Below are 576,716 nucleotides of genomic sequence, written 5' to 3' on the forward strand. Positions count from 1 at the left end.
CTGCAAAGAACTTGCTCAGTCCCTTAGAGGCAAGATGGTTCAGAACGAGGTCTTTCACCAGGAGGTCTATCGAATGGTTCTCAGGGTTTTCCGGGACACCTATGACGGGGATGTTGTTGCGTCTAGCCCTATTCTCAAAATCCTCCAGTCGATGAGACATGAGATCATTGGTAGACTTCAGGTTGCCAATCTCAGTCTAAATTTCGGACACATCGGCCGTGAGGCTAGAGGTCTTCAGATCCAACGATTTCACCTTCTCGTTGGTTTTGGACAAATCGGCTCTGATCAAGGTGACATCGATAGCAACTGTGTTGATTATGTGGGCTAGGGCCTCATACTGCTGGCCGATGGTCTCCTTCATGCCCGCGATGGCGCTCATGATGTCGTGAAGAGACGGGTCAGTAGGCATGGGGGATTCGTCCTTGGCGTCCTCCGGGGTGAAACTGGTGCCACCAGGGGATCCTTTAGGTTGTGTATACCGATCCATGACATTGGTTTGGACCGACCCCCCGCGGATGGGCGCCTTAGTTTTCCGTTTCTCAACGTCGCCCCTCGCCGCCATACTGGGAGACAAGCCCCGAAGGGGCCCGTGAAACCTGGTGAAAATGGCCGCCTGCGGGCAAGACACCAAAAGCCTTCAACTGGAGGCTCGTGTGGCCGAGGCGAAGGTGTAGTTCAACACAGCGGCGCAGAGGAGAGAAGACATACTCTGATACATCAAAGCCTGGGTGAATCTCCAACAGAACTGAACTGTCGCGCCGTCAGGCAATGCCAGGGCCCAAAAGTGAAACCGAAAGTCGATGCAGGGCTACTGGGGGAAGACCCTCAGCCGTTGTTGTTCAACTCCGTCCCGGCGTGCCAACTTGCCAAGTCCCCGGCTTACCGAGAGGTGGGCCTCAAAAGTTCGCATAAACGTAACTTCGGTTTCCAAAGTCCAAATCATAATTTTGAAGGAGCAAAGTGATCAGCAAAGGTTCATCTTCAAAAGCCCATCTGAAAATTCAGGATAAGGTCAGGATAAATCGCAAAGAGTGGCGAGGGTCTCGGGAGCTCTGGGCTCACGCGGCCATCTCGGACGCTCGCGTAGCTCCTCCCCGGTGTTGTCTATTTTAAAGGATAAAGGTGTCACTTTGAAGGCGAGCAAGTGGCATTTTGCTGTGACTAGTGTGGATTATCAGGGACATAAGTTGTCAGCCAGAGGTGTGGAACCCAAAGGAAGTTTGGTGAATGCTGTTAAGGAATTCCCAGCACCCCAAAATAAAGACCAGTGCCGAACATTCTTTGAAATGCTGGAATTTTATGCACGGTTTGTGCCAAAATGTACTGAGAGGACGAAAGAGATGAGGATGCTGTTAACGAACAATGTAAGGTTTGAGTGGTGAGGGGAAGTGAACAAGGAATTTTGTGTGATCAAGGAGGAGATTTCAGAAGCTATACCACTCAAGTTGTTTGACACTTGTGATATGTGCATTGTGGTGATAGATGCCAGCCAGTACAGTTTGGGTGCTGTGTTGATGTAGAGAAGGGATGGCAATAAGGTGGTGGCATTTGTGTCACATGCCCTTCGCAGGACAGAAGGCACATATTCAGTCATAGAGCGTGAAGCTTTGGTGTGATGGTGAGGAGTGAACCATTTTAGGAAGTATTTGTGGGATTGGAATTTACTCACAAATGGACCACAAACCCTTGGTCAATCTAATCTCCACTCGAGGAGCTTGCAGCGCACCACCTATGAGTGCTAAATGGCACTATGGGCTGCAGGAGTTTCAGTTTAAGGTGGAGTACATACCTGGGGTGAAGAACATCTTTGTGGACTGTTTGTCACTGTAGCCTTTTTTGAAGGTGAAGACAAGTGAGGAAGAGGACAAAGATCATGATTTCTCTGTTGTAGCATGAACAATGACGGAGGAAAGAGGTTGCATAAAGGAGGAGGAATAGAAAAAAACTGTGAAACAAGATAGGGTACTACAAGAGTTGATATCATATTTAGATAAAAGATAGTCAAAGGGAGAGTGAAGGACTCACTGAAAACGTACAAGGAGGTTTTTGAGGAATTGGGTGTCTAATGACATAATGAGGCATGTCAATTAACTGGTGGTGCCTCATAGTGTACGAGCAAAGGTATTGAAATTAGGACATAAGGGCAAATAGGCATGCCAGCAATGAAAAGGAGTCAGAGAAACTTTTTGGTGGCCAAGATTGGACAGGGAGGTGAAGCAATGGGTAAGAGAGTATGTTGTATGTGCTTGGAGTGTTAAGTCACAAGTGATGATATCAAGTCCTGTTGAAGTGGTGCCAGTGCCAGAGAGACAGTGGATTAAACTAGGCATGGATATTATTGGACCCATGAACATGCGGAGGGAAAGCCATAGATATGGAATTGTGTTCCTAGTTTATTATTCTTGCTAGCCAGGGGTGAAATCTGTCAGGATTATAAATACGTCAGATGTGGTAATGTTTTTGCATGAACTGTTCTTGCTGGAAGGTGCTCTACTGGGTTGGTGATGGCCATAGGGGTACAATTTACATCTGATGAATTTGGCAAATTAATGAATAAGTGTGGTGTGAAACAAGTCACAACCTCCCTGTACCATCCCAGGAGTATTGGTCTTATTGAAAGGTGCAACCGAGTGATTAAGGACAAAGATCAATTGTAATTGGCAAGTGGGTTAGATTGGAACAAGGAGCTGGAGAAATTAATATGAGCGTTACACACTACACCCAGTGCAGTCATAGGTATGTCACTCTTTGCATTACTCAAGGGAAGGGTAGCAGCGAACAAACTGGTGCACTGATGAATGAATGGATTGGAGGTGTCCAAGGAAAAGAAGGCATGCATTGAAGTTAAACGAGAATGTGCTCAAGGAAAATAGGTCTGTGAAAAAGGGATAGTGACTAGACGTCAAGGAAGGAGATTGAGTCAGAGTAACATTGCCTGGTAAAATTGCCAAGGGTCATTCTACATTTTCTGATCCCAAAAAAGTAGTCTGTGTTAAGAGGAATGTGGTCAGGTTGGAAGATATCAAATGGAGGAATAAGGAAAAGCTGGTTGTACAAAGAGGGCCAGGAGTTACGTTTTGTGTTGGTGAGCCAGCAATTCAGGAGAAGCCACACGTAGGGGTTTCCAATGACAAGAATCTTCCACACATAAGAACTCCTATGGCAAGGAAGGTAGCAGTGCAGTTACGTGATTATGTATTGTGAAACTGCTTACATGTTATCTTGTAACATTTTTTAATGTTCTGTTATTCATTTTATTTTTCTGTATGACGGGAAGATGTGTTGAGTTTTAGTATAAGGGAATGTGGAATGTAGAGTGTTAAGGTTTTTCTTGGGTGGAATGTAGAATGTAATGTTTTGAATGCTGGGTCAGTTGCTTCTCTTCTGGCTGCCCTGCTGGCTGTATTACTGATACTGGAAAAAGTAAACTTACAACAAAAATCATGCTGGTGTGTGTCTTCCTGAAACCTGCCCTTTGCACCCTTGTCTAGTACAAATGAAACACTAATCTCAACTGCAGTGTACTCAAGCATTACACAATACTGGCTGCCATTATAGGCTTTTCTTCATCAACAGTTGTGGAACTACGCAGGTTCGCTCCAGTACCTTGTAATAATGCACTTGAATCCGTCCAATTTCTCCATCCTACAGGTGAGCCCAAAATGGACAGACACCACTCCCATTTGTGTTTCAATACTATGTGTTTTAGATGGCTTTTTTTTTACAATGGGAGGTTCTGCTTTTTTACAGTCAACATCTTCTAGGATCTTCAGCTTGGCAGGAAACAGCGGAAAAACCTCAGGCCTAGCTTTCGTAACTTTAGCTTCACTGCTGTAAAAAGGTACTCTGTTGCTGTATTGCTGTGGTGTATTTGGAAAACAACAGAACATGGATATTGTCAACTGTGAAAGGACCATTCCAGTGTGCAGTCTGTAGCAGTAAGTCACAGTCTCCGATTCAACAGTCTTGCCAATACAGGTCTTGTTGACATTGCCTGGGATGACGCGGATGCCTGTACCTTTTGTGCGCACTACACTACAAAATAATTTGTAGGCCTTTGGGATTGTTAACTTTAATAAACAATCCTCGTATGGGGAAACTCCTATGTCATACATTATTCTGCATCTTCTGTGTGGTATTTGAGATACTAGATTATCTCTTGTATTTCTTTCAAAAGGGCTTACATTTCTTTTTGTGTAGAGATTTCGTCTTCATTTTCAGTGATTATCAGCTAGTTTCTGGTCAGTATGTAGACTCGATGTTAACAGCATGCATTCTGTTATCCACTGCAGTTCAGATGTCTGATAAGTTTGATGGAGCAACATGACTGTCAATTTTTTGGCAAGCCCCAGTAAGATCGGGAGCCCACTGTTTTTTAATATGACACCCCACAAGGAGGAAGGATAGCTGGGCTGCGGACTTATTTGGTTTCCACATCTCACATCTATCACGTGAGCAAGAGGTCTGGGGAAAAAAAGCTCCAAATCCCTGCACTACTTATGATTTCACATATGGTGTGGAGGACATCACAAACTTTAGAACATTGCTGTTGACATTCTCTGTTTCATTAGTTCTAGAGTAAAAAAATCATCAATCTAAACTCTGTAATATTTGCTGTAACATCAAAATTGAAAATATCCACAATTGAAGACTTCTAAAACTGTGGAAATCCATGTGTTACAAAGGGAATTGCAAAGGGGATTGAATTAACATGTGAGGCCTGCTCTCAACAGAACAGAAAACAAGTTGATCAAGGGAGGGGATTGCACAACTTCCAAAACCACTCACAGACTTTTAGCTCAACAAGTGGGCATCACCCACGTGGGCTATTAGCTTAGATTATCAACTAACAAAAAGCCAAAAAAGCAGACCCAAAAAAATCAGTAAAAGTCGATATAGGGTTTAAGTCAGATATTTTTAGGGATTAAGAATGTTCACTCCATACCAATGCCCTCCTCTATCTAACCTCAGAACCATAACCACATCTCCACCTGAAAATCAAATTCTCTTTGTACACATAGGATTTAAATTTCATTTTATTTTTAATTCACCACAGGGTTATTTTGATATTGTGGTGTTTTATAGTAATAAATTCAACATACATGAAACTGATTTCAAAAACTGATTGCGAAATAGAACACAGAGTTCAACGTTTTACAATCACAGCATGAAATGCCTCGTCGCTTAGTTTACTTTTTGAAGGTGATCCAGAACAGATTAAAAAGTCACCGCTGCTGTGGGTGGCATTACATTTCATGACGCTTCTGGGTCCGGTTGTGTCCCAACCCGTGCACAAGCAACCTCCTGCTACAATGGAACGCTTCCTGGTTAAGACAGAGAATAGTGCCCTGTATCCATCCCCTGGCTGTAACCCAAGTCTAGTGTCACCACATATATAAAAGAATGATATAACCACTTAACCAGCCTGTACATATTTTATTATTGTACCAGTGTTGGGCACTGGCATTTGAATAAGGATGAGTTCCGATTGCTCTGGCATCACTTGTACCACAGAACTGCTCATTCAACCTCTTCTTTCTACATTTAGAAACAATCCACGCAGCTCTTCATACTTTTGAAGCATTTCAGACTTATTTTTTTCAGGCAAGTTTTATATGAAAATGGAAACAACAAAAAAACAGAGTTTATCCTCAGTTACGAGGTCACCCAGATACTATTTTAGGAAAACGCACTTCCCATATTGGGAGGGGCGCAGTGTGTTTTCCTAAACATTGTCGACTTGACGTGGAACGCTGGTATCAGGACAAAAATGAAGTCCGGAAATTGGTTTCCAGTGTGGACTCGTGCATTACCCCCAACTCTAAGGGAATAGGTAGAATGCCCCGCACGTCTCTACTTTTCCACGAGGAATTCCTGGACGGGTCATCAGGCAATAAGGTGGTAGTATATTCAGGGATTTTCCCCATTGTTTTTCAGTAGTTGCTCTAGACCGTCATATAAAGTCTATTGCTTCTGCTATTCGATGCTTTTCAGTCCCAAGAGGTAAGTCCGGGCATTAAAAGTAGGTCGCACATTAAAACATTATAGATAGCTTGCTTACGCTCCAAGCATGTTATCAAAACACTCGCCTGTCACAGACCCTCCTCCATTACTGTCGAATATTGGCACATGAGGAGAATTCAGACGTAAGAGCTTCACATCTTTGAAGGGTTTAACAAATGTCGTGGGCACCTGAAAACCCGTCAGATACTTCTAAATGCACCAATACTGTTGCAAGAGCATTTTCCGGGACTTGCACGCGCTTGGCGCCTTGTACCTTGCACTTTCACGTCCGCTTTCTACCTAGTATTTTCAGCCTCGCTGCTGCCCCCCTGAGGACTGATATAATGACAAGACTTTATTTAGCAAAGAGGTGCCTAATGTACATATTGACCTCTCAAGTAACCGATGACAGTGTAGTGTTAACAATATACCAACAAAACAAAAAAAAAACCAGCTCCAGTGCAATTTAGAATACAATCCAGTGTGGGACTGAAATATACCTGGCAACATGATCTTCAAAGAAACCAGAAACACGAACAGATGTTGAAGAAAAATAATGTCACTCATAAATAAATGTGTTAGTGTATGCAGTAGAAGCATTTGTAGGGCTGAAGCACCGCTCGAGGTGCATCAAAATGATTGGAATGTGCAAATCTGAGTGGTGAAAAACTACTTTAAATGCGTTACTAATCCTATAAAAATGATACAAAGCTTTAGGACTGGCTTCTTTTTTAAAACTTGAAGAGCCTTAAGGCATATTTGGCTTGTATTTTACCTTAATAGTTCCGTTTTGTGTGAGTCTGCCCTGCCGTGTGCTTCGTTTGCTTTTCATTTAACAACTACATTTCTTCTGCAGTAGTTTAAGGGCAGGCCTGTTGTTTTTTCCCAGAATACTTTTGGGACTTCATGTCACTTTCACATGACCCTCGTCGTTCCTGATGTGCAGCTGCGTCGATGTTCTGCTGAAACCAGAAGATGTAACTCTGTGCTTTCTTTAAAGTGCCAGTCTAGGGCGGCAACCTGCTGGGCATTGCAACACACTTTGCCTGATCCGATGCACGGCAGAGTCAGGCGGAAGCTACATCAAATCCAGAAAAGACATGGAACACACCAGACCCGTCCGACCTTAAATAGAACCCAACAGCCTTTTTTTGTATATAGTAAAACAAAAATCTACTTCACTCTGAAAGTAAAATGTAACAAATAAACAGAACCAAAACAAAACTTTGCATCCACCAGGTTAAAAATAAGAAATAAATACTACACTTTTTTTCCAATCATGAGATCTCCATTTTAACATTACCAAGTATGTTCAGGACCAGATGATTACTCAGTGGGGAAGCAAATATAAATGGCGACAAGTAGTGAACATGAGCTTCTTCCATCACTGAATCCGGATAATCACATTCATTTGAACATTGCACTGCTGCTGTGGGATGGGGTGGGGGCAGTTTTTTTTAGGTGTGTCTTTGGGAAAAATACATCTTTTGCTCGCGGCCACAACTCATTAAAAGTAATTTAATGACCAGCATTTCTTCACAATTCCCAAGTTATCATCTTAGTCTGCCAAGAAATTAAACGTCTCGTTCTTAGAAAAGGTGAATACCAAAGCTGTTGTTGATGGTGATGATACATGAATTTATAAAGTGCAACACCCAAAAAAGGGTGTCCTGGTGCTGTGAGCTTTAGGAGTTTTCCAAAGGAGAAGATCAGTACAATAACCATGTTTTCTGACTCTGCAGAAGTGGAAATGGTGAGATTTGTGCCACAGATGAAGTGGTTATGCAGTCCAGTGTTCGAGAGCAAGGTAAGAAAAACAAGCCCCTGCTTCCCAAACAAGACAGAAGATTAGGAGGGGCAGAGGCCAGAGAAGCTACAATTGAGCGAAGCTTACGGCTAGGGATATATTGCCTAACTCTCCAGCAAACTAAGGCAGAGCAAAGATCCTGCAAGGCTCATGATAGCCTTGAAGATGAAACACATCTCTACTGGCAACCAGGGGAGTGCTCTGAGCTTATTAGAGACAGAGCAGCGAGGAGGGAGGCCTAAAAGGGGCAAGGCAGCAAGATTCTGGAGGAGCTGTATGTGCTGAATAAGGAAATTAGGGAGACATGACACGAAGGATACAGTAATCAACACACGAAAAAATGGTGAATCTACAGGGAGTAACCGTATTGTTTTTTATGACATACGCAAACAGTTGACGCAAGCAGATGAAAGCACTTTCTTTGAGGACAATAAACCTAAGTGGATTTGATGTAAAAAAAAAAAAGGGATGAATGCGCATGCTGATTTTAGGGTTCTACAATTCTGTTTTCACAAAATCAGAGACATTAGATACACGCTGTTACCCAATTAGCATCTCAAGCAACAAGTTGTTATGAGTTTTCATTATATGACAGCTATTATCATCAATGACTTCTCCACAATTTCTCTTTACAGAAATCCTAATGCAATCACCTATATTTGTTGATCCAAAAGATTCATGAAGAGGTCTCGGAGACCTTTTTTAGTAAAGAATTGCATTCCAAAACGGTTTGAATTTCCCATAAGACATTTAATGCAGTTAGAATGCATATTTTACCCTACTCAAACTTCTTTAGATGACCGTTTGCTTTGGTCCAGCCACTGAGCAAATCGTGATCTACCTGCCCTTCCTGAAGAAGTCTATTGCATCCTGAAGAAGAGGTGAATGGTGTCTCCACTTCAGAGCACCTGGTACTGAACTACTCTTTCTGTGTCGTGTAAGGTTCAGCTCAGCTCCACACGTTTCCATAGTCTGAGCTCTCTTGTGCACATACCAACTCCTACTTATCCAAGGACATCCCTCATTCAATCTTTAAACCTGGGTCTGTGAGCACAGATCTACTCTTAGTTCCATTACAAGTAGCAAATGCTCATTTATCACCACAATCGTTGATGTTTTGGTAGTGTACCAGGTCAAGGGTTGGCGAACAACCACACATCTATTCCCAGGTGTGGTTTTGGACTCCAGGCAAATTGAGGTTTTAGCAATGGCAGATAGGACAGCAGCTGGAGGCTGCCATCTTAGTGAGGCCAAAGGATAATCCACCTCTTCATGCCACGTTTTGTTTTTTCTTCCCACTTCGCCTGGACCAGTCTTCTCTGGCAACAGAAAACTCATGCTGTCAGTCTAATACTGAGATCTCAGCTATTTATTTTGTAACTTGTCTGCTTCTGGTCTTGGTCAATCACCTGTTGAATCCCACAAAGGGAATTAATGTTGCTGTTGGCTTTGCTGTGCAAGCATACTTGCTTCTGATATTAATGTTAAATGCTTGTGGGTGAAAGGCCACTAGGTAACGTTTTTGTTCAAACAAAAATGATCTGGAATGTCAAAATTAATCAACCGACAGATTTCCCCATATTAGAAGAGCCTTCTGAATGGATACTCTTGTGACCTCATTCAAAAAGAGGGGGTCTTAGTGAACCGTCTAGAAAATCATTGAATTAGAAGCTCCAAGAAGATCTCACAAAGCTTCAGAAACAACCCACCTACACTTTCTGCACATCTGAATGACTGACTTACGAATGGATTTAGAAATCATGCACTACAAAGCTTTTTTCAGGCCTTAGCTGCAAAAGAGATAATGTTAAAATCTCAAAAGGGAAGTTAAAAGAATGAATAATATGAAAGAGTACCGGGTAAGTTGGCTTGGTTTAAGGAAGCCATAACGTACATTCATCAGAAGAACTTCAGCAAGTCAGGCAAGCAGAATTTGTTGTCTGGAGGTGCACGTTGCAGCATCTCTATGTGATTGTCACCATATTTGTGCCTGTGAAGCAGAACAGACAGGAATACATTGACAAACGCTCCAGGTAAAGCAATGCTCTCTGGTTGTACCAATAGCTCCAAGACGAGGTTCTGTGATAGCAAATAGATAGGATCGAAATGTCTTTTGTACCAGTGGTATTTTATTTCAGATTTATTTATTTATTTTTGAGATTTATACAGCGCGTACAATTGCCCGTAGGCGTCTCGGCGCTAGAAACTTTGAATGTATTCCTGAGGTTAGGCCGGTAACTATTCTTGATCAAACAGCCAGCTCTTTATCTTTCTGCGGAAATGCATCAGGGATGGGCTGTCTTTGATGGAAGCTGGCAGGGAGTTCCATAACCTGGGAGCTGCCACAAGGAAGCGTCTATCGCCCCAGTTAACTGTTTTTGTTTGTGGTATTTGAAGGATTTTAAGGTTGTTAGATCGGAGCGATCTTATGGAGGACTGGTATCTGAGATGGGATTTCAGGAAATGTGGACCACAGTTGTGCAGTGCTTTATAGAGTATGCACAGCGCTTTAAACTTGATCCTGTTTCGAATCTTGAGCCAATGCAGGTCTCTTATAGTCTCAGAGATTGGTGAGAACTTTGGGATTCCAGACAAGAGGCGGGCTGCAGCATTCTGGATGGTCTGCATTTTGTTGGTCACTCTTGCTTGGGCGTTGATGTTATGTTATGTTATGTTAAATTAAATTTATTAAGCGCACGTACGCCCGTAGGCTTCATGGCGCTGTGGAAGACTGGCAAAACATAACATGTGACAGAAAGAAAAATTAACTAAGGATAAGCTTGCTTAAAGAGCCAAGTTTTAAAAGCCTGTCTAAATGCTAACAGATCTTCGTGGAGTCTTAGTGGCAAAGAGTTCCACAGGGAGGAAGCTAGGAAGTGGAAAGATCCTCCTCCCTGGCGTTGTTTCCTGATCCGGGGCACGACTAACAAATTCTTTTGGCCAGAGGGGAGAGCACGGGAGGGAGTGTAGCTGACAAGCAGGCTGCTAATGAATCCAGGGCCCTTACCTTGTAGAGCCCTGAAGATAATGCATCCCGCAGGAATAAGCTGTTACAATAGTCAAGAGATGACAGCACGAGGGCGCTTACCAGCGTCTTACCTGCTGAGGTTGGTAGAAACTGCATGATTTTCTTGATCAGCCTAAGTTTGTGATGGGCTGTTGCTGCTATTTTATTTGAGTGGGCCATGAAATTTAATTTATCGTCAAAAATCACCCCCAGATTTCTGACGGTGATGGCTGGTATAGGTGGTGTTCCGTGCGTAGGGGGCCACCAGGTGTTTGACCATCCGGGGGAGAGATGTCCAAATATGACGACCTCCGTTTTTTCAGCATTTAACTTTAGGCAGTTAGAGGCCATCCACTCACTGATCGCCCGCATGCCCTCTTGGAAGTTTTCAGCTACCTTGTCTCCATTCCCGTTGATGGCCAACACAAGCTGGGTGTCATCCGCGTACGAGGTAAGGCTCATCCCATAGGCCTTGATGACAGAGGCCAGGTCCGACACGTAGATATTAAATAGTGTCGGACTAAGGGATGAGCCTTGGGGAACCCCACACGGTAGTGACAGCTTGTGCGATTGGAAGGGCCCCAGTGTGACCACCTGTGATCTACCAGCCAAGAAGGAGGAAAGCAGATTTCTAGCCATGTGGCGGATGCCCAGGTTTTCGGCACGGTCGACCAGGATCTTGTGGTCGACCGTGTCGAAGGCCGCCGACAGATCGAGCAGTACGAGTATTGCTGTACCTCCCTGGTCCCGGATCAATCTTATGTCCTCTGTAGCTTTTATTAAGGCAGTTTCGGTTCCGTGGAACTTGCGGAAATCAAATTGGGTGTTGTCCAATAGGTGATGTTTTTCTATTAACTCTGAGAGTTGTGAGTTCATAGCCTTTTTCACTACCTTGGCTAAAAAGGGGAGACTGGCTATGGGGCGGTAGTTTTTTAGTTGGTTCTTGTCCAGATTAGCTTTCTTAAGTAGGGGTCTGACCAAGGTGTTTTTAAGGGAGTCTGGGTATAGCCCAGTTCTGAACATTGTGTTGCAGATTGATACAATGTCAGGGGAGAGATAGTCCATGATCGGAAGAATGACTTTTAGAGGGCAAGGATCTAATGCGGAGCCTGATTTGATTGTGGCCGTGGATGTATTTTTTTTTACATATCTCAGCACCACCAAAGTTGAAGATCTTACTTGTTGTGTTTGTGTTTTAGTGGGGAACACATTTTGATTAGTAGTGTCTGGCACTGACAAAGGTTCCCATATAAGCAGGTCTTTCACTGGCATTGGAGAAAAAGACAACAGCTGTAAACTGTGCGAAAAGAGGCAAGGAAGATTATATTGTGATTTATTGGCCTATATTTTTCTACCCACTCTGTTTCGAGTTACAGGATTCAGCAAACATTCAATTATCTAAAGAAGACAGGCTAGTCGGGCGGGATCTCTCCAATAGTCACCTGGCTCTCAAATGACAAGGCACAGTACTTCACATCACAGAAGCCGTCCAAGAAAAGGGAGGGCGCCTGAGAAATGTTTAGAGTATGTAAAGTGCCCATTACAGCTTTCCAGGCAATGATCTGATATTTTGCAACTAGCCACCAGTAAGACCTAAAGGCACCTAAATGAATTCTTAGGTTGGGCCAATAAACCCCAACTAATTGAATCTATCCAACTGGATGCCTCTAGTGGACAGCATGTTCTACCGGAAACAGAGTCATGGATTGCTATGGGGACCTTCAAGGTAGTTTGTTATTTTTAATGACTGAAACAGGACGAAGACAGAAAGCAGCAACTATAGGTAGGAGGAACCAGTATCATTTGAATGTCTTGAGAGGTATTGAGTATCCGACACCAACTAGCAAACACATGAGAAAACGCCACTTCTAGCCAGGAGCAGTGGGTGTGGCAGAAAGGCTCAGCTAGACTGTGACAAGTGAAAATGGATATTTGGCATGTAAGTGAGGTGCACTAGGCAAACTTGGGCAGAAATCATGGAAGTTCTTGACGCCAGAGCAGCAACCTCCGTCAGCGGGCAAGGCGCATGACTCCACCTCCATTATGTCACTGGAGTGAAGGCTTCCAAAGTAAGCTAGTCACAATGCTTCATCACATGGCAATTAAAACGATGACCGTATGCTCCCTCTACTCCGATGAGTCAAGTAAAAACGCAGAGGAAGCAAAGGCTGCACAATGGGAAATATTCACGGATGGAAAGAGACTGCTCTTAGCATAAGAGAGCAGTCAGATTTCAAGACCACAGAGAACCTGAGCAAAGAAATCAATGGTGGTTTATGGGAATGTTGGCAATTTATTAGCTGGATTTTGTGCAAAGACTGATATTGACATACACACATACATCTCTGTGCGCGCACACACACACACACACCCACACACACACACAGTAGAAAACAAATATTCTGTTTGTGATAAGGATTTTAGTCCTTTAAGAAAGCTCCAAGCATCCTTACTTCATTCGTTATATGCATTTTTCTTGCTTCTCTGGAGTGCTACACTGGCACTAAACATCTTCGAGTTGGAAATAAGGCCAGGCCAAAAAAAGTCCTTTCACTGCGCCTACATTGGGAAGAGCCTCAATGTCTCCAGAAAGCTTCCCAAAGTCACACCTGGTAGGACGGCAGCAAAGGGTCTAAGAACGGCTACACTGTAGACGTTGGAACCAAAGGCTAAGTTCGGCAAGATGGCCCAAAGTGTGGGACGGAATTAGTGGTTTGTTCCAAGGTTTGTACAAACCGAGCACTCCTTTCTGAAATCCTGCAAAAAAGGACTAGAAGACGTAGATCTTATCTCTCTGTACTGTGTCAAGGTCATCGTCTAGCGTCAGCAGCACCTGGGAAAAAATAAAGGAGATGGTCAGGCTTAATAAGAGGAGAGATGCATTTCACGCCTACCGCTTCCCACACCTCTACTCTGCGAAGGAGGGAACAGTGTATTTGTAGGATGGTGTCTCCAACAATAAAGTAGTGTAGAGATTTCGTATTACTTGTTAGGTACAGAACATAGGAGCAAGTTAAGTTACCTATATCCCACTGACACTACCCTATCATCAAATAAAGCATGAACTTAAATAAGAAAAAGCAACAGAGTTGCAGATCTATTGTACATATGGAGTAGTTGTAGATACACAATGAAAACGTTTCTTACCAGTTATTATGACACACCAGCATTGTTATCTTTCATAGATACTTAACACAAATATATATGAAAGGGGGTCCAAGGGAAATTTTAACGATCTGCAAGGATAATATCCCCAATTATTCAGAACTACCACACAAAATCCTTGGGTCCAAAATTACAGGACGAAATCCTAGTCCCACCAAGGGCTACAACTCCCTCACTGAGAGGAAGGAGCTCAGGGATGTTTTTGTATTCCTGCTCTACTTTAATGACTTGTTCTCGCTGCCAGACCTCTTCGTCCAACACATACAGTTTTAAATCCATACTGCAGGTGCACTGTTTTTTAATCCTGGCAGCGAGAACAAGTCATTAAAAGCAATAGTTTTTGTTCTCGTTAATCAGTTTTAACATAACCACTTTCACAGTTTGATATTTTGTTGCACTGCGCCCTCACAACTTTTCAGTGCCTCTCATCTGTTGGATTTAGTATATCCTGAGTAGAGTAGGACTACAAAAACATCCCTGAGCTTCTTCCTCTCAGTGAGGGAGTTGTAGGCCCTGGTGGGACTAGGTATTCCCACCAAGAGGAGAATCTCAGATGATGAAGCATGCCACCTATGATGGGTGAGGGATTTCGTCCTGAAAGGGAATTTCCCAGAGTTTGTTACGTTTGATTTTGCGTGTCACTTTACATGCTTACGCTGTCATTTTAGACCCAAGGATTATGTGTGGTAGATCTTTCATAGATTCACAAGCATGAAAAGTTGCCTGAAATCGGGCTAGGAGCTTTTGGTAGTCGGAGTAAATCAAGAAGTGTATATAGATGGCCAATAAAGAACAATAAAAGAAGCCAATGAGATAAAAAAAGGGCCAGAGCGCTACTTTTCACAGAGGCTCCCAACTGTTTGAAGTTGTCAGCAATGTACAATAAAGTGAAAGGAGAGGAAGGTGAGTCACAAGTGAATTCATTAAAGATGTCAAGGCTGGAGAACTGCAGTCATAGGTAGGTAACTTATTTTTTCTCCCACATTGGATCTTGCATAGAGTAACATGCTTAAAACTGAAATTAACAAAGTAGAATCCGAAATTAAATTACAGGGGTATACGAGGTGAATAGGTTCTCAAGCACTGCCTGTCCCACTGTCTAATCTCTGGACTGAATATCAGGCAAGTGGTGCTTGATGAAGATGTGTGTTGTTCACCATGTTGCTGCTCTACAAATCTCTTTGAGGGACACTCTAGGGAAGGGTGTGACTGTAGCTGCCATGCCTCTAGTCGAGGCTGTTTTAATGCCTGAGAAAGTCTACACGTCATATTTTGGGTCATAAACGGAGGCAATCCACCTGTCAAAACTTTAAGATAAAAGTGTTGATCACTTGATCAGGTCAACATACGGCTATAATCTTTTGCAGGTATATCTTCAGGCATCACTTAATCTCAAGAAAACAAAGAGTTCTATAGGCTGCAGGTTCAAAACCCGCAATGAAATGTATTGATTAGATACAAATAATGTTTTCCCAGACAATCTTTAAGGAAACACACATATGGTTGATTAAGGTTTAAGCTCATCTGTTATCACTAATGTATGGGCCATCGGATAAGATGCCTTCTAAGAGTGATGCCGAACAGCTGCTCCCTAAACCAGTTCAAATAGGCTTTTTCATGAAATCTGTTAACACTCATCCTTCCTTTCTTGGTAAAATTCTGAAAGAAAATCAATTATCTGAGAGATGGGGGTATGTACTACCTCATGTTGATTGCAAGGCACAGACCTGAGATTGCATGGTTGGCTGACAGAATCACTTGCCAAGCTTGGCTGAACTTCGATGTTTGCCATAGCACAGCAGACAGGCTTGGGATTATCCCAAATATTCATCCAATTATTTTCAGTTTCATCATAAACATATTATAAAGGTCATATCTGCTTGTTTTGTTCAACTCTATTTAAGGATCAGCACCTTAAATCATTTATGTTAGCGCCATGACTACGGGCTTCTGCTCAATAGTTGCATTGGGGAATTGCTGGGATGTGAATTTCCTTGCATGGTGAAGGGGCATGTACCACTGCCTTGAATGCACGACTGCATATGAAACTTGTAACTGACTTTTTATATGGCTAATCTGGAGTAGAAGCGGTACAAAAGGGGGTGGTAATGGACGGAGCATCTGAAACAATCAAACACTCACACCCAGTCAAAAGATCTGGGTTAAATCCATCACCGTTCTTTAGCCCACTCTGCCACCCCAGTTCAGACATGGCTATATGCAAATCAGTCTGACCCTGTGCCTCATGGGAACAGTCCAGCCCGAACTGCCAAGCCATGTCTTCCCTGTACCGGAAACAAGCTTCTGTTGACCGGTTTCTGGCATTCCAGCCGTCTTCAGCCCGGCTTGCTTGAATCCAGTGGCAAAGTGAGCAAGGGACTCACGTCTGAGCATACCCTGCCACGCTTATGGCGGCCAAAAGCGGTACAAAAGCGGGTGGTGATGGACGGAGCATCTGAACCAATCAAACAGTTAGTTTTTTGCAGAGGGAAAAGAAGCGACCCATGTGTTAATTTTCAGGTAAATACAAAAAAGTTGTCCAATTATGACAACTTATTTTCAAATGGTCTGCTTCTTCCAAGAGTTGTCGACGACGTTTCGACCTTATACGGATGGAAGGTCTCTTCAGGACTAAAAGGGTATGGGGCACCTGTTCGATTATAACTGTGGTATGTGCATGTTGCTAGTGACACCGTGAGGAAAGTGAATAAAATCAACTTACAGAGATCCCGGCCGGGACCCCTGTAATGACTAGATGTACCGTGAATAGGGAGCGCAGTTTCGCGGTCTGTTCCGGTCTGCGACTTTAGTTAAGGGTTGCCTCCAAGCACTAATTAGTGCTAATGATGGGGCGATTTCTTTAAAAACAATGTGGCCAACTTGTTTCTGCGATCAGTTATTGTTGACTCTTAGAAAAGCCGTGTGGCTTCGGACAATCCCAAAGATGCAACCGGCGTCTGCACAGTGGCAGGAATGGCCGAACGATTACGCGGATTGCGTCATTACAGGGGTCCCGGCCGGGATCTCTGTAAGTTGATTTTATTCACTTTCCTCACGATGTCACTAGCAACATGCACATACCGCAGTTATAATCGAACAGGTGCCCCATACCCTTTTAGTCCTGAAGAGACCTTTCATCCGTATAAGGTCGAAACGTCGTCGACAACTCTTGGAAGAAGCCGACCATTTGAAAAGAAGTTGTCATAATTGGACAACTTTTTTGTATTTACCTGAAAATTAACACATGGGTCGCTTCTTTTCCCTCTGCAAAAAACTAAAAAACGAATCTATGTAAAAGAACTTTATGTCACTTTTGTCTTAAATGTCTGTAATGTGCTTAGGTTTTTTGTTAGAATCTATTTACTTGGGACACGATTACACTGTTTTGAAATTGTATAAATGTATATAAGTGTGTAATTTGTTTATATGTATACCCCCCCTCCTTTTTTGGTATTTAATATATTCTTCCTGTGCATATGGAGAAGTGTGGAGAAGTGTGGCTCAATGCTTAGAGCGGCAGACCTTGATGCAGAACGCTGGCCAGGGACCAGAGTTCGATTCCCGCCTTGGCGGGTTTCGGGCTTAAATTCCTCTGACTGGATATTCTCGCCTCAGTGCCGATTCTAAGCATGGGTCCCACGCTGCAACTCTGGGCAATAGCTTGCTTAGTCTCCACAAAGGCCCCCTGATACACAAGGGATGCCTGGTTTCACCATGGGATGCCCAGGAGTGGACACCCCACAAAGAAAAGCCAGGAGGGGTTCCCTTGTGGTAGGAGTACAAGCGCCGGGATGCCTCCGGGTCACTGTTCGCACTATACAAATACGCCACATTTACACACACACACACACACATTTACATATACCACTTACTTGCCTTTCGTCTTCTTTATATCACCCATTTTGTCATTGTGCATTTATAATATACTTCGCCAGCTCAAACTCGACTGTAAACGCGCGGAAAGGGCATGGAGGAAGCAGTATCTAGACTCCGAGAAAATTGCATTTAAGTCTGCTATGCATAAATATAAAGCTCAAATTAAGATAGCAAAAGCGACCTTCCTTGAACTTACTCTGAATCAGGCCCCAAACAAGGCTCAGGCCCTCTTTAAAATCGTTAAGGACCTGGCTCATCCGACTTGTGTGGCCAGCGCTGTTCCCTCGTCGCAAGCTCTTTGTGACTCTCTGGCAGATGCCTTTGAGGAAAAAATTCGTAAAATCCTAGCAGGTCTGCAGGACCCACGGAACTCTACCACTGAGGAGGGAGCTCCGGAGGAAATGGCCAGTCGACCCCTGCAGAGGGCTACTATTCTCTGTCAGGAAGCTCCGGTCTCGCCCTCCAGTCGACCCCGACCAGCTGAGCAGCCTTCCAGCCCGGGAGCTCCGGCGGCGGAAGCCAGTCGACCCCAGCTGAGTAGCCCTCCTTTGCTTCTGTTGGATCAGGCTCTCAGCTTGGGAGCTCCGGCGACTGCGGCCAGTCGACCCCATCTGAACTGCTCTCCCCCCGCGGCCCCTGATTCGGCTCCCTGCTCGGGAGCTCCGGCAATTGTAGCCAGTCGACCTCAGCAGGGTAGCCTTCTCCCTTTTCCGGTGGAGCCAGCTCTCAGCCTGGGAGCTCCGGCGAGCGAGGCCAGTCGACCCCAGCTGAGCGACTCCTCTACCCCCACTTTGGATCAGGCTCTCTGCTTGGGAGCTCCGGAGATTGCTGCCAGTCGACCCCAGCAGAGAAGTCATTTTTCTCCTTCCTTGGAGTCGGCCCTCAGTTTGGGAGCTCCGGCGTGCGAGGCCAGTCGACCCCAGCTGAGTAGTTTTCCCCTTCCATCCTTGAAGGAGTTCGGCGATCTAGCCCTAACGATTTCTTCTGGGTCGCCTTTGGACCCTCTTCCCCCTAGACTCTGGAGGGTGTTTCATGAGGACCTCTTCCAGCCCCTGCATGCCATCTGCTGTCAGTCACTCGAGACTGCTACTGTTCCAAGCTGCTGGAAGAAGGCAGTGGTATCCCCGCTTTTAAAAAAACCTACGCTCGACCCTGCCTGCCTTTCTAACTACCGGCCAATCTCCCTGCTCCCTTTTCCGGTTAAAATTATGGAAAAGTTGGTCACCCGTGCTCTGTCCAGTTTCCTAGAAGGGAACAGCTGGTTGGATGAGACGCAATTCGGCTTCCGCCCAGCACATGGGACGGAATCCGCGTTGGTGACCGTGTTAGACAACCTGCGGGCGCGAGTCGACAGTGGTCGGGCAGCATTTTTGGTGCTGCTCGACATGTCGGCCGCGTTCGACACGGTCAGCCATCCCACCCTGATTTCTAGGCTGGAGGAATGCGGGGTCAGGGACAAGGCCAGGGATTGGTTAATCTCCTATTTGGACTGCCGTCAGCAACGGGTTTCATTACCCCCCTTCAGCTCGGAGGAACGGAGAGTGGGACAAGGAGTACCTCAGGGCTCGGCCATCAGCCCTATACTCTTCAATGTCTACCTCCGCCCCCTAGTCCAGCTCATTAAAACCTTTGGTATCTCTGCATTTAATTATGCAGACGATACCCAGCTGGTCTTCTCTCTGGAGGGACAGGAGGCAGTCACATTGGAGACCTTTCATCGGTGCATGCAGGCGACAGCGGAATGGCTCCGGCTGAACTCGTTACAGTTCAACGGAACTAAGACGGAGGTTTTACATTGCTCCACTGATCGAATTCCTCGTGACCTTCCAGTGGACTTCTGGCCTCCGTCCTTCTCAGAGACGGTGTCTGCGGCACAATCAGCGCGCAATTTAGGCGTCACTTTTGGGCCTAACCTGCAGTTGGATCTACATGTGAATAAGATCTCGTCAACATGTATGATGCTGATTCGTATGCTGCGCAAGGTCCTGCCTCTCCTCCCTGTGCAAGCCAGACCAGAAGTAGTGCGTTGTACCATCCTAAGTCGACTTGACTATTGTAACGCACTACTTCTGGAGGCCCCGGTAACACTCTTGGGCAAGTTGCAAAGGGTGCAAAACATCGCAGCCAAACTCGCCCTTTCTCTCCCTTACCATAGTTCATCTACGGCAGCACTGCGAGAACTTCATTGGCTGCCAGTTCATCTTCGGGTGCGCTACAAAGCAGCATGTATTGTGTTCAGGGCTATCCACGAGCTAGGCCCCATTCCGTTGCGGCGAATGTTTGCCTGGTACTGTCCATCTAGAGCTTTACGCTCTTCGTCATCCAGGCTACTGGTAGTCCCACGATTCCAGAGAGTGAGGATGGGGGGCCGCTCTTTCAGAGTAGCGGCAGCCAAACTCTGGAATTCTCTGCCTTTATCCTTGAGAAGCCTTGGAGATCTCCTTTCCTTCAGGAAGGCTTTAAAGACTCATCTTTTCCCCAGGATAGGCTGAGCTACTGTTTTCATTGAGTACGGGTCAAAGCGCCAGGATGCCCTTGGTGGTGACAGGTTGCGCTATATAAGTATGCCACAATACAATACAATACAATAATATTATAACTTGTTCAGTATTTATCCACAGGAGCCATTGTTTTTGTTTAAATACATTTCCCAGGCTCCCAGTGAGTAGGGTTCCCCTGTTAATTGTAGTAATTGTAAGCCCTGGTTGAACAAGGCACAACATGGAGGGTGGACACAGCTTCCAAAGACAGTGGAAGTGTTTTGACTTCATTCATGTGACTGGAGAGTGGAGATACAGATAATAAAGTGAGGAGGCTGGAGACATGGTTTCCCTGAAAATCAATGAGGACCTAGTTAGAAAAATGCGGCTGAATGTTGGTTCTACAGGACTGTTATTTGGTAGATTGTATGCTTGAAAGGTAGGACTACCTTTTCTGGTGTTAAAGGTAAGGAGGTTTCTAATCAGGACTGGGCCTTTCACCTACTGCTGATCAGTGTTTCAGAAAGGCTGATGACAGCCAGGTGCAGGGATCTTACACTTCATTGGGCTCCAGTTTTGGCTACTCCTGCTTTAAGCCCGCATTATTGCTGCCTGTTGTGACAGCCATCACGTTGCAAAGTGTCTGAGGAGCAGCCAGAAAACAACATTTGAAAGATAACAATTGCAAACTGGTTCAGAAACTTTCGACAGTGGATCCACATTCCTGGCAACCAACCTACTTTGTGCCAGTTCCAAGTTTTTCATGGCCAGGGAAAGGAGTGCTCCATAGAGTACTCAGAGAACTGCTGTGTGACCAAGGCTGGTGCCTGCATAGCAGCTGGTCTCCCAAAAGATGAAGGGGATATCATCTGAAGTAAGCACTTTCTACTGGAGGGGTAGCAGGTTTGCCTAGCGCCTGGAAGCCTGCAAGTTTTCTGAAAGAGGGAAAGAGTGTGCATTAACCTACAAGAGGAGAGACTGCCCAGAAAGATATTTCACTTGTGGGGAATAAGTCGGAGAATGCAAATATGTGGAAGGGGTCCCCTAGTTTGGCTGAACAGTTCTGGTCATGAGCCTTATGCAAATATCAAGCACTGCATGAGATCAACAGTCCACAGTGACTGAGAAACTGGTGCTGCCGCTAAAAATATTGGCAATGTCGAGGTGGGAGACTAGTGCTGCTGCACGAGCACCTTATCTGCAACAGGCCTTGGGGAGTAAAACTAGGAGGAGCAACTACTACTAATGAGAGCTGCAGGAAAAGCTATCATGCTCAGAATGGCAAGTTATCAAGTTCCCAGCAAGGCTGCTGCCATGGCCCAACAGCTCCAGAGCTGCTGCAGGAGATGGACAGCTGCATGTTTTTATTCTGTACTGCCCTGCAACAACAGTACGCCAGTAACCATGGGACTGGAGTACCGTAAGAAAACGATACACAGAGCTGCTGAAAAAGTCTGCAGAGCAATGTTAAATCACTGAGTGAGTAACTAGGTGAACTACTAAAAAAAAAACACTTTGCATTGCATTGTAACATTTTTGTAGCACTTACTACTCCTATTTGTGCAGCTGAAGTGCTTGTATACATGAGTACGACACTACACTGTGTAGGGTGTGCTTTAGGGAGTGTGTGCTGTCTTTTTTCAGATCCTATGTGTGAAGTGCTTCCATGCAGGGCCGGCGCTAGGCATGGGCAGCGTGGGCAGCTGCCCACGGCCTCGCACCAGCATGGGGCCACGCACTGGTGATGTATCCTGTCGGTTCCCTGGCGATCCATTTCAAAGAAAGGTGTCACCTTTCTTTGAAATGGAGGAGCCCCCCTCCCTTGACCTCCCAGGGATGGTATCTGGATACATAAGGGAGGGAGATGCTCCCTTCAATTGAAAGGAGACCCATTCACAGACACTGTGGGAGGCCCATTGTCCATCATGTTGGCGCCCCCATAGTTTTAACTTTTAGCCCACAAGCAATTCTCACACCTATCGGACTGAAGGTGTGAGAAATGCTTGTGGGCTCAAAGTTAAAACTATGGGGGGGCGACAAAATGCTGGACAATAGGCCTCCCACAGTGTCTGCGAATGGTCTCCTTGCAAGGGGCCACTTATATACATTAGAGGGGCCTCGCACATTCCCTTTTAGCCCAGGGCCTCGCAAATCCTAGAACCGGCCCTGCTTCCATGTTGTGCATGATGACCACCAAGTTGCGCTTACTGTGTTATGGGATGCAGGAATTAGCAAGGTGAAGGATGAAGTGTGAGACAGATGCACAGTTTATAGTCTTCAGTAAGCTTACCGCTTTGAGAAGCTTGACTGGTCCCTGTATGGTAGTTTTCATCTACAAAGTCACTTGCTGGCTACTGCACTGGGTTGTTCATACTGAGATTTTATGATTAAAGTTTATGCACCTGAGCAGGCATAGGTTAAAGAGAACAATAGTGGGGAGATCTGCTGGGATCGACTTTGTTAATATTCAAAATCTGATTGTCATTGTGATATGCGGTCTCAGTATACAAATTGTTCAGCTGTCCAAGTGACAGACACTAGTCACCTCAGCTTCCATCACTATCAATGTAGCAACTTTCAATAGCTCATTAGTCCAATATTTACTCCTAACAGGCTCTTGGAAAAGGCATTATCCATACTTATGTTATATAACACTACGTCCCGGAGAAGCTTTTGACTACTCGCCCTCTCTGCCATGAGAGTGGAAAGAATGTACTTGGCCCAAATTCCAGAGCCATGGTAGGATGGACCCAAGAACACCAGTGGCAAAATACCACAATAACGGCATTTGAGGCCCAGAAGCCCTCACTGCATGTAGCAAACAGAGCGGTATCTGAATGGCATTGCAATGGACAAGTACTATCTTGCACACTGAATCACTACATGTAATAAAAGGTGTGCAACTGAAAGTATTTGAAGTATTGACCGTAGCTGCTCTCATGGGCCAGTCGCATAAGTACTAGTAAACTGTACTGTGAAGAAAAGGGGTGTATTATATGGTGTGGTTGTGCAGCCTCACCCTGTAATGCACTTACCAACCCCTTTAGAAACCTTAGGTTTCGTTTGTCAAACCTTCAGATCAACCCTGAGTAACTGTGGCTCTGAGCAGCAAGGAACAAGGAACAAAAAGGAACAAGTGTAAAGCATTTAAACAGTACCAACGCAATTGAAGAAGCTGACAAGATGCCAAAGAAATTCGACAGCAATTTATAAAAATAGACTGTATTTTTATGTAGATTTTGACAACACAACAAAGAAAGTCAACTAAAGGGTTTCAGAGATATAGAGTTTCCACAATATAGTAAATCAAAGCAATTCACTCAACCGTGAACAAGCATTGGCAAATTCAATGACTTGACAGTCAGCACCTTCTTGGGCAAAAAGATGGGCAAATTGTAATGTGGTCGGTTAGAGTTACTTAGGGCCAACAACTCCGGTAGACAGCCAGTCGGGGGGGGGGGGTGGGGGGGGGGGGGGGGGCAGAAGGCCCACAGAAACAGTTACCCTGTCAGAATAAGCAGTCTTGCCAGTCACTTTATCCTCATTCAATGGATCCCTATGCAAGTCGTCCTGTTGTTGAGGATACAGAATGCTTGAAGATGCTCAAGGATGCTGTTGATGAGACGCGGCCTACGAGGGTCTTCCTGCAGGGATTCCTTGGTCCACATAGGTTATGAAGGTGTCCTGGACATAGGGTTCGAATTCCCAAAAGGTCCTCACCGGTCTGGCTGAAGTCCAATTACCACTGGACTACTAGTCATGTGGTGAAGAGGGCAAAGACAAATCCTTCTGCGACTGTAGCTTTCCTTATGGGTGACCAAGCTTCACTCCGACGACGCTCTCTGGTATGGGAGACATAGGTGCAACTACTGAATGTTGTGTCTTGGTCCCTGGTGCTGCACGACAGTGGGAAGCAATGATATGGGCTATTACTTACCCTTAGCAGACTTCTTCAGCTGTTATGTCCTTGTGCTGCGAACAGGAGGTCAGTTGACTCACAATTGGAGTCTCTTTGCTTGGGTTGGGTTGGGCTCTGGAGAAGACTTCTACTTGAGTAGGACACAGCATGCACAGTCCCTTCCCTTTGGTAGCCAACAGGTGCAGTCCACGTCCGTGCAGCCGCTCTTCACCAGGACCTTGGTGTAGCAGGATGGTTGAGTTCTGGATGCCAGATGTGCCCTATTTATGCAGAGAAAAGGCCTTTAGGGTAGAAAGCGGTAGCAGCCATTGGGCTACCAGGTTCCTCCCTTCAAACGACCACTGCCTGGGAAGTCTGGCATCTGGCTATCCCAGGATGCACAAGTCTGTCCGCTCCCAGGATGGCAGAGCCCTTTCCTGGCATCCAAAGCCCCCTAGCCCAACCCAGAGGTGTGGCTACACGTCCCTGGAAACCCGGGTGCCAGCTAGTCTGCCTAAGTAATGAGGCAGCCCCTCTCCCAAGTGTACCCCATTTGTCCTTCACAGGCGGCTTCAGTTTTGCAGCTCTCCTTTTAGGTCGACACCTGTGTGGTTTCCTGCAAGAGGGAGGAATCACCTCTCTTCAGTGAAGCCCCCTACTGTCTCCTTTCCTGGGAGTAGTATGCACGTCTGCCCAGGACGGTAGAACGCTGTCCCCGGCTTCATGTGCAACTGTTAAGAGCACAAGAGATTTGAGGGAACCAAGTGGTAACTTTGTAAAAGTTGCAAACTGTAACTTGTTACCTTAATTTCAACTGGTGAACCACGTCAGGCTTAATCTAACAAGTTGTTTTATACCTTGGAGTTCCACTTTGATCGCTCCATTCAGGAGTATGCACAGCTGAGCGGTCAGAGTGTAACCCTGCACTCGCTAACAGGGTTACTTAGTCTATCCACAATAAAAAAAAAACAGTTTTGTGTATTTACTGTCTGAACATGTAAAACACATGGTCTTCCCATGAAATATGCTGCACCTTGCCTTAGGTCTTATTAGGCCGCTCTTAGGGGCGACTTACACAAGTTTCAGGGGAACAGTGCTGTTGCAATGACTTTTAAATCGCAGCGTCGGGCAAGCAGTTCAAACTGCTCTTCCAGTCTGCAATGGTGGACTGGGAGACTTGTTTTACTCTGGTCACCTCCTGGGTGGCACAACCAGTGGACTCTCTAACTGACACAACCATATACTAGGGACTTGCATGCAAGTTAGCTTATGCCAATTGGGAATTGCCGAAGTAACATACACTTTTTGGGGGTCAGGACACAGGCACTGAGGTCTGGTTAGCAAGCCTCAGTTCATTCTCAGAGTCAAAAAAGAATCAGAATCAGTCAAAAAAAAACTTTGGGGGGGGGGACCATACAAAAAGTGGCATTTCTTTACATGTACAGTCCATCCAATGCATATAAACAGCCATTGGAGATATACACATTGTAACGATTCAGGCATGACTTGAGATCAAATCGCAGTGCCTTGAATTGGAAATTACACCCTGTCAATATAAAGTGTAGATATGTTCGAAGGCTTGGGTGATCCGAAATACTAAATAATGCATCCTAGAGATATATGTAGTTTAGATAATCTCCCTCTTTGAAAAATGGAAAGGTCTTCTCAAGTTTGCATGTGCATAAATCTTTTAAAAAAAATCCTTACGTACTGCAGATCCAAAACTCGTCGCCACTCTCGAGACTTTTGTTTTATATAAGAAAAAATCTGCAATAACACTCCGTTCTTTTCAAAAGCAAGAAGATAAAAATGTTGTTCTTTTTGAAGAACAAGAACTTGCTCTATGGGATCCTTCTACAACAGCTTGGGAAGTTAGATTTTGAGCTCTTATAGATGCTTATTTTGTTGCGTGCTTATCTAGGATCCTGATCGATACTGTGACCTTATGCCCCTATTCGGCTATAAATCCATTTATTCCCTATATTGGCATAACCGTTCGAGTGCAATATTCAGTAACTCATCTCTGGCCTCACACGAACAGAGCCACATTCCAGGATAGCTTTCTCTGCCACTTCCTTTGCAACCAATTAGTGCAATGACAGAGCAGAAGTCACTATCTGAGATTCCTAGATTAACACTGAGTTCTTCAACAAGATAAAAACTCAGCAAACCTGGAAATCCCCGCTTGCTGTGTTTTGATTAGTAATAGAACTCTAATGAGCACTGATAGACGATCACTTCCTAGTGACATCTTATTGACGTCTTATGTCCAGCAAACTTACGTCAAACAAGGCACCTTTCAGGTATAAATACTACCAACGTGGCCTTAAGCAAGTCCCCTGTTGCCCGTCGCCTGAAGCTGCTGTTATGCTGAAGATATCATAGCTGCTATCGCTACTGCTATCGCTGCTAACTAGCGAACGATGGTGTGGTGAACTTAGGAGCTGAACAGCCGTCCCCTGCAAGAGCCCAGCAGATGCAAGCTGCCCGCGGACGCTTTCCCCCCTCCTTCTCCTCCTCGACGCGCTGAAGAAGAGACGCTGCCTTTCTCCTGCAGAGAAATCCAGCTCCAGCGTTTCTGGTCTACCCTTGCGGGTGACTGGGATATCGAGCCCTGAGGGAGATACCAGACCTCCATCATTCTATTCCAGAGGTATGGTGTTGACTAAACCCTTGAGAGAGAATTCTTGAAGCAAACCTTGGCAAAACCAACTTAACTTAAAGCTACTTACTTACTCCCCTCCCAAGTATTAGGCTTAGGTCAGGTACACTGGGGTAGGCGTAGTTAGAAGCACCAGTTGAGTATTTTAGCCTAATGTATATATGAATGTATATATGTTTTATTACTTTTAAACCATTGTATGGCTAAGAAACCATATCAATGCTTTTACAGTATTGTTTCGCAATACTTATCTTACTGTACGTACTTTTTATCATAACAAGTCTTGCAATTGTGGCAATTCATTTCTCTTGTACGAGAAGAAAGACTGTTCAATAAATGTTAACCCTTTATTGACAAACGCCCGTCTCTCTGTTCTCTACATATTGTGAAAGTAAACTGCACCAACCTGACTGAGTAAAATAACTGTCTATTGTTTCACACGACCCTAGAGATTGATTCTTGATCTGAGGAGCAAAGTTGTCATGTTGCACGGTTGTTGGAAAACTGAATCCCTTCTTGTCTGTGCCAGGGAAGCTGATCACTTCCTATTTCAGTCAAGAAAGTTTCCAGTGACCTCTGAGCTAGTTGGTAACAAACCCAATTACGTTTAGCATAGTCAGTAGAGGCCTGGAAGATCCGCACTTCTACGTCGATACTACTGTTTATGTTATTCCAATGCGCAGGGGCCTATTGGGAAAATAGGAACTACGCTACATGGCGCCCAACGTTTGGTAAGGCGATAAACTAACGCAAGACGTTAGAGTAACTCAATCGTGCATATTTCACACAGACCCCTTTCTCCCGTAAATACTCCAATAGACGTCTGGAGTGGGTGAAAGGTTAAAATCCGCCCGAACTCAGTAGGAAGAGATTCCTATGTAAAGCTCTGGTTTATTCAACGTTGAAGGATACAGTGTTCCAAAATATTGTGCACCTAATCTTTGTCTCCTTGGAGACCTACTCTGCAAAACCTGCATTTATAAAATGTCAGACAGTGAAGAAGAAAGGGAAGCAGTTAGACTGGCAACCCTACTAATAGAGGAAGACACGAGTCTCCTAGACACAGACCCGGATGCAATTATCATCCCGGTACATTTAAGAAAATCTATACCTTTAAAACTTATAGAGAACGGACTGACACCACAAGGTGGTACAGTAATTTTCGTGATAGAGGCTCACGAATATCGGCAGACAGAGGTATTCTATTCATGGATAAACTTTCCAGCGGCAAACGCTAGAACAAAAGAGTTTCACTATTACAAAATAGAGAAACCTTCGGAAGAGTACGCTCCTTTCGAGGAGACTGAAATCCCACTAAAATTCCAAGAGCACCTGCTCTGGTTTAATGGCGCCCTAAAACATAATGATCACATAACCAGGCCCGGTCCACTAGGTAGACCAGAAGCAACGTGGCCGGTTCTAGCCAGCTACACACCACATCCGGACATTGCAAAAATGTCAAAGGAAGAGCTGTTAGTACAGCTAAAAACATTAATAAAAATACATAGGCAATTAGTGCAATATGTAATGCGGACTGCAACAGTCCAGCCAGCTGTTAATGTACCACAGCTGACCCCTCATCAGGGGGACACTAATAAAATCACACCACAGAACATACAGTCATGTCTTGGTAAAACACCCGTAAAACGGGAACAAATTCCTTTCTGGTTAGCACCGAAAATCACTCAAATAGAGGCAGTATTTCCTGATACTACCCCTATAGAGAAACACAGAATCTTGACCATCTGCCTTCCTATGGGAATCGCACCACACGTGGAGGACTGCGACACTTGGGGTACAGTCTTTGCTTCCATTTACACAAAAACCCACGGTGTTCCGTCTATGGCGGTAGTACCAGAAGTGCTAAAACAGATTCAAAATGAATACGGTCCAGAGCCCGCTTTAAATCTTGGTATGAAATTACTGAAAGACTTCAAGCAGGTCTCGGCTATATTATTAGCCAACATAAAGGGAGATGCTATGAAGAATTAGGTAGAGACAGCTTGGGTGGGAAACCAGTAAAGCCCCAACTGCTCGAAAATCCTGAAAAATTATTTATTAAAAATAATTCAAATACTCCTAAAAAGAGCTGGGATGGAAATAAACAATCCACTCCCAAGGAAAAAGTTTTCCAGTCCAGAGGAAGGTCTCCTCGACGGAGGGAAAGAACTCCGACTCGAGAACACCAGTCTCCCCAGAGGGAGACCTCTGAGAAAAGACATAACCTTAGAAATAGGGATAATTTGAAAATACCTGATAGATATCAAAGTATTGATACACGTCCCTCTTGATCTTTTTCGCAGAAATCGGAAAGAAGAGGACGGTCAGACCCAGGAGAGCACACCAAGTCCAAAGACAAGGAACCTGCTCAGAGTAAAAAATCTCAATTTCCAAAAAAGAAGGTAGCCAGTATTAGAGTAATCAACCATGCCGAGAATACTGAGGACACAGTTGAAAAACGGGGAGTGGGCATTGACAATGTTGGACAGTGCAGCAGAAATCAGTATAGCCCGCAAGATTTTGATGAGTCATCTGGAGACAGTGGACACGAATGAATACATTCAGGTTGAAACTGCTGACACCAGACTTAGCGAGCCCCATAAAATATACAAAATAACATTGCGTATAGAGGGTGATAAGACTAGGAAAATAAGGGGTCTATTTTGGGATAAACTCTCAAAAGGCTATGATATTCTGTTAGCTGAAAAAGATTGGCCCCCAGAGTTTGTCATGGAGTGCCCTCGTGGCGAAGAAGTAATTATGCCTGCCTTCTCGAATCACATTCCGATTCACAAAAAATATACATATGCAAGGAAATGGGCAGTAGCCCAGGCACCGGCATTATATAAAAATCATGTAGGATGGGATGAGGACTCACCTCCTCACAAAATCCAATTAAAAAGTGAACCAACTGCCCAATGGCAGTATCCCATTAAGGAAGAAGCTAAAAAACAGGTGAGGGAGATCTTAGATCAACATGAATACCAGGGGGTGATTGAAACATGCACCTCTCAAATGAACAATTATTGTTTCCTGTCTCCAAGCCAGACAATTCATATCGTCTAGTTTTGGACTACAGACACCTTAATGCATGTTGTAAAACATTTGCAGTACAAAACTCGCATAGTGCAGCCCTAATGAATAACATAGTTAGGAAAAAGTATAAAACGACAGACATATCTAATGGTTTCTTTTGTCAAAACATTGCACCAGAAAGCAGATATTTGACCGCTTTCTGAGCATTTGGGTCGCAGAAAAATTCTGTCGACTCCCACAGGGGTTTAAGAACAGCCCAGGACTATTCTCAGCTAGGGTAACAGAGTTATTACAAATATATGATGATGAGGCATTATCTTACGTAGATGATATCTATCTCACAGACGACGACTTGGATACTCACTTGAAAAGAGTGAACACCATTATACTTGGGTTCGCAGCAGAGGGTTACAAATTCAACTTTAAAAAGTCCCGAATTGCCCATCTGACAGTACTATACTTAGGGTACAAATTATCAAGTGAAGGAAAAAGCCTAGCGGACAACTTCTTAGAGAAGTGCGCTGTACTCCAAGCTCCAAAAACGCTGAAGAATTTACAATCCATTCTAGGTTTTCTGAATTTCGGAAGAACATACATTCTAAATTACGCGGAGAGGGTTAAACCTCTCTACGAACTAATTAAACCTGATTTTAAACAAATCAATTGGACTCAAAAACACACAGAAATTTTGAGATCACTGCAAACAGACATGTTAGCTAAAACAAAATTAAATACACGTGACAACACACGCGGTCTTGTAATCCGGTTCATCCCAGGAAGATGCGGATTCACGTACCTGACCTCTAATGAGGGAGAAAAGGTACCAATTTCAATTAAATCTCACTTGTACACACAAGCAGAAAAAGCATTCAGTCTCACAGAAAGAACTGTGAAAGCAGTGCAAATTGCATTAGCAAATGAAAGAGAACTAGCACACGGCAAAAGGATTAATATCCTCACAGCGGAATCCGCCTTCGAGGCGCTATTCAGCCCAGTAAACCTGCCTACAGTATCACTGGATCCGAAATGGATACAGTGTGTAGATTCTCTAGGAGCGGAAGATGTGAGATACTATTTCGCTCCGCAATTTAAAGAACTGAATGATTTAGAATATGAAGAAGAATATCCTCTGCCAATCGAACTTCTGCCTCTCCCACAATACGCCTGTATAATCTATACAGATAGATTTGTACAGCATTTCAACGTAGAGAGCAAATCCTACGATGCAGCATGTGCGATTGTTAAAGGTCGTTGGCTGTGCGGTAAATTCAGACCGAAAGTAACAAAAACTGAATCATTGAGAAACTGTTCGGCTCGAAGAGCTGAAATCAGATGTTTGAAGATGGCGCTCGAAAAAGCAGAACGTGAATTCCCGACACTTATCGTGTGCGATTCTCATTTTTGCGTCAACTCTTACAATAATAAAATGCAGAGGTGGATTAAAAACGACTACAAAGATGACACAGGTGCTACAATAAAGCATAAATTGCTCTGGAAACAGGTAGCTCTTTTACACAAAGAACTACAAAAGACTCACGTGATTCACGCACAGAGTCTTCAACGTGGTGGCGTTCACGTTGCAGGGAATTCATTGGCTAATACAGCCACAGCGGAAGCAACTAAACCGGCTTCCGTAGCCACAAAAAAGCGTACAGAAAAATACATAGACGGGAAAACCATGCTGGCAGTAAAAACGACCGTAAAAGGCGACTGTGCAGCACTGCCCGTGACCTATCCACTCAATTATGCATACATAATCGATGCAAACTCCGTTCCTTTTGCTCGAATTCCTGGAGTGGGGGATAGGGTAATTCCAAACAAGAACAGGAGAATATTATTAGTAGCAGACGCACACATGGGTGAAGGTCCAAGGCACATTCAGATGAGGGAATCCCTGACTGAATTGCAATCAGTATACTGGTGGCCGGGGATGAGAGTGCAACATCAGATATATGTAAAGAACTGTCCGGACTGTGATAGGGATCGCAGTAATGAACCGGTCCTGCCTGTTGCACAGTTACCATTTATAGAAAGGGTAATGATGTCCGCAAGCCATTCAGCCTCCTATTAATCAGTTAAGACTAAACACACTTAAAAAATAAGGCCCCCAGCGCTCGGCTGACGCTAGAACGGTTATAAAAGATCTGCGAGTCTTTATCGGCACATACGCAATTACCACGTTCCATTCTGACCAGGGTCCTGCTTTCAGCTCTCGAGCTTATAAGGAGGCCATGGCCAGCATGGGAATTGGGTTGCGGTATTCTTGTTCGTCGCACCCCGAAGGGAATAGTGTGGTTGAAAGAAAAAACCGGGACATAAAGCGATCTATAACAGCGAAGGTATTAGGTTCAGGCGCTGGGTGGGTCAAACATTTAATAAGTGTCCAGTCCAGTCTTAACAATTTGCCAAGTCAAGTCAAGTCAGAGAATTTGTATAGCGCACTACATACCCAGAGGGTTTCAAGGCGCTTAGAAAGGGGAGGAGGATTACTTGTCAAATATCCACGTTTTAAGTTGCTTTCTGAATGCAAGGTGGTTCTGGGTAAGGCGAAGGTAAGCGGGGAGTGAGTTCCATGTTTTAGCAGCCAGGTATGAGAAGGTTCTGCCTCCCATGGTGGTCTTGTTGATGCGAGGTAAAGTGGCGAGGGCTTGGCTGGAAGAACGTAGATGGCGGGAGGGGGTGTAGAAGGACAGTTGTGAGTTGAGGCATTCTGGTCCGATGTCGTAGAGTGATTTGTGTGCGTGGGTTAGCAGTCGGAAAGTGATCCTCTTATTGACGGGCAGCCAGTGGAGGTCTTTAAGGTGACCAGAGATGTGTTCATTGCGTGGGATGTCTAATATGATCCTGGCTGAGGCGTTTTGGATTCGTTGGAGTTTTTTCTGGAGTTTAGCGGTAGTGCCTGCGTAGAGGGTGTTTCCGTAGTCCAGTCGGCTTGTGACCAGAGCATGGGTGACTGTTTTCCTTGTTTCGGTGGGGATCCAGCGAAATGTTTTTCTGAGCATGCGGAGAATGTTGAAGCAGGAAGAGGATACGGCGCTGACTTGTCTGTTCATTGAGAGTGAAGAATCCAAGATGACGCCTAGGTTCCGTGCGTGGTCTGTCGGGATGGGTGCTTTTCCGAGGGCTTCCGGCCACCAGGAGTCGTCCCATGCAGTGGGGGATGTACCTAAGATGAGGACTTCAGTTTTGTCTGAGTTCAGTTTCAGACGGCTTTGTTTCATCCATTCGGCAACTTCTTTCATTCCTTCGTGTAGGTTAGTTTTGGCGGTGCTGGGGTCATTGGTGAGAGAAAGGATTAGTTGAGTGTCATCAGCGTAAGAGATGATGTTGAGGTTGTGATGGCGGGCGATGGCCGCGAGGGGGCTCATGTATACGTTGAAGAGGGTGGGACTGAGTGAGGATCCTTGTGGTACGCCACAGATGACTTCAGTGGCCTCGGACTTGAATGGTGGGAGGCGGACTCTCTGGGTTCTTCCGGTGAGGAACGAGGTGATCCATTCAAGTGCTTTTCCTTGGATTCCGATGTTTCTGAGGCGTTGTAAAAGGGTGCTGTGGCAGACTGTGTCGAATGCTGCGGAGAGGTCGAGGAGGATGAGGGCGACTGTGTCTCCGTTGTCCAGTAGAGTTCGAATGTCGTCTGTTGCTGCGATGAGGGCGGTCTCAGTGCTGTGTTTTGCTCGGAAGCCGGACTGTGAGGGGTCGAGGGATTTGTTGGCTTCGAGGAAGGCGGCGAGCTGGTTGTTGACAGCTTTCTCGATGACTTTGGCCGGGAATGGAAGGAGCGAGATGGGGCGGTAATTTTTGAGTTCGGTGGGGTCCGCTGTGGGTTTTTTCAGAAGGGCGGTGAGTTCAGCGTGTTTCCAGTCTTCCGGGAAGGTGGCGGAGTTGAAGGAGCAGTTGATGACGTCTCGGAGGTGCGGTGCTATGACGGAGTCTGCTTTGTTGAAGATGTGGTGAGGACATGGGTCTGTGGGGGATCCTGAGTGGATGGAATTCATCAGGCGGATGGTGTCCTCAGTGGAGATTGGGTTCCAGTCGTTGAGGGTGTTCAAGGGGGGAGAGTGTTCAGCAGAAGGTAGGGTGGGTTGGTTTCCGGGTTGGTTGTCGAAGCTGTTGTGGATGTCTGCAATCTTGTTGTGGAAGAATGAGGAAAGAAAATCTCTAAAAGGTTTCAGCCCATACGAACTATTGTTCGGAATTAGAATGACAATTCAGGACTTAGATAGTCAGGTATCAGTGGTACAAGATAAGAAAACAGACTTTGACATCAAAGATCGTTTGGCTGTTTTACAGGAACTGAATGAAACAAGAAAATCCTTAAGCAACATAAAGTTAAAGCAACAGCCAGATACCACTGACGAGGCACCACAAGCAACAGCCCCAGCAAGGCCTGTCTGGATTCCAAAGATTGGGGATCTAGTCAGAGAAAAAAATCGCGGTGAAGAAGGAATTTGGGCCTTCTTACAGAAAAGCAGTACCTGTCTTGGCAGTCACCGGAACAAGATCAGTAGTACTACCGCCCCTTGCTGGTAAAAAGGAGAACAGAGGCGTGTCCATCGACCTGGTAAAACCACAACCATGTGGCCTATAATCAACAGTAGGCCCAGTGGACTCCCAAGAAACAACAGAATACCCAAACTTGCAACAATCCAAGAGGTTCAAACTGAAAGACTAATCACATTCGATCAGCCTGCAGTGCACAGAGAAGGACTATGCAATAATGCCATGGTACTCGTGCCTCTTGAGACACAGATTGAAACAGTTCGTCAAGAAACACCAGTCTACAATAATGTGGCATCAGAAAGTGCTACCGAAAGACAGATTGAAAGAACAATCCCAACAATTGACAGAACTGCCTCTGGTTATTTCATCAACTTCGACAACTTCTCTGAAGATCTAAACGACCTCGAAGTGATGCCAGAAACTAAAAAGACTTTTAAAGAAAAAGCAACGGAACTCTTTCATCAACTGAAGGAAATCTACCTTATTTCCCCTTGGATAGAGTTCTGGTTCGGTCTAGGTGTATTTTTCCTCCTGCTTTGGCTCATCATGGTACTTTGTTTGGGAAAATTCATTGAGGGAAAATATAGTACAATGGACACAGCAAGTCAGAACATCAACCTAGTCCTGAAACCACACAGATCATCCCACGTGAAGAAAAGAGAACTGTCAACAGTAAATGTCACAGCAATTCCAATACCTGGTGGGGTAGTATGGGAGAAAACTGACTATGAGATCTATGGTCCGGTCGAGATCCTGAAGTATCCTCATCAACTGAAGGTTTCCTTAAGTGACTTTGTAAAACCTAGTACGTTCTCTGATGATTGGGACTTTAACAGTATTAATGACATGATGTCTGATTTAGTAATGTCAGCTAGATTCACAGAACATGATTATTTACAAGGTTCGTCTAGTTATGAGCAAACATTCTGCTACACACATTATGGCGATCATTATTTGCATAGATCTGCACAGCCTAGAAATGTTTTTAAGTATAATCAATGGGAACATTGTTCTACTCCACCTAAAAGCAGTTCTAAAGCATTTTTTGAGAAATACTTCTCAGGGTTTAACACCAGTGATGCAGAAACGTTTTATTACGAAACTGTTAGATAAAACATGATTGAAAACAATGCTAACAAATTCTAAATTGATATATTCAGAAGCATTTTATGAAAAAATGATGACATTTGGTTTTGATTATTGGAAAAATAACATTGAAACAAAGACCATTTGGGGTACAAAAGATTGGCAGGTACAAGGCCTTGAAGCACTATTCAGAACCTGCATGATACCACAACAAATGATGTTTTTAAATGACACAATACACCAAACATCCTGTCTTGGCCTAGCTAAGATCAAAGACCTAAACAAACCGTCTATTCCAAAGCCAATACCTGAGAATGCAACAACAGATATTGAGATAGACGTGTCACAAATTTTACATTTTAACAGAACACATCCTGATTGGAAAAAGTGGTTAATCTGGCCTACTGACACAAACGACTGTCAAGATAGATTCCTGAACAAAACACAGGGGTTAAAAAGGACCAGAAAAGACCCTAGATACTCCCAGAGACAACATCCAGGGATAGTAACAACATACAGTGTAGGGAAACTCTGCTTTGAATGGCTAGGAACATCCACACTGGCTGAAATTAAGCAACACTTGGCTTTACTAAAAGATGGTGCTGATTTGCGCGATTTCATTCTTGGACCACGCAAACAGCGTCAAAAGCGTCTCATAGCGACCAGCATCTATGCTGCGTACAACGAGGCTTGGAAAGTCACACAAATTGAAACAGCTGAAAAAATACGAGAAATTGATCGTATTAATTTGGAAAAATCACTTTCTGTAGTAGACAATGGGTTAATGACTCTGTCCTCCAGAATATATTCGTTGGACAATATTGTATCTTCTGCCTTTGACATAATAGACAGAGACTTGCTAATGTTACAGCATGGCCAATCTCAATTACGTTCTATTGTACAATTAGGCTGGACGCTGCAAAATCTTCGTTCAGGCTACGTGCCTAGGCGTTTAATCAACACAACGTCATTATTTTCCATTTTTAACCTTACTGATAAACAAATCAGTTTGGCACAGAAAGGAGCAGACTATACAATCCTGAGCATCGAAAAACTTGAGAGATTACCATTGACAATGTCAGAAAGTCCTGTCATTGAATGGATAATACACGGAATTATCACAATTCCGATAACAACTTTCCGATTTAAAAAGTGCCTTGAATACATACCTACTGGCCAGTATGAACGATTGGGTAAAGGTTATGTAAAATCAGAATGGAAATTACCATACACACATTAATGCTACAGTGACAGCGACAAAAATGTATTTCTTAGTGGTAAAAATTGTAAACATTCACTAAGCGGTATACTTTTGTGCCAGGGTATTAATTTACACGGAGCCTGTGAAGGTAATTCTAACAACCTTTCATGCCACCAGCTGGTCACACCTGCAACTCAGATAGAGCCCTTCTTTATGCAACTTGCTAACGGGAGTTACATTCTTAGAACGGATCACAGATGTTGTGGCCTTGTTCCAGGGAAAAGTTATCTAGTAAGCGTAACATGCATGGTCAAATGCTGTATGCAAGCATTGTTCCCGAGCGGGCCTGTAGACACAGAGACTCCCATCTGGCCTCGTCTGAATCTCTATTCTATACGAATTGATACTTTAAGCAAAATGAAGTCTGTGCTTTTGCAGACAACAGTGCCTATAACGTCATCAAAAGAGACGTATGATCTTCTAGTTGCAAGGACAGCTACGGAGGTTCATGACCTTTTATCAACAAATTGCCCCGTGCATTTCGCAGAAATGCTTAGCCAACTCCTTAACATGTCTAGTGCCACAGGCATCACAGGCATATTTAAGACGATTTTTATGGGACTGCTAACACCGTTTCAAGCAATTCTGGGAATCATTCCAAATTTTGTCCACTCTGTTTTTGGCGGCATACCCCTATTTTTGGGACTTGTAGCAGGGATTTTATTTTTGACCCTTCTGCTTCGTTATGGCAAGCCAAAGCTCAGACATAGCTCCTATGGGAATGGAAGAGACAATCCTAGCAATCCGCTACCGGGACAGAATAACTAGAGTCCTTGGATTGGCCAGGCTGAGAGATCTAAACATGACCTGGTTCCTTTCATTCAGACCTATATGGCAGACCTGTATCTTACCGGTACTTCGATGTATGCTATGCGGAGATGAGTGCGTGTTGGACATCTGTCTTTCACTACCATCAGCAGTACCAATGGACGTCGATACTTTGCTCAGTCCGATAACGGCTCACGCATTGTGTTGTCCAAAGCGGCTACCAATCCTGATGACGGCATTCGTTGAGACTCCTCTGCTACGACTAGGTGGTAACAGTGGAGCGAGTGACAAAAGCAGCATCAACCAGGTACGACCTTCTGTGAGCATTGCTGATCCCGACTAGGATGACAGCAATCATTCTCACACTTGCCAAGTTACAGCACTATCGAATTTGGTCGAACTGTCACCTGATTTTGTAGACCAATTCCTTGAGAGCCTATCTGATATGATGTTCTCACCCGAACAGAAATAATAACTTTGGAGAAGCTTTCCGACACACAGCGTTCCCATGAACTCTGAATTCGGCCTTCAGTTTTGAACAAAAACTGCTAAAAGCGTTGGAACTCTATTTCCCCGTTCAAGCAATAATTCTTTTGAATTGAACACTTTTTAATATTCACCCTTTTTGGCACGAAAAATTCTTTGCTTAAAGTAAAAACTATTCTTAGAGAACAGAAGCTTCAACTTCTATTTCTAAACACATCTAGAGACATAATAACTTTACACCAGCCTCTAGCACATTTATTGCAATGCATTTATATGTGATGATTTATCTCGCCCTTCTTCTGTTTCAGAGCTATTTCATGTGTAATTTTTTTTGCATAATCGTTCATTGATTTCATATGCAATAATTTTTGAATGATTTCTATGCTTCAAAAACGTACAGTACCTATATTTTCACGTATTACAATATACGCCTATTTCAAATGCATATATGTATTTTGGGGTGGGCAATGTTACACATGCATCTTATTACTCTAGTTTTAGTAATTTGATGGACATGAATTCGTGGAGTGGGTGTTGCGTGCTTATCTAGGATCCTGATCGATACTGTGACCTTATGCCCCTATTCGGCTATAAATCCATTTATTCCTATATTGGCATAACCGTTCGAGTGCAATATTCAGTAACTCATCTCTGGCCTCACACGAACAGAGCCACATTCCAGGATAGCTTTCTCTGCCACTTCCTTTGCAACCAATTAGTGCAATGACAGAGCAGAAGTCACTATCTGAGATTCCTAGATTAACACTGAGTTCTTCAACAAGATAAAAACTCAGCAAACCTGGAAATCCCCGCTTGCTGTGTTTTGATTAGTAATAGAACTCTAATGAGCACTGATAGACGATCACTTCCTAGTGACATCTTATTGACGTCTTATGTCCAGCAAACTTACGTCAAACAAGGCACCTTTCAGGTATAAATACTACCAACGTGGCCTTAAGCAAGTCCCCTGTTGCCCGTCGCCTGAAGCTGCTGTTATGCTGAAGATATCATAGCTGCTATCGCTACTGCTATCCCTGCTAACTAGCGAACGATGGTGTGGTGAACTTAGGAGCAGAACAGCCGTCCCCTGCAAGAGCCCAGCAGATGCAAGCTGCCCGCGGACGCTGTCCCCCCTCCTTCTCCTCCTCGACGCGCTGAAGAAGAGACGCTGCCTTTCTCCTGCCGAGAAATCCAGCTCCAGCGTTTCTGGTCTACCCTTGCGGGTGACTGGGATATCGAGCCCTGAGGGAGATACCAGACCTCCATCATTCTATTCCAGAGGTATGGTGTTGACTAAACCCTTGAGAGAGAATTCTTGAAGCAAACCTTGGCAAAACCAACTTAACTTAAAGCTACTTACTTACTCCCCTCCCAAGTATTAGGCTTAGGTCAGGTACACTGGGGTAGGCGTAGTTAGAAGCACCAGTTGAGTATTTTAGCCTAATGTATATATGAATGTATATATGTTTTATTACTTTTAAACCATTGTATGGCTAAGAAACCATATCAATGCTTTTACAGTATTATTTCGCAATACTTATCTTACTGTACGTACTTTTTATCATAACAAGTCTTGCAATTGTGGCAATTCATTTCTCTTGTACGAGAAGAAAGACTGTTCAATAAATGTTAACCCTTTATTGACAAACGCCCGTCTCTCTGTTCTCTACATATTGTGAAAGTAAACTGCACCAACCTGACTGAGTAAAATAACTGTCTATTGTTTCACACGACCCTAGAGATTGACTCTTGATCTGAGGAGCAAAGTTGTCATGTTGCACGGTTGTTGGAAAACTGAATCCCTTCTTGTCTGTGCCAGGGAAGCTGATCACTTCCTATTTCAGTCAAGAAAGTTTCCAGTGACCTCTGAGCTAGTTGGTAACAAACCCAATTAAGTTTAGCATAGTCAGTAGAGGCCTGGAAGATCCGCACTTCTACGTCGATACTACTGTTTGTTATTCCAATGCGCAGGGCCTATTGGGAAAATAGGAACTACGCTACAGTTTCAACCTCCTCTTGGTGGGTTTGGAGGAGAGTTTTCTGTGACTAGCAAATAAAGCATCCTGCCTGCCACGAGCACAGTCAAAAGGGAGCTGCAAAGATCAGTCAAGTCAGGCTTAATTTTCTTTGTTGTTAAATTGGTAGGAATGTTCTATTCGTCTTGGTCCGTGCCTACTTGGTTAACTTCCTTGCCATCTGTGTGACTGTGGACAGATTGATTGTGACCCATAACTTCCAAAGTGCCTCTTCCTCTTTATGACTGGTGTTGATAAACCCCTCCGATGTTTTCACCTATAGTAAGAAAATTACTTTGAAGGAAGCCCAAAGATCTTGCTAACTCTGTATCTGTTTTTCCAGATGGCAAAAACTACTCCACCTTATTTATTTACATCTTTTATTTGTATTATTAATTTATCATATTTTTGTACAGCATAAATTATACAAACCCAACACACAAAGCCACCACTGCACAAGTCGCCTCTTGCCTGAGTTGAAGTGGGCCACCGGTGCCAACAAGGTTTCCGAGCCCATCGAGGTCTCACCCCTTGTGGACTTCCAGACACCGCCTGCAGCCTCTACACACAGGACCCCTCAAGCACGACTTCTCCCGGTAAGAGAAACTCGACGCCTAAAGACACCTCTGCTTCGGTCGTACCCGGGCCATGTAGAAGGGGACCCCAGGTGTCCCTACGTCCCCGAACATCGCAAGTCTTGTTACCTGCAACCCCCCCCCCCCTATAGCACCCCCCCCCTGTTGGCGAACCTGCAGCCTCTTTTTACAGGGACTAATCCCCATTGAAACTTATTGGGTGCCAGACGATGATCTGCACCCTTCACCTGGCCACCTTCGTGCCGCTGGTGGTGTACTCCTGATGCTACCTTGGAGCTTGCCTACCACTTAACTTCTATAGATTGATCCTGTAAGTCAACGAACTGTACTTATTTGCAGAACTTATTCTTCGATCCATAGGATAACATTGCAGACTAAGTGTCCACTTTTTAAAGTGAAAATAATTTATCTTCGAAAACATACTTGCCTGAACAATTTTTCTCGGATGCCTAAACATATATAAAGATACTAGCTATTTTTATAAATTGATGTGGCTCTCCTTTTGAGTCCTGTTGTCATTTATTAATCTTTGTGTGTGTTTGCAATTATCTTGCACTCCTCTGTGTTAAGCCTAGGGCTGCTCGACCACACTACCCCCTAAGAGAGCACTTTGGGATTGCATAGTAAGTCCCTGTCAACTCATAAGGAAACCTCTGGACTCTTTGCACGGTCTATCAATTTATTGATATATCACATAAAGAGCCAGCTTCCTACTATCTGCAATTCTAAAGCAAAACATGGAACTATAATCTCCGAGAGGCAATAGATTTACTGCTTTGGCAGACCCACTCACCAGGAAGGAACCAAACATGGCAATAGAGGACAGAAAATGCCAAATGTCATGGTCGTCGAAAAAGTCAAGAAGGATGCAGTCTCTGTTGTGTTCGCGTGACTCAGCTGGAGTTTTCTATAAAAAAGAAGAAAAAGAGTGGTGACCGTAAAAAACTGCAGGCAACCGGTCTCACAAATTTTTTAGATCACTCCATCATTCTAGGTAGGGGAGCAAGGGCTAACATTTTTCTGGGTTAGGATAAACAGAGACAATAGAAAATGCAAGGCCAAGCGTGAGTGTATATTTGCCCAACTATGAAATGGTTAAGGGGACCTATTTTGTACATATAGCTTAATCTCAGAACTATTAAATAGCATGGGCTTCTGGTCATAAGGTCTACAGGTTAGTGTTCTCATGTTACAGCCTGTCATTTACACATTTACCTGCGAATTGCTTATCCGAATGTGATAACACGCCTAACGACATCTGGTACTCACCTGCCATGTGCTCAGGCCTTGGAAGAAGAAAAAGAGTGCGAAGCCCCACACCACGGAGGTGCATATGATGCACATGAAAGGGATGAACTTTATCCGCTCACCGCTGCGAAGCTGAAGGGGGGAGACAGAAAAAACATGTTTGTATCTTCTACTGCCTTAAACATTCCTGTCTGATGTGCTATCTAACCAATATTAAAAAATAAAACCGAAAAAGTAAAAACCCACCTTCATGATAATGTAGAACGCAAAGTAGAGAAGCAGATTGCAGATACCAATTGCCAGCAGATAGGAGGCAAAGTCATTTGGCCTAATGATAAGCCCATACGCAGCCCTGGGAAAAAAGATTAAGTTCTGTGAGACTAAACACAGGCTAACATTCTCAAATATGTCAAAATACCTTCCTCTATTTGTTACGCAGTCCTCGTGAATTCCCAACGGCAGGTTTGCTCACAATCAATCATCTAAAGCAGATTTGTAAGTATTTCCTCAACAGTAAGGTATGATGGAGGTCAGGTCCTGGGTTTTAGGATAACCTGCATGTAACTCTTTTTTGTTTAAACCGATTTTATTGAGATTTATATATTAACAATAAACTGTGATATGCGCCATATAAGTATTATACTCAAGAGTCTACATACAGTTAAGTATCAAATTCCCCAATTTATCCGCTCTTCCCTCTCTTCATATAGGCCGCCCCATATTATTTCCATCGTCTGAGGAACAATTCAAGACCGTAATGTGTCCTATAACTGAATCAACATGGAGGTACATTTAACGTGTATTCTTCATGATGGAGGTTGTTGGATACTTAGTCTTTTAATTGCATCTAGGATCTAGGGAGCTCAGTTAAAGCTGGGTGCGGGTGAACCAGCAACGATTGTTCAGGAGGATCCCTTAAGCAGTCCACCAGAGCTTCCCATGCCCGTGCTATGTCCAGGGACCCTGAACCCTGTCTAGCATCTCGCAAATGTACGTCCACCTCATATCCTGCCCATCTCTCAAGTTCTTTGCACCACATGTTAATCCGGGGACCTCCAGGGGCTTTCCAGTTCCTGGTTATTTCTCTCTTCGCTAACAGGTAAGGAAGATCTTGGAACCTGCTTGTCATTTTAATTTTGGAGGTATGTGGGAACTAATGGAAAAGGCAGTGCCCAGAGGAGCAGAGAACCTCCTTTGATGTGACATTCACAACTATCGTTGTTACCTACTCCCAATTAGTTCCCAGTGCCTGGTATGTCCACAACATATGCCTTAAATCAGCTCCACCATCCACGCACCTTGGACAGGATGCTCGATTTATGTGAAAATATCTAATTAATGCGCCAAGGGGCCATGTAGACTATGTGCAGTACGTAGTAATTGACTAGTTTGAAGCGGGCATTCTTAGATATTTTAGAAGTCCTATCAAGTATCATCTTTTAGTCCCTGTCTGGTTTGGGAATTCCCAGATCCTCCTTTCATTGGGTTTTGAGGGACTAAAGGGGTTGAAGCATGTCATCACATATTGTCCTAGAAAAAGGCAGGTCACTGCCCTAAAGGTCCTGGAAATGTTACAATATATTGACAGATGGCGTGAGTATATGGTTCCTCCAGCCCAGACCTTCTGTGCTTGTGGAGCACCTTCGTTACAGCCCAATGGGGTAGACAATTACCCAGGTGTAAGCCAAACTCCGTTAAGAAGTTGTCAAATGGGAAAAGTCCCCAGTCTCAGAATAGGTCTCCTACTCTTGTCTCCCCTGCATCTGTCAGTCCTGTGGCCTGCTCCAGCCATCCATGCTGTAGCGTCTCCAACAAAGCTAAGGATATATCAGGGGAGTAAGGGATTTTTGCACATGTTTTCTGGAGACATCTATTCAAGAATTTCCTTAATACCTGGAACTCCTTGGTATCATCATTAGAGGGTCTGCCAAGTTTCAGCAGCGGTCCTGTTAGTCTGGTAAGAGCTGGCACAATCAGTCCCAACTCTCGGTTTGGGGTTTGTCTAGCTGCTATCCACTGCATGAGCCACTGTAATTGTGCTCAAAGTTTGTAGGACTCCTAATTCAGACACTGATAGCCATCACCTCAATGTTGGGTGCTCCAATGTGGAAAGAGCTACTCTCCTGTGGCCCGCTCCCCAGCGGAATAAAGACAACCAGGAATTCCAGTTCTAAAAATTGTTGCTCTGGGTATCCAGACAGGTAGAACTGTAAAGGAGAATAATAAACGGGGGAGTGATTTAATTTTAAGCAGCGCAACCCTCCCTGAGACCGAGAGGGGCAGCATCAGAAATCCATGCTTGATCATACTGTACAAACCGCTTGTCCTATATTGCAGTCTAGGTCAGCCCTTCCATGGTATATTTTAACATCCAGGTAGGGCATCCATCAAGGTTCCCACTGCAGTACGCCCAGTCCCTCTGGGGGGGTCCGGACCTGCCTCTGTCTGAAACAATTTCAACTTTTGCCAGTTAACTCTCAGGCCCAATAATGATCCAAACTCCTCCAATAGTGCTCTGGCTCTTCTTAGGTATGTTATATTCCCTAGGAACATCAATAAGTCATTGGCATATAGTGCTATGAGTGGGAATGGTTGTCCACTTGAATGCCTTGGTAGTTATTCCCGATTCGCTCATGGCAGGCCAGGGGCTCCAGGGCCAGCACCAAAATAGCGGTGAGAGGAGGCACCTGTCGCATTCCCCGCCCTACAGCATAACTCTCATATATGATCTTGCCAGTTCATACCCTCACTGTGGGGTTTGTATACAGTAGCTTTGCCCATGGGAGGAAGAACAGACCCAGTTGCAGCTGTTCTAACACAATGCTGAGGAAGCTCCATTCTAAGCAGTGAAATGCTTTTTTTATATCAATGGCAAACACTACAGCTTCTTTGTGGTTGTATGTGTCAGTATCCACTAGGGTAATGAGTCTCCTGGTGTTCAATGATGTGTTAAGGCCAGGTTTGAACCCAGCTGGATCAGTGTGCACCAGCCAAGTCATAAAAGAAAGAAGCTTATTGCCATATAATGGTGTTATGCTTGGCTTGTCTTCAGTCCGGCCTTTCTTCTTGCTCTACAATTATTTTCTGTTCCATGACTTTTCAAATTCGTTACTGACTAGGTCCCCACACACCTACTTCAGCTTTATTTCTGCAAATCAAAACTTACAAATACGACTTCTTTGCTAGAAGACATTTCATGAGCCCTTGATTTGGTAACACCCCAGGGCTGGTAGATTGCCACCTCTACTATGTTGAGTATGTAAGGAGTATGCAAATGTGTCTGCTAAAACCCAGGCTGAAGGAAGGCAAGGAGAATTACATAGCTTCCCAAGTATTCTGCCATAGAGGAACAAGTTACTTACCTTTGGTAACGTTCTTTCTGATGGACACAAAAGCTCACAGAGATTCCTTAAGGTGTCAGACCAGATCTAGAAATGATGCAGCCGATCTTTGTCACTGGTGGTAGGTGGCGCTCCGTGTTGTCCTGAACAGCATCGCAAAGAAGCACTGGGAGTATTGTGGATTGTGCATATAAGGCACATGAGCCCAGGTGAAAAAGTTACTTACCTTCTGTAACGCTCTTTCTGGTAGAGACTATCTAGCTGCAGATACCTTAATTTTTTAACACGCCCCAGGCATCAGACTGGATCGGAAAACATTTCAGCAAAAATTCTGTGTGCTGGAAGGTGAAAAACTGTGGCTCCACACAGACACCCTTCCACTTTGGAAAGAACGTGCGGGGCCTAGATAGGCACCACTCCTGCACGCTGATGCCGGTTACCTTTCATGATGGTCCACTCCCAGACACAGAGCCTTAAAAGCAAATCAATAGACAGTCTGCAGATTCCTAGACTTGGACTCTATACATCAGTATAGATTCCAATCACAGAATAAGGAGGATAGGAGGGTTGGTGAGGAAACTGCAGCTAGACAGAGTCTCTACTAGAAAGAGTGTTACTGAAAGAAAGTAAATTATTTTTCTGAAAGAGACTTCTAGCTGCAGATTCCTCATCTTTTGAATAGATACAAAAGTAATACTTTATTGGGAGGCGGGTCTGTGAGTAGGCTCAAACCAGAAAGTTTTAAAGGGCCTGTTGAGCAAAATGCCCCCCTCTGCGAACCAGACTGGCCAGCCAATAGTGCTTTGTGAATGTATGGAGGGAAGTCCACATAACTGCCTGGCAAATGTCTAGGAAAGGGACTCCAAGTGCTAACTCCGTGATACAGTTTTGGCCCTGGTAGATTGAGCAAGCAGTCCTACTGGAGGCTGCTCTTTAGCCAGTGCACAGAAGATCTTTATACAGAGGACCATCCAGTGGGAAATGGTTCTCTTCTGCACGGACTTGCCTTTTCTCGCTCCAGAGAACCCCACAAAGAACTTATTGTCCATTGGGTGCACTTTTGTACAATTAATTTAGACGTTCAGCGTTCTTGGGGTCTCTCCTCATCCTCAGAGGGGTAAGGCGGAGAACAGAACTTCGGCAGAATGATGGTTTGACTGACATGTAAAGGCACCACTACTTTCAGCAGGAAGGATGCCTGAGTTGGTAGATCCAGCTTGTCAGGGAAGAAGGTAGTGTATGGTGGATTGGGTGTGCTGAGAGGATGGCGATAAGGAACACAGTTTTAATGCTAAAGAGCATAAGGAACATCTCTAAAGTGGCTCAGGGTTCACATCAGATACATCAGGACTGAATTAAGATCCTACTGGAGCATGACAAAGTGAAGCCCAATCAGTAATTTCATCAGAACCATTGACTTGAACAGTGAGGGCTGATCTGCCAACAGTAAAAAGGTTGAAAGGGCCAAAAGATAACCTTTAACTGTGCCCAAAACAAGGCCTTGCCAGGCAAGAGAAAGAACAAATAACAGAAAGTCAGATAACTTGGGTGGATGTCAATCTGGCGTGTTCCACACCAAGACACACATTTATCCCAAAATAGGCATTCAGAGTTTTTGTCGAGGGACGTCTGGCTGCAAAGAAGACATCAATCAACTCCAGAGGAAGTTGAAGGTGTTCAGCTGTCATTGCCCAATCTCCTAGCATGAAATTGGAGAGTACGCAGGCCTGGGTGCAGAATCCTGCCCAGTTGCTGTGACAGGCTCATCGGAGGACACATGCTCAAGCCGAATAGTTCTGGATACAATAGTCTCCATGCTAAACCACAGCCACTATGATGACTTGGGACCAGACAGTCAAAATCCTCTTGAGAACTTGGGACAGGAGTGGTTTGATCAGAAAGGAATCCTGAGTTCTACGTATGGCAGAACACTTCCCCAAGTAAGAGACACCCTGGAAACTTCAATTTGCAGAAGTGCTGACAATGTGCGTCCACTGCGGTGGCGAACAGATCGAGCCAAGGTTCTCAGTCCTGGAAGAGACCTTGTGCCACCTCTGGGCATTCATGATCCACTAGGCGTTGACAGCTTGGTATTCAATGATCCTGCCAGGTAATTCACCACCAGAAAAATTCCTAGGTGGTCCAGCCATTTCCAGAGGTTCGAGGCCTCCTGGCACAGGGTCCGTGACTCCACCCCGGCATGCTTGGTGCTCTACCACAATGGCAGTGGTGTTGTCTGTGAGCCTCTGTACCAGCCTCCCTTTGATGGACGGCAAGAAGGCTTTCAATGCCAAGTGACACCAGAAGGTTGATGTTCAGCGGGACTCTGCAAGAGACCTCTGATCACCACCTGCCACTTGATGTTGGGCCCAGTGGGACTTCAGATCCCACTTCAGAGCCCGCATATGCTCCCTGCCGTGCTTGAGTAGCAGCAGGCAGGAGGTCATCAGTCCCAGCAGCCTCCAAGTCGATTTCACTGAAATCCAGGACTGAGGCTGATAGATCGGGATCATAGCCTGAATGCTTCCACTTGCTTGAATTCCCTGTCATGGGGAGTTTTAGGAAACATGTTAGACTGACACATGGAGGCATGTACCGCAAGGCTGTTGGGTTAAGGGTGCCGCAGCAGGACGATGGCACCTGACAATCTGTCGAACAAGGAACACTGAAAATGTCTCTTTAAGTATCCCTCCAGAGGCATTTGTCTGCAACAAAAAAGTTAGCACTTCTTAATGTCAGCCATCATGAAAAAGCCTATCAGAGGAACACACCAATGGTCTAAAATCTGATCCCGAACTTCTCAATAAAGTTCCGATTTGTGGTTCGGGGGCAACTCAAGAGATCAGCCATCTGATTCACTCTCACCAGTTAGATGAGTTGTTGACAGTGTAACTTGTCTGTTGAATGCCCAATGACAAAGAGTTGTGGCTACTTCACACAAAGGAAGAGACGCTACACCTTCTTTGTTTAGACTGATCATAGCAAAGCTTTATCGCCAGAAATTCTAGGATGATGTGCATATTGGTCTTTTCCTAGGTCTTCAAGCGCGCCCCATCCGAACAGGAAATAACCAAGGACTATCATCAAAATCAAGCATAGTATGTGAAAGAAAAACTGTGAAACAGGTGTTCTAAAGGATATATCTTCCTGCAGAGTACTCACATAATTAATACTTCTTACAGAATTCAGACTGGTCAAGAAAACATTTTCCCAGAAATGACTCAGTGCTGCGAGAGGGCACCATAGGGTTACAGCCGCGGTTCCATTTCCATCACCAGGGCATATTAGGCACCAACTGAGGCACTTGTATACATCCCTATTTTTCCATGCCTCACTGATGTGCTCTGTAGCTCTCTTCTTGTCTCACCAACAAATTATTCTGCTGTTCAACAGCAGCAACATCGAGCTTCTTCACGATGTGTTCAAAAGACCAAATTGCAGGTAGTGTTGCAGAAATACGTCCCTTTGGGATACCCAATATGTGCTTTATGGAGTTGAGACATGAGGCAGCAGTGGCCTGCATTTTCCTGCAACCAAAGGCCATCGGGGATCAGGAGGCCAAGTAGTTTGTGTCCAAGGCCCAAAGCAGACTTTTCTCCCAAATGTAATCGACCTTTTATGGAACGCTCTCCTAATATCTTCCCACAAGAAGCACAAAAGAGGCCCTACGAAGGAGCAGTCCTGTTCCTCCTTGATGGGAGCAGTCCAGTTGTCGGAAAAGTTTGGAGTATCAATGCAATTCTATGAGCCAAGACTCTTCCTAGACAATGATCCAAAAGTTGAGACTTGCCCAGATGTTCCTGCAGTGATGCTGTGTCTGTTCACGACAGTGCCACAACATTACCTGGAGAGGTGTGTGTGGAGACAGTTTGCTGTTTTTGCAACTCCGGCAGCTCTGTTAACTATGTTGGGCCTCCACAGATTCAGGTCCTGATGCCTAAGGTGATGTAAAAAATGGCTAAGATTCTGTCCCAGTTCAGGCTCTTCTACGACACTGATCTAGAAACTGATAACAATGCGGACATGGAGCAGACTCTGGTGTGGGAATGAGTCGACTGGACAAACTAATATAAATGTGACAAAGAGAAGGTTAGTGGAAACTGTTACAATGACCCACTACACAAGTCTTTCCACAGGGTCCATAGCCACGCCCCGCTTTAAGGAGATTTTCAGTTTGAATTTAGAGCCCATGGCTATGGAGTATAGAGATTATGGATGTACAGAGGAGGGTGAAGTTTAGCTCATCCTGCCACCTCACAATACCTATGCCAACATTTAATTAGACATTACTTGGATTTGGAAAATGCCAGTAATGTTGATACTTCACCAGAAGGGAATACTAAAATCTCCTGTCCCAACTCAGAGCCACTAGGATGACTTGAGCCCAAATCACTCCTAAACATCTTTAGGCATCATGACAGGAGTGGCAGTGTAGAAAGACTCCACTCTAGCCAAATGAGTCTCCTAGAGAGAGCATCCTGGAATTTCCAATGCACAGAAAAGACAAGTTACTTACCTGTCCACTGTGGTTCTCCAGTATTGATATCTTTCATAGATTCACATGCTTGAATCTTCCCCTTCGTCATGTTGGGAGCCCCACAGTACTTTAAACAAGCAGTACTATACAAAGTACATTGGGTAAAATAGAGAAAGGAGGTGAAATGGTTAACAAGTTCACATCATGTTAATAGACCTAAATTATATCCAATCAGAGGCTAGACCCAAGACCACTTCTCCCCTGCATATACCTCAGATTTCAAGCACAAGTGTGAACATTTAAAGGTTTAAATGAGGTATACCAGGGGCAAGCCTAAACGGGGAGGTGGGCAGGCCACATGTGAATCTATGAAAGATGTCAATAATGGAGAACCACAGTGTACAGGTAAGTAACTTGTTTTTTCTCCAGTATTGAACCTGTTTTAGATTCACATGCTTGAACCGGAGTAGCTAGCAGTAATAGCAACAAATGGCAGGTATGGGGAAGACACTGCCCCGCAGGTATGAATGAAAAAATAAATCACAAAGTGATATAGCATACTGTTATTATATGTAACTCAATAAGAATACAGATGATTAACATAAGACATTGTTAGAAAAACATTTGATGAAACAAGAATATAGTAGATAAGATGTACCTTAATGAAAAAGTTGTCGTAGTACCGCCTACCCGACAGCAGTATCTCCTTTCCATGCGGAGTACGAACATTAGTGTTTGGTGAAAGTGTTGGCATTCAACGACGTTGTTACCCTGCAGATGTCTGAAAGAGACACTCTAGCAAACAAGGCTCTGGATGTAGCCAACTTTCTTGTTGGTCACCAGCCGACTGGACTACGGCAACTTCCTCTACGCCGGAACCCCAGCAAAACTCCAGAAAAGACTCCAGCGCATTCAGAACGCCTCAGCACGCCTCATCCTGGACATCCCCAGACACAGCCACATCTCCGTACACCTGAGAGACCTGCACTGGCTCCCCGTCAGCAAGAGAATCGCGTTCCGACTCCTCACCCACGCACACAAAGCTCTCCACGACCAAGGCCCAAGATACCTCAACGACCGCCTGACAGCTCCGATCGACCAGCCACGCCCTCACCACCGTCCCCCGCATCCGAAGAGCCACAACGGGAGGAAGATCCTTCTCCTACCTGGCTGCTAAGACGTGGAACTCCCTCCCCATCCACCTACGCCCTCCCCAAGACCCCCTCGCCTTCAAGAAGCAACTCAAGACCTGGCTGTTCGAGCAGTAGCGGACCCCCCTCCCCAAGCGCCTTGAGACCCTCCGGGTGAGTAGCGCGCTATACAAATGCTTTGATTGATTGATTGTTATGCCGCAGCCCTTATAGACAGCGGTTTTCCTGTTTTTTCATGGCAAAAAGCTATTGCTGATGCTTCCCAGTGCGCAATACTGCTTCTTGAGAGTGCATAGGCTTTTCTGGGAGGTGTGAAAGAGATGAGAAGCTGATCAGTTTTTCTGAAGAGTTTTGTACTGTGAAGATAGAATTTTAAGCAATGCGCAAGGCTTAACATCCAGAGTGTGGAGAGCTCTCTCCGCAGCAGACGATGGGTTCTTGAAGTATGCTACTAAAAATATTGGCTCATTCAAATGGAAATAAGTGGAAACCTTTGGGATGAATTTCCAGCTAGTTCTTAACAGCACTTTATCCTTTTTGAATTGCTCAAAAAGGCTCAGTTAATGTAAAAGCGTGAATCTCACTAATTCATCTGGCCTAGGTGAGAGCCAACAAAAGTACAGTCTTCCAAAAGACATAGTTGATATCTGCTTCATGGATGTGCTCGAAAGGTGGCCTCATAAGCTGAGATAGAAACTGCCAGGAAACTGAAGGAGGTTTAACAGTTGGCAAACACAGAAAAAACCTTTCAAGAATTCCTTTACCAGTCTTGTGAACCAAAGAGATATTTCCCCAGACTTTCTGGGAAATCTAGAAATTGCTGCTAAGTGCACTTTGTTGGAGGAATATATAGACCAGACTTTGACAAGTGAAGGAGATATGACATTAGTTGCTCCGGAGAAGAGTGAAAGGGATGGAGATTCTTTTGGTGCAACAGTTTCAGAATCTTTTCCATTTTGCCATGTATGCTTCATTTGTGAACAAACTTGTGACTGCTCCTGGAAAGATTTGGATTCTGGCAGAAGAGAACATCCACCTCCGAACGCCTCAATCCTTTTAAACTCTATTTCTAAAGGAGCAGTGGGAAATATGTTTGGGTTGAATTTGCTAGTGGACACTTGGATCACCAAACTCTTAGTAGCCGGGTGCTGCCCAGGAAGGTCTGGGTTATCCAGCGCCTCTCTGTAGTACCTGGCCATCTGCCTGCTCACAGGTGGGCAAGAGCAGAACTTTGTCCAAGTAACCAATAAGTGTGTAAGTCAGAGCTAAAAGAAATGGAAGCAAGCGCTAGGAAAAGACTGGCCCAGGGTGCAAACCCTCAGTGAGGACATTTGTTTTGACTTCAACTGAAGGCAGATGTAGGCTCATGACCTCAGCTGCATGTCTAATCATCATGTCAAAAGAGGCACTCTCCTGCTTTGGGGTCCCAAAGGGTGAAAATAACCCTATGTCAGGGGAGGTATCCAGCCCACTGGCCTCCAGCATGTCCATAAAGATCTCATCATCAAACTGAGGAGGAATAGTGGACGAACAATTGTGGACTGGGATGTAGCCTTGAGCAATTGCCAGTGACTGAGATTAATTCAAGACCTCCATCCATCACCTTGTTGTTTCAGCATTAAATGGGAGCACGTACAGAAGTGAACATCTTCCTTCCCAATTGGTCCAGATACTTGGACACTTTATTCAGAGGCAGAACTTGACTGAACCCCCAGACTATGCAGTGTGGGATGCAGTGTGGGATCCAACTTGTACATACCCAAAACAGTTCTTGATACTGCAAATGGTCTTCAAGGTTGTCTGATCCATCAGCGCCCTCTGAAATGGAATAAATCCTTCCAATGGTTGTTTACCTGAGAAGGTCTTGCTAATATTAACGACTTCATCCCAGCAAGATTCACTGGAATGGAAAGTGTTTCCATTTCCTTTAGAAGCACCTCTTAAAATTAAGCCTGATCAGCGGAAAAGGATCCTAAATTTCATTATCTGGTGAAGTGCCAAGCACAGCAAGATCGTGAAGGTCCATTAGTATGTAAGAAATAAAATCTATAGGAGGAAGAAGATTGCATTGTTAACTGTAATTATCCTCAGTATGATTTACGCTCAGCAGAATTTGAACTAAATTGTAGTCTGAGACAAACAATTGTTTCATTAGCCGCAAAGATTGCTTTGTAGTCACTGGTGAAATATCAGGGAATTACATCTGCTTCTGATGTGCCTTGAATTTAGCCTTAGCCACTTTCAACCAATGTATGATGAGAGTCTTAGGAATTGATGTTTGTGCAGATGCAGGTGGTTGTGGCACCAAACCAAGAGTCACTAGGCTAGCAGAAGCATGCTGCTAAATGTCATGACTGGGGAAAGCATCAAAACAACTCTATGAAATCAAGTGGGTTGTGATCGAAATCAACAGCGCCACCTTGGAACCATCTGGAGTGAGGTAAATGGTTGACTTTGGCCAGAGAAAGTACATCAGTGGCTTTAGCATAAATAGCCTGCATTGCATTTCTAAAGATCCGTATCTCTGAGCTGTCTGTTTGAAAAGGTATGGGCTCAAGAACCAGAGTTGGCTCCGAACAGGAGGCAGTACATCTCCATTCATTTCTGCTTCTTCTTTCCATACCTCGAAGCAGAAAGGTCTGTGCTCCTTCTTTTGATATTTGAGAGCTGTGAGGAGGATATGGGATGAGACCATGACCTTCAGAAAGTTATTGTCCTTCTAGAGAGAGCTAGTGAGTGAAGCTTTGTAGATGTGAACTTTAATTTCACCTCTCTTTCACATATGGCCTTGGGATAAACTGACTGACCCAAGGAACATGCCTTCGTGTCACGGTCTGGCGAAAAATAGCATAAGCATTACTTGCGAGAATCCTTTAAACACTGATCAGTGACTGTTCAAGCAGGACTTAAACCCTGATGCTATAGGAGGGGCCATTTCTTAGAGGTTTACAAAAACAGCACAATAAACATAAAAAAGACTAAGAGACTGACCAGCGGCTGCAGATAGCAGGTCAGTGGAGTCAGGGAAAAAACATAACTGACATCACTTGGGTGCATAGATCTTATTTACATGATCCACATAATTTACAGCAACTCCTCAAACACAGGTGAGGATGTTGCTGGCCGGCACCAAGTACCAGTGACAAATGACTTGCAAATGAAAAAGTCCAATCTTCACAGAAAACGGGTTTTGGTTCACCTGTTCATCTAAAACCCATAACACACTGCTCATTTTGATTGCTCTGCATTATGACCAGAGTTCACTTAATCAGGAAACATCTGTTGGCAATCAGGAAACATCTGTTGGCATTCTGTAAACCTCTCCCTTAAAATGGTTGACTTTTTCACAATTTTAGGAACACAGCCTAGTCAGGCTCCGCTTGCTTTTGGTGACTATCAATATTCTTTAACAGATATATTTTGCCTTTAGAGGCCTGTATTATACTTGCTATGTGTAGCTATCAAACTGTGTGACCAATTCATACTTACAGAGACCAGTTTATTATGTTTCCCATGACAAGCAACACCATCCGGTCCTGGAAAAAGTGAAAGCATGAAAGTAATTAGTCGAGGAAATATCTGTGGAGCCAACAAACATCAGAAGAAAAATGCAGCTTAAGCTATCTGGCACGCTGTGAAAACAGAAACTTAGGCAAGAGATAAATATCCCAGAAATTAGGATATATGGAGCAAACGCAATGGCGATTCAGGAGTTTTAAAATCGCAATGCTCTTTTACGACCGTGTGCGAGTATGAGCTTTAGGGGCACATGCATCAATGAAAATTGCATTCGCAAAGGGTGGGAATCGCAAAATTCGGCCGTTTGCGAATGCAATTTCATTATTTGGGATGCATCACAATTTTTGTATTGTTCGCAATTTAAGAAATCGCTAAATTGCGATTTGTTATATTGCGATTGCATTTAAGGAATCTCAAATTGAGATTCCTTAAATGCAATTCATGAAACTTTAAAACATAGAGAATTCGCACTTAGGGGGAGCAAATTACCATGAGGTTGAACCTCATGGTAATTTGCAAAAACTTTGAAAAATGCACTTTTGTGCTTTTTTCAAAGTTTGATGTTGTGCACAGATTGATTTCAGGGGTGCAACAGGGTATCCTTTGGACACCCCTGCACCCTTGAAATCGCATTCTCAATTTGCGATTCGCAAATTGCGAATCACAAATTGCGAATCACAAATTGAGAATGTCTTCCCATTCATTCCTATGGGCCTCTAGGCCCATAGGAATGAATGGAATTTATTTAGCAATTTCTTCATGCACAGCCATTTGCGATTCCTTATTAGCGATTCCGTATTTTTCGCTAATAAGGAATTGCAAATGGCCACGTTGATGCATGTGGGCCTAAAGCTCACTCAGTGCCTTCTCCTTAGTTCTATTTCCTAAAACTGACTAATGCTTTTTGAAACTCAGTTGTGCGACTTCCACCTTCAGAATTCTGTGCTTCTTTCTCTTACCTTCAGTATGAAATAAAAAATAATAACAAAGCGCCTGATGTACAAACAAAACTGGGAGAAAATACGGGTCACAAATAGCAACCAGCCTGTTGCACATCCATTGAAGAAATTTATGAACAAAGCTATGTACTAATAGGTCAGATCGTAAAATTCTAGATCAGAGTGGGTTCCAATCCAACCTACCTCTTGAATATTGATGAAGTAAGTCACTCTGGCTCGTGGGCACCCCTGGAACGGTGGCCTGATATTGTCAACAGACCACCATGTCAGTAATCACCTTTTAATAAAGTACACTTTTTTTTTTTTAACCATCTCATTTTAAATATAAGAGAAGGCGACAACAACGTTTTATTTAGATTCCTAAAGTGGAAGGGGTTAACTTGGGACCTCTTCCCTTTTACAAATCCCTTACCACCCAAAGTCAGAAGTCGCAAATTTTTCAATGATTTGCCACCAATTTTGGTTGCAAAGCACCGACATCTCTTATACCGAATCACTATTTGAATGGGACGCCTACAGCAGGCCCCTTTTAAATAGATAATAAGTATGGAGGCTCACAGCCATTTTACAAGTGTAAAATGTACCAAATCTTAAAATAACTTTAAAACATTGAAGAAAAAGGTTTGCATTTGAAAGCAGTGATCCAGGCTGTTTGTGACTGTAAAAAGGTTTAGCACATCTCGTCTGATGTGCTTATTTTTGCAGTGCTTGCCAAATAATTTTGCAATTTCAGTTGTTACTCTTGGTTATATCAGTGAAATTATTATTTGCCTATGGAATGGGCAGGGTAACACAGTTTTAGAACAGATAGCCAAAAAATTTACAAAACCTGTTTCATATAGTAGGTTGCAAGGTAAAGTCAGTAAATTCTGGTACCAGCACACAATTGGACCTATACTGAAACGACAGTGTTGTGTAGATTGCTTGTGATCACCACTATAAGAGGCAGACTCACCATGTACATAGGTCCACTGCATTGTCTGATGCAATCTGTGTACACAACATACAGTATTCGCCTGAAGATTCCAGTGTCTGAAAGAGACAACAACAATGGTCTGCAAGTAGGAGAAACTCATATATGCTTCCATTCACAGAGATACTGAAGCACTATTCAGCTTCTCAGACAGCCCTGCAGCCTATCAGGAAGGCAGTCATCAACACATTTCTTTTCATATACAGTCACAGTCCTATTACCACTTGGACAAGAATTGTACAAAAACAGTCCGTAAATCAAACAAGGACCATCTTGAGGAGGCTTGGAGGGTCAACAAGGAACCTTTTGGGTAAGCGGTGTCACAGAATGGAGATGTAGGGAGGTAGAACGGCACAATGAGGAGGAGGCTCTATAACAGAAAGTGCACTGTATGCCTCAAAACACCTTGTGACTGCTGTCTATCAGGAAGATGTATCTAGAGGAGGAGAGATTTGCTGCTTTTTGCCATGACCTACGTCTCCTATCTTATTTCCTTCTTGTAATTAATTCCTCTGCTTATCACTGGCAAAGCAGACATTCAATTAGGAAAAAGAAAACATTTCCTTATCACCTAAATAGCACACAAACATACACGACTCCCATCAGATCCTTCATTTCGACTCTTGGTGACAGCAAACCATTAACAAAAAAAATCGGATCTTCAAAGCAATCTGGTACAAAACAGTTTTCCAACCTCAAAGCAAAGTACATGATGCACTGTGGGTGTGACAAATGGCAGAGCTGGTTCCTTCACCAGAACAGGTCTTCCTCTGTACTCAGATAAAGTACTGCCCATATCCCAGAATGAAACATTAACATATACCTAGGTAAGCAACAAGTGATGCTGTGGTTGAACTGTGCTACACTGTAGTTTGGGACAGTCTCAAATATGACTGTTCTAGCTCTTCATTCTCCTGGGTATTACCTTATGAGAGCCCCAAAAAATGTCTTGCGAGGTCATGACAACTGTCTTTTAGAAAACAGTAACATACAGAGAGAGAGGAGTATGAACCCATCGGAGAGGAAGATCATCATAACATGTTTCACTACCTCAATTAATCAACTCAGAAAGACTCATCTAATATGCACTTCTGCATTTTTGTCACAAAACAGCAGATTAAAAGAAACTGCCAATGTGTTCTTGAAAAGTTACGTGCCTTATGTGTGTCTATAAGAATGGTTCCCAAGAGGTATCAGTGAGATATAGCTCTAACAGTTTAGTAAACTTCCACTACGAAATGATCTATATAATTCGTATTTTTTTATTAACTCCTCTTATTTTGGTGTTATTTTTTGTTCTCTTTCATTAAATGCTTTTATTACCATTCCGATCTCCTTGTTTGTTCAAAGGGCATGACTTAGTGTGCTGTGTAAACTAAAAATGTGTAATTATCAACAAGACTACTCAACAGTGTAGTACTTTATGCCCTACGTATGTCGACCAGGTGGACTGTTCCAATATACAAGACTGAAGTAATAACATTTGAGGGAAATTTTGCCAAGCGCTGGATGGGGCCACCAATATATGTGACACTGTGCGCTTCCAGTAGTGTCTAGTGCAAGAATACCTTAAGTAAAAAGGATGACAGCCCTCAAAATTACAGATTCAACAAAGTTTAAGATTTAATCCCTGTTTTTAGGTCTCGACTATTCTATCCCACAGGGATAAATAGACAAGAGTAATGGAGTTGAAACAAACTATCTGACCAAGAGGAATCCAAGCCGGATTCCTCCCAATGCATGTTGTCTACTGAAGCGTGAAGCTTCACCAGGCGCGTGCTTGGCCTGCTCATTCCCTTCCACTCCCGCTTGCTCCCCTTCCCCAGACTACCATTTGTTGCACGCTTCAGACTTTCACGGCCCCGCATTTTTTTCACTTTCGCGGCAAACAGCTTGCCCATTTGATGCAGCTACACTAAAGAGCCGTTGTGCCGGCCTCCAACTTGCTCCCCTTCCCTCCTCCCCTACAGCAGATGATCAGCAGCGTAAACCGCCGCTGCAGATTTAATTTTTTTTTCTGTTTACTTCCCTTCGCTCCCCCCATGCATGTATACTTTCCGTTCTTCAATGTTTTCAGGAATGTGTGAGTTAAAGTGCAGTGTTTTGTTTGTTTCCGCCTGGGGCATACTTTGCACACGGTGCTTTAAATGACGTGCTTTTGTTTGTATTGCTTCTTCTCCAGCCTACATTGGATGCATTTTTACAAACAATGTTAATTTTAAAGCAAAACTTTAATCATGGTTACTCTATAAAAAAAAAAAAAACGGGGGGAGGTAAACGTATTATGTTATACATTTCTGAACATAAAATAAAGCCCCACAACTTATCAGTTGTGTGCCCGTTCTCCTCCATCTGGCTGCGCTCCATGCAGCATCAGCAGACCTGCGTCTACCATCAGCTCTTCCCCCAGCCTATGTTTCTGAGAGTCTGGGCTCCTCTGTCGAAATCTACCATTAATTTATCTTGAATGGTTGTTCAGCGCACGGGAAGATACATTTATTATTTATGTGCATGGTAACCTTACTCCATCACAGCAACATAAAACTGGAAGCCCTGGTACATGAAATCTACCCGTGTGCTGTATTACCACTGTACAAGCACTCGTTCTCTCTTCTCTTTTCTCTGTCAACATTTCTTCTCCTTCTGGGTATCTTTCTATTCCATTGCTCTCATCAAATACTAACTAGCTCTGTCTTTGTCGCATATTTATTTATTTGCCCCTACACAGACACTCTTACCTTGCTGTTTCATTCTCTATCTCTGACCTCAGTACTTCTATATATATATTACATTATACTGATATTGCACTCTGTCCACACAGTTTATGAGATATGCCCCTTACCACAAATTCAGTCTGACCTCAGAATATTTCTTAAACAACGAGGGGTTGGGCAATATCTACGCCCAAACAGCACCACCACAGCATCACTCAGCACCACCACAGCATTACTCAGCACCGCCACAGCATCACTCAGCACCGCCACAGCATCACTCAGCACCGCCACAGCATCACTCAGCAACGCCACAGAATCACCACGGTATCACTCAGCACAACCACTCAGCGCAACCACAGCATCACTCAGTGCAACCACAGCATCACTCAGCGCAACCACAGCATCACTCAGGGCAACCACAGCATCACTCAGGGCAACCACAGCATCACTCAGGGCAACAACAGCATCACTGGTTCAAATATGTTCTCTCAATATTTCAAGCTTTATTACAAATGTCACAAAAAGATTTTCAGAACATGAAACTCTGGTCTGTCTCCCTGGGCACAATATGTGCTGTTAATCCAGCTGAGTGTTCAAATAAAGCTTCTGATTCACTCAAGAGTCACCACAGCATCACTCAGCACAACCACTCAGCGCAATCACAGCATCACTCAGCGTAACCACAGCATCACTCAGCGTAACCACAGCATCACTCAGCGTAACCACAGCATCACTCAGCGTAACCACAGCATCACTCAGCGCAACCACAGCATCACTCAGCGCAACCACAGCATCACTCAGCGCAACCACAGCATCACTCAGCGCAACCACAGCATCACTCAGCGCAACCACAGCATCACTCAGCGCAACCACAGCATCACTCAGCGCAACCACAGCATCACTCAGCGCAACCACAGCATCACTCAGCGCAACCACAGCATCACTCAGCGCCACCACAGCATCACTCAGCACCACCACAGCATCACTCAGCACCACCACAGCATCACTCAGCAACAACACAGCATCACTCAGCACCACCACAGCATCACTCAGCACCACCACAGTATCACTCAGCACCACCACAGTATCACTTAGCACCACCACATCATCACTCAGGGCCAAGAATGCATCACTCAGCGCCACCACAGCGTCACCACGGCATCACTCAGCACAACCACTCAGCGCAACCACAGCATCACTCAGCGCAACCACAGCATCACTCAGCGCAACCACAGCATCACTCAGCGCAACCACAGCATCACTCAGCGCAACCACAGCATCACTCAGCGCAACCACAGCATCACTCAGCGCAACCACAACATCACTCAGCGCAACCACAGCATCACTCAGCACCACCACAGCATCACTGAGCACCACCACAGCATCACTCAGCACCACCACAGCATCACTCAGCAACAGCACAGCATCACTCAGCAACAGCACAGCATCACTCAGCAACACCACAGTATCACTCAGCACCACCACAGTATCACTCAGCACCACCACAGTATCACTTAGCACCACCACATCATCACTCAGGGCCAAGAATGCATCACTCAGCGCCACCACAGCGTCACCACGGCATCACTCAGCACAACCACTCAGCGCAACCACAGCATCACTCAGTGGAACCACAGCATCACTCAGCGCAACCACAGCATCACTCAGGGCAACCACAGCATCACTCAGGGCAACCACAGCATCACTGGTTCAAATATGTTCTCTCAATGTTTCAAGCTTTATTACAAATGTCACAAAAAGATTTTCAGAACATGAAACTCTGGTCTGTCTCCCTGGGCACAATATGTGCTGTTAATCCAGCTGAGTGTTCAAATAAAGCTTCTGATTCACTCAAGAGTCACCACAGCATCACTCAGCACAACCACTCAGCGCAATCACAGCATCACTCAGCGCAACCACAGCATCACTCAGCGTAACCACAGCATCACTCAGCGTAACCACAGCATCACTCAGTGTTCAAATAAAGCTTCTGATTCAAAATAAACAGTATCGAATTTCTGTTGATTATTTATAATGATTCTTTTAATTCAACAATCTTTCTTCTTGGTAAGATGTTGTGTTCACATCTCATTAATTGTTCATCTTCAAAACAATTGTATTAGCAATCATGTTTTTTTCATCTTTGTGAATCCACTAAACAGACCACAGCTACCACATCAACAGATCAGTCTTTTTTAGAAAGAGGCCAAGAAGAAAGGGGAGAACCCGTAGGGGAAAAGGACAAAAAAAGAAACCTTCCTCAAACAAGGAATGTGACAGCCAAGAAAGACAAGAAAAAACAACAGACAACTTAGTCAAACATCTCACAATGACCTTTAACCTCCATACAACTGGACACTCTTCAAAAAGGTACATCATTTGTTCCAACTGCAGACACCAACATTTTAGAACTAGATACTAGTTTGATTCACTCCTTTTTTGGGTAGTCGATGATTCACTCCCTGTTGATGACGTGTCAGTTTGTGACATATACGGTTGCAGACACCAACATTTTAGAACTAGATACTAGTTTGTTTAAACTAACAAGAAAATTAAGATTGAGAAACTTTTTTGACAACATAGTGACAGAGAACAAACAACAAGAAGAAGATCAACTTAAGGGACTGAAAACTACCAGTACCTACATGGCCCAAGTCAGCCATAAAACCATCGACCTATTTGAGCAACTATGTAAACAAGACATACAAAATCTTAACACCAAGAAAGTAAAGAAATACTGCAACTTGACAACAAAACAACAGGGAATAATCAGAGCCATCAGTAACACTGAAAACATAATTTGTCAAAAAGCTGATAAAGGGGGAGCCCTTGTGATAATGGATAAACCATACTGCGAAACACAAGTGATGGAACACCTGGAGGATGAAAATGTATACATGCGACTAGAGAATGATCCAACTCAGGAAATACAAAAAATCAGATCATACAGAAAGCAGTTGTCAAAGGAATTCTACAAGAACGAACCAAAAAATATCTCATACAAGACTATCCAAAAAGCCCCACCTTTTACATGGTGCTTAAAATTCATAAAAATTTGAAAAAACCACCATGTCGACCAATTGTATCCACCAGAAACAGCTTACAAGAACCCATCAGTAAATTATTGGACAAATATTTGCAACCTAGTGCCATGGCAGCGCAATCATATATCAAGGACACAACAGACTTTTTAAACAAACTGTCCAACACCAACATCAATGAGCATCAACAAATAACGCTAGCAACCATTGATGTGAAATCTTTGTACACTTCGATACCCCACAACCTGGGTTTAGAGGCAATTGAGAAAGTACTCTTGGAAAGTAACTACGATCAAGAGATGCAAATATTTCTGTTGGAACTTTTACAATTTGTCCTTATGCACAGCTATTTTGTTTATCAAGGCAAATGGTTTTTACAAAAGAGTGGAACTTCCATGGGAAATCCAGCAGCACCCACATATGCGAATATCTTTATGAGAACATTTGAGGAAACGCATATCCTACAAAAAACTACATGGAAAACCCACATCCGTTTATATGCACGGTTTATAGATGACATATTTATAGCATGGGAAGGACCACAGGATACACTGATCAATCAGATAAGAGAACTGAATGTAATCGATGAAAGGATCCAGTTCACATGGGAAACCAGTAAAGAAGTGATACACTTTTTGGATGTGGAAGTGATGAACACTCCAACGGGTTTCAAAACCAATTTGTATAGAGAAGACACTGACGGAAATAACACACTACAATACCACAGTTTCCATCCTCCATCCCTAAAAAGACATTTGCCATATTCACAACTAATGAGGGTCAAAAGAGTCGTCTCAGAACCAGAGCAATTTGAAATTCAATCTAAGTCCATGATAGAAAGGTTCAAAAACAGAGGATAGCCGGATCCAATACTACAACAAGCACAACAAAGAATCTCGCAAAAATCCAGAGAAGAGCTATTTGCACCACGTAACAGACAAGAAGAACAAAGAATTACACGCGTGAGTAAGTTTTCTACTATGAGCTACCACTTCAAGAAGATCCTAAAAAAACATTGGCTTTTATTAACTACAGAACCAGATTTCAAAGGACAATTTCTCAAAGAACCACTATTTGCATACACGAGGACAAAAAACATTGGACAACTGCTAAAACCTAATATAAATAAAACACCTACAGTTAGATACAAGGGAACAATACCCTGTTTAAACTGTCATAACTGCACTATCATGATGCAAGGTAACAGCATCCGCCATCCTCATAGCGGGAAAATGATAAAACTAAAAGTCAATGGAACATGCGATTCGACCAACATCATCTACCTTTTAAGCTGCCCTTTTGAAAAACAATATGTGGGGCAAACAGAAAGGAAACTCAAAGTGAGACTCAACGAACACAAGAGCAATATCAGAACTAAAATGATGAAGTCTACAATAGCTTCACATTTCATAGAGAGTCACCACCAAATAGATGAACTCAAAGCATGCATTTTAGAACAAGTGGTCAGACAACCAGGAAGAGACAATAGGAAAACTCTGCTAAAACGAGAGAATCATTGGATTTATTTTCTACAAACGATGAAACCGAAGGTTTTAAACGACAGGCTGGAATTTGCTTGTTATCTTTGAGATGAATTGATTGACATCCAACTAACTGTATATTCTATCTGTCATTGCATTTATTGTGTAGGCACTTAACATTCTGAAAGCTATTCGTGATAGATTAATGTAATTTTAAATGAGACGCTGTGTCTTTAACTTTTGTTTGCACACGTAGTTGTTTTTTTTTAAATACACAGACCATTGAGAGGAGTAACGTTTCCAGAATGCTGACACGGTAAGTGCTAACACCCCCAATATACCGCATTTACAGACTCTTTAACTCTGCCACAGCAAGTGAGCTGTCTCACATTTGTGAACATGATAACTTTTGGAGTTTAGATGCGATAAAAGCATGATCAACAGGTTGATTTATCCCGGTTACGTGTTACCACGCATAAACGGAGCACTGTGAACTAGAAAGCAGCGCGACGGCCCTACTCAATTCTAAACTTTCAAGCTAACAAAATCTCAGTGCATGGCTCGTATTTGCATGTACTTAAAGGGCGATCATCACGAATGAATGTTTGAGCTTTCAGAGAGAAAAACTCATAGAAATGAAAATGTGAATTATATAATTTGGTGGCATTAGTAAGCAAAGCAAATTACTTAATAGTATGTATTATCATTTTTTTGACAGATCATTCCATTGATAAAGGCGCTGAGCGCCGAAATGCATTGGGAGAAAAGGGAAAGATGAAAAAAACATGATTGCTAATACAATTGTTTTGAAGATGAACTATTAATGAGAATAATGAGATGTGAACACAACATCTTACCAAGAAGAAAGATTGTTGAATAAAAAGAATCATTATAAATAAATCAACAGAAATTCGATACCGTTTATTTTGAATCAGAAGCTTTATTTGAACACTCAGCTGGATTAACAGCACATACTGTGCCCAGGGAGACAGACCAGAGTTTCATGTTCTGCTTACCTTGACATTAGTATACACACTAACAAACAAACAAGTGTGGAGGGTCGGGGGGAATATTTAATGACCTGTCTGCTCACTCCCCAATGATCAGAACAAACACACAAGAGAGCAGAACAGGTCTGGAAATGGTGTGTGACCATAACAGTGTCTCAGGGACAGTAGGATACATATGTGAATCAATGTTGCTGGTGGTTATGGGAAACACTAGGCTAGTACAAAACCCATCAGACCACCCATGTGGTGGAGTTTACGTCACGTGGGAATTGTATATCAATCCATCTCAAACCACTATATGGCCGCTTTTTGAGATGGATTGATCTGCAATTCCCACGTGACGTAAACTCCACCACATGGGTGGTCTGATGGGTTTTGTACTAGCCTAGTGTTTCCCATAACCACCAGCAACATTGATTCACATATGTATCCTACTGTCCCTGAGACACTGTTATGGTCACACACCATTTCCAGACCTGTTCTGCTCTCTTGTGTGTTTGTTCGGATTAGTATACACACTCCAGAGTAGGCAGTGATACCCTGGAGCACGTGAACAAAGTACAGACAATAATCAAATCGGCAGTGCACATCCAGTCATTACGATTATACAAAAAGATTTTCGTCACAATAAAATACACTGAACATAATCTTTACAAACGTTATTTACAAAAGTTTAAGCTATTGCCATTATAGATTACAATAACTTTTATTTAAGTATTAAATATTTTAAAAAAATTAAAAGCCATTGTTATTTGTAATAGCAATACATGTAAGTCACTTAAATACAACACATATTGCATTACAAATGCTATAGGTGTCACATTTGCGAAAGTTATAACTATTGGCATTGTAAATTGGTTGGCAGTTCGGGCTGGACTGTTCCCATGAGGCACAGGGTCAGACTGATTTGCATATGGCCATGTCTGAACTGCGGTGGCAGAGTGGGCTAAAGAACGGTGATGGATTAAACCCAGATCTGTTGACTGGGTGTGAGTGTTTGATTGGCTCAGATGCTCCGTCCATCACCACCCCCTTTTGTACTGATGTGTCCAGAACAGCTGCGATGAAAGGGAGCATCTGAGAGGAAGTCAGGTGTCACTTCAGCACATTGATCGTGAACCTCGAGTGCAGGAGGTCCGTCGTAGTCTGGCAGTGGGAGACAATTGCCTGGCCCCCTGTCCAGGCAATCTCCGATATGGGCTTAACGCATGCAATAGATTTAAGTTTTCTTTGGTACCTTCTCTGTGAACTCTTTGGTGTATCCTCCATGAAACTTCGTCCAAACAACTTATTTTCGTAGATTATGGAGCATCAAGCTATGCTTTCAGACTCAACGGTGGAGAAAAAATCTGAAGATGGCGACCACGAGTGGGAGCTTCCGAGGAGGGTTTATGACATCAGAAAAGACTTGGATAAGAAACCAACTGAAGAAGAAGTGAAGTTTATAAAGCGCACGGGTACCCCCAACAGAGGTGTCCCAGCACTAAAATGCAGATTCACAGTGAGGAGAAAGGGGAGAGCTACGGGAGCCTAAAGAGCCAGGTTTTCATCGCTTTCCTAAATACCGGTTCTGACTCAATCATACAAAGATGGACAGGCATGGAATTTCAAAGTGACGCAGTTCTCACCGAGAAAGCTCAGCCGCCTGTCTTAGCCTTATTATAGCAAGGAATCCTGAGCGGTTCCAGGTGATTAGATCTCAGAACCTGGTCTTGATGGTAGTTTTGAAGTCTATGTCTCAAGTAACCTGGGCCCCTATCTCTAGTGGCTCTGTAGGCAAAGATAAGTGCCTTATATTCAATCCTCCTATTGACAGCCAGTCAATTGAGGCTCTGCAGGGGAGAGGAAATGTGGTGACGGAACGGCACTTTCCTAATAAGTCTGGCCAGAGCATTTTGAACAATTTGCAATCTGCGGACCAGATAAGTTGGTAATCCAATATAAAGACTATTGGAATAATTTAACTGGGACGTGACCAATGCATGGACCACTGTCTTCCTGCAATCTACTGGAAGGAAATTAAGAAATCTCCGTAGGGCTCTCAGCTTCCAGAAGAATGTCGAGGAGACCTGGCGAATCTGGGCCTTGCAGGAAAGGTCCTTACCAAATTTAAACCGCAGATTTCTAGGTGAATATACTGGGAGCGGCGGGGGTTTAGCTCTGAAGGGCACTAGAGCTCAGGCAACAGGGTGAAGATTGATTGAAGAATAACACCTCTGTTTTCTCTGTGTTTAATTTTAAGCTTAAAGCTGGCAAAAACAGCCTCAGAGTGTTCTCTGAAAGATAACACCAGCTGAATGTCATCCACGTAGGAGACTACTCCCACTCCCCATTTCTCCACCAGAGTCGTGAGGGAGGTCAAATAAACATTGAACAATATAGGGCTCAGAGTCTAGCCCTGGGGAACACCACACACAAGGGGTTTCTTGGAAGATATGTGGGGGCGGAGAAATACCTGTTGAGAGCGGTTCTCTAAAAACGACTGGAACCAGGACAAAGTTGCTGCTGATGCCTGGCTTTGCTGCCCTGGTGGCCCAGACGATCGGGGCTTACTTCACGGATCTTCGCTGCTATTTCCTGTCTGCCTGCGGCGCCTCTCTGGGACGCGTAGCAGCCAGCCATCTTCTCTGGACCAGAGACGAGGTTGCCTGCCAACCCGCAGCTCAGCAGAGAAGAACAGTGACACTGGCGGCGGGGAGATCCTGCCTTCGCCAGTGTGCTGGTCCTGGGCTGTTGCTGCCAGTAGTCCTGCTGGCACCTTTCTGGGGCTTTGTCGGAAACGCGTAGGTCTTGTTTCCCCCGACGGAGCCGGCTTCAAGAGTGCCGCAACGCGGCTGCCCTGATCACCAAGTTGGTCTCTGTTGTAAATGGATGGTGATAGATGACAGGATACTTCTAGTTGATTACATGTAGATTTATTATAGGACACAGCTGAGTACAAAACCTCGCCAGCTGACCAGACCATCAACTGACACAGATAGAACACTCTGGTACAGATTAGAACACTCACGGGTATTCTGGGAAGCTCAGAAGGTGAAAACACTGAGGAAGGGCTAATGACTACTGTCAGCCATATTACAAGAAGAATCGATATACAACACATCTTCCTCCTTTACAGAAAATAAATGAAACCAACATCAAAATAAAGCTTAAAGTATGAGATACAGCAACAATAATATTAAAGACAGATAGGAGGCCTAAGACGACGAACTAATTTTAGTTCATGAAGGCAAAAGAGGATTTTGGGGCAAAGAGTGTAAAAGTGAAGTGTGAGGTGAGACACAACACTTAAAACAACTAATAGGCATCACCACTACCTACTCCCCTTAGACTGACAAAACAGGAATAGATAGTCCACTCCCTCCAATCTGTCTTTGACCAGCAAAACAGGAAGAGACCGTCAACTCCCTCAAATCCGTTTCCGTCCATCAACACTTTACGCTCTGAGTTGAAGATAGACAGTTCATGCTTTACAAGCCTTCATGCTTTACAAATACCACAGTCTTAGATACAATTTGAAGATTCCAAACATAGGTACTCTTCAAGATTACCAAGTGCAGTATCAGAAGCGATGTAAAGAGATTCTTTATTTTTTTTTGCTTGAAGCTTTCACTTCAAAAGATGGATACATAGTCCTAGATGTGACTAGCTTAGACGCAACCTGGACCACTGTCCATCCTCGGTGTTAACCTTGGGACAAAGCTACTGTCAGCCATATTACAAGAAGAATCAATATACAACAGTCTCCCTCGCCTGCACCGACGCCCCCCTGAACCCGTGGCTGCCTTCCCCTCCAAGGCTGCTGCCTGAGCTCCTGTGTCTTCCCTGCTTTCCTTAAATTCCTTAATTCTGATGTGCCGTAGGTGATTGAAGACCTTCACTTCCTCCATAGCTGATCTGGTATCTACCCCCATTCAGCCCTGCTCGTGGGGTAGGTTTTCCTTTTTGGAATTTTTTTTTACCTGATTTTTGCTTGCTCGCAATGCCGCCATTTTAGTTTGTGAGGTACCTGGGGCCCGGGAGTCTGAAACCGCCATTTTATGGTCTCGTCATTCCCCTGACTGCCTCATTCATTTGATCAGCGCCTTGTTCCACTTTACTGACTATTGGCTGTTATCGGATCTATATTCGCTACCCCTTTTTCTCTTCACCCTCTAAGCTCCCTAGTAACTTATGTTACATTGTAAAAGATGTATTCTGTGTAACAATATGTAACTGTCATGTAAAGCGCTTTGATACCTCCAGGTCTAGCCAGCGCTATATAAAACTCTTCAAATAAATAAATAAATGTGGTACCTCTCACCCCCAAGTGTTTAAGTCTCCCCAAAAGAATCTGATGATACACCATGTCAACTGCTGTGGAGAGATCCAACAGCACAAGCATTGCAGAGATGCCCTGGTCTACCGATTCACATACTGTTTCAGCAACTTCTTAAAGTGCTGTCTCCGTGCAGTAGCCCGATCTAAAACTAGATCGAGAATCATGGAGACAATCTGGTTCAGCAGCGTATTTAGCAATGCGGCAAGTAATTTAAAGAACTGAGCTGGGCAGGGGTCATCTGGAGAACTTGATTTACATTTGTACAGCTCCATGAGAGATGCTTCCTGCAGAAATGAGTGAATTTCAGACCAGGTGCCATGGGGGTCAGAGGTGGAATTTAACATAGAAGATGGCATAGCCGGGGGAAGGAGGAGTAAATTAGTTGGATTTTCTCCTGAAAAAGTCCAATAGGTCACCACAGAGGGTAGGCGAAGGGGAAACAGTGCTGTCTAGAGCCATTTGCTTGGTAAAACATTGGCCAATTTTAACTACTTCTAGATAATTTAATTTGGTTAGCAAAGTAGTCTCTAATGGTGGGATTGTCGACGTCCAAAAACAAATAAAATGACAGAAGGACTACTAAAAACAGGAGAATACCGGACCCAACTACTAGATGGCGGAATAATGCACAGCATGTAAATCAAGAAAAGATTCACGCAGCAAAAATATATGAACTTTTATAACTTAAGAGCGATGTCCAGGGTGAAAAACCTTAATTGCCATTTGTTAAAAGGCATTTTAACTTCAAAATAACAACACTTAAGTAAATGCTCCTACAGTGATATAATCTCAACTTTAACACACTAGTCTGAGTACAATAAGACACATTTATGCGGCAGCAGTGAGTGTTTCTGGTGGAGAGGAGGTAAGGAATTCTTACCCAACTTCCAGCGGCCCATGTAGTAGAGTTGGGAGCTCAGCAGCAATGTGGCAACTATGTGAATCACGGAGAAGATGATCCAGAAAACCATGTTCCCTTTGCCGAAAACCTAGAGAAATCAATGAATAAAGATATTCTTCAGAAATGAGGGAGCATATTACAGGACACAAGGTTTACCTGTGAGCTGGGCCATGCATGAACAATGTCGCCGAGACATCTGATACATGACTTCAAGCATACAATTTACATTCAATTTCTAAAACTTGATATGAAAACTCCCTCATCTGCCAAAGAACACAATGTCAACTTCTAATTAAAATATTGTTGGGTAACCAACTCTGCTAAACCCTGTAATGCTCATACACTAACGGCTCACTTTACTGCTGCTATAGTCACATAACCTAATTTTATGACTACTTTGCAAGCATATACCCATTTTCATGCTAAAAAACAAACTATAAAGTATGCCAAATTTCTATTACTGTCTTTGCTCCATCACTATCTCCCCTCATTCTATTTATTTTCCAAGTATCCTGCTCTCACCATGATTCTCTCCTCTTCCCTCCTTCTACCCCTTATTATTTCCACCTTTCCTCTGATCATCCTACATTTCATTTCTGGTTTCAAAATTGTTAGCTCCTTCTCTTTTCTTAGGCCATTTTTGCTTCTCTCCTGTTACCCTTCAGATTTGTTGTGAGCAAGGGTGTTAGACTTGGCTTTTTCAGTGGCCTGCTGTTTTTGACCTATTTTTCATTGGTTTTAGGACTCTGGGCACTTTACCACTGCTTATCAGTCCTAAAGTGCATATGCTCTCCATGTAAATTGTGTTTATGGATTGGCTTTTCCATGATTGGCTTATTTGATTTACACTAATTTAGTGCATGATGTACATCACATGTATATAAGAACAATTAATAAAAACCCATGTGCATAAAACTTGTGAACAAAGGTACAGGAGAAATATGTAAACAAAGACAGCCCCCTATGTCTTTTGGATAGTCAATTCATAAACGTTTGGATCAACTGGGAGTTAGAGTATCCTATTTCTCCGGAAAGGTTGACCAATCAGAATTTAGACTTAGCAAAAAGAGCGTAGACGCGCTTCGGCAGTATAGTTCAATTAATAACCGCCTTCTTCAGGACATAAACAAATGAATTTCTCCTGGCAATTAAAAACAGTATCACCTATGCTTCAGCATATGGATGAAGAGAATTTTAATGCTTGTGCAGCGCTCGCTTCAATGATTCAGAGCTGCTGGAATCCACTATTGAACTTGGTATTCAGTTTGCGGGCTCGTGTTGTGGAAAAATGCACTCTCACACTTCAGGGATATTATAGCTTCCAAAATGCCTTAAATTTGTTCATGGGATCCTTCCCTGCTTTTGTTTCCTAGCCATAATGTTTAGATCACTGCTCCTAATCAAATTCCTTGGTACTTATGATTCTTGTTCCAAAAAGATTTTTTGAGGTGTGTGAGCCTCAGCCTGGGTTAAGTTTGCTCGTGGCTTTTAAAGTCCGACGAAAAGCATCCCCACACGGCGTTCCTCAGCACTGGCCCCCGCGGGAACCAGTGCCGAGGAACGCCGTGTGGGGATGCTTTTCGTCTGACTTTAAAAGCCACGAGCAAACTTACCCCAGGCTGAGGCTCGCACACCTCAAAAAATCTTTTTGGAACAAGAATCATAAGCTACCAAGAAATTTGATTAGGAGCAGTGATCTAAACATTACGGCTAGGAAACAAAAGCAGGGAAGGATCCCATGAACAAATTTAAGGCATTTTAGAAGCTTTACTATCCCTGAAGTGTGAGAGTACATTTTTCCAGAACGCGAGCCCGCAAACTGAATACCAAGTTCAGTAGTGTATTCCAGCAGCTCTGAATCATTGAAGCGAGCGCTACACAAGCATTAAAATTCTCTTCATCCATATGCGGAGGCATAGGTGATACTGTTTTTAATTGCCAGGAGAAATTCATTCGTTTATGTCCTGAAGAAGGCGGTTATTTATTGAACTATACTGCCGAATCGCGTCTACGCTCTTTTCGCTAAGTCAAAATTCTGATTGGTCAACCTTTCCGGAGAAATAGGATACTCTAACTCCCAGTTGATCCAAACGTTTATGAATGGACTATCCAAAAGACATAGGGGGATGTCTTTGTTTACACATTTCTCCTGTACCTTTGTTGACAAATTTTATGCACATGTGTTTTTATTAATTGTTCTTATGTACATGTGATGTACATCATGCACTAAATTAGTGTGATTTTATTGTCTTTTTTCATTAATAAAACAGTCGTTTTTTTATATAATTCTATGTTGTTGAGCTTATGTCTACCTTTGCAAAAGTTTCATTATAGTTGTTACCACTGGTGTCATGTGAAGTATGTATGAGGAAAGTGTCGAGCATTTCAGTATTTGAATAGTAAGTATACCCCAAGGGAACTTTTGTTGTTTACTTGCAGTATTTGAGCTCTATTCCCTTTGGGTCTATAAGGAGCCACTTTCTTTAATTTGGTGATTATTTGATTTACTACTAAGTTTCTAGTAATGTGCACATGTGTGCACAGGGCCTGTGAATCAAATGCTGCTAGTGAGCCTGGATTACAGAATGTGCCACCCACACAAGCAGCCTTTCAAAGGGTTCTGAGACCTGCCATTGCAGTGTCTGCATGCAGTTTTTACTGCCATGTCGACCTGGCAAGTGCACCCATGCTTCCCTTCTCTACATGTAAGGCAACCCTAAGATAGGTCCACGGTACCCCCATGTGCATGGTGCAGTGTATGTGAAGGGTAGAACATGTGTGTGTTACATGTCCTGACAGTGAAGTACTGTGTATTTTGTTTTTCACTATTGAAAGGCTGTCTGTCCCATAGGTTTAACATGGCAGTTTGCTTGTAACATTTTACAAACATAACTCTCCATTGGTATAAGATAGAGAAATGTAGTGTAGTATGCCTGAACTCAGAATTTAAAAATACACCTTTTAGTGAAGATGATTTTTATGTTCTGTGTTTGAAAATGGCACATTTAGAAAGTGGCCATTTTATTGCTTACAGCTGCATATGTAGCCTGCACACCATCTAGTTTTCTAAACCATAGTTTAATTTAGTGTTAAACCAATTGGTGCAAACCTGCTTATCCTGACTAACCCCTGTCAGGTTTTTAAACGAACTGCACACACCGACACAATTGTGTCACGTGCAGGAATGCACTGTTCAAATTTGCTCAGGTGCAACCCGTTCTGTATGATTTTCATTCAAAAGTGATCAAACATGGTAAATTATTCTACATAACAATACTTATCTTCCAAACAACATTTTCTACCAGTGTCATTTATATAAACAAAACCACAACTTAAATATCTTCACACATTATTCTTTACTTCGGTGTATGAAAATATATCATTACTCTACAAAATACATGTTTCAAACTATTTAGCAATTAGTTATCATTGCTGATACAATTCCAATGTGACGAATATCAAATTAGTACATAGGAACACATTTATCATTCGTGTCTGTTCCCAATGCATTTCGATGCACTCGCATCTTCGTCAGGGGAAATCACTGCGTAAATAAATAAAAAATACAAATTTGTAACCATATTTTCAATTTATCATCTTATAGTCGTATACTTCCATTCTAATCATGAAACAACACTGTACATGTTTCTTGAGCATATTACTTAGTCCAACAAAACCAGCTATCCAAGCAATGTTCATCTCCACTGTGGTATTCCCTATACATGCTATTGAGTTCAACCAAGTATAATCAACATGTGTGATATGAATACTTCTATACCTGCCTTACAAAAAATGAAAAAAAGGGAGAAACATACCCTATAATCAAGCACGAGTGCTTCCTTCAACTGTTGTGGATTGAGCCAATAGTCCTACAAACCAAAATCGAGAATTCACGTAAGTATGCACTCTCTCTGACTGCTTTTCATTATAAAATCACACCGGCGTGTCACTTACTTCTAAATATTCTGGTGTGTATCTTGAGCCTCTTAAATACACTGCGCTGTATGCTGAAAGCACAAAAAGGAGCCCACTGTCAGAAAAATGTAATTTTCTATAACCTTAACGTGCAGCGTACTCAATATTTCAGTGTACTAAGCGTTATAGCGCTTACCGTCTGCCTTCCTTCCAATGCATACGCCCTGCTCTCCGTGCTCACTCCAACAACACTAACACCGCCCTGTGGCCACGTGTCTAACCGGGATCTGTTTGAACCCGTCATCAAAAAAGGACAGGCATCCCCGCCCCCTGCAGATTGCTGATATTTTTCCAGATACCCGTTATTTAACCGCTTATTTACAAGCGAAACTTCCAAAATTGTGTAAACACGTGCGCTAATGTACACCAGTAAACACTATTTTTAGTAGATGTTGAAATGATATAATGTGAGTTATACACAACTCCCATCAATGGTTATAGAAAGAGGACTATTTTGGCTGCTTATCATCCACTTCGACTTATGCTACTCTTCTACCTGCTTCCACACTGTGCGACAAACAACAATGCCTGCGTCTCCCAATGGCCACTGAAAAAACAAAGTAAGGAGATAAAATAAAAACATATAAAAAAAATATTAAAAAATTGTGAATTCACTACATACTCGATCGTTGATGATACTTCAGTGTGAGCTCAATCCTGTATTTACAACTAAACATATTACCACAGATTTTGAAAACACGATGTTAATCAAACCAATCTTTACAGAAAACACGCAAATTCAATTTTGTCATTTAGCCCACCCGGTTTTACGGTATTCAGATGTCTCATCCAAAATGTTTCACTCTGAGCAATTCTGATGTTAGGATCCACACGGGGTTCAACTAACACCTGCTCCAGTACAGTAAATCTTAACTGAGGAATAGTATGTTGCCTCTCCTTCCAATGTTGAGCTAAACTTGATTTCTCCTGATTTAACCTTATGTTGGACTTGTGTTCTGTAATCCTTATCTTGATCTTTCTAGTAGTGCGGCCTACATAAACCAGGCCGCACGGACATGTGATGGCATAAATTACAGAACTAGTGTTACAATCAGAGGTGTGTCTCAGTTTTATCTGTTTCCCTGTATGTGGATGTGCAATAGTATCTCCCACCTGTACGTTTCCACAATGTCCACAGTTAAAACATTTCCGCATGCCTTTGGTATTTTCTTTTCGAATGTCCTTGTCTTTCAGTTTCAGTAATTCCTTGAGATTTTTAGATCTTGATAATGCAAATATTGATTTATCAACGAATACTGTTCTGAAGTCCTCCTCCTGCTCGATTAGTTCCCACCTCCTCAAGATGCATTTCTTTATTTTAGATGTAAGTGTCGATTGTTTCAATACACAGACTTCTCTTCTGCCAGAAGTTTTCTTGACCTTCTGAAGTAACACTTCTCTTGTTTTCTGAGTAATACTCAGAAAACAAGAGAAGTGTTACTTCAGAAAATACTCAGAAAACAAGAGAAGTGTTACTTCAGAAGGTCAAGAAAACTTCTGGCAGAAGAGAAGTCTGTGTATTGAAACAATCGACACTTACATCTAAAATAAAGAAATGCATCTTGAGGAGGTGGGAACTAATCGAGCAGGAGGAGGACTTCAGAACAGTATTCGTTGATAAATCAATATTTGCATTATCAAGATCTAAAAATCTCAAGGAATTACTGAAACTGAAAGACAAGGACATTCGAAAAGAAAATACCAAAGGCATGCGGAAATGTTTTAACTGTGGACATTGTGGAAACGTACAGGTGGGAGATACTATTGCACATCCACATACAGGGAAACAGATAAAACTGAGACACACCTCTGATTGTAACACTAGTTCTGTAATTTATGCCATCACATGTCCGTGCGGCCTGGTTTATGTAGGCCGCACTACTAGAAAGATCAAGATAAGGATTACAGAACACAAGTCCAACATAAGGTTAAATCAGGAGAAATCAAGTTTAGCTCAACATTGGAAGGAGAGGCAACATACTATTCCTCAGTTAAGATTTACTGTACTGGAGCAGGTGTTAGTTGAACCCCGTGTGGATCCTAACATCAGAATTGCTCAGAGTGAAACATTTTGGATGAGACATCTGAATACCGTAAAACCGGGTGGGCTAAATGACAAAATTGAATTTGCGTGTTTTCTGTAAAGATTGGTTTGATTAACATCGTGTTTTCAAAATCTGTGGTAATATGTTTAGTTGTAAATACAGGATTGAGCTCACACTGAAGTATCATCAACGATCGAGTATGTAGTGAATTCACAATTTTTTAATATTTTTTTTATATGTTTTTATTTTATCTCCTTACTTTGTTTTTTCAGTGGCCATTGGGAGACGCAGGCATTGTTGTTTGTCGCACAGTGTGGAAGCAGGTAGAAGAGTAGCATAAGTCGAAGTGGATGATAAGCAGCCAAAATAGTCCTCTTTCTATAACCATTGATGGGAGTTGTGTATAACTCACATTATATCATTTCAACATCTACTAAAAATAGTGTTTACTGGTGTACATTAGCGCACGTGTTTACACAATTTTGGAAGTTTCGCTTGTAAATAAGCGGTTAAATAACGGGTATCTGGAAAAATATCAGCAATCTGCAGGGGGCGGGGATGCCTGTCCTTTTTTGATGACGGGTTCAAACAGATCCCGGTTAGACACGTGGCCACAGGGCGGTGTTAGTGTTGTTGGAGTGAGCACGGAGAGCAGGGCGTATGCATTGGAAGGAAGGCAGACGGTAAGCGCTATAACGCTTAGTACACTGAAATATTGAGTACGCTGCACGTTAAGGTTGTAGAAAATTACATTTTTCTGACAGTGGGCTCCTTTTTGTGCTTTCAGCATACAGCGCAGTGTATTTAAGAGGCTCAAGATACACACCAGAATATTTAGAAGTAAGTGACACGCCGGTGTGATTTTATAATGAAAAGCAGTCAGAGAGAGTGCATACTTACGTGAATTCTCGATTTTGGTTTGTAGGACTATTGGCTCAATCCACAACAGTTGAAGGAAGCACTCGTGCTTGATTATAGGGTATGTTTCTCCCTTTTTTTCATTTTTTGTAAGGCAGGTATAGAAGTATTCATATCACACATGTTGATTATACTTGGTTGAACTCAATAGCATGTATAGGGAATACCACAGTGGAGATGAACATTGCTTGGATAGCTGGTTTTGTTGGACTAAGTAATATGCTCAAGAAACATGTACAGTGTTGTTTCATGATTAGAATGGAAGTATACGACTATAAGATGATAAATTGAAAATATGGTTACAAATTTGTATTTTTTATTTATTTACGCAGTGATTTCCCCTGACGAAGATGCGAGTGCATCGAAATGCATTGGGAACAGACACGAATGATAAATGTGTTCCTATGTACTAATTTGATATTCGTCACATTGGAATTGTATCAGCAATGATAACTAATTGCTAAATAGTTTGAAACATGTATTTTGTAGAGTAATGATATATTTTCATACACCGAAGTAAAGAATAATGTGTGAAGATATTTAAGTTGTGGTTTTGTTTATATAAATGACACTGGTAGAAAATGTTGTTTGGAAGATAAGTATTGTTATGTAGAATAATTTACCATGTTTGATCACTTTTGAATGAAAATCATACAGAACGGGTTGCACCTGAGCAAATTTGAACAGTGCATTCCTAAACGTGACACAATTGTGTCGGTGTGTGCAGTTCATTTTATTGCTTAACCATTCTGTGTGCCTCTGCCTTTTGTGTATTCCCTGCTTAGAGTGAGAGGAGCAGGTTGACTCCTAGCCAGACTGAATAGGCCTGGCTGCATTTAGAGTGGTGGGAGGAGTGGTCACTTGCACTTGAATTGACCGTGGCAGCCTTCCATAAAGCGGTCTCCACCTCCTGTGGTGAACCTGCCAGAGTCACGCTGAACTGGTTTATGTGTGTCAGAGGAACTTGGTTTGTACCAATTTCAAAGGAAAATGTGGTATAAATATGGGAGCCCTGACCCCAGAACTATAGATTACTGCTGGACTAACGTACCTGCCAGGAAGAAGAGCTGTGAGGAGAGACTACCACTTTGCTGCATGCTTTGCTGGGTTAGCCTGCAATTGCTGCTTCTATCTTGGGTAGAGAAAGGACTGGATTGTTCTTTCTGCAACCTAAGTATCTCTAAGAGCTTGATGTAGAGCTTGCCTCCTGTTTAAAGTCTCAGGAAAATAAAGACTTCAACGTCTTCTGGGTAACACCTGTGGGACAGTGTTTTTTGGTGGCCACAAAGGGAAACCGCAGTCTGAGGCTGTCCCCGAGTCCGCCAGTCATCCGTGACCTGAAGGCACCGCAAAGGGCACCACTGCAGAGGGCACACCCGCACTTCGCACTGCAAACCTGGTCTCATCGATGACATCTTCCGCCGCTATGGAGCCGCTGCCTGCACCGCGATCTGTGGGCACCACACCGACTTTCGTCACTTTGCTGCCGTGGTTTTACCGACAGTGCCGCTGCAAACTGACATCGCCGCCACAGCCTGCACTGTGGTTTGGGGCACTGCTTGTAACTTCCACAACGCACCGTCCCATCGCACACCGCAGTCTTGGCCCACCAACGCCAGCCCAAACAACTCCAGATCCTTAACTGGCACTGCGGCTTGTAACGTGACCTGTCAGCACCCTGATGGGCACCCCCCCACTTCGCACCACAGCCCTGGTCTCACTAACGCCGCTGGATGACTGCCACTGAGCCGCTGCTTGCACAGCGACCTGGGGGCACCACACGCCGCACCACTCCGCTTCACACCACAGCTTCGACGTCTGCCACAGATGGCCCGCAACTCCACGGTCACCCGGAATAAAAAGGTACTGTTTTGAGGATCTTCCAACACTGCGGTCGTCCGGAACTGTTGGACTTGGGTGTCACAACACCGTGATAGCCCCAGAAGGCGCTATCAACTTCAAGGAACTGTATATAAAGTCTAGTTTTGCATTATTCGCATTTTAAACACGGTTTGTTGGATTGCTATCGTTTTGGTCTTGTTTTACACAGATAAATATTGGATATTTATCTAAAACTGGTGTGGTGGCCTTTTGTAGTGTTTTCACTGTATTACTGTTGGTTTTATGCAATGGTTTTACACACTGCCTCTGAGAGAAGCCTGACTGCTAATGCCAAGCTACCAAGGGGGTGAGCAGGGGTAATTTTAGACGTGCAACTCCCTTATCCCGACTAGTGGTGGAGTCTTACAGGTTTAGGTGCATACCCTAGCCAGACAGAAAGAAAAATGCTACTTACCAGTATGCATCAGTTCTTGGCATGTAGGGCTGCTGACATTCATATCTTAGCATAGGTCGCCGCCTAGTGTTGGGTCCGGATGTTTGCACCTTGTTGTCTTGGAAGAGTCTTCGAAGTATCACGAAATAGGTGATTCCTCCACTGGACTACAGTGCGCATGGGCATCCTCTCCATCCTCAGATTCTTTTTTGCCATTGTGGCAAAGATGGAGTGTAGGAAAATAAGAGATGACCATGTAAATGTATGTAGAAGAGATAACCCTGCAACTGTGACAGGCACCGGGGAGGAGGGTGGGCGATATGAATGTCAGCAGCCCTACATGCCAAGAACAGATGCATACTGGTAAGTAGCATTTTCGGCTCGAGGCATGTGGGCTGCTGAATTCATATCTTAGCATAGACTGTATAGCAGTTCCTCCTCTAGCGGTGGTTGCCCGTACCAGCTGCAGTGGTCTGAAAAAGAGTCTTAAGGACAGCCTGGTCTACAGCAGCTTGCACGTCAACACAGTAGTGTTTAGTGAAAGTGTGTATGGTAGACCATGTAGCTGCTTTACATATGTCTTCTAGGGGAATATTTCCAAGGAAAGCCATTGATGCCCCCATTTTGCGCGTTGAGTGGGCTTTTGGGGGAACTGTTAAAGTGCGCTTTGCCTTTTGATAGCATATTTGAATGCACTTAACTATCCATCTGGCTATTCCTGTTTTAGAAATGGGATTACCCTTGTGCTGTGGTGAGAATGCAACAAAAAGTTGCTTTGTCTTTCTGAATGAGAGCTCCTTTAATGTCGAGGGTTGCTGATGTGATTTTGGGTAGTTTATGGAAAATCCTAGACTGTGCAGTAGCTGTATTGTTTGAGAAGTATGGCTTGCACACTGTGCGTATCAGTTGGGTTTTATGAGCCAATCGTCTAGTTAGGGGAACACACGGATGTGTTGCCTTCTGAGGTGTGTTGCTACTACTGCTAGGCATTTTGTAAAACCCTTGGTGCTGTAGTTACCCCGAAGGGGAGAACTTTGAATTGATAGTGGCGACCTTCTGTTGTGAACCTGAGGTATTTCCTGTGAGTTGGATTTATAGGGATGTGAAAGTAAGCATCCTTGAGGTCTAGTGTAGCAAGGAAGTCGCCTTGTTGGAGTAGTGGGAGTACCTGTTGTAGAGTGATCATATGGAAATGCTCTGAGAGTATGTATTGGGTTAGAGGTCTGAGGTCCAATATTGGTCTGAGGGATCCATCTTGTTTGGGAATGAGGAAGTACAGAGAATAGACTCCTGCCCCTTGATGTTGAAATGGGACTGGGTCTATGGCATCCTTTTCCAGCATAGATAGCACCTCTTGCTGTAACAGCGTGATGTGTTCTTTGGACATTGGACGGTGTTTGGGTGGTATGTTAAGGGGAGTAGAAGTGAGTTCCAGGCAATAACCATACTGGATAATTTGTCTCACTCACCTGTCTACGGTAATGGCATGCCAGACTGGTAGGAATTGTGATATTCTGCTTCCGACTGGTGCTAAGTGGTCTGGAGGGAGTGTGAACAAGTCACTGTTTGTTGGCGGTGGAGGCTCTGGTGTTATTACCACCGCATCCTCTGCCCGCATTATTGTTTCCTCTGTAACCCCCTCTACTGGAACCTCCATTAAAGGTGCCTTGTGTGGTACTTTTAAATGATGAAGAGGTTTGGGATGTGTTGCCTCTGCCTGAGCCTCGAAAAGAGGAGCGACGAAAGGAGCTCCTGGACAGATGGAATTGAAGTGCACCCATGGACTTAGCGGTGTCAGTATCTTTTTTCATCTTTTCTGAGATGGTATCAACAGCAGGGCCAAACAAGAAATCCTGGTTAATGGGTTGATTGAGTATGCGGAGCCAGGCATGCCGGCATAGCAAAACACTAGTGTTGACGGACCTAGCGGCCCTACATGCCAAGAACAGTTGCATACTGGTAAGTAGCATATTCGGTTCGGTTCGAGGCATGTGGGCTGCTGAATTCATATCTGTGCATAGAATATATAGCAGTCCCTCCATTAGCGGCGGCTGCCTGTGCCAGCTGCAGCAGTCTGAAAAAGTGTTTTTAGAACAGCCTGCCCTACAGCTGCTTGTTGTTTGGAATGCACATCTACGCAGTAGTGTTTGGTAAATGTGTGTATGCTAGACCATGTGGCTGCTCTACAGATTTACTCTAAAGGAATGTTTCCAAGGAAAGCCATGGATGCCCCTAACTTTCGCGTTGAGTGGGCTCTTGGGGGAATCGTTAATGTGCGCTTAGCCTTTAGATAGGAAATTTGCAAGCACTTAACGATCCACCTGGCTATACCTGCTTTTGAAATGGGGTTGCCTTTGTGTTGTGGTGAAAAGGCAACAAACAGTTGTTTTGTCTTTTTGAAGTCTTTTGTCCTATCTATGTAGTACATTAGAGCTCTCTTGACGTCTAGTGTGTGGAGCATTCTCTCAGCTACTGAATCAGGATTCTGGAAGAACACTGGCAGTTCTATAGTTTGATTCATATGGAACTGTGAATCCACTTTAGGCAGAAAGTTAGGGTTAGTGCGTAGTACCACCCTGTTGGAGTGAATCTGTATGAATGGCTCCTGGATAGTTAGTGCCTGAAGTTCACTAACTCGTCGTAGCGATGTGATTGCTATTAGGAAAGCCACTTTCCACGTTAAGAATTGAATCTCGCATGAGTGCAGAGGCTCAAAAGGTGGGCCCATCAGCCTGGTAAGGTCCACATTCAGGTTCCATACAGGTGCTGGTGGGTGTCTGGGAGGAATAACTCGCTTGAGTCCCTCCAGAAAAGCTTTGTTGGCAGGCACTCTGAAAAGTGAGAGATCCTGCCTGTTTTGGAGATAAGCTGCTATTGCGGATAAATGTATACGTATGGAAGCCTAGGCTAGATTGCATTTGTATAGATGTAATAGATAACAGATGAGGTTGCGAGTAGATGCATCTAGCGGATTAATGTTGTTGCTGGCACAATAAATAACAAAACGCTTCCATTTCGCCGCATAACATGCTCTAATTGTGGGCCTCCTTGCCTCCCTTATGATATCCATACAGTCAGGAGGCAGGTTGAGGTAGCCAAATTCTAAGACCTCAGGAGTCAGATCGCCAGGTTGAGCTGTTGCGGATCTGGATGCTGAATGTCGCCATGGCTCTGCGTCAAAAGCCTGGGTGTGAGGTGCAGCCTTTGATGCGGTACCACGAAGAGTTCTAGAAACGTGGTGTACCATGGTTGGCGTGCCAATGTTGGCGCAACCAGGATGAGAGTCATCGAGTGTTGCCTCAGTTTGCGTGCCACTAGCGGTACTAGCGGTGCTGGGGGAAAAGCGTACGCAAATATGCCTGACCAGTTCATCCATATCGCATTTCCCTGCAACTGAGGGAACCTGGCGGCAAAGCTTCGGCATTTTGCGTTTTCCCTTGTGGCGAACAGGTCTATCTCTGGATGACCCCACTGCTGGAAGTACGGTTGGAGTACTGATGGATGTATCTCCCACTCGTGCATCTGGTGGCTGTGCCTGCTGAGCAGGTCCGCCATCTGATTGTCCTTGCCTGGGTGGTGTTCCGCCATGAGGAAGATGTTCTGCTGAATGGCCCACTTCCACATGCTCTGAGCTAGATGAGACAACTGTGGAGAGTGTGTACCTCCCTGCTTCTGTATGTAGTACATGGCCGTCATGTCCGTCCGGATCGACACTACTTTGTTGCACAAATGTACCTTGAATGCTTTCTTTGCAATGAAGATAGCAATCAGGTCCAGAAGGTTGATGTGCATCTTTTTCTACTGTGCTGTCCCTAGTCCCTGCACTGTGTAGTGGAGTACATGAGCTCCCCAACCCCGGAGAGATGCGTCCTTCGCCAGTATACTCTGTGGCACAGGCTCGTGGAACGGTCGGCCCTTGCAAAGGTTTTGTGGGTTCCACCAATGCAGAGAGTTGTATGCCCGACCGGTCACCAACACTAGGTCTTTCAATTGTCCGCGAGCCTGATTCCACTGACGTGCTAAGCACTCCTGAAGCGGACGCATGTGTAGTCTCGCGTGCGGGACTATGAAGATGCAGGAGGCCATCATGCCTATCAACTGTATGAACACCTGTGCTGGAAGCGAGTGTTGTGGTTTGAATTTCCATATCAGCAATTGCATGCTGTTGATCCTCACTGAATTTGGCTGTGCTTTGGCTGCCAAAGTGTCTATTGTCGCGCCCAAGTACTGCCGTACGTGGGCGGGCTGAAGGTGGGACTTCGGATAATTCCGTGAGAACCCCAGATTGTGAAGAAGGTGAATGGTGTGGGACATGTGGGTGGCACATTGCTGGGCCGACTTTGCTTGGATTAGCCAGTCGTCCAGATAAGGGTAGACGTGAACGTTCTGTCTCCGTAGGTGTGCAGCCACTATCGCCAGACACTTGGTAAACACCCTGGGTGCAGTTGTTACTCCGAAAGGGAGGACCTTGAACTGATAATGCTGATTCTGAATGGTAAATCTGAGATATTTTCTGTGTGACGAGTGGACCGGTATATGGAAATATGCATCCTTTAGATCTAATGTTGCGAGGAAATCTACCTGACTGAGTAACGGTAAAACCTGCTGTAATGTGAGCATGTGAAAATTTTCTGACAGGATGTACTGGTTTAGGGGCCTGAGGTCCAGTATGGGTCTGAGGGACACGTCCCTTTTTGGGATCAAGAAGTACAGCAAGTTTACCCCTGTACCTTTTTGTTCCACAGGCACGAGCTCTATGGCTCCTTTTTGCAGCATGCTGGCTACCTCCTGCTGCAATAACTGTATATGCTCTGCCGACATAGGACGGTGTCTTGGGGCTATGTTGGGTGGAGTGGATGTTAACTCCAGACAATAACCGTACTGGATAAGCTGCCTCACCCACCTGTCTGTTGTGATGGATTTCCAGACCGGCAGGAACTGTTGTAGTCTCCCCCCGACTGGTGTTATATGGTCGGGGGGTAGTGACAAGACGTCACTGTCTGTTAGTAGGGTCGGAGGATCGGGAGTTGTTGTTTCCATGACCTCTGCCCTTGGTGCTGTTTCCACGATAGCCACCTCTATTGTTCTTGTTGTAGGTGGTCTGCGTGCCTCCTTTACTGTATTGTGTCTGCTGGGACACCTGGCCTCTGGAAGCTCCTCTATTGTTGGAGCGATGAAAAGAACCACCCCTGGACTGCTGCGACTGTAGAGCCCCCATAGACTTTGCAGTCTCTGTGTCCTTCTTAATTTTTTCTAAGGTGGTGTCCACTTCTGGGCCAAATAAGTAATCAGGGTATACTGGCTGATTGAGTATGGTGGTTTGTATCTCAGGCTTGAAGCCGGAGATTCTCAGCCAGGCGTGTCTTCGTAACATAATACTTGTATTAATCGCCCTGGTTGCAGCGCACACTTAGATGCGTTTGATATAAGTTTCCCTTCTTGTATTAGCATCTCTGCTGCCTCCTTATACTCATCTGGCAACTGCTTTAACAGGGTCTCGAGTGTATCATAATGAGCCCGGTCATACCTGGCTAAGAGTGCCTGTGTGTTGGAGATTCGCCAGACATTGGCAGCTTGAGCAGACACCCTTTTTCCTGATGCTTCTAGCACTTTAGATTCCTTGTCGGGGGGAGGAGCATCACCCGTGGTTTGCGAGTTCGCTCTTTTGCGAGCATTGGAAACAACCAGAGAGTCCAACGCAACTGTCCCTTGATATACGTAGGGTCCACAGGTGCTGGTTTGTATTTTTTTCAATTCTGGGGTTTACCACTCTTGCCCTTGTGGTCTCCTTAAAGATGTCTCCAGCGTGCTTCAGGACACCTTTTAGCATGGGTAGAGTCTTGACAGTTCTCTCGGAGGTTGAGAAGGTGTCAAACAAAAAGTCCTCTTCAATAGGGTCAGCATAGAGCTGGACATCATGATTTTTTGCTGCCCTCTCAATAAGTGAGTTAAACGCAGCCGTGTCTTCTGTAGGTGAGGTTTTAATAGCATAGACATGACTGTCTGGGGCAGTTTGTGGATCCCCTGGGTCAACAGTGTCTGTCCAGGGTTCAGTGTGGTCTTCTGGATCAGTGTCTACAGGATAACTGTAATCCTCATTGTCACCATCCCCTTTTCTCAAACAGAATCTTCTCCATCATGTCCCAACCCGATCTCTTCGTTCCTCTATTCAGAACTTCTTGGCTGTGCCTTGCACTAGAACAGTCACCTGGGGCGACAGGCGTTTCCTGGTTGCCGCCCCTAGACTCTGGAACACCCTTCCTGCACATATCCGAGCAAGTCCCTCCCTGTTCACATTCCGCAAACAGCTAAAGACGTGGTTATTTGACCAATAGCCTTGTATATCTTCTTTACCCCAGTTGCTGATCCATCCCTTAACTAGCGCCGAGACGCCCACGGGTATTCGCCGCGCTCTGCAAATGTCAATAAATAAATAAATAAATAAATACATCCACATCTGAATGTGTGGGTGAAAGAGGAGCAGGGTCTTGTCCATATGGTTGTAGAGGTTCAAAAAGAAGAGGTGATGTAGTAGAATCCCTCTTTTTCTTCAATGGAATTTTATATGACTCCATAGGCTGTTCTGGGGCGATCTTTCGCTTGAAAATGGAAAGTCTACCAGTCTCAGCGTCAATGAATTGCCTCGACTGATCTTCCTGCAGAGGTTGTCGATGCTTGGTGGCCCCTTCCGTAGTAGTAGGCTTTGGCCCCATGGACACCATTTTGACCGCTTCGATGCCCGTCTTAGGGGCGAACGCCTTAGGTACCAGTGTCGCGGCAGTGTGAACTTAATCGGTGCCGACGACTTCGGAGGTTTACTGACTGGCTTCGGGGGTGGAGTGGCCTTCGGTCCGACAGCAATAGCCTTCTCTTTAATGCGTTGCAGCGAGTCCGACACCTGCTTCTAAATAGAGGCGGATGGTTGTGTTGACTCAACGGGGTCCTTAGAGCCACTGCTAGTTTGGGACTCGAGGTCTTTACTGACCGTTGCTGTGTCTCGAGTCCTTTGTTTGTGTCTACGATCTTCGGCGCCGACTTCTTTGGGTCGATGTCCTTGACCTTTTTCTTCGGTGCCCCGGCTTTCTGCTCGACACCCTTCAGCGACCTCCCCGGGTCGATAACACTCTTCTGTTTCGTCGGAGCCGATGGTTCAGAAGCCTTCGATTCGACCAAAGTAATGAGTACTTTCGGTTTCGATTTTGTTACTGGTGCTTTCGGTTTTGTAGTCACCGATGATTTTGGTTTCGATTTTGATCGATCAACCGATGGCTCGTTGGAAGTGTCCGTAGCCGGGCCTAGAGGCGAGGCTGTAGAACCATGCGTAAGATCTTGGGTAAGGTCATGTGGCGATCCCTCGACCTGAGCCTTATAGAGTGTTCCAGACTTGGCCTCCGTACCAACGGTTGGGCCTAGCTCCTCGCTCGAGCTATCTTCTGCGGCCCCAAGGGCCTCTTCATCGTCTCCTACCTCGTCGACGACATCTTCATTCTCGACCATTTCCACATCTGCGTCGTAACTGGAGTCGATCTCTGATGCAGGATCAGACAGGATGTCCTGAACTTCCTGCTCGACTCCATCATCCTCGGCATCGAAGATGTTCACCGGGTCAGGTGCAGTCTGGTGGGCTTCATTCCGCGCCGCGCGTTGAAGGCGAATTGTCTTTTTGGATGGGAACCGAGAACAAGCCATACAGCTGGCCTCATCGTGATCCGGAGACAGGCACTTGTTGCACACCGGGTGGACATCGATGTGAGGATACTTGGAGTTGCAAACGGGACATCTCTTGAACGGGCTCCGTTCCATAATGGATCGTCGATAAGGCCTCTGGCGTCGACCGGGACTTTAGTGCTGAATAGCCACGCGGCTCTTCTCGACGTCCGGCTCAAAGATAGAGCTGAAACAAGTACTGGGCACCGATCGCAAAGACAATACCGACGATAACTAGAGGCCTTTTGGCCAAATATAAAGTTTTTATCGATTCCGAACTTGAGTTAACAAATATACATCCGAACCCAATGGCAGAAAAAAACAATCAGAGGATGGAGAGGATGCCCATGCGCACTGTAGTCCAGGGGAGGAGCCACCTATCTCGTGATACTTCGAAGACTCTTCCAGGACAACAATGTGCAATCATCCGGAGCCAACACTAGGCGGCGATCTATGCACAGATATGAATTCAGCAGCCCACATGCCTCGAACTCTTGGTTTCTTTGATTATCAGGGTCTATAAAATCCTGTTGAGGATCTACACCCATGTCTTCTCCCTCATCATAATGTGGTGGTGTAGGAGAATATGGAACATAAGGCATGTCAGGAGTGAAAGGAGGAGGTGTGAAAGGTCTTGAAGGGGATGTCCCAAAGTCCTTTTTCTTAGGAGGAGCAGGAGAAGGAGATTTAATGTCTAGTCTTCTCTTGTTTTTATTATAAACTGATATGTGTCTTGTATCAGGGTCTATATACAGTCTATTTTCTTCTGGGCTCACTGGATCAGGATGAAAAAGTTCTTCTTCTGTCCGTGGCTTCGGCGCCGATGTTTTTGGATCGGTCGCTTGTTTGTTTTTATTTTTCTGTCGAGTTTTTTTCGGCTCGACGGTTCTTTTCGGCTCGACGGCCTTGTTTGACTCGATGACTTTCTTCGGTTCAACGGTCTTTTTCGGGTGGACCTTTTTCGGCTCTATGGGTTTTTTCGGCTCGACTACCTTTTTCGGTTCGACTGCCCTCGGCACGACGGCAATCTTTGGATCAACGACTTACTTTGGGTCGATTCCCTTTTTCAGATCGATGGCCTTTTTCGGGTCGACGATATTCTTTGGCTGGACGACCTTCTTTGGGTCGACAGTCTTCTTTGGGTCGACGACCTTCTTCGGGTCGACAGTCTTTTTCAGATCTATGACCTTCTTCGGGTCGACAGCCTTTTTCGGGTCGACAACTTTTTTAGTGTCTGCGCCCTGTTTCTGCTCTGAGGCCTTCTTTGAGTCTCCGGCCTTCTTGGGAAGTATTTTGCTCGACCCCGGGGTACCGGAAGGCTTGGGTATGGTCTTCGGAGACAGGCCGGCAGGCGGGGCTTCTGAAGCGGTATTTCGGTCGCGGCTAAGGCTTTTGGGCGATGCTTTGACCGGAGCCTTGTCGGGAGTCGGAGGCAGGGTAGGGGCTTTGGTACTCTCGGTTTGCCCCGTGGGATGTCATCATCGGAGTCCGACTGGTCTTCGACTGAGACGAGCTCTAGGTCGGAGTCCGCTGCCTCTGGGAGCTCATGTTCGTCGTCGAAAATATTTTCCGGTTCAGGTGCCGGTCGCTGCATCTCTTGTCGAGCAGCTCTTCGGTTCCGGATGGTTTTCTTTGACCGGAACTGAGCACAAGCTGGACAGTCTACTTTGTTGTGCTCCGGAGATAGGCACCTGTTGCATACCGTATGCTTATCGCTATGTGGAAACTTGGATCGACATTGTGGGCATCTTTTGAACAGGGTCCTTTCCATCAGCAGGAGGCCCACGTGGCGTTGAAAAGGCCCAACGGCCCGCGTCGACTACCAGATATAGATAGAAAGAGTTGTCGAGTCGAGGGGTACCGAGCGGAAACAATACCGTAGAAAGTGTGAAGTTCTTGGCCTTGGAAAGTTGGAAAACTTTGGTCTCGAAGTTGGAGTTGTCGAAGTGCATCCAAACCCAATGGCGGAGAAAAACAATCTGAAGATGGAGAAGATGCCCATGCGCACTGTAGTCCAGGGGAGGAGTCACCTATCTTGTGATACTTCGAAGACTCTTCCAAGACAACAAGGTGCAAACATCCGGACCCAACACTAGGCGGCGATCTATGCTAAGATATGAGTTCAGCAGCCCACATGCCTCGAACATCCATTTCTAACTAAGGAAAAATCAGGCTCTCCTGCTCCCTTGCATCCAATCAGTGAGCAGCAAACATGCCTTCACTGTGCAGTGTAGGCTCACACACTGGATTTCCTGACTCCAACCCTTAATACTTAGCACCCTGTTGCTAGTGCACCATGCGGACAGAAAAGGAGAGACCAAGTCAACATGTGGTCAAGAGGATTATGGAGCAAAACGAACAATGATGTGCTTATGAAAACACCATACACGCTTCTCCAGAAGAAACCCACCACGCCACCGGACTCCACTGGACGGACCACAGCTGCGTCCACTTCAGCTTCAGAAGGACCACGATCCACCACCACCAGCAACAGGTTGCACGCAGAAGCTGGAACAAGATCACAGCCGACCAGCTCGCGACCTCCCTGAGCATGAACCCTCCCACCAGCGCAACGAACCCAAGCCAGGCGGCCACCAACCTCGCGAAGTGGATCAGCAACTGCGCAGACGACCTCGCCCCTCTGAAGACCCCGCCTAGCAGACCCGGTAGCAAGAAAGCCCCATGGTTCACCGACGAACTCAAGAGCTCCAAGAAGAACTGCCGAGCCCTCGAGAGAACCTGGCGCAGAGACCCAACACCGGACAACATGACTGCCCTCAAGCTCGCCACCCGAAAACACCACCAACTCATCCACGCCACCAAGAAAACCGTATTCAAGGAACGACTGGACAACAACGCACACAACAGCAAGGAACTCTTCAACATCGTTAAAGAGCTCTCCAACCCCAACGCCGGAAACAACGACATCACCCCTTCGCAAGACCTCTGCAACTCCCTCGCCTCCTACTTCCACAACAAGATCGCGAACATACACAACAGCTTCAGCACTCAACCGACGCACGCCACGACCGAACCACCGCCCCCCTCCACCACCCTCCGCGCCTGGACCCCGATCAGCACCGAAGACACCGTCCGCACGATGAACTCCATCCACTCCGGATCTCCTACCGACCCCTGCCCTCACCACGTCTTCAACAAGGCCGACGCTGTCATCGCACCCCACCTGCGGGACATCATCAACACCTCCTTCGACACCGCTACCTTCCGGAGAGCTGGAAGCACGCCGAACTCAGCGCTCTACTAAAGAAGCCATCAGCCGACCCCACCGACCTCAAGAACTACCGCCCCATCTCGCTGCTCCCGTTTCCTGCAAAAGTCATCGAGAAGACCGTCAACAAGCAGCTGGCCGCCTTCCTCGAGACGAACGGATCCCTAGACCTCTTGCAGTCTGGCTTCCGGGCCAACCACAGCACCGAGACCGCCCTGATCGCAGCCACCGATGACATCCGAGCACTGCTTGACAACGGAGAAACAGCAGCCCTCATCCTCCTACACCTCTCCGCGGCCTTCAACACTGTCTGCCACCGTACACTAGTGCAGCGACTCAGCAACGCCGGAATCCAGGAGAAGGCACTGGAGTGGATCATCTCCTTCCTCGCCGGAAGGACACACAGAGTCCCCCTGTTCAGATCTGAAGCCACCGAAGTCATCTGCGGCGTTCCTCAAGGCTCCTCGCTCAGTCCAACTCTCTTCAACGTCTACATGAGCCCCCTTGCAGACATCGCACGCCAGCACAACCTCAACATCATCTCCTACGCCGACGACACCCAGCTGATTCTCTCCCTCACCAACGACCCCGCCACCGCCAGAGCCAACCTTCACGAAGGGATGAAAGAGGTAGCCGAATGGATGAAGAACAGCCGCCTGACACTGAACTCGGACAAGACGGAAGTCCTCCTCCTGGGATCCTCACCCTCCGCCTGTGACGACTCCTGGTGGCCCCCCGCCCTAGGCAGCGCACCCAAACCAACAGACCACGCACGCAACCTGGGCTTCATCCTGGACTCCTCCCTCTCCATGACCAGACAAGTCAACGCCGTCTCCTCGTCGTGCTTCAACATCTTGCGCATGCTACGTAAGATCTTCCGGTGGATCCCCACCGAGACCAGGAAGACGGTCACCCAGGCCCTCGTCACCAGCCGTCTGGACTACAGCAACTCCCTCTACGCCGGAACCACCGCCAAACTCCAGAAGAGACTCCAGCGGATCCAGAACGCCTCAGCACGACTCATCCTGGACATCCCCCGTCGCAGCCACATCTCCGGACACCTGAGAGACCTGCACTGGCTCCCGGTCAACAAGAGAATCACCTTCCGTCTCCTCACCCACGCACACAAAGCCCTACACAACCAAGGCCCAGGATACCTCAACAGCCGCCTCAACTTCAACGCTCCCAAACGCCAGCTTCGATCGACCGGCCACGCCCTCGCTGCCGTCCCCCGCATCCGAAGAGCCACCATAGGGGGACGGTCCTTCTCCTACCTCGCCGCCAAGACATGGAACTCCCTCCCGACCCACCTCCGCCTGACCCAGGACCACCTCGCCTTCAGGAAGCAACTCAAGACCTGGCTGTTCGAGCAGCAGCGGACCCCCCCTCCCCTAGCGCCTTGAGACCCTCTGGGTGAGTAGTGCGCTATATAAATGCTTTGATTGATTGATTGATAAATGCTTTGATTGATTGATTGGAACAAGGCCAGTCAATGGTATTATGTCCAACAAACCTCTCTCCAATTTATAACATCAACATTCCTATTACTATCCCTACTGCAGTCACGAGTGCAAGATTACCATCAAAGAAAGAAGCTCACCACACCAAGGACGGAGAAGAAGATGACAAAGGCAAGACAGGCATAGGCACTGTAGGCACTGGCGTTGATGTCAGAGTGTCGCTTCTGGTACAGCTTCAGCATGCAGAGGCCTGCAATCATGTACATGAACGAGGTGTCTGCAGATTCAGAAAAAAAGTAGGGAGAGAGGTCAATTGGAAGGGGATGTGGATACCGTGAAGTAAAAAAAGAAAATACATTGTTTTATGATTGTATGGTTTTACAAATGAAGACATGTATGCCTTCTTCTCTTCATTGAGTTCTAACAGTAAATATATATATATATATCTTATGTGACAAGTCACACACTTTGCCATAATTATTTTAAAAATCTGCCAACATTCAGAAGCCTTGTGTTACAAATGAGTGCACACTAAATGCTTCCAATTCATTCGGGATATTTAGAATCGGGATCTCCTCACTACTTGCACAGGATTACTTGACCAGGAGGACGCGCTAGCACCTGTGTTTAAATTCAGAAACTTTGCTCCAGACCAAAATTACATTCATTTTTCACACATGACAAGATGAAAAGATATTGATGACAGTCTCAGAGATAGAACTGTTGCCCCTCACAAGCCTGCAAAGGTTTATAAACTATTTTCTAAGCAATATGAAGTCGAACAGCAAATGTCAGAGTTTATAATTATATTGCTAAGAAGGGGCTTTCCAGGTGCTCTCTGGCCAAATGAAACGAAACTGGAGTTGTTCAGCTATAATGTTTAACATTTGGCAAACACAAGGGGATGATGGATGGAGCACTGAAACTTTTCAGATACTCACCCCAAGTCACAGATCTGGGTTGAATCCATCATCGTTCTTTAGCTCGCATCGCCACCCCAGTTCAGACACCGCTATATGCAAATCAGTCTCGACCTTGGCCCTCATGGGAACAGTCTAGCCCGAACTGCAAAGCCAGGTCTCCTCTGGACCGGAAACAAGCATCCTGGGACCGGTTTCATACACCAAATCCAGTATCACCACACAAATCTCATACCTACTGTCAATCACGGGAGCGAAGGGGGCGGAATATGTGGGCCTGATTTGGAGCTGCAAAAACTAGATGCCTCACAATCATGGAGTCCAGCATCAATTCTTGTATGTACCAGCATATTCTAGATACAAATGTAGAGATCATCTATCCAACAGCAGAAAGTGAACCATGCAACAGGGCAATGAACTAAAACACACCAGTAAATCTTTGATTGAGTAGCTGAAAAAGAAAATAATCAGGATTTTGGAACGGATAAGTCAAAAACAATACCTCAACCCTATTATAATGGGGACTAGGCCAGAATTCTTCCCAGCAATAGGAGTATGAGGATATTTTTACTTGAAGTTATTTCTGATAAAGGGGTTCGGTTTCTGAATCATGTGGTGCACTTACTTTTTCACTCAGAGCAACTGAGTTTTGGCGGATGTTTTGTTTAATAAACATTCAAAAAAGTGTGAGCGATATTTGTCAAATGAGGTCAGTTTTACCTACTCTTAAGACCGGATGAGCACTAAATAAAGATCAGATATGTATAAATATGTAAAACCATGGACTCAAGTGACGTACTTTCTTTTCTACATCACTGTACATAATGAGAAGAGATACATCACAGTGAAGAGAAAATAAGGGGTGAACATGTCCTTTAAAGAGCAGAGGGAGGTAACACCAGAATTGGAACCTTATACAATATTCTTTTAAGTATGAAGAATGATGATCTTGACAAAACCGAAAGAAAGTGGGTGCTAAAATTGAATAATCCAAATGTAGATCTAAACCAGGTATTAAATATGAGCCAAAAGTTATTGATGGCGAGTAATCTTAAGGCACAACTATATAAAACTGTTTTTGACCTTTATTTTACCCCCGCTAAATTATTTACATGGGGCAAACGGGAGAATGATTTATGCCCAAGATGCACTCAAGGGCCGGCAACCCTTACCCATATGTTCTATACTTGTCCTGATCTGACCTTAGTTAAAAGCATGATAAATTCTTTTTGGGAAGAAATTTTTGGACATAAAATACCAGAATCTGAAACTTTATTTGTACTTGGCCATGACCATACCTTAAATTTGAAAAAATCCGAAGAAAGACTAGTTTTTATTGGCATGGCTGTATTTAGGATACTTCTATATGCAAGATGGAAAGACGTAGATCCTCCAAGCTTTCAGATGTGGCTAGCACGCTTTTTGGCAGTTTACAGATATGAAATCGCAATGTTTAAAACAAGAGGGTTCAATCTAAATTACGAGGAGATATACTTTGGCGACCAATAACTGAATGGAAAAATTGCATTATGCCGGGTGGTATTGGATGACTGTTGAATATACCTATAATTGATCTTTGAGTTTACTTACAATGTATTATAACTTTATTTCCCCGATGTTATTTATGTTGCTCTCTGTAACCATTCTTTGAATTTCAAAACCTGCGATTTATTAATACTGCTGTATTATTTGAGTTGATGTATTACTGCAATGATATCCTACTTATTATGCCTGAAAAAAAAAAAAAAAAAAAAAAGAGAGCCGAGAGAGGTAACAAGTGTGAAAGGTGCAGAAACAACGGAGTCAGAAGTGAAATACTAGATGTTGGTTTGAAGCTGGGAAAAGAGAATTGTAATTGGAGAGAGGTGAGTAAGAAGGGCAACCAACAGGTTTCAAGAGAGAAGAGAAGACTTCAAATAGAAAGGAAGACATATGTAAAGCAAAGAGGGGGAGTAAAGAGGGAAAACATGTCTATAGAGAGCAGAGAAACAAGCGCTAGAACGGGATAAACAGGTTTATAAAGGGCAGAGAGAAAAGTGATCTAGAAGGGAGAGAGGCGGGTAACAAAAAGTGGAGGCAAACAATTCTGGAGAAGGCACACAGGGATTAGGTGGGAGAGGAGAGAATGAGATGTGCGGTAAAACCAGAGACATGTGGATTACAAAGGGAGGGGGAAGGGGACGTGACTAAGATTGGAATGAGACATGAGATGGTAGAAAGCAGATAGGAAGACTGGTCCAGAGAGCGGTGAAAAAGAAGGCTGTTGATAACAAAACTGCTAGGACCAGCATACAATAACTTGCATTAACTACCCAGTCATGATGGATGTAAGTGTCAGAGGGGAAACCTGCCTACAAAGGGGAGAGCAATTAGTTAAGATAAGCAGATTTATTATCAGAGTTGTGTAGGGTTAAAAGACCCTGGCACTATGTCCATTTCACAACCTGCTCATAATTTTACTATTCTGGCAGACCGAGTATGTTTCCCCAGGTCACTAAACTCCTGAGAAGTACTTTACATGATTAACACATGTTGCTCACCAACAGTGTTAAACTCAGGGTTGGCAGGGGGCACCCAAAGTGATACTTCATTTAACAGGATGAGACACAACTAATGGTTGGTGGCAGCTAATTACAGTGGTGGTGAAAAGGCCTTTTCACCTGCACCCCAAACAGAAAGACTTCCTATCGATCACCTTGGTTAATCAGTACACTGTGTCATAATTAGAACCACCTCACTCCTTTGTGCTTGAAGTTCACAAGTTGGGTTTCGATACATGTGAGATGGGGTAGCCATAGTGGGTTCCCCCATGGAGTATGTAATACTACGGTTATAGGGAGTGAAAAACGGCTAGAGAGGGAGTTAGTGGTCTCGTCTTATGATGCATGTGCTGTACACAGTTTTAGATTTCTTCCTAACGAACAAGTTACTTACCTTCGGTAACGCTTTTTCTGGTAGATACTATATCTGCCTGTGGATTCCTCACCTTGTGAATATCCCCTTGCGTCAGCAACATTCGGAAATTCTTTTCGTAGCCTCGCGCCGACGTGGATAGGACGTCACAGAGACACGGCTCTGCTCGCTACTCCGCTGACGTCACCGACGCCTATAATAGGCCCACGCCGGCGTGATGACATCAGTTCCGCCTTTTTTCCGTGCCATCGAGGCACACGGACGGACCAATGACAGCAGATATATACAAAGTATACACAGTACACAATAGTCAAGGCAAAACACACAGTGCAAAGCAAATGTAGAAAAGCAATTGAAACATTTCCTTGACATCAAAATAAAAATACATTACAGTACAATAACTCTGGCATAGAAGAGTGGACAACGGGGAGGTGGGTGGGTCAGTGAGGAATCCACAGGCAGATATAGTATCTACCAGAAAAAGCGTTACCGAAGGTAAGTAACTTGTTCTTCTGATAGATACATCTGCCGTGTGGATTCCTCACCTTGTGAATAGAGTCCCACAGCAGTCCCCACTCCCGGAGGAGGGTGTCCACTCTTCTAAACCAGGAAATCCTGAAGGACAGAGCGCGCAAAGTGGCCGTCCCTCCTGACTTCGGTATCCAAGCAGTAATGCTTCGCGAAAGTGTGGAGGGAAGACCAAGTTGCCGCCCTACAAATATCCTCTACAGGAACACCTCTAGCCAAAGCAGAGGTTGACGACTTAGCCCTTGTAGAATGAGCCCTTATACCCTCTGGAGGTTCCTTACCGGCCAAAGAGTAGCAGATCTTAATACACAGAACGATCCATCTTGATAAAGTCCTTTTATGGACCGCTCTTCCCTTCTTGCAGCCAGCAAAGCCAATGAAGAGTTGATCATCCAAGCAACAGTCTTTAGTTCTGTCCAAATAAAAAGACACCGCCCTCTTAGGGTCCAGACGGTGTAACCTCTCCTCCTCCTTGGAAGGGTGCGGGGGAGGATAAAAGGTAGGGAGGGTAATGGATTGACCAAGGTGGAAAGGAGTCACCACCTTAGGAAGAAAAGCAGCCCTGGTCCTTAGAACCATCCGATCAGCATGTATGGTCAGGAACGGGGGCTTGGAACTAAGAGCTTGAAGCTCACTCACCCTCCTTGCCGAGGTAATTGCAACTAGTAAAACTGCCTTAAAGGTTAAAAGCCTCATAGGACATTTATGAAGAGGCTCAAAGGGAGAGCCCATCAGAAAAGTCAAGACAAGATTCAAGTCCCACTGAGGTACAATAAAAGGAGAAGGGGGGAACTTGTTTAAAAGACCCTTCAAAAACCTCAAAACTACAGGAGACTTAAAAAGAGAGGGCTGATCAGGCAAACAAATAAAAGCCGACAGCGCCGAAAGATAGCCCTTAACCGTGGCAACTGCAAGCCCCTGTTGCGCCAAAGAAAGAGCAAACCGGAGCACATCTGATAAATGGGCTCTCAACGGGTCAACATCATTCTCACCACACCAAATAACAAACCTAGACCATCTATATGAATAGACAGTCTTAGTGGAGTCACGTCTGGCAGACAAAATGACATCCACCACGTCAGGCGTGAGAGAAAAGGAAATCAGGTTGCCCCGTTCAATCTCCAGGCATGAAGGTGCAATGTCTGGAGGTGGGGGTGTAGAACCTGCCCCTCCATCTGTGAGAGGAGGTCTGCCCTGAGAGGGAGAGGGAGACGGAGCGGCGGGTGAGAGGAGAGGTGGAGTAGATCTGTATACCACACCCTTCTTGGCCAATCCGGGGCGACCAATATAACTTGGGCCCGGTCTTGGCGAATTTTCCTCAGAACCCGAGGAATCAAGGGTATGGGAGGAAACGCGTAAAGGAGTTGAGTTCCCCAACTCAACTGAAACGCGTCCCCCAAGGCTCCTTGCATCGGATACTGGAGACTGCGGAAAGACGGGCAGTGAGCATTCTCGCGAGTGGCAAACAGGTCCACCCGAGGAGTCCCCACGTCCGAAAGACGTGACAAACCACCTCCGGGTGAAGCCTCCACTCGTGGTCGGCAGAGAACTGCCGGCTGAGACGGTCTGCACGCACGTTCAGAAGTCCAGCTAGATGATTTGCCATCAGACAAATCTGGTGGACCTGAACCCAGGACCAGAGACGCAGAGCCTCTCTGCAGAGACACTGCGACCCCACTCCTCCCTGCTTGTTGATGTACCACATCGCGGTCGTGTTGTCCGTCAGGACTTGGATCGACCGACCGCGAAGGGAAGGGAGGAAGGCCTTGAGCGCCAAACGTATCGCCCGCAACTCTAGAAGGTTGATGTGAAGCAACCTTTCCTCTGGATACCAAAGACCCTTGACCTCCAGATCCCCCAGATGAGCACCCCACCCTAGAGTGGATGCATCCGCTATCACCGTGGCCACCGATGGAGGTAGATGGAAAGGCTTTCCTTGCGACAGGTTGCCTTCCACGCTCCACCAAGACAGATCCGCCGCAGTTTCTCTGGAGATCTTCACCGACTCCCCGAGATCTCCGTTGTGCTGATACCACTGCCTGCGGAGACACCACTGGAGTGCCCTCATGTGCCAGCGTGCATGGTTGACCAACAGAATGCAAGAAGCCATCAGACCGAGCAGGCGAAGGACCTTCAGGACTGGAACGACCGCTCCATTGAAAAATAAAGGAATCATTTCCTGAATGTCGCGAATCCTTTGAGGAGGAGGGAATGCACGACAAACAGTAGTGTCCAGTACGGCACCTATGAACAGGTTGCGCTGGGAGGGCACCAGGTGAGACTTGGGTACATTTATCGAAAAACCCAACCTGAACAACAACTGAGTTGTCTCTTGCAGATGATGGAGCACCTTCTCTGACGACTCCGCTTTGATCAGGCAGTCGTCCAAATAAGGGAATACAGGTATCCCCGACCTCCTGAAATGAGCTGCCACCACCGCCATCACCTTGGTGAAGACTCGAGGCGCAGTAGTAAGACCAAACGGAAGGACCGCAAACTGGTAGTGCTGCGACCCAACCGTGAAACGGAGATACTTCCTGTGCGACTTCAGGATGGGTATGTGGAAATACGCGTCCTGCAAGTCGAGCGACACCATCCAGTCTCCTTCCATCAACGCTTGAAGAACCTGAACAAGGGTGAGCATCTTGAATTTCTCCTGCTTCAGATAGAGATTCAAGATCCTGAGATCCAGGATTGGACGAAGCCTGCCATCCTTTTTGGGGATCAGGAAATACCGGGAGTAGCATCCCTGACCCCTTTCCTGCTCTGGGACCACCTCTATCGCACCCTTTCGTAACAGAGTTAGAACCTCCTCCTGCAGAAGAGACAGATGTTCCTCGGTGCAAAAACCTTGACAAGGAGGGTAAACAGGGGGGAATTCCCGAAAGGGAAGGGCATACCCATTTTCTACAAGATTGAGAACCCAAAGATCTGTCGTAACCGATTCCCAATCCTGTAGAAAATGGGTAAGCCGACCCCCAACCGGACCCACATGATCCTGAATAGCGGATCTAGGGCTGCTTTTCTGCGGCAGGGGGGTTGGAAGAGGTGGAGGAAGAGGAGGGCTGACGTCCACGAGGACGCGCTCTTTGCTTTCCCCTGTACGATCTGTACACTGAATTTTGCTGCTGCTGCTGCTGTTGGCCTTGCCGGAAATTCCGAAAGGAGCGACCAAAGCCCCTGAACCTTCTGTTGGAAGAAGTGCCTCTGATCTGGAGACCCAAAGACTTAGCTGTTGCTCTGCAATCCTTGAATCTCTCAAGAGCCGCATCCGCCTTCTTCCCAAAGAGACCTGAACCATCAAAGGGAAGATCAAGCAAAGTCGCCTGAACATCAGCCGAAAAGTCCGATGACTTCAGCCAGGCTGACCTCCTAGTGGCGACAGCAGTGCCCATAATACGAGCCACAGAGTCGGCAGTGTCCAGACCACTTTGAATAACCTGGCGGGCTGCCGCCTGAGTGTCAGAAATCACTTCCTCAAAATCCTTCCGGTTGGCATCAGGAATTTTTGGAACCAGGACACGCAAAGAATCCATCAGGGCATGCACATATCTTCCCATCAGACGAGTGGCATTAGTTGACTTCAACGCCATGCTTGCCGATGAAAAGGTCTTTTTTGCAACTTGGTCCTGTTTCTTTGCTTCCTTCTCACAAGGAACCTGAGGAAAGGCACTAAGACTCTTCTTTGAACAGGCAGCCTGAATGACCAGGCTCTCCGGCGAAGGATGAGAAGACAGAAAAGCCGGGTCCTCAGGAGCAGCCCTGTACCTCCTCGCAACACTCTTAGAAACCGCAGGAGCTGACAAAGGTTTCTTCCACACCTCCATTATAGGATCTGTCAAAGCATCATTGAATGGAAGTAAAGGCTCAACCACAGAATTCGGTGAATGCAAGACCTCAGTGAGGATATTAGACTTTAACTCCACTGTAGGCAGAGTCAATTGAAGAAGCTCAGCAGCCTTCCTCATAACCAGATAGTAAGGCTGGATATCCTTAGAAGGAGCACCTGAGCCTGAGGGCAACTCCCACTCAGGAGAGAAATCAAGAGTCCCTGAATCCGCCAATTCCTCAAAACAGCTCTCTTCTAATTCACCTTCTTCAACCTCAGACTGCGAATCCATGTATCTCTGCTCTTCCAAAAGGCGTTGAGCTTCCCTTCTGGATCTCTCCTTTACATGCCTCGCAGTCGGATCCACCTGCGGCTCCGACGGGTTCGGGGCCAGCGCCGGTATCGAATCCGACGGCACAGAAGAATGCCCTCGAGGACGATCAGGAGCAGGCGACGCTGGAATCGGCGTAGACGACTTCGGCGGAGCCGGGAACTGCCAATGCGGCATCGGAGCCGGCATGTAAGGCATAAACGGAGCCGGAGGATAGGAGTGAGGAACTCCCAGGCTGAATGCCAATGGACCCATGGGACCCGAAGGTGCACCAGAGGGGTACCACGCCCTTGAGAAGACGCCATACATAGCGTTAAGAAACGCTGAAGGGTCCTGGCCTGGAGCAGGAATGGGCGGCTGAAAACCATCAGGCCGGTCCTGTGGAGGGATCGGATTCGGCTCATCAACAGGCGCAGAATCCACAACCTCACGAGTCTCTTCCTCTTCACGGGCCGGGGACGGCGCCGGAGACGGATTCGGAACCGGAGAAGTATTCGGAGCCGGAGTGGGAGACCGCCCATGCGACTCGGAAGGTGAGGCCTCACCTTCATGCTCAGAGACTTCGAGAGTAACCACCTTCGAACGTACCTTCTTCGGTGACCTCGACCTCGAGCCCGACTCCTTACCAGACCGACGTCGGGACTCATGTCTCCTCTTCTTGTGCTTCTTCTTCGACTTCGAAACATGATCCGACGCCGACTTCGAAGACGACCTCTCTCGAGAAGCAGACCTCGACCTCGCCCTGGACCTCGACCTCGCGTTCCGAGAACGAGACCTCAACGACTTCTCCTTTCCAGCTTTCACCTTAGCAACCAGAAGTTTGGCTTCTCTCTCCCTCAGGGCCTTCGGATTCATCTTCCGACATGAAGAACAATCCTCCACATCATGGTCGGAACTTAAACACCAGATGCAGTCTTCATGGGGGTCGGTAATGGACATCATTTTACCGCACTCCCTGCAGGGCTTGAAGCCGGTCTTCTTGGATGACATCGTCGAAGAGACAGGATACAGAGAAGCAGAAATAGGCGACAAAATGGCAACAATGTACCAGTAGGCTACAGAGATTCCCGATAACCGTTAGCGTCGACGACGCGGAAAAATGGGAACTGATGTCATCACGCCGGCGTGGGCCTATTATAGGCGTCGGTGACGTCAGCGGAGTCGCGAGCGGAGCCGTGTCTCGGTGACGTCCTATCCACGTCGGCGCGAGGCTACGAAAAGAATTTCCGAATGTTGCTGACGCAAGGGGATATTCACAAGCTGAGGAATCCACACGGCAGATGTATCTATCAGAATCTACAATTGTTTGTAATGCCAACTACAACTGTCTTACTTCAATCGTTATTCGGAGTAAGGTGAAAGAAGGAACACTTCTGGTACTGGACCTGCACCAAGCCAGTTTCTGCAGGTCAACATTTGACTTGGCAGGTTTAGCAATACAGGAATATAAGAATGGGTCAAAAGCATAGCGGGGGTTCTGCACCATTCACTAAATAAATGGCTTGCATGCACAACCTATTCATTCTGTGCCAATATTTGGCAAGAGTGTGTCAGGAAGCAATGCACAAAGTGACAGTTGTACCTGAAATTGGTTGGCAGAGAGCTGTGGCATAAAAGTCATTTGGAGCCAATAGCTTACCACCAAAGGTTTGGAATTGACTTTAAATGTGGCTGGGCCATAGGATTTGGGACAATTGACAAAGGACTGGATTTAAGTATTCACTTTTCACTTCAAGGCTCTCTGGACACTTGTGCTGTGAAGGTTGGGGACAAGAGGCACACTTCTTTACTTTTAGGAGTAACGACGATGCTGGAGGACTGAGGAAGATCTCTGCTGCGTGTGGAGGACCTGCCCTGTGCAGCCAGTTGTAGTTAAGCATGCAGAATCTTGTAGTAGGGAGGTAAGAGAAGCCAGGCCTACCAAGAAAGTAAGCCTGTAGTAACAGCAAAGCTCCACCTGCATTCTCTGAAGAAGGCCACCAAAAATGGCGTACTTCACTCCGTTGTCCCCAAATGAGAATGACACCAGTTTCTCAGGAGACGCACCATGCCTGCACCCTTGAATGCCTCGACTTGTTCTGCAAATGATGAACATGATGTCAATACTTCAGAGGGACCCTCTATAATGCATCTTGCAATGCCACACTTCTTGTCCGACCGATGTCAGTGAACATGTAGTCTCAAAAGGATTTTGCTTGCATGTGTCTTTTTCCGTAGCCATAGCACAACCCAATCATGCAGCCAAAGAAGTCGCCGTACTGTCATTGAGCAGTCATCTCTGAGGGTGGGCCTGTGTGTCTACTTCCACCGCTGCTAACCTTCCCACCTGGGCAGGACTGTGGCTTTCACCACACACCTTCAGCCAGTGAATTTTGTGTAACTGTAGCTGAGCAGCGCAGTCCCGGTGCACAGCTCCCTTGTAGCTGCACAGAAACACAATTCGAGACACTGTATGAGGCACTGAGCCAACAAAGAACACCTACATGGAGGTTGTGCAATTACTTACAGGCAAGCAGTAAGCTCTCTTATTGTATCCTCATGTGTTTGTGTAAGCAAACATTGCAGACATGTTACATAGCAACCTATGTATACGTTCGGAGAATTTATGTTAATGCCATAAACATTATTAATGTTACTGAGCATATCAAAATAAATAAAGATTTTTTTTAAAGAATAACATTGAATAGACATTATATTTGTTTCTAGCTTACCTGTCGCTCGTTGCTGCGATCTCAGAAGAAAGGCAATTCAGGGAAACTCGTTATGATAACATTAAATTTACATTGTGTCATTGTTATTGAAACTTATTCATTTTATTTTTGAAAACTTTTCTAAGTGTGGCTTGAGCAGTGCGTCCCCGATTGGCTTCCAATCATGATTCTGGTTGCTTGTTCGTTTGAGAAAAACGGGCTTGAGCAGTGCGTACTCGATCGGCTTCCAATCTTGATTCTCGACGCTTGTTCGTTTGAGAATTACGGGCTTGAGCAGTTTGTATTCGAACAGCTTCTAATCTTGCTTCCCGTTGCTCGTCTGTTTCTGAAGCTCCTAATGCCTTTTTCTTTTGTGCTTCTGATGTTGATCGACCAATCGATTTCCGTTTGGGGGTCATAACGGTCAACGATGGTCGCAAATTCGCTGTCTATTTCAGTATTCGAAAGATTATGAGGGCCCTGGGGGCCGATTTAAAAAAAAATTTACAGAAACCTTTGCTGGAGTGTACTCAACAACTTCCCAAAATTTCATGGCAATCGGATGAATGGTGTAGTAATGCATAAAGGACAAACAGACAGACAGACATACTTTCGTTTTTATATACATAGACAATGATGCTTGTGCGGCTTGAACAACACATTCTATCATACACCACCCTCCATGAGTACGTTTTGACTGTTTAACCTCACTACACCTGAAAGCCAAAGCCTAAAGTGAGGTAGCTGTTGGAGTCTGTGGTAGTATTCCTGTCTTTCCAAGAAGAGAAGCAAAACTTTTGACACAAATTGCATAATGGCCCGCGAGCCACACAGCCTCTCTGAGAACTTGCCTGACAAGGTAAATCAGAAAGCAGATGCTTCTGAATCAAAGAAATTGAAGAGAGAAATAAGGAAGAGAAGGAGAAAGTGGGTTATTGATGGATTAGGAAATGGTAAAAGGGTGTGGAAAGAAGTGGAAAGGGATTTAGAGAGAGGAGATGCGAATGACAGGGATACAGTCAGGAAGAGAGATGGAAAAAATACAGCTAAACATGTCTCACACATGAGGAGTGTGCAAAGGAGGAGGAATAAAAGTTGAGCATGAGAAAGGGTAAGGAGTCAGGAGATTGAGAGCTAGAAAGGTAAAAAGACATAATGTAGGTCAAAATTGAACACTGCAGTAACAAGAGAAGGAGACGCAATGTTAGCTTTACAGTGAGTGATTGAAGCACAGGTTGCTTGTCTGCTCATCTGATAAACAAATATTCTGCTCACCAAACTGGAAGTTGGTGTAGTTGGGGCAGACATGGTAGCAGGCACTCAGCAGCCCTTCCATCATGAGAGCTGTACCCATGGCGTAGAAGACTCCGAAGTGTTTGGGGATACCACACTCCTGTCCGTACAAAAGAAGGGTAGCATCAGCGCCAGAATTGCACTAGTGACAATTTTAACTCTGCCACCTCGTTAGGAAGGGCAGCATTTTACCATTGTTTATCCCCAAAACATTTCAGAACAGCCACTCTCACTCTTCTTCCAGCGCTTAAACTCATCTTACATAGGTGCCTGGTTACCTGATTTCTGAGCTCATATTTTTTATTTAACGTTCACCCTCATAATGATCTTAACTCAATGCTTACCCTGGTTATTTCTTCAACATGAACGCTCCTTGAAACGCGCCAGGTATCCTCAAAGGTCACCCGGATCCTACACTCAATGTTCACCTCAATTCTAACATCAATGCTTACTCTTATCCTACTACCAATGCTTGCCCCGATCCTACCATAAATGCTCACCCAGATTTTACCTCAATGCTCGACCGGTTGTGCACCAGGGCTCGGTTGTAGTTCAGCTCTCTTTGGAGCACGATGAGCAGAAACAGCATGCCCAGCATGATGTATCCCAAGTTACTGAGGATGTTGTTAAATGCACTAGTAAAGAGAGAAACACACTGATGGTGACAGACAGCAGGCACTAGCATGAAGCTTTAGACAACAGATTTTCAAGATCTGCTCTAGAATGAATGTAATTCAGTGAGGAGAAGACCCAAGACAGGGCACAGAAGCCACTGGGCCAGCAGCTACAACTTCACTCACTGACAATGCCATGAGAGAGAGAGAGAAGAGTTGGGGTAGAGGCTTTTGCAGATGTGACAGCAAAAGAAGAATGACTCAAAACACACACACGCACACACACACACACATCAACCACACATCACAGGCATACCAAAAGTGGCGTCTGAGGCGATACCTCGTTTTGAAGTACATCTCCTGAAAGAAGAGACTGACTCGTATTGCAAGTACACAAAGCAAGAGGAATTTCTAACATTAAACAGTGTGTAGGCGGATGTAAAAGGTATTCACGTGATACACTTTAAGCATCACAGCATTTGTTACAGCTTGCTGGAGTTCTGCTCTTACAATAAGAGTTCATAAATTGGAAACTCTAGTATAAGCAATGACTAGCTCACCTTTTGTTGTTTTTTGCAATTGAATAAGTGTTTTTTTAAATTAAGTTTTTGTGCTTAGATGCTGATGGATTATGGTCAAATAGAATTCCGTCACCTTTATTTCTGTTGTTGATATTCCAAATAAGGGCTTCCCTGTGTAACTGCAACAACTTGTCAATTTGTTACTGTATGATATGCAGAGGATAGCCTCACATTTGAAATAATCTAGCAAATGCTTGCAGATGATCTTTAAAAGTGTCCTCAGTGCTGTAAGTCTGTCTTTTTATGAGTGCATTGCAGTACATAATGCTGAGTTTAGCATTGCGTGGGTGACACAAACTGATCAGTTCGAATTTTCTGTTCGTAAATGGCGAGTAGCAAATCCAGAAAAGGGAGATAATGCTTGTTTTTATTATTACTGCTGGTGCATTTGATGGTAGGATGGATACTGTTTATGTAAGTTGTAAATTATTCTAGTATTCTACTTCCTGCACTTCATCCTATTTATATGGCATCAATGTATCTTAGCCAGTAAGTTAGAAGTAGCAAGTATATGGTGCTCTGCTTTGTCTAACTATATTAGCATAGGATGTAGCTATCCGAGAGCCCATGGCAGATGGTGTTTACCATTTAAGGTAAAATTATTGCATTTAAGGATAACTCTTGCAATGTTGGTAAGCACGTTGATTGATGGTTTTTTAGGTCTCGCTATTCGATGCGCATGCGCATCGAGCTTGCGAGACTATGGGGGCTTAAACAGTGTTTAACTAACTTGCAAGGAATCGTGGCGATTCCTTGCAGTGCCCGTGACTTTTAAGCTCAATGCGCATGCGCATTGAGCTTAAAAGCGCGTGCACATGCCCCCAGCCGCCTGCCTTGCCCACTCTCTCTCTCACAGCCTCCCCCAGCTCCGCCCCCTCACTTCTTGGTTGCACGGCCGCTAGGCCGTGCCTCCCCTACTCTCCTTCCCCCTCCTCCTCCTACTCTCCTCCCCCCTCTTCCTCCACCATTTGACTGACAGTCACGGTCAACGGAGAGGCATAGCAGCGGATTGTTTGTAATGATGGAAACAGGCTGCCAGAGTGCAGCTACTCGTTTAGTCTACTTCCGCTATAAAGTAGTGTCCCTTGTGAACACCGTCCCCTTCCTTCACATTACTTCGAGGAGTTATTTTAACCTCAAACGATAAATCAACTGAGGTACTAATAAAATGGCGCCAAAACGCTGTGCCCGTGCCCGACTACCTCCTTCAGTCCTTATACGAAACCGGCACAAGGAGCTGCTGGTTGTATTCACATTGTTTTCATCCTCGCATTTGTTTGCTGCGGCAGCTGGGGCAACTGGAGCCGCCCCCCTCCTCCTCCTACTCTCCTCCCCCCTCCTCCTCCACCATTTGACTGACAGTCACGGTCGACGGAGAGGCATAGCAGCGGATTGTTTGTAATGATGGAAACAGGCTGAAAAGTTCACTCGCCGCACAAATCTAAGAAGTAAGTATCTCATCGAAAAAATTTAAGACCTAAAATTATCCTTTGGCGATAGTGTTTGTTCAAATTAGTTGCACTTTATTCTTCTTCATTAAAAAGCTTTCAAGCAATTCATTGTGAAAAGTTACATAGCTTTAACATCAGACCACATAGTTTCTTTACTTGCAGGCATCGTGCCAGGACCTTCTAGATATATGCTTTGCCTCTGGGAGAAACGTCTCAGAATGACTGGGCCGTAAGCACCAGGAAATCTCAGGTGCAAGGTAGGGACACTAAATAGTGTGTGTCAAGATAACCGCACAGGTACTTTGGATTCTCAAAAAATTTGCGCATCTCATTAGTGAAATCAACTTTCAATTGTGCAGCGAGGTCTCCCGCTCTCCATTCGGTAGAGATGCGCATTCAATAATGACTTTTTAGCTTCTCTGAGACTACGGCTCCTTCGTGTGCTGCCGGCACCTGGCTGTTAACTGGAAGGCATTTCATGCTTTCTTGGGCATGCTATCCTCTTATGAGTGTTACAGGACTTGTGGTTTCGTACATGGCTTTGCGCAAACAGAGATGCATTGCTTCTGGGCTCCTGCTGTACGTGTACGCAGGCGCATTGCAAGTTTATTCGCTCACAGCACATCGTTTAGTCCGTTTTTACTTTCGTTCATGCCTTCTGAAGGAAATGGATGTGTGTATGGCCATGTGTACGGAGTCTTTTAAATTGGAATTAGTGAACTCCAAGTCCCAGCCGCATTGATCCAGGCTGTCTCTTTCAGCCACTGGCTTGACACTTTGTCAATTACATATTGGCTCAGCCCAGAGAACTACTTCTTTCTTCCCCACTGTCTCTCACCTTATGTATAGGTTTTGCAGTAACCCGTCACCTACCACCACCAACACCCCATCCAACACCAACACCCCATCCACCACCACCACTGCATCCACCACCGCATCCACCAGCACCACATCCACTGCATCCACCAGCACCACATCCACTGCATCCACCACCACCACATCCACCACATCCACCACATCCACCACCACATCCACATCCACCGCATCCACCACCGCATCCACCACATCCACCAACACTTTAACCACACCCACCACATCCTCCACACCCACCACCACTAAATCCACCACCCCATCCACCAACACCACCACCCCATCCACCACCACTGCATCCACCACCGCATCCACCACCACATCCACCACCACATCCACCATCACCACCACATCCACCACCACATCCACCATCACATCCACCAAGCTATTAATTTTGCTATTTTCAAAACCAACACAAAAAAAAGTGTCATTTACTATACCAATCGCTCAAACTTTCCTAATGCGAGACCTATTGCATTTCCAATGCTTGTTCTTAGTTCTTTTATTAAGAGCTTCAGATAATGCCATAAGACCACCCACATGCGGTATACTAGTGTATAATGATGTAACATCAAATGTAGCCATGAGAGTGGCTATTGTTGGCTTATGACACGTTTTGGCAAGTCTGGATCTTGATCACACTGTCTGCTAAGGTAAAGTGACTGTACAATACAAATAATACAGTTGATGGATTTCCCATTCAATCATGAAAAAACATCTACATAGTGCACAATGAGATAGTCAAAACAACAACATAGAAATACATTGATCGATCACCATCTGCATTACTTATAATACATAAATATTCTAATAACCACTCAAAACGTCTACCAGTTATATCGCCAACAATTAGGCAGTTTTACGATCCATGACAATGTCACATGTAAACACAGAAAATTACTCACCACTTAGTTTGGTGTACAGTCACATATAAATTACACCTCTCATTGTCAAAAGTCATCATTGTACATAAAACAGTGAGCAGAGTACAACATCAGTGCGTGGACAGGTGGCACCATGGGACTCCACTGTGATATTGTACTGTCTCCAAAATTGTTAGCATGGAGCCCTATATAAGCCCCACCCCTACAAGCTGATGTCTTTTCCTTCCTTTCCGCGCAGTCGATGCGGACAGAGAGCTCAGCTTCCATAGTCCACAACAGTATGCTAGGGGAATTTCTCTGCCAAAAACTACAGGATTCCAAATGTGCCATGACCGGAGGAAGCAGATGTCAGTCATGGACCCACATTACATCTGCTTAGGGTGTCTGGGGTCCAAATGTGACTCCTAAAGTCTTGTGCTCAAAGTAACAGGCTGCTCCTGTGCCAGGTTCCAGATGTGGTCCGAGTTACCAGTGTCAAATAAGTAAAAAAAATTAAGTCTAAGACAAAGTCTGACAAACACAAGAAGTCAAAGCAGCCCGTTTCTCAGATCTGTCCCTGTGGCCCCTAGAAGACAGCCAACACTTAAAAGACCCAATTAAACCTCCCTGCCCGGGTGGCATGCAGTTACCAGTGGGGAGATGCAGATTTTTCAATTCTGTTACACTCTCTAACCTTAACATCTGTGCTTCCTAATGTTTCACCTGTCCGCCAATCAGGACTCCATCCTTGATCTGGAAATTCACTGTTGGCCATAGGAGAGTTTGCGAGGAAGAGGGGGCAGGAGACGTTACTCAAAGTACTTTTCAGTACCCAAATAGGACAAAGGGCTCAGGCAGTATCTTGTATTGTATTGGCATTTATATAGCGCACTACTTACCCGTAGGGTCCCAAGGCGCTTCGACCGCTGCGAAACCCTTCCTGGCTTCCCTGAGAGATGGTCCCTTAATGGGTATCTCCAGGGTGAGACCAGGCATCCCCGGCGGTCTGGTGGGGCCGTTAGTGAAGATGAGGCAAGCTAATGCCCAGAGTTGCCGAGTGTGATCGCAGATCAGAGTGGGCACCGAGGCGAGAGAATTATCGAGTCCGCTGACCCTGGTCCAGAAACCTGCCGCGCCGGGAATCGAACCCTGGTCCCGGGCCGTCCTCTGCCCTCGGGTCTGCCGCCTCTAACCAGTGAGCCACACTACTTCTGGACACTTCCTTCTGAAGGACAAGTTCAAGATGTGGACCTTTGCCCAGGTCCATGCTGCACTGGATCCAGTGTTATTGGACTTGCAGGATACTAGTTTCATGTTCCCATTTTGCAGTTTGAAAGATGCATTCTTCGGTTCATGATTGGGTTGAAATGTTCTGCTATTTGGCCTCATCTTGAGCACATATGTGTTTTTGAAGGTGATGGCCGCAGCCCATCTACGCACGTTGGATATACACACATTCCTATACCTAGATGACCAGCACATTCCAGTACAACGTATGACCCTGATATTTTGGCTCGCTCTTGGGTTTCAGCATGGATGGTTCTGAGGTTTCATGGCTTCATGTTTTCTGCCGATCACTCAACTCAGTTGGAACATGAGGGTGCTGTATTGGAACCTTCACCCGCAATGAGCCCAGCACTGAAGTTGCGTCTCAGAAAAACATATGTATTTTACAAGAAGCAGCTCAGGACCTTCAATGTTGGCTAACAAAGACCAATCTGACCTGGAGCAGTCTGTTCTTATGAAAGTCTGGTGATGGCTCTCCCTTCAGGGGGTACTCTACAATGGCCAACCATTTAGTAGCCATCTCAATTTTAGAGCATATGAGCTCAGCAGATGTCACCTGTAGGACCATGAAAGGCACCTACACCCTGAGGTGGTTCAAATAGGTTTTGTGTGTTGGGTATTTTTTCGCAACTGCCAAGGATGCTGATTCACTCTTACTGCACACTGGAGTTTATGCCTAAAGGCTCCCTGGGAGACTCATTCTGTGTGCAGTGGGACTTAGTTCTCCTGTATGCTGTATCTTCTGCCCCAAGAATGTCAGAAGGGAATGATCACCATTCATCCTGATAGCCCCGGATTGGTTCAGAAGAGTGTGGCACTCAGATCTCTTGAACATGACCATTTGCCTTCTGTGTCATCAACCTCTACAGTAGGATCTTCAGTCCCAGAAACAGGGTTGGGTTCTGCACCAGAATCTTATGGTCTGCTCTCCATGCATGTAGACCACGTAGAAGAAACTGAGTGGGTTTGATCTACCTTCATAAGTAATGGATGTAAAAGTAGTGGATGTATCCCTTCGGTTCAGCACCCATGAACTCAATTATTCTGGTCGTTGGATAAAGTTTACTGCCTGGTGTGGTGCACTCAGATTGTTGCTATGAGTAACCTTTGAGACTATTTATTGGCCATTCCAAACTTTCTTGGCATATAGATCTGCAAAAAAATAAGCAGGGGGTTGTAAATGGCCCGGGGATACCACTCTGGACCCTCCAGTTATTCAGTAAGGTTAAAACTGTGGCTAACAAATATGAAACAATACAGAGATCACAGTGATGGGACATCTACAGGATTCCAGTTCACGTAAGACATTTCCAGACAAACATACGACGTACCGTTTAGCCTATTCCTAATCCACATAGCATTACTCAAAGCAGCAATATCTACATGGCATCAATCTCCGGATAAACCAGAGATCAATGGGAATTTAAAATACTGTTAACATGGGGTCATCGCTTGATCATCAACCCTTTATAAATCCCTTTGACGAAAACAACAATTCAATTTGAATGATAGCTAGTAGGAGGCCTTGGATACAGACCTTATAGTCATGGAATAGGCAACTGCCCCCAAATATATGTCCATAAAGTATCTATGAATGCCTGCCTAAAATCTGTACAGTTTAACTACTTACATCGCACTTACCTCACCCCACAAATGCAACAACATCTTTCCTGAAACCATCAATAACTGCCCTAGCTGTCATAGCCCAGAAGCCACGCTCTCCCATATTTGATGATTATGTGATGGTAATGCCATTCTTGATGTACATTCCTTTTAAGCCTTTGCACAGTTGTTCATTGAGATTGAGGACCATACAAATGGAATTCCTCATTGCGATTACTTGTGCGTGCCAGGTCAGTGAGCTGCAGGCGCTGTCAGTGCAATCTCTGTATAGACCGCCTTCTTCTCTGATAAATTGGTGCTTCCTTTCTGCCTTAAGTGACGACACTCTTATATGTGAGACAGTCCATTGCTCTCTTTACTTTTTCCATCTGGCCTATCCCTCTAAGGAGGGGGAGAGGTTTCATTAAATTAACCACAAGAGCCCTTAGTTTTTACATCAACTGCACATAGGATCACCAGGTAGTTGACCTCCTTTTTTTTAGGGCTCGCGAAGCGAAAAGCCCTGTTGTATGGGGTTTAAAAATGGACCTTGGAATTCCACACAGCTCATGCGTGTGCATTTCCAAGGTACATTTTGATTGGGCTTTGCGTGCGTGCTGTTTTTTAACAGAACACGCAATAGGCCATAGGCGGTCGCGTAGCTCCACCTATGGCCTATTGGTGTCTGTTACGCACACCAAAGCCCATATGTCTTCAATTATCGCGGCCGCAATGATTGAAGACATATGCCTGCAGGCGCGCGCCCACCAGTCGCGGCCGTTTTTTTTCCGATAGTGATCGCTTTCGCGATCACTTTCAGTGCCACATTTTTTTTGCTGTGCCACAGGTATGACTGCTTTTATCTTCAGTGTATATCAATTGCCCTGGATTAAAAGCCGATTCGTGTCATTTTGAAGTTTCTTCTTATGAATGTGTGCTGCTAAAAGTAGATTTTCTGTTCGCCCTAATCAATCTGCAGCAGGCAACTGGGTTTTATGACTTTATAATCCATTTTTGATTGTAGCGCCCATTGCGAGATGCTGTCTTTTCTACAGAAAACGGTACAAAGCTGAGCCATCCAGGGCACTCGAAGGCCCCTTGCTGCGCCGAATCAATAATAACTGGATTTGGCAGTCTCTTGAGCCAGCAGCTGTGAATGGAGGGCCCGGCCGGCTGCGCTCTTGAGGGCAGGCGTGCCGTCTCTTCAGAGGGGCCTTCCTCCGCTGTGCCTTCCAGCGCCGTCTCCTCAAAGCACTGTAGGCATTCCCACGGCCGACCAATGTAATGTGTCCCGGTATTTCGGGTCAATAACATAAAAGTCACTTCTATCTCCTCCTGTGATATTGCGTCTCCTGGGGCGAGCAACTTTACAGCCTTTTGAAGTCAAGAAACTTGAGATTCAGGTCTTCTTTTCATCTAGGACCACAGCGAGGGGACAGAAAGGGAGATGTGCTGTACGCAGCCAGCGGCCCTGCCCAGAGGAGGCACCCACAGGGAGTGCAGGTAACCGTGTTACTGACTATCAAACTGATGGAATAACACGGAGTGACGTGCCGACCTTGGATGAATTTCTAAGGTGCAACTCAGCTGGGGAAGCTCTGTTTTGAGGCTAGGTGGGACCCAGTGGCTGTGGCATAGCAAGGGTGCATGGTAAATACAGAGCCTCCGCCCCGCGCCCACCTTCAGCCGGGAAGCAAAATAAATGCATTTTTGCGGCAGAGGGGCCTCCTAAAAACACCTTGCCCAGGTGGCACTGCGCTCTATGCATTGTTGATAGCTTAGCCCCTGGTTGACGACCTTGGAGGGTTGGGGCTCATGAAGGAGTAAAGGGGTGCTGCGTGAGTAGCTGAGCACAATGCAGAACGCTCTAGCCCTTTCAAGCGCTGTCCCTCACCTGCATTCCAATAGCACAAAGACGTTTTTGGCTGCCCCCATGCCGTGGGATCTATGAAAACCTGCAGTGGATTACAGCACAGCAGAGATTCATCGAGTTCGAGTTGGCAAGCTACCCTGTACGTTTTCCAGCTCACCTTGGTTACACATGTGAGAAAGTCTCCACCTGTGCGACTGATGGAAGTGCACCGATATTGTTTAACATACACGCACACACAGCGTTGAATTGTCTGCTCTGGTAGTTATAGCACATAATGAGGGGGAAGGCGGCCATCATTTCTTGATATCTAAAGCTGTGTGGCTTCAAGAATGTGTAAACACTGGAGCTTTGTTTTGATGCTTCTTGGCGCGATCACGTATTGTGTATTAAAATTGCAAAAATTACTTCAACAGCTAGATTGTCCTAGAAAAGTCAGTTCTAACTAGCCTTATCTAAAGAATGTAATACAAAAGCATTTAGTCAGTGTAAATAGGCACGAAAGCAGAGTCTCCCACACTGCAGCCTCTAGTTCCTCAGAAGAGGTCCGGAGCGGAGGACATCGGTTCAGGTACGTTTTATTTTAATATTAATTTTTGCGCACAGAACTCTTTGTACACGGATTAGTTCACAATGGTGAACCACACCTGATTAGAGGTGAGGCAACTTCTGGTAAGGCCCCCTGCCCCTGCTCAGCCTGCATTCATTAATGGGCCGGTCGAGTGAGAGACTCGGAATGACACCTCTGCTTTTTTGGTGAAAGATAGGTAGTAGAGGCCCATCTGCCTTCGGAAAGACTGCTCAGGCTCCCACATGGTCTCTGGCAGCATCTGAACAGCAACGCCACAACGTAAATTGGCCACCACGCTGGCCAAAAAAGCGTCCCACAGCTGCAACTCCGACACTGGCCCATTGCTTGAGCGCCTGTCTTACCAATCCAACCCTCTATATTTGTATGCTATAGCAGAAAACTCACAGAGGTACCTAAATACTGGTCAGTTCACTGTGTGAAGCACAGGATTTTAGTTCATGCTTTTTAAGCCACCATAGGTCATACCTCTTGCAAAGGATTGCTAGTTACTGTGCTTAACATGGCCCTTTTAGTGCCCCCACCCTTTAATCCCCTTAAAGCACTTGCACAAACCGAAGGTCCCATGGCTACTAATGGTGACACAGGTTGAGAAATATTGTGGCACTGGATTCCTTGTACTGTATGGAGGAGACAAATGCACACACCTTAAAAAAGAATTGCTGCACACTTGAACACTTCTCATGCACGTACAAAGCAACATACCATGGATGGCGTGAGGCAGAAAACCTCCCAAGACTTGAATTTTGTTTCCTTGCAGCAACCCCTGCATGACATTACGTTCAGCACCACATGAGAAGGTAATTCGTTGACCCTTTCTTTCGACGCGCCCTGCTCTTCCCATGCCAGTTTTTGCCGCCCACGGGGAGTGTTACCCACCTACCCCCAGGGGTCGGATGCGCCTCCCGGTCAGTGGTAAACATAGCTGCCAAGGTTTTAGATTGCTATGTGTGACATTTTCATAATTTCAGTGAAATTATGAGTGACATTTCAACGACTACGAGTGACACTTTCTTACTTGCAAAATCAAGCAACGGAATAAAGCAATGAAAACGAAGGAAACAAATACCATATATTACACCCATTTAAGCAACTAGAAACTCCAAGAAGATCTTTCAACTTCTGAAAAGCAACGTAAATAAAAGGGCACTAACCACTCTGTCAATGCCGCCCACCCCACTGTGATGGCATTAAAGCAGGTATATCCATGCCACCCTTTTGCGCCCCTTCTTCCCAGGCCGTGTGATTGGCAGGTGCAGACTGCAGTAAGCTCCCATGCGTCACTTTCTGCAGTGCAACACAAGGATGTGTAATTACAGGGGGCCTGCTCGCCACTGACTTAATCACTGGACAATTAAGAGAAAACCGTAAAACTACGCAGCTGAGGATTAGCCTAATGCACAAAAGATGAAAACATGTCCTTATCAACCTTCCACCTGCATGTGCCGAGTAGGCCCGGGAAGCAGGCTCTGGCCATGAGGGCTGCAGGCACAACCCCAAACAAGCCCGAACAATGACGCATTCCTAGAACTGTGCCTGGAATAAAAGCACCTGACCGTTTAACAGTTTAATTTCTACTCCTGCGTATCAATGGTTCAGGACGTAACGTTTGAAACTCGTTTGCAGTGAAAGACTTGGGCGGGTCTCCAGAGGTCATTATCTGCAAATGGGGTCAAGCAGCAAAAAAACACACAATCACAAAACCTTAAGAGAGGCCTCAGGAAATGAGAACTTCACTGCAGATAAACTCACAAGAAAACTCAATCTGTACTACGGCGGTCAATAAGGGCTGCCTGCCAGGGCTGGTGCGAGCATTAGGCAGAGCTACGAGCAGAGGCCATGATTGCAGCCGGAAACTAGTAGCAAGCCGCTCAAACTCCGGCGGCTCTGGCTCCAGGATGTGATGACATCCCCTGAGGCATCACACCACATACAACCTAAATGGGCCCGGCTCGTGATATCAGGCGGCAGGCTGTCTGACTCAGAGCAGCGCAGCACCACGGGAATCACCTGAGACCGATACATTGCAGATAGCTCAGTGCCAAGCATAACAAGCCTGCAAGAGCAGGCGCACAAGCCACGGTCGTGATGCCATTACCAGTTGCCACACGCCAGTTAAGGCAGCGCTTCAGCTTAGACACTATGTAGAATGCATCGATGATACGCGTGACAATGCATTTCAGTGCGGTGATGTGGAGCACCACACTGAAATGTGTTAGCGTCACACCTGATGCGTGATACTTGGCAGGACTGGGTAAAAACCTGTGACCATGAGGTCAAACACAGGCCCCTACAGTGCCACCAGACCCGGCTCAAATATAGATGGCAGGAGTGCCCTTCTAGTAAGTCTTCAAAAATATTTACTTAGTTCCAGTTAAACTTTCCAACACTCTCCCCAATGCTTTATGACCAGTAGAAAACCGCGAACACTTCTGCGTTTTGATTCCTGAAAGTGTTGGGCCGTTTTTTTACTGGTGATTTTCCAGATATTACCAGACCTGCAGCACGCCCAAATACATTCATGCAGTCCCCCACACCGTGCAAAACTCCTACACAGTGTTGTGTTTACCCGTTCAAAAATGCCACTATTTTCAAACGTGGGGCACTTTCGTAGCTATCTGTTTCGGCTGGACCTATTGTGTCCCTGTCCTACCCTAGCGTCGGCAGCATTGTGTTCCTGGCGGCTTCTGATTAATCACCAGTGTATTTATAAGTCGTAAACAGCACGGTCTGTCACAAGTTACTGGAACTACAGGCAGAAAAGTGGTCAAGCGGAATTTGAACATGACCGTAGCTCTCAAACTACTCGGCTACATGCGTGAGTAGCTAAGCCAAGCAAGACATTTTTCGTTGCATGCCGGGATTAGTAGTTCGGTTTGTAAGCTATTGTACAACCAGGAATGCAGTACCTAAAATCTAAATATAATTTCTTCACTGAACGAGCAATTCCCACGTGCAGCCGAGAAACTTGAAAGCTCTGGTGACTCAAACACCAGGTTATTGTCAGCCCTTGGTTCCAGTAACATTTGAAAGCCACATAATAGCTTCCGGTTGACGATTTGATCGACGGCCTGTAAAACCAGTATCTATGTAAACTGAAGTTCCACTTTCATGTCAAATTAGTGGTGTCAGTTGAACCCCTCCCTTCTTTGAGGGCGTGGGAGCTGCTATTCGCGTGACCTCTTCTTTGTGCTACCGTAGTTTACTCATACGCATAGAAAGACTCCAGAAAACTAGATCATGGAAAACCCTTAAAGGTTCTGTCTCTCTCCTTCTGCATACCGAGGCTGAGTGGTCTCATCAGTTTGATTATCTTGAATGCTAGAACCAAAGAACGGATTATCTCTTGCTTAAGAACCATACACTTTCCACATCTTGTGTGTCTAATTATTGCTTTCATGTTTCAGGGTGGACCCCACCCATCCCCGCTCTTCACCCCAAGAACTTCGCTCCAGTTCCTTCTCCCTGTACATATTCTTAGGCAGGCCACACACTACATTCTCACGCAGTGGAAGTCCACGTTCAAACTTCTACACCCCTCCCTCCTTTATGATTGACACACACCTCATCCTTCCAAAAAACGTATGTTTTTTGATTATAAATGAATGCTATTCAAATAATGTCATCAAGACACCTATATCCTCATACTATCTGGGTTGACAATAATTGTATCATCCTGTTGCTTCTGACCGGGTTTATTTTCACAGGTGCATTCTTTTGCCAGTTTGCATGTGTCTATCTTTCTCCTCAGCAGCCTCATTCAGAAAACAATTTCAGGAATCTACACCGAAGGTGTATAACCTTGCAGTTATTCATGTTTCTGGATTATTCTCAGAGTATGTCAGGTTTCCTGGCGTAATCCTAGATAAAAAAGATCAATTCAGACATGGGACCTCGTAGAAGCGATTCCTTGTACGGAAATGTGCATAGTGTGCATCGGGAGACTTCACATTTCACTGAGGCAACTTTTGACTCATAACATCTTGAGCTTGGCCTCTTTTGCATACTCCTCATCATAGAAAGTGCACATTCCACTGTGTCCTGATACAGTTGCTCTGAGACTGCTTACTCATGCCTTACCAGGGTTGGTCAGTAGGGTATCTTGCAGAACCCTTGTTTACCCGCTACTGATCAGTTACTGACATCTTGTCATCATCCATAAGGCGCTCCCTTCCGTTGGACCTTACACAAAAAGACAACCATTGCCTGAACATTTTTTATCAGCAACAGCCTCTCCAATGGGAGACTTCATTGGATTTAGTTTCAAATTGAAAAACTAGGTGCAAAATCTACCTAGCACAAATCAGAATTGTGATGATTCTATCATGAGTTTTACACTTGACATATATACGGTGGAAGAGGTAAACTTGAAGTGAATAAAGATATATGTACATTTGTGAACAACTATAGAAAAGGTGCGCTTGAGGAGGAAATGTTATATTAACATATTTAATAAAGCGCTTGGCTGCCCCAGCAATTGGTAGTCCCAGCGCTTTAAAGTCTGCATAGATTCTGATTTGAGTGAAAATGATCTCGCAGGGAAGGGACAATGAAATCACGAAGGCCATAAGAACTCTGTTCGGGCAAAGGCGAACTTAAATTAAGAAACTTTGCATACTCTAAAATTTGCAACAAAAGACTTTGCACTTCTGTACTCCCAGTGTGAATTCACTGCAGTGAGTGCCCCTCAATTTGCTGTCAAGGCAGTGAGGGCCACTTCCAGAGTGATGTAGCGAGGGCCGCTCCCAGTGTGATGTCACTGCAGCGAGGGCAGCTCAGAGTGTGATGTCGCTGCAGCGAGGGCAGCTCCCAGTGTGATGTCACTGCAGTGAGGGCCGCTCCCAGTGTGATGTCACTGCAGAGGGCCACTCCCAGTGTGAAGTCACTGCAGCGAGGGCTGATCCCAGTGTGAAGTCACTGCAGTGAGGGCCGCCCCAAGTGTGCTGTCACTGCAGCGAGGGCCGATCCCAGTGTGATGTCACTGCAGTGAGTGTCACTCCCAGTGTGATGTCACTACAGCAAGGTCCGCTCCCAGTGTGATGTACTGATTCACTAGAGCTGCAAATGTAATGGGCTCACACCCACGAGCCGGTACCAGACATTAACCAGTTTTTAACAGGCCATGGGATGCTGCTCAGAATGTTGATAACAAATTGCAGTTAGGCCAATCCCAGATCAGGGTTTAACAAGCATTTGCAATGCAATAGGTCTCGCATTAAAGTTTAAGCTATTGGCATTGAATTCATTTGCATTGTACTTATAGACCATGTTTCCTTTTACCTTCTAGATTCCCCCTGAAGAAGTGCATCCTTGCACGAAATGCATCGGGGACGATTTTTGAATGTATAAACCAACAAAAACATTGAAACTTTGATCATATGACTAGAATATGATTATGGAAATATTGAATTAGGATCAACAAACTACCATGATGATGAAAATATGTTGAAATAAACCTAACAACAGTTTTGTTCAAACATTGGATTCAGAACTTCATTAAACATATTCACGCACCAAGGTGCCTATCAGAGTGCCCAGGATTTGTCCTTACCCCCTGTAAGGCTCCCACTGCTTTCATATCTAACGCACCTTTTTGGACCTGGAAGGTGACCTCCTGCGCACCTATCTAATAGATTACCTAAATTACCCAGTTTAATTGTATTTACCTTGGAGTGCAGCGGCCCTCATATACTGTTTTCATTTCCTCCCGGTCCAAACCGCTTGCACCCACGGACCATGTCTTATGCTGACATCGCTGGAATAACCACAAACAAAGCGGATACCTTTGAATTTAATACCAACGACACTGATCGCATATATGCACTAATACAGGAGCCAGATTACATATCCTCCAATACTGGATCTGCACAAGCTAATATCCGACAACTTTTATACACTGCTAAAAGGGAAATCAATCAAAGACTGCACGCTTCAACCCTAATTAGATACCACCGGGTACAACGCATCCCCAGAGGCTTGCGAATACCATTGAAATCAACATTGTGCAAAAACAATCCCCGATTCACAGAGAAGTGGTACGGGATACTGAACAAGTGCTCTCTCGATCTAATACTGCTCATAGTCGAAGAACTATCCAAACTATTAGAAGAACTTGATAACGAAGTTAAACAACTAAAACACGATCTAAGCACAAAACTTACCTCAGAGGAACTTGCCTCAACATTGGAGGACATTAACAGCCAATTGGACAAATACGTGAAAGAAATAAATGAGAGGAAAATAAGAAAATTCAAACGAGATACAGTTGACTATAAACTGGGAGAAGTTTATAATTGGGCTGAAATCTACGCGTCCAGGAGACAAAACCGCGCACAAACTAACAGATCAACTGACGGAGATACCTCATCATCTGAGGACACCTCAAGAACAGGACCTAACAGAGGCCAACCAAGACCAAGACCCAGCGCATCTGACCGCACAAGACCAGACCAACCGTCAACTTCAGGTTCATCAAGTGACCCCAGGAACCTTACAGACATTACACCCTCTTCTTTTTTAGAAGTTGGCCAAGCATCAACCACAGACCCAGGAGGTCCCGCAGGACCCACAGACTTACCACCGGCGAAATCCACCAGGAGTCACAGAATTTAGTAATAAATATCTCACAAACTCCACTTACCAACATGCAACAACAAGTACTCCAGAAAGGCATGAATTTTGTACCGACATACCACACCAACGAATTTGATACCACTATCGCTTTCTACAAGTTCATGAGAACCCTGCGCCTAAAACACTTTTTCACCAACGTGTGTCCCCCACAAACTGCTCAAGAATCCAACACCCTAATGGGACTAAGACCAAAAAGTTCCTTTATCCCACCTACAAGTCACAAAGTGTTGGACACGTTTGAAATAGCAGTACAACAGGACATTCACACCATCTTCAAAACTTCTCCAAAACATCGCTCTAACTTATCTACCAATGAATTTCAAGCACTACGACAACTTTCTTCCAATTGTAACATGAAAATTTGTAAAGCAGACAAAGGAGGAGCACTAGTAGCTTTAGACACCTGCTACTACAATCAAAATCTTGACGTACATTTGAACAACCCTGATCTGTATATGCTCTTGAATACTGATCCCACCCACGAATACAAACAGGTTGTGATCACTATCGTCACCAAAGCTGTTTCAACTGGAACCATCACAGAAAAAGACAAAAGATTCCTTGTCAAAGAACATCCTCAGATACCATACATTTATCTGGTCCCCAAAATCCATAAGCACGCCACTAAGCCACCTTTTAGACCTATAGTGAGCACATGTGACTCTATCCATGAACCAACTGGCAAATACATTGATAAACATTTGCAGAAATCCGTGACAAACATGCCCACTTACATACAGGATACTACAGATTTTTTAATCAAGCTTCAAAACATCAACATTCCACCTAACCAACCCGTGATCCTGTGTACCATTGATGTCAACTCCCTCTATACATCTATACCTCACAACTTGGGATTAGAAGCATTAGAAACTGCCCTGGTACAAAGCCAAAAACCTATGGACCTACAAGTTTTCATCATGGAACTCATGCAATATACATTACACCACAGTTACTTCAAAGCTTCCACCGGCCAATTCTACCAACAACTATCAGGAGTCGCCATGGGCAATTGCGCGGCTCCTGCGTATGCAAATCTGTTTATGCACTCATTCGAGACCAAACATATATTGAACCATCAAATGTGGCAACCACATATACATGCGTACTATCGATACATCGATGATATTTTCCTAGTTTGGATAGGGAATGAGAATCAACTTCACCAAGCTATCAGTGACTTAAACCAAGTGGACAACCGTATTCAATTTACCTACAGTTTTGATTCTAAATCTATATCTTTCCTTGATGTACAAATTACACTATCTAATAACGAATTTGTAACTTCAATACACACCAAAGCTACCGACCGGAACAACTACCTGCATTATAAGAGTTTCCACCAACCCAGCCTGAAACGACATCTGCCATACTCGCAACTCTTGCGGGCCAAAAGGATTGCATCTACACCAGAGAACTATGACCTTAACAGTAGTACAATCATCACAAAATTCAGGCAAAGAGGTTATCCGGATGATCTTACAGAATCAGCTAAAACCAGAGTTTTGAATAAACCCAGACAAGAACTATTAAAACCCAGAGAAAAGCCTACAGAATCAGACACCCGTGTTGTATTTGTCTCCAAATATGCGACACAATCTACAAAAATAAAACAATCTATTCGCAAGCACTGGCAAATGCTACAATTTGAAACAGACTTCAACAAAATATTTGACCAACCACCAATCTTTGCACACCAACGCTCTAAAAATATTGCGTCCATGCTAAAACAATCTTCCACCAAAGAACAAATGACCTACAAGGGTACCATACCATGCTACAACTGTGGTAACTGCAGCAGTATCATACCAGGAAATTGTGTATCTCACCCCACTCAAGGGACGCCCATACGACTTCGAGTCAATGCCACCTGCGACTCCACAAACGTGGTATACATGTTGAAATGCCCGTGTGGCCTTCCATACGTTGGTAAAACCGAACGGAAAATCAAAGTAAGACTGACGGAGCACCGCAGTAACATACGCACTAAAAATCTCAAATCCTGCGTAGCAGCTCACTTTATTCAACATGGCCACAACCCCAGCCAAATTCGCTTCCTCATCCTGGAAGTGGTGGAGAAATATCCACATATAGACAATAACAAAAACCTGTTACGTCGTGAACTGTACTGGATACACCGCCTTCTGGCTATGCACCCTAAAGGACTAAATGATAGATTGGAATATAGTTGTTACCTTTAGGGGATGATTGTACATCCAGATTACTCTACCTGTACTTTACATTGCTAACTTCATTGCTTATTTGATTGATTCCCTATATGTATGTTAACCTTGCCCTTTATAGGTTCTAGATTCCACTGTCGTTTTACAGTCCCTTGTTATTATCTCTTCCGCTGTCACATACCTTAATTCCACCTGTGTACTTTTATTCTAATGTGCTTATCTTTTTTACTTGATGCATGTTTTTTCTCCCTGTGTTCTGATATCGCATTTTCATGTATAAATTTCACCATTTCTCTTCACTTTTAATTTCTATTCTATAAATAGTTTATTAACCATTCCACTCTTTATTTTTAATAATGTTTTACTTTTATTCACTCTCCTTTCGGACTTTCTGCTATGTTTTCACCCTTTAGTTACATTCGCGTGGTTTACCGTCCCTGCAGCCTAGTCTGCTTTCACTTTCCATGCTCCTCGCATGCTATATCGCACTTATGCGCATGCCCGGCGTCTTCCGGGTTCACGATCACTCTTGCGGAGATTCCCTGGATTATGTAGAATGCCGGTTTTTCTTCCCATACCTGGTAAGACTGCACACTTGTTCCTAATGGTTTTCTTACCGTTTTTCACAATGCCTTTTCCGTTCACAGGTCATTATTCACTTTAGAGCACCGCCGTTTTTTTCTAAGCCCACACGCACACCTCGGGTTGAATCTTTAGGATCTTTTTTCTTCTTCATTTTATTTCAGTGCACTCCCACTCTTCCTAACCATATGTCATTCTTCATTGCTCGTGTTTCCTCCCACAGACTGGTGATGACCCCACACCCCGATATTATTGCTAAATAAACCCGGATTTCACCCCTCCTTTTTTACTCATTCACCATTAATGCATGGTGTGTATTCCAGACTCCTGTATCAGCGCACTACATAGTGTTTCCTTTTACCTTCTAGATTCCCCCTGAAGAAGTGCATCCTTGCACGAAATGCATCGGGGACGATTTTTGAATGTATAAACCAACAAAAACATTGAAACTTTGATCATATGACTAGAATATGATTATGGAAATATTGAATTAGGATCAACAAACTACCATGATGATGAAAATATGTTGAAATAAACCTAACAACAGTTTTGTTCAAGCATTGGATTCAGAACTTCATTAAACATATTCACGCACCAAGGTGCCTATCAGAGTGCCCAGGATTTGTCCTTACCCCCTGTAAGGCTCCCACTGCTTTCAGTCTCTTTTACTGCCAGCCTTGCTCATCGTAAGCAAGGACTATACGTTCAAAGTGCGTGTTTATGCACTGATTGCAGGTTTTAAAAACAAATGAATAAAAGGCATTGCCATTTACAATGCTAATAGCTCAAACTTTAATAATGCGAGACCTATTGCATTGTAAATGCTTATTGATTTTGCTGGTGCTAAGAAACTAAGGGTGGGCAAAAGCAGCCCTTGTCCAGATAGATCATCCAGTGCATAAAACATGGTGTTCCTTGCCCAGGAAGGAGACGCCCAAGATTCTTCGAATCCATACTACCAGAGCCAATGTTGCCACAATGACAAAGATGAGGGGTGTTTTGGCGTTGAACAGGTGGCCACATGGGCGCATATCCATACCTTTACCAGGCACTACTGCCTCTAATTTCAGATCCACAGGGAGAGCCATTTCACCTGCTCTGTTCTGAACGACGACCACACATGAAGTCCATTGCACCCTCTGCCTTTTGCACGTTACTGCTTTGATATCTATTCAAAAAGTGAGGAATCTGTAATTAGAAGTATATAAATACTGTTACTGAAAATAAGTAACTCTCTCTTTGTGGTGGGCCATTTATGCAGTAGAACGCTGCACTATTTTCGTTTCCAACAGAGTGGTAATGACAGCACCATTCTTCATCCATCCAAGAGATAATTTAGGATTTTGATATCACCCAGAGTAATACTCTGCCGGCTTTCTTTCCTAATCCTTCAACACCTGCAGAACATGCAGAACATTTTCTAGATCTCAGAAGGGTTCTTTGTTTCTATATAGGTAAGACAAGGGATAAGAGGAAGACAAATTAAATATCATGGTAAGATTAGACAAGGCATGGCTACATCCAAGTAATCCAAAGCTAGATGGATAGTATCCTGTTAGCAAACAAACCCCTACCTACCCTACTTAGGCTCATTTTCTCTGAGAAAAAGCAGCTACTACAGCTTGGATCAGACACATATCAATAGATGATATATGCAAAGCAGCTACATGGAAATCAGAACACAAATTTACAAGACATTATTGCATGGATTCCAAAACACAGGTATGATAGAATAGGTCAGAAAACTCGGGAGAAAACTCTCTCAATAGAGAATCTCTTTCATTGTATCATTCCAAGAACACTTGCAATTGTTTTTTTCTCTCCATATTTTCTTCCTGCTGCCCAACAGCTGCTTTCTGAAGTAAGACTTTAGCTTGCTATTCTAATTCAGCGTATATACTATCAATGAAGACCAGCCGATGCGGATGAAAAAGTTACTTATTTATAGTCCTAGGTCTGCTTCACAAGAGTTTCATTAAAGCCTTAAACAACCTCACTACCTACCTGGCGTGATAACTTTGGACAATGGAAATCAAGTAAGAAATATAAAACTCTTTTACCTAAGTTTCTGTTAAAAAAAACTGTCTCTTTGAGGTAAATGCCAGTAGAGTGTATTGTGGGTAGAGGACCATCTTGGACTCGTAAAGAGACAGAATATTTTTCATCATAATTTCTCTGGAAAAAGAAATTGGAGCTCCGATAGGCTGTAACAAGGTGTGATTCCTCAAGACAGACGGACATTGGCACCTTGTGGTTTTTAAATGATCATTAAATCTATGAGAAGTTCTCCGGAGTCCACGTAGGTAGCACAGAATTCTTCTAGTGTTTATGACCATTAATGAAGAACTTGCAATGCAGAATCTGCAGTTAGAAGTATCCATCAGAATTAATGGTGTAGCTCTTTGACCTCCTGTGTCCATGTTTACCTTACTTTTTCACAAGGTTTAAGTTGGTTTTTTGAGCTTGCCCATGGTGTTAATTACATATGAATTTCAATACTAGAGTTTCACAGGTTATGACATTTAACTTGAGATTATGGGACCCCTAGGCCATCCTGCACCACACCTGTAACACCTGAGAGCCTAAGGAAGCCCCCCTTTCATACACAACCATCTTTGTGAAGAGAGGGGAGAGAAGAGTGACTCTGCCTGACACGACCGGAGGACTGACTCAGGATCTAGTTTGCTGGTAACACTCACTTAATCTTGGGTACATTTCTAAATACCTGACCAGATTTCCACCTTTGTCTCCTTGTGACCAACACATCACCTACATTTACATCCTGTCAAAAAACATTAGTTGAGATAAACTGTTGATAGATGTATGTGTGAGTCAGGGTTAAGGAAGCAAGGACTGTGTGAATTGTGTTTCAGAATACCTGACTGGGTGCACATCTGGTGCCTCAGTTTCCCTGCTGTCCTTTGCTGATGTGTAGGCAGACTCTGTAGGGGTTCTAGTATTATACACTCTCCTGAGATCATGACCCTAACGCCCCCTCCATCTTGCCACCTTTTGAATCTTGATTGCTAAGCTGCATTTAACATCTTTGGAGAAGGAGTACAGGTAGAGTGCTCACAGGATACAAGCCTCTTGTATCTTCTTCCCTGTTTAAGTCTGGAGGGGGACTAGAGACTGGTATGCAAAAGCACCTAGAGGTGGAGTAATTTATACTCCTGGACGTTTTGCTTAAGATTCGTATATCATAATTCATTCATACTGTACTCCATGCACATTGTATTGAGGGAAATGTTAATGAGTTTGGCTCATTTTCTCTTCCCAGGTGCTACCTTTTTTGGTCCGGATGATGACCTGGATTGAAAATAATGGTTATTAGGGTTGAAGCGTTGACAAATATGCAAGAGGAGTGGTTTTAATCAGGATCGGTCAACCTATACTCTGATTTCGAGATGTGTCATTGAATTGTACATTCAGGTCAGGCCCTAGCTTTGTATATATGCAGTGTATATAGGACTTGCGCACCTTAAATCACTTATTTACCATCACTGCGTTGTTTCTTTGAGCACCTTGTTTGCTGTAGACCAGGACCTATACGACTGAGACAGACAACTATGGATCCCGGATTCGTATACACCAAGCTGGATAGCTCACTCAAGAATTTTATCTTTGGACTTGATCTGCTTGTTGAAAGTCAGAATCTCTCTGAGCGGGGCATGGCAGCAGACTAGATGTAAATGTAAATGTACAGGAATTTATATAGCGCAAATCACCGAGCAGTTTCTAAGCGCTTGCTTAGGGAATCCATCCTGGTATTCCCCTGTGAGATAACCCCGGCAGGGTATCCGCAAGGTGAAAGCCAGGTATTCCGCCGTGAGGGGCCGTTGTGGAGATTAAGCAAGCTATTGCCCAGAGTCGCAGAGTGTGAACCCGTGAATCGAGTAGGCACCGTAGCGAGAATTGTCGAGTCCATGGACATTTTAGGACTCAAGACCCCGCCGAGCCGGGAATTGAACCCTGGTCCCGAGCGGACCTCTGCTTCCAGGTCTGCCTCCTCTAACCAGTGAGCCACACTTCTCCACTCATCTAGATCTGGAAATGTCTCACCTAAGTCAGAGAGTTCTTGAGTGAGGTCCTGTTGAAGCTGTCCATTTTGGCAGGAAAAGCTCAGAGTGGCAAAAGTATTTTCATCGGTTGCATACTTTCGGGAACCTGTGCCTGGTCAAGACTTTTACCTTGGGACTCTCCAGCAGGACAAGGCAGCAGGCTGAAACCAAAAAGAAATTCATGGGGTCAGATACCCTTTTGCAGAAGGGCTGCTGAAATGGATTTGCTGCGGACAAAAATCCTCCAAGCAGATGAACCAGTTTCTTTAGCTCGGCGAAGCTTCTACTTTGTCCTTTTTTGGCAGTGCTTCACTTAAGGCTTACAGGCTTTAGTGGGACTCTTAGGGCTTAAGGGCTTGGTTTAGTACAAGCCTAATACAAGGTCCAGAGAAGATCCAGCTATGACAGAGCAACCGATCATCCAGGAAAGTGTTCTTTCAGTTTGTTGTGGCCCTGTAGCCACACAGGAGGTCGACCCACTAAACTTTGTCCTGGGTACAAAAGGGAGCAGAACCAGTCCTCAAGGGCTTATCTCAGGTTACAGCAGGCAGGTGTGGAAATCGAAAACTATTTCTGTTAGCATAAAGCTGAGGCCATCTGGTTTGTGGCATCCATTTTGTTAGCGATGTAATTCTTCTGTCTTCACTGTTGCTTGCCTTTCTATTTTGATTGTGTCATCAACTTTAGTTAACTCCTTCTGTACTGAGCCAAAGCAATGCATGCGTTGAGCAAAGGCCTGCAGCTGATGAAATGCACTTGGTCCAAGATGTAACTGTCGACTATTTGTGGCTGCTGTAAGCAGTTCTGTTTCCCCTCCCACTTTGATGACTAAGTGGTCTTCCATCTGCCCATGTTTGTCAGTAGTTATTCTTGTGTATGCTTGTACCTTCTATTTGTAACTACATGCTTACTCTGCAACAAACTCTGTATATAAGCACCATGGTCTGTGTATTCAATGTACTACCTCCTGGAAAAGTTGAGGGTGTTGTATGGACGTAGTCCCACTCATGAGTGATTAATAAACTTCTTATTTGAATTCAGTGCCGATCTCTATTTTGTTGGTCTACGGACCCGTCGACAGAGAAGGGTGACCCCTGCACTGTTGTGTTCATTAAAAAGCACATTTCGACACAGGGACCTGTCCTATTCTGGCCCTCGCAGGGCAAGAAAGTATTCTGAGGAGGATTCCATATTTATGGTTTCCACTAGCCTGTGGGCTGGAGTAACTCTGGTCTTCGTCCTAACAAGTGATGTAAAGTTCTCCAGGGGTTACCCAACCCACTTTTTCAGCAGTTCCTACTTGCCCTGCTACAAACAATCCCATAGTGCACCTCACTGAAATTCCAAGATGGGGACCCCATCTTCTCTTGTGAAGGCCCTTTGTGTCCACCCAGAGATGTGGCCTGGGAAATTAGTTGCCCCCTCCTTTGTGGTTCTTCAAAACTGGTTCTGGGGGTAGCTTCCCTTCTGCTGGGGTGGGAGCCAGCCTCAATGTGGGAACAAATGTTTGGCTTCCCCTAGTTCTCACCTAACATTTACTTATGAAAGGACATGCCCGTTACAAGTTAATGAACAAAGTTACTGGGTCCAACTTAACTGGTCTTCATGCATTGTAAACAAAATAACATCCCAACACTCATGCCATTGTTTCTGCTCTGGGAGCAGCTTTCACAACTTATTAAGGTTAAGCAGTGGCAGACCAGCAGTTAGTAGGCTAGTGCTAATTAGGCACTGGAGGTTCAGGCAGGTAAAAGGTAATTTTCTAAAAAAAAAACAATTTGAATACATATTAGAAATAGGCTTTGAACACCTTTTTTATATATGTCCTATCAAACGTTTCAGAATAAAGTTTATATTCTGCACTTTGACATTTTCTAGGATTCAGCCACAGCCCTCCCAGTAAAAGTAGTTTTTGGCTAGTCACTGGAGGAAAATGTAAACTTTCAATTTACAAATGTTACATTTTTATATATCACACGCCCTACCGTGTGTAAAAGAGTATTTATGGGGTGATTTATTAATATTTAATAGCAGGGTGGTGACCGATTAATATTTAAAAGCAGGGTAGCCCGCCTGTCAAAAAGGGTTATTTTGACAAGCGTAACATCGGATTTTTAGGCTTCTGCAGTCAGGCTACCAGAACAGGTCTGAAACCATGTTTTATAGGCTAACCCTGGGTGCTGCAGGCCAAATATGGAAGTTAACTTCCAGGCCCGGAGTGCATTTTCTACACCACATACTAAGGACGTATAGCCAAGTTAATCAAGGATACGTCAATTTACACATGTCAAAAGAAGAGTACAGGGACTTTACTCCTGTTTAGTAGGGGTAAAGTGCACAGAGGTCTAAGTCAGACTAAAACAGGGTCCAGAAAATGGCAAAGAAATTGAAGGATCTCTGCATGCCTGTCTTTTGCTAATCGTTGCACCTGGCTAGACTCAAATAATTCACCTTGACTGGAAATATATATTATCGCATGCCTGTACGATGCCCTCCTGTCACTCTGGGACAAATACCAAGACAACCTACCATCACTGCTGTAACCAGTGTATGCCTTTGGTTATTCCTTTGTCACAAATGTGTGGATTCCCCAGAGACCTACTCAATCAGACAATAATGTAAATTGCTTTCATTCTCTCTCTCTTACCTCAACCCACCACAATAAGTCTTGGCTTAGTAAGCGAAGACATGAGCTCCACTTGATAGGCATGACACCAAAGTGCTCCCCACATAGAAGAGCGTGCAATTCAACACTCTTCTAAGCAAGCATTCTCACATGGTATAGCATGTTACCTCTCTACTCTTCTGCACCTCATAAGGCGTATTAAGCATATCTAAATGCAACTACAATGTAATATGTAAGATAAAAAACTCACATTTATATGTCCATAAGATATTTATATTTACTTCTAAAAACTACATCAAAGCAGCATGATGCTTTTCAAAGATGAGACTTTTTCACACTGATAGTTTGAAAACCAACCAAGGTGGCCGGCCCATGGATTGTTAAAATGACAGAAGGCTACATGCAACTAACAGCTGGGACCCCAAATCTGAGGGATAAACAAACACAGCCAATTCATCTGAACCTCTGCCATATTACAGTCAAGTGAAAACACAAAAGTAATGAACCACAAATAATGTAAACACCAATAAATACTAACGGATGAACTCACCACTCACCAAAGTATAGGCATTATTTTATATATATTTATTTAGTCTAAGAATTCTTTTTTTAGTTTTTTTGAAAATATTCTTTGTGTACAAATATATCTTTTTTCCTTTTATAACATAGTTCTGAATCGAATTGCTTATAATACATAGACATTAAAAACCATTAGTAAACAAACATGGGACACAACAAGTGATTTATGCAATATGGCAAGGTAGGTCACAACGCGCGTTTCGGCTGGCTAGCCTTCTTCAGGTGGCCATATATTGCACTAAAATAGGTTGCAATCAATCAATCAAAAACCACTTTATTCGATTTTGATAAAAATCATAAAAGCATACTACAGCTATTAGGTTGCAAGAAAGGCTACACGTCCTTTTAAACTTGGATTTAGAAATGACAAAGCTTAGTAGCGGGCTTTATGATAGTCCCGTATTGTTCAGCGCAGATTCAAAGGTGCACAAATAAATGCTTAGATGTATTCCTAATTAGCTCCATTTCCTGGTTGGAGATACGCCGTCACGCACCCCGACGAGAGCCATAGCTGGCCGCATTCAACTGAAGTTACGAATACAAGAATAATAAGCTGCCCTTGACCCCTGACTCTCGGAGGAACGTCTTATGAGCTAATTAGGAATACATCTAAGCATTTATTTGTGCACCTTTGAATCTGCGCTGAACAGCCGATCCTGTCCACTATGACCTCGCTGAATATCCGACCCAGTTAACTAGTTATAATACGGGACTATCATAAAGCCCGCTACTAAGCTTTTTCAAAAACATCTACAAGGAAACTGTCATCTTATCAAACTATGCAACATCATGTCGATGGAACTCCAACCTTTAAGATATCATTTCTAAATCCAAGTTTAAAAGGACGTGTAGCCTTTCTTGCAACCTATTTTAGTGCAATATATGGCCACCTGAAGAAGGCTAGCCAGCCGAAACTCGCGTTGTGACCTACCTTTCCATATTGCATAAATCACTTGTTGTGTCCCATGTTTGTTTACAAATGGTTTTTAATGTCTATGTATTATAAGCAATTCGATTCAGAACTGTTATAAAAGGAAAAAAGATATATTTGTACACAAAGAATATTTTCAAAAAAACTAAAAAAAGAATTCTTAGACTAAATAAATATATATAAAATAATGCCTATACTTTGGTGAGTGGCGAGTTCATCCGTTAGTATTTATTGGTGTTTATATTATTTGTGGTTCATTACTTTTGTGTTTTCACTTGACTATAGACCTTTACCAAACAGTTTAGTTTCCCTATGTATAGCAAGTGTATCACCTTTGTTTATAGGGGTCCCCTTCTTTCCAAATTCATCTGCCATATTACAGACAGAAAGGTAAAGCAGGGCAAGAGTATGTAAAAAAAGACAGATGCTAGAGAGGTACATACCTGAGGGCACCTAGTGGGTGTGCGCACAGGAAGTTGTAGTAGCAGATGTCCTGGTTCCCAGTCACATTCACAACCTGGAGGAGGGTAAAAATACAATCAGCCCCAGATCAGAATCTTACAAGAGTGATGACTGCTGGGAATTTGGAATCTGAGTTTCCAGAGAGTGCTGCAGACTGGCGCAAAAAGCAATTAGACGTTAATAATAAAATATGTAGAGAGTCACAGTTTAGCTCCCAAACAACCAAAGGTAAATTTACAATGGAAATGGACTCTAAACACTTTTTGCAGGAAAGAGTCTCTGACTTACAGTACTACTGAAAAACTACTTGAGACACTTAACTAAATAGTAATGGAAACCACCTTCCTGTGCCATTAGTCAGAGACAGCTCCTTTAAAGGAGACTATATTCTGAGACCATTCATGACTGGCACCTCAGATCAGTGATGGGTTCCTCAGAAGTGCTTGGGGGACAATCTACAGTCTCAGCATCTCATACTTGAATGGAATAATTTATATTTCTTCCTGTACCAGAAAAATGTCCCTTTTTAACAACAATGGGGTTTCCATGCCATTGCTGCTTAGTATGTGCCTCTAGTCCCATTTGATCTTCCTATTTTGTCACTTACAAGAAGAACAAAACATTTTACTTCAAAATATTGCTGATTGCACAGCCTCACTACCTGGGTCAGAAACAAATATGTGAAAAGTCACAAAAAGATAATCAGCTTCACTGGTCATGAGTACCAGAAAGAAAAAAATCTGTGTGCACCAAGCCAGCGGTTTACATACGTTGAAAACCCCAACATTGTGACTAGAAATGTCTGACTAGAAGAGGAGAGGTGCTAGATGGGCAGTAGTCACTTTGGGAAATTTGACGGTGGAGGACTTTTTCCAAGTGTTTGGACATAACTTCTATCCTCAAAGAAAGCTCACAGATGAGCAAGCTTCTTTGGAAAGTTACTTTTTGTGGTGGTGTAGTAACTATTGCCAGGATGTAAAGTACACGCCGATTTGGGCCTTCCTCTGTTACAAATCTAGTGCAATGTTGAAAGGATTTTGGCAGGTGTGTTTACTCTCTGGTGATCTCACATGACGTGCTCCAAAGAGGGAGGATAGGACTTTCACCGGACTGCATGTTTTATGAAGGTATATGTATATACAACCAGAAGCTTGCATACCTTTAGATACATTATAATAAATGCATGATACGTGGAAAAAGAGCTGATCTCAACTGCCCCTTCCCCATCTCAACCCTCTTACCGTCTGGTATGTAATCACCAACTGGATGACTGGGAGTGCGTAGAAAACAGCAATTGTGGCAATATTCCTGAAAGAAAACACTTTGTGTGATGGAGGTTCTCCAAAATCTAAACAGTAATGCATTTAAAGGAAACCTGCAAACATCCTAAACAAGCTTTACAATATATATCTCATGTGCGTCTGAGCTTAGGCAGTTTAGGATGGGGATAAAACAAGAAAGGATGACTGAACACTGCCAGACAGATGTTAAGGGTGCATGTATTGCAACCAGGATGCTCTAGGTCTACTTTCACATCTGAAATCCCCATAACCCCCAAACAACGTTAACTCCATCCCTGGCTGCTAACTCACCAGAAGTAGATTTGGTACTTCTTCCTCATGACTCTCTTGTCCTTTCGAGCCAAGTCAGCCACACACAAGTATTTCTGGAAGAAAACCAGTGTGTTATATTAAATCAATGCACATAGAGGCTTGCACCACAATCCATACAAAGTCTGAAAAACACAACACTGCGTGGTTACTTAGCAGAAGAAAAATAATCTGAAGTAAATGAGAAAATTAAGAAAAAGCCTCATTCTGAACTCTGGGCAAAGGCAGTGAAAAACGTGAGAGATAAAAAGCATAGGTATACCACAGAAGGCAGCAAGAAAGAAGATACAATTAAGAGGCCAAGTTTCACAGCACCGACATGGAGAGATATGGTCCCAACACCTGGAGCATTAATTATCCTGACAATCTCTCCAAAAGTACCATAAAAACGTTCAAACTTAAACAATTTCCTGAACAACTAATAGCAGACACCTACCTCAGCGCAGACAAGGGTAGTCTAAAGACTGATTTCATCTTCTACACAAAACGTCCAGCACAGTGGAGAACTCTTATCTCTCTTCATCTACAAGTAACTAACACAAACAAAATTCATATGGAACCAAACTCACAAGTGCCCCCTCCCACACCTTCAAAGGGAGGTCGTCATTTCCAAATTTAGGATGGGAACATACTAATTTAAGGAACGAACCAACACCTCACCACCTTTGACCGCCATTTTATGACACTTATTTCTCTTATCGTGCAACACAACCCAGCACCAACTCCCTTGCAAGATCACACGGTTACAATACCTTACAACTATGCCCCCCTATGAGCTCTAAAGGCTACACAGTAACCCTGACCACCATCTTAGACTTAAACAAGGACAGAGCAGGCCCCATTCCTAGGTTTTCCACAGAGCTCCCCCTAGTCTCTTTGAACACAAACATGATCTACAGCATGGAACCCACCCAGCCAAAACAAACACATCACACCTCTAACCCCAACAAACAAGATTTCGCCATGAATATTATTCAGCTGCACTAGAACTATCGACTGCCCCCATTCCCCGAACTACTAAACATAACCCTTAACATAGAAAATAAAATCGACACCCTTGCAGAAGAAATCTCACACATTAAAAAGGAACTTCGGACCCAGATCAAATTATTTTCCAAAGCGGACTCTATGACAGAGAAGGAGTCTCCCTATAAAAGTTCTTAAGAGTAATAACAGATAAACCTACTGGACCTCTATCCCTTTGGTCACTCATCTCACAGAGCCCTTAACCCCCTATACCCATCTGAAGCAAAATAACTTACCAAAACTTACTGCACTAAAGCATCCCATAAGAACCCCAGGCCTTTATTTAGTATTCCAGTAATCTTCGGCTCAAACAGAATCTCTCAAACAAGCACAGTGCCCAAACCCCTACCATCCAAACTGTTTGTCTTGAACTGTAGATCAATACTTAAGCATGCAACTGAAATAGCTGAAACCATACTAACAAAGGACATTACCATTACATTCCTCATTGAAACTTGGCTCAATGAACACTCAACCCCCATACATGACATGGTCACACCACCTGGTTATTCCATTATACGACAGGATAAACTAGGAGGCACAGGAGGTGCAGGTACAGGAGGTGGTCTAGCAATCACTCAAAGATGTCACCCGGCTCAACACCTGTGAGACCACAAACTACACAAAAAGGTGAAACCCCTATCAAACTTCATACCATCTATCACCCCCTGGTGATCGCTCATTCACCATTAAAGAACTATCAGACCAAATAACACAGACTTCCCTAAATGACACCAATTACGTGTTCTTCGGCGGCATCAATCTTCACTGGAATGACACAGATAACACCACATTCCGTAAGTTAAGAAAGTTACTGGAAATCAAAGACTTCAAACAACTCAGCAAAGAACAGACCCACAACAGCGGTGCTCCTCTAGGTGCGAATATTATGAGATGCCAGCTTATCTCTCTTAGATAAGTCACGCTCATCGACTGGTCGGATCACCATCTCATACACTCCAACCTAAAGGCTGACCCCAGAACTTACCAAGCCATTTCTATTAAACATGCACACTGGACATGGAACATCCCAAAATGTCCCTATTGACTCTGAAAGCCAAGACAACGCCCAACTTCAATCACATCCTCATCTACGCATGGTCGATGACCTACCTGACCACTGTGACTGAATGATAACAAACCTGTATCACCAAGTGTCCCGCTCAAACTCAAGAGCTCCAGAAAGATCCAGTTTAGATCCTGGTTCAATCCAGAGCTAAACACAGAGAGGAGACAACTAAGAATGGCTGAAAGACTATGGAGACAGAAGCCTACACCAACTCACCTTGCTCGACTCAGGGCTGAAAGCCTCTCCTACAAGAAACATCTTTACAGAAAAGGGTACCTACTTTTGTACTCAAATTGGCCAGAGCGAAAAACAGACCGAGAGATCCCTACAACAAATTTAAGCAACAAACTACACGCACTTCCCATTAGTAAACAATAGACACTAGTGAGCGCTGTGAAGAAATAGAGAACTTCTTTTCAGAGAAAATAGTGAAAATTGAACAATCTCTTACCCATGTCACAAGTCAGACACCTCAGCTCTCTGACGACGTACCCATCTCCATGGTAACCCCCTCTGCAGGCTCTACTTTAGACCCAAGTAACCCACAAATAAGCGAAGTCAAGAAGGTTTTTTACCTACTGAAAAACAATAGCAGTTGGTCAGAGTTCAAACTGTTGACATAAGGAGAAGTCCACAAGATGATTAGAAATTTGAAACCCACATTCAATACCCCTCCCTTCCTCCATAGTACAGAACCTTAACCATATCATCTCGCCATTTTTTACCAAAATCATCAATGCTTCTCTCTTGTAGGACTGAGTTCCGGACTCCGTTCAACTGGGCCAAGTCACACCCATTCTCAATAAACCTAGTGCAGATCCTTATGACATCAACAACGTCAGACTGGCCACCAACCTTCCTTTCCTAGCTAAGGCTTTGGAAAAATGCGTATTGATTCAACTCAACCAACACATTGACTTTCAACCTTCACGACACCTTCCAATCAGGATTCAGAAAAGGCTGTAGCACAGAAATTGCTATGATTAATATATCACACGACATTCTCAGATCTCTAGATGAAGGAGACTTGCTTCTTAATCCTACTTGATCTATCGGCGGCAGTTGACACAGTCAGCCGCCAAGCTTTACTTGAGACCCTCAAGAATCGCACAGACATCAACTAAACAGTCCTGAGATGGCTTATGTGCTAACTACAAGACCGCTCTCAACAAATAAAAATCAGAAGTTGTCTTTCACAACCTGCACCATTCCACAAGAATTCATCCTCGCTCCAGCCTTATTTAACAACCTCATGGAATGCCACACAATTATTCTGAACCAAGCAGGTGTAAAATATCACCTACATGCTGACAACACACAACTTTACTACAAAACATCTTCCTACAGTGACATTTGCCATATAAATACCACACTAAACAAGATACAAACCTCTCTTAGCACCATTCACCTAAAACTGAGCCCCTATACACTTATCCCCCAATGACAAGCCTTTACCAATCCAAAAATAGCTCAACAGCATGGATGCTCTTAACTGTTCTCTCACACTCTCCAACTCTGTGAAGTCCCCGGGAATGATCCTAGACAAAAACATGTCAAGGAAAGAACACATCAACAACTCAGCCAAAGGGACACTCTACACCCTAAAACAACTGAGGAAAATCAAACCGTTTATCCCACCTGAAGACCTAAAGACTGTAGTACAATCACTAGTTCTCTCGAAACTCGACAACACCATAATTATTGGGACCCCTAAAAGCCACCTCACGCCCCTGAGAACAACTCTCAGTGCAGCCACCAGACTACTCACAGGTACCAAAGGATTTGAACACTTCTCACCCGCTCTCAAGAGTCTCAATTGGCACCCCATAGAAGGAAGATGCATCTTCAAGACAGCCTGCATCACTCAATAAGTCCTTCACCCCCTAAATATTTTGTAAAACAAAACTATCAAGAGTGGGTAGAAGTTTGGCCCTTAGATGCTTCAACTCTCTCCTTCCCATCACTCAAACTAGGTAATACTCCCTGGATTTGGAACTCACTTCCCATAGATCTCCGTTGTATCCCTTTTATACTTTCTTCAAACGGAACCGCAAATCATTATTGCTGAACAAATACTACATCATGCTCCCATGAGCCCGCCACACCAACATGATCATTGACATGGCCTCTTGGACCAGCGTCTAATCTGTCACTAATGACACAGATGAGAATAATGTTGTACTTATGATACCTTCTAACTTACATATATAATGTCACTTTTTTCTTTCTTTTGGATAGACTATACCAACCATGAATTTTTGTATTAATGCTATGATCTCTGTTCCCATGCACTGTAAAGCACTCTGATACCGCCAGGTCAAGCCAGTGCTTTGTAAAACTCTTAATAAATACATAAATTAAGAGTCTAGGACAGATGTCTGTTTGCCAAAAAGAGGGATGTGTGTAAGAACAGAAAAGATTTAGGTAGAATGCGAGAAGCAGCATGAACAAGAATTAGGAGAAGAAAGAAAGTAACCAAAAGCTGAGTGCCTATAAGGGAAAATGCTACGGCTGATAAGAGGAAGAATGGGTAAAATCAGGTGCAACACTGGGTAGGGATTCCTGGAGCAACACAGTGATGAACAATTCATCAGTGTTTAAAGGGACAACATTTACCTTGGTTCTGATGACATTTTTGTCAGATTCGATGTCAACTAGTGTGTCATAGTCATCCTCTTCCACAGAGCTCAGAGACTCCAGGCGAGGTCGACTGGCAAGATTCTCGAGGGAACGATCTAGGGGACACGAGGAAAAAATAGATGAGAGGTCAACAGTTAATGCTGCCATGCAACAAAAAAATTAAGAGGCTCACCAACAAGATAAACTCTCACACTGCAGGCAGATCACCCATGGGTGAAGTTATGGCACTAATGCCAAATCTCAGCAGAACACTCATACGTGAGCAGAGGCCAGACCAATGCTGCAATGGTCTGCTAACAGGAACGGCCATTTTCACACATCATTGAAACTGACATCCCACCAGTTTCTATTTTCAAACATCCCATGTGATGATGCTTTCAACTCTCTACAAGATCAGGACTGTTCAGTTTTGCATACTCTAGATTGTCTTTGCTAGGAAAAGTGGCACTACACATTAAAGTATTTATGTAATCAAGTTGTCCTGTTAAATTACTTGAAATTCTAGGCAAACCTCTTGCAAACTCAAAAGCAGTGAACTGATGGTCTGGTGGTAGCTGCAACCTGTATTAACTAAGTTAAAGAAACCATAAGATATTCTGAATCTGTACAACTTGACACTGATTACAGCCAAGCACACCATTTAAAACGGGCAATGGCCATCTCTTGCCACTTCCTTCGCCAAAATCCCCCATCAAGTTTCTGTCTTAACAAAATACAGATCAGCCAGGGGCATCACCATCAATACATTAGATTCCGTTAGGGACTTGGCCGAACAGAGTTGCAGATGGCGCCATATGAGGAATCCACCTACAAGACACACACAGACCAACAGATATCTTTAGGGCAGGTGCATTCAAAAAGTCACCAAGCTTAAGGCATGTGACTGGTTACACTCTGGTCCAAATAACTCTCCACCTATGTAACAGCTTCACAGCCTGCATCTAGGTCTGTTATTAGCACAGTAGTAAAAACACACAAAAGGTAAGGCAGCTACATTTCTTTCGAACCTCACCCCAAAGGGAATTCCAGCTGTAGGAACACAGGCTCCAAAGATTATAGACAGAAAGGCCTCACACACATTTTCGTGGCAAGCTTCATCATCGGCCAGTCCCTCCCACCGTGTAAGGACAGTGCCAACACTGTCTCAAACTTATTGACAGGATCGTATTCTTCCATTCAGTAAGGTTAGTGTGAGAAGTTGACCTGGCATATGATGTCCATTATTCTAGTGGGGCACCTTGCACCAGTCCAAACGACCCTTATTGATGGTAGGTTTAGACAACCTTTATAGAAAGCTATCCTAGTGGTAGCTGTGGAGAGCAGCCTTCAGGCTAAGTCTCGAAGGAAAGTAAAGCAGCTTGTTTTACCTGTCTATAATCTCTTGAATGACCACACCAGGTATATATATAAAATATATGTATTTATTCTAAAAACAACCCCTCTAGTCTCTTTATGAGGCTAGAGGCAAAAGTACAATACAAGAACCTAAATAGCACACAGTAAATACCACAGTATACGTTTTGCCCTAGGGGGTATAAGTACCGCTCTCAACACAGAGACCAGGCCTAGAGCCTGTAGAACCGCTGAGGTAACCAGGAACCTCCCAAGGTAGGGACGCAGGAGATCCACAGGGGACGTGTGCAGTGTCTAAACACAGCCGCAAATCACCATTGACTTTTATGGAGAATGTTTAATTTACAGTTTTAAAGTTTAAGAACACTTAGGAGTGGACTATGGTAAAAGCCTTTCAGTACTGGACACTTCGAGAGTCAAGACCCACGGGAGCACCGAAGTACTAGTGTTACCTCACCCAGAGAAGCCGGGTGCATAGGTGTCTTTTTGTGTCGGGTTTTTTCGTCGATTCCAAAGGAGAGCTGCAAAGAAGTGCTGCAGGCGTCCAGGTGAAGAGTGTCCGGATGGATCCAAGGGAGGATCGGAGATCTGAAGAACCTGAAAGCAGAGGGAACAGAGTCTGGGTCACTAGCCAGTGACCAGGATGGCGACAATAAGGTGCCAGCCGATGTCAGGGGCTTTCAAGAGAAGTAGGTGAAGATTGACTCTTCAGCCACGAGGTCCAGGAGGCGTCGACGAGGACCAGGAGCTGGATTCGAGCTGTCCCACGTCAGATGTCGAGTCCTGCAGCGTCGGTATCCGGATTGGACCCAACAAGCCTTGGCAACAGCAACCTATGCAAGATGACAAGATTGGCTTCGATGCAGACCAATAAGGTCTGAGGGACTCACCCTTTGGAGGGGAGTCAGCACGTCTGGCGCTACCAGGAAAGCCCGAGAAACAAAGGATTGTCCTTCTTGGGGACCCACCAGTCGACGGACTAGGGATCGCGAAGGCGCCTTGAGCAGAAATGGTGAAAGCGGGCCCACGGAACACTCGTGGAGTATAGGCCCACAATCTTCGAGGCAAAAGGTGCTCAGGGCTTGGACTACAAGTAGCCCAATGCACAACTTCAGGAAAGCTCGGGAAGTCGATGCACTAGCAAATGTGCAGGATGTCCAGGAGTTCCGGTCCCATGTCTCTCGTGATAGTTACAGGTCTCAGCTTTGCTGGGGACTCGTGTCAGCCTCGGAGATGTCTGGAAGTCCGTGTCCTGTGTCGCAGATTCTTCGGGATCCATCCGGAGCCTTGAAAATGCAGACTGGCAAGGTGCTTCTTTGGTGCCTGTTTGAACAGGGGAGTCACTCCTTGACCCCAAAGGAGATTTCTTCCGTCTTCCAGTCGATTGGAATGTCAAAGATCCAAGATTTCTGTATCAGAATTAAGACTAGAACAGGATTTTAAAGGAAGTTATGTCAGTGAACCGTTATTTGCACACACACGAGCCAGAAATTTGGGAGAACTTCTGAAACAACCAACGGATAACATTACCAAATCCACTTATCGAGGAACCACCCCATGTTCAAATTGCAATAACTGCCACAATATAATGAGAGGTAATGTTATTACACACCCAATGAAAGGACACAACATACATTTGAAAGTCAATGCCACATGCGATACCACGAACATCATATATATTTTAAAGTGCCCATGCGGATCAATATATGTGGGACATACAGAAAGAAAATTAAAGGTTCGAATGAACGAACACAAGAGCAACATTAGAACGGGGGCAATGAAATCCACGGTGGCAGTACATTTCCAGGAGGCAAAACACCACATCAGCCAATTACGGGCATGTGTGTTGGAAGAAGTGATGAAAAAAGAACGAACTGACAACAAAAAGAATTTACTAAAAAGAGAAAATCATTGGATTTATCATTTAAATTCCCTTAAACCATTTGTACTTAATGATAGGGTTGAATTCACATGTTATTTATAGAACGACAACAGTAATCGACAGATAGCATTGTCACATGCATGAAGAGTCATATGGATAATTTTATCATGGTAGCGAAGCGGGGGTCAGATTGCTACACAGTGTTAACATAGCGCACAGTCAGGTCAATAAAGTTTCCATTGTAAAAAAACACCCGATTTCACACACAAGCTGCGACGCATGCGCGCAATTCCGTTTTGATCTAAAACCGCGAGAGTACGGCATTCGCTTGAAATGCTGTAAGAGAGAAACAGGAAGGAGAGGAAGATACTCGGAGGTAAGCGCGGTCAACATCACGAAGCGTAGGAAGTTAGATAGGGCAAATAACCTCATGCAACAGAGAGTAAGGTATTCAAATACACTAGCAGCGGTTTCGGCCAGCGCAAATAGATGCACGACATTTGTAAAAAAACAGCGAGAGTTCCACACATTAACTAATAACGGTTGAGGAACCACTCACATAGTCAGCGTTTAGCACATGAACAGCCACAAACCAGCGGCGTCAGAAGCACACGCAATACAAGCACGAGATGAAGTACACAGTAAAGTGACACACCCTGATTAAATAATGACACGAGATGTTAACATGAAACAACAATATAATAGCATTTTGTAGTAGCAATGTATATGATTTCTGATGACATTGTATATAGGTGGGCAGATTCATAAAATGGAGTAAAGAGTTGTAACATTGCACAGTAATTGATGTGATGACTTGAACCAAGGGCACCGCTTGTGATTAAGTGGTAAAAAATGTTATGTTAACTTTTCTTTTAGAATGTTTCCCTGATGAAGGCGAATTAACGCCGAAATGCATTGGAAAAATAAATTACAATCTGATGTATAAGAGAAGGAATCAAACAAACAATTATTTGATTATATGTGATTACAACATGATCAAGTCTAAAGAAATTAAATAAAAAGAACTATGCATTATCAATTTTTGGATTGAGCCAGAATGCTCATCAATTTAAGCTGAAAGAGTTCAGCATTTAACCAGTGCCTTGGGAGACAGATCTATGAATCATAGGACTGCAACCTACCAGTTATTGTATACACTCCAGGCGGGGAGTGATTCTCGAGAGCACGGGAACGAGTTAAAATCAATTATCAAAATTAGAGGCAGTGCACGACCAGCACCCAAGCCTATATCATAGAACAGCAATAAGGAAGGGATTCCGAAAGCTGCAGAGGGGCTCAGCTCATGCTAGGGCACCCTCTCACACAAAACCAAGCACTCTGCCTTCAGGATTGTCAAGGCCTGCCATAGGAGTGACTTATAGGTTTATGTGTGTCTATATATGTAGGTAGATATAGGTATACTATATCTAAGTAAGGGGTACTTACACCACTTTACCCAGGCTGCAAGTGCAGACCTGTGGAGCCATTTTGGAAGGCTTCCCAAGGGTGGCATAATACATGCTTCAGCCCCTGGTAGGCCTCTGGGGTACCTATGCCCTTGGTACCTAAGGTACCATATACTAGGGACTCACAAGGGTAACCCAGTAACCAATCTGGAGTGTACCTAATGTACAGGTAACCAATTTAGAGAGAGAACAGCTAGGCTGTGGTCCTGATTAGCAGGGCTACCGTCGGACTAAAGTCGATAAACCAGTGAAACAGAGCAAAAAGTGGGGGTAACCATAGGAAGCAGATCCTACTCTCCTACAGTTGGGACCACCGTGGTAGCAGTATCCTATCACAGTGGTGCAGACTGACCAATGATGAAGCATGGCACGAAAATGTGAGGGAGGCCTTTCTATTCATAATCTTTGGAGCCTGTGTTCCTAGCGTGGAAATACCTTGAGGGATGAGATTTGAAAGGAATTCGTTGGCATACCTTTTGTGTGTTTGTATGCAAGTTTTGGACGATGTAGTGCAGTTTTTTTTAATCCTCTATCTTTTTTTTGGGTGAAACCATTAGCAAAGGAGTGGCACTGTAATCTACTGCTCCAGAAAGAAAGCTTTGGAGGTCTTAGATACCTGTTGAATAGCAATGAAGCAGAAATGCACATTGAGAACCACACGATCCTTGACACGGCTCAGTTTAGAAAGAAGCTGAAAATGTGACTATTTAATCAGATTTAACATTCCGCTGCTACTGGACAGCTAATTGGAGGTGCAGAGCGCCAGGATACTCATTGGAACGGCAGTGCCCTATAAAAGTACGTTTTCTTTTATTCATTCATTCGTTCATGTGACCATGGGAATGCAGGCAATACGTGCAGACTCTAATGAATAGTTGATTGATTAGGGTTAATGATCACACCATCGATTATCCTCCCAACCTTCCAATCCATGCTGGGGTGGGGGACGGACGGCATCACAAGCCTCGTACACTGATTGCAAGGTACACGTATCGATCAGAATGCCTGATAAACAAAAAGATTCCAAGTAACAAACAGAGGAAAATTATCATGTACTTGTCACAAGTGCCTTTCATTAATCACAAGTGGCAGGCAATGATCAAGAAGTGCACACTGAGGCCTGGTGGAGTGAACAGCCTGCAAGTGATGTGCACAGATTAGAAGTGACAATCAACACAATTGGTTTATTTCCAATGTTTCAAGTACTAAACCCTTAGGATTTTTTTTTATGTTTGCAGGAGAGAACAGAACACGGACCACTCATTGTGGGAGTCCAGGATACCTGGCTTCTGACAGACTGAAAATATCTTATCCAATGCTAACACAACTAGGGTTCTGCACAAAAGGTAGCAAATATGTGAGGGATTAACACCACCTACAGTCTCCTACAGACAATGTAAGTTATATTTAGGAAAGACATGGACACGCAACTAAGCAACGCTAAAGCTTACCACCATGTAACAGTCTGAGGTAAATCTCTAACTAGTGGTTTCATTTGTAAAGTGGACTGACAAGAGCGGCCAGTAACACATCACAGGGTTTGGCAATTGAAAAAATACGATGGAATACATCTCAATGCAAGTTCAGTATCTTAAATAGGATTAGCTATCTCTCAATGAAAAGCTCAGCATTTTGAAGAATGCAGAACTCAGTATCTCAAAGACTAACCTGGAATGATTCTGAAAGCAGAGATTGGTATCTTAAAGTAGAGTCTGGACCGAGCCTCTGTTCTGGGTTTGTTATGCCAAACAACATAAACACTTCTTAATGCAGAGCACCTTCAAAGAACCATATGGAAGTCTTCTCAATAAAAAGCTTGGTAATAATCAACAGAATTAATCTTTTTTTCCATGCTGAGCTCAGTTTCAAACTAAAAACCTACATTTTCCAATCTGCACAGATTCTTATTTCAAAGAACTGCCTGGTAAACTTTGCAACACTGAGCTCTGTAGCATAAAGATTGGTCTTGAATGGCCGTATCTCGAACCTGAAAATTTTAAATGATAACCTTAAATTATTCTCTGTGGTGAACTCACAATCTTAAAGAATGTCCCAGGAATACATACTTATGATGTTTAACGGCAAACATAAGAGCCCTTGATAGTACAGAGGGTTGTGTTCTGTTCTCCCAGAAAACAAAAGGCAATTTGAATTTGCCAAATTAGTGGCAGTTTACAGCATTAAAGGGGAGTGGGGGTAATCTGACAATATTAGGAATGTTGAGCTAGACCGTAAGCAGAGCCTGACTTGAGTGGCAAAAGATATCAGGGATTAAAAAGGATTTTAATATTTACCCTAGTTGTAGCAAGGGAATCCTCTAGAATTGACTAATAGGAAAATCCAGAGATTTCCACACAGGCCTGGTGCTTTTTCAGGACCATTAGAGATTAAGGAGAGAAGCTACATGACAGGATCAGCTCTAAATTGCTCAGTAGCACTGAGGTAAAATCAAAGCATTTTAGGTGTGCCTGACTTGCAAGTAATTCTACCTCATTTACACCAACCTGTTGTGTTGAGCCCCAATTCACAAGAACAAGTCTCTGTCTACCATACTGGCAGAGAACCGAGACAAGGAGCTGGAGCAGACAAGGGCCCTATTCTCTACCCACCCGTCTAACATTACCCGGGAAGCTTCACATTACCTTCATCAGGCAATCTCAGCATTACCATAGAGATCTAGCTTGCTGCATGGACAATGCAGCATGAGGGACTATCACAAAAAATTGTGCTGTAAGGCGCCCAGCAGAGAAAACTGATATCACAAGACTGCCGGACAGGACAAGCTAGGCTGAGATGAGCTGCAAAGACAGTTAAGGAAATTCAGGCCCATGCCATGTATACAAGTATAGCTGTGCTGAATTAAGGGCTAAGAGTGCAGTACAATACATCCCTCTTTAAGCTGTGCTGCAACACAAGAAAAGGTGCAGTGTGGTGCAGAGAAGGGTCAGCTGTACTGCCGACTGGGCTAATGGCGTTGCACAGTACATGCAAAGCTGAGCTGTGCTCCCAAAAGGACTGAGCCCGCTGCAATGCACACATAAGGCTGAGCTGTGTTATCATGCTACTTTCTGAGATCCAACGTGCTTATAAGAATGAGGCCATAGAGTTTATAAGGCTCAACCCACGTAAGGAAGCCTTAGAAGCGTGCTGCCTTTCCAATTAGTGAAGTATTCTATGCTATGAAGTAGGGAAATGCCTGCATCCCTCTCACAACTCCTGTTTGGTTCTGCCTGCGGTCAGCTTGTAAGTCTTTCTCATGAAACAGGTTTTCCCAGAGTCTCAATTTTGCCCATGTGTACCCATATAAATATAGACTGGTCTCCACTGTTTGGTGCTGGGGAGTCGTCGCTTGAACCGGTCCAGGCCTTTAAAGGAAATAAACAGTTATTTACGCTCCAATATATTTAGGTTTTATGGGATTTGTTTTGACCTCACAGCCCATACTAAAAGTTCAGTGCGGCTTCTAAAAACAAACAAAAACAAAAATACAGCATTGCACAGATAGTGTACAAAATGTAAAGCTGAAGACAAAACGATTGTATGAAGAAAAGAAGAAAGGACCTCTTTCTTAGAAGGTGCCCAAGTATCTACAAGAGAGTTGTGATGTGCGTTAACCACAGACTACTTATCTTCGAGGCTAAAATACCTCCAGCTATGCTGTAGTGAAACAGAAGAGTAAGGCAGGTGTGGCAGCTGTACTGTAGCACAAGAACAGAAGCATTGCAGGGCATGATTCAATTTGCAGTATGGGCTGTAGGTAAAGGTGAGAGGTGAATGCTAGGGTGTAGTGCACTCTGTGGGTTTTAGATGGGCGGCAGGGAACTACGTAAAGTGCAATGAGCCTCAGTACACAATGTGACAAGCAGGCTGGGCCGCAGGGCATGATCTGAGAATTACTGGATAATGTTGGCCCAAAACCCTATCTAGTCACTTGTATGGCAAGCAAAATTGTTTGTGGAGTGCAGTTGCATTACAAGTACTCTGGGTAGAGCTGCTTAACTCACAGATTACAGAATATTTTGAAACAATAAAATGCTCACACTAACATTTTAACAGAAGATAGGGGACATAACGTTAACCATGCCATGTAAAGCAATCATAATCAGCAAGAACTTTAGGAGTTACGTCAAAATGCTTCTTTTAATCTTTAGAATCCTCTGTGCAATTTTCAGAAGGCACAGCCAATGCATGCTTAGTCTCCTGAGGAGGGCAAGGATACAGCTTTCTCAACACAGTTGGAAGTAGTGCTATGTCTCACGGAGTACTTCTTGGTTGAGGTAAAGTCAGTCCCATGTAAGGGTAACAGTGCATCCTGTTGGAAAAGCCGGTCTCAAAGCGGCCTACGATGGGATGTGTGGGAGAAGGATGAGATGGTGCCAATCTAGTTTTCTAGTGGAAACACTGTTGTTACACTGTAACGCAACTCAAAGTTCTTGCTCATTGTTATGATTGTAAGGAATGAAATGCATATCATTATGTACTGCTACTGAAGCATTTTGATACAACTCCATGTTCCTGCAGATTGTTACGATAGTATCAAATTACATGTTTAACATTATGCAATTGATCATTGTTCAAAATATTAAGGTGTGTGCATTGCATTGTCTCCAACGAAGATCAGTTAAGCAATATGGGTTTGAGAAGTCTGGGAGGAGGAATAGTCCAGATGCTGCCTTCGCACACTAAACATCTGCAGATAGGCAGACAGTCGGGGTCTGCAGAACTGTGGAAGTAACATCAGGCGAGCACACTCTTGAAAGTAGCGATGGATCAGAAATAAAGACATGCACCCACTGAAGATAGTGGAATTGTGTTGGACCTAGAGTTGCTAAGCCACCTAGGGTAGCCTGGCCTAGGGTAAGACGATCAGACTCCAGAAACACAAGTGTAAAGTTTGCACACCACCCAGCAGTAACTTAATGCAATTCCGCTCAAAAGTGACACTACACCAATCTTTGTGGAAAAATACGAGCTGTTTTATAAAAATAATACTTTGTTGTTCTGATGACTTATTAACAGGTTTCAATACATCAAATATTCTCGCAAGTCATTATTACCTTTCCTTTCTTGGTCAAAACATTAGCAATCACATAGGGTTCAGCTTCTGTGGTTTAAAAAGATTTTTCCACACACACTAGCTCTAGTATGAATTTCTGTAATTAACAAGCACCTTTACAAGATCAGAAAGGCTGAATTTTGATCATTACAGTCTCAGAGATATTTTCATATAAGGCAGTTCAGCTCCCAATTCCAGCTCCAGGGTTAACATGAACTTGCTCCCTTACACAACCTAAAAGAAGGGGAGGATTGGTAGTTACCCTCCTATCCTTCTAATTCTAGGTTACTCCAACCTAACCTTAAGACTCTCTTTAAGTTATGCCCCCCCTGGAGATAGAGCGCTGGATTTCTAGGACAGTTGTAGCCCTGCCCTCTTTCTCTATCCCCAGATCGGCCCTTCTCTCCCTCCAAAGCCGGCTAGATATTCACCAGGACGTAACTTAATTCAGGTGGAAAGTCACCCAGATATCTAGGCAAGGGGTTCTCCTCACTGTTCCCACTCGGGGGTTAGTCTGCTACCTGAGGAGGGCTTTCGGTACTTCTTGTGGGTTCCGTCACGCTACCCGTGACGGGTCCCACCTCCCTCCAGAACGGCAGCCCCGGCTTACTTGACCCTGCTGCAGGTAAAAGTTAAGGCGCCGATTTCCGGGATCGGAAGGCGCTTGTCGACCCTCCGGTTACCTGCCGCCACAGTCTTGGGTATGGAAGCTCTTGCCTCGGGGTACTCGATGGCCCGGTCTCACCGCCCGTCACTCTCCTCAGACGCCGGCCCCTTTTCAGACTGCGCAGCTGTCGATGCGGGGATACTTCCCCTGGCGATCCTTCTTCGACTGCTGGGCATGCGCAAAGACGTCGCGGCCGCACCTCCTCCGACGCTTTCGCCTGGCTGCTCCCGCCTCGCTGCTCCTCACGCCGGGGTCCCGCCTCACTCGATCCGCCTCCTCTAACGCGGCTCACTTCCGCGGACACTTCACCAGCTCGTCGGGGAAAACGGAGCTAGACAGTCCCTTTACCCCACGCGGAGCTTCCAGATGGCAGGCCGGTTCCCGGACAAGGTGAGATTCAGAAAAGGATAGCGCTAGCTTCTTGAATACTTCAGGGCAGACTCTCAGTGCTGCAGTTGCTGAAAGCGTTCTTCAGGGTTAGGCTTCTCCTCACAAGCGCGTCCCCATTCAATAACCTCAGAGACTTCAGTATCCTCTAGAGAGGTCGTTTGAGGCTTTTAGGAGTGGGATCCCTGGTAGGGTTTGGTCAACGTGGGCGGATACAGGTCAGCGCAGAAGTTCAGTCCGCCCACAGGTCAGTTTCACTCCTGGACAAGCACTGTTCTCTCCTCAATGTCGCCTCTCTCCTCACCAGATCCACTCTCTAGCAATTACTGGACAACACAAAATGGCTGCCTTGCATCCTGCCTTATATAGGTCTCCCTCTGAAGGTCCAGCAAAGTCCAGAAGGTTCTGGAAAGTCTCTTTATTACCCTATGGGTCCAGCCACCAGAATGGCAGTTGTTGTCCTCCATTTTGTAGATCTAGGTGGATTTTAGTCAGACCAGGCTCCTAGGCCTGAGGTAAAAACTGAGGCAAAAAGAGCATCTATCCCCCAGGACAACACCATAAAAATGTAGTGGACACAAAAAGATAAAAAGGGTATGAGGGGCAAAAAGGGGACAAAATAAATAATTATTAGGAGGGGCTACGCAAAAGGCCAGACAGGTCTAACAAATTGCAAACAAAAAGAGCTTTCATTTCTCTCCGACTAGAGCTTCCCTCTTTTCTGTACACTATATTTCATTAAGATACTTGCTATATGCCAGTGTGACCTGTGCTTGACAGGACCTCCTAGCAATGGGGAGCAGAGTCCCACCCATCATTCAAGAGCAGAGGCCCCTTCCTGCTAATAAGGAGCAAAGGCTTCCTCAGTACTGAGCAGCAGAGTGTCCCCCGCCAATGAGAAGCTGGTATCGCCAACCAATGAAAAGTGGTGTCTTCAGACCCAATGAGGAGTCTGGTCCACCTTACATGAACCGTAGGAAGCGATCCTCTCCTGAAAGAACGTGGTTCAAAAGGACCCACCTCCTCGATTTCCTCCAGAGCCATGAATGAAGAAGGTGAACACTTTTTTTTTCTCCTCATTTGCCTGACCCTCACTCCAAGAAACGACAACCACCTTACATGTCCTAGCCAGAGAGAAAGATCTTGGTCCTCTCCCACACCCAGACGCAAGTACCTGATTGGCGGGAGACGGATACAAGGAATACTTGGAGGGAGGGGATGGGGCACCAACCCACAATACTCACTCAAGGCGATTTTTCAGCCTATCGGACCAACTACATTATCGGTTGGGGCCACCAAAGGTCCGTGGAGTAGAATAGGCATAATCATTGGACCCGGGTAAGAAGGTGAACCCTTACTCACCTTTTAATAACTGTCACCACTTCAATAGTGGTGGCCACTTATGTGTATACTGGAGTATTATCTATCATCTGTGACTAACTTACCCTGTTTCACCCACCCAATCTTGGTATCTGCAACCCACTATACAAGCTATGTAGATTATGTGCCAAAGTCAGTTTCATGTGTGACTGCCGAATTGAGTGTGCCTGAAATGGGAATGCATTTCTCCATAACAATAATAAACAAAGATCTGTAATGGGTGCAACAAGAGTTTTTTTTATAACCAGCATCATTTAACTTTTCCAGTCAAGCACCATTAAAGTTACTAAATAGATTTTAGTTCACCTTGGCTGTTACTTTCAAAGTGGGCTCTGAAAGTGTTGCAAAGTTATGAGTTTAAACCATTCTAAAAATAGGTAGTTGGCTATTGTGTAAAGTGGTTGCAGGTGCCTTACAGATTCTATGGAGTTTCACATCAGACTACTAATTCAGAAGATGTGTTCAAGTGAGTTTATGATTAAAAAAATCCAAAAATCCAATTAAAAAACATAACATTATAGTTAGGTATGGTAATAAGGTCTTAGCTTACATTACGAAACCTCAGAAAATCACAAAAAAACTACGCTTAAAGTGACGTTTGGTGATGCTCTGATTAAAATAATTGGTTGATGTGTAGGGTTGGGACTGTCAGACTTCATAAGATATATTGTCCAAAGTCAATTTAGAAAATCTTCCCAAGACAAGATTGAAAGTCAAAACCAAAAAGGTATATTCGTAATGAAGATCATTACAGAAGGCAAAAAGTAGTTAGTTAAGGAATCAGAAATAAATCCCTTGATAGTAAATCAAAGTAATGCACCAAGATCGACAGGCAGTCCAACCAGAATTAATGTAATATGTGTAAGGGGTTGAACATTCCAGAGGTGTCCGTCCTTTTATAATGGGATGTTTCGCTTGGAACTAGATGTTCAGAACTGAGAAATTCCAGCCCCACGAGAAGAGAACTGAAGTTAGGTTGGGGAACAGAGCAAGTAAAGACATTTTAAAGTACACTCCTCTATCATAATGGATAGCCAATATGAATGTAGCACAAGTCTTAGCAGGGCAATATACAATTTATTGATCAAAATGATTTTGGTAGACCAAAGTGCAAAGGAATTGCAGCCAACAAGTGTTTCACCCCCTATGACGGACTGGCATGGAGCTTTTTTGAGGCTGGGAAAAATAAATAAGTATAAAGCCAAACACCAAAACAATCCCAATCTGTGCATTAAACTCAAGTTCCAATATGAAGAGTAAATAAGCCCATTGCATGATCCATGCATGAACAATTGGACTGCACCCAACAAAAAATGCCATGATTGAAGAAAAAGTAAATATGTGAAAAAATTCCCCACAATTCAACAGAATTAATCAAGGTAACATGGTAAATATATAGATGGTAGAAGTAACAAGATTATAACATCAAACAATATTGGTTATTCATAAGCAGAGCGATAATAGCTGAAGCTGTATTCTAAATGATTTTATGAAAATGGAAAAGAACACAGAGAAACACATGCACATGGAAAAAGGCTTCACAAACTTCACATAAGTTTAATATCAATGGATATCAATGCAAGATGGTTGCAGCCTAGTCATGCTGACAAACTTATCTGAATTAAGCATTGTTTAAATTAATTTTCAATTAATAAAAACAATCTAACATTCCAACTTCTGATATTTTTTTTAATTATCAGACTACACTGGACTATACTACAGCACTTTATTATTCATGGTTCGTTCCTTTGATGTCTTCTTCTGCAACGCCCTCAAATCATCGTACACTCTGGATTTAATTTAATCAAATTCGATCTCCTTTCTTCGTCTGGTTATTTTCTTTTTCTTTTCCTAATCACATTTCAAACCTCCCTAAAGCAAATAACTCACAAGAGCTTAAATATTAACACGATGACCATTATGAATATTAATATAATTAGTATACTTATTATGTTTAGTAAACCGCCACCAACCTCACTAACCCATTCATCCATCTTACAAAGTCCTTTACCAATTTCACTAAACCTTTCACCAGCTGTTTCCCACACGCCAGTTTCTCCCAAAGAATGAACTTCCCTTTATTATCAACATACAATTTATTGCTCACACTATTTTCTGGCACAAACATACAGCACTGCTAGACCTTAATTACATGACACAAATCACCTTTGCCAAAAGCATACGTAAGGAAAGCCTAGTCGGTATCATGTTTGCATGCATGGCGAGCATTTCATCAGACAAGGTACTGTCCTTCGGTAACGCCTTATCTGGTAGACACTGCAGAGTCCTTTCCTTAGACTATCCCATGCTGGATCCAGAAGACATTTGCTCGAGAAGCAATACCCGTGCTGGTAGATGGGGTTTGTCGGCTCTGTGTGACATCGTCTGTCCTAGAAGCGATGTCTGTGCCAACTATATAGGCGCCACCTTGGCCTGCTGACATCAGTTACTCTTCATGACTTTCCATGCAAGAAGGCAGAGAGTTCACAGGTTCGGGTGGAGTACCCTTTCCTCTTGCTGCAACAGAAAATTCTCCAGAAGGGTCTGCCTGACTAGAGGATCAATGCTCAATCGGAGAAGCTTGGGATACCAGACTCTCCGTGCCTGGCCTGGGTCCACAAGAATAACTTGGGCTTGGTCGCTCATGATCTTCTTGAGCACTCCGGGCAGCAGTGGTGCAGGAAGAAAGGCGTATAGAAGGCGTGAGCTCCAATTGCCACAAATTGCATCCTTGAAAACTCGAGCGCGCAAAACTGTTGACATTGTGCTTCCTCTGCAGAGGTGAACAGATCTAACCAAGGTTCTCCCCACTCCTGAAAGAGACCTTGAGCCACCTCTGGAAGGAGACACTATTCGTGATTCGCTAGGCCTCAATAGCGGAGTTTGCCTGCCCTGGCGTTCAGGGAACCTGCCAGGTGTTGAATCACCAGCGATATGGTCTGATTTTCCACCCACATCCAGAGTCGAACAGCTTCATGACAAAGGGTCCACGGCCCCACCCCACGCCCTGTCTGTTGCATTACCACATGGCAGTGGTGCTCTCCGTGAACACCTGAAGCAGATTTCCATTGATGGAAAGGAGAAAAGCTTTCAATGCCAAGCGAATCGCTTGGAGCTCTAGCAAGTTGATGTGGAGTCTGGACTTCGCCAGAGACCAACTTTTTCTGATCTTTACCTCTCCCAGATGGTCGCCCCATCCCAAGAGGGACGCATCTGTCGCACCTGTGTGACCTGGTTGCGGAAGGGAGAGGGGTCTGCCACTGACCCAATCGTGGTTGGTCAGCCACCAGTGCAGATCCTGTGCAGTACCGTTTGAGACCTGGACCATGTTGGAGAGATTCCCCTGATGCTAGCACTGGAACTTCAGTCAGTCTCACCAAAACCCAGGCTAGAGGCTGAAACATTAGTATTATACCCAGAATATCCTGGACTGGCCGCTCGGGATGATAGGCCCGAAACTGCACTGAGTCCAAAACATCTCAGATGAAAGGGAGCATCCGAGAGTGACTTTGGCATGTTGATAGTGAACCCCAGCGAAAGCAAGAGATTCGCCTTAACCTGGATATAGGAGAGAACAGTGTAAGGCGAGCTGACCGTCAACAGACAGTCGTCGAGATAGGAGGAAGACTGGCACCCCTCATCTGCGCAGATGAACTGCGACCACCGCGATCACCTTGGTTAACACCCAAGGGGCGTGGTAAGGCCAAAGGGGAGCACTGTGAACTGAAAGTGCTCGTGGCCTACCTTGGACCGCAGGTAGCACGGATGGCCAGGCAGTATAGGAATGTGAAAATAGACATCCTGCAAGCCCAACACTACCATCCAGTCTCCGGGGTCTAGGGCAGACAAGACCTGAGCCTAAGTGAGCATTTGGCACTTTTCCTTTTGGAAGGAAGTAGTTGAGGGCTTGCAGATTTAGAATAAGATGAAGGTCCTGGTTCTTTTCCGAGACCAGAAAGTAGCGAGAATAGCAACCACAGCCTACTATCAGCGCTGGAACCTTATCTATGGTTCCATTGGCAAAAAGTGTCCTAACTTCCTCCTGAAGTAAGTTCAGGTAATCCACTGTCAGCCAGTCGTATGTCAGAGACCTGGAGGGAGACCTGGACAATCTGATGAACCCACTTGTCCAATGTGATGTTCTGCCACCAACGATCGCTCATGATCTTGAAGGGTTGGACTAGGAAGGGTTAGAAGCTGCAGGGGGAGGAGTGGGCTGACAAGCTCTGGCTGCCTGACCCGTGGGGTCGAAAGGAGCTGCGCCCACGGCCGTGAAGAGTTTGTTGAACTTGTGTGGTGTTAAGACTGGCATGGCTGAAAGCCCCTTCCTTGGCCACGAAAGTGGCGAAAAGCAGACAGGGTATGGGTGATCACGTAAGGCCCAAGGACTTGGCCATAGCCAGCCAGTTCTTAAAGTGCTCCGGGGCCATGTCTGCCTGGTCTCCAAAGAGACAGGTGCCATAAAACAGCATGTTAATAAGGAGAGCCTGGACATCCACAGAAAAGCCAGAAGTTCTCAGCCATGCATGTCGACAAACAGCCACCATCGAGGACACTGTACTGTCTAATGAGTCGGTGGTGTCAAGCCTACAACGAATGGTGAACCTTGCTGCATCTCTCCTGTATAATACAGCTTAGGGGAGAATGGCCCTGGCCTCCTCCTGGACCTGTGGCAGCACTTGTGCAACAGTTTCCCACAAGGAATGGGCATAACACCCCAATAGGCATGCAGTGTTCACTGACTGCAATGCAAGGCTGGTGGAAGATAAAATCTTGCCCCAACTATCCAGCTTCTTGGATTCCCTGTCTGGTGGTGCGTAAGGGAACGCACCAAGTGAGTTAGAGGACTGGACCACCAAGCTCTCAGGGGTAGGGTGGTTGATGAGGAATTTTGGGTTGTCTGGTGCAGGGCGATAGTGCCAGACGATTGTCCGATTCACAGGAGCCCCTGTCCTGGGCTTAGACAGGTTCCCAGAAAGACATCAGTCAAGGCCTCGTTCAAAGATAAGAGAGGCTCCGAGGAGGAGACACCCAGCTGCAGGACCTCTGTCAAGATGCTTGCTTTGACTTCCACCAAATGGAGCTGAAGGTCCAGGACCTTGGCTGACTGTCTCACCACCATACCATATGAAGCTCCCTCCTCCATAGCCACATTAGGGGAGAAAGCACACCAAAATATGGGGAGGGATCCAGTCCACTGGCCTCACCCAATTCCTCATACCAGTCCATTTCGTATTCAGGCTGGTCTTGTAAATGCTCCAGCGACCCTTCCCAATCTTCCTACATTCCTAGCCACTAAAATTAAGGCTGAGGAACTGACCTAGGACCCCAGGATGCCCTCAGCGCTTAAATTGTCGTTGATAGGCAGCGATCTGGCTCTGGGTCATCGGGGATAAGAATGGGGCTGTCGCCGCGTGGGGGTGCTAGTGAAGGTCGCAGGGACACGACTGGTGCCAGTCTGGATCCACCAACATATCCATTTGGAGGTATTAGCAGCAGGGTCGGAGTTGCCTGCTTGGAACCATATGGAGCCCCCTCTGAGCCTCTGGGACCGCAGGCGAGCTGGGTGGGTCAGGTTGCCCAAATATGAGGCCCATGGTGTCATAGAATACTTTAAGCTAGGTGGGAGTCACTCTGGTTCCTGGAAAGGCAGGGAAATGGAGAGCTGATCCAGGCACAGGTTCTGCAGAGCAAGGACTAGAGCATCGTGACTCCTCCATCCCATCGGCAGAAGGACGGGGAGAAGTGAAAGTGTGCTTTGACTTCTTGTGTTTCTAATGCCACTTACCTGACTGATGACTGCATGGACCTTCGGAGCAGTGCCCGGACCTTCCAATTGACTGGTCCTGGCACGAGACCTTCGGGGAGAACAGTGTGGAGTCGAACGCTAGGCCATAAACAGCTTTAGGGACCACTCCCACAAAGCCTTGGGAGCCATGGTCCGGCACTTTGAGCAAGACTTTGCCTCGTCGTGACGCTCAAGGCACCAGAGACAAATTAAGTGTGGACCAGTCAGCGTTATGACGCAATGGAAGGCGATGCAATAAGCGACAAAACATCGAAAAAAGCCTGCCAAAAAGTGACAGAGGGTAGCTCTCTAAGAATTTGTGCTAGCTGGCATGAAAAGAAAAGAACTGATATCAACGCGCAGAGGTGGTGTCTATATAGGTAACACATATGTCACTTTCCACACGGATGGCACCATGCCAAACCGACGGTGCCACCTACTGGGGTGCAAGGGTATTGCCTGACCAATAGTCTTCCAGATCCAGCCTGACACCTGAGATATTCTAAAGTAAGGAATCTGCGGCTAGATGTCTCTGTCAGATATTAATTTCAGTTAATGCACCTGCAGTATTAGTAGCCAAAGATTCTACCAAAGCAGACTAATTTCTAATCTTATCATTCAATGCCACAACAACAGAGGTAATCAACACACCAAACACATCATAAATAGCCGGACAACTTCCACATCTCAATCTTCTATCAATCATTTAATTCAACTTATTCACATGGTATACCTGAATACCAAGGCTAAATAATAAGATACTACCCAAATACTTGTAATGTTAAAATAAGTAGTTTTGTTTTCAAACTTAATAAAAGACTCTGAATATGGGGTCTTGTCACAGCAAAATTTCTATCAACGATATCATTAGAACTACAGACTCTTAATCTAATCATAGCTGAAATATCCATTGTATCAAGTGGTATGTGGACTTTACACCATGTCATTCTTTTAGATGGAAATTTCTCTGGCTGCGCTGCAGCACCTAATTAAACAGCATTGCCGCTGTAAATGGTGAAATGCCATGGCCAAGTTGAGAAGGGGAGTGAGGGATGGGAAAACACCCCCTTAAAAAAAAGAAGAAAATCCAAATCCATGTGAATTCTTAATCATGGTCTTATCAAGAAAATAAAATGCCATTACTTCGCCACCACTCATATTAAATTACAATGATTTGCATGTGGCCATGTCTGAACTGGGGTGGCGGAGTGAGCTAAAGAATGATGATGGATTAAACCCAGATCAATTGACTGGGGGTGAGTGTTTGATTTGCTCAAACGCTACGTCCACATCGCTTTGTTCGCCCTAAGTTGGCAGGGTATTCCCAGACGTGGGTCCCTTGCTCACTCTGCCACTGGATTCAAGCTAGCCTTGAAGATGACGGCTGATTAGCCAGAAACAGGTCCGAAGATGCTTGTTTCCGGTCCAGGGAAGACATGGCTTGGCAGTTTGGGCTGGACTGTTCCCATGAGGCACAGGGTCAGACTGATTTGCATATGGCCATGTCTGAACTGGGGTGGCAGAGTGGGCTAAAGAACTGTGATGGATTAAACCCAGATCTGTTGACTGGGTGTGAGTGTTTGATTGGTTCAGATGCTCCGTCCATCACCACCCTCTTTTGTACCGCTTTGTTCACCATAAGTTGGCAGGGTATGCTCAGACGTGAGTCCCTTGCTCACTTTGCCACTGGATTCAAGCAAGCCTGGCTGAAGACGGCTGGAATGCCAGAAACCGGTCCTAGGAAGCTTGTTTCCAGTCCAGGGAAGGCATGGCTTGGCAGTTCGGGCTGGACTGTTCCCATGAGGCACAGGGTCAGATTGATTTTCATATGGCCATGTCTGAACTGGGGTGGCAGAGTGGGCTAAAGAACGGTGATGGATTAAACCCAGATCTCTTGACTGGGTGTGAGTGTTTGATTGGTTCAGATGCTCCATCCATCACCACCCTCTTTTGTAGAACTTTCTGAAAGTGGCATTTCCAAAATAGTAAAGTAAAATCCAAACACATCAGTAAGCAGAAACTTCTCTTTGCCATTCTAAACATGGCACCGCTGCGCCTTTCAGATCAGGAATTATCAGTTAAACACATATAAGGGAATTCTCAATGCTAGTCTATGAGAGGAGTAGCCCTCACAGTAGTGAAAAGCAAAATTGGCTGTTTGTCACTACCAGGACATGCCACAAAACAGAGGCACATGCTCTACCTTTTACTTACACAGCACACTGGCCGTAGGGCTACCTATGGCCTACCTTTGGGGTAACCTATATGTAGTAAAAGGGGAGATTAAGATTTGGCAAGTTGTTTTAAATGCCATGTTAGTGTGGCTGGTAACTGTGCACGCATACTCTGCAGTGGAAGGCCTGTGATAGGTTAGAAAGTCTACTTCTGTGGATGGCGCAATCAGCACTGCAAGCCCACTAGTAGCATTTAATTTACAGACTCTGGATACCACTGGACAAGGGACTTCCATGTAAATTAAATATGCCAAACAGGTGGAAGCCAATCATAACATGTTTTAAAAGAGAGCACGTGCACTTTAGCACTGATTAGTAGTGGTAGAGTGCCTAGAGTCCCAAAGACAACAAAAAGGTCAGAAAAATAGGAGGAAGAAAGAAAAATGTTTGAGAATAACCCTGCAAAAAGGGCCAGGTACAACACAGGCCGCAACATACCATAAAAGGAGAGGCTATTCCATACCAAATCATACAACGACCGGCCATCCTACACATTATCATTCCATACCTCTATATAAAACTTCAATTCTCTTTGCAAAACAGTGACTTGTTGTTTTGGAAAAAAATGATGAAACTCACAAAAGTGGTTAGCTTTTAGCGAACTGTAAGCAAAAGACCACCTGTGGACCATACCGAAACCTACAGTGGGCTTAAAGTACGTCCAATGCTCACTGCTAAGTTTACTTTATTGTCATTCTTATTTGCTTTCTTCTTATTAGGGCTCACTTGAGACAGCACATGCGCGGTCACTTATAAGACATTCTAGTACTCCAAAGGAGGCTTATAGAACGCCTGCTTCTTATCACTGGTTGGCTTAATTGTCATTCTTATTTGCTTGCTCCTCTTTGGTCAGCACATGCTAGTTTCATTTACTCTTTTGTGCGTTTCTCCCTCCTGCGGCGCAGGGCCCTAGTACTCCTTCCTTTGTTAGTGAGTGTTCTCCTGCTGGTTGCACTTTCAGGTGCAGCAAATTATGCAATTTAAATTGCAAAAAGATCACAACTGAACAAATTAATTAGGCCAGTCTTACTAATTAAGAACTCCGGATTATTAATACTTGAACCAATTTTAACTGAAGCATTTTCTGACAAATCTTTGTCACTTATTTATTCGAAAAGCCTACAGTTTGGACTTCTTTCCCCAAAAAGGGTTGGATGGCCATTAACCTTTCCTACTACAAAAGGGCCATTTTGGTCTACCTCTAGGACTGCACCAAACTTGGAATTCTCCAACCCTCTTCTGGCATCATTATTGAGCTCGACTCGGCCCTGAAGGGCCACCCAGTATAGTTGCAAATTTAATGGTGGAAAATTGCCTTTAATTGGTGAAGGTTTTTGAATAAATTTGAAATTTGATTGAAATCCTAACATATTATTCTGCATAGGCCGTTATAGGACTGGGGATGAAGGCATATTACATACTGCTCTGTTCTGCATTGGAGGAACCATTTGTGACTCATTTTGAAGTCTATTACATTAAAGCTACAAAACAATAAAGGTTTTAAGATTATTACAGAAAGCAAAAGGTAGTCAGTCAGGGAATTAGCAATAAATCTCTCAATAGTAAATCGAAATAATGAATGAGGATCAACAGAAGTTCTCTCCCCAAACCAAGTAAGCATTCAGAACCAAATATAGTTGAGGACGAGGATTGCCATAGAATCTGTTCTCTAAGCAAGTAAAGCATAAGTCTTAGAATAACTCAAATGACAGACTAGCACAAAGTCAGCACAGATAGAAAGTGAGGGAAAAGTCGGGCACATCTCCCAAAGATGCCATATTTTATTGGTTTTAATTATCATTCTAGTAAGCCAATGAAGTTTCTAATATACAAGATACATTCAATAAGACGTATCTGGGAATACCTACTTTACTGCATACTAACGAATGAGGGTTCATAGTAAATGAAGGAAATTACATGATGTTTATTTAATATAGAAATACAGCTGACAGTGCAACTAATTAATGGTCCAAAAGAATGACTGAAACAAAGTACCTTGAAAGTTACAAAGACAGGTACATCCTGAACATAGCTTCCTCAAGAGGAACACAAATTAAAACATTTTTTTATGCAATAAGCATAGAGTCCATAGTTAAAGCTGTATTTTTAATGATTTTCTAAAAATGGATATGAAAACAGAGGAACACATGCACGTGGAAAAGGCCTGTTCACATAAATAAAAATGCACATTTCTTTCTGCATTTACAAACGGATATCAATGCATGTCGTCTGCGGCCAAGTCACGCAATAGTAAGAGTATCTAAATTAGACATTTTTCAAATGAATAAAAACTGCAACACAATATAGTTAGGTGGTGAAATGCGAATACAACTCTGTTTAAATACTAGGAAAAAAACACTGATATTTACAAGTTATTAATTTACTGAGCTCATTTTAACTTGCACCCCCACCATGCGATGCTAATAATATCACATACTGCCTCATGACATGGTAAAGGACATCACTGATCACAAGAGTCGGGCATTGGGACAGTGTCGTACAAGGTTTTAAGCATTTCAACATGCTAAACCTGCGGCCAATTGTCTATCACCAACCATGTGAAAATGGACATCACCTGTGACCACATAAACAACTCCATCAACACAACAACCTTCCCAGATGTCTGGAAAATGAAACCGTTCTCCCGCTCCTTAAGAAACCTTCACTAGTCAACTACCGGCCCATCTAACTGCCAATCTCACTGCTACCCTTACCGACGAAAATTACGAACATGACCAAACATCTAGCTGCCCACCTCAATCGCAGCAACCTCCTCAACACCACTCGATCTGGCTTCTGAAGCTACCCTCCTCGCCATTGTGAACATCTGACTGGTCATGGACAGAGGAGACACCACTGCCCTCACCCTTCTAGATCGATCCAGCACCACTGACACAGTCACCCACCCCATCCTCATTCAACGCCCACAAGATGCCGGTATTCAGGGACTAGAACTCCACTGGAACTGCTCTTTTCTTACAACTTGCACCCAGTGGGCCAGCTTGCTTCTTTTACTTTTGCCACAGGCAGTAATTATAAAGTAGGTGCAGTACAAACTAAAATATTAGTGGCTGGCATGCAGTGTGCATGCGATTAGCATAACCGTAATGTTATCACGAAGTTAGTTTACCTTGGTCCTGATGAAAAGCCTCTAGGGTGCGGCTTGCAATATGTTGACCTTTTAGAAAAACAGGCACATTTAAGCATTTCCTTTCAATTCCCCCTTGTTTTTAACTATGTAGACCAGAGAACAGAATAAACCGTGCTTGACCTACTGAGCAGGTACGTTTAATCTCACTCTCCATAAAAGCTTTCCACTCCTATCGTTTTCCATTTCCTTTTTCATAGGACATACGAGTGTCTCGTAGGTCATAGCACACCTCGTTCCGCAGCAGAACAGGATGGACCCTATTATGAAGCATGCTACCAAGGAATAACCCTGGTGGGTGAGGGTTTTACAAGAAAACCTATAGTTGTCTTTCCTTTAGGAGGGTTAGTCCTTTTGAAACAAATGGGCTCTCTGTTTTTCATTTACATTTAGGATGTCATCAGTGATGGCATCCATGCCATTTAACATGTGATGCATGATGTAATATGTGAGGTCATAAGCAGTACATGGCAACAGCATTACGGATGGTTAGCTCAGTAAACAGTAACTTGTGAATGTCAGGGTTTCTTTTATATTTTAAATGTTATTTTTTTTATCCATTTCAACACCTACCTATAACGTCACTTGAATATTTATTATTTTCAGTAATTTTATATAGATTTAGAATTTTTTGTGTTAACTAGAGCACCAAATGGGATGGCAATAACTTAAGATCCCTCATAGTGCTTGCGCTTACCTGTGTAGCCGTAAGTACCTTCAGACGACACCAAGCTGTCTGAAATCGCCTCAGTGCTAGCAGTGGAACCGTTATCTGAAACATAGGGTAGCACAGAAAGTAAAATGCAGTGAAAGGTGTAAAGGTCTGTAGGAAAGTGCCCCTTTTGGACATGGTTACCCTCATTTGTTGCCTGGTACTTGATACCACTTTGACTGAAGTGTACTGGTTTCCTGTAAACCAGGTCCCCAGTGCCAGTGATCTTCCTAAAACCAAGTAACTGTGCAATTGTTCCACAATTGGCAAGACTTTTAGCACCACTGTAAGTCCATAGTACATGGTGCCCCTGTTACCTAGAGCATGGGTACCAAAAAGGGTCCCTAAGGGCTGCAGCATGTATTGTGCCACCCTAAGGGACCCACCACCAAACTCAAGCAGACAAAAGTGAAAACACAACATGACACCTGTGTGCCATTTCCACGAACACTGCATGAAATATACGTAAGTCACCCCTACAGTAGGCCTTCAGCCTTAAGGCAGGGTGCATTATATTATATTCGAGGGCATATCAGCTTGAGCAGATATGCCCATATGCAGTCTAGTCCAGTTACTAGATAGTACAAGTGAACAGGGGAGCCATCTTGAGTACATGTACTGGGCACTGAACATTACGAGTTCCCCAGCTACATGATGCCTTCACTGAAACCTATGGTATTTGGTGTCAAACACCTTGTCATAATAAACCCATACGGCTACCAGTGGTGGATTTATTAAGACCCACACCTAGAGGGCACCTTATAGGAGCGCCCTGAGAACCTACCAACTTCTAGTGCACTGGCTAACTGGGATAGACCAGCCTGCCACCAAAGACCAGTTTCTGACCCTCTGCAGGTGAGAGCCCACACTCTGAGGTCAGAACCAATGCCTGCTACAGCCGGAGGTGTTGCCATCCTGCTTGGAGGAGGTGACTAGTAATCAGCATATCAGGGCAGGAGAATTCAAAGGCCTCTGCCGCCTTTGATATGTGACCCCAGCTTTCCCCAAACAGTGGAAATGCCATCCCCTGCCCAGGGCCCATTTGGCATCAGGACAGGTGGGAAAATTACTTAGTCAGGAGGAGTGTTCACTATCAGACTAGTTCCACCTCTAAGGTGGACTATCTGAAGTGAACACGAAACATAGAATTCCACTATCTTGGTTTTTCGTAAAATTAGATACACTGGGTCAGAGTTATGCCCACTCCCCGCAGGAAATGGTCATATAGGGGGTGTAGAGACCCAAAAGGTAAGTAGCCCATTAAATCCTACCTTACAGTCCCCTCAACACCCATAAATTGAACTCTGATTCAATTGACACAAGAAGGGAACAAAGAAGAACAAAGAAAGTGTGAACTGAGGACCAGCTGCAGACTTTTTGGCATCAAACCCTGCCTGCACCGACTATCGCAATAAAGCTACTTGTCATGCCGCTGTGCATCTACCAAGAACCCCAGCAATCTTTCTTGGAGTAGAGGAGCTACTCTATTGTAGTCTGCAGGCACCAAACAGCAACTTCAGGTCTACCGTTCTGCTGCCCCAGGTTCTACTGATGCAGCAGCCCCCCTCCCCCAGGGAGAGGTCTCCGTGCTCCAGAAGGTCAGATAAACCTCCCCACCAAGTGAGAAGATGCCAGGACCAACAGGAAACGCACAGCACCAAAACCTGGGGTAACGGCCCTCCTGCAGCAACCGAAGCCTGTTTGAGTCCAGTCCGGACTCCAACTACCCCAAGACCAAGCAGAGGTTGAGGGACATCAGCACAGCAGAGACAGGCTTCGAGAGTCTCCCGGCTATCCTGTTTTTGTCCCATCAACTGCAAAGATGGACAACTGTGAGCTACTGTGACGCACAAGCCCAGCGAACCTAACCACTGTGCACCCAAGCGCCCCAGCCCGGTTTCCGAAAAACAACTGTGCTTCCTTGCTCCTAGGGCCCTCACGAACAGAGCCTGCCCGACCCATAAGGAAGCTCCCATACTTGTCACCAAATCCCCCTCTGTCGCCTGTTTCTAGGTGCCCCTCTCCTTTGATGCAACTCACAAAGCTACCAACCGGTCCACCACCTCTGCACCCAGACGTTCCAGGGCAAGTAAAGACTGACTGCTGTTGGTTCTTTGGACCTTGGCCACCTACCACCTTAAGTCAAGGGGATCCTCGGAAACCAAATACGAGTAACCATATGCAGTACATGCATGTTTTCCCCACAGGAAAGCATTACTGCCTAAAGACACATTAAAGTGAACATTTTACTTCCCTGTAAAAATCCATAATTCGAAAATTAGGCTCTGTGAGCACAACAAATGCTTAGGACGACCCACTGATCAGCCTACACTGCTCTCCCACACTACCACAAAAGAGAGCATTTTGGTCTACTTGTGCCTCTGTTAGCCAATAAGGGTTGCCAGGACTCCCTACGCACTGTACCTCGTTTTGATAGACTATATAGAAAGCCAGCTTCCTACAATGTCTACTGAAGGAAGGTCACTGAAGACCGAATGAAGCTCGGCCCTATTCCACAGGAATCGTTCTCCTTCCCTAAAGTGGCAGATTTACCAAAAGATGTGAAAGAAAGAGAAAGAGAGAGGAGGGAAAGAAGAGAGAGAAAGAGAAAGAAAAGAGAGAGAGAAAGAAAAGAGAAAGAAATAGAGAGAAAGAAATAGAGAGAAAGAAATAGAAAGAAAGAAAGAAAGAAAGAAAGAAAGAAAGAAAGAAAGAAAGAAAGAAAGAAAGAAAGAAAGAAAGAAAGAAAGAAAGAAAGAAAGAAAGGAGCGAGAGACTCTGTAGAGGACATACACGAGACTGAGAACCAAGATTAACAGAGCCACTCATGTTGTACCCAAAGCAGACAGATCTTTCAGAAAAATAACTCTTACGAAGTATATGAGAACCAGACCCTCCATCAGTCTTATCTCTGAATGGAACAACACCCTGAAAGGAAGGTGCCCGCAAAGAAGGAAATGTAAACCATCAGAGTGCCCCCCAATCCTTATAATAAAGAGGTTAAGAATAATATAGCAAGGAATTCTCCCAGGCCAAGACAGCCCTTCCTTTACAACCCATCAGCATCGACCAAGGTGACATTTTACGCAAACAGAGATAAGCAGAACAGTAGAACAATGCCCAACATGCCTTTTTTTTTAATCACCCCCACAGAACAGAAAACACATACCCAAAGATCCGTATCCGTAACCTTCATATTGAGGACTTCCACAGAAGGAGCCAGGACATACTTTCGGCTTCCCTGGAATGTAGATCAGAACTAATTAGATGGCATAAAGATAAGTGCAGACATATTGCTGTCCGTTATTCATGGGGACTTGGTTTTGTCATTTTGCAAACTGCATACAAATATACTTCCATGAAAACTTCTTAGAAGTAAGTGTAAGAGTCTTTCATTCTGACTCCTTCAAACAAGTCTTTCCACAGGTTAAATTTGTACTTTCTGTATTAAAACCTTCCACCTACTTTTCCCTCGAAAATGTAAGTGGTCGGTAATGCTTTGGAATCTAAAGAATTAGGTCCGCATAGCAACAGTTTTAGTCATATTCCCACTTTTAAATTTATTTTGAACTCGGGTTCTTCAATGTTTTTCACAAGGATCTGAGGTATTACGCCTCCTGAGCTATTCCATTCTCTTTGATTTTATTTTTGCCAATAGAAAAGGCGGACATTTTACAGAGATGTTAGGGTTCTCTTGGGAAGGAGGCTTGTGTCCCTTTTTGATAAAGAAGGTGATGAAATCAGTTTTACTACCACAAGTTTGAAAAAAATAGGCTTTCTTTACCAGTTCTGTGTAAATGTGTAGCATATGAATATTAGCTTCTTGGCACAAGAAGCCCCAAAACACCCAACCCAACAGAAAACAAGGAAAACACAAGCACTGATATAAAAAAATCGGTCTGGCCTTAGCAAACTATGTAATGATTATTGCTTTTTTTTTATTTTTAAGAGCAAGCATATTTTACAAAGAAAAAACAAAACAAACGTGGCTGCCATATGCTTGCATTCAAAAACTTACATTTAAAAGAAGTTCACTGATGTGGCGGTTTCACCAGTTATGTTTTAAAAAAAACAACTCACTTGTTACATGCATTTGATTACTATTATTTGTGAAAGAGGCAAGAAAGAATCATTACATATTCAAGCACTCGCAAATAGTTATTTTATTGCTTGATTAATACCAACCGTTGCAATTTAATACATGATAAACACCTATACAGAAACACGTAAAATCGAACCGTTGTCATAAATTCACGGCAATAAAATCAATTTAAAGCAGTTTCAAAATGTGAGTACTTATCTTGAAATCAAAGAAAAATAAAATCTAAGAAAGCAGTGCGACCATGAAGCAGAGTCCACTTTGAAGTGAAAACACAAATGCAATGTGAAACATTACTGTGCAAGTGTCAATTTATAAAGTCTAGTAGTTTTATAAAATGTAGTGTATTAGGTCAAGAGCGCACAAGGCCTCATCTAAGTAGACACGTGTTGGAGAGCTCAACCTAAGTTCCAGTTTGTTTCAAAGAGGGCAGCCCAATGAGCCCTCTGGTGCTATCCTTAGCCTATGACAACAAATCGCAAAGGGTGCCTGCCGAGCCTGAGACTGTTTGGCTCCAGCCTAATTTGTGCAGGCGATGAGTTCGGTGGTAGTTGGAAGTTTGACCTGTATATTTTGAATACCATTCTATCCAAGTAGGCACGATCCCGACCCGGAGATCTTATCATGCACCACCTGCAAAACTAGAGTGAGCATAGGGCCATTTAGTTTGTTGTATAGAGACCTCAGGTCAAAAGCCAACATAACCTTTCTACCTTATTTCCTCCAAGCGGTCACTGTATCCTCCATTCCCACTGAAGTGAACTCGAAGGTACCAGAAGCTTTTTACTGTTTCGATTTTTTCGTGTCCAAGAAACCAGGTGTGCTTCTGTGCCCTTTTTTCCTTGCACTATTAATGTTTTCGTTTTTTTCCTGTTGATGGTCAGCCCGTTTCTTGCACAGTAAGCAAGAGCTGCATCAATCAGTCAGTATAAACTGCCCTTTGTTCTGTTTATGAGAACTAGGTCATAAGCATACAATAAATTGTATAGCTGGAAGCCCAACAATTTGGGCGAATGAGTGTACTTCATTTAGTAAAGGAAATCAGAGATAAGCAAAATAAATAAAGTTGGGTCCAAAACACATGCTTGCTTCAGCCCTTGCGTCGTTTTAATTTCCCTTGATAAATGAGAGTTATCCCCTAATTCTGACCCAGGTTTCAGTGTGCCATTGCTCCAAGGCCTTGACCAGACCGTTCAGAATCAAGCACTCCAATCACAGATCACTACAATGTTACTCAAGCACTTCCTAACAGTAAAAGGGAGAACACAAATAAATCACCAACTAACTGGGCATCCCAAATGTCAACAAAATAGTTGATTTAAAGTCAATATAAAAAATAAATAAAATGTAAAGACCACATTTTAAAGCAGATTCGTCATGGAAGGTAAAGGAGTTATTTTCAGGCAGATATGAATAATGTGCACAGGGTTTATGCACCTACTCTAAGTGAAGTGTGGCAATTTGTGAAAGGGGTGGGGATGGCCCATTGCCCCATGCTATGTGCGATGAATGGCAGAAGCAAAATGTGAATAACAAATTAACAGAGCAATGGGGGCCGTGGCTTTGAGCGTCAAGATTGCGGTCGCACTCTAAGAGTGCGCCGGACTACTCAGTCATCTGCTCTTTCCACATAAGCCAATCGGCGGACATTAACAGCTTTGGCGGAAGATCCCGACCCACACACACCGGCGACGCCTTGCCTTGACTCCTGACACGGCTGCAGTTTTCACAAGACCCCAGATCGGCTACGCGAGAAACGAGGCAGCTTCATCCAGGATGGCGGATCCACCACAGCACCCGGAGCGGTAGGAGACAAATTCACGCCGCCTGCCCAAAGTAGCAGGGAACGTCGACTCGTGCTCCTTCCGGGGATCGGCAGCAGCGAAAACCAGGAGCTCCACTCTGAAGCTGCCCTGGGTGGTGGGGAGGCGCCTCGGGCCCGGCTGTGCAGCAGACCCCAGCCAACGCACCATAAGATGACCCAGCAGGAGCGGTCAGGGTGGCCATCAAAACCGCTGTGCAACTCCGACGAAGCCGCAAGACCAGGCCCCTTAGCGACTATCACCGGTAAGGCCCCAACTGCTGCCTGCGCGCCCATGGTGGTAAAACGAGAAGCACGGTGGCCTTAACCAGAACTGCAGAACCTGCTCCTTCGCCGGGGCGGCTGAAGACCTGGCCCCGTGGCCTACTGAAGTTGCAGTGTGGGGACGGCCTAGTGACCCAGGCGGTGATCTGGCACAACGGTTATCAGAGGACCCTACTTGCAGCTGTCCCTGACAGCAGAGGTGCAACTCTGATCTGTGGCGGATAGAACAGCCAACCACCACAGCACAGGACAACCCCACAGAAGCAGACAGTCTGCATATCACAGCCGCAGCCCTTCCGCAGAGAGCCTGAAAGGCTGGGCCCCACCAAGGCCGGAACCAGCAAAATCCCAGTTACCGCCGGAACCGCAGGGAAACAGCAGCCCACCAGGGTCGCTGGGGGTGCGAGGTCTGTGATGAAGCGCCGCCCCGGGTCGCTGGGGGTGCGAGGTCTGTGATGAAGCGCCGCCCCCGACACACAGCCTTGGCAGCCAGGGCTCCCAGTGTCGGGCCCCCTGGTAGAACTTCTGGATGAGCCCAGGCCCACTCAGACAGATCTGCAGCACCAACCACATGCAGTAAGCAGGCGGCCTAAGACAGGACTGGGCAGCCAGGCAAGGCAGCAGGCAGGGGACTCAAGAGAGACTGTGGTGGGCTGGCCCCCACACTCCTGGGCCCACGAGGGGAACGCGCTGAGGCAGTCAGGCATTGGGTCTCATTTCCCACCCATGGCTCAACTAAGACTATTCCACCAACCACACCGACAATTAGTTCGCATAAGGCCTTGCTGTATATGCCAACTGTACATCAACTGCCGGAAGGCTGATTACCGTAGAGCCAAGGGCTAACTCATCGCATCACAGCGGCAGCCCACAGAGAGGCCCCTCGCAGGGGCACGGCGTTCTGAAGGGGAGGGAGGCAGTACCCAAAACATTCCTCAACCCAAGTCCACCCAATGAAGCCTGGGGAAACTGAGTCCATGGCGCAAGGCTCATATCTCCCTAAAGACCTAACAGGTGGCCAAAATGGCAAGTGTTAACCCCCGCCTTAAAGAGATAAGGGACTCTACCGGTTGGCTGAAGGGACCCTAAAGCACCCGTACATCAGCCCAGATTCTCACTAGAGACAGCTCTCCACCCCGGGACCAGACAGCTACTAAGCGACCCAGAGACACTACTGAGAACGGGTCACCCATCTTGTCTCCCTTCAATCATGGGAAAAGACAGAGGCCCAAAATCTACTGCAGTGCCAACCAAAATGGACAAATTCACCTTAAACAAACTCAGGCCCATAGAGGGTGCCAGAGAAGCCTACTCTCTCCAAAACTGACCTTTCCACAATCCTCCAGGTCATCAGATCATCAAAGGCCTCATTTGAAATTAAAATCGGGGAAGTCCGAGTAGACATGGCCCTCATACGGCAGAACCTCCGTAACGCCATGGCCCGCATCACAGAAGCGGAATCCCATCTCTCCACTGTCGAGGACGACACTCAACAGCTAAAAGACCAAGTAACCCAACTGCGGACCCACACAAAAGAACTGCACAGGAGAGCGGAAGACGCTGAAAACCGCTTGAGGCATAACAACCTCCGACTGGTGGGTTTCCCTGAAGAGATCGAGCAAGGCCAAGCGGCGACCCTCATCGAGAATTGGGCCAAGTCCTGGAGGCCAGAGGGCACCCTATCAGCTTGGTTTGCAGTAGAACAGGCACACCGATCCCAGTCGCCCAAACCACCGACAGGCACCCTGCACCGGCCCATCATTGCCAGGATCCTTAACTTTAAAGACAGGGATGCGATTTTAAAAGACGTCCGTACCCAAAGCACCCTGTCCTACCAAGGGCACATAATGGTCGTCCCGGATTACAGAAAAGTCCAGGCACAACGACGCTTATACATCCACGTCAAGCAAAAACTATGCGCTCTTAATCTTCAACAATTACTTCTCTTCCCTGCCCGCCTTCGGGTCGTCTTCCAGGATAAAACCCACTTCTTTGAATCTCCTGAGTCGGTCTGGATCTGGCTGACTGAAGAGTGTTCCATCTAGCCTCAGCCCACAACCTCTCTGCTGAAATCTCAAACTGATAATGGTCCACTGACGTCTCCTGGAGCCCGAAGACGATGCACACACTCTTGCAGAAGCTGTAGCACCCGAAGGGTCGCCTCAGCAACGCCCACCGTGGCCAACCAAAGATCTGAGATCCATTTGGTAGTGTCACAGTCCAAGTCACAACAACGAGAACGAAGCCGATACTCAGAACGCCCACTCACCGGACGAAACCCCCCTTCCCCCCTTGACTCTGGACACCGCATCCACAGATACAGATCTCTCCAGAAGCCCGGATCTGATGACGGGGGGTTCATCCAAAGCGACGCAAGTAGGGTACGGCCTGCCCGGAGGACCAATGGAGTCGGTTTCAATAACTCAGTAGCATCAGATAGTTTCTACTGACGCAATGACTATATCCTGATTTAAGGAGGGGTCCACCATGCAACTTCTATACTAACTGTAGCAGCCTAAGCTCGTTAAGTTCTACATTGTTTGGGTGACAGATGCTTCCGTCCCAGAACTATAGGTTGGGGGTAGAGGGGATATCGGGACCATTGTCCCACGTTTGGGTTCACCTTGTTAGACACTCACAGCACTCAACCCAACCATCAGCGCAAACGCAAATGAAGCCCGCAAATCACAAGCCTAGAGTCCAGTTCACACCTGCTCATATTCAAACCACGCACCTTAGATCAACAGAGACGGACGTCTCCATGGCCCAACGCAGTATCCATGACGCACCCAGCACATAACGGAGAGCCTCTTAGGGTTCTATCATGGAACGGCCTGTTGGATCGGGTTAAGTGCACAGCGGTCCTGAGATACGACCACAGACATGCAGCAGATGCACTTCTGCTCCAAGAGGCCCACTTATTGGGGAACCAATGTCCCTTCCTACAACGATTTGGGTTTGATAGAGCCTGGCACTCTGGATTTGAACGGGGATCACACGGGGTGGCTTTCCTCCTTAGGCGGAACTTCCCTTTGCACCCAATCACACCACGAGGGACCCCTACGGCTGCTTTGTGGCACACCATTAACCTAGTCTCAGTATACGTCCCACCAGCCTCCCTCACAACTACCCTGGGAACCATTAAAGACATTGTCAACCCCTGCCCCCGGGCGAGAAAGTGACTTGGGGCGACTTCAATGCGGTATGACCCCAGATCTTGACACCACAGGTACACCCTATACAACTAGTACATCACACTCAAAGAGAATGGTAAGCTGGGCATCGAGCTTGGGTATATGCGATGTCTGGAGGGCATGAAATCCCAGAAGAACTCAATTCACTCTCATGTTCGCGGCTCATAAGCCGACTTGCCCTCCTTGAAGCCCAGGCTACTCGCCTGGAGAGGGATGCTGATGGGCAGACAGACGAAAACAAAGTGAGACAGCTCACACTTCTGAGGGACGAGATCAAAAAAATCTCAATAGACTCCGCTTAACTGTTGTGGAGATCCTTAATCGCCCGGGTCTATGGTTGGGGAGACAAAAACTGAAAGATACTACACAGATTGGCAACATACCCCTTGGCAAACCGCATAGTCCCCGAGATTCACAACTACTCGGAGTCACCCACTGCATGCCAACCACAATAGCCCAAACCTTCGCTGACTATTACTCCTGGCTCTACTCGGCCTGTAGGCCAGAGATTTCAATCTCTGAGCTGGCTAGAATGGGAGGGATCCACCTTCCTCAGGTCCACCCATCCGAGGCGGACAGTCTAGACCTCCCCATTGCGCAGAAGGAAATAAGCGACGCCATCTCCATGGTGGCAGCTGGGCAAACACCAGGCCCGACGGGTTGCTGTAAGAGTACTATGCCATATACCGAGACACACTACTCCACAAACTATTTGCAGAAGTGGCAGAGACAGGGACACTCCCTCCCGAAACAGACACTGTGACCGTGGTTGTCATAACTAAAACACAGCCTTCCTCGCCATCTTGAGCAGATTACCGCCCAATCTCACTCATAAACATAGAGGTCAAGAGCTACGCTGTGATCCTGGCCCAACGTCTGCGACCACTCATCGGTACACTAGTCCACCCAGACCAATGTGGCTTCATGCCGGCACGCAGCACAAGACACTGCCTTCAGTTCCTCCATTTGGCCCTTGCGAACCGCCACTCGATTACCCCCTACCTAGCACTCCTGCTAGTGGACTTCGGAAAAGCCTTTGATATGGTCAACTGGCAGTACCGGGATAGTGTGCTGGGCGCAGCTGGCCTGGACCATCAATTCCGTCACCTCGTCCAAGCTCTTTATTTCAGACCTCAGACAAGAGTACTTATAAATGGGGCCCTCTCGGAGATCTTCCGGATGGGTAGAGGGACGAGGCAGGGATGCCCCCTCTCGCCCCTCCTCTTTGCCCTGGCGATGGAGCCCCTAGCCTGCCACATTAGGGCAGGGGAGCAGGTACGAGGTTGGAGATGGAAGGGAACCCAAGAGGACAAGATCGCCTTCTATGCGGACGACGCCCTGCTGTTTCTAGCAGACCCAGAATACTCTGGGCCTAAATGCCTCCAGATCCTCCGTGCTTTTGAACAAGCAACAGGACTGTGCCTAAACCCTGCCAGGTCTACCTTGGTACCCCAACATTGCTTTGACTTGACGTCCACCATCCCGATACAGCGGCAATCATTCAAATACCGAGGGGTCTGGGTCTCGTTACTCCCAGACCTGGTGTGGTCTCTCAACATCACCCTACTGGTCAGGAAGGCTAAGGAAGATCTCAGAAAATGGCAAAATCTGCCACTCAACCCCCCCTAGGGAGATTAGCCCTATTGAAAATGATAGTTCTCCCCATTTTCTGTACACTATCCAGAACACACTTTCTACGCAGGGGGTTTAGGGAACTAGATAGTATGGCTGCAAGATTTCTCTGGAGAGGCTCGCGGTCCCGTTTGGCTTCGCCCACTGCCAGATCCCACCCTTTGACAGAGGCATGGGGATGACTAATCTTTATTTATACTACCTAGCAATCAGACTGCTCGTTCTGCATGACTGGTTTAATGGGGGCTGGTCTGACAGGATTGAGCTGGAGGAGCTGGGACTGACACAGATCCAGACAATGATTTACAGAGGCCCAATAACCATTGACCTACCAGCAGTGACTCGAGCAGTCCTGCTGGCTTGGCATTCAGCTTTACATTATACACATCCATCGAGCGGGCCTAAGGACCACTCCATCTTGCACACGATGTGTGTCAGAACCAGCAGACTTTTACAATATGGTATGGGCATGCCCACGTCTCACGCCATACTGGGAGGCTCTGGTAGCTGAGCTGACGGACATCCTGGGCTGGGAGGTGCCACTCAAACCCTTGAACCCGTTACTAGGGATTACAGATGGCCTGGATGGGACCAGGGAAGAAAATGTCTTTCTGGGCACCGCCATCGTCAAGCAGGGATATTGCTGCCTCATGGAAAATTCCCTCCCCACGATCTGTAATCAAATGGCGCAAAGGCGTAGACTGGTACATGGTGCAGGAGAAACCATTGTACGAAGCCTGGGGATGTCCAGACAAATATGGGAGGGTCTGGGGTAAATGGTTGGGCCACATTGAATAACAAAATCGACCTCACCCTTCTGACGTTGAGTGTGTGTGCGACACTAGGGACGGGTGCGGCACATAAGTGTGCCGCCGCATATTTAGTGATGACAGTCATTTAATGTATCGCACTTGATATGGTGTTTGTGCTGTATTTACCTTCCCCGTTTTAAAAACAAGCATTTGCAATGCAATAGGTCTCGCATTAGGAAAGTTTGATCTATTGGTATTGTAAATGACACATTTTTCACTTATGTGTTGGTTTTGAAAATAGCGAAATTAATAGCTTTGTCATTTACAATGCCAATAGTTTTAACTTTGGCAAATGTGACACCTATAGCATTTGTAATGCAGTATGTGTTGTATTTATGTGACTTAGATGTATTGATATTACAAATAACAATGGCTTTTAATGATTAATACTTAAACATTGGTAATAAAGCTTGAAACATTGAGAGAACATATTTGAACCAGTTGTTGTTGAATGGTTGCACAGATTGATGCTGTGGTGGCGCTGAGTGGTGGCGACGAGTGATGCTGTGGCGTTCAGTGATGCTATGGTAGCGCACAGTGATGTTGTGGTGCCCCAGAGTGATGCTGTGGTGATGCGATAGATAGATAGAGTGAAGACGAAAGATAGAGGAAGGGCGATAGATAGATAGATAGATAGATAGATAGATAGAGGGAGGGAGGGAGACAGATAGAGTGAGGGCTATCTATCTGAGTGAGGGCGATAGATAAATAGATAGATTGATGGCGATAGATAGCGAGTGCGATAGATAGTGAGTGAGGGCGATAGATAGAGTGAGGGCGATAGATAGATAGACGGATAGAGTGAGGGCGATAGATGGATGGATAGAGTGAGGGCGATAGATGGATGGATAGAGTGAGGGCGATAGATGGATGGATAGAGTGAGGGCGATAGATGGATGGATAGAGTGAGGGCGATAGATGGATGGATAGAGTGAGGGCGATAGATAGAGTCTGGCCCGCGCCCAGCGCCAGGACCCCTGGCCCCCGCAGACACCAGCCCACCCGCCGGACCTACAACGCCACCGAACTCAACGCACTCAACACCGGCCGGATCCCGGGATGCTACCGAGCCACCCCGAGACGCACCCACGGACACTTCAGCTGCCACTTCTGCAAGTACACCTGCATCCGGACCTGCAGTGCACCGGCGCCCACCAAGCAGACCACCAGCAACAACCACCTGAAGTGCATCCTGATCAACACCCGCTCCGTCCACAGACACGCCGTCCAACTCTGGAACCTGCTCGACACAACATCACCAGACGCCGCTTTCCTCACGGAGACCTGGATGAACGCCTCCTCGGCGCCCGACATCGCCATCGCCATCCCGGGCGGATACAAGATCACCCGAAGGGACCGCATCAACCAGACTGGAGGAGGCATCGCCATCGTCCACAAGAACACCATCCGCATCACGACCAACTCCGACGACACCCTCACAGCCGCCGAACACCTGCACTTCCAGATCCACACCGACCCCAAGACCACCCGTCAGAGGCCCCCTCCTCTACAGACCCCCGGGATCACGCACACAATTCAGCGAAGACATCGCAGACTTCATCAGCCCGCACGCCCTCCCCTCCACTGACTACATCCTCCTCGGGGACTTCAACTTCCACCTGGAGAACAACAACGACCGCAACACCACCACCCTGCTGGACAACCTCGCCAACCTCGGTCTCAAGCAGCTGGTGACCACCCCCACGCTCTACGCCGGACACACGCTCGACCCCGTCTTCTCATCCACCAAGAACATCGCCTTCAGCCACGCCACCGGACTCCACTGGACGGACCACAGCTGCATCCACTTCAGCTTCAGAAAGAACACGATCCACCACCACCAACAACAGGTTGCATGCAGAAACTGGAACAAGATCACGCCCGACCAGCTCGCTGCAACCCTGAGCCAGGACCCCCCGGCCAGCTCAGCGAACGCCAGCCAAGCCGCCAACAAACTCACAAAGTGGATCAGCAACTGCGCAGACGACCTCGCCCCGCTGAGGACCCCGCCTAGCAGACCCGGCAGACCCGGCAGCAAGAAAGCCCCATGGTTCACCGACGAACTCAAGATCTCCAAAAAGAACTGCTGAGCCCTCGAGAAAGCCTGGCGCAGAGACCCAACACCAGACAACATGACCACCCTCAAGCTCGCCAACCGAAAACACCACCAACTCATCCACACCACCAAGAAAACTGCATTCAAAGAACGACTGGACAACAACGCACACAACAGCAAGGAACTCTTTAACATCGTCAAAGAGCTCTCCAACCCCAACGCCGGAACCAACGACATCACCCCATCACAAGACCTCTGCAACTCCCTCGCCTCCTACTTCCACAAGATTGCAGACATACACAACAGCTTCAGTACACAACCGACGCACCCCACGAACACACCAACGCCTGGACCCCGATCTGCACCGAAGACACCATCCGCACGATGAACTCCATCCACTCCGGATCTTCTAGCGACCCCTGCCCCCACCACGTCTTCAACAAGGCCGACGCCGTCATCGCACCCCACCTGCGGGACATCATCAACACCTCCTTCGACACCGCTACCTTCCCGGAGAGCTGGAAGCACGCCGAACTCAGCGCCCTACTGAAAAAACCATCAGCGGACCCCACAGTACTCAAAAACTACCGCCCCATCTCGCTCCTCCCGTTTCCGGCCAAAGTCATCGAGAAGACCGTCAACAAGCAGCTGGCAGCCTTCCTCGAGACGAACGGATCCCTCGACCTCTCGCAGTCTGGCTTCCAGGCCAACCACAGCACCGAGACCGCCCTCATCGCAGCCACCGATGACATCCGAGCCCTGCTCGACAACGGAGAAACAGCGGCCCTCATCCTCCTGGACCTCTCCGCGGCATTCAACACTGTCTGCCACCGCACCCTAGTGCAGCGCCTCAGCAACGTCGGAATCCAGGAGAAGGCACTAGAATGGATCATCTCCTTCCTCGTCGGAAGGACACAGAGTCCGCCTCCCCCCGTTCAGATCAGAAGCCACGAAGTCATCTGCAGCGTCCCTCAAGGCTCCTCGCTCAGCCCCACCCTCTTCAATGTCTACATGAGCCCCCTTGCGGCCATCGCACGCCAGCACAACCTCAACGTCATCTCCTACGCCGACGACACCCAGCTGATCCTCTCCCTGACCAACGACCCCGCCGCCGCCAGAGCCGACCTTCACGAAGGGATGAAACACGTAGCCGAGTGGATGATGACCAGCCGCCTGAAACTGAACTCAGATAAGACGGAAGTCCTCATCCTGGGATCATCACCCTCCGCCTGGGACGACTCCTGGTGGCCCCCCGCCCTGGGCAGCGCACCCAAACCAACAGACCACGCACGCAACCTGGGCTTCGTCCTGGACTCCTCCCTCTCCATGACCAGACAAGTCAACGCCGTCTCCTCGTCGTGCTTCAACATCCTGCGCATGCTACGTAAGATCTTCCGGTGGATCCCCACCGAGACCAGGAAGACGGTCACCCAGGCCCTCGTCACCAGCCGACTGGACTACGGCAACGCCCTCTACGCCGGAACCACCGCCAAGCTCCAGAAGAGACTCCAACGGATCCAGAACGCCTCAGCAAGACTCATCCTCGACATCCCCCGACACAGCCACATCTCCGGACACCTGAGAGACCTGCACTGGCTCCCAGTCAACAAGAGAATCACCTTCCGTCTCCTCACCCACGCATACAAAGCCCTACACAACCAAGGCCCAAGATACCTCAACAGCCGCCTCAACTTCTACACCCCCACACGCCAGCTCCGATCGACCAGCCACGCCCTCGCCGCCGTCCCCCGCATCTGAAGAGCCACCGCAGGAGGAAGGTCCTTCTCCTACCTGGCCGCCAAGACTTGGAACTCCCTCCCGACACACCTCCACGTGACCCAGGACCACCTCGCATTCAGGAAGCAGCTCAAGACCTGGCTGTTCGAGCAGTAGCGGACCCCCCTCCCCAAGCGCCTTGAGACCCCCCGGGTGAGTAGTGCGCTATATAAATGCTCTGATTGATTGATTGAGAGTGAGGGCGATAGATAGGATAGATGGATAGACCGAGGCCGATAGATAGATACATACATACATAGATAGAGTGAGGGAGATAGATAGATAGGTAGATAGATAGATAGATAGATAGATAGATAGATAGATAGATAGATAGATAGATAGAGTGAGGGCGATAGACAGATAGATGGATAGACCGAGGCCGATAGATAGATAGATACATATATAGAGTGAGGGCGATAGATAGATAGATAGATAGATAGATGGATAGAGTGAGGGCGAAAGATAGATAGATAGAGTGAGGGCGAAAGATAGATAGATAGAGTGAGGGCGATAGATAGATAGAGTGAGGGCGATAGATAGATAGAGTGAGGGCGATAGATAGAGTGAGGGCAATAGATAGATAGATAGATAGACTGAGGCAGATAGAGTGACGGGGTAGATAGATGGATAAACCGAGGCCGATAGATAGAGCGAGGGCGATAGAGAGAGATAGAGTGAGGGCGATAGCGAGAGATAGAGTGAGGGCGATAGCGAGAGATAGAGTGAGGGCGATAGCGAGAGATAGAGTGAGGGCGATAGAGAGAGATAGAGTGAGGGCGATAGAGTGAGATAGATAGATAGATAGATAGATAGATAGATAGATAGATAGATAGATAGATAGATAGAGTGAGGGCGATAGATAGATGGATAGAGTGAGGGCGATAGATAGGATAGATGGATAGACCGAGGCCGATAGATAGATACATACATACATAGATAGAGTGAGGGAGATAGATAGATAGATAGATAGATACATACATAGATAGAGTGAGGGAGATAGATAGATAGATAGATAGATACATACATAGATAGATAGATAGATAGATAGATAGATAGATAGATAGATAGATAGATAGATAGATAGATAGATAGATAGAGTGAGGGCGATAGACCGATAGATGGATAGACCGAGGCCGATAGATAGATAGATACATATATAGAGTGAGGGCGATAGATAGATAGATAGATAGATGGATAGAGTGAGGGCGAAAGATAGATAGATAGAGTGAGGGCGAAAGATAGATAGATAGAGTGAGGGCGATAGATAGATGGAAAGAGTGAGGGCGATAGATAGATGGAAAGAGTGAGGGCGATAGATAGATGGACAGAGTGAGGGCGATAGATAGATGGACAGAGTGAGGGCGATAGATAGTTAGATAGATAGAGTTAGGGCGATAGATAGATGGATGGGGGTTGAAAGATGGATAGAGTGAGGGCGATAGATAGAGTGAGGGCGATAGATAGAGTGAGGGCGATAGATAGAGCGAGGGCGATAGATAGAGTGAGGGCGATAGATAGAGTGAGGGCGATAGAGAGATAGAGTGAGGGCGATAGAGAGATAGAGTGAGGGCGATAGAGAGATAGAGTGAGGGCGATAGAGAGATAGAGTGAGGGCGATAGATAGATAGAGTGAGGGCGATAGATAGATAGATAGATAGATAGATAGATAGATAGATAGATAGATAGATAGATAGATAGATAGATAGATAGATAGAGTTAGGGCGATAGATAGATGGATGGGGGGTTGAAAGATGGATAGAGTGAGGGCGATAGAGAGATAGAGTGAGGGCGATAGAGAGATAGAGTGAGGGCGATAGAGAGATAGAGTGAGGGCGATAGATAGAGTGAGGGTGATAGATAGAGTGAGGGCGATAGATAGATAGATAGATAGATAGATAGATAGATAGATAGATAGATAGATAGATAGATAGATAGATAGATAGATAGATAGGAGTTAGGGCGATAGATAGATGGATAGGGGGGTTGAAAGATGGATAGAGTGAGGGCGATAGATAGAGTGAGGGCGATAGAGAGATAGAGTGAGGGCGATAGATAGAGTGAGGGTGATAGATAGAGTCAGGGTGATAGATAGAGTCAGGGTGATAGATAGAGTCAGGGCGATAGATAGATAGATAGATAGATAGATAGATAGATAGATAGATAGATAGATAGATAGATAGATAGATAGATAGATAGATAGATAGGAGTTAGGGCGATAGATAGATGGATAGGGGGGTTGAAAGATGGATAGAGTGAGGGCGATAGATAGAGTGAGGGCGATAGATAGAGTGAGGGCGATAGATAGAGTGAGGGCGATAGAGAGATAGAGTGAGGGTGATAGATAGAGTGAGGGTGATAGATAGAGTGAGGGCGATAGATAGAGTGAGGGCGATAGATAGAGTGAGGGCGATAGAGAGATAGAGTGAGGGTGATAGATAGAGTGAGGGTGATAGATAGAGTGAGGGCGATAGATCGATGGATAGAGTGAGGGCGATAGATGGATCGAGTGAGGGCGATAGATAGATGGATAGAGTGAGGGCGATGCTCAGGAGAATGAAATGGGGTTCCAACTTCATGAACTATCAATTACTGGCTCTCCAAGGCCATTACTTCTCAGTGATAGTGATTGCAACGAGCTCTTATTACAGGAGGGGCAGACCCCCACAAAAAAAAGGTTGCACCACATGCAAAATTTAGGGCAAGTTGGCCAAGACGTAGCTTTAATGGGGTTTAACAGGTGCCTGGCAATTCTATAGCAAAGAATGTTCCGTGGAGTATATTGAACAGGACACCTTCTCTGGAGAGCTGGACTCAGGGTAGGGGCACATGTCTTTACACGAAGAGGAGTTTTACGCCCCAACAGTGGGCAGCTAACTTTTGTGAAGTGTCTGGTAGAGCACCGAAAGCCATGTGCAGCAATTTTCGTAGCTTTTAAACAGCCTGAGCTGGAAACTGACTTTTTTCCCCTCAAATCTGATAACTACGTAGGAGACAACAGACTATGAGGTGTGTGAGGCATACATGGAAATTCGACATCCACAAATTACATTTTTGTAGTGGCCATGATTATAAAATTATGTTTGCTCATTCTTCGACACATGGTTCCGAGTTCTAAACTAATACGGACAACCACAGTAAATGTTCATCCAGTATTGAGATCAGATTCTGGATAGGGCAATCTGTATAAATATCTTCAGAGGATTAAGAAATTGTAAAAGAAAGTGCATAAATACAGTCATGCCAGTGTGCATATTGCACTTGTCTGCTCAGTGGGGTTGTTTCTGTATGGAAGTGGTACCCTCTATTCAGAGGCGCAACTAGAGCCAAATTTCAGGGGGGGTGGGAAGGAGGGCCAAGAAAATATTTCGGGGGGTGGGCTGAATCTTTAATCAATAGGCAGAGTGGAGCTTTAGGGGCTCTTAGAAGGGATGAAACAACAGCAAGGCCTCATTAACATGCAAATGGTCTTTAAAAGACCTGTGAAGTAATCGCGTGCGGCTGTGTGCGTGCCCGGAAGCTGTCTGTCTGAGCCCGGGCTGCCACACACGACGGGGGGGGGGGGAAGAGGAGGGCTGAAGCCCTTTTAGTCCAATGGGTGTTGCACGCCTGCCTCTATTCCCTACCATTATCAGGCGAGCTATCTCACAGTTCTATGATGTTCATTGCCAGTAGCCCGTCAATATGTCTTACACATTTCCCACACTATGAGTATATTTCCAAATTGTATTTCGGCTGCACAGCATGTGCCAAATAAAATAAAACAAAAAAATAACAAACATACTTTAAATCAGAGAGATCAGAGAGCTGTCTCACTGCCTTTTGGGAAGTTTTATTTTTTTTTAAACTAACTAGGTGGTATGGAAGTTTAGTAATTTCAAAATAATGTTCTAACAGTGACTGTGTGGGGGGAAATGGCAGAGGCCAATAACCCGCTCTGCTCAAAAATAGGGAATTGAAGGCCACAAGTTCGAAGCCTAGCACGGCAGAGGACATTTGAGAAAGGTGAAAATTGTATCACTAAAGTCTGTATCAGTAATGTAGCCTGTAGTGCTTAGAAGGGAGATCAGTGCGGTGTAATGCCCTACGTACCAGTAGTGCTGCCACTGTCTGGGACAAGAAAGGCGGAAAAGGAGAATCTGCCCTGGGCCATGGACTGCTACAGGCGGCATCTCGACATTCCACACCCCTGCAGCCCCGGGTGTGTCGTTTCTAAGCAACTTCCATTGAAAGGGCAAAGGAGTCACGAGGAAGCAATCCGGCAGTGCAAGGTGAGGCTAAAGAGAACGTGTGCTGTTTAGCATGCTTCAATACAGTAGCTTTTTAGGCATTGGCCCCGTCAACATGGTACTTTCGGTAATGCAGCCTGTAGTGCTTTGAAGTGGGAGAAGTGTGGTGTATTGCCCTACGTACCAATAGTGCATAGAGTGAGCACAAGGAAAGGGTGGGTGAAGGGAAATGTTGCATTCGTGCTCGGTGGGTGGGGGAGGGCTCAACACCAATCCGGAAGGTGAGAGCGCTCACTTTGAAGCTCCGTGGTGACGTAACAAACAAGCCCTCACCCAAAGGAAACAAGCAGTGACACCAAAGCCTACGTTTTCGTAGTGCTTTCCACAAGCACCAATAACATTACACAGTTAGTTTCATATTTTTTGTAGACACAGGGAGATTAATAGGCACCTCTGTTAAAGACATTTAAGTAATGTCCTGAGCTGCCGAATAATCTCCCTGTGTCTACAAAAACACATGAAACTGTAATTGTGTAATATAACTGATTTTTGTGGAAAGCACTACGAAAATTAAACAAAAAGCCTGCAGAGCCAGCTGCTGCTAATGCAATCAGCGTGAACAGTGAGGGACAAGGCTTAGTAGCCAGCTCTGAGTGTGAAGCAGGGGGCGGGGGAGGAGAAATGGGAGACACGGCCTGGCGGCCGTGAAGTGTGAAGCAGTGGGCGAGGGATAACTGAAGTTTGTGGAAAGCACTACGAAAATGAAACAAAAAGCCTGCAGATCCAGCTGCTGCTAATGCGATCAGCGTGAACAGTGAGAGAACAAGGCTTAGTTGCCAGCTCTGAGTGTGAAGCAGGGGGCGGGGGAGGAGAAATGGGAGACACGGCCTGGCTGCCGATTAATCTCCCCGTGTCTACAAAAACACATGAAACTGTAATTGTGTAATATAACTTAAGTTTGTGGAAAGCACTACGAAAATGAAACAAAAAGCCTGCAGAGCCAGCTGCTGCTAATGCGATCAGCGTGAACAGTGAGAGGACAAGGCTTAGTTGCCAGCTCGGAGTGTGAAGCAGGGGGCGGGAGAGGGGAAATGGGAGACACGGCCTGGCGGCCGTGAATTGTGAAGCAGTGGGCGGGGGAGCGGAGCCCTTTGAAGTGAAGCTCTCAGAGGCAGGCGGCTCGGGAGCGAGGGAAAAGCGCGTGCTTGTGTTCACGTGAACCGTTTGAAATCCACCCGATGGTTTGAGAACTTACTTTGCCCACTATAATTCTCCCCTATCCATTTTTTGCGGAATGGGATAGGCGAGACCTAAAAATCAATAAAATTGGTTATCAAAAAAAAAACTGAGAAATGGATGACAAACGCTATTGTAACGGATGAAAGGCCTATTTTGAAAGACACTTTGGAAAAACAATAGCATAGGACCACTTTGTTATGGCGCAATGAACGCCAGGCTCATGAAAATGTTTATTTGTAGAAAACACACAGCTGTAGTAGAGCTATTGCTGTTGTCTCGTTTGAACTTGCTCCAACGGACATCCAGAGGAAAGCTTCACAAACGAGCTCAGAAATCACACAACACAAGCAACATTCTACGAGTTGGAGCATTCTACAAACTCCAACTCAAGATGTAGAACACAACATACTTCTAAAGCTGCTTCAAAGGTCAGACCGGCAAGGGATGGCTGCAAACTCATGTTCTGACCAACACACGAGGACCAGGGTTCATCCCTTCTCTCGAGCTACTATCAAACACTCAAGATCATTTTTCAAATAAGTGCTCCCTTCACAGGGAACCACAGATGTAAATACAGAAACTTGAGAGTTCTCGAGAAATGGACAGGTGACACTGCTTTTGTATAAAGAAGCAGTTAGAAATTAGAAAAGTTGATGAAGCCCGATCACATAAATATGCCCAAAAACAGTGGATTGAGTGTTCATTTTTAGGCATGCATTAGCCCCCTAAATTAAGGAAATGCCTCCGTGTTACTGTGGCTAGGGTTTCCTCCCAACCTGCTTCTGAGCTCTGCATTTTAACCAAGCAGCTCCCAGAATAGTTCTGGCCTAACCACAGACACAGCTTTTCATTTGGCCTAGAGGGCGTACACATGACAGGTGCTTTGGTTGAATTGTTTCACATCACCACTTCCGAGAAAGATGCATTGCCTGGCTGTCAGCGCCCACTGCCTTTCACACAAAGGCAAATCGCTCTTTGTAACCTTTATTTTGTGGCTTTGGGAGCTGCTTCAATTCACCAAGTTTATCTGCCCAAGGTAAATGATGAGGGGCGCCTTGGCAGTGCCTGAAAGCCATACCTCAACCTGGGCAGCCCCCAGCCAATGTAACAATGGATTAGGATTCGCCAAAGTTGGTTTTGGAAGGCCGGATCCATGCCATGCTTAAAAATCTGGCATGGATCAGGCCCTCCAGGACCGACTTTGGAAAACCCTGGACCAAGTTACCCACTTTCCATAACACGCTTTCCTGTGAATTTAATTGCAGGTCCCTCAACTTAGAATACCCCCCAGGTGCCAGACTGTACCAAGAAATATTTTCTCACGCAATGCTCCTGTGCGCTTCTAGGTGGAGCCATGCAGCACCACGTTGACTCTCTACTGCCCTGAAAGTATTGGAGCTGAGCCACATATAAGCGCCGCTCTTTGTGCGGATGTCAGTTTCTTGCTTGACTCTTTCACCCAGCGAAGCTTCTCTGCCTATTCCGAGGGGTGAGGAGAGGCAAATAACCTAGGCAGAGTGATAGATTGCCTAAAGTGAAAAAGATGCACAATTTTAGGCAAGAAAGCTTCCTGAGTTTTCAACACCAGTTTGTCTGGAAAAAAGGTGGCTTAGAGAGGATTCACCAACAGTGCTTGAAGCTCACTAAAGAGATGAGATGAAGTAACCATAAAGAGGAAGACAGTCTTTCAAGTCAATAGCCTGTTATCAGCTATGCATAGTCTCAAGTGGTGTACACATGAGAAACATTAAGACTGAATTAAGGTCCCACTGTAGCACCACTAATGATTTAGGAGGAAACATGTTGCAAACCTTTTATAAACCTCATCACTATGGGTAAATTAAAACAGGACAATTGGCCAGTCAAATATAAAATGCCAAAGAGGTCAACAAATAAACTTTTGTAGTGCCCAGTTTAAGGTCTTGGTGGCTTGGTGGGCCAAACACAAAACAAGCAAAAGAACATTCTAAAACTTGGAGTGTAAAGGGTCAATCTTGCAGCTATCCCACCATGACACAAATTTGTCCTATCACCCAGCATAAATGGACTTCCTGGAAAGGCATCTGGGTGAAAAGGATGACAACCATCACTTCTGGCAGCTGATCATTCATAGTCAACAGTTGCCGCTCAATATCCATATACGGTGGGGTTGATTGCGTAGATTCAGGTGGAAGACCCTGCCCTGTTGCTGAGATAGAATTTCCTCTTAAGATGGATGCCTTACTGGAGGCACATACAACCAAAAGGTCTAGGTACCACACTCTATTGGACCTATCCAGAACCACTAGAAGTAGTTTGGCCCGTCGTTTCGATCTTTTTCGGAACTTGTGGCACGACAGACAGAGACAGGAAGGCTTACTAGAGTCCTGCATTCCATTACAGCTAAAATGTATCTCCTAACAAGTGTTCCTTGCAGAAACTCCGAGGCAAAAAACTTTGGACACTGCATATTCTTGATGGTAGCAGAAAGATCTAGCCAGGGGTTTTCTCACACTGCTGCAGGATGGCCTGTACCACCTCAGGATGTAGTCAACATTCGTGGTCTGCCAGGCACCGTCTGCATAGCTCATCAGCTCTGGCATTCAAGGACTCTGTCAGATGGTTCCCAATCAGGAATAGGTCCCCAATGCTCCAACCAACTCCAGAGGAGCAAATCATCCACAGAACAGGACCTCACTCCACCCTGTTTGTAACAATACCAGATGGTAGTGGTTTTGTTGATTGAGTTGGGCTTCCATCAGAGACAAGAGTTCTCTGATCTTCACCTCCCACAGATAACCTCCTCAATCCAGTAGGGACGCATCGGTCACCAAGGTCAGACCTGGGTAGGAAAGGAAGAAAGGCCCGTCACTGACCCAATTATATTTGAGTAGCCAACACTGCAGATTGTGTGCAGTCCCTTTTGAAATGGAAATGGTATCCAGTATGTTTCCTTAGTGATGGGCCCACTGGAATTTCAGATTCCATTGTAGAGCCTACGTATAAAATCAGGCGTAGTCAACACAAGGATGTTGAATTCTAAAAGGCCAAGAAGCCTCAGACCTGCTCTCACTGAGATCCTGGACCGAGGCTGAAATATCAGGCTCATACCCTAATTTCCAGGAGTTGTTGCAATAGAGGAAAAACCCTGAACTGTATTGATCCAGGACAGCTCCAATGAAAGGAAGCCTCTGCATAAAAGTCAGGTGTCACTTTGGCTTGTTGACCATGAACCTCAACAAAGTTAGTAGTTTCATCATCGTCTGGAGGTGGTCTACGACGGACTGTGGTGAGCACGTTACCAACAGCTAGTCACTTTTGTAAGCGAAAACTGGTATCCCTGAGCTTCGCAGATAAGCAGCAACCCCCACAATCACTTTGTGAACACCATAGGGACACTGATGAGGCTGAAGCCCGATAATTCCTTTGAAAAGTAAAACCCACACCTATTGCAACACAATGGAAAGGGATTCCTCTGAGATTAGTTTTGATATCGGATAGAATTGGTAGAGCAGAAAGAAAGGTTAGGACATAGCCATGCTGACCAATCTTGAGGGCCCATCGGTTGGACGTGATAGATCACCACCCTGGGAGAAAGCACTGGATCCTGCCCCCCACAGGCTGGTTGTGCACCCCTAATGGTAACCCAAAAAGACTTTGTGGCTGCTGCCTCGGGGGAAAGGAATAGGAGAGGGGGGTTGCAAAGCTATGTTTTTTTTGGCCTGCATCTAGCTTGCCAGATCCACATCCACGGCTTTGAAAGGACTGGGATGATTGCAGCAGCAGTGACTGACTTTGCCTATATACCAGCCCCCTAGAGTAGACTCAGGATTTTCTAAACTGATGGGGAATCTGTTTGGCAGGGGTCAAAATACCCAGGGGCATTGCTTTGGTCCTAATTTATTCAAAGTGTTCCAGGGCAGAATCACCTTTCTAACTGAAAAAGCATGAATCATCAAAAGACATATCCATGAAGGAGGGCTGTAATTCTCCAGGGAATCCAGTAAATACTGTGATTTTGGCTGCATCTTGGCCATCCTGAACTGTGTGAGACATGAGGCCCTGAATTCTTCTAGAACCACTAGCAAGATTTTGCTGGCTATGTCCCAGGAAGCACACATATATCAGCCCAATAAGTAGACGGTGTTCACTGATCCCAATAGTAGGCTAGCAAAGGAGATAAGGTGTTTACCAAATGGCCGAGTCCTCTTAGACGTCCTATCCAGAGAAGGTGTGGGAAATTAATTTGGGTTCACATTGCTGGTTGTGGCCTGAACAACCAGACTCTTTGAAGTAGGGTGCTTAGTTAGAAAATCAGGATGGCCAGATGACAGAGTGTGACATTGGCCTACCTGCCTAGTCAAAGGTAGGAAAAATAGGCCTTTGAAAAGGTCCCTATAGAGGTATTAGTGAGGGCATTGTTGAAAGAGTAAGCGCTCAGATGTGGCTGGCTCACGTTGTAAGAATGTTAGTTTATTTTCAACAGAGGGCAGCAGAAGGTCCAAGACCTGAGCTGCTTTTCGGATTATTACTGCAAATGACCCACTGTCTGCCACTGGTGGTCCAAATGGAGAGTGCAACCCTGTACTTGGAGAAGAATCAAGCCCACTAGCTTCTTGTAAGTCCATGTAAAAATTATCACCATCCTAATGAGGATCCCATCCCTATCATCAAGATATCTGGGTGGTGGCAAGTATGGGTCAGGATCAGAGCCTAAAATGCAGTGGAGCTTCTTATGGCACATCCACCCTGAAAAACTCACTTTGATGAGACTTAGGCTGTCTGGTGACCAGCGGTGCTTTAGTAATTTTGTAGCGCAACATCGGTCAGGATCAGGTTGAAGTCTGTTAGGGGTCAGACACTGGAATCAATACTGGATCCTGGTGACATCCCGCACCAACGCCCACAAGGGAGGGACGGACGTAGGTCTTGAAGCTAGGTAATTTTGAACCACAGTCTTTATGAGACCCCTAAGGGGTGCAAGGGGGTAAGACCAGATGGCACGGAGGACAGATCCGCCGGCCCAAAGGCATGCCACTGGGAGCCAGAAGAACACCAAGTATCTGCAGCATGGGCTCCTTAAAAGCATCAATTTGCTGTGGCATTTTTGGTGACCAACAATATTGGGGGGCACCTAGATCAATTGTGGAATTGGCTTTGCAACCGGAGATTTGAATGGAGACGGACTGGCATTGTGACAGACTTTTTTTTTTTTTTTTTTAATTTTTGTAAACCTTTATTGTGCATTAGGCAAAGAACAAATACGGGCCCACAACCATTCGGCCGGCCACGGATACGTTTGTTGCACCAAAGCAAGCAATACGATGACACAGTATCACATTAATACAACATGCAAGCATTTAAATTTACACTGGAAGATGTGTGATCCCGCGCCCCAGGAGTCATGAAGGTTTGTTTTATATTTTAGTAGCAACTATTGAAATCCGACAGTTGCGTTTTTTTTTTAATACAAAAAGAAAGGCAAAGAAAGTGGAGTCCGTGCAAGCGTGAGATGACAGTAGCAGCAAGTGTGCCACGCAATCAAGTTACCCAATAGTCAAGTCCCTCACGGCAGCATGGCAGCTCAAAATTTATGCAACGGGAGTTATACCAACCATCATATCACCGCTCACCGCCACCCGCCCCAAAGCTGCAGCAAACCCGGACCCAAGAGAGAATAAAGAAAGAGAGACAAAACAAAGGAAAAAATTCAAGGCACCATAGAAACCGAAATAAGAAAGCAAAAATCCCATCCCCCAACCCCCCACCCTACACGCATGCAGAGGCTACGGCCTACCCCCCCCCCCCCCCCCCCCCCCAGCAGTGTGTCTGTCGCCCAATAAACCCGAAATATAGGACAAGGAAGAAAGAGGAGAAAAGAATAAGGAAGAATTATAACATCTGAATATAGGGAGTAAGAAAAGAGCATTCTAATCTATAACTCCCAAAAAAGAAAAACAAGTCGGGAGGAGGTCAGTTCCACATACTCCCGGTCGCCGCCGGTCCCATAAACATCCGCCACCCCAATTATCATCAGCACAATAGTAATAGCAAACAATACTGTAAATGGGGTGAATCATTTGTGAATATGCATACAAATCAGGCAAAAAGCAGTCCCAACCCAGTCCCCGCCCGCCGGTACGTCAATTCCACTAAGGAAGCCGCCTAGCCCTGGCCCGATCGTGGATGTCCCCCCACACCCACCCCCCCACGAAAATCCAATACCTCCGGAGACAAAGAAACAAAATGGCCACTTTGAGAGAGGGGGAGGGACATGAGCGCAAAATGGACGTCGCCAGCCTCCAAAAAGTTCACTGTCCTCAGTTGAAAGTCTCTCCGACACATCCAGATGGTAAAAGTACAACAACTGAGAGAATGGAAACCTCAAAAACAGAGTAAGCAAGGGGGCGAGAGGCCATGTAACTAGTGCCCGAAACAGTGGCGATATTAAACGAGGCTGAAAGTCAGTCTCGGAACGAGAGGGAAACAAAGTAGCACCAACCGGTCCGGCAGGTGGCCTTGATTTGGTACAAGCTCCGGTGAAAACAGTAACATCATTGCCGCGGACCATCGAAGACATTGTATCCCAGTCAGCCAGCTGTACAGGCAGATCCAAACTTTGTGGGGGACAGACCTTCCGCTCCCGCCTCAGGTCGTGCACAATGGCATCAAGCTTCACGCCCAGTGCACTATAGCCATGTTCCAGCGCCGATCTCAATTCACCCAGAGCAGCCATAACATCACCAATTGACCACGCAGGCTGCGGTTCCTTTAGTTCCAGATCAAAGGAGGATGAATGCGATCTGGCCCCCTGTGTGTACATGGGTTCGCAGTCACAGGGCGAGGACGGGCCACCCTCCCCACGACACAAGTGAACTGGCGTCGCCATCTTGCCGACAATATAGCGCTGGAGCTGGGGGGTGGGGGGTTCGCGAGGCACTACCGATGGTCGATGCAAGCCCTCGGTGTCTCCAGGGTCATCTCACGGCCAGCGGTTTTTCGCATGGAGCCGCATCAGCGTAGTTAGTTAGTCAGGGCAGAGGGGGGGGCTCGCCGATGCCAGGCAGGAGCAGCGATGGGGTCGAGGCGGCACTCCGTCAGCGCCTTAAAAAAGGAGTCTATCACCCAACGCGTCTGCCCCAAACACTCACGCTACAATTGCAATGCGCGATGTAATCTTTGGCAGACTGTGCAGGACATTCTACGTCCCGAGCAAAGGCAGCGCCCCCACACTCCGGCTCCAAGCGAGCAGCCCGGCCGAAACGGAGCCTCAGAGGTCCGGTGGTGCGCAGCGATACCAGCTGGGGTCCAGGGCAGTTAGGCAAATCCAGGATATCTTCGGACATCGGGCAGTCGGAGGATCCGGAGGAACGCTGGCGAAGTCAGCACAGCTTACCGCACATCCCGCAGGTGATTTGCTTCAGGATATCAAGCAGGATGATGGTGCGGGATTCAAGGGCCGGCGGAGCCGAGAGCTTGCACGTCCGCTCCGGTCGCCATCTTGGCTCCTCCCATTGTGACAGACTTGAGCCTTTCTTTGGCTAGAGAGTGGCGGGATGGGGTAGAGACACACTTGTGATGGGTAACGTACTGCTTTGCCTCTCGATTTGTTTTCGGTCCATGCAGGCACATTTGGTGCACAACTTCAAGTCGTGTCCCAAGCCCAAACACCCGTAATACACGTCATACAGGTCTGTGACCGACATCAATTTTGAACAATCACAGCATGTTTTGAAACTGTAGTCTTGGGAGGGGGCATTGGATTTTGGTATATTTTTGGAAGTTGTTGTAAGGCCAACGAAATTGTAATGGAGCACCAGATCTTCATTGGAAGGTGCAGAAAGTAAGGAACTGACATCAGCGTACAGGGGTGCGCATGTTAAGTGGGTCAGCTCCATCACTATCAGGTGTACGGAGTTAACACAGTGCATCTAGCAGCGAGCAGGAGCGTTGCTGGAGAACAGTTTTCTGGATCCAGTCTGGTGCCTGGGGAATCTGTGGTTTGACGTATCCATCAGAATTTAATATAGGAAGAGTAATGAAAGAAGTCACTTTTCTGCCACGATACCCCGATATGGATAATTGTGTCCTAAAGAAATGCGTTACTTACCTGTAACAGCAGTTATCCAGTATTGGTGTCTTTCATAGATTCACATGCCTGAATCATTCCCCGTCGTCGAGACGGGAGCCTCCGGTAAATAAAAAAGTAATGTCCATAGACATACATAGAGAGAAAAGGGTCCAAGGGTCTCCCCTTAGTAGCCTTTCCTTGTCCTTATGTAAAAAGGACCAAACTGACATAGTCAGCCAATCAGCTCCGACCTCCCTCTAGAACCTTCCCGGGAGGAGCCTCAGTCCCTCAGATTTTCGTACGCACCCAGCTAGGTTTGGCGTAGTATAGTTCCGAGAGGGAAGTGAGTCCTTCCAGGGGAGGCGGGAGGGTTGCATGTGAATCTATGAAAGACACCAATACTGGATAACTGCTGTTACAGGTAAGTAACGCATTTCTTATCCAGTATTAGGGGTGTCTTTCATAGATTCACATGCCTGAATCAGAGTAGCTAGCAATCACCGTAGCACATTTGTAAAACAGAGTTGCTCTGCCGTCATAGAAGATAATGCATATAATATCATACAATAAAGAGACAGCTTAGACATAATCTCATCAGAGCAATAATGTGCATACCTGGAAGGCGGGAAGTAGGAAGGCTCACCTTACTGAAAGAGATGGCGAAGCACCGCCTGGCCCACTGCCGCATCCTTCTGGAGTTCGATATCCAGGCAGTAGTGTCTGGAGAAAGTGTGCGGTGACTTCCAAGTCGCCGCTCTACAGATGTCCAGGATCGGTACCCCAGCAAACAGTGCTGCCGATGTAGACATCGCTCTGGTTGAGTGAGCCAGAACACGGTCCTTCAAAGGCCGGCCGGCCTTTTCGTGGCAGAAGGAAATCGCCGAGGAGATCCATCTGGATATGCTTTGCTTCGTGAGGGGTAGGCCCATTCTTGGCCTGCTGTATGCCACGAACAGCTGTGAGGATTTCCTGAGATCCTTAGTCTTCTCCAGGTAGAACTTCAGGCACCTCATAAGGTCCAAAGAATGCAGCGACCTTTCCGCTGCTGTGGAAGGGTTGGCGAAGAATGACCTAAGGACCAATGGTTCGTTGAGATGGAAGTCCGACGGTACCTTTGGAATGAACTTAGGGTTTGGTCGCAGTATCACCCTATCATGTCTGAATTGCAGATATGGTTCTTGAATGGACAAGGCTTGCAGCTCGCTAACCCTTCTAGCCGAAGTTAGAGCGAGTAAGAGCGCCGTTTTCCATGAGAGGTGTTGAAGCGATGCCCTATGAATGGGTTCAAACGGGTGACGCATGAGCTGGTTGAGTACCAGGTTAAGCTGCCATGTGGGGGGTACCTTCCGAGGCCTCGGGAAGGATCTGTATAGTCCTTTGAGGAATTGCTTGATTAGCCGACTAGACCACAGAGAAGGTCCTGTGACCGTTCTGGTGAACCTCGAGATAGCTGCCAGGTGGACTTTGATGGACGCATGCGCCAGTCCCGACTGGGCCAAATGCAGGAGGTATGGCAATATTTGTTCTGGTGTGATGGTGAGTGGCCGTAAGCCCTGTTCTGAGCACCATATGCAGAACCTCTTCCATTTGAGACAGTAGGTCTTGTTCGTACTGTCTGCTCTTGCCTTGGCTAGCACCTCCTTGCAGTCCTGTGGGATATTCAGGCCACCGAACTCTCTGTGCTCAGGAGCCAGGCTGATAATTTGAGCGATTGGAGGTTCGGGTGTTGCACTTGCCCGTCGGACATCGTCAGTAGGGCTGGGTGTTGGTTCAGGCGGATCGGTGATTTGATGGATAGTCGAAGCAGATCCGAGAACCAGTGTTGCCTCGGCCAGGACGGGGCGATCAGGATCAGGGTGCATGGCTCCGCTTTCATCTTTCTGAGGAGCCGTGGAATCATCGGGAATGGAGGAAAGGCGTATGCAAAGACGCTGTACCATCCGATGGAGAACGCATTTCCTAGTGATCCTGGTTGGGGATGCCAACTTGCGTAGCACGGGCATTTGGCGTTCCTCTTGGTGGCAAAGAGGTCGATGTTTGGGACTCCCCAAAGAGAGAAGATGTGAGTGAGGGCGCTGTCCGATAGTTCCCACTCGTGGGAGAGGGACTTTTGCCTGCTCAGGGCGTCTGCGATGGTATTGTCCCTTCCCGGAACATATTCCGCTTTGAGTTGGATGTCGTGTAGCACCAGCCAGTTCCAGATCGTCTGTGATTCGCGTGAGAGCGAGAGTGAACGCGTTCCCCCTTGTTTGTTCAGATAGTGCATCGTCGTGGTGTTGTCCGTCCTGACGAGCACTGGGGATTTCTGGATGCGGGGTAGGAAGGCTCGTAGAGCCAGAAACACTGCTCTCAGCTCCAAGAGGTTGATATGGAGCAATTGCTCTTGAGAGTCCCATTTGCCGCTGATCTGTAGGTCCTGGAGCACCGCGCCCCATCCCTCTAGGGAGGCGTCTGTTGTTATCACCAGCGGTGATGCTGGGAGGAGAAACGGTAAGCCCACTGTCAGATTGTGGCGACGTGTCCACCATTGTAGAGCTTTTGAAATCTTCGGTGTGATCCGAAGGATGTCTTCGAATGAGCCAGTGCTTTGGGTCCATTGGCTCGCGAGTGCCTCCTGCAAGGGCCGCATTCTGAGCCTGCAGTGCGGGATGAGGAGTATGCAGGAAGACATCATCCCCAGGAGGGAGGTGTAAGTCCGAACTTTCAGGTGCTTTTTCTTTGCCACAGCCGTGGCCAGAGATAAGATCTTGTCTGCCCTTTCTTTTGAGGGGAAGGCCTTCGTGCAGCCTGTGTCTAACATGGCTCCTAGGAAGGTAATTTTTGTTGCGGGAACCATGCATGATTTCTTGATATTGAGCGTCAATCCCAGATTTTGAAAGAGATTGGTGCAGGCGTTGGAGGACGTGACCGCGTCCCCAGGTGAGGGTGCTTTCACCAGCCAGTCGTCTAAGTAGGGGAAGATCTTGTGGCCCAGTTGGCGCAGGAAGGCTGCCACAGGCGCAAGGCATTTCGTGAATATGCGCGGCGCGGACTTGAGGCCGAACGGCAGAACTTTGAACTGATAGTGACGGCCCGCCACCTCGAATCTTAGGAACTTCCGGTGATTTTTGAGGATAGGGATGTGGTAGTATGCATCCTGGAGATCCAGTGACACCATGAAATCTCCTTTCTCTAGAATGCCCAGGATTTCCTGAATCGTCACCATCCTGAACGATTGGCTTCGTAGGAAGGTGTTGAGTCCCCTGAGATCCAGGATGGGTCTCCACTTGTTTTCTTTTTGTTGTACAAGAAAGAAGTGGGAGTAAAATCCTTTCCCCTTCGAGGATGCCGGAACCCTTTCGATTGCTCCCTTTTGTAGCATTGTCGAAAGTTCCTTTAGAAGCAGGCGTGGATGTTTGTGTGTCCGTCTGCGTGGAGGGGTATTGGGAGGGATGGAGGTGAACTCGAGAGAGTGGCCAAATCGAATAATTTGAAGAACCCACCGGTCCGTGGTGATGTACTGCCAATTGTGAAGGAAATGGGTCAGCTTTCCTCCAATTTGAAAGGATGGAGATGGTGTTTGGACTGGCTGGAGTAGGTGGTCACTGGCGGCCGCCCGCGCCCCTCTTGGTATTTTTACCTCTGTAGGACGACCTTCCGAATGAAGATTGTCTGCCCTGCTGTTGCTTGTGTTGGTACTGGCCTTTTTGATTGTACGAGAATGAGGACGAGGACCTGTTTTGATAGGAGCCTTGATAGGAGGACTGACCCCTGGGTCTGTTGCCCCGAAAGGACTGGTTTCTAGACTGTAGAGAGCCCAGTGCCCTTGCCGTGTCTGTGTCCTTCTTAATGGCCTGTAGGGCCTCGTCGACCTGTACTCCAAACAGGTGTTGGCCGTCGAAGGGCATGTCTAGAACCTTTGCCTGAACTTCTTGGCGGAATGAAGTGGCTTTGAGCCATCCCTGGCGTCTCAGTACGGCAGCTCCCGCAAGTTGACGGAAGCCTGTCATGGCTGCGTCGATAGCACAGTCTATGAGTTCCGCTGCAGAGGATTGACCCTCAACGAGGAGCGCTTTCACCTCACTCTGGACGTTATCAGGTAGCTCCTTTATGTAAGGGGCAATGTCCTCCCATAGCTGTCGATTGTAACGCCCTAGCAAGGCAATGGAGTTGGCCACCTTGATGGACATGGCCGATGTGGAAGTGAAGCGTTTGCCAATCGTGTCCAGTTTCCTGCCCTCTTTGTCCGGGGGAGCTGACAGTGGTGAGGAAGGGTTGCGGGAGTTTTTCTGGGCCGCCTGCGTCACTACCGAGTCCGGTTTGGGGTGACCATTCAGGCAAGCCGCTGCAGTGAGTGGTGCCCTGTATTTTTTATCAAGGCGTGGGACCACCGCTGGCACAGAAGCAGGAGTGAGCATTAGCTTCTTTCCCTGTTCCCACAAAAAGTCTATGATTGGAACAGCTTTTGCAGATTTTTGAGGCTGTTCCTTGAAGTCGTGGAGGAAACAGTCCGTTTCCGTGGATTCCACCACCATGTGGAATCTCTTCGCCGCTCTCTCCACCAGCTTGTGGAAACCCGCAATGTCCACCGGTGGGGAGTCCGCTTGGCGTGGTTGTGGTGAAGCTGGGGATGATGTAATATATTCGTCCTCATCATCCTGGTCCGAGTGGTTTGAGTGAACCTCCTGGACCTCTCCTTCCTCCAGTTCTTCCTCTTCCTCTTCTTCGTCCGAAGAGACCACCACTTGAGGATGGACTTCTTGGTGGGGTTGATGGTGAGGATGAGGGCGTTCCGGTGCGGACACCTGTACATGAGCTGGAGGTGTCTGATCTCCCTTGTCCCCTGGTGCGGGACTCTCAGGCGCTTGACCGCCTCTGCTAGGCTCCGGAAAGCGCCTCTTGTAGTCTTGTACAAGAAGTTTCAAGTCATCCACCAGTGTCGCCGGTAAGCATATCATGGGGGTGACTTCAGTGCGGACACTGGCTTGGACAGAGTGTTCCTGATATGTGAATTCTTCCTGTTCCTCATCAGTGCTTTGGCATTTTATGTGAAGGTCTGAGACTGAAGTAGCGGGATCCAGATGGTCATCCTCTTCGGATTCCTCGCTTTGGAAAATTTCTTGAGGCGGTTGCTTTTCCACCTTGCTAGGAGACGTTGTTTCCGGGGTAATTATTGACTTGCCCTGTTTGCCAGACTGAATGGTAGAGCTTGTAGCCGTCGAGGGGACCGTCGACGGTGGTAGCATCATGGACGGCGTCTCCACCAGCCTTGATTTTTTCCATGGTTCATTCGACGACGAATCGCCCGTCGACGGTGTCGTCGTCGAGTCCGTCGACGGAGCCTTTGGTGTCGTCGTCGACGGGGTCGTCGTCGACGGTGTCTTCGTCGACGGTGTCTTCGTCGACGATGTCTTCGTCGACGGGGTCGTCGCCGACGAGCCTCTCGTCGACGGGGTCGTCGACGAGGTCTTCGTCGGCGGAGGGGTGGACGAAGGGATCTTGGTCGTCGACGACTGTGCAGTCGTCGTCTTCATCGACGGTGCCTTCGTAGACTATGGTCTCGTCGACGAGTCTCTCGTCGACACTCTCGTCGTCGTCGGTTTTGACGACGATGGGCTCGTCGCTGTTGACGGCGTCGTCGACGGTGCAGTCTTCGTTGTCGACATGGTCTTTGTCGTCGACGACGATGACGTCAGGAGAATAATTGAAGAAACAGGCCTACCTGTAGATGAAGAGGAAGTAGTCATAGTCGTCGAAGCTGAGGGCGACGATGCTGATGTGGTAGACACTGTGGTTTTGACTGAAGTAGTCCTATGGCTTTGTCTGGAGGACGGAGCAGGCATTTTGAAGGTTTTATCCTCCTTAGCAGACACTGAGGATGACGCAGATCTCGCCTCTGAAGACCTTTTGTGGGTCTTCGCAGGAGGAGTGTCTGAGGGGCCCGGGGAAGCGTCCCTTGGCCTCTTGTTCGAGGCAGCAGAAGTTCTGGAAACGCTGCTCACAGAGGACTCCAGATTGTCCCTGTTCTTAAGCCTGTCCAACCAGATCAGAAGGCGACCTTCTCTGTCTCTCACAGTCTTTTTGGGAAAAGACCGACAGATTGCGCATTTTTCCGAATTATGATCCGGGTAAAGGCAATACAGGCACAGGTCGTGTTTATCATCCACATGAATCCTTTTCTTGCTGCAGGAAGAGCAGGCCCTGAACAGGGCTTTCTTCCCCGAGTCAGACATGGAAAAGGCAGTATAAACACACACTTACTTCAGGGATAGTGTGTTGAAGAAGTCCTTGAAGAGTTTTTAGGTTCAGAGAAAACTTCCAAGAGAGTTTGTTGAATTTAGAATAATCCTGAGGAGAGCTCAGGCTGGAGACTCCCTAGCACAACGTGCGGTAGAAAATCTGAGGGACTGAGGCTCCTCCCGGGAAGGTTCTAGAGGGAGGTCGGAGCTGATTGGCTGACTATGTCAGTTTGGTCCTTTTTACATAAGGACAAGGAAAGGCTACTAAGGGGAGACCCTTGGACCCTTTTCTCTCTATGTATGTCTATGGACATTACTTTTTTATTTACCGGAGGCTCCCGTCTCGACGACGGGGAATGATTCAGGCATGTGAATCTATGAAAGACACCCCTAATACTGGATAATGTTGTTTCTCCTAGCTTGAGGTTATTCTTCTTACATCACATCCCAGTTTCCTGCCCCACTGAGGAGATTAAAATACTACAAATCTAGATACCAAAGTGGAGTTCTTGTTAGAATTAATAGATAATCCATGCAAGTGCCAATACACATGCACAGTCAGGGCATTTATTCACATTCGCTCTGGCTCCTCTTTGCGTAAACAGAAAGTGGGGGATTTAAGCATACAATTATTTTGGTATCTTTTGAGTACCCCAACTTTTCAAAAATCCTGGTACTGCTCATTTGCACTATAACGTCTAAGTACGGCTAGACTGTGAGCAGTTTGTAAGCAAGGATGCATGTTAAAATGCAATTCTGAATTATTTTCCTTTTTTAAAGGAAAAGGAACCCAAGTAAGGAAAGGTAGCAAGCCAATGCATATGCTGCCTTTATCAAACACAGCACATTTAAGAACCTATGTCCTGTAAGCGAGGAATCTACTCCTGCCAAAGGTTCAATGTAAGATGCAAAAAATTGGAAGATGTCACATGAGCTGAAACTCAAAAGGGACTTACATTTTTCAGCATGGACAAAAGTCTCAAAGCAGCATCTCCAGCAGAAAGACACAAAGTACCACAGCACCCCGTAAAAGAACACAAGTAAGCTCAGAGTAAGAAACGACAATGACTCTGCACCTATTACACAATTTGAAAGCACATACACCAGACAGTCAAATCACGCTGGCATTTCACCATTTGCCACCATACTTCACTGCAAAACGCCACCAAATGTTGCAAATATTGCTGGTCGCTCTCCCAGAGAAAGGTTCTTACTTGTACTTCACAAGGCTAAAAGCTTTTTTTCTGCACGAAAATATGGGCTGGAAACACACATTTTTTATTAAACTGTAATCGTGCAGCCTGTTTGGGAGTTGCAGAAATTATGTTCCCTCATTTAGACTTCCAAAGAGTTGGAACTAAAAATGCAGTTAGCACCAATATAAAGAATAGCTGTTTTAAAAACACTAATCTAAATCAGTTCCAGAACTTGGTTTGGTATTGCCACAACCAATCCAAATATTTGGAATTTGCAGTAATTTTGTGCATTTATAGTAATGAATATGCTACTTACCAGTATGCATCTGTCTTGGCATGTAGGGCTGCTAACATTCATATCTAGTGCATAGATCGCCGCCTAGTGTTGGGTCCGGATGATTGCACCTTGTTGTCCTGGAAGATCCTTCGAAGTATCACAAGATAGGTGGCTCCTCCCCTGGACTACAGTGCGCATGGGCATCGACTCCATCCCCAGATTGTTTTTAGCCATTGTGTAGAGATGGAGTGAAATAGTGTAAATGATGTCCATGCTAATGATTGAATGCAAGAAATTACCTGCAGCCGCTACGGGCGCCGGGGAGGAGGGCGGGCGATATGAATGTTAGCAGCCCTACATGCCAAGAACAGATGCATACTGGTAAGTAGTATATTCAGTTCGAGGCATGTGGGCTGCTAAATTCATATCTAGTGCATAGAATACATAGCAGTCCCTCCATTAACGGCGGCCGCCCGTGCCAGCTGCAGAAGTCTGAAAAAGAGTTTTAAGAACAGCCTGACCTACAGCTGCCTGCTGTTTGGAATGCACATCCACACAATAATGTTTAGTAAAGGTATGTGGTGTAATCCACGTGGCTGCTCTACAAATATCCTCCAAAGGAATATTACCTAGGAAAGCCATGGAGACCCCTAACTTGCGTGTGGAGTGGGCCCTGGTGGGGACCGTTAAAGTGCGCTTAGCTTTGTGGTAGCAAATCTGAATACACTTAACGATCCACCTGGCTATTCCTGCCTTGGAAATGGGGTTGCCTTTGTGCTGGGCTGAGAAGGCAACAAATAGCTGTTGTGTCTTCCTAAAGCTTTTGGTCCTGTCAATGTAGTACAGTAATGCTCGTTTGACATCAAGCGTGTGGAGCATTCTTTCTGCTACTGTTTCAGGGTTCTGAAAGAATGTGGGTAGTTCAATGGTTTGATTGACATGAAACTGCGACACCACCTTAGGAAGAAACTTTGGGTTAGTGCGCCGCACTACCCTGTTAGGATGAATTTGAATAAATGGCTCTTGTATTGTGAGTGCTTGTAGCTCACTAACACGTCGTAGAGACGTGATGGCAATGAGAAAAGCCACTTTCCATGTCAAGAACTGAATCTCACAGGAGTGTAGAGGCTCAAACGGTGGTCCCATCAATCTGGTGAGGACCACATTGAGGTTTCACACAAAAGCCGGTGGGGTCCTGGGGGGGATGACTCGTTTCAGCCCTTCCAGGAATGCTTTGATGGCAGGCACCCTGAAAACCGAGAGGTGCTGCCTGTTTTGGAGATAAGCCGCTATGGCGGATAAGTGTATCCGAATGGAAGCATATGCCAGATTACATTTGTAAAGATGTAACAAATAGCAGATGATATTTGGAATGGATGCATCTAGCGGGTTGATATGATGTTCTGTACAGTAAATGACAAACCGCTTCCATTTTGCTGCATAGCAAGCTCTGGTAGTGGGCCTTCTTGCCTCCCGGATGATGTCCATGCATTCCGGGGGCAAATCAAGGTAGCCAAACTCTAAGACCTCAGGAGCCAGATCGCCAGGTTGAGCTGTTGCGGATCTGGGTGCTGAATGTCGCCATGGTTCTGCGTCAAGAGCCTGGGTGTGAGGCGCAGCCTTTGATGCAGTACCACGGAGAGTTCCAGAAACGTGGTGTACCATGGCTGGCGTGCCCACGTTGGAGCAACCAGGATGAGTGTCATCGAGTGTTGCAGCAGCTTTCATGCCACCAGCGGTATGAGAGGTGCTGGGGGAAAAGCGTACGCAAATTTGCCTGACCAGTTCATCCATATCGCATTGCCCTGCGACTGTGGGTGTGGGAACCTGGCGGCGAAGCTTGGGCATTTTGCGTTCTCCCTTGTGGCAAACAGGTCTATCTCTGGATGACCCCACTGCTGGAAGTACGGGTGGAGTACTGACGGATGTAACTCTCACTCGTGCATTTGGTGGCTGTACCTGCTGAGCAGATCCGCCATCTGATTGTCCCCGCCCCGGAGGTGTTCTGCCATGAGGAAGATGTTCCTCTGAATGGCCCACTTCCACATGTCCTGAGCCAGATGAGACAACTGTGGAGAGTGTGTGCCCCCCTGCTTTTGGATATATTACATTGCCGTCATGTTGTCCGTCCGGATCAACACAACCTTGTTGCACAGATGTACTTTGAAGGACTTCAGTGCCATGAAGATTGCCATCAGTTCTAAGTAGTTGATGTGCATCTTCTTCTGCTGTGTTGACCATAGCCCCTGCACTGTGTAGTGGAGGACATGCGCTCCCCAAACCTGGAGAGATGCGTCAGTCGTCAGGATAATTTGTGGCACAGGCTCCTGGAACGGTCGGCCCTTGCAAAGGTTGTGTGGAGTCCACCAATGCAGAGAGTTGTATGCCCGACCAGTCACCAACACTAGGTCTTTCAACTGCCCTTGAGCCTCAGTCCACTGGCGTGCCAAGCAGTCTTGGAGCGGACGCATATGTAACCTCTCGTGTGGGACTATGAAGATGCAGGAGGCCATCATGCCTATCAACTGCATAAACACTCTCGCAGGGAGTGAGTGCTGAGGTCTGAACCTCTGTATTAGCGACTGGATGTTGTTGATCCTCGCTGGGTTCGGCTGAGCTGTAGCAGCCAGAGTATTTATCGTCGCGCCCAAATACTGCCGCACATGGGCTGGCTGAAGGTGCGACTTTGGATAGTTTAGCGAAAACCCCAGACTGTGAAGGTGAATAGTGCGGGACATGTCTGCGGCGCACTGCTGTGCCGACTTGGCTTGAACGAGCCAGTCGTCCAGGTAAGGGTAGACATGTATGTTCCGTCTCCTGAGGTGCGCCGCTACCGTCGCCAGACACTTTGTGAACACTCTGGGAGCAGTGGTCACTCCGAAGGGTAGGACCTTGAACTGGTAATGCCTGTTTAGAATGGTGAACCGGAGGTATTTTTTGTGGGATGGATGGAGTGGTACGTGAAAATAAGCATCCTTGAGGTCCAAGGTTGCAAGGAAGTCTCCCTGGTTTAACAGTGGAAGAACCTGCTGCAGAGTTAACATGTGGAAGTGTTCTGAAAGAATATACAGGTTGAGGGGGCGTAGGTCCAGAATGGGTCTCGGTGAGCCGTCCTTCTTTGGGATTAAGAAGTACAGGGAGTAAACCCCTGTGCCTTGTTCCTCCAGTGGCACGAGCTCTATTGCGCCTTTTTGCAGCATCACAAGAACCTCTTGCTGCAATAAGTGCAAGTGCTCTGCCGACATAGGACGTTGTCTTGGGGGTATGTTGGGTGGAGTGGACGTTAACTCCAAACAATAGCCGAACTGGATAAGTTTCCTTACCCACCTGTCTGTGGTGATGGACTTCGAGACTGGCAGGAACTGTTGGAGTCTCCCCCCGACAGGTGTTGGATGGTCGGGGGGCAGTGACAGGAAGTCACTGTTTGTTGGCAGCAGAGGAACGGGAACTGTTGTTGCCTCTGCCCCTGCCCTTGGCGTTGTTTCCTCTGTAACCTCCTCTACCCTGTTTGGGGTACGAGGACTGTGCCCCACTTTTACTGAATTGCGCCTGTTGTGCCAAGTGTCCTCTGGTAACACCTCGAGTGCCTGAGCGACGAAAAGTGCTCCCTCTGTATTGCTGAGACTGAAGTGCACACATGGATTTAGCCGTCTCCGTATCTTTTTTAATTTTTTCGAGGGTGGTGTCCACCTCAATGCCAAACAGTCTGTCTGGATTAACGGGCTGGTTGAGGATAGTAGTCTGTATCTCTGGCTTGAACCCTGAGATGCGTAGCCATGCTTGACGCCGTAACATCACACTAGTATTTATCGCTCTTGCTGCTGTATCCGCAACGTCGAGCGCACATCTAATCGCAGCGTTGGAGATGAGCTTGCCTTCCTGGATAAGCATCTCAGCTCCCTCCTTAAACTCGTCTGGAAGGTGTTGTAAAAGCTGCTCTAAGGTGTCATAGTGTGCCCTGTCGTATCTGGCCAACAGAGCTTGTGTGTTGGATATGCGCCAGATGTTGGCTGCCTGCGCTGCCACCCTTTTCCCCGATGCCTCCAGCACTTTAGACTCTTTGTCTGGGGAGGAGCTTCACCCGTCTGTGAGTTCGCCCTCTTGCGAGCATTAGAGACCACCAAAGAGTCCAGAGGCAACTGGCCCCTTATGTAAGTTGGGTCCCCAGGTGCCGGTCTGTATTTTTTCTCTATTCTAGGGTTGACAACCCGTGCCCTTGTAGTTTCCTTGAAAATGTCTGTGGCATGCTTAAGAACACCCTTAAGCATTGGAAGTGTTTTTACAGTCTTCTCGGCAGCAGAGAAAGTGTCAAACAAAAAGTCAAAGTCCACAGGGTCAGCATGCATTTCCACCTTATGGTTTGCAGCCGCCCTTTCAATTAAGGCATTGAACGCCGCAGAATCTTCTGTAGGAGAAGGCTTTGCGCCAAAAGCTTGTGGGTCATGGACAGCTTGTTGGTCCCCTTGATCACCTGAGGCTAACCACGAGTCCTGTTGCTCATCAGGGTCTGTGTTTTCGGGAAAAGTATACTCCTCGTCCTGTTCACCCTGATCTCCATCTGAGCAAGTGGGTGAAGGCGATGGGCTTCTCCCAGGATGCGGAGGAATGTACTCAACAAGTTCTGGCGTCTCTGGCGCTGGCCTTTTCTTTTTTAGAGGGATTACAAACGACTTCAAAGGCTGTGAAGTAATCTTCCTCTTGTAGAGCGTTAATTTTCCCGCGTCGATATACTGTTCCGACTGCTCTTCTAATAAGGGTTGTTGACTTAAACTTCCACTCAGTTGAGTTTGTCTCACCCCTTCTGAGTCCTTAGGCACCGACCGTGGTGCAAAGGCCTTTGGCACCACCTTGGGTGGTAGAGTAAAGAGGAGCGGCATGGAGGTCTTCTTCGGTGGCGCTATCGGAGTAGGTACTGAGGGTGTCTTCGGCACCGACGTCAACTCTTTCTCCCGAATCCGTTTGAGGGAGTCTGCCACTTGCTTGGTAAAAGAAGCGGACGGTCTCGTCGACCCGACTGAGGACCTCGATCCACCCCCAGGGGAAGACTGGAGCGTTGATGAATCCATGTTCTTTGCTGGAGGCGCAGACGTACTCTCGACAACTGCGCGTCCGCCACCATCCACGGCCCCATGCGTCGACGCCGATGGCTTCGGATCGGCAGACTTTCCCCTTTGGCGTTGTGGCTCCAGACTTTGGCTCGGTGCCCTTTGCCGATTTTGCCTCGACGGCCTGTTTGCCTGTAGATGCGGTAGGCTTGACAGTAGACGGCTCGACGGCCGACTTAGACTCGACCACCTTACTAGAGTGCTGGGCGACTGCTTTCGAGCTTGGCTCTTTGACCACCTTATGCACTTTAGTCTGTTCGACAGCCTTCTTCGGCTTCGAGGGCTCCGAAGAAGACGCCGTCAATGGCGTCTTCGGTTTCGGCGCTGCGTCGGCCATCTTCGATTTGGTCGATCCCGAAGGTTTCACTTTCGGTTTCGATTTAGGCAATGGCGGCTCCGTAGAGGTGTCCGTAGCCGGGCCAGGAGGCGGGGCCGAGGAGCGAGGTGTAGGGTCGTGGGTAAGGCCTTGTGGCGATCCCGTGACCTGAGCCTTTGTAATAGTTTGTACGGGGCATAGCTCATCCTCCGAGCTATCTTCCACGGCCCCAAAAGGTTCTTCGTCGTCCCCTACCTCCTCGACGTCTTCCTCGAGGTCTTGGTCCTCTCCGTAGTCGGCCTCGACCTCCGCCGATGGAGGTGAAATCTGCAGGTGAAGTTCTTGCTCGCCTGCGTCGCGGCTGTCGAAGATGTCCACTGGTGCCGGGGCCGATCGGTGGGCCTCGAGGCGCGCCACGCGCCGAAGCTTGATCGTCTTTTTCGATTGAAATCTTGAACAGGCCATACAGCTGGCCTCGTCGTGGTCCGGCGATAGGCACTTGTTGCACACAAGGTGCACGTCGATGTGTGGGTACTTCGAACCACACACGGGGCAGTACTTGAACGGACTCCGTTCCATCGTAGAATTGTCTGGGTCTTGCTGCGTCGACAGGGCCTCGATGACCGAAGAGTCACCTGACTCCTCCGAAATCCGACTCGACGAGCCGGAGTATACTCGAGACCGAACGCGAACAATACCGACGAAGTAAGGAAAGCCTTTTGGCCTTTAAGAAGTTGTTTTATCGGTTTCGAACAGGAGACGTCGAAATCCCATCCGAACCCAATGGCGGAAAAAAACAATCTGGGGATGGAGTCGATACCCATGCGCACTGTAGTCCAGGGGAGGAGCCACCTATCTCGTGATACTTCGAAGACTCTTCCAGGACAACAAGGTGCAATCATCCAGACCCAACACTAGGCGGCGATCTATGCACTAGATATGAATTTAGCAGCCCACATGCCTCGAACCTAACATTTTGCATGGAATACAATGGAGTAGCCATCTTCAGAACAAGTAACACTTTCTCTGGGTAAAGTGAGTAAGCAGAGAATGCTCAGAGTTAGTACAAGAGTTTGGTGCATGTAACCCTACAGACCATGCTACCTTACACTAATGATCAGAAAATAACAGTCTTACCGAGTAAGGAGGCTGCAAATGTGAATAAAACATGGGTGGAAAGAGAGACAGAAACAGAGAAGTGCATTATATTCAGGTCAATTCCTCAACATAAAACAAGCATATGGTGAACAACAACCTCATTCTATATGGAGGGTACACCATGAGAGGGAGGGTCTGATCTATGTGTGTGTGTGTGGCTATGTACACTTCCACCTCCTTACAGATCAATTTCCAGACACAACAGTAGGGAGAATGTACAATCAGGGATAGCAGGAGGAGGAAAGTATGGACCTTCCTCAGAGCTTTCCCCACATACTGTTCATTCATGGCTCTTGCATATAGTAAGTTCCCAAATTCTGTTTCCATTTGCATGCTACAACCTGCTGACTAGTGGTTTATATGTTCCCTTGCCATGGAGAAGCCTAAACCTGAAGACTGATCCTCAGAATCATACTTCTTTTATCACACAAGGTACAACATTAATTAGTAGAAAATAAAAGCAGCTGTGGGCCAGGCTGCAAATACGGTACCAGTTTCATCACTTGGGGTGCTCACAGGTGTCAGCAGTCCTTTCTTCTTTTTCTGCTGTCTGCAAGAACAGTATTCATCAGCAGTGAGGATACTGTACCAGCAAGAATCTCAATGCGCTCAGTCACTTTTCTGCTACTCCAATCTGGCTCTCCAATTGTTGACCCCAATACCACTCTTTGCCTCCGTCACTTCTTTCCCATTCATAAGAGAGCTCCAAACAAAACTATTTCTGCACTCCTCCTCTCCATCTCTTCCTTCTGCCATCCCTCCCAGATCTTTTTACCCTTTCACTCCACCAGTTCCAGTCACAATATGCCTTACCTCCAGTGCTCCCAACAGGCAATGATGAATGTCAGCAGGTAGAAGGATAGGAAAATGCCCAGACAGAATAACATCCCGCCAACATAGGCATCTATGGGAATAAAAGCATGTGGTAAGGTGCACAGAAAGAACATTCCCCTCAAGCAAGCATCAGTTGTGATAAAGGCACACACTAAGGTGCCTGGAAACAATATCCTCCCTACAAAAATATCTTTGGTGATAAAGGTAAGGTGCACTGCAAACCCAGGTGTGGAAGGCAATCCAGAGACAGATGGTAGTCTTTAGAAATTTGGACAACTGTTCTGTTGGGATGACAGTTTTTCAAGTATATTTTCATTTCATGTCTGCATGAGCTGTAAGGGCGTGCAATGCGTGAAGATACGTGGCACATAATAGCTAAAGTCCTTATGCAATGCAGATATGTCGAGGGCCATGTGCAAAGTAAAGCACACGTCAGTTATAGAATGGGCAAAAGGCAAGAATATTTTTGAATCTGTAAAGTCTGGTAATATGAGAAGACATCGAGCACACAGCAATTTGAGCACATGGTCAAATGTATGAAATAGGCATTGTACATTAGGATAATAGAAGCACCAGGGTTGTCTACTTGACCGGGAGATGTCATGAGTGCTTTGATCCTTGGGCTTGGAGATAATACAAGCTACAGTCGAAAAGTCTTATGACCCACTATGGAATACCAAATGTTACCATGCGTACCATTATTATGTGGTATGTTATAATGCGTATTATACAACTTGTTGTACTTTTACAATGCATGTTTTTTTTCCTAAAAATTCTTATGGTGAGCAAAACATTATATATATATATATATATATCTCGTAGCAATCCTGACCGCTATCAACGCGGTATAAGACAGGCGCAGACCTCTTCTCCTTTCACAAATCGATTCAAACTTTGAAGTAAAGCGCCATCACACCATCAATTGTGTCAGCAGTGGTAATTTAAGTGCTATCCTCGATGCGTTTCGCTCCGCAGGCGGAGCTTGGTCACATGACGCGCCCAAAGTAGGTGTTATATAGTGTTTCAAAAGCTCTACCGCCCATAAAAAAAAGGGATGAAAGGCAAAAATAAACATAATGGCATAGAATCAAACAATGAATTCATTCATGGCTGCTTGTATACAATGCAAGCAAGAAAAACACACAGTAACAGTGGGAGCATAGTGCTCCTATTGCAAAATCATGATGTGGCCAGATAAAATCTATTACATGATGGTAAACGCATAATCAATGAGAATCCCAAGAGCAACATTGCCCAAAATTAATTAACAAACATAGGCTTTGAATGAACCTTGAATCAAATACAAAATGTGTTATTGAATGAAATGTGCACATAGTGTGCCTTGAACAAAATTCATACAAACGCAAGTTGCAAATGCATTCTCTAATGACCACTAAACAGTGTGCATATATTTCCCGTGCAATACAATGCAAAAAAGATGTTTGAACATAGTGTGATGTATGCCAAATTAACTAAAGTGCTCGTGTCTAATGGGTGAAAAAAGATATATAAAAACATTTTTAAGACAGCTGGAACAGGAATTATGAAAAACCTACTAATTCATATTGTGTATATATACTTCAAAAAAGTGTACATTCAACGACCTAACATTCTTCAGAAATAACCAACACCAGGACATGATACTACAGAAACAAAATGATGAAGACTCAGAAGCTCTAATTACAGAAAATTATGGAGTTCATCAATTGCATTCAATCCATTAGGTGCCTTAGAATCAAGTAACAAGATAAAATACGTTTCTTTTTGTCTAAGAAGTTTTTCTCGGTCGGTCACCCCCCCCCCCCCCCCGTCCGGGGTTAGGGATGGACCCCAAAAGCATGTACTGCAGATCTTTCAATTTGTTCCCATGGACAGCTTTAAAGTGGCAAGCCACAGGATAATTGCTGTCCGAGTTGACTATGGCTCGCACATGCTGCAAGATGCGTTGATTGGCCGGCAACTTAGTGCTGCCAATGTATGACAGGATTGCAGGTACAGGTTAATTGGTAGATGACAAAATCACTACGGCATGCAAGATATTCATTAATGGCGATAGGTTTGTCATTAAATGCAGATTTATAATGCGTGCCATTTCTCGCAAATGTGCATGCGCGGCATGACGTGCATTTGAAAAAACCTGTTTTGGACAGCCAAGTGCGTTTAGGTGTTAATTCAGGCAGGGTCTTATCCAATACATCAAAACATTGGTCAGCTCCTTAGTTCTGTCAACTCTGGACTACTGCAACGGTTTATTTCTCAATGCACAGTCCAGAGTCATAAGGAAACTACAAACCATACAAAATGGGGCAGCACTTCTGCTCTCTGGGAAGACCAAATACGAGCCCATATCAAAAATCATAAAGGAATACCATTGGCTGACGATCCGGAACAGAATACATTTCAAGTCCTTATGTATAGTTTACAAGGCACTCAATAATCAAGGACCACATTTTCTGAAAGACCAACTCCAATTCTACAAACCTAGTAGATTGCTTCGTTCTGCCACCCTCAACCAGCTAGTCATTCCACGCTCCAAAACAGTGTTTTGGGGCGATCGCCGCTTTTTAGTAGCAGCTCCTAAATTGTGGAATACTCTCCCCCAAAATATCAGGTTGAGTCCTTCCCTTCTTCATTTCCGTAAACTTTTAAAGACCTGGCTGTTCGACCAATAATTCCCCACTACTCTCTCTAGTTCTCCGTTCTACAAGTAAGTGCATTCTCAGCGCCGAGACGCCTGCGGGTATTTGTCGCGCTTTAGAAATGTCAAAAATAAATAAATAAATACATCCGTCATGGAGGGAGCCCTCCTGAAGGTAATCGCAGGCAATTTAGGTAAGATGAGACCTAAAATAACATCTGTCAAAACAATAGGCCATTCTGAATTGATGATCCGTCTCAATTTTCGTTCTTGTGAACAATAAGTGGTAATGAGGCGGACAGAACCAGTGGAGCTAACATCAGAAGTAGTCAAGTTTTTGGGGGTCAATAATTCAGCTCTCGAAAGTGAAGACGCTTTCGCGAGCGCACAGTTCAAAAGCTCTAACTTGTAGCCGCGCTCAAGAAACCTTTGAACTGATTCGGCTAGGCACTGGTTAGATGTGATTGGATCACTGCAAATTCTCTTAATGCGGATAAATTCGCCGAAGGGAATACTGTTTATGGTGTGAGATGGATGAGCACTACGGGCGTGGAGGATGGCATTACCCGCCGTTGACTTCCTGTATAACTTAGTATGAAGCCTACCCTGCTCTATGTAAATCTGCACATCTAAAAACTCAGCCGAGCTTGATGTGATTGTGGCAGTGAATTTCAAATTGCGAGTGTTGATGTTTATCTCGTCTACAAAAATTTGAGCCTGAGCCTGCGACCCTTTCCAAATGATACATATATCATCTATGAAACGCCAGTAATGGGCTAGATGTGGAAACCACTGGCTGTGAGTTTTACCAAGCATGTGCTCCTCCCACCAGCCAACATGTAAACATGAATAGCTGGGGGAGAAGCACAAGCCCATGGCAACCCCCGTTCTTGGTGGTATATTTTGTTTTCAAATTGGAAATGGTTGTTGGTTAAACAAATCTTAATCATCTCTACCAACATGATGTTATGATCGCGCAGGACTGCATTGCGTGTATCCAAATAATATTCAACGGCCTCAATACCCTGGGAATGGTGGATGCTCGTATAAAGGTATTCTATATCTATCACCAAAAAAACAGAAATCAGAACACCAATTCATGTCTTTGATTTTAACCAAAAAGTCTGTAGTGTCCTTAAGATAAGAAGGGAGTGAAGTCATGTGAGGTTGAAGAAAAAAATCAATATATTTTGATAGATTTTCATTAATACTCCCACGTGCCGAAATAATAGGACGACCAGGATAGGGGTGATCAACTTGTGAACTTTGGGAAGAAGGTAGAAAACTGGGGTGATGGGATGTATAACGCTCAAAAATTTGGCCTCATCCTTGGTTAGGAGACCCTTTCTTTGCCATTGATAGATGTTCTTTCTAGTAGATTCATTGCTTTTTAGCATGGCAAATTTGGTGGTTTTGGTATAACACATGGGATCCCCCAACTGTTTTGTGGCTTCTTTAAGATAATCAAGTTTAGCCCATAGAACCGTGTTACCACCTTTATCGGCGTTTTTTACAATTTTCTCATTAATGACAAATATTGTTCATTGTTGTAGTTTTGTTGTTTCTTTTTTCCCAAAGTGACCCTATTCAATTGCTTTAATTCAGCGACTACTCTGTCACTGAAAACGTCTACTGCATCCTTTGGCATGAGGGGTAGAAAAGTTGATTTACTTCGAAAGGGACTGGATGCTAGTTTGTCGACTGTGACAACTTGACTGACAGAAGGTGATATATATATATAATTTTTATCATAGGTGGACATAGACACTTGTAACTGCGTTACGCACAGTAGTGTAGATAACCCTCATAAACGCTATGTATTGAGGTGATGCGGTTTATGTTGATTCTCCGCCCCACATAGACGTTATGGCATTTATCATTGGGTCATCGTTTGTGCTGTATGCCTACTTCAAGCCTGAGGTCAACTCTGGAGTAACGCAGCAGTGTCCAGAGAAAAAGGTGAAGCCACAATGTACTAGGACCCAGTAACTAGGTCCAAGAGTATACCCATATGAATTTTAACAACACACCACATCAGCTTTATAATAAATTGATCTTTTGAAGTAGGTGTGTCTTTTAACATAGTAACCCTCCATTGTGATCGGAATCTATGCACTAACATGGCATACGGAGGGGCAAGCTGCAAAGAGGTAGAAATAACCGGTTGGTTGGGAGCGCAGTTGAGTGCCCCTTTTGAAAGCTTCAGGGCGTTTGGTATACAAAATTAACTCTCCGCGGCTGCCTGGCCATGAAAAGGAGCACCATTCCGGATCTTGGGAAGGCTGCAGAGCGGAATGAATCTACTCGGAGGAGCACTATGCTCCATATGCAAATTAATAGCGTGCCCCGAGGTTGCCTAGCCTAGTAAGGAAATTACAAAGGACAATAATGGCAAACAAGGCTTTGAACTTACTAAAGGAAATCACGAATCTTAACCCCTAAGACTACAAAGTCCATCATGCTTTAATGACAATATGTGAAGCCAAGCCCACTGGGGGCAATTTGAATAAAATGCGGAAATGAGGTTAAGCTATCAAATGCCTGTTTGTGCCCTGGATGAAGAGGCGTGATATGCCTCGAAACGCGTCGGAATCTGTGAACTAACATGGCATACGGAGGGGCAGGCTGCAAAGAGGTAGAAATAACCGGTTGGTTGGGAGCGCAGTCGAGTGCCCCTTTTGAAAGCTTCAGGGCGTTTGGTATACAAAATTAACTCTCCACGGCTGCCTGGCCGTGAAAAGGAGCACCATTCCGGACCTTGGGAAGGCTGCAGAGCGGAACGAATCTACTCGGAGCAGCACTATGCTCTATATGCAAATTAATAGCGTGCCCGAGGTTGCCTATCCTACTAAGGAAATTACAAAAAGGAAAATAATGACAAACAAGGCTTTGAACTTACTAAAGGAAATCACAAATCTTAACCCCTAAGACAACAAAGTCCATCATGCTTTAATGACAATATGTGAAGCCAAGCCCACTGGGGGCAATTTGAATAAAATGCGGAAATTAGGTTAAGCTATCAAATGTCTGTTTGTGCCCTGGATGAAGAGGCGTGATATGCCTCGAAACGCGTCGGAATCTGTGAGCTAACAAGGCATACGGAGGGGCAAGCTGCAAAGAGGTAGAAATAACCGGTTGGTTGGGAGCGCAGTCGAGTGCCCCTTTTTGAAAGCTTCAGGGCGTTTGGTATACAAATTATATATATATATATATATATATATATATATTACCTACTGGCGGTCGCCAGTAGGTAGTTATAGTTAGGACCTAGTTTCCATAGGAAATCCTCAACATTCTATTTGGAATAACTTTGGCCCTGGTGGATGAGTCTTTGCGAATTTCTCAAAGAAGATGGCTCGGTCCGCTGCGCTCCTTCCCTGAAAGTTTGGGGGGGATTGGTCAAGTGGGGGCTGAGATATAAGGGGGGTCCCAAAACTTGTTTTCTCCATGTTATTTTCCATAGGACCTTTAGACTCGGCTACAGGTCGAACGGCTGAATGGATTTATAAGAAATTTGCCAAAACTGTAGAGTCTTGTTCGCAGATTACGCTTTTTTTGGAATGGTGTAAATCCCTTCAGTAGTTGTTGAGAAAATTAAAGTTAAAGTCAATTATATATCTATAGGCGCGCACACGTGCGCGCACCCAAGCGGCTGCGCGTGAGCGGAATTTTTTTTTGCTGCGTGACGTCTGTTAACGTTCGATTCGAAGGAAATCAGGAAGTTTTGTCCGCCATTTTGTCACTGCGAGTAAATATATTGTTCATTTCAAAGCGTTGAAACATGGAAAGGGGAGAAGGTAGAGATTGTTTTGCTGCGTAGGTTCTCTCGGGGTGTGCAGTAAGGCCATTAAACGTGAAAAGATATTTTTTTTTCGGGAAAAAAATAACGGGGTGCGCGCACCCGGTCGCGCACACCTATTCACAAGAGTGTGAAAATGGAGATAAATCAGAAGTTTGAGTGCTTAGATATAAGGTGGCTCTGAAAAGAGCCCTTGTGTTAATTGAGTGTTTTCTGCATTTATAAGTAAGTACCGATGCAGAGCCTGATGTTGCAGAGGAAGATTCTGTTTCCCTCATTCGTGAAATGAACACCGTCTCTCCTATAGACGTCTTGCATGTGGTATCGCAAGTTGTTGTGGTAAATAGAACCCATGCTATAATCTCTGAGGAACGCAGAAACAGATTTATTTACATGTCTCCTTGCTTTCTCAAATTGTGCACAATGTTGATTGGACCAATTCCATTTCTGTCTTTGGCATATATTGGAATATACCAAGGCAGATCGAGGAAAAAGTGTCATCAATTGTCGAAAGGTGTCTTTTAGAAGCATTTCCAGACCTACACCAGTGATTGTGCCTAGATCGTTCCCACCACAGTGCACAATTATAAGGTCTGGTTCTGGGAGATGCATAAAAGTTTTCACCAATGGAATCAATTGGTGACATTTCAATCCTCTTTTGGAAATCCATGTTATGTGTACATTTGGTAAGCCGAGGTTGCAAATTCGTCTGCTTACTGCATATTTTTCACTCCAGTGAATATAACTGTGTCCTATTAGCCAGACCTTCATTTTCAAGGGATTTGTAGTCGTCCTCCGATCGGTTCTGGAAGTGGAATGGTAGTTAGAAGTTGAAATTCTAAATATAGAAAAAGGAAGAGGCTGGGTGTGGTTTAAAAAATAAAAATGATTGGTTGATTGTAACAAGTGGAGATTGAACAGTACGTTCCATGTTAATGTTTATGTTAAACGAAAAGTACTATTGGGTGTGAAAAAACAAGATATGTAACAGAGCTGTATATTGGCCGGTGTTTCTGGAGGGAAAATAGTGTTCTTAGTTTGTTGTAGAACGTTAAGACATGAACTTTTGACCTGTGCCTTCAGCAAGGTGCAGAATGCGGTGTAACCATGGAAACAGCCGGAGATGGCAGTTGGTGATGGGTTCACTCTTTGGTGCCTCTGCATCTGAGTCTGTTCTGTGGTGGCAGGCGGAGAACTGTTTGTTATTGTGGAGATGAAAGGGTGATAAGGAGAGAAATACAACATAGCGTCTGGCCTGTGGGAGCAGTGATTAACTCGGAGTAAAGCGGAACTGTGTCGGTGCTTAAAAAATGTTAACAGTGGTATAACTGTCTTTACGGTGCGCGACCTACTAAGAAAGAGTTCACGGGCCGTAATTGGCTTGCAGGTTCTAGTATCAGTAAGTGAGGTCGAGAAAAGAGAACATTCAGGACTTTATTTATGAAGGCCTTGCGCCACCGGTGCGTTACTTTTTCCCATTTTAAAAAATGAGGCAGTGGCGGCGGAAGGTCTTTATAAATAAGGTCTTCAGTGTCTACAGTTAAGGTTATGTGGAACCCATGAATAGTTTTTCAATATGAAATCATTTCAGTTCAGATTATGGATTAAAAGAGAAACCGTGAATATTTGAAATGTTTATTTAGAAATGTACTGTTTTAAAGGCAAATCATTATGTAATATGAGTACAGAAATTGCAAAAAACACAGTAATTGGTATTGTCAGTAGTACATGGAATACAAACGCTATAGTTGAAGAAAAATGAATATAGTTGGAAAAAAACATTGTACACTCTTATAAGGAAGTATATTATATTTTAATAAATGGAAGAAGGTCTCTGGCCTTTCAGTTTAGGAACGATATATGAAAATGCAAGTGGTTATACATCATTACTTTATGAATCAGCTGTCAAACAACACGAAATCATAATGTCCACTGTTAGTAAAGCAAATAGGTCTGTTCTTCAAAAGAAAATATGGAAAAGAACGTGAAGAATATAGAAAACCAAAAGGAAATGAGGACGTCAATGGCTTGTATGAGAGTTATTGAAGCATTGTTTAGGCAAAATAGGTAGCTTCTGCTTGTAACAGGAAATCAGTTTTATCATTTGAAAGTATGTCAGCTATCCAATGGAAAAGAGTAAAGCAGTATTGATGATCTGTTATAATCGGAGCCTCTTTTACCATCAGAGTGCAGGTCATGGGTTTTCGATGTAGCTCGCTGTTAGGAAAGAGTTAACCGTCCATTGTGTAGGCAAAGTATGCAGCAAGTGCCTCTAACATGAAATCATTGTTATCATCTGAAAACATGTCAGCCATCCAATTGAGAAGATGAAAGGAGCATTCATGATCTGTCATTATTGGAGCGTCTTTTACCATCATAGGGCAGCTCGGTGGGTTTTCGATGTAGCTCTCTGTTAGGAAATCTTGCGCCGCTGCGAATATATTCCAATGACCCAGAACTCCTTGTATCGCTGCAAAGGCCATAAACCCTCCGTTGTAACAAAGCTGTTCATGATCAAGTAACGGATTCATGAGGTGATTGTAATTCGGTTCAGGAGGTACCAAATTGCAGAGACATAAATCCAGGGCCCACGTGAAATCACAGCTCAGGCAATGAAATACAGGCTGCACACAGGTGAAATACGAATATCGAAATGATAATCGATATGAAGTATTCAAAGTTGAGAGTGGTAAGGTGCCGTAGTACAGAAGCATTCTCTGTCGAAATAGTTCTAAGTGGTCCGGCTCGTTTGCGAAGGCAGGAGGGACATCCATTTTGAATTTCCCAAGATGGTAAAGGAAACGGCGCAGCACCGCTGGTTGTATAGCAACTCCACAGAATTAGGTCACTGGCTATGCAGTGGAGAGGAGCAGAATGACTTGATACATTTTCTAGGAGTCTAGTCACTTATATATTGCTTAGTGGTTATCAAAAAGTAGCTTTTTTTGAACTGGAGGATGCGTTAAAAAATAAGGGAGTGATTTGAGGGAGTTGTAAAGCAAGGTCAATTTTTTTTTTACATCAATGCTGTTTTCTGTGAATGTTAGCTTAGTGAAAGATATGTGTGTGAGCAGATGCAACGTTCAGTTTTAAATGTGACAATGGCGGTCTTGTTCATGTCTTCCGATTCAAGGTCGGTATTCGCTGCCAAATACAAAGATCAAGAAACGCATGCGTGGGGTACATAGTCTGCATTCTTAAAGGAAAGCAAATGAAGGGTTATTTTTACCGCGTTAGCATTGTCGTTTAAAAAGTTATAGTGATTTCTATTATATGTTAAGAAAGTGTCACTGATGAAGACTGAAAATAAATCCTTATAAATGATAGGGACTGGTGTATTTTAGAAAAGGTGTGTAACATTACATGAATTGTGGAAAAAAAAATAATGTAATTGAAAGTGTATGGTTTGAAAATGAAAAGTAGAGGTTTATAGTTCACGTTTTGAAAGCAGTTCTAGAGGGTCAGATGAAAGTGTATGGTTTGAAAATGAAAAGTAGAGGTTTATAGTTCACGTTTTGAAAGCAGTTCTAGAGGGTCAGATGCATGATAGATTTATAAAAAATAGAACATGTTTTTAAATAGTATTATGGAAAAAATATGTGCCTTTATGTACTATTTACATTATCTGCCTGTTGCGTATTCTTTGAGTTTTAGTAATCCTGTGTCTTATAAGTTTTCTAGGGGCGGTTTGAGGTTCATGGTGGGTTTGGGCAGGGAGGGTAGGTTGGGGGTTTGTAATAGGGGGTCCGGGTGGGGTGGAGTGCGGAGTTTAGTGAAAAGTGAGGGGGGCGGGGAGTTACGGTGTTTGGTAATGGAGCAGAGTCAGAGGACGCCACATTTGTGTTATGGGGTGCCACGGAAATATGTATTTATTCTCAGAGGTTTATTATATTAAGGATATATATCAACATGGTGGCTCTTGTCGTTTTGTGGTTCTGTGCATGTTTATAATGCTGGCCCGGTAGTTTTTGTTTATGGACCTTATTACGACACACAGGGGAGCTACGTTGCACAGTTGGAGATCAGGGACTTAGGAAATAAAACTTTATAATTGTAAGGGGTCTAAGCGATAGAAATCGCCCGTTGTCGGTGTAAAAAATATCACCGCTATTGGTGGTATTTTCTACGGTGTTAGTGCTCGAAGGAGAATAGTAACATATATGTGAAAGCAAATTGTGTAACAGGCTCAGCATTTCACATTATCGCGTGAAAACAAAAGTTGCTTTTACATAGCAATAAGTCTCTTATAATTAAGGGACGGAGTGTATATAGTGCTATTTAGTACTCTGCTATGTGATTGATGTCGAATATTTCATAAGAGGAGGCTTTAAAAGTTTTTCGATAAACTGGTTTTCTAGGGAAGTGGGTGGAGTGTTCCGTGTAAATTGCAGAATAGAAACTAGTAAGAACCAATTGGAAGTGTTGTTTTAAAGTCACATGACTGCACATGCGTGTCTCGACGCCTGTACGCGATAAATGGGTGCGCGCACCCGGTCGCGCACTATAAGAAAGCGGCGAAAAAACATCTCATAATATGCTCTTGGAGCACGTTTTGGTAGAAAGAGTTAGTTCTGAAAAGAACTTTTTTTTTTTTTTTGGGAAACAAGTGTTATGATGCTTTTGATTTCTTAAAGTTGCTACGACATTTTTCAGTATGTTATACTATCCAAATAAAGTGAAGAAATTTAACTTTTCTTGGAGCATTTATGACTCTCAATTGTGTGTTTAATTAGAGTAAAGCTTTGCTCTCCGTATACAAGAAGTTCTCCACAGTTCGTGCATTTCATGTGCACGTTCGCAAGATATGGTCTGAAGTCCATTTCAGCACTCGATGGAGATACAGGTCGTCCACCGGAAGATGTGCTTATTACTTCTGATGGTAATAGCGTGGCCTCCGTTTTTCTTGTCAAAGGTGGTCGCTCATTTCCTTCAGATTCGGAAGATGAATGCGGAACGGTAGCCATTGTAGCGAAGTCTTCGGGAAGATGTTCGACGTTTTTCTCTCTTGAGAGTAGAAAAGAAAGTGATGGAAGTGGGTGGAGTGCTGCGTGTAAATTCCAGAATAGAAACTACCAAGAACCAATTAGAAGTGTTGTTTAGAAGTCACATGACTTCACATGCAAGTGTCAGGTCCTGTACGCGATAGGAGGGTGCGCGCACCCGGTCTCGCACTAAAATAAAGCGGCGAAAAAACATCTCATAATATGCTCTTGGAGCACATTTTGGTAGAAAGTTAGTTCTAAAAAGAATTTTTTTTTTTTGGGGAAGAAGTGTTATGATGCTTTCGATTTCTGAAAGTTGCTACTACATTTTTCAGTATGTAATAGTATGAAAATGAAGTGAAGAAATTTATCTTTTCTTGGGGCATTTGTGACTTTCAATTTTGAGTTTAATAAGAACGAGGCTCTGCTCTCCATACAAAAGAATTTCTCCACACTCGTTGTATTTCATATGCACCTTCGCAAGATATGGTCTCAAGTCCATCTCAGCACTCGATGGAGATAGGTCGTCCACCAGAAAATGTGCTGGCCACCTCTGATGGTAATAGCGTGGCCAGGGCTCTTGTCGATGCTTTTGCATAATGCTCAGGATGCCTTTGTTTAACATGCCGCTGCATGGTGTGTATAGAAAAGGAATATTTTTTATTTGGATTTCCCCTTGAGAGCTCCGAATTGCATATCGTGCAGGTTACTTTTGGCGCATTCACTTTCTTTTGATCTTCAGGATAAGTAAAAAATTGCCAAATGAAAGATTCCTTTTTTCTTCTTAACGGTGGTCGCTCATTTCCTTCAGATTCGGAAGATGAATGCGGAAGGGCAGCCATTTCAGCAAAGTTTTCCGGAAGATGCTCGACGTTGTTGTCTCTTGAGAGTAGAAAAGATTGTGAGGAAAGTGGGTGGAGTGCTTCGTGTAAATTCCAGAACAGAAACTACTAAGAACCAATTGGAAGTCTTGTTTTCAAGTCACATGACTTTACATGCGCTTCTCAGGACGTGTAGGCGGTGACACTATCTAGTTACGAACGTGATTACATACTTAGGAACTAGCATTCAAAAAAACTATGAAATTCACTGAAAAAACCATAGGTTTTACACACGTTATAGTTAGGAAGTAGCATTTGAAAAACCTATGAAATTCACTGAAAAAACCATAGGTTTGACACCAGTTATAGTTAGCTGGAAATTTTACTGACATAAAACCAATGAAATTCCACGTTATAGTTAGTTGGACTCACTATAACTTGCGCGTGTAATGCACTGCTGATGACATCACATATTACATCACTCATGAGATCACTGATAACACCACCTAGTGAATGTCTGTCTTTTTAAAAAATAAATATGTTTTATATATGTATATGTAGAGGTCGATGTAAAAATAAATGTTTAAATAAGTGTCTTAATGGATGTGGAGGACTGTATGGATGGCTGAGTGTGTATATGTGTGTGTTAGTGAGTGAATGCCTGCCTCACTAGTGTGTTTATCAGTAACGATATATGTTTTAATCTAGTTTATGTAAGTATTGATATATATAAGTGAGTATATGTGACAGTGAGAGATTGAAAGAGTTCCTGTTTAAATAAGTATGTGTTTCTATAAGTGATTGTTTAAAAGAGTAAGTAAGTGTAAGTTTACTTAGAAGTAAGGTGCTACTGTGTGTATATCTGTCTATGTAAATAAATGGATGTTTATTAGTTTATTTGCAAGTGTGAATATGTGTGTAATTTACTTTTGGATGTCTGTCGGTATATAACAGGATGTATAGCTGTATCACTATATATAATCAGTGAGTATATATACAAGTGACTATATAGAACTGTTAGTGAATTATTGGATGTGTATATAAATGTTGGAATTACTGAATTGGTTGTTGTAACTGGTATAGGTATGTCCACTTTTTTTTTATATGTTAGTTTTTTTTTTTCAAAATGTGTTTTAAGGGTTACTTTAGAGTGCAAGTAGGTTAGTCTCTCTGTCACAAGGATGGTATCATCAGTGATCTCATTAGTGACGTCACTGACCATGTCATGAGTAATGTAATATGTGATGTCATCAGCAGTGCATTACACGCGCAAGTTATAGTGAGTCCAACTAACTATAACGTGGGAATTTCATTGGTTTTATGTCAGTAAAATTTCCAGCTAACTATAACTGGTGTCAAACCTATGGTTTTTTCAGTATATATATATATATATATATATATATATATATATATATATATATATATATATATATATATATATATATATATAGTGATACAGAAAACAGTAGTAAGGTTTCACGCCCAACGCACTCATTCTCTGGAAACCAACTAGAGCCATATATCATATGGAAACTCTGAGAGTTCAGTACCCATTTAAAGTTCATACGTGTCTCACAATGCTGTACTCAAATGATTACTCACACAATCACTGTTGGCTTCAACAGAAAATGTCTTTTTTTTAATTTTATTTTATTTTTAACCGTGACAGTTGCATATCATACAGTCAGAGAATGTCATGCCTCACCCGGGGCGGCGCTAACCGATTTTCACAATCTAACCACAGCCTTTCAAGCCCACATTCCGGAGGTCGGGCGGCGTTAAATACGAGTCCTTTCAACACACCTCCGACTATGTTACATATCATTTATAAAACTTTCCGTCACATTTTCTACAATTATACAACCAACAACAAACGATGCCAGTATCTCTACTACATGCCCCATGAACCTGTGGTGCATCCCTATATTTCTTGTTGGCGCCCACTTAACGTTGGACCTGTAGGAGGCCCCAGAGGCAACATCGGCCCCTTCTGATACAGCCCAGAGCTGCCAACTCTAAGCTACACCTCTGCTGAGGTCTGAGCTTCATCTACATGTGGCCCAGTGGCGCTATTCTCCTCGCTCCTCCCCTCTTCCTCTTCAGTCTCAGCCAGGCACCTTTTGTATTCAACATACAGTCCCCAAAAATTCTTAGGCCTGCTCTTCAGTGGTAAAAGTTCACTGTAATTCTCTGTCTGAGTGCAACAGTAGGTCAAGTCGCTGTCCCAGTGCTCTATCTTAGGGAGAGGACCCCTCATCCAACATCTAGCCAGCCTCCGTTTAGCTAACAGCAGTCCTATCTCCACTAAGCGTCTCTGTGCTTTGGGTAGTTCCTTCGAGTATCCCAGCAGGGCTAGGATGGGGGTCGGGACTATCACCTCATACAGTTTCTTACCAATAGTCTGGAACACTTTGCCCCAATATTGTTGCACCCCCTGGCACTCCCAGGCTAAGTGTAAGAACTCTGCGTTCCCAGCCCCACATCTGTCACAAGCCGCATTGTCGCGCAGGCTGAACCTGCACAGTCTCTCCGGGGTATGATAAACTCCATTGATAAATTTAAAATGTATTAATCGGTGATTCCCGTTCAGGGAAACACACCTCGTGTTGGTGCAACAGTATCTCCACATGTCATCGTCTACCGCCATCCCCAAATCACGCTGCCACTCGAGACGTGCCTTACTATACCCTGTTGCTCTGCCTGTTATGGTCATCCTATACAGGGTGGAAACCATTTTTTAGGGGGAGGTTGTTCTAATCACATGCGTGAGTTCTAACAATTCTGCCGGTTCCAATAAGTTATCACCCAGTTGCTCCCGCCAGGCCCCTCTACCTCGGTGAAACTGGAAGCGCTGTAGCCCAGTAGGCACAGTGTCTGGCGGAAGCACGTCAGTAAACGATTTAAGCACTCCCCCCCCCCCCCCCTCTCCCCCCACAAACATATCGCCAGCTGTGATTATGCCCAAGACGTTCAGGGCAGAGACGACACCTGTTTCCAGACACGGCGAAAGCCAAGCCATCCAATCTATGCGCATCAGTGGGGAGTATAGCAACGCCCCGGCGTAGTATTGCAGCAGAACCTGTCATGCATGTCTGGGTGAGTTTAGCGAGTCTAGCAATCCTGTGCGCCTGTCTACTGGATCAAATATTGTTGCTGGCAACGGCTTAGGTGCCGTGTAGAGTCTCTCAAGCTGAACAAACGGCACATTCTCCCTGTCATGTATCCAGCTATGGACATGTGCGCCCTACGCCACTCGGAAGTATAGCTCAAAGTCCGGAGCTCCCAGACCACCGAGGTGATATGGCAACACCATGACGCTCCACTGGAACCCTAGCTTGCTTCCCCGCCCACGCCAGCTTTATCATCAAGGACTTAAGGCAACTGAAGAAGCATTTCGGCAAGACCATAGGGTCTTGAATAAATACAGTAATCTAGGCAATACAATAATTTTCATGATCAAGATTCTACCTATCAGCGAGAGCGGGAGTCCCATCCAGACATTTATATTGTCTTCAACTCGCGCCATGGCAGTCCCATAGTTTACTCGCATAACTAGGTCCAGGTCCGTGTGTAACTGTATCCCCAGTTGTGCACCGAGTCAGTGGTCCACCTCAAGGGATATTCCATCTCAAATTGCTCCGTAGCCGGGGTCAGAGGGAACGCAATAGACTTATTCCAGTTGACCGTAAGCCCAGAAAGAGGCCCAAACCTCACCACCTCACGCAAGAGTGGCACCAGGTTTTGTTCTGGCTCCCGACATACAGAAGTGTATCATCCGCGTAGGTCGAAATGATCAAGCGATAATTGGGGAAATTCAGCCCTCGTGACTATGGTACTCCCGCATCGCACAAGCCAGTGGTTCTACCACCAGCGCATAGAGCGTGGGTGACAAGGGGCACCCCTGGCGAGTGCCCCGCCGAATGGGGATCGGGTCCGTCACACGGTTTCCCAGGCGTATCGGAGCTGTCAAGTCTGCGTACAGTGCCGCCATCATCTGTAAGAACCCCTGGCCTAGTCCCAGCCTCTTTAGGACTGCACTCATGAAAGGCCACTCCACCGAATTGAAGGCCTTCTCCATATCTAAAAACACAGCTATCGCCTTACGGTCCTGTGAGATGTGCTGGAGGGCTCCGAACACTGTCCTTAGGTTGTATGTAATGTTCCGACCCATCACAAAGCCTGCCTGTTCCGGCGACACCAACTCCGGAGTCAGCAGGGCCAGTCTAGTCGCAAGTACTTTCGCATATATTTTGGTGTCCACGTTCAAGAGCGACAGCGGCCTATAGGAGCTACATTCCTCCGGAGGTTTCTCCGGCTTCTGGATGGCCACAATCAATGCCTCTCTCATGGTAGCCGGCATCAGACCCGCCTCTCTCAGATCCGCAAATAATGCAGATAGATGCGGAAGCTGCAAGTCCAGAAATGCCTTATAAAACCCCACTGTTAGGCCATCCGACCCGGGGCGCTCCCCGCCCTCATTCCGCTCAGAGCCTAGCGTATCTTATCATGTTCCGGGAGCATTAAAAGTTCTCTGTGTACATCCGTTAAAAACGGAAGATTGATGTGTTCCAGGTAGTCCGGATATCTTCCTCGCTGGCCGACCCCCTCAACTCGTAAAGCTCCGAGTAATAGCCCCTGAATCTATCGACTATCTCTTCCTCAGCCGTGAGTAGGTCCCCCTCCTCTGACTTTATGGCCGTTACTTTACGTCTCTGCTGCTTGACCAGGTTGGCCAGTATCGAGCCCGGCCTGTCCCGCTCCCCATACACTCTAGCTGTTGCATATTTCCCTAGATGTTTCAGTTCTGCGTCTGCGTCCGCCTCCGCCTGATGCTCCGCAACCAGCTCCCTGAGCTCAACTCGTGTGTCATCTGAGTCACTCCCTAGCAGTTGCCCCTCACAGTCCGTCACCTGCCGCTCCAGAGATGTCAACCGTTGTCGGATGGAGCGGAGCACCCCCGAGTGTTTACTCATTACCTCTCCCCTAATGTAAACCTTAAATGCTTCCCAAACCGTGGAGAAACTGTCCACGGATCCTATATTGATATCAAAATATGTCTCTATCGCTTCGTGTAGTTCCTCTCTAAATTGTGTGTCTTGCAGCGAGTAAGGCGGAAATCTCCATGCAAATGGGGGTATTGTCCTCTGTGGGGTTGCAAGTGTCATCAGGACCGGGGAGTGGTCGGAGAGGGTTCGGGGGAGTACCGGACAGCCGCGCACTAGGTAAAGAAGTTGTGAGGAGGCCAGCCAATAATGTATACATGTGTGGATGTTATGAAAGGCAGAGTAGTGCGTGAAACCCCCTTGTCCCGAGTATAAGCTGCGCCACACATCTGTGAGGTCTTCGCTAATCAGTAACCCATCTAGTTCCCTGGCCGCTAGAGCCTGCCTCCTGTCCGGGCCACTCGATCTATCCAGCTCCGGCCATCTGGTCATATTGAAATCCCCTCCCCATACCACTCGAGGGCCTGAAAAATCCCTCACCACTGTAGCCAAGTGCAGGTAAAATTCAGGGCTGTCAAAGTTAGGGCCATACACATTAACCACCAATATATCCATCCCTCTGCCTGAGCATTGTGATATGACGTACCGACCTCCTGGGTCAGCACATACCTGTCGCAAAGTGTATTCCGATTTCGGGTTTACCCAGGTCAGTACCCCCCCGCGCGTGTGTGTTGTGAAACCTGCTCCGTTATTCTGGCCCTTCAGGCCCCTAGCCTGCAATCTTGGGCTGTTTTCAGGCAAGTGCGTCTCTTGTAACAGCGCTAAGTCTACGTGGTGTCTCTGCAGATAGTTCAAAACTTTACGCAGTTTCCTAAAATCATTCAGCCCATGAACATTCCACGTTACTGCCCTAAGTACCTCCTTTCTAGTGTCCACCTCCGGATTGTCAGTCGCCATTTACATAAGCCAATGTCACAAACCGGACTGGGCCACCGTCTGAAAATACACACTCTCTCACAGCATGAAAAGAAAGTTGAGACCACCCTTTTAGGACTCTGTCCCTGTGTGGTAAAAACAAAAAGGAAAAAGAGGGTAATATAGAAGGTTTTCTGACACCGTGGCCATGTATTGGGTCCCAGAAGGACATCCTCCTTTGTTTGTGGCGGTCCACTACTGTGGTAGAAATGATAGGCTCGGTGCAGGTACATTTGTGGATGTACTGCAGTGCTGTGGTGGTGCAATACTATGGGGGCTGGCAAGCAACAGGGCGTTCGCCTTCTGCAGGGTTGGTGTGCGCAGGGTATGGCCACAGGCCAGACCTTACGGCAAACCCTACGCTGCGCTTAGCCAAATGCCGTGTGCAGCAAGATGTTGGCCGCCTGATGCCGGTTGGACACAGCATGTGCAGAGTGACCTTGTTAGGAACGGGGAAAAAATTACATCTCGTTAACAGAACCATAGAAATTCACTGGAATAACCATTGATTACAAAGTGACATTCTAGTCAGTAAAAATGGCAGTTAAAAAGTAACCTTTTAAACTAAAACAAAAACACTGAATCTCACCAGTTATTGTTAACTGACGTAACTATACCTCACACTCTTGCAATGCACTGCTCATGACCTCACCTTTTACATCACTCATAACACATTGTATATCATTAATGACAACACTGTGCATGGCAGTGATCGAGTTATAGTTACTTCAGTTAACTATAACTAGTGAATTTCAGGGATTTTTTTGTTTAAAACTATAACATCACCTTAACCTTTTTATTTTTTTCAGTGAATACACCCCCCCCCCCGCCTCACATAAACAAATGTTGCAGTGACTGTATAGTTAGGTGTTGAAATGGGGTAAAAAACACTAACATGTGTTTGCACCTACCATGCACTGCTTATGACCTCACATATTATTCATGACAACTTAAATTACATAATAAATATCATTGATGACATCATACAATCAGTGTGGACCTGAAGTAATTCAATACGCTACACCTGTGGACAATTTTCCTTTCACCTTAATAGGATTACACTCTAAAAGATTCACATTACCCACAATTTAAAGTTTAAAGTCAAGAGGTGGACAGATATGCATTTGCCACTGTAAAGACAGCTTATGTCCGGCTCTATGGGCAGTGCTCCCTAGTTTAATAAAATCCTCTACACCCATTCCACAGATGGGCATAATAAAACACATCCTTAGATCCATGACAACACCAGTATGAGATAAACCAGCACTAAATGGGACACCGGTACCCTGTACTTATTCAATAATCTACAGTGCCTCAACATCTTTAGGAAAATTCTGGAAATAAACATGCAGCGCTTATACAATTAGTCTACACCCCTGTATTACAAATGTTTAACGTGGGCACGAAATAGAGATCCACTGGTGGTTAATGTGTTTTAACAAACATTTTGGCCTACTGCAGATTCTTTTTTTTTTTAACAAACCTTGGCTTTAAGCCACACATCTCCTTTCAAACATACTTCTGCAACCCATATTAACCTTCTTTAACATGGAGTACTTACTGCACCCCAACCTTAAGTGATTTTTAGATGGTGCACAACATAACTTTTAAAATGCACAGTTACATTTACCTCCAGGGCTTCGCTATTTCCATACAATTGACCTACATGTGTACACTCAGTAACTCTATGCTGTATATGACTATGAAGTTATCCTTGATGTCATCAGCAACGTTATCAATGATTTCATTAAACATGTTGTGGCTGATGTTATGTGTTAGGCCATAAGCATTGAATAGCAGGAGTGCAAGTTATAGTTAGCTTAGAAAAATATAACAAGTGAATATTAGAGTTTTTTTTCTTCCAAAATGTTAGTTTTAACCTTATTTCAACACCTAACTATAACTCCACTTTAATCATTGATTTTGTCAGTGAACTTGTGTACACAGAACAGTCAGTCTGCAGCAGCAGCAGTAAAGATGTCAAGGAAAGGCAGGGGTGAGGCAAGGTCAGAAACTATCCGCTGCGCGAAGGTGAACTGAAGGTGTCCAATCAAATATCGGGCTAAGTCTAAAGTGGTTACTGCTCTGAATAGGTGCTCATTGCAGGTAAGGAAGGATATGGATCAGTCTAAAATATCTCACTCTCCTCGCACAAGAATAAACCACAAATGTGGCTCTTGCCTGTTCGGATGCCCCATGCCGCCCTCTATGAACCCATATTTGACTGGCTGATAGGACAATCTATGTCCGGACTTTCAATTCATCTCTTCCCTCGAGACACCATGCCCCACCACGTCTCATTCTGCCAGAGAACCAAAGACTGAGAAGGCATATATGCAGCTCAGGAGACAGAGAGGCAGCCCGGCACCTGCTACAGTGAAAAGTGATGAAGGCTTCCTGCTACAAAACCACTGGTGCTGGAGGTGCTTAAGTTAAATTAAGAGGTTGTGGGAAAGCAAAGATCAGTTGGTTATGGTGCAGAAAGGGATCAGGTCATTTCACAACCAATTTGGAGGGGAGCAAGAAAAATGTGCTGAAAAGCAAAGTGAGGAACAGCACAAAAATGGACTCCTCTGTCATGGGGGTGTTACAGTTCGTTTTTTTGGGGGGGTTGTGCTTCAAAATTAATTTGCTAATTTAAAGGATCATCCTTTTCAATATATACAATTTTGTTGTACATACTGAAAGAAACTGATAAGCATATGCTCTGTGAATCTAGACATTTCACTTTAATTCTACAAGCATTTTTCTCTTTTTTTAGAACCAACTATAAACCACCCATCAATCAACTCCAAGAGTCTTCCCCCCTCCACGCCCACAATGGCTACTGCAAAACTTACTTCTGAGTGCTGGCGTCACAATCACATCCAGGCTCTTCTGTCGACTTCCCTGATCTACGGGTTGACCTAAAGATAGACCAATACTTAGCACAAGTATACAGCTACATACCCCACTTTTCCTCCCACCCCTTTCCCCCCAGTTGCCTTATTAACACCCTCACCAAGAAACCGCTCAACTGAAATCACAAAGGGACCCACGTAACTCAATTAGGAGCCCTCCTAACAAAGATCCCCAGTCTCAAATTTGAAATGTCACTAGAACTGGGGCCCAATGATGACATTTTATACGCATTTTATTTCCTATTCACTCTGCCTATTCGTTCAATACATATAAACATGGATCTGAAACCTGTGGTTCTTTCTGAAGAACTCTAATATTGTGCTGCATCGTTCACCACCTCCTCCAAGGTGCAGCGCTATTACAAAGACAAGAACCTTTTAGCAGAATAGTGGTAAGAGGATGGTGTGTAGACAAAGAATGGGAGTTCAGCTGGAAGTCAGGAGGGATCAAAGTCCATCTTACTGAAGGGGTGGGAGGGCAGAAAATAGGCATTAGGGAAGCCCGTAGTGCAGCTATAGCAGCAATGGTGGCAAGGCATGAAGGAAGTAAGAACAAAATTCCACACAAACACTGTGGGAGTGTTTTGCTTTCTCGCCCTAAGTGAGCCGGGTATGCTAGACGTAGGTCCCGGGCTCACTGTGCCACTGGATTCAAGCTATCCTGGCTGATGAGGGGTGAAACCCAGACACCGGTCCTAGGATGCTGGTTTCTGGTCCAGGGAGGATCTGGCTTGGCAGTATGGGCTGGACTGTTCTCATGAGACACAGGGTCAAGACTAATTTGCATATGGCCAGGTCTAAACTGGGATGGCATGGTGAGCAAATGAATGATGGATTTAACCCAGATCTCTTATCTGGGGGTGAATGTTTTAATTTGTTCTGCATTCCGTCTATCAATTGTGTGTCTTGTGGGAATGGGAGTGGCAGATCTTGCCATTCTGTAACCATGAGAATAAAAGGACAAAGAGAAGGTGCTGTGGAGCATACCCTATAAGGATACTGTAAGAGCAGACACTGAGTGAGTGCAGAACAGCGTGCACAATAAGTATAGTCAGAAACAGAGGGTGTGATGTGCCACACTTGTTAAAGAAAGAGACCAGTACACTGCTACAAACCTTACATAGAACAGAAAAAGTTGGCCCAGTATGACAGAGGAGGAATAAAACATGACAAAGTGCAGTACAGCATACCTTGAGAAAAGGGATAATAAGGGAGCGCCCCCCCACATGCTTCATCTTCGGTCTTTACCACCACCACCACATAGAAACTGCTGCTCGGGAAATCCTTTTTCTGCAAGGGCATAATATAGAGCGAGAATGTGAAAGAGAAATGAACATAGCCTAAATGTCAGAGTTTTTTTTATGTTTTGCACTGCTTATCCTAGGATGTGCACATGGCACAACAGAGCCCACGACGTAGGCGAACAAAGAAGGGTCATGACCAGGACAAGAAGGCAAGGCGTTTCACATGACCCAGCTAACTATAACAGAATAGATCTCATGGCAGAGAAGACCTCCACAGGACAGATCCCCATGACATGGATCAGCACGAGAGGACAAATAGCAATACTGGGACAAGCACAGCAACACAGATCACATCAGGTGAAGAAGCATGGAAAGACATATAGCATAATATAGACAAACACCAGTGGTCACATCCTATGGCATAAAATTACATGAGACAAGCTAGCATGGCAGAACAGATACCAGGGCTTGGTGAAGAACAGCAGGAGAGATCACAGAACTCAGATGAGCATGGCCAGTACCTGCACGGTAATGGCTGCTTTCTTGGTCATCGTTTGGTACATGCCGATGAACTCCACGTTGTTATCCAAATCGTACACTGGACACTAGACAAGGGTAAGAGGAGACGTTTGGGGCATTTTTGATTAACATTTTGCAAAAATGCACATTGCAGAAGCCCATACAGTATCTAATAGTGAAAACAGCACACAAAAACATAATAGGAGTTTAACCACATGCCAGGTTCACCCATTGAAACCGGACCGGCAGCTACACATAGACCGTGACCAACATGAGCGTGCTCAAGTGGTAGGTATATGGACATGGTGATGGCCTGAGTAGGGTGAGAGCTAGATGCGAGGGTGGCAGTGGTCAGGTGCAGGATACACAAAATGTCCTCTGGTTAGGGGGGTTGGGGGCAAATGCTATTGCAGATGGTGCTAGACAGATGCAGCATCACTATGTGCTCGCGGGGGCAGGCAGATACATCACTTAGGGCTAACCGCACATGAACTCGCTATGCTGGTTTTTGATCTCAAGCCGTTTACAGTTTACGTTAAACAAATATATACTAATTTTCTTTATTAATGTGACTGCAGTGTGACTCAGCATCTGGCACGCTTAATGACCCCGATGGAAACATTCACTGTTCTCCTACCAGCTGCTGTATGAACAGGGATGTAATGTTTTCTCCATTATCCTTTGTTCGATAGTTTATTAATAAGTTTAAGCATTACAGAAAATGAAAATCTAATAAAGAGATACTAAAACAAATGTGAATACGCCCATCCATCATATTTCTTTACTCACCAGAATGTCCTGGATGGAGATTACAGAGCAGGGGAAGGCAGATGTGGATGTTACTTTCACAATCACAGAGTCTACATCATCTGGAAACTGGTACCGCAGATACTAAGAGATAAAGACCACAGTCAGGATTCTCACCATCGTCTTCAAATGTACAATAGAGGCAACTAGGCCACAGAACAATCCGTACCAAGTTACTGCCTTAAACGTCACACTAATTCAGGGGAAGCTCATTATACATTTATTTTGCATTTAAACAAGTAAAATGCCATGAAATTTGAGGAGTAAAATGGCAAATCACTGTTTGGCTATATGGTGAGAAATATTCTTGTAAGGGCTCAAGTTTTCAGAAACCTTGTTAACTAACCTTGACGAAAAAATACATTGTGTTTTTTGAGAAGAAGCATATTAAACAGTAACAAAAAGTGACCAGTGTGGTATGTTTGCCTTTCAAAAGCCATTGGGTGATTTTCTGAGAAAGGAATCATGGGTTAATAAAGGGTTATATGTATTACCTGGGTAATTTAGCTTATTATGCATTAATGTCAAGTGTCCTTCATTAGAAGAAGTGTGTCCGACTGAATATAAGGTTTCTCCTTATTAACGCGCTGGCAAAACTCTTGCTTATATCTGGTGCAATGCACGTTGCCCTTACTCATCACCTCAATTCATCTTCGGGCACTATTTTGTGAAAAAGTTTCCACCAATTGAGGATGCTCTAGATACCTGCTGTGTTTTACAGGCAAATCATTTCCTACCTGCACTGGAAGCATTCTATTTCTAGGGTTACATGAACACACTGAATTAGGGTGTAGTGTTCGAGAGTTGATTGATCTGATTATAATTCCAGACAACTTGCTTTATGTCCGTCTGTAGTAATAACAGCTTCCTCTCTCTCAGTTCATGTTTTCACCATTTCTGCTTTATTGACAATTGCCCGAATTTGTGAAAACTTCAAATGTTTAGAAACAACCAAATATCTTGTATTTATTGATATACAAAAATAATTATTCACAGAGACCTGAATTAAGCAAGGCCTCCTAGACTATGCTCAAACCGCAGCGCGTAAGAGACTTTTCAGAACTGCACTACTATGACACACTAATTTAGCAGCAGAGAAGCTCCATAAAGCAGCACATGCAAAAAAACCATGCAAAACCTCTGGTATATGCAATTCTTTATTCCCATGGTGAGAACGAAGTCTATAAACAATTATGGGCCAGATGCACAAAGCTTTTTTGCGGTTGCAAAGGGCCGATTCGCAGAATTGGACAATTTGCGGCGGCAAAAATGCATTTTACAATGCACAAACGGGAAACTGCGTTAATCACAATTTGTGTTTGCTACTAAATATAGATTTAGTATTTGGAAGGGGTGTCCCTTTCAAATATCGAATCGGCATGGTATGTCTTAATGCTTTGTGACCAAATTCCAGTTTAAAAACGGTAACACGTTACCACCAATTTATAACTGGTGGTAACCCACTCTCAAAGGGGACCCCTACCTCATTGAGAATGTTCAAGAAATATTTTTTTTAATAGCAGCCTTTGGTCCCACGGACCACTGCCTACGCTTAAAAAATGAAACTACTAAGTTTCATTATTTTCTTTTTAAACACATCTAGTTTTCCTTCAAGGAAAACAAGCTGCATACATTTTTTTTAAATTGCTTAATTAAAAAGCAATCACAGAAATGGTGGTCTGCTGACCTCAGCAGGCCACCATCCTTGTGATGGCTGTGATGCCTAATGGGGTGCAAATTGCGACCTACATCATTATTAAGTATGAGGTAGGTCTATATGCGACCCAGTAGAAATCACTAATGAAACTCACAATAGTTGCATACATTCGGAATACCAATTTCCTAAATGAGATTCAGAGAGTCCCAATTAGGAAATTGGTATTCCTAATGTGTGTACATCTAGCGATAGGTTCCTAGTGTGACTAGATTTTAATTTGTGGTTTGTTGTAGCACCTACATGTTGCCTGGCTGCCTCTAGTCCGTGCTAGGTTTGCCCTTTATGTACAGTGGCAGAGAATTAGCTCTCCAGATGACTGGGCTCAATCAAGAGAGGTCAGTCACTTACGAAAAGTGGCTTAGTCCAGATGTATTTTTCCATGTGGTACTGTTCCTCATGGAACAGGGAAATCTTTGAACACACTTACTCAGGTAAGAAAATTATATTACTTTCAACATTTGTTAAATCGTGAAATTCAAGGATTTTTAAATTATGACTAGCATGAACATACTATCTTAAAGCCACTTCAAAGCACTACAAAGATAATACAAAAAATACTCAAACAGAAAACACAGTTGCAAGGTTTCATTGTCAATATTACTAACTTGAGGCTGAGAAGGTGTGGCATTGAAGCTGACTGCTTGTCCCGTCCTATAAGGGGAAAAAAAGACAACTGTTAGATTTCTGGAGCAAAGTCCAGGTAAATATTACAGGGGTGACAAACAAGTCATGTACTGTACTTGTCAGCACTGCTGTAAAAGGTTTGTTGGCTGCTTGTCAAATTAAGTGCTAATCAAACCATGTTACTAACAAATAATGTATTGTGTGCTCCAAGTGTCTCAGCTCATGCAATTCAATTGGTACTTCTAGCATGCTACAACCCACTATACTGTAGGTCCAATACAGAGAGGTTTAAGAATAGCATAATATAAGAATTGAATATGGGCGAACTCAGAAAGGAGAGTCTTCACACGGCATTCAAAAAGATGACGGTTCTGAGTTCTGCAAACTCCAACCGCTGGTACTGCAGAAATTTGAGAACCAAAGGTGCAGTCGTTAACCTTCCTTTTGCAAACAAATTCACATAAGCTTCATTTGTGCTGGTATTTATATGTTTTTCTCCTTACACTAGCCTTGCTTTTCCCATAACTTCACACTACATTCTTAAACAGTGTATATATAAGCGTAAAGATGTAGAATATCTGCCATACTACAATTTAGGTACATTGGTATTGAAGGAAGAATTAAATGCCTGTCTGGTAGCAAATTATGTAATGGAATAAAATAATCTGAGGTCTCCTGTTTCGAGTTGACACAATAAAAATAGACAAAACAAGTTCATAGCATTGTAGTGCATAGCAATACCGGATCTGCCTTACAATGGGTGGCTCAAATCCCGCTAAAAATGATCAATGATAAAACCAATGGGCTGACTATAACCCGTTGGCCTGCTCACCTCAATACAAAGTTATCCACCCGAGAGACACTGAGCTGGTACGAGGCGTTCTTCATCGACAAGGTTGACACATCCACATAGAACACTTGCAGCTCCGACATGTTCTTGGTCTGTGGTTGGCACAGGGTGCGACCAACATCCTGGTACATGTATTTCCTCTGATACCTAGTGCAACAAAAGAGGCTTTTGATGCAGGCATAGAAGAAAAGCACGACGGACAAGTGAACTTAACATTTCAGTTCTTAAAGCAATCCACCACAGCTCATTAGAATGCCACATATTCTCCTCAGCACCCCTCTCTGCAGCCACTTATTGCACTGGTTTCAGTTCCTGACAAGTGATGAGAATGGGGGACAGAAAGGAGGAGCACAAACAGTCTAGGGTGAGTAGCCATACTTACAATCCCCTGAGGATGAGTGGCACTTGAAAGGACACAACCGCCTCCTTCTGCCGCACCACAAACAGCACCGGGCTCTCCTTCTGCTCCAGGGACACGTTCACCGAAACCCGAACACCCTCAGTCTGCACAGAACACAATCACACATGTGACGTTAGGCATCGACAGGAATAAAGAGTCGCAGTGATGGGAGTAAATGTGCAAGTTAGGGAGCATACCATGAATTAAGGAGTCACAGTCAGAAGGCAAAGCACAAATTTGTGTCATTAGAGAGAGAGGAAGGTAACAAAGAGAGGAAGCAAAGCAATGTAATGATGAGATGTCCACACGTGATGTAGTATTTAGTGATGCTTTTTAAATAAGGAAGGATATTCTTCTCGGGGGCATTGATCGAGCTCCGGCGTCTAGATTTAATTGGATGCATTTATATTAACTATCTTGTAACCTGTTGTTTAATTGAATACGATTTACTCCTACTGCTGTTTATGTCACATATGTTTGGTATATTTTTATTTTTTGGGCAATTTCGTTTTTGCATTGGTTCATGTTTAATGCCACTTGGTTATGCATTGCACACAACACAATAGTGTTTTGTTTTTATTTTTTTTATTTGCAGTGGGTTTTAGTCCCATCTGCGATGGGTTTCTAGTCCCATTTGTTGCACTGGGTTTTAATCCCATCTGCTCCTAGTCCTATTTCTACACAGTGGGTTTGAGTCCCATCTGTGTAGTTTAAATGTTTGTAATGGGTCCTAGTCCCAATTACTTACAATGGGTTTTAGTCCCACATGTTTTTTTTTAATGTCTTTTGCCATGGGTTTCTAGTCCCATTTCTCTGCAGTGGGTTTTAGTCCCATCTGTGTTTCTTAAATGTTTGCATTGGGTTATAGTCCCACTTGCTTACGATGGGTTTCAGTCCTACTAGTTTAATTTGTTATGGGTTCAAGTCCCATGTTATGGGTTTTAGTCCCATTTGCTTTCTTTGCTATGTTTTTCTGATGGGTTCATTTCCCATTTGATTGCAGGGGGTTGTAGTCCCACTTGCGCTAGTTCTGTATATTTGCGATGGGTCACAGTCCCATTTGTTTGTTGTGGGTTTTAGTCCCATCTACTTAATGTTATATTTTTGCTATGGGGTTCTTGTCCTATTTTGCTGTTGTGGGTCTTAGTCCCACCTGACACTATGTCAGTTGTCCACACGGACTTCGTTTATTTTTGTTTTGTGCCCTGTTTGGTGTGCGTATTTTAGTCTCCTTCAGAGGAGCTATGTTTGGGTTATAGTCCTATAACATTATTGTGTTTTTATTCACATTTAAGTTTTAAAAGTTTTTACATCCACATATTTTGCTTATGTTCACTATTTTTGTGCATTTATGCTTTCTATGCTAAATATGTTCAAATTTACATGTGTTCAGATTAGATGTATTTTTATTGCAACTTTTTGCACTGTTATCTCTTGCTTTACGTTATCGTATTTTGCTTAGTGGTAATAGTGTTTTGATGAGGTTTCTCTTCTTCTTTTCCTCATCTTTTTGAAATTAATGTTTCTTTTGTTCTTTCTCTTTTCTTTTGCTTTCCTTTGTTTTCTTCTTTTTAAAGTTCTGTAAGAAGGGTGGATGGTTTATACGTTTTTTCCATTCTTCTCTCTTGTTCTCTTTTTAAAGGTGTTTCCTCTTTACTGTTCTTCTTTTTCCGCTTTTGCTCAATTTACTTGCTTTCATTTTCTCCTGTTCTCCGTTGCTGTTTTAAGCCTTTTGTTTTCGGTTTAAGGAGAGAGGATAATGTAGTATCTTGGTATTCTCTATGCTATCTCTCTCTCTCTACCTCTAGTGGAATGTTGATGTGATGCATCTATCAGAATGTTGGTGATCTGCCTGACAGATTACAGTTGGCTGGGCTGAGCACCATGTTGGATGCTCCTGATGGGGTATCTCTATACATCTTGGAATAAAGCATCACTTTAATACTACTCAACGTGTGGACTTCTCATCATTACAAAGAGTGGTGAAGCTTTAAGGGGCAACATCATCGTCCGTAAGACAGGAGACATGGGGAGGCCACCTGGGGGGGGGGGTTGGACGAAATACAGGGACAGATTTTACAAATTGCGATGTCAGATAGTGCGGACACATGAATTATGGGGTCACAGACGTGATAAAAAAACACACATACATTATGAGGCTAGATTCACTGAGAGAGACTAGGCAGAGGAGTAATTATAACGTCGTAAAGTGGATGGAAAAGCTGCACAGATGGAGTGGGCCCAGCCCTTACACAATATAGAATGTAATATGGTCTGCGATTAAACTTGAAGTAAAACCAATGGAAACTATGAGGAGAGGTCTCTAGTCGTACCCTCGGAAGTCAGAGCAGACAATGTAAACCTTACCAGCAATGCATGTTCCAACTCACACAAATTTCTTGCAAATGTTCTCGGCCTTCCATTTTTAAGTCTCCTCTACCCCCTCCAGCACCCCGCTTTCACTAAATTCTAACCTTCTTCACCCCCCACCAAAACTATTTCTAGCCCCAATCTTACCCCTTCAATGCTTCCAAACAACTATGTGCTTCCCCCTAAAGCTTTCTTCTCTCTCCAACTCGCCCTCTGCACCCACTTCTCCCGAGCTTTCTATTACTACCACAACTTTCAGCTTGACCGACACCTCCTATTTTAGAAAACATAATTCAGTGAGATGTGTGTGCAGTCTGCGGGCCACTTTTTCAAATGTTACTCTTGAGTTCGATCAATTTAGTAATACCAAATTGAGTGATAACCATTGTTTTGTACAACATCAAGCCTCAGCAGACTCTACAGCAGTAAAATTTACATATGAACTAAACATATTATTTCCACCTATCTGACACTCGTGCCAAATCAACCTTTTCTGTTGTGCAACATTCCTCGTTGCTGGTCCACTTGCTCTCATATATAGTGGAGCATTGCAAAGGCCTTAATCACCATTCCACAGAGACATGCTGTTCCAATGCCACTCCTTATTTCAGATCTTGCTCATGTAGGTTGGCAGATTATGACGTTTTTACACAGTCAAGTGGGTGATAAACATATCTAATTGTATAAGATAAGTTTTTAACGCTAATGCAGTTGAAGGTAAAAGCTGGAAGAATTCCCCAGATAGTTTTAAGAGTCTCGAAGGGACCTGGGAAGAACCACGATCAGCGCTCACTCTGTTCCATAATCAACACCAACACCTCCCTCAATACAGCCACCTTCCCACATAGCCGGAAACACACCAAAATAACTGCCCTCCTCAAAAAACCCTCAGCCGACCCCAAAGTCCTCTACAACTATCGCCCCATTCGCTGCTCCTCTTCCCAGCCAAAGTCATAGAGAAGATCATCAACAGAAAACTCCCGGACCACCTAGAACACCACAAACTCCTGGAAGAACGCAATCAGGATTCCGAAGAAACCACAGTACCGAAACAGCCCTCATCGCTGCCACAGACGACATACACACCATCCTCAACCGTGGACAGACCACCGGCTCACCCTCTTCGACCTCTCCATAGCTTTCGACACAGTTCCCACCACACACTCATTACCGGACTACATACACCTGGAACACAAGGACCATCACTCAAATGGATAGCTTCCTTCCTATCCACAAGAACACAAGGAGTCTGGCTCTCGCCGTTCACATCAGAACCCAAGGACCTCAACTGCAGAGTTCCAAACGGATCATCACTCAGCCCCACACTTTTCAACATATGAATGACTCATCTGACAATCATCATCAGATCCAACAGAATCAACATCATCTCCTATACAGACGACTTCCAGCTAATTTTTTCCCTCTCTGATAAAACAGTCACCGCCAAGAGAAACTTCAAACAATGCATGACCAGAGAGGTCAACTGGATGAAATAAAACTGCCTCAAGCCCAACAGCAAATTGCTGATCTTTAGAAATAAGAGTTCTCCTTTGGACTCCACGCGGTGGCCCTTCGATCTTGGACCAACACCCAGCCTAGTAACCTATGCCTTATCTTGAACACCAACCTCACCATGAAGTCACAGGTCAAAGCAGTCACCTCCTCATGCTTCAACATCCTCTGGTTGTTACATAAAATCTTCAAGTGGCTCCAATAGACACCAGATGTACCATCACATAATCCATAATCACATCAGATAGGACTATGACAATGCACTCTGAGTCAGCATCCTAACCCATCTCTTTCACAGACTTTAAACCATCCAAAATGCCGGTGCCAGACTCGTCCTCCTGCACCAAACCCACACTGCACCACACCACTCCTCAGAAACCACCACTGGGTCCCCATCCAGAAGCGCTGCCAATTCAAACTGTTCATACACACATTCAAGTCACTACACAACACGGGAACCGCATACATCAATCATGGGCTTCACTTCCACCAACTCACAACTTTCCTCAGCATCACTCTCACTTACACACACCCCACATCCACAGAAGCAAAACGTGAGGTTGATTAGTCTCCTACCAAGCTGCCAAATCCTGGAATAACCACCCCAAGACATCAGGGCCTTCTTCTCACTTCTTCATTTTCACAAGAAGCTGAAGACCTATTCAACTCATCTTCTTGCGGGACCATCTAGACTGTCTGTATTCAGGCCCAACCTCACCACACACCTATACTCACCTACCCAGCGCCTGGATATCCTCACAGGTAAAAAGCAGCACTTTTTAAATCCGCCTTACATTACATTACAGGGGAAGGGGGTGGAGGCTTCTTGATTTAGAGGTGGCGGGGAGCCAGAACTTTAGTTATTTGTTATGGTGAACAACTATAAAAGTATCAAGCCGCCCTGGTCTGCTAGCGAGGGTTATTGTTCCTTCCCTCTCCGGTCTGCACTGGAACAGAGAGGTTACAAAATGGTTTCCAAAGCGTGAGCATTTCCATCCACTACTTCCTCTCCGGGTTGACCAGTTTGAGGGTTCTTTTTTTTTTACTATAGTTTACTTGGTCGAGATAGATAAAGACATCTATGATTCTATGTCAGGACCTTAGGTGAGGATTATGCTTTTCTTTCTTCACTTTATTACACAGCAACCATTCAAAGTTAAACAAACTACTATTCCCATGAACCAAAGGGAACAACAAAACACAAAACAATAGAGTGTCCATGGATAGACAGTCCTCTTCTAATGCACCAATTACAGGGCTCCCAGGAGTATGTAGTCCTCTATCCCTCTTCACTCTCCCTCTTTCTTCGCTGCTTGCAGCCAGATAAGTGCCTCCTTTTTCTCTATGGCTTTGTGACTGTTCTGTAGTGCTATACCTAGTATTGGCTTGTTTTACTGGGGTTTTATGCCTTCGTGTTATGTTTTCCTTGCGTTTGTTTTATGTATTCAGCTACTCTTGAGTTCATGCTGTGATTCTTTTATTCTTGTCAGCGCTCGAGCGTGCCGCGCGTTTCCTCATCAGCGCTTGCTGTGCTCTGTTCATTTTTTTGCTGTGCTGTTTATTTTGAGCACGTTTACCGCTACTCGGTTCGCGCTCGGCCTTGGGAGCTTTTCCCTCTCCCTAATGGCCGTTTCTTGAGGTGCGGGCTCGCGGCGCCTTAATCCCGCCGCCAGAGGGCACCGTTGTGCGTCCTCTCGTTTAGCGCGCTTCACTGATATTCCGTGCATGGCTGAATCGGAGACGGGTGCTGAGCTGAGCCCTTGCCTGCTATTACGCCCGTCGGCGGCCTGATTTACTTCTTTTAAGCAGCGCTCTGCATTATTACGCTCCGCGAACGCTCGTATACTTTTAGCGAGTCTGTATCTGCCAACAGGCAGTTTTTGGTGAGTGGTGGTTCCCGCCCTCTGGGGGTCCGTATTTACTAGGCCTTTTTCCACGCTCCCTTGGGAGTCAGTAGTGGGACACGCTCCGCCTCAGAGTCCTTAATAGAATTGAAACTTTCCGTTATGTTAGCTAGGAAATTTTTCATTGTGGCAGTAATACGAGATTGTAGCATGTCCACCCCATTATTGGCTTTTGTTCTGAATTTTAAGGCAGACAAGCTGATAATTCACTAGGAAGGTGTTAAGAACAGACCACATATCAGCTAAAGAGTTCCCTGCTTATGCCCTGCATTACCTAGAGGAGTGACCGCGAAGACAATCTACTGATACTCTGAAAATAAGATGAAGACGCTTCGAGAATGACCTGAACAACAATGACATCAGATATATGGACTAGGGAATGTCACCTCACAATACTTCTAGCACTGAATAAGGGCTGTTGATAGGCAACCCCACCCACTAATTGTGGCAGAGAGCAGAACATTTTGGCTCATCTGTTTTATGAGGCTAATATGTAGAACCCAATGAAATGTACTTGCGGGAGCCGTACAAAAATTCCAGAAGACAGATATATATGCACAGCATTATTAGTGATGGCGCAACTTGGGTTTCTAAAGAACATACTTGCTAAGAAAGCCTTTGCACATGGGCGTATTTCAGAAACAGATGTTCAATAAGAAAGAAAATGATGAGCACCAGGAAAAAATACCTGTAAAGCCTGCTGTCACTCTTTTCTCCTGAGTCGCAAAGAGTTGCCGGGACTAAAGTCATTCTACTCAGAGTTGGGGCAAGATATTTTCAAGGCTGGAGTCTTTATGTGAACATACCTTTGTTTCAAGGGGACAGTGTCAGTGGGCCAGTGTTGCCTTGGAAGCAAGAATCCGACTGGTTGGGACCCAGAACATGTGCTCCAGTCACCAGGTCAGAATAAGGAAGTGTTGACCCAGTGGGAACTACTCCACCAATTTGCAGAAGTACCACCGTGACCAGCCCGACATCATAATTATTCTCAGTTGTCAAACTAAATGGATTTAGCTATTTTATGATATTATCTTGTTATTTCAGCTCTCAATGGTCATAGTAAATTAACATCTAACTGCTTCTGCATGCAATATAAATGCTATCAATCAAGATTTTGGAAAGGCTGAGAACTGAAACGAAAATCAAAATTTCAAAAGATATTTACCACATATTGGACAATGGATGGAATTCAGGGGCCCAAGGAGCAAGCAGGAGCTACTGGGCCTTAGCCATAACAGCTGGGATAGTTTGCCTCTATTTGTTTGGGGTCCATCTGACCTATGGCTCTGGAAACTGTGACAAGTATAACCCCTTCCGGACTTGACTCTCAATGGTAGCAATGGTGAGAAGTCACAGGCTTCTTAAGAAGGCAGCGTCGGGGTGCTTTCAAGCTGAGAAATCAACAGTCACCAAGCAGTGCAATAACACTGTCCAAATCAAGTATTGCATTTGTTAAAAGAAAGTACTTTAATACACACAGAAAACATAGTGCTACACACTACATGCAACAGATACAAATGGTTCACTGGCTGGTCAACAGCGTTTACAGGTTGGTATTCATCACCTCTTCTGTTGAGTTCTGTCATGGGCAGGTATTAAGAATTTTAACCCTCTGAGTTCAAGTGCTCATTAGGTCTCGCCTGAGCCAGTGCGCATGCGCTGCTCTGCGAGACATTTAGTAAGGGCTTTAATCTTTGCAACACACTCTGGTGCGTGGCCTTTTGTTTTCTTCATCCTCTATTGGCCTTTGCATGCGTCTTTCTAAGAAATAAAGCACGCAATTGGCCAAAGGCGGGTGCATGTCCCGCATTCTCTCTGCCCTGGCATAGGGTCTGCTGGAACGAGCGCGGCTTTCCTCCTTCGTCACGGCTCATTAAGCACAGCGTGCACTTTCAGCTTTAAACGCGGTTGCTTTCACTTACACGTACCGCGCTTGTTTTATTTATTTATTCTTTTCTTGTGAGCCACTCTCACTGCAGGAACATGTGTTTTTTTTATTAACCCCTTCTGTGCTCGCGAAATATTTGCGCTGTGCGGGAGTTTTTATTAGTGGGCGGGATTCGGATGGCTGGGGGCCGTCCTCCGCACAGGCCCACCGTGACGCGTGACGGCTTCTGGACGTCACGAGCATGCAAGGTGTTAACGAAGCATTGCGCTTGAATGCGCTTCATTATTTTTTTTATTAACGGAGCGTTGCGCTTTAATGCGCTTTAAATTTTAAATGCAGTACTAGGCTGTACAGAGCTCTCATTGCTGTGCGTGCGCTACATGAGAGTATATAATAGGCTCTTGCTCTACAAGGTATGATGGCTGCTTGTTTAGCAAATTCATATAGAGCAAACTGAACTCAAGAGTAGTAGAGACCCTTACAAGACACCCAGTTACATTACATGAGCCACTCTCACTGCAGGCACAACAAGTTTTGGTTGTTTTTAACAGAGAATTGCGCTTTAATGCGCTTAAAATTTTAAATGCAGTACTGGGCTGTACAGAGCGATCATCATGCATGATTAATCAATTAATCTCCCCATGGTCCCCCAGTTTACTAAAAACGAGGCACTAAGGAACATTCACATGCTCTATAAGAAGGGACTACCCCGTTAAATCTGTTTTGTGTTCTATCTACTCGCCGTTTTTTGTTTCTAATATTCTGCCTCTTTCTGCTCTCCCATGTGCCCCCTTCGAGATCCTCCTCTCCTTCCGCATTCTGCCAGCACCCTCCGACCCAATAGTTGTTCACCACCACCACCACATCCACCACCACCATCACGTCCACCACCATCACGTCCACCACCATCACGTCCACCACCATCACGTCCACCACCATCACGTCCACCACCATCACGTCCACCACCATCACGTCCACCACCATCATGTCCATCACCATCACATCCACCACCATCACGTCCAACACCACCACCACCACGTCCACCACCACCACGTCCACCACCACCACCACGTCCACCACCACCATGTCCACGTCCACTGCCACGTCCACTGCCACGTCCACCACCACAACCAGCACCACAACCAGCACCACAACCAGCACCACGTCCACCACCACCACGTCCACGACCACCATGTCCACCATGTCCACCACGTCTACCACCACCAAGTCTACCACCACCACATCCACCACCATCACATCCACCACCACCACCACCATCACATCCACCACCACCACCATCACATCCACCACCACCACCACATCCACCACCACCACCACCACCACCACCACATCCACCACCACCACCACCATCACATCCACCACCACCACCATCACATCCACCACCACCATTACGTCCACCACCACCATTACGTCCACCACCACCACGTCCACCACCACCAGGTCCACCACCCACCACCACCACGTCCACCACCACCATCACATCCACCACCACCACCATCAAATCCACCACCACCATCACGTCCACCACCACCACGTCCACCACCACCACGTCCACCACCACCACGTCCACCACCACCACGTCCACCACCCACCACGTCCACCACCCACCACGTCCACAACCACCACGTCCACCACCCACCACGTCCACAACCACCACGTCCACCACCACCACGTCCACCACCACCACCACCACGTCCTCCACCACCACGTCCACCACCACGCCCACCACCACGCCCACGTCCACCACCACATCTACGTCCACCACCACATCCACCACCACGTCCACCACCATGTCCATGTCCATGTCCACCACATCTACGTCCACCACCACGTCCACCACCATGTCCACGTCCAACACCACGTCCACGTCGTCCACCACGTCGTCCACCACGTCCCCCACCCCGTCCTCCACCACCACCCCGTCCTCCACCACCACCCCGTCCTCCACCACCACCACCACCACGCCCTCCACCACCACCACCACCACGCCCTCCACCACCACCACCACCACGCCCTCCACCACCACCACGCCCTCCACCACCACCACGCCCTCCACCACCACCACGCCCTCCACCACCACCACGCCCTCCACCACCACGCCCTCCGCCGCCACCACGCCCTCCGCCACCACGCCCTCCGCCACCACGCCCTCCGCCACCACGCCCTCCACCGCCACCACGCCCTCCACCACCACCACGCCCTCCACCACCACCACCACGCCCTCCACCACCACCACCACCACCACGCCCTCCGCCACCACGCCCTCCTCCACCACCACGCCCTCCACCACCACCACGCCCTCCTCCACCACCACGCCCTCCACCACCACCACGCCCTCCACCACCACCACGCCCTCCGCCACCACGCCCTCCGCCACCACGCCCTCCGCCACCACGCCCTCCGCCACCACGCCCTCCGCCACCACGCCCTCCGCCACCACGCCCTCCGCGACCACGTCCTCCGCGACCACGTCCTCCGCGACCACGTCCTCCGCGACCACGTCCTCCGCGACCACGTCCTCCGCGACCACGTCCTCCGCGACCACGTCCTCCGCGTCTACCACCACATCCACCACCACCACATCCACCACCACATCCACCACCACCACATCCACCACCACCACCACCACATCCACCACCACCACATCCACCACCACCACGTCCACCACCACATCCACCACCACATCCACCACCACATCCACCACCACCACCACCACATACACCACCACCACCACCACATCCACCACATCCACCACCACGTCCACCACCACATCCACCACCACATTCACCACCACCACCACATCCACCACAACCACATCCACCACCTCCACCACCACATCCACCACCACCTCCACCACCACTTCCACCACCACCACCTCATACACATCCACCACGTCCACCACAACCACCACCACCACCACCACGTCCACAACCACCACCACCACCACGTCCACAACCACCACCACCACCACGTCCACAACCACCACCACCACCACGTCCACAACCACCACCACCACCACGTCCACAACCACCACCACCACGTCCACAACCACCACCACCACCACGTCCACAACCACCACCACGTCCACAACCACCACCACCACGTCCACAACCACCACCACCCGTCAACAACCACCACCACCACGTCCACAACCACCACCACCACGTCCACAACCACCACCAACACGTCCACAACCACCAACACGTCCACAACCATGTCCACCACCACCACCATGTCCACCACCACCACCACGTCCACCACCACCACGTCCACATCCACCACGTCCACATCCACCACGTCCATGTCCACGTTCACCACCACCACGTCCACCACCACCACGTCCACGTCCACCACCACCACGTCCACCACCACCACGTCCACCACCACCACGTCCACCACCACCACGTCCACCACCACCACGTCCACCACCACCACCACGTCCACCACCACCACGTCCACCACCACCACCACGTCTTCCACCACCACCACGTCCTCCACCACCACCACGTCCTCCACCACCACCACCACGTCCTCCACCACCACCACCACGTCCTCCACCACCACCACCACGTCCTCCACCACTACCACCACGTCCTCCACCGCCACCACGTCCTCCACCGCCACCACGTCCTCCACCGCCATCACGTCCTCCACCGCCACCACGTCCTTCTCCGCCACCACGTCCTTCTCCGCCACCACGTCCTTCTCCGCCACCACGTCCTCCTCCGCCACCACGTCCTCAACCACCACCACGTCCTCAACCACCACCACGTCCTCAACCACCACCACGTCCTGAACCACCACACAACCACCACCACGTCCTCAACCACCACCACGTCCTCCACCACCACCACGTCCTCCACCACCACCACGTCCTCCACCACCACCACCACGTCCACCACCACTACGTCCACCACCACCACCACGTCCACCACCACCACCACCACGTCCACCACCACCACCACGTCCACCACCACCACCACCACGTCAACCACCACCACCACGTCCACCACCACGTCCACCACCACCACCACGTCCACCACCACCACCACGTCCACCACCACCACCACGTCCACCACCACCGCCACGTCCACCACCACCACCACGTCCAACACCACCACGTCCACCACCACCACCACGTCCACCACCACCACGTCCACCACCACCACGTCCACCACCACCACGTCCACCACCACCACGTCCACCACCACCACGTCCACCACCACCACGTCCACCACCACCACGTCCACCACCACCACGTCCACCACCACCACGTCCACCACCACCACGTCCACCACCACCACGTCCACCACCATCACCATGTCCACCATCATGTTCACCACGTCCACCACCACCACATCCACCACCACGTCCACCACATCCACCACCACCATGTCCACCACCACCATGTCCACCACCACCATGTCCACCACCGCCACCACGTCTTCCACCGCCACCACGTCCTCCACCGCCACCACGTCCTCCACCGCCACCACGTCTTCCACCACCACCACGTCCTCCACCACCACCACCACGTCCTCCACCTCCACCACCACCACCACGTCCTCCACCTCCACCACCACCACCACGTCCTCCACCACCACCACCACGTCCTCCACCACTGCCACCACGTCCTCCACCACTGCCACCACGTCCTCCACCGCCACCACGTCCTCCACCGCCACCACGTCCTCCACCGCCACCACGTCCTCCACCGCCACCACGTCCTCCACCGCCACCACGTCCTCCACCGCCACCACGTCCTTCTCCGCCACCACGTCCTCCTCCGCCACCACGTCCTCAACCACCACCACGTCCTCAACCACCACCACGTCCTCATCCACCACCACGTCCTCAACCACCACCACGTCCTCAACCACCACCACGTCCTCAACCACCACCACGTCCTCCACCACCACCACGTCCTCCACCACCACCACGTCCTCCACCACCACCACGTCCTCCACCACCACCACGTCCACCACCACTACGTCCACCACCACCACCACGTCCACCACCACCACCACCACGTCAACCACCACCACCACGTCCACCACCATCACCACGTCCACCACCACCACCACGTCCACCACCACCACGTCCACCACCACCACGTCCACCACCACCACGTCCACCACCATCACCATGTCCACCATCATGTTCACCACGTCCACCACCACCACATCCACCACCACGTCCACCACATCCACCACCACCATGTCCACCACCACCATGTCCACCACCACCATGTCCACCACCGCCACCACGTCTTCCACCGCCACCACGTCCTCCACCGCCACCATGTCCTCCACCGCCACCACGTCCTCCACCGCCACCACGTCCTCCACCGCCACCACGTCCTCCACCGCCACCACGTCCTCCACCGCCACCACGTCCTCCACCGCCACCACGTCCTCCACCGCCACCACGTCCTCAACCGCCACCACGTCCTCAACCGCCACCACGTCCTCAACCACCACCACGTCCTCAACCACCACCACGTCCACCACGACCTCCACTACCACCACGTCCTCCACCACCACCATGTCCACCACCACGTCCACCACCACGTCCACCACCACGTCCACCACCACCACCACCACGTCCACCACCACGTCCACGTCCACCACCACCACCACGTCCACCACGTCCACCACCACCACCACGTCCACCACGTCCACCACCACGTCCACCACCACGTCCACCACCACCACCACGTCCACCACCACCACCACGTCCACCACCACCACCACATCCACCACCACCACCACCACGTCCACCACCACCATCACCACGTCAACCACCATGTCCACCACCACCACCACCACGTCCACCACCACCATCACCACATCCACCACCATCACCACGTCCACCATGTCCACCACCACCAACACCATGTCCACCACCACCACGTCCTCCATCACCACATCCACCACCACATCCATCACCACATCTACCACCATCATCATCATGTCCACCACCACCACCACGTCCTCCACCGCCACCACGTCCTCCACCGCCACCACGTCCTCCACCGCCACCACGTCCTCCACCGCCACCACGTCCTACACCGCCACCACGTCCTCCACCGCCACCACGTCCTCAACCGCCACCACGTCCTCAACCGCCACCACATCCTCCACCACGTCCTCCACCGCCACCACGTCCTCCACCGCCACCACGTCCTCCACCGCCACCACGTCCTCAACCGCCACCACGTCCTCAACCACCACCACGTCCTCAACCACCACCACGTCCTCAACCACCACCACGTCCTCAACCACCACCACGTCCTCAACCACCACGTCCTCAACCACCACCATGTCCACCACCACGTCCACCACCACCACCACCATGTCCACCACCACCACCACGTCCACCATGTCCACCACCACCAACACCATGTCCACCACCACCACGTCCTCCATCACCACATCCACCACCACATCCATCACCACATCTACCACCATCATCATCATGTCCACCACCACCACCACGTCCTCCACCGCCACCACGTCCTCCACCGCCACCACGTCCTCCACCGCCACCACGTCCTCCACCGCCACCACGTCCTCCACCGCCACCACGTCCTCCACCGCCACCACGTCCTCAACCGCCACCACGTCCTCAACCGCCACCACGTCCTCAACCGCCACCACATCCTCCACCACGTCCTCCACCGCCACCACGTCCTCCACCGCCACCACGTCCTCCACCGCCACCACGTCCTCAACCGCCACCACGTCCTCAACCACCACCACGTCCTCAACCACCACCACGTCCTCAACCACCACCACGTCCTCAACCACCACCACGTCCTCAACCACCACCACGTCCTCAACCACCACCACGTCCTCCACCACCACCACGTCCTCCACCACCACCACGTCCTCCACCACCACCACGTCCTCCACCACCACCACGTCCACCACCACTACGTCCACCACCACCACCACCACGTCCACCACCACCACCACCACGTCAACCACCACCACCACGTCCACCACCATCACCACGTCCACCACCACCACCACGTCCACCACCACCACGTCCACCACCACCACGTCCACCACCACCACGTCCACCACCATCACCATGTCCACCATCATGTTCACCACGTCCACCACCACCACATCCACCACCACGTCCACCACATCCACCACCACCATGTCCACCACCACCATGTCCACCACCACCATGTCCACCACCGCCACCACGTCTTCCACCGCCACCACGTCCTCCACCGCCACCACGTCCTCCACCGCCACCACGTCCTCCACCGCCACCACGTCCTCCACCGCCACCCCGTCCTCCACCGCCACCACGTCCTCCACCGCCACCACGTCCTCCACCGCCACCACGTCCTCCACCGCCACCACGTCCTCAACCGCCACCACGTCCTCAACCGCCACCACGTCCTCAACCACCACCACGTCCTCAACCACCACCACGTCCACCACGACCTCCACTACCACCACGTCCTCCACCACCACCATGTCCACCACCACGTCCACCACCACGTCCACCACCACGTCCACCACCACCACCACCACGTCCACCACCACGTCCACGTCCACCACCACCACCACGTCCACCACGTCCACCACCACCACCACGTCCACCACGTCCACCACCACCACCACGTCCACCACCACGTCCACCACCACCACCACGTCCACCACCACCACCACGTCCACCACCACCACCACATCCACCACCACCACCACCACGTCCACCACCACCATCACCACGTCAACCACCATGTCCACCACCACCACCACCACGTCCACCACCACCATCACCACATCCACCACCATCACCACGTCCACCATGTCCACCACCACCAACACCATGTCCACCACCACCACGTCCTCCATCACCACATCCACCACCACATCCATCACCACATCTACCACCATCATCATCATGTCCACCACCACCACCACGTCCTCCACCGCCACCACGTCCTCCACCGCCACCACGTCCTCCACCGCCACCACGTCCTCCACCGCCACCACGTCCTCCACCGCCACCACGTCCTCCACCGCCACCACGTCCTCAACCGCCACCACGTCCTCAACCGCCACCACGTCCTCAACCGCCACCACATCCTCCACCACGTCCTCCACCGCCACCACGTCCTCCACCGCCACCACGTCCTCCACCGCCACCACGTCCTCAACCGCCACCACGTCCTCAACCGCCACCACGTCCTCAACCGCCACCACGTCCTCAACCACCACCACGTCCTCAACCACCACCACGTCCTCAACCACCACCACGTCCTCAACCACCACGTCCTCAACCACCACCATGTCCACCACCACGTCCACCACCACCACCACCACGTCCACCACCACCACCACCATGTCCACCACCACCACCACCACGTCCACCACCACCATCACCACGTCCACCACCACCATCACCACGTCCACCATCACCACGTCCACCACCACCATCACCACGTCCACCACCAGCACCACCACGTCCACCACCACCATCACGTCCACCACCATCACCACGTCCACCACCATGTCCACCACAACCACCACCACCATGTCCACCACAACCACCACCACCATGTCCACCACAACCACCATCACCACGTCCACCACGTCCACCACCAGCACCACCACGTCCACCACCACCATCACGTCCACCACCACCACCATCACCACGTCCACCACCATGTCCACCACCACCACCATGTCCACCACAACCACCACCACCATGTCCACCACAACCACCACCACCACATCCATCATCACGTCCTCCACCGCCACCACGTCCTCCACCGCCACCACGTCCACCACCACCACCATGTCCACCACCACCACCACGTCCACCACCACCACCACCACCATGTCCACCACCACCATCACCACGTCCACCACCTTCATCATCACCACGTCCACCACGTCCTCCACCACCACCACGTCCTCCACCACCACCACGTCCTCCACCACCACCACTTCCTCCACCACCACCACGTCCTCCACCACCACCACGTCCTCCACCACCACCACGTCCTCCACCACCACCACGTCCTCCACCACCACCACATCCACCACCCACCATCACGTCCACCACCATGTCCACAACCACCACCATGTCCACCACAACCACCACCACCATGTCCACCACAACCACCACCACCATGTCCACCACAACCACCATCACCACGTCCACCACGTCCACCACCAGCACCACCACGTCCACCACCACCATCACGTCCACCACAACCACCACCATGTCCACCACAACCACCACCATGTCCACCACAACCACCACCATGTCCACCACAACCACCACCATTTCCACAACCACCACCACGTCCACCACCACGTCCACAACCAAGTCCACCACGTCCACCATCACCACCACCACGTCCACCATCACCATCACGTCCACCACCACCACGTCCACCAACACCATGTCCACCACCACGTCCACCAACACCACGTCCACCACCACCACGTCCACCACCACCACGTCCACCACCACCACGTCCATCACCACCACGTCCACCACCACCACGTCCACCCCCACCACGTCCACCCCCACCACGTCCACCCCCACCACGTCCACCCCACCACGTCCACCCCCACCACGTCCACCCCACCACGTCCACCCCCACCACGTCCACCCCCACCACGTCCACCCCCACCACGTCCAACCCCACCACGTCCACCCCCACCACGTCCACCCCCAACATGTCCACCACCACCACGTCCACCCCCACCACGTCCACCACCACCACCATGTCCACCACCACCACCATGTCCACCACCACCACCACGTCCTCCACCACTACGTCCTCCACCACCACCACGTCCTCCACCACCACCACGTCCTCCACCACCACCACGTCCTCCACCACCACCACGTCCTCCACCACCACCACGTCCTCCACCACCACCACGTCCTCCACCACCACCACGTCCTCCACCACCACCACGTCCTCCACCACCACCACGTCCTCCACCACCACCACGTCCTCCACCACCACCTCGTCCTCCACCACCACCTCGTCCTCCACCACCACCACGTCCTCCACCACCACCACGTCCTCCACCACCACCACGTCCTCCACCACCACCACGTCCACCACCACCACCACCACGTCCACCACCACCACCACGTCCACCACCACCACGTCCTCCACCACCACCACGTCCTCCACCACCACCACGTCCACCACCACCACGTCCACCACCACCACGTCCTCCACCACCACCACGTCCTCCACCACCACCACGTCCTCCACCACCACCACGTCCTCCACCACTACCACGTCCACCACCACCACCACGTCCACCACCACCACCACGACCACCACCACCACCACGACCTCCACCACCACCACGTCCTCCACCACCACCACGTCCTCCACCACCACCACGTCCTCCACCACCACGTCCTCTACCACCACGTCCTCCACCACCACGTCCTCCGCCGCCACCACGTCCTCCGCCGCCACCACGTCCTCCGCCGCCACCACGTCCTCCGCCGCCACCACGTCCTCCGCCGCCACCACGTCCTCCGCCGCCACCACGTCCTCCGCCGCCACCACGTCCTCCGCCACCACCACGTCCTCAACCACCACCACGTCCTCAACCACCACCACGTCCTCCACCACCACCACGTCCACCACCACCACCACGTCCACCACCACCACCACGTCCACCACCACCACCACGTCCACCACCACCACGTCCACCACCACCACCACCACGTCCTCCACCACCACCACCACGTCCACCACCACCACCACCACGTCCACCACCACCACCACGTCCACCACCACCACCACGTCCACCACCACCACCACGTCCACCACCATCAGCACGTCCACCACCATGTCCACCACCACCATCACCATGTCCACCACCACCACCATGTTCACCACAACCACCACCATGTCCACCACAACCACCACCATGTCCACCACAACCACCACCATGTCCACCACAACCACCACCATGTCCACCACCACCACCATGTCCACCACAACCATGTCCACCACAACCATGTCCACCACAACCATGTCCACCACAACCATGTCCACCACAACCATGTCCACCACAACCACCACCATGTCCACCACAACCACCACCATGTCCACCACAACCACCACCATGTCCACCACAACCACCACCATGTCCACCACAACCACCACCATCTCCACCACAACCACCACCATGTCCACCACAACCACCACCATTTCCACCAACACCACATCCACCACCACGTCCACCACCACGTCCACCACCACGTCCACCACCACGTCCACCACCACGTCCACCACCACGTCCACCACCACGTCCACCACCACGTCCACCACCACGTCCACCAGCACCACCACCAAGTTCACCACAATGTCCACCACCACCACGTCCACCACCACCCAAGACAGGTACAGTGTCACTGGAGGGCAGGGGTGATATGAGTGTCAACCCCGGCTGTACATGGGACATTTCAGGATGCATAAGGTGCGAGAAGAAGGGAATAAACCTAAAAGTATTACACCAGACCCAAGATACATTTTGAAGAGGCGCAATGTCACAGGGGCTCCTGTAAAAGCACTCGCAGCATCTCTACCTCACAGTGGCATACCTGCGCAAGCCACTCACTCAAAACAAGCATTGGCATAGCCAATAGGTCTTGTCTTTGGGACCTTATAAGTGTTTAGCTATGCAACACTTGATGTTGTTGCACCAAAGATATTGGTCCCAAAGGACCAATATCCCAAAGGCGAGACCTATTGGCTATGCCAATGCTTGTTATAGTCATCCCCAATTGTTTTCATCTTACCACCGTGGAGTTCTGTCCATTCTTCGGGCGCAGACAGCAGGACTTGCAAAACACGTTTGGCTCCCTTGCTCTTCTGTAAGGCAAGATGCTGGCAGAGGGAGCACCGGAGCTCAGGCCTTAACTGAGGCCAGTAGCAGTGAAGGGTACCATCCAGAGACTGTGTAGACATGCAGGCTCCAGCGCCATCCAGGTCTCCGGCTGAGTGTAATGGTCTCCTGCTGACTGTAAGCCCACTTCTGGGCTTCGGGTTAGTTGGCGGTTGTAAGCCATGTGATCAAGGGTCATGCACTGTCTTGGGGCCAACTTGTTCAAACAGCACGACCCCACCACAGCAAGCGCTGTCAAGCTAGTGAAACATTCCACTAAGGGACACTTTTTGTCTTTCTTGCTAAGCCAACTGCTCAGGCACATTTCACAGTCAAACTGGCACAGAGCCCTCAGACAAAACTTCACAATGATGCAGAAACATAGTCTGCTAAGGCACAACTTCATGATGTTCCCAAATGGAATTGCTCATCAGGAGAGAAAAGCTCACATTCATGGATAACTCCATCTTTCTGGATGGGTGGGTTTGCACATTCTGGGGAAGTTTGCTTTTGACTCGCCCTTGACTATCACATTCCCATGGATGGCAGACTCTTTCCCTCTTTCAGGCAGGTGGTTTTCAAGGTGTTCAGGACAGGGGTCAGCTTCTTCCATCCAGGTCAGAATCCAGGTGATGTCTCCTCACCTCTGCGAAGCTGGCTGTCCGGCAAACACAGCTGCACAGCTGTCTAAAACCAAAGGCAAAGAGAACCTCCAACTGGTGGCTCACACTTTTTTACAGCCAAAGCAGACATGCATGTTAATTTCTTTCCCCTGTAATTCAAAACACATTTAGGGTGTTTCTTTCCTCTGTCTTCTCTGGGCTGCTTTGCAGATACAGCTAGTCTTCAGCTTGACTAGCCATAACAGAGGCACAAAAGGGTGTGAGCTTACTACACCTGACTATCAACACAGAAGAGTGATCAGAAACAAGACAAAAGGCAGTTTTTAACTAAAGGATACTTGACACTCAGTCCTACCCTTCAGCCCCACCACCTGCCAGATGACAGTGCTAAGCAAGACTAATCTGCAGACACTGTCAGCAAAAGGCCCTAATCAAATTTATAAAGGAAACCATCTTTTCTTTCCTCAACTTAAGTGTCTTTGCCACCCGAGTCCAGTTTCAGGAATGTCAGCAAAACCTTTCCAATGTGACGGAAAATAAACTCACCTCCAGCTTTTGCACATAAAAAGTAAACAAACTAGTTACAAAAGAATAGAGAACTATAGTGAATGAATGCAATCCAGCAAGCAGGTGAATGAAATATTGAGGATTACTGAGTCTATGCTAGAGAGTCTTTGAGAACATCATTCGGAAATACACAAACATGACTTGTAGGCCAACGTGCATCACATGTAATGAACTATTAATGTGCAGGGTGAGACATCCATTTTAAACAAGATGGCGTTGAGACCCAGCTGAGGCATAGTTGCCATAAGACAAGAAATGCTAATTAACTTGTCATATCAAAGTCGTTTCAAAGGCAAAAAGATAATTAAAGTGTATGCATATAAATTCAAGTGCAGATTACGATTCTGTGCATTGTTACTAATGCACAATTTTATAACTTCACAAAAAACTTCTAAACAACCATATTCTGTCGAGGGTTATCTTTTTCCTTACTAAGCGCACAAATTATTTCGGACCTACAAAAAGAACTATCACAATTCTTCAGAAAGTTCAGACTTAAGGCCTTCTTCAGGAAAAACACAGTCTCTCTATATGACCCAACGGGCCACAGACCACCCTTATCTTTTTTACCAACCATTCCCTTACTTTAGAGAAGATGGTCTCGAAGGATATCTCCATGCAACAATATCCGCATCAATTCACGCCACTCAATTTCATTAAAGCTGAGAAAGCAACCCATCAATGTCTGAAAAATACCCCAGCGCTAGTAAACAAACCAGTGGACAAGGGGAGTGGGATAGTACTACAAGACACAGACAAACATTTAGAGGAGATCCTTTAACAACTAGATAATACTGAACAATACAATGAACTGTCTAAGAACACAACGAAAAACATACAAAGTGAAATCCTCCAGGTTACTACATCTGCTAAAGAAGAGGGCTTCTTAAGCCTCAATTCCATTTTTGAAACGTAAAAACAAAATCCCAGCACCCAGTCCTAGTCACCCTACCCAAAATTCACAAAAGCACAAAATAACCAACAGTTTCTGGTTGCAGTTCTATTTTAGAGACCATTGAACAATATGTGCACTTCATCATATAAACTTTTGTACCATTTACTAATTGTTACATTTGTGACAGCATGCATTTCATCACCCTAGCTGAAGATCGACCTTTTGATCCATCACTTGCATGCCTGGTCACACTAGACATAGACTTCTTGTAAATTAATTCCACAAGAGGAAAGGATTGGAGTGATTCAGGACTTGCTTGAAACAGGTTCCCACATAATTTATTATTATTTCCCTCTTACATTTGGCCTTGAAAAAAAACTTTCTTAATTTTGACAATCAATACTACACACAGATAAAAGGTACATAAATGGAAGCCATTTTTTTTATTCCAACTTTGCAATTCTGTATATGGACTATATAGAATCAAATACCATATTGTTCATTCCCAACCCCTTACAACAATATATATTTTGCTGGAGTTGTTAAATAGATCACATTTTCCTGATCTGGAAATGTCCCCTGGGGAACCCGATACAGTTCCAGGACTGGCTCAATACTAATTGCAAAGGATTGTGCCTCACTATGCATCACAACAGGTTAGAGATTGAAGTTTGGGATAGCATTTGTGAGGGTCGAAGATGATCATTTATGCAACATACTGTAAAGAAAAAAAACGAGAAAAAACACCCTTCTTTCCCAATATCGTTATCACTCGAGATCATTAAATGACTTGTTACCATACTCAGAATCAAACGTAACTGTAAACTTAAGACAGACTTCTTCAGAGAAGCAGACATTTTATCCCAGAAACTCTTACAGAGAGGTTATCCACGACGTCTGGTCACCTACTCAATGAAAAGAGCATGGTATTGCCCAAGGGATGAACTTTTTATACACAGTGAAAGGAAAACTGACAATAAATTTGTCTGTGTTACAACTTTCTCACCTGCTTGGATTTTGTCACCAAATGTATGAAATAAAATTGGAAAATACTGTCTGCTTGGGACCTGAACCCTAGCTACGTTTGCGTTCAAGAAAGGCAAAAAACAAAAAAAAATCATCAGGTGTGGTCAGCCCTCTCAGGTACCAGCACTCAACAAAATATCAATGCCGCCTGCGGTCTGATACCATCGACAGGACATTTCAAATGTGGCCACTATTGTGCTTGAGATTTCATAACAGAAACAAAGTAATGTTCTTTCATACAAATTAAAACTACATTGAGGGACTTTTCTAATTGCAACATGAACATTGACATGTGCATTTTTTTGTGCTTGTAGCCTTTTTATATAGGACAGATTAGCTACAAAATCCACCTATGCATTTGCCAACATAGTAGTGGCTGATGTGCAGGGTCCCCACTGAGCCCCTCTGGTCTCCAACTTTATGGAAAGAAAAAAAAATACAGAGAATGTCTTCAAATAACAAGTTATCACTGATCCCATCGTCGACCAGAGGTGGTGATGTCTCATGACTGCTTAAGAAAGAGGAGCATAAATGGATTGTACAATGTGGCACTAGTAATAACGGACTTCACACTATGGAAGATTGGAATTTGTTGACATAACTGGGGAGCATGTCTTCCGGACTATCGAGTGTTTGGCCCAACATAGTTAGGTCACTTCCTTGATCTTTGATTTTTCATACATGACTGTACAGTTCAACATATAGTGTTTACCAGTCCAATGCAATCTGGTAGCGTATGACTCATTCAATCTCAGAACATTTATCCATTCTTAATAAATTTCTATTCCTGGCCCACCTTCTGGAACAAATATTTGTTTCGTTAAATATCCTTCATTATGTGATATTGTGATTTACATCCAAATAGGATGTGCTTACAGTGTAACCTTGAAATGTTGTTAATATGCAGTCATGCAATCTCTCTTAATTGTGTGAATCTACATGTGCCTTCCCTCTAATTCTTCATTCCTGTCTGCTTGAACATGCTATGGGGCAGCATATAATAGCGGCACGGTTTCGGACAGCTGCAGTTAGCATCCATTTTTTGAGACTTTTGCCCAACTTACACTGCCCTGTCCCATATTTCTTTAAACCAAAGAGGGGTTGTGTCCTTAAGAAACCAGGTAGGACATAATCAATATACTCAAAGAACAAGCAACCTGGTCTCGATTTTGTAGTGCTGCTATTTATTTGTGCAGTCTCTGTACCTAAAATTGATTATTTCTTTGGCACTTATTTAATTTTATCTATGTACATCCAGGGATGTGGAATTCCTATAGCCCGACGCCCAGGACATATTGTTTGGGGTCAAGGGCAACAAGTTTTAAAGTGCATTTTGTCCTTGGGACAAGCGGGCCCAACCCCCTGCAGCGCAAACCCTTTGGCTGCCAGTTTGCAGTACCACATTAATGATCAGGGAAGGGCACTGCCTGCAGTTCAGTTATTATTTGTGTGCATATGTTAATGCTTTTCAAACTTGTATTTGTGGTTCATTAATTGAGTGCTTTTATTATTAGTCTGAGCGCTCTCAGTAAATGTAAGTTCTGACTGCACTACTGACAGTGCTTCCAATATAAAAACGTGGACACACTGTTTCAAAGTTTAGCAATATGAGGCTATGCATAATGCTCCCAGAATGCTCTCTGATTAGATGCAAATATTTGCAGAAGCTTGAAAGCAAGATTAATGATTCTTAGCTTTCAATATAAAATGTTCATATAAAATAGAGAGTAGGAAAAACATTTTTTTGCTAAACTACTGTAAAATTTCAGTTACCACTTCTTCGGCATCATTTTATAAAATGTGTTGATGCATGCTAGTATTTCCCCACAATATTCATATTAGAAAGTCAGTGTAACCAGTTTCAATAAGATTTGGGGGAACAAAAATGAATAAGCATTGGCAAAGCCAGTAGGTCTGAAATGGTAGTCAGCTTTTTAGTTTTGGCAATGCGGGACTTGTTTTGGCATGATTTTTGTAAAACATTATTGATGTGAGAGCTGCCGGACCCTCACTAATATAACAAACATTGGCAAAAGCAAAACTGTTTTTTGGTCTCAAAAAAGCACACACTGCCACATTAGTTACTGGCACTGAACAAAACTACTTTGTGTGCCTATATGCTCCTTGTGAAAGAGCGGAATGCGGTCACTCGGCGTGAAGCCAGCCGATGCAGAGAGATAATTTTAACAAACACCAAAGGTCATGGTTAACGGCAGACCAAATTAGGGGCCCAATTATTAAAGAGTCTCAAAAGTGTTCCCTTGGTATATGTCCTTGTATTAAGGGCAGCTATATGGCTTTCGTGATTTCACAAGAATTTACAACAGTAGGGCAAGAAATAGCACTCCTAGAAAATATTTGTGAACTGCATTTTAGCATGAGCAAATATGCATGTGTAGATTTGCTCATGCGAACACTTGAGTGTTTGCAAGTTTATTTTTCCCTCCGACCACTTTTTTCCTAACTCTGGAAGAAGGTTTACATCTGCCATTGTCAGGAGTAAATTTCCAACATTTCTCAGTATTGAAAAAGATTAGAGAAGAGTTGTTGAAAACCCATAAAACATGCAAGTTAGTAGGTTTGCACATATTTAAAAGGACATTCCAACCCAGGAACTATTGTTTACCATTACCTTCAGTCCCAGTATGTAGATCTGCGGAAACGTAGCAACATAAAGGGATTGCTAGTATTCAAACACTACTATGGTTTGAGCCCTGGCATAATCAGATAGGCTATATAAGAGCTCTTATATAATGAGATTGCTACCATAATTTGTCTCCGCACAACATGGCACCAAAGGGACAAGTGGATTTTGTTACAGGACAAGTAGATTTATGAAGCAACCTGCCCCATGGACAAGTAGATATTTTAATAAATTTCACGCCCCTGTACATCATATAATTTTATGCAGTTACAATTTTTAAAATGTCCAAGTTTGAGACACTACAACACATTAAAGTTGTTAAACATCATTCAGAAGAACAAAAACAAAATATGTGCACCCAATGGTGTGGAAACAATTACAAACAATTCGATACAAAAAAATATGCAAAGCATTTCATACCAACAGTACACCAGCCTTTTTCAAATGAGTCCTTGTCTGATACAAAATATCACATTGTTCTAGGACTATGCTCACAAGGGATATCTTCTGAGAAATATTGTTCTGTTCTAAGTGCACACTGCTGGGGTATGCACAGGACAGATTTGGTAACCCTTTGTGAGTGCTATACACCTTATACTAGTTAAATGGAAGTGTGGGACCTGTACACCGTGTGCGAGCACAGTTGAAGGATCTTTGTTTGACTTCAATTCCATAAAATGGGCTCACAAAGAGTTCACCAACTGTAAAAGCTGACATGTAGTGTATGCCATTATATGTCCCATTATATGCTCCAAACTGTACATTGGAAAGACCAGCCAACAAGTTAATCAAAGGCCGTCACAACATCGCTCGAGAATTAAGCAAAAGGTACTCACTGCTCCAACGGTACAACATTTTTTAGAGAAAAATCACACTGAATAAGATCTGAAATGGAATGTGCTTTCGGGCATAAAAATTCCTCCGAGAGGAGGAAACGCTGAGACTCTTCTGCTGAAAAGGGAGGCATATTTGATTTTAAAATTCAATTGTGTGACCGATGGACTGAACTATTTGTCTGAATTACAACAAATAATCCAATGAGTCCTCTGTATCGATGACCCGTTCATATCTATAACGACTTCTAACAAGCCAACAAGAATTATGTTTAACAACCTTAATGTGCTGTAGTGTATCAAACTTAAACATTTTGAAAAGTCTAACTGCATAAAGTTATATGATACGAAGTATGGGCAATGGGTCACCATCAATGGCCAAAGAGGGGAGGCTCTGAGAGACACAGGAGCCAGTATGACTATGGTAAGGAGTCAACTGGTGTCTCCAGAGCAGGTGATTCCACATGTACTCCACCCCGCCGCGATGGCTGACGGCAGATTGGGCGACTACCCTGTGGCCGAGGTTCCCTTTGAGTGGGAAGGGGTTGCAGGTTCACTTCTTGTTGCCGTAAGCCCTGCCGTGCCAGTCGATTGTCTGTTGGGAAATGACATGGAGCACAATGCTTGGAAGGAGGTGGAATACGGGACTCATTCGGAGATGCTGGGTACACCTGACTGGGCCTGTGCTAGCACAAGGTCCGCGACTACCCGGAGGGGGAGTTCGCTTGGGCTGGAGCCTGGAACAAGGGCCCAGCCAGCTGCCAAAAAGGGAAAGAACTGAGGACAGGAGAAGCCTGCTTCGGCTTCCACACCCCATGAGACAGATCGGCCACCTGCGGTGGTGGACCAGGAGTCCGTGGAGGGGGAGATGTCTCCCTGGAGGTCCTACCCATCCCTGCTGAGTGGCATGTGGAGGGAGGGCCTACCAGGGAGGAGTTTTGTAAGGGCCAGAGGGAGTGCCCTACCCTTGAGGGACTGAGGCGACAGGCCGAAGCCCAGGCAGCAGGGAACGTTGTTGGGAACTACCAAATTTACTGGGAGGACGGACTCCTCTACAGTGAACCTAAGGCACCCTCAACGTTACAGAGCCTTTCTTTTAGAATTTGCTCATGAGATACCCTTGGCAGGACACTTAGGACGTTCGACACATACTGTCAGACATGTGCATCCTGCCAAGCCAGTGGGAAAACAGGGGTGAAGCTGAAAGCTCCCCTGGAACCACTTCCTGTCGTTAGCACCCCCTCTGAAAGGGTGGGCATCGACATTGTGGGGCCATTGGATCCACCAACTACAGCTGGTCACAGGTTTATCCTGGTTCTGGTGGATCACGCCACACGGTACCCATAGGCAATTCTTCTGAGGACCGTTACTGCACCTGTGGTGGCTAGGGCCATGATGGGGATCTTTACCCGAGTGGGTTTCCCCAAGGAGGTTGTATCCGACAGGGGGCCCAACTTCATGTCAGCATATATGCGGGCTATGTGGAAGGAGTGTGGAGTTACCTACCGGTTTATCACTCCTTATCACCCCCAGACCAATGGTCTGGTGGAAAGGTTCAGCAAGACCTTGAAAGGCATGATAAGAAGTCTGCCTGAGAGCCTGCGGAGGAAATGGGAAGTCCTCCTACCCTGTTTGTTGTTTTCCTACAGGGAAGTGCCACAGAAGGGAGTGGGCTTCAGCCCCTTCGAGCTTCTGTATGGGCACCCTGTGCGTGGACCTCTCAGCCTGGTGAAGGACGAATGGGAAAAGTCTCCCAGGAAGCTTCCCAAGGAGGTGGTGAGCTACATGCTGGCTTTCCGGAGCCAAATGGCTAAGTTGTGGAAGCAGGCTTGTGAAAACCAGGAAGCCAGCCAAGCAGTGATGAAAGAGTGGTATGACCACAACGCTCACCCTGTGGAGTTGGAGCCTGGCCAGAAAGTGTGGGTGATGGAACCTGGAGAGCTAAGCGCCCTCCAAGATCGCTGGACAGGCCCCTTTGAGGTGATGGAGAAGAAGGGTAAGGCCACCTACCTGGTGGATCTTAAGACCCCTCGACTGCCCCTACGGGTGCTGCATGCCAATCGCCTCAAACCCCACCATGAGAGGCCCGAGGTCATCTTGATGATGGTGACTGATGGAGCAGAGGAAGCGGAAAGCGAACCTCTCCCTGATCTCTTTTCGTCTCAGGAAAAGGATGGGTCGGTGGAGGGAGTGATTCTCTCCCCACCCCTAACTCCTGAGCAGCGAGAGGACTGCCGCCAGGTCTTGGAGCAGTACTCTTCGTTGTTCTCCCTTGTCCCGGGAAGGACCCACCTGTGTACCCATGATGTGGAGACAGGAGACAGCCCACCAGTGAAGTCTAAGACCTACCGGCTGTCAGACAAGGTGAAGGCCAGCATCCACAGTGAAGTTACCAAGATGCTGGAGCTAGGAGTCATTGAACTTTCTAGCAGCCCCTGGTCCAGTCCGGTGGTTCTGGTACCAAATGCTGCCCCACCGGGCACCACTCCAGAACTAAGGTTCTGTGTGAACTCAGTGACCAAGACTGATGCACATCCGATCCCTACGGCGGATGAACTGATTGACCGGCTGGGAGCTGCCCAATATCTGAGTACTTTGACCTTACTTTAGGGTACTGGCAGATCTCCCTTACAGATGGAGCAAAGGAAAGGTCAGCCTTCTCCACACCTGAGGGCCACTACCAGTTCTGTGTAATGCCCTCTGGGCTCAAGAGCGCCCCTGGCACTTTTCAGCTGCTGGTGAACCAGGTCCTCTCTGGAATGGAGGCTTTCTCCGCTGCTTATCTGGATGACATTGCCGTCTTCAGCAGCAGTTGGGAGGACCATTTGTGTCACTTACAAGCTGTTCTCCAGGCCCTGAAACAGGCTGGCTTGACAATCAAGGCCAGTAAATGTCAGATCGGGCAGGGGTCAGTTGTGTACCCGGGCCACTTCGTGGGCAGGGGAGCGGTGCAGCCCCTCCAGGCAAAGATTGAAGCAATCATGGCCTGGGAGCCCCCCAAGACCCAAACTGAGGTTCGAGCTTTCCTGGGCCTCACAGGTTACTACCGTCGCTTCGTGAAGGGGTATGGCACTATTGTAGCACCCCTCACTGAGCTCACATCCAAGAAACAACCTCGACGGGTAGTCTGGATGGAGGCTTGTCAGCAAGCCTTTGGGAAGCTGAAACAAGCAATGTGTGCAGCACCGGTCCTGAGGGCCCCGGATTTCTCCAAGGAGTTCATTGTCCAGACAGATGCATCAGAGCATGGCATTGAGGAAGTGTTATCGCAACTCAATGAAGAGGGTCTGGATCAACCGGTTGTCTTTCGGTCTAGGATACTGCTTCCCCGGGAACATAAGTGGAGTGCAATTGAGCGGAAAGCCTTTGCAGTGGTATGGGCTCTGAAGAAGTTGCGGCCATACCTGTTTGGCTCGCACTTCCTGGTTCAGACTGACCACCGACCCCTTCGTTGGCTGATGCAAATGAAGGGGGAGAATCCCAAGCTGTTGAGATGGTCCATCTCCCTACAGGGAATGGACTTCAGGGTGGAACATCGGCCTGGAGTGGACCACGCCAATGCAGACTGTCTCTCTAGGTATTTCCGCCTTAGTGATGAGGACTCCCAAGGGGTTGGGTAGCTCTCCCCACTTTCAGCTGGGGGGGGGGCGCGTGTTAGACCCGTCAGCCCTTTGGGTGGTCCCTCCTTTTATCTATTTATTTTTTGTCCCCTTTCTGCCCCCTAATCCTTTCATTTTTATGTCCACTGGGAATTTTAGGTGTTGACCTGGGGGTTAGGTACTCCTTGACCCCATGGTTCCTCATAGGCCTAGAAATCCCTCCTTTTCTGAGGGAAAGCTTAGTTACCCAAAATGGTGGCCAGTAACTGCCATAACGGTTACTTCAGGAAAGGGACCCATAGGTTAACATAGGGAATTTAGAACCTTCTGGCCTGTTCTGGACACTTAAGGCTAGGGGTATAAAAGGCCAACTGTGGGGTGGCCATTTTGTCATACAGAGAGAGAGTCAGCTGGAGTGCAGGCTGTGGCATAAGCTGGGGGTAGGATATTCAGAGGGTTGACCTCCCACTTAGGGTTGCCTCCTTACTGCTTTCACCACCCTCTCCCCTTTTATCTACAGACCTGACCCTGCCAAGTTGTGTTCCTGATGACCCTGGACACAAGACCCTCCCAAAGCCTGGAAATCGACCCCTAGCCTGGGGAGGAATGGGAGTGATCTTAAGAGACTGAACTGAGAAATAGTTCTGCCCTGTTGTCCAGTGGGTGAGCTTTATTAGAAACTCTGAGGGCATTACCCCGAAAGGAGAGAGAACCGAAGCTGTGGATTTGAACTCTCCCTTCCCCCCCTTATTCTCCTTTTACTTGCTCCATGCTTTCCCCTTCTGACCCCCTCTCACCTGAGCTAGAGACTGCCAATACGGGAACAATTTCTCTCACAAGTGAGATCAGATGTGAGTTAGTGCGCCTGGTGAAGGAGTTTGGGGCAGTGACATCAAGTAGCGTGGCCGTGAGATAAGAGCCGCCGCGGAACTGCGCAGGCCTGGTGAGGGGAACGTTAGACTCTGTGAGGGGAAGGCGCAGTTGGAAAGAATCGTGCCACCGCGGAACTGCGCAGGCTCGGTGAAGCAAACGCTAGTCCCGGAGTCGGGGCGGAGTGGCAACAGGAGGCCTGCCGCGATTGAGCAGGTTCAGTGGAGGAGCCACTGGTCCCCGGCGCTTGATCAGTGGTGCCGCTTTCACGGAGGACGGCAGAGGCGGCGCACTGTGAGGTAGTGAGAGGCGCGGTCGCCACTTCCCTTCATCCCGCGCAGCCTTCCCAGTGTCAGCTCTGTGACCGAGTGGCTTGACCTGTGCGGGAGGCACAGTTGGGAGTGGACAGAGGCCTGATAACACTTCTGGCCTCCCTCAGCTGCCCGAGACATTGGAAACAGATGCCCAACACCTAAAGTAAGGAGCGATCTGGGGGTAACAAGGGAACTGGGACCTACCAACAGAAGATCCCGGAGGGTAGATACTTCCCCTCTTTCCTGACTGAGAGTATTGAGTTGGCAAGGTCAGGGAGAATTGAGCCCAGGAAGCCACTGAGACTCTTACAAGAGGGGAACCAGTAAGGTGGAGAAGGATCACCAAGTGGGAGAAAGGCCTCTAAGCTTATTTGAAGGCTGTTATCGACTGTGTTATTGCTTAACCCTTTTTATTACAGGGGTGGAGGAGAAAGCTTTCTGCAAATTCACTTTGGTAAATATCTGATGTCCTTTAGTGAAGCAGGTTGTAGAACTTATTTTTCTTCCCCCTGGAATGATACAGAAAATCCTTGTACCTTTGTAGACGTCAGACTCTGTACCGTATTGTGCCAAGATCATATTACCAAGGATGTCAACTGTGCTAAACCTGAATATCGTTCAGTCTGAAAAGACAAAGAGCTATTGAGTGTAACGTGCATACTGATTACTCCATAGGGAGACACTACTCTTGCCGCTGCTTAATATAAACTGTGAAGTGATTGTTTAGCTCTTATCAATTGGGAAAATAAGTATATCACCAAGTAAAAGGTATTGTTGAGTTTCAATTGATGCAAAGAAGTTGAAAAAGAAATACTTGATCTGAACAGTAACAAAACTGTCAGATGAGATACGTAAGAGAAAACAGAATTATTTTTAAAAAACAGCCCATATTTTCCTAAAACTTGGTGTAGTGTCGTTTTTGAATGGATGGATGCTGAGTTACTGTGAGGGTGTGACGCAAGCTTAACCTTGATGCTTTTGGATTAGACCTTCCTACTCTGTGCCAGGCTACCCTGTGTGATCTGGAACCCCCAGGTCCAACAATTTGCATAGATAAAATGAAATAAGGGCCTAAGAAATAATCAATTTTAGGTACAGAGACTGTCCCATATTTCGGCACTGGCGCAACTCTGGCTGGCCACTTTCTACTGCAATTACAAGATGACACTTTATTTTAGGTAGCGTCCTCAATGTGTCAGTTTCCAATACAGAATGACAATTATTTTTCTTTTCACAATACCTTGCGTTTGTCCATGGAATAACCACGGGGTTCCTAATTGCTGCTGACCATGTATGTCACTCCCACATAACTTGTAACTCACACACTAATGCTTGCCATCATTACCTCATTTTAAACCAGAACATTATCGTTTTCATTTCCTGCCAGATTCCATCTCCTTTGAAGGACTCATTCTTCACTGTGCCTCAACTCATGTTCTGAGAGTTACATAAGGCCTTAACATCACATTTGATAAATGTCACGGTCTTCATTGCACTGGGAATTTCGTTTACCCTTTGATCATGCACCATTAACATTATCCTTTGCACAGTTTCCATTTTTTATCCCCCTGCTCAATGAGGTTTAATTGAAGCCCTTGTGGATTGCATGACTTGTAACAATACTCACATTTTCACTTTGTTTGCACTGTGCAATGTCTAACTTTCTTTTCCTGTTTCAATTTAGAGATATTCTACATACTAACCTTTGGGTTCTCCTCGTTATCCGCCCAGTCCTGATGATGATCCCATAATTAGAAAGGATCAAAAGGCCAAATACTCTTTTACGAGTTATTTAATGTATTATCATTTTTGTATGGTCGTCAGTGAAAGCACTTTAAATACCTCTATCAGAGGGTGCATCACGTTTAGAACAGCCATTTTATTGAATACATTTCAAGTCATTTAAACTGGACTAAATATTCGGATTATGTGATATCTTTGAAACGTATTTTTCAACATTAAATGTTTAAAACTATCGATGTATGTCATTACATAGGGCCAATTGTCTCAGTTAAACAATCAGCTCAAACAGGTCACTCTAAATCTCGAACCAATGGAATTAACTTCCTAGCTGTGGCGGTTTCAGACATTTCATAGTTCAAATCCCAACCAAAACCATATGCCCAGGCGAATAGTCTAAAGGCCACTACACTTTCAGGTGCCTTTCTGGGGGGCACCACACTGTTAAATCCCTGCCATGACTGGTTACTCTAGAGATACATGCCTCCTACATGGAATGACCATTTATGGGACAATTAGGGTAAACTGGTCCGGCTCCTTTACAACCCAGTTGCTACTGGGTCTTTGCTCTTCAGAGATTAGTAACGGTGTCCCCCCTCAAGTAGGGGACAGAGTCACACATGGCCACCACTGGGATTACTCTAAGGAAGAACCAATACCATAATTTTGAAAGGTGGGCTCTAACTAGGATTGTGGCGCATGCACAGGTTGCATTTCTGAGCACATCCCTTTAGACTTTGGCATCCACAATCACTGCATTTCAAAAACATCAGAAAAAGTTGGAACTCTAGGAAAAAAAAATGAATATGAAGTTTACTGAAACAGAATGCTTCAGAAAGAACTTGAGGACGTTACAACAGTCTCAATACGATAATATTGACCACAGGACACAATTTAAACTATTTTCTGGTGCGCAATGTCAAAGCACTACAATGCCTCGGGTTCTCTTGCTTAGAAGATGATCGAACATCTGTTTTTTGCTACTTGTTTGTGTACAGAGTGTAAAATATGTATTTACCTATAAATAAAGCCTTTTCCTTTTCTAAAGTAAAGCACTGTTTGAGAGTTGATATTATTTATTGTTTCATACGTTTGCTAAATATCTAACCCACACAGACTCCTGGTTTAAACTCGGAATGCTAGTCTCGGTTAATCTCATGGAGTTTAAATGCTAATCGTGAGTCATCGGTCACTCAGTTTGAGTGCAAGTGTGTTGTGTCATCAGAACACCAGTGATAAATACCAGTAACTGTTATTTATTGCCCAGAAACCCCTGCCTTCGAACCCTAGAAAAGATATCACAAGACAAATTCTGCAGTCTGCACATTGACAAGCTGAACACATTACTCAGATGTACGGGTAAAAAAAAAAACTGGTTTGCTGGACAGCATATCAGAAACGAGCCTGCAGTTTGAAATTGTGCAACAAACTCCAAAGAGGACTCGATTAGTGGGAGTGTTAGCATCTTACTAAGACAGGTTTTACAAGCGCAGATCAAATATCCCCACCCCTCACTGTATAAAAGGAGCATGTAAACTTCCAGCTTTTGCAAACACTAGCTATTTCGATCTGTCTTTTCTGCACACTACCACTAGAGATTGTTCAGATCGCAACAGCTTGTCTTTTCCAAAGACTTCAAATTGAGTATCTGGCAGCTGTTGAGTTAAAGACATTTTATGACAGCAACTTAGTAACCAGGCCGCCATACCCATATTGACAACACAGTTCTGGCATTCCTTTAACACAAGCTAGCATACGCCAGAACCCGTACATCCTGCGTCGGTTGCCACTGAATAGCCTTATTCCATTTACTGCCCTGAATATGGCAACCCACACTGTATGGGAGGTTGAGGATGAATATGGCTGTCGAGAATTCAGCAGTCAGACTCATCTTTAATCTCCCACACAGAACTCACAATAATGTACACCCCAGGAACATTAGTGGCTTCCAATACGCAAACACACTCAATTCAAACTCCTCACACACTTTCAAGGCACTCCACAACTCATTTACCTGCACACCGGCATCTCCTTCCACCAACCATCCAGACACCTCCACTCCGCAGGACTCCTACACGCCAATCTTCAAATGCATACACAGAACCAGATCAGGAGGATGAGTGTTCTCTTACATTGCTCCTAAATCATTCAACGATCTCCCTCTCAACACCAGAGCCTCCTCTTTAATACTTCTTAAATTCCACAAGAAACTGAAGACCTGGCTTTTCAATTAACCAAAGTACCATAGGTAGGGCTAGGCACACACAACTTCTCAGTACCATGATATCCTGGCGGGCGATAGTGCACTTTATAAGTACACATAATATAACATAACGTGTGAATATATAAAAAAAAAACGTGTCTTTATGGCCGCCAGTACGGTCCAATGAAAATCATGCTGTGTATGATTCAGCGCAACAAAGTGGTCCACCAATGGAGCAAAGGCTGTCTTGTTTTTTAACCTGGAGCGGTGTGGCACTAGAGCTGCGGCAACGCACAGTGCAACATCGCTCCAGGTTAAAAAACAAGCATTTGCAATGCAATAGGTCTCGCATTTGTGAGACTTTGAGCTACTGGCATTGTAAATGACAAACCTTTTGTCTATGTGTTGGTTTTGAAAACAGATAAATAAAAGGCATTGTCATTTACAGTGCCAATAGCTTAAAATTTAGCAAATGCGAGACCTATTGCATTGCAAATGCTTGTTAGAAAAGGTCAGCTGAACACATTGAGGGTTTGGGGAGGCCAGCTTTCATGTTTTGCAGTGCAGGATTAGTTAGCAAATATTATCAGAAAACTATTTAAGTAACACTGATGATATTGTGTGTGAATGTTTCATTTAACTACCCTTGCTGCTTCCTTGTCTATGTTTTCTCGGTCAGTGAAGTCTTTCTGTGACTATTGCTTGATGGTAAATTGTAGCCTCACTTCTGTATTTTTGGATTGTTGCTGTTTTTGGTTTTCAAAATCTGGCCACTCTGTCTTGAGCATTTTTTGTGGAGCTTTTGGTGACATAGCACTTCCCATATGTCCAATCGGCTTGGCCTAAGGGCGATCAGACACAGCATTTACAGTTGCTTTGAATGCTTGAGACGATTGCTGCATGATTTCCCTTCTGTGGCGCGTGCTTTAAATGGCACAGTCCATGCACCACGGGAGCCATCTTAGCCCAGCTTGCAACATAGTATGAAGCACTGCCAGTCTTCCTTATGGCAGGCGTGATAGGGATCGGTGAAAGGGGGTGGGGTGTTCACTCTTTCGAAGATGAATGGAGAAGGCTTTTTCTGTATTAGTTGTTGCAAGTACAGCTCTTGGGATTCACTGTGTAGAACTGCTGGTTTGATTTTTGTATTTCATGTATATCATATACTATATACAACAAGCACATAACGGAAAGTTTGAGCTATTGGCGTTGAAAACAATAATGCAGTGCCAATAGCTCAAACTTTCAGTAATGCGAGAACTATTGCATTGCAAATGCTTGGTATATAGCTGTAAATAGGCGGTGTTGTGCTGTATTGTTGGTCTGTAAAAAGCAGGTGTCAGTCGTTCCGTAGCATTGTAAACAGCAGGCGTGTTTCTGTTTCCTGGTCATGTAAAATAACATGCGTTCAGTTGTATAGTTGCGCTGTACTTAACAGGTGCTCTTCGCTCTGCCCTTCCAAGTACCATTATCTAAATTAACTGTACTCAATCAAGCTGATGTTTATATGGCAGAAGTCCACAAAACTTCAAGGTTTAACCAATCTACCAGACACACACCAAAACAAGCATGCATCAAAATAATGGCCCGTGAACCAGATTGGCTGAGGACTTGGGTCCGATTCTGGTCCCAAATTCCCAATGTGAATACTGATCACTTTGAAACCGTGCCACTGTAACAAGTCCATGATGATTTGCGTAAACAGGAAAATTCTAATTTGGCGCAACACATTTCTACACTACGGTATATGAAATTCCTTATGCTCTGGCATTTTGAACAATCTGTAGGGCACACTTCAACACCTTAATGATAACTGCACTTAATGTATGTATTGAGCTGCACCAAAATAAACAAGCTGGAAAACAATGAATGTGATGTGTGTATGTATATGTGTGCTAGGTAAGGAAATGACTATGTGAGGTTAGCGTAGATGTGATAATGGTCAGTATCACAGCATGGGGATATGTATAAATATGTTATTTTGTATGTATAGATTGCACAATTATGCTAATTTTGCACATTTAGGAGAATTGGATTAATGTCAAACTATTTATGATTTGCACGGTATAAATGAACACAGAAAAAATTATGGTTTTATAATACCTGTAAAAAATATTAAATGATAAAAAAAATATGGTGTAGAATGTTTGCACTATACCTACAAAGGGCGACAACAAATAAAGATATGAACTAATGCATTTTGTTGTACCTATTGATATTTACAGTAAAGGGACAGCCCGTTAGAGCTTACTATAGCCACTGTATGATAAATGTTGGTTGAGTGGGAGGTTGTGTATATATATTTCTGTTTTCCCCTTTTCTCCCAGACCACACATTCAAACACTAAGGGGTACCTTCGGTTTTGTATGTGCTACTTTCATGACCAGCATTTTCTAATTGCACCTTAATATCAAACGTTTGAGTTTAGGAGGCTTGTCATTTTCCATCTAAAACAATTCAGCAAACCTTCAAGTGAAAGAAAGTGCTGATGGTGCACACGGGTCCTTCCCTAAAGGGCCAGCTGACAGAGTGTGCGCTAACCTTAGCTGTGGTCTCTCTGGGCGCATATACCCCTCTTACTGCATATAACATTATCAGCCAACACAAAAACCCACACTTCTGGAAGCAGAAAGTCACTCAGTCTGAGGGTACTGTACACAGCAGCTGAAACATCCCCAATATGCACTTACAATAGGCCATACAAATTGCGAAGAACTCTTTTGTTGGACACAGCAATGGGGATCATGGCAGAGATGGTGCACAAACACAGCAGTAACCTTAGCTACTGCGTACTGCACGTTTTGAATTGAAAGAAATAAGGGCCAGATGTAGGTGGGAGATTTTGGCCATTTACCGGCCGGTAACGGCCGAATTCGGCCGTTACCGACCGGTAAATGGCCATGGAGATGTAGGGGGTAAAAAACATGCATTTTCGGTAATTTTACCGAATCGGTAATTTTACCGATTCGGTAAAATTACAGAATCGTTAAAATTACCGATTCTGTATATTTTACCGAATCGGTAAATATACCGGTCGGTAAAATTACCGAAAATGCATGTTTGGTATGTAGGTGCCAATTTTAACATTGACACAGGGCTTTGAAAATCGGTATTTTACCATGCAATACAATTGCATGGTAAAATACCGATTCAGGTGTACATGCACATCTGTGCATGTACACCTGTGCCATGTGGCGCACATACATGCCCTAAGGGCATGTATGTGTGCCACATGGCACACAAGCCTAAAACAGGGGTGCCAGAGGGTGTCAAAGTGACACCCCCTGCATCCTTGCAAAATTCGGTATTTACCGATTCGGTAAATACCGAATCGGTATTTGATATTGAATCCTATGGGCTTCAAGGCCCATAGGATTCGATAGCAAATACCGATTCGGTATTTACCGAATCGGTAAATACCGAATTTTAAGGATTCGGTAAAGAATCCAGATGTTGGGACCTACATCCCATTTACCGATTTTGAAATACCGAATCGGTAAGATTCGGTATTTCAAAATCGGTAAATGGGATTTACCTACATCGGGCCCTAAGTGAACAACAAAAGTGAAACCTATGTAAACTTGTTACGTTGTTTATTTGTTAGAATTAAAAAACAGCTTTTAATCAAAAAAAGTACCAGTATGAAGTTAATGTAATTGACAGTTCAGTAAGTAAGTCATTATGAAAGAAAAAAGACTGTTCAGAGTGTAGAAGAAAGAAGGTAACTGCATTGGACGTAGAGAGACAACACTGAAAGTGAGCATTATCACAGCATGAGGCCCCAAAGTAAACTAGTTATCACAGCATGCCGAGAGGCCCCCACGCTGCTGGAGCACTCAACTGCGCATTAATTATAGTTGAGTGCTCCAGCAGCCTGGGGCGCCTGTTGACCTGCTGTGATAAGTGGGGTCTCATGCTGTGATAATTGTTCCTTGGGCGCCTGACGTGCTCCACATTCATTAACGCGCACAAGCCGATCTACTGTGGAGCGCGAGCTGATCCACTGTGAAGCGCGTTCACAGACCTGCATCGGCTCGTGCCCATAGTAGAATCGGCTCGTGCACAGGTCTGTAGCTAGCTCTGCCGCCCTTGGAGGCACAGACAGTAGCTATAAGACTCGTGGCGGCAGTGCTTCGCACTGCAACACCACGAGACCTAACAAGGACTGGCGGCCATAAAAACTTCTTCCAGGGGTGGTGACCCAGCTACTCTGTTAGCACAAAAGGAGGCATTTTTGATAAAGAAATTTGATACCGCCATCTGGGAGATTAATGAACTTTCTGAACTCACTCATTTACAAGTGTAAAACTATATAGACCAGCATGAATGGGGGCTGGGAGTCCAGTTCGAATTTTGCAGATACAAGTATTACCTGCAGGCCCCTCCCCACCAGAGTCTTTGCAGTTTGGGAACCAGGCCCGGTTCTAGCGGGTGGGCCGGGTAGGCTAGGCCCACCCAAATATGAGCCTGGCCCACCCAAACAGGAGCCTTGGCCCTCAGCAGTGAGGGCTGGAAGGCAGGCGCGCAACGCACAGGTTGTGTGTGTCAGCCCGGCTGAGACAGCTTTCCTGGGCACGCACACACACACACACACAGATTTAGAGATTAGCGCAGCCCATCAGAGTACTTCACAGGTCTCTAAAGACCATTAACATGTTGTTAACGAGGCTTTGTTTACTTTTTTCACCCCTTCATCTCGGCACAGCGAAAGGTGACAAATCCTTTCTTTGACACTGGTAACCTTTGGTAACCTTTGCCTATTGTCCTGCAGCGTTGATATTTCTTTTTCTATGCAGCTCAGGTGAAAAGAAGTTTGTTTATTCTTAGTCACCTTTCCTAACCCCTGCAGTGGCTTATCACATCAGACTGTGACACAAAGTTTGACTAATGGAGCAGGTAAGAGAATGTGTTACTACATTTTTTTCTTTTTAAAATCTGCACAGGCCCAGCAGGACACATACTTCGTGTGAGCTTCATTTAAACAGTTTTTATCTTTATCATGGCCGATGCAGGACAGCGATAAGACAATACAAAATGCCCAGATCACGCCGGTGATTAATTATCCTTCTGGAGAGCAATCATTTGTTTGTTAGTAGTTTTTAAATGCAGATGAACTGTATTGTATCTGGATAGCTCAGTGGGTTACTGCCTTTGTCGCAGAGATCCTTGTGTTACTTGGAGTTTAGAAGTTGCAATCGTATCATAGGACAGTGACCTATGAACTGTCATCTAAGAGCTGTCTACAAACATGAATGGTATATTTAGAACTTCCCTTTTTTGTTTTGTGATGTAGTTAGAACTTCCCCAGTCTTTCATTATTCTAATGTTGCTAAAATGAGTATGTTTGGACAGATATACATTTTTATCAGTAAAGCTGACCCCCATGGAATGCTCTTTAAATCCTACGGTTGTGTTACCCCAGACCAAACACTCTTAAAATATACTGCCCACCAGTATGGATGACATGTGATTTATACACCTTGTAATCCTCATTGGCTAATGTGACAATCCCTGTAGACTGATTTACATAATTGCATGATTCATTGTCTCTGTATAATGTGTGTGTGATGTAAAGTACTGACACACACACTACACTGATATGAGTAGCGCTATACAACAAATGAAATGCATATGAGAGAGGGGCTACGTAAAGAGTAGGGGCACTGTTGGAGGGAGGCAGTGAGGGAATCCGAGGAGGAGGTAGTGGGAGGGGCTAAGGAGCGATGAGGGGCACTGGTGGAGGGTGGTAGTGAGAGAGTTAGACGAGGAGGTCTTGAGTGGGAGGGGCTACCAAGAGATAAGGGGTACTGGTCTCCAAGGAGGAGGTCATGAGGGGGAGGGGCTATGGGGAAATGAGGGGCACTTGTGGCGTGAGGCAGTGAGGAAATCTGAGGAGAAGGTCAATAGGGGGGGTCATGGAGGGATGAGGGGCACTGTTGGAAGGTGGTAGTAAAGGTATTTACGGAGAAAGAGGTTATTGGTGTGGCACCAAAAAAACTTTCGCATCAGCGATAAAGCAGGCCCTGTCATGGCCTTTCTGTTTTTGTTTATTTAATTAGCAGTCGGGTCATAAGGGTTACTGTGGAACATACTTTAAAGTGTGTGCTAATTACATTTACTGCTATATTCAGTGTTTTAAGTTTGAGGGTGATTTTTCTAATGTTTTTACCGGGCAAAATGAAAGTGGAGCCCGATGGTGCCGGATATGGGGCTGGGGCCCAAGGTCAGCTGTGACATAAGGTGCACTGGAGAGGAGTAGTGGATAGTCAAGCCTGTAAGGGAGTGTGTTGCAGAGTCTGGGGTCAGGTGGAGGTAGTAATGAAGAGGGATTCTCCCTGAAGGCTCGCACAGAGGGAGCCCGAGAAGTGTCATTTGCCTGATACCCCCACCTCCGAAACCTCCTCTTCCCAGCAAAGGAACATTACAAGGAAAAAGCACTTTTTGAGAGTAATAACATTTAGAAAGATTTGGAAAAGAGTGCGTTTTACTGGGCCTTGCAAGAGTAAGAAGCGACAAATGAGGGCCCTGAAGCAGGCCTGCCCAGAAATATATGCAACAAATTGAGTCCCAGTGGCCCACCCAAATGCACCCTTGGCCCACCCAAATGAAAATTCCTGGAGCCGGGCCTGTTGGGAACACGCCGGCATTCGGAAGGAAGAACTGAGAGTTTGAAAAAAATAAGCAAATTACATCATGGGATTAGCGCTGTGAAACACTCGTTTTTAAGCGCACTGTCTAAACAACGTGTGAGTGGCTCACTGTAACCAATTCCATCCTTGTGGAAAATGAAACCATAATCCTATCGATGCCCAGGCTGCTGGCGCAAACCGCCTCTTAGTTCCCATTCTGTATAATTACCAAAATAAAGAGACGGGCGCTGGGAGCAGGAATCAAGAACAGAGTTTATTTCTCATGAGGAGAGCATGTCATTTCGGACACGAAACACAGTGTCTTTCGGGAGGTGCTCTAACAAGTGAGCTGAGACTCTGGCTTTTTATACTCTACAGAACACATGATAACACAATCAGGACGGTGTGACGCAAAAGGAAAGACATCCCTATAATCCTCGTGGTGATCCTACCCATATACATTCACAATGGGGACCCTTGACCTACTGATAAGAGGGGAGGGCAATCACGCAACTGAGTGTTTTGCAGGATGTGTACGCCTGATCATAGCCCAAGGGGTGGGGTGGCTAAGACCAATAGAGGTTCCTTTGAAGAGGAGTGACTTTATACAATAAGGGCAGTAAATGGTATCTCCTGGCTCAGGCGATGGCCTCGGACATGTGTGGTCAGCTGGACTCGGGGGGGGAAAGGGTCATCGAAGGAGTGGTATTAATGCCGCGTGGACAATTGAGTGCGGAGGGAAGGCTTGTCAACAGAGGGGCATTCATGGAAGGGAAGGAGGTGCTGGTCAGGCGCGGCCGTGACCCCCAAGGACAGGGTTTTGCGTAAGAAGAGGGTTTATGACTCGTTCATGTGAGGAGAAAGAGGGGGTCAGGGTGCGTGCAGGGCCGGGGTCGCGCAGAGAGAGAGAGAGAGAGAGAGATCTTATGACCCGTGCATGAGAGCGGGGGCAATCAGGTGCAGCTAGAGGGGGGGGGGGGCTATGCCTGCTAGGGCGAAGGATGCCTCTTCAAGAGGGAACGGGGGGTTTGCGAGGGTCGAGCAAAAAGGGGGCTGCCTTTCAGGGCAGGGTCGTGTACATGCAGAAGGGGAGTCGGTGATTCTAATCTCAGGCGGGCAAAAAGGGCCAGGGTGCCTAAAATGGCTGTCATGTATACACGGGTACAGGCCTTTGCTGGCAGTAGGATGTAGTTAAATGCTTTACGGTATTCAGGGTACGCGCAGGGAGAGGAGTGGGAAAAGGGAAATGAACGTTGCTTATGTACATCAATATTTCTATTTTTCGACAGTCGCCCCTTTTTACATAGCAAAAGTTCATTTTCGTGATCGATAATGGTACATATAAACAGGCACGGTCGCAGAATTAGCATTGTCAATATTAGCATATGGTATATAATCATGGACAGTTGATGTGTTTGGCAGAATACGGCACATAGGAGATTGCATTTGTCGAGTTCCTATCATTTCAAAGCACTACATAGCATAAATGTTTCTGACTAAAAATGTAACCAATGAACAGTTTTGACCAGGTAGTTGAGAGCGGAATTCAGCTCAATATACAATATTTCTTCGTCCCAGTGTCTTTTTGTCAGTGAGCCATCACTGGTAGGCTCTAGTCCGAGTACTTTCGTTGGCGCTGTTGAGCACCGGCGGTGGAGCTATAGGTCCAGCTCTGTTCTATCCTTTCGCGTTGCAGGGTGCGGTCAGTCCTCTGCTGTTAGACCACAGTCCTGTTTCCTAAACAATCCGGTTGGTGGCGCCTTATGCTCGGCACCCATAGTTCTATGGCAGCACCCTATTCCCAGTGGAATGCAGTTCGTTCCTTTGGCAAAAAGTCACGTGGAAAAGAGGGTGAGTGAAGTTCAAATAGTCGATAGGGGAGAGGGTGGAGTTGGGTCAGAGTTCCTGGGACACGCAAAAGGGACCAAGGGAGCAAAGGATAACAAGCAGGCAGGCCCATCCATCGGGCTCAAGGAAGGGGGACGGAGACTCCAGGCACACGTGGTTTTAGCAGGCGAGTGGCTTCGAGGTGGCTCGCCGTTTTTCATGTTCCACGTTGAAGTTGCGGTCTCGTCCCGTATCCTGTTGCTCTGCGGCTCCACCTTTGGTCGAGGTCACACGAGTCCCAAGATCTGCAGTCGGGCTGTACGTCACATCTGACCCATCTCCTTCGGCGATCGTGAATCTTTGAATAGGTACAAGACAATGTTTCAGTGAAATGGCAAAAGAAGATATCTATGCAGGCTGAATTCCTCCCTCATTTCTACGCATTTGGGAGATACGCTCATTGGTCACAGTCAGAGGTCCATTACCAAGCAGTGCACGTGTCAGTATTCCTACTGGGTTTATGGCAGGTCTATTCATCGTCTTATTTATAAATCAAGTGAGGTTCCCGTCAACTGTGCATTACATCATACTCAGCATTTTACAGAACATTTCCCATCAGGACTGGCTAACCTTTTCGAACAGGGCGGGGGTGTCATTATCGAGAGTCAGGCAAAACAAGATTTCCTCAAGGGTCAGCAGCTACCCACGATCATTATGTTTATACCTGGGACAACAGGAGTGGTTCTATCAAAAATGGGGCGGGGATGCTTCGGGCGCTTGCGCTTGGGTGCAAAGGGGTGGGGCAATCTGGGTATTGGATGTCAGTCTAGACGTTGGCGTTCGTCTCTGAAGAACAGACATAGGATGCCATTGACATACAGTTCCCCTATAAATGGCCTGATTTGGGGGACTTTAGTCGTCTTACCTGTCCTTTCCTTCTCAGCCAATTCAAGTTCATTCATTTTACAGAAAGGAGAGGCAGTAACATGGCGAGATACAATCATTTTAGTTTCGGTCAATTTCGCTGAACACCTTTGCGTTCAATATGTATCAAATCAGACTGGGGCCGGTGGGGCACAATTTTACCAACGAAGGAGAGAGAATAGGCAGACTCTCATAGAGAGTGAGAGTCGTCCGCAATCTAAACGAGCCATTCGGTACACGTATGACATGTAGGGAGAGAGAGAGAGAGAGAGAGAGAGAGAGAGAGAGAGAGAGGGAGAGAGAGAGAGACGTGTACAAAAATAGGTCATTTAGTGCGCTCACAACATGAAACAGCAAAGGTCAGGTAACGCACAAATACAGACAGAGGGAAGACATAAATTCGTACATTTATACACACACAAACTCAGACAGGGAAGACGGCACATGTATTATACATATACAAGACATTCACGACAAGACAGAAAACAATTGTTAGTTTACAAGATCTATTTATATATATATATATCCTACATATCTTTACTATCCTATTTATCTACGTGCTTAGCTCTTTCTGCCCTTCCCCCCCTTTCCCTTCTCGCTTGTCATACCTGCGAGCGTCCCCGATTACCAATACTCACGCCTCGGGTGGTTGATCAGAAATTAACCTGGCTGTGCTAGTTACCCGTGATTGGATCTTAACCCATTTTTCAGTTCCTTCCTTTGGTGGAAAGTTCTCCAGGCTGGGGCAACGGCAAGTATTGATCGGGAGAACAGTCGGACAGCTTGGCTATATCTACAAGAGTGTGAGAAAGGGGGTAGTGCATTTTGAACATTAACAACATTTCTAACTTCCTAGACGGGTGGTGCCGTGGCAACCCTTACCTGTATAATTTTTCTTTGTCCTCTCCCTACCTAGTCGAACGTCCAGTTACATTATTTAATACGTCATTTCTAGTCAATTTTTTTCCGTCATTCAGTACCTGTCCAGTTTCTGTGTCAGTCTATCCTCTCAGTCGCTATGTCCTAAGGAGGAATAGTCATGTTAAGTCGACGTCTTTTCTTTTAAAAACCTATCGTTATAACGACCACACACATATTCCCTCTTTTCCTGTTTCGTCGGTGATCCGACCGTCGCTCCTCCATACTTCAGCCGACGTTCTGACGTGACCTGCAGAAGGGAGGGAAAAGAAGGGGTGGGGAGGTAGCATTCAAAGTACATCAGCATGTAGTAGTCCGAAAAAAGTTTTTACTTACCACATACTCGACCCCTCTCCACGTACTGCCTTTCTTTACCATCTCGGCGTTTAAGCCCAGATTGACCAGTGGTGTCAGATAGATAATCATTGACGATCTGCCCATCTACATGAGTTACCCGGTCGTAACCCTCTTTGTCGGGTACAAGGGTGACGGTCAGGTGGCATTTCTGCGGAGTCGTTTTAAGGGAGTCTAAAACACCTTTCCTGGCTGCCTGCGATACATAATTGTAGCTGTCAAATATCTAATCCCTTTTCATCTACATCCTTCATCATACTTATTCTTCGCTCACAGTAGGAAGACATCCAAAACTCATTAGGGCAACTGCTACAACCACGCTTTTTTTTTTCAAAATACTTTTAATAAACGATATCGGTGGCAGTTCATGGCATAAAGTGCAGCAGTGCAATAAAATCGTGTTAAAATTTTTCCTTCAGAGCAGGCATGATGCATGTCAAGAATTCAGTTTTAATCAATTCATAATTCATTATCCAATACTCATTCTTTATCTAAATTACACCAATTCGTTCTCCAACTCATAATCAGTACCCATCCTAAGTCAATTCATTGTCCAAGCACATGCTCAATATCCTTCATATCTACTTTCATTATCCAAAACGTTATATATATATCTCGGGGTAAAAAAAAGTTGCATGGTCATGGTACAATAAAGTTCATTCAAAAAAAAGTCTCATTTTGTGTCGGCGCCATTTTGGGTGGGGTCGGGCGAGTTCCAGCACAGTCAGGATGTCTCTAGTCTTGCATGGTTGGCCCAGAGCCTTCCGTTGGGAATTCAAAAAGTTTTGTGCTATAAGGTTAACAGTCTAACAATATGGACCATGAGTCAAAGAGTGGGAAGGGCGGCAACAATTTTCCTACCGGGTCATCCTGGTGTTCCTCCGGAACTGAACAAGTCTGTGCCGTGGCTGCATTTTTAGCCATTTCTAATCCGAGGCTGGTGCCGGCAGGAGTCGCACCGGTGTCGTGGTTCCCAGTGAAGGGGGCGGGGGCACCCATGCAGGGGGTCGGGGGCCCCCCGGCTCTTATAGAATCTTCAAGGTCGAGGAGAGGCGATATGGAGCGAGTGCCCGTCCTGGGCAGAAGACCGCTTTATGATGTTGACCCTCTTTAAGTAAGAGCATTGGGGTGTCGCTGGGAGCCTCCACCTGGAGGGAGGTGGGGGAGGCTCGTTCGCGTCACCTCCCCCTTCCAGCGACCCCGCGCCGTTACTCGGCTCCGTCGTCTCGATATTGGCCGTGCTGGCTATTGAAGATGGGGGGGGGGGTGGTCGGCGGCTGAGGCAAGACAGCCCCCCCCCCCCGTGGCCTGCAGGGCAGCGGAAGAGGAGAGAAGGAGAGGACTCTGCCATTCTTTGGACCGCCTGCCCAACATCATCTCCTCCCGACCGTGGTCAGGCGGGCCCCTCGTGCCTCGAGGCCTCGCCTTCCGGATGGGCGTAACCGCGGACCTGTTGCACCTTGGGAGCTTCCGGAATGAGGGTAGGTACCTATTGAGTTGTTTCTATTTCATTTGACCGTTATTTGGGCGGGGCGGGCAATGAGGCTGACATGTTGCGAGCAGGAACAGGCAGTGAAGCCTAGCTACCTCGTGGCTATTTTTTGTTGTCAAACTTTTCGCCATTTTATATTTCTTGTTACGAACTATTTCTAATGTTTCTGTCAAATTTTTCGCCATTTTATATTTCTTGTTACGAACTATTTCTAATGTTTCTTATTTTTAGTGAAGTCAAAAGCTCATCAGGGGGTTACTGACTTAGCCTGATTTCTTTTTAGTTTTCTTTCTCTTCCTTAGCGTGTTTCGAGCTAAGGCTTTCTGTTAGTAGGGAACGGTGATCACTTCATATTTTTATGTGTCCTTTTCACTAGGGGGTACTTCTGGGCGGACCAGACGAGTTCCCTCCAATAAATGGTCCGGGGTGGAACGAGATTATCGATCAAAAGGGGAACATATATTCCTTCATTAGGGTATCATCCTGGACGGACCGAGCGATGTACTTCCATTTACTAGGGTAGCCTCCTGGACGGACCAGTCGGTCTATTTCTACTAAATGGCCCATGAGTAGAGAGCATATGTCCTCCATAAGAGTAGTCTCCTGGGCGGACCATGCGAGCTACCCCACAATAACCAACCAGTGGGGAGTGGGTAGGACTGACGAATTCACAAAGGGGCATAACCTACCCTTTTCTACTTGCAAAGACTAGATAGAATATCTCTATTCCACGTTGTTTGCAGGCGGAAAATACCTCAAACGAAACAATGCCTGGAACAACAATGTCCAGGTTTTCAATCAATCAGTGGGGAGAAAAACAGGCATGACGGATTACAACGGGGACAAAAGTCTGCATTACCTGCCCTTCGCTATCCAAAAAGGAAGACAGAATATTTCTACTCGTCTCAGTTTGTAGACAGGGAAGATCTCAAAGAACAACCATCGACTATCAACCGACTTCAAACAATTCTTAAAGAACAACATCGATTATTAATCGACTTCAACAATTCTTAAAGAACAACAATCGGTTATCAATCGACTTCAAACAATTCAGTGGGGAGAAAGGTAGGCATGACGAATTACAATGGGGACAAAAAGTCTGCATTACCTACCCTTCTCTATCTGCAAAGAGGGACGACGTTCCTATTCGCCGCTGTTTGCAAACAGAGAATGTCTCGTTCTCAAAAGAGAACCAATATGTCAAGTAGCCCTCAAAGCTAAATGAACCAATACCAACAATGCCAGTATACAAATACCGGTTTTCAATACAAACAATCAACAATCAGCAATTTCGGTATACAAATACCGATTTTCAATACAATCAATCAACAATTGGGTGGATAGAACCACCCTACCAATCAGGCGTAGGAACGCCCTACTTAATCTTACCCGGACCGGACCATACGGATAGTTCTTCGACTTCCTCCTCCAGCGCCCGATCGTTCTCTTACTCCATGTAGCATTCCTGTGGGATTCCAGTCAGGACAATAGGTCACTGATGAGAGGTCTGTTCAGAATTGGTGAAGTTCTGCTGATCGGCCGCCGGGCGAGGGCCCTCTCAAGGCAGGCATGCCCCGATCATTTAGACGTTCACTTCTTCGTCTGGATCTCTCTTACCGAACCCTATGTCACTGATGGACCCCGCGTTGGGACGCCAATTGTGGAAAATGAAACCATAATCCTATCGATGCCCAGGCTGCTGGCGCAAACCGCCTCTTAGTTCCCATTCTGTATAATTACCAAAATAAAGAGACGGGCGCTGGGAGCAGGAATCAAGAACAGAGTTTATTTCTCATGAGGAGAGCATGTCATTTCGGACACGAAACACAGTGTCTTTCGGGAGGTGCTCTAACAAGTGAGCTGAGACTCTGGCTTTTTATACTCTACAGAACACATGATAACACAATCAGGACGGTGTGACGCAAAAGGAAAGACATCCCTATAATCCTCGTGGTGATCCTACCCATATACATTCACAATGGGGACCCTTGACCTACTGATAAGAGGGGAGGGCAATCACGCAACTGAGTGTTTTGCAGGATGTGTACGCCTGATCATAGCCCAAGGGGTGGGGTGGGGTGGCTAAGACCAATAGAGGTTCCTTTGAAGAGGAGTGACTTTATACAATAAGGGCAGTAAATGGTATCTCCTGGCTCAGGCGATGGCCTCGGACATGTGTGGTCAGCTGGACTCGGGGGGGGAAAGGGTCATCGAAGGAGTGGTATTAATGCCGCGTGGACAATTGAGTGCGGAGGGAAGGCTTGTCAACAGAGGGGCATTCATGGAAGGGAAGGAGGTGCTGGTCAGGCGCGGCCGTGACCCCCAAGGACAGGGTTTTGCGTAAGAAGAGGGTTTATGACTCGTTCATGTGAGGAGAAAGAGGGGGTCAGGGTGCGTGCAGGGCCGGGGTCGCGCAGAGAGAGAGAGATCTTATGACCCGTGCATGAGAGCGGGGGCAATCAGGTGCAGCTAAGGGGGGGGGGGGGGGGGGCTATGCCTGCTAGGGCGAAGGATGCCTCTTCAAGAGGGAACGGGGGGTTTGCGTGGGTCGAGCAAAAAGGGGGCTGCCTTTCAGGGCAGGGTCGTGTACATGCAGAAGGGGAGTCGGTGATTCTAATCTCAGGCGGGCAAAAAGGGCCAGGGTGCCTAAAATGGCTGTCATGTATACACGGGTACAGGCCTTTGCTGGCAGTAGGATGTAGTTAAATGCTTTACGGTATTCAGGGTACGCGCAGGGAGAGGAGTGGGAAAAGGGAAATGAACGTTGCTTATGTACATCAATATTTCTATTTTTCGACATCCTATAATCATCAAATGCAAGCAATACAGCCATGTGCAGGAGTCACCACTCCGTATTTTGTTTTGACACAAACCAGATGCCATGTTTCACGCTGGAAAGTTTAACTTCGGCTTCCCCCGTGCTGACTGAGGCGCACCTCGTTTTTCACAGGACAATTCTTTGAATAAAGAAATAACTCGGATTCCTCCCTGAGAGCGCATTATTCTATTTGATGGTGACTTCAAGGCCACTTTGTACATTTTTAGACACACGTACAAGGTACAATTGTTTTAAGTGATCAACTGCTTTTTTCACCACTATGTATAATTCGCTTTTTTATTATTTAGTCTCCATAATTTACTCTTATACCCACAGTTTATGTGACAACACAAACACTCTTACTGTTGACGCCACGACATACAATTGTCTGGGCATCCACGGCAACGGGTATTTTTTTGCACTACAATAGTCTATACTCATGTAACCATGTATCACGGGTCCTCAATATCATTGACGCCACGCTTTGTAATTTTTTTGTCTTATAGTCCTTGATCCCCAGTCCGAGTCCTGAGGAGAACTCTAGAATCACTCCGGGTTTGAAACGTGTACACCTGACACCTGGGCAAAGGCGAATAATACCTGGGGGTGTCATTTGGGAACTGGTTAAAATAATTTTTTTCCCCCCAGACAGTATACAACCCTCATGATAACTGTGTGACCCTTAGCCCCATATATAGGCAGGACCGTAGGAATTGAGAATGGTTTGCCTGTTTTTTGCATGTTAAATATGGACTGGATACCTGTAAAATATTTGCAGGACACTATCTTTTTTTGCATTTGGCGTTCATGTCTGAATTTATGTTTTCAAGATTGTGTTTTTGTTGTAGTGTTAACTGTTTGTTATAATGTCATAGGCATTGTATATTGAATGTTGTGTTGTCTATCTTATGACATCAATGAATATTTTAAACTGACGTGTGCATGAAATAAGTCACCAATGTCGTGGAATAAATCACATGAACTTAGTAATTTTTGCCTAAGTTAATTCAAAAAGTAATTGGTTAAACAACCTATCTGGTCATTGGATGAGCAGGCATGAGGTGCTGCAGTTCTGTTAAGAGGAAAGGCTGCCTGCGCTCAAGAGTCCAGCTGACCATACACGCCTGACACTTTGGATTATTGGGGAAGAAAACAATATTTGAGCTTCATCCGGGCTAGGTACTCTGTGAAGGAGGCTGTCTAACTAAGAGGATCCCAATAGCCTATTAACTGTTGCAACTATGTTCAAAGGAAATGTATCAGGGTGCCAAAGAATGTGTCAGGGTGCCAAATAATGTTTTGTTCTCCTTATAGCTGTACCTCTGCTACTTTGCTGGCCTGCGTTTATGTAGTGCCTCAACTAGCTATCTTTGACTAGCACCAGTGCTAAAATACTGATTCAATTTTTTTCCTCTTGATCCCTTTGAAAATCTATGTGAGAGTTAGGTAATTGGCTTTGTTCCACCAAAATGGATTTGACATGACACACATAGGGGGGTGCGCTTATGCTTAGCAGCAAGGGGGTAACCTCTTTCCCCTACCCACCCTATATGGGGTCCCTTCATTACACCTCTGTCCATCTATCTCTGCATCCTTTAAGCATTTCATGCATCCATCCATCTATCTATCTACCTACCTATCTGGTTATGCTTCCATACTTTCACCATTGCTTCAATTTTTCCTTTATCGTTCCGTGTAACCACTTTTTCAACATTACACTCTTTTTTAGCCATTCGTTCATGCTTTTCCCATCCATACATCCAACCGTTTTTATCCATCATTTCACCCTCCTTTTATCATTTCACATATCCATCCAGACTTCCATTCATTCACCCACCCATTCATTCAACCTTTCATCATTCTAACCATTCTTTCTTTCACTCAACCAAGCACATGTTGTATTACATTTTAGCCATCAGTCCTTTCACCCCTGCATCCATCTGTTAATGTTGCTGGCTCTTCCGTCTTTCTCAGTTTCTTCTTTTCTTGTCCTTCATTTCATTCTTCCTTCCAGCCTGCTCTCGCCCTCCCTCTCACACGGCCAGTAGCGTAGCCAGTGTACCGTGGGCCCTAGTGCAGGAAGGAAATGAGCCCCCCAGCTACTACTTGAATTATAAAATACAACAATGAACAGTGTTCAGTGAGGCCCTCAGGTCATGGTGCCGCTGTACATGCTGCAACAATGAAAGCTACATCCCTGCACACTCTTTCTTCCGCCATCCCATCATTTCACCTTTTGGGCCTCCTTATACTGTGATTAGTTTTGCAACACTGACCTCAGGAATGGGTTTCCCTTACTTTGTGTTTTTAAGAAATTGTCTGCAGAGCTGCAGACAGAACAGGCTCATAATTAGGTGTCACCAACACCCCTACTTAAGCTGTGAAAGCGGTATGGGGTGGTTCATGATGCCACTGCCTGGAGGCATTGCATTACTGAATGACATTGTACTTGGTACCAATGCCTTAAATTTACAATTGAAACCTGTATCTGGTGAAAGAATTAGGATTTCCCACCGTGGATGCGGAAAAGGCCTTTGATGCGGTCCACTGGCCTTTCATGTGGCAGATACTAAGGAAATTCGGACCCAAATTTATAGAATGGATTCAGTTGCTCTACAAGTCTCCGACAGCTAGGGTAAGGGTGAACGGGGCATCGTCAGAGGAATCTGAGATAGAAAGATGTACTAGGCAGATCTACTCTGGTTGCCTGTAACTGGAGCACTCCGTTCGATCGCTTGTCATCACTGCTGGTTGGACTCAAGATTATTTGCCATACAATTCAGGCCTGTTGTATGTTCATCTGTCAATTTGAGGGATTATATGAAGCCATAGCATGACTGCCGTTCTCGAGCATGTGGTGGATCACTTATCTGTTGTAGCTAGGTGGATCCTAAGGTAGCCTGCTCAATCACTCACAATAATAAATGTATGCAAATTGCATGTATTCCATCTCTTACTGTTCTCCCTTCTATTTAATGTCTACTTGCGATGGCCTAATAAAATATAAGAGCATCACTCATGCTTAATACTGAAACACTCCCCAAGTAGGCCACACCACAATGCACCACTCTACCAACTAATCATCAAACAGGATAAGTTTAGACACCATATGCAGATAAAGTGCAGGATATTGTATTGAGACGGGAAAAGACTCCAGACAAATGGATTCTTTGTTAGGAAAAAAAATCCACCAGAGATGGTAATGAACAAACATACCTCAGACTGCTTCAGTCCCCATGAACCGTACAGGGATACATGCAGCTCAAGAAGCCTACTGAATGCTAAATCAGAATGCCTTGTATTGAGGGAGAGAGTTGAAAAGGGTCCCATGTAACACATATTCAATTCATTGCCTACGCACCACTGCATCCTCATTTGGAGTTCAAGGTTATTTCAAATGCGATCGGTGACTCATTCCAGGTTTGCCTCACCAGAAAGAGCATGGTCTGTTGTGTATATCCAGATAATGTCATGATGATACCAATGCTATTCACAGCTGCAATTTTCTACAGATTTTTGAAGATTTGTCTGATGCTTCGTACCAGTCACACACTTGAGGATTTTTTTGTAACTTTTTAATTATTGTACGGACACTATGAATTTTCAGTAACTTTTTTTTTTTTTTTTTTTTTAAGTGTTTGACCTGTGGTATTTTGACCTGATATTTCAGGAAATCTTTTAACCAATCAAGGTTTTAGATTTTTGGAAATGTCAAATATTTTTTTTTAGTTGCTTCTAAGACTAGCTTGGGTATCATGGACAGATTCTTCATTCGGTGAGGTTCTTTAGACGCCACCTGCAATCCCTTGGGTTACTAATCCAAGTCCTGTACCAGCATCCCCCATAAAGGTGAAAAAGAAAGAAAAATGTATGCTTACCTATATCATGATATAGCAATATGGTATCCCAACTGTTATGATTATAAGGACAGTTACAAAGGATATGTTATAAACATTATCGGAAAGGAAGTAAGGAGACTCTTTCGTAGTTTCAGATGAGGTCATGGCATCATATTTTATCAAAAGACAAGGAAAGGTAGGTTACAGTTGTAGCGGCACTGTAATTTAAACAAATCATACCAGTTGGGATACCATATTGCTATTTCAGATTTACTACCCCAATCCCAGCGCGGTTGATGGGTTTTCGCTCCTGTAGTTTACACCTTTATCATGGTACTGCTGTGAATAAAGAACTTGTGGAAAAAGAAAAGCATCAAGGTTGTCTCAGCAGCAGTGCTACTGATCTGAATAGGGATAAACCATTCCAACCATTTCTCAAATCTGATCAATGATGTAGATTTGGCATCCGTGAGAGGGCACTCCGCTCAGACAGGTACAGAACTTGACCATGGCTAGAGTACTCGGTTAGTCTAGATGCTTGCTTTCGTTTCCCATGTTGTGTGTTTTCTAATGGGAAAATTATATGGATATTTGTTTTTAATTTAACTGGTTTCAGTAACTGGAAATGTGCGATGGCACCTGGTACAGGTTTTGCAAAACATGCGGCCAGTCAAACGCACACATACCCTGTACTAGCTCTAGCAAAGGCATCTAAAAGAGAGGAGAAAGGAGATAAAAATGCCTGTTTATTTGATACAAAAGTAATAGAAAATAATCAATATTAATTCTAAAGCATTGAAGAAGTCCTTCAATTTATTGTTGTGAATGAGCGCATGGTGACACAGAAGATGTTTTTGATTCAACAAGTGGATCATTTTTAAAGCTTTTCCAATACACTTTGAAACAAGATAAAAAAGCTAGCCAGAATGATATGCTCTATTCCACTAAATGCAAAACATACATCTAAATGTATCTAAATTCAAGTGATAGACACTTTAGCTGGCATGGTTCTCTTACAAGTCAAAAAGCTGTACAAAAGCAGTGATTTGAAGAGTTTTTGTATTAAAAGCGATTGCTCCTGTGATAAATGCAATATTACGTACTTCATGGTACGTTTTGTGAGCAAAGCCACACCAGAAGAGCATTTAATTGGTATTTTACAGATGGAATAATTAGATAATGAATATATAGCTGATCAGATTTTTAAGCCACTTAGTTGCCTGTGACATTAAACCCAGAGACATTTTAAGTTAGTGCTATGATGAAGTATCAGTGATGAGTGGATGCAATACAGATACAGAGATGATTAAATGAATACATTCCTTACATACACTGTCACAATCACCAGCTTAATCTTTTTGTCATACATGCCATCCAGAGCGAACTAAGGGCAAAGCGATTCTTTGATCTTTGTAATATGTTGTACAATTTCTTTCATTGTCATTATGTGAGGCAACAATTTAATGGACTCACTCTCAAACATCATCTTGAAATTCGATGGACTAGCCATTATGAGGTAACAAAATGTGTGGTTGAAAACAGGACCAAATTTCTGATCTTATATCAGACATATTTTTTCATAACGAAGCTTGTGGATTATTATATCATATTCAAAGGGAAAATGTTCATGTTATTGGGAAATGTTTACAAGATCAACTTTTATCTTTAAAGCCTGCTTATGCTGTGTTTCAGACCCAGCAAACAAATCTGTCTTTTACTGTTGAAGTTCTAAAGTCCACACTTAGTGCCCTAAAAGCAATTCGTACAGATCCAATATTTTATACCAAGCACTGCTCTTCAGTTGATGTGTCAGACAAAACCACATGTGTTAATCGTGGACCAAAAAGGAGGAGGACTCTCAACTGCTGATTTGCAGATTCAGTGGTACCTTCAACAGTTGGACAATCTTCAGATGACTCTTTCATTTCTCAACAGCAAGTGCTAGGAAACCCCTCTTGAACATTTTGAATGGAGCAATAGTTGAAATGGAAACAAGATTCTCCCTGAACTTACCTAAGCCATTTCTATCTTGGTTCCCTCACCACCTTATTTTCTTGATGTGAACAAATGTGCACCATTTCTAGTTCTAAATATTGTAAGCAAAGCTACTCTTGCAGTAGAACTAACTGTTATAAAACCATTGTTACAAAAAATGTCACAGATGACGAAGACTATGTCACGATTTGTAAACTGTTACTTGATTATGCTAAAACTTTCCCGGCACTTCATGAAATGTATGTATCTGCACAAGTTACAGGGGCTTCAACTGTAGCCTGTGAGAGCTCCTTTTCAACCCTATCCTGTGTCCTAACACCTTTCCAATGCACAATGATCCATGATCGGAAACAGAACTTAACTATTTTAACACATGAGAAGGAGCTCACTGGGAACTTATGTATGGATGGATTTGTAAGGGAGTTTTCAAAGAACAACTGAAGGTTACCTCTAGGATTGTAACTACTAGTTTTGCAATTGTCATGAATGAAAACTGCTGTCAGTTTTCAAAAATACTCCTTTCTTTTTTTTAAATGTGTTGCTCTTTTTAAAAAAATATTAATTTGTGAAAGTACATTGCAAAAGAAGGACAGGAAATTAAAAATAATAAAGCTCCTTTTGTGCAAAGAATTAAGTTTTGGACAAATTACAAGTAATTAGCCATCCTTTCTAGTGGAATGATGTCAAGGCTTTGGTGGGTAATAGGACCTCCTTAATCTTGAACTACTAGTACAATATGCTTGGCATTCAAGTGCTTGTGTTGAAGCCTGGCCTGCTAGTATTTGAGGGTTTGCGCTTAGGCAACGACATTGCTCTTACTTTCAAGTAACTCTCCAAATGCTCTGTATACACACAGAATCTATCCTTTGTATCATAGTGACTGAAGTAGATATGCTGTAATCTAGGCATTGTAGACTACATCCGTATGCGACAAATTGGTCCTACAGTGGCCCACCCGACTGAACCCTCGGCTCATCCAAATAAAAATTCCTGGAGCCAGCCCGGAATACAAGGATGATTTGAATATGGCTAGGTCATTACTGAGGTGTCAAGGTGGGAAAAAAATTATGGACTGGAATACGGTCTAAGTAATTACCAGTTGAAGAGGTCAAGCATTCAACCCATCACTTTTTGTTTAGCATTACTCGGTGCAACGCTCTCAGTGCGATAGGTATGCCCATATGTAGGTCCCTTGCTCGCTGTTCCAATGAAACCAACTTTCACAAAGCTGAAAAGGCCTAATTAGACCGAAATTGGTCTTGGGTTGCTTGTGTTCCGGTTTTTGTAGGACTGCCTGTCTTGACTGCAGCAGGACCAAAGCTAATGGCTAATGCATATGCCTGGGTTCAACTTGAAGTGGCGAAGGGGGATAAAAATAACAAGCATTAGGAATGTATTAGGGCTCGGGTTTGTTTGAGTTAGAGATAATGGCATTGTAAATGGCAATGTGTTTTAGGCATGTGTTTTGGAGTGGAAGCATGTGGTGTGTGTTGGAGATATGTGTGTTGGATTGGAATGTTATCAATGGTGGCATGCTGCACTTTAACGCATTATCTTTAAAAGGTAAAGTGAAGCATAGTGCGATAGGTACAATATTAATTGGTGGATGCGTTATCAATTGGTGTGTGCATTGATGGGTGGTGGATGTGTGTGCCTGTAGGAATTGTGCAGTGATGGCTGTTGGTGTGTGTGTTTGGTGGAAGCGTGTAGTGGTGGCTTGAGGTGTGTATGACTGGTGGTAGCGTGCAGTAAGAGCTGTTACAGAGTGTGGCTGTCAAGCGTACAGAGCTGGATGGTAATGCGTGTGATTGGTGAAAGGGTGCACTGACAGCTGTTGATGATTGTGCCAATTGAAAGAGTGGCTGGTGCACTGTCAGCTGTTGGTGTGTTTGTGTGTTTGGTGAAAGTTGCACTGACATTGTTAGTTGTGTGCGTGGGTGTTTAGCGGCACTGATGCATGGTCGTGTTTGTTTTTGGTGAAAGCGTACATTGATGGTTGTGCCTGGTGAAAGCATTCATTGACGGCTGGGGGTGTGTTGTTGTGTGTGTTGTTTTGTGTGTAGTGGTGAGTGAGTGGTGGTGAGTGTGTGGTGGTGAGTGGTGACGAGTGTGTGGTGTTGAGAGAGTGAGGTGTGTGTGTGGGTTGTGTGTGTGTTATGTGTGTGGTGTATGTGTGTGTGGTGTGTGTGTGTGTGGTGTTTTGTGCACACTCACACACTGCCCCTACACATTCACACACTGCTCACCCGCACACTCCCAATGTCACCCTGCACACTCACACAATGTGCACCCTGCACCCTTACACACTGACCCTGCAGTCACTCTGCACTCACTGTCACTTTACACTCACGGTCACTCTACACTCACTCTGCACTCACTGTCACTCTACACTCACTGTCACTCTCGCACTCACTCTGCACTCACTGTCACTCTCGCACTCACTCTGCACTCACTGTCACTCTCGCACTCACTCTGCACTCACTGTCACTCTCGCACTCACTCTGCACTCACTGTCACTCTCGCACTCACTACACACTGTTCACCCTGCACACTCACACTGTTTACCCTGCACACTCACACACTGCAGTCACTGTGACCAGTGCCTATGTGTGCGCGCAGTGCCGGTGTGTGTGTGTGAGCAGCCTGTGTGTGTATGTAGTGCCTGTGTGTGTAAGCAGTGTCTGTGTGTGTAAGCACTGTCTGTGTGTGTGTGTGTGTCAGCACTGTCTGTGTGTGTCAGCACTGTCTGTGTGTGTCAGCACTGTCTGTGTGTGTCAGCACTGTCTGTGTGTGTCAGCACTGTCTGTGTGTGTCAGCACTGTCTGTGTGTGTCAGCACTGACTGTGTGTGTGAGCACTGACTGTGTGTGTGAGCACTGACTGTGTGTGTGAGCACTGACTGTGTGTGTGAGCACTGACTGTGTGTGTGAGCACTGACTGTGTGTGTGAGCACTGACTGTGTGTGTGAAAAGTGCCTGTGTGTGTGTGAGCAGTGTATGTGTGTGTGTGTGTGTGTGAGCAGTGTATGTGTGCGTGAACAGTGTATCTGTGCGTGAACAGTGCCTGTGTGTGGGCAGTGCCTGGGTGTGGGCAGTGCCTGTGTGTGGACAGTGCCTATGTGTGGACAGTGCCTATGTGTGGACAGTGCCTATGTGTGGACAGTGCCTATGTGTGTGTGAACAGTGCCTATGTGTGTGTGTGTGAACAGTGTCTGTGTGTGTGTGAACAGTGTCTGTGTGTGTGTGAACAGTGTCTGTGTGAGAAGTGACCGTGTGTGTGAGAAGTGCCCGTGTGTGTGTGAGAAGTGACCGTGTGTGTGAGAAGTGACCGTGTGTGTGAGAAGTGACCGTGTGTGTGAGAAGTGACCGTGTGTGTGAGAAGTGACCGTGTGTGTGTGAGAAGTGACCGTGTGTGTGTGAGAAGTGACCGTGTGTGTGTGAGAAGTGACTGTGTGTGTGAGAAGTGACTGTGTGTGTGAGAAGTGCCTGTGTGTGTGAGAAGTGCCTGTGTATCCCTGCACCTAAAATCAACCTACTTGTCATGAGGCCCAAGGTTAGACACACAAGCACAACTGTTGCAACTCGTTCCTGCTCTCGGAGGTTTTGTTTTGTTGCTGAACAAGACATGAGACCCTTTGATGAGATGAGGAGAATGCGGCAAAATGTGGGACTGGTCGTAAGCCAGCGAAAAGAATTCCGTTTCGTACCTGGACGTTACTGTCTCCAATACAAACGCACTTACATACTTTGTGGGGTAATGAAGACTGTGTGGGTCTCATTGTCGGGGCACGACCAAGCCAGCTCTTCAAAGGCCAACACTTACACATGAAAGGATGCAGACGAACGCGCGCCCACCAAACTCACTGCAGACTGGTGAACGCGTCCCAAACATCTGGGGTCAATTACCGCGGCACCCTGACAGCTCGTAATTGACAATTTATTGCACTCCCCTGCGCGTGACCACACAGAATATGCAGGAAGTGCACAAACTGAAATCCATATGGCCTATTGAGTGAAGGCTACTAGAAACACAGCACTCTGAGGACCAATTAGCATGCAGATGCCAAAATAAACTACGGAAAAATCTCACGCAGTGAGGAATTTTTACTTCACTATTTTGAGCCCCGTAAAAATACGGCTCGGAGCTCCGCCCCACTTTTGACGAAGTGGTGACGTAGGCCGAGCCCTAAAAAGGTGGACTGGGATGCAGCCCTGAAAAATTACCAGTGGCTGGGATTAATTCAAGCATTCCATCCATCGCTCTTCTGTATTCCTCAGAAGTACTAGGTAGCACCAATCCAGACACCAGCACGTCCACAGGTACCAACACCAACCATCACTGTGTTATTCAACAGCCGTATTTCTGGTACAACCTAATATTACCCAGTCTCTCCATTTAACTCAACTACCTCTGATAAGTGAACTAGTAGATCCCAACCATGCATCTTTACCTGCTCTTTCCAAAAATCACATACTAACTGTCCCCGCTTTGCACAATCACCTCACAACTACAATGTTTCACTGTCTGCCAATCTATCATTCAAAACCACGTCTAATTTCCAGTACCCGTAGACACCATATTCGCTCCAACCAATATCAGTGGTGGTATTTATTTTGTGCTGACCTCCAAATATAATTGTTGGTACCCAAGAGTGCCTGAGGTACCCAAGAGAGCAGTCATTGCCCTGGACAACAGGGAAAGTAATCATATTTTCGAGAATAAGAATCTTGAGATAGCCTTAACAAATAGGAACATAGCTACAGGTAAGACAAAAAGTAGCCACAATCTCCCAGAGATAGAGTTACCCAGCATATACCAACAGGTTCACCCCAACAACAGCCTGTCTCTCCTCCGTCCAGACGGGAGCTAGAAAATCTCAGTTCACAATCGAACAAGACTTACAAGGCCTTTCAACTCGCTATCAGAGATATGAAGAACATTCTACACCTCTCAGAAAAATCTCTCAAAAATGTTGCTTTTTCAGAAATCAGTACACGTACCCCATAGCAAATTAAATACTATCTCAATGTCATTAACGAACAGACTATACCGACCTCGCAATCAACTTGGATATCTGACAGATAATGAGATGCAAATCCTATTGCTATTATATGAATCATCGTCCAACCTCCCACCTAAGGTAGATGAACATAACATTCAATCAGTCCTAATTCAAAGACTAACCACAGAAAAACAAATCTTAACAATCTGAAAAAAGTGACTTTAATTCCGGAAAAGCAAGAATCAATGAGAGACATTCCACAGAAACCGATCTTGTGTCTACTACTTAACTGTCGCTCAGCAAAGAAACATGCTGCAGACATAGCTGACCTCATATTAAACCAGGAAATTGATGTAACTATCCTACAGAATCATGGCTATCGGAATCATCCTCCCCATGCCATGATCTATTAGTCCCACCGAACTGCAGCATTGTGAGACTAGACAGGCTAAACAAAACAGATGGAGGCATCGCCTGTATTCATAGGTCTGACATTGCAATTACAAAAGTTCACTCGGAGGCCCATGAGTCATGTGAATACCTCCGTTTATCCTTAAGATACATAGATAACCAACTTTGCACACTACACGCGTTTTACCACCCCCAGGCAAAAACACCATGTTCATAGACCAGCTGATAGAAATCATCACAGCAAACTCTGCTCCTCCATCCAATGACATCTTCTTAGCAGACTTCAATCTTCACTGGGAAGATCACAATAATACTCAGATAAATTTGCTCAAAGACTTCCTGGAAGATCAATCTTTGGTTCAAGAATGCCAGCTACCAGCCCATATAAAAGGCTCTACATTAGATTGGATTAGCTCTAAGAAAAAAGCTGTTGATACAATCGAGATCATCCCTTGTGACTGGTCAGATCACCACATCATTACCTTCAAAATACCCTACATAAAAAGCAAAACATCCTCACAATTAATCAAACCCAGGAAATGGGTTTGTGACACCAGTGGGCTTAATATGGAGCATCTTGTAACACGATGTGAGAAAAAACTACAACCTCCTAATAACCTGGCAGACGTCAGCGAACTCACGGAATACTACAACACCACGATGACGAAAATAATTGATGACATAGCCCCTTTAAAACTAAAAAGAATACCGGACAAAGATAAAAACCCTTGGTTTAACGGATCCCTAAACAAAGAAAGACGGTCACTCAGACTAACAGAATGAAAATGGAGACAACACCCGTCCTCACCCCATCTAAAACTACTAAGACGGGACAGAAGCACCTACAATAAAAGTATTCTCAAATCAAAAAAAGAGACTTCTTTAGAAGAGAACTGGATAATGCAAAAAACAGACCAAGGAAACTCTTCGAACTGCTAAAAGATCAATCCAACAAAACTGCCAAATCCGCACTAATAGCACCAAAATCAAACATCAGCTGTAAAGAATTCCTTTCCTTCTTTACAGCCAAATCCCTGAAGGTGGATTTCAAGAATGATGCGGAGATCCCTCCAATCCAAAAAAGCACTCCACCTAAGTACAGTCTCAACCAGTTCAGGCAATGCCCAAAAATAATGCTCTATGGTCAGAATCCAAGTTATATGACCCCAAAGATATTGCCAAAACACTATCGACCATAAAACCAAACAATCATTTCAATGATCCTCTCCCCTCAAAATGCTGGTCTACAATAAGCCACTTGTTCATCCCCTCTTGGACCAAGATTATTAAAGCTTCGCTTTCTCAAGACTCAAGAACCAGACTGCCTAAAAACAGGGCATGTCATTCCAAACTTTACAAAACCTACAGAGAACCCCTCAGACCTTAACAACTTTCGACCGGTAACAAACATTCCTGTGCTAGCCAAAGTTATGGAAAAATGTGTTCAACAACACTGAGCCAACACATTTCTGAATTCAAACTTCTGAATGACTGCCAATCAGGGTTTAGACAAAATCACAGTACTGAAACAAGTATTCTTCATATAGTGGATGATGTTCTACTTGCCCTAGAACGCAATAAAACGTGTCTCCTAATTCTGCTCGACCTTTTGTCTGCATTCGACACAGTAAACCATACCAAAATACTAGAATGACTGGAGGAAAGGATGTGTTTAGTGAACACAGCACTATTATTTATTTATTGTTTGTGTATTTTATAAAGCACGCAGCTACCCCAATGGGGTTTCCCGGCACTAAGAGTGGTTTAGATCCTTTTTAGAGAACAGAACGCAAAAATTCATGATGAAACAAACACTATACCCTGCTCTATTCAATCTATATGTAGAACCATTAACTGAAATTTTACAGCAGGCAAACATTTCCTTCCACATGTACGCAGACCACATACAGCTATATATCAGGATTACATCCATGGAAGGGATCATCATCATGAACCAGGCTTTAAAGAGGACCGTTCATTGGCTAACTAATAATCATCTCAAGCTTCACCCACATAAAACAGAATTCCTTCTGATTTCCCCGCGGAAAAGTGCTACGATTATAATGGAATGGACCAAGCTGATCACTGCGCTACACTGAGTCTGGTAGACTCAACCAAGTCACTAAGAATTGTGCTAGATAAGAACCTGAACATGCAAACCCATATTAACACGATGCAAAAAATGCCTGCTTCAATTTAAGCTATCATAGAAAACTGAAACCTTTCTTAGCTATTCAGACCTCCAAACGGCAGTCCAGGCATTAGTCATCTCGAGGATCGAGTACGGATGCACAACTCTATCAGGACTACCCAAGATTTCAACAGTCCCGTTAAAAGCATGTCTAAATGCGGCCACGAGACTTATAACAGGCTCCAAAAAGTTTGACCACATCACCCCTCATCTGAAAGCGCTTAATTGGCTACCTTTCCAAGCAAGAATTTAGAACTCACTCCCACCATGCATTAGAAGAAGCTTGTCGACATCAGCTTTAAAAAAAAAGAAGCTAAGGGGGCGTGGCTAAGATGGCGGCGGAGTAGGACGTGTCCTTGTGTCCCTCCGGCGCCACGAATTTTAACGCATTGCTCAGCACCCTCTTGGGACCTCCATCGTTGGCGATTTGGGGCCACCTGACGTCCTGTGGCTGCGGCGGACCGGCCATATCTCGCTTATCGGAGCGATATTCTCCCGCGGCCGCATGTGAGGCCTGGAACACGCTGGGGCCAGGCGCCTGAGTTAACTCTGGTGGCGCGAGCGCCCGAGGCTGTGGGGCGGCGATGCAGGAGATCCGCACAGGCGAGAGACAGCAGAGTCGGAGCCTGCAACTGACTCGGGCTTTGAAAGGCAGCGACGGGAGGGTGAAGACGGTGATCCCCGGTGCCCAGGAGACATGGAGAGCAGGGGGCGGGAGACGGGCCCGAGGAGCGCTGAGACAGCAGAATTGCCCACTTGAGGCCGAGGCTTTGAGGCCTGGGTGGGCCTAGTCTTCCGGTGAAGCGAGTGGAGCCCCCGTTGAGCTGACGATTTGCGGCCACTGAATACCCTGGTGAGAAGCGAGGGCGCCTAGGGCTTGAACAGCGTGGGAGCGAGAGCAGTGCAGTGCAGGGCTACCCTGTCGGTGGTCCCGAATCGTTCAGCGCGACCCTTGGAGGGAGCTGGGATCCCCGTCATCCGCCAGGCCAGGCCCCCACCGACAGGAAACGCGACCTGGTGCGGTCTGAGCCCGTTGGTGGCAGCGGCGGGAGACACCAAAGAGGAGCACACCCTGAAGCCAGCAGGACTGGAATTAACGCAAGGTGGTCACCCGAGGGGCACCCCAAGAATCGGTGGCGAGGCCAACCTGGTTGCCGAGGGTCTGGACGGCCTTTGGCGCGAGAAGAACCGGGTACGATCCCAGAGCTGAGACTGCCCCCCGGAGCACTATCATCCGCTTGCTGGCTACTGGACCGCCATCGCTTGCTGCAGCTTGGGGCTGAGGGAGCAGGGTGCCTCAGGTCCACACCTGGAGCGGGCCGCAGGAAGAAGTTGCGCCGACCCCTGAACCGAGGAGGAGCGGCGGCCGACCTACCAGGAGCCGCGGCTTTGGAGCGTACGACGGCGACCGTGGATGTGGCATAGCCCGAGCGGCCTGCAAGGCGATACAGTGAACTCAGGTACGCCGGCGTACTCCCCGCGACTGCAAACACCGGCTGGGCTGGCCCCCGCAAAATCCCAAATTGGTGACCAGCCTCCAAGAAACCTCATTGCCTGGTGGAACGAGCCGCACAGTCTGGGAAGGCGCGAAGTGTAGGTCAGGCGCGGACGACAGAGGAGAACGGGAGAGAGGTGGATCTGGAGGACTTGGGCAGCAGCACTGACGCCTAACCAGGTTGGGGGGGCGGGGAAGTCACGGCCTAGCCCACGGAGAGACTAGTCCGGAAAGAAGGGCAACACGAGACCTTGCCCAGCTCACGGGGGCCCTGGGCAGCTAATATGGCGGGCAGACTGCGTAAGGACAAACCCGGCAAGGAGGGCCTGCCCAAGGGAGCTAAGCCGACGACACCTCCTGGGACCAACAAGTCGCCGCCTCGGGGAGAAGATGATGCTCCGGCCACCAAAGCCTTCATGGTCGAATTGTTCACGGCCATTAAGGAGGACATATCAGAGCTCCACTCGCAGCTGGCGACAGATCTGCGTGAGGTGAGGAGAGACTTGGACGAAGTGGGAGAAAGGGTGGCGACACTAGAGGAACACGACGTGGGAATGGCAGAGGACGTTCACCATCTGCAACAAGATGTCCTCTGACTCACAGAACAGAACCTAGACCTCCAAGCTCATGCCGAGGACCTGGAAAACCGGTCGCGCCGCAACAAGGTTAGAATTCGAGCAGTGCCTTGGGCCGGAGAGGGCAAGGACTAACGGGGGTATGTGGAGGACCTATTTAAGCATGTTCTAGGAGAGGAAGACCTTCAAGAGATACGCATGGACAGGGTCCACCGAGTGGGGCTGCCGCGGGGCCCGAAGGCTCCCCCTCTAGATATACTGGTCTGCGTCCATGATTTCCAGCTGAAAGAACGCATACTCAGAAAAGCACGAGAAGCCGGCCCCCTGCAATTGCGAGACCATCGTCCCCAGCTTTTCCAGGACCTGGCAGCTTCGACCCTGCAGAAGCGTAGGGAGTTCCGACCAGTCACCAGTTTCCTACGTGACCAGAATGTGGCCTATTCTTGGGGCCACCCTTTTTGCATCATCTTTCGGTGGAAGAACAAAGTGGTTCAAGTCAGGTCCCTGGCTGTGGCCATGGAGGTCCTCGGTCTAGAGGAGTCTGCTACAGCATCCACGGACACACGCTTTCCTGAGAGACGACGACAGCGCTCTCCGGCCTGGCAGAGGGTGGTCCGGAACACAGCATCGAAGAAACCAGACCCATCTACAAGCCTTCATGAGAGGGCGGCGGCAGTAGCCTCCGTGGCACTGGTGACTGAAGCGGCGAGACAGGAGGATCCCTCTGCTGAATGAACCCCCGAGAGGGGTTACCGCTGGCGTCTGAGGGACACGACCCCACCAGATCTCACAGGTACTCTATGCCCTCCCTAAGGGAGAGGCCCCGTGGAAGGATAAGGGTGGACATTAACCACGTCCATAGATTGCGACCCTTACGGTCACACCCTGATCCCCCCTGTGGGGGGTCCAGCTGTTAGATTTTATCGCTGTGCCTAGTACACCTGATTGAGAAAGCCAACAAATTCAAAATTCCGTTGGCACTCGTGGGCCTAGATGCAGAGAAGGCATCCGACAGGGTGAACTGGGGGTTCCTGTTCCAAACCCTGACTGCATTCGGCTTCTCCGCCAAATTTTTGACGATGCTCAGAGCCAACTACAACTCCCCCCGATCCAGAGTGGCGGTCAATGGACACTTTTCGGCCTTCTTTCTACATTCCCGGGGTACGCGACAGGGCTGCCCCCTCTCCCCTTTGTGCCTGAGATTTTATCGCTGTGCCTAAGTTTGGAGGGGGGGGGGGGGAGTAGTGGTGGTAGCGAAGGGTTGGGCACTAATGTGCATTGCAGATTGGAGGTAGCCAGGCAGGCAAGCTGGGATTGTTTGTGGAGTGAGTTGGTTTGGCTGCTGAGCGAGATGGACACTTACCGACTTGGGGAGCGCACACAGGGGAGAGACATGACTGCAGTGAGGCGAGGCTGGCCCGCGCAGGAGATGGGGGTGAGCGCACGCCCCAATGCTGAGCATGACCTGATGTTTTATTCCTGATGTCGATCACACTGGGGTCCTGGAATGTAAAGGGGTTGAACTCCCCCCATAAACGTCAGAAGGTCTGGAAATACATTCTTGACCACCACCTAGACATAGTGGGCTTGCAGGAGACTCACCTAGCACGTTCAGAAGAATCACGCCTCAAAAACAATCAATTTCCCCTTATATACAAGTCATCAGCTATTACAAAACACAAAGGAGTTGCCCTTCTATTCCGATTAACCCTACAATTCCAACCTTTGGAGGTACGGGGGTACAAAGAGGGGCGTTGGCTTCTGGTTAAAGGCAAGCTAAGGGGCAAGGTATGCACATTCCTGGTCTTATATGCCCCCAATGTGGGTCAAAATAGATTTCTCCAGGACCTATGGAGGACGGTGTTAGACACTGTCGAAGGGCCACTGATAGCGATGGGAGACTTCAACCTGGTTTGGGATACGGATATCGATTGTACTGGTCACCAGAGATCCAACACTGGGGTGTTCTCTGCTGATACACGGTTATTAATGTCAGATATGGGGCTAATAGATGGGTGGCGCTCTCTCTATCCACACTCGCGGGACTATACTTTTTTCTCCCACGTGCACCACTCCTATTAGCGCCTACATCATTTTTTTCCTGAGTCAAGCTCTTAGAGGGGACCTGCGCGAAGCTGAGATCTTCCCCTTATCGGTATCTGACCACAGTTTGCTTGCTATCGGCCTACGATGGGAAATAGCCCCTACAGCCCACCGTAAATGGTACTTTCCGGCCCCCATGGTCCGAGACAAGGCTTCCTGCGTCGGGCTCCAGAAGGCCATTAACGACTTTTTTGACCTAAACCCCACCAGCGATACTTCGGTTCTCAACACATGGGATGCCTTTAAGGCTTCCATACGCGGTAGCTGTATAGCACTTACTGCAGCTCTTAAACTTCGGAGACAGGACAGGGAAAAATTGGAAGAGGAGCTTTCTTCTCTTGAATTGGACCATAAACAAACTCCCTCCAGACTGACCTTGCGACAGCTGGCGGCAGTGAGGGGCAAGCTCAAGGCTCATTATAACAATAGAGCGGAATACACACTACTGAAATTACGGCACCTCTCCTACTCCCAAGGGAACAAGGTGGGGAAACACCTGGCCCGGCAGTATTCGAGAAAAAAAGAGAGAAAGAATACATCGGGGTATAAAGGACGCACATGGGGCCCTAACGCACAATGACGAAATCAAAGCAGGTCTCTTTGGTAGTTTCTACGAGGCACTGTACGTGGGAGACACCCTAAGGTACAAACTGCAAGGAAACTACTTGTCCATGCTACCACTGCCCCAGGTATCAAAGGAGTGGAACGAGGCGCACACTGCCCCCTTCACTAGAGAGGAGATCCTTGCTGCCATCAAGGCCTTGAAACCCCACAAAGCCCCCGGGTCGGATGGCTAAACAGCCATATTTTACAAGACCTTCGCCTCCGAGCTGGTTGACTTTATGACAAAACTATTTAATAGCATGGCGGAGGAGGGAGCGGCCTCGGTTTCCATGGCAGAAGCTACCATATCGGTCATTCCCAAACCCGGGAAAGAACCCTCTAAATGCTCCTCGTACAGGCCGATTGCCATCCTCAATCTAGACGCCAAACTCTACTCGTCTATCCTCGCCACTAGGCTCCAGGATTTAATGCCGGCGCTTATTCATCCGGACCAATCCGGTTTTAAAAAAGGCAGACAGGCACACGACAACACCAGAAGAATAGTACACCTGATTGAGAAAGCCAACAAATTCAAAATTCTGGCGGCACTCGTGGGCCTAGATGCCGAGAAGGCATTCGACAGGGTGAACTTGGGGTTCCTGTTCCAAACCCTGACTGCATTCGGCTTCTCCGCCAAATTTTTGACGATGCTCAGAGACAACTACAACTCCCCCCGATCCAGAGTGGCGGTCAATGGACACTTTTCGGCCTTCTTTCCGCATTCCCGGGGTACGCGACAGGGCTGCCCCCTCTCCACTTTGTTATTCGCCCTGAGCATCGAGCCGCTGGCAGTGGCAATTCGAGAGGACCAGGCTATTACGGGGATTCCCTTCACGGGAGAGGAGCACAAAGTCACCTTGTTTGCGGACGATGTCCTACTTTCGCTTGCGGACCCTGCTTGCTCTCTTCCTCAAGTACAGACGGTCCTGGACCGCTTCGAGAAGGTGGCGGGCTTTAAGGTCAATTTTGAGAAATCGTTTATCCTGAACCTTACTCTTCCCTTGGCTGAAGTCGCCTGTCTCCAACCGCTCACGCCCCTTCAGTGGTCCACCTCTTCGATAACGTACCTGGGAATCCAGTTGACTCCCACGGTGGGTAAGCTTTACTCTGCAAACTTCCCCCACTTCTCGCCGAGATTCAGCGGTCCCTGGCCCGATGGAAGCATATGTTCATCTTGTGGATGGGTCGGATCCACGCAATTAAGATGACTCTTCTACCCAAGCTACTGTACCTTTTTCAGGCTTTGCCCATCGCCCTTGAAGGGGATTTTTTCCGGCGAACTAAAACAATGATGCTCCGATTCATTTGGCAAGGGGGTCGAGCGAGATTCTCCTTTGCCACACTGAGACGCCCGAGCAGGGAAGGCGGAGTGGTTTTACCCTACATGCATCTATATTATAAGGCAGCCCAACTCCGTGTTCTGGTGAAATGGTCCCAGCCCACCTCGGAAAAGCATTGGCTACACATGGACAGAAGTGTGACAGGGAGAACAATATGGGACTTAATTTGGAAACCCAAGGGAGACAGGCCCAAGAACACCTATATTAGTACCCCCACTAGCACTACACAGAGTCAGGGACTCTGTTTCGGGGAATGACCGATGGACAACATTCCCTTCCCCCTTTACACCTATACACTTTAACCCTGCTTTCACACCGGCGGCACTCGAGGGCCCCTTCGATGCCTGGAGGGAGGGAGGTTGCCTAGCGCTTACGCACTTATTCCATGGCTCTGCCATACTCACCTTTGATAATCGTATGAGGGACTATGGGGTGCAGAAGACGGAACGATACCACCATACCCAGTTCCCACACTGGGCCTTGTCCCCGTCGGTGAGAGACTTAGCCACTAGGTCCCCCACGCCTTTTGAAACTTTTTTATCAAAGACCTCTGTGATGCGAGGAGTCATCTCCTTTATCTATGGTCTCCTTTTGACTACTGCCATATCCCCTAGACCCCGCTACATGTCCCATTGGGGGGAGCTACGGGGCAGAGATATCACTGACTCTGAATGGTCCCACTTATGGTCTGATAGAGCAAAACATAACCACTCGGTGGAACTTCGGGAGGCCCATCTGAAAACGATGATGGACTGGTACATGTACCCGGCCAAGCTTCAGCGGATCTTCCAGGGTTCTACTGACAGGTGCTGGAGGGGTTGCGGCCTGGTGGGGGACTTCTGCCATATCTGGTTGGACTGTCCGGTTATCCGTCCATACTGGACTGAGATACTTTCACATATCAAAGAGATCTTGGGCTACCCAATAGCAGATTCAATGGCTCAGGTCCTGCTGGGCCTTAGAGACCCACTCCTTGAATTCCAGACAAAAGCGGATAAGAAGATATTGTGGCTATGCATAGGAGCGGCCAAGACAACCCTGGCTGCGGCTTGGAAGTGCACAGAGGCCCCGGCGATCTCCCTTTGGTATGCGAGACTCTGGCGCTAGTTAAGTATGGAGAGAATGGCTGACATATTTCTAGATGATTTTAAAAACTTTGAATTTCACTGGGGCCCTCTGGTCCGGTTTCTTTCCTCCGGGCTGCCATCTGCGGTGTGTCCATCCAGTGTTCGATCCCTCCATCTGTTTCAAGTGTGATTGACGCTCTATTCAGACGAATTACTACCCTTCGGAATGCTACCACCACTGGGAGGGGGAAGGAGGGGGGGGGGAGGGTTTTTTCTTCTAACATAGGGGTTCTGTTGTTCCTTTACTTTGCTGTGATAATTCTATGGCGACATGGGGGTAGGATAGACTGGGCCTCATGGTACTTCTGGTCAGAGACGATCCATGTTCTAAGGGGTCTTAAACTGTTCTGAATGCCTGTTCGGAGATGGTCCTAACCATGCTCCGTGAATCCTGCTATGACCCGACCGCCTCTGGCCTTGTTTTGCATTCCCCCCGGAGGCCCCGGACTATACATGCTTTGGTTTTCTAACTTGCCCCCTGCGTGGGGAACTTGGCGGGATTGTCGCATGGTTCTATGATTAAAAATTGCCAATAACCACAACTTTGACCAAAAAAAAAAGGAAGAAGCTAAGACCTTTCTTATGAGCAAATTCTTCCCATAATACCAGTAGACCAGACAGTGTTAGGCTACTTTCCTAGTCACACTCCTTGATAATACAAATCGATCTCTAGTTGTCTTTAGGACATGTATATATGATTGTAAAAACACAAATGTCTCTCTCTCAAATTGATGCATACATGATTTTGTAGGCACAAATGTCTCTCTCTCTCAATGTGTTGTATGCGTTTTATTTTTTCTTTAAGTTTTGTCAAACCTGCTGGCTTAAGACTAAGGCTATGTAAAGGTGAAGCGCTTTGATACCCTATTTCGGGTCATGCCCGCGCCATATAAAACACAGAATAAATAAATAAATAAATAAACAAACAAACAAACCACTCACAGCAAATCACCGCTTAACCAAATGTTTTGCAATGGAGAGAAATTCTCTTTCAACTGCTAAATTCACAAGCATCATCATCAACTGGACCTGTGGTACTTACGAGTAGCATTAAAACACAGTGTTGAGAAACTTGTGTTCACCATCCACATCGTATGAAGTGCTCTATATACACACACATTAAATACTATCAATAAGCGAAGGAGTGTGGTTCGGGATAAACCTGGACATATGTTGTTACTGCACTTACCTTGTTCCGCATCACGGTGTGGTTAAAGCTGTAGATGTTCAGAAGTTCGCCGTTAACGTGATCCGAGTAGACTTTGTCAAACTCGGCATCTTGCTGGGAGATTACTTTAACGGTAGGAGCATTCGGGAATTCCACGGCTATCAGAGGCGCCACTGGCAGAAGCCAGAGCAGAAGCCACATGTCCACGGCCCGCATGCCGTGAGGGGTCTGCCTGCTGGAGAAGGCGAAGGCGCGAGAGCTCCAGGGTGTCGCCGTCTGACTTCCAGCATCACCAGGGGCAGAGGTTCAAACTCAGCACATTGTGCAACACCCCGGCGGCATCGCACAGTCACGAGCTCCACTTCCTCGTTTGAAGCAACCGATCAAAAGCAGAATAATGGACAGGAGACGGGCAGTCAGATGTGTCAGAACACGGAGGCAGGGAGTGGCAAGGAAGCAGACTGTGTAAACAAAGAAATATTGAAATGTAAATATTCCGTTAAGCAGGACTGCGCTTCCTTGTAGAGAAGAGAAGCAGACAGACAGGGATGCAGCTCCTGCCTGGCTGACTGGCTTCTTAAACTGGAGTAGAAGTAAACTCCTTCTCCGCTACCTGCAGCAGGCACACTGCACCTCTACAGCCTACCAAATAGGGTTTGCTAATCCACTACTTTCAACCTCAAGCCCGTTGTTGATCTTTACATGGGCAATATTTGTGTATAAGTGCAGTACTTCCGGGTCGCATGACAGCCAATCCCATGATTAAATGTGATCGGTGTGTGGAGGAAATCGTTATGTGTAAGCGGCACTAGTATTGGAGAAACTACAGCCAATACTGGCGCGAGGCACACAATTGCAAAAGTGCTCATTGGTTGGGGTGGCGCACGTGCCTTTCAGTATATAAACACTGCCCATGGGCTTGATTACAATATACGGCGCTAGTTATCACACCTGGTAAATAACGATGTTCGTTATTTATCAGGTGTGATAAATAGATCCTGTTACGAGTTGACTTAGCTGCCAAGTTTCTCAGGGCCAATATGATGTGCACACAGCGCATGTTTTTTTTCGTTGAACCCTGGGACTCGTAGTCCTGTTTAATAAGGGAATAAGCAAGACTACAGGACCCAGAATTCAGAGGAAAAAAAAACTAAACTGGAGCAGCACATCACACGTGACCCGGGGAAAATTGGCAGGGTCGAGTGAATAGGGAATACCATGTGGATTTTAGCGTTTAACATACCAAAATACCATGTAATGGTAATTACCGGATGGTTTTTCCCTCTTACTTTTCGGCAGGTTTGACCTGCTGAAACTTAATGAAGGTTGAGATTAACTAACAATCAACTCGTAATTCCGACCCATGGTAAACTGAGGTTTAGGGTTGGGTCTGATTTAAACCAAACCAATCGCAAAAAGGCTCTAAGTAGTACTTGATGGTGTTGCTGCCTGGTTGTTTATTGGCCGGTCAATCGGTAATAGTTCCTTGGAGGCCTGTGTCGATGATTCTATGTCAGGAAGCGGAGGCGAGGATTTTGCTAGTCCTTTCTCCATTTTATTGGACAGCAAGTTAGAAGTAAGAAAAAAACAATAAACCATGGACTACCCAAACCAACATGGCAGCGGTAGCCATGGTAACATATAAACCAATCAGAGTCCATCAGTCAGCATATAGGGAATCCCAGCCGTTAGTCCTTCCTCTTTCTCCATTGCTGCCTCAGCAAGATAAGTCACGTTAAAGAAGGGCAAGGGGTTCAGACCGGTAATCAACCTCCGCTCCTTCAACGAATGGCTGATTTACAGACATTTCAAGATGGAGGGCATCCATCTTTTGAGAGACCTTCTGTTGCAAAACGATTGGTTGGTTCGCTTGGATCTGAAGGATGCTTATCTTTCGGTTCCAATCTATCCTCCTCATTGCCGGTTCCTCCAGTTTCTGTGGAAGGATCAGGTTTACGAATTTCGTACGCTCCCCTTTGGTCTTTCCTCAGCACCTTGGTGCTTTACCAAACTCCTGCGCCCGGTGGTAGAACATCTCCGTACCCTGGGGATTCGTCTAATAATTTACCTGGAGGACATTCTTTTAATGAATCAGTCCAAGGATCTCCTTCTTCACCATCTTCAGGTTACAATCACCCTTCTTCAGTCTCTGGGCTTCATCATCAATGCCCAGAAGTCGGATCTAATTCCTCGTCAGGAAATGACTTTCCTTGGCTTTCTGATCATAACTACGGATGCGACGCTTCATCTTCCTTCCCAAAAGATCTCCAAGATCAAGAAGGAGATTCGCAAAGTTCTCCGGCGGGATCGAATTTCCCTCCGTCAATTGGCCAGGATTGTGGGCTTACTGTCTTCATCGATCCAGGCCATTTTTCCAGGCCCTCTTCATTACAGGGCTCTTCAGAGACTGAAAGCGTTTCACCTTCGCAAGGGTCTCACTTACTCGGAACTGATTTCCTTAAATATGGAAGCCCGGTCGGAACTTCTTTGGTGGTTAGATCACATGGATGCATGGAACGGGAAGGCGATTTTCGGTTCCCGTCCGGATCTTGTGATCGAGTCAGATGCCAGTCGCCAGGGTTGGGGTGCCCGGTGCGGCTCCCTCTCGGTGGGCGGCAGGTGGACGGAGGAGGAACTTCACCTCCACATCAATTGCTTGGAACTCCTAGCGGGTTCCTTCGCAATCCGCTCTTTCACCACGACCAAGGTTTCGTGTTGTGTTCTTCTTCGGATGGACAACACGACTGCGGTCAGGTACATCAATCGGTTGGGCGGCACTCATTCCAAGGTTCCTAGCGGATCTTGCGAAGGACTTCTGGAATTATTGCCTTCTTCGTCAGATTTCAGTCACGGCGGAGTATCTCCCAGGCGATCTGAACATAGTGGCGGATTGGCAGTCCAGGAATTTTCGGGATGCCAGCGATTGGAGGCTGGATCATTCGGTATTCCAGAGAATTTCGGACCTTTGGGGTCTTCCAGTGATGGACTTATTTGCATCCAGGTGGAACGCCCACCTTCCCCGCTTCTACAGCTGGAAACCGGATCCGGGTGCGGAAGCAGTGGATGCCTTCCTACAGGACTGGTCCCAGTTTCCAGCTTATGCGTTTCCTCCTTTCCTTTTCATTCAGAGGGTGGCAGCTCAGGTCCGCAGACAGAGAGCTTCTCTGATTCTGATCACATCAATCTGGAAAGCTCAATGCTGGTTTCCTTCTCTTTTAGAGCTGTCTTGGGACAAACCTCTTCGGTTACCGTCGTTCGATCACATTCTGACGGATCCTTTGGGTCACCCGCATCCTCTGGTTCTCCAGGGCCATCTACATCTCATGGCCTGGAGGATTTCAGGGGACGTTGGTCTTGTGGCTCACTTTCGAAAGACGCTGAGCTCCTCATTAGAGGAGCCTGGGCCCCTAACACCACTAAACGTTATAGATCAGCATGGAACAGATGGGTTCGTTGGTGTGTGGCAAAACACCTGGATCCCATGGGCTCCTCTGTCACTGATGTGATTAACTTCCTCGCTGATCTTTTCAAAAAGAAATTGGCATACAGCACCATTAACTCTTTCAGGTCGGCAATCTCTGCTGGTCATGCACTTGTTGATGGCTCTCCGGTGGGTGAGTATCCTTGGGTTTGTAAACTCCTCAAGGGTATTCGCCTTTCACGCCCCCCCAGAACACCCTTATTCTGGGTTATGGGATGTTAATGTGGTTTTGAATTTTCTTAAGTCCTGGCAGGATAATCAGTACCTTTCACGCAAGGAACTTTCGGCCAAATTGGCGAATCTTCTCTGCCTGATTTCTTGTAAGCGTGCTTCAGATGTTCGTCCTCTGGATATCTCGGCCAGGGTTTTTACCCCAGAAGGGGTTACGTTTACAGTTTCAAGAAGAACTAAATGTAATACCAGGTCAGTAACTTACCCAGCTTTCCCAGATTCGCCAAAGCTCTGTGTTGTTCGTTGCCTCAAAACCTATGAGGATGTTACTCTTGAGTTCCGCCCTCCGGGCGAGAGACAACTGCTTATTGCGATTAAAAAACCTTTCAAGGCAGTTTCCTCTCCCACCATTGCCAGATGGGTCAGGTGGATTATGTCAGAAGCTGGAATTAACATCACTGACTTTGGGGCACATTCCACTAGAGGTGCAATGGCTTCCAAGGCTGTTCAGGTTGGGGGACGCTTGGAAGATATTATGAATGCAGCGGATTGGTCCTCGGATTCAACTTTTAAAAAGTTCTACTTTAAGCCAATCCATGAGGCTGCATCGTTGGTGGTGAGTAAGCTTTGAACAAGCAAAATCCTCGCCTCCGCTTCCTGACATAGAATGAGAAATTTCCTAGTTATCACAAAGGAAAGTTTCAATTCTATTAAGGACGCGGAGGCGAGGATTTTCCCACCCAGGCTTTATCGAGCCTTCCCTCCCAAAACTGGACTCTGATGATTTTACTTCCTCTAAGGGAAGTACCTTTTTTCCTATGTCTTAATGTTCTCATTGATTTACTGTGCAATGATTTTTATCTTCTCTTTGCAATTCGTTCTATTTACTCCATTGCAATGTTCTTGACTTATTCTACATTGTTCTGGACTAGATATTATTATTGTTTCTCTTCCCTAGGCTCCGATCAAAAAGCGGACTAGTGGATGGATGACTTCTTTCCTGCGGCAGCACCCAAGAAAGAGGAAGGACTAACGGCTGGGATTCCCTATATGCTGACTGATGGACTCTGATTGGTTTATATGTTACCATGGCTACCGCTGCCATGTTGGTTTGGGTAGTCCATGGTTTATTGTTTTTTTCTTACTTCTAACTCGCTGTCCAATAAAATGGAGAAAGGACTAGCAAAATCCTCGCCTCCGCGTCCTTAATAGAATTGAAACTTTCCTTTGTGATAACTAGGAAATTTCTCATTATTAAACAATCGCAACATAGTAGTCAGTATTTATTTGCCCCACCAGTACTGACTTATCATTTAATAGACGGCAGTGAATTGGGGAGTAACAGAACGCCCTCTATGGTGGTGGGACGAGTTGGTGACATTTTAGGAAACAATCAACTCAAGATTGTATGTATTTAGGAGTGTATATGTTTGAATTGCGTTTGTAGTTCATATATTTATAGATTAGGCACAGAGATGTTGTTTAGGATCAAGGCTTTAAGTGGGCCAGGTCCCTCCAGATCTCATAGCCGCTAGTATTTTAGATCAGATATTGAAACCATTCCCTATCGAGCCCTATATACATTTCCTTAACTTTACTGGGAAAAACACAGATTTTAGAATAATTAATAAAATACATTTTTAGGTAATCTCAGTGAGTGATTTAGGGCCATATGTAGGTAAATCCCAAATACCGATTTTTTAAATACCGATTTTTACCGAATCAGTAATAAGAATTCGGTATTTGGGAAAAAATTATTTGGTAATATTTACCGAATCGGTAAAATTCGGTAAAGAAATACCGAATCCCCAACACCGTTCGGTAAAAACCTAATTGGTAAAATCCGAATCTGTAAAATCTGATTCGGTAAATACCAATTCGGTAAATACCGAATCGGCAATAAAAAAAAAACAATTAAGGATTCAGCCAATCCGGTGCAACCACCCCACCTCCCAACCAGGAAGTGGCCACACTCAATCTGAAGCTGCTGGAGAGGCTGGGAGAGCAGAGCAGAGCCCTTGAGACACTGGGATACTTACTCCAGGAAAAGAGCACATTGTCAAGCAAGGACACTGAAAGGGAAGGAGCAGAGAGAAAGAGGAGGGTGAAATTCAGCACCATGGTGCTGCAGGTCCTTGTGGAGGGGGTAGTGAAGGAACACCACAAGTTGTTTGGCAAGCAGTCCCTGCAGGTGGCAGAATCTGCCAAAAGGAAGATTTGGCTGGCTATACAAAGCAAGGTGAATGCGATTGGAGTGAACCCACGGGACATCAACGACCTCAAGAAGAAGTGGTATGACCTCCGGAGCGTGACAAAGAGAACAAACATTTGCAATGCAATAGGTCTGACATTAGGAAAGTGTGAGCTATTGGTATTGTAAATGACAATTTTTTTAAATATGTGTTGGTTTGAAAATATATAAATTAATAGCATTGTTATTCACAAAGCCAATAGCTTACACGTTCCTAATGCGAGTCCTATTGGCTATGGCAATGCTTGCTGGTAGCAAGCAAGGACAGTGCCGTTGTGCTGAGTGATGATGTGATTGGGCTGAGTGATGTGGTGGTGTATTAGAGTGATGTGGTGGTGTATTAGAGTGATGTGGTGGTGTACTAGAGTGATGTGGTGGTGTCTCAGAGTGATGTGGTGGAGTCCCTGAGTGAGGTGGTGGTGTCCCTGAGTGATGTGGTGGTGTTTCTGAGTGATGTGGTGGTATCCCCGAGTGATGTGGTGGTGTCCCCGAGTGATGTGGTGGTGTCCCCGAATGATGTGGTGGTGTCCCTGAGTGATGTGGTGGTGCCCCTGAGTGATGTGGTGGTGTCCCTGAGTGATGTGGTGGTGTCCCCTAGTGATGTGGTAGTGTCCCCGAGTGATGTGGTGGTGTCCCTGAGTGGTGCCCCTGAGTGATGTGGTGGTGCCCCTGAGTGATGTGGTGGTGTTCCTGAGTGATGTGGTGGTGTCCCAGAGTGATGTGGTGGTGTCCCCGAGTGATGTGGTGGTGTCCCCGAGTGATGTGGTGGTGTCCCCGAATGATGTGGTGGTGTCCCTGAGTGATGTGGTGGTGTCCCTGAGTGATGTGGGGAGCCCCTGAGTGAGGTGGTGGTGTCCCTGAGTGATGTGGTGGTGTCCCCTAGTGATGTGGTAGTGTCCCCGAGTGATGTGGTGGTGTCCCTGAGTGGTGCCCCTGAGTGATGTGGTGGTGTCCCTAAGTGATGTGGTGGTGTTCCTGAGTGATGTGGTGGTGTCCCTGAGTGATGTGGTGGTGTTCCTGAGTGATGTGGTGGTGTCCCCGAGTGATGTGGTGGTGTCCCCGAGTGATGTGGTGGTGTCCCCGAATGATGTGGTGGTGTCCCTGAGTGATGTGGTGGTGTCCCTGAGTGATGGGGGGGTGCCTGTGAGTGATGTGGTGGTGTCCCTGAGTGATGTGGTGGTGTCCTTGAGTGGTGCCCCTGAGTGATGTGGTGGTGTCCCTGAGTGATGTGGTGGTGTCCCTGAGTGATGTGGTGGTGTTCCTGAGTGATGTGGTGGTGTCCCTGAGTGATGTGGTGGTGTTCCTGAGTGATGTGGTGGTGTTCCTGAGTGATGTGGTGGTGTCCCTGAGTGATGTGGCGGTGTTCCTAAGTGATGTGGTGGTGTCCATGAGTGATGTGTTGGTGCCCCTGAGTGATGTGGTGGTGTTCCTGAGTGATGTGGATTGTGTTCCTGAGTGATGTGGTGGTGTCCATGAGTGATGTGGAGGTGTCCCTGAGTGATGTGGTGGTGCCCCTGAGTGTTGCCCTTGAGTGATGTGGTGGTGCCCCTGAGTGATGTGGTGGTGTCCCTGAGTGATGTGGTGGTGTTCCTGAGTGATCTGGTGGTGTTCCTGAGTGATGTGGCAGTGTCCCTGAGTGATGTGGTGGTGCCCCCGAGTGATGTGGTGGTGTCCCCGAGTGATCTGGTGGTGTCCCCGAGTGATCTGGTGGTGTCCCTGAGTGATGTGGTGGTGCCCCTGAGAGATGTGTTGGTGCCCTTGAGTGATGTGGTGGTGTCCCTGAGTAATGTGGTGGTATCCCTGAATGATGTGGTGGTGTCCCCGAGTGATGTGGCGGTGTCCCTGAGTGATGTGGTGGTGTCCCTGAGTGATGTGGTGGTGCCCCTGAGTGATATGGTGGTGCCCCTGAGTGATGTGGTGTTGTCCCTGAGTGAGGTGGTGGTGTTCCAGAGTGATGTGGTGGTGTCCCTAAGTGAAGTGGTGGTGTCCTGAGTGATGTGGTGGTGTCCCCGAGTGATGTGGTTGTGTCCCTGAGTGATGTGGTGGTGTTCCTGAGTGATGTGGTGGTGTCCCTGAGTGATGTGGTGGTGCCCCTGACTGATGTGGTGGTGTCTCTGAGTGATGTGGTGGTGTACAACCAAGATGGATCGCACACCACTAGCCTCTCCTCCGGGTCGCCCCTTGGCACTCTGGTACATGTAGTGCATGTAGATGGACGAGTAAAAAGTAGTTCACCACAGTTGATGCGAGTAGTTACTCATTATCCCCAAGTTCTCTGGACCCGAGACATGGCCCGGCTTTCGGGACAGTTTCCCTCGTCAGCAGAGCAGTGTTTGGGGTGGATGAGAAGGCCGCCAAGTAACCGTCACAGGCCCTGATGCCTCTCCTGCGCGCAGGTGCGTCTCCAAGAGCTCGTCAGCTCAGGGCTCACTGTAGCCGTTTAAGTACAACCAAGATGGATCCCACACCACTAGCCTCTCCTCCGGGTTGCCCCTTGGCAGACTGGTACATGTAGTGCATGTAGATGGATGAGTAAAAAGTAGTTCACCACAGTTGGTGCGAGTAGTTACTCATTATCCCCAAGTTCTCTGGACCCGAGACATGGCCCATGTTTCAGGACAGTTTCCCTCGTCGAAAGAGCAGTGTTTGGGGTGGATGAGAAGGCCGCCAAGTGTCCCAGAGTGATGTGGTGGTGTCCCAGAGTGATGTGGTGGTGTCCCTGAGAGATGTGGTGGTGTTCCCGAGTGATGTGGTGGTGTCCCTTAGTAAAGTGCTGGTGTCTTGAGTGATGTGGTGGTGTCCCTGAGTGATGTGGTGGTGTCCCTGAGTGATGTGGTAGTGTCCCTGAGTGATGTGGCGTTGCCCCTGAGTGATGTGGTGGTGTCCCCGAGTGATGTGGTGGTGTCCCTGAGTGATGTGGTGGTGTCCTTGAGTGATGTGGTGCTGTTCCTGGGTGACGTGGTGGTGTCCCTGAGTGATGTGGTGGGGCCCCTGAGTGGTGCCCCTGAGTGATGTGGTGGTGCCCCTGAGTGATGTGGTGGTGCCCCTGAGTGATGTTGTGGTGTCCCTGAGTGATGTGGTGATGTCCCCGAGTGATGTGGTGGTGTTCCAAAGTGATGTTGTCATGTCCCAGAGTGATGTGGTGGTGTCCCAGAGTGATGTGGTGGTGTCCCTGAGTGATGTGGTGGTGTTCCCGAGTGATGTGGTGGTGTCCCTTAGTGAAGTGATGGTGTCCTGAGTGATGTGGTGGTGTCCCTGAGTGATGTGGTGGTGTCCCTAAGTGAAGTGGTGGTGTCCTGAGTGATGTGGTGGTGTCCCCGAGTGATGTGGTTGTGTCCCTGAGTGATGTGGTGGTGTTCCTGAGTGATGTGGTGGTGTCCCTGAGTGATGTGGTGGTGCCCCTGACTGATGTGGTGGTGTCTCTGAGTGATGTGGTGGTGTACAACCAAGATGGATCGCACACCACTAGCCTCTCCTCCGGGTCGCCCCTTGGCACTCTGGTACATGTAGTGCATGTAGATGGACGAGTAAAAAGTAGTTCACCACAGTTGGTGCGAGTAGTTACTCATTATCCCCAAGTTCTCTGGACCCGACACATGGCCCGGGTTTCGGGACAGTTTCCCTCGTCAGCAGAGCAGTGTTTGGGGTGGATGAGAAGGCCGCCAAGTAACCGTCACAGGCCCTGATGCCTCTCCTGCGCGCAGGTGCGTCTCCAAGAGCTCGTCAGCTCAGGGCTCACTGTAGGCGTTTAAGTACAACCAAGATGGATCGCACACCACTAGCCTCTCCTCCGGGTCGCCCCTTGGCAGACTGGTACATGTAGTGCATGTAGATGGATGAGTAAAAAGTAGTTCACCACAGTTGGTGCGAGTAGTTACTCATTATCCCCAAGTTCTCTGGACCCGAGACATGGCCCAGGTTTCAGGACAGTTTCCCTCGTCGGCAGAGCAGTGTTTGGGGTGGATGAGAAGGCCGCCAAGTGTCCCAGAGTGATGTGGTGGTGTCCCAGAGTGATGTGGTGGTGTCCCTGAGAGATGTGGTGGTGTTCCCGAGTGATGTGGTGGTGTCCCTTAGTAAAGTGCTGGTGTCTTGAGTGATGTGGTGGTGTCCCTGAGTGATGTGGTGGTGTCCCTGAGTGATGTGGTAGTGTCCCTGAGTGATGTGGTAGTGTCCCTGAGTGATGTGGCGTTGCCCCTGAGTGATGTGGTGGTGTCCCCGAGTGATGTGGTGGTGTCCCTGAGTGATGTGGTGGTGTCCTTGAGTGATGTGGTGGTGTTCCTGGGTGACGTGGTGGTGTCCCTGAGTGATGTGGTGGGGCCCCTGAGTGGTGCCCCTGAGTGATGTGGTGGTGCCCCTGAGTGATGTGGTGGTGCCCCTGAGTGATGTGGTGGCGTCCCTGAGTGATGTGGTGATGTCCCCGAGTGATGTGGTGGTGTTCCAAAGTGATGTTGTCATGTCCCAGAGTGATGTGGTGGTGTCCCAGAGTGATGTGGTGGTGTCCCTGAGTGATGTGGTGGTGTTCCCGAGTGATGTGGTGGTGTCCCTTAGTGAAGTGATGGTGTCCTGAGTGATGTGGTTGTGTCCCTGTGTGATGTGGTGGTGTTCCTGAGTGATGTGGTGGTGTCCCTGAGTGATGTGGTGGTGTCTCTGAGTGATGTGGTGGTGTCCCTGAGTGATGTGGTGGTGTCCCTGAGTGATGTGGTGGTGCCCCTGAGTGATGTGGTGGTGTCCTCGAGTGATGTGGTGGTGTCCCCGAGTGATGTAGTGGTGTCACCGAGTGATGTGGTGGTGTCTCTGAGTGATGTGGTGGTGTTCTTGGGTGATGTGGTGGTGTTCCTGAGTGGCGTGTTGGTGTCCCTGATCGACGTGGTGGTAACTTCGAGTGATGTGGTGGTGTCCCCGAGTGATGTGGTGGTGTCCCCGAGTGATGTGGTGGTGTCTCTGAGTGATGTTGTGGTGTCCTTGGGTGATGTGGTGGTGTTCCTGAGTGATGTGTTGGTGTCCCCGAGTGATGTGGTGGTGTTCGAAAGTGATGTTGTCGTGTCCCAGAGTGATGTGGTGGTGTCCCAGAGTGATGTGGTGGTGTCCCTGAGAGATGTTGTGGGGTTCCTGAGTGATGTGGTGGTGTCCCTTAGTGAAGTGGTGGTGTCCTGAGTGATGTGGTGGTGTCCCTGAGTGATGTGGTTGTGTTCCTGAGTGATGTGGTGGTGTTCCTGAGTGATGTGGTGGTGTCTCTGAGTGATGTGGTGGTGTCTCTGAGTGATGTGGTGGTGTCCTTGAGTGATGTGGTGGGGTCCTTGAGTGATGTGGTGGTGTTCCTTAGTGACGTGGTGGTGTCCCTGAGTGATGTGGTGGTGCCCCTGAGTTGTGCCCCTGAATGAAGTGGTGGTGTCCCTGAGTGGTGTGGTGGTGTCCCTGAGTGATGTGGTGGTGTTCCTAAGTGATGTTGTTGTGTCCCTGAGTGATGTGGTGGTGTTCCTAAGTGATGTGGTGGTGTCCATGAGTGATGTGTTGGTGCCCCTGTGTGATGTGGTGGTGTTCCTGAGTGATTTGGTTGTGTTCCTGAGTGATGTGGTGGTGCCCCTGAGTTGTGCCCCTGAGTGAACTGGTGGTGTCCCTGAGTGATGTGGTGGTGTCCCAGAGTGATGTGGTGGTGTTCCTGAGTGATCTGGTGGTGTTCCTGAGTGATGTGATAGTGTCCCTGAGAGATGTGGTGGTGTCCCTGAGTGATGTGGTGGTACCCCTGAGTATTGCCCCTGAGTGATGTGGTGGCGTCCCTGAGTGATGTGGTGATGTCCCCGAGTGATGTGGTGCTGTTCCAAAGTGATGTTGTCATGTCCCAGAGTGATGTGGTGGTGTCCCAGAGTGATGTGGTGGTGTCCCTGAGTGATGTGGTGGTGCTCCCGAGTGATGTGGTGGTGTCCCTTAGTGAAGTGATGGTGTCCTGAGTGATGTGGTGGTGTCCCTGAGTGATGTGGTGGTGTTCCTGAGTGATGTGGTGGTGTCCCTGAGTGATGTGGTGGTGTCTCTGAGTGATGTGGTGGTGTCCCTGAGTGATGTGGTGGTGTCCCTGAGTGATGTGGTAGTGTCCCTGAGTGATGTGGTGGTGCCCCTGAGTGATGTGGTGGTGTCCTCGAGTGATGTGGTGGTGTCCCCGAGTGATGTAGTGGTGTCCCCGAGTGATGTGGTGGTGTCTCTGAGTGATGTGGTGGTGTTCTTGGGTGATGTGGTGGTGTTCCTGAGTGACGTGTTGGTGTCCCTGATCGACGTGGTGGTAACTTTGAGTGATGTGGTGGTGTCCCCGAGTGATGTGGTGGTGTCCCCGAGTGATGTGGTGGTATCTCTGAGTGATGTTGTGGTGTCCTTGGGTGATGTGGTGGTGTTCCTGAGTGATGTGTTGGTGTCCCCGAGTGATGTGGTGGTGTTCCAAAGTGATGTTATCGTGTCCCAGAGTGATGTGGTGGTGTCCCAGAGTGATGTGGTGGTGTCCCTGAGAGATGTTGTGGGGTTCCTGAGTGATGTGGTGGTGTCCCTTAGTGAAGTGGTGGTGTCCTGAGTGATGTGGTGGTGTCCCTGAGTGATGTGGTTGTGTTCCTGAGTGATGTGGTGGTGTCCCTGAGTGGTGTGGTGGTGTCCTTGAGTGATGTGGTGGTGTTCCTAAGTGATGTTGTTGTGTCCCTGAGTGATGTGGTGGTGTTCCTAAGTGATGTGGTGGTGTCCATGAGTGATGTGTTGGTGCCCCTGTGTGATGTGGTGGTGTTCCTGAGTGATTTGGTTGTGTTCCTGAGTGATGTGGTGGTGCCCCTGAGTTGTGCCCCTGAGTGAAGTGGTGGTGTCCCTGAGTGATGTGGTGGTTTCCCAGAGTGATGCGGTGGTGTTCCCGAGTGATCTGGTGGTGTTCCTGAGTGATGTGATAGTGTCCCTGAGTGATGTGGTGGTGTCCCTGAGTGATGTGGTGGTACCCCTGAGTATTGCCCCTGAGTGATGTGGTGGTGCCCCTGAGTGATGTGGTGGTATCCCTGAGTGATGTGGTGGTGTTCCTGAGTGATCTGGTGGTGTTCCTGAGTGATGTGGTAGTGTCCCTGAGTGATGTGGTGGTGCCCCCGAGTGATGTGGTGGTGTCCCCGAGTTATCTGGTGGTGTCCCTGAGTGATGTGGTGGTGGCCCTGAGTGATGTGTTGGTGCCCCTGAGTGATGTGGTGGTGTCCCCGAGTGATGTGGTCGTGTCCCTGAGTGATGTGGTGGTATCCCTGAATGATGTGGTGGTGTCCCTGAGTGATGTGGTGGTGTCCCTGAGTGATGTGGTGGTGTCCCTGAGTGATGTGGTGGTGCCCCTGAGTGATGTGGTGGTGTTCCCGAGTTATGTGGTGGTGTCCTGAGTGATGTGGTGGTGTCCCTTAGTGATGTGGTTGTGTCCCTGAGTGATGTGGTGGTGTTCCTGAGTGATGTGGTGGTGTCCCTGAGTGAGGTGGTGGTGCCCCTGAGTGATGTGGTGGTGTCCCAGAGTTATCTGGTGGTGTCCCTGAGTGATGTGGTGGTGCCCCTGAGTGATGTGTTGGTGCCCCTGAGTGATGTGGTGGTGTTCCCGAGTTATGTGGTGGTGTCCCGAGTGATGTGGTGGTGTCCCCGAGTGATGTGGTTGTGTCCCTGAGTGATGTTGTGGTGTTCCTGAGTGATGTGGTGGTGTCCCTGAGTGATATGGTGGTGCCCCTGAGTGATGAGGTGGTGTCTCTGAGTGATGTGGTGGTGTCCCTGAGTGATGTGGTGGTGTCCCTTAGTGATGTGGCGGTGCCCCTGAGTGATGTGGTGGTGTCCCTGAGTGATGTGGTGGTGTCCTTGAGTGATGTGGTGGTGTTCCTGGGTGACGTGGTGGTGTCCCTGAGTGATGTGGTGGTGCCCCTGAGTGGTGCCCCTGAGTGATGTGGTGGTGCCCCTGAGTGATGTGGTGGTGTCCCTGAGTGATGTGGTGGTGTCCCCGAGTGATGTGGTGGTGTTCCAAAGTTATGTTGTCGTGTCCCAGAGTGATGTGGTGGTGTCCCAGAGTGATGTGGTGGTGTCCCTGAGAGATGTGGTGGTGTTCCCGAGTGATGTGGTGGTGTCCCTTAGTGAAGTGGTGGTGTCCTGAGTGATGTGGTGGTGTCCCTGAGTGATGTAGTTGTGTTCCTGAGTGATGTGGTGGTGTCCCTGAGTGACGGGGTGGTGTCCATGAGTGATGTGGTAGTGTCCCTGAGTGATGTGGTGGTGTTCCTGGGTGACGTGGTGGTGTCCCTGAGTGATGTGGTGGTGCCCCTGAGTGATGTGGTGGTGCCCCTGAGTGATGTGGTGGTGTCCCTGAGTGATGTGGTGGTGTCCCCGAGTGATGTGGTGGTGTTCCAAAGTTATGTTGTCGTGTCCCAGAGTGATGTGGTGGTGTCCCAGAGTGATGTGGTGGTGTCCCTGAGAGATGTGGTGGTGTTCCCGAGTGATGTGGTGGTGTCCCTTAGTGAAGTGGTGGTGTCCTGAGTGATGTGGTGGTGTCCCTGAGTGATGTGGTTGTGTTCCTGAGTGATGTGGTGGTGTCCCTGAGTGATGTGGTGGTGTCCATGAGTGATGTGGTGGTGTCCCCGAGTTATCTGGTGGTGTCCCAGAGTGATGTGGTGGTGCCCCTGAGTGATGTGTTGGTGCCCCTGAGTGATGTGGTGGTGTCCCCGAGTGATGTGGTGGTGTCCCTGAGTGATGTGGTGGTATCCCTGAATGATGTGGTGGTGTCCCTGAGTGATGTGGTGGCTTCCCTGAGTGATGTGGTGGTGTCCCTGAGTGATGTGGTGGTGTCCCTGAGTGATGTGGTGGTGCCCCTGAGTTATGTGGTGGTGCCCCTGAGTGATGTGGTGTTGTCCCTGAGTGATGTGGTGGTGTCCCAGAGTGATGTGGTGGTGTCCCAGAGTGATGTGGTGGTGTCCCTGAGTGATGTGGTGGTGCCTCTGAGAGATGTGTTGGTGCCCCTGATTGATGTGGTGGTGTCCCCGAGTGATGTGGTGGTGTCCCTGAGTGATGTGGTGGTGTCCCTGAGTGATGTGGTGGTGCCCCTGAGTGATGTGGTGGTGCCCCTGAGTGATGTGGTGTTGTCCCTGAGTGAGGTGGTGGTGTCCCAGAGTGATGTGGTGGTGTTCCTGAGTGACGTGGTAGTGTCCCTGAGTGATGAGGTGGTGTCCCAGAGTGATGTGGTGGTGTTCCTAAGTGATGTTGTCGTGTCCCAGAGTGATGTGGTGGTGTCCCAGAGTGATGTGGTGGTGCCCCTGAGTGATGTGGTGGTGCCCCTGAGTTGTGCCCCTGAGTGAAGTGGTGGTGTCCCTGAGTGATGTGGTGGTGTCCCAGAGTGATGTGGTGGTGTTCCTAAGTGATGTTGTTGTGTCCCAGAGTGATGTGGTGGTGTCCCAGAGTGATGTGGTGGTGCCCCTGAGTGATGTGGTGGTGTCCCTGAGTATTGTGGTGGTGTCCCTGAGTGATGTGGTGGTGTCCCTGAATGATGTGGTGTTGTTCCTGAGTGATGTGGTGGTGTCCCTGAGTGATGTGGTGGTGTTCCTAAGTGATGTGGTGGTGTCCATGAGTGATGTGTTAGTGCCCCTGTGTGATGTGGTGGTGTTCCTGAGTGATGTGGTTGTGTTCCTGAGTGATGTGGTGGTGTTCCTGAGCAGCGACGGCTCGTGGAGGGAGTTACGGTGGGGCAGGAGGGTGGGGAGGGGGAGGGGCAGGGTGGAGGTTGCTAAAAACCGGCATATGGATAATTGCAGGTAAGTAAACAATTTATTTAATAAAACGAATTTCGTAGTGCGCCTTGCATCGCAAAATGCAATGCAGTGCGAGCTACGAAATTCGTTTTATTAAATAAATTGTTTACTTACCTGCAATTATCCATATGCCGGTTTTTAGCAACCTCCACCCTGCCCCTCCCCCTCCCCACCCTCCTGCCCCACCGTAACTCCCTCCACGAGCCGTCGCTGTTCCTGAGTGATCTGGTGGTGTTCCTGGGTGATGTGGTAGTGTCCCTGAGTGATGTGGTGGTGCCCCCTAGTGATATGGTGGTGTCCCCGAGTTATCTGGTGGTGTCCCAGAGTGATGTGGTGGTGCCCCTGAGTGATGTGGTGGTGCCCCTGAGTGTTGCCCCTGAGTGATGTGGTGGTGCCCCTGAGTGATGTGGTGGTGTCCCTGAGTGATGTGGTGGTGTTCCTGAGTGATCTGGTGGTGTTCCTGAGTGATGTGGTAGTGTCCCTGAGTGATGTGGTGGTGCCCCCTAGTGATGTGGTGGTGTCCCCGAGTTATCTGGTGGTGTCCCAGAGTGATGTGGTGGTGCCCCTGAGTGATGTGTTGGTGCCCCTGAGTGATGTGGTGGTGTCCCCGAGTGATGTGGTGGTGTCCCTGAGTGATGTGGTGGTATCCCTGAATGATGTGGTGGTGTCCCTGAGTGATGTGGTGGTGTCCCTGAGTGATGAGGTGGTGCCCCTGAGTGATGTGGTGGTGCCCCTGAGTGATGTGGTGGTGTCCCTGAGTGATGTGGTGGTGCCCCTGAGTGATGTGGTGGTGTCTCTGAGTGATGTGGTGGTGTCCCCGAGTGATGTGGTGGTGTCCCTGAGAGATGTGGTGGTGTCCTTGAGTGATGTGGTGGCTTTGCTGGGTGACGTGGTGGTGTCCGTGAGTGATGTGGTGGAGCCCCTGAGTGGTGCCCCTGAGTGATGTGGTGGTGCCCCTGAGTGATGTGATGGTGCCCCTGAGTGATGTGGTGGTGTCCCTAAGTGATGTGGCGGTGTCCCCGAGTGATGTGGTGGTGTTCCAAAGTGATGTTGTCGTGTCCCAGAGTGATGTGGTGGTGTCCCAGAGTGATGTGGTGGTGTCCCTGAGTGATGTGGTGGTGCCTCTGAGAGATGTGTTGGTGCCCCTGATTGATGTGGTGGTGTCCCCGAGTGATGTGGTGGTGTCCCTGAGTGATGTGGTGGTGTCCCTGAGTGATGTGGTGGTGCCCCTGAGTGATGTGGTGGTGCCCCTGAGTGATGTGGTGTTGTCCCTGAGTGAGGTGGTGGTGTTCCAGAGTGATGTGGTGGTGTTCCTGAGTGACGTGGTAGTGTCCCTGAGTGATGTGGTGGTGTCCCAGAGTGATGTGGTGGTGTTCCTAAGTGATGTTGTCGTGTCCCAGAGTGATGTGGTGGTGTCCCAGAGTGATGTGGTGGTGCCCCTGAGTGATGTGGTGGTGCCCCTGAGTTGTGCCCCTGAGTGAAGTGGTGGTGTCCCTGAGTGATGTGGTGGTGTCCCAGAGTGATGTGGTGGTGTTCCTAAGTGATGTTGTTGTGTCCCAGAGTGATGTGGTGGTGTCCCAGAGTGATGTGGTGGTGCCCCTGAGTGATGTGGTGGTGTCCCTGAGTATTGTGGTGGTGTCCCTGAGTGATGTGGTGGTGTCCCTGAGTGATGTGGTGTTGTTCCTGAGTGATGTGGTGGTGTCCCTGAGTGATGTGGTGGTGTTCCTAAGTGATGTGGTGGTGTCCATGAGTGATGTGTTAGTGCCCCTGTGTGATGTTGTGGTGTTCCTGAGTGATGTGGTTGTGTTCCTGAGTGATGTGGTGGTGTTCCTGAGTGATCTGGTGGTGTTCCTGGGTGATGTGGTAGTGCCCCTGAGTGATGTGGTGGTGCCCCCTAGTGATGTGGTGGTGTCCCCGAGTTATCTGGTGGTGTCCCAGAGTGATGTGGTGGTGCCCCTGAGTGATGTGGTGGTGCCCCTGAGTGTTGCCCCTGAGTGATGTGGTGGTGCCCCTGAGTGATGTGGTGGTGTTCCTGAGTGATCTGGTGGTGTTCCTGAGTGATGTGGTAGTGTCCCTGAGTGATGTGGTGGTGCCCCCTAGTGATGTGGTGGTGTCCCCGAGTTATCTGGTGGTGTCCCAGAGTGATGTGGTAGTGACCCTGAGTGATGTGTTGGTGCCCCTGAGTGATGTGGTGGTGTCCCCGAGTGATGTGGTGGTGTCCCTGAGTGATGTGGTGGTATCCCTGAATGATGTGGTGGTGTCCCTGAGTGATGTGGTTGCTTCCCTGAGTGATGTGGTGGTGTCCCTGAGTGATGTGGTGGTGTCCCTGAGTGATGTGGTGGTGCCCCTGAGTTATGTGGTGGCTTTCCTGGGTGGCGTGGTGTTGTCCGTGAGTGATGTGGTGGTGCCCCTGAGTGGTTCCCCTGAGTGATGTGGTGGTGCCCCTGAGTGATGTGGTGGTGCCCCTGAGTGATGTGGTGGTGTCCCTGAGTGATGTGGTGGTGTCCCCGAGTGATGTGGTGGTGTTCCAAAGTGATGTTGTCGTGTCCCAGAGTGATGTGGTGGTGTCCCAGAGTGATGTGGTGGTGTCCCTGAGTGATGTGGTGGTGCCCCTGAGAGATGTGTTGGTGCCCCTGAGTGATGTGGTAGTGTCCCCGAGTGATGTGTTGGTGTCCCTGAGTGATGTGGTGGTGTCCCTGAGTGATGTGGTGGTGCCCCTGAGTGATGTGGTCGTGCCCCTGAGTGATGTGGTGTTGTCCCTGAGTGAGGTGGTGGTGTTCCATAGTGATGTGGTGGTGTCCCTAAGTGAAGTGGTGGTGTCCCGAGTGATGTGGTGGTGTCCCCGAGTGATGTGGTTGTGTCCCTGAGTGATGTGGTGGTGTTCCTGAGTGATGTGGTGGTGTCCCTGAGTGATGTGGTGGTGCCCCTGAGTGATGTGATGGTGTCCCTGAGTGATGTGGTGGTGTCCCTGAGTGATGTGGTGGTGTCCCTGAGTGATGTGGCGTTGCTCCTGAGTGATGTGGTGGTGTCCACGAGTGATGTGGTGGTGTCCCTGAGTGATGTGGTGGTGTCCTTGAGTGATGTGGATGTGTCCCTGAGTGATGTGGTGGTGTCCTTGAATGATGTGGTGGTGTCTCCGAGTGATGTGGTGATGTCCCCGAGTGATGTGGTGGTGTCCCTGTGTGGTAAATAAAACATTACCCAGTCATAATTTCTATACATTAATAAGGAATAAGGATAGCTCATAAAATGAGAGGCAGAGTCCGTGGTGTCCGAGTCAAAAGGGCTTTAATATACAATGACTCGAGTCACTGGAGAATCGGGTTCCATCACCACTAAGGTTCAGGAAGGGTCGTCATCTGACGTTTTATTCACATAACACATTATATATAGTAAAGCCATACAGTTGCAATGAATAGAGAAGGTGGAACGCTCCAGGCGGAGCAAGTGAAAGAGAGAGATAAGAACACATGGGCGTGGAAAAAGGCGTGTAAAAAAGGCGTACACGTGGGTGTTCACTTGATGAGTCATAGGTGTGTCACAGGTAGGTGGATGCATAGAGGAGGTCTGCAGGGTCAGCAGAAACCTTTACCTTACATGTGCGTGCAACTGGTCATGACGTGACATTGACGTGTAACTGGGGAGAGCTGGGGGGGAGCTGACTTTAGCACTAGTAGAGGAGTCTGGAGTCGGAGATGTCAGAACGACCTGCACCTTTGGCATATCTGATATCTTGTGTTTGGAGGATGTATTGTCTGAAGTAAAGGTCTCTCGAGCAAACGCTGTTCATCACTAAATGCTAGTGTGTGCATATATTTCTTCATGCATTGCGTGGGGGCCAGGGGCCTTCTATGGCAACGGGTTCAGTAAATCACTTGCATGGAGACAGGAAGGCTAGGCCCTATGCTCTGTGGACGGAATATGTTTACCCCTTTTCACTAGACTGGAATATGTTTTTGCGGAGCTGAGCAGATAACTGTAGGCAAAATACCGTCTTGGCAGGCAGACCAGGCCGGACACCTCTCGGCTGAGCAGGGAGTAAGGGAGAGGTCAGGGATGCATACCTAAACTGCAGCTTTCAGAGTCAGAAGAGGCTCGGAGCCTGAATTCAGGGCCTGGCTCGGCTGGGCCACAAAAACGTGTGCTTCTCGACTTTTTAAACGTGAACCATGTAAATGCATTGGCAACGTGGGCCTCAGTACAGAATTAACGTCTCATTCATGGAAGGTCTAATAACTGACATGTTAACATTAGACGGAACTGCAGGGGCATTATTATTACAGGCACTAGAAGGGAATTACATGATAACATGGACATACATAGGGCATAGGTACATGGATAGGGTGCGAGTGGGGGACACACTGGCTACATAAAATTTCTATTTCCTCACCTGAGTGATGTGGTGGTGTCCCCGAGTGATGTGGTGGTGTCCCTCAGTGATGTGCTGGTGTCCCGGAGTGATATGGTGGTGTTCCTGAGTGAGGTGGTGGTGTCCCTGAGTGATGTTGTGGCGTCCCTGAGTGATGTGGTGGTGCCCCTGAGTGATGTGGTGGTGTTCCTGAGTGATGTGGTGGTGTCCCAGAGTGATGTGCTGGTGTCCCCGAGTGATGTGGTGGTGTCCCCGAGTGATGTGGTGGTGTCCCCGAGTGATGTGGTGGTGTCCCCGAATGATGTGGTGGTGCCCCTGAGTGATGTGGTGGTGTCACTGAGTGATGTGGTGGTGTTCCTGAGTGATGTGGTGGTGTTCCTGAGTGATGTGGAGGTGTCCCTGAGTGATGTGGTGGTGTTCCTGAGTGAGGTGGTGGTGTCCCATAGTGATGTGGTGGCGTCCCTGAGTGATGTGGTGGTGCCCCTGAGTGATGTGGTGGTGTTCCTGAGTGATGTGGTGGTGTCCCCTAGTGATGTGTCGATGCCCCTGAGTGATGTGGTGGTGTCCCCGAGTGATGTGGTGGTGTCCCTGAGAGATGTGGTTTTGTCCTTGAGTGATGTGGTGGCTTTCCTGGGTGACGTGGTGGTGTCTGTGCGTGATGTGTTGGTGCCCCTGAGTGGTGCCCCTGAGTGATGTGGTGGTGTCCCTGAGTGATGTGGTGGTGCCCCTGAGTGATGTGGTGGTGTCTCTGAGTGATGTGGTGGTGTCCCCGAGTGATGTGGTGGTGTCCCTGAGAGATGTGGTGGTGTCCTTGAGTGATGTGGTGGCTTTCCTGGGTGACGTGGTGGTGTCCGTGAGTGATGGGGTGGAGCCCCTGAGTGGTGCCCCTGAGTGATGTGGTGGTGCCCCTGAGTGATGTGATGGTGCCCCTGAGTGATGTGGTGGTGTCCCTGAGTGATGTGGCGGTGTCCCCGAGTGATGTGGTGGTGTTCCAAAGTGATGTTGTTGTGTCCCAGAGTGATGTGGTGGTGTCCCAGAGTGATGTGGTGGTGTCCCTGAGTGATGTGGTGGTGCCTCTGAGAGATGTGTTGGTGCCCCTGATTGATGTGGTGGTGTCCCCGAGTGATGTGGTGGTGTCCCTGAGTGATGTGGTGGTGTCCCTGAGTGATGTGGTGGTGCCCCTGAGTGATGTGGTGGTGCCCCTGAGTGATGTGGTGTTATCCCTGAGTGAGGTGGTGGTGTTCCAGAGTGATGTGGTGGTGTCCCTAAGTGAAGTGGTGGTGTCCCGAGTGATGTGGTGGTGTCCCGGAGTGATGTGGTTGTGTCCCTGAGTGATGTGGTGGTGTTCCTGAGTGATGTGGTGGTGTCCCTGAGTGATGTGGTGGTGTCCCTGAGTGATGTGATGGTGTCCCTGAGTGATGTGGTGGTGTCCCTGAGTGATGTGGTGGTGTCCCTGAGTGATGTGGCGTTACTCCTGAGTGATGTGGTGGTGTCCCCGAGTGATGTGGTGGTGTCCCTGAGTGATGTGGTGGTGTCCTTGAGTGATGTGGTGTGTCCCCGAGTGATGTGGTGATGTCCCCGAGTGATGCGGTGGTGTCCCTGAGTGATGTGGTGGTGTCCCCGAGTGATGTAGAGGTGTCCCTCAGTGATGTGCTGGTGTCCCGGAGTGATATGGTGGTGTTCCCGAGTGAGGTGGTGGTGTCCCTGAGTGATGTAGTGGCGTCCCTGAGTGATGTGGTGGTGCCCCTGAGTGATGTGGTGGTGTTCCTGAGTGATGTGGTGGTGTTCCTGAGTGATGTGGTGGTGTCCCAGAGTGATGTGTTGGTGTCCCTGAGTGATGTGGTGGTGTCCCCGAGTGATGTGGTGGTGTCCTCGAATGATGTGGTGGTGCCCCTGAGTGATGTGGTGGTGTCCCTGAGTGATGTGGTGGTGTTCCTGAGTGATGTGGTGGTGTTCCTGAGTGATGTGGTGGCGTCCCTGAGTGATGTGGTGGTGTCCCAGAGTGATGTGTTGGTGTCCCCGAGTGATGTGGTGGTGTCCCCGAGTGATGTTGTGGTGTCCCTGAATGATGTGGTGGTGCCCCTGAGTGATGTGGTGGTGTCCCTGAGTGATGTGGTGGTGTTCCTGAGTGATGTGGTGGTGTTCCTGAGTGATGTGGTGGTGTCCCTGAGTGATGTGGAGGTGTCCCTGAGTGATGTGGTGGTGTTCCTGAGTGAGGTGGTGGTGTCCCATAGTGATGTGGTGGCGTCCCTGAGTGATGTGGTGGTTTAGTTTACTTTAGTTTAAAGGAGTTTGTAAAGCGCCTGGTGACGCCTCCCGGCGTGTCCCCGCGCTGTGGAGAGAGAGTATAAAGTAGAGAGATAGACCATTCACACTGTAAAGAGGCAGGTTTTCAACTTCTTTCTAAAAGAGGATTCATTACTCTCCAGCCTGATATCCAGAGGCAGGAGGTTCCAGTGCTTAGCCGCTAAGGTGCTGAATGATCTGCCTCCCATTCTAGCTTTTTTGGGGCAGGCAGTTCTGAGCAGACCCATTCCTTTGGATCTGAGAGATCTGTTGGGTTCATACACAGATACCAGACCCGACAAATAGGCCGGTGCTCTGTGATGAATTATCTTATGGCACCAGAGCATAGCTTTAAAGACAATCCTCTTACTGATAGGTAACCAGTGGAGGGCTGCTAGAGAGGGGCGTGAAGGGGCTCGGCGGGGAAGCCTTAACACCAGGCGTGCTGCCGAATTTTGTAAAACCTGTAGTTTTTTAATGTTTTTCTCCGATGTACCCATGAGCAGCACATTGCCGTAATCTATCCGGGACGTTATCAGTGCCTGCGTCATGGTACGCCTGGAGTTGATAGGTAGCAGGTCAAGGGTGCGATTGAGCGTTTTCATCACCCCAAAACATTTGCCTACAGTTTTTTTTATGTGGCTATCAAAGGACAGCTTATTGTCAACCCATACGCCTAGATTCTTCGCCTCTCGTGTGGGAGAGGGCAGAGGTCCCAGGCAACTGGGCCACCACTCTGCCGTCCATTTGACCTCATTGCCTCCAATAATGAGGACCTCAGTTTTTGTCCCATTAAGTTTCAGACAATGCTCAGTCATCCAAGTGGCCAGTTTGGTCATACAGGCATTAAAGTTATCAGCTTCCTTAGATGGAGCTTGGGTCAGAGATATGATAAGTTGCGTGTTGTCGGCGTAGGAGACAAGCTCCACGCCGAACGATTGCACCACCTCTGCCAGTGGGGCCATGTAGAGATTAAACAGGGTGGGACTCAGGGCAGAGCCCTGAGGGACCCCCTGTTCAAGCATCACCCTGTCTGAGAGGAAAGTCCCTCTTTGAACTTGGAAGCTCCTGTTAATCAAGAAGGATTTCAGCCATCCCAGTGCCTTGTTGGTAACTCCCGCTTTGTTTAGACACTGTAGCAAGATGGAGTGTGCTACAGTGTCAAATGCGGCACTGAGATCGAGCATGATGAGGGCCATGGTCTTTCCCTCATCTGCTCCCTCTCGTAAGGATTCAGTGGCCCTCAGGAGAGCAGTCTCCGTCGAGAAGCCAGATCTGAAACCCGACTGGGATTTATGAAAGACATTATGGGTCTCAAGATGTTCCATAAGTTGATTATTAGCGATTTTCTCCGCTAACTTGGCCACATAGGGTAGCAAGGATATTGGTCGTAGGTTATCCATTATGTCTTGGCTGATGTTCGGTTTTTTCTTGATGGGTAACACTATTGCCTGTTTCCATTCCTCCGGAAGGCAGGAGGTGGTAAAGGAGATTTGTAGTAAGTGCCTGAGGTGAGGTCTAATACAGAAAAGGCTTCAGCTAAGATTTTCGGGGGCGCCGGGTCCCGAGGAGATCCCGATTTGATCTTGTTGCACAATTTAGACAGGATTTCATAAGAGGGAACTACAAAAGATTTAAGACATTCAGGTGTATTTACAAGGTTGTCATTTTCAGTGAAGTCCACGGCCGGCTCTATCTGTTTGGAGAAGCTAGTATAGATTTTGTTGATTTTACCTGCGAAGTATTGTGCAATATTATTACAAGATTCCACGGAATCATTTTGAGCGGGGGAAGTCACATCCACTATAGATATTTCTTTATATATCTGAAACAGTTCCCTGGAGGAATTGCCTGCTTCCATGATACGGGTGTGATAGTGTTCTGCTTTGGCCAGACGTACTGATTTATAGTATTCTCTCTGTGCTGTTTTATATTGCATTTTAGTGTCTGCACAGAAGTTCTGGCGCCAGGCTCTCTCAAGTTTCTTACATGCCGTTTTCAAGGTCTGCAGTTCTTGGCCAAACCAAGGAGCAGCTTTTTTTGACCTCCTGGCATTGGACAGGGTGCGACTGGGGGCTGTGATGTCCAGGGCCTTAGTGACGATATTATTTAAATTCTTATTAGCTGCCTCACAGTCGACCCCTTTAGGAGGGCCTTCGTCTAGGGCGATTTGAATGAAAGAATCTAGAGAGAAATTCTTCCATTTCCTGCGTTTGTATCGCAGGGATTGATGACGAAAATGCTCCGTTCTGTCAAGTTGGACTGTGATGGGAATAATATAATGATCCGACCAGGGTACGGGTATAGGATCAGAGGTATACACTCCCTGCCAATTTCCAAAAACGGGATCTAGTAGGTGTCCTAGTTGATGTGAAGGTTCTTTATTTTTTAAATCGAGCTGAACCGAGTGCAGTTCCATTCGAATATCAGCAGCGTCTTTATCTGAGTGATCTTCAAAATGAGTGTTGAGATCCCCTAGCACTAATAGTCTGGATTTCCTTAGTGCTAGATGAGTTATAGCCTCCATTAGGGTAGATGTAAAATCATACAATCTACCAGGTGGTCGATATATCAGAATGCCTGAAATGGAATGGTTAGGACCAGTGTTGATTGTGAAGGAACCGGCTTCACTGTGATCAACCTGTATGTGTGCTAGGGAACAGACTAGAGGAGCTTTCGTGGCTATGGCAATGCCGCCTCCTCTGCCGTCCTTCCTATCCAGTCTAGATAGGGAATAGCCGTTGGGCATGGCCTGGATAATGTCCGGGTCCGAGTGATCATCTAGCCAGGTTTCGGTCAGGAAAAGTATGTTAAGATTTTGGTCCTCAAGTAGATGGTAGATTTCTAGAGCGTGTTTGCGTAGAGATCTACAATTTAGTAATGCTGCTTTGATGGTAGAACCCGTGCTGGTAGCTGGGTCTTGAAGGATGGGTTCAAAACTGCACCTCATGCATTTAGTTAGCGACTGGGCAAGCAAGGTATGTTTGCAAGCGGCAGGCGTGTCAGGTTGTAGTGCAAGCAAAGCATGTCTGCCATACGTTATGGTGGTTTGAGTCAAAATACCAGGGTCTGTGGCCCCGCGCCCCGTCCGGCCGCGGACGGGCGCAGACGGGCTGGACTTTGGCTCGACTTCGGCGCGCTTCCGGCGCGCCCGCTGCACGCGTCCGCTGCGCGGTCGCTGGCCCAAACACATTTATGCTGGAGGGAGGGGTCGCTAGAGCGCTGACCTCTGCTCCCTGAGCCCGGATGTGCAAGGCTCCTCCTCGCCCTCCGCATCAAACGTCCATGATTGGACGCGGCGGACCGGGGCGGGAGTAGGAGAGAGACTAACTGACAGGTAAATGCAGAAAATCACAATAACTGTGTCCGATTACCCCACACTGAACGTGTTAAAAAAACAGATTCAATTACAACATTTAAAAGCTTTCGCTATTAGAACAGCGCGAACAGTGCAGTAACGCGGTTGTAAGCGCTGAGTGAATGGAGGCTGCCTCTGCCACCGGCAACACTCTTCTCCACCGGTGCCCCTGAGTGATGTGGTGGTGTTCCTGAGTGATATGGTGGTGCCCCCGAGAGATGTGGTGGTGTCCCCGAGTGATGTGGTGGTGTCCTTGAATGATGTGGTGGTGTCCCTGAGTGATTTGGTGGTGTCCCTGAGTGATATGGGGGTGCCTCTGAGTGATGTGGTGGTGTCCCCGAGTGATGTGGTGGTGTCCTTGAGTGGTGCCCCTGAGTGATGTGGTGGTGTCCCTGAGTGATGTGGTGGTGTTCCTGAGTGATGTGGTGGTGTCCCTGAGTGATGTGGTGGTGTCCCTGAGTGATGTGGTGGTGTTCCTGAGTGATGTGGTGGTGTCCCTGAGTAATGTGGTGGTGTTCCAAAGTGATGTGGTGGTGTCCATGAGTGATGTGTTGGTGCCCCTGAGTGATGTGGTGGTGTTCCTGAGTGATGTGGTTGTGTTCCTGAGTGATGTGGTGGTGTCCATGAGTGATGTGGTGGTGTCTCTGAGTGATGTGGTGGTGCCCCTGAGTGTTGCCCCTGAGTGATGTGGTGGTGCCCCTGAGTGATGTGGTGGTGTCCCCGAGTGATGTGGTGGTGCCCCCGAGTTATCTGGTGGTGTCCCCGAGTGATGTGGTGGTCTCCCCGAGTGATGTGGTTGTGTCCCTGAGTGATGTGGTGGTGTTCCTGAGTGATGTGGTGGTGTCCCTGAGTGATATGGTGGTGCCCCTGAGTGATGTGGTGGTGTCTCTGAGTGATGTGGTGGTGTCCCTGAGTGATGTGGTGGTGTCACTGAGTGATGTGGTAGTGTCCCTTAGTGATGTGGCGGTGCCCCTGAGTGATGTGGTGGTGTCCCCGAGTGATGTGGTGGTGTCCCCGAGTGATGTGGTGGTGTTCCTGAGTGATCTGGTGGTGTTCCTGAGTGATGTGGTAGTGTCCCTGAGTGATGTGGTGGTGGCCCCTAGTGATGTGTTGGTGTCCCCGAGTTATCTGGTGGTGTCCCAGAGTGATGTGTTGGTGACCCTGAGTGATGTGTTGGTGCCCCTGAGTGATGTGGTGGTGTCCCCGAGTGATGTGGTGGTGTCCCTGAGTGATGTGGTGGTATCCCTGAATGATGTGGTGGTGTCCCTGAGTGATGTGGTTGCTTCCCTGAGTGATGTGGTGGTGTCCCTGAGTGATGTGGTGGTGCCCCTGAGTTATATGGTGGCTTTCCTGGGTGGCTGGTGTTGTCCGTGAGTGATGTGGTGGTGCCCCTGAGTGGTTCCCCTGAGTGATGTGGTGGTGCCCCTGAGTGATGTGGTGGTGCCCCTGAGTGATGTGGTGGTGTCCCTGAGTGATGTGGTGGTGTGCCCGAGTGATGTGGTGGTGTTCCAAAGTGATGTTGTCGTGTCCCAGAGTGATGTGGTGGTGTCCCAGAGTGATGTGGTGGTGTCCCTGAGTGATGTGGTTGTGCCCCTGAGAGATGTGTTGGTGCCCCTGAGTGATGTGGTAGTGTCCCCGAGTGATGTGTTGGTGTCCCTGAGTGATGTGGTGGTGTCCCTGAGTGATGTGGTGGTGCCCCTGAGTGATGTGGTCGTGCCCCTGAGTGATGTGGTGTTGTCCCTGAGTGAGGTGGTGGTGTTCCAGAGTGATGTGGTGGTGTCCCTAAGTGAAGTGGTGGTGTCCCGAGTGATGTGGTGGTGTCCCCGAGTGATGTGGTTGTGTCCCTGAGTGATGTGGTGGTGTTCCTGAGTGATGTGGTGGTGTCCCTGAGTGATGTGGTGGTGCCCCTGAGTGATGTGATGGTGTCCCTGAGTGATGTGGTGGTGTCCCTGAGTGATGTGGTGGTGTCCCTGAGTGATGTGGCGTTGCTCCTGAGTGATGTGGTGGTGTCCCCGAGTGATGTGGTGGTGTCCCTGAGTGATGTGGTGGTGTCCTTGAGTGATGTGGATGGGTCCCTGAGTGATGTGGTGGTGTCCTTGAATGATGTGGTGGTGTCTCCGAGTGATGTGGTGATGTCCCCGAGTGATGTGGTGGTGTCCCTGTGTGGTAAATAAAACATTACCCGGTCATAATTTCTATACATTAATAAGGAATAAGGATAGCTCATAAAATGAGAGGCAGAGTCCGTGGTGTCCGAGTCAAAAGGGCTTTAATATACAATGACTCGAGTCACTGGAGAATCGGGTTACATCACCACTAAGGTTCAGGAAGGGTCGTCATCTGACGTTTTATTCACATAACACATTATATATAGTAAAGCCATACAATTGCAATGAATAGAGAAGGTGGAACGCTCCAGGCGGAGCAAGTGAAAGAGAGAGATAAGAACACATGGGCGTGGAAAAAGGCGTGTAAAAAAGGCGTACACGTGGGTGTTCACTTGATGAGTCATAGGTGTGTCACAGGTAGGTGGATGCATAGAGGAGGTCTGCAGGGTCAGCAGAAACCTTTACCTTACATGTGCGTGCAACTGGTCATGACGTGACATTGACGTGTAACTGGGGAGAGCTGGGGGGGAGCTGACTTTAGCACTAGTAGAGGAGTCTGGAGTCGGAGATGTCAGAACGACCTGCACCTTTGGCATATCTGATATCTTGTGTTTGGAGGATGTATTGTCTGAAGTAAAGGTCTCTCGAGCAAAAGCTGTTCATCACTAAATGCTAGTGTGTGCATATATTTCTTCATGCATTGCGTGGGGGCCAGGGGCCTTCTATGGCAACGGGTTCAGTAAATCACTTGCATGGAGACACGAAGGCTAGGCCCTATGCTCTGCGGACGGAATATGTTTACCCCTTTTCACTAGACTGGAATATGTTTTTGCGGAGCTGAGCAGATAACTGTAGGCAAAATACCGTCTTGGCAGGCAGACCAGGCCGGACACCTCTCGGCTGAGCAGGGAGTAAGGGAGAGGTCAGGGATGCATACCTAAACTGCAGCTTTCAGAGTCAGAAGAGGCTCGGAGCCTGAATTCAGGGCCTGGCTCGGCTGGGCCACAAAAACGTGTGCTTCTCGACTTTTTAAACGTGAACCATGTAAATGCATTGGCAACGTGGGCCTCAGTACAGAATTAACGTCTCATTCATGGAAGGTCTAATAACTGACATGTTAACATTAGACGGAACTGCAGGGGCATTATTATTACAGGCACTAGAAGGGAATTACATGATAACATGGACATACATAGGGCATAGGTACATGGATAGGGTGTGAGTGGGGGACACACTGGCTACATAAAATTTCTATTTCCTCACCTGAGTGATGTGGTGGTGTCCCCGAGTGATGTGGTGGTGTCCCTCAGTGATGTGCTGGTGTCCCGGAGTGATATGGTGGTGTTCCTGAGTGAGGTGGTGGTGTCCCTGAGTGATGTTGTGGCGTCCCTGAGTGATGTGGTGGTGCCCCTGAGTGATGTGGTGGTGTTCCTGAGTGATGTGGTGGTGTTCCTGAGTGATGTGGTGGTGTCCCAGAGTGATGTGCTGGTGTCCCCGAGTGATGTGGTGGTGTCCCCGAGTGATGTGGTGGTGTCCCCGAGTGATGTGGTGGTGTCCCCGAATGATGTGGTGGTGCCCCTGAGTGATGTGGTGGTGTCACTGAGTGATGTGGTGGTGTCACTGAGTGATGTGGTGGTGTTCCTGAGTGATGTGGTGGTGTTCCTGAGTGATGTGGAGGTGTCCCTGAGTGATGTGGTGGTGTTCCTGAGTGAGGTGGTGGTGTCCCATAGTGATGTGGTGGCTTCCCTGAGTGATGTGGTGGTGCCCCTGAGTGATGTGGTGGTGTTCCTGAGTGATGTGGTGGTGTCCCCTAGTGATGTGTCGATGCCCCTGAGTGATGTGGTGGTGTCCCCGAGTGATGTGGTGGTGTCCCTGAGAGATGTGGTTTTGTCCTTGAGTGATGTGGTGGCTTTCCTGGGTGACGTGGTGGTGTCTGTGCGTGATGTGTTGGTGCCCCTGAGTGGTGCCCCTGAGTGATGTGGTGGTGTCCCTGAGTGATGTGGTGGTGCCCCTGAGTGATGTGGTGGTGTCTCTGAGTGATGTGGTGGTGTCCCCGAGTGATGTGGTGGTGTCCCTGAGAGATGTGGTGGTGTCCTTGAGTGATGTGGTGGCTTTCCTGGGTGACGTGGTGGTGTCCGTGAGTGATGTGGTGGAGCCCCTGAGTGGTGCCCCTGAGTGATGTGGTGGTGCCCCTGAGTGATGTGATGGTGCCCCTGAGTGATGTGGTGGTGTCCCTGAGTGATGTGGCGGTGTCCCCGAGTGATGTGGTGGTGTTCCAAAGTGATGTTGTCGTGTCCCAGAGTGATGTGGTGGTGTCCCAGAGTGATGTGGTGGTGTCCCTGAGTGATGTGGTGGTGCCTCTGAGAGATGTGTTGGTGCCCCTGATTGATGTGGTGGTGTCCCCGAGTGATGTGGTGGTGTCCCTGAGTGATGTGGTGGTGTCCCTGAGTGATGTGGTGGTGCCACTGAGTGATGTGGTGGTGCCCCTGAGTGATGTGGTGTTGTCCCTGAGTGAGGTGGTGGTGTTCCAGAGTGATGTGGTGGTGTCCCTAAGTGAAGTGGTGGTGTCCCGAGTGATGTGGTGGTGTCCCGGAGTGATGTGGTTGTGTCCCTGAGTGATGTGGTGGTGTTCCTGAGTGATGTGGTGGTGTCCCTGAGTGATGTGGTGGTGTCCCTGAGTGATGTGGTGGTGTCCCTGAGTGATGTGATGGTGTCCCTGAGTGATGTGGTGGTGTCCCTGAGTGATGTGGTGGTGTCCCTGAGTGATGTGGCGTTACTCCTGAGTGATGTGGTGGTGTCCCCGAGTGATGTGGTGGTGTCCCTGAGTGATGTGGTGGTGTCCTTGAGTGATGTGGTGGTGTCCCTGAGTGATGTGGTGGTGTCCTTGAGTGATGTGGTGTGTCCCCCAGTGATGTGGTGATGTCCCCGAGTGATGCGGTGGTGTCCCTGAGTGATGTGGTCGTGTCCCCGAGTGATGTAGAGGTGTCCCTCAGTGATGTGCTGGTGTCCCGGAGTGATATGGTGGTGTTCCCGAGTGAGGTGGTGGTGTCCCTGAGTGATGTAGTGGCGTCCCTGAGTGATGTGGTGGTGCCCCTGAGTGATGTGGTGGTGTTCCTGAGTGATGTGGTGGTGTTCCTGAGTGATGTGGTGGTGTCCCAGAGTGATGTGTTGGTGTCCCTGAGTGATGTGGTGGTGTCCCCGAGTGATGTGGTGGTGTCCTCGAATGATGTGGTGGTGCCCCTGAGTGATTTGGTGGTGTCCCTGAGTGATGTGGTGGTGTTCCTGAGTGATGTGGTGGTGTTCCTGAGTGATGTGGTGGCGTCCCTGAGTGATGTGGTGGTGTCCCAGAGTGATGTGTTGGTGTCCCCGAGTGATGTGGTGGTGTCCCCGAGTGATGTTGTGGTGTCCCTGAATGATGTGGTGGTGCCCCTGAGTGATGTGGTGGTGTCCCTGAGTGATGTGGTGGTGTTCCTGAGTGATGTGGTGGTGTTCCTGAGTGATGTGGTGGTGTCCCTGAGTGATGTGGAGGTGTCCCTGAGTGATGTGGTGGTGTTCCTGAGTGAGGTGGTGGTGTCCCATAGTGATGTGGTGGCGTCCCTGAGTGATGTGGTGGTTTAGTTTAGTTTAGTTTAAAGGAGTTTGTAAAGCGCCTGGTGACGCCTCCCGGCGTGTCCCCGCGCTGTGGAGAGAGAGTATAAAGTAGAGAGATAGACCATTCACACTGTAAAGAGGCAGGTTTTCAACTTCTTTCTAAAAGAGGATTCATTACTCTCCAGCCTGATATCCAGAGGCAGGAGGTTCCAGTGCTTAGCCGCTAAGGTGCTGAATGATCTGCCTCCCATTCTAGCTTTTTTGGGGCAGGCAGTTCTGAGCAGACCCATTCCTTTGGATCTGAGAGATCTGTTGGGTTCATACACAGATACCAGACCCGACAAATAGGCCGGTGCTCTGTGATGAATTATCTTATGGCACCAGAGCATAGCTTTAAAGACAATCCTCTTACTGATAGGTAACCAGTGGAGGGCTGCTAGAGAGGGGCGTGAAGGGGCTCGGCGGGGAAGCCTTAACACCAGGCGTGCTGCCGAATTTTGTAAAACCTGTAGTTTTTTAATGTTTTTCTCCGATGTACCCATGAGCAGCACATTGCCGTAATCTATCCGGGACGTTATCAGTGCCTGCGTCATGGTACGCCTGGAGTTGATAGGTAGCAGGTCAAGGGTGCGATTGAGCGTTTTCATCACCCCAAAACATTTGCCTACAGTTTTTTTTATGTGGCTATCAAAGGACAGCTTATTGTCAACCCATACGCCTAGATTCTTCGCCTCTCGTGTGGGAGAGGGCAGAGGTCCCAGGCAACTGGGCCACCACTCTGCCGTCCATTTGACCTCATTGCCTCCAATAATGAGGACCTCAGTTTTTGTCCCATTAAGTTTCAGACAATGCTCAGTCATCCAAGTGGCCAGTTTGGTCATACAGGCATTAAAGTTATCAGCTTCCTTAGATGGAGCTTGGGTCAGAGATATGATAAGTTGCGTGTCGTCGGCGTAGGAGACAAGCTCCACGCCGAACGATTGCACCACCTCTGCCAGTGGGGCCATGTAGAGATTAAACAGGGTGGGACTCAGGGCAGAGCCCTGAGGGACCCCCTGTTCAAGCATCACCCTGTCTGAGAGGAAAGTCCCTCTTTGAACTTGGAAGCTCCTGTTAATCAAGAAGGATTTCAGCCATCCCAGTGCCTTGTTGGTAACTCCCGCTTTGTTTAGACACTGTAGCAAGATGGAGTGTGCTACAGTGTCAAATGCGGCACTGAGATCGAGCATGATGAGGGCCATGGTCTTTCCCTCATCTGCTCCCTCTCGTAAGGATTCAGTGGCCCTCAGGAGAGCAGTCTCCGTCGAGAAGCCAGATCTGAAACCCGACTGGGATTTATGAAAGACATTATGGGTCTCAAGATGTTCCATAAGTTGATTATTAGCGATTTTCTCCGCTAACTTGGCCACATAGGGTAGCAAGGATATTGGTCGTAGGTTATCCATTATGTCTTGGCTGATGTTCGGTTTTTTCTTGATGGGTAACACTATTGCCTGTTTCCATTCCTCCGGAAGGCAGGAGGTGGTAAAGGAGATTTGTAGAAAGTGCCTGAGGTGAGGTCTAATACAGAAAAGGCTTCAGCTAAGATTTTCGGGGGCGCCGGGTCCCGAGGAGATCCCGATTTGATCTTGTTGCACAATTTAGACAGGATTTCATAAGAGGGAACTACAAAAGATTTAAGACATTCAGGTGTATTTACAAGGTTGTCATTTTCAGTGAAGTCCACGGCCGGCTCTATCTGTTTGGAGAAGCTAGTATAGATTTTGTTGATTTTACCTGCGAAGTATTGTGCAATATTATTACAAGATTCCACGGAATCATTTTGAGCGGGGGAAGTCACATCCACTATAGATATTTCTTTATATATCTGAAACAGTTCCCTGGAGGAATTGCCTGCTTCCATGATACGGGTGTGATAGTGTTCTGCTTTGGCCAGACGTACTGATTTATAGTATTCTCTCTGTGCTGTTTTATATTGCATTTTAGTGTCTGCACAGAAGTTCTGGCGCCAGGCTCTCTCAAGTTTCTTACATGCCGTTTTCAAGGTCTGCAGTTCTTGGCCAAACCAAGGAGCAGCTTTTTTTGACCTCCTGGCATTGGACAGGGTGCGACTGGGGGCTGTGATGTCCAGGGCCTTAGTGACGATATTATTTAAATTCTTATTAGCTGCCTCACAGTCGACCCCTTTAGGAGGGCCTTCGTCTAGGGCGATTTGAATGAAAGAATCTAGAGAGAAATTCTTCCATTTCCTGCGTTTGTATCGCAGGGATTGATGACGAAAATGCTCCGTTCTGTCAAGTTGGACTGTGATGGGAATAATATAATGATCCGACCAGGGTACGGGTATAGGATCAGAGGTATACACTCCCTGCCAATTTCCAAAAACGGGATCTAGTAGGTGTCCTAGTTGATGTGAAGGTTCTTTATTTTTTAAATCGAGCTGAACCGAGTGCAGTTCCATTCGAATATCAGCAGCGTCTTTATCTGAGTGATCTTCAAAATGAGTGTTGAGATCCCCTAGCACTAATAGTCTGGATTTCCTTAGTGCTAGATGAGTTATAGCCTCCATTAGGGTAGATGTAAAATCATACAATCTACCAGGTGGTCGATATATCAGAATGCCTGAAATGGAATGGTTAGGACCAGTGTTGATTGTGAAGGAACCGGCTTCACTGTGATCAACCTGTATGTGTGCTAGGGAACAGACTAGAGGAGCTTTCGTGGCTATGGCAATGCCGCCTCCTCTGCCGTCCTTCCTATCCCGTCTAGATAGGGAATAGCCGTTGGGCATGGCCTGGATAATGTCCGGGTCCGAGTGATCATCTAGCCAGGTTTCGGTCAGGAAAAGTATGTTAAGATTTTGGTCCTCAAGTAGATGGTAGATTTCTAGAGCGTGTTTGCGTAGAGATCTACAATTTAGTAATGCTGCTTTGATGGTAGAACCCGTGCTGGTAGCTGGGTCTTGAAGGATGGGTTCAAAACTGCACCTCATGCATTTAGTTAGCGACTGGGCAAGCAAGGTATGTTTGCAAGCGGCAGGCGTGTCAGGTTGTAGTGCAAGCAAAGCATGTCTGCCATACGTTATGGTGGTTTGAGTCAAAATACCAGGGTCTGTGGCCCCGCGCCCCGTCCGGCCGCGGACGGGCGCAGACGGGCTGGACTTTGGCTCGACTTCGGCGCGCTTCCGGCGCGCCCGCTGCACGCGTCCGCTGCGCGGTCGCTGGCCCAAACACATTTATGCTGGAGGGAGGGGTCGCTAGAGCGCTGACCTCTGCTCCCTGAGCCCGGATGTGCAAGGCTCCTCCTCGCCCTCCGCATCAAACGTCCATGATTGGACGCGGCGGACCGGGGCGGGAGTAGGAGAGAAACTAACTGACAGGTAAATGCAGAAAATCACAATAACTGTGTCCGATTACCCCACACTGAACGTGTTAAAAAAACAGATTCAATTACAACATTTAACAGAACAGCGCGAACAGTGCAGTAACGCGGTTGTAAGCGCTGAGTGAATGGAGGCTGCCTCTGCCACCGGCAACACTCTTCTCCACCGGTGCCCCTGAGTGATGTGGTGGTGTTCCTGAGTGATGTGGTGGTGCCCCCGAGAGATGTGGTGGTGTCCCCGAGTGATGTGGTGGTGTCCTTGAATGATGTGGTGGTGTCCCTGAGTGATTTGGTGGTGTCCCTGAGTGATATGGGGGTGCCTCTGAGTGATGTGGTGGTGTCCCCGAGTGATGTGGTGGTGTCCTTGAGTGGTGCCCCTGAGTGATGTGGTGGTGTCCCTGAGTGATGTGGTGGTGTTCCTGAGTGATGTGGTGGTGTCCCTGAGTGATGTGGTGGTGTCCCTGAGTGATGTGGTGGTGTTCCTGAGTGATGTGGTGGTGTCCCTGAGTAATGTGGTGGTGTTCCAAAGTGATATGGTGGTGTCCATGAGTGATGTGTTGGTGCCCCTGAGTGATGTGGTGGTGTTCCTGAGTGATGTGGTTGTGTTCCTGAGTGATGTGGTGGTGTCCATGAGTGATGTGGTGGTGTCTCTGAGTGATGTGGTGGTGCCCCTGAGTGTTGCCCCTGAGTGATGTGGTGGTGCCCCTGAGTGATGTGGTGGTGTCCCCGAGTGATGTGGTGGTGCCCCCGAGTTATCTGGTGGTGTCCCCGAGTGATGTGGTGGTCTCCCCGAGTGATGTGGTTGTGTCCCTGAGTGATGTGGTGGTGTTCCTGAGTGTTAGAATTGGGGGTCTCTGGTTGGCGCAAGTATGCACTTGTGACAAGCAGGGACCCTCTCCTCTAAGTCAGGGCGAAGGATGACCCCTTTAGAATGACCCTTACTCACCCTCTAGGTGCGTGGCGTGAGCAGACAAGGCTATTCTCCAGGCGTTGTTTAGTTAAGCATTTGTAATCACACACACAGTAAATACACTAATCCCCCCACAAATGGACACCAGGCTGTGAGTATATAAAAATACGCTTCTTTATGTAAAAATTATATATACTCTTTAGAACAGACTTATCACAAGATCAAATAACGTTTCTGTATGCCCACAGGTTGTAAATAGGCAAGCTCTCTTTTAGTTGTAGTTCAAAATGCACTGTTCTTATCTCAAGTTGTATTCCACAGTGTTCCTTTACTTCCTTGGCCGTTTCTGCCCAGATTGTGCACTTTTCCACCCCTTTAGGACCTACGGGGTCCTGCTATGCACTTTGCCGCGCTTCGCGGTGCCTTGGACGTGTGCAATCCCCACTCCCTGCCAAGTCTCACGCTTCCCGCGTGAGACGCGATCGGTCCGGCCGGGTCTTGTGGAGCGGATGGCCCCCCTGGTCTACAGGACCCACTCGGGGGGGAAACACCGACCTCAGGGCTATCCAGGGGGAGGGAAGGCCCAAGGACCCCGCGCCGCCTCAGTCACGCGGGTGGGGGCTTCGATTGCAGCCTGCGGGACCCGACGGCTAAAGGATTCCAGCGGGAGGGGCTGGAGCGCTCTCGCAGCGCGGAGCTGCAGGCAGGCACAGAGAGCGGTGCGAGTCAGCGAGAAAGGGCGGCTCGCACCGCAGCGGATCTTCAGGCCGGGGGGCACTTTTGGACAGGGCAGTGGGCAGACAACAAAGGGGGGTCAAGGAACGTTGCGGGCCACGAGCCCGAGGGCAGTCTCAGTGGCGGCTTTTCCCTCTGTTGGCAGATGCGAGGTGCCCAGCGGCTCTAGCAGAGCGAGGCTGGCACCCGAGGCGTCCGGACAGCGGGGGTCTGTCCCCTGGGTCTGTTGTAGTCCGGCAAAGGATTTCTGGCGGGAGGGTGAGGCACCGCAGCGAGCCTTCCTAGGCGGTCGACACAGCGATCCCCTCAGCGGGGGAAGAGCGGCTCAACGGAGCGGAGCTCTTCCTCGGCGGGGACGAGAGGACACAGTCGGTCACGGCCTGAGGGAGGGGCTGGGGGGGCACCACAGCAGCGAGCCTTCCCAGGCGGTCAACACAGCGATCTCCTCAGCGGGGGGAGAGCGGCTCAACGGAGCGGAGCTCTTCCTCGGCGGGGACGAGGAGACACAGTCGGTCACGGCCTCAGGGAGGGGCTGGGGGGCACCAAGGTCACAGCTCCGGCAGTAGTAGATATCCCGGTTAATTACCGGCAGACGAGCAGAGGGCAGGTTGAGCCAGATGGTCCTGTGGCTCAGGTCAGGGGGCAAGCTCAGTCAAGCCCTTGGAGAATGTTTAAGCACAAAGCAGCAAAGTCTTTTCTTATCAAGTCTTTTCCTCTCCTTTCTCAGCAAGGCAAGCAGCAGGCCAGTTCTCCCAGCGTCTCTTCTCCTTCTAGGCGGGCAGAGGTCCTTCGTGGTAAAACAGGATTCTAATTTACAAGGAGCAGGGCTCCTACTTTTATACACAGTTTCTTTTGTTCTCCCAGGCCAGGGGGGCCTTTGCATAACTGCTCTCAGCCTCTGAGCACTTGTTGGGGGTACTTCTGGCTTCTGCATTCAGTGTGAGGGCAGGCACATTAGCTGCTCCCCAGGGGGGCGGAGCCGGCATTGTGTGGACAGGGGCAGCTTGAGCACTTTGTTGACAAGCTTCGGTCCTTCCTGGTCCAGGTGCAGGCTGAGTCATCAGTCGCTCCCCAGGGGGGCGGAGCCAGCATTGTGGAGGCAGAGCACAGCCTGATGCACCACTCAGGGGAAACTCCCACCACCCACTAAGGTGTCATTCTGCTATTCACAACCTGTCAACTCCCAGCCCTGTCACTCACACACCCAGACAGTCAGATACACACAAGAGCAGAGGCGGGCTGAAATGGTTAGACAAGCAAATGCTAACTTTCTAAAAGTAGCATTTGCAAACCCAGGATATTAAAATAAACTTTATTAAAAGAAGTATTTTATTATTCTGAGTTCAGGCATACTAAACATGACTCTCTACCATGTTCCCTGAGCCTGCTGGGATTATAGAGTGTAATAATTCCAGCAGCCCATTCTGGCCTAAGGGGAGCAGGTAGCCTTGCAATAGTGAAAAACGAATTTGGCTGTAATTCACTATTAGGACATGCCACACACATCAGGGCATGTTCTACCTTATACTTACAATGCACCCTGCCCTCAGGCCTACCATAGGGGTGACTAATATGAAGTTAAGGGAAGGTTTAGGGGCTGGCAAGTGTGTGCACTTGCCCAGCCAGCATGACAGTACCAGACTGCACGCAGGTTCTGCAATGGCAGACCCTAGACACATTTTACAAGGCTGCTTCTGTGGGTGGCGCAACCAGCACTGCAGGCCCACTAGCAGTATTGGCATTTACAAGCCCTGGCACTCCTGGTGCACTTTACTGGGGACTGACAGTAAATCCAATGAACCAATCATGTATACCAAACACAGTTATACTTTATACAGGGAGAGCATATGCACTTTAGCACTGGTCAGCAGTGGTAAAGTGCCCAGAGTCATTAAACCAACAAAAACAGGTCAGAGAGAGTATTGGAGGAAGGCAAAAAGTTTAGGGATGACCCTGCCAAGAGGCCCAGGTCCAACACAACCCCCTTCCAGCCAAAACGCAGGGTAGACCAATCACCACTGTGATGGGCTTCCCTGCTTTGGGCGATAGAACTTGGACCTGGCCCGCAACAGCAGGGGCACATTCCAGTTCTACGCCGATCTGAACCTATTTCAAATCCTCTGTCCATACTCTCAGGGTTCACCCAGCTAATCCATGGGGCACCCTTTTCTTCCTCTGTGGACACCACCTGTGCAGCATCTAACCTTAACTTGCTCACAGGTGTGTCCCAACAGACAGTCATCAACTCACAGTGGCCACTGACAGTAGTCACGGTGGAGAACCAGGCCTCATGCCTCTCAGGGCTCTCAAACCTCTGTGGCCTCAGAGAGCGGGGGGCAGTAGCCCCAGGTGCTTGGCACCCTTTGTCCACTCTTCCTCCGGTCAGGTCAGGTATGTCATCCTGGCACTGACCCACCAGCCCCAGGCCTGTACCTGGCGGCTGGACCAAACACAGGGGTGGCCTCTCCCACACCCGGTCCTCCTCCTTGGGGCTCTGTACCCTCCCACCTGGAGCGGTACCCCCTTCCAGAATTGTCAGGGCACCTGTGGCAGGTGATCTGCACAATTCTCCCACCAGTTCAGGGGTGCTATCCTGAAACTGGGGTACCAGGTCAGGGGGGACACCCTGCACCTGGCCCTCTATCCTAGGGTCTAAACCCTCAAACTGCACCGGGGTCAGAGGCAAGGACTCCCTCCCTCTGCACCCCCTTCCAGAGTACTGCCCACTCCCCACTGGAGGGGTACCCCTAGAAGTGACATGGGTCAGGACACTGATTACAGTGGTCCCACCCTCCAGGTCAGACAACACCTGAACCTGGCTCTCCAACTCAGGGACCCAACCCTGCAGTTGAACACTTGCCTGGCGCACCAGGACTTCCCGGGGAGCACGCATGCCCCCCCTGAGGGTGGCACATAGCTCATGTGCCGTGCGACAGTCTGCCTGGCGCAGATCTCCCAGTCTCTGTCCCTCTGACAGTGCGGGAAGTTCCCCCAGGACAGAAGTGGTGTCCCCATGGTCATTCACTGGGGACGCAGCCCTGCTGACTGGCCCCTGACCCACTGGTTCTTCCACTGGGGACTCTTTCCCCCTCTCGCCCCTCTTTCTGGACTTCTGCACCCTCCCAACTGGAGCGGTACTGCCAGACACCAGAACTACTGGACCTCTGTTTACAGAGCCTCCACGTTCTCTAGCCACTGGGGGATCCCCCTCAGAGGGTGACTCCTCCGGACAGCCTAGGCTCCCCACCTGGTGTTCCCTTAAAGAACCATCCAGGCTCTGAGACTGAGGTTGGGCACTACCGGGACAAAACCCATTCTCACTCCTTCCCCTCAAGGACAGGACGTGAGGCCCTACACCCCTCTCACTACTACAGGACCTAGCTGGGCTACTCTGCGCCACTTCCACCACTCTGGGCTGGAAGTTACCTGAGCCACTCCCCACAGGATCACACCCCAATGCCTCTCCAGACTCTCTGGAATCCACCACAAGGTCTGCCTCCAATGTGAGCTCCCTGGGGTCAGAGAACTCACTCTCAAACAGGTGTTGGCATAGCTCTGGAAAACTGGGACTTAAAGTATGCTCTCCCACAATTGGATTACACAGCCCCCTAGCAGGGTTAACCAAACTATCCTTCACCTCACCATCCAGCGCCTCACACACATACTCCACACCATTCTCCTGAGACTGGCCAGACAGTAGCGGACTGTCTCTGTCACACAACCCACACTCTTCAGGGCGGTCCTTACACTCACCCACCAGGACCTCAACCATGGGGGAATCCCTCCCACCACTAGGACCATGAACTCCTACGCCAGCCACCCTATTCCCTTCAGGGACGCTGCGCACTACTGGAGCTACCTCATGCCCTTGAACCTCCTGGTGTAAGTTAACCCCCCCCAAGTCAGGTGCCATATCTCTAGGTGCGCGCACTATGCTGTCAGCACTAGATACCTGAATGTTGCTGCCACCAGCTGAGCTGGACTCCACCTCCGACTCAGCAAAGCTCAATCTGCGAGCTACACAAATCTCTGGATGTTGGGCTGAAGCTCTCCTGGCTTCAAGCTCCAAATCAAGTTCTCTCATCCTCAAGTAGTGAGCTCTTTGGCGTTTTTGCGCCTCCATGGCTAATTTTTGGCTTTCCATTGCCAATTGTCCTTTTAATCTCGCCATCTCCATTTCATGTGCCCTGGTTGCTGCCCTGTCTGCCAACTCCTCTGGCGACAGGCATCTGGTTGCTGCCTTTTCCATCCTCACTGAACCAGGCATGACGTTTCACCAGCACATGGAGATCTCCCAGCAAAATTAAACAAAACAATAAAATCTGTGGCTGCGTTATAGATCTGCTCTCACTATGTGGTGATCAGCAATTCACTGTATGTCAATCACAAATGCAAATTCGCAAATCCTCACCGCTGCGTCCAATGTTAGAATTGGGGGTCTCTTGTTGGCGCAAGTATGCACTTGTGACAAGCAGGGACCCTCTCCTCTAAGTCAGGGCGAAGGATGACCCCTTTAGAATGACCCTTACTCACCCTCTAGGTGCGTGGCGTGAGCAGACAAGGCTATTCTCCAGGCGTTGTTTAGTTAAGCATTTGTAATCACACACACAGTAAATACACTAATCCCCCCACAAATGGACACCAGGCTGTGAGTATATAAAAATACGCTTCTTTATGTAAAAATTATATATACTCTTTAGAACAGACTTATCACAAGATCAAATAACGTTTCTGTATGCCCACAGGTTGTAAATAGGCAAGCTCTCTTTTAGTTGTAGTTCAAAATGCACTGTTCTTATCTCAAGTTGTATTCCACAGTGTTCCTTTACTTCCTTGGCCGTTTCTGCCCAGATTGTGCACTTTTCCACCCCTTTAGGACCTACGGGGTCCTGCTATGCACTTTGCCGCGCTTCGCGGTGCCTTGGACGTGTGCAATCCCCACTCCCTGCCAAGTCTCACGCTTCCCGCGTGAGACGCGATCGGTCCGGCCGGGTCTTGTGGAGCGGATGGCCCCCCTGGTCTACAGGACCCACTCGGGGGGGAAACACCGACCTCAGGGCTATCCAGGGGGAGGGAAGGCCCAAGGACCCCGCGCCGCCTCAGTCACGCGGGTGGGGGCTTCGATTGCAGCCTGCGGGACCCGACGGCTAAAGGATTCCAGCGGGAGGGGCTGGAGCGCTCTCGCAGCGCGGAGCTGCAGGCAGGCACAGAGAGCGGTGCGAGTCAGCGAGAAAGGGCGGCTCGCACCGCAGCGGATCTTCAGGCCGGGGGGCACTTTTGGACAGGGCAGTGGGCAGACAACAAAGGGGGGTCAAGGAACGTTGCGGGCCACGAGCCCGAGGGCAGTCTCAGTGGCGGCTTTTCCCTCTGTTGGCAGATGCGAGGTGCCCAGCGGCTCTAGCAGAGCGAGGCTGGCACCCGAGGCGTCCGGACAGCGGGGGTCTGTCCCCTGGGTCTGTTGTAGTCCGGCAAAGGATTTCTGGCGGGAGGGTGAGGCACCGCAGCGAGCCTTCCTAGGCGGTCGACACAGCGATCCCCTCAGCGGGGGAAGAGCGGCTCAACGGAGCGGAGCTCTTCCTCGGCGGGGACGAGAGGACACAGTCGGTCACGGCCTGAGGGAGGGGCTGGGGGGGCACCACAGCAGCGAGCCTTCCCAGGCGGTCAACACAGAGATCTCCTCAGCGGGGGGAGAGCGGCTCAACGGAGCGGAGCTCTTCCTCGGCGGGGACGAGGAGACACAGTCGGTCACGGCCTCAGGGAGGGGCTGGGGGGCACCAAGGTCACAGCTCCGGCAGTAGTAGATATCCCGGTTAATTACCGGCAGACGAGCAGAGGGCAGGTTGAGCCAGATGGTCCTGTGGCTCAGGTCAGGGGGCAAGCTCAGTCAAGCCCTTGGGGAATGTTTAAGCACAAAGCAGCAAAGTCTTTTCTTATCAAGTCTTTTCCTCTCCTTTCTCAGCAAGGCAAGCAGCAGGCCAGTTCTCCCAGCGTCTCTTCTCCTTCTAGGCGGGCAGAGGTCCTTCGTGGTAAAACAGGATTCTAATTTACAAGGAGCAGGGCTCCTACTTTTATACACAGTTTCTTTTGTTCTCCCAGGCCAGGGGGGCCTTTGCATAACTGCTCTCAGCCTCTGAGCACTTGTTGGGGGTACTTCTGGCTTCTGCATTCAGTGTGAGGGCAGGCACATTAGCCGCTCCCCAGGGGGGCGGAGCCGGCATTGTGTGGACAGGGGCAGCTTGAGCACTTTGTTGACAAGCTTCGGTCCTTCCTGGTCCAGGTGCAGGCTGAGTCATCAGTCGCTCCCCAGGGGGGCGGAGCCAGCATTGTGGAGGCAGAGCACAGCCTGATGCACCACTCAGGGGAAACTCCCACCACCCACTAAGGTGTCATTCTGCTATTCACAACCTGTCAACTCCCAGCCCTGTCACTCACACACCCAGACAGTCAGATACACACAAGAGCAGAGGCGGGCTGAAATGGTTAGACAAGCAAATGCTAACTTTCTAAAAGTAGCATTTGCAAACCCAGGATATTAAAATAAACTTTATTAAAAGAAGTATTTTATTATTCTGAGTTCAGGCATACTAAACATGACTCTCTACCATGTTCCCTGAGCCTGCTGGGATTATAGAGTGTAATAATTCCAGCAGCCCATTCTGGCCTAAGGGGAGCAGGTAGCCTTGCAATAGTGAAAAACGAATTTGGCTGTAATTCACTATTAGGACATGCCACACACATCAGGGCATGTTCTACCTTATACTTACAATGCACCCTGCCCTCAGGCCTACCATAGGGGTGACTAATATGAAGTTAAGGGAAGGTTTAGGGGCTGGCAAGTGTGTGCACTTGCCCAGCCAGCATGACAGTACCAGACTGCACGCAGGTTCTGCAATGGCAGACCCTAGACACATTTTACAAGGCTGCTTCTGTGGGTGGCGCAACCAGCACTGCAGGCCCACTAGCAGTATTGGCATTTACAAGCCCTGGCACTCCTGGTGCACTTTACTGGGGACTGACAGTAAATCCAATGAACCAATCATGTATACCAAACACAGTTATACTTTATACAGGGAGAGCATATGCACTTTAGCACTGGTCAGCAGTGGTAAAGTGCCCAGAGTCATTAAACCAACAAAAACAGGTCAGAGAGAGTATTGGAGGAAGGCAAAAAGTTTAGGGATGACCCTGCCAAGAGGCCCAGGTCCAACACAACCCCCTTCCAGCCAAAACGCAGGGTAGACCAATCACCACTGTGATGGGCTTCCCTGCTTTGGGCGATAGAACCTGGACCTGGCCCGCAACAGCAGGGGCACATTCCAGTTCTACGCCGATCTGAACCTATTTCAAATCCTCTGTCCATACTCTCAGGGTTCACCCAGCTAATCCATGGGGCACCCTTTTCTTCCTCTGTGGACACCACCTGTGCAGCATCTAACCTTAACTTGCTCACAGGTGTGTCCCAACAGACAGTCATCAACTCACAGTGGCCACTGACAGTAGTCACGGTGGAGAACCAGGCCTCATGCCTCTCAGGGCTCTCAAACCTCTGTGGCCTCAGAGAGCGGGGGGCAGTAGCCCCAGGTGCTTGGCACCCTTTGTCCACTCTTCCTCCGGTCAGGTCAGGTATGTCATCCTGGCACTGACCCACCAGCCCCAGGCCTGTACCTGGCGGCTGGACCAAACACAGGGGTGGCCTCTCCCACACCCGGTCCTCCTCCTTGGGGCTCTTTACCCTCCCACCTGGAGCGGTACCCCCTTCCAGAATTGTCAGGGCACCTGTGGCAGGTGATCTGCACAATTCTCCCACCAGTTCAGGGGTGCTATCCTGAAACTGGGGTACCAGGTCAGGGGGGACACCCTGCACCTGGCCCTCTATCCTAGGGTCTAAACCCTCAAACTGCACCGGGGTCAGAGGCAAGGACTCCCTCCCTCTGCACCCCCTTCCAGAGTACTGCCCACTCCCCACTGGAGGGGTACCCCTAGAAGTGACATGGGTCAGGACACTGATTACAGTGGTCCCACCCTCCAGGTCAGACAACACCTGAACCTGGCTCTCCAACTCAGGGACCCAACCCTGCAGTTGAACACTTGCCTGGCGCACCAGGACTTCCCGGGGAGCACGCATGCCCCCCCTGAGGGTGGCACATAGCTCATGTGCCGTGCGACAGTCTGCCTGGCGCAGATCTCCCAGTCTCTGTCCCTCTGACAGTGCGGGAAGATCCCCCAGGACAGAAGTGGTGTCCCCATGGTCATTCACTGGGGACGCAGCCCTGCTGACTGGCCCCTGACCCACTGGTTCTTCCACTGGGGACTCTTTCCCCCTCTCGCCCCTCTTTCTGGACTTCTGCACCCTCCCAACTGGAGCGGTACTGCCAGACACCAGAACTACTGGACCTCTGTTTACAGAGCCTCCACGTTCTCTAGCCACTGGGGGATCCCCCTCAGAGGGTGACTCCTCCGGACAGCCTAGGCTCCCCACCTGGTGTTCCCTTAAAGAACCATCCAGGCTCTGAGACTGAGGTTGGGCACTACCGGGACAAAACCCATTCTCACTCCTTCCCCTCAAGGACAGGACGTGAGGCCCTACACCCCTCTCACTACTACAGGACCTAGCTGGGCTACTCTGCGCCACTTCCACCACTCTGGGCTGGAAGTTACCTGAGCCACTCCCCACAGGATCACACCCCAATGCCTCTCCAGACTCTCTGGAATCCACCACAAGGTCTGCCTCCAATGTGAGCTCCCTGGGGTCAGAGAACTCACTCTCAAACAGGTGTTGGCATAGCTCTGGAAAACTGGGACTTAAAGTATGCTCTCCCACAATTGGATTACACAGCCCCCTAGCAGGGTTAACCAAACTATCCTTCACCTCACCATCCAGCGCCTCACACACATACTCCACACCATTCTCCTGAGACTGGCCAGACAGTAGCGGACTGTCTCTGTCACACAACCCACACTCTTCAGGGCGGTCCTTACACTCACCCACCAGGACCTCAACCATGGGGGAATCCCTCCCACCACTAGGACCATGAACTCCTACGCCAGCCACCCTATTCCCTTCAGGGACGCTGCGCACTACTGGAGCTACCTCATGCCCTTGAACCTCCTGGTGTAAGTTAACCCCCCCCAAGTCAGGTGCCATATCTCTAGGTGCGCGCACTATGCTGTCAGCACTAGATACCTGAATGTTGCTGCCACCAGCTGAGCTGGACTCCACCTCCGACTCAGCAAAGCTCAATCTGCGAGCTACACAAATCTCTGGATGTTGGGCTGAAGCCCTCCAGGCTTCAAGCTCCAAATCAAGTTCTCTCATCCTCAAGTAGTGAGCTCTTTGGCGTTTTTGCGCCTCCATGGCTAATTTTTGGCTTTCCATTGCCAATTGTCCTTTTAATCTCGCCATCTCCATTTCATGTGCCCTGGTTGCTGCCCTGTCTGCCAACTCCTCTGGCGACAGGCATCTGGTTGCTGCCTTTTCCATCCTCACTGAACCAGGCATGACGTTTCACCAGCACATGGAGATCTCCCAGCAAAATTAAACAAAACAATAAAATCTGTGGCTGCGTTATAGATCTGCTCTCACTATGTGGTGATCAGCAATTCACTGTATGTCAATCACAAATGCAAATTCGCAAATCCTCACCGCTGCGTCCAATGTTAGAATTGGGGGTCTCTTGTTGGCGCAAGTATGCACTTGTGACAAGCAGGGACCCTCTCCTCTAAGTCAGGGCGAAGGATGACCCCTTTAGAATGACCCTTACTCACCCTCTAGGTGCGTGGCGTGAGCAGACAAGGCTATTCTCCAGGCGTTGTTTAGTTAAGCATTTGTAATCACACACACAGTAAATACACTAATCCCCCCACAAATGGACACCAGGCTGTGAGTATATAAAAATACGCTTCTTTATGTAAAAATTATATATACTCTTTAGAACAGACTTATCACAAGATCAAATAACGTTTCTGTATGCCCACAGGTTGTAAATAGGCAAGCTCTCTTTTAGTTGTAGTTCAAAATGCACTGTTCTTATCTCAAGTTGTATTCCACAGTGTTCCTTTACTTCCTTGGCCGTTTCTGCCCAGATTGTGCACTTTTCCACCCCTTTAGGACCTACGGGGTCCTGCTATGCACTTTGCCGCGCTTCGCGGTGCCTTGGACGGGTGCAATCCCGACTCCCTGCCAAGTCTCACGCTTCCCGCGTGAGACGCGATCGGCCCGGCCGGGTCTTGTGGAGCGGATGGCCCCCCTGGTCTACAGGACCCACTCGGGGGGAAACACCGACCTCAGGGCTATCCAGGGGGAGGGAAGGCCCAAGGACCCCGCGCCGCCTCAGTCACGCGGGCGGGGGCTTCGATTGCAGCCTGCGGGACCCGACGGCTAAAGGATTCCAGCGGGAGGGGCTGGAGCGCTCTCGCAGCGTGGAGCTGCAGGCAGGCACAGAGAGCGGTGCGAGTCAGCGAGAAAGGGCGGCTCGCACCGCAGCGGATCTTCAGGCCGGGGGGCACTTTTGGACAGGGCAGTGGGCAGACAACAAAGGGGGGTCAAGGAACGTTGCGGGCCACGAGCCCGAGGGCAGTCTCAGTGGCGGCTTTTCCCTCTGTTGGCAGATGCGAGGTGCCCAGCGGCTCTAGCAGAGCGAGGCTGGCACCCGAGGCGTCCGGACAGCGGGGGTCTGTCCCCTGGGTCTGTTGTAGTCCGGCAAAGGATTTCTGGCGGGAGGGTGAGGCACCGCAGCGAGCCTTCCTAGGCGGTCGACACAGCGATCCCCTCAGCGGGGGAAGAGCGGCTCAACGGAGCGGAGCTCTTCCTCGGCGGGGACGAGAGGACACAGTCGGTCACGGCCTGAGGGAGGGGCACCACAGCAGCGAGCCTTCCCAGGCGGTCAACACAGCGATCTCCTCAGCGGGGGGAGAGCGGCTCAACGGAGCGGAGCTCTTCCTCGGCGGGGACGAGGAGACACAGTCGGTCACGGCCTCAGGGAGGGGCTGGGGGGCACCAAGGTCACAGCTCCGGCAGTAGTAGATATCCCGGTTAATTACCGGCAGACGAGCAGAGGGCAGGTTGAGCCAGATGGTCCTGTGGCTCAGGTCAGGGGGCAAGCTCAGTCAAGCCCTTGGAGAATGTTTAAGCACAAAGCAGCAAAGTCTTTTCTTATCAAGTCTTTTCCTCTCCTTTCTCAGCAAGGCAAGCAGCAGGCCAGTTCTCCCAGCGTCTCTTCTCCTTCTAGGCGGGCAGAGGTCCTTCGTGGTAAAACAGGATTCTAATTTACAAGGAGCAGGGCTCCTACTTTTATACACAGTTTCTTTTGTTCTCCCAGGCCAGGGGGGCCTTTGCATAACTGCTCTCAGCCTCTGAGCACTTGTTGGGGGTACTTCTGGCTTCTGCATTCAGTGTGAGGGCAGGCACATTAGCCGCTCCCCAGGGGGGCGGAGCCGGCATTGTGTGGACAGGGGCAGCTTGAGCACTTTGTTGACAAGCTTCGGTCCTTCCTGGTCCAGGTGCAGGCTGAGTCATCAGTCGCTCCCCAGGGGGGCGGAGCCAGCATTGTGGAGGCAGAGCACAGCCTGATGCACCACTCAGGGGAAACTCCCACCACCCACTAAGGTGTCATTCTGCTATTCACAACCTGTCAACTCCCAGCCCTGTCACTCACACACCCAGACAGTCAGATACACACAAGAGCAGAGGCGGGCTGAAATGGTTAGACAAGCAAATGCTAACTTTCTAAAAGTAGCATTTGCAAACCCAGGATATTAAAATAAACTTTATTAAAAGAAGTATTTTATTATTCTGAGTTCAGGCATACTAAACATGACTCTCTACCATGTTCCCTGAGCCTGCTGGGATTATAGAGTGTAATAATTCCAGCAGCCCATTCTGGCCTAAGGGGAGCAGGTAGCCTTGCAATAGTGAAAAACGAATTTGGCTGTAATTCACTATTAGGACATGCCACACACATCAGGGCATGTTCTACCTTATACTTACAATGCACCCTGCCCTCAGGCCTACCATAGGGGTGACTAATATGAAGTTAAGGGAAGGTTTAGGGGCTGGCAAGTGTGTGCACTTGCCCAGCCAGCATGACAGTACCAGACTGCACGCAGGTTCTGCAATGGCAGACCCTAGACACATTTTACAAGGCTGCTTCTGTGGGTGGCGCAACCAGCACTGCAGGCCCACTAGCAGTATTGGCATTTACAAGCCCTGGCACTCCTGGTGCACTTTACTGGGGACTGACAGTAAATCCAATGAACCAATCATGTATACCAAACACAGTTATACTTTATACAGGGAGAGCATATGCACTTTAGCACTGGTCAGCAGTGGTAAAGTGCCCAGAGTCATTAAACCAACAAAAACAGGTCAGAGAGAGTATTGGAGGAAGGCAAAAAGTTTAGGGATGACCCTGCCAAGAGGCCCAGGTCCAACACAACCCCCTTCCAGCCAAAACGCAGGGTAGACCAATCACCACTGTGATGGGCTTCCCTGCTTTGGGCGATAGAACCTGGACCTGGCCCGCAACAGCAGGGGCACATTCCAGTTCTACGCCGATCTGAACCTATTTCAAATCCTCTGTCCATACTCTCAGGGTTCACCCAGCTAATCCATGGGGCACCCTTTTCTTCCTCTGTGGACACCACCTGTGCAGCATCTAACCTTAACTTGCTCACAGGTGTGTCCCAACAGACAGTCATCAACTCACAGTGGCCACTGACAGTAGTCACGGTGGAGAACCAGGCCTCATGCCTCTCAGGGCTCTCAAACCTCTGTGGCCTCAGAGAGCGGGGGGCAGTAGCCCCAGGTGCTTGGCACCCTTTGTCCACTCTTCCTCCGGTCAGGTCAGGTATGTCATCCTGGCACTGACCCACCAGCCCCAGGCCTGTACCTGGCGGCTGGACCAAACACAGGGGTGGCCTCTCCCACACCCGGTCCTCCTCCTTGGGGCTCTGTACCCTCCCACCTGGAGCGGTACCCCCTTCCAGAATTGTCAGGGCACCTGTGGCAGGTGATCTGCACAATTCTCCCACCAGTTCAGGGGTGCTATCCTGAAACTGGGGTACCAGGTCAGGGGGGACACCCTGCACCTGGCCCTCTATCCTAGGGTCTAAACCCTCAAACTGCACCGGGGTCAGAGGCAAGGACTCCCTCCCTCTGCACCCCCTTCCAGAGTACTGCCCACTCCCCACTGGAGGGGTACCCCTAGAAGTGACATGGGTCAGGACACTGATTACAGTGGTCCCACCCTCCAGGTCAGACAACACCTGAACCTGGCTCTCCAACTCAGGGACCCAACCCTGCAGTTGAACACTTGCCTGGCGCACCAGGACTTCCCGGGGAGCACGCATGCCCCCCCTGAGGGTGGCACATAGCTCATGTGCCGTGCGACAGTCTGCCTGGCGCAGATCTCCCAGTCTCTGTCCCTCTGACAGTGCGGGAAGATCCCCCAGGACAGAAGTGGTGTCCCCATGGTCATTCACTGGGGACGCAGCCCTGCTGACTGGCCCCTGACCCACTGGTTCTTCCACTGGGGACTCTTTCCCCCTCTCGCCCCTCTTTCTGGACTTCTGCACCCTCCCAACTGGAGCGGTACTGCCAGACACCAGAACTACTGGACCTCTGTTTACAGAGCCTCCACGTTCTCTAGCCACTGGGGGATCCCCCTCAGAGGGTGACTCCTCCGGACAGCCTAGGCTCCCCACCTGGTGTTCCCTTAAAGAACCATCCAGGCTCTGAGACTGAGGTTGGGCACTACCGGGACAAAACCCATTCTCACTCCTTCCCCTCAAGGACAGGACGTGAGGCCCTACACCCCTCTCACTACTACAGGACCTAGCTGGGCTACTCTGCGCCACTTCCACCACTCTGGGCTGGAAGTTACCTGAGCCACTCCCCACAGGATCACACCCCAATGCCTCTCCAGACTCTCTGGAATCCACCACAAGGTCTGCCTCCAATGTGAGCTCCCTGGGGTCAGAGAACTCACTCTCAAACAGGTGTTGGCATAGCTCTGGAAAACTGGGACTTAAAGTATGCTCTCCACCAATTGGATTACACAGCCCCCTAGCAGGGTTAACCAAACTATCCTTCACCTCACCATCCAGCGCCTCACACACATACTCCACACCATTCTCCTGAGACTGGCCAGACAGTAGCGGACTGTCTCTGTCACACAACCCACACTCTTCAGGGCGGTCCTTACACTCACCCACCAGGACCTCAACCATGGGGGAATCCCTCCCACCACTAGGACCATGAACTCCTACGCCAGCCACCCTATTCCCTTCAGGGACGCTGCGCACTACTGGAGCTACCTCATGCCCTTGAACCTCCTGGTGTAAGTTAACCCCCCCCAAGTCAGGTGCCATATCTCTAGGTGCGCGCACTATGCTGTCAGCACTAGATACCTGAATGTTGCTGCCACCAGCTGAGCTGGACTCCACCTCCGACTCAGCAAAGCTCAATCTGCGAGCTACACAAATCTCTGGATGTTGGGCTGAAGCTCTCCTGGCTTCAAGCTCCAAATCAAGTTCTCTCATCCTCAAGTAGTGAGCTCTTTGGCGTTTTTGCGCCTCCATGGCTAATTTTTGGCTTTCCATTGCCAATTGTCCTTTTAATCTCGCCATCTCCATTTCATGTGCCCTGGTTGCTGCCCTGTCTGCCAACTCCTCTGGCGACAGGCATCTGGTTGCTGCCTTTTCCATCCTCACTGAACCAGGCATGACGTTTCACCAGCACATGGAGATCTCCCAGCAAAATTAAACAAAACAATAAAATCTGTGGCTGCGTTATAGATCTGCTCTCACTATGTGGTGATCAGCAATTCACTGTATGTCAATCACAAATGCAAATTCGCAAATCCTCACCGCTGCGTCCAATGTTAGAATTGGGGGTCTCTTGTTGGCGCAAGTATGCACTTGTGACAAGCAGGGACCCTCTCCTCTAAGTCAGGGCGAAGGATGACCCCTTTAGAATGACCCTTACTCACCCTCTAGGTGCGTGGCGTGAGCAGACAAGGCTATTCTCCAGGCGTTGTTTAGTTAAGCATTTGTAATCACACACACAGTAAATACACTAATCCCCCCACAAATGGACACCAGGCTGTGAGTATATAAAAATACGCTTCTTTATGTAAAAATTATATATACTCTTTAGAACAGACTTATCACAAGATCAAATAACGTTTCTGTATGCCCACAGGTTGTAAATAGGCAAGCTCTCTTTTAGTTGTAGTTCAAAATGCACTGTTCTTATCTCAAGTTGTATTCCACAGTGTTCCTTTACTTCCTTGGCCGTTTCTGCCCAGATTGTGCACTTTTCCACCCCTTTAGGACCTACGGGGTCCTGCTATGCACTTTGCCGCGCTTCGCGGTGCCTTGGACGGGTGCAATCCCCACTCCCTGCCAAGTCTCACGCTTCCCGCGTGAGACGCGATCGGCCCGGCCGGGTCTTGTGGAGCGGATGGCCCCCCTGGTCTACAGGACCCACTCGGGGGGGAAACACCGACCTCAGGGCTATCCAGGGGGAGGGAAGGCCCAAGGACCCCGCGCCGCCTCAGTCACGCGGGTGGGGGCTTCGATTGCAGCCTGCGGGACCCGACGGCTAAAGGATTCCAGCGGGAGGGGCTGGAGCGCTCTCGCAGCGCGGAGCTGCAGGCAGGCACAGAGAGCGGTGCGAGTCAGCGAGAAAGGGCGGCTCGCACCGCAGCGGATCTTCAGGCCGGGGGGCACTTTTGGACAGGGCAGTGGGCAGACAACAAAGGGGGGTCAAGGAACGTTGCGGGCCACGAGCCCGAGGGCAGTCTCAGTGGCGGCTTTTCCCTCTGTTGGCAGATGCGAGGTGCCCAGCGGCTCTAGCAGAGCGAGGCTGGCACCCGAGGCGTCCGGACAGCGGGGGTCTGTCCCCTGGGTCTGTTGTAGTCCGGCAAAGGATTTCTGGCGGGAGGGTGAGGCACCGCAGCGAGCCTTCCTAGGCGGTCGACACAGCGATCCCCTCAGCGGGGGAAGAGCGGCTCAACGGAGCGGAGCTCTTCCTCGGCGGGGACGAGAGGACACAGTCGGTCACGGCCTGAGGGAGGGGCTGGGGGGGCACCACAGCAGCGAGCCTTCCCAGGCGGTCAACACAGAGATCTCCTCAGCGGGGGGAGAGCGGCTCAACGGAGCGGAGCTCTTCCTCGGCGGGGACGAGGAGACACAGTCCGTCACGGCCTCAGGGAGGGGCTGGGGGGCACCAAGGTCACAGCTCCGGCAGTAGTAGATATCCCGGTTAATTACCGGCAGACGAGCAGAGGGCAGGTTGAGCCAGATGGTCCTGTGGCTCAGGTCAGGGGGCAAGCTCAGTCAAGCCCTTGGAGAATGTTTAAGCACAAAGCAGCAAAGTCTTTTCTTATCAAGTCTTTTCCTCTCCTTTCTCAGCAAGGCAAGCAGCAGGCCAGTTCTCCCAGCGTCTCTTCTCCTTCTAGGCGGGCAGAGGTCCTTCGTGGTAAAACAGGATTCTAATTTACAAGGAGCAGGGCTCCTACTTTTATACACAGTTTCTTTTGTTCTCCCAGGCCAGGGGGGCCTTTGCATAACTGCTCTCAGCCTCTGAGCACTTGTTGGGGGTACTTCTGGCTTCTGCATTCAGTGTGAGGGCAGGCACATTAGCCGCTCCCCAGGGGGGCGGAGCCGGCATTGTGTGGACAGGGGCAGCTTGAGCACTTTGTTGACAAGCTTCGGTCCTTCCTGGTCCAGGTGCAGGCTGAGTCATCAGTCGCTCCCCAGGGGGGCGGAGCCAGCATTGTGGAGGCAGAGCACAGCCTGATGCACCACTCAGGGGAAACTCCCACCACCCACTAAGGTGTCATTCTGCTATTCACAACCTGTCAACTCCCAGCCCTGTCACTCACACACCCAGACAGTCAGATACACACAAGAGCAGAGGCGGGCTGAAATGGTTAGACAAGCAAATGCTAACTTTCTAAAAGTAGCATTTGCAAACCCAGGATATTAAAATAAACTTTATTAAAAGAAGTATTTTATTATTCTGAGTTCAGGCATACTAAACATGACTCTCTACCATGTTCCCTGAGCCTGCTGGGATTATAGAGTGTAATAATTCCAGCAGCCCATTCTGGCCTAAGGGGAGCAGGTAGCCTTGCAATAGTGAAAAACGAATTTGGCTGTAATTCACTATTAGGACATGCCACACACATCAGGGCATGTTCTACCTTATACTTACAATGCACCCTGCCCTCAGGCCTACCATAGGGGTGACTAATATGAAGTTAAGGGAAGGTTTAGGGGCTGGCAAGTGTGTGCACTTGCCCAGCCAGCATGACAGTACCAGACTGCACGCAGGTTCTGCAATGGCAGACCCTAGACACATTTTACAAGGCTGCTTCTGTGGGTGGCGCAACCAGCACTGCAGGCCCACTAGCAGTATTGGCATTTACAAGCCCTGGCACTCCTGGTGCACTTTACTGGGGACTGACAGTAAATCCAATGAACCAATCATGTATACCAAACACAGTTATACTTTATACAGGGAGAGCATATGCACTTTAGCACTGGTCAGCAGTGGTAAAGTGCCCAGAGTCATTAAACCAACAAAAACAGGTCAGAGAGAGTATTGGAGGAAGGCAAAAAGTTTAGGGATGACCCTGCCAAGAGGCCCAGGTCCAACACAACCCCCTTCCAGCCAAAACGCAGGGTAGACCAATCACCACTGTGATGGGCTTCCCTGCTTTGGGCGATAGAACCTGGACCTGGCCCGCAACAGCAGGGGCACATTCCAGTTCTACGCCGATCTGAACCTATTTCAAATCCTCTGTCCATACTCTCAGGGTTCACCCAGCTAATCCATGGGGCACCCTTTTCTTCCTCTGTGGACACCACCTGTGCAGCATCTAACCTTAACTTGCTCACAGGTGTGTCCCAACAGACAGTCATCAACTCACAGTGGCCACTGACAGTAGTCACGGTGGAGAACCAGGCCTCATGCCTCTCAGGGCTCTCAAACCTCTGTGGCCTCAGAGAGCGGGGGGCAATAGCCCCAGGTGCTTGGCACCCTTTGTCCACTCTTCCTCCGGTCAGGTCAGGTATGTCATCCTGGCACTGACCCACCAGCCCCAGGCCTGTACCTGGCGGCTGGACCAAACACAGGGGTGGCCTCTCCCACACCCGGTCCTCCTCCTTGGGGCTCTTTACCCTCCCACCTGGAGCGGTACCCCCTTCCAGAATTGTCAGGGCACCTGTGGCAGGTGATCTGCACAATTCTCCCACCAGTTCAGGGGTGCTATCCTGAAACTGGGGTACCAGGTCAGGGGGGACACCCTGCACCTGGCCCTCTATCCTAGGGTCTAAACCCTCAAACTGCACCGGGGTCAGAGGCAAGGACTCCCTCCCTCTGCACCCCCTTCCAGAGTACTGCCCACTCCCCACTGGAGGGGTACCCCTAGAAGTGACATGGGTCAGGACACTGATTACAGTGGTCCCACCCTCCAGGTCAGACAACACCTGAACCTGGCTCTCCAACTCAGGGACCCAACCCTGCAGTTGAACACTTGCCTGGCGCACCAGGACTTCCCGGGGAGCACGCATGCCCCCCCTGAGGGTGGCACATAGCTCATGTGCCGTGCGACAGTCTGCCTGGCGCAGATCTCCCAGTCTCTGTCCCTCTGACAGTGCGGGAAGATCCCCCAGGACAGAAGTGGTGTCCCCATGGTCATTCACTGGGGACGCAGCCCTGCTGACTGGCCCCTGACCCACTGGTTCTTCCACTGGGGACTCTTTCCCCCTCTCGCCCCTCTTTCTGGACTTCTGCACCCTCCCAACTGGAGCGGTACTGCCAGACACCAGAACTACTGGACCTCTGTTTACAGAGCCTCCACGTTCTCTAGCCACTGGGGGATCCCCCTCAGAGGGTGACTCCTCCGGACAGCCTAGGCTCCCCACCTGGTGTTCCCTTAAAGAACCATCCAGGCTCTGAGACTGAGGTTGGGCACTACCGGGACAAAACCCATTCTCACTCCTTCCCCTCAAGGACAGGACGTGAGGCCCTACACCCCTCTCACTACTACAGGACCTAGCTGGGCTACTCTGCGCCACTTCCACCACTCTGGGCTGGAAGTTACCTGAGCCACTCCCCACAGGATCACACCCCAATGCCTCTCCAGACTCTCTGGAATCCACCACAAGGTCTGCCTCCAATGTGAGCTCCCTGGGGTCAGAGAACTCACTCTCAAACAGGTGTTGGCATAGCTCTGGAAAACTGGGACTTAAAGTATGCTCTCCCACAATTGGATTACACAGCCCCCTAGCAGGGTTAACCAAACTATCCTTCACCTCACCATCCAGCGCCTCACACACATACTCCACACCATTCTCCTGAGACTGGCCAGACAGTAGCGGACTGTCTCTGTCACACAACCCACACTCTTCAGGGCGGTCCTTACACTCACCCACCAGGACCTCAACCATGGGGGAATCCCTCCCACCACTAGGACCATGAACTCCTACGCCAGCCACCCTATTCCCTTCAGGGACGCTGCGCACTACTGGAGCTACCTCATGCCCTTGAACCTCCTGGTGTAAGTTAACCCCCCCCAAGTCAGGTGCCATATCTCTAGGTGCGCGCACTATGCTGTCAGCACTGGATACCTGAATGTTGCTGCCACCAGCTGAGCTGGACTCCACCTCCGACTCAGCAAAGCTCAATCTGCGAGCTACACAAATCTCTGGATGTTGGGCTGAAGCCCTCCAGGCTTCAAGCTCCAAATCAAGTTCTCTCATCCTCAAGTAGTGAGCTCTTTGGCGTTTTTGCGCCTCCATGGCTAATTTTTGGCTTTCCATTGCCAATTGTCCTTTTAATCTCGCCATCTCCATTTCATGTGCCCTGGTTGCTGCCCTGTCTGCCAACTCCTCTGGCGACAGGCATCTGGTTGCTGCCTTTTCCATCCTCACTGAACCAGGCATGACGTTTCACCAGCACATGGAGATCTCCCAGCAAAATTAAACAAAACAATAAAATCTGTGGCTGCGTTATAGATCTGCTCTCACTATGTGGTGATCAGCAATTCACTGTATGTCAATCACAAATGCAAATTCGCAAATCCTCACCGCTGCGTCCAATGTTAGAATTGGGGGTCTCTTGTTGGCGCAAGTATGCACTTGTGACAAGCAGGGACCCTCTCCTCTAAGTCAGGGCGAAGGATGACCCCTTTAGAATGACCCTTACTCACCCTCTAGGTGCGTGGCGTGAGCAGACAAGGCTATTCTCCAGGCGTTGTTTAGTTAAGCATTTGTAATCACACACACAGTAAATACACTAATCCCCCCACAAATGGACACCAGGCTGTGAGTATATAAAAATACGCTTCTTTATGTAAAAATTATATATACTCTTTAGAACAGACTTATCACAAGATCAAATAACGTTTCTGTATGCCCACAGGTTGTAAATAGGCAAGCTCTCTTTTAGTTGTAGTTCAAAATGCACTGTTCTTATCTCAAGTTGTATTCCACAGTGTTCCTTTACTTCCCTGGCCGTTTCTGCCCAGATTGTGCACTTTTCCACCCCTTTAGGACCTACGGGGTCCTGCTATGCACTTTGCCGCGCTTCGCGGTGCCTTGGACGGGTGCAATCCCGACTCCCTGCCAAGTCTCACGCTTCCCGCGTGAGACGCGATCGGCCCGGCCGGGTCTTGTGGAGCGGATGGCCCCCCTGGTCTACAGGACCCACTCGGGGGGGAAACACCGACCTCAGGGCTATCCAGGGGGAGGGAAGGCCCAAGGACCCCGCGCCGCCTCAGTCACGCGGGCGGGGGCTTCGATTGCAGCCTGCGGGACCCGACGGCTAAAGGATTCCAGCGGGAGGGGCTGGAGCGCTCTCGCAGCGCGGAGCTGCAGGCAGGCACAGAGAGCGGTGCGAGTCAGCGAGAAAGGGCGGCTCGCACCGCAGCGGATCTTCAGGCCGGGGGGCACTTTTGGACAGGGTAGTGGGCAGACAACAAAGGGGGGTCAAGGAACGTTGCGGGCCACAAGCCCGAGGGCAGTCTCAGTGGCGGCTTTTCCCTCTGTTGGCAGATGCGAGGTGCCCAGCGGCTCTAGCAGAGCGAGGCTGGCACCCGAGGCGTCCGGACAGCGGGGGTCTGTCCCCTGGGTCTGTTGTAGTCCGGCAAAGGATTTCTGGCGGGAGGGTGAGGCACCGCAGCGAGCCTTCCTAGGCGGTCGACACAGCGATCCCCTCAGCGGGGGAAGAGCGGCTCAACGGAGCGGAGCTCTTCCTCGGCGGGGACGAGAGGACACAGTCGGTCACGGCCTGAGGGAGGGGCTGGGGGGGCACCACAGCAGCGAGCCTTCCCAGGCGGTCAACACAGCGATCTCCTCAGTGGGGGGAGAGCGGCTCAACGGAGCGGAGCTCTTCCTCGGCGGGGACGAGGAGACACAGTCGGTCACGGCCTCAGGGAGGGGCTGGGGGGCACCAAGGTCACAGCTCCGGCAGTAGTAGATATCCCGGTTAATTACCGGCAGACGAGCAGAGGGCAGGTTGAGCCAGATGGTCCTGTGGCTCAGGTCAGGGGGCAAGCTCAATCAAGCCCTTGGAGAATGTTTAAGCACAAAGCAGCAAAGTCTTTTCTTATCAAGTCTTTTCCTCTCCTTTCTCAGCAAGGCAAGCAGCAGGCCAGTTCTCCCAGCGTCTCTTCTCCTTCTAGGCGGGCAGAGGTCCTTCGTGGTAAAACAGGATTCTAATTTACAAGGAGCAGGGCTCCTACTTTTATACACAGTTTCTTTTGTTCTCCCAGGCCAGGGGGGCCTTTGCATAACTGCTCTCAGCCTCTGAGCACTTGTTGGGGGTACTTCTGGCTTCTGCATTCAGTGTGAGGGCAGGCACATTAGCCGCTCCCCAGGGGGGCGGAGCCGGCATTGTGTGGACAGGGGCAGCTTGAGCACTTTGTTGACAAGCTTCGGTCCTTCCTGGTCCAGGTGCAGGCTGAGTCATCAGTCGCTCCCCAGGGGGGCGGAGCCAGCATTGTGGAGGCAGAGCACAGCCTGATGCACCACTCAGGGGAAACTCCCACCACCCACTAAGGTGTCATTCTGCTATTCACAACCTGTCAACTCCCAGCCCTGTCACTCACACACCCAGACAGTCAGATACACACAAGAGCAGAGGCGGGCTGAAATGGTTAGACAAGCAAATGCTAACTTTCTAAAAGTAGCATTTGCAAACCCAGGATATTAAAATAAACTTTATTAAAAGAAGTATTTTATTATTCTGAGTTCAGGCATACTAAACATGACTCTCTACCATGTTCCCTGAGCCTGCTGGGATTATAGAGTGTAATAATTCCAGCAGCCCATTCTGGCCTAAGGGGAGCAGGTAGCCTTGCAATAGTGAAAAACGAATTTGGCTGTAATTCACTATTAGGACATGCCACACACATCAGGGCATGTTCTACCTTATACTTACAATGCACCCTGCCCTCAGGCCTACCATAGGGGTGACTAATATGAAGTTAAGGGAAGGTTTAGGGGCTGGCAAGTGTGTGCACTTGCCCAGCCAGCATGACAGTACCAGACTGCACGCAGGTTCTGCAATGGCAGACCCTAGACACATTTTACAAGGCTGCTTCTGTGGGTGGCGCAACCAGCACTGCAGGCCCACTAGCAGTATTGGCATTTACAAGCCCTGGCACTCCTGGTGCACTTTACTGGGGACTGACAGTAAATCCAATGAACCAATCATGTATACCAAACACAGTTATACTTTATACAGGGAGAGCATATGCACTTTAGCACTGGTCAGCAGTGGTAAAGTGCCCAGAGTCATTAAACCAACAAAAACAGGTCAGAGAGAGTATTGGAGGAAGGCAAAAAGTTTAGGGATGACCCTGCCAAGAGGCCCAGGTCCAACACAACCCCCTTCCAGCCAAAACGCAGGGTAGACCAATCACCACTGTGATGGGCTTCCCTGCTTTGGGCGATAGAACCTGGACCTGGCCCGCAACAGCAGGGGCACATTCCAGTTCTACGCCGATCTGAACCTATTTCAAATCCTCTGTCCATACTCTCAGGGTTCACCCAGCTAATCCATGGGGCACCCTTTTCTTCCTCTGTGGACACCACCTGTGCAGCATCTAACCTTAACTTGCTCACAGGTGTGTCCCAACAGACAGTCATCAACTCACAGTGGCCACTGACAGTAGTCACGGTGGAGAACCAGGCCTCATGCCTCTCAGGGCTCTCAAACCTCTGTGGCCTCAGAGAGCGGGGGGCAGTAGCCCCAGGTGCTTGGCACCCTTTGTCCACTCTTCCTCCGGTCAGGTCAGGTATGTCATCCTGGCACTGACCCACCAGCCCCAGGCCTGTACCTGGCGGCTGGACCAAACACAGGGGTGGCCTCTCCCACACCCGGTCCTCCTCCTTGGGGCTCTGTACCCTCCCACCTGGAGCGGTACCCCCTTCCAGAATTGTCAGGGCACCTGTGGCAGGTGATCTGCACAATTCTCCCACCAGTTCAGGGGTGCTATCCTGAAACTGGGGTACCAGGTCAGGGGGGACACCCTGCACCTGGCCCTCTATCCTAGGGTCTAAACCCTCAAACTGCACCAGGGTCAGAGGCAAGGACTCCCTCCCTCTGCACCCCCTTCCAGAGTACTGCCCACTCCCCACTGGAGGGGTACCCCTAGAAGTGACATGGGTCAGGACACTGATTACAGTGGTCCCACCCTCCAGGTCAGACAACACCTGAACCTGGCTCTCCAACTCAGGGACCCAACCCTGCAGTTGAACACTTGCCTGGCGCACCAGGACTTCCCGGGGAGCACGCATGCCCCCCCTGAGGGTGGCACATAGCTCATGTGCCGTGCGACAGTCTGCCTGGCGCAGATCTCCCAGTCTCTGTCCCTCTGACAGTGCGGGAAGATCCCCCAGGACAGAAGTGGTGTCCCCATGGTCATTCACTGGGGACGCAGCCCTGCTGACTGGCCCCTGACCCACTGGTTCTTCCACTGGGGACTCTTTCCCCCTCTCGCCCCTCTTTCTGGACTTCTGCACCCTCCCAACTGGAGCGGTACTGCCAGACACCAGAACTACTGGACCTCTGTTTACAGAGCCTCCACGTTCTCTAGCCACTGGGGGATCCCCCTCAGAGGGTGACTCCTCCGGACAGCCTAGGCTCCCCACCTGGTGTTCCCTTAAAGAACCATCCAGGCTCTGAGACTGAGGTTGGGCACTACCGGGACAAAACCCATTCTCACTCCTTCCCCTCAAGGACAGGACGTGAGGCCCTACACCCCTCTCACTACTACAGGACCTAGCTGGGCTACTCTGCGCCACTTCCACCACTTTGGGCTGGAAGTTACCTGAGCCACTCCCCACAGGATCACACCCCAATGCCTCTCCAGACTCTCTGGAATCCACCACAAGGTCTGCCTCCAATGTGAGCTCCCTGGGGTCAGAGAACTCACTCTCAAACAGGTGTTGGCATAGCTCTGGAAAACTGGGACTTAAAGTATGCTCTCCCACAATTGGATTACACAGCCCCCTAGCAGGGTTAACCAAACTATCCTTCACCTCACCATCCAGCGCCTCACACACATACTCCACACCATTCTCCTGAGACTGGCCAGACAGTAGCGGACTGTCTCTGTCACACAACCCACACTCTTCAGGGCGGTCCTTACACTCACCCACCAGGACCTCAACCATGGGGGAATCCCTCCCACCACTAGGACCATGAACTCCTACGCCAGCCACCCTATTCCCTTCAGGGACGCTGCGCACTACTGGAGCTACCTCATGCCCTTGAACCTCCTGGTGTAAGTTAACCCCCCCCAAGTCAGGTGCCATATCTCTAGGTGCGCGCACTATGCTGTCAGCACTAGATACCTGAATGTTGCTGCCACCAGCTGAGCTGGACTCCACATCCGACTCAGCAAAGCTCAATCTGCGAGCTACACAAATCTCTGGATGTTGGGCTGAAGCCCTCCAGGCTTCAAGCTCCAAATCAAGTTCTCTCATCCTCAAGTAGTGAGCTCTTTGGCGTTTTTGCGCCTCCATGGCTAATTTTTGGCTTTCCATTGCCAATTGTCCTTTTAATCTCGCCATCTCCATTTCATGTGCCCTGGTTGCTGCCCTGTCTGCCAACTCCTCTGGCGACAGGCATCTGGTTGCTGCCTTTTCCATCCTCACTGAACCAGGCATGACGTTTCACCAGCACATGGAGATCTCCCAGCAAAATTAAACAAAACAATAAAATCTGTGGCTGCGTTATAGATCTGCTCTCACTATGTGGTGATCAGCAATTCACTGTATGTCAATCACAAATGCAAATTCGCAAATCCTCACCGCTGCGTCCAATGTTAGAATTGGGGGTCTCTTGTTGGCGCAAGTATGCACTTGTGACAAGCAGGGACCCTCTCCTCTAAGTCAGGGCGAAGGATGACCCCTTTAGAATGACCCTTACTCACCCTCTAGGTGCGTGGCGTGAGCAGACAAGGCTATTCTCCAGGCGTTGTTTAGTTAAGCATTTGTAATCACACACACAGTAAATACACTAATCCACCCACAAATGGACACCAGGCTGTGAGTATATAAAAATACGCTTCTTTATGTAAAAATTATATATACTCTTTAGAACAGACTTATCACAAGATCAAATAACGTTTCTGTATGCCCACAGGTTGTAAATAGGCAAGCTCTCTTTTAGTTGTAGTTCAAAATGCACTGTTCTTATCTCAAGTTGTATTCCACAGTGTTCCTTTACTTCCTTGGCCGTTTCTGCCCAGATTGTGCACTTTTCCACCCCTTTAGGACCTACGGGGTCCTGCTATGCACTTTGCCGCGCTTCGCGGTGCCTTGGACGGGTGCAATCCCGACTCCCTGCCAAGTCTCACGCTTCCCGCGTGAGACGCGATCGGCCCGGCCGGGTCTTGTGGAGCGGATGGCCCCCCTGGTCTACAGGACCCACTCGGGGGGGAAACACCGACCTCAGGGCTATCCAGGGGGAGGGAAGGCCCAAGGACCCCGCGCCGCCTCAGTCACGCGGGCGGGGGCTTCGATTGCAGCCTGCGGGACCCGACGGCTAAAGGATTCCAGCGGGAGGGGCTGGAGCGCTCTCGCAGCGCGGAGCTGCAGGCAGGCACAGAGAGCGGTGCGAGTCAGCGAGAAAGGGCGGCTCGCACCGCAGCGGATCTTCAGGCCGGGGGGCACTTTTGGACAGGGCAGTGGGCAGACAACAAAGGGGGGTCAAGGAACGTTGCGGGCCACGAGCCCGAGGGCAGTCTCAGTGGCGGCTTTTCCCTCTGTTGGCAGATGCGAGGTGCCCAGCGGCTCTAGCAGAGCGAGGCTGGCACCCGAGGCGTCCGGACAGCGGGGGTCTGTCCCCTGGGTCTGTTGTAGTCCGGCAAAGGATTTCTGGCGGGAGGGTGAGGCACCGCAGCGAGCCTTCCTAGGCGGTCGACACAGCGATCCCCTCAGCGGGGGAAGAGCGGCTCAACGGAGCGGAGCTCTTCCTCGGCGGGGACGAGAGGACACAGTCGGTCACGGCCTGAGGGAGGGGCTGGGGGGGCACCACAGCAGCGAGCCTTCCCAGGCGGTCAACACAGCGATCTCCTCAGCGGGGGGAGAGCGGCTCAACGGAGCGGAGCTCTTCCTCGGCGGGGACGAGGAGACACAGTCGGTCACGGCCTCAGGGAGGGGCTGGGGGGCACCAAGGTCACAGCTCCGGCAGTAGTAGATATCCCGGTTAATTACCGGCAGACGAGCAGAGGGCAGGTTGAGCCAGATGGTCCTGTGGCTCAGGTCAGGGGGCAAGCTCAGTCAAGCCCTTGGAGAATGTTTAAGCACAAAGCAGCAAAGTCTTTTCTTATCAAGTCTTTTCCTCTCCTTTCTCAGCAAGGCAAGCAGCAGGCCAGTTCTCCCAGCGTCTCTTCTCCTTCTAGGCGGGCAGAGGTCCTTCGTGGTAAAACAGGATTCTAATTTACAAGGAGCAGGGGTCCTACTTTTATACACAGTTTCTTTTGTTCTCCCAGGCCAGGGGGGCCTTTGCATAACTGCTCTCAGCCTCTGAGCACTTGTTGGGGGTACTTCTGGCTTCTGCATTCAGTGTGAGGGCAGGCACATTAGCCGCTCCCCAGGGGGGCGGAGCCGGCATTGTGTGGACAGGGGCAGCTTGAGCACTTTGTTGACAAGCTTCGGTCCTTCCTGGTCCAGGTGCAGGCTGAGTCATCAGTCGCTCCCCAGGGGGGCGGAGCCAGCATTGTGGAGGCAGAGCACAGCCTGATGCACCACTCAGGGGAAACTCCCACCACCCACTAAGGTGTCATTCTGCTATTCACAACCTGTCAACTCCCAGCCCTGTCACTCACACACCCAGACAGTCAGATACACACAAGAGCAGAGGCGGGCTGAAATGGTTAGACAAGCAAATGCTAACTTTCTAAAAGTAGCATTTGCAAACCCAGGATATTAAAATAAACTTTATTAAAAGAAGTATTTTATTATTCTGAGTTCAGGCATACTAAACATGACTCTCTACCATGTTCCCTGAGCCTGCTGGGATTATAGAGTGTAATAATTCCAGCAGCCCATTCTGGCCTAAGGGGAGCAGGTAGCCTTGCAATAGTGAAAAACGAATTTGGCTGTAATTCACTATTAGGACATGCCACACACATCAGGGCATGTTCTACCTTATACTTACAATGCACCCTGCCCTCAGGCCTACCATAGGGGTGACTAATATGAAGTTAAGGGAAGGTTTAGGGGCTGGCAAGTGTGTGCACTTGCCCAGCCAGCATGACAGTACCAGACTGCACGCAGGTTCTGCAATGGCAGACCCTAGACACATTTTACAAGGCTGCTTCTGTGGGTGGCGCAACCAGCACTGCAGGCCCACTAGCAGTATTGGCATTTACAAGCCCTGGCACTCCTGGTGCACTTTACTGGGGACTGACAGTAAATCCAATGAACCAATCATGTATACCAAACACAGTTATACTTTATACAGGGAGAGCATATGCACTTTAGCACTGGTCAGCAGTGGTAAAGTGCCCAGAGTCATTAAACCAACAAAAACAGGTCAGAGAGAGTATTGGAGGAAGGCAAAAAGTTTAGGGATGACCCTGCCAAGAGGCCCAGGTCCAACGCTGAGTGATGTGGTGGTGTCCCTGAGTGATATGGTGGTGCCCCTGAGTGAAGTGGTGGTGTCTCTGAGTGATGTGGTGGTGTCCCTGAGTGATGTGGTGGTGTCACTGAGTGATATGGTAGTGTCCCTTAGTGATGTGGCGGTGCCCCTGAGTGATGTGGTGGTGTCCCCGAGTGATGTGGTGGTGTCCCCGAGTGATGTGGTGGTGTCCCTGAGTGATGTGGTGGTGTCCCTGAGTGATGTGGTGGTGCCCCTGAGTGGTGCCCCTGAGTGATGTGGTGGTGCCCCTGAGTGATGTGGTGGTGTCCCTGAGTGATGTGGTGGTGTCTCCGAGTGATGTGGTGGTGTTCCAAAGTGATGTTGTCGTGTCCCAGAGTGATGTGGTGGTGTCCCAGAGTGATGTGGTGGTGTCCCTGAGAGATGTGGCGGTGTTCCCGAGTGATGTGGTGGTGTCCCTTAGTGAAGTGGTGGTGTCCTGAGTGATGTGGTTGTGTTCCAGAGTGATGTGGTGGTGTCCCTGAGTGATGTGGTGGTGTCTCTGAGTGATGTGGTGGTGTCCCTGAGTGATGTGGTGGTGTCCTTGAGTGATGTGGTAGTGTCCCTGAGTGATGTGGTGGTTCCCCTGAGTGATGTGGCGGTGTCATTGAGTGATGTGGTGGTGTCCCCGAGTTATGTGGTGGTGTCCCTGAGTGATGTGGTGGTGTTCCTGAGTGAGGTGGTGGTGTCCCATAGTGATGTGGTGGCGTCCCTGAGTGATGTGGTGGTGCCCCTGAGTGATGTGGTGGTGTCCCTGAGTGATGTGGCGTTGCTCCTGAGTGATGTGGTGGTGTCCCCGAGTGATGTGGTGGTGTCCCTGAGTGATGTGGTGGTGTCCTTGAGTGATGTGGTGGTGTCCCTGAGTGATGTGGTGGTGTCCTTGAGTGATGTGGTGGTGTCCCCGAGTGATGTGGTGATGTCCCCGAGTGATGCGGTGGTGTCCCTGAGTGATGTGGTGGTGTCCCCGAGTGATGTGGAGGTGTCCCTCAATGATGTGCTGGTGTCCCGGAGTGATATGGTGGTGTTCCCGAGTGAGGTGGTGGTGTCCCTGAGTGATGTAGTGGTGCCCCTGAGTGATGTGGTGGTGTTCCTGAGTGATGTGGTGGTGTTCCTATGTGATGTGGTGTTGTCCCAGAGTGATGTGTTGGTGTCCCCGAGTGATGTGGTGGTGTCCCCGAGTGATGTGGTGGTGTCCCTGAATGATGTGGTGGTGCCCCTGAGTGATGTGGTGGTGTCCCTGAGTGATGTGGTGGTGTTCCTGAGTGATGTGGTGGTGTTCCTGAGTGATGTGGTCGTGTCCCTGAGTGATGTGGAGGTGTCCTTGAGTGATGTGGTGGTGTTCCTGAGTGAGGTGGTGGTGTCCCATAGTGATGTGGTGGCGTCCTTGAGTGATGTGGTGGTGCCCCTGAGTGATGTGGTGGTGTTCCTGAGTGATGTGGTGGTGTCCCAGAGTGATGCTGTGGTGCCCCCGAGAGATGTGGTGGTGTCCCCGAGTGATGTGGTGGTGTCCTTGAATGATGTGGTGGTGTCCCTGAGTGATTTGGTGGTGTCCCTGAGTGATATGGGGGTGCCTCTGAGTGATGTGGTGGTGTCCCCGAGTGATGTGGTGGTGTTCCTGAGTGATGTGGTGGTGTTCCTGAGTGATGTGGTGGTGTCCCTGAGTGATGTGGTGGTCTCCCCGAGTGATGTGGTTGTGTCCCTGAGGGATGTGGTGGTGTTCCTGAGTGATGTGGTGGTGTCCCTGAGTGATATGGTGGTGCCCCTGAGTGATGTGGTGGTGTCTCTGAGTGATGTGGTGGTGTCCCTGAGTGATGTGGTGGTGTCCCTGAGTGATGTGGTAGTGTCCCTTAGTGATGTGGCGGTGCCCCTGAGTGATGTGGTGGTGTCCCCGAGTGATGTGGTGGTGTCCCTGAGTGATGTGGTGGTGTCCTTGAGTGATGTGGTCGTGCTCCTGGGTGATGTGGTGGTGTCCCTGAGTGATGTGGTGGTGCCCCTGAGTGATGTGGTGGTGCCCCTGAGTGATGTGGTGATGTCCCTGAGTGATGTGGTGGTGTCCCCGAGTGATGTGGTGGTGTTCCAAAGTGATGTTGTCGTGTCCCAGAGTGATGTGGTGGTGTCCCAGAGTGATGTGGTGGTGTCCCTGAGAGATGTGGCGGTGTTCCAGAGTGATGTGGTGGTGTCCCTTAGTGAAGTGGTGGTGTCCTGAGTGAGGTGGTGGTGTCCCTGAGTGATGTGGTTGTGTTCCTGAGTGATGTGGTGGTGTCCCTGAGTGATGTGGTGTTGTCTCTGACTGATGTGGTGGTGTCCGTGAGTGATGTGGTGGTGTCCCTGAGTGATGTGGTGGTGTCTCTGAGTGATGTGGTGGTGTCCCTGAGTGATGTGGTAGTGTCCCTGAGTGATGTGGTGGTTCCCCTGAGTAATGTGGGGGTTTCATTGAGTGATGTGGTGGTGTCCCCGAGTGATGTGGTGGTGTCTCTGAGTGATGTGGTGGTGTCCTTGAGTGATGTGGTGGTGTCCTTGAGTGATGTGGTGGTGTTCCTGAGTGACGTGGTGGTGTCCCTGAGTGATGTGGTGGTGCCCCTGAGTTGTGCCCCTGAGTGAAGTGGTGGTGTCCCTGAGTGATGTGGTGGTGTCCCCGAGTGATGTGGTGGTGTTCCTAAGTGATGTTGTCGTGTCCCAGAGTGATGTGGTGGTGTCCCAGAGTGATGTGGTGGTGTCCCTGAGTGATGTGGTGGTGCCCCTGAGTGATGTGGTGGTGTCCCTGAGTGATGAGGTGGGGTCCCGAGTGATGTGGTGGTGTTCCTGAGTGATGTGGTGGTGTCCCCGAGTGATGTGGTGGTGTCCCTGAGTGATGTGGTGGTGTCCCCGAGTGATGTTGTGGTTGTTGGACTTGGCCCTTCTGGCAGGTTCACCCCTGAACTTTTTGCCTAGTGATTTCTGGTCTTTGCGCACTTTGACACTGTGGCGCAGTGTAAAGTGCGTGCTCTCCCTGAGTGCGTGTGTTAGATTGGCCCGCTCTCCCATAGGAATGCATGGGGAATGTCTGTGTCCCTGGTAGTTCCTGATGTGTGAGGCGTGCATGCTCAAGTTTGGTATGTGCAAACTCGTGAGAGTGAATGCTGTGCAATAGTATGTGCGGCGTGTATGTGTCTTGTGCGGAAGCGCCACTTCTAGGAGTTGGCATATTAGTGTAAAATATGCCTGGCGTGTGATTGGCTGGAGCTGGCTGGGATGCCAGGCTCCAGGAAGTCTGTGAGGGTCTGCCCTGGTGGTGAATGGAGAGATTAGCATGCTGATGTGAGGGAGTGTCCTGAATGAGGCTGGGTTTCCCCCACACAATGCTGGCTCCGCCCCCTGTGGTGTGACTGATGACCCTAGCCTGCCTGATGAATGAAAGGGCTGGTTGAGCCATCAACAGTGCTCACAGACCAGCTGCGACTGGTTCTGCCCCCACCCTGCACCTACAGACAAAGGAAAAGGTGTATAAAAGAGGGGCTGTGACCCCATGAAAATGTTCTTGTTCTTGTTCTCAACTTGAATCTGACCAGGGGCATGCTTGCCTCCCTGGGCCCTGCCCAGCCCCTGGACTCCTGAAGGACTTTTGCTGGACTTGTGTTTCCCCTGAAGCGCCTGGAAGCGCTTGATTTTGTCTGCCAGCGCTGGGAGCGCTTTATCTGCCTGAGGGCACCTGGGAGCGCTGTGTCTGTGCTTCTAGCGCTTAAGAGCGCTTTATTTTGCATTTAGCGCAGGGAGCGCTTTATTTTGCATTTAGCGCTGAGGAGCGCTTTACTTTTGGAAGCCGGAGCCCACCCGGCGTTTGCCCCGCTCCGTGAGGAGTCTTGAGCCCCCTGGCAGGTGCCCACCCTGCCGGGGACATCGACGCCTTTCGAGCGCGTGCCCACCGCGCTTTATGGTAATTAAGGCCGGTGCCCACCCGGCATTGCCCAGGACTTCACCGCCGCAGCCCAGGAGGTTTGGAAACATTGCCGGGCCGCTGCCTAGTGCGACCCGGAAGTGCCGCCTCCACAGCCCCGGGCCGCGCTGCGATTGGATCCTGCAGCCGCGACCCGGAACTGCCGGCCGCCGGTGAGGAAGAAGCAGCCTGCATTCCCGACCGAGGCCCCCCGACCGAGAGGAGAGCCCCGGGGTGAGGCAGCCGAGGTGCTGCTGACCGGCGAGGCCCCGGAGAGGAGTAGCCCCGCCCGCGGTACCCGAAGAGCTTGCAGCTGGAGAAGGAGCCGCTCCCCGATCAGGAGAAGCCGGTGAGTGAGGTGCCTCTGCAGAGAGCTCCTCAGCTCTTGGGGGCATAGTTGTTTCGAGTCCCCCGAGTGGGACTCCAACGTACGGGGGCCATTATTGTTGGAGGGGTCGTCGGGACACATTGCCGGTGTCCGCCCCCTCCTGCTGAAGAGTCGCCTTCTCCCGGGGGCATTGGTAATTTGGAACCCCGAGGCTCCAGGTGGCATTTCATTCGTTTTCGAGCCTAAGAGAGGCTCGTGTGGGCATTACTTGGTTCTCTGAGTCCCCCCTCCTGGAGGGGGACTCCAACTACGCCCCTCATTTGTTCTGTGGAAGCCACGAGGGTCCCAGGGGCCAGTTCATTTGTTATAGAGTCTGGAGAGGCTCTTTGGCTGCTAATTTGTGTTCAGAGCCCAGAGGAGGCCCCCGGGGGCATTTCCTTCTGCCCCAGCCATGTTCTTGAGCCTGTGAGGCTCCAACATTGCCCGCATCTTCATCACAGCTGCCCAGCACTTTGTGAGCAGCTGCCACGTTTAGGCCCTGACATTGGGACACAGGGACTGCCACAGGTGGTGGCTAATGTGATTTTTGCGCTATTGTGTTGTCCTGCACAGCTGAATGTGTTGTAGTTGCATCATGTGCCTTGCTCCTTACACCGCTGAACGTGTGTTGATGCGTCATGTGTTCCTTACACCGCTGAATGTGTTGTTGATACATCATGTGTTTTCCTTCCCTGCACCTCTGAATGTATGTTTATGCATCATGTGTTTTGTCCCCAGGTCTATATCCCTAAATGTATGGTGATATTTAGTTGGTTGTTCTTGCTATTACAGGTGGTGCTAGTGAGGTCCTGGTTCCCTGCGTGACCTGTTCCTAAGGTGGTTAGGATTGCGTAGGGAGTACTTACCTTATTACCAGTAGTTACTTGTGTTGTGCTACAGTGATTTTCTGTTATGTTCTAAGTGATATTCCAAGGGCTTGATACTGAGCTCGCCCCCTGACCAGAGTCCCAGGACCAGTGGACTCTAATGTGCCTTCCCTGACAAATTGCTGGGACTTGTCTGATCTCCCTTGGGCCCCTGGGGCCTCGCTGAAGTGTGCCTCGCTCACCCCCCTCGGCAGCTCGTGCACGGCAGCCCGTCCAAGCCTCGAGCCGAGCCGCTCTCCCCTGAGCCGCGCCGCTTCGCTGGGTCGCCCGCATCCTGCCTTCCCCTCCTCTTCTGAGCCTCACACATTGGTCGCCCCAGAGAAACGCTTGTACCTTGCCGGCCGCCCGCTCAAGCCTCGAGCCGCACCACTCTCCCCTGAGTCGTGCCGCTTCGCTGGGCCGCCCGCTCAAGTTTACTAAGGAGGTCACTCGCATTATCCCTGCAACCAGGTCGGGAGGTACTGTCCGTAGGCTCTATGTTCTAAGTTCTAGGCCTACAAGTATTGTATTCTAAGTTCTAAAAGTGCTGATTCCTGACAGTGGTCCAGGTGGCCCTGTCTTGTACATATCCCTTGTAAATTCTGCCCGTGCCTGTTGGCACATTGTAAAATGTGTGTTTTTATCTAATGTGTTTTTGTTTTGGTGTAATACAAAGGCTATTTTTATATATAACCTTGTGTGGAGTTTCCTTTGTGGTGGTCCTTGGGTGTTGTTGCTGGGGTGCGTGCGCAAATACTTAACTCATATCGCCTCCAAGTTTAGCCTTGCTGCTCGCGCCACGTTACCTAGAGGGTGAGCAGGGGTTATCTTGGCGTGTAACTCCCTTGCCCTGACTTAGGAGTTGTGGTCTCTGACTGACTTTGGCGCAAGCCCTGGCCATCCGGGGATCCCATTTCTAACATTGGACGCAGCGGTGAGGATAAGGATTTGTGTTTGCGTTGTACCATAGTGGCAACGGGCCACACTACAAAGCTCTGCATTTTAGATAAATCAAATTTTGGGGATTATTGTATGGAGTTTGCTAAAAATGTCATTTCTGTGGAAATGTGTTTCTTGTGAACTTTGGGTTAGGTGTCCCTAGCTCGGGAGGGTAGATCATCCCCCTAAGTGCAGTGTGTTTTCTGGATTCACCATGAGGGTGGGATCCAGTGGTGGCAGCATAAGTGTGTTCAGTGCATGTGTCCCCCGTCCCTGCCCTGGAGTTAAGGTACCTGTGTCACGTGTGGTCAGGTTGAGAAATCAGGGGTGGTAGAAACTGTCTTACCAGTCTGGGGAGGGGTGTGTGTGGATGAATCGTGTGTTGCACTGGACAAGTGGTGTGAGTTCTCTGGATGGGGAGCTTGCTGAATGCTTGTGTACTCTTGTTTTGCTCAGATACCTAAAGTTCTGTGTGTTAAACTTTTCCCAAGAACGTCTGCAGACAGTGGAGCCAGCTTTTGATTTCTGTAGTCTATTTAGGGACAGATATTTGGAGTTGGTAATGTTCTGGGAGGAGCGAGGCATAGGGGATGGAGTGATTCCAAAAGGAGTGGCTGAGGTGTCTTCCAGCCCAGTGTGGTGGAAGAGGTTAAGTGTAGCCCAGCTAGGTCTCGGTGTAGGGGCTCACATCCTGTCTCAAGAGAAGATGGAGTGGGTGGGACTGCATGTCTCCAGGTGCCCGAAACCCAGTGTCAGGGCCTGGAATGTTTCTGCAGGGAACATCAGGTCGGGGGCCTAGGCTGTACCAATAGGTCATTTGAGGAAGATCTCCCATAGTATTTGAAGAATGTAGAACATCAGTGAACAGGATTTCATGGGTGGGCCTGAAGCTCATGGGAGTTTCCCCTGCCCCTGTGCCATTGTTGGGGAGTGACCCTAAGGAAGGTTCTGGTCTTCCAGCCCAGTGTGGTGGAAGTGGCTCAGAGGAGCACAAGCCTGGTCTTCGTAGTCTGGGTGTTTTTTTTCTTAGGAACACCAGGTGAGGGAGCCTAGCATGTCCGTATGGAGCGTCCTTCTAGGGAGATCTCCCAGTGTGGAGAGAACGTGGAGCGCCTGTAGCAGGGCTCTAGTAGTTCTGTTATCTGGCAGTACCGCTCCAGTTGGGAGGGTGCAGAAGTCCAGATGGAGTGGTGTGAGGGGGATAGGTTCCCCAGTGGAGTAACCACTGGGTCAGGGGCCAACCAGAGGGTTGTGTCGCCAAGGAGTGACCAGGGTGATGCCACTTCTGTCCTGAGTGTCAGGCAGACTTGTACACGACACATTAGTTATGTGTCACCCTCAAGGAAGTCCTGGTGCGCCAGGCATCTGACCAAAGGGGTACGTCCCTCGGTTGGGGAGCCAGTAGCCGGTGTGTCCGGATCTGGACGTAAGGGCAGCTGTACGTAGTGTCCTGAAGTTACAAGAAGGAACTCCTGCCTGAAGAGAAGGAACCGGGTAAGCTGTATGGGGGATTGACCTGCAGTGGTTGCCTTGCTGCTGAAGGAGGATAGAATTTGAATCCCAGGTGGTAAACCAGTTAAGGGAGCTGTGACTCCGTCATGACCAGCCTGGTGTCCTGTAGGCACCACACTGAGCCGCGTCTGCCTTCGGCCGCGCAGCCTATGCCGCTCGCCGTCCCCGTCTCAACGCGGTCCGCGAGCCGCCGCCTGCGCCGCATCTGGCAACTCGCAAAGTGCCACGCCTCACTACACCGTTCTTGTGCTGGTCTGACCGTGGTCACTGCTGCTGAGGGAGTAAAGGTCCCGAACTGGTGGGAGAGTTGTGTTCTGGAGGGTGCTTCAGAACTAGAGGTAGGGTGGGGCATTCTTGGCCGTGACCTCTGGTCAGCCTGAGGGTGTGGAACCTAGGTTGAAGGATCAGTGGTAGTTTGGAACTACACTGAGAAAGGGAGTGGAGAATGGCTAGTGTAGGCCAGGGGTTACTACCCCCCATTCTGTGGATTGGCAGGGACCAGTGGTATCTGGGTGGCCTAGGGCCTGGTCCTAGCCGTGGACTACTAAGGAGTACCAGTGGGGTAGCCTAGTTGGGCCTGTTTTTTTTTTAAGTATGTGCTTGTCTTCTGGATAAACGTGGCGTAGAACCGGAGGGTGTCCCTGCAGTGCAGGCCCGCGTCCGTGTTCTATCGCCCCAAGCAGGGAAGTCCATCACGGTGTTGATTGTTCTCCCCTGCGTTTTGGCTGGAAGGGGGTTCTGTTGGACTTGGCCCTTCTGGCAGGTTCACCCCTGAACTTTTGGCCTAGTGATTTCTGGTCTTTGCGCACTTTGACACTGTGGCGCAGTGTAAAGTGCGTGCTCTCCCTGAGTGCGTGTGTGAGATTGGCCCGCTCTCCCATAGGAATGCATGGGGAATGTCTGTGTCCCTGGTAGTTCCTGATGTGTGAGGCGTGCATGCTCAAGTTTGGTATGTGCAAACTCGTGAGAGTGAATGCTGCGCAATAGTATGTGCGGCGAGTATGTGTCTTGTGCGGAAGCACCACTTCTAAGAGTTGGCATATTAGTGTAAAATATGCTTGGCGTGTGATTGGCTGGAGCTGGCTGGGATGCCAGGCTCCAGGAAGTCTGTGTGGGTCTGCCCCGGTTGTGAATGGAGAGATTAGCATGCTGATGTGAGGGAGTGTCCTGAATGAGGCTGGGTTTCCCCCACACAATGCTGGCTCCGCCCCCTGTGGTGCGACTGATGACCCTAGCCTGCCTGATGAATGAAAGGGGTGGTTGAGCCATCAACAGTGCTCACAGACCAGCTGCGACTGGTTCTGCCCCCACCCTGCACCTACAGACAAAGGAAAAGGTGTATAAAAGAGGGGCTGTGACCCCATGAAAATGTTCTTGTTCTCAACTTGAATCTGACCAGGGGCATGCTGCTGCTGGGGCCCGGGGAAGGCTTGCCTCCCTGGGCCCTGCCCAGCCCCTGGACTCCTGAAGGACTTTTGCTGGACTTGTGTTTCCCCTGAAGCGCCTGGAAGCGCTTGATTTTGTCTGCCAGCGCTGGGAGCGCTTTATCTGCCTGAGGGCACCTGGGAGCGCTGTGTCTGTGCTTCTAGCGCTTAAGAGCGCTTTATTTTGCATTTAGCGCAGGGAGCGCTTTATTTTGCATTTAGCGCTGAGGAGCGCTTTACTTTTGGAAGCCGGAGCCCACCCGGCGTTTGCCCTGCTCCGTGAGGAGTCTTGAGCGCCCTGGCAGGTGCCCACCCTGCCGGGGACATTGCCGCCTTTAGAGCGTGTGCCCACCGGGCTTTATGTAATTAAGGCCGGTGCCCACCCGGCATTGCCCAGGACTTCACCGCCGCAGCTCAGGAGGTTTGGAAATGTTGCCGGGCCGCTGCCTAGTGCGACCCGGAAGTGCCGCCTCCACAACCCCGGGCCGCGCTGCGATTGGATCCTGCAGCCGCGACCCGGAACTGCCCGCCGCCGGTGAGGAAGAAGCAGCCTGCATTCCTCACCGAGGCCCCCCGACCGAGAGGAGAGCCCCGGGGTGAGGCAGCCGAGGCGCGGCTGACCGGCGAGGCCCCGGAGAGGAGTAGCCCCGCCCGCGGTACCCGAGGAGCTTGCAGCTGGAGAAGGAGCAGCTCCCCGATCAGGAGAAGCCGGTGAGTTCGGCGCCTCTGCAGAGAGCTCCTCAGCTCTTGGGGGCATAGTTGTTTCGAGTCCCCCGAGTGGGACTCCAACGTACGGGGGCCATTATTGTTGGAGGGGTCGTCGGGACACATTGCCGGTGTCCGCCCCCTCCTGCTGAAGAGTTGCCTTCTCCCGGGGGCATTGGTAATTTGGAACCCCGAGGCTCCAGGTGGCATTTAATTCGTTTTTGAGCCTAAGAGAGGCTCGTGTGGGCATTACTTGGTTCTCTGAGTCCCCCCTCCTGGAGGGGGACTCGAACTACGCCCCTCATTTGTTCTGTGGAAGCCACGAGGCTCCCAGGGGCCAGTTCATTTGTTATAGAGTCTGGAGAGGCTCTTTGGCTGCCAATTTGTGTTCAGAGCCCAGAGGAGGCTCCCGGGGGCATTTCCTTCTGCCCCAGCCATGTTCTTGAGCCTGTGAGGCTCCAACGTTGCCCGCATCTTCATCACAGCTGCCCAGCACTTTGTGGGCAGCTGCCACGTTTAGGCCTTGACATTGGGACACAGGGACTGCCACAGGTGGTGGCTAATGTGATTTTTGCGCTATTGTGTTGTCCTGCACCGCTGAATGTGTTGTAGATGCATCATGTGCCTTGCTCCTTTCACCGCTGAACGTGTGTTGATGCGTCATGTGTTCCTTACACCGCTGAATGTGTTGTTGATACAACATGTGTTTTCCTTCCCTGCACCTCTGAATGTATGTTTATGCATCATGTGTTTTGTCCCCAGGTCTATACCCCTAAATGTATGGTGATATTTAGTTGGTTGTTCTTGCTAGTACAGGTGGTGCTAGTGAGGTCCTGGTTCCCTGCGTGACCTGTTCCTAAGGTGGTTAGGATTGCGTAGGGAGTACTTACCTGATTACCAGTAGTTACTTGTGTTGTGCTACAGTGATTTTCTGTTATGTTCTAAGTGATATTCCAAGGGCTTGATACTGAGCTCGCCCCCTGACCAGAGTCCCAGGACCAGTGGACTCTAATGTGCCTTCCCTGACAAATTGCTGGGACTTGTCTGATCTCCCTTGGGCCCCTGGGGCCTCGCTGAAGTGTGCCTCGCTCACCCCCCTCGGCAGCTCGTGCACGGCAGCCCGTCCAAGCCTCGAGCCGCGCCGCTCTCCCCTGAGCCGCGCCGCTTCGCTGGGTCGCCCGCATCCTGCCTTCCCCTCCTCTTCTGAGTCGCACACATTGGTCGCCCCAGAGAAACGCTTGTACCTTGCCGGCCGCCCGCTCAAGCCTCGAGCCGCACCACTCTCCCCTGAGTCGTGCCGCTTCGCTGGCCCCCCGCTCAAGTTTACTAAGGAGGTCACTCGCATTATCCCTGCAACCAGGTCGGGAGTTACTGTCCGTAGGCTCTATGTTCTAAGTTCTAGGCCTACAAGTATTGTATTCTAAGTTCTAAAAGTGCTGATTCCTGACAGTGGTCCAGGTGGCCCTGTCTTGTACATATCCCTTGTAAATTCTGCCCGTGCCTGTTGGCACATTGTAAAATGTGTGTTTTTATCTAATGTGTTTTGGTGTAATACAAAGGCTATTTTTATATATAACCTTGCGTGGAGTTTCCTTTGTGGTGGGCCTTGGGTGTTGTTGCTGGGGTGCGTGCGCAAATACTTAACTCATATCGCCTCCAAGTTTAGCCTTGCTGCTCACGCCACGTTACCTAGAGGGTGAGCAGGGGTTATCTTGGCGTGTAACTCCCTTGCCCTGACTTAGGAGTGGTTGTCTCTGACTGACTTTGGCGCAAGCCCTGGCCACCCGGGGATCCCATTTCTAACAGTGGTGTCCCTCAGTGATGTGGTGGTGTCCCTGAGTGATGTGGTGGTGCCCCCGAGTGAAGTATCCTCCTAATAGACCAATAAACAAAACCTTCCTCCTTTTACTTTATTTTAGGGTTTGGGGACATAACTAGTGTGGAAGACTTGCTATGGTTAGCTAATACAAAAGTGCCTTAAAAACTTAAGAATTCCCACATGGGAGAACGCTGCGCCGTAGTATGCTAAAAGTACATGCGGCATGACGGAAGAGTAGTCTTCGCCTTCTTTGGCGGAGGAGGCTCTTCTGAGGTGTCGGTTTCGGTGTCGGTGTTGGTTGTGGTGGTATCTGTATCGGTGTATGCCTTAAGCTTAGCACAGGCCTTGGCCCCTGCGTAACAATGATCATCCGCCCCACTGGCGTGCAACGCGGAAAGAGCCTGTGCATGTGGCCACTGTTTGGGATTGGATGTGCCCTGACCAGAAGTAGAAGCCTTAGACTTCCTCTTTTGCTTTTTTTTGTCATATTCGGGTCTCCTGGCGAAGCCCTCTAGCTGCTTCCTGATAGGGCGTAGGGCCGCCGCTAGGGCTTGCTGAACTGTTTGTGGGACCGTGGTCTCCATTACCCTATTAACAGAGGACTGGACCAAGGCGTCCAATGCTTCCACAATACTGTCCTCTAAAACGGCCTCCTGCTGTCCGTCACACGTCTCCTCCTCATCATTATACTCCTCTGAGTAATGTACCCAATCATCCATAATTAAGGGTGGAGTGAAGCAACTGCAGTATTGATATGCTTCAATTAAATTGCTGACAGCCCACTAGCACACAACTTCTGCACCCATAAAAACCCCCTCAGCAAAGCTGTAGTCCAGAGGGTCAGAAACCCAGGCCAACCAAGATATCCCAAGAGCCTGTGCCCACTCTTTCCTGGAAAGAGCTGCAAAAGCGCCGCCCAAGACGCGACTGAAATGTAGTCCAAAAGCAGCCCAATTCAGCGCGATTGGGGAGCACATTGCCGCTGAGAGCCACCCGGTGCGTACAGCGTCACATGGCGATGAGGGAAGCCCTTGCGCCTGCGCGAAAAGCGCGTGCCTAATGGGGGAGATTACCGGGAACAAAAGGCTCCGTGAAGTAGAAGTTATCGGTCTGCCCCGGCCATTGACCGTTACCCAAGCGCGCCTTGTATCGGCGCGAGTCTGCTGCACAATTGAAGAAATTAAATCAGAATGCTGAATAAAGCGGGCTGAGGTGACACACTTACCACGAAGCGCCCGCCCGCAAATGCACCATTCCTCACAACAAAGCCAAGAAACACACTAGTAAGTGAAACAGATCAATCACTCCTCAATATATTCAACAACATGCAATAAAGCAGAGGGAGGGAACAAAGTGCACTTATCTCTTGCTGTGAGCAGAAAAAGAAAGAGGATGATGGGACCACGCAGAGGGTTCTTATGGACTATGGAGGCGTGGCTAATGCATGGGCACTATGGGCAATGTAGTTTTTATACTGTTTATAAAGAAAATATGCATTTTCATTGGCTGCTGTGTTTTGCAGTAAAGATAAGAGAAGCATAATCCTCGCCTCCGTGTCCTTAATAGAATTTAAAATTCTTGGTGCGAATGCTAGCAAATTTTTGAGTCTGATGCGAGGCACAGACGAATGGTGGTGTGTGACGTGGCTAGCTTTGTGCACGCGCCTGTCTCACATGAACTGTGTCTAATCCGTGCTTTGGTAGACTTTTCGGACCGCTTACTTTAATCTCGCCGGAGCAATGCGCAAGCGTATTGGCTCAGGGCGAGATCTAAAAATGGCTGAGCTCCAATAAGAAGCGAGGCATACAGGAGGAGAGAGGAACAGGGCACCTGCCCTGACTGAGCTTGAGGAGCTGGTGGAGTCCACCATTGAGCCAGACAGCGCCTGTGGGATTGGGGATGCAGACAGCTCAGCCTGAGCTCCCACCAAAAAAGATAAGAAGCATGCACAGCAATCACCTCCCACCCCTTCCCCTTCCCTTTCCCCTTCCCCAATGTGGTATTGGGAACCCCACTCCAGTACAGGTTTTAATATACACCAGCAATGCATTATGGGAGATGTATTCAGTGAAGCACCTACCATGTCAGACAACACACCAAACAACAAGGCATGCAACACACATCAGTGACGAGCAAGCTGAGGCAATAGCGACAGTGTTTCAAAGATGAGAATTTAATTGTATAAGCAGGGCTGCAGGACCACAGAGCTAATGTACGATTTTCTGTCCACAGGCGAGACATCTCGCAGCCGTCCCAAGGACAAGGAAGGTCGTGCACCCCGGAGGGAAGGCACACAGGAGGCGAGTACCAATGCAGGGCACACCACACAAGCAACAGCTGCCATCCTCGCCTCACCTGCCAGCGTCACCACAGCTGCTGACCTCCCCACAGCTGCTGGCCTCACCCCTACTCCTGTCCTCACCTCAACTTGTAGCGTCACCGGCTGTAACAACACCTGCAGTGCAAAGAACCAGGAGGCTTGTTGTGGGCACACTTTGGGAAATGGAGACTTCTGCAGAAGACACGGTGGGGGGTGACACATCAACCGTGGCAGTTGAGGACAGCAATGCACATCAGCAGTCCACCGCCGAGGGGGCCCACACAGATGCCAGACGCCGCAGGGCCAGGGATAGCAGTCCAAACCAACATGTCGAGGGTCCTGGTGTCTTCTACGGCCTGGAGGCAAGTATGGTAAAGGTGCAGCGCATGCAGGGGAAGGCCATCCAGTAGGTCCAACGACAGATGAAGCACCTAAATGAAAATGTAAAAAACATTGATAAGGGCATCAGCTCAATGGCGGAGGGAATGAGAGAGATGGCTGTGGGCATGCGGGGCATGTCCAGTCAGTGCTGCTGCTGTGCAGCAAGCTGGATAAGGACAGGGCAACGAAGCACAGGGAGAGGCAGAGGTCTGAACAACACACGAGGGCAGTGAACTGGCTAGCCACTGCCACTTCCCTGCTCTGCATGCGCTGCGCCAACATGCAGGTGAGACTGGCACACTGCAGCAGTCAAGTTTCCAGGGGCCTTGTGAGGGTGACAAGTGCAGTTGAGGTGCTGCTGACTGCTAAGTCGGCAAATACTAGTGCTCGGATGTGGGCGAGAGCGAGGAGACCACCAGTAGGAACAGCATGACCCCCCCTGTTACTGACACCTGGAGGAGCAGCAGGCGGCATGGGGCTGCCACTGCCCACACAGCCAGTGAGGACAGCCAGCAAATGGCATCCAGCACCGGTGGGCGTGCCCGCAGACACTGATGCTGCCCACACTCCCTGAACTGGAATGGGTGAAGTAACCCAGGACTTCCCTAATGGATGGCAAAAATTGGACTGGCACATTTGGGCTTTTGTGTACTGGCGTAGTGCCAAGATATTAAAACTACGTTGGGTACATACAACTGGCTGTGTCTCCTTACTTACTTAGAAATAGTTGCGTGTGATCTCTGCCCGTATTTGTCTCCCATCTGTTGCTGGCACCACTCCTGCTGTGTTGGGCTCAGGGTGTGCAAATTCATCATCATCCTCCTCAATATCTGTTAATTCTACTGCTGTTCCTTTCCTAGTGACAAGGTTGTGCAGCATTGCGCAAGTTGCAATGATTTTACAGCAGATGAGGGGTGAGTACTGACGTGCACCTCTGCTTTTGTGGAGGCAGTGGAACCTGCTTTTTAACAGCCCAAAGGTGCGCTACACAATGTTGCGTTGTATCGTTTCTCACTCGGGGTTGATGGGTTCCGGTTGGGAGTGAGGATGAATGAGCATACAGCATATGCGCTATCGCCTATGTGGAAAAGAGAGAGCCATTAATCACATGCACAACACCTACATCTGCATTATCTATCAGGGTGTGTCACAGTGTTTTACCTAGCAGGTATCCTTCTCCGAATACCCCCGCTGCCATGCGTGTGTAGATCCCTCTGTTCTGGAAGATGTAGGAGTTGTGGGTGCTTCCAGGGAATTTGACCACGATGTCTGTGATTATGTGGGCAGCATCACAGATTACCTGCACATTTATGGAGTGGGTGGACTTTCTGTTCCTGTAGATGTACTCAGTGGCTTCAGTGGATTGGGTTGTGTGTGCCATCAATACAGCCGATGACATGTGGGAACTGTGCCATTTGGTAAAAGTCAGTCTTGGTCTTCAGCAGTTCCGCATGTGTGTCAGGGAAGCTTATGTAATGATGCATTCTCTGCATCATAGCCTCCAGGATCTTCCTGAAGAAACAGGATAGGCAGCTCTGGGATACCTACCGCAGCTATCACCCCCTGGTAACTGCCAGATGCAAGTAGGTGTAGGCTACAGAGAACCTGCACATGTGGTGGTATGGCGTGCGCCCTTGGTGTTGGGTGCTACAGGAGTGGGTGCAGGTCCCTTATCAAGTCCAGGACGGTGGGGGGTGTAGCCTGTACCTTTCATGGATCTCTGCCTCAGTAAGTTGGAAGAGTGTGATCGCTGTCTGTAGACTTGTTCCTCCCGTCTCCCGATCCTCACTCCAGCTGCCTGTAGCCGTAGCCGCCTTGCTATCACATAGAAAGCCGCCATTCTGATCACACTGTTGCATTTTTTGGCCTGTTTTATGGCCTGCATCTGGTTACCACCTGCTTTCAATCCATGGTAATTACCAACTCTTAAATACTGAATTTCATGGATTTCTTAAATAACGTTTTTTCCTACATCTCTTTTATTGTTTTTAGCGTTTCTTATTTTCCGAATCTGTATTTTCCGATTCGGTATTTTCCAAATCGGTATTATCCAATTCAGTATTTATGAATCGGTAGATTCCGATTAAATGATGAGGGATCGGTATTTACCGATTCTTTTTTCCCGAATCGTTCCCTACATCACGCATGCCTATTTACCGGTCGGTAACGGTGAAATTTACCAAATTTCTCCATTACCGACCGGTATTTGGCTACCTACATATGGCCCTTAGTTCCCAACTGAGGGGGATATTTTTAAGAACGTGTGATAATTACCACAAAATAAGCTTAACGCAACTCTTGATATTGCAGTCTATTGCGGGATAACAACGCCGAGTTGACTCAATATTCACAACCCATAACAACGCATCAAATGTCAGAGAAAAAGTCAACACGACTCCGCAAAAATGCAAAACACCATCGCAAAAAAAGTTGCGATTAGGCAAATCGCTATACAAAAAGCAGCGAAAACCGGCGACAGGCCTGCAAATCTCACGCGTCAGGCAGGAAAATGCACTATAAAAGCAACAAAAAGAACACACCAAAAACAATTCAATCTGTGTAGCACCATGGATGCACACGGACCGAGTGCAGAGGCCAACGCAAACCCCACAGACCACCAGCAAGGAACCTCAGGGAAGGCCAAGGAGAAGAGGAAGACGGGGTGCAGTCCGCAGCAAAACCAGATCAGCGTCATGGAGGTGACAGCACACTACCATCAACTGACCCACAATTAAACTAACGTGAATATAGTCGGAGTGTCGAGGAGGTAAATGGAGGAGGCAAAGAGGCGCTGGCATGATGTGAAAATCAAAACCAAGCACAAACTGCCTGCCAACAGGAAGGCAGCAACAGCAACAGAATGTGGGAGTCCTGCGCCACAGGAGGAGCTGGTGGAAATGGAGGCCACACTCATCAGTGTGGAGATGGGGCAAGGAGTTGGGAGTACGGACACAGCTCGATAGGACCTGACACAACATCAACAGGGTGACTAACGATCTGGGACTGGGAGGACGGGGGAGATGGGCACAATGGCACATATGCACAACGATGTGTAGCACACTGCACACCCACAATGACCTGGGATCATGTCCCTGATCCCCGTGGTACACTGCAGCACACACACATAGCAATCACAGCACATCCTACGACCAGGTGGTACAAAGTGTAACACCGATACTGCAGAACAGGGGACACAATTGGGTCCGCTCATGTGCAGAAACAGGCCAATCACATCTAACAGAGCAGGAAACTGTGAGATAGAAATTGTACAACCTCACATCTGTCACATAGTCCAAATGTCCACTGTCCAGCATCAAAATGTCAGCACCTCCCTGTCACAATGTATATTGTCATACAGTCTGCATGTCAACAAGAACAATGTGCAGACATACATGTCAACACAATGTCAACATGCATCTCCCCTTCACATTGCAGAGGGATAAACAACACCTCCAGCAGAGCAGACCAGACAACTCATCAGTGATGCTGGAGACGACCACCACACCTTCAACACCAACGCACTAAAACAGCTCATGGACATTTTAGGCATCCCACCCCCAGGAGCAGGGCAGCCAAGCTACATAGAGGAGACCCCAGCCCCTGCACAGACCACACAGCATAAAGCACCCGCCACCACGGCTGGTTCCGAACACTCCACCGAGGCACACATCACATTCAGAAGCCAGATATAAGAATGCCAAAAGGAGGTGTCCGAACAGGTGCGGGTGGGGTCAGAGCTCATGGACGCCGAACTACATCACATATGGGGTGTCTTAAGTACCATCAGGGACCACCTACACCCCACAAAGGAGACCCACACTGCGACAGAGACACATGCATCTGCACATGTCACACACTCATGCTGGACCTCCGACCGACGGCCCAGTTCACTCCACTTACGCATTGAGTGGCTGACGACAAAGCTACATGTCCAAGGTCGTACCCACTGCCAGCAGGGGCACAGTTGCGTCCGTTGTACACAGCACAATGTAATGTTGTATGGGCCGGGGCCCTCATGCATACATTATGACCACACAGACACACTTATATAGTTGGTAGGACCAGCTACGGGCATGAGCACCCGGCCCCTTTATTGGCAGGGTCACATGTACAGTGACGCCTGGGCTGGATGTGTGTGGGGTGAGTGTAAGCCAGCCCTCACAGAGTTGTTGGTGCTGGCAACAACTATAAAAGTGAACACTATTAAAACGGAAACAGAAACCACCAGCAATACAGAGACAACAGTGGAGCATCATGGTGGTAGCCGGAGCAAGTACAGAGGTCACCCAATGAGCAAATATAAGTGTCCGTGAGTTGCAGTGCACTGAGGTTGGGGCACTAGAGCTGTACGCGCTCATGTGAAGAAAATGTCTAGGATTGTGTCCCTTCGGGATATTCCTGATGCAGCTGCAGTGGGGGGTGCCACACCTGCATCATCTTCCTCATCATCATCCCTGGTCTCCCACACTGCCTGAGGTGACATTGCTGCGTGAGCTCTCCACAGCACATAACCAAAACAGAAATGGACGATGACTCGTGGTGCACTTGGGTAGTGTCATCTGGAGTGCTGAGCAGGGTATCAGGCAGATGATAAAATCCACTACAGGTGTGAGCAACTCCGTTAGTCTGCCAGTACGACTGTTTCGGCTCTGCCAGTTGGCAGTTGGAGGTGGACCTGGCGGTGGTGGTGTGTGCCTCCTGCGGTGATGCGACGTCCGGGCCAGTCAGGACTCGATTTGATGTGTGAATCCTGGTGGACCGTAGTGTAGGCCAGAGGCAGCGGACAGTGCAGGGCCACATACACATGACGTCGGTGACCACAAGGCCATCGTCACAAAGGCTATCCAATATTCTATCAGACAGGGTCCACGACTTCAGCCGCACAGAGTTAGTGGCCCCGAATGCACTGCGACTGGCACAGGCACACCGCCACGGGACGGTGACTTGCGCTGCACCGAGGTAGGGCCACGCGGACTGAGCGGGTCCTCATCGATGTCCGAGGTGAATGTGGCGGAGGGTTGCGGGGGACAGTGGAAGATGTCCTGCAGGGCATGATGCAGAGGGCAGACGCCATCCGGAAGCGGCAAATGGAGGAGTGGAAAGCTACAGCCTCCTCATTACCAGCACATCGGTATCAGCTTCATGACGATGAAGACAACCCCCAGTCCATAGACTCAGTTGCCACCAAAGTTCAAACAGAGAGTGTCCATGAATGTCGGGGAACAGACTTAGTGGCACCGGGGCTGAGAGGGGATGCAGTCTACGATGATGCATGTACAATGATATGAACTCGGCCATTGCTAAATCAAGACTCAGTTCCAACTATGTGACCTACTCGACCGGAATGTGGGCCGAAGACGTTGCCAGCAAGGGGCCATAGACACATGTGGTTGTAATGCCATGCACAGAGTCGATGGCACCACATCGAAGGGATTATATTGATTTGAAGTCTGCAATGCCATGTGTGCTCGGCCTTTGCATGATCAAGACTCAGTTCCTAGCGCGAATATTAACCAGAGTTTTAACATATAAGGTGGGGACCTCCGCCTTTAGTGATCATAATCCTGTGATTCTAGAAGTGGCACAGGGGCCCCACCTAAGTTTCTCTGAATCAGAGATCATGGCCACTAGGCGTGAGGTGATATCAACGGACCAGGGCAGAAGATTAAAATGGACAAAAGTAGTTCCAGAAACCTTTATGGAGGACGTCCTGACCAAAGTTGAGAATGAGGTTGATATTTGCCTGGATAATGCTGCATCGAGTTCAATGATAGTGGGGGCTTTTGATGCTATCTGTAAACAAATTAAAACCGATTTGACGGTAAACATTAACCCTGCTCTAGGGCACATTCAGCTCTTTTAAAAGCCTTGAAAGGAAGCACTAGAAATAGGGAGCTTGTCCTGAAGTTAAGGAAGGCTTATAACAAGGTCATCAGGGACAGGAAAAACCATATTAAAGAAGAGGCATGGGAGAAACTTCTGTCCCCGGAGGTACTGAGAGATAGTGGGAAATTCTGGTCCACCATTATTGAGCCTTTTTTTTCGGTGGACGAGAATTCTCCACTTGATTGTATTATCCCTGATGTTCAATGGATAGCTCATTTTGAGAAGATTTATGGGGATCAGAAAGCAGAAGGTTCCCAAGAGGTGATTTTGAATTCAGAATTAGCCCCCGCAGTGGTTTTTCAGGAGACAGAAGTGGCAAGAGCAATTGAGGAGACTAGGAAAAACAAGGTGCCAGGTCCGGATGGAGTTCCAGCGGACCTATTTAAAAGCTTTTCTAGATTTTGGGCCAAGGTATTGACAAATGTCTTCAATGCCTCAGGTGTGAATTTTTTCCCTGCATCCTGGTCCAAATCCATCCTTATTCCGGTTTTTAAAAAGGGTCAAAGAAATGACCCACCATGTTATAGTCCTATCTCCCTGATAGATTCGACAGTGAAAATTTTAGGCAGAGTTATTCTAGCGAGGTTGACAGATTGTCTTGCGGAAAGAGAGATTCTGTCAAATGCTCAGTATGGTTTTAGAAGTAAAAGAAGCACATTAAATCAATGTCTTAATCTCCAGCTCCTTATTAGCAAATACACCATAGCAAAAGAGGGTTCCCTCTATATGGGGTTCATGGACCTCTCAATGGCATTAGATCTGGTAAACAGGTCGAAGCTGTGGCAAATTTTACTTAACATCGGCATTGATTATGCCTTAGTTAAATTCTTGGCTGACCTTCATTGCGGCTTGTCAGCCTCTATTCGAGTCACCCAGGAAGGCAGATGTACAAGGTACTTTAACTCAGATCGAGGGGTCAGGCAGGGGTGCATTATGGCTCCCCTACTTTTTATGCTTTATATAAATGCTTTAGAACCCGCCCTGAAGGGAGCTACATTAAACGTCCCGCGTGTAGGAGAAACCATTATACCGGTTCTCCTCTACGCAGATGACGCCGTTTTATTGGCGCGCACTGGTGTTGGTCTAAATAAACTGCTGGACTCGTTCGGCAAATTTATGGAATCTTTAGAACTGAAAATGAACGCTAAAAAATCCCATGTTATGATAGTGGGGGATCACAGTAGGAAAAAACAAAAAACGATATCCTTTTTCTGTGGGAGTGATGAGGTTAAAGGGTCCCTGTGTTTACCTACCTAGGGATCTTGTTTGATAAAAAAAGGGTCCTGGGGTCCTCAAATGAAACATAAAAGAAATGTATTTGCCAGATCTACATCAGCCCTTATGGGATTTTCAAAACGTCTTGGGGCCAGACCTATGGAAGCCATTGTGAAGGTGTATAAGACCAAGTGCCTAGCAATTGCTACATTCGGCTCCAACATTTGGGGGTATTGTACACAACACCACCTAATTCAAGTGGTTGAAAATATATTTCTAAGATCCCTGCTGTCTGTACCTCAGTCCACCCCTACTTTTTCTAGTCATGCAGAATTGGGGCTAAATTATGTAACTGACTTACAGAAAATAGCCCCGTTAATATGCTGGCTTAAGACCTGGCTCAATCAGGTGAAGGACTGGGTTATTCTACGACCCAGCGGTGCCAGGGGACAACACCTGAAACCTTCGTGGGTAACCTGTTCCGGCGTACAAATGACAGAGACACGGGACACTTCCTTCGGCGTCAAAGATTCGAGGTTTATTACTGCAGGGAACACAGAAGTCACGAGAAGTACATCACATGCAGGTTCACGGAGCCTGATTCAAATTGCTACTGTGGGTCGCTCCTTTTATACACATTTCTCTCATAGGTTAGCATGATACACAAAGGTTTACAACTTGGTTCCCATTGTAAACGCCAGAAGGGGTTGCTTTCATGTATTCAAGGTCCGGAACATAAGTACAGAAACGTTTGGTGGTTCCCAACTGTAAAAACCCATCTTCCCACCATTAGTACATTCCAATTGGCAGTAAACAGATCGAAGAAGGAACAGAGACAGGTGCAGAGGAAGGCAGAAACAGTGGGGAGATCGAAAAGGGTGTAAAGGGGGTGGTATCGAGAAACACGAGCTGCAGGCATCAAAGGGACGTGCCTAATGAGATGCACGGCTAAGACAATAGACCGGCACGGCAAGATGAGCCTCGAGCGGGGCCATCTGCCTTACAGTATCATCCCCCTCATCATAAAGGCACTTTCAAAGGAAACGTGTCTTCCGCAAGAGTTTGGGAATCCCAGGGTCGCGAAGCGGACAGCGTCCGTTCGCTGGCTACTTGAGGGCAAGAAACAAAATGGATGCAGTATCTAAGATGGAACCCGTGGGTACAGATAGATAAACCCACGAAACAGACGAACGGTTTAGGCTAGTACAGTGAAACTGCGTACACCCACTAAACTCATCATTTGCGGTTCATAGATACCAGACTCGACCATATTCGTGCGAGTCGAAAACACCACTTACGATCGTCACGGAACCTCACAGGAGATCTCCCTGAACCACATGATTTTAAAAGACTGCCTAGCTCTAGATAAGGTTAGTAAAATCCCATGGCTACCATACATTGAACAAAACAATAGAAATGACCGGTCCTCTATGTGTTGCTGTACTAGTAACTGAGAAAACAGGACTCATGCAAACAGTGAAAGAGTTACAACTGGCTGAGATATTCCCATCAGACCACCCTTCTGGCGGAGTCTCATCATGTGGGATGTTTGTAAATCCATCCAACCAACCGCCCAAACCATCAGGTGATGGTGCGGATATGGATGTGGAATAGAAACTCTAGCCAGAATGTTACTCAGAGGATAATGCTGAGGGTGTGTGGTGCAGTGCTGTGGTGAAGGAAACTTAAAATTAACGACTTAGACAAAAAATATGTTTAATGTGAATTGTCTAAGTGTCAAGGTTAAAAATCACGTCGGGTAGCCTAGATATGTAGCTACACTATGGCGCTGTGCAGGACGGGCTTTTGATAGCTGTTAAAATTGGGGGTCTCTGGTTGGCGCAAGTTTTCACTTGTGACAAGCAGGGACCCTCTCCTCTAAGTCAGGGCGAAGGATGACCCCTTGGAATGACCCTTGCTCACCCTCTAGGTGCGTGGCGTGAGCAGCCAAGGCTATTCTTCAGGCGTTAGTTAGTTAAGCATTTGTAATACCACACACAGTAACAATGTACCAATCCCCCCACAAATGGACACCAGGCTGTAGGTATATAAAAATACGATTCTTTTATGTAAAAATATATATATCTTAGATCAGGCTTATTCACAAGACCAATAACGTTTTTGTATAACCACAGATTGTAAATAGGCAAGCTTCTCTTTTAGTTTCCAGTTCAAATATGGATTTCTTTGTTAAACCACTTCTTTTACAGTTCTCTTGGTTGCAGTTCCTTTAATCCTGCTTCCTGGGCAGGTTCTAGGGACCTCAGGCCAATCTGAGGCCTTCTGCGCGCTTCCCAGTGCTCTGCTCGCTCTCCCCGCAGAAATAGACCGAAGCCCTACCGCGTCCCACACATCTAGCGTGAGCCCGCCTTTGGAGCGGCTCGGGACGTAGGCGCCGGCAGAGCTTGGAGGCGAGCCGGGCTGAGCAGTGCGGCCCGGGTGGTGAGAGAGGTGAGAGCGCAGGCACTTGGCAGAGGGGCTGGGGGCAGAGATAGGAGGCCCGTAGGACTACGCTAGCTCCCACTCACCCTCAAAGACTCTCGTGGGGGGCGTAGACTTCCTCTTCCAGCGCTCTCAACGAAGTCAGCCTCGATGACGGGGAAATAACAAGTTGCGGGCCCCGAGCCCGATACAGGAATGCAACTTCACTTTGGTGGTTGGGGCCGAGTCGGTAAGTGCAGCGCGACTCGGTCCGGTCCGTGCTTTGGGGTCTCGTCGAAAGGAGGAGGATCTCAGGGAGGCAAGGCGTCACACGGGAGCCCTCAGTACAGGCAGTACCAAGCGCGGGCTCCCTTCACAGTGCGACGCGGCCTCTCGGGGGGGAGCAGCTGAAAGCGGGGCGGCCGGGTGCACTCAGATGCACGGCGATCGTCCAGACGGCAGGCTGCTCGCGTCCACGGAATTCCGGCGGGAGGGGATCAGTGGGACTCAAGCTCTTTTTCAAGCAGGCGGGGGTAGAGGAGCGGCCGGCCTTAGCCCTGGGGCAGAGAGCGACTCCGAACGGAGCGAGGCTCTCAAGGGCAAGAGGGCAGGCTGGCTCCCGGGTACCACAGCCCTAGGAGGGGCAAGAGGGGGCAGACTTAACCTCCGGCGGGAAGAAATACTCGGCCTCAGGCAGGAGACTAGCCAGAGCACAGGAGAACTCACTGGTCCTGGGGTTCAGTTCAGGGGGCAAGCTCAACCAAGCCCTTGGAGAATGTTTCAAAGCACAAGTCTGCAAAGTCTTTTCAAAGTCTTTTCCTCACCTTCCTCAGCAAGGCAAGCAGCAGGCCAGTCCTTCCAGCGTCTTCTTCTCCTTCTAGTTGGGCAGAAGTTCGTTGTGGGAAACAGGATTCTGATTTACAAGGAGCAGGGCTCCTACTTTTATACACCATTTCCTTTGTCTTTTCAGGCCAGGGGGGCCTTTGCATAGCTACATTCAGTCTCTGAGCACTTTGTGGGGTGTAATCTGGCTCCTGCTTTCAGTGTGAGGGGCAGGCACATCAGACGCTCCACAGGAGGTGGAGCCAGCATTGTGTGGGCAGGGGCAGCCAGGAGTACCTTGTTGACAGTGCTTCGCCCTTCCTGGGCCAGGTGCCGGCTGAGTCATCAGTCGCTACCCAGGGGGCGGAGCCAGCATTGTGGTGGCAGAGCACAGCCTGATTAAGAGTCCAGGGGTACTCCCACCTCCCACTAAGGTGTAATCCTTGCATTCACCACCTGTCATCCCCCAGCCCTGTCACTCACACAACCCAGACAGTCAGATACACATCCAAGCAGAGGTGGGCTGAAATGGTTAGGCAAGCAAAGGCTAACTTTCTAAAAGTAGCATTTGCAAACACAGGATATTAAAATAAACTTTACTAAAAGATGTATTTTATTATTCTGAGTTCAGGCATACTAAACATGACTCTCTACCATGTTCCCTGAGCCTGCTGGGATTATAGAGTGTAATAAATCCAGCAGCCCATCTGGCCTAAAGGGAGCAGGTAGCCTTACAATAGTGAAAAACGAAATTGGCTGTCATTCACTATTAGGACATGCCACACACATCAGGGCTTATCCTACCTTACACTTACAATGCACCCTGCCCTAGGGCCTACCATAGGGGTGACTAATATGAAGTCAAGGGAAGGTTTTAGAGGCTGGCAAGTGTGTGCACTTGCCCAGCCAGCATGACAGTACCGGACTGCCCGCAGGTTCTGCAATGGCAGACCCTAGACACATTTTAAAAGGCTGCTTCTGTGGGTGGCGCAACCAGCGCTGCAGGCCCACTAGCAGTATTGGCATTTACACGCCCTGGCACTCCTGGTGCACTTTACTGGGGACTGACAGTAAATCCAATGAACCAATCAGGAACATCAATCACAGTTACATTTTACATAGGGAGCACTTGCACTGCGGCACGGATTGTCAAACACCTTGGAATCATACCTCCCAGCCAGTAACTGGTGGGGGAGGTATGATTCCACCCTCCTAGAGGGTGAAATATATGACAGTTCCGGTACACCCGGTACCAGCTTTCTCAACCCTGGCATCACATGATGGATGCTGCCAGCCACAGACATGATTCTGCTCTCCAGCAGGGGAGGCTGGACAATAGGTTTCCTGTCACAGAGAGGTGTGAACACCTCCGAGTCAGGCTCTAGTGTATTGGGGCTGGGTGGGTGCACTCCAACAGTGCTTTGATGTCTGCACTGGGGGCACATTTGGTGTCCCATTTGGTGTCCCATTTGGTGTCCCATTTGGTGTCCCGGTGCATAGTCCAGCTCAAACCGGTTGCAGGGGCTACCAGCCCCTGCTCTGGGGGCGAAACTGGACAAGGAGATGGGTGTAGCCATCACTCTCTGTCCTTGCCCTCCCATAGGTAAGTCCCCAGAGTTAGTCCCACCCCTTCCTTGAGTATAAAGTAGGAACCCTAACTACAGGATTTTAGATTTTACCTGGACTAAATTCTGCTACAGAAACCTAGTACTTCGACGATCTGCACAACGCTGGATGACTGAAGAATCTTCCTTGGAGTAAAGGAGTTACTTCCCTGCAAGGCAGACACCTAAAACGCATCTGACCGGTTTGCATCTACGCAGATCCTGATGGACGCTGAAGTACTTGCAACACAAGAGGTAGCTCCAGGTGTGCCCTGACTCTCCATAGCGTCGGGAGTCCCAAGAACCTTGCTGATCCTCACCGCATGGGTTGCAGTTGCCAAGGCTTGTTGGTCTCCAATCTGGACGCGACCCCGCAGCACTCGACATCCTTTGTGGGACAGCTCGCTTGTGGACTTTGGTAATTGTCAAAATCTCCTGGTCCCCGTGGCTGCGGAGTCAAGCTTCACCTCTTTGCACCTGAGACACTAGACATCGGTGGGCATTCGTCTAATGAGCCCCTGGTCACTGGCTAGTGACCCAGACTCTGTTCCCTCTGCTTTCAGGTACTTCTCATATCCAATCCAGGCTTGGATCACACTGGACACTTTCCTCCTTCAAGGCAGCAGCACTTTGCAGCATCTCGCTTTGAAAACGAAGATTCCTGACACCATTTGACATCTATGCACCGCTTCCCTGGGTAAGGTAACATGAGTACTCCGGTGCTCACATGGGTGCTGGCCTTAGAACCTTCCAAGTCTAAAGGGGTTTGCTCAAAGTCCTCTTCTAAGTGTCCCTAAACTCTAAAATTCCAACTGCGACTTTCCAATAGGATTATACAGATCTCGTGGCTGTGTTTTCACACTGCACGCGTCCCCCGTGGCTCCCCTGTGTCACTACCTTGGGTATCTCCTTGGGGTCCCAGCAATTCTATGTGCTCTAGGCACTGTGTCTAGTCAAGTCGGGGTTGTTATACCACTTTTTTAATATATGGTTAGGTCTCCCCCTGGGGCTTACTGTGTGTTGTGCTATTAACTGTCTTTCTAGTGTTTTGATATTATGTATCTTGCTATCTAATCTCATAAAGAGGTTAATAGAGAGTGTTTAGGAATAAATACATATATTTTATACATTGTGTGGTTCTCCTTTCAATAGGTCATTCAGGAGGTTATAAACTGGTAACCCAAGCTGCTTTACATTCCTTCAAGACTTAGCCTGAAAGCTGCTTTCCATAGCTACCACTAGGATAGCTTTCAATAAAGGTTGTCTTTAACCTAATCACCAATAAGGGTTGTTTGGACTGGTACAATGTGCCCACTATAACTAGTGGACAGCATATACCAGGCAAACTTCGCACATTGGTGTGCAGCGATTGGGATTCAAGCTTGCTATTCCTTTACCAGATAATCTCATTGAGTGACTAACTGAAAACCACTATAGGTACTTGGGTACATATAAAACAAGTCTAGAATAAAATAAGTTCTACTGAACTTAGAGTTGGGTAAGTCAAGGGTCTAGCACACCCTTTCTCCAACTCAAGAGAGGGTATAGTAGTCCCCATTAGTACAAGTAGGTGCCCACACCACATAACACTAGTATGTCTTCAAGGACAGAAGCCAGTGGCTCCTTGCCAACTAAGTATGACCATCTCTCATTTCCAGAATTGAGAAATATGTGTACATCTAGGAAATTGAAGACAGGGAGACATGCAAGCACTCAACGTCTCATAGAGACTGTGCTTTTAGATGATCTCAGAAAGACCCCAGGGTCTGATGAGGTGGGCAGCAGAAGAGGAAAGGCAAGGAGGTGAAAACATCCAATACCTAGACTCTGATGCTGACCAGGAGGATCAAGATGATTCTAACCTGGACAATCCAAATCCTTCTGAAGGTGAAGGAGAAGACCTTAATGGTCCTCTCTTTGCCCCACCTGGGAGGGTTCACAGTTTACCAAGAAGATCAAGATATCCTTCTCAGGAGTCTAATCATTCTGGGACTGTTGTAGGGAGCTCTGTTTCTCATAGGACCTCCACTTCTAAGGAAAGGGAGTCTTATTATGATAAGAAGTGCCAACTGTTTGCCTTTGAGAGAGCTAAGCTCAGAATCAAGAGAGAGCGATTGGCCTTAGATAGAGAATCCCTGGAGCTCCAGAGAGCTTCACAAAAGTTGGGGCTAGAGCCTCATGGTGGCAGCAACAGTGTCCCTAGAGGTAGAGAACATACTCATGACCATGGGAACCTGAGCAAGATTGTCGGTCCTCACCAGAATGGGGATGACATCCACAAATGTATAACTGCACTGGAGAGGGCCTGTAAAGTACAGAGGGTCCCTCGGGAGCAGTGAGCAGCAATCTTGTGGCTCTCCTTTGCAAACAAAGGTAGAGACAAGCTTCTCACTGTTAGAGAAGAGAATGCTGATAATTACAAAGTCTTAAAGAGTGCTCTGGTTGATGGGTCTGGCTTAATCACTGAACAATACAGGATTACGTTCAGAGATACCCAAAAGGCACAGAATCAAGACTGGTTTGGCTTGGTAGATTGTGCTTCTAAGGCTTTGGAAGGTTGGATACATGGCAGCAAGATGCATGACTTTTTAGGATTGTACGATTTGAATATGGGGTAGCAGATCCTTAATAATTGTCAAAACCAGCTCTTACACCAGTACCTGGTGGACTCTGATCTGACCTCTCCCCAAGAATTGGGAAAGAAGGCAGACAAATGGGTCAGAACCAGAGTAAAGCCAAACAATCAGGGCGATGACCAGAAGAAAGAGTCTTCCAAGACCCAGGAGAAAGGTGGGGATAAATCAAAAGATAAATCCACTACATGGCCCCTAAACTCCTCTTCTGGGGGTGGGCCCCAAACTCCATTTACCCCCAAAAGAAACCTTATCGCCATGTCTGTAAGAAGCCTGGCCACTGGAAAACTGACCCCAGTTGCCCGAAGGTCAGCAATAAGGAAAATGTTCCTCCAAACAATACTACCACTCCTCCTGGTACTACAAGTAATAATCCCCCAGGTGGCAGTAATGCACCCAAAAAGTTAGGTGCGTTCTCATAGGGAACTTAGGTGGAGCATAATTTAGAAAGGTCCCCCTCACAGGCCTCCTCAGTCTCTGATGATGGCATGGGATTTGCCACTTTTACTGTCAGCCCCAATCCCTTGGGCAAGTACAGACAGGAGCCACTAATCAATGGTCAGAAGGTGTTGGCATTCAGGGACACAGGGGCTAGTGTCACCATGGTGACAGGGAAGCTAGTCCCCCCTCAACAGCTTTTACATGAGTTAAAGTACCAGGTGACCAACTTTGATTTTATCAGGACAAATCATCCCATGGCCATAGTCAATCTCAGCTGGGGAGGGGTCACTGGCCCAAAGAGAGTGGCAGTGTCCCCAAACATGCCTGTAGATTGCCTGTTGGGTAATGATCTTGAAATTTCAGCCTGGGCCGAAGTTGAATACCAGGCACATTTAGGAATGTAACGCCTACCTGAGAGAGTTGGTGGGGCTCTGAGGGCCACAGCCCAACCCCAGGGAAATTGTGGAGTGATGGAGCCTGAAAGAATGGCCCACTCTACTCCACAAGAGAGCACAAGGGTTGAAGAAAAATCATCTTCCCCCAGACTATAGGTGAGGGTCGGCCTCCTCAGGGAACTGATCCTACCCCTTGTGAAGGAGCTGCCCCAGAGGAGGTCAGGCCTGGCCTGGCAACTCCCTTCACGGCAGGGGACCCTTCCAAGGTGGTACACAGTGTGGAGCAGGTAACCTGCCCCCCTCTACCCTACCTCAATCAGCCCAGGGCTGCCGAGGTCAGGGAGGTCAGTGGCCCCTAAAGGGCCCACTGCCCAGAGGAACCCCCCCATACTTTTACATCAACAGATATGGGGCACCGAGTCTAGTAGCCCTAGCAAGGTGAAAATTCGTCAACACACTGAGGGATCCCTCTTGAAATTGAATAGAGACCACCCCCAGATGGACTCTGCTGGGCAAAGGCAAACCTGGGACCAAGTGGTTCCAAACCTACCAGGTCCCTCCAGTGTTCCAACCAAAAGGGCCCAACCCCCAGCTGTAGGCAGCTAGAGGTTGACCCTTAGGGCCAGATATAACTCAGTCATGGAAAGAAAGGCATCCATGGTGACTAGTGATCTGAGGAAGCTGCGGCCAACTTTATTAGGGCCTCACTTCTCTACTAAGACACCCCAACAGCCTTTTACTTTGCCAAAACACCCCACAGGTAGAAATTCCAACTTTTGGAGACCATCCCATACCCTTAGGGGCAGGTACTGCTTAGTGGACCATAAGGCAGGGGGTATCCATGCTAGTGCAGGTTCTTCCCTATATGGCCACTTAGTCAATAAAGGCTAAACTGGCCAAGATTAGCTGTATCTCCTTTCATTTGGGGGGGGGCTTTGGGATTACGTAGGAAGGTGAAATCTGACTGCATGGTTATCCCTACATTTTTCCTGGTGTTTTTCTGGCTTTCAACTTAGTTTGACTGGGATACTGCTGATCAGGACCCCAGTCTATCTGCTTTCTCCCTAAATTGGTTGTTCATGTACTTTAGGTACACTCCAGATTGGATTCTGGGGTCCCCATATAAGTCCCTAGTATATGGTATACTATGTACCCACGGCATATGTGCCCCAGAGGCCTCCTACCTTGTATTATGCCACCCCTGAGAGACCATTCAAAATGGCACAACAGGTCTGCTACTGCAGCCTGTGTAAGATGGTGCATGCACCTCTTACTTAGATATAGGTTCACTATATCTATCCATAACACTGCACATATAAACCTATCAGTCACCCCTAGGGCAGGCCTTATCAATCCTGAAGGCAGGGTGCTGGGTTTTATGTGAGAGGGTGCTCCTGCATGAGCAGAGCCCCTCTGCAGCCTTAGGAACCTCTATTCCGGGGTTGTTTGTGATGCAGCCAACCATATACTCTTAAGTGCATTATAACTTTGCGGTAAATGCTAACTTTAAAATGGCTGCAAGGAAACATGTCATGTTTGGTGTCCAAACACCTTGAAATCATACCTCCACTCCAGTAACCGGCGGGGGAGGTATGATGCCACCCTCCTAGAGGGAGAAATATGACAGCACTGGTATACCCGATACCAGCTTTCTCGACCCTGACATCGCAAGATGGGTGCTGTTATCCACAGACACAAGTCTGCCCTCCTGCTGCTGCACGAAACTCCGGCAGAGGAGGCTGGACAATAGGTTTCCTGTAACAGGGAGGTGTGACCACCTCCCAGACAGCTCTAGTGTATTGGGGCTGGGTGGGTGCACTTCAAGAGTGCTTTGATGTCTGCACTGGGGGCACATTTGGTGTTCCTGTGCATAGTACAGCTTAAACAGGTTGCAGCCCCTGCTCTGGCGCGAAACTGGACAAAGGACATGGGTGTAGCCACCCCTCTGTCCTGACCCTCCCATAGGTGGGTCCCCAGAGTCGGTCCCACCCCTTCCTTGGGTATAGAGTAGGAATCCATGACTACAGGATTTTAGATTTTATCTAGACTAAACTCTGCTACAGAAACCAAGTACTGCAACGATCTGCACAACGCTGGATGTCTGACGAATATCCCTTGGAGTAAAGGAGTTACTCCCCTGCAAGGCAGGCACCTAAAATGCATCTGACCGGTTTGCATCTACGCAGCTCCTAACGGACTCTGAAGAAGTTGCAACACAGGAGGTGGGTTCCCAAGCTACCCGAGACCGACCGTGCTCTCAGCAAACCTGAGACCCACAGCCCTCGTGGGGACCATGCAACCTGAACCCTTGGACACCAGGAACATTTGCAGCAGCATATGCTTTTTGGTGATATCTGAGGTTGTGCTTTGGGCTACTTGTAGTCCAAGCCCCGAGCAGCGTTTCCACTGAAGATCACCGGCCTACCCTCCAGGACTGTTCCGTGGGCTGGTGTTTTGTGATTCCTCTTGAGTCCCCTTTGCGATCCCTGGTACGTCAACCTGTGGGTCCCTGAGGAGGTAACCTTAACTTTCCATGTGCTTTCCTGGTTGCACCATGAATGCCCTGACTCTCCATAGCTTGGGGAGTCCCAAGGAACTTGCTGGTCCTCACCGAAGCATCTTTTCTCTGATCTCATGGATTGCAGTTGCCAAGGCTTGTTGGTCTCCAATCTGGACACCAACCCCTAAGCACTCGACATCCTTCGTGGGACAGCTCGCCTGCAGACTTAGGTCATCGTCGACGTCTCCTGGTCCCCGTTGCTGCAGAGTCCAGCATCACTTCTTTGCTCCTGAGGCACCCGACATCGGTGGGCATTCGTCTACCTAGCCCCTGGTCACTGACAAGTGACTTACACATTGTCCCCTCTGCTTTCAGGTTCTTCTCATCTCCAATCCAGGCTTGGATCACACCGGACACTTTCCTCCTTCACCCCAGCAGCACTTTGCAGCATCTCGCCATTGAAAACGACGAAGATTCCCGACACCATTTGACACCCGGCTTTCCTGGGTGAGGTAACACGAGTACCTCAGTGCTGACATGGGTGCTGGCCTTAGAACCTTCTAAGTCTAAAAGGGTTTGCTCAAAGTCCTCTTTGAGTGTCCTTAAAGTCTTAAATTCCAACTGCAACTTTCCCATAGGATTGTACGGAGCTCGCGGTTATGTTCTCACACTGCACGCATCCCTTGTGGGTCCCCTTTGTCACTAACCTTGGGTGGTTCCTTGGGGTCCCAGATATTCTACGTACTCTGAGCACTGTGTCTAGTCAAGTCGGGGTTGTTATACCATTTTCTTAATATATGGTTTGGCCTCCCCCTGGAGCCCAGTGGGTATTGTGCTATTTACTGTTTTTCTAGTGTTTTGATATTATGTATTTTGCTCTCTAATCTCATAAAGAGGTTAGTGGAGAGTGTTTAGTAAGAAATACATATATTTTATATATACCTTGTGTGGTTCTCCTTTCATTTGGTCATTCAGGATGTTATAATCGGGTAAACCAAGTTGCTTTACATTCCTTCAAGCTTTAGCCTGAATGCTGCTCTTGATAGCTACCACTGGGATAGCTTTCAATAAAGGTTGTCTTTAACCTAATCATCAATAAGGGTTGTTTGTACTGGTTCAAGATGCCCACTATAACTAGTGGACCGCATATAGCAGGCCAACTTCTCACACTAACTTCACTTAGAGTGACTGCATTCAGCCCTTTCACAATGTGCATCCATACACAAGTTAATTCCCATTTAGTGCCAGTGTTTTTGTTATATTAACTTTATCATTACCTTGAGTGTTGCCTTTGTTTGTCGATCCTGATGTGATGGCAGGAGGCTTTCTACCAGATGGGTTTACAGGGCCCATTCCCGCTTTATCACTTCCCGCCTCCTGCCAGTGCTGTTGCAAATTCCTTTATCTGGCAGCTGCGTTTTCACACTATGCCAGCAGCTCACATGTACTCTGAAAATAAGCTCACGAGGATGCTTTATATTTGCACCCGTAGCTGTCTGTCTATAATTCCTTCTTTCTGTCTTTCTTTCCTTCCTTTCTTTTCTTTCTTGCCTTCCTCTTTCCTTCTTTTGTATCCCTTTCATTTTCCTTTCTGTCATTGCTTCTTTCTTTTCCTATTTTCTTTTTTCTTTCTGTCCTTCTTTCCTTCACTCTTTCCTCCTTTCTTTGCTTCTATCTTCTCTACTCTTTCTTTCTTCATACTTTCTTTCTCTCACTCTTTCCTTCTTTCTTCTCTCTTTCCTTCGATCTTTGTTTCCTTCCTCCTTTCTATCTTCAATTATTTTCTTCTTCCTTTTTTCATTCCTTTTTCCTCCTTTCTCTTTTCATTCTTTCTTTCCTCCTTTCTTGCTTTCTTTCCTCCTTTTTCTCCTTTGTTTTCTCTTTTCTTTCACTCTTTCCTTTATTCTTTCCATCCTGGTTTCTTGCCTTCTTTTCTTCCTTCAATCTTTCTACTAGCTTTGTCTTTCCTTATTTCCATTCTTTCTTTCCTTCTTCTTACTATTACTTTCCTTCTTCCATTCCTTCTTTCATGTCCTTCTTTCTTTCCTCCTTCCATTCATTCTTTCTTACTTTCATTACTTCTTTCCTTCCTTCTTTCTTCTTTCCTTCCTTCTTTTTTCTTTATTTCCTTCTATTTTTCTTTCTTTCTTTCTTTCTTTCTTTCTTTCTTTCTTTCTTTCTTTCTTTCTTTCTTTCTTTCTTTCTTTCTTTCTTTCTTTCTTGCTTTCTTTCTTTCTTTCTTTCTTTCTTTCTTTCTTTCTTTCTTTCTTTCTTTCTTTCTTTCTTTCTCAAAACAAATGTTGCTAAAAGGCTGGTGGCCAACGCCAGACCTATTGCCTTTCTCAATGCATATTCTATCTCTGGTCCCTCTATCTCACCTCATTCCTTTCTAACTAGGTTTCCTACTCTTACTTTCCTTTTTGTTCTCTTTTATCGCCTTTCTGTTGCTCCTATTTCTCAGTATCTTGTTTTCTGTTTTATCTCACCCTCTCTAACGTGCTTCTCTGTTACACTCTGTCTTCATACATCTCTCTACCTTTCCTCTTTGTCTCTGCCTTTCTCACTACCTCACAGCTCTCTCTGTACACCCTCTCTAGACAAGTATATCATCCTCACCTCTTTTTCCACCTCATCACTATTTCTCTTCTCTTTTTTTGTCTATACAATTTATTTCTATTTTTATCGTTCAGCAATTTCTACCTTTCTCCCTGCCTTTTACTTTCTATACCTGACCTGTCTTTCTATACCACTTCACTTTTTGCCTGTCTCTGTCCACCGCACAACTTTATCACTATAATACATCTTGCTATATCTTCCACTACCTCACATCTCTAGTTGTCTATCTCTATCTCTTTTTGCATCTACCTCTTTCTTCCTCACCTCTTTTTATACCGCTCCCTGTACCTCAACCCATGGCGTACTGTTGAAGGAAAATCCATTAATAAAGTAAGGCAGAACAATTTTACACAATAATATGGTTTTTATCAAACAATCGGGAAAATCAGCCATCTGAAGTTCAACGTTCGGGATTACAAGCAATGGCATGAATACTGTAAAAGCCACAAAAAAACCTGGGTTACAAATTCATATATGATGCAAATAGCAAGCTGAGCAGATAAGATACTGTTAACATATGCAAACATTTCCAAAAATTGTGTACATGTCCATGTTTAGCAGAGGCCCCCTCGTGTGGGGTTTTCTTTTAGTTCTCAGAATAAGGGTGAGATAATTATAGAAAAATATTTTTGGTTTTCTCTATAGCAAGTCATTATCTCTTGTTTTACTTCATTGGGCCTAGCCCATCCTATCTGACTTTAACATATTCTCAACAGGCTTACGCTAAGGCAGAATCCACCCTTATTTACACCCTGTACACAATGTTCCAGGACAATGCAAACACAATTTCTATTGTCAGCCTCTCATTGTGTTTGTTTAAGAAATAGAAATATGGTGGCCTTCTCTCTGACATCTGTACTTATTGTTGATTTGCTGTCAAGTTTTAATCTGCAAAGTAATATAATCTAGTTATTTTTTACCGCAGCTAAATCGACCATGCAAATTTATGTTTGTTTTTTAAACTAATGAGCACTATGACCAATCAATCAATCAATCAATCACGGCATTTGTAAAGCGCGCTACTCACCCGGGAGGGCCTCAAGGCGCTGGGGGAGGGGGAAGTTACTGCTCGAACAGCCAGGTATTGAGCTGCTTCCTGAAGGAGAGATGGTCTTGGGTTCGCCGAAGGTGGGTGGGGAGAAAGTTCCAAGTCTTGGCTGCCAGGTAGGAGAAGGATCTTCCTCCGGCAGTGGCTCTGCGGATGCGTGGTACGGTGGCGAGTGCGTGGCTGGTCGATCGTAGCTGGGGGTGGGCGTGTAGAAGGTCATGCGGTCGTTGAGGTACTTGGGGCCCAGGTCGTGGAGAGCCTTGTGTGATGTGGTGGTGTTCCTGAGTGATGTGGTGGTGTCCATGAGTGATGTGGTGGTGTCCCTGAATGATGTGGTGGTGCCCCTGAGTGGTGCCCCTGAGTGATGTGGGGGTGTCCCCGAGTGATGTGGTTGTGTCCCGAGTGATGTGGTGGTGTTCCCGACCGATGTGGTGGTGTCCCGAGTGACGTGGTGGTGTCCCCGAGTGATGTGGTGGTGTCCCCGAATGATGTGGTGGTGTCCCCGCGTGATGTGGTTGTGTCCCGAGTGATGTGGTGGTGTCCCTGAGTGATGTGGTGGTGTTCCTGAATGATGTGATGGTGTTCCTGAGTGATGTGGTGCTGTCCCTGAGTGATGTGGTGGTGCCCCTGAGTGATGTGGCGATATCCCTGAGTGATGTGGTGGTGTCCCCGAGTGATGTGGTAGCGTCCCTGAGTGGTGCCCCTGAGTGATGTGGTGGTGTCCCTGAGTGATGTGGTGGTGTCCCAGAGTGATGTGGTGGTGTTCCAGAGTGATGTGGTGGTGTCCCAGAGTGATGTGGTGGAGTCCCTGAGTGATGTGGCGGTGTCCCCGAGTGATGTGGTGGTGTCCCTGAGTGATGTGGTGGTGTCCCTGAGTGATGTGGTGGTGTTCCCGACCGATGTGGTGGTGTCCCGAGTGACGTGGTGGTGTCCCCGAGTGATGTGGTGGTGTCCCCGAATGATGTGGTGGTGTCCCCGCGTGATGTGGTTGTGTCCCGAGTGATGTGGTGGTGTCCCTGAGTGATGTGGTGGTGTTCCTGAGTGATGTGGTGGTGCCCCTGAGTGATGTGGCGATGTCCCTGAGTGATGTGGTGGTGTCCCCGAGTGATGTGGTAGCGTCCCTGAGTGGTGCCCCTGAGTGATGTGGTGGTGTCCCTGAGTGATGTGGTGGTGTTCCTGAGTGACATGGTGGTGTTCCTGAGTGATGTGGTGGTGCCCCTGAGTGATCAGGTGGTGTTCCTTAGTGATGTGGTGATGCCCCTGAGTGATGTGGTGGTGTCCCCGAGTGATGTGGTGGTGCCCCTGAGTGATGTGGTGGTGTCCCTGAGTGATGTGGTGGTGTTTCTGAGTGATGTGGTGGTGTCCCTGAGTGATGTGGTGGTGTGAGTGATGTGGTGGTGCCCCTGAGTGATGTTGTGGTGTTCCTGAGTGACGTGATGGTGTCCCCGAGTGATGTTGTGGTGTCCCCGAGTGATGTGGTGGTGTCCCTAAGTGATGTGGTGGTGCCCCTGAGTAATGTGGTGGTGCCCCCGAGTGATGTGGTGGTGTCCCCGAGTAATGTGGTGGTGTCCCCGAGTGATGTGGTGGTGTCCCCTGAGTGATGTAGTGGTGTTCCTGAGTGATGTGGGGGTGTTCCTGAGTGATGTGGGGTTGTTCCTGAGTGATGTGGTGGTGTCCCTGAGTGACATGGTGGTGCGCCTGAGTGGTGCCCCAGAGTGATGTGGTGGTGTCCCTGAGTGATGTGGTGGTGTTCCTGAGTGATGTGGTGGTATTCCTGAGTGATGTGGTGGTGCCCCTGAGTGATGTGGTGGTGTTTTCAGGGGACTTGGTTGTCTGGGGAAAGTATTGCTACAGATGGTTTTGTTCAGTCTGATGGGGCACTGGGTGACCCTCGGAGGGCTCTTGACTCTGGTCTCAACCAGGCTTGCAGAACACATTGAACGATTGAGAACGGAGTGCGACGGGGCTCAAGAAAAAAATTCACTCAAATTCTGCTTTCTGTGAAATAATTTTTGTGGTGAATGTGCATGTGCAATTTGACGGAAAAGAGCGCAATTTCAATTAATTACATACATTTAACACAGACCTTCACAATTTAGAGGTAATATATGGTCATGGTCCAGATTTAATAATGGGAACTTTTATTATGCGTTTCTCACCCTGTTGGGATGATTTGATTATAGGAGATATGTTAACTCCTTTCAATATCCTACTCACTGATTTTCCAAAATGTAGTAATATGAAAATAGTACAAGAAATGAAAAAAAACACTAGTAAAAGGGGTTTTGTTTGTATCAATGGGTGCATGACTTTGGCTATGCTTGGAAATTAAACTATCCAATATAGAAATTTAAAGGGGCAAATTGATTACATTTTCACGCAAGTCTGAAATTCTGAGAAATGTAAAAACTTCCAGGTGTTAGAATGGGTAGGGAGTGATCACTGGCCTTATTATGTAGTGCTGTGTATGTGTATGTTGATAAGAAAACATACTCTATTGTAGGAAATTTGTGGCCACAAACAAAGAACTATTCACACTGATGAAAAACAGCTGGCTCTCCTAGAACAATTCTACATTTCAATAGAACTGGAGAAGGTGACTAGTGAGCAGGTTTTATCCTCAGACTGGTATTCCTCCATATTAAAAAGAGAGACTGATTTCTTATTAGTCTTCACGAAGAGCAACCAGTCTGCTAAGACATTGAGAGGAGGACATGAGGTTAAGACTGCTGGATGGTCAATTTGAAGTGTCTGGTCTTGAAAAGGCAATTGATGAAACTGAGGAAAACTAATAACATGATGCAGAATGCAGAGTGTACAGCCAAGTTTTGCAGAACGAAGGCAGAATATACCACTTTAACTAGAAGGGAATAAGAGCCTCCAGGATAAGGGTAATTAGGAGGAAATGTGTTCTGTATTGGGATCAAAAGACATGGAAAGGCTTTGACTTCTGGTGCAGAAGAGGACACACAATCATGACAGAGTACTGCTGTTGCAATTGGTCCTTTATGCAGAAAAACCGCCAAACGTTTTGCCTTTACCCTCCACTTTTTCCTGAAATTCACTTTTGTTGGCTCTAAGACTCTGTGCACTTTACCATCACTAACCTGTGATAAAATGCTTTTGCTCTCTCCTTTAAAAATTGCTAAATTGGCTTACACCTGATTGGCATATTTAATTTACTTATAAGTCCTTTGTAGAGTGGTATACCATATACCCAGGGCCTGTAAATTTAATGCTATTAGTGGGCCTGCAGCACTTATTACGGCACCTACATAAGTAGCCCCTTAAACACATCCCATTGCAGCCTGAATGCAGTTATAAACCTTGAAATCGACTTAGCAATATAACCACCTTGCCAAGGTTTAAACTCCCCATTTATTGCATATAATTCACCTTAAGGTAGGCCCTTGGTAGCCCATAGTGCTGGTGCATTATAATTAAATGTTTGGACATATACTTTTAAGTTTTACGTGGCCTGGCAGCGAAGAACTCCTAATTCGATTTTCACTCCTGTGAGGCCTAACCATCCCAAATAATTACATTGGACTGCCCGTATAACAGATAGTGCTAACTTTTGATTGGGAACAAGTAAACATTTCATGCTTGGTATTTGAGAAATTAAAATTAAACATCCTCTTTAATGGTGAAATTGGATTTGAAAGTACAATTTTGAAAATATCACTTTTAGAAAGTCAAAAAAACAACACTAGTGCCAGTACTGAAGTCACTCCTTAATTTCATTCACATACCATGATCGCACACCTCAATTGTCAAAAGAAGTTTTCATAAGAAAAGAGAACATGAGCTTTAAACTGTGTTTGCAATGTCTGTATGTAATGTTATAATTGGTCTGTGTATTGTGTAGATGATCAGTCTTCTGTTGTAAATATTGTATTGTCCCTGTGTACTGAAAAGTTCAAAAAGTCACCTTTTCTAATTATATGAATAATACATTAAAAAAGGTAATTTTTGTAAAAAAGGAGAAAAAGTTAAACATGATTAGATTAATTTATAGTTGTGACAATTGAGGTGTGTGATCATGGTATGTGAATCCAATTAAGGAGTGATATCAGTACTGGCACTTGTGTTTTTTGAAGTTATATAGGGCCTAGCCTTACTGATTACGGGCCTAGCCCTACATAGTTTTGTAACTTTTAAAAAGTTGGTTTTTTTCTGCCCTAACTATTTGGTGCCTAGAGCCTCCCCTAGGTCACATGGCCAGTGTACTTGGCAGATGGACTTTGTTTATTCCTCCGTGACAGCCACATAATAAAGGGTCAGGTGTGTGCCTGTATGGGCAATCAACTGGCAGGATGGTGCAGCGGAGCTGGGCACTGCCCCACTTGCAAATGAATAGGCTGTGCTCTTCCTTCATGCAAAGTAGTTGTCACCGCTGCATTGGTCATGCAGCCAGTTTGGAGTCAGGACAGAGGAGTCAGAAAACTTCAAGTACTTCAATGGGAATTCTCTGGAAACCTCTCTTACTTCAATGAAGGCCCCGGGTATAAAAATGGGACTCTGAAGGCCCACCCCCCAGTTTACTTTCTAGACCTGTGGAAGGACTCTCAGAATGTCTTCCTGCTGCTGTGGCCCGCTGTGTGCTCCACAAGACTGTTTTGCTCTACCCAGAAAGACTGCTTTGCTGCCTGGAGCCTGCTTCAAACCCTTAGAGACCTGCCCTGCTGCTTGAGCACTGTTTCATCACTTGGACCCAAGAGTACCAGAGTGACTCCAAGGGCTATTTGGCTGACCTCCTGATCAGAGCCTCAGGGACAGAACAGGCTCTAACTATCTTGAATCCACATCTGGACCCAGCGTGAGTGAGTCCCGAACCCTCGAGTGGTGTCCCTCCAGTCATGGATCCATGGTTGTGGTGTTAAGAGTGTGCAGTCAGCCAAAATCCAAAACTTAGGTCTAAGAATGTTTTGGGCTACAAACTGCTCTCAGAAATGAGAAGAGACCGGGATCAACTTGCACATCTATCGTCCCAAGGAGCATTGCTGGTCAGCCTCACTTCACCGTAGCTCCCGCTACATCCTTCTTTGCAGCAGCAAATCCTATTCAGTGGATATTCGCCCAACGGGTATCTTTCCTCCTGGAACAATAGTCGGCTACAGCCTCCAGCTACGCCACAGTGAAGATTTTCGACTTTCAAAAATGAGACTAAGGACCTGATTACGTTGCAGGTCAGACCGACTGTCCGACCTCAAGTCAAGTCAAGTCAAGTCAGAAAATTTATATAGCGCGCTACATACCCAGAGGGTCTCAAGGCGCTTGAAGAGGGGTGGGGAATTACTGGTCAAATATCCACGTTTTAAGTTCCTTTCTGAATGCTAGGTGGTTCTGAGTAAGGCGAAGGTGAGTGGGAAGTGAGTTCCAGGTTTTAGCTGCCAGGTAGGAAAAGGATCTACCCCCCATGGTGGTTTTGTTGATGCGAGGTACAGTGGCCAGGGCTTGGTTGGATGATCGTAGCTGGCGTGAGGGGGTGTAGAAGGACAGTCGTGTGTTGAGGCATTCTGGTCCGATTTCGTAGAGTGCTTTGTGTGCGTGGGTTAGGAGCCGGAAAGTGATCCTCTTATTGACGGGGAGCCAGTGGAGGTTTTTCAGGTGACCAGAGATGTGTTCTTTGCGCGGGATGTCTAATATGAGCCTGGCTGAAGCGTTCTGGATTCGTTGGAGTTTTTTCTGGAGTTTAGCGGTAGTACCGGCGTAGAGGGTGTTTCCGTAGTCCAGTCGGCTCGTGACCAGAGCGTGGGTGACCGTTTTCCTAGTTTCGGTGGGGATCCAACGGAATGTTTTTTTGAGCATGCGAAGAATGTTGAAGCAGGATGAAGAGACGGCGTTGACTTGTCTATTCATTGAAAGTGAGGAATCCAGGATGACGCCCAGGTTCCGTGCGTGGTCCGTCGGGATGGGTGCTTTTCCAAGGGCTTCTGGCCACCAAGAGTCGTCCCAGGCAGAGGGGGAGGTGCCTAAGATAAGGACTTCTGTTTTATCTGAGTTCAGTTTCAGACGGCTGTGTTTCATCCATTCGGCTACTTCTTTCATTCCTTCGTGTAGGTTAGTTTTGGCGGTTCTAGGGTCATTGGTGAGTGAAAGGATCAGTTGAGTGTCATCCGCGTAGGAGATGATGTTGAGGTTGTGTTGGCGTGCGATGGCCGCGAGGGGGCTCATGTATACGTTGAAGAGGGTGGGACTGAGTGAGGATCCTTGGGGTACGCCGCAGATGACTTCAGTGGCCTCTGAGATGAATGGTGGGAGGCGGACTCTCTGGGTTCTTCCGGTGAGGAATGAGGTGATCCATTCCAATGCTTTTCCTTGTATTCCGATGTTTTTGAGGCGCTGTAGAAGGGTGCTATGGCAGACTGTGTCGAAGGCTGCGGAGAGGTCAAGGAGGATGAGGGCGACTGTGTCTCCATTGTCCAGGAGAGTACGGATGTCGTCTGTTGCTGCCATGAGGGCGGTTTCAGTGCTGTGTTTGGCTCGGAAGCCGGATTGTGAGGAGTCGAGGGATTTGTTAGTTTCAAGGAAGGCGGCGAGCTGGTTGTTGACCGCTTTCTCGATGACTTTGGCCGGGAATGGAAGGAGCGAGATGGGGCGGTAGTTTTTGAGTTTGGTGGGGTCAGCTGTGGGTTTCTTCAGGAGGGCGCTGAGTTCGGCATGTTTCCAGCTTTCCGGGAAGGTGGCTGAGTTGAAGGAGCAGTTAATGACATCTCGGAGGTGTGGTGCTATGATGGAGTCTGCTTTGTTGAAGATGTGGTGAGGGTATGGGTCAGTTGGGGATCCTGAGTGGATGGAGTTCATCAGGCGGATGGTGTCCTCAGTGGAGATTGGGTTCCAGTCGTTGAGGGTGTTCAAGGGAGGTGGGGGTCCTGCTAGGGGTTGGGTGGGTTGGTCTTCGGGTTGGTTGTCGAAGCTGTTGTGGATGTCTGCGATTTTGTTGTGGAAGAATGAGGCTAGGGAGTCGCAGAGGGCTTGGGAGGGGGTGATGTCGTTGGAGTTGGCCGTGGGATTGGTGAATTCCTTGACGATATTGAATAGTTCTTTGCTGTTGTGGGCGTTGTTATCTAGTCGGTCCTTGAAAGCGGCTTTCTTGGCTTTTCGGATCAGTTGGTGGTGTAAGCGGGTGGCGTTTTTGAAGGCTTCCTTGGTGCTGGTGGTTGGATCTTTTTTCCAGGCCTTCTCAAGGGAGCGGCAGAGTTTCTTGGATTTCTTAAGATCATCGTTGAACCAGGAGGCCTTCTTGCTGCCGAGTTTGTTTTGTCGTTTTTTCAGTGGTGCTAGGATGTTGGCGCTGTTGGATAGCCATAGGGTGAGGTTGGTGGCGGCTTGGTCGGGATTTGAGGAGTGGGCTGGGGGGTTTAGAAGAAGCGATGAGGAGATCTGGTCGATGGTGATTTTGTTCCAGTTTCTTTGCAGAGTTGATTGGGGGTGGTTGTTGGGTTTGGGCTTGTTGTAGGTGAAGTGAACGCAGCTGTGGTCAGTCCAAAGGAGAGACGTGGTGTGGCTGAAGGAGACATGATTGCTGGAGGTGAAGATAGGGTCGAGTGTGTGACCTGCGATGTGGGTGGGGGAAGTGACCAGTTGTTTAAGTCCGAGGTTGGCGAGGTTGTCCAAAAGGGTGGTGGAGTTGCGGTCGTTGTTCTTTTCAAGGTGAAAGTTGAGGTCTCCCAGAAGGATGTAATCTTTGGAGGGGAGCGCGTGTGGAGTGATGAAGTCCGTGATGTCCTCACTAAATTGTGCGCGGGGTCCTGGAGGTCTGTAAAGGAGGGTGCCTCTGAGTGTGGTCTTGGGGTCGATGTGGATCTGGAAGTGAAGGTGTTCAGAGTTGGCGAGATTGACGTCTGAGCTGGTTGAGATGCGGATGGATTTCTTATGGACGATAGCGATACCTCCTCCTGTGTGGCCGGTACGGTCCTTGCGTATGATCTTGTAGTCTTCTGGGATGGCAATGGTGATGTCTGGGGCAGAAGAGGCGTTCATCCATGTTTCTGTTAGGAAGGCGACGTCCGGAGAGATGGTGTCTAGTAGAATCCAGAGGTCAATGGCATGCCTGTGGACCGATCGGGTGTTGAGAAGGATGCATTGTAGGTGGTTGGTGTCAGATATCTGGTTGGTGTTAGTGGATGAGGAGTTGTTCTTGGTGCCGTCGAACTTGCAGGAGTTGCAGGAAAAGGGTCCATGGGTGTGTCCAGGGGCGGCTTGGACGCAGTTGGGGGAACGGCCGGGGTTAAGGGCTAGGAGGGTGGAGGCATCGTAGGTAATGCGGGAGGGGTGGACAATACGAGAACCAGGGGCTCTGGCGCTGGGCGCGGTCCAGGCGCGGACGGGCGTAGACGGGCTTACCTTTGGCGCACCTTCGGCGAGGACGTAGCGCGTGGACGCTGCGACAAGGCCAGGAAAGTTCTCTCCACAGCGGTCTCATTTACGGCGGTGCACATACGCCTGAATATGTTGCTGCAAGATCACAGGAAACATTTGACATGTACACACATGCATGACATGTGGGTGTCAGGATTGAGCAGATCTTGGGAAGAATTTCACCTTTAGTCCCTACCTTCAAGATAAAAAGGGGTTTTACCTTCCAAAAATGCATTTCAGTTGGACACAAATGATAGCCAAGACTTTTCACCATCAGACTATGGAAGCAGACAATCTGAGGGTGGATCGCGCAATGGAGGGTTAGCGCTCTAGTGTTTTATTGCCTTCCGATGCGCTCTGCCATTTCGTGCGCGAGCATTCTGAATGCTGCGCACTTCAACTGTCGTGTGACCGGAGATGGACGTCTTTCTTGCCATCTGGTGAAAATACGAAGAAGACTTCGGAGCATTAGATCCTTCCTTTCCGAATTTCTCCTGCATATCGAACTCGCATCTACTTGGTTAATTCTCCTGCGAGTAGATATTTAGCGAGAGAAATTCCCGTCAGGTACCCCCTTTGTTAATTCCTTCACAGAGCTCAGCTTGGAGAGGCCATAGTCGGGTAAGCGTTTTCTATCTATTTTCCTTGTTCGCTTCCCTTGCTACTGGTGCTCAACATTGTCTGAGATTTGAGCTCAGCTATAGTTTTGACAGCAGTAAGCATGGGCGGAAAATCCGTTCCGCTCGCAGATTTTGCGGATTTTCGGTAAATTCGCAATCCGCAAGATTCGCGAATTTCCCGCAAAATCCGCAAATTCGCACGCAGTGGATTTTTTTTTCTTGGTGATACAATTTTGCGGCGTGCGGCGTTCACTTACCGTCATTCAGCGTTTGCCGAGTTGTTTTTCTCGATATTTTGCGAGTGCTGCGCCATTTTGGATCTTGCTGCGGGATCCCGCGGGAGTTTGGCGACCGCGATTACGTCTTCGCGGCTTGCCACCTTGCACAGCGAGAGTTTGTCAACGCGAGTACGCCGTGATCACGTATCGCGGGAGTTCGCAATTGCGAACACGTAGATGCGGCGGGCACCAACAATCTCGCACTCGCGAAACTACAAAATTTGCAATTCTGCACAAGAAATCCACCAGCAAGCAGCATAAACCTTCTGGAAATTATGATTTTTATCAGAATAACTCCTCAGGTTGACATTTGCCTGCACTTTTTTTTGCAAGGAGTCCATTTTTTGGGGGGCGGGGGTGGGAGGAAGGAAGTGCCCCACAGTCTCCAACTCCTGTTCCTGTCCAGCAGGCTCCTCCCAGTGCTTTCTTCATGTGCTGGTCACTTTCGTTCGGATTCTTCACCTGGAAGGATTACTTTTTGTGGATGCTGCTGGATATTTGGATTTGAGGCCTTTTTGACTTTCTTTAGATCACTTTTGGATTAGAAATTTCACAAGTAAGTTTGTTTGGGGCATTACAGTTGCTGCAACTACAATTTTGGAATTTTCGATTTTTGGGCTGTTGTTGGGGCCTTTTGCCCAGGGGTACTCAGTGGTGGGTGGACTGAGTCTTTCTGTGGGGTCTCTTTAATAAAAACATCATGGAGGGACTGGATGGCTTGGGATTGTGCTGATTTTTCTGTGATTTTCGTTTTTTTGGGCTGTTGTTGTGGCCTTTTGCCCAGGGGTAGTGAGTGGTGCATGGGCCTAGTCTTTCTGTGGGGTGTCTTGAATTTAAACATCGTGAAGGGCCTGGATGGCTTGGGATTGTGCTGATTTTTCTGTGATTTTCGTTTTTTTGGGCTGTTGTTGTGGCCTTTTTACCAGGGGTATTGAGTGGTGCATGGGCCTAGTCTTTCTGTGGGGTGTCTTGAATTTAAGCATCATGGAGGGCCTGGATGGCATGGGATTGTGCTGATTTTTCTGTGTTTTTCGATTTTTTGGGGTGTTAATGGGGACAGGCCATGTGGGTGGGGGCCATTTTGAGTGCTGCTACAGGCAGGCCCTGGCCATGTGCTGGGAGGCAGGAGGCCATTTTGAATGCAGGCAGTGTTCTTAGGTCTGCAACCATTTTGCCTAGCTTTCAACCTTTATGCCCAGGGGTAGTGAGTGGTGCATGGGCCTAGTCTTTCTGTGGGGTGTCTTGAATTTAAACATCATGGATGGCTTGGGATTGTGCAGATTTTTCTGTGATTTTCGTTTTTTTGGGCTGTTGTTGTGGCCTTTTCACCAGGGGTATTGAGTGGTGCATGGGCCTAGTCTTTCTGTGGGGTGTCTTGAATTTAAACATCATGGAGGGCCTGGATGGCATGGGATTGTGCTGATTTTTCTGTGTTTTTCGATTTTCTGGGGTGTTCATGGGGACAGGCCATGTGGGTGGGGGCTATATTGAGTGCTACTACAGGCAGGCCCTGGCCATGTGCTGGGAGGCAGGGGGCCATTTTGAATGCAGGCAGTGTTCTTAGGTCTGCAACCATTTTGCCTAGCTTTCAACCTTTATGCCCAGGGGTAGTGAGTGGTGCATGGGCCTAGTCTTTCTGTGGGGTGTCTTGAATTTAAACATCATGGATGGCTTGGGATTGTGCTGATTTTTCTGTGATTTTCGTTTTTTTGGGCTGTTGTTGTGGCCTTTTCACCAGGGGTATTGAGTGGTGCATGGGCCTAGTCTTTCTGTGGGGTGTCATGAATTTAAACATCATGGAGGGCCTGGATGGCATGGGATTGTGCTGATTTTTCTGTGATTTTCAATTTTTTGGGGTGTTCATGGGGACAGGCCATATGGGTGGGGGCCATTTTGAGTGCTGCTACAGGCAGGCCCTGGCCATGTGCTGGAAGGCAGGGGGGCATTTTGAATGCAGGCAGTGTTCTTAGGTCTGCAACCATTTTGCCTAGCTTTCAACCTTTATGCCCAGGGGTAGTGAGTGGTGCATGGGCCTAGTCTTTCTGTGGGGTGTCTTGAATTTAAACATCATGGATGGCTTGAGATTGTGCTGATTTTTCTGTGATTTTAGTTTTTTTGGGCTGTTGTTGTGGCCTTTTGCCCAGGGGTAGTGAGTGCTGCATGGGCCTAGTCTTTCTGTGGGGTGTCTTGAATTTAAACATCGTGAAGGGCCTGGATGGCTTGGGATTGTGCTGATTTTTCTGTGATTTTTGTTTTTTTGGGCTGTTGTTGTGGCCTTTTCACCAGGGGTATTGAGTGGTGCATGGGCCTAGTCTTTCTGTGGGGTGTCTTGAATTTAAACATCATGGAGGGCCTGGATGGCATGGGATTGTGCTGATTTATCTGTGTTTTTCGATTTTTTGGGGTGTTCATGGGGACAGGCCATGTGGGTGGGGCCATTTTGAGTGCTGCTACAGGCAGGCCCTGGCCATGTGCTGGGAGGCAGGGGGCCATTTTGAATGCAGGCAGTGTTCTTAGGTCATTTTGCCTAGCTTTCAACCTTTATGCCCAGGGGTAGTCAGTGGTGCATGGGCCTAGTCTTTCTGTGGGGTGTCTTGAATTTAAACATCATGGATGGCTTGGGATTGTGCTGATTTTTCTGTGGTTTTCGTTTTTTTGGGCTGTTGTTGTGGCCTTTTCACCAGGGGTATTGAGTGGTGCATGGGCCTAGTCTTTCTGTGGGGTGTCTTGAATTTAAACATCATGGAGGGCCTGGATGGCATGGGATTGTTCTGATTTTTCTGTGTTTTTCGATTTTTTGGGGTGTTCATGGGGACAGGCCATGTGGGTGGGGGCCATTTTGAGTGCTGCTACAGGCAGGCCCTGGCCATGTGCTGGGAGGCAGGGGGCCATTTTGAATGCAGGCAGTGTTCTTAGGTCTGCAACCATTCTGCCTAGCATTCAACCCTTATGCCCAGGGGTAGTGAGTGGTGAATGGGCCTAGTCTTTCTGTGGGGTGTCTTGAATTTAAACATCATGGATGGCTTGGGATTGTGCTGATTTTTCTGTGATTTTCGTTTTTTTGGGCTGTTGTTGTGTCCTTTTCACCAGGGGTATTGAGTGGTGCATGGGCCTAGTCTTTCTGTGGGGTGTCTTGAATTTAAACATCATGGAGGGCCTGGATGGCATGGGATTGTGCAGATTTTTCTGTGTTTTTCGATTTTCTGGGGTGTTCATGGGGACAGGCCATGTGGGTTGGGGCTATATTGAGTGCTGCTACAGGCAGGCCCTGGCCATGTCCTGGGAGGCAGGGGGCCATTTTGAATGCAGGCAGTGTTCTTAGGTCTGCAACCATTTTGCCTAGCTTTCAACCTTTATGCCCAGGGGTAGTGAGTGGTGCATGGGCCTAGTCTTTCTGTGGGGTGTCTTGAATTTAAACATCATGGATGGCTTGGGATTGTGCTGATTTTTCTGTGATTTTCGTTTTTTTGGGCTGTTGTTGTGGCCTTTTCACCAGGGGTATTGAGTGGTGCATGGGCCTAGTCTTTCTGTGGGGTGTCTTGAATTTAAACATCATGGAGGGCCTGGATGGCATGGGATTGTGCTGATTTTTCTGTGATTTTCGTTTTTTTTGGGGTGTTCATGGGGACAGGCCATGTGGGTGGGGCCATTTTGAGTGCTGCTACAGGCAGGCCCTGGCCATGTGCTGGGAGGCAGGGGGGCATTTTGAATGCAGGCAGTGTTCTTAGGTCTGCAACCATTTTGCCTAGCTTTCAACCTTTATGCCCAGGGGTAGTGAGTGGTGCATGGGCCTAGTCTTTCTGTGGGGTGTCTTGAATTTAAACATCATGGATTGCTTGAGATTGTGCTGATTTTTCTGTGATTTTAGTTTTTTTGGGCTGTTGTTGTGGCCTTTTGCCCAAGGGTAGTGAGTGGTGCATGGGCCTAGTCTTTCTGTGGGGTGTCTTGAATTTAAACATCGTGAAGGGCCTGGATGGCTTGGGATTGTGCTGATTTTTCTGTGATTTTCGTTTTTTTGGGCTGTTGTTGTGGCCTTTTCACCAGGGGTATTGAGTGGTGCATGGGCCTAGTCTTTCTGTGGGGTGTCTTGAATTTAAACATCATGGAGGGCCTGGATGGCAAGGGATTGTGCTGATTTATCTGTGTTTTTCGATTTTTTGGGGTGTTCATGGGGACAGGCCATGTGGGTGGGGGCCATTTTGAGTGCTGCTACAGGCAGGCCCTGGCCATGTGCTGGGAGGCAGGGGGCCATTTTGAATGCAGGCAGTGTTCTTAGGTCTGCAACCATTTTGCCTAGCTTTCAACCTTTATGCCCAGGGGTAGTGAGTGGTGCATGGGCCTAGTCTTTCTGTGGGGTGTCTTGAATTTAAACATCATGGAGGGCCTGGATGGCATGGGATTGTGCTGATTTTTCTGTGTTTTTCGATTTTTTGGGGTGTTCATGGGGACAGGCCATGTGGGTGGGGGCCATTTTGAGTGCTGCTACAGGCAGGGCAGGCCCTGGCCATGTGCTGGGAGGCAGGGGGCATTTTGAATGCAGGCAGTGTTCTTAGGTCTGCAACCATTTTGCCTAGCTTTCAACCTTTATGCCCAGGGGTAGTGAGTGGTGCATGGGCCTAGTCTTTCTGTGGGGTGTCTTGAATTTAAACATCATGGATGGCTTGAGATTGTGCTGATTTTTCTGTGATTTTAGTTTTTTTGGGCTGTTGTGTTGGCCTTTTCACCAGGGGTATTGAGTGGTGCATGGGCCTAGTCTTTCTGTGGGGTGTCTTGAATTTAAACATCATGGAGGGCCTGGATGGCATGGGATTGTGCTGATTTTTCTGTGTTTTTCGATTTTTTGGGGTGTTCATAGGGACAGGCCATGTGGGTGGGGGCCATTTTGATTGCTGCTACAGGCAGGCCCTGGCCATGTGCTGGGAGGCAGGGGGCCATTTTGAATGCAGGCAGTGTTCTTAGGTCTTCAACCATTTTGCCTAGCTTTCAACCTTTATGCCCAGGGGTAGTGAGTGGTGCATGGGCCTAGTCTTTCTGTGGGGTGTCTTGAATTTAAACATCATGGATGGCTTGGGATTGTGCTGATTTTTCCTTGATTTTCGTTTTTTTGGGCTGTTGTTGTGGCCTTTTCACCAGGGGTATTGAGTGGTGCATGGGCCTAGTCTTTCTGTGGGGTGTCTTGAATTTAAACATCATGGAGGGCCTGGATGGCATGGGATTGTGCTGATTTTTCTGTGTTCTTCGATTTTTGGGGGTGTTCATGGGGACAGGCCATGTGGGTGGGGGTCATTTTGAGTGCTGCTACAGGCAGGCCCTGGCCATGTGCTGGGAGGCAGGGGGCCATTTTGAATGCAGGCAGTGTTCTTAAGTCTGCAACCATTTTGCCTAGCTTTCAACCTTTATGCCCAGGGGTAGTGAGTGGTGCATGGGCCTAGTCTTTCTGTGGGGTGTCCTGAATTTATACATCATGGATGGCTTTTGATTGTGCTGATTTTTCTGTGATTTTTGTTTTTTTGGGCTGTTGTTGTGGCCTTTTCACCAGGGGTATTGAGTGGTGCATGGGCCTAGTCTTTCTGTGGTGTGTCTTGAATTTAAACATCATGGAGGGCCTGGATGGCATGGGATTGTGCAGATTTTTCTGTGTTTTTCGATTTTTTTGGGGTGTTCATGGGGACAGGCCATGTGGGTGGGGGCCATTTTGAGTTCTGCTACAGGCAGGCCCTGGCCATGTCTTGGGAGGCAGGGGGCCATTTTGAATGCAGGCAGTGTTCTTAGGTCGGCAACCATTTTGCCTAGCTTTCAACCTTTATGCCCAGGGGTAGTAAGTGGTGCATGGGCCTAGTCTTTCTGTGGGGTGTCTTGAATTTAAACATCATGGATGGCTTGGGATTGTGCTAATTTTTCTGTGATTTTCGTTTTTTTGGGCTGTTGTTGTGGCTTTTTCACCAGGGGTATTGAGTGGTGCATGGGCCTAGTCTTTCTGTGGGGTGTCTTGAATTTAAACATAATGGAGGGCCTGGATGGCATAGGATTGTGCTGATTTTTCTGTGTGTTTCGATTTTTTGGGGTGTTCATGGGGACAGGCCATGTGGGTGGGGGCCATTTTGAGTGCTGCTACAGGCAGGCCCTGGCCATGTGCTGGGAGGCAGGGGGCCATTTTGAATGCAGGCAGTGTTCTTAGGTCTGCAACCATTTTGCCTAGCTTTCAACCTTTATGCCCAGGGGTAGTGAGTGGTGCATGGGCCTAGTCTTTCTGTGGGGTGTCTTGAATTTAAACATCATGGAGGGCCTGGATGGCTTGGGATTATGATGATTTTTCTGTGATTTTCGTTTTTTGGGCTGTTGTTGTGGCCTTTTCACCAGGGGCATTGAGTGGTGCATGGGCCTAGTCTTTCTGTAGGGTGTCTTGAATTTAAACATCATGGATGGCTTGGGATTGTGCTGATTTTTCTGTGATTTTCGTTTTTTTGGGCTCTTGTTGTGGCCTTTTCACCAGGGGTATTGAGTGGTGCATGGGCCTAGTCTTTATGTGGGGTGTCTTGAATTTAAACATCATGGAGGGCCTGGATGGCATGGGATTGTGCTGATTTTTCTGTGTTTTTCGATTTTTTGGGGTGTTCATGGGGACAGGCCATGTGGGTGGGGGCCATTTTGAGTGCTGCTACAGGCAGGCCCTGGCCATGTGCTGGGAGGCAGGGGGCCATTTTGAATGCAGGCAGTGTTCTTAGGTCTGCAACCATTTTGCCTAGCTTTCAACCTTTATGCCCAGGGGTAGTGAGTGGTGCATGGGCCTAGTCTTTCTGTGGGGTGTCTTGAATTTAAACATCATGGATGGCTTCAGATTGTGCTGATTTTTCTGTGATTTTTGTTTTTTTGGGCTGTTGTTGTGGCCTTTTCACCAGGGGTATTGAGTGGTGCATGGGCCTAGTCTTTCTGTGGGGTGTCTTGAATTTAAACATCATGGAGGGCCTGGATGGCATGGGATTGTGCTGATTTTTCTGTGTTTTTCGATTTTTTGGGGTGTTCATGGGGACAGGCCATGTGGGTGGGGGCCATTTTGAGTGCTGCTACAGGCAGGCCCTGGCCATGTGCTGGGAGGCAGGGGGCCATTTTGAATGCAGGCAGTGTTCTTAGGTCTGCAACAATTTTGCCTAGCTTTCAACCTTTATGCCCAGGGGTAGTAAGTGGTGCATGGGCCTAGTCTTTCTGTGGGGTGTCTTGAATTTAAACATCATGGATGGCTTCAGATTGTGCTGATTTTTCTGTGATTTTTGTTTTTTTGGGCTGTTGTTGTGGCCTTTTCATCAGGGGTATTGAGTGGTGCATGGGCCTAGTCTTTCTGTGGGGTGTCTTGAATTTAAACATCACGGAGGGCCTGGATGGCATAGGATTGTGCTGATTTTTCTGTGTTTTTCGATTTTTTGGGGTGTTCATGGGGACAGGCCATGTGGGTGGGGGCCATTTTGAGTGCTGCTACAGGCAGGCCCTGGCCATGTGCTGGGAGGCAGGGGGCCATTTTGAATGCAGGCAGTGTTCTTAGGTCTGCAACCATTTTGCCTAGCTTTCAACCTTTATGCCCAGGGGTAGTGAGTGGTGCATGGGCCTAGTCTTTCTGTGGGGTGTCTTGAATTTAAACATCATGGATGGCTTGGGATTGTGCTGATTTTTCTGTGATTTTCGTTTTTTTGGGCTGTTGTTGTGGCCTTTTCACCAGGGGTATTGAGTGGTGCATGGGCCTAGTCTTTCTGTGGGGTGTCTTGAATTTAAACATCATGGAGGGCCTGGATGGCATGGGATTGTGCTGATTTTTCTGTGTTTTTCGATTTTTTGGGGTGTTCCTGGGGACAGGCCATGTGGGTGGGGGCCATTTTGAGTGCTGCTACAGGCAGGCCCTGGCCATGTGCTGGGAGGCAGGGGGCCATTTTGAATGCAGGCAGTGTTCTTAGGTCTGCAACCATTTTGCCTAGCTTTCAACCTTTATGCCCAGGGGTAGTGAGTGGTGCATGGGCCTAGTCTTTCTGTGGGGTGTCTTGAATTTAAACATCATGGATGGCTTATGATTGTGCTGATTTTTGTGTGATTTTCGTGTTTTTTGGGCTGTTGTGGCCTTTTCACCAGGGGTATTGAGTGGTGCATGGGCCTAGACTTTCTGTGGGGTGTCTTGAATTTAAACATCATGGAGGGCCTGGATGGCATGGGATTGTGCTGATTTTTCTGTGTTTTTCGATTTTTTGGGGTGTTCCTGGGGACAGGCCATGTGGGTGGGGGCCATTTTGAGTGCTGCTACAGGCAGGCCCTGGCCATGTGCTGGGAGGCAGGGGGCCATTTTGAATGCAGGCAGTGTTCTTAGGTCTGCAACCATTTTGCCTAGCTTTCAACCTTTATGCCCAGGGGTAGTGAGTGGTGCATGGGCCTAGTCTTTCTGTGGGGTGTCTTGAATTTAAACATCATGGATGGCTTATGATTGTGCTGATTTTTCTGTGATGTTCGTGTTTTTTGGGCTGTTGTGGCCTTTTCACCAGGGGTATTGAGTGGTGCATGGGCCTAGACTTTCTGTGGGGTGTCTTGAATTTAAACATCATGGAGGGCCTGGATGGCATGGGATTGTGCTGATTTTTCTGTGTTTTTCAATTTTTTGGGGTGTTCATGGGGACAGGCCATGTGGGTGGGGGCCATTTTGAGTGCTGCTACAGGCAGGCCCTGGCCATGTGCTGGGAGGCAGGGGGCCATTTTGAATGCAGGCAGTGTTCTTAGGTCTGCAACCATTTTGCCTAGCTTTCAACCTTTATGCCCAGGGGTAGTGAGTGGTGCATGGGCCTAGCCTTTCTGTGGGGTGTCTTGAATTTAAACATCATGGATGGCTTGGGATTGTGCAGATTTTTCTGTGATTTTCGTGTTTTTTGGGCTGTTGTTGTGGTCTTCTCACCAGGGGTATTGAGTGGTGCATTGGCCTAGTCTTTCTGTGGGGTGTCTTGAATTTAAACATCATGGAGGGCCTGGATGGCATGGGATTGTGCTGATTTTTCTGTGTTTTTCGATTTTTTGGGGTGTTCATGGGGACAGGCCATGTGGGTGGGGGCCATTTTGAGTGCTGCTACAGGCAGGCCCTGGCCATGTGCTGGGAGGCAGGGGGCCATTTTGAATGCAGGCAGTGTTCTTAGGTCTGCAACCATTTTGCCTAGCTTTCAACCTTCATGCCCAGGGGTAGTGAGTGGTGCATGGGCCTAGTCTTTCTGTGGGGTGTCTTGAATTTAAACATCATGAAGGGCCTGGATGGCTTGGGATTGTGCTGATTTTTCTGGGATTTTCGTTTTTTTTGGGCTGTTGTTGTGGCCTTTTCACCAGGGGTATTGAGTGGTGCATGGGCCTTGTCTTTCTGTGGGGTGTCTAGAATTTAAACATCATGGATGGCTTGGGATTGTGCTGATTTTTCTGTGATTTTAGTTTTTTGGGCTGCTGTAGTAGCCTTTTCACCAGGGGTATTGAGTGGTGCATGGGCCTGGTCTTTCTGTGGGGTGTCTTGAATTTAAACATCATGGATGGCTTGGGATTGTGCTGATTTTTCTGTGATTTTAGTTTTTTGGGCTGCTGTTGTAGCCTTTTCACCAGGGGTATTGAGTGGTGCATGGGCCTGGTCTTTCTGTGGGGTCTCTTGAATTTAAACATCATGGAGGGCCTGGATGGCATCGGATTGTGCTGATTTTTCTGTGTTTTTCGAATTTTTGGGGTGTTCATGGGGACAGGCCATGTGGGTGGGAGCTATTGAGGGGCGTGGCTTGGGCGCCGATGGCGATGGTCGCCTGAGAGCTCGGCTCCGGGACTGAGCCCGGGATTATCCTGTTAATCGGAGGCCGTGGGGCACCCTAACCCCCGCAAACTGTTGATCGGCCCGACTGGGACCTGCTGTGGCGCCTGGCGCAGCCCGGACGAGTGGTGATCCGCCGGAAAATCGAAGTTTGTGGTCCCGTGGAGAGTGACCCAACATGGCGCCCGGACCCCATTGTCCCATCGGACGGGACCACTAGACTGGAGGAACATCGCTGGTTACAGCGCGCCCTCCACCCTTTTGTCTTCCTGGACTGTGAGGACCTGGACTTCGAACTGATGGGACTCTGACATTGGGGATCGCGCCTGGATGATCGGATGCCCCCACCATAGTGGACCTCGGCACACGGACGCCTGGAGGCCCTGACGGTGGCGCCGACCCCCTACACAGTACTTGGCTGCGTCTCCCCGATTGACCCGATCCCATGGGAGGCACGACCCCCTGGCGCCACAAAGTATCTGGTGGTGTAGGTGGCCCTCGCTCCGGGTCCTCATTAACCAGACGGGCCTGCCCGGCCTGGCGCCGAGTGTCTCCGCCTCCCCCTCAGTGCTCTCCGACGACGCGGTGGTGGCGTGAGCCGAAACTGTGGAGGTCCAACAGGCCCTGGAGAAGGGGATCGCCAGCCCTCAGCCCGAGGGCCAGCAATCGGGAGAGTTATAGCCGACGCCCGCACTCGGTGGCGCCTTTGCCTGGGTCCACACAGTGCGCTTCCCGCGACATGGGAAAACCAAGGGGGGCCAAGGGGACCACCCCAGCCGCCTCTGACTCGGAGACCCCGGACAAAGAGGACCTTGGAGACCCGGGGAGTGCTGGAGGAGCGCCATTGCAGCAACAGTTTGACCGCGTCCTAGAGGCGATCGCGACCACACGCTCGGCCCTTCAGCAGGACATTGCCCAGGTGGCGACGAGCCTGGGCCTCCTCAGAGCAGATCACGGCAAGCTTTCGGACAGGGTCAAGGACGTGGAAGGCTCGGTGAAAACCTTGGAGCCGGCGCAGCGATCCCTGGCTGCGACAATGAAAGATGCCCTGTCCCGGATTTCTGCCCTGGAACAGCGAGCGGAAGATGCGGAAGGCCGTAACAGGCGCAACAACATCCGAGTGGTAGGCCTGCCGGAGAAGATCGAAGTTGGCGACATGGTGGCCTACTTGGAAGCCTGGCTCCGAGACACGGTGGCCCCAGAGGGTTTATCCTCCTTCTACACCCTTGAACGAGCTCATAGAGTCCCAGCGAGGCCGCCACAACAGGGCCGTGCACCGCGTCCGGTGGTGGCACGCCTATTGCATTTTCGCGACAGAGACCTCATCCTCAATGCCGCCAGACATAATGGCCCCTTTAAGGTGGAGAACAGCCAGGTGAACATCTTCCCGGATTACACCTATGACACCCAACGCAGGCGGTTTTCGTTCTTGGCGGTCAAGCGCGAGCTCCGGAGCGAGGGCATCCAATACTCGCTCCTGTATCCTGCAAAGCTCTGCATCATTGTCGATGACAAGACTCAATTTTTTGATACCCCAGAGGATGTCTGTAACTGGCTTGAACTCTATAGAGCTGGGAAAGATGGTTTCACCTCCGCATCTCAGCTAGCGGAGGAGCCGGGACAGCGACGGCGGTCTAAGAGGATACGGAGTCGCCGGGGCCGGTCAGGCGGCCCCTCAACTGCGGAGACTTCGACGGAGCGGAAGGGAGTGTTGGAGGTGTTATCTGCACTATCTGGTTCACGAGACGGCACCATTGCAGAAGAAGCGGACCCTGGTGACGAGGGAGTACCGACGGACTCGGAGGACTCAGTGACGGATAGCGTCCACACGCCGGTGATCACACCGAAATCGGTTGAGGACCTTCTGGATGGACAGGGCTGACGGGGTGAGCTGCATCCTTTTGGGTGGGGGCCCGAAGCGGGGGTGGCGGGAGCCGATGGTTGATCGTGATCTCCGGAGAAATGAGGGGTGGGGTGCCTTGCTCTTGCCCCGAGGGTTTCCGATACTGATTTGGGCTTGCTTTAGTCCTGGTAGCCAGGGCATCGAGGGCCCACTGCCTCCGCCCAGCCCGCACCTGGCCCTTAAGGCCTTCCTACGGTGGCGACCGCAGGATTAGTTGGGAACGAGGGGATTTTGAGGGCATGGTTTGGATGGGAACTAGATGGTGCTATTTGGGTCCTGTTCTGGGGAGGGTGGGCAGGGGTTTGGTTAGAATAAGAGTTGTTGAGTTTTGGTTGGGGAAAATGGCCGCCATCAGTGCTGGGTTGATTGTTGTTCGTTCTTTGTTGGGACCCAGATGGGGAGACTTTGCACAAACAATATGGGACAATGGCTGATGTTGCTAATGTGAAATGTATTACTTGGAACGTGCGGGGGCTTCACACTATGTCTAGGCGCCACAAAGTCCACGCTTATTTAGTGCGTAGGGGAATACAAATGGCGCTGCTGCAGGAGACCCATCTGAACAAGGCGGAAGGGGCGGCGCTACAGCGTAGGTGGAGGGGGCAGGTCTTTTACACATCTTACTCCGCGTATGCCAGGGGGGCGCTAATTTGGATTAGAGCGGGGGTTCCCTTCCAGGTCACAAACTCAGTGGTGGATCCAGAGGGGCGCTACGTGGTCATCTCGGGCACTCTGGGGGGGAGGAACCTAAACGTTTGCTGTGTGTACGCACCTAACATAGACCAGATTGCCTTCCTTTCCAGGTTATCGGGCTCGTTGGCCCATTTTTTTACTGGGCCCCTCCTGCTCGGTGGGGATTTCAATTCGGTAGTGGACGTGGAGACCGACCGCTCGCATCCGCCCCTTCCCGACTCTCCGGTCCGCCGTGTGGCTAAAGGTCGCAGGGACTGGCAGTTACGCTGGGGTCTGATGGATATTTGGGGGGCGCAACACCCCGACACTAGAGACTATTCCTACTTCTCGGGCCTACACGAGTTGCACGTTAGGTTGGACGGATTTCTTGGCTCGACTGAACTGGTTTCAGCGGCGGTCCGCTCCGAATATTTGACTAGGACCATCTCGGACCATAACCCCCTTTTGCTGGCCCTTCGCTGGTTTCCTGGGGCGCCGGCGGTGCCCACCTGGAAGTTACGTCCCGAGATCCTCGAGGACACTGTATTTAAAGCGGATTTAGGAGATAAGATCGCGGAGTATTTCGCGTCCAACAGGGGCACTGCGAGCTCGAGAGCGCTGGAATGGGACGCCTTTAAGGTGGTGGTGAGGGGTTATTGCATCACCAAGAAGGTAGGTATGAGGCGGGTTATCCTCGATGACTTGGATATTGCCGATCGGAGGCTCCGCGAGTTGGAACTTCGCCGCCCCGGACACCCTGAACTCCAGGGACGCACGGCGGAGGCGAAGGAGGCGGTGGCGGCGGAGGTCGAGCGGCTGCGCTGCTTCGACTACAAGGCCTATACGGTTAGGTCCCTCGCAGAGGGAGACAGGTCGAGCGCATTGCTGGCGTGGCTGGCTAACCCTACGCGCCAGACTTCACTGACGACGTCCATGCGCATGGCGGACGGGACCGTGGTGCACACTCAGCCTGAGATTCTGAGCTGCTACCGGCACTACTACGATCAACTGTATCGCAGTCCTTCTGCCAGAGACCCTGACCTTCTCGAAGATTATCTACGGCCCCTGGAGCTCCCAACGGTGGAGCCTGACGTGGCGAAAGCCCTGGGGTCCGATATCGAGCTGGGGGAGATCCGCAGTGCCATTAAAAGGATGGCGCGGAATAAGACCCCGGGCCTAGACGGCCTTCCGGTAGAATTTTATGCAGCCTACGCCGAACTCCTAGCCCCGAGATTGGTGATCGTATATAGAGAGGCAAAGAGGCTTGGCCGGCTCCCCGGTTCGATGCGCGAGGCCTTGGTGGTTCCCCTCCTCAAGCCGGGGCGGGACTCGACCGACCCGGCGTCTTACCGTCCCTTATCGATGCTGACGGTCGATTATAAAATTCTGAGCAGCATCCTGGCCTCGAGACTGCTGGGCCACATGAGCTCCCTGGTACATGAAGACCAGGCTGGGTTCATCCCCAAGCGAAATACGACCATGAACATCCGTAGGTTGTTCCGCTTGCTGGGGGAACCGCTCGTGGACGCTCCGTGCCCGGTGGTCCTCTCGGTAGATTTGGAGAAGGCATTTGATAGCCTAGAATGGGACTACCTGCACACTGTGTTACGGCGGTTCGGCCTCGGCGAGGGTTTCATCAGATGGACCATGGTCTTATATACCTCTGTATCGGCCAGGGTTCGGGCGGGCCCGTTAATTTCCTCACAATACCCGGTGGAGAGAGGCACGAGGCAGGGCTGCTCGTTATCCCCACTTCTCTTCGCGCTGGCGGTGGAGCCTCTCGCGCTGCTACTCCGATCGGGGGCTCATTATAAGGGCTTCTGGACACCTTTGGGCCCGCACTACATTTCGTTATATGCCGATGACCTGTTGCTCTTCCTTGAAGACCCGGTTATTGCCCTGCATGGAGCTGCGACAGCACTCACGGCGTTTGGGGAGGTCTCGGGCCTCCGAGTGAATTGGGCCAAGACATGCCTTTTCCCGGTTCGCAGAGGCACCCCTAGCCCTGCTCTCAATAGAGAGATTAGATGGGAACCTGACTGCTTTAGGTACCTGGGGGTGTATGTCTACCATGAACCATCTGACCTCCTAGACGGAAACATTGCCAGATGCAGTCGAGCGCTACGGGGTAATATGGACTTCTGGGCTACGCTGCCGCTCTCGATGGCGGGGCGGATCGCTTTGCTCAAAATGGTGGCGCTTCCCCGGTTGCTGTATTATTTCCGGGCACTACCGATCTGGATCCCGCCGGCCACATTTAGACTCCTACGGTCAATGATAGTCGGATTCCTCTGGGGCTCGGGCCGCCGAAGAGTGGCCCTTAAGACCCTGATGAGGCCGAAAGCCGAGGGTGGGCTTGCAGTGCCGGACTTTGAGAAATACTATCTAGCGGCGCAGCTCCAGACCTTCACCCAGGAAATAGCCAGGGAATTCCGGGGCCCGGAGGACAGGAGAGGTACGGGGATGGCCAGGCATGTTCTCTCCTTCATAGCGCTACGACAACGATTGGCCTTGCAAGACCTGTCGCTGGAGGAGAAGACCATCCGCCTGTGTTGGAACCGAGCCCACGCCCGGGGCCAATTGCGGATACCGTATGCGCCTGAAATACCTTTGGGGATGTTGACGGCCTTGCCCCATGGCGGTGATTGGTTACGGTTGGCGGACTGGGAGGACGCGGGACCGCAGTTGATGGGGGACCTATATGAGGATGGGGCGCTTCTGCCCTTTCAGGAGCTCATTGACCGCTTCGAGGTTCCCCGCGGAGACTTCCTATTGCACTCGGCCCTGGTCCGAGCGATCCAGGCGCACTGGAAATGCGGGCAAGAGGAGCCCCCTACGTCTCCGGTGTGCCAATACGTCATGATGTCTGCGGGCACGGTGAAGACGGTCACTTGCCTCTACGGTAGGCTGATCAATGAGGGGCTGACCCCCCTCACGACATTGAGAGCCCGTTGGGAGGCAGACATAGGCAAGGAGATCCCGGAGACGACCTGGTCCCAGCTCGTGCGCCGAGCTTGGAAGGGCACGCGCCACGCCCGCTTTCAATTGGTTCACTATTACGTCCTCCATAGAGCGTATCTGACCCCGGCGAAAATCCAACAGTATTTCGCCACGGGCTCGGCGAACTGCCCCAGATGCCCGGCGCCGGAGGCAGATCTCCTCCATATGTTGTGGGCCTGCCCGGGATTGTCCTCCTACTGGATGGAAGTGGGAAAGACCCTGGAGGAGGTGACAGGGAGATCCTTATCGGTTGATGCGGCAGTGGGACTCTTGCATTGGTTTCCACATACCCCCAAAAACAAAATCTCCAGTAAATTCATAGATTTGGGGCTTCTCCTAGCTAAACGAGAGGTGACCAGGAACTGGAAGGCACGGGCTGGTCCGACTGGGAGCAGGTGGCACAGCGAACTCTTGAAGTGGGTAGCGGGAGAAAGCACACTGAGATACCAGCTAGCTAGGAGACAGCGTAACGAGAAGGCACAGGAGGCAGCGCTAGAATGGGAGACGTTAGTGCAGGCCCTCAGGGACTATTGCGCCCCCAGCGACTCTGAAAGTGAGGGAGCAGCGCGCCCCGAGTCCCGATAGGTGATTGCAATTCATGTTTCTGATACTCTCCTCATGGGTCCTCTCATGAATCCTACTGCGGCTGCTACCATACACTGATGGCGGGGTTGGGTTGGGAAGGGATTAATTTGAGACATAGTGTTTTGTGGGAGGGGTTTTCTTTGGGGTTTTTCATAGGCTTGTTTAGAAAAGCAGATGACAGTGGATTATCCGGACCAGCTTTGCTTTCCTGCTGAGCCCCCATTGGATTTTGCTGCCCGACCGTTGGGTTGTGGGCTGAATGGCTATATACGGGTACATGCTGCAAGGGGATGGTGGGATGTAGTTCATTGATTTTATTGGATCTATAATGCTGGTCGTATATGTAACAATTTGCTAATTCCTGCAATAAAAATATATTTCAAAAAAAAAAAAAGTGGGTGGGAGCTATTTTGAGTGCTGCTAGAGGCAGGCCCTGGCCATGTGCTGGGGGGCAGGGGGGCATTTTGAATGCAGGCAGTGTTCTTAGGTCTGCAACCATTTTGCCTAGCTTTCAACCTTTATGCCCAGGGGTAGTGAGTTGTGCATGGGCTTAGTCTTTCTGTGGGGTGTCTTGAATTTAAACATCATGGACGGCTTGGGATTGTGCTGATTTTTCTGTGATTTTCGTTTTTTTGGGCTGTTGTTGTGGCCTTTTCACCAGGGGTAGTGAGCGATGCATGGGCCTAGTCTTTCTGTGGGGTGTCTTGAATTTAAACATCATGGATGGCATGGGATTGTGCTGATTGTTCTGTGTTTTTCGATTTTTTGGGGTGTATCACTGAACTGATGTTCCTCTGTCTTCCATTGCTTTTAGGTGCACAAGACTCAAGAGAACCACCAGTGCCAGGAAGAAGTCCTGCAGCGGTGTGTGTGTGTGCAGCATAACGTCACGCGACGTCACGTCTGGCCACAGACAACTCTGCAACTCGTGCAACTGCGGCCTGCTGTTCTGACCTCTGAAGAAGATGGCCCCCAAAAAAGTTCCCCGTAGCTCCTCTAGCAAGAAAGTTGCCAGTAAGGAGCAGAAGAAGCAAGTTACCAAGGAGACTGGTGTGCCACCCGCCACATTTTTTGGGAGTAAAAAAAAAGTACGCCTGCAGCAGCAGCGGGATCTGCTGGTGACCAAGCTGGGAGCAGCACCCCCGCTCCATTGGGCTCAGTGCCACCACCACCACCACGCCAACTGAAGTCCAAGCCCTTGAGTGCTGTAGAGGCACTTAGTCTAGTTGTTCAATCACCATCGACCAGTGATGTTGGCTCATTGCAAGAAAGTAGCAGCAATGTCCCTCAATCAACACAGGTTGTTGTAACTCATCTGAAGAGTGTTGAACAACCACAGCCGCAACAACAACCACATGTGCAAGTACAAGCCCAAATACTTGTGGAAGGAGAGGCAGCGCAAGGAGATGCACAAGCAGAGGTGCATGGAGGGTCACAAGTGCCCACAATAGTTGTTCCTCCAGTAGGGGCACATCAGGAAATCGACAATCAAGCCGAGGTATCATTTGAGGAAGCCACTCCTCCTGATCATTCATTGTCTTCCTCATCCCTAGCAAGGAAAAGATCAAGGGTGGTGTCTACATCTTCTTCAAGCACACCTCCCTTTGATGATACGGATCAAAATTGGGAACCAGCACCACTGCCGTCTGAGAGTGAGGCACACCATGATCTGACAAAGGTAGTTAAGCGTAAAAGGAAGTTCGTCCAACGTCTCATAGTTATGGAGTGTGATGATGCTGAACAAGAAGTGGCGGATACTGCTGCTGATGAAGACTCTCAGGACGATGACCCAGTCATCATAAAGGTCACTGCAGCCCCAGCGGGCATGCAGCAAACAGACATTTTGACCCTAGCCCGAGAAGCTGCTGAGCGTGATGATGTTGTCGACGAGGAGGCAATGGAAGAAACACCACAATCATGGAGTTAACTAGTACACCAACACGTACCGCTTCCATATTTCTTCCTCGCCAGAAGGGACCTCCATCCACCTCGACCTCAATTAGTGGTGGTGAAAGTGCAAAACATACTAAAGTTCGGCAATCCACATCCTCCACTTCATCTGGCATTAGCAGCAGGACGACCACCACCCGTATCGCCGCCTCCTCCGGCCCCCAAAGACATTTTAAGTCCGCAGTTTGGGACTTATTTAGTGTTTGCCCAAAAAAGGAAAACTTCGCCACTTGTAGCATTTGTAAGCTTGCAGTTAGTCGTGGTAAGTTTGGTACCAATTTTGGTACCGGAGGCCAGAGAGGTCATCTTAAGAGACAGCACGCTGTCCGATGGTTTGCGCACCTAAACGAGATCAAGGAAGCCCGAATTGCAAGTCAAGAAAACGTTGATGTTTCATCTGATGATGACGAGGAGGAAGAAGACGTGTCAAACACTTCACTTACACCCAGTACCCCTGTCAGCAGCACACCCCATGTGAGCCACACTAAGAGTGTGGGAGAGAGTGAGACACCAATGCGAAAAAGTTCATCAGCGAGCGTAACTGGGTCGAAGAAGTCATCATCATCATCCCGTAAATGCTTGGTCCATGGTGTTTACAGAAGCGCCATATGAACGCAACCACCCACTGACGCGTCTGTATAACACTAAGCTGGCTAAAATTCTAGCTCTGGACCTTCTCCCTTTTTCTTTTGTAGAAGGGATTGGTTTTCTAGAATTAGTGGCAGCGCTCTGCCCTAAATGGAAGGTTCCTAGCCAGTTCTATTTTGCCAGAGTTGCGGTTCCAGCACTACATGAAGATGTGCTGGAGGTGATTGGGGCAGCTTTGCAGAAGAGTGCTGTTCACACTATACATCTGACAACAGACATGTGGACCAGTGGCGCAGGCGCTGATTACATGTGCATCACTGCACACTGGGTCTCTTTTTCAGGGGTTAAAGCAAAGCTAAACGCAGGTGTTGACCCGGACCAAGTTTTCAAAGCTGCCCGGAAACATGCAACACTAGCCATGTTTGGCTTGGAGAAACGTCACACAGCAGAAAACATTTTGAATGAGTTTAACACAAAGGTCTTTCACTGGCTGTCCCCAAAAAAACGCCAGATTGGTTATGTTTCCACGGATAATGGCGCCAATATAGTTAAGGCCATGGAGCTGGGTCAATATTTCAGAGTGCCGTGTTTGGCGCACTGTATAAACCTGGTTGTTAAAAAATTCTTGAGTGATGAAGACAGTCCAGCGTGCGAGTTAGTGGCCACCTGCCGAAGAATGTGCAACCATTTCAGCCATTCTTTTAAGGCCCGGAAGCATCTGAGGAGCCTGCTACATGAACGTTGAATGCCAGTGAAAGCACTCATCCAGGAGGTGGCAACACGTTGGAACTCAACCTTCTACATGCTTGAGCGTCTGTATGAGCAGTATACGGTACACGATCACTATTTCTTAACCACATGGCTGCTGCAGGGATTTTTGCGCTGTGCTGCAAATTACTATTTTGCTGGCACCATGACGAGCTCAGCTCGTCATCAGCACACGACACCCGTGGGTGATGACGAGCTGAGCTAGTCATCAGCAGCGAAAGGGTTAACACTGGGTACAGCTCAGAAGGACCTGAGGCTAGATGCGGCGCAATGGAACCTAGTTAAAAGCCTGACAGACATGCTTCGTCCTTTTGAGGTCTTCACGCGTGCAGTCAGCAAGGAGGACTGTAATTTGGGAAAAGCTATTCCATTGTTGCGCATGCTGGAGCACCAACTGAAGGCGGTGTCTTCTATGCTTCCATAAGATGAAGAAAAGAAAGACGCTTTTCTTTTGGCGGAGAAATTATTAGAGCGCCTACTTGGTGATGAACGTCTTAAAATGATCCACTCAGAACAGCATTACATTTGTGCTACTATTCTGGATCCACGCTACAAAAAGGCGCTGGCAGGCCAAGCATTCTTTCCTTTTGGTGATCAAGATGTTACAAAGTACAAACGTTGGCTAGCCTTCTCAGCCAAGAGGTTTGAAAGAGAACGGCAGCAAATTGAAGGAAAAGGCAGTACATCAGCATCAGCAGGCCATCCCAAGTCAAATCTCTCAGCCGTTAAAGACACCGGCAACCGGATCATCTGCACCAGACACAACATTAACATTTGATGCAGAAGAGGATTGGCTAACTCGGCTTGGGTTTGGTTCTCAAAAGGTCACAGCAAAAAGTAAGCAAAGTGGAGGAACCTTGGAGGACCTTGAGTCGATGGTGCAGGACTATCTGAATGACTCAACAGAGGTCTATGTTAATGCTGACCCATTGGCGTATTGGCAAGGGAAAAAAGAATTGTGGGCACAGCTCTCCAACCTGGCTATAAACTACTTGTCTTGCCCACTCGCAAGCGAGTCTTCTGAACGTGTTTTCAGTGCTGCTGGTGGCATTGTAACTTCCAAACGGAGCCGCCTCTCGCCCAAAAATGTGGAGAGGTTAACAATGATCAAGATGAATCAGCACCTCATACCACCAGATTACAAAGTACGAGAAAGCACGCCAGATGAAGACGAGGTGGACAGCAACGTAGATGAGGGAATTTCTTCTCTGTTAGGTGACACTGACCTCACCCTGCCTGAATTCGCAGAGTATGATGACGAAGTCTTATTCTTATTCACTGACACCGAGCCCTGAAAATGAGACAATGAATCAATAACTTTCTTTTTCGTCCTTATTCACTTTTATTCCTGTGTGTCTGTCTTTCTTTGTTGTGCACAGTTAATATAATTCAAACTTTAATCACCTAATCACAAAAACAAGCCCATCAGCAGAACTGTCTTCACTTGTTTGCTTATTGATTTGAAGGTGCCGCAGTCTGCATTCCTCAGATTCACAAGTTCACAAGAACATGCTCCTCTATCCTCCTCCTCCAGACTCCTATTTCCCTCAAAGCATAGGGCTGGATTATGCCCAATGAAGAAAGACTCTGCACTTGTGGGGGTGTTCTACTTCTTTGCGGGTGAGTTGACGGCTCTGGGGCCATTGCTGGGAAGCTCTAATACCGGATAAAAGTGGTTTGGACCAAATTGAAGGCGAATTTTTTTTTGCGTTTTTGCTGACTTGCTTGCCTTTGAGGTGCTCTTTGGGGGGGTTCCGGGTGTTTGTGGGTGAGTTTTGGGGTCTGGGAGCACTGCTGGGACAGTCTAATTTTGATTGCATTTGCTTTTCAGGAAATCCGTGGTGGAAAACGGGAGTTATGACCTGCTGCACAGCGCGTTTTGACCGAAGGGCGAGAAATATTGTAAGTATGAGATTTTCCTTTTTGGCTATTTGGGGGTGTTGTGCTTTTTTGCGGGTGGGTTGGCGGGTCTTGGGGCATTGCTGGGAAGGTCTAATACCGGATAGAAGTGGTTTGGACAAAATCCATAAGGAAAAGCCTTTTGGCACTTTTTGTAACTTATGGTTCGTTAGGGTTAGCCCTAGCAGCAGGATTGCATGTGTTTCGGGATGTTCTAGATTTTTGCAACTGAGTTCTGGGGTCTTAGAGCACTCGTGGGAATGTGTAATTTTGGTTGCAAGTCATTTGAAGAAAATCCATGGTGGGAAAGAGGGGATTTGGCATAGTTAAAGAAAGCCTTTGCCACTATTCTTAACTTAGGGCTCGTTAGGGTTAGCAGTATTTCTATTGCATGTGTTTGGGTGGGGGGGTTTTCGAGTCTTGGAGCGATGCTGGCTATGGATACTTTTGCTTGCTTGCAAGTGGTTTGAATACAATCCACGGTGGGTAAGGGGGTATTTGGGCCTACTTTTACTTTCAAAGTACGTTTCGTCACCAGTTTTCTGCTAGGCCTCGTTTTTGAGATCTGATTGGGGGTCTTCTACATTTTTGCGACTGGCTTTAGTAAGGGTCTGGGTGGGAGCACTGCTGGGAAGGTCTAATTTTGTTCTAAAACACAGTTTATAGTACACCTAGCTTGAGGGGAAAGATCCGCTAAATTAATTTGCCCATACTTATTTATCCTTCAAAAGGAGACTCAGACAGAGTACGCACTTTCAAAAATATTGTACTGTCTATTAGGAAACTCAAAGTTTGACTTTTTGCACTACACAGCGTACATACCTTATATTTATTTATCAGTGGTGTTGTAATATCACTTCCTGTTTTTCGTTCAATAATTACAGGCCGGGTTTCAGTCTGTGCAATGGGGAAAAAAAGGATGGAGTCAGGCTTCACATTAGCGAGCCGCAATTCAGCATCCGCCAGGCAGGCAGTGGACAGGGTGTCTTCTGGTCACCAACATTGATGGACGAAAAGTCAGCTGGAATGGAGGAGTGCCGCTAATAAGAGGAATTGTTTGCTGCATACAACTTACTTACCAAATTCAACAGGACAACTACAACAACATACAGATACAGTATCCATTGTTTTCTTCTATGAGTGTGACTGCATTTCTTGGATCTCTCTCTGCTTCTAAATTGATCCCTACAGCCATTCTATTGGTTTTACTTCGGCTATTTTTTAAACCTAATTTAATGTAAGAAGTGTTTCTCTGAGTGCAGAGATAGGCAAGTGAAAACGCTGCAGCCCTGTACTGTTGCATTCTGTCATTCACGGTTGTCGAAAGTACTACTTACTTTTCAGTAACAAAGCATGCAGTAGTGCATGCACTTCCTTTATGTCACTTAAAAGATTTATGGTTAGCTTTGTACCCAAAGATTTCTTTATCTTCAATTATTGTTTGTCCATGCTGTGCTTTTTTTTTTCTTCTCTCAACAAAACCTACCCAAAAAGAAACCCCATTCCCATCCATTTTCCAAACCCTAACCCTCTTCCCCCGGGCTGTGTGGTTTTGATTGATGTGTGACTAAATGACATCAATAATTCCACACATTTGCTGGGGAGGATAAGGTCATAGCAACAGGCTGGAGAAGGAATCCGAGGATATATTCTAGACTTACTCAGCTTCAGTATATTTCTTGAAGTAGTAGCCAATGTCAAAGAAATTCAACGCAAGTACTAGTTATACTTTCAATACTTTACCATTTGTTAGGCTACATTGTGGCACTGTTCTAGTGTACTGTCACCTGCTATATTCTCTATCGTACTGTTATAATGCTACAGTAAGGACAAACCAGGTTTCATTTTCTTTTTTTCCATAGGCATGCAACTGCCACTGTGTCACACCACTAGTACCACCGCAATGAGGAGGACATTTCATCCGCCCAGGATTGCCAACCTTAATTGCCATTTCCCGTGGAGCCAGCACTGGGCCTAGCCCTACTTTCAAACACAAATTACAGGTAAGATAAGCGTTTGGTGGGAGGTAGTATAATGGAGTATTAGGAGAGACGAGAGATTGACGGTAGTACTACTAAAGTCCTAGGACTCTTGAATTCACTTACTCTGTGAGAGGCACTTAGTGTTGAAAACATTTAGCCATTTACACTTAAAGGAAGAAAATGACACAGACTTAAGTTTCAGGAACACAAACTTTCTGTTAAACCCCCACCCACCAGACTCAAAAGCAGTAAAAAACAGGTATGCTCAGATAAAGTTTCAAAAAGTATATTTTTGTAGCTCTAACAAAATAATCTCCCGCAAGACCCTCCCTAACCCCAACGATTGTCCTTCAAAAGTCCCAAAAACAACCCAACTCCCAATTCCCACCCCCCAAAAGTCTCTAAAAAAGGGGCAAGGGACACTACGGCAGGCTGCTGTTCACTTTTGCGGCCAGGGCATCATACTCCTTGCGGAGGGTTGCATGTTCGGAGCGGAGGCCCTCCATCAAGGTCTTATACGTTAGGACCTCCTGCTCCAGGTAGGACACTCTGAGGCATAAGCGGTGCTGGCGTGCCTTGCAACTCCTGTGGGGGGCAGCGGATGTCTTTGCTGCTCGGCGGTGGCGGTTGGCTTTGGTAGCCCGGCTCCATACCGCTGGAGCACTGCGCTGACTGGCAGCCCGTGGGGGCACGGAGGAGGATGCAGCTGTCCCAGTGGATGTTGTACCAGTAGGCTGCGTGTCCTCCTCCTCCAGGGCCAACAGCCGTCGATATTCGGCGACAGTGGCATCCAGCCTCCGTTGCCGGGCCATTCGAGCCAGCTCCTTCCTTGATGGTCTGTTTGATTTGGAAGGAGCAACTATATGAAGAAAGAAAGATATAGTCTGTAAACAATGCTCCTTAAGATTAACACAAAATGATTAAGCAGAAAGTTGTGTCACAGTACAAGTAGCAAATTGAAAGCACAGTACATAACTATTGAGGACAGTATCTATCTAACCTCCCACTTCTTCATCCTTGCTCTAACATTAGTGGGAGTTTAAGGAACAAATTCTACGAGCACTATGGACTTCCATTACAGTCGACTATGACAGTACACCAGTCTTATTCTTCTTCTTCTCTCTTGTTTAGGAAAATTGGTAAGTTATCTTATGCAAGCCGGCATAATGCCAGCGCAGTGAACTTGCACCCGAGAAAAACAGACGCACACCATGATGAGTGAGACAGACTTGCGTTACTGTACCGGTCCAGTATATGCAGGTGGTGAAGCTCTTACTTTTCTATTACGGGTGGCACTGAGAATACTCTGTTAAAAGGGCTACAGCTTAATTAATTTAGCTTTCACCCTACAGTGCAAATGAGTACTAGAAAAGGAAAATGAAGAAGATAAATAATCTGATTATCTATCACTTCACATGGGATGTATTTGATTACATATGGGATGACTTTAGGTGCTTTGCTTATTATTGAGTGAACAGTGATATACCCACACATGAATGACTTACTACTACTAAACTAAAGTTATTAAGAGAGGTAGGGAGTGTCCACCGTAAGAACCGGATATATGCTGTGCTTGCAGTTGCAATACAAACTACTGCTACTATTCATGGTAGTATTTGGACAAAATGACAACTTCTTTTCCTTGCCTTTCATACACTGGAACCGACGTGCGGGTGCGGTGTTACATGCTCTTCAAAGTAACACTTAGTTCATCCAGTGACCGTCTACGCTCTCTAGATACACATATTCTATCTAAGAGTATATGCTATCTAAGAGTCAGATAGTACCATGATCCAGGCATCCATCCATTCAAAGTATATGCACACATACAGTTTCTGTTTCACCCACCCAGGCTGTTCTCCTTCCACCCATCCTTGCTTCATCATTCACCCAGCCATGCACCATACCATATTCTTTCCTTCCCAGCCACCACGGGGACCAAGCAAACACATATCATTCTTCTTTTCCAGTCATCATTAAGTTTCTTGTCCTTCCACACTTACTTACACCCTTCTTTCGCTTTTTGTTCATCCCATCCATCAAGTTCATCTCAGATCTGATTGGGATTCTTCTCGCCAAAAACTACACAGCTAAGTCGAAGTACATTTAGAGGAGGCTACTACCTGGTTGATTTATAATACACCCATGCAGATAGCGGGCGCAGGCTCCTTGCACTTGCTGGTGCGCCCCCTCCCCCTCCCAGAGCCCCAGATAGCACACTCTGCCGTCTTCAATCTCAATAAGTAAGGAATATATAGGTTACCTCTGCCCGCCACCACCGTGTGAACCCTCACAGGCACACTGGTGTTGTCCGGCACTTGCACCGCATCCTCCCCAGAAGTGTTCCCCTCATCCACCACCACCACCTCCGCGCTGGCCCCCCCACAAGATGTTCCATCTACAAAGAACATTTAAGAATGTTAGAATACACCACTCACTACTATATAATATTTGGTCTAGGAATAAAGAAATGTTAAAAAAACAGCAAACAATGTAATAATTTGTGGCTGTCTACTCTAAAGTAAAAATGTCCCTTTTTCCAGGGAAGGCTGTTGTCTTGCTGCACTTTTTGGCACAACTGATGAATGCTTGCTTTTTATTTTTAACACGCACCACTTTTTCTCCTAACAGACAGAAGCTTGACTTCTAAGAACACGAGCAAGATCAAGTTCAAACCAGGTGAGAGCTCGGCTCGACCTCAAGAAATGTGTCCAATTAATCGTCAGCACTAAGCACTTTTCCATTTTCAGTTAAACGTTTACTTTTATGACAAACTTGATTTTAATAAATGTGTTTACTTTTAATAAAGCTTTTAAACTTAAATAGACTCTGTGGTTTTTGGTCCTCCAGAATAGAGTGGATGAGCTAAAGGTTTTGGAATTTTTGCAAGCATGAGTCTCTGCCTCTGACACTTCTTGACTCAGACTCCGTACTCTTGTCCTGCGTTGGATAATCTAATCATCATTGGGGATCAATCATCGGTGACTTTGGGAGCTAAATGACTCTGCCACACTATCTAGTCAGTAAGGAGATTAGGGGTTCAACTACAAAGTCTGTTATCACTGAGGTATGTGGAAAGTCTAACAGCGCCTATTATAATTGATAAGCTAAGCAATGCATTATTTAGTGTCCATAGTTCTGTTTGTGCAGATTTGTCCCTGCAACAGTAGTAGAATGGATTGTCCTCCTATCCAAACCAAAAGTAAAGTAGTATCTTATTCTTTCTGGGTGGTCATTCACCTTTTTATTGTTGGCAATTGTCAAAGCATAAACATTTAGAAGACTTGAAAAGTTAGTATGGACAATCCCAGAGAACTGCACTCTGTGCATAGAGCTATTGCTGACTAGAATAGGAGTCCAATGGAATTGCCAAATGTGCAATCTTAGTTAGCTACACAGACAGACTAATAAGAATAATCTAGTAATACCACAGGGAGTCATAGTCGAGGCAGGATAAGAATTTAGATCCAGTCTACAAGAAGATCAAAGACAATTTAGAAAAAAAATCGAATGAGGAACGCTAGGAAAAAATAGGTACTCTATATTAAAATTAAAACTTACCGGAGCCAGCAAAGGAGCCCTCGCCTGCCCGATCCTGGCCTGCATCCTGGCGAACAGCAGCCTCCTCCTCCTGTGTCCTCTTGCCCCTGGGGGGAGCTGATGTACAACATGAAAGAAAGAAAGACCAGAAAACATGGATGAGATTTGTCAACCAAATCAAACATTTCAAAAGAACAATAACAAAATATTTTGGCGAAATAGCAAATAGACAACTATTCCACAGGATATATTGACCGATCTCATGTGGTCTACTACGTTATTAGTATTGCTTGATTTGCAGACCGTCGACTTGGAAAGTTCTTATGTAACTCACTAAACAAAGTACTAAAAAGGTGTGCCTAGGACTGGCAGGCAGCAGTCCGCAGCACGCGAAGTGACAGACAAAGTCCATCGTGATTGCAGATCAGCGACAACACTAAAGTTTCCTACTACATTAACCAGTCATTAAAATACTCAAACTATCAATCCACCACCACTATTTCTTCTTATCGCCATGTGTACAAAGGAATGACTGGACTTGAGTCTGTAGTTGCTGATTTAGAAGCGCCTTGCGGCTCTTTTGCTCCATTGTTGCGTGACTTTTGTGATGCAGCGGCAGAACAATAGAGGCGCCATGGTGCGGCGTATATTAACAACATGACGCATATGGGAGATGCATCACGTTGTAAAGCCCTGCGCCATCAGGGGGCGTTCCGGCGCAAGGGAGGGCATTCCTGCGCAGGAACGCATCCTGAAAGTGGCTGAGGGAAATCTATAAGATTTCAATCAGTCACTTTGAGGACAATGATGCGTGACTTAAACCCTTCGCCTACTTGAAGCAGACGTACGGCTTGACGCAGCATTGGGGAGATAGGGCACCCCAGAGTATTGCTGGAGCTGCGCCATCGTTGCGACGCAACTCCAGCAATGCGCCGCCTTTAAGGCACAGATGCGTAACGCTTTGGTGACGTTTTGGGCCCATAGTGCGCCGCATTGTAAATACGGCGCACCATGGGTGGTGGTGGCGTGACGCACAATTACTGGCGCATCCCTGCTACTTTGCAGGGATGCGCCGGTAATTAAAAATCTGACCCTTAGTGTCTAGCATTAGGCAGTTCTTTAAACTACACTCATGCATAATTTCACAGGCCAATGAAATGAGCACAACATCGAAAACAAATAAGCATAGTAGCAGCGCTACTGAGAAGGAGAGCAGCACACCTGAAATGCACAGAAGATTTTGAAATATAATTTACCTACAATGTAATCAGCAGCATTATTGCTCTTGGTAAAAAACAAAAATTTGCAAGATAATAACACACAGAGCAGGAGAAAACATAGTAAAGAAATAGCTACTACTACTCACCAAGCCCGGGGATCTCAAGGCCGAGCAGGTCGAGCAGATCGCGTTCCCGGTCCAGGACATCCGTCCAGCGGTGGGTGGCCTGGTTGTAGGTGCGCCGGACCTGAGAGTGGTGGTACATGGCCCGGCACACCTTCTCCCACCGCTTCCGGCGCTCCTGGATCCCGTACTCGCTAGCGATCTTGCCGCCTGCCATGATGGTCCTGGGGAGGCGGCGCTGAACATAAAAAATTAGTGCGGCCACCTCCTCCGGGCTGAAGATCTCCAGGGGTGCGACCTGCTCCCCCCTCAAGTGCCCGCACGGGAGCCGGGCATGGGGTGCGGGACCCTTCCCCTTCTCGGGATGCTTCCAGGCTCCCTTTACCATGGTCTGGGGAGAAAGGAAGCTAAATATTAAAGAAAATAGAATAGGGAAGAGAAGAGAAGAAAAGAAAAGAGTTTAAAAAAGTAGTTTAAAATTAGCCAAAAGTAGCAGAAAACACAAAAATATAGAGCTAGAAAAATAGAGGGATAGATAATAAGTAAAATAGATAAAAAAAAACTTCAAACAAGCAAAGGATGGCAGAGATTCAGAGAGGATACAAAAAGCATGCCCAGAACCATAGCAATGAATGAGAAACAAGATGGCCGCGACCGTTCACGACCGCGTGGGTAAGTTCGCGCACGGTTTTCCTCGAGAACACACGCAAAATTGTACTAGCGAGCCGCACACTTTGCGAGATTACACATCGCGCCCGGAAACGGAAATACGTCATGCAAACAAGATGGCCGCGCCCGTGAACGACCGCGAGGGTAACTTCGCGCCGTTGCGCTACAAGCGGCTCGCTAAAACGCACAAAACCTTGCGAACTAACACGCCGCAAAAAAACAAATCGCATATTCGCACGAATTCGCGGCTTCCGAATTCGATCTCGCGCAAGTTCGCGCCCCGCGAATCCCGCGAAATTGCAGAAAAACGGGTTTTGCAAAACTGAAAGCACTCAGCAGGTGCAAAAGTTCAAACTCATCATTAGTAGCCATTCCCTGTAGTGCTTCCTGACTGGGGCCCCTCCAGAGTTCAGTTGCTAGTTGCAACAATTGTATGACCCTGCTTTGACCCTCACAGCAGGCTCATAGAATAGCTACAAGTAGGCCACAAAGGTCCTGGAAAAAAAAAATTGCACTGCAACAGAAAGAAAATTACTGATAAGGAAGCAGGTGCCAGACTGGAATTTTAAAACAGTAACACATTAATAAACCAACCCCATATTAATTCATGTCAGTTGAAGCAGGGCAGGTGTGCTTGCTTCCCCCCCCCCATAATCTACAGTGATGATGAACCAGAGGGTGGCATGGGTGAAAAAGAGGGTGGCAGTGGTGAAACAGAGGGTGCTGGGAACCTTGTGATGATGAATCAGACGTAGAAACAACATAGTCGCGACCGTTGCGAGCCGACAAGTAAGTTCGCAATTGCGAACTGGCACCAAATAAGCATGGACGGAAAATCCGTTACGCTCGCGGATTTTGCGGATTTTCGGTAAATTCGCAATTTGCGAACGCTCGCGAATTTACCGAAAATCCGCAAATTCGCACGCAGCAGATTTTTTTTTCTTGGTGATACAATTTTGCGGCGCGCGGCGTTTACTTACCGTCATTCAGCGTTTGCCGAGTTTGATATTTTGCGAGTGCTGCGCCATTTTGGATCTTGCTGCGGGATCCCGCGGGAATTTGGCGAGCGCGATTACGTAATCGCGGCTTGCCAACTTGCACAGCGAGAGTTTGTCAACGCGAGTACGCCGTGATCACGTATCGCGGTACTTCGCAATTGCGAGCTTGTAGATGCGGCGAGCAGCAACAATCTCGCACTCGCGAAAATACAAAATTTGCAATTCTGCACAAGAAATCCATCAGCAAGCAGCATAAACCTTCTGGAAATGATGATTTTTATCTGAATAACTCCCCAGGTTGACATTTGCCTGCACTTTTTTTGCGAGGAGTCCATTTGGGGAGGGGGAGGGGGGTGGGAGGAAGGAAGTGCTCCACAGTCTTCAACTTCCCGTTCCTGTCCAGCAGGCTCCTCCCAGTGCTTTGTCCATCTACTGGTCACTTTTCATTTGGATCTGGAGCTGGAAGGATTACTTTTTGTGGATGCTGCTGGATATTTGGATTTGAGGCCTTTTTGACTTTCTTTGGATCACTTTTGGATTAGAAATTTCACAAGTAAGTTTGTTTGGGGCATTACAGTTGCTGCAACTACAATTTTGGAATTTTCGATTTTTGGGCTGTTTTGGGGACTTTTGCCCAGGGGTACTCAGTGGTGGGTGCACTGAGTCTTTCTGTGGGGTGTTTTGAATTCAAACATCATGGAGGGGCTGGATGGCTTGGGATTGTGCAGATTTTTCTGTGATTTTCGTTTTTTTAGCCTGTTGTGGCCTTTTCACCAGGGGTAGTGAGTGTTGCATGGGCCTAGTCTTTCTGTGGGTTTTCTTGAATTTAAACATCACGGAGGGGCTGGATGGCTTGGGATTGTGCTGATTTTTCTGTGATTTTCGTTTTTTTGGCCTGTTGTGGCCTTTTCACCAGGGGTAGTGAGTGTTGCATGGGCCTAGGCTTTCTGTGGGTTTTCTTGAATTTAAACATCATGGAGGGGCTGGATGGCTTGGGATTGTGCTGATTTTTCTGTGATTTTTGTTTTTTTGGCCTGTTGTGGATAGGCCATGTGGTTGGGGGCCATTTTGAGTGCTGCTACAGGCCCTGGCCATGTGCTGGGAGGAAGTGGGCCATTTTGAATGCAGGCAGTGTTCTCAGGCCTGCACCCATTTTGCCTAGCTTTCATCCATTATGCCCAGGGGTAGTGAGTGGTGTATGGGCCTAGTCTTTCTGTGGGTTGTCTTGAATTTAAACATCATGGAGGGGCTGGATGGCTTGGGATTGTGCTGATTTTTCTGTGATTTTCGTTTTTTTGGCCTGTTGTGGCCTTTTCACCAGGGGTAGTGAGTGGTGCATGGGCCTAGTCTTTCTGTGGATTGTCTTGAATTTAAACATCATGGGGGGGCTGGATGGCTTGGGATTGTGCTGATTTGTCTGTGATTTTCGTTTTTTTGGCCTGTTGTGGACAGGCCATGTGGTTGGGGGCCATTTTGAGTGCTGCTACAGGCCCTGGCCATGTGCTGGGAGGGAGGGGGCCATTTTGAATGCAGGCAGTGTTCTCAGGCCTGCACCCATTTTGCCTAGCTTTCATCCATTATGCCCAGGGGTAGTGAGTGGTGCATGGGCCTAGTCTTTCTGTGGGTTGTCTTGAATTTAAACATCATGGAGGGGCAGGATGGCTTGGGATTGTGCTGATTTTTCTGTGATTTTCGTTTTTTGGCCTGTTGTGGACAGGCCATGTGGTTGGGGGCCATTTTGAGTGCTGCTACAGGCCCTGGCCATGTGCTGGGAGGGAGGGGGCCATTTTGAATGCAGGCAGTGTTCTCAGGCCTGCACCCATTTTGCCTAGCTTTCATCCATTATGCCCAGGGGTAGTGAGTGGTGCATGGGCCTAGTCTTTCTGTGGGTTTGTCTTGAATTTAAACATCATGGAGGGGCTGGATGGCTTGGGATTGTGCTGATTTTTCTGTGATTTTTGTTTTTTTGGCCTGTTGTGGCCTTTTCACCAGGGGTAGTGAGTGGTGCATGGGCCTAGTCTTTCTGTGGGTTGTCTTGAATTTAAACATCATGGATGGGCTGGATGGCTTGGGATTGTGCTGATTTTTCTGTGATTTTCGTTTTTTTGGCCTGTTGTGGACAGGCCATGTGGTTGGGGGCCATTTTGAGTGCTGCTACAGGCCCTGGCCATGTGCTGGGAGGGAGGGGCAATTTTGAATGCAAGCAGTGTTCTCAGGCCTGCACCCATTTTGCCTAGCTTTCATCCATTATGCCCAGGGGTAGTGAGTGGTGCATGGGCCTAGTCTTTCTGTGGGGTGTCTTGAATTTAAACATCATGGAGGGCATGGGATTGTGCTGATTTTTCTGTTTTTTTTTCGATTTTTTTGAGGTGTATAACTGAACTGATGTTCCTCTGTCTTCCATTGCTTTTAGGTGGACAAGACTCAAGAGAACCACCAGTGCCAGGAAGAAGTCCTGCAGTGGTGTGTGTGTGCAGCATAACGTCACGCGGCGTCACGTCTGGCAACAGACAACTCTGCAACTCGTGCAACTGCGGCCTGCTGTTCTGACCTGCTCTGAAGAAGATGGCCCCAAAAAGAGTTCCCCCTAGCTCCTCTAGCAAGAAAGTTGCCAGTAAGGAGCAGAAGAAGCGAGTTACCAAGAAGGCTGGTATGCCGGCCGCCACGTTTTGTGGGAGTAAAAAAAAAAGTACGCCTGCAGCGGGATCTGCTGGGGACCAAGCTGGGAGCAGCACCCCCGCTCCATTGGGCTCAGTGCTGCTACCACCACCACCACGCCAACTTAAGTCCAAGCCCTTGAGTGCTGCAGAGGCAGTCAGTGTACTTCTTCAATCACCATCGACCAGTGATGTTGGCTCATCGCAAGAAAGTAGCAGCATTGTCCCTGAATCAACACAGGTTGTTGTAACTCATCTGACAAGTGTTGAACAACCACAGCCGCAACAACAACCACATGTGCAAGTACAAGCCCATGTACATGTGGAAGGAGAGGCAGCGCAAGGAGATGCGCAAGCAGAGGTGTATGGAGGGTCACAAGTGCCCACAATAGTTGTTCCTCCCGAAGTAGGGGCACATCAGGAAATCGACAATCAAACCGAGGTATCATTTGAGGAAGCCACTCCTCCTGATGATCATTCATTGTCTTCCACATCCCTAGCAAGGAAAAGATCAAGGGGGGTGTCTACATCTTCTTCAAGCCCACCTCCTTCTGATGATCTGGATGATGATTGGGAACCATCACGGCCGCCTGAGAGTGAGGCACACCATGATCTGACAAAGGTACTTAAGCGTGAAAGGAAGGTCGTCGAAAAACTCATAGTTATAGAGTGTGATGAGGCTCAACAAGAAGTGGCGGATACTGCTGCTGATGAAGCCTCTCACGACGACGAGCCAGTCATCATAAAGGTCACTGCAGCCCCAGCAGGCATGCAGCAAAGAGACATTTTGACCCTAGCCCGAGAAGCTGCTGAGCGTGATGATGATGTCGACGAGGAGGCAATGGGAACACAACAATCATTGGAGTTAACTAGTACGCCAACACCTACCGCTTCCATATTTCTTCCTCGCAAGAAGGGACCTCCATCCACCTCGACCTCAATTAGTGGTGGTGAAAGTGCACAACGTACTAAAGTTCGGCAATACACATCCTCCACTTCATCTGGCATTAGCAGCAAGACCACCGCCACCAGTATCGCCGCCTCCTCCGGCCCCCACAGACAATTCAAGTCCCCAGCTTGGGACTTCTTTAGTGTTTGCCCAAAAAGGGAAAACTTCGCCATTTGTAGCATTTGTAAGGTTGCAGTTAGTCGTGGTAAGTTTGGTACCAACTATGGTACCGGAGGCCAGAGAGGTCATCTTAAGAGACAGCACCCTGTCCAATGGTTTGCGCACCTACAGGCGATCAAGGAAGCCCTAATTGCACGTAATGAAAACGTTGATTTTTCATCTGATGATGACGAGGAGGAAGAAGACGTGTCAAACACTTCTCTTACACCCAGTACCCCTGTCAGCAGCACACCCCATGTGAGCCACACTAAGAGTGTGGGAGAGAGTGAGACACCAATGCGAAAAAGTTCATCAGCGAGCGTAACTGGGTCAAAGATATCATCATCATCATCATTATCCCGTAAATGCTTGGTCCAGGGCAACATTAAAAAGATGTTGTTTACAGAAGCGCAATATGAACGCAACCACCCACTGACGCGTCTATATAACACTAAGCTGGCTAAAATGCTAGCTCTGGACCTTCTCCCTTTTTCTTTTGTAGAAGGGGTTGGTTTTCTAGAATTAGTGGCAGCGCTCTGCCCTAAATGGAAGGTTCCTAGCCGGTTCTATTTTGCCCGAGTTGTGGTTCCAGCACTACTTGAAGATGTTCTGGAGGTGATTGGGGCAGCTTTGCAGAAGAGTGCTGTTCACACTATACATCTGACAACAGACATGTGGACCAGTGGCGCAGGCGCTGATTACATGTGCATCAGTGCACACTGGGTCTCTTTTTCAGGGGTTAAAGCAAGGCTAAACGCAGGTGTTGACCCGGACCAAGTTTTTAAAGCTGCTCGGAAACATGCAACACTAGCCATGTTTGGTTTGGAGAAACGTCACACAGCAGAAAACATTTTGGATGAGTTTAACACAAAGATCCTTGACTGGCTGTCCCCAAAAAAATGCCAGATTGGTTATGTTTCCACGGATAATGGCGCCAATGTAGTTAAGGCCATGGAGCTGGGTGACTATTTCAGAGTGCCGTGTTTGGCGCACTGTATAAACCTGGTTGTCAAAAAATTCTTGAGTGATAAAGACAGTGCAGCGTACAGGGTAGTGGACACCTGCCAAAAAATGTGCAACCATTTCAGCCATTCTTTAAAGGCCCGGAAGCATCTGAGGAGCCTGCTATATGAACTTCGAATGCCAGTGAAAGCACTCATCCAGGAGGTGGCAACACATTGGAACTCAACCTTCTACATGCTTGAGCGTCTGTATGAGCAGTATACGGTACTCGATCACTATTTCTTAACACAGGGTACAGCTCAGAAGGAGGACCTGAGGATGGGTGCGGCGCAATGGGACATAGTTAAAAGCCTGACACGCATGCTTCGTCCTTTTGAGTTCTTCACACGTGCAGCCAGCAAGGAGGACTGTAATTTGGGAAAAGCTATCCCATTGTTGTACATGCTGGAGCACCAACTGAAGGAGGTGTGTTCTGTGTTTCAAAAAGATGAAAAAAACCAAGACCCTTTTGTTTTGGTGGAGAAATTATTAGAGCGCCTACAAGGTGATGAACGTCTTAAAATGATCCACTCAAACCAGCATTACATTTGTGCTACTATTCTGGATCCACGCTACAAAAAGGCGCTGGCAGGCCAAGCATTCTTTCCTTTTGCTGATGAAGATGTTACAAAGTACAAACAGTGGCTAGCCTCCTCAGCCAAGAGGTTTGAAAGAGAACGGCAGAAAATTGAAGGAAAAGGCAGTACATCAGCATCAGCAGGCCATCCCCAGTCAAAACAATCCACTTCTGCACCTGTGGCTGCAGCACAAGTGACCTCTCAGCCGTTAAAGACACCGGCAACCGATCATCTGCACCACCAGACACAACAGTAACATTGGAGGCTGAAGAGGATTGGCTAGCTCGGCTTGGGTTTGGTTCTCAAAAGGTCACAGCAACAGCTAAGCAAAGTGGAGGAACCTTGGAGGAGCACCTTGAGTCGATGGTGAAGGACTATCTGAATGACTCAACAGAGGTCTATGTTAATGCTGACCCATTGGCGTATTGGCATGGGAAAAAAGAATTGTGGCCACAGCTCTCCAACCTGGCTTTAAACTACTTGTCTTGCCCACTCGCAAGCGTGTCTTCTGAATGTGTTTTCAGTGCTGCTGGTGGCATTGTAACTTCCAAACGGAGCCGCCTCTCGCCCAAAAATGTGGAGAGGTTAACAAGGATCAAGATGAATCAGCACCTCATACCACCAGATTACAGAGTACGAGAAAGCACGCCGGATGAAGACGAGGTGGACAGCAACATAGATGAGGGAATTTCTTCTCTGTCAGGTGACACTGAGCTCACCCTGCCTGAATTCGCAGAGTATGATGACGAAGCCTTATTCTTATTCGTGGACCGTGACACCGAGCCCTGAAAATGAGACAATGAATCAATAACTTTCTTTTTCGTCCTTATTCACTTTTATTCCTGTGTGTCTGTCTTTCTTTGTTGTGCATAGTTAATATAATTCAAACTTTAATCACCTAATCACAAAAACAAGCCCATCAGCAGAACTGTCTTCACTTGTTTGCTTATTGATTTGAAGGTGCCGCAGTCTGCATTCCTCAGGTTCACAAGTTCAGAAGAACATGCTCCTCTATCCTCCTCCTCCAGACTCCTATTTCCATCAAAGCAGAGGGCTGGTTTACGCCCAATGAAGAAAGACTCAGCACTTGTGGGGGTGTTCTACTTCTTTGCGGGTGATTTGACGGCTCTGGGGCCATTGCTGGGAAGCTCTAATACCGGATAAAAGTGGTTTGGACCAAATCGGATGCGGAAATTGTTTTGTGTTTTTGCTGACTTGCTTGCCTTTGAGGTGCTCTTTGGGGGGTTCCGGCTGTTTGTGGGTGAGTTTCGGGGTCTGGGGGCACTGCTGGGACACTCTAATCTTGATTGCATTTGCTTTTCAGGAACTCCGTGGTGGTAAACTGGAGTTATGGCCTAGCTACACAGCGTGTTTGGACCGAAGGCCGAGAAATATTGTAAGTATGAGAATTTGCTTTTGGGCTGTTTGGGGTGTTGTGCTTTTTGGCGGGTGGGTTGGCGGGTCTTGGGGCATTCCTGGGAAGGTCTAATACCGGATAGAAGTGGTTGGGACAAAATCCACGCTGATTTTTTTTGTTGCTATTTCTGACATTTTGCTCAATGTAGCGTTTTTGGGGGCCTGTTTGGGGGGCTTCCTGGTGTTTGTGGGTGGGTTTCGGGGTCTGGGAGCACTGCTGGGACACTCTAATCTTGATTGCATTTGCTTTTCAGGAAATCCGTGGTGGTAAACTAGAGTTATGGCCTAGCTACACAGCGCGTTTGGACCGAAGGCCGAGAAATATTGTAAGTATGAGATTTTGCTTTTGGGCTGGTTGGAGGTGTTGTGCTTTTTGGCGGGTGGGTTGGCGGGTCTTGGGGCATTCCTGGGAAGGTCTAATACCGGATAGAAGTGGTTGGGACAAAATCCACGCTGATTTATTTTTTGCTATTTCTGACATTTTGCTTAATGTAGCGTTTTCGGGGGCCTGTTTGGGGGGCTTCCTGGTGTTTGTGGGTGGGTTTCGGGGTCTGGGAGCACTGCTGGGACACTCTAATCTTGATTGCCTTTGCTTTTCAGGAAATCCGTGGTGGTAAACCGGAGTTATGGCCTAGCTACACAGCGCGTTTGGACCGAAGGCCGAGAAATATTGTAAGTATGAGATTTTGCTTTTGGGCTGTTTGGGGGTGTTGTGCTTTTTGGCGGGTGGGTTGGCGGGTCTTGGGGCATTCCTGGGAAGGTCTAATACCGGATAGAAGTGGTTGGGACAAAATCCAGGCTGATTTTTTTTTTGCTATTTCTGACATTTTGCTCAATGTAGCGTTTTCGGGGGCCTGTTTGGGGGGCTTCCTGGTGTTTGTGGGTGGGTTTTGGGGTCTGGGAGCACTGCTGGGACACTCTAATCTTGATTGCATTTGCTTTTCAGGAAATCCGTGGTGGTAAACTGGAGTTATGGCCTAGCTACACAGCGCGTTTGGACCGAAGGCCGGGAAATATTGTAAGTATGAGATTCTGCTTTTGGGCTGTTTGGGGGTGTTGTGCTTTTTGGCGGGTGGGTTGGCGGGTCTTGGGGCATTCCTGGGAAGGTCTAATACCGGATAGAAGTGGTTGGGACAAAATCCACGCTGATTTATTTTTTGCTATTTCTGACATTTTGCTTAATGTAGCGTTTTCGGGGGCCTGTTTGGGGGGCTTCCTGGTGTTTGTGGGTGGGTTTCGGGGTCTGGGAGCACTGCTGGGACACTCTAATCTTGATTGCCTTTGCTTTTCAGGAAATCCGTGGTGGTAAACCGGAGTTATGGCCTAGCTACACAGCGCGTTTGGACCGAAGGCCGAGAAATATTGTAAGTATGAGATTTTGCTTTTGGGCTGTTTGGGGGTGTTGTGCTTTTTGGCGGGTGGGTTGGCGGGTCTTGGGGCATTCCTGGGAAGGTCTAATACCGGATAGAAGTGGTTGGGACAAAATCCACTCTGATTTTTTTTTTGCTATTTCTGACATTTTGCCCAATGTAGCGTTTTCGGGGGCCTGTTTGGGGGGCTTCCTGGTGTTTGTGGGTGGGTTTCGGGGTCTGGGAGCACTGCTGGCTATGGATACTTTACTTTGCAAGAGGTTTGAAGCAAATCCATGGTGGCAGAGGGGAGTTAGGGCCTAGCTGCAGAGCGCGCGTGGAGTGATTTGGGAAATTGGCAAAAAAATGACTACTTCCCCATTTTTGTACTTTTGCTCTTTGGCTGTTTTGGGGTCTTCTACTCATTTTCTCCTGGGTTGACGGCTCTGGGGCCATTGCTGGGAAGCTCTAATACCGGATAAAAGTGGTTTGGACCAAATCGGAGGCGGAATTTTTTGTGTGTTTTTGCTGACTTGCTTGCCTTTGAGGAGCTCTTTGGGGGGGTTCCAGCTGTTTGAGGGTGAGTTTCGGGGTCTGGGAGCACTGCTGGGACACTCTAATCTTGATTGCATTTGCTTTTCAGGAAATCCGTGGTAGTAAACCGGAGTTATGGCCTAGCTACACAGCGCGTTTGGACCGAAGGCCGAGAAATATTGTAAGTATGAGATTTTGCTTTTGGGCTGTTTGGGGGGTGTTGTGCTTTTTGGCGGGTGGGTTGACGGGTCTTGGGGCATTCCTGGGAAGGTCTAATACCAGATAGAAGTGGTTGGGACAAAATGCACGCTGATTTTTTTTGTTGCTATTTCTGACATTTTGCTCAATGTAGCGTTTTCGGGGACCTGTTTGGGGGGCTTCCTGGTGTTTGTGGGTGGGTTTCGGGGTCTGGGAGCACTGCTGGGACACTCTAATCTTGATTGCATTTGCTTTTCAGGAAATCCGTGGTGATAAATTGGAGTTATGGCCTAGCTACACAGCGCGTTTGGACCGAAGGCCGAGAAATATTGTAAGTATGAGATTTTGCTTTTGGGCTGTTTGGGGGTGTTGTGCTTTTTGGCGGGTGGGTTGGCGGGTCTTGGGGTATTCCTGGGAAGGTCTAATACCGGATAGAAGTGGTTGGGACAAAATCCATAAGGAAAAGCCTTTTGGCACTTTTTGTAACTTAGGGTTCGTTAGGGTTAGCCCTAGCAGCAGGATTGCATGTGTTTTGGGGTGTTCTAGATTTTTGCAACTGAGTTCTGAGGTCTTAGAGCACTCGTGAGAATGTGTAATTTTGGTTGCAAGTCATTTGAAGAAAATCCATGGTGGGAAAGGGGGGATTTGGCATAGTTAAAGAAAGCCTCTGCCACTATACTTAACTTATGGCTCGTTAGGGTTAGCAGTATTTCTATTGCATGTGTTTGGGTGGGGGGGTTTTCGAGTCTTGGAGCGATGCTGGCTATGGATACTTTTGCTTGCTTGCAAGTGGTTTGAATACAATCCACGGTGGGTAAGGGGGTATTTGGGCCTACTTTTACTTTCGAAGTACGTTTCGTCACCAGTTTTCTGCTAGGCCTCGTTTTTTGAGATCTGATTGGGGGTCTTCTACATTTTTGCAACTGGCTTTAGTAAGGGTCTGGGTGGAAGCACTGCTGTTAATTTTGTTCTAAAACACAGTTTACAGTACACCTAGCTTGAGGGGAAAGATCCGCTAAATTAATTCGCCCATACTTATTTATCCTTGAAAAGGTGACTCAGACAGAGTACGCACTTTCAAAAATGTTGCACTGTCTATTAGGAAAATCAAAGTGTGACTTTTTGCACTACACAGCATACATACCTTATATTTATTTATCAGTGCTGTTTTTCGTTCAATAATTACAGGGCGGGTTTCAGTCTGCAATGGGGAAAAAAGGATGGAGTCAGGCTTCACATTAGCGAGCCGCAATTCAGCATCCGCCAGGCAGGCAGTGTACAGGGTGTCTTCTGGTCACCAACATTGATGGACGAAGCGTCAGCTGGAATTGAGGAGTGCCGCTAATAAGAGGAATTGTTTGCTGCATGCAACTTACTTACCAAATTCAACAGGACAACTACAACAATACAGATACAGTATCCATTCTTTTATTCAATGAGTGTGTGTGACTGCATTTCTTGGATCTCTCTCTGCTTCTAAATTGATCCCTACAGCCATTCTATAGGTTTTACTTCGGCTATTTTTTTAACCTAATTTAATGTAGCCCTGTACTGTCGCATTCTGGCATTCACGGTTGTCGAAAGTACTACTCACTTTTCTGTAACAATGCATTCAGTAGTGCATGCACTTCCTTTATGTCACGTAAAAGATTTATGGTTAGCTTTGTACCCAAAAATTTCTTTATGTTCAATTATTGTTTGTCCATGCTGTGCTTTTTTTTTTTTCTCTCAACAAAACCTACCCAAAAAGAAACCCCCATTCCTATCCATTTTACAAACCCTAACCCTCTTCCCCCGGGTTGTGTGGTTTTGCTTGATGTGTGACTAACTGACATCAATAATTTCACACACTTGCTGGGGAGGATAAGGTCATAGCAACAGGCTGGTGAAGGAATCCGAGGATATATTCTAGACTCACTCAGCTTCAGTACTATTTCTTGTAGTATTAGCCAATGTCAAAGAAATCCTATGCAAGTACAAGTTATACTATAAATACTTTACCATTTGTTAGGCTACATTGTGGCACTGTTGTAGTCTAGTGTACTGTCACCTGCTATATTCTCTATCATACCGTTGTAATGCTACAGTAAGGATAAACCAGGTTTCATTTTCTTTTTTTCCATAGCCATGCAACTGCCACTGTGTCACACCACTAGTACCACCACAAGGAGGAGGAAATTTCAGCCGCCCTGGATTGCAACCTTAATCGCCATTTCCCGTGGAGCCAGCCCTGGGCCTAGCCCTACTTTCAAACAGAAATTACAGGTAAGATAAGCGTTTGGTTGGAGGTAGTATAATGGAGTATTAGGAGAGACGAGAGATTGACGGTAGTACTACTAAAGTCCTAGGACTATTCAGGAAAACAAACTTACTGTTAAACCCCCACCCACCAGACTCAAAAGCAGTAAAAAACAGGTATGGTCAGATAAAGTTTCAAAAAGTATATCTTTATAGCCCTAACAAAATAATCTCCCGCAAGACCCTCCCTGACCCCAACGATTGTCCTTCAAAAGTCCCCAAAAACCCAACTCCCAATTCCCACCCCTCAAAAGTCTCTAAAAAAGGGGCAAGGGACACTATGGCAGGGTGCTGTTGACCTTAGCAGCCAGGGCATCATGCTCCTTGCGGAGGGTGGCATGTTCGAAGCGGAGGCCCTCCACCAAGTTCTTATAGTTCAGGACCTCCTGCTCCAGGTAGGACAGTCTGAGGGATAAGCGGCGCCGGCGTGCCTTGCAAATCCTGTGGGGGGCAGCTGCTGTCTTTGCTGCTCGGCCGTGGCGTTTGGCTTTGGTAGCCCGGCTCCGTACCGCTGGAGCACTGCGCTGGCTGGCAGCCCGCAGGGAGGAGGATGCAGCTGTCCCAGTGGACATTGTTGTATTACCAGACTGCGTCTCCTCCTCCTCCAGGGCCACCAGCCGCCGATATTCAGCGACAGTGGCATCCAGCCTCCGTTGCCGGGCCATTCGAGCCAGCTCCTTCCTCCTTGATGGTCTCTTGGATTTGGAAGGAGCAACTACATGAAGAAAGAAAGACATAGTCTGTAACCAATGCTCCTTAAGATTAACACAAAATGATTGAGCAGAAAGTTGTCACAGTACAAGTAGCAAATTGAAAGCACAGTACATAACTATTGAGGACAGTATCTATATAACCTCCGACTTCTTCATCCTTGCTCTAACATTAGTGGGAGTTTAAGGAACAAATTCTACGAGCACTATGGACTTCCATTACAGTCGACTATGACAGTACACCAGTCGTATTCTTCGTCTTCTCTCTTGTTTAGGAAAATTGGTACGTTATCTTATGCAAGCCGGCATAATGCCAGCGCAGTGAACTTGCACCCGAGAAAAACAGACGCACACCATGGTGAGTGAGACAGACTTGCGTTACTGTACCGGTCCAGTACATGCAGGTGGTGAAGCTCTTACTTTTCTATTACGGGTGGCACTGAGAATACTCTGTTAAAAGGTCTACTGCTTAATTAATTTAGCTTTCACCCTATAGTGCAAATGAGTATTAGAAAAGGAAAATGAAGAAGCTAAATAATCTGATTATCTATCACTTCACATGGGATGTATTTGATGACATATGGGATGACTTTAGGTGCTTTGCTTATTATTGAGTGAACAGTGATACACCCACACATGAATGACGTACTACTACTAAACTAAAGTTATTAAGAGAGGTAGGGAGTGTCCACCGTAATAACCGGATATATGCTGTGCTTGCAGTTGCAATACAAACTACTGCTACTATTCATTGTAGTATTTGGACAAAATTACAACTTCTTTTCCTTGCCTTTCCTACACTGGAACGGACGTGCGGGTGCGGTGTTACATGCTCTTCAAAGTAACACTTAGTTCATCCAGTGACCGTCTACTCTCTCTAGATACACATATGCTATCTAAGAGTCAGATAGTACCATGAATGATCCAGGCATCCATCCATTCGAAGTATATGCACACATACAGTTTCTGTTTCACCCACCCAGGCTGTTCTCCTTCCACCCATCCTTGCTTCATCATTCACCCAGCCATGCACCATACCATATTCTTTCCTTCCCAGCCACCTCGGGGACCAAGCAAACACATATCATTCTTCTTTGCCAGTCATCATTACATTTCTCGTCCTTCCACACTTACTTACACCCTTCTTTCGCTTTTCGTTCATCCCATCCATCAAGTTCATCTCAGATCATTGGGATTCTTCTCGCCAAAAACTTCACAGCTAAGTCGAAGTACATTTAGAGGAGGGAGGCTACTACCTGGTTTATTTATAATACAGCCGTGCAGAAAGCACACTCTGCAGTCTTCAATCTCAATAAGTAAGAAATATATAGCTTACCTCTGCCCGCCACCACCGTGTCATCCCCCACAGAATTGTCCGGCACTTCCACCGCCTCCTCCCCAGAGTTGTCCTCGTCCAATGCCCCCGTCACCTCCGCGCTGGCCCCGCCTCCAGATGTTCCACCTACAAAGTACATTTAATAATGTTAGAATACACCACTCACTACTATATAATATTTGGTCTAGGAGGAAGAAAGAAATTTGAAAAAAACAGTATACAATGTAATAATTTGTGACTGTCTACTATAAAGTAAAAATGTCCCTTTTTCCAGGGAAGGCTGTTGTCTTGCTGCACTTTTTGGCACAACTGATGAATGCTTGCTTTTTATTTTTAGCAAGCACCACTTTTTCTCCTAACAGACAGAAGCTTGACTTCTAAGAACACGAGCAGGATCAAGTTCAAACCAGGTGAGAGCTCGGCTCGACCACAAGAAATGTGTCCAATTATTCGTCAGCACTAAGCACTTTTCCATTTTCAGTTAAACGTTTACTTTTATGACAAACTTGATTTTAATAAATGTGTTTACTTTTAATAAAGCTTTTAAACTTAAATAGACTCTGTGGTTTTTGGTCCTCCAGACTAGAGTGGATGAGCTAAAGGTTTTGCAATTTTGGCAAGCATGAGTCCGTGCCTCTGACATCATTGGGGAATAATCATAATCATCAGTGACTTTGGGAGCTAAATGACTCTGCCACACTATCTAGTCAGTAAGGAGATTGGGGGTTCAACTACAAAGTCTGTTATCACTGAGGTATGTGGAAAGTCTAACAGCACCTATTATAATTGATAAGCTAAGCAATGCATTATTTAGTGTCCATAGTTCTGTTTGTGCAGATTTGTCCCTGCAACAGTAGTAGAATGGATTGTCCTCCTATCCAAACCAAAAGTAAAGTAGTATCTTATTCTTTCTTGGTGGTCATTCACCTTTTTATTGTTGGCAATTGTCAAAGCATAAACATTTAGAAGGCTTGAAAAGACATTATGGACAATCCCAGAGGACTGCACTCTGTGCATAGAGCTATTGCTGACTAGAATGGGAGTCCAATGGAATTGCCAAATGTGCAATCTTAGTTAGCTACACAGACAGACTAATAAGAATAATCTAGTAATACCACATGGAGTCATAGTTGAGGCAGGATAAGAATTTAGATCCAGTCTACAAGAATATCAAAGACGATTTAGAAAAAAATCGAATGAGGAACGCTGGGAAAAAATAAGTACTCTATATTAAAATTAAAACTTACTGGGGCCAGCAAAGGAGCCCTCGCCTGCCCGATCCTGGCCTGCATCCTCAACAGCACCCTCCTCCTCCTCCTCCTGTGTCCTCCTCTTGCCCCTGGGGGAAGCTGATGTACAATATGAAAGAAAGAAAAACAGAAAACATGGATGATATTTGTCAACCAAATCAAACATTTCAAAAGAACTAACAAAATATTTTGGCGAAGTAGCAAATAGACAACTATTCAACGGGATATATTATTGACCAATCTCTTGTGGTCTACTACATTATTAGTATTGCTTGATTTGCGGACCGTCGAATCGTAAACTTCTTATGTAACTCACTTCACAAAGTACTAAAAAGGTTTGCCTAGGATTGGCAGGCAGCAGTCCGCAGCACGCGAAGTGACAGCGAAAGTCCACCGTGATTGCAGATCAGCGACAACACGAAAGTTTCCTACTACATTAACCAGTCATTAAAATACTCAAACTATCAATCCACCACCACTATCTCTTCTTATCGCCATGTGTACAAAGGAAGGACTGGACTTGAGTCTGTAGGGGCTGATTTAGAAGCCCCTTGCGGCTCTTTTGCTCCATTGTTGCGTGACTTTTGTGATGCAGCGGCAGCACAAAAGAGGCGCAATGATGCGGCGTATATTAACAACGTGACGCATATGGGAGATGCATCACGTTGTAAAGCCCTGCGCCATCAGGGGGCGTTCCGGCGCAAGGGAGGACGTTCCTGCGCAGGAACGCATCCTAAAAGTGGCTGAGGGAAATCTACAAGATTTCAATCAGTCACTTTGAGGACAATGATGCGTGACTCAAACCCTGCGCCTGCTTGAAGAAGACGTACGGCTTGACGCAGCTTTGGGGAGATAGGGTACCCCAGAGCATTGATGGAGCTGCGCCATCGTTGCGACGCAACTCCAGCAATGCGCCACCCTTACGGCACAGATGCGTAACGCTTTGGTGACGTTTTGGGCCCATGGTGCGCCGCATTGTAAATACGGCGCACCATGGGTGATAGTGGCGTGGCGCACAATTACTGGCGCATCCCTGCTACTTTGCAGGGATGTGCCGGTAATTAAACATCTGAACCTTAGTGTGTAGCATTACGCAGTTCTTTAAACTACACTCATACATAATTTCACAGGCCAATGAAATGAACACAAAATCGGAAACAAATAAGCATAGTAGCAACACTACTGAGAAGGAGAGCAGTGCACCTGAAATGCACAGAAGATTTTGAAATATAATATACCTACAATGTAATGAGCAGCATTATTGCTCTTGGTAAAAAAAACTAAAAATTGCAATATAATAACACAGCAGGAGAAAACAGAGTAGTAAAGAAATAGCTACTACTACTACTCACCAAGCCCGGGGATCTCGAGGCCAAGCAGGTCGAGCAGATCTCGTTCACGGGTCAGGACATCCGTCCAGCGGTGGGTGGCCTGGTTGTAGGTGCGCCGGACCCGAGAGTGGTGGTACATGGCCCGGCACACCTTATCCCACCGCTTCCGGCGATCCCGCATCCCGTACCCGCCTCCGATCTTGCCTACTGCCATTGTGGTCCTGGGGAGGTGGCGCTGTACATAGAACACTAGTGCGCCAACCTCCTCCGGGCTGAAAATCTCCCGGGGTGCGACTGTCTCCCCTCTTAAACGCCCGCACGGGAGCCGGGCACGGGGTGCGGGACCCTTCCCCTTCTCGGGATGCTTCCCGGCTCCCTTCACCATGGTCTGGGCGGAAAGGAATAAAGAAAATAGAATAGGGAAGAGAAGAAAAGAAAAGAGTTTAAAAAAGTAGTTTAAAATTAACAAAAAGTAGCAGTAAACACAAAAATATAGGGCTAGAAAAATAGAGGGATAGATAATAAGTAAAATAGATCAAAAAAAACTTCAAACAAGCAAAGGATGGCACAGATTTAGAGAGGATACAAGAAGCATGCCCAGAACCATAGCAATGAATGAGAAACAAGATGGCCGTGCCCGTTAACGACCGCGTGGGTAAGTTCGCGCGAGATGTTCCTCGCGAACACTCGCGAAATTGTACTTGCGAGCCGCACACTTTGCGAGATTACACTTCGCGCCCGGAAACGGAAATACGTCATGCAAACAAGATGGCCGCGCCCTTGAACGACCGCGAGGGTAACTTTGCGCCTTGCGCTACAAGCGGCTCGCGAAAATGCACAAAACCTTGCAAACTAACACGCCGCAAAAAAAGAAATCGCATATTCGCACGAATTTGCGGCTTCCGAATCCGATCTCTCGCGTGTTCGCGCCCCGCGAATCCCGCGAAATTGCAGAAAAACGAGTTTTGCAAAACTGAAAGCACTCGGCAGGTGCAAGAGTTCAAACTCATCATTAGTAACAATTCACTGTAGTGCTTCCTGACTGGGGCCCCTCCAGAGTTCAGTTGCTAGTTGCAGCAATTATATGACCCTGCTCTGACCCTCACAGCAGGCTCAAAGAATAGCTAGAAGTAGGCCACAAAGGTCCTGGGAAAAAAATTGCACTGCAACAGAAAGCAAATTACTGATAAGGAAGCAGGTGCCAGACCTGGAATTTTAAAACAGTGACACATTAATAAACTAACCCCAAATTAATTCATGTCAGTTGAAGCAGGGCAGGTGTGCTTGCTTTTCCCCCCCATAATCTACAGTGATGATGAACCAGAGGGTGGCATTGATGTAACAGAGGGTGGCATGGGTGAAAGAGAGGGTGGCAGTGGTGAAACAGAGGGTGCTGGGAGGCTGTGATGATGAACCAGATGTAGAACCAACATAGTCGCGACCGTTGCGAGCTGACAAGTAAGTTCGCAATTGCAAACCAGTACCAAACCCTTGCGAACTGGCAGAAACCCTTGCGAACACAAAAAAAATCCGCAAATTTGCGAGAATTCGCAGATTTTGCGGATTGCAAGTTCGCAAATCCGCAAAATTCGCAAACGCCAGATTCGCAAAATTCGCCCATGCTTAGTACCAAACCCTCGCGAACTGGCAGAAACCCTTGCGAACACACAAAAAAAATCCGCAAATTCGCGAGAATTCGCGGATTTTGCGGATTGCGAGTTCGCAAATACGCAAATTCGCGAACGCCAGATTCGCAAAATTCACCCATGCTTAGACAGCAGTCCCATAGGCTCTGGATAGGAGCCAGTTTCAGAGTTCCTTTCCTGCAATTACAGCAAAGACTTTTTCACATCAGATTTCCTAGCAGTATTAAGTTCCAGCAGAAAATAAATAGTTACCTCTTCACCACAGACTCTTCTCAGTGGGTACAACTATACAAGTTTCTGGACAGTCTTACTCTTGACTAAATGGTTGGGCAGAGACAATAATTCCAGATTTCTCAGCCTTGTCAAGTCTGCAGATGAGATAAAAAATATATATTTTTACTTACCACCAAATTCTCCGAGTTCAACGCTCCAGTTGAAGAATCCGCAAAAGAAGAAGAAAGCTCATCTTTATCCTCAAGACTCGCTGGTTAATACATAAAGTCTCTTCTTTTGCGTATAGTATTGAACTTAATTTTAACCAGTAAAGAGAGAGGCTAAATTCCACACTCATTCAGGTAATGCTAGGAGCTGCGAGTGGACATTTAGACATAATTAGGCATATAGAACTGTGGTAATGTTTTGCTTGTTGTTACAGGTGTTCCCACTCATTCAGAAGAAAAGCAGTGAAGTCAACGGTGTGGCAGTCTCTCTTGTTTGTTATCTAATTCCCCTTTCCCCCTCATCTCTGAGTCCAGAGTTCTTTGGATTAGAGGTGTAGGGGAGCTGGGAAATTATCTTCTGGACTACCCTCAGCTGTTCGTCCCCCACGGAATCAGGAATTTCAGGTACTCCTTCTTGACAGATTGAAGTGCCCCCAATTACCTTCCGTCCGGGCAGTATGGCTGAGGGTTTAGATTTTAAGACCTTGGCCTCCATCTTAGTGGGGTTGCAAAAGCAGTTAAGTGAGACTAGAGAGGAGGTGAGGAAATCTAACCAGGAGGCGAGTTATTTGCATCAGAGAATAGATGAATTAACTATCAGTCCGAGTCCCAATTTTGGCGGACAGAAGCCCCAATCTTTCGCCCCTTCACCATCTTCCACAGAATTAACTATGCAAGTCGTTCATGCCATGTCTCCCAACATTCCTTTGGCCCCCCCTCGAGAGATTTCAGGGAGATCCGCATAAGGCTCAGGTCTTTATAAAACAGTGTTCTTTACATTTTTTGTGCAAGCCCATTATATTTAAGGAGGACCAATCGAAAGTGGCGTTCATGCTGTCTTATCTGAGTGGTGATGCTGCGGCATGGTCCATGCCATTGGTTACTACTAATGATCCAGTGTTATACAATTTTGAGGAGTTCAAAGCTGAGTTTTTGTGAATTTGTGATAAAAGGACCATCTCGCAGACCACTGATAACGAGTTACTCGATTTGAAACAAGGAAACAGAGAGCTCGTGGCGTATCTTGCACAATTCAATAAGTTGATTGTGGAAACAAATTGGCCAGAGACAAACAGGTCGGCAATTTTTTACAGGGGTTTAAAGGATGAGTTGAAAGATGGGCTGGCTCAGATTCCTAAGAGGCCAACCGACGTGTCCGAGCTAATAGACCTAGTTCTTCAAATAGATCAGCGTCAATCTGAAAGACGAAGTGAACTTTGAAAAGAAATGAGACCCACTCCACCCAGATTTGATAGGATGCGAAATGAAGGAGTCAAGACAAATGAGGGAGTTGTGAATGACAAACCTATGCAAATTGGAACTGTTCGAGGTGCTCTTAGCAAAGAGGAAAGAGAAAAAAGACGCTTGGGCAAGTTATGTATGTATTGTGGTGGTCCCGGCCACTTTGTTAAGGAATGTCCAAACAAGCCTAAGACAAATCAATGGGTAAAAGACTAGCTCCACCAGTAGACGGAGTTGCCCTGGTGGGAGCTGCTAAGGAGACAACTTCACATCCTCAATTGTTGGTGAATACATTGCAACCATCTGCCCCTCATTTAATCGTTTCCAGTCAGATATCTTTTGAAAACGGAAGGATGGAAGAAGTTGCAGTCATGATTGACTCAGGGGCAACGGGAAATTTTTGCGACATCCAATTTGCGAAGACATTGGGTATTCAGTTTGTGAAAAAGATGAAACCAGAACCAGTTTGAGCAGTGGATGGTACCAATCTTTCCTCTGGTCCAATCACCTTTGATACAGAAGTGATTACTGAGTTGGGTCCAGGAGAACATCGAAGCTACATAAGTTTTCATTTAATTGACGCCCCACAGTTTCAACTAATTCTAGGGTTGCCCTGGCTCACTGAACATAACCTGAGAATCGATTGGGCACAGAGATCTATAGAATTGAGTTCTGACTATTGTTTGGAACATTGTTTTCATTTAAATTCGAAAGAGAAAGAACCATCTCAGTCATCTTGCCTGGCAAATCAGACTCAGATGATATGTACGGTGGAAGTTCCAGAAATTCCCGAAGAGTATCAAGATTTGGAATCGGTTTTCAATTAAAAAGAGGCTCAGAAACTCCCTCCTCTTTGAGAATACAACTGCAGGATAGAATTGGAACCGGGAGCGTCTCTACCATGCAGTCCTATTCATGCCCTATCTGAGTCAGAGACTCAATATCTGATAGAATACTTGGATCACCATCTAGCCAGTGGATTTATTCGTCTGTCGCAGTCACCAGTCTCCTCTCCTATTTTCTTCATTCCTAAGAAGGATGGGAGTTTGAGGACTTGTATTGACTATCGAGCCTTAAACCTAGTTACTAAGAAGAATCGATATCCGCTTCCACTCATTTCTGAACTTCTGGATCAAGTAAAAGATGCTCATATCTATACCAAATTGGATTTGAGAGGGGCCTACCATTTGGTTCGCATGGCAGAAGGAGATGAGTGGAAGACGGCATTTCGAACAAGGTTTGGTCTGTTCGAGTACCAGGTCATGCCCTTTGGCTTGTGTAATGCCTCAGCAGCCTTTCAGCATTTTTTGAATGATATCCTTCGAGAGTTTCTTGATCGCTTTGCAGTCGTATACATAGACGACATTCTTATTTTTTCCAAAGATTTGGAAGAACATGTTGGTCATGTACGTTTGATTCTGAATCGATTACTGGAAAATCAGCTGTTTGTAAAGCTTGAAAAATGTGATTTTCATTCTACCAGGGTAGAGTTTTTGGGCTTTAAACTTTCCCCGGTAGGAGTTTCCATGGATGACACAAAGCTGAAGGCAATCAAGAACTGGCCAGCTCCCAAATCAATCAAGGAAATTCAAAACTTTTTAGGTTTGGCCAATTTTTATCGGCCATTCATTCACAATTTTTCAGAAAAGGTGAGCCCCAACACACGTTTGCTAAAGAAGATTAAAAAATCTGTTTGGGGAGAAGAAACTGAGAAATCCTTCCAACTTCTGAAGGAAACCTTCATTACTGCCCCAATTTTGCAGCACCCGGATTTGAATGAACCTTTCTATGTGGAAGCAGATGCATCAAATCTCGCCATTGGAGGAATCCTTTCCCAACATCATAAGAACACTGGTCAACTTCATCCGGTTGCTTATCATTCTTGGAAATTATCGGCTGCTGAAGTAAATTACTCCATCGGTGAAAAGGAATTATTAGCAGTTAAAGATGCGTTTCAAGAGTGGTGACATTACTTGTTAGGGGCAAAATATTTAAACACAATCTTTACAGATTACCGAAATGTGCAGTTTCTGAAATCAGCCCGAACTCTTACTCCTATGCAACTCAAGTGGTCACTCTTTTTTGCAGATTATGATTTTGTCCTAACCTATAAGCCAGGAACAGCTAATGGAATGAGGACGCTCTCTCTCGTTTGATTGTTGAAGCAGAGCCGGAAGTTAAGTCGGAGGGTTTTATTGTTCCTGAGGAGAAGATTGTAGCTACCACCGTGGAGGATGAGGTGGAGCGCAAGATAAGAGAAGAATTCCAGAAGGCGATTTTAAGAATTGGAAACTAGAAGGGCCAGGTCATGAGGTAAAGGATAGGAAACCATTCTTCCAAGGAAAACGTTTTGTACCAAGTGAAGATCTAAGAAATGAGGTCTTTCATTTGTTTCATGATCATCAATTGGCAGGGCACAAGGGAGTGAAAAAGACACTTGAACTCTTGAAGAGAACCTTTGATTGGCCCGGCTTTTACACTCAGGTGAGGCAGTATGTTGCCACTTGTGAACAATGTATTAAAGGGAAAAGTGTTAGACAGTCTTCTCAGGGCCTCTTAATGCCTTTACCAGTTGCCCCTTATCCTTGGCATACTGAATCCATGGATTTTATTGTTGATCTGCCATCCAGTCAGGGAAATTCAGTAATTTGGGTGGTGGTAGACCAATTCTCAAATATGAGTAATTTTGTTCCCCTAAAGAATCTACCCAATGCTAATCTTTTAGCCACTGTTTATTCAGCACATTGTGAAGTTGCATGGGATACACAAGGTTGTGATTTCAGACCGAGACCCGCAGTTTGTGTCTCGTTTCTGGAAATCCTTTTTGAAAGGATTAGGGGTCGACTCTCGTTTGTCCACCAGTTATCATCCAGAGATGGATGGACAAACTGAGAGAGTGAATCAGGACTTGGAACAATATTTACGATTATATTTAATGGATCAAGAGGGTGAGTGGCCTTCCTTACTCAGTACAGCTGAATTTGCACACAACAATGCTGTTCATTCAGCTACTGGTTATTCACCTTTCTATTTGAATTCGGGCAGACATCCCAATATGATAGTTGGAAAGGTAGGTGTTGAGGTTCCAGCAGCTGGGGAGGTCATACTGAATCTGCAAAATACTTATCAGCTAGCCTCAGCAAATCTTACTAAGGCCAAAGAAGCTTACAAGAAACAGGCTGACAAGAGTCGCAGAGATGGTCCAATTTTTGAGCCTGGAGAACAGGTCTGGATTTCAACTCGTCATATGTGACTGAGAGGGAACAGGAAGTTTCAGCCAAGATTTGTGGGTCCATATCCAGTTGTCAGGATGGTGAATCCAGTAAGTGTCAGAGTAGAACTTCCTAGAAAACTAAAGATTCATCCCACTTTTCATGTTTCTTTGATTAAACAAAATCCTCCAAATCTCATACAAGTCCTGCCACCAGCTCCCATTCTGGTTCAATCTGAAGACGAGTTTGAGGTTAAAAGAATTCTAGACTCTAAGAGGATGGGAGGTAGATTATATTACTTGGTTGATTGGAAGGGATTTGGTCCAGAAGAAAGATCTTGGGAACCTAGCTCCAATGTTCATGCCCCTAGATTAGTGAAAGAATGTCACAAGACACATTCACAGAAGCCTAGAGAGGTTGTTTTGGTGGGGGGTACTGTCAGGATTGAGCAGACCTTGGGAAAAATTTCACCTTTAGTCCCTACCTTCAAGATAAAAAGTGATTGCCAAGACTTTTCACCATCATACTATGGAAGCAGACAATCTGTTGGTGGATCGTGCAATGGAGGGTTACCGCTCTAATGTTTTATAGCCTTACGATGCGCTCCACCATTTCGTGCTCGAGCATTCTGAATGCTGCACATTTCAACTGTCGTGTGACTGGAGATGGATGTCTTTCTTGCCAGCTGGTGAAAATGCGAAGAAGACTTCGAGCATTCGTACCTTCCTTTCTGAATTTCTCCTGCATATCGAACTCGCATTTACTTGGTTAATTCTCCTGCGAGTAGATATTTAGCGAGAGAAATTCCCGTCAGGTACCCCCTTTCTTAATTCCTTCACAGAGCTCAGCTTTGAGAGGCCAAAGTCGGGTAAGCGTTTTCCATCTATTTTCCTTGTTCGCTTGCTTTGTTATTGGTGCTCAACATTGTCTATGATTTGGGCTCAGCTATAGTTTTGACAGCAGTCCCATAGGCTCTCGATAGGAGCCAGTTTCAGAGTTCCTTTCCTGCAATTACAGTAAAGCCTTTTTGACATCAGATTTCCTAGCAGTATTAAGTTCCAGCAGAAAATAAATAGTTACCTCTTCACCACAGACTCTTCTCAGTGGGTACAAGTTTCTGTACAATCTAACTCTCGACTAAATGGTTGGGCAGAGACAATAATTCCAGATTTCTCAGCCTTGTCAAGGTCTGCAGTGGATAAAAATATATATATTTTTACTTACCACTAGATTCTCCGAGTTCCAGTTGAAGAATCTGCAAAAGAAGAAGAAAGCTCATCATTATCGACTCGCTGGTTAATACATAAAGTCTCTTCTTTTGAGTATAGTATTGAACTTAATTTTAACCAGTAAAGAGACAGTCTAAATTCCACACTCATTCAGGTAATCCGAAGAGCTGTGGGTGGATATTTAGACATTGGGGCTCATTAGAATGGCGGACGGACCTGCGTCCGTCCGCCACCCCAGAGGAGGAGGGACCGTCCGCAGGGGCAGCGGCGGTCCCTCCGTGCAAATTAGGATGTGACCGCCACCCTGGCGGTCACATCCTTTATTTTTAACATTGCGGCGGGTGCTGCTTGAAGCAGCACACGCCGCAATGTTAAAAACACCATTTTTTCCTTTGCGTGCACGAAGCTGCAGTCACCGCGTGGTGCCTTCTGCTTCGTGCACGCAAAGGCAGGGGGTACCATAGGTACCCCCCATGTGCACCCCCCACCCCCCCTTCACCCCTGGGGGCCCGCAATGTGCCCCCAAAGAAAAGTCTGTATGCCTTACCACGGCGGAAATGCCGCCGTGTAAAGGCATAGGACCGCTGACATCCTAATATGTCTGGCGGTGTCTGAGAGACACCGCCAGCCATGTTAGAGCTTTTCCGTCGCGGTCGGAAGGCGACCGCGACGGAAAAGTGGCGGACGGAAAAAAGATCCCCCAGCCATCCTAATCTGGCGGGGGTCTTTTTTTAGTCCGCAGCGGTTAATCCGCATCCTCCGGGCCGGCGGTGGCTTCCGCCGGCCCGGAGGATGCGGATTAACCGCAATCCTAATGAGCCCCATAATTAGGCGTATACAGCCTGATTCATCATAGACTATATTAGCGATTCATAAGGAATCGCTATTATAGACTCGCAAAACGGGATTCATGTAGGAATCGCAAAAAGATTTACGATTCCTACACAATCCTTATTTGCGATTAGCAAATTGCTAATCGCAAATAAGGAATAACTCCAAAAGGCCCATAGGAATGAATGGGGAGTATTCCTTATTTGCGATTAGCAATTAGCTAATCGCAAATAAGATAGCGATTTAAAGGGTGACAGGGGTGTCCAAAGGACACCCTGTAGCACCCTTTAAATGCAAATTGAAACAGGTGTTGCGCACACACATGTACAAAGGACATGTGTGTGTGCAACATGCAACTTAGAAAAATGCTTTTAAAAGCATTTTTCTAAGTTTTCGCTATTTACCACGAGGTTTGACCTCACGGTAAATAGCGGGCCGAAATTGCGAATTCGCAATTTTTTAATGGATGATGAATTGCATTTAAGGAATCTCAAATAGAGATTCCCTAAATGTAATTCCTCGCAAAATTGCGACATCACTATTACCGATTTTTGCATTTGGGATGATGAATCCCAAAAGGAAAAAATAGAGCTCGCAAAGGGCCAGATTCTCAGAATCTGGCCCTTTGCGAGCCGATTTCGGCTTGATGAATCAGGCTGATAGCCCTGTGGTAATTTTTTGCTTGTTGGTACAGGCGTTCCCAGTCATTCAGAAGAAAAGCAGTGAAGTCACCGGTGTAGCAGTCTCTCTTGTTTGTTATCCAATTCCTCTTTCCCCCTCATCTCTGAGTCCAGAGTTCTTTGGATTAGAGGTGTAGGGGAGCTGGGAAATTATCTTCTGGACTACCCTCAGCTGTTCGTCCCCGACGGAATCAGGAACTTCAGGTACTCCTTTTTGACAGTGGGGATTTGCCTTGTGCTCCACTGCTGGGGTGTGGTGGTCTGTGTACAGTCCAGGCAATAGGGATACATTCCACCAATGGACTTACCTGCATTTACCCACAAGCTTGTAGTCTTTGGGGTTCAACTGCTGTGGTGTAGGGGGGACCTGGCGAAAGGCATCCATGCCTGATACTGTCGGGAAGAAGCCGATTTGAGTGAGTATGCACCCCAAATCCATTGTTTGCAGATCACTTCACTGACCTATGAATGCTGTTTTTCCCTGACCGACATCTCGACGGTCGGAGAAAGACTGTCAGAGTAGAAGGTCTTTCAGCAATCTGTCAGAATATAGGAGGCATGCATCGTAATCCAGTGGTCGGACCAACCGCTTCCGAACGTGACCGCGGTAGTCAGACCGCCTCCAACAGGACCACAGAAGCCGGTTCGACTGGCATCATAATCAAGCCATAAGTTCGAACATAGAAATCTTCACTGTGGTTCTGTGTTGCAGCTCCCCGGCATGATGGCTTCTCCTGAAACACCGCTCGCAGCTGTGCCCCGCTAAATTTTCCCTTCTCACAACATTTTTCGCGGAATTCCTTCTAAGTCCGAAGATAAGTGCTGACTGGGCCTAATCCACTTCCTGTATCTGACTCGAGCGCCATCGAGGTTGGCCATTTTTTCCAACTTTTATCTAGTCTCGCTCTACTGGATGTCCACGACTGGCTCTACGAACTTCTAGGCATTCGTTTTTACTTCAAACTTTAAACATTCATAACTCCGGTGCTACTGATTGGAATTTTGTTATTTTGATGACAAATGATTTATTTAAAATGTAATTTATTTTTCTAAATTGGTGCGGTATTTTTCTTGTGTTCTATTTTCACTTTATTTCTGTTTGTTTGCTGCACAAAATACTTTCTACCTTTCCTATAAGTGGAGCCCGACTGCTTTTGTGCCAAGCTACCGGAGGGTCAAGCACAGGATAATTTTGTGACTTTTGTGGTTCATCCCAGCAGGGATTGTGGCTGTTGCTTGAACAGAGGTCATCCCCCATTCAACCAACAACCCAATTTCTCACAACCGCCATCTTCGGTCCCGGAGGATGATTGGATTAATTATATGTCTGCACTGTATGATGCTGAGTCAGGTACTTCCATTAGGGAGCTAGTTCTGCGTGATGAGGAACTGCTATCTTAACTATCTGCAAAGTCTATAAAGCAATGGTGCAAGTATTTTTATCTCCTTAACAACGCAATCGCTCGGGGCACAACCGTACCAACATCCTGGCAGGGTGCAGTAATAATACCTGTGTTTAAGAAAAGTGACCGATCCCAGCCGGGCAATTACAGGCCCATAAGCCTTATTAACACCATACAAAAGGTAGTTGGTCGTCTAGTTGTAAACAGGCTCCTTGACTGGGCCGAGGAGAACAACGCCCTTTCCCAATTCCAAGCAGGATTTCGAAGGTCTACTAGTACGGTCGATCAGGTGCTTCCTGTACGCGGCTTTTGTCGATTTGCGGGCTGCCTTCGACCTAGTACCTAGGTCCAAGCTGTGGCTGGTGTTGAGGAATCAAGGAGTTCCAGAAGAGCTTTTGACAATGATAATGAGGCTCCACGAAGCCAACTTCGCTAAGATCCAGTGGGGGGGCCAGGGAATGGTGACTGCAGACTTCCCAGTTGAGCGAGGCGTCAGGCAAGGGTGTTCGATGGCGCCCACACTTATTACACTATATATCAATGGGGTTGTTGCACGTATGTTGTCTTCGAATGTGGATGCTCCCTCATTAGCTGGCACTAAAATTCCTATTTTGATGTTTGCAGACGACACGTTGATTTTATCTAAGACGCCGAGCGGTCTACAGCGTGCTCTGTCTATTTTCGACCAATTTTGTGGGGAGCATGGTCTAGAAATTAATGTGACCAAAACAAAACTTATGATTTTTAACCCCACCGTAGGTTCAAATCCAAGTTAACTATGAATGGTCGTTCTTTAGAGGTAGTGGATGCTTTTACATATCTGGGAATCCATGTATCTAACGATCTCAGATGGTCCCAGCATATAGATATTGCTTCATTAAGGCATAGGCAATTGGCTTGTGCTCTTGGTATAGAACATAGAAAATCTTTGACTAGACCAATAAAGTCAGCATTGCAGGCATATGAAGCTAAGGCTCTCGGCTCTGCACTTTATGGTGCTGAGCTGTGGGGATTTGAGAAGGTGCCAGCACTCCAAACCTTGGAAAACAAGTTTTTCCGGGCCATCACTGGTGTCTCCAAGAGTACCCCATTGGTGCCTCTCAGGTACGATCTGGGCAGAAAAGCGGTGGGAGATTTGGTTAGACTTCGTCCGATTTTGTACTGGCGAAGGCTCTGGACTACGCCTGAGCTTTCTCATTATGCCGAGGGTTTTCTAGATATCATCAAAAGGGATGAGTTCCACAAAATCGGATGGCTTAAAACTCTTAGTCTAACCCTGAGTGAATTTGGTCTTCAGGCACTGCGGGAAGATCCAGCGGGTACCCCCTTCCCAACAAAAAGAATCATAAAAGAAATCTATTGGGAGAAGGTAGCTGTTTGTACCTGGAGTAGTCCTAGTGCAGTGTCCATGGCTGGAGGATTTCTAGAAGCCAAGCTATATCCCTGCCTTGAACCGTACTGGGACGCTATAACAAGACCAGGCGACAGAAAGCTCCTCTTCCAACTAAGAGCAGGAGTGCTCCTACTTAGATCACTGACGGGAAGGTGGGGAAGTGGATTACACGATAGCTGCCCTGCTTGTGGTGCCACCAAAGAAACAGTCGGTCATTTTTTATTTTTTTGTACAGTGTACTCTGACCCAAGACGTATTTGGCTAGCACCAACATGCAAAAATCTGGGTACCACCAGTAGTACTGTTGCCTTACGTATCATTCGCACAAGCACTTTCATGCCTTTAGCGATAGCTACAGCCAAGTACCTTGGATGGGCGTGGTCTATTAGACAGAGACTGATAGCCACTTGATTTTGTTTCCTCTAGTTAGTCGATCTGCATTTTATACTGTCATTTTTATCTGAAACTTTTTATTCTCACAAATTTTTATACTTGTACCGTTTTAAAAAAAAATTATGCATAGAATTTTACATTGTAAATGCATCTAAATTGTACTTTATTATCAAGTCCCAAATTTAATTGAAAGTCTTATTTTTTAATAGCAACAATTGTAAATGATTGTTAATTTTTGTTCTATGTACTTGCTTTAATGAGTGAACCTCGAATAAAGCATTATTTGACTTGCAATTCATTTCAACAGTTCATCCGACAAGGGCAGCTGGTGCAGATACTTTGTTGGCTATAATATTTAAAACTAATATCTAGTGGTGGTCAAGCTTTTTTAGTTGAGCTTTTAATGCTTTTACTACGACAGGTTGCTACCCTAGCAGTTGGAGAGGTGCCATTATAAGACCAATTTTCGAAAGGGATGATACAGCCAACCCTAAAAATTACCGCTTCATAAGCATACTAGATGTAGGGGTTAAAATGTATTCAAAGGCTATTTTGACCTATTTGAAGCGCTGGGTTGATAATCATGTGTAAGTACCCACTGAGCAAGGGGGTTTTAAAGAAGGTCACTCGACGATGGATCATTACTTTAGCCTCTGGGCGATTGCCCAGAAAGTAATTGAGATAAGAGACAAACTTTTCTGCTGCTTTATGGACTTTTGGGCAACATTTGAATTAGTGTATTAAACTATTCTGTGGGGTAAATTGGGTAAGATGATCATCCGTAGGTCCCTACAGGCATTTCGTAAGTCATTGCGTGAAGAGAACTGGACTAGGGTGGTTTTTAAAAGAGAATGGTTTGCTTTCCCATAGTATCTCCATTAATAATGGACTCAGCTATGGGTGCATTCTTGCACTGACCTTGTTGCAGTGTTCCTTGCTGATCTACCAGTAGTCTTACAAACAACTCACTTACTGTCCCCCCTGATATGTGAACGACATAAGTCTTGTCTTCCTTATGGTGACAATCTGTTTGTTGTAGATGTAACTCAAGTGGGTTTGCAGTCAAAATTAAGTGCTTTTGATAAATATTGCCAGGAGAACAAACTCACCATTAAACTGGAAAACAAGCATTTACAATGCAATGGTCTAGCCTTTGCAAAAGTTAGAGCTATTGGCATTGTAAATGACACATTTTTTATTTATGTGTTGGTTTTGAAAACAGATAAATAAATGGCATTGTCATTTACAATGGCAATAGCTGAGCATTGATGTGCGTGTGCTCACACTGCTCATATCTTACTAGTGGAGACGTTACGGTATGAGGTCATGCCAGGTGAGCGTTGTAGTGGAAGGGGAATCCTTTAAAGTGAGTCATTTTCTCTCTGGATTTCCCATCTCTTTTTGAATCTAAGGAGCAGCAACATTGTCTTGTTCATTGTCTTGGTGTCACCAGGGCTTTAAGTCGAAGCGTTTCCAATATTATATGCGACATATACTTGCTGCTTATTTATCTTATACAACTAACGACTATTGACAAAGTCAATAGTCTTGACTTGTTGTAGATATGTTACTTTTATCATATATCTGGATGTAATGACTGAAACAGCAAAATACAGGCCGGGCGGCACACTATACTATTAAGCACAAACTTTTAGTTTACATGTTTTTAAGCCACGCCCTAAATTATATTGGCCACACCCTTTTGAGAGACCCACCGTTTTTTTCATCCCACTTAAAGCCCAGCTTACACGATTTACTTCTTGCCCCCACCCCCAAGAGAAGGCTATTTCTCTGCTCTGATTACTTCGTCCAACCGTCACACGCTGCTGCACTCATGCTCGTACCTGCACACTCCTCCGTGTTCTTCTCCTCAGTGTAAATTCACCTTCAAATTGGAGACGAAGATGTTTGAAAAGAAAAAAAAAAGACAGCAAACCTTTTTCTGTCTATGGACCCAGGATCTGGAAAAGAATCACTCTATCCATGCTGTTCCAATAAAGGAAAGAGTTCAAGAGACACATCTTTAACGAACACTACTCCAAAATGCTAGAACATAAAAAAACACCTACGCCGCCTATCATTCCCTGACAGTTTGCTTGCCATTGAAACTGCACAGCGCCCCACAGGCTTTTTGGCCAGGATTGCACTATACAAATACTCTACACATGCATATCACTATACACACTGGTCTTTGTTACCTGGAGGGCCATCCGCAGGGAGAACAGCTCTCCTCCTGCACCCACAAATTATGGGGGTGACGCCCAAACACATCCGCAGCGACACTCATCTTTCAGGCCTATAGAAGTAGGGTTGCGTCTCACTTTACAGAGATCCTATAAATCCATCCATTAACCAGGGTCATGACCAAGGAAACGCGAATCATAGAAGCATATGACAGCAGGGCTATGCCATGTGTTAAACAGGCACCATAGAGCCTACAAAGGCAGAACTAGGCAAGCAGGTAACACAGAACTACGATGAATAAAAGAGCAAATGTGCCCAATCTGGGGATATATGACAGTCTCGTACAGCAAACATTTAGTAGATTGCAAATATCTTACCTACTGAGGAGTAACACTGCCTTCGGGTACTACATTAGACAACAGAACCAGGTAAGCACAATTAACGTATAGGTATACCAGGGGTGAGCTGTCCCTAGTGCCACACTATGCATGCCATTGAAAGCAGAGCTGCTTCGCTAGGTTACATAGATCTTGCGGGCCTGAGAGAGCAAGATTACACAGATCTGTTTCGTGCAGCAGCAGTATCCATCGGGTTACAATTACCTACATGGATTGGACAGCCGTGGCCCCTCCCACCTCTTCGATACGGCGCTACTGCCCAGATAACAGGAGCCCCTGGGGAGCTGCTCGGATCCAGCGTCTCTTGATTTCGACCAGAGATATTTCATCTATGTTACCCCACCCACCACACCATGTAGATCATTTCCCCCAACTCCCGGTACAAAAATCATCCGAGCATCCCTGCTTCCTTCAGAGGGCTCGGGGAACAAAGAAATTCAGGTTATCGTTGAACTCGGGGTGAGTAAGAATAAAAACAGAGGGGCTCAAACTCCTCTCGGGAGTCATATCTCCGCCACCCCCGCAAGGTCAGTAACTCTAACAGAGAAGAGTCCAAGCAAAAAACACAGAGGATACTGTAGTAAAAAGGGTCCAAACGTGAAGATAGAAAGGTTATTTATTGAAGTAGGCTGAAACACGGTGTCCCCAGCTTGTCGAGTCTAGTACAGGTCATGGCATCTCAACATTCTATGCCAGCCTTCAGCAGAGGGCGTGGGGTGAACCAATGCGGAAGAACAAGGAGGGGTGGAGAGGAGGGGGGTGAAACCAAGGGTGAAGTTACAACACATCGTCCTCCCTAGGGAGAACACAGTGATACAAAAGGAGGAGGGGAGAAACAGGAGCAAAATAGAGAGGAAGGAAAGAGCAAGGGGAAAATTGAAGGTTGGAAATAATAAATCAATAAACACATAATCCCAAGATGGGATGATAATACCATATAATATGAGGTCTTGCGCAGAAGACTACAACCGATAGCCCAGCTATAAAATAACAGGAGAAACAGTTCTAGTGGCTCATCTATAAAATGCTAACGATAACAGTTAACTCATGCTGTACTGTCGGTTCCAGAACGGGGAGGTTCTTTGTCTGAAGATTTCTCTCCTCAGCCCAACTGCCTGACTTCTGTCCCTTACCTCGGAATTGCCATAACTTATTTTGTTGTCTCTAACTGTGACAGGAACTACCTGGTCCTGACTCAACTTTTTCCCATCTTCCATGACTACTATGTTTCTCTTAACTCTTAACTTCCCTTATTTTACCTGGGGCATAGAATTTGTCTCCACTTTTCCCGAGTTTATCGGGCTTCCTGATGTACACACTCTGTCCTTCCTTGAGGTTCTTCTCCTTGACACCCCATTTCTTGTCATACCACTCTTTCAGGTAGATTCATCAAACACCCGTTTTGCGAGTCTTTAATAGCGATTCATAAGGAATCGCTATTACAGACTCGCAAAACGGGATTCATGTAGGAATCGCAAAATAAATTGCGATTCCTACACATTCCTTATTAGCAAATTGCTAATCGCAAATAAGGAATAACTCCCCATTCATTCCTATGGGCCTAAAGGCCCATAGGAATGAATTGGGGGTATTCCTTATTTGCGATTAGCAATTAGCTAATCGCAAATTAGATAGCGATTTCAAGGGTGCCAGGGGTGTCAAAAGGACACCCTGTAGCACCCCTGAAATGCAAATTTAAACAGGTGTTGCGCACACACATGTCCAAAGGACATGTGTGTGTGTAACATGCAACAGAGAAAAATGCACTAAAGTGCTTTTTTCTACTTTTTCGCTATTTACCACGAAGTCAGACTTCGTGGTAAATAGCGACCAAATATTGCGAATTCGCAATTTAAAATTGGTTCATGAATTGCATTTAAGGAATCTCTAATAGAGATTCCTTAAATCCAGTTCCTCGCAAATATGCAATATCGCAAATAGCGATTTTAGCATTTGGGATGATGAATCCCAAATGCAAAAATCGCACTCGCAAAGGGCCAGATTCTCAGAATCTGGCCCTTTGCGAGCGCTATTTAGCTTTATGAATCGGGCTGTTTGTATTTTCTTTGTTTGTTTTCATTCTTCTTTCTCAAATCCTCCTGATCGATCTCCACATAAGCATTCTTGCCCATCCAATTTGGAGAAAGCTTTGAGCCAGCCTTTCTTCGTCTCAAAAGTTCAAACGGTGAGTGCCCTGAAGAAGAATTTGCAGTGGTATGATATGCCCATAGCATATCCAAGATGGCATCCTCCACGTTTTTTCCTGACTTGCTGGCCAGGTGTATGCATTCTTTCAACAGGCGGTTCGCTCTTTCCACTTTGCCATTTGCCTTGGGACAATATAATGGTGTACAGACATGGGTAATTGAGCAGTCTCTTAGAAACTCTTTCATCTCCTCCGAGGTCAGTTGGACGCCATTGTCCGTTACCATCGTTGTAGGAATGCCTTCTCTCGAAAACACCTCCTTTAAGAAGTGAATCAATGACTTGGTATTGATATTGTACACTGCCTTGTGAGTTATCCAGTTGGAGTAATAATCAATCAATACCAACAGGTACCAGTCCTGGGGACCTCTCCCATGAATGGGGCCTGTGATGTCAAAACCCAGCTTTTGCCATGGTGCCATAGGTACTTCAACCGGGATCAAAGGAGTATGTTTGGTTACTTTGGATTTGTCGCTTAAGCTGCAAGCATAACAATCGCGAACCTTTTCCTCCATTTCACGATCCATTTCTGGGAACCAGTAGTCTGCACGTAACCTTGATTTGCATAAACTTCTGCCCATGTGACCTTCATGGGCCAGCACGATAACTTGATTCCTCATCCCCTCCGGAGGAACCAGTTTTCAAGACTTCAAGATGAAGTTCCCCTCCAATGAAAGGTCATCCCTAACATTCCAGTATGGTTGAATTTCAGTATCAAGCTCCTTACATTTGTTTGGCCATCCGGACACAATATATTTCTTCACACTCTTCAAGATTTCATCTTGTTCCATGTGTGTTTCCCAATTTTCTTTCATCACTGCTGCCAAGCCCACTTCCAAAATAGTATCTTCCACCTTCTCCTCTTCAGCTTCACAGCAGATGGGAGCCCTTGATAGGAAATCAGCCACTTTGTTTTGTTTTCCCGGTATGTACACTGCTCTGAAATTAAAACCTTGTAGGCCCAAGACCCATTTTGCTATGCGCGGGGTCATGTCTTCCATATTATTTTTTGTAAACAAAGGCACCAAAGGCTTGTGGTCTGTATGCACTTTGAAATGCACACCCCACACATAGTATTTGAAATGTTTGATTGCCCAGTAGACGGCTAGGGCCTCCTTTTCCACAGTGGAATAGTTAGCTTCAGGACCGGTGAGTGTTCTGGACGCAAAAGCTACCACTTTTATCTCCTTCTCCACTCTCTGAGCTAAAGTGGCACCAATTCCTCTGTTGCTGGCATCTGTTGAAATTATTATGTCTCTTTCTGGATTAAAATGCCAATGCCAATGCCAATGAAGGGTGCCTGTATGATCGCCTCTTTTATTTCTTTGAAAGCCGACTCTTGGTCCTTTCCCCAGTTGAAGATGCTATCTTTTTTTTACCAACTCTCTCAAAGAATATGACATAGTGGCAAAATCCTTGATGAATTTCGCCATGTACTTCGCCAATCCAAGAAAAGACACCACATCTTCTCTGTTGCTGGGAGTGGGAGCATCTCTCACTGTATTCACTAGATCGCACTTCGGTTTGATGCCCTCTTCTGAAACGGTGTGACCCAAATAGTCCACTAAGCTCACACCTAACTTACATTTGCTCACTCTGGTGGTGAAACCAACTTCTCTCAGTCTTTCCAAAACTCCCTTGGTGTTTTCATTGTGCTCTTTTTCACTAGATCCATAAATCAGGATATCATCCTGAAAGCACATTGTTTTAGTGCAGTCTTTGAGAATGTGCTGCATAACTCGTTGGAAGGATACAGCTGCGGACGCCAAACCAAAAGGCATCTGCAGAAATGCAAAAATTTCCAAACGGGGTTGTGAATGCCGTCAGGGATTGTGATTCCGGATGTAGCTTTATCTGATAATAGGCCGAGGACAAGTCCAAGACACTGAAAAATTTCGCCCCTTGAATGGTGCTCAGCATCTCTCCAATTCTCGGGAGAGGATATCTGTCCACTTGAATGTTGGCATTCAGGTCTCGCAAGTCCACACATAGCCTTATGATTTTCCCTCCATCCTTGGTCGTGATGATGACCGGAGCCAACCATGCAGAGCTTTTGATCTCCTTGATAACCCCTTGGCTGACCAGCTTTTCCAACTCACATTTCAATGGCTCCCTCATGCGAAGTGGAATAGATCTTGTTTTATGTACCACAGGTACAGCTCCTTCTTTGAGAGTGATTCTATGCATGTAGTTTTTTAGCACCCCAAGGTTTTCACTCAACACCTCTTTAAACTCTGTTGGTAAGTTGTCTGCAATCTTTGGTGGTTCCACTAAAGTACTTGCTCTCTGTTGTTGGGATCTAACTTAATCCCCAACTCTTTCTGATGTTTCCACCCCAGGCGGCTAGAACCCCTTGTGGTCACATAAACTTTCCCAACTGTGTGCCTGTCCTTAAATGTGATCCTCATCCTTGCCATACCCTCTAATGGGATGCGTTCCTTGTAGTACCCTACTGGACTAATATCAGCTTTCTCTAGTTCCACATTGTATTTTGAAAATTTCTCATCAAATAAGCTTTTGTCAATCAAAGTAAAAGGAGAACACGAATCTGCATATACTTCAAATTTCTCTCCATCGAGGGTAATTTCACACTTGGGGTAATCATTATTTTCATTTGCTACGTCATCCTCCACTTGAAATATAAAGGTTTTCTCACCCTCATCTACCGTCTCAACATTTTCTATCACATGTACTTTTTGATTGATATTTTTACAAACTTTAGAAAAATGCCCTCTCCTGTTGCACTTCCTACATAAAACATCCCTGGCAGGGCACTTCCAATTGTTCGCCAAATGATTAGGACTACCACATTTGTAGCAAAATAAACTTTGAGCATTGCTGCGTTGATTGCTCTTCATTTTTTCCCCGACCTTACATACAGTCTCCCCTTCATGTGCAACCTTGCTCTCACTCTTTTCTCTGCTGACACCCTCATGAATTTTCATTTCCTTCATGCACAACGCAGTATGCTCTAATCCCTTTGCTATACTTAGTGCTTCCTCCAGGTCAGGATTCCTAGTGAGTAGTTCCTCCTGGATCCTGGGATCATTTGTACACCTCACAATTTGATATCTAATCATGGAATCCGTCAAAGTCCCAAATTCACAGGTGGCAGATAAACCCCTCAAGACTGCAACATAATTAGTGACTTTCTCATCTTTCTTTTGCACCCTTTTGTAAAATTTGTACCTTTCTAGTACAACATTAAGTTTAACTTTAAAATGTTCCTCCAATTTCCTCAAAGTATATTCATACACATTTGTCCCTTCAACCTCTTCCTGTTCATTGTCTACCAGTCTGCCAGTTATGTCTTCAATAACCTTCCTGCCATGAATACCTAAGTTGTGTAGTAAAATGTGTTGTTTCCTCACATTGTTGTAGTTACCGCCCCCTATTGCTATGAGGTATGATTTGAAAATTCCTTCCCACCTCTTCCAAGGGATGTCAGGCTCACCAAGTTCATCTAAGAAAGGTGGGGGCTGACTCATGCCAGCTCCTGCCATGGCCATGTAGAGTAGTTCCTTAAATAAAGACCTAGCTTCTTCCCCCTTATTCAAAATACAGGACCCTGTGAGGCAACCAAGCTCAAAATAACTGTTGGGAAAGGAAAGAATAATAAGCTGAATAAACAAAACTTGTTGGAAATATCAACAAACTGCTGCTTCACCAAATTTATACATTTTCGCAATCAAGTTATGTCAGTCAGTCAGTCAAAAATTCTTTATTCAATAAAATTAATATCATAAAAGACATGGTACAATCATTTTAAATAGCAAACAAAAACATTTACAGAAATAACCAAAAAAGTTAAAACAGTTCATTATCATTGTTAAAAATTACAGTACATTTAACTTTGAATCTGCGGTAAGCTGGTATTGTTTTTCCTTACTCGAATAGCTGCCGTCAAAAAACTAGCCACAGAAAACATAATGTAAGGGCTACCCAGTTGCATTAAGTATACTAAAGCTGGTCTAACCTGAACAAAGCCCGCCTTCTTCAAGAGTGGTAACAAATATTTCCTTCTGCACTGTTCATAATATGTACAGAACATTACAAAATGTAGCGTGTTTTGTAATGAAAAACAATCACAAGAACAAGGGTCTGCTTTATCCGGACTACACCAAGTACGAAAGGAGCCCAGGGTATAATAAATCAAGTTAAGGCGAAATCTTGACAGGCGGTATCGGTGGTACCGGTTATTTACCACAGATAAGTATGGTTCAGGGCCTGAGCAGCTAACCAGCCCATAATTAGCTCTTACAAGAGGTTTTCTCAGCTCCATCTCCTCCCGTTCTAGTGTTAAGAGATCCATTAGAGCGTTTTTTGTTAGGGCGATGTCTTTTTTGGTTATTGTGTCGGGGTAGTAAACCAGGGATGGGCGGCCTATCTTCTGGGAACCCTTTTTGATATAGGTCAACCAAGCAATATTAGCAACCCTCTCCAGATGTAAGCAATCTTTGATAATAGAGTGGTTTAAGGTAATTTCCTTGTTAAGCCAAATTTTTAACCAATATAATAGGGGTGCTATTTTAATTTGGTCTGAGACGTATCCGATCCCCACTTCAGTGTGTGTAGTAAAAGTGGGGGTTGACTGGGGGACTGAGAGGAGCCCTCTTAAGAATTTATTTTCCACCAGTTGGATTTTATTAGTTGGGGTATGGCCCCATATTTGGCATCCATATGAGGCCACCGCCAAACACTTTGCTTTATAAACTTTAATAATGGCTTAAACTGGTCTACCTCCCATATTTTTGGCAAACCCCATGAGGCCCGAAACACTTCTACTAAAAGCCACACTGCGGCTTGTGTTTTGAGGGCGCCATGTGCCTTTTTGTCGAATACTACCCCAAGATAGGGAAACGAGGAGACCCTACATACCACTTCATTATTACAATAAAAGCTTTTTGATTTCCCCTTATTTTTACCCCTCCCTGCAATTAGGACCTGGGATTTTTTTGCGTTTTCCTTGAGGTCAAGGTTGCTCATGAAGGTACCAAAGGCATTCAACAATTTTTGGAGGCCCACCCCGGTACGAGCCATGAGTACAGCGCCATCCGCGTATAGGAGAACTGGTATATTGCACATTAGACAGGACCCCTTTCTCCCTCAACCATTCACTCAGTCTATGCAAGACCACCCGACCTAAGACCTTTACAGAAGAGTCAATCAAGGAGATTGGTCTATAGCAAGAGGGATCCTGCCTAGAACCTTTTTTATAAACCGGGATGATAGTTGAGGTTAACCATGATGAGGGAATACTGTCTTGGCTAATGGAGTAAAAAAGGTTTGCTAAAATTTTTGACCACATACTAGGGGCAGCTTTAAACAAATCGGCGGGGACCCCGTCCGGTCCTGGCGCCTTGTTTTTGGCCATTTCCTCAATGGCTTTTGCGACCTCTGAGGTTTCAAATTTCAATAGTGGCAAGGTGTTTTCGGGTAAATGGGCCTCAGCGTTTGGACATTTAGAAGGCAGGCTATAGATCTCTTCAAAGTGTGCAATCCAAACCTCATCTGTAATATTGCAATCCAGAGACGCATTGTCTGTATTTGCAAAGAGAGGTTGATTGACTGTAGCCCAGAATTTACAGCTGTCTCTCAAAACTTCGGGTGACAATAGTTTGTGCCAGGCTTCATCCCTTAATTCCCGCTTTCTATCAGTTATCGCTGACTTGTATGCCAATCTACGCTTGGTTACTAGTCCCTTGTCCCTGGGGGTAACTTTAAGGGCTTTGAGAAGTGCAGCGTGCGCGTTTGAACATCTTTTGTCAAACCACCTCTCTCCATACCCAGTTTTCGGCTTTCCTTTGATGGTTAGATTATCATTTACATGCGAGCAGATAACATTATAAGCATTTACAATGTCGGAACCAATTGCCTCATTATCTAAACATAAAGTTATCTCTGCCCTTGTCGATGCCAACAAGTCCGCTATGAAAGTGTCAGGAACCACTTTCGTCCACTTCAATCTTCTGCCTTGGTATTTTAAGGCAATATCACTTTGTACCCTAAGTTGTGAATTTCTAAAAGACAAAGATCCCCCCGTTACCAAATCCATTAACACAGGATTGTGGTCACTAAAGGTCGAGACCTCCACACAATATTTTAGGACAGAACATAACAAATAAGATGTAACAAAAACATAATCAATGATTGTACCCTTGTCCTTTCCCTTAAACGTGGGGTTCCTGAATTCTCCCATCCCACAACATGATTCAAAGAGGTTCCAATTAGCTAGGAATAATTCCAGGTTCTCCCCCACTTTTGTGTGTTCAAAGTGGGATGGCGCAGAGAACTGTGGCCCATCGTAATCCTTGCTCCCACATTGGTTCATGCAGGGGTGGATATTTAGGTCCCCCATAAACAAAATATCAAAAGTATATGACTTCCTACTATAGCTATAGACAAATTGGTCTAACAGATCAAGATTATTTTCTGTTCTGTTTCCACAGCGTTATAAAAGTTTAAAAATAGTAACTTGTTTGTGTCAGACACAGAAAGTTCTACCGCTAGGCAGTTCTGACTACCTGTGTCTAGCTGCTTAAGAGAGCCTTTGAGCTCCAGAGAGAACAATGACAATAGTCCACCCTTAGCTCTACCTGCAATACTTTGCCTAGCAGGAGTGTAAAAATGACAAAAACCATCCAATGAGAAGGAATTGTGGGGGTCCCAGGTTTCTTGTAGGGATATGATGTCAAATTCAGAGATATATTCCCTCCATATCTGATCCCCCATTTTGGCCCTTAAACCAGCTATGTTCTAGCTTATCATTTTGCATACGGGATGCAGTGTCACAGGATGAATTATCAGTGGGCACGGCTTGTTTATTCAGTCGTTCTCAGAGAGGTTCGAAAGTGGTGCAAAATGATTGGTCATGGTGCAACCCAGGGGGTTAGAAGTCTCCATACTGGAGGTGCCATCCCCCAACAGTGTCCTCTCTCTAGGATCAGGCTGGGTATCCATTGGGGTGTGTGTTTCGGGAAAGACCTCCCCGCTGCTCGCAACCTTTCAACACCGCGGTACGGGGGGCGGGAGCGGGATAATGCACTTTTTTGTGCCTTGCATCTAGAGGAATAATGAGTGCTAATTTGATTAGGGGAGATTTGATTAACTGGAAAATGAGGGCTTTGCTAAGACTTTCACACGCTTAATTTATCCCTTGCAGAGCAGACGCAACATTGTGTCATGAAGCTCACAAGGCATATGGGAATACTGGGCGCTGCTTCGACGGCCTTTTCAGACACGACAATATCCAGGCTTGCCACGGTCCGGATTGGGATAATCAGTTTAGCGCATTTGCTTGGCTGCAGAATACAAATTGCATTTGGCATTGCCGGTTAAACGGTTCAAAGAATAATGAGATTAATATACCGGGGAATTTAGCGGAGTGAAAAGCTCCTTTTTTCGACACCGCCATGAAACTTATTCCAAAGGCAATATTTGGGGAGGGAAGGTAAAGAAAAAGAAAAAAAACAGCTTTGGCCCCGCGAAACATAAAATAGACAAGCCAATACGTGAACACACCCACCCGCCTCAGCTCCTAGAAACAAATGGCGGCCGCAAACATCCTGGGGAAAAAAAAATAAGACAACACCCACCGCCGCATGACGTTCTAAAATAGGCGGGATGCGAAAAAATCTAGGGAACGCCCACGAATCTGCTCCAAAAATTAAGGACAGATCTCTCTTCCAATGGCTAGCCTCCATTTATGGAGCTAGCCAATGGAAGAGAGAGGCGGGACAAAGCCCCGTACTGGTAAACATAAGATTTCGCCTGCGCGAGCACTGCTGCGCAGTGCTACGCCAGGCGAAACCTAAAAACGAATACCCTGAAATTTGTGAAGGATTGTAAGCATTCTTATTAGATAATTGGAGGTGTTTCGGTGAAGGTGGTTTTGTCCTATAAATTTGGGGTAATGTTCAATAGCAAATTACAGTGAAAGAGATTCATCTGGATGTGCTGAAAACAAATGCATTAATCATAGTAGGGGCGAGCTGACGACATTTAAAAGAGACTCTTATTGGACACTCTTTAGAACCAGTCATCAGGGAATATAAGGCAATGGTTCTCCTCACAATTGTTGTATGGAGCAGAGATTCTTGGGCTTGGGTAAAGGCATGCTTGAGAGAAACTGTAACGAGTGTGTCTCAAAAAAACTCCCTGACCATCCCTTGTGCTCCATGATCCAGGCTATTAAATTGGAAAATAAAGTTACATTCTTGGAATATTATTGCTTTGACTCTTTAGTTTCTAGCATAAACTGATGTTGGCAAACAACACAAAAGTGTCGACTCTATGTGCCAAAGAGATATGCATTAGTGAGCTAAGCTGGGAGAGGCAAGTAAGAAACCAATTGCTAAAGATGACAGGCTTGTTTGAATACAGAATTATAAAGTGCAGGCATCACTTCCTCTTCCGAAAAGGGTTTTAAGGGAAAAGGACGGGCTTGTGTCCAGGGCAAGAGATTAAGAGTAATTAAGTACTAAGAGGTCTAACAATTATCTGAAAGAGTCCTGGGCTCTTCAAACGGCCTTTGTGCATGTCGGTTTGGCCGGCTGTCTTAGGACAGCCAAGCCGTCATGCTCACTTATATTTCTCCAACACAGCTGTGTTTCACAGCCGAGTGGAGAAAAGGCACATGCTCCTTGTGCCTGAGCGAGCGTCAGACCAGCCCGCTCAAGGCAATTCCAGCGCTTCTCTCATGCTAGGTATAGCATGAGTGCGGTGTCTGGATTGGGTGGGGAGCCTGTGCTTTGAGGCGGTCAGGTGGAGAAGAGCACTGATGTGGCTGGCTGCATCAGCAGCAGGTAAGTGTTTTCATTTATTTTTATTTCCCTAACAGCTCCCCCCCCCCCCCCCCCCCCCCCCCACACACACAGCTTTGTGGCCCATGGGCTGCTGGGAAGAGTGGAGCATCGAGTCAGCTGGCAGCATCAGTGGCAGCTATGTATTTTTATTTATTTGTATTCCCCTAACACACCTGTGCTCCCTCACCACTTTAGATTGATGGCAGCTGCCAGTGCTAGAGAGCAGACAGTAGCGATAGTGGCAAACGGAGGGTGTTCCTTGATGTGCCCTTCGAACCTCAGAGCCTCGCTCTGGGTCTCAGTGTTACGGAAGTCCTCAGTGCACACCCAAGATCGACACACGTGCTGAGGTAGAGTTCAAAACTACTACAGATTGCTGAGGTAAATTGGAGGCAGAGGTGCACTCTCTCCCAAGCCATGTAGACAACCTTTTTCTATCCCAACATCACAACTCCTTCAGACAGCTCTTACATTTGCTTCCTGTATTGTGTGTTATTAAAAGCAGCAATGAAAGAGTGGTAACCCCAAAACCTCTCGACTTTTATATCAATGAATGGGAAGGAAGAACTTGCTTAAGATACAACAGGAGAAGGACAGGAAGGATAGGTAGGTGCACTCTTTGGTGAGTTGAAGATTATCTGACTGTGACCAGGTGACTGGAATTGTATATCCTGTGATATAAAGCTTGTTTTACTATTTTAGTGTGCAAACTTCTCATTATTACTTTGTAATACACAGTGCGCATGAGCTGATACCTCAGAAGACATTTGTTGGGGCTGTGAAGCTAGGGAGTTGTTGGGTTGTATATGTTTGTATTATGTGCCGGCCTTATGTAGTGTGGGCGTGTGTGTGGCCGTGTCTGGGCCCAAATATTACACAGCAGTGTGCGCAGGGGCAGGGTCGCGCAGCAGTAGCGACTCACACACACACTCAGTGTTCGTCGGAAGTGACGTGTACGAGCGCACGCCCCCCTTTTGTTCGTCCCCGCAGGCCACGCCTGGCCTGCGGATGTAGGGATGCATGACGTGCATCAACTAGAGCGTGAACAGCATTACTTCCCTATCCAACTATGCAAAATTTCACAATGTCCAAATATTTTGTGCTACAAATTCTTTGGTAAAGTTCAAACAAAATGCTCCTGTACTTGCGTGTCCCTTGGTGGTAGCTTCAGGGCCTCAGCTGACAGGCATAGTCTTTTAACATCTGACTTGGGGGCGGATTGGGCCGCAGGTTGTACCTCGGGACATTCCCTCTGCTGCGTCCTGTGGTGCGGGGTGTGTCCCGGATGGTGCTTGGCCTGTTCAAGGATTCGCCCTCCAGCTCCGGCATCTCCCCCCGTGTCTCGGGTGTCTCCGCCCGGGCCCCGGTTGGTGGACTGCCTCCGCTCTCGTGTGCCGTAGCTCCGGGCGGTTCACTATTTCTCTCCATAGTGTCCAGACCTGACCTCGGCCCAGGAGATACCACCTTGAACCAGGATGTGTTCCTCGATACTTCCTCTCCCTCCTTTCTTGCAGTGATCATGGTGCCTTTCGTGGCTGTTACAGTCCATGGGCCTGGTTCATAGGGGGTCTGAAATTTTCCTCCAGGACGTCGGTTACGTATGACTACTTGATCTCCCTGGCACAGCCGCCTTGACGTGGCTCTTCGGCGCCAGCTGGCTCTCTGGTTGTTTTGACGCCTCCGTTCTTGGGTATCAACCGTATTGTTCGGGCCCGGCAACACCCCCGGGGCGGTGGGAAGGAGATCCCTGCGTTGGCCTTGGAACATGAGGGTCCATGGGCTCTTCTGGGTGGTGCAGTGAGGGGTTCCCCGATACTCCCGTAGGAAGTCATGCAGTCTCTGTTCAGGGTCTGCTTGCTCCACCACTGCTATCCGGAACACTTTATTGAGGGTCCGCATAAATCTTTCTGCATCCCCATTGGCCTGTGGCCACTGGGGTGTTATGCGCCGATGTGTGATGCCCCTGCTCTTCAGGAACGTGGCGAACTCTGCTCCCTGGAAAGGCGGTCCATTGTCACTCCTTATTTCCTCGGGTATCCAAACATTGAGAATATCTTTTCGAGTGCTGGCCCCACGTGTGTAAAAGCCGTTGAGTTAACTCTCTCGACTAACGGATATTTGGAATATGCATCGATAGCCACCAGTGTGTGTCCTTCTCCCGGGAAGCTCCCGAAGTCTATGCTGACTTTAGTCCATGGGGTCGTGCATGCTTCTTCTGTGATTATCGGAGCCGGTCTCTCAGGGTCGCTTGTCAGCTGGCAGGACATACAGCTGTTCACATAGTCCTTCACCATGGTTTCCAATTCAGGGAACCACACCTTCTCCCTCATGCGCACTTTCATTTTCGTTGCACCTTGATGACCCCCATGAGCCAGTTGTGTGGCGCGATACCTGAGGCTCTGCGGTATCACCAATCGTGATCCTCTTAGCAGTACTCCTTCTGCCGTGGCACTGAGCTCGTGTCGAACATGCCACATCTTTGTGAGGGCCTCTTTGTCTGCGGCGGTCCAGGTGTTAGGTGGGTGTAGATAATTGGTCCAGGACCCTTCCCGAACCGCTTGGAGTGACCTCGTGTAGATATTGTCGTTACCAGCTGCCTCCTTGATTTCCGCAATTGTCATGCATTGGGGACACGAGGTAAGGGCTATCCATTGAGCATACTCCTCGCAGTCGTCATCTGTAACTACGGGTTCCAGTGGTAATGGGTGGCGCGATAGGTAGTCGGCAGGATTTTTGGCTCCTGGCCGGTATACCACTTCCATTCCGTACGATTGGAGTTGAATCACCCACCTTTCAATACGTGGTGGAGGGTGTGGAGCGGTTCCCTTGAAGAGTGGCACTAAGGACTGGTGGTCTGTGACCATGACGAACGAGTGTCCTTGCAAGTATAGATGGAAATGACTACAGGCCCACTTGATGGCGAGGGCCTCTCGTTCTATTTGAGTGTACCTAGTCTCGGTTGGGGTCAGAACCTTGCTGGCAAACGCTAGTGCTGTCCATTTCCCTGGCTCATGTTCCTGGGTCAAGACCGCTCCCAGTCCTACCGGCTGGCATCAACAATCACCTCAGTGCGTTTTGCGGGGTCAAAATAGGATAGTGTTGCGTTCTCCAAGAGGGCGTCCTTGATGCCTTAAAACGCTTCATTTTCTTTTGGTCCCCACTGCCACATGGCATCCGTCTTAGTCAGCGCTCGCAGAGGTTCGCTGCGGGTGGCTAGGCCCGGTATGAACCGACCACAGTAGGTGGCCATCCCGAGGAAACTCCTCACTTCCATTGGTGATTTCGGCGCTGGAGCATCTTTTATTGACTTGGACTTCCTCGGGTCAATTTGGATTCCTTCCTGGTTAAAGACGTAGCCAAAGAATTCAATAGAAGATTGGAAAAATTGGCACTTCTCTCTGTGGAGGGTTGCTCCATACGTGCTCAATCTCATCAGGACATCTCGAAGGTGTTTGTAGTGTTCCGATGCGGTGGCAGAGTGGATCAAAATATCGTCACTGACGTTGATTACCCCAGGCAGTCCGGATAATAGTTCTCTGATTGTATTTTGGAACACTTCGGCCGCTGATGAAATACCAAAGTTTAGGCGTTTGTAGCGCCGGAGGCCGAGATGAGTACTGAAGGTGGTAATGAATCGGCTCTCTTCTGCAAGGGGCAATTGATGGTATCCGGCATTGAGGTCGATTTTCGAGAACCACTTTGATCCATTTACGTCGGCCACTATATCGTCCGTTGTAGGGGTTAGATGTCTCTCCCTCCGGATGGCCGTATTTGGCAGCCGCATGTCGATACACAGGCGGATTTCGCCCGGTTGCTTAGGTTTTTCCACGATAACCATGGGCGAGACCCACGGAGTGGGTCCGGTTACCTTCTCAATGACGCCAAGGTTCTCTAGTTTTTCAAGCTCCTTCTCCACCAGCGGGCGGAGGTGAAAAGGTATCCGGCGGTGGCGTAGTGCAGTGGGAGAGACAGATTTGTCGATGTGGAGTTTGATGGGGTCGCACTTTATGCACCCTAGTCCTCTGAACAGCTCAGTAAGCGTTCCAGTAGCTCGTCCACTTGGTGAGCTCGGATGCGATTTGCAAAGGCTATCAGCTTTAAGTCTTCGGCAGTGTGGCTGCTCAGTAGTGTATCCGCCTCACGGTCAATTATGTGGACTGTTGCCATGATTTCCGACTCATCAGCCCGGATAGGTATTATGATCTTCTCCTTGAGTGGTAGTGGTGTATCCGCTCCATAAGCAAAGATTCTTGTTTTGGATGGCAGCACCTCAGGCCGTGGGCGTAGTCTGTTGAACTGTTGTAGTCCCATGACGTTAACAGTGGCGCCCGTGTCTATGATGGCCTTTACCTCACTTTGTCCCATTTGCACCACACATGTCGGCTGCAGTCGTCGTCTTTGTTTGAGTTCTCGGGCGAAGGAGATGACGTATGCCTCCTCATCCTCCGAGTCCGAGTCATCGTATATCGTGGGTAGATGTTTCTCTGCCTTTTTCAAGGGTGGATCGGTCAGTGATAGCTGGCGTACCGCTTTTGTGGGCGTCCATGATCTCTTGGGGTGTTTAGACTGGTTCTTTTTGCGGCAGACCGATGCGAAGTGATTTGGGATTCCGCAGCTCCCACATGTTCGTCCCTCAGCTATGCAGTCCTTGGCTGCGTGTGGTTCATGGCCGCAGTATCCACAGCGGGCTTGAGGTGGGCTTCTCCATGATCCCTTTTGCGCCTGACCACGTGGTCTGGGTCGCACGGCGTCTGCGCGTTCCACTTTAACGGTGTCTGTCTTGACGGGGGTTTTGTGTAGGGCCTGTTCCATAGCCGTTGCTCTGACGTCTGAAAGCTCGTGGGATCTGGCCAAGATAAGAATGTCCTCTAGAGAGATTCCTGGTTTGCGTAAGATTTGGCCTCTCAAAGTCTTATCCCGGCACCCTTGAATGAGTTGTCTTCTTATGGCCTTTGGTTGGTCCTCATCGGTGGAACTGGCCAGCTCTCTGACGCGGGTGTGGAATTGATCCATTGATTCCCCATCTCTTTGGCGCGCTTGCCCCAGCTTAAATACCTCAAAGTCCACATTCAACTGGGGATCGAAATGGCCGTTAAGGGCGGCAACAGCGTCGTCATAGCTGTCGGCTGCGCCCGTATTGGGGAGGTGTTTGAAAAGTCTAAAGATTTCATCCCCTGCGTAGTGGAGTAGTAGTGACCTTTTCACAGCTTTGTCCGTCTCCCTCGTGACCACGAAGTAGTTCTCTAACCTTTCAAGCCAAATTTTCCACCGTGGCGAGGCCGTGGACGGGTCTATCGCCACGCTGAATGGCGGCAGCACCCCCGCTGCCGCGTGTTGGAAGGGCACGTTGATAACGGGCGCTGGTGCGTCGCCATCCCCCATGGTGAGAGTACCTCTGTGAGTGGCGATAGCGAGCTCTGGGTTTGTTCCTCATGCGCCGTGGCTGCTTGCATGTCTTTTTTAGGCTCGCTCTCCTTACCCGCCTTCTTCTTCCTTTTCTTGCAGATGCGCGGCACCCCCCTCCGTGGCCGTGGCGTGGCTTACTGCGTGTGTATCATGCGTGCCACGGGGAGCCAGTGATGAAAAAGTCGTTGCCTCTCTGGGGTCTCCCACCAGGCCGTCGGTTCATCGACAGCAGCCAGTCCAGGATCAAAAATGGGGTCAGCTAGGCCTCAGTAGGCCGAAAACGCGGTGCACGCGAGATGCGTGAGATATGGCAGGGTGGTGCACGCGAGATGCGTGAGACTCGGCAGGGTGCGGCCGAACCGCGGACCACGCGTGATGCGTGAGGAACAGCAGCCTTTCGCTGTCAGCGGTGCAGCCGTGGCGATGACGGGCAGCGGCGGTGTACACTCCTTCCACCTGGCAGCGATGACGAGGAGAGTTAGGCTCCAGCAGGGGGGGAGGCGAGGAGGGAGCGCGCCGGCTCCAACACAGCGGGTGCAGTCACCAGGTCACACGCGGTCGGCACCGTGGACAGGAGCGGGCGGCTCCGGCAGATCTCTGGTGTGCGAGCGAGGGTTGGGCCCCCTCCGCTCCTCGCCAATGTAGTGTGGGCATGTGTGTGGCCGTGTCTGGGCCCAAATATTACACAGCAGTGTGCGCAGGGGCAGGATCGCGCAGCAGTAGCGACTCACACACACTCTCAGTGTTCGTCGGAAGTGACGTGTACGAGCACACGCCCCCCTTTTATTCGTCCCCGCAGGCCACGCCTGGCCTGCGGATGTAGGGATGCATAACGTGCATCAACTAGAGCGTGAACAGCATTACACCGTACATGACTGTAGGGAATTTCCATCTCTGTGGAATTCCAGAACGGAAGGTACGGTGGGGAACAGTGACAGTTGAGCTGATGAGCTGATGCCTGAGACCTGTGGTCCTTGCTCCATCTTGTTGGAGATATATATGTAAATAAAGATTTGAAGTACTCATGTTACAGCTTCCTTTCACTGGCGACGAGGTACTTCTCCTCCAAGACGTCCACGTGTGCCTGAATTTTATCCACCACCGGATCGGCAAACCTATTCAAGTTGTTGAGGAGGTGAGGTTTTTGACGGATAACGAAATACTGCTAAGAAGGTATCTGCGCAATCCGCGTTTTCCTGTGTGCTTGAGGTGAGACTTTTGATAATTTTAACATTTTTGCTGTCTCGCAAGCCTTAAAGTGTCTATCTCGCGCTTCCTCAAATGCATGGTAACTGAGTTCCTGACTTCTACAATGTGAGCAGTGCCTGTTTGCCTGGCGCCGCTCAACGCTGCGTCTCCACGTTTTCTGCCGCCATTTTAGATTTATTCAATACGCTACCATAGCAACGTAGCGGCTTCCATCAACGCTGACAGAAGCATTTAAAGGATTATGCGTACGGCTGATTTAAGCATCGCTGATGCGCATAGCTTATTCAAAGTTTCAAGGCTCATGCGCACAGCTGAAAAGACATCGCTGATGTGCACTGCTCATTTAAAGCTTCAAGGTTTATGCGCACAACTGACACTTATAAATATATCGCTGATGTGCACAGCTTATAAAAACTTTCAACCTTAACACACAAAGTTTTTCAGCATTTGTACCCTAAATTCAAGAAGTTAAGAGGCTCACACGCACAGTTTTTGTTTTAAATTTTCACATTTGTGTGTATCCTCATTATATGCAATCCACCCCCCCCCCCTCCACCACCCCCTTTTCTGAATCCAGCATATAATAGCAAACTTTTAAGGTTGCAACATGCAGCAATCTTTGTCACCTCCTCCTGCGTACTCACCGAATCCTGCTTCTCCTGTGTTGGATTAGATGCACTAGATGGTGACTCCCTTACAAATAAGAAAAAAATTGCTATTTTAAGGCGTTGCCTCGTTCTGAAGGACGCACTATTTTAAAGCACACTCCTAAGGTGTTAGTTTTGTGCATTGAGGGTGAAGGTTAAGGCGTTAAGGATGAATGTGCTACAGCTATTACATCTTTTGATACCAGGTTCAAGGTGTGTAAGAATGTTACATTAGAAAGACATACATTCTATAATAGAGCAAAACTTCCTGGAGAATCTACCTAAGTGGGCTCTTTACGAATTCTAGCAGTTTCATGCGAATACAAAACATTTGAGGAAGAGATGATTAGAGATCAACTTGTGGAAAAAAACAATAACAAAAAAGTTCAAGAGGTCCTTTTGTCAAAACCAGAGTTGACTTTAGAAAAAGCATTGGAGATTGCTACTAGTCAGTCAAAAAAGCTTTATTATCGGTTAAAAACCATAAAAGCACATGTATACATATGTGAAATAAAAACTGACCATATAAAACAAGCAAAACATATAGGTTAACATGCCAAAGTCCTAAAATAGTTTAGATAAAAATATTAAAAGTGTTAAAACATGGCTGAATCCTGTACAGGTTGGAATCAGAGTGAGGAGAATTAATCCCTGGGCTTATAATTTATAGGGACCTTCTAGTTTACACAGATTACGGTGGGAGAATGTGGGCAATTTTACTTTTCTTGATTTTTGCGCCCCTTATGCACCACATAGCCCAAAGATATCTGGAGGTTACAAAGACAATAAGGGGGGTTGTGTCGTATTTTAGTATTCTGAATACGTCCCTATTGTCCTTGAGACCCTTGGACTTACAAAGTTGTACGATCCATTTGGCTCTAGCCCTGGAGTACATCGAGCAGAAGAGCAGAACGTGCAGATCTGTCTCTTCGCTGCTTTCGCACCCCGGGCAAGTACTCGGACCATGGGGAACATTAGGCCACTTGTTTGTCACAGCCCTCACCGGGAGAACTCCATGTCTGAATTGGAGATATCATTTTTTTGCCAGTGGGGGCTGGATAATGTCCAGGAATTTCTTGAATTCGTAATTATCCTTGACCACCATAAAGCTATTGGTCATCCTACCCAAAGAAGGATTTGATAGTAATAGGTGCATACAATATTGTTTAAGTTCGGCCCCCAAAGCCCTCTTGTTAATCGTGGCACAGGTTTCCTCAGGAGCAGACCACATGTCTCCCCTGCCCAATGCGTGGCAGAGCTGCTTGACGGACTTCAGCCAAGGAATTTTTCCTACACCTCTTATGGACTAAAGAGCCCCTAGGTCTTCCCTATAACTTGAAAGCTCTGGGGTGGACCAGAGGCGCCTCCAGTACAGCAGAGGACGATTTGAAATGACCTCCTGGATAGGGGTCAAACCAAGGTCTAGCCGTAATGAGATCAAGGGTGTACTCAGGGGAAGTCTCGCTAGGCGCCTGCTAAAGCTATTCTCAGAAGTGGACAGAGAGGCTGCGTTGGCATGGCCCCAGAGTTCAGCTCCGTGGAGCGCCCCCCCTCTCCCCTGGGTCTTATATATTTCTACTGGCGGGCCCAAAGTTTTAGATGAGCACTCGTTAAAAACCTTTAGGATGCCGCCAGAGGATTGGACCAACTTCAGGTTAGCCTTGGTCAAATGCGCCCCCCAGTCCATCCTATCATTTAGAGTTACCCCTAGGTAGTCAAAGGTAGGCACTCTTTCTAACGCCATGTCATCCATATGCGGGTGCTGACAATTGGATGATTTTACATTAAAAGCCATAAACTTGGTTTTTGAAAGATTAATCTCCAAGTTTCTAGATCTGCAGAAGGAGCAAAACGCCTCCAATGTTCGCTGTAAACCCATAGGGGTTTTCGATAACAAGAGGGTATCATCAGCGAACATCAGGGCTGGTATCTTGCGGGCAGCTAGGCTAGGTGAGTCCAGATTCCTTGCTCCCTCCAGGTGTTTGATCAGACCGTTGAGGAACAGGGAGAATAATGTAGGGGCCAAGACGCACCCCTGCCTCACGCCCCTTTCCACCGGGAAAGGAGCCGAGAGTTCCCCATTCCTCCCATACCTCACCCTTGCAAAATTGCCTTGATGCACACGTTTGAATAATTGGCAAAGATAGACCGGGGCACCCATCTCCACCAAAATCACCCAAAGCTTATCCCTCTGAACAGGTCAAAAGCGGATCAAAGATCCACAAAAATCAAATACAGACTACTAGTATTGAGAGTACCACTTCGTACTTAGAACAAATGTCGATTTCAAGTTCTAGTTCACCAGCACAAAATGTTTTGGCTGTTAAAAGTAAATACAAATCTCAAAAAGAAAAACCACGTCAAGACAAATCTTGGGGATATTCAAGAACTACTGCCACTACCAACAAACTGACAAGTAAACGTTGGGAATGCTGCCTTTGCTGAAGCACTTCTCATCTTGGGAATGCCAAATTCTGTCCTGCTCTGAATAAAACTTGTAGCAAATGTTTTTTAAAAAGGTCATTTTGAGCATATATGTAAATCAAGTGGTAAACCAGCTGTTAATCTTGAGTCATCTTCCCAAAAAGTTCTCAATGTTGAGCAACTCACTGGTGAATCATCTTCGAGTGAAGAGGATCAAATGTGTCTAATAATGAAGTGTCACAGCACTGATGTTGTTTCTACTGTATCACAAGGAACAAGACGACCCTTATGTACTTTATCTGTGAATGGAAAATACATCAAAATGTTAGCTGACTCTGGATCTCCATTTACAATCATAAGTGATAAAATATGGGAAGATGTTTTTCAATCTCGTGGCACCATTTTAAAACATTCATCAGTCCGTCCCATTGCTTATGGTGGCAAAACCATTGAAGTACTTGGTGAATTTCATGCAAATTTATGTTTTAAAGGTAGTAATTCCCAAGGTGTAGTTTACGTAGCAAAAGATGATACATGTTTATTAGGGTGGCATGACCAAGGTAACTTGGGGATTATGTTGGATCCTAATGATCCTGAACAAGTCATATTGAAGAAATATTTAGGGGCATATCAGCAAGGTGATGCAATAAAATTATCGCCGCTTTAGCGTCCGTTTTTGGACAAAAAGCGGCGATAATTTTATCGCACTTTCAGCATGGACACGCTAACGCGTGAATCTATGCCTTAGTGCCTGTTTCCTGAACGCCCAGCTGTGCATTTCTAATGAGATGCAACGTGGCGTTCCACACCAAAATAACTGGAGAAATGTCACTAACTGACATTTCTCCAACTATCAAGGTGTACGCTAACATGCAGAGCAATAAGAAAAGTAGCGTTAACAGCGGTTATCGCTACTTTTCTTACGCCTGCTTTTATTCTGACTTAGCCATGTAATCCAATAGGAGGTGGATTACATGGCTAAATCCACCCTGCCCTATCAGCAAGGTATTGCCGGTCGCAGTGCGATTATTGCTGGAATTCCAGCGATAATTGCACTGTTTTGTGGCTAACGCATGGATTTCTATCGTTTGGGAGATAAGCGTTGCTGATAGACCGCTATCTCCGCGATAGAATCCAGCGATGGCCTGCGATAATTATCCTCGCGCTAAGAGCGCTGAGCGATAATTATCGCAAGCCCTTGCTGATATGCCCCTTAGTTTGTATACAAACAGTGAAGGAAAATTCACAGGAGTCAATGTATCCTGAAACTTTTAATGACAAATTAGGTCTATTTAAAGGATTCAAACACTAAATCAAATGAATCAACGATGCTGAACCTGTGGTACACAAAGTTCGCAGAGTACCTTTGGCTTTACGGGATGCGCTTGAAAAACAGTTAAATAAACTATGTTCCAGCGATGTCATAAAACCCTTTGAGTCTTCCGATTGGGTTCACCCATTGTCTTAGCCCGTAAGGCCAATGGTGCGTTGAGCATGTGTGTTGATCTTCGCGAATTGAATCACAATATCTGGGTTAATCAACACCCTTTGCCCAATATCACTGAGATGACTTTTAGTCTTAAGAATGGTGAATGGTTTAGTTTACTTGATATGACATCAGCTTACCATCAAATTGATTTACACCCCGATTCTAGACACTACACGGCGTTCATAACCCCAGAGGGTTTATTCCAATACAAACGAATGCCCTTTGGGCTTGCTTCTGCGTCAGAATTTTTCCAAAGAATTGTGGAAAGCATGTTCTAAGATATCCCCGGGGTAATGGCGTTTCAGGATGATGTGTTGGTTTATGGTTCTAATCAGATTCAACACAATGAGAGATTGCGTCATGTTTTTTCTATTCTTAAAGAAAAAGGTGTCACTTTAAGTATTGAAAAATGTAAATTAAATGTGACCTCTGTGGATTTTTTAGGATATAGAATATCTGCTAAGGGTGTTGAACCTAAATCCAGTCTTGTTAGGGCAATAGAGGATTTTTCTGCGCCTAGTGATAAGGATCAGCTGAGGTCCTTCATGGGACTCATCAAGTTCTATGCAAGATTTGTGCCTAATTGTTCAACCAAAAAATTCCATATGAGGAATCAACTTATAATGTCATTTTTAAATGGAATCCTGAATGTGAAGAAGAATTTCACATAATCAAAAAAGAAGTTGCACATGCCGTTCCTCTAAAACCTTTTGACATCAATGATCACACAATTATCATGACCGATACCAGCCAGAAGGGTCTTGGTGCTGTACTCATGCAGCATAGGGATGGCAGAGATGAAGTGGTAGCCTTTGCTTCTAGAGGTCTGAAGGATGCTGAAGCTACTTACTCAGTGATAGAACGCAAAGCGTTAGCTTGCTGGTGGGGAATTGTTCATTTTAAACAGTATCTATGGGTCTCCAAGTTTACTGTAAGCGTGGATCATAAACCTTTATTTCAACTCTTTACAACCAAAGGAGGAGATAAAGCCATTCCTTGAATTGCAAAGTGGCAATACAGACTGTTAGAACACAACTTTAATGTTGAATAGGTACCTGGTATACGTAACATTTTAGAAGATTCTTTGTCCAGGATACCAGGTTGTACTCATGATGCAGATTTTCAGGATGATAAGGGATTTGAGTCAGAGATTTTTTGTTACGCTTTGTCCAATTCAAATGGAGCTATTTTAGAAAATGAATGGAGAGATGTGTATGAAACTGATTTAGACTTTAAGAAGCTCATGGGTATAGTTTACACAGTAGAATCAGCAGTAAGTATTTATTTGTTGATTAATTAAAATCATTACAAACAAGAATAGATAAAAGCAACCTACATAAACAAACATATACTATGCACAAAGTTATTATCATCTTAAACTGATCATCTAAAATTGCATTAATACAGTCAATTCCATATTAATATTGAAATGTTTACACACTGATTAAATTACAGGTATTAACTAGAGTACAATATATTAGCAGCAATCACTGTTGTAGCAGCATTTAACTAAAGTGACAAGTGTTAGCAGTAGGAAATACTAGTATAAATACATTTTTTGCTGTTTTCCATTTGCAAGCTATAGTAAAGTGCAATGTGCATAACTATAGTAAATTATACTAATAGGCCCTTCAACTGGCATACATCTTGATTTAAACAATTCTTAAAATAAGTTTCTTTAATTATTTTGGATCACGATAAATAGTTATTTACTTGTTCTTCGTCTTTGAGTTTCTTCTCAGCAATAATAATGAACTTAACAAAGTGATAAATAAGTTTTATATTGGCCCCACTCAAACAGGTAATAATTGCTTTCCTGCATGTTCTAATTCCTAGTTCATTAAAAATTGGTTTTAGGATCAACTACCGAGCCTCTGCCAAAGCAGGACATAAGGTTACAATGTGTGTTAGTGTTTCCTCCCTTTGACTACAAAGCCTGCAAATGCTCGATACCCATTGATTTTCCCATTTTGGTATACCATCCTTTGTCGGATACTTCCCAGCCTTAAATACATACATTTATTCTTGAGCCTAGGTTTTAAATGATAAGACAAGTAAGATTGAGGTGACAGCCTACCGAAAGAGTCAGGTTTCAGGTTTTAAAGTCTTTATTTCGATTATTAGCAATCATAAAAGACATATTAAAATACAAAAGAATATAACTGGTTCATTTAAAATATCCAAAGGAAATCAATGAACATAATTATTATTTAGACACTCACAAAAATACATAAGTGCACAAACAAAAGAGCATTTCGTAACAAGTGAATAAAACAGGATTAAATTTCAATTAGTGAATAATAAAAAAAAAACCCGAATATTTTATGTAGAATTTAAAAAAATAGGAAAAGACAAAAAATATTTAAAAAGTTAGGATTACAGTTCTAGATCGCGAACAATGAATGCAGTTAATAGGACATAGTCGTAGGGTGGTTTAACAGGTGTATACTTAAACTAAACAGATTATGGCAAATAGCAGAACGACTTTTGCACTTGGCGCTAAGACGAGCGCTTTTTTAACCTAAGGAGCCAAGCCCAGCCCAAGTACTTTGCCAAGGCTACCACAAAGACCTCTGAGGTGTTAGTCCTGAGCACCTGTATGGCTTCCATTGCTGTTTTATATGGTAAATTTTGGAACAGAGGTTTTAGCCATTTTTTCCGAGGTGCTCCATACCTAGGACAGGCAAAAAGGAAGTGACCTTCTGACTCAATATTACCTAAGCAGCACATACAATAAGGTGATATCCCTGTGGACCATTTGTTCAGAAAGATGTTTAATGGCAAAGCGCCCACTCTAAACTGATGGTACAATTTCTTATCTATGCGGTCGGGAAATAACATCCCAGTATGGCTCTCTCAATAGGTCAATTTTGAATGTTAGAAACCTGCCTGTGAGGTCATTTTTATTGGACTGCATCACTCTTTTTAGGCGGGTAGTGGCCCAATATAGAGATTTAAATTCATCTTTAGGTGGGAAGGGATTAGATTGTGGGGATGACCAAAGATGATCCAAGCCCATGTCTATCAGAATTGTTTTTACAGCAATGAGCCATGGTATTTTCCCTGAACCCCTGATGGACCTAACTTCTGACAATTCCTTTGCAAAAAGGAATAAGTCTGGGGATGTCCATATTCGTCTCCACAATGCCACTAACCTAAATCTTGCCATTTCATTTATGGGGGGGGTGCCAAGATCTAGGCAGAGAGGGAGCGAGGGTGTAGACTGTGGAAGGCCCACTAGGTTTCGGAGGAATCTACATTGAGTTTTATACAGATTAGACAAGTCCATATGACCCCATAGATCTGCGCCATATAAGATGGCTGTAGAGATTTTAACATCATAGATCTTAAGGGCCGGCAGGACCCGTCTAGTGATTGATTCCTTCTGCTCTTTAACGAGACAGCCAGTAAGCCTGGCAAGTTTGAGTTGTTGCATATTGATCTGATCCTTCCATCTCAGACGGCTATCAAGGGTGACCCCTAGATAGGTCATGGTATCAACCTGTTCAAGGTTTACTCCATTCATCTTCACTGAACTTCGGACTGGGGGGTTTTTTGTGAAGACCATAAATTTTGTTTTCCCCACGTTGACTACCAGGTTGTTGATTGCACAAAACTCCTCAAAGCGGTCCAAAGCCCGCTGTAGTCCGCTGCGTGTTTTAGAGAGGATTAGAGTGTCATCTGCAAAGATGAGTAGCGGGAACCTCATCCCTGCCAACATTGGGGCATCAGTGGGAGTATCCAAGAAAAATTTAACAACTTGGTTGATAAAAAGGAGGAACAGGGTAGGGGCCAGGACACACCCCTGGCGGACGCCTCGGGTTACGGGGAAAGTTTCTGTGACTTGTCCCTGACCCCCCCACCTCACCCTCGCAAAGTTGTCCTCGTGGAGTCTTATAATAAGGTCCAATAATTCGGGTGGGCATCCCAAAGTTACCAGCACACCCCACAACCTGTCCCTGGGCACCAGATCGAAGGCGGACTTCAGATCAATGAATGCAGCATAGATGTTACCACCACCTAACCAAACCTCCTTCCAATAGATCAGGCAGAATCTAAAAACCTGATCTATGGTGCTCATTCCCGATCTGAAGCCCACCTGCATGGGGGACAGGATGTTCTCCATTTCTATCCAACCCTGGACCCTTCCCAAAACCATACGCGCCACTATCTTTTGAATCGAGTCGATTAAACTGATAGGGCGGTAGTTTGCTGGAATAGATTTATCACCCTTTTTATAGACTGGAACTATTTCTGCCCCTTTCCAGGATTTCGGGACTGTAGCTCCAAGTGCCAAAGTATTAGCTATTCTAGTGATATACGGGAGCCACAAAGTGGGATTAGATTTAAAAAGATCCGCCGGGATTAGGTCCATACCGGGGGCTTTGCCTCGGAGAGTAAGTGCCAATGCCAGCTCAACCTCAGCAACCGTAAAGGTGAGTTTCCCGCTTTCTGGGGTCTGCGTGAGTGGATTGCCTGAGGGATTTGAAGTATCATTGTCCCCAGCTCTAAATTGGGCCGAGTAAAATGATACCCAATCCTCGAGTGGCACATTATTTCCGGGTGTAGAAGAGTCGATGTTTTTGCCCCATTTAACCAACTCCCAAAACCTTTTCTGGTTATTAGAGGATGATGCCTCTAAAAGATCTGACCAGAACTCATCCTCCCACTCCCTTTTGGCTTTGCTAAGGGTTTTTTTGTAATGGAGTCTAGCAGCTCTCACTTTAACCATGTCCCGAGATTTAATGGCAGAGATGAGAGCTGTATGTGCCTCTCTACAGTCCTTGTTATACCATTTTTGGGGCAAGGGATTAGTTTTAGTAACAACTTTCCTACATGGTTTGGATAGCATTGATTTTAAGCTGTCAAAGCACTTAATATGAACACCCATCACACTATTTGCAGCTCCAATCTCCACCTAACATATCTATTTGCAACATTTCATTAAGTGCATTTCCTACTACAACATTGATATTATTTAATAAGCATTCATCTTCTATAACCTGTGACCACTTCAATCTCCTCCTATCATTGGTAAGTAGGACATCCCCTGTATAGGTTGCAGATGGTTCCTCCCTTCTATTTAAATCCGGTGTCTTCATCGATAGGGACAGTGGGTTATGATCGCTTTCCGGGCGCTCTAAAACTACCATATCAATTAAGAGAGCCCAATGCTCCATGTCCAGTAAAATATAATCAATGCGGCTTTGCCTATGGCCATTATCAAAAGTGCTTTTTCCCTTCACATCAGAGGCAGAGCGGCCATTACATGCCCTGAACCCATTTTGTAAGCAAAAGGCCGTCCAGGACACTGCAGCCTCTGTAGCTTTAGCCATCTTCTCCACTTGTAAGTCTGGAATACCCCAAGCAGAATCATCTGCCATAGTCCATGTGTCTCCCATATCTAGCACAGGTTCTATAGTACAATTTAGGTCCCCAGCAATGATGGTAGTGATACCTCCGACCATTTTCGTTATCATGTGATCAACAAGGTTCAACAGGGGTGGGCATCGACCGCCAGGAAGGCCTCTAGCATAGATGTTAATAATATTCATAGCTTGCTTGTTCCCTTTGTTTAAAACAATGGATAACAGATCCTGATTCTCCACTGGGAACTCTGTTGGGTAAAAGCCCAGGGATTGTTTCACCCAGATTAACAAGCCACCTGCGGCCCGCCCTTTACCTCCTTTAGTTGCGGGTTTGAAAAAGTTAGTATAGCCCAGCTTATGGACAGGTTCCGTTGCCCATGTTTCCTGCAACAGGATAATATCGTAGTTGTCCATAAAACTTGACCAATCCGCAGACACAAGGCGTGCCTTAATACCCGCTATGTTCCAGGACAAAATTTTTAGATGGTCATTCAAATTGCCTGGCAACAAAGAGTGTAAGGGCTGTACAGATCCATGAGCAGCCCCTATATCATCATTATCCACTAGATGCTTAACACAGTCTACCGGGGCAGTGATTTTCTCCTCGATCTGGGACCCCTGGGTAACTTCGTGTGGTCTAGGGCTGTTTGGCAGATATGTTCGGCCTCCCTCCCCGTCAACTAGATTGGTCAGTTGAATTGGGCATACCACGTTATAATCACTGGGGACTTGGGCTATCACACTACCAGTCGGAGACTCGCTAAAGGGATTGTTAAGTCAATCTATAGCTTCCAAGCCAGAAAGGGGGCCAAAATGATTAAAGAGAAAGGGGCGCTGGCAGTCAATCGGGGTCAGTACCATGGGATGTCTTGCAGCAGGACCTTTACGGAACAGAGGATAGGATTGGAAGGGTGTATGCCTGCGCGGGTAGAAGTAGGATAAATCTAGTGTTTGTACATCCCCCTGCCTTGCAAATCTGGGTACTCGTTTAATAGCATCTACTACCCATGAGTCTTTGAACGATATAAGGATACAGTCTCCTTCTAGATCTTTAGCCTCAGGCCCCACCCAATCTACTCTCCTCACATACAATATCTCCGTAGGAGTGGAGGGGGGTAGCGGGCGATTTCTGTTCAGCCAAAAGGTGACTTTATTACGAAGGTCACCATATGATTCCCTAGATCCTGGTTTTAATGGTGCTACGCCTGTCAAAACGATGGTGTGTAAGGCCGCTTCGGGTGGAAGATCAACACTGGGGATGTTTGGCCTTTTACGCCCCCCCTCCCTGCGACTGGTAGAAGCAGTATTTTGAGTTCTTGAAGAAATTGGTGAAGGACGATTTATATTAGATTGTATTTGAGGACCCATGTGTTGGCGCCCAACCATATTTTGTTTAGCCTCTGTTTTCGTTTGGGGCTTTAGTATCTGAGTCTGAGAACTAACACCTGATTTAGAAGAGATGGTAGAAGAGGTATTGGTTTTTTGACCCCCTTTAGCTATGGTGTTATTTATTCCTGTCGTTTTATTGAGGGAATTTTTGCCGTTTTCCATATTCTTACTAGTAACCTTATTAGGTGCCTTACTTGGTGCTGGTGCATTAACAGTGCCCTTATTATTTAAGCCACACAATGCTTGCAACATTGCGTGGTCTGATTGGATCAGACCCTCCATACTATCGATCTTTGAGGTCATGAGCCTAGTCCGCTCCAGGACTGGTAAAAGTAGTGTTTTAAACATGGCCTCCATTTTTGCCAGCAGAGCCTCATCACTATTGAGGCACATGGGACATGTAGTGGAGGAACCCAAAGCCAAAAGTGAGGGGCATAGCATATTATTATTGTTAGGCACCGAGGGTTTTAGCAGGTTTAGTTGGGGCTCGGGCCCCTGGCGCCATTCCCCTTGGACTGTATTTGCTTTATTGGGTGTCATATTTCTTTCCCCTGACATTCTAGAATCCCGTTTTCTCTTTTTGGTATTGGGGGCAGAGTTGGATATAGGTGAATTAGCCTTTACAACAGGATTAGAGATATTGGATTGATTAAGAAGAGGAGTTCCGGATAATTGGCTAAAATCCTGCTCCTCATTAATCACAGAGTCATTATCCTCCATCCCAATCTCCTGCGTATCTTTAGAGTCGTTAATACTAAGCCTTTTTTCCATTATTTTGTCTCTTGTGGACAGGCTACCCCCAATATTTTCTATATGGACTATTGCGTCCGTAGAGGTGGTATGGACACAATTGAAGGCAGCATGGGGTACAGATGGTGCAGGGGAGACAGATGTAGCTAAAGCCCCCAGCGAGGATCGTTTTCCACTAATCAGGTCTATTGAGAGCCTTTTCTCAACCATGGCAATTTCCTTTTCTAAGATGCCAGTGGCCCGGGTGATAAAAGCGTCCAAGGGGCCAGAGACGACGCCATTAGATGTGTTGATTTGTACAGTACGTTCCTTCCCTGATCTTAATGGCATTTTGGGTGGTCTTCAGAACGTCGAGGGGGAGTGGGCCTGGGCCGGACTCTGCCGTACTCGAACGGCCTCAAACGGCCCGCTCTTTGCCCGGTCTTCGCCCCGGCCGTTGCCCCGCGCGCGTCCCGCGTGCGCGTTGTCCACACAAGCTATGAAGGAAAAACAAGAGGAAGGGGCGGGAAGAGGACCAGCTGCGGCCGATCCACGCCGCTAGGAATGCTGGTCCTCGCAGTCCCGCCTCTACCCCTGTTGACCAGATGACAGCTTGCAAGGGGCGCGTTGGTGCTCAAAGCACGTGAAGGGAGGCAGAAAGGATGTTCCCCAGAGAGAGTCTAAGCCTACGAGCGGCTCCCGCGAAGCGGGGGCCGCGAGGCGTGGCGAAGTGGCCAGACAGCAACAACACAGGAACAGTGCTTCTTTGCAGGAAGGGTCCCAAGGCTCACTCACTCCACACAGATTTTAAAGAGGAGGAGGAGGGGGCGGGAAGAGGACCAGCTGCGGCCGATCCACGCCGCTAGGAATGCTGGTCCTCGCAGTCCCGCCTCTACCCCTGTTGACCAGATGACAGCTTGCAAGGGGCGCGTTGGTGCTCAAAGCACGTGAAGGGAGGCAGAAAGGATGTTCCCCAGAGAGAGTCTAAGCCTACGAGCGGCACCCGCGAAGCGGGGGCCGCGAGGCGTGGCGAAGTAGCCAGACAGCAACAACACAGGAACAGCGCTTCTTTGCAGGAAGGGTACCGAAAGAGTCAGCAACTGTCCAGAAATGACTTCTTTTCCTTAATTCCTCCTTGTCCGCTATAGTCGTTAATAATGCGGCCATAAGATTCATTTCTTTTTTAAAAACTATCCTGCTCCTCAATTCATCAGCCAAATTAGAGCAGTCAAAAATACTTATGCATTCATTAAAATACAGCTGCCAATTTTTTGAATATTCCCCTTCTGAGATTTCAAGCCAGCACAACTTTGCCAGTGAACCTTCCTCTGAACGCACTAATGTTAAAAGAGACTTCAAGAATGTAGATTGACGCCCCAGAGATTGGTTTTTCAAACCAAATTCCAGTCTTATGTTTGCTCGGCTAATATATTTGGGGATTTTAAAAACAGTTTTATATGTTCTAATCTCTATATCGTCGAGCACTTTCGCGTCTTTGCCCCTAAAGATGAATGAGCAATATTCCAAAGATGGCATTAATTTTGCTCGCATCACCTTTATCAGATGGTCGTAATTGGGGCATAATAGTTTGTCTCTTAATTTTCTAAAAGCAAATGCAAGTGAGCAACCCCTGGCTTCAAGATTGTTAAAATGCTGTCTAAAAATCAAACCATCGTCAAACGTGATTCCAAGGTATTTATATGATTTCACATTTTCAATTACCATACTGTTAATTGTTATTGTTATTTTGGATTTGTCCCGCGCCCAATCACCTGCAGGTCTCTAGGCACTCAGAAATCGGTGGTAAGAACAATAACTTGGCAATCACAGAATAAAAGGCATCTACTGGCCTATATAGCACTCATGATTCTTCTGAACAGCAGTGTTTTTAGCACCTTTCTAAACCGTAGGAGGTTCCCTTCCCTGCGCAGCGTCTCAGGTAGCGTGTTCCATAACTGGGGGGCTAACACAGAGAAGGCTCTCCCTCTCTTGGTTACAAGTTTGTACCGGGGACAGACCAATAACTGAGAATCTGAGGATCTAAGAATTCTCATTGGACTGTACACCACCAAGCGATCTTTAATGTAGGCGGGTGCCAGACCGTAGATTGCCTTGTGAGCTGTGCACAGATTCTTAAATTCCACTCGCTCTTTGATAGGGAGCCAGTGCAGGCTCTGTAACAAGGGAGATGCTTTAGTTCGTCTTGGGAGCCTGAAAATGAGTCGTGCAGCGTCGTTCATGACGACCTGTAGCCTATTGGTCAGGGTTTTCGGCAGGCCGCGATAGAGAGCATTACCGTAATCTATCCTTGAGATAACAGTGGCTGCTACGATTGAGCGCATCATGGATTGAGAAAGGACGGGAGCTAGCTTCCGTAGCTGTCGGATGATATTAGTGCAGCTTCCCACCACAGAAGAGATCTGACTGGCCATTGATAGATCACAGTCCAGTTTGATCCCCAGGCTCTTTACATTCAAGCTAAGTTTTGGAGCCGGGCCTAACTCCGCAGGCCAGTAGAGGTCACACCATGGTGAGGTGGTAGATGGAATCACCAATACCTTGGTCTTATCTGGATTGATTTTTAAAAGATTTTCCGTCATCCATTGTACAGTGTACCTCAAGATATTTGTGGCTTGGAGTTGTGCGGCGCTTGTGTTATCGACACTCATCAACAGCTGCGTGTCGTCCGCATAGTTAAATACTCTATAGCCCATGCTTGCCAAGGAAGCAATCAGAGGTTGCAGGTAGAGATTGAATAGAAGTGGGGACAGGGCCGAGCCCTGAGGCACCCCACATTCTAAAGTCCCCACCTCGGATGTTTTGTCCCCCAGTTGTATCCTTTGGGTCCTTCCCAAGAGGAAGGATTGCAACCATCTGAAGGCCAGGCCTTTGATCTTTAATATTCCACTCTTTAATCCTAGGCTTCCCTTTTCCCATAGTCATTATCTTTGTCTTTTTTATATTAATTGTCAGACCATTTTGTGTAACATAACCATTAAAAGAGTTAATTAACCTTTTTAATCCTATTTCTGTTTGGCTCATTAAAATCGTGTCATCTGCATATTGCATATATTTGATTTCCTGACCATGAATAAAAGGCGAATGTGAATTTATATTTTTAAAATGGGCTGGTAAATCAGCCATAAAAAGATTAAAAAGGCAAGGAGCCAAAACACACCCCTGTTTTAGTCCCACATTTGTAGCTAAACGTTGGGTCATATGTTTACCATCGCCTATTTTGGTTTGCACCCAGGTGTTGGAGTATAACAGTATAATCATTTTTAAGAGAGAGTCTGGAATACCCCAATTCCGCAGCTTCCTCCAAAGAATATTTTGTGGTACTGAATCGAAAGCGGCTTTTAAATCAATAAAACAAACATATAATCTTTGCTTCCTACTTTTGGCTCTCTCACCTAATAACGTTAATAAAATCAAATTCGTATGGGTTGATTCGGCCCTTCTAAACCCAGTTTGAAATTTAGGAATCAGCTCCTCCTGTGAGGCCCAAGTCTCTAACTCATCCAGCAAGCAACTAGCAAATTTACACAGGTTAGACGAATGAATGTTTGAAGGATGAAACCATCAGCAAATTTAAGCATGTTTTTGGTGAACTCTATATTGTAAATGGACTTTTATATCGCTCTTCTTTACTTGTGGTTCCTATGAGCATGAGAGTCAAAGTGCTTACTCTAGTGCATGAAGGTCACATCGGTATGCGTGCCATGAAGAGAAGGATTAGAGAGCAGTTTTGGTGGCCCAGTCTTGAGAAGCAAGTAGAACATTTTGTAAGAGACTGTTTATATTGTGCTGTCAGTGACAAGTCTCAAGTGACGGTACCTAGTCCAGTTCAAGCTGTTAGTGTTCCTTCCAAGCCCTGGTCCAAACTGGCCATTGATATTATTGGTCCCTGAAAGTGGTATTGTTTTAATAGATTACCATAGTCGCTAGCCAGAGTTGAAATTTGTAAAGGTTCCCACAACATTTTGTGTAATAGAATTTGCTGAATTCTTATTTGCCAGGGAAGGTGTTCCAGATGAAATAGTCTCAGACAATGGCTGCCAATTCATTTCTTCAGAGTTTGAGAGGTTTGTAAACTTCATGGGTATCAAACACACAAAAACCTCACTTTAGTTTGGGTGCGGCCAAGTTGACTCTAGCGGCAGCGTGGAAGTCCCCATCTACCCCGGCTATTTCCCTGTGGCATGCCCGACTGTGGCGTCTGTTGAGCATGGAACGCCTCTCTGACATTTTCCTGGGGAACTTTAAGAACTTTATGTACAATTGGGGCTCGCTTGTGAGATTTCTGTCCCGAGGTTTGCCTTCGGCTGTATGCCCGTCAATGCTGCGATCTCTCCATCTCTTCCAGATTTGATCTCAAGAATGTCTGTATTGTTTGCTATGATTGCTGGTCGCCGCCACTGGGGGGAGGGTGATGTTGGGGAGGGACGAGGGTGGGGGCTAGTTGGGGTGCTTGTCTTGTGTTCGTCTTCCTTCTTTCTCTCTCGCTGCGACTAGCTATGCCTAGGGAGGGCTACTGGGCCATGAGCGGAGTTTGAGCGGTTCTCTCGATCCGAGGGTGCCTATACTGGACTAGAATCTCTATTGCCTGCGGACTATGGAGCCCTATCGCCCTTCCTCTTTGGATGAGTCCCTCCCCTTCTTTGCGCCCCCTGTGTGGGGTTTCGTGGCGGTATGTCGCCTATCCTTTCCTTCCCTTTCTGTTTCCCCTCTTACTGTCTCCCACCCCCCCTTTCTATTCTCAACTGATATACTGCAAATAAAAATTTTACAAAAAAAAAAACCTCACTTTACCACCCTAGGAGTAATGGTCTCTTAGAGAGATTCAGCAGAGTTATCAAGGACAACATACAATTGTCTAAAGCCAGTAGTCTAAATTGCAAAAATGAACTTACATGTTTGTTGTGGGCTGTACATACCACCCCAAAATTCTGATACTGAAGGTGCCTGCCACACGGTGCAGGGATGAAAACGGACTCCTATTCCTCTATGGGAGTTTGAGTTACGGCTGGTTTACAGCCATAACACGATCTCCCATAGAGGAATTGGAGTATGCGATAAGGATGAGGCGGTTGGGACCCAGGGCCGGACTGGGAAGCAAAACCGGCCCTGGCAAAGTGCTCGACCGGCTCCGGGGGGGGAGGGGGGGTTTCGGGGGGGGTTGGGGGTGTTGGGGGTGCGACTGAGCTCTTTGCCAGTCCGGTTCTGCCGATTTTGTTACCTGGCCGATATTGCAGCTAAGCTGCAAAAACGGCCCTGTAACCAAACCGGCCCCCACCCTTGCGGCGCACCGGGGTATGGCCCTGTTGGGACCGCCGACCAGAGGACTTCGGTTCCGTTTCCGAGACAGTGTTGGGCGGACGTAAGTCTGTCCGAAATCGTAATAGGCCCTAGGTGTGGTCCAGGGGTATGTTTTAGTCACAGAACTACGTGAGTTGACATCTATTCTTGTCTTTACCACTTCACATCATATGCTATTAACAAACACGGTGTTCTAAATCTGCTAGACCAACAATGCAGTGACGTTTCTCTGGGAAGGGTAACCCATTGGCAGTGCTATCAGAATCACTGCCACTCCAGGTCCAAGTTAGTGAGCTAATAATTCCTTTGGTTTTTAAACCCAGCCTCCCCATTATTGCTCTTGGGCAATCATTTTTTGATTTGAATCCTTCGCTGCTTTTTTTGAGAGATTATTAGTATTTTAAATCAATCAAATTAAAGACACTGAACTGAAAGTAACTTGGGGAAGGAGTCCGTGTGCAATCTTATGGTATAATCTCCAAACTGCAACGTGACAGTACATTTACAGGCATTTGAGCAAGTAATAGTGTGTTGCAGTCTCAGTGCTCCAACTTTAACAAACAGTACGATCTTAGGAAAATGATACTTTCCCTCCTGTTTTTTTGTCAACTAACCAGACTACATGGAGCACTCTAAACTAGGCTTAAAGTAAGAAATAAACACTGAAGGTACATTCTCTGTACTGGACCCCAGCATGGTTATCTTTCCAATATTCAGAGCTGTATAGCACCATGTGACACTTTCCATATTTGCATCTTGAGAGCTGAATGAGCTTCTGAAGCTGTCTTGTGCAGGGCGACTCCTGTGCTGCAGCTCCTCCGTTCAAGCAGTGACATGCACCTCCTTCATTTGGGGTTAAAGAGTTAGAGTTTTATTTTTTTATTTTTTTTTATTGGTATTTCGAGACAATGTAACAAACATTGCAAAAACAAATACAAACTAGCCAGTACATTTTTGTGACATAAATGGCCATATCTCGCATATTATTTCAATAACAAGTATCGTGTTTGCGTGCTCAGTCCACTGTGCTATACAACAGAAAAGATTAGATTAGTCATAGTATAAAAGATCACAACCATTAACAAAAGACAGGTTGATATCATGCTAGAAAAAGTCAAACTCATCCGTTCCAGGTGGCACGTACTACACGGATTTTTATGCAAGGAACTGATACCGTCCCCATCCAGGGGCAGCTGGTGACATTTGAAAGTGGTGGGGCGTAAACTAATTTGCATATTGCACCGCAGCAAGGGGGGTTCGGGGGGGTTCTTCCCCCAATAAAGTTTTGAAAAAGGAGAAGAAAAATTGTGCATTTCCAAGCAAATTTGAGAAAGCAGGAAGGTTAATAAAGCAATTGTGAAAGTGCAATTATTACATTAATAGTTGTCCTAACATAGGTACCTGCTTATTCAGTATAACCACAGAGCTTCATACATTCCGTCCTATTACGCTGCTGAATTCAGACTATAAGACTTTCATGGAAATCTCAGCTCTAAGAGTAGAAGAAGTTGCACAGCAGTTGGGAAACAGCCTTTACAAAGCATTGGGAACCACGCATTACCTTTACCGCGTTTCCATTAGAACATATGTGACTTTATCCCGCATGTCTTTCCACACAGTTTTTGTTTATGACTAGACAGAGCCGGGACTTTGTATGGAGAGGAAAGAAAAAAAACAGCTGATAAAGAAAAGTGTATAGGTAAAGTGGAGACAGAGCTGATAAGGGCTGAAGAATAGACAGACAAGAGCTATGGTGGAGGGGAGAGGGAGAAGGGCAGGGTTAGAAGGGACCAGGAACGGACAGAAGGCTGAATAGGGACAAAGCAAATTAGAAATAGTGGGAGGGAGGTGACAGACCTGGGAGCACAAAGGAAAGAGACGCGTCACAGAGGAGTGAGGATATAGACAGTAGATAAATGATAAAGTAGAGCTGCATTGGTGGCAGCTGTGGCCACTAGGTCCCTTCCTGTCGGTGAATTAATAATAAATGGTCACATCAGCAGACAATGCCCATGTGTCATCTGCAGACACTGAGAAGCATGGCACTTGTATAGCCAAACATGGTATGCATTGAAGTTATCAGTGGAAAATAGTTAGGATGAATATCACAGTACAACAAGACAGAGTACAACGCATGGGTATTGTCAGCAGCAGTAAGGCACCTCTATCGCTAGATGTTTGCTTAGTATGAGGGGAAACTCGTATTTTTGCTTTCGGCCTAGTTCTCTTTTGAGCAAAGAAAGGGCAGAAACTGGCAACAGTACTGTAAAGAGCAACTGCTGGCAGAACGTATTCACCAATAATACATTTTTTTTTACTGAGACCTTAATTGTTCAAAGCATTCTATACTTGCATTTCTGTGGGGTTAAGTGTAGGTGGAAATACTGCACACACACTGTGCTGTTGCTGTATGCGTTACACTGAAATGCAGGGATTTCCGTGATTCACGGTAAGCTGCTGTAAAATTCACCTTTGTAATCAGTTTTGCCCCCAACATATTTTTGACGCCCAGGGCTGCGGGCATCAGCAGACTCAGCCTCCATTTTGTAAAGACCACACAATCACACATACAGAGGAATGACGCACATTGCTGCTGTGTAAAGGTACGGCCACGTGAAGAACTTCCCATACAAGTTAACATAACAATCCATCGATAAACCCCCAACTGCTGCGCAGTTAGAAGTAATGGAAACTGCGGAAGATCGAAATAAAAAACTAAAAGGAAACAAACAAAAATAATAATAACGGAATGACCAAGGGGGTCCGACATAGAAGCTGCAGAGAGTGGCAATACGAAGGGGCACCAGCGCAACACGATAACACACGGTGAGTAAAAAACAAAGTAGAGGGTTACAGATTTTCCTAGCTTGCTTTAGGCCTTTCTACACCACTGTGGACAATCAAACTGAAAATGACCTGTGGTAGTTGTTCCATGCCTTCACTGGCTTCACCGATAGCAAAGTAGCTTGTTAGAAAATAATGTCAGACGTCGTGAAAAGGCCTTCAAGTTCAACTGAGAAGAAGTCGTGCTCTCGCACACAGAGAGCCCAACCCCCCACACACAGAGCCCCCCACACACAGAGCCCCCCACACACAGAGCCCCACACACACAGAGCCTCACACACACTGAGCCCCATACACACAGAGCCACACAAACACAGAGCCAGACACACACAGAGCCCAACCCCCCACACACACAGAGCCAACCCCCCCCACACACACACAGAGCCAACCCCCCCCCCACACACACACAGCACAACCCCCTCCCCCCCCACACACACACAGCCCAACCCCCCCCACACACACAGCCCCCCCACACACACAGAGCCCCCCCCACACACAGAGCCCCCCACACACACAGAGCCCCACACACACACAGAGCTCCACACACACACAGAGCTCCACACACACACAGAGCTCCACACACACAGAGCCCCACACACACACAGAACAGAGGGCAAGGAAATCGGGAGAACAGAGGGCAAGGCAAACAGAAGAACAGACGGCAAGGAAAACGGAAGAACAGAGGGCAAGAAAAACAAAAGAAAAGAGGGCAAGGAAAACGGGAGAACAGAGGGCAAGGAAATCGGGAGAACAAAGGGCAAGGAAAACAGAGCAACAGAGGTCAAGAAAAACGAAAGAAAAGAGGGCAAGAAAATCGGCAGAACAGAGGTCAAGAAAAACGAAAGAAAAGAGGGCAAGGAAAACGAAGAACAGAGGGCAAGAAAAACGAATGAAAAGACTGCAAGGAAAACGTAAGAACAGAGGTCAAGAAAAACAATAGAAAAGAGGGCAAGGAAAACGGAAGAACAGAGGTCAAGAAAAACGAAAGAACAGAGGGCAAGGAAAACGGAGAACAGAGGGCAAGAAAAACGAATGAAAAGAGGGCAAGGAAAACGGGAAACATTGCTTTACATAACGCATATAATGCACTGTGGCCTTACCTGTACCGTGACGGTGAGGAGGGAGTCACACACGGTCTGCTGCCTGTGCATGAGGCGAGCTCCAGGCTAGAGATGAATTTAAGAGTCGAAGTCACAACGTCACAGCGGTGGGCGTCCCGAAGTCACACAGTGATTGGCCTGCATGTGGACCACTGAACCAGCCAATCCTGGCGCTGCATGCAGCGCCAGGATTGGCTAGGGGGGCACCATGACTGCTCGCCCAGTCGCCCTTTGCAACCTCGGGGGCTGCGGCCCGCCCCCTGTTCCTCTCTCTAAGGGGAACTTCAGCAGGGAAACTATCTGCGCATGCTCAGGCTAGTTTCTTCCCCAAAATTCACTTGCGCAGTACTGCTGCAGCTGAGAGGACTGTCACTGAAGCTGCAGCAGCCCCCCCTTCCCTGCGCACTCCGGAAAAGTCGGGTGTCTCCCGGATTCCCGACTGGCGAGTGGCGCGATCATTCAATATTTTTATTTTTATTTTAGTGACGACGCGGTGGGTCCATGGGGCTTAGTGGGGTTACGCCCCTACGCCCCAATGGACGCACCGTGCCTGTCCCCATCTCTCCAGTCTACCCGTCCCACGCCAGCATCTATCCCTCCAGGCACAAGCTTCACTCAGGTCGCTCAGCCCAGATAACACAGCCACGGGGACTGCCTGCACAGCTCCACCCGCCCCCTGCGCTCACAAGCCCATGTGATAAATGGATCCTATATGTCTCTAGGTCGGGACGTGGAAGGGATTAACTCCCAGAAGGTGGACAACTGTGAGTGGCCATAAGTGACATCTCCTATCCATTCATTTAGAGAAGGGATCATAGCATGCAGCTTACGGACCTTAACCGGGGTGTCCTTTACATAACCTAGCAAACCCAGTAAGGGGTTACGGTCAGCAGGGGCGGCAAGTTTCTGATGGATATAAGTAAAAACGCCAGTCCAATATGATGCCAGATGTGGACAACTCCATGCTACATGCAAACAAATTGCTGCAGGGATACCACACTTCCAGCAGCTATCGTCAACTTTCAGCCCCATGTGGTGTAGCCCAACCAGTGTCCTGTAGAATCTATGTAAAAACTTAAAGTCTATTAACCGAAGCTTATAGTTAGGGGACAGCGCCATGAGTTGACCACAACAGTAGGCCCACTGGTCGTCCGTGAGCGGACAAAGGAGTTCCGCATTCCACGCCAGAACTGCCCGGGGCTGTCTTACAGGTGCCGAAGTCTGTATATGTGTGTAGATCCGTGTGATTAGTCTGCGAGAAGTAGTTACGTAGAGCACATTTTCTAGTGCCGATATGTCTTCCGGGGGGCTCGGGAAAGTGTCATGTAAGGACCGGCATGCGCCCCGGAGTTTGTAATACAGAAAGAGGTCAGAGAATGGCACTGTCTGACCCTCCCCCGGGAGAGGCCGAAAAATCTCCCCAGGGTATAAATCCGCAAAAGTATGCAGGTCAGTTTTTGTGCTTCAGACTTGCTTATACTGATACAACGACACCCGCGCCATTTTAGCTGCTGCGTTATCTGAAAGAAATAGAGATTGAACTGGATTGACTTCATCACTGGGAATATTAATTTAGGACCTGGTCTGGTGACGTGATAATTGAAACTTTGTACCAAAAGACTTTGGATGACTCTGGGGACAGTGCTTAAATGCATTTAGGATAAAAGCAACAATTGTAAGGTGAGCTCGGGTCTCGTATCAATATGGTATCTGGACTACTTTGGTAAACCCGGTAATTTGATACCTAAGGTGTGTGGGTATCTGACATCTTGGATGCACCCGGAAACAAGAAGCATCACTTGTGACATAATGACATTTGTAACTTTTGGACACATAGTGAAGTGCAGATCAATTGAAGTATAGCCATCACAGTGTGTTCATAAGACTTGCTTATACTGTCGCCCACATTGGGTAGCATGGGGTTATGAGCCAGGGGTATGGATGGGGCATACAATATAGGGGCACCAGCTCTTTTCCGCAATTCATTCTATGCCCACTGCAATGTCTCTACTGAGTCCATGCCATCTCTAGGAAGCCAAAAGGGTTGATATAGCTCTACTAGCAGAGGGACAGGCACCACAGCATCCGCTTCCAAAGCCATATGAGGCTGAAACGGAGCCGGGTGTACCCAGCAGTAGAGAAATTGAGCTTGAGCGCCCCACTCATAAAAATTCAAGTCGGGGGCTCCCAGTCCCCCTTGTGGCAGTGTCAATAGGTTCCATGAGACGTGATCCTGTCTGTCCGCCCAGACCAAGGATACAAGCAGGGATCTGACAGATTTAAAAAAGGCTTGTGTATTGGGGATGGGAATGTTGGCAAATAAATAAAGAAATTTCGGGAGCACCACCATTTTAACTAGTGCAATCCTCCCGGCCAGGGTGAGCGCGAGCTTAGCCCACGCTGTAACTTTCTCCTCCAGCCATGTGACGGCGCGGCCATAGTTCATGTTCCATATTTCCTGCATATTTCTACTAATCCAAACGCCTAAATATTTAACAGGTTCGTCCGCCCATTTTAGGGGAAACTTGGATGGGGCCGGAACAGTAGCGTCTGTTAAAGGAAAGATAACCGATTTAGCCCAGTTAATGGAGATGCCAGAGCCCACCAAATTTAATGAACTCACGGAGTAGTGTATTGAGGTGTGTCACTGGGTCTATGACTTACAGTGTGACGTCATCTGTGCATAATGAAAGTAAGAGGCTCCTTGAATGAATAAATAGTTTATTTGTGTGGTTACTCAAAACCATTACAATAAAACAATAAACAATAACAATAAAACTCCTTGAGCTAAACCCAATCCCACTGGCAGTGTGATGTTGCCGGACATGGGCCGCTATTGGCTCCATCGCTATCGTGAACAGCAACGGGGACAGGGGGCATTTCTGCCTTGTGCCACGCGAAATTACAAAAGGTGCGGACGTGAGGCCATTTATCCGAAGTCGGGCCATTGGCCGCGTGTAAAGCAGACAAATCAAATTATAAACAGACGACTAAATCCCATGTGGCCCAAAGTGGCAAATATATATGGCCATTGGAGCGTATCAAACGCCTTTGTAGCATCAAGAAAGACCGCTGCAGCCTGCAAATCAGGATGAAGATAGTGTAGCACTGAAAAAACGGTCCTAAGATTGTGGGAGGCCGACCTCCCTGGGATAAAGCCCGATTGGCCAGGGTGGCAACCAAGGGAAGTAAAGGCTGTAAATGATTAGCAATCAATTTTGCCACCATTTTTACGTCACATTAATTAACAACAGTGGCCTATATGAATCTAATTCGTTGTCAGGTTTCCCAGGTTTCAGTAAAGTTATAATTATTGCTTCCCGCATGGATGGTGGAAATATCCCTGATGGCTGGGCCTCCTCAACTAGCGCCACTGAATGCGGCGCTAGCTCCTCCAGATATGTCTTGAAGAAGGCAGTGGTCAATCCATCCAACCCCGGAGCCTTGTCTAGAGGCAAACTCTTAATCACCTGAGTAACTTCCTCCACTGAGAAGGGGAAGTCCAGATAGTCCCTATACCTCTGGCTCAGCCATAACAATAAAGAATCTAGAAAGGGAAGCAAGCCTTCCGGTTCTGACTTCTGGGTAGCGGTGTATAGATCCGAGTAAAATCTGTATAATTCATATTGAATTCCTGTCTGGCCTCTAATGACAGCACCCTGAGCACCTTTCAATTCAGAAATGTAGGTAGCAGATCGGAAGGGTTGAATTATTGCTGCTAAAGTCCTACCCAGCCTGTCCCCCTCCCCATACCTCCTGGCTTGAGCGTGTTTCCCCAAGAACTTCACTTCTCGCTGCGCCTCTTCCTCAAATTCAAGCAGCCTATCTTTCAAGAGGGCTAGTGACTAGGGATAATTAGAAACAAAGAATTTAGTTTCTAGCTCCTTAATCTGTGTTTCCAGAGATGCAAGAGTGGTACAAATGGCCTTGAGCACCCCCGCTTGTCGGGCTATACATTTACCCCGATAACTATCTTAAACGCCTCCCAGAGAGAGGCCTCTGTGTCGACAGAGCCGGTATTCAGGGTAAAATATTCAGTGATATCTTCTCTGATCTCTTTCTTGAATGCTGCATCTAATAAAGCGTTCTGGGGTAAACTCCAAGTGAATAGTCGTGGACCCGAATCGGGAAACACCACCGCAAGAGACATGGTGCGTGATCTGATAAGGACCTGGGGAGGCCTGTGACCTCGCTCGTCCAGCTGGCCAATCCTTGGAAACCAACCAAAAATCCAAATGGGACCACGCTCTGTGATATCCAGATATACATGTCCCTTCTTTAGTTGTTGGGTGAGTGTTCCTCCAAATGTCTACCAAATTCCCATCTTTGATAATGGCATGTAGAGCGACACTGGCAGAGGGGTGACGCGTACGGGATATCCTCTTTATATCCAACTCTTCATGTAAGATGGCATTAAATTCCCCCCAGATAATGGTGTCACAGTTGAATGCCCTGACTCTGGCCCAGATATCCTGGAAAAAACAAGGGAAATCAACATTAGGACCATAGATCGCTACTAGCCTCAACGGGAACCCACCCAGAGTACCCATGAGAATAACAAATCTGTCTTCCAAATCAGTTTGCATCTCACCCTCCCTCCAATCAAGGCCCCTTCTGATCAATACAGCAACTCCTCGGGAATAGTTTGAATATATGGATGAGTACACCGCTCCCCACCGACTATGCCTCAGCCTTGGGGATGTAACAGCATTAAGGTGCATTTCCTGCAATGCACATACATCTACTTGATGCCTTAATAGGTAGGCATGAACAAGCCTGGACTTCCTTCCATCATTTAGACCTCGAATGTTCCAGGTTAGACTTCTGGCGACCAGTTCTCTAAAATGTACATATGCAGTAGGAGCAAATTAACGCATCAGGATTAATGCCATCCAATTTCAAAAGAGTTAGAGTTTGATATGAGGCCTCCCACCTGGTAGCTCCAATTGTCCTTTCTTTCTTGTCCTGTGACTGGCTCCTTGTAGGCAGTGGGATAGATGACTCATTAGCAGAACTTACCCACCGAAAATGGAACAGTTGGCCACACTAGTGGGTGGACTCAAACTGCAGATGAAATATGCTGCACTGCCACTTCATTTTTGACTATGGCCTGAAGTGATGCCCATATAGTATCTTGCAGTCTTGGTGATTTGTGTGAGGCGAGGCCACAAGAGGCAGTATTGGCTGTCTGATAATAAGTGAGTTGGAATGCAAGTCAAGGGCGTAAACCTGTGAATAATCTTAGGTGGCTTGGAGACTGTGTCAAATTCCCCTCTAATGTCAGCAACGGTAGAACGCATGCAGATTGTGTATATCCTCTCCCCTGTCATCTGTTGTAAAGCTGCAGCTTATACAGATATAACTCAGTCGCAGGGAGGTAATATTTGTACAGCTTCCCATACCTGTACTTCTGCTGACAATTAGGAAGATAATATTCAGTAGAGGCTGAGATTAGATTGTTGTTGGGAATGACCAGAAAGGCGGCAGAGGTGGGCATAGCACTCACAGCCTTGTGCTTGCATTACTGGGCGGCCAAACTGTTGGTGGTCAATGACTGGTCCTTTGCAGAGCAGAGGGGGACCTCCCAGAAGGCAGACAGATGACCCATGGACCTAACGTAGGCAATTATATGGTAGGGGCAGACTTTCAGACCTCCTTGCACCAACAGCTATCACCGTTAAGACTTGGAGGAGGGCTGTACAAAAATTGGGATGGAAAAACAAAATAACATTAGAGACATCTCTGTGGGACTAGGAGGCCATGGTGTACCTGCGAGGTGTTGCAGGTTATAGACAGTGGGATATACTTTGCATCTCCAAATTGGGTAATATCGGGAAAAAAAGGTGGCTGACCTTCGTGCTACTACAGCGGTAATATGATCTGGTGGGGAGCTAATTCCTGCGCTACCTTCTGGTCAGATAGATCCTGACCCGCTATGTCTATGTAATATGCCTATATGTCTATAAGTACCAGGAAATAGTGGAGTGGAACCCGTGGGAATACATGGTCCTTGGGGCCCTGCTACACAGGCATGCAGTTTCTCAGATCTGAACCACACTGCTTAATACCAGTCAACCATTCGTGATGGAACTGAGGGAGGAATAGAAAGGTGACCTGGGCAGACTAGAGTATGATGATAATTGGGGGGAGGGTGTGCAGATATCCTGTGGAGGTTGCACTGTGATCCATTTAAAATTACTTCATCATGCTTACTGCACTAGGACCAGGCTGTATGCAGGCTACAGCAACAAGGTTGTTGTTATTTTTAATGTGTTATGGTGTTTGTAACAAATTGAGGTTCTGATTGAGGGGGAAGACCATTCTCAAAAAAACTACAACTCTTGTCAGGGTGAACAACAAAAGTCACTAAATTAACCTGTGCTTGACTTGCTGGTAGCTTACCACAAAAGCAGTCAGGCTTAACTTAGATGAAAAAACAACAGTTGATGGACAGAATGCAGAACAATGTCATTCACCCCAGTACAGAGATCTGGGCATAACTCCATCGTTTTTTTGCACTCCACCCCACCCCTGTTCAGACATGGCCATATGCAAATCAGCCTTGACCCTGTGCCTCATGGGAACAGTCCAGCCTGAACTGCCAAGCCATGTCTTTCCTGGACCGGAATCACGCATCCTAGGACTGGTTTATGGCTATCAGCCGTCTTCAGCCAGGATAGCTTGACTCCAGTGGTGTGGAGAGCATGGGACTCACGTCTGAGCATACCCATCCCACTCGGGGTGACAAATGCAAAAACAACAGTTGATGGGCAGAATGCAGAACAATGTCATATATTCACTCAAGTACAGAGATCTGGGCCTCAATCCATCGTTTTTTTGCACTCCACACCACCCCAGTTAAGTGGTGTGGAGAGCATGGGACTCGCGTCTGAGCATACCCATCCCACTCGGGGTGACAAATGCAAAAACAACAGTTGATGGACAGAATACAGAACAATGTCATACATTCACCCCAGTACAGAGATCTGGGCCTAAATCCATTGTTCTTTTGTACTCCACACCACCCCAGTTCAGACATGGCCATATGCAAATCAGCCTTGACCCTGTGCCTCATGGGAAAAGTCCAGCCCGAATTGCAAAGCCATGTCTCCTGGACCGGAATCAAGCATCCTAGGACCGGTTTCTGGCTATCAGCCGTCTTCAGCCAGGATAGCTTGACTCCATTGTTCTGCATTCTGTCCATCAACTGTTGTTTTAGGCTTAATTTAGAGGCAGTGTGATATTTATGCACCACATAAACAGAGATGACCCACTAAAACAACACAATAAAAATCCCAAATCAATTGAGACAAATTGTAAACATCTTAATATTAGAATAAGACCAGAACAGAAAAAGCCAATCAATTGAAAGGGAGATATGCAATTTTAAAGGTTTAAGTCAAAATAGTGCAAAGAAGCAAAAAGCTTTAACTGCGGGTATCTCATTGCGCTTGACCGGAACAAAGGCACAAGTTCAGACCAACCATGATGGTGTGTGCCAGATGCAGAGACCAGGTTCGTCCTGATGAAAAAGTTACCTTCTCAAAGTCTGGTGTGCAGAGTTCAATACTTTAGAATTTTACTGGAGTAGCTCAACTGATGCCAGCCAAGAATCCAGGACCTCAGGAGGACCTTTAAGGGATTAGGAACTCACTCAGGCAGAGGCCAGTAGAGCTCAGGCAGGTTCAGTCGCAGCTCCAAGCAGGACCAGCTGCAGCAGGTCATCTGGGTAGTTGTAAGGGTCTTTGGAGCTTAGTGTGTCCCTGTAGCTCAGAACAGGAGGTCAGCCAGCTCATCCTTGGAGTCACTGAGGTTAGCCTAGGATGAAGGGAGCAGGTCCAGTATTCCTTCTCAGAGAGTGAACAGTCCTCAAGTAGCAGAGTAAGCAGGACTCTGAAAAACAAGCTATGGTCTCAAGCAGCAGGGCAGTCCTTTAGTAGCAGATGGGCAGTCCTTCCTCTGTAAGTTCACAGGTCCAAGAGCGTACCAATGAGTAGCTTAGAAAGTCCAATATTTATACCTGAAGCCTCTAGTCCACCCCCACATCTGGGTCTGGAAAGTTCCTTCCTTCCCCTTTCTTTCTCTGCCTGAGCTCCAAGAGGTATAGGGTGACAAAAGACTAGTGTTTAACATGACAAATGCCCAATTTGAAGAATTTGAAAACAAGTTGGAGATAAATTTCAACATAGTGTAGTGTGCCTTTGCAGGTCTCAGAACATCTACAAACAGGGGGAGAGAGGTCAAGTTTACATGTGTTTGCCTCAGTATTATCACACACATTGATTGGAAGGGCAGTTTTGCACCCCGTATGCAGGCCCCCATAATATTTGCTAAAATAGAGCAGAGGAGCAAGAACAGGTTTGTACATAGTTCTGTCTGTCTGTGCAGACCCCAAGACATGCTCAACATTTGAGTAACACCATGGGCACTCACAGGCCAGTCCTGAGGGTGTACATAAGTACACCTGCATGTCAAAGTCTCAGGTGTAAAGTGGTTATACTACTCACACTGTTCTCCACTTTCCTGGGAATATGTAGTACTCTAGTCACAACACTTGCTAATCATGCCTGGCGTGTGCTAAACATATGCTTCAGAGCCAAAACTGTCATGTGAATAAACAGGCATTTCAGCCCCTCAATTTTAGGTTCCCTCCTACCCTGGGATGTTAAAAAGCGGGTAATCCCTTGGATGCACCTCACTGGCCTAAACAGGGACTTTAGGACCAACACTTCTAGCCATCCCTGAGTGTTCTGTTGTTCTTCCAAATCTCACATTAGGTGGACTGAGTCACACATGAACTTTCTGGTCCCACCTTGGTACTTCTTCCTCTCATCAACTGCACAGCAGCAGCATCTGGGTAGAGATCAGATGTGCACATCACTGTAGTAAGAATGCAGAAGGTCTAGACTGGTGCACCTTAAGCCTAGGGGAACAGTCAGAAGCCATAGGTAAATCTGTGCTGACCCTTAGAATGGCGCCATCACCACTGCTGAGCAGAGAGCACTGGTATGTATATGTATTTGTATACTTATAGTGCAAACCCTGAGAGCAGTGGTGTGTAGATATATATGTATTAGTATTCATTTATATATATATATATATGTATATATATATATATATATATATATATATATATATATATATTACCTACTGGCGGTCGCCAGTAGGTAGTTATAGTTAGGATTTTTTTCAATGTTAAATCTCAAAATTCTATTTGGAATAACTTTGGCACCGGTTGACGAATCTGCCTGAAAATTTCCTGAAAATGGCCTCGTCGAGCTCCGGTCCTTCCCTGAAAGTTTGGGGGGGATACGTCAAGCGGGGGCCGAGATAAAAGGGGGGTCCCAAAACACATTTTCCCCATGTTAATTTCCATAGGGCGGTCAATTTCACTTTTAGCCCGAACGGCTGAATGGATTTACACCAAACTTGGCAAAATTGTAGGGACTGGTAGCCCGATGTGCCTTTGCTATGTCTCAAGATATGTGCTGCAGTGGATTTTGAGTAATTTAGGTTCAAAAAAATATATATATCTATAGGCGCTCTCCGGTGCGCGCACCGGAGTGCGCTCCAGGCGCGACACGCGACTTGCGCGCAGAAAGCTGATTGGCTCTTGGGTGTCTGTAAACATTCTAAACAGTCTGGAGCGGCCGCCATCTTGTGTCTCGGTAAAATCGAGACACAAGGGGTTTGAAAAAAAAAGGGGCAAATGACCATAAGGGGGAAGAGTAGACCCCCTCTGACCCCCTAGGTTTGATGTAGGGACTAAAATAGGGTCCTGCAGGGCATTAAAAAATTTTTTTCGTTTTGCGCGGGGGAAGCGCATGGTACGCGCACCGGCGAAGCACGGGGAAAATCCAGGACCATATTTATGAAGGCCTTGCGCTGTTAGTTTTGCGCCTCCTGTGCGTCAATTTTTGTGACGCACCAGCGGTGTAAAAAAATGCGCATTGTTATGCAATATTTAAAAAGTGACGCATCTATCTAGATGCGTCACTTTTTAAATATAGTGCAACGAGGCACATTTTATTACACTGCTGGTGTTATGCGTCACTTTTCTGTGCGCACTCCTTATGACATTCCAGATGTGTCATATTTAATGTATGACGAATCATGTTGCAAGGAGTTACAGATACGTCAGTATTTCTGACATATCTGTAAACATAAAAGTGATGCGAGGCAGGTGCAAGATTTTGACGCAACAGCATCCTAAAAGTGACGCAGAGAAATCTTATAGATTTCAGTACGTCGTTATTACCAAGCTTTTTGCGGGGGAATGCCCCCTTTGCATACATTATACCTGACGCAGATATAATGTGGCGCAGAGTTTTAAAAAGTGACCCATGTACCTAGATGCGTCACTTTTTAAAAATAGCGTCAGGTATAATGCATGCAGAGGGGGTGTTCTCCCGCAAAAAGCTTTGTAATAGCGACGCAGTGAAATCTTTGAGATTTCACTGCGTCAGTTTTAGGATGCTGTTGCGTCAAAATCTTGTGCCTGCTTTACAGCAGGTGTTAGACTGAGGCAAGACCTTTCACATGCTGCTTTCCCCATTTGAAAGGACACATTACTGGAGTTGCGTCACTTTTGTGACGCACTCCAGCAATGCGTTACTTGGAATGTCATAAGGAGTGCGCACAGAAAAGTGACGCATCGCACCAGTGGTGTAAAAAAATGTGCCTCGTTGCGTTATATTTAAAAAGTGACGTATCTAGGTAGATGGGTCACTTTTTAAAATCAAGCGCCACATTATATCTGCGTGAGGTATAATGCATGCAGAGGGGGTGTTCCCCCACAAAAAGCTTTGTAATAGCGACGCAGTGAAATGTTTGAGATTTCACTGCGTCACTTTTAGGATGCTGTTGCATCCTTTAAATATAGTGCAACGAGGCACATTTTATTACACTGCTGGTGTGATGCGTCACTTTTCTGTCCACAGTCCTTATGACATTCCAGATGTGTCATATTTAATGTATGACGAATCATGTTGCAAGGAGTTACAGATACGTCAGTATTTCTCACATATCTGTAAACATGAAAGTGACGCGAGGCAGGCGCAAGATTTTGACGCAACAGCATCCTAAAAGTGACGCAGAGAAATCTCATAGATTTCAGTACGTCGTTATTACCAAGCTTTTTGCGAGGGATTGCCCCCTCTGCATACATTATACCTGATGCAGATACAATGTGGCGCAGAGTTTTAAAAAGTGACCCATGTACCTAGATGCGTCACTTTTTAAAAAATAGTGTCAGGTATAATGCATGCAGAGGGGGTGTTCCTTGCAAAAAGCTTGGTAATAATGACGCAGTGCGTCACTTTTAGGATGCTGTTGCGCCAAAATCTTGCGCCTGCTTCACAGCAAACCTTTCACATGGTGCTTTTTCCATGTGAAAGGACACATTACTGGAGTTGCGTCACTTTTGTGACGCACTCCTGCAATGCGTTACTTTTGTGTTTACAGATATGTCAGAAATACTGACATATCTGTAACTCCTTGCGAATTGATTAGTCATATATTAAATATGACATATCTGGAATGTCATAAGGAGTGCGTCCAGAAAAGTGACGCATCGCTGTTTTCACGTAGCGATGCGTCACTTTTCAGAAATGAGGCCTCCAGTTTATTCACTGTGTCATAACTTTCTTTTCTAACACTCCCCTTCTTTCATTCCTCCTACTTCACTTCCTTTCACCTCTCATACCTTTCTGTTCTTTCTTACTCATTCTCCTTTCAATTATCAATGCACTATATTTCACTTACTCTTCATTTATTAAGAATATAGCTCTTTGATGAGAATTGGAGGTAGTTCTGAAAAGAACTTTTGGTTTTCTTCTTTTAACTGAACAGGAACAAAAACAGGGAATGGAAACTGCTCAACAGGAGCAAAAAGAAAACAAACAAGCATTTGCAATGCAATAGGTCTCGCATTTGTTGGAGTTGGAGCTATTGGCATTGTAAATGGCAATTTTATTTTTGTTGCAGTGGAGTGATTATTTAAATTAAAAAGTGCACACTATATCATACTCTGAGCTTTTATAGCAAATACACAGTAAAGCATTGGCTATATTAACGTAAAGGGTGTGAATGGATGAATAAAAATACAAAAAAATAATCTTAAAATGCAAGGTGCAATGTGTAGTAGGTGACGGGGACTACCTATTATTTAATAATCATACAAATTTAAAAGCAAACACAGAGTGTGGAACCTGCAAACTTTAGGAAAGTGGCTGGCACCAGCGTGGTGACAGACACATAGGAGTTTATTTTTCAGTATATATATGTGCAAATGCACCAGGACATGGTGTCCCCTATGTTTTACTTTACCATTTTAAGATGGTTAGACACCCATCTTGCAGAGCAGCGAGGTAGGACCTGTCTTAGCTGCGTGTAAAATAAATAAATAACACATAGGAAGGGGCACAGGATGCAATAAACTTTGGGGAGTCACGGTAACACATGTAGAGGGTAGGGGGTAGATCTGAACTGTGAGTAGCAGACAGGGGAGAGAGTAAGAAGAAACATGCACTAAATGGTGTTGGATTTAAAATAAATTAAAAATCCGGGGTTTACTAGGACATCGCCTCAAAAAAAGTTTGTCAAGTACTGTGTTTTTCCCTAATTTGCAGAGTTTTGCAAAGAAACCTTTTGTGTTGACTTTGCTAACAATCCCAATGAGAATGCCCACTTAGTCCACATTCTCTCCTTAATAGCCCCTACATACCTGTGTATCTGTTAAATAAGGGGATGCAATATTTAAGATTTATTGCTCACGCTAGACGAAGGAACTGCTATAAAAACAAGACCTATATTTGAGGTTATGAAACAGTTTGCAGTACAGATTGCTAAGAAACCATGCAGTCTAAAATCATATGCAATATTTTAGAAGTCAGCGGAACACGCATATCCTTTGCTATCGCTTCCCATGACCATACTCTGTTCAGCTGTATGGTGGTCCTGCACACAGGTTACTTAACAATGGAATATTTTTGGCAATTTGTATATCATTTGGGCCTATCATTTCACATGTGAATGTGCCCTACTTAGCAGGCTGCAGCAACTCGAGAGGTTGTAACATAAGTCCAGAGCAAAAAAAAAAAACGATTAACAGTGAACACTGTTCTACTCTTCATTCCATGGAGGCAGTAGACTAGTAGGCAAAGATGGTGGAGAGTACATTAAACACGCATTTGCAATGCAATAGGTCTTGCATTTTAGAGAGTTTAAGCTATTGGCATTGTAAATGACAATGCCATTTATTACTGATACGTTTTGATAATTAACACATAAATAAAAGGCATTTTCATGTACAATGCCTATAGCTCATACCCTTGTAAATGCAAGACGTATGCAAAGAAGCGTCTGTCATTGTCCCCGCTGCTTAGAAAGTGAAAGCACACACGGTGCGCTGAGCTGAATCCATTATTCTCTTCAACTAGGGGAAGGAAAGGTCAGGTAAGGAAGTTCGCTCTCCTAAAGAACAAGCCCATCAAATAAAAGTGGAGGATTTACATTAGTTAATGAGCATGAACTGAAACGAGCATGGAGTAGTAATGCAGCGAGAAAGGAACTCGGCCAGGATTACAAAAACATGCTTTTTGTTATAAAAAGGAAAACTTCTTGATACAACAATAACTTAAGTTCAAATGCCAAAAGAAAAGTTGACAAATCAGAAAGAATGTAAATGGATTATAATAAGTTACCGAATATAAACAGATCTTTTGAGCCACGAGTGAGTGTTGTTATTAAGTGTTGTTTAAGTCACGGTGCAGTAAGCTTTTAAATCCATTATCTCCTTTTCCCTAGGAGTGCTCCATTAGAAACGGGTGCTGTCACAGAGTCAATTAGAAAGGAAGAGAAGGCTCCTTAGCATTTTGTTTAGACAACGGAACCACCTCAATCCTAGGCCATTTTCATTTTTACAGGTGGTCGTGTTTGAAGAGGTATTTATTTCATTTGTGTATTAGCATGCACAGAGCGCTGAACCGCCACGTGTCTGCAGAGCGCTTTACACACTCGCCAAGATGGAATAATGTATCCTCTAGGACAGCACACAAATAAACAGCCGACAGGCAGGAGTCCCGCCTTTCCTGACAGATGTGGCGGATTAGGCGATGATGACACATGGTCTGGGACTACCGGCCACCCCCCTCCTTACTTCACAAAATGCATTACTTAATTCAACAAGTCAAGACATGGGTCTTTGGAAGTCAGGGGGACAGGGCCCCCCTGGCCGTATTTATTAAAATATGAAATAGAATGAAAATTTTAATAAAATAAACATGTTTACAATTATTAAATGCACATTTCAGAACATTAGATTTAACATCCATTTTGACATTGTATGATGGGCTAACCTTAACAAATATCTAGTACAGCGTGTTTCCTAACCTAATCTAAACATCCTGAAAATTAAATGCATTCTAATAATTAAGTCGGACGGCAAGGTCGCTAACCGGTGTCAGATCCTTTACAGCTACGCTCTCACGTTCGAGATGGCGCATGCGCAACCCAGGGCACGTTTCACCCACGTGCGCTCTGAACTCCATTAAACCATAACAGGAGGGCCCACACTTGCGCACCTTGATGACGTCATAGTGTCTGTGAGGGGTGGCTACCAGCCTGAGGAAAGCGTGGACTCCCTCCCCCGCACCCTTCTAAGTAATGGATATCATATCCTGCCCCTGAAGTTCTGGGAGAGACCAATCCCTCCCGACGGGCGGCCCTTTCGTGAATGGGCCCGCCCCCCCCTAAAGACCTTAAAATGCTGCTCACCGATTATGACCTTACCGCCACAGGCCAGCATAGTTGACCGACTATCTGGCCCCCCCCCGCACCTACCTATAGAAAGGTCATAACCTACCTCCAAAGACCTCAACCCATGCCAGGATATACCTTATGAAACGGGGCATTCCCCGCCTCTGTTAATGGACCCCGTCCCGCAGGTAGAAGTGCTCCCCCCAGATGCACCCACGAGGTATGGTCTGTAAGACCGGAGTTCTGAGTAACTTGTCCCGCTTGTTGTTGACCCTCTTTACCGAGTGATTCAACGCGCTAACCGAGTCCCCCCTTCTCTACTGCATTCTCGGTATCAGCTGTGACCTACAATCACGCTCCCCGGTAACCACTTTGCCAGCCACCCTGCTGCTGATATGGTCTCTAACCCATGCCAAGATATTCCTTATGCAAAGGGCATTTCCCGCCTCTGCTAAATGGACCCCGTCCCGCAGTTAGAAGTGCTCCCCCCAGATGCACCCATGAGGTATGGTCTGTAAGACCGGAGTTCTGAATAACTTGTCCAGCTTGTTGTTGACCCTCTTTACTGAGTGATTCAACGCGCTGAGTCCCCCCCCTCTCCACTGCATTCTTGGTATCAGCTGTGACCATACAATCACGCTCCCCGGTAACCGCTTTGCCAGCCACCCTGCTGCTGATATAATCTCTTCCAGGAGGACCCTTCTAGCCAGACCTGCCAGATCATTCCCCCCAGATGAAGGATCACCGCCGAAGGAGGTGCAGTATGTCTTCTTAGTAAATCCGACATATAATCCCTGAACTGACTGAGGCGAAGCCCCCCCCCTGCCGTGGAAGGAGACCGTGCACCCCCCACTCTCCGCCCTCCGTCTACCCGATCCTGCACGAAATAGGATTAGCGTGCTTTACTTATGAATGTCCTACTATCCATACTACCACTGTCTTCTTTACGTCCTCCTGGCAATTCCGTGATGCTGATGAGTTGATGTGATGATCCATGGGTAGTTTCCGTCCTGCGTCGCAGGCCCGAGGAACAAAACAATCAACACTGTGCTGGCACCTCCTGCGTCCTTGCTCGCTCGGCCACCACACTTGCGTTGTTGCTTACCATCCTCTACCTGACGTACGCATCCCTTGGGCTGTCCACCTGTTGCCGCCGTTGTGGTGTGGAGCACTTCCCGGATGTCCACCATGGGCCCAGCCATACATAAATGGAAAAGATAAACACAAACCATCAGTGTTTCTGGCGATAACTGCGGTACACGTGCTTGTCTTACATTGCCATCACGTGCCAAGTTTTAGATAAAATTAGCGCCCGATGCATACTCATTAACACTTCCAACTGTAAGTGTTCCGTGAGGGTGCCCGGTAATCTGACCTTCATGAAAGCCCAGACCTGTAGTCCACCGTAAATGCAATAGCCCATTAATGATTACTTCAGGACAATACACAGTGTGAAATGCTGTGCAATAGCGCTGTACGATGGGTAGGGTTCCTGGCTTCCTAACTACAGCTGCCCCACCAGTGTCTGCATTCATTGTCCTCAGAATGCTAAGCCCAAGCTGGCATTAACCCCGTATGTATTCCCTTCCTTACTCGCCACTTGCGAGTGGTCAGCATAGCATCAGCTTGTGTGACATGTAGCGCATTCAACTAAATGCTACCGTGGTGTGCCCATTAGTATAACCTTGCCTAAGAATAAACCTGTAGCCACAGTGAATGTCATAGCCCTTTCATGACTACTTACCAACGCTACCAAAGCGCACTACCAACAGTGGAGCCCAGGGGTTTAGACACCGATCTCCCACTGCCCAATTGATACTGCAACTGGGCGCCGGGATACCTTTGAAGGTACAATAAAGGGCCAGGGTGTATAAGAGTTCTAAAAAACTGAGGGTACTAGTGAGATCAAAGCTTAAATAAGTTTACTGCTAGAGTGATGTGTTTAGAACAAATACATATGTTTGTTATACCCCTGTTGTGGTTCTCTTTTCATTTACTCATTCATGAGATTATAGACTGGTATAACAAGTTGCTCTACATTCCTTCAAGACTTAGCCTGACGGCTGCTCCCCACAGCTACCACTAGGATAGCTTTCTAATCTTCCTAATGGCCCCCCCTGTTCTAAAGGCTGCAAGCCTTGTCAGAATGCCAGCCGTGGTCCGTATACCACTTTCTTGCTATATGGTCCGGTACGCCCCTAGGGCACTACGTATACTGTGCTAAGTTACTGTGTGTTAAATAAGCTATACTGACTGTAATTCTTTGCCTCATAGCCTCCTAAAGGGACCAGAAGAAAGTGTTTAGAATAAATCCCTATATTTATATCCACCTGGTGTGGTACAACTTTAGTTTCCTCACTCGTGAGATTTTAGACTGGTAACACCAGCTGCTTTACCTCCCTACAAGCCTTAGCCTGCAGGCTGCTCTCCACAGCTACCAGCAGGATAGCTTTCTAATAAGGGTGTCTTTAACCTACCATCAATCAGGGTCGCCTAGACTGGTATAAATAAGCTTACTGACTGTAATTTTTTGCCTCTAGCCTCCTAAAGGGACTAGAGGGATGTGTTTAGAACAAATACATCTATTTATATACACCTGGTGTGGCTCTACTTTCTGTTCCTCACTCCTGCATTATAACAGGTAAAACGAGCTGCCTTATATAATTATTATAACGCAAATGTGGCACATCTCGTACCTGTAGCCTGACTACGTCAAAGCGCTTTGCATAGAAAACAACAGCGTTACATGGATAAAATTACAATTGAAAATGCAGGGTTTAAAAATGTGCCACTTTAAGCGCTGTGTAAAAGCAATCATTACAAACTTGGTCGTCCCACTTTAAGCACTGTGTAAAATTGGTCACTACAACCTTGTTTTTTTTTTTTTTTTTTCCCCACAGATCGTGTGGTGGGGGCCTTCTCGTGTGTCCCCGGATGACACCCTTGTAAGTTGGGAGGTATGCTATTGCATGTTCAATGCTTGTTATATAAAAACGTGAGGCTAGGGAAGTTGCTGAACAGTGCCGTGTATTACTGCGCGATGCCCACCACCCACTTTCCAGTAAGCGCTTGGCGTCGTGCCACCTTGAATGAATTGGCTTGGACGGTGCCCTTCACCTGTGAGCGTTGCCCTGCAGGAGAGTTTATCACTTATGGCCTCCCTTTTCTGCACCCGCTGGGTGCCTTTTCTTACACCCAAGTCATTTTAAAACTGACACCTGCAAACACGGTTTGTGTCCCTTAAGTAAAATGACTCGTTGAGAAAATTTAAAATAAATAAAATACACGCATATATTTTAAGGCAGTCTGAGATGCCCTTGCTTCAACTAATCTTAAACCTAGAAACACGTGAATTGATCCAAAAGGGGTAGCTACGCTCGCGTCTCAAGGGAGCAGAATGATCACCCTAGTCGGATTAATTTGTATTTCGTATTTAGTACAGAAACTGTTTAACTCATACGAACGTATAGGAACACCACTACCTATGTAATAGCCAAATTAACAGTTTAGAGGAATTCTGACAACTTTTTATTTGGCGCCACTGCACCCTTCAACTCATGCCCTGTTGTCTGCAAGCTACCAGTACTCGTAACTGCCTGTTCAGTAGCAAAATATAGCAATATTAGGTGTTAAGCAGGGGTTCCTAGAACTTTGGGCCCCTGTGTCACTGCACCTGTTGCACCATTGAAAGCATGAAACTATTGCTAAAGCAACTGCATGTTAGTTTGCCTCTGCCTGACAGTTCAACCTATGGAAATGATGTTTGTGCGGCGCACCGGGCCCTTGCAGAGAATTCGGTTTTAAACAATTATAAGTGCAGTGTTATGAGCCCCACATCCGGACTGGCATCATTAACACCAGGGACCTTTTCCAGAGTGACTAATATGTATTTATGCGTTTTTCTATAGCGATGTTCTTCATCCACAGGTGTCAGAGCGCTTCACAACAGAACCAGTTACATTACCAAGGACTTCAGAGCACATGGAGTTATACAAGATGCCAACCTGATACACAAGTCTAAACACAAAAAGGGGAACGTTACAGAGGGGTAGCCACCCCCCTCTGGCCCCCTCCCCCACACGCCAGTGAGCCCCCCGAGTAATGTGTTCCCATGTGCAGTAATGTTTTCTCTTCCGTGTGCAGCGCCCATTACAACATTTTCCAGGGTTGCCCTGGGTGCCCAGCCCCGCCTGCGGTGGGGGCTGCTGTGAGAACGGCCTGACTCCTGGCTGGCGGTGGAAAGAACAATGTTTAAAAACGTCACACATAGCAATCTGAAACCCTGGCAGCAATGGCTTTAAATAGCGCGAACCGAATTACATTACATAAAGACACCTTCATTTTGGGAGATTAAGTAATTTTTTGCAATGACTCACAGGATGTTTAGCGTCGATACCGAGGCTCACACCCTCATCCCCGGTTCGTATAGTGTGAACATGAATCCTGAATCAGAGCGCCTTAAATAGCACCAGTTACATTACATCTTTCCCTTTCATTTCACGTCCCCCCGGTGACCTATAAGAGGACTGTTCGGACTTTATTACGATGCATGGTAATGTTAAAATTGTGTTAATTACATTAAGACGTGGCAATCACCAGTTACATTACATCTTTATCTTTCATTTCAAGTCTCCCATGTGATCTATATAAGGACTGTTCCGGCGCAATTACTTTCACAAGAGGCTATAAGGGAATGTATATAGGCTGAGGTCCGAGTAGAAAGCGGAGGGGGTTAACTGCGGCCTTAACCTAGCGCCTTTTAAGCCCTCATTCTGTCAGACACGTTTTGTACGAAAACGGAAGGAAAGCCACTTGAGAGATTACCGGCCCGAAGGCTTCAAAACCCGAAACACAAATATGCAAAAACGGGAAATCAATGCAAAGCAAACACCCGTACGGGTCTCTAGGCGCCGACGGGAAGATTAGGCCAGTTATCGCTCAGAATCACATGGTGCGGGGCAATCGGGGCAGTGAACACAAAAATGCTGGCTCGGTCATCACGAGCATTGCAAACCCAATCAAGCCAGTCAACCAACAGTGTACCCAACACGTGTTTGAAATCCACACACGAACTTTCTTAAACTGAGAGCCTTAGGCCTGGTACCTAGATAGACGACTGTTGTATGAGCGCCTGGTGCAGAATGCGTAATGGTGTCAAACAATGTGATTAGCAGGTATAAAGTACACTGGCGAGACACATTTGTGGCAGTAATTGAAAGACAATTCTCACTCCCATCTGAGCATTAGCACCTAAGCATTATCTCTCTAAAAATGCTCAGCACATTAAGTGTACTCGGTGAAAACAGCACTCTTTAAATGTATCTGCACGACAAGGGCACCGGCACTGCAACAATCCCGCTCCATGCCCAAGAAGACAAACGGGGCCTCGGAATAACATTTTTCCAACAGCACACATTAAGCAACTTAACTTGCCGCGCGCCTCGTGAACAGCGCCGCGCAACGGAACACAGAACTCCCAACACACATCGACGTTGTTCCGTTCTGCCTCTATTTATGTATAACAGTACCCATTACCAGTCCCTAAAGCCACATTCCTGACAGTACTACACCCCGGTTGGGCAGCGGGCATGCGGGCCATTATAGAAGACGTGTAAGCGACTGGGTACAGCCCTCTGGCCTCGCCCATCAAACACCAGGCACACTGAACACATCATTCACCTGGTGGCACCACTGTGCGTGCATCTTCCATGCGGTGTATGGCAACCTCAGAACCGTTCAGATTGATCCTCTGACAATGGTAAGCGCTTCGAAGCCAGACCAATAGCAGACTGGGCGCTAAACAAATGCCAATAACATAACCCGAAACAACCTTTCTCTCTGCAAGATTGATGTATTAAATGTATTGTCACCTCAGCAGTCCTTTGAGACTAGGGGCCGCTGCACTGCAGAGGAGAGACTGTCCCGTCTCTGACACAGGGGCTGTTGCATTTCAGAATAGAGCACTCTCAGCCTTCAAAGATTTGTACGTGAGTCAGAGATCTCCTGTCGCCTGAAACGGGACTGTGTGCGTTTGGGACAGAGATTTCTCGCCCCGTAGGAGGGGGTGGGTGTTTGGGACGGAGATCTCTCGCCCCCTGAGAGTGAGACCAAGGCCGTTCGTGTGTGGGTCAGAGATCTCTCGCACCACCGATTGGTGCTCCTGATCTGCGATCAGCTTCTCTCAGCTCCTGTGATGCCGCCCAGAAAGAATTCTTCTCTCGTGCCAGGGTTTCAGATGTCCACCGCTGCTTGACCCCACCTGCGGCTCCTAATCACCGAGCATTACAAGTCAAGGCTCCCAACCTGTTTACAGGCAGGCGGAAACAAGCATTGGCTGCGCAGCAGTAAAGCTGCACGGCCGTGAAAGGATCATTTGCACATTAAAAAAAAGCCGCGAGCGTGCACTCTCCCGAACTTCCGGTCTCGGGATGTGCACGCTCACGGCAGTCGTGGGGCGGGACTTCCGACTTTGCGAGAAGCCCGCGCCCTCAGAGTGGATGGCAGCAGAAGTCAGGAGAGGCGGCTGAGGCGGTAAGTGGGGCTTGGCACCTGTGTGTGAGGTGTGTATGGTGTGTGGTGTGTGGTGTGTGGTGTGTGCGTGTGTGTGTGTGTGTGTGTGCGCGCGCTTCTGTGAGTGTGGCTGTGTGCGTGATTGTGAGAGGCTGCCGCTGTGAATGTGGAGCAAAAGATGTGCACGGCTGGGGGGCGGGGCATGATGCGCGTTCACGATGTGCAGTCGGCGCTCGTGCACCAATCTGCGTCCCTTGAGGAGCAACTTGGCCACAATAGGTCGAGAGCTCGACCTAAAAAATTAGGGGTGGGAAGGGCAGCGATGGTTCTCCAATGCCCGAACCATGAGCAGGACACTTTGCTCCCCATAGGTGAGGAGTTGATTGCAGTATCTGCATCTGACGACCCCATGGTTAAATGCAGGTTGTATGTTTGCTACCTGCTCCTGTGATTGTTCTCTTCCAGAAGAAGTTGCTCCTCCTGTTGATGTAGAGGCCCCATCTCTGGGAACCTCTTGTGCCAGAGCCCTGACACTTTCCCGGGCAAAATTCTGGGGGTGCCTCCTCTCCACATGGCGAATCATGGTGAAGTTGCCAAAAGAGTATTTTTTTGGGGGGTTACCCCGTGACAGGACCTGTTTGCAGATCCTGCACTCTACTTTTGGTGCATTCACCTTCTTCTGGTCTGCTGGAAACTTAAAAAATTTCCAGATGAAATGTTCTTTGACCTTCGGCTGAGGAGGCTCTTCATCAATGAAATCATTGGAGTCATCTTCACTGCTGGATGGTCTGGCAGCCATGATTAATCCAGGAATATGGAGCAGCAAAAAAGGCAGGTCTTTCAGTCACAAAAGTGAAAGAAGAAGTGAAGGAAATGGGTGGGGATTTCATTCATTGTAAAAAAAAACTGTTAGCAACCAATGAAAAGTGTTATTTTAGGGTCACATGACCCGACGCGTTTACGCTGCGCGCTCCGGAGCACTTCCGGTGCGTTTACGCAGCGCGATCGTAGGCGCTTCCGGGGCGCAAACTTGGCGCGATCGTAGGCGCTTTTGCATGCGTTTATGCGCCGCGAACGTAGGCGCTTCCGAGGGCACTTACGTTGCGCGCCGAAGTGACGTCATCAATCTTTTATAGAAATGCATAATCATTTTCCTTATTAAAAAAAACTAATTTTATTTGTATGGTACGAAATGTTTTGCATTATTACTAACTTTTCATTCATATTTTTTTTCACGAACGACAGTTGCGCTCTGGGTGCGCTTTCAGATGAGCTCTCGGAAAAGCTTACCGGAGAGCTTAGCTGAAAGCTTCCCGGAGCGCGCACCCAGAGCGCAAAAGAAAAAAATTATATAAAAAAATGAATACTTAAAAAAAAACAGCAAATTGTAAAAAAAAAAAAAGGTTAGAAACTCGATATACAAAGGAATTAGCATTTAAAAAACCTATGAAATTCACTGAAAAAACCATAGGTTTCACACCAGTTATAGTTAGGAATTAGCATTTAAAAAACCTATTAAATTCACTGAAAAAACCATAGGTTTCACACCAGTTATAGTTAGCTGGAAATGTTACTGATATAAAACCATTGAAATTCCCACGTTATAGTTAGATGGACTCACTATAACTTGCGCGTGCAATGCACTGCTGATGATGTCTTATTAAGCCAGTTAACCAATCAATTTTTAAAAACCATCCATTTAGACACTTATTTAAACATTTATTCTTCCATCAACTTTTACATATACATATATAAAATATATTTATTTTTCAGAAAGACACACATTCACTGGATGGTGTCATCAGTGATGTCATGAGTTATGTCACTAACCATGTCATGAGTGATGTAATATGTGACGTCATCAGCAGTGCATTGCACGCGCAAGTTATAGTGAGTCCATCTAACTATAACGTGGGAATTTCAATGGTTTTATATCAGTAAAATTTCCAGCTAACTATAACTGGTGTGAAACCTATGGTTTTTTCAGTGAATTTAATAGGTTTTTTAAATGCTAATTCCTAACTATAACTGGTGTGAAACCTATGGTTTTTTCAGTGAATATATATATATATATATATATATATATATATATATATATATACATATATATATATTACCTACTGGCGGTCGCCAGTAGGTAGTTATAGTTAGGACCTAGTTTCCATAGGAAATCCTCAACATTCTATTTGGAATAACTTTGGCCCTGGTGGATGAATCTTTGCGAATTTCTCAAAGAAGATGGCTCGGTCTGTTGCGCTCCTTCCCTGAAAGTTTGGGGGGATTGGTCAAGTGGGGGCTGAGATAAAAGGGGGGTCCCAAAACGTGTTTTCTCCATGTTATTTTCCATAGGACGTTTAGAATCGGCTACAGGTCGAACGGCTGAATGGATTTATAAGAAATTTGGCGAAACTGTAGAGTTCGGTTTGCAGATTACGCTTTTTTTGGAATGGTGTAAATTCGTTCAGTAGTTGCTGAGATAATTAAAGTTAAAGTCAATTATATATCTATACGCGCGCACGAGTGCGCGCACCCAAGCGGCTGCGCGTGAGCGGAATTTTTTTTTTGCTGCGTGACGTCTGTTAACGTTCGATTCGAAGGAAATCAGGAAGTGTTGACCGCCATTTTGTCACTGCGAGTAAATATATTGTTCATTTCAAAGCGTTGAAACATGGAAAGGGGAGAAGGTAGAGATTGTCTTGCTGCGTAGGTTTTCTTAGGGTGTGCAGTAAGGCCCTTAAACGCGAAAAGATATATATATTTTTTTTTAAAGTTGCGGGGTGCGCGCACCCGGTCGTGCACACCTATTTACAAGAGTGTGAAAATAGAGATAAAGTAGAAGTTTGAGTGCTTAGATATAAGGTGGCTCTGAAAAGAGCCCTTGTGTTAATTGAGTTTTTTCTGCATTTATAAGTAAGTACCGATGCAGAGCCTGATGTTGCAGAGGAAGATTCTGTTTCCCTCATCCGTGAAATGAACACCGTCTCTCCTATAGACGTTTTGCATGTGGTAACGCAAGTTGTTGTGGTAAATAGAACCCATGCTATAATCTCTGAGGAAAGCAGAAACAGATTTATTTACATGTCTCCTTGCTTTCTCAATTTGTGCACAATGTTGATTGGACCAATTCCATTTCTGTCTTTGGCATATATTGGAATATACCAAGGCAGTTCGAGGAAAAAGTGTCATCAATTGTCGAAAGGTATCTTTTAGAAGCATTTCCAGACCTACCCCAGTGATTGTGCCTAGGTCGTTCCCACCACAGTGCACAATTATAAGGTCTGGTTCTGGGAGATGCATAAATGTTTTCACCAATGGAATCAATTGGTGACATTTCAATCCTCTTTGGCCAATCCACGTTATGTGTACATTTGTTAAATCAAGGTTGGAAATTCGTCTGCTTGCTGCATATTTTCCACTCCAGTGAATATAACTGTGTCCTATAAGCCAGACCTTCATTTACAAGGGATATGTAGTCGTACTCCGATCGGTTCTGGAAGTGGAATGGTAGTTAGAAGCTGAAAGTCAGGATAAAAAAAAAGGATGAGGCTGGGTGTGGTTGAAAAAGTAAAAATGATTGGTTGATTGTAATACTTTGAGATTGAAGAGTACGTTGCATGTTAATGTTTATGTTAAACGAAAAGTACTATTGGGTGTGAAAAAAATGACATGTAACAGAGCTGTGGATTGGCAGGTGTTTCTGGAGGGAAAACAGTCTTCTTAGTTTGCTGTAGAACGTTGAGACATGAACTTTTGACCTGTGCCTTCAGCCAGGTTCAGAATGAGGTGTTACCATGGAAACAGCCAGAGATGGCAGTTGGTGATGGGTGACTTTCACGTGAGATTGAAAATATTGTGAAGGACAACCAATTGAAATGTAAATTTGATTTTACAATTTTGCGTGACGAAATGTGATTTATATGAGTGTGTATTGACTGGATATCTGTGCCATTGAATTTTGGTTGCAGTGATAGAAGCTTAATAGAAAGTCCCATCAAACGAATATCTGTTTTGTGTCTGTCATTGTTGTACATCGTACAAAGCATTGGTAAAGGTAAGTCTGTAACAGTTTGTTTTGTCATGTACCGTAAAATATAGTTTAGTCACAAACATTGATTGATTTTCCCCGTAGCCTGAAAGAAAACTAATTTTTGGGTGTCATAATGTGTTGTATTTCTAAAAGTAATTTTTTCATTTAAATGTTGAATACGCAGTATAAAATATTTTTAATATAGAGAGTAATTATTTTTGAGATTTTGAAGGGTTTATATATAATGAGAGAAGTTGTTCAGGAAGTGAAAAAATGATATTAGCAGAGAGACAGATAATGCAGAAAGAGAGAGAAATGGTAAATTACTAGTGATACCGTCTTCAAAAAATGCTAATGGTTAATGAAATCGTAAACTTTTTGTCAGTCAACAAAATTTCAGGCTGGTTGGTGGCCGTGGCCTGCACTGGTGGGGGTGGGGCGAGAGGGAGGGGGAAGTGGGCTTAAGTGGTAATGATTAAGGTATTCACAAAGTTTCTGTTAGACAACAAAATTATAGTGCGGTTTCTGGTCGCGGTTTGCACTGATGGGGTGAGAAAGGGAGGTGGTCGAGTGAAATAAAATGAAAAGTTTTGATCATGAGGTTGTACACAGATTTGTGCAGTAAATGTGTTCGTACATTGAGGTAGCAAACGGAGTATAAAAATATCTCTCTCAGTCCTGCTGTTTGACTGCATCTTGATGTCCCTTCTGTTTTCCGTCTCTGATGCCCTGTGTTATGTTATTGTGTGTGTGTGTCTGTCTGTGTCTGCCTTCAGTCCGAGCTGAGGAAGTTTGCTGTGGAGGCACACACAGATAGTCCTATCAAAGTAGTTGGAACGTTTTCAAAAAAATAATTATATAATTGCATTGCTATTTTTAAAGCGCTACTGAATGTTTTCTTTCACAATTACCGCTTGGTTACTTTCACAGAGCAGAGGGTATGTCGTATTTCACTAGTTAGTGCCTCTGCATCTGCAGTTTGTTCTCTGGTGGCTGGCGGAGAACTGTTTGTTATTGTGGAGATGAAAGCGTGATAAGGAGTGAAATACGACATAGCGTCTGGCCTGTAGAAGCGTGGGAGCAGTAATTAACTCTGAGTCAAGCGGAACTGCGGCGGTGCTTGGTAACAGTAATACATTTTTTTTTAACAGAGGTTCAACTGTCTGTACGGTGCGCGACCTACTAAGAAAGAGTTCACGGGCCGTTATAGGCTTGCGGGTTGTAGTAGTAGTAAGTGAGGTCGACAAAAGAAAACATTAAGTTAGTACAGCTGAGGTTACGTGGAACACATGAATAGTTTTTCAATATATAATCATTTCAGTTGAGATTATGGATTAAAAGAGAGAACGTGAAAATTTGAAATGTTTATTCAGAAATGCACTGTTTTGAAGGCAAATCATAATGTAATATGAGTACAGACATTGCAAAAAACACAGTAATCGGTATTGTCAGTAGTACATGGAATACAAACGCTATAGTTGAAGAAAAATGAATATAGTTTCGCAAAATTAATTGTACACTCTCATAAGGAAGTATATTATATTTTAATACATGGAAGAAGGTCTCTGGCCTTTCAGTTTAGGAACGATATATGAAAATGCTAGTGGTTATACATCATCACTTTATCAATCAGCTGTCTACATGCGAAGCATTATCAAGTTTGTGTTATGTTACTGTGTGAGGGGAAAAAAAGCGCCAAAAGCTACAAAATGGCGAGAGGTGCATGTATGTAATCTGTTGGATGGTGCGCAAATCACTGTTGAGAAGAACTACTGTATTGAGATATCTTTTGAAGGTTGCAGTATTGCATTTGAAATACAGCACAAAAAACAATGGAAATATTATTGAAAGAACATATTTTTCTCTTATGTATTTTAAAAAAAATATTTTTATGGAAAATTAAAGGAGCAGAGGCATGTGAGGCGGAAATAAACAGTTGAGAGGCGAAATGGCGTTTACAGTTATAAAAAACTTGTTTTATATTTGCACATTAATTAGGGCACATGTAGCATATATTAGCGAGTTTTGCATCGAGTACGTTTGAAATATTATAAGATAAGATATGCAATAAAATTGTTGAGATTAGAGTTTAAAAAAAAATAAAGTTGAAAATCGAGTAGCTGAAGAAAAAAATTTAGTCCACATAAAAGACCAAAATTTAACCAGCACGAAGTCATAATGTCCACTGTTAGTAAAGCCAATAGGTCTGTTCTTCATAAGAAAATATCCAAAAGAACGTGAAGAATATAGGGAGGCAAAAGGAAATGAGAACGTCAATGGCTTGCATAAGAGTTATCGAAGCATTGTGTAGGCAAAGTAGGTAGCTTCTGCTTCTAACAGGAAATCACTGTTATCATTTGAAAATATGTCAGCTATCCAATGGAAAAGAGGAAAGCAGCATTAATGATCTGTTATTATCGGAGCCTCTATTACCATCAGAGGACAGCTCGGTGGGTTTTCGATGTAGCTCTCTGTTAGGAAAGAGTTATCCGTCCATTGTGTAGGCAAAGTAGGCAGCAAGTGCTTCTAACAGGAAATCACTGTTATCATCTGAAAACATGTCAGCCATCCAATTGAAAAGAGGAAAGCAGCATTCATGATCTTTTATTATCGGAGCCTCTTTTACCATCAGAGGACAGCTCGGTGGGTTTTCGATGTAGCTCTCTGTTAGGAAATCTTGCGCCGCTGCAAATATATTCCAATGACCCAGAACTCCTTGTATCGCTGCAAAGGCCATAAACCCTCCGTTGTAACAAAGCTGTTCATGATCAATTAACGGATTCATGAGGTGATTGTAATTCGCTTCAGGAGGTACCAAGTTGCAGAGACATAAGTCCAGGGCACACATGAAATCACAGCTCAGGCAATGAAATACAGGCTGCACACAGGTGAAATACGAATATCGAAATGATAATCGATATGAAGTAGTCAAAGTTGAGAGTGCTAAGGTGCCGTAGTAGAGAAGCATTCTCTGTCGAAATAGTTCTAAGTGGTCCGGCTCGTTTGTGAAGACAGGAGGGACATCCATTTTGAATTTCCCAAGATGGTAGGGGAAACGACGCAGCACTGCCAGTTGAACAGGAACTCCACAGAAATAGGTCGCTGGCTATGCAGTGAAGAGTAGCAGAATGACTTGATACATTTTGTAGCAGACTAGTCACTTAAATATTTCTTAGTAGTTATCAAAAAATAGCTTGTCTTGAAGTGGAGGATGCGTTAAAAAATAAGGGAGTCATTTGAGCAAATTGTAAAGGAAGGTAAATTTTTTTTTTACACGAATGCTGTTCTCTGTGAATATTAGCTAAGTGAAAGATATGTGTGTGAGCAGATGCTACTTTAAGTTTTAAATGTGACAATGGAGCTCTTGTTCATGTCTTCCGATTCAAGGTCGGTATTCGCTGCCAAATGCAAATATCAAGGATCGCATACGTGGGGTAGATAATCTACATTCTTAAAGGAAAGCAAATGGAGAGTTATTTTTACCGCGTTAGCTTTGTCGTTTAAAAAGTTACAGTGATTTTCATTATATGTTAAGAAAGTATCACTGATGAAGAATGAAAAAAAATCCTTATAATAACAGGGACTGGTGTATTTTAGAAAAGGTGTGTAAAATTACAGGAATTGTAATTAAATAAAAAATGTAATTGAAAGTGTATGGTTTAAAAATGAAATGTAAAGGTTTAAAGCAGGAGTTTTCAAAGCGGTTCTGGAGGGCCAGTTGCATGATAGATTTAAAAAAAATACTACATGTTTTTCAATGGGATTATGTAAAAAATATGTGTCTTTATGTACTATTTAGTTTATCTGCCTGTTGCTTATTCTTTGAGTTTTAGTAATGCTGTGTCTTATAACTTTACCAGGGGCGGTTCTAGGCTCATGGTGGCCTTGGGTAGGGAGGGTAGGTAGGGGGTTTGTAACAGGGGGTCCGGGTGGGGTGGAGTGCGGAGTTCAGTGAAAGGGGGGGGGGGGTCAGGGTGTTTGGTAGTGGATCAGAGTCAGAGGACGCCAAATTTCTGGTATGGGCTGCCACAGAAATATGTATCCATTCTCAGAGGTTTATTATATTAAGGATATATATTAACATGGTGGCCCTTGGGGTTTGGTCGTTCTGTGCAAGTGTACTGCTTGCATGTGTATAATGCTGCCCTGTATTTTTTGTCTATGGACATGGGGCCTTATTTATGAAGGCCTTGCGCCACCGGTGCGTCTCTTTTCCTATGTTAAAAGTGACGCACTGGCGGCGCATGGTCTTCGTAAATAAGGCCTTTGTTTTTTTGTGACTTGGCCTTTTAGTTATGAAGGCCTACTGTTGCAGGTGCATGAATTTTAACATGGGGAAAAGTGCATGTGTATAATGCTGGCCCTGTATTTTTTGTCTATGGACATGGGGCCTTATTTATGAAGGCCTTGCGCCACCGGTGCGTCACTTTTCCTATGTTAAAAGTGACGCACTGGCGGCGCAAGGTCTTCATAAATAAGGCCTTTGTTTTTTTGTGATTTGGCCTTTTAGTTATGAAGGCCTACTGTTGCAGGTGCATGAATTTCGGGGAAAAGTGACATATCTGTGGCATAATGCTTTTATAAATGAGAAATTTTGTATTTGGTTTTAATGCAGAGGATTTTGGGGAACTTATTAGTTATGCTTGTTCAATGCTATAATGACTGTATTTTGTGTAGGAAATAAGTTTGTAATAAGTTAATAAAATGTTATTATTTCCTTTTTTAGAGTGTTTGCTGCCTGAAAGCAACAACCTGCCTTTTTCAATTATATAATTTGAGGGAATATATTCTTTTTTTCAGGTGAGTTACTTTTTTTGCTTTGGCAATTTCAGTGGGTGGTGATGAAAATAATAAAGAATATTTTTTGAAATGTTGGGAACATGATTTTATCTTAAATTCTTCACATGTGGTTCTATCTGCTTATACTAGATATGTATTTTGAGATGTTCTCCATTGACAGTTCAAATTATCTTTTAATGAGCTTGGTGCATGTGTTCTTTTGGAAGGAGTTGAGATTTACAAATCATTGGAGTATAATTCTTTCAGGTTTCTTTTAATTAATTCTTGTGAAGTGCTCATTAATTTTGAAATCTTGTTGTATTATGTTTGGCAGTGTTTCACCTTTATTTACAGAGAGGTATTATGATATGGATCTAAAATGTGATGGTCATGTTTCCTGCATATCTGTGATTATACTATGTATAGGCACTTTTTTACATATTAATGTAGAGCTTTATTATGAGGTGGTTCTTCATGGTTAGTATGACATTTTGCATATGCTTAGACATTTACATGGTGAGTATGCTGTTGTAACATAAATGGAACTGTCTCTGTGGGAAGTAGTACTCTGTTAAGTGAATGCTATGGTTTGTATAGTGTGATCCTTTTCTTCAGAGTGCATACATTTATATTGCACTTTGTAGTGATGAACTAAAAAAATGGGTCTCTAAAAATTATTGTACAGGTAATAAATATTTCAGATATCTAGAAAATCTAAAAATAAATTTTACAGTGAAATGTCTTTTAACAACAGTAATTATTTAATGGAAAAAAAGCTCAGTGTTAATGTTTAGAGTTATATTGCCAATTTCTTTTTCAAAACAAGAGGAATGTGGTATCTTACAATATATAGAGTTAACAAGTTAAAGTTTATAAAAATATATGTAGTTTGAAAATTAGTAAAAGTACTTTTCAGTTAAACACTTATGGAAAAAGATATAATTTAGTCTCTATATTTTTTTAAAAGGATACAGAAGAATAAAAATAGTCTTGTTATGGAGAATTGGTCAGAAGATAATGAAATTCATTTTGACATCATTAACGAACTGATGGAGGAAATTTTAGACGAGGTGTTTGAAGAGGAAACAGATGAAAATAATGATTTTATGGACATATCTTTAGATTCAGCTTATTTAGAGATGGTAGAAGAAGATGAGGACAATGGAATTGAAGAAGTCCCTGATTAACTAATGTTGGAAGTTCTTCTAAATTATGAACTTATAAATAAATAAATAAAAATTTGATAGCAAAGCATTCGTGACAACAGTTTTCTTGATATATTCGTTGATGATGTGCTTTATGAGAGTGATAAGATATGTTCTCATGAAGTGTAAAAGAGATTGTAGTAAAAAAGATTAAAACACCTATGATGACCGATAGTTCTTGAAAAAAGTGTACTGTTTGTATGCTTTAAAAATTTTTAAAAAATTGTCTATAATGTTAAAACAGATATGGAGTGTGATAAATTTACAACAAACATTCACTACAGGATTTACTACTTTGTTCAGAGATTTTCTGTTATTATCTGTTTTTCATTAGGAAATGAATCTGTGGTTTTAATTTGTACGGTATATGCTAGTAGTGAACTATAATATTTGTTATTTTTGTGTTTTACAGATTTACAGTTTCATCAAAATTTTAAATTAAGATGCCGACTAGAATTGAAAAAAAGAAACTCTACAAACGGACTTACAGTTTGAAGAAGAAAGAAATTGAAGTGTTTTCTAAGAAAGAGAGGACGGATACAAAGAAGAGTGCTCCTGGTAAGCAAACTAAAAAGTTTTTGAAAGGAATTTTGCGAAGGAAAAATGTTAATATTGAAGTCCAGAAGGAGAAAACGATATCAGTATCTAAAAGGAGATATGGAATCAAAGATAAAAATGTTTCTGGAATGAGGAGAGATGAAAGAGTGTACAGTAAAACCCGGACTAATCAATTCAGCAAAATCAGGAAGCGTATGTTTTACAACAGAGTAGTTTCGAATTTATTACAAAAGGAGAAAGTTTCTAAAAGAAGATCTGCTTTTTTTAAGAAAAAACAATATATAGAGGGTATCGTTGAGCGCGCATTTGAGACAAAAAGAAAATTATTTATTTTAATACTAAATAGAATAAATATTTTAAATAAGGCGATTCGAGTTTTAAAAGGTAAAAGTAAATGGAAGAGACACATAAATAGGAGTAATTTTTGTAAAGTGTTTTCTGGGAAGTGGATGCATACTTCAACTTCTGAGCCATTTTTCAATGAAGAGAGTTACTTTCAAAGTAACGATCTGTTGCATGCAGTTGATACCAGTGGTCGAGCGTATGAGGTGAAGGATGGTTGTGTTATTGAGAAAGAGAAAATTGTGGTTAGAAATGCAGAAGATGTTATGGCTAGAGAAGCTTTAGAGGGACGTCCTAATGCTCCTGTTTACAGTTGGAATTGTAGTAGCATTTGTAGTGTACGACAGGATTCAATTGATTTCTTTCGCAATTTCCTATGTAAGTACACTAAAGAAAGTCTAAAAAAAAAATTAAAATGTTGCAAGAATTAGATCAATGCAGAGTGCGAGAAAAAATAGGTCTGCAAGGCCATTCTCTGGCTTGTCTTTCTAAAAAAATATGCCAGAGTGTGTTTCATCACTTCCGGATGTTAGCAGTGCATCATACTAAAATGAGAAAATTAGTGAGAAAGTTGTACTATGCAAAAAGTCCAGCACTTAAACTTAAACAGTTAAATAGTGCTCTTTTGTATGGATGTGAATTAGATGTTAAGAAGATTTGTGCAGAAATTGAGGTAAGTTATTTTGGTCCAGAGGAAGATAATGCAGAAACTGATATAATTATAGAAGGAAATGTGTTAGAAAATGTTGGAAATGTTAATATTGAAAATTTTGAACAGGAAATAATAAAGTTTAAGGTAATTGCAGGTGAGAAACCAAATTTTTCTTGTGTCTGTTGTCGACGCATTCATTACAAAAGTCAAACTAGGTTAGTTGATTTATATTTAAAAAGTGAAGATGAAAGTAATGGTCAGTGGAAAGATTTTGCAACTTATTTGTTGGTGGAAAACTATTTTGATTTGGGTTTTGAGCAACGTGTTTGTAAATATTGTTATAATAAATTAAATGAAAATAAAATGCCTGCTAGAGCTGTTCATAATAATCTAGAGTTGGCAAATATTCCATCAGAATTGATGGATTTAAATACTTATGAGACTATTCTGATTCAATGTGTACATCCTTTTCAGGCTATTGTTCGTATGGAGCCTAAGACTGGTAAATTAAATCCTTCAGATTTACAAAGAGGATTAAAGGGTAGAGTTGTGTATTTGCCACTTGATTTTAAAAAAAATATGGAAACAATTGGTGTTGAAAATGTAGAAGAGGAACCTCTAGTTATTCTAGTAAATGGTGTACCTACAAAGAGTAAGAAAATCTGGCAAGATTTAGTGGATGTTAGGAAAGTGAAAAAGGCAACGTTGTATTTAGTGCAAAATAATAAGTATTACAAAGATGTATACGTAGAACAAGAAGATGTAAGTGAAGAAGAGGATAGTGATTTGTCTAGTGGACAAATTGAAAAAGTTGATGTATCCAGATCTGAAGAAATTTATGAACATTACAGTGTTCATCCACTACATTCCAAAGAAGCAATAGGGAATGCTATTGAATTATTTCAGATGAAAAAGGCGAAAGGAAATCCTATTAGTGTGTGGGAAGAAAGTTTGGAAGGTCGTTGTTTTCCACAGTTATTTCCTACAGGTGAAGGTACACGATATGATGATCGACCTATGCAGATTCCTGCATCTGAGTACCGGACAACAAAATTATATGCAGAAGATCCAAGGTTTCGCCAATGCATTCCATATTTGTTTCATCTTCTGTTTGAAAGTGATTTATCTGGTCTGTCTTATGCAGTAAATCATATTTTAAAAAGTGGTGTACATCTGCAAAATATTTCAGCAAAGGAATTTATGGATAAAGTGCAACAGAAAGATAGTGTTTTGGATTCACATCTAATTAATTTAATGGCTTGTCAGTGGGGTACTAATGAGTATTGCTACCGTCGTCATGGAGATTTGAAGTGCATGCTTAGAAACTTAGGAGCACCAACATGGTTTTTAACTCTAAGCTGTGCAGAGTATGCTTGGGAAGATTTACTTGAATTTCTTCGGGAGGCGAATGCAAACATAGAAAACATAAACTACAAGACACCTGGAGAACTGTGTTCATTAGATCCAGTTAATGTTTGCAGATATTTTAATCATAGATTTGAAGCTATGATGTCATTCATTACAAACAAGAAAAATCCGCCTCTTGGTGAAGTACTGGATTTCTTTTGGAGAAAAGAATATCAAGCAAGAGGTGCTCCTCATATGGAAAGGGGAGACCACTCGGTCCCCCCGAACGTATGGTAGGGGGCCCGGATCCCCCCGGGAAACCATTTTGGGCGAGGGGCGTGTCTCGGCTGGTATGCCCGAAGCGGCGTAGCCGGGGCGCGCCTTTTCCCGCCCAAGAAGGGTTGTCCTAGACACCTACACCGTTGGCCACGCCCCATAGGCGTACCGGAGGGGGGTACACGCCCTCCCGAAGAGGAATAAAAGGAGCAACAATCCAAAGAAGCATCCTCTTGTTCCTGTGCTTGGAAGCTGCACCCTCTCGTTGCACGTGAGCCCTCGACGGAACAAGGAGCAATTTTGAGAACTTGTAATTTTTGTGTTTCTCTTTCAGCGACTACGTACCTTCGGATCCAGGACCTCGTAAGCAACAAGGATCGAATATCCGACAACGATGCCTGGCAAGAAGGCCGGAAAGAAGGCAGGGACCGACCAGATGCTTCGCATGTTAATGAAGGATATGGCGAGCATGAAGAAACAAATGGCGGCAATGAACAATAAGGGCAGACCGAAGAAAGTAATCGGGCCAGCATTGCCGGGAGTAGTCCCCGCTGGGAGAGGTAAAAGGGCCAGGAATAGGGTGGCAGGGGGGGAGGCCCCAGTTCCCGAGTCACCCCCGGCAAGCCCGGTTAGGCCAGTGGAGGCCCCGGTTCCGATCCCGGACGCAAGCCAACCGATTCCGGTTGTAGTTACGCCGACTAGCGAGGAGGGTATGCCTCCGGAGTTGGCCGCACAGTTAGCCGCATGGCTCGGCAAAAATACTGAGGGTGCTACGGCACCTGGAGACACGGCCGAAGAGGCCAGGTTACTAATGAAGCAGTTGCGGCAATGGAGAGATGCCGCGAAGGCGAATCTTCCTCTTGTCCCCCCACAGGTTCCCTCAGAACGACCGGCGGCTGGCGTTGAAAAAACAGCGGGACCAGCTACGGATTCGGGTAAGTAGCCATTGCCAATGGCGAGGGAGGGAGCGTTACCCTCAAGAAGGAAAAAAGTGGTCCAACATATTCCGCTAGCCACGAAAGAATTGATTTGGGCTGATAAGTATGTGAATATATTTTCTCTCTTGATTGACCACCAAGAGGTGGAGTATGTTAAAAGTCAGAAGGATTTGTGGCACCCAAGTGTGTGGCGTGCAAAAATGGCGGGATTCAGGGTGGACGAGACGATCTCAAATTGGGCCAGGGCATTTGCGATGTTTACTGCGATCATGGGGGAACGTAGGCCCGAGGTATTGACCAAATTGGCCTGCTATCAGACACGTATAATGGATTTCTATGAAACGTCTGAAGGCAATGAATGGTTGGGTTATGATAGTAAGTTTCGTAAGGCCAAGGAGCACGATTCATCTCTGACGTGGGATTGTCTCGACTCCATCTCTTGGCAGAAGCAGCTCCTGCCGGGCGCGACGAAGTCGTCTTCGCTTGGCGGGAATGGGTCGGCGGCCTCCCGCCATCAATCGGTGGCGCCCTTTCGAGCAGGCGCCGCTGGTGACCACCAACCAAGGAACGGTGGGAACGGGGGTAAAAAAGGGGTTTGTTGGAACTTTAACAGAGGCAAGTGCACGAGGCCACAAGGGACATGTAAGTTCAGGCATGAGTGTGCAGGGTGCGGACACTCTTCACACCCTGAGAGTTCGTGCAGAGCCAAGAATGGTGATACAGGGGGTAGAGGAGGGGCCAAACAGGTCTAATGTCGACCATGGGGTACCGCTACCTACCCCCGTAGATATCATGGCAATGATCCCCTAGCTAAATGAATACCCTGATCATGTCTCCGCTGGGGTGTTGCGGGACGGCTTCTCGTATGGTTTCCACATCCCAGTGGGGGATTTTCGGGGGGAATCACTGTGTAAAAACCAACTGTCGGTACAGCAGAATACGGCAGTGGTGGAGAGTAAGATTGCAAAAGAGGTTGCCCATGGCCGGGTTGCTGGCCCATATGGGCACCCGCCAGTCCCTAATTTCGTTTGTTCACCTTTGGGAGTAGTCCCCAAGAAGGACCCAGGTGAGTTTAGGTTAATTCATAACTTGTCGGCTCCAAGGGGTCTCTCGGTGAACGATGCGATCGATCCAGGAATTTGTTCGGTGCGGTACGCATCCTTCGATGAGGCCGTCGCCATGTTGAATCGCCTGGGGCCCGGAGCGCTGATGGCTAAATCGGATATTGAGTCAGCGTTCCGGTTGCTCTCGGTACACCCACAGGATCAGCGTCTGTTAGGTTTTGTGTTCCAGGGACGCTACTACATGGATAGATGTATGCCAATGGGTTGCTCCATCTCTTGTGCTTATTTTGAGAAATTCAGTTGTTTTCTGCAATGGGCGTTCACCAAAGCCACTGGCAATACCCAGCTTATGCATTACCTAGATGATTTTTTGTTCTTGGGGGCAGCCGGCGACACACAATGTGCGCTGGCGTTACAGGAATTTTGCACTCTCATGAAGGAGTTCGGGGTGCCATTGGCACCAGGTAAGACGGTTGGACCAACTACTTCACTCGAGTTTCTTGGAATTGAGCTCGATTCTGTGGAGGGATGTTTCCGTTTGCCGGTAGGGAAGGTAGCGAAGTTCAGGGCTTCCCTGGAACTGTGCATTAGCAAAGGAAAAGTTACTCTCCATCAGTTACAACAAACAGTGGGCCAGCTTAACTTTGCCCTAAGAGTGATACCAATGGCCCGCCCCTTTTCCCGCTCTATTGCACAAGCCATGGTTGGTCTCAAGGAAGGACACCATTGCATGAGACTGTCTGCAGAGGTTCGCCAGGACATGCGCATATGGTTAGCATTTCTGGCGGATTTCAACGGTCGAGTGGTGTGGAGCAAGCCACCAGCATCCTCCGTCGAGCTGGGTTTGTGGACCGACTCGGCAGGGAGCGTGGGATTTGGCGCCATCTTCGGTAATCAATGGTTGGCACAGACATGGCTGACGTGGTGGCACACCAGTGGGCTCACAGGTAACATTGGGTTTCTTGAGTTGTTCCCCATTTTTGTGGCTCTGAAGGCATGGCCGGATGAGTTTCGTGATCGAACAGTGGTGTTTTGGTCCGACAACATTACTTTACTTTGCTTTGCTGGTCCGACAACATGACCGTAGTCGAATGTATAAATAATCAGGCAGCACGCTGCAAGTGGATATTGAGATTACTGAAGGAAATTGTACTACTTTGCATGAGACTGAACGTGCAGTTTAGGGCGAGGCACGTGCCGGGTGTGCTGAACCAGGCGGCTGATGCACTCTCTCGTTCCCACATGCAGGCCTTCAGGGGTTATCTACCTTCCGCGGACCTAGTGGCGGCACCATTTCCCGAAGCTCTCTGGTTACTCGGTGCCCCGGATTACAGGACCTCGTGGGAGCAAGCCTAGCCCCCAGAGCAAGGAAGGCTTACGAAGGAGCGTTTCGTTCCTATTGTGCATTTTTGGGTCCAGCAGGAGGGGATAATTGGGGGCAGGAGGAGTATGTCCTAAAATTTTTTGTAGCACTCCACAAGGCAGGCCGATCAGCGGCAACGGCCAATAGGCACCGGGCTGCCATTGCATTCATGGCACAGGCACATGGCATCAAGGACCCCACATCGTCCTTTCTGGTAAAGAAGGCACTGCGTGGGTGGCAATGCCTTGAGGGTCATAGAGTAGACGAGAGGCGCCCGATTGGGTTAGAAAGGTTGTCCTTACTGATGTCGGTACTCCCCGCGACATGTTCCTCCCAGTCCGAGGCAGTGCTGTACCGGGCCGCTTTCGCATTAGCATTCCATGGGGCTATGCGGGTGAGCGAGCTGGTGGCAAAGAACAAGCAGGAAAAGGGGGGAGGTCTGTGTCGGGAACACATTCTGATCAAGGGTGATTCAATGGTAGTCACAATAGCCAGGTCCAAGACCGATCAGGGTGCTATGGGGGACAGTATTGTTGTCCAGCGCATGCGAGGGTCCCCCATGTGCCCGGTGAAATGCGTTGAGGAATATTTAGCGCAAAGGGTGGTAGCATGGGGGGGCAGCTTGCTGAGACACACCGACGCCACCCCACTGACAAGGTTTCAGTTTCAGCGGGTGCTAACAATGGCAATCGCGGCAGCGGGCTTGGACCCGGGCGATTTTGGGACCCATTCCTTTAGGATAGGGGCTGCTACAGAGGCTACAGCCAGGGGTCTGAGTGTGGAAAAAGTGAAACAATTGGGACGATGGTCCTCGAACTGTTATAAAAGGTATGTGCGGTTGCACATGTTGTGAAGCCAATGTCTTGCACTCACGCTTCTTGTCTGCTGTTTGGTTTACAGTTTCGTGAGCATGCTATGCGGGGCGGACTGTGCAGTCGACCCGACACTTGGGGACCAGCGGTCAAAGATCACCGACTGAGGAGAAAGTGGTGTGGGTCGTGGGCCACTCATACGTGAGGCGTGCCGGGGACGTATTCAAAGCAGGTGACATGATTCACGCGGCTGGGGAATACCGGTGCAGGGTGACCTTCCACGGCAGGGGCGGGCTCTGTATTGACCAATTGCAATGTTTTGTTGAGGGACTCTTAGAGCGGACAAGGTCACCGCCGTCTGTAATCATAGTACACCTGGGAGGCAATGATTTGGTGACACTTGGTTGACGAGTACTACTCGAGCGAATTCTATCTACTGTTAGCTGGTTGGCGAGAAGGATTCCGGGGTGCACGATAGCATGGTCACACATGATTCCAAGGAAGGTGTGGCGGGGGGCCCTCTCTGTATCAGCTTTGAATCATTCAGTAAAGAAAGTCAATAACAAGCTTGGTAGATTGTTCCGCTTGGGACAGTTGCATTGTATTCCGCATGGATGTATTCGGGGGGATCACATGTATCTCGAAGATGGGGTCCATTTGTCCCGGGAGGGGAATGTCTTACTCATAGGAGACTTCATAGCATGGATAAGGGGTTTGTAAAAGCATGACCTTTAGTAGGAGTGTGGGGGGGCCGGATAGCCGGTCAACTATCCGGCCTGTGGCGGTAAGGTCATGATCGGTGAGCAGTAATTTCAAGGTCCCTAGAGGGGGGCGCCAACCATTATGGATGGGAGCGCCCGGGGGGAGGCGGCCATTGGCCCCTCACACGGGGAGGCAGCACCCACTAAGTATGGGGTCGCCTAAGGGAAGGCGGTCATAGGCCCCTCCCAGGGGAGGAGGTGGCTGGATGCCCCTCCTACGAATTTCCCGGGGCCAGGACATCCGCGACGGCAGATGTGATAGACAGTGTGGGGTGGGAGGGGGGTCCACGCTACCTTCCAGACACCTCACACGAGTCCTCGGACAACCATTAAGATGGCGTCGAGTTAAATAAGGGGCCCCCGCTAAGACAAGGGAAATTGGAAGTTGGCACAGAGGTACAGTCCTCTGTGCGCCCGCCCCTCACACCGTGAGGGGGGAGCTCTGGTAGTAGGGATCTGACACCGGTTACGACCTTGCCGTTGGCCCGTAATGTTAGGATGAACAATTTTTATTTAGAAAGTATGCATTTGCAGGATGCTTAGACTCGGCTAGGAGAACCTTTGTATTAGAGATTTGTTAAGATTAGCCAATAAACGTGTCTGCATCGTAATGTCATAAATGAAAAATTGTACATGATATGAAACTGTTAATTTAATGTTTTAATTTTGTTTCATATTTTAATAAATACGGCCGGGAGGGTAACTCCCTCCCGCCTTCCAAAAGTTCAGAACTGTGTCCGGCTTCCCATCCTTGGGGATTGTGTTGGGAGGGGGTGACAGGCATCCCGGCCATATGGAAAGGGGCGACCACTCGGTCCCCCCGAACGTATGGTAGGGGGCCCGGATCCCCCCGGGAAACCATTTTGGGCGAGGGGCGTGTCTCGGCTGGTATGCCAGAAGCGGCGTAGCCGGGGCGCGCCTTTTCCCGCCCAAGAAGGGTTGTCCTAGACACCTACACCGTTGGCCACGCCCCGTAGGCGTACCGGAGGAGGGTACACGCCCTCCCGAAGAGGAATAAAAGGAGCAACAATCCAAAGAAGCATCCTCTTGTTCCTGTGCTTGGAAGCTGCACCCTCTCGTTGCACGTGAGCCCTCGACGGAACAAGGAGCAATTTTGACCCACCCACCAGCCCCTTATGGCAACGTTAGTACTGCAATAAAATTGATTTGCGTTGATAATATCTTTTCTCTCCTGATTTAGTGGTTAATAAAGATGTCAATGTTTGTACTGCAATAAAATGATTTGCTTCATGACATTTTCTTCCCCAGTGGAGCGGAGTATCACAGTCTAAATTGAAAGATGTGTTGAATGTTTAGTTAAAAGGATAGAATATTGCAATGTAAGATTATTTTCTTTCTTCAATAGGTATAAAACGTCGTATTTATTTTTGGTCGGGCGGTAAGGTCATGATCGGTGAGCAGTAATTTCAAGGTCCCTAGAGGGGGGGCGCCACCCATTATGGATGGGAGCGCCCAGGGGGAGGCGGCCATTGGCCCCTCACACGGGGAGGCGGCACCCACTAAGTATGGGGTCGCCTAAGGGAAGGCGGTCATAGGCTCCTCCCAGGGGAGGAGGCGGCTGGATGCCCCTCCTACGAATTTCCCGGGGCCAGGACATCCGCGACGGCGGATGTGATAGACAGTGTGGGGTGGGAGGGGGGTCCACGCTACCTTCCAGACACCTCACACGAGTCCTCGGACGACCATTAAGATGGCGTCGAGTTAAATAAGGGGCCCCCGCTAAGACAAGGGAAATTGGAAGTTGGCACAGAGGTACAGTCCTCTGTGCGCCCGCCCCTCACACCGTGAGGGGGGAGTTCTGGTAGTAGGGATCTGACACCTGTTTCGACCTTGCCGTTTGCCCGTAATGTTAGGATGTACAATTTTTATTTAGAAAGTATGCATTTGCAGGATGCTTAGACTCGGCTAGGAGAACCTTTGTATTAGAGATTTGTTAAGGTTAGCCAATAAACGTGTCTGCATCGTAATGTCATAAATGAAAAATTGTACATGATATGAAACTGTTAATTTAATGTTTTAATTTTGTTTCATATTTTAATAAATACGGCCGGGAGGGTAACTCCCTCCCGCCTTCCAAAAGTTCAGAACTGCGTCCGTCTTCCCATCCTTGGGGATTGTGTTGGGAGGGGGTGACAGGCATCCCGGCCATATTCATACGCTGCTATGGATCAAGGATGCTCCTAAATTTGGAATAGACTCGGATGAGACTGTACTGTCTTTTATTGAACAGTATGCCACTTGTGACATACCTAATAGTACAACTGATAAGGACTTAAGAGGAAAAGTGTTACGTTTTCAAAGTCATCGTTGTGGAAAATATTGTCGGCGAAAATTCAAATCAAAGAGCAAATTCTACACCAAATGTCGCTTTGGATTTGCACGACCGGTACTTTCAAAAGGAAGAGTCAACAATTTGATGTCATGTTTGCGACATAATATCAGAAGGAGATCACCTAAAAATACGTACAATTTAAGAAGAGGTGAAGAATCCAAATATATAAATGACTATAACCCAGCCATTTTGTCCATGTGGAATGCTAACATGGACATACAATATGTTGCAGACAACTCTATTGCTGTGGCTCGATATGTAACGTCTTACATCACGAAATCTGAAAAGACGGAACTGAAGGAGATGTGGGAAGACATTTCTCATGAAAAGAGCCTAAGCAAGAAATTGTATACGTACAGTTTGAAGATGCTGTCTCATCGAGAAATTGGAGCATATGAATGTTGTGACAGATTATCATCAGCAAGTCTTTATGCTAAATCAAGGACTATTCTCTGGGTGAGTTTGGGCCTAGCAGAAACACGAAGCCGTGTTCTGAAACCTGTGCAAGAAATTGAATATTTAGCCCAGAAAGAACCAAACAGTACAGACATTTTGAAAACAAATATGTTGGATACATACTATCCAAATAGAAGTACTCTGCTTGAAAACATTTGTCTGTATGAAATACTTCAAAATTATACTTTTAAAAGGAATGTTACGGAAAACATTGATAAAGGTGTACATGCTGTAATTGGACATGAAGGATGTCTGGTAAAACAAAGAAAAGGACACTTGATAAATCATCAGAAACTGAGTTGCGAAACACCCTACAAAAGAGAATTTTACTATTTTGCTCTTTTGCAACTTTTTAAACCATGGCGTAGAGAAGAGGAACTACTTGGAGACTTTGATAGTTATGAAGATTCTTTCAACGCATCTAAAAGTAATATTGAATGTCCTGTTTTTAGTAATTATCTCCAAATGTTGAATGATGAAATAGAGCAAGAAGCGACAATTGCAGCGGAGATTGCTAGAGATAGTTCACAAGGTAGTCAAAGTTCGGCTTCATTAAGTCAAGATCCACTGGGACAACCAATTATCCAAAATGAAGCAGCCACCGCCATGGATGAGGTGGAAAGAGCAATGCAGCAAGGTCAAGAGGAAGTAATCGACTTAGAAGAATTAAAGAAGCAGTTTAATGTTGAGCAAAGACAGATATATGATGAAGTGACAGAGCACATTGAGCATGGCTTTCGTCATGAGAGAAAAGATTGCTCATGTATGTCATTTGAACCTATTCGACTATATGTAAGTGGAGAAGCTGGGACTGGTAAAAGTTTCCTAATTAAAGGAATTACTACATATTTACAGCAAACAACTCAGTCAACACTGTCGTGTGTTGTTACTGCTCCAACTGGATTGGCAGCACATAATATTAAAGGTGTTACTTTACATCGTTTACTGATGCTGCCAGTTGAACATGAAAATAAATTACAATATCAGAAGCTATCTGGAGAAGCTTGTTTTGAAGTTTCTAGAGTCCTTAATAAAATGAAACTTCTTATTATTGATGAAGTAAGCATGGTATCCAATTTAATGCTTGCCTTTGTCCATTTAAGAATGCAACAGACACTTAAGACAGAGTATGATGTGTTATTTGGAGGTAAACATGTCAAAGTTTTTGGAGATCTACTGCAGCTAACTCCTGTGAAAGGACAACCTGTATTTGAAACTGTTACACATGAGGAGACCAGAAAGTGCCTGGGCAGTATTGGAAATGTAAATATATGGTCACATTTCAAATATACTGAATTGATTCAAAATATGCGACAGGCAAAGGATACTAAATATGGAAGTATTCTTCAAGATATTAGGATTGGAAAACTAACTGAAGATGCGAAACACACTCTACGAACCCGATTACTTTCCAAGCTCTTTCCAAATGAAGATAATGTACCTGAGAAAATATATAGTAAAGAGGTAGCAGATAAATCAGTGATATGCTTGATGCCAACTCTGAAAGAATGTTCAGTTTTTAATGAGAAAATGTTGAATTTAGAAAATCAAGAAATTAAGAAACTGGAAGCTAAAGATAGAATAGAGCATGAAGGTAGTACTATTGTTTTGTCTGAAAAGTTGAAGATAAAATTGGATTCTCTTCGAAAAACTATATCTAAAACTGCTGGTTTAGAGAAAAATCTGTATGTATGTTTAAATTGTCGGATAATTTTAAGGAGAAATTTACATGTAGAAAGAGGAATGGTAAATGGAGCAATGGGTAATGTTGTTGGTTTTGTCAATTATACAAATAGAGATGAGATTGAATTTTTGAGAATAAAATTTGATGGAATTGAGGAAGTTCAACAAATTAGTCGATGTTCAACTCGTTTTTTGCTTGTGAAAGACTTATATGTCCGTCGTAAGCAATTTCCAATTTGTTTGGCATATGCAGTGACTATACATAAATCTCAAGGTTTAAGTGTAGATTGTGCTTTGGTAAATATTGGAAGCACTGTATTCAAAGAGGGTATGGCGTATGTTGCTTTATCGCGAATTAGAACTTTATGTGGACTTTATCTAATTGATTATGATGAGACAAAGATTAGTGCAGATTTAAATTGTGTGAAGGAGTATAATAGGTTAAGAAGAGAATATGCTCCAAGTTTACCTCAATATCCTTTAATTGAAAGGCGTATAGTTGGTCAAAAAAGGAAAAATGGGGACAAATGTGCTGAAGTAGTCGAGAAACGACGAAAAAAAGATGTAGCTGTTGTTGGTAGCCGTAGCAAAACTGTTAGTATTGAAGAGATTGTTGGATTTAAGTTTGAAAATAGGTCTGGTGTCAACTGCTATGCAAATGTAGTAGTTAATGTTGTTTTCTTTCTGAAAAATGTTAAGGAACAGATTATAGAAAATGAGGAGCAAACATTTTGCTATTCTTTAAATTCTATATTTGAAATATGTAGTAGTGGTGATAGTGAAGTAGCAAGTGTTTCAGAACTAAGGAATGTTTTAGACATATGTGCAGGAGTAAATCAATTTTCTCAGAATATTCAGCAAGATTGTCAGGAATTTATCAAGTATATGTTTACAGTTTTGGAAGATGAAGGTGTAGATACTGATAGTCTTTTTGGCCTTTCTTATAAATGGGAACATAAGTGTGATAATTGCTCATTTTTAAGTAGTACTGAGATACACAGTGAAAGATTTTTATATTTGACATTACCAGACTGCAAAGAAGTGCCTTTTAATAAACTAGTTAAAGATGCGCATCAGAACATGGTCTGTTCTCAATGCAAGTCTGAAATGTTATCAACTTTATTTATCCATAGATACGGACAATATGTAATTTTAATGTTTCAATGATGCAGAGCTGATGGGAGTAAATTGTCAACTTTAATTAAAAATTTTGTGGCTTCTCAAGTTTCTATTTCTAGAAGAACATTTGTAACTGTAGCCATTATTTTTCATGAAGGGCCTTCTACATCATCAGGACATTATACAGCTTATTTGAAGTGTGCTAGTGGCTGGACGCTTTGCAATGATAGCCAATTGACTTTTAAAAAACGTTTGCCTTTTGCCTTAACTAACTCTTATCTGTTATTTTTGGAACCCAAATTTCAGTAGAATGACTTGCTGTAGGTAGATGTATACTGTAAAGATCTGAAACTTACTAGTTTACAAATATCATGTAAATGAGAGTGTACAAATCTGTAAATGAAATTTGTGTTTGGCATAGTGATAACATCAGGTACAAATTTACCTAATGTTTGATGGTATAAAACATGTTACAAATTTTAATTGTAAAGGTTCAAAAAACAATAGATAAGACTAAGATTAAATAATTTCAGAAAAAAACTACTTAACTCATAGTATTTGGCCACGAGGAAAAATATGAGAGAAGAAAATGAGTACTTTTGAAAATTATTTTAAAACTTATATGGACGCAAGTTTTTGGGAGAGGTATTTAAAAGATAATGAGTTAGCTTATACAATTTGGCCACGCGGAAAAGTATGAGAGAAGAAACTGTGTCTTTCAAATAGATTTTTTATAGGAGATACCTGCATGGGGCTTTGTTGAGATATCTTGAAAAATAAGTGGTATACTTTAATTAGTTTGTAACTGTGGAAGATGTAGTGTGCTTACTCAAGAAATTGCGAATTTGAGGAAAACATTTAAGACATGTTTTTTTCAGGTATTTATAATATGTATGCAGATTTTGTATGGGTTTTTTAAACACAATCATTTTGATTGTGTTTTTTTTTCCCCGCTGTTATATGATGATTAATATTGAAATCACTCTTGATAGTGAAAATCAATGTATTCTGAGGACAGCAAAAATAAACCATTTAATATGTTGTTTGACTTATTTTGTTACATTGCATTCAGAAATATGTATTATAACAGATTTTTCTTTTTACTCTCCTCCACAGATATTATATTTATAAGGTAAGTTCAACTAATAATATCTGAGAGTTTTCTCTGCATCTCTCTTATTGTCTCCTATTGTTTTTTCTTTAATTAAATGTACTTTATAATCTTATTTTTAATTTTCTTCCACAGGTACTACGTTTTAAAAAGAAATTTACTTTCTTTTTTCTTTTTTTTTAGGTAAGTATATAAAATAAAGACATTTTTACATCATTGTGTTATTTCTTTGTCTATCCTCGTTAAAGGAATGTCATGTTTTATATTAAACACTTCCACATAGGATTGGGTGCATTGTTATAAGGCATGCTTTAAAAGTGATTTAATAAAATGAGCGACATTTCACTGAGTGAGTTTAGCAATACTGATATATGAAAACATTGGTGGAAAATGATATTAAATGTTACATGGTGTTCTTTGCAGGGCTTTAAATCCTGTGTTGCAGTGCTAATTCTGCCTCAGGATTAGGGGGATGGGGGGCTGAGTGGTAGTTGTATGGTCATGATAGAGCTACTCCTTTCTGAGCCATGGTTGAGGTGTGTTCATGATAGAGTGGTTCCATCATGGTTCTGCTTAGTCAATAGAACGTGTCAAGGAAGCGCAATGTTAGTGTTGCGCAAGCACAGCGGCAAGTTCATTACAAATGTCATCCGTTCTGAGGACAGCTGAGGCAATGCTCGTGATGGAGCGGCTTTGTGATGAGTATGGAAGGATTTAACAGCTGTTAAAAAAACCTGAGGGGTCTTTATAAAGAGAGTGTTGATGTAATGTAAAGGGTACTTTAAAACAGATTGTGGCACCTTTATGTTGACGTTGCGTCTCTTTGCGCTAGAATTTCGTCACTTTAATTTTTATAATGACAGTGGAAATAATGTATCATATATACAACATTAATGAATCTAGGAGATATGTGACATTCTAAAGCCCTGTATCATAAAGAAGTGTTCCCCTGAAGTAATGCGTCTTGAAAGTGGCTGACTGTAATCCATGAGATTTTACTCAGTGACTTTCAGGCCCATGCTGTTTCAAAACTGTGCATGTGCTTGAAGCAGGCGTAGGTCTTGACGCAGCAATTTGAATATAGGGGTAGATTATCAAGGGTGTTTATCTCTGTTTTTTGGCTTTAAAAGCCAAGAAAGCAGAGATAAAATTAACTCTCTATTACCTAGCTGCCGCTAACACCAGTTAGCGACAGCTAGTAAGAGATAGCGACCATTTTGGGCCCCACTTTGCATGTCAGTTATATTTATCACTAATGAGATGCAAAGTGGGCGTGCCAAGATGTTAGCGACTGAAAATAGTCTCTAACATCGCTATCTCCTATTACTAGCTTTTGGAGATATTTGCGCTAAGCGGGAATATCTCTAAAAGCTAACACCTGCCCTGAGCAGTTCTTAGCCATGTTATCCAATGGGAGGTGGATAACATGGCTAATAGCATTAGGTCGCTATTGCATGAATAATGCTGACTTTTCTGTGATATTCATGCTTTGCAACGATTTTTACCGTATTTGCGTTAAACCTTGTTAATACCAAGGTTTATTTGCGGTAAAAATCGGCGTGGGTGTTTCCCTTCTTTATATCTAATAGAATGTATTCTGAATGCTGTAGCAGGAGGACTACTACATACTTGAATATTCTTCAGTGCTTATTTTCATTGAGACCGTCACAGAAGTTCAATGGATCCGAGACGCTGTTCTTGTGGATCTTGGCGACTGCCAAGCCGTTGTAGCAGTGGCAGTGAGGCCTCTCCAAGGGGTGCAGCGTAGCTCCTTTTGATGTTTACAATTGCAGATAGCAGGGTAGAGATGTCCGTGGAATTTATGGATGCTTAGTCACAGTAGAGTGTGCGCGGCGCCCTTAGCACCTCATTACGACACACAGTGGAGCCGTGTTGCACAGTTGGAGATCAGAGACTTAGGAGATAAACCTTTATAATAGCAAGGGCTCTAAGCGATAAAAATCGCCCGTTCTCGGCGTTAAAAAATATCCCCGCTATCGGTGGTATTTTTTACGGTGTTAGTGCTTGAAGAAGAATGGTAACATATATGTGAAAGAAAATCCTGTAACAGGCTCAGTGTTTCACATTATCGCGTGAAAACAAAAGTTGTTTTCACACAGCAATATGTCCCTTGTAGTTAAGGGACGGAGTGGATCTAGTTTAATTTACTACACTGTTAAGTGAACGATGTTTAATGTTTGATAAGAGGAGGGTTTAAAAGTTTTCCGATAAACTTTTTCTCAAGGGAAGTGGGTGGAGTGTTCCGTGTAAATTGGAGAATAGAAACTACTAAGAACCAATTGGAAGTGTTGTTTTCAAGTCACATGACTTCACATGCGCGTCTCAAGTGCTGTACGCGATAGGTGGGTGCGCGCACCCGGTCGCGCACTAAAAGAAAGCGGCGATAAACTTTTCTTTATAATATGCTCTTGGAGCTCGTTTTGGTACAAAGAGTTAGTTCTGAAAATAACTTTTTTTTTTTTTTGGAAACAAGTGTTATGTTGCTTTTGATTTCTTAAACTTGCAACGACATTTTTAAGTATGTCGTACCATCAAAATGAAATGAAGAAATTTATCTTTTCTCGGAGCATTTATGACTCTCAATTTTGAGTTTAATTAGAATAAGGCTCTGCTCTCCGTATAGAAGAATTTCTCCACAGTCGTTGCATTTCATGTGCACCTTCGCAAGATATGGTCTCAAGTCCATCTCAGCACTCGATGGAAATACAGGTCGTCCTGCAGAAGATGTGCTGGCCACTTCTGATAGTAATAGCGTGGCCAGAGCTCTTGTCGATGCCTTTGCAAACTCTATAGGGTGCCTTTGTTTGACATGCCGCTTCATAGTATGTATGGAAAAGGAATATTTTTTCCTTGGATTTCCTCTTAAGAGCTCCGATTTGCATATCGTGCAGGTTACTTTTGGCGCATTCACTTTCTTTTGATCTTCAGGATAAGTGAAAAATTGCCAAATAAAAGATTCCTTTTTTCTTCTTAAAGGTGGTCGCTCATTTCCTTCAGATTCGGAAGATGAATGCGGAACGGCAGCCATTTCAGGAAAGTTTTCTGGAAGATGTTCGACGTTGTTCTCTCTTGAGAGTAGAAAAGAAAGTAAGGGAAGTGGGTCGAGTGCTTCGTGTAAATTCCAGAATAGAAACTACTTAGAACCAATTGGAAGTGTTGTGTTCAAGTCACATGACTTCACATGCGAGTCTCAGGTTCTGTACGCGATAGGTGGGTGCGAGCACCCGGTCGCGCACTAAAAGAAAGCAGCGAAAAACTTCTTTATAATATGCTCTTGGAGCTCGTTTTGGTACAAAGAGTTAGTTCTGAAAAGAACTTTTTTTTTTTTTTTTTTGGAAACAAGTGTTATGTTGCTTTTGATTTCTTAAACTTGCAACAACATTTTTAAGTATGTTATACCATCAAAATGAAATGAAGAAATGTATCTTTTCTTGGGGCATTTATGACTCTCAATTTTGAGTTTAATAAGAACGAGTCTCTGCTCTTCGTACAAAAGAATTTCTCCACACTCGTTGCATTTCATGTGTACCTTAGCAAGATATGGTCTCAAGTCCATCTCAGCACTCGATGGAGATACAGGTCGTCCACCAGAAGATGTGCTGGCCACCTCTGATGGTAATAGTGTGGCCAGGGCTCTTGTCGATGCTTTTGCATAATGCTCAGGGTGCCTTTGTTTCACATGCCGTTGCATGGTATGTATGGAAAAGGAATATTTTCTATTTGGATTTCCCCTTGAGAGCTCCGATTTGCATATCGTGCAGGTTACTTTTGGCGCATTCACTTTCTTTTGACCTTCAGGATAAGTGAAAAATTGCCAAATGAAAGATTCCTTTTTTCTTCTTAAAGGTGGCCTCTCATTTCCTTCAGATTCGGAAGATGAATGCGGAACGGCAGCCATTTCAGCAAAGTCTTCCGGAAGAAGTTCGACGTTGTTGTCTCTTGAGAGTAGAAAAGAAAGTAAGGGAAGTGGGTGGAGTGCTTCGTGTAAATTCCAGATTAGAAACTACTAAGAACCAATTGGAAGTATTGTTTTCAAGTCACATGACTTCACATGCGCGTCTCAGGTCCTGTATGCGATGGGTGGGTGCGCGCACCCGGTCGCGCACTAAAAGAAAGCGGCGAGAAACTTCTTTATAATATGCTCTTGGAGCTCGTTTTGGTACAAAGAGTTAGTTCTGAGAATAACTTTTTTTTGGTTTTTTTTTTTTGGAAACAAGTGTTATGTTGCTTTTGATTTCTTAAACTTGCAACGACATTTTTAAGTATGTCATACCATCAAAATGAAATGAAGAAATTTATCTTTTCTCGGAGCATTTATGACTCTCAATTTTGAGTTTAATTAGAATAAGGCTCTGCTCTCCGTATAGAAGAATTTCTCCACAGTCGTTGCATTTCATGTGCACCTTCGCAAGATATGGTCTCAAGTCCATCTCAGCACTCGATGGAGATACAGGTCGTCCTGCAGAAGATGTGCTGGCCACTTCTGATGGTAATAGCGTGGCCAGAGCTCTTGTCGATGCCTTTGCAAACTCTATAGGGTGCCTTTGTTTGACATGCCGCTTCATGGTATGTATGGAAAAGGAATATTTTTTCCTTGGATTTCCTCTTGAGAGCTCCGATTTGCATATCGTGCAGGTTACTTTTGGCGCATTCACTTTCTTTTGATCTTCAGGATAAGTGAAAAATTGCCAAATGAAAGATTCAGTTTTTCTTCTTAAAGGTAGTCGCTCATTTTCTTCAGATTCGGAAGATGAATGCGAAGTGGCAGTCATTTCAGCAAAGTCTTCGGAAAAATGTTGGACATTGTTCTCTCTTGAGAGTAGAAAAGATACTGAGGGAAGTGGGTGGAGTGCTGCGTGTAAATTCCAGAATAGAAACTACTAAGAACCAATTGGAAGTGTTCTTTTCAAGTCACATGACACACATGCGCTTCTCAGGACGTGTACGCGGTGACAGTATCTAGTCACGTACGTGATTTGGAAGTAGCGATCTTTTTCAGCGAAGTTTGAAAACGTGAAAAGGAGTGAATTCAAACACATACGGATTTTACATATCTTTAGAGCTCGATTTAAGTATACAATCGTTAAACTATAAAACCTTTCATATTTTTTAAAAAAATATTAATGTGTGTACATACAGTCACGCACGAAAGATTAAAAAGATATTCGGCTCCATTTAATTAAAAGGTTTATATGAAAAAAAAGAAGCCTAGGTTCAGTGTCTTTAACGTTATAGTTAGGAAGTAGCATTTAAAAAACCTATGAAATTCACTGAAAAAAACCATAGGTTTGACACATGTTATAGTTAGCTGGACATTTCACTCATATAAAACCAATGAAATTTCCCCGTTATAGTTACTTCAGCTAACTATAACTTGCGCGCCCGCAATGCACTGCTGATGATGTTACATATTAAATCACTCATCACATGGTTAGTGACATTACTCTTGATATCACTGATAATATCTAGTATCTGACATATGCTGCCTATAACATATAGGAATAGTATGTCACTGACTCTTGCATGTATGGAATATGTAAAATCTCCTAATGTAGCATATTAACACTTAGACACTGAGATACTTTTGCTAATAATAAAGAAACAATAACCTATATAGATATAATGTATCAGTGATACTTATCAACACATTTAGCCACTAAAATAGAAACTGATAGGCAGACACAGATAGGTATATATTTAAATATTACTCAGTAACACATGTACTCATTAAGATATATTTAATCAGTCAGTTATAGAATCTATTTGTCACCCAAAAAGCAACCGTTTATACACTTATATACTACAATTTTTTTTCAACCAACTTTCTGATCTACATATATAAAATATATGTAATTTTCAAAACTAACCCATTTAATAGATGATGTCATGAGTGATGTGATGTGTGACATCATCAGCAGTGCATTGCGGGCGCGCGAGTTATAGTTAGCTGAAGTAACTATAACGGGGGAATTTCATTGGTTTTATATGAGTGAAATGTCCAGCTAACTATAACATGTGTCAAACCTATGGTTTTTTCAGTGAATATATATATATATATATATATATATATATATATATATATATATATATATATATATATATATATATATATATATATATATTATTTAAAAACCATAGGTTATAGACCATATATAGTTAGGAATTAGCATTTACAAAACCTTGAAAATTCACTGAAAAAACCATAGGTTATAGACCATATATAGTTAGGAATTAGCATTTACAAAACCTTATTTTACTCACACAAAACCATTGAAATTCCATATATAGTTAGTTGCACTAACTATATATCGCGCACCCGCAATCCACTGCTGATGATGTCACATATTACATCATTCATGACATGGTCAGTGACATCACTGATGACATCACTGATGACATCTCAAATGACATCACTGATGACATCACTGATGACATCTCAAATGACATCACTGATGACATCACTGACATCTCATTTGACATTACTGATCACATCACTGATGATATCATTTATGTGATAATAGAATGAACATCTTCAGACTCTAATATAACCTTAGATACACTCAGTGTAAACAGACACTCACAGACTGTCACACATCCATGGAGTTACTCACACACCTAGTCAGTCATGCAAAGAATCAATCACACCTCCATTTCCTCAACTATACAGTTATACACACCTTACTTATTCAAACATATACTAACACATATTTACTCTCTTATACAATCCCTGATACAAGTTCACAATGATCCATACAGCCACTCACCCATTCACTGGCTCTTATGCACAGTTATTTATATATGTCAACTCTCACATGTACTGTGTTTTACATATGTACTTACTTTGATATGTAGCACTGAGATATCCATTCACTCACCAATACACTCATGCACACAGTCAACCGCCCATACAGCTGTTTCCACATGCACTTTTGAACCCATACATCTAGTGAATCAACTGCTCACACATCTATGCACAGAGTCATGCACCTCCCAGCCACCCACACACACATTCAGTCTCCCATACAAATACTTGGGCAACCAACCAATAACCCATATAGTTACTCAAATAGCACCTGATCAACACATGCAGCAGATTACAGAACAACAGACATAATGATGTACAAATTAAGACAGTTTAGTCACTAACTCATGCCCTCAGTGAGACACATTTAATCACTCACTCATACAGTCAGTCATGCACCTACTAAATCCTTCATCCAGACACTTATACATCCACTCATTCTTCAATATGTAAGACATATTTTAACTTTACAGAAACATACAGTCACTGGATAATGTCATCAGTGATGTCATCAGTGATGTCACTGACCATGTCATGAAGGATGTAATATGTGACATCATCAGCAGTGGATTGCGGGTGCGCGATATATAGTTAGTGCAACTAACTATATATGGAATTTCAATGGTTTTGTGTGAGTAAAATAAGGTTTTGTAAATGCTAATTCCTAACTATATATGGTCTATAACCTATGGTTTTTTCATTGAATTTCAATAGTTTTTTAAAAGCTAATATCTGTAGCTGTAAAATGTCTTTTTCTTTATATCCCAAATTATATTTTATATGTTTATGATTATTTTTTTTAAAAATATTTTTGGGGTTCGCTCCTTTTTCGCGTACCGGGAAGCTTTCCGTTAGCTCAATTTGATGCCGCGACCCGGTCCGCTAACTGGTAAACGTTCCGTTCACGCAACTACCGCATCAGAAATCAACATCGTGACGCGTCGCGGAAACGCGACATATCACGTTGTCGCGTAATACGTCTTATGACGCGCCGCGTTAGCGCTCCCGGAAGTGCTCCGGAACGCGAACCGGAAGTGATTCGAAGCGCGGCGCGCTCCGCGTAACGTGAGCGGAACAGGTCATGTGACTTGTTCATTAAAGTTTTCATTGGTTCATTTCACTTTTGGTTTCCTAATGATGTAACACTAGGTCATGTGACCTAAAAATAACACTTTTCATTGGTTTAGAACTATTTCTTTTCCCAAATGATGAAAGCCCCCACCTTTTTTCTCACTCTGACTTTCAACTTTGAGAAAGGAAGACCTGAACATTTTCTCTGATGGCTTCAATAGTAGCTTCAGCTTCTGCACCCCCACCACCACCACCACCATCTCCTAATAGGAAGAGAGGACCCCCTGCACAATTTATTGGAAACATAGAGGAGGAAGAGGAAGAAGAAGACGGAGAGGAAGAAGAGGGACCACAATTTGTCCAAGAGTTACCCCGGGTATCTCATCGGAAAAAAAGCTTTATCTGGCAATTTTTTAGCATTCCTCCTGGAGAAAAAAAAGTCAATGCACGCCATGCTACGTGCCTTATCTGCAAAGAAAAGTTATCCAGGGGAACTAATAAAAAATACAGCTTTGGAAATCACACAATGCACCGACATATGCAGAGGTGGCATCCAATCAACTATAGTCGTGCAGAGATGCGTGAACTACAACAGAACCCCCCAACTTCGGTGGCTAGAACATCTTCTGATCTCTCTCTCTCAGTGGCAGAGGCGAACGAAACAGTGCCAAACATACAAAAAAAAATTGTGCATCTGAAGCTGACATGCTTGTATTGTGGAACACTAATTTCATGCGCTAACATGAGTGTGAAATTGATTAATCTGGCTTTCGAGAAACACCAATGTTCCAAACTCAAGAAGTTTTAATTTTTTTTTTGCTCCTGTTGAGCCATTTTCAATGCCTCTCTCTGTTCTTTCCCTTTGAAAAAAAACAAAAAAAACAAAAAAGTGTTCAAAAAATACAAAAAAATGAAATAATGTTCAAAAAAGAAAAAAAAAATATAAAAGAAAAAAAAAAAGTTCTTTTCAGAACTACCTCCCCTTTTTACAAAAATTGCTAGAAAGTGTAACACTCTGGCAAGCTGTTTTTTTTTAGTTCGCTTTCCGGTTCGCTCGCCGGTACGCGAACCGGGAGCTAACCCCAAATTTTTACAAAGTACAAGAGAAGAAAACAGAGAGTGATGTAAAAAGAAAGACAGCTATAGGGTTTAAACCAGAAATGGTGTTTAATAGATTTATTTACCTAAGAAGAGAAGTAAAAGGATATAATTGTGGAAAACAAAATACATAAGGAAGTGAAAGAATCAAGAATCAAGCATTGAAAATGCAATAGGTTTCACAATAGAAGAGTTTGTTCATTTGGTTTTGCAAATGGATGAGTGGCATTGCGTGGATAATTGGCGTTATGTGGAAAGTAATTCACAGAAAAACGACTGGAGACACTCTCACCAAATATACATTAGCTCATACTACATAACAATCCCTTTCGTTTTCACAAATTTGATTGAAATTCCATTTAGCCATTAAGCCTGTAGACCTCTCTAAATACCGTGAGGTAAATTACTTCACAAAACACATCTGAAGTGTTGGAATTGACAACCAATGAAAATGTTACTTTCATTTTCTACTTTTATTACCTGACATTTGATTGGTTAAATACCTGAATATATATAAAGGAAGAGAAGGAAACACAGCCATTTTGACTGCTACTTCTTGTTGTACATTACATTCGAATTGTTAGTAAACACTTCAACTTGTTTGTGAAGGTAAGTTGTTATTTTTAAAACTGAAGTATATTGTGCACTATAACTTAATATGGTAAATTTTTTCTGATAGTTATATACTATCCCTCTGTAGTAGTTATAGATTTAGATAGACTTCTCTGTTATAGTTATGGATGGAGTTAGGCTTCTCTTGGTTAAATCACATACACTTTTTTATAGTCCTACTTCCACTCTGATACTATACACTGCCAAAAGATAAATTCACTGATAAAAACTGCCTATCTAAAGTTAATCCCAACAGTGCCCTATCTCTAGTAATATATATTTTTTTAATCCAAATTTCAGGCAAAATGGAAGGCGAGCAACAAGTTCAATTTAAAATTGTACTGGAAGAGAGCAGCCAAGGAAACATTGATGAAAATCAAAATGAATTTATGGATGAAAGTAGGGACCAGGAACTACTTCAATGTGTGGAAGCAGTGGATACCCTGCTTAACAATGAGGACATTTTACACCCTCATAGACTTCAAAATATATTCAATGACAAATATGAAATTTCTGACAATGAAATGTTAGAAAGTTTAATAAATTATGAAACACAATCAAAATAAAAAAAAAAATGCTTAAAAAAAAATAATCAACAAAAACAACAAACAATTAACATACAGTATTTGAAAAGTCTATCATTCTTTTTTCCTTATAGTACGCTGCCCAGAACGCTTTCCGGTTCGCGGACTAGGCGCTCACCACGCAAAAAAAAAAAAAAATTTTTTTTTTTTTGCCCTGCTGTGCCCTTTTAAAACCTCCACATAAAACCTAGGGGGTCAACGAGGATCTACTATGCCCCCTTATGGTAATTTCCCCCTTTGTTTTGGCCTCCTCTTGTCTCTCGATCCTACCGAGAGACAAGATGGCGGCCGCTCCGGACTGTTTAGAATGTTGACAGACACCAGAGAGCCAATCAGCTTCGCATCGCAAAGTTCCGTTACGCGAAAAGTACGCGAACCGGAGCGCAGCCCGGAGCGCTGTTACAGATATATATCTTTTTTTGAACGTTAATTTCTCAAAATCCACTGAAGCACATATATTGAGACCTAGCAAAGGCACATCGGGCTAACAGTCCCTACAGTTTTGCCAAGTTTAGTGCAAATCCATTCAGCCGTTCGGGCTAAAAGTGAGGCCAACCGCCCTATGGAAATTAACATGGGAAAAACGCGTTTTGGGACCCCCCTTTTTTCTCGGCCCCCCCTTGCCGAACCCCCCCCCCCAAATTTTCAGGGGCTGCTCAGAAACAAAATGTGCCATTTTCCTGAAAATTTCAGCCAATTCCGTCCACAAACGTCAAAGTTATTAGACATAGAATTTTCAGAAATCCCATAGGGAAAAAATCCTAACTATATATACCTACTGGCGACCGCCAGTAGATAATATATAGGTAGTTATAGTTAGGACCACGTTTACATAGGAAAAGCATTTTTTCATGTGCTTATAACTCTGGCATCGTTTGACGAATCTTTGTGAAATTTTCCAAAAAGTTTCTCTTTTATGATCAGCTGGTATCTTGAAAGTTTGGGGGGTGATTGGTCAAGGGGGGGGGAAGCTGAGAAATAAACGGGGGGGGTCCCAAAAAGTGTTTTCTCAATGCAAATTCCATTAAAAACTTTAGCCAAGGTTACAGGTGAAACTGCTGAACATAATTACGCCAAATTTGACAGGGAGATAGGTCTTGGTCCAGAAAGCATGCTTTTGTTTAAGTGGGATAAATCCGTTCAGTAGTTTTAGAGAAATATGACATTTTACGGATATCGATATTTGAGAATTCTGACATCTGATTGGCTGAGGGGTTACAAGCACGAGCATGCGGCTCGTTGGCTCCGAACGGTTGAAACTAGGAAGTGTTGGCAGCCATTTTGTGACTCAGTTGAAAGGAGTAGGGGGAAAAAAGAGAAAAATGATATAAGAGGGTTTAGTAGGAACACTGTGGAGTTACTTTAAGCAGTCTGTACGGTGCAGAGGCAGGGAGTTTGAATGTTGGTAGGCAGTGGAAATCCCATCCGCAGAACAACTGTGCGTGGTATTGCGGCAAGGTTGCGTAGGCTCTGGAAAGTCCATCGGAAAATAATGCACTGTTTTGCGGCAAGCAGTGTGGAGGGTGCACACAGGTAGTGTGAATGTTGGGTAGGCAGTGGAAATCACATCTGCAAAGCAACGATGCGCGGTATTGCGACATTGTTCAGTAGGCTTTGGAAATCATATCGGGAAAACAACAATACGCTGTATTGCGGACTTCCTTTAATATAATGTGGGTAATGTTTACTTATAATGCAGTGTTTACTTTTATCATGGATAGTGTCACATTGTTATAGGATATTTAATATTATGTGGAAGGGCGTGTTATCTCCCTGTGCGCGGAAAAAAACTTAACCTTTAATTGGCTGAGATTTTCCAACAACGAGCTTAATGTTCATTGGCTGCGAACCATTGAAACTAGAAGTGTTTCCAGCCATTCCCTTCCCCTCCGTGGCGTAGCAAGGACATCTGATTAGCTCACATGTTCCAAGGAGGGCCTTCCAGAGCTTAGTGTTCATTGGCTGCGAACCATTGAAAGTAGAAGTATAGCCAGTTATTCCCTTCCCCTCCGTGGAGTAGGATGGACATCTGATTGGTTGACGTGTTCCAAGGAGGACCTTCCCGGAGCTCAATGTTGATTGGGTGTACACCATTGAAAGTAGAAGTGTTGCCAGCCATTCCCTTTCCCTCCTCGGAGTATCAGGGACATCCCATTGGGTAACGTGTTCCAAGGAGGACCTTCCCAAGCTTAACGTTCATTGGCTGTGAAGCATTAAAAGTAGAAGTGATGGCAGCCATTCCCTACCGTTCGGTGGAACACCATGGATATTTTATTAACTAAAGGGTTCTGAGTACAAGTTTGCTCCTTATTGGGTGGGAACGGTTCACTGTTGTCAGCCATTTTGTGCCGCACTTCAAAGGAGTACGGGGAAACAAAGTAGTAGAATGGAGGGTAGGAACACTATTAACTCTGTACAGTGGTCACAAGGTGGTGGACAGGTACTGTGCAGGTAAAAATTATTTTTTATATATTTTAAGGGCCATTTATATAATTTGCGTAGGGGCCTACAAATCATGTCGAGAAAATAACAATGTGTTGCAGTCTTCTTTTTTTTAAGTCAGCGCATGGGATAGTTCATAGGAGCAGTATTTACTTATAATTTGGTGCTTACTTTTCTGACGGGGAGTGCTAAATCTTTGGAGCAAATATTATAATATGGAGGAGGGGGTTGAAAAAGAAAGCGCGCTGTTGCGGTCTTCATTTAAATAAGGTTCTGAGTAACCTACTTCTCGGGAGCAATGTTTACTTATAATGTATAGTTATAGTGCGGTGCTTACATCTGTCGCGGGTAGTGCCATTTCCTTGCAACAAAATAGTAGGTGTGGTTACGCTGCAAAAAATTAAGTCTAGGTTTGAAACAGTTTTTATTAAGCAATCACAAATATACTTTCTTGGGAAAGTGTAGCTGTATATATCAGAGGGGTGACAAATAAAAACGCAATTTATAAAATATCCCTTAAGCGTGGCCACACCCTCTTTGTTATCGCCTATAGTTTGTAAAAGTCTTGCCCCATATTCTTGTTAATATAAGAGGGCATCAGTTACTTTTAGATAAAGTAGGAAAGAAGTGCTACAAGAAATACTCACGCACTACATTATCTCAGGTAAGAAGAACAATAACAAGTAAAAAAACAGTTAAACATAAATGAGGTCATATTATCTAGAAATGTATGCTTCATCAAATCATTAAATAAAGCACTATGTAGACAGTTTTTTTTAGGGACTACTGTTTTATAAAATATTAGCAGTGTTACAAACTGATGTAGTAAGTTATCAACGGAAATAACTGTAGTAAATGTTCTTAATATCTCGCAGAGATAGATCTCTAATCCCTCTGATGTACTAGAAGCTCACAGAATTAAAATATACACAGTGACTTTATAGTATTCCACAGGAGAATAAGAATAAGGAGCACAACAAAAAAAAAACATTTTTACAATCTCTATTCTGTAGAAATCGGGAAAGTTTTGTCGTAGTGCTTAGAGGTCGCCCACTGCTCTGCTAACAGATCACGTACTCCATTAAGAATATATAGAAAAGTAGTGGTATAAACAATACTATTCCTATATACTCTATAGGAAGAACGAGAATAGGAACCACAACAAAGAAAAAGAGAAATACGAAAATATCAATTAAGAAATGTAGGGTTTATCAAAGGCATTCAGTAAAAAAGTGTCTATGTAAATAATCTTTTTTAAAACTGCAATTTCAAGAAATATTCTCACTGTAAGAATATCTGATCAAGTAAGTGATAAAGGTCAGTAAGCTGCATTTGAGATGGTTTACTCCTGGCGGGGAAAAATCTCCAATTCCTCTTGGGTGAAAATATGACACTCTACTACAATATAGGGGCACATGCATCAACCTATTTAGGAAGTGCAAACGGTGCGAATCGGTAAATTCGGCCGTTTGCGCTTCCTAAATACATTTTTGGGATGCATGAAACATTTTCTCAAAATTCGCTTTTTTTTTGCATTTCCTAAAAATGAGAATGCATTTAAGGAATCGCACAATCCTTAAATGCAATGCATCATTTTAAAAAAAAATGCAAATTTTGAAATAGGAAGTGCAAATTAACACGAGGTTGACCCTCGTGTTAATTTGCGAAATTGATTCAAAAAGAAGAAAAAAATGCATTTTGAAAAGTGTCATGTTACAGACACACATGTCCTTAGGACATGTGTGTGTGAAACATGCACTTTAAAATACATTTCAGGGGTGCAGGAGGGGGTCCTTTGGACCCCCCTCTGCACCCTTGCAATGCATCAACAAATTGCGATTTCCTAAAAAAAGAAATGCAAAACAGCATTGATTCCTATGGGCCTCTAGGCCCATAGGAATCAATGTAATGCCATTCCTTAATTGCGATTCGCAATTAAGGAATCGCAAATTCCGAAATTTAAGAAATCCTAAAAAATTTTAGGATTTCTTGATGTATAGGATTTTGCAATTCCTAAATAGCGATTCCTTAATTTTCGCTATTTAGGAAATGCAAAATCCTACAATGATGCATGTGCCCCTAAGAGCTTCACTGATGCCACACAAAAAAGGAAAATAAAGTCATAAACACAAAACAAGATCAATAGAGAAATATTATTCAGTGGTGAATATGTTCAAAGCTTTTTTTTCAGAACTTCAAAATCTTTCGTCTTCACACTGACGGCTCATAAACTCCTCTCAGAATAATGACTGCGAATCTTATAATATACATATTCACAGTATATGATCAAAGGGGGGAAACGGAGTAAGAAGGAGAAGCTGTTCACGTTACATATGAATCTTTAGTCTTCGCTTCAACGGGTATCAAATACCTCAACAACCGAATCAACTTCTACGCTCCCAAACGCTACCTCCGATCAGCCAGCCACGCCCTCGCCACCGTCCTTCGCATCCGAAGAGCGACAACAGGAGGAAGGTCCTTCTCTTACCTGGCCGCCAAGACCTGGAACTCCCTCCCGACCGACCTGCGCCTGACCCAAGACCACCTCTCCTTCAGGAAGAAGCTCAAGACCTGGCTGTTCGAGCAGTAACGCCCCCCCCCCCCCCCAAGCGCCTTGAGACCCTACGGGTAAGTAGTGCGCTCTATAAATGTCTTGATTGATTGATTGATTGACCTACGAAGTTTGCTATTCTCTGATTGTTACAATATACATAGTCACAGTATATAACCTCTAAGGAGCCAGAAAAGGAACAGAGTTTCCTCTATTCTTGGTGTTTCTCAATACAAGCTGCTGACGTTACATATAAATGGCAAAAACAATCAATAACACTTTTTTTTATTACAAATCTTTAAATATTCACAAATAGCTACGTATTATAAATATCTACTATGCCATAATTAAACAACTTACAACTCCGTAATATGTTTTTGTTGTATTTAGCCTGTCTCTTTTCTACCTGTGGGATTTCATGGTCATTCACATGATGTCACCACTAGAACCTTTGGTGACATCATGGAATGTTTGGGGCTTAGCCTGGTGACAACTGGCAGTTGGAACCAGGCAGGCTGAGTGAAAGCTGGTGGGTCTTCTCTACATCTTATTGTTGGCATCTTGAAGACTTGACTATAATGAATAAAGCAACCTAAATGATACCAGGCTCCCGGCTTCTATTTACAACATTTTTGGCGACGCTTGGAGAAGTTAAAAGAACCTACAGCGTGGAAGAAGTGAGGAACCTTCAAAGTAAAGAAATTGCAGTATGAAATAAGCCTACAGCGTGCAAGAAACAGAAAGCGAAAAGTCTGGGTATTTTAAAAGGAAAAGAGATTATTTTTATCACTGCTGAAACGGAAAAATAAAGAAAAGAATCACCCTGGTAAGTCCCACCAGTGTCCTTGTTAACAGACGGCCTGCAAACCCAGGGTGTAGTTCTTCATGATATTGTGGGATAGTTGGCGAAGTTCACTAGTGTGTGAAATCGCAGACATCAATATTATGTGCATATGGCCATTGGAAGGCTGTTGTTATTTTATTTCAGCAAGCGTGCA

The 576,716-nt window shown here is 46.8% G+C and overlaps 1 protein-coding gene across 2 annotated transcripts; it reads right to left on the minus strand.

Annotated features, from left to right (window-relative positions):
• Window positions 1-13,090: 13,090 nt before the first annotated feature.
• SIDT2 (SID1 transmembrane family member 2) lies at window positions 13,091-306,060 on the minus strand. Of its 2 annotated transcripts, XM_086957048.1 has the most exons (27): window positions 305,337-306,042; window positions 233,576-233,697; window positions 233,176-233,340; window positions 232,325-232,370; window positions 229,985-230,086; window positions 229,198-229,281; window positions 228,623-228,722; window positions 227,373-227,438; window positions 206,354-206,444; window positions 206,032-206,090; window positions 165,270-165,341; window positions 162,086-162,160; window positions 146,028-146,093; window positions 138,004-138,122; window positions 133,275-133,348; window positions 132,924-132,990; window positions 131,664-131,737; window positions 104,410-104,533; window positions 103,881-103,998; window positions 91,535-91,671; window positions 69,765-69,873; window positions 56,300-56,376; window positions 54,356-54,402; window positions 42,144-42,249; window positions 41,919-42,029; window positions 41,443-41,556; window positions 13,091-13,650 (listed from the first exon to the last, which is right to left on the minus strand). In XM_086957048.1, the coding sequence occupies exons 1-27, from the start codon at window positions 305,529-305,531 to the stop codon at window positions 13,588-13,590; spliced, it is 2,583 nt and encodes an 860-aa protein (XP_086813174.1). In that variant the 5' UTR covers window positions 305,532-306,042; the 3' UTR covers window positions 13,091-13,587. The 2 variants fall into 2 exon arrangements, with proteins under 2 accessions (XP_086813174.1, XP_086813175.1); XM_086957049.1 differs by lacking the exon at window positions 146,028-146,093 and having other exon boundaries at window positions 305,337-306,060.
• Window positions 306,061-576,716: the final 270,656 nt, after the last annotated feature.

This window comes from Lissotriton vulgaris, chromosome 2_1 (assembly GCF_964263255.1).
Source record: "Lissotriton vulgaris chromosome 2_1, aLisVul1.2, whole genome shotgun sequence".
NCBI lineage: Eukaryota > Metazoa > Chordata > Amphibia > Caudata > Salamandridae > Lissotriton > Lissotriton vulgaris.

Coding starts and splice junctions, on each gene's coding strand:
- SIDT2 (XM_086957048.1), bottom strand. CDS start 305,531: ATGCGGGCCGTGGACATGTGGCTTCTGCTCTGGCTTCTGCCAGTGGCG. Junction 206,445..227,372: donor TGTGACGCCAGCACTCAGAA/GTAAGTTTTGCA, acceptor TTATTCCCATAG/ATGCCTATGTTGGCGGGATG. Junction 13,651..41,442: donor CCATGTTTGGTTCCTTCCTG/GTGAGTGGGTCT, acceptor ATTTTTTCCCAG/GTGCTGCTGACGCTAGACGA.